The sequence below is a fragment of the Motacilla alba genome, chromosome 13 (assembly GCF_015832195.1).
Source record: "Motacilla alba alba isolate MOTALB_02 chromosome 13, Motacilla_alba_V1.0_pri, whole genome shotgun sequence".
In the NCBI taxonomy this organism is placed as follows: Eukaryota; Metazoa; Chordata; class Aves; order Passeriformes; family Motacillidae; genus Motacilla; species Motacilla alba.
This window is the reverse complement of record NC_052028.1, coordinates 1,064,337-1,630,330: the sequence shown is the minus strand read 5'-3', so window position 1 is coordinate 1,630,330 and position 565,994 is coordinate 1,064,337. Positions and strand designations below refer to the sequence as shown.

The window sequence follows — 565,994 nt, the reverse complement described above, 5'->3', positions numbered from 1 at the left end:
CTGGTGCCACTGGAAGGACTCTGGGCCAAGGCCTGGTCCCAGCTGATATTTTGTTCCTGGAGAGTCTCTCAGCATAAACAGCATAAAACCCCCTGGGAATGGGAATAATCTGGGATTTGATGGGCTGGAGAAGGATCCAGCGTGTGAGTGACAGCCCAGCCACGGAAGTATTCTTTGGGAGATCTTGTCCTGCTTACAGGAGGATTCATTTGCTTTGTCTTGGTGATTTTTGGACAACTCCAGCCAGTTGCAGTAAGCCGGGATAATTGCTGTGTGTGGCTCTTCCCAGATCCCATTAGCAGCAGGAATTTTGGCAATCCCTACAAGCAAACAAGGTGGAGATGTCCAGTTCTGCTGGGTCTGCAGCTGTTGGGGGCTGTCGGATGGACTTTGAGACCTTCCCTGCACAATCTGGGGCCGCTTCTCCCTTGTGACCATCACAGCCACTCCAAAAAACCCTTTGGAGCAATCCCATTCCCACTAAAATCCACCTGGGCCTTTGCTGGTGACTGGTGGTCACAAACCACCTTCCCAACGGGGAATTCTTGTGCTGCCTTTTAGTTCAAAGCTTTCTGCTCGCAGCTTCCAGGTCCAGAAAGGCCAGGAGCGATGATTTGCCAAAGTTGTAATGATTAACAAAAGTTTTAATGAATCCTGATGGATTTATTATTTATCTTTTGGACCGATAGGTCCCCAGGGTTGTTTATTCCAGTGTCTTGGAGCTCATACAAAATATTTTATTGCTGTGCTTACAGTTCTGTATATAATATTTACTACACTCCCCCACGGACTAAAACAAGGGAGGTGAAACCCTGAATTTTTGGCAATATGAGGTCTCATTCCATCCCCCTCAGGATGCCATTCCAGCCTTGCTGCTGCTCAGGCGATGCCGTGCCCTCCCCATGAGCCGCCACCTCTCCCCATTCCCAGGGGGGTTTGGAAGCACAGTCCCACTCCCAGTGAGAGGCAAGTGGCTTTTTTGGGGAGTGCTGTGGTCAGAAGCAGGGAGCAGCATCCCGAGGATGACTTGCAGCCCGGGCAGAGGCAGCTGTGCCTTTTCCTGTGACTCGTGTCAGCATTTGGCAAAAATAGCAGCAGAGCCACTCTGGCTGCCCAGCCCGGCTGGAGCCCGCTCCTCCCGACAGGAGCCAGGGAAGGACGACGTGGCTTGGCTGAGCCGGGAATTTCCCTGCTGTTTTTCATGCCGAGACTGCAGCTGAAAAAGCCACCGAGGCAATGAATTCCCTGTGTGTCACCTGGGTAGGACCAGGAGGGGAGGCACAGAGAGAGGGGGATGCGCTGGTGAGAGCTCAGGATGACGCCGGCACCTCCAGCCTTTGCTCGCACCAAGAAGGGGAAGGGAGAGCTCGGGAAGGCTCTGCAGGTGATGCCTCAGGTTTTAGATTTTCTATTTTTCCGATTCTGTGCTGCTTTAGTGTGTGGGGCTGGGCTTCATATTATGGGATGCTGAGCTCTCTGCACAGAGCAGGGAGACAAAACAATTCCTGCTCCAGCTGGGCACCAAGGACAAATGATCCAAATCTCAGCCCAAGAGCACCAACAGCGTGGGCTGGAGAGAGGAAAACAAGAAAGGTGGGATTTCATAACCTGAAGCTGGAACTGGACAATGAACTGCAAGGTGCAAATGGAGCAGAACTGATCCCAGGGACAGACCCCGTGCCCGGTCGTGCATTTTGTGCCCATTTTGGTTCATCTTGGGTGCAGCCCTGGCTGGGCTCTTGTGCTGCCCAAGGTGGATCCATTGAGGCCTCCTAATAAATCCCTGCTTTACTCTTTAGCTCTGTCTGGTCTCTGCTCTGGGCCAGCCTGCACAAGGCATCACAGGCTCCCCAGGGTGCCCCATGGCTCCAGGGATGGGAGCAGCCCTGGGGTGTGGGGCAGTGCTGGAGCATCACTGCAAGGAGCAGGGACTGCAGCCTCAGGGCAGGGCTGGGACAGGGCTGGGAGGAGATGCCATCAGTCCCTGGCAAAGCTGGAGTCAGAGCCTCCAGGTGGGACAGAGGAGATTGTGAATCTTCCATTTTCAGCAAGCCTGTGGTGGTTTGTATAAATGTGGGATGTTCTGATTGTAAACTCAGTTTGTGGTGAGCCAGCAAGGAGAGACCGCATTCCCACCAGGTGTGCTAAGCACACATCCAGGGCATTTCCAGGCTGCCCATGGACACAGCAGGAGTCAAACCTGGCAGTGTGCTCCAGAAAAATAAACAGCAGAGAAGTAAAAATAACTGTAAAAGCCTAAAATGATGTTTTGTATTCCTAGACTCGTGGAATGCTTTGGCTTGGAAAACTCTTTAAAGCTCACTATGTTCCACCTCTTGCAGGGACACGTTCCACTGCTCCACTGTCCCAGGCTGCTCCCAGCCCCAGTGTCCAGCCTGGCCTTGGGCACTGCCAGGGATCCAGGGGCAGCCCCAGCTGCTCTGGGCACCCTGTGCCAGGGCTGCCCAGCCTCCCAGGGAACAATTCCTAATTCCCAATATCCCATCCAGCCCTGCCCTCTGGCAGTGGGAGCCATTCCCTGGGTCCTGTCCCTCCATCCCTTGGCAATTCTCTCCCCATCTTTCCTGGGGCTCCTTCAGGCCCTGGGAGGGGCTCTGAGCTCTCCCTGGAGCCCCTTTCTCCTGCTGCTGTGAACAAAACACCTTCGAGGGCCTGGATCCAAAGGCCCAGACCCCTCCAGCTCGTCCTTGGGATGAGCTGAACCAGTTTTCCCCTTCCCAAGCCGGTGCCTGGCTGGGCTGGACTGGACTGATCCTCCCCAGGGAAGGGAGCAAAGAGAGGGAAAGGGCAGATTAAAGCCTTGGCACTGCCCATCCTGAACCTGAGACATCTGACAGATGTTCCTCAGTCCCTCAGAGCTTTCCCAGCCATCCTGGAGAGCCCGGGAGCTCCCAGCATCCAGCAGTGACATGAGGAAGGAAGGGTGATTTTTCCCTGGGTTTATCCAGGACTGGGAAGCCTTGTTGAGGTTGAAATAATAACAATTTTGTATGCATTTGACTATTTCTGCCCTGCGTGAGCCAATCTAAAGCCGATCTCATTTATCAATTAGCATTTATAACGTCCTTATCACCATGGAATCAAAGCACTGTAAATGGATTAAGGAATAAGCAGGATGCCTGGGAGAGTCAGGAATCCATCTCCTCGGGATTTGGGGTGATCTCATAGGGGGTACAGGGACAGGTACAAATTTTAGATCCTGTACAAAATCTGAGCAAGGACTCATTGGAAATAATTAGAGTAATTAGCCCAGAATTAAGAGGGTAGGTTTTTATTCTGGACCTGAATGTTCACAGGGGGAGTTATTCTGGAAGAGCTCTTCTGGAAAACCTCATCCTGTGTTCCCTCTGCTTCTGGTTTATCTCAGATCATTTCCAAAGCCTCCTCTGCTGTCAGCCCAGCCCTGTGGAGCTCTTTGGATCCATGGAAAATGCCCCTGGGTCGGTGCCAGGTGGGATGCTGCTGTTCCCAGCCATGCTGAGGGGATGGATGGCAGCACAAGGAGGGTCCTGCTGGTACCAGGAGGAGCAGGAAGGGCCCCCAGGTGCTCAGCAAGGTCACCTTAAGAGGAATTATTGACTCCAAACCCAGCTGACCATGAGCTGCATCCCCATCCCAAACGTGGGAAACAGCAATGGGCTCTGGGACAGCTGTGCCAGGATTTGTGGGGTCTGGTCTAACCCAGGGTGTGGGTCAAGAATATTTTAGGGTTGGAGCTGAAGAACATTTGGAAGTGAGGATGTTTTCCCACTCCAGAACCCCTCGAGCCCTGGGCTGACTCTGCCCCTGTGCCCCTGTGCTCAGGTGAGACCCCACCTGCAGAGCTGCCCCAGCCCTGGGCCCAGCACAGGCAGGAGCTGGAGCTGCTGCAGCCAGGCCAGAGGAGGCTCCAGGATGAGCAGAGGGATGGAGCAGCTCTGCTGGGAGGAAAGGCTGGCACAGCTGGCATTGTTCACCTGCACAGCAGAAGCTTTGGGGTGACCTCAGGGTGGCCTTGCAGGGCCTGAAGGAGCCCCAGGAAACATGGGGAGAGAATTGCCAAGGGATGGAGGGACAGGACCCAGGGAATGGCTCCCAGTGCCAGAGGGCAGGGATGGATGGGATATTGGGAATTAGGAATTGTTCCCTGGGAGGGTGGGCAGGCCCTGGCACAGGGTGCCCAGAGCAGCTGTGGCTGCCCCTGGATCCCTGGCAGTGCCCAAGGCCAGGTTGGACACTGGGGCTGGGAGCAGCCTGGGACAGTGGGAGGTGTCCCTGCCACGGCAGAGGGTGGAACAAGATCAGCTTTTTTAAGGTCCCTTCCACCCCAAACCATTCTACAATTCCGTGGTTCTCCCCTGTGAGCTCTCCAGGGAGCTCCTGGTGTGCCCCAGCTCAGCGGGAATGTGGCACTGCCACACCCTGGTGGCACAGGACAGTCACCCCTCGCTCTCTGGCCAAGGGCAGGAAGGGTCACAGGGCTCCTGCAGCCGAGGGAGGTGTCCCAGGCTGAACCCCAGCCAGGCACCCCTGCTGCTGGGAAGGAGATTTTGGGGAGCACTCCAGGTTCTCCTCACCTGCAGCCCCCGGGCTGTGGCCAGCAGCAGCATCAGCACTGAAGAAGGATGGCAGCTGTGCCACGGACAGGGCTGTGCTGGCTGCTCCTCCCTCTCTCATGCCAGAGCAGGAATTGCAATTTATTTTTGCATTGCTCAGGGTCAAGCAGAGACCAAGAATTGTACAGCTGCCCTGTGCCCTGGACAAGTGACCCTCCCCAGTGGGACACTCCTTTCCTGTGCCACCGAGTGCCACACAATGTCACCTCCAACTGCCAGCAGAGAACAAGCATAATGAGCCTCCATCCCAGCCATTATTATGCCGGGGATGTGTTAAATTAAGAATATTCATGAGAAAGCATTTGTTTATCCAAGTAGCCTTGAGCATTGAGCGGTGAGGGGCTGCACTTGCAGCGGCCAGGAGTCAATATTTGTCCAACATTAGCAGAGCAGAAATGGCTGGTTTGGACACCCGAGTGCTGTCCTGCTTCGATTCCAGAGCAATCCGTGTGCTTCCCTGCTGCGGTGCCAAAAGCCCTCCAAGTGTTGTGAAACGCTGAATGTCACGGCAAGGACGGAGTTTACGGCTGTTTACAGCGAGAATTTTCATGCTAAATCGGCTCGGGGCTGCAGGTGCCAGCTGAAAAGCCCCGCGGCCCGGGGTGCTGCAGAGCTGCTGGATGGAATCGGCTCTTCCAGCCCCGGATGGGTCCCACCTGCTGCGCCAAGCCCCGGGCACCCCGAGCCTCCAGCAGCTCCTCTTCCAGCCCCTTTGTGGCACCAGCCTTGATGTCTCCATCCCCTCCTCGGCACACTGGGCTCGGGTTTCCTCCTCTTCACTGCCCTTCGCAGGGATTGCAGAGCCCCCTGAGCACCGTGGCGTTGCCTTGGACGAGGGATGAACGTTTTCTGCCATCCCTGCAAGCCCGCAGCCCGCTGTGCCTCATCTCAGCCCCGCAGCAGGGCCAGGCTGCCCGGAGCAGCTCTCCTGGCTGGGGAAGCAGCAGCGGGCAGGAGCCAGGGCACACGGCTGAGATGGTCACCATCCCCACGGCAGAGCCGGCCTGAGGGGTGCCACAGAGCAGGAACGAGACAAACAGCTGGGAAGGGGCTGGAGCGGGTGTTCCCCATCCCAGCCAGGGGGCAGGAGCAGGGCAGGGCACCAGGAAAGAGCCGGGAGTGCTGCACAATCTGGGGCTGCTGCTGCTGGGAAGGCTCGGCCCTGCATCCACACCCCTGCATCCACACCCCTGTATCCACACACCCTGCATCCACACCCCTGCATCCACACCCCTGCATCCACACCCCCCCACATCCACACCCCCTGTATCCACACCCCTGCATCCACACCCCTGCATCCACACCCCTGCATCCACACCCCTGCATCCACACCCCTGCATCCACACCCCCTGTATCCACACCCCTGCATCCACACCCCCTGTATCCACACCCCTGCATCCACACCCCTGCATCCACAGCCCCCCACATCCACACCCCTGCATCCACACCCCCTGTATCCACATCCCCTGCATCCACCTCCCCCCTAGCATCCGAGCCCTTCCTCCAGCCCCTGGACAGCTCCAGGCTGCTGCTCATCCCTCTCCAGCCTCCCATGGACCCCTGGACCTTCCCCAGCCACACAGGGCTCCCCCCTTCTCCTCCTCGAGCCTCAACCTGCAGTTCACATCTCCTGAGATCTCTCTTTGTATCCAAACTGGATTTTGCTGTCTGGGAACTGTGCCTGGAAAGCATCTCTGGACAAGGGGCAGCAGGAGGGGGGAAAGCCTGAGGAGGCTTTTCTGAGCAGGAAAAGCCCAAAATACCTTTATGGCATCTCTAAGTGCACGATGGCAACTTGTGTGGAGTGAAATTGGGCAGAACACCTTCAGAGCTTCCCTAATCCTCCTTTTTTCCCTTTGTGAGTGCACAATATTTGCTCCAACCTCAGATGACCTTCCCAGCCTTCCTTCTGCTCCTGCTGCCCACAGGGAGGCAGGAAATGGGATCCTGCTGTTAATACCCCCCCTGCCCCTTCAGCAGCTTCTGGGCACTCAGCACCACACCCAAGGGTGCTCCCAGGAGCCAGAGATGCTGGAAGGGAACACAGCTGGAGCCAGGATGGGGCAGCCAGCACTGCAGGCAGAGAGGGGAACACCCAGCAGGGAGCACCTGCAGAGTGCCAGGGTCACACCCAGCCAGGGAAGGCCAGGATGGGGCTCACATCCCTGACTTTGGGAGACCTGCTGGCCACCCAGGAGGCAGGTATGCAGCAAATGATCATCATTTATATTTATAATTAGCAGGATGAGCTGCTGGGCTGGGGTACAGAGCAGCAAAGAAGGGGGTGCCCAAATCCAACCCCTGGGGCAGCTCCTGCCTGGGGATGCCCCACAACACAAAAGGCCCCAGCAGCACATTCTTCCTCTGATCCTGGACAAAAGGCATCAAATCCACAGGTATGGGAAATTTTACCATGAAAACTGATCCAGAGTGTCACTGCAGCAGTGGCCTGGCAGGCAGCAAAGGCTGGGGAAAGGAAAACCAGCTCAGAAACAGGTCCTGCCCTGCCACCGTGACCCCACAGCCACGGCTGCCCCGGCACCGATCCTTGGGAAAAGGGACCCAGCAAAAATCCCCCTCTGAGGGCCCTGGGCAGCCAAGCACAGCTCTGTCAGAGTGATGGAGAAGCTCCCAGAGGCACCAGGACACATGGGGATGTTTTGGCCCTCCCTGTGCCACTCCTGGTGGTTTTCAGGCCGTTTCTGAGCCCTCACTGTGGAGCCTGTGTTCCCCCAGCTCCGGCTGCTCCCCCGTGTGCTGGCAGGGCTGCCAGCTGAGGGCTGTGCCTGCCTGGGATGGGGGAAGAGGCTCCCACAGCCAGGCTGGCTGTGCTGGTGGCTGCTCCCAGCTCCTGGCGTTCCCTTCCCTCAGCAGCTTTCTCTCCCAGCCTGGGCTGGAGGCTTCCATCCTCCCTTACCTGCCACAGTGATCCTGACAGGCTCCGTCCCCCCCTGCAGGGCTGGGAGCAGCACCAGGGACCCCCGGTGACAAACGGGCTCCTGAAGGCACAGCGGGGTTTGGAACAGAAAAATGGAGCAGAGCTCAGGAAAAATAAAATTTAATCAAGCAAACAACCCTCTGTGCCCCCAAAGCCAGAGCCCAGCTGTGTGCTTGGGATGGGATGGGATGGGATGGGATGGGATGGGATGGGATGGGATGGGATGGGATGGGAGCAGGGAATGAGGCTGCTCTGCAGGCAGGGGAGGTGCAGCCAGCACAAACATCCTCACCAGCCCCAGAGAACACGGAGAGGGTGGCACGAGCTGATATCCAAATCATGGAATCACAGTTTGGGTTGGGAGGGACCTCAAAACCCATCCCATCCCACCCCTGCCATGTCAGGCTCACCTTCCACCATCCCAGGTGCTCCCAGCCCCAGTGTCCAGCCTGGCCTTGGGCACTGCCAGGGGTCCAGGGGCAGCCCCAGCTGCTCTGGGCAGCACTGAAATTAGAGCTCCATGGTCCCCTCTGGAAACACCAGGGCCAATCCCTGGCTCCAGCACCCACAGGCTTGGAGCCAATCCCATGCATTTCCCACTCACGGGAAGCAAACCCTCTCCTGAGGAGATGCTCAGTCTGTGTGGATCCACCAGGCTCTCCCTGGATCTGCCTCGGAGCAGCCCGAGGGGAAAACGCCCTGAACTCCATGGAAACTGCATTTACTTGGGAAAAGCCTGGATCACACCTCAGGGCTCAGCCCATTTAGTGCTGCAGAAGCTCCATCCTTTGCAGGTCAGGAGTTTCCATGCTGGAGTTTCACTCCGTGCTGCCTCCTGCTTCTGCAGCCTGGATTTGGTGTTGGAGAAGCTCCCTGGCCCCAGCTGAAGGATAATAATTGAATAACATGCAACATTACACTCTCAGGTTTCATTCATTTTCACACTCGCAGCATCTGTAAAATCTAAAATGAGGTCTCATCTCAGGCTGTCATCCTGCCCAGCAACAACAAATTCCAGCGAAAAGGGAGGACACTGCACATCCAAACCTGAGAATTACCTCCAACAATCTCATTCAGGATTTGATTCACATTTCAGGGCACAGCTCCCACAGTAAATTAATAAGTTATAAGCTTGTAATATTTTCAATGGCTTGATATAGCAGCATTTTTCATTTCAATTAGGGGGAAGAGCACAATTGGATTCCTGAGCCTTGGCTGGGAAGGAAACACGTTATTCCCTCAGGGCGAGGACCTCAGCAGCATCCAGGAGCCTCCACATCCCTGCAATCCTCTAGGTGAGCCCTTACCTGGTTGCCAGTGGGAGCTGCTGGAAGGGATTTATTAAAATACCTCCAAACAATCCCAGCAGGGAGGAGGAATCACATCTGGCACTGCAGTGTTGTTCCTCCTCTCCTGATTTCCTGAAATTCCTCCCTGCAGGACCATTCCAGGCCTGACCAGGTGCAGGAGCTGCCCTGAGAGCTCTCCCTGAGGATCTCCTGTCTGCACTGAGCCCCAAAAGTACGGAAGAGCCTGCTCTGGGATGATTTTTGGCATCCAAAAGCAGTGGTGCAGCACCTTCAAGGGCCAAAATCCAAGTGGGGAAAACACTGAGGTTATTTTGGGTTTAAAAGTTGCTTTTCTCAGCCCTGACAGGAGGATTTATCCTGATCCTTCCTTTGGTTCGCACATCCCTCTGTGGCTGAATCCCAGCTGGATTTGGGGAGCAGCAGGGACAGGGATGGCCTTGTCCTTGGTTTTTCTCCTTTTATTTGGTCTATATGAGGTCCTTGGACCTGTCAGAAACCCTGTGGAATATTAGGACCACAGGAAGGAACCAGCCACGGGCGTAAAATAAAGAGCAGCTCAGCTTTGCAATGATTTAGGCCATAAATGGTGCAATGAGAAGCTTTTGGAATTTGCAAGTCAGAAAAAAACCCCACGATTATCAAAAATCCCTTCTCCAGTGCAAGAAGTTTGGTGCCTGGCAGTTGGAGTTCACGAATTTAACATGAAATAAAGCCAAGCTTTAGGTTTCAAACACTGGCTCAAGGCTTAGGCTGTGAAATTTTGCAGAGGACAAGTCCTGGCCTTGCACAGAGGTGCTGGGAAAGCAGCAAAACAAATCCACAGAGCATAGGAATGAGGGAATTTCTTCTTAAAGAGAAAAATATCCACAGAAATCCAACCTGAGGGCTCAGGGCGTCTGCCACCCCATCCATGAATTGGATTCAAGCAGGCAAACCACCAAATACCATGGGTTTGGATGTGCCAGTCACAAAATTCCCTAAAAAACCACATTTTCATGTGCCCAGAACTCCTGGATTGGAGTTTCTGGATCCTTCCACAGCAATTTTGGGTCTGGAAGGGCCTCAAGCACTGTGACACGGAGAGCTGCAGGGTCAGAATGGACCCTGAGACTGCTCCCCCTTTGGAGTTATTCCCACCAGGAATCAGGAACCAACCTGCCCCTGTTTTCCATCTTTACCCACAGAGATCCACTCAGAACCAGACTGGGGAGTCAAAATTGGGGCATTTTCCAGGCAAATTTGGTTCAAGCAGGGGAACCATAAAACTCACAGCCTTGGACATGCCAATTGCAAAATTCCCTAAAAAATGTACATTTTCACGTGCCTAGAGCTCCTGGATTGGAGGGTCTGGATCCTTGCACAGCAGCTTGGGGTCAGATAAAGAGGCTGAACGGTGTCTCAGGAACAGGGACAAAACGGACCAGGTTAAACCCAGAGCCTGCTCCCCCCCATTTGAGTTATCCCAATCTCCCTGCTTTCCATGTTTACCCAGAGATCCACTCAAAAACAGACTAGGGAGTCAAAATTGGGGCATTTCCCAGGCAAATTCGATTCAATCAGGCAAACCAACAAATTCAAACTGTTTTTTGGAGAAAAACCCGCCAGCCCCTGTTTGCACCTGGGCCAGTGACCACGAGGAGCAGGGATGTGGCTACCAAAGGCCGCTCCAAAGGCACTGCTCGGGTATTTCCCATTTTCCCGAGCCTCAGGAATGCTCTGGCACGTTTTTCCAGGAGCAGCTCAGCGGTGCAGCTAAAGCTCCCTCCAAACATCAAAGAGCTCGAAGAGTAAAACCCATCAAAATGTTCCTAATGAAACCCGCGGTAATTGTCAGGCGCAGGCAGAGAACAGAAGTCGGGCAATCTCCGAGCCCCCAGCTTCACTCAGACTTTGCAATTAAGCACCGGCTGCTGCTCCGAGGAGCTGCGAGGCTGGGGGGGGGAAAGTCGCAGCTCGCCAGCCCCAATTAGCAGCTAATGAACATCAGCAATCCCCCTGGAGAAGGGAGCTGGAGACAAAACCGGGGCCAAAATGCCACCCACGCTTTAAGCCGGCCTAAAGGCGCTCCGCTGCTGCGGGGGATGCTCCGTGTCCCATCCGCTGGAAAAGGAGAAAGGCAGGGAATTCCAGCCAGCTGAGGAGGGAAGGGCGGCTTGGAAGTGCTGCTTTTCCCAGGTCAGTCAGCAGCACGGGGGAGGGAGGGAGGGAGCCTGGAATAATTTCAGCGGCGCTGCCATTCCATGTGAAATCAGAGCCTGAAAGGAAGTCAGTCAATTTAAACCCGCTCCTGAAGGGGAATAATTAAACACTCCAAAGATGTGGGAGAATTTTAAGCAGTCAGCAAGGATTTAAAGACAACATATCATTCCTAGCCGGAATAATAATAATAATAATAAAAAAGAGGGGATGTAGGCAGACAGCGCTGACTGAAGGCAGCCTCAGTCAGTCAAAGCAGGCTCACCTGGGCAGCCCGGGAGAGATGGAAGAGCTGCAGAGAGGCCGTGGTGCACGGGCTGCCTCAAAAGCAGCGGGGCAGAACCTGAGAGGGGTGGAAAAGTGCCTGGAATAGGGAAATGTAAGTGTAAGTCCCAGAAGGGGTCGAGGGAAGGGGAAAGGGGAGAGGAAAATGGGAGAGGAAAAGAAAGGAAAGGGGAAAGGGTTGAGGGAAGGGGAGAAGAGGAAGAGGAAAAGGGGAGGGAAAAAGAAAGGGCTGAGGGAAGGAGAAAGGGAAGGGATGGGATGGGATCCAGGGGAATTGGTGCCTAGTGCTGGAGGTGTGTCTGTGGCAGGCCTTGGTGACACAGGAAGTCCCAGGATCTGTGCAGGACTCTCTCCTGCCAGGACATTCCACAGAGAAGGCAGGGAGAACTCAGTGGGAAGCAGAGCAAGGAGGTTTCCAAGCCTAGGAAAGCGCTGGAGACTGCTGAGTGCAGCAGACTACAAAGGGAATTTCAGATCCATCCCAGGCTCCCAATGAGGAAAGCACCAAACATCTTCATTTCTGAGTTTCCTGGATGGAGGGGAGAAGTCTCTGAGCACAGAGTGGAGGCACCCCTAAAGTGCCCCACCATCCAGGCTTTTTATTGTCACAGAATCCCAGACTGAGTTGGGGTGAAAAAGACCTTAAAGCCCATCCAGTGCCACCCCTGCCACGGCAGGGACACCTCCCACTGTCCCAGGCTGCTCCAGCCCCAGTGTCCAGCCTGGCCTTGGGCACTGCCAGGGATCCAGGGGCAGCCCCAGCTGCTCTGGGCACCCTGTGCCAGGGCCTGCCCACCCTGCCAGGGGGAATTTCATCCCAATATCCCATCCCTCTCTTTAGTTGTCCCTTCCAGAGAATGAATCAGCCTGACCACATCATCAGGCACATCCCTGGAGGAGAGGAATTTTTGCAGGGAAAGATGAGCCAAAGGTTCCTTGTGGAAACCAGAGTAAAACTGTCACCATCTCCCATATTCCAAAGGATTTCCGTGTGCAATATGGATTAGAGGAAGGTGCCTCTGGGAGCATTACTCAGTGCCAGAGTCCAATCTCACAACTCCTGGGAAAGAGAGATCCAAGACTCCAAAGATATCCAAAGCCTCATCTCAGCAGCAGGCACCTGGAAAGAAGAACTCACAGCAAACAAGATTTATGTGCACTGAGGAAATCAAAGCTCTGTGTAAGCTTTTTGCAAGGTAATTAATATATTTTGGCATTTGGGCACATCTGACACAGCAGAGAATGTGCTGGACTCCAGGAGAATCCAAAGGGCTGAGTGGAATGACCAGGAAAGGAACTCACTCTGCCCTGAGCTTCCCACCCCAACCAGGTGTTGACCTAAATAGAAATGAGGAAATGGCTGGAAATATCAAAGGTTTTGTGTTCAGGGAACTTCTGCTCTTTCCAAATCTCTCAAAGCACCACAGAACTGTTAAAATTGGCAAATAAGTGAGAATTCTTGGGAAAGGCATGAAGGAAAGGAATGATGCAAATGTGCAGATGATGGAAACAAAGATCTGGTGGGAGGATGGGGGAAAGGAGTCTGAACTCTCAAAAAGTCCATGACTTTCCCTTCAGAGTGGTAAAAGCAATCTCTTGGAAGATCACACACCCAAAAATAAACACATCAGACAGTTCTTGGTGATGGGGGATGAACATTGAGCGAGAGCTAAAAAAATATCTCCAGGCATCCCCCATGTCCCAGTGCCTTCAGAAGGAGCAGGAAAACAGTACAAAAAGCAGCATTTTGTGGGCACTCTGAGGACACAGTGCAAGCCCAGCAGTGTTCCCTGATTCTCCATGAGCTTGGAAGTTTCCTGTCGTGTTGCCACATCCTGACGCCGCTGCTCTGGAGTCACACACAAAGGTAGCCAACCAAAGGCGGTGCCGGCTCCAGGCAAGGCTGGGACACCCCCAGTGGCAATGGCTGGGATCACAGGGATCAAAAAGCTCAGTTCAGCTCCACCAGGAATGGACTCACTCAGGAGAGGAATAAAGAATTCCCTTTGCTCCTGCCTCGCCTCCCAGCGCAGGAATTTTTCATAGAAAGGGAATCACTGCAGGGCCCTTCATCCCTCAGCAATTCCATCCCAGCCCTGCTGCTGCTGCTGCTGCTTTGGTGCTCCCTCACAGCAGTTCCATGATTTGGAGCAGCCTAGGATGGTCAGGGCATGGAGAAAATCCAACATGAGGTTCCTCAACAGCCTGGATCCCTCTGGAGTTCTTGGGAACACGTGGCTGAGCTGAAATAGCCCCAAACATCCTCACCAGCCCCAGGAGAAACACTGAGAGGGTGTCATGAGCTGATCTCAAAATTGTAGAACCAGAGTTTAGACTGGAGGGAACCTTAAAGCCCATCCAGTGCCACCCTTGCCATGGCAGGGACACCTTCCACTGCTCCAAGCCCCAGTGTCCAGCCTGGCCTTGGGCACTGCCAGGGATCCAGGGGCAGCCCCAGCTGCTCTGGGCACCCTGTGCCAGGGCCAGCACCCTCCCAGGGAGCAATTCCTAATTCCCAATATCCCATCCATCCCTACCCTCTGGCAGTGGGAGCCATTCCCTTGTCCTGTCCCTCCATCCCTTGGCAATTCTCTCCCCATGTTTCCTGGGGCTCCTTCAGGCCCTGCAAGGCCACCCTGAGGTCACCCCAAAGCTTCTGCTGTGCAGGTGAACAATGCCAGCTGTGCCAGCCTTTCCTCCCAGCAGAGCTGCTCCATCCCTCTGCTCATCCTGGAGCCTCCTCTGGCCTGGCTGCAGCAGCTCCAGCTCCTGCCTGTGCTGGGCCCAGGGCTGGGGCAGCTCTGCAGGTGGGGTCTCACCTGAGCACAGGGGCAGAATCCCCCCTGCCCTGCTGTGGGATCAGCCCAGGACTCGGGGGGCTCTGGGGCAGGTCCAGCTCTAGCCACCAACCCCCTCAGGGGTCCCCAGCCTTTGGGGACTGTCCCCTCCCTTCCAGGGCCACAGCTGGCAGTGGAGTGGTTTGATTTCTGCAGGCACTGGGGCTCAGAAATGAGAAGTATTTTTGGCACTGTCCATGCTTGCTATTGCCACGCACTCCGCTCCAATTTTTGTTCCTGTCTCCCACTCCAGCACCATCCAAATGCTGGTGGAAGGGGGTTAATTTCTTAATTTAGGAATCATTAGTGAGAGAAATTGCACTGCGCAGCTGTCTCAGGTCTTTAGGAAAATGCCTCGAGCAGCTGCAGATTTGTGATTCGCCTTGACCAGCTCTGTTCTCATCCGTTTGACACCAACAGCAACAGTCATTTGGGGTCAATTAAATGTTTTCTTCTTTGTTTATCACCATAAGTCTTAATAATACATCTGGCAGCACGAGTCCATCTGAAGAGGGGGCCACCACATCCATAATGGATGGGAGCTTGCAAATCACAAACAAGTGGATCAGCACCAAAAGGCCTCACGTTCCCAGCTGAATTCCTCCTCTCCCCAGTGCTTTGCTCACTCACAGGGCCTTGAAGCAGCTTTAGGTGCAAGGCTTGGCTTCTGTAATGATTTTAAACACCGTTTTTAATTGCTTTTCTGTGGCCCTGAGAAGCCAGCGCTGTCAGCACAAAATTGAGGGTGATTACACAGCAAAACAGAGGCTGCTGCTGCTGCCTGGCCATCCCTGCCCCACAAGCTGCCAGGCAGGAGGGAGCCTGCACCGGGGCTGGAAATGTGGAAGCCTGTGGAGTTCCTCAGGAGCCGTCAGCAGGAGTTAATCCCGTGGTGGTGCTGCTGCTGCCATGGCCTGCGGCCAGCGCGGCTCTGCAGCAGCCGCTGCAATCGCTGCAGCCTGGGCTGGCATTTAATAACCCCACACTTGGCCTTCCTTCAGCACGGCTTGATCAGGATTTGGACAGCGTGTCCCTCAGCGTTCTCATTTGGGAGCTGGGGAAGTTCAGGCTGGATGAAAGCGCTGTTAGAGGGCTGGAAAACTGGCCAGGGATCGATGGCTCCACCTCTGCTTGGCAGCCAGGCATCAGCAGAGCCTCGGGGCTCAATAGTGGGGCTGGTGTGGCTCAATATCTTCATCAGGAGCAGACAGAGCCACCCTCAGCAGCTCTGGGGGCACCACGGGGTTGGGGGGGGAATGATGGACACAGCTCCATCCTGAGGGGCCTGGAGAAGCCTGAGGATGGGACCAACAGGAATTCAGCAGGGGCTGTGGATATTCCTCATGCCTGGCTTCATTCCAGACTGGGAATGAGGGGTGAAAACCAGCACAAAGCCATCCTGATAATCCAAACCCCACCCTGCACTGGGGGAAACATGGACAGGGATGGTCCCCATCCCCTCAGCAGCCTTGGGGGCACCATGGGATTAGAGGGTGATGGGCACAGCTCTGCTGCTGGGGGAGCTGGGGGAGCCTGAGGAGGGGGCCAACAGCAATTCCACAGAGCTCAGTGAGAAGCAGGGATTGTCCTCATGCCTGGCACCACTCCAGGCAGACAAACCAGCCCTAGCACCCTCATCTTAAATAATTCAAACCTTATCCTGCATGGGGGGAACATGGCCAGGAGACTGCAGGGGTCCCCATCCCCTCTGGAGCTTTGGGGACACCATGGTGATACACACAGCTCCTCTCCTGAGGGGCCTGGAGGAGCCCGAGGACAGGGTCAACAGGAATTCCACCAAAACTGTGGATTGTCCTCATGCCTGGCTTCACTCCAGGCTGGGAATGACAGGCTGATGGGGAAACCCAGCACAAAGCCATCCTGAATAATTCAAACTCCATCCTGGGCTGGGGAAACACGGATGGGGACAGTCCCCATGCCCTCAGCAGCTTTGGGGGCATTATGGAATTAGAGAGGGTGATGGACACAGCAAACAGGGGAGCTCCACTCCTCAGGGACCTGGGGAACCTGAGGATGGGGCCAACAGCAACTCCACAGGAAGTTCCTGGCACCATTCCAGGCTGGGCACCAGCCCCCAGCCCCCTCATCCTGAATAATTCCCACCTCATCCTGCATGGAGGGAGCAGGGCCAGGAGAGTGAAGGAATTCCCATCACCATTGCTGGGGCGTGGGGGGGCGGGGGGGTGTCACAATTTGGGCACCACCAGTTTTGGGCCTCCAAGTTCAAGGGTGATGTGGGAAAAGCAGGGATGAGACAACAGAGGCCACCAAGGTGCTCAAGTCTGTGGATTCTAATCCAGAGAGTCCAAACACTTTTCCATAACCTTTCATTTCCATTGGGACAGGCCAGGGGACACAGGCCTGTGTGGCCACCAGTGGGCTCAGGGGTGACCTAAATGTGTCCTTCACCTTCCTGAAGGCCAAACAGGGCCATGGAGACCCCCCCGTCAGGGGGTCAGAGCAGCACTGCGGGCACAGGCTGGACCTCAGGAGGTTCTGAGCTCCTCAGAGGAGCAGTGGGAATTCCCTCTGGAGCTTTCCAGGGCTTGGCTGGACAACAGCATGCCCTGATCTGCTCCAAGCACTCCATTTGACCAGGAACTCCTCAGCAGCACCTCCCCAACCCCTCAGTACAGGTGGAAATTTCAGAGGTTTTCCATCATTATTGTGGGCACCCCTGAGGCCCCCCCTGCTCACCCATCATCCCAGCTTTCAAAATCCAGCCAGTTTCCCCTCCTAATCCTCACCTAAGTGTCCTCCAGCCAGCCTTTCTGCCAGAAATTGGGATCGTAATGTGCTGTAATCACATAATTCCTGTCAGGAAAAGTAAACAGGGATGGCTGAGTGATTTCCAAACAACACACTAATGGCCAAAGCAGGGAAAAAAATCCTCCTGCTTCACTTCTCCTCGGATTTTTCTTGAGCCACTCTTTTGCTGTTCATATTTATTGTAGGTTTTCACCTCATTTTTAGGTTTATTTACCCTGAGCTAATGAATAACACAGTGAACATATGCTATAAACCACCATTAAGATGAAATTTGGAGAAAAGAAAATTACTTTAGTGGCAGAGCTGAGAGGATGTGTAACCACTAAATGCCCAGCGCTGATATTTGAAGGCTTCTTAGGAGAGGTCTCCTGGGATTTCTCGGTCAAATAAAATGAGGTATTTTGTAGGACTTCTTCTTTCAAAGTTAGACTCGTTTTTCTAACAGTCTGATGCAGATGCTGCTCCAAAAAAAAAAAAGAAAAAAAGAGTCAACTATGGACTTTTTCCATCTTGAAGGCTTTGAATCTCATTTTTCCTGATTATCACAGCTGTTCCAGGCAGCAGGGTGAGCCGTGCCAGCAGATGAGACCTTGTACACCAATTTTAGAGGGGGTTTGGGCCATCTTGCAGCAAACTCAAGCATGGAAATCTACAGACGTGGAAAACATTTGGGGAGAATTTCATCCAGCATGAGCACAAAAGTTGCTGCAAACTTGGGGTTTACAGGGCAGCTGTGAGTGAGTCGGTGTCAGAAGGAAAGGCCCCAAGGAGGCTTTTCCAAAGCGCATCTGTCCAATGCTATTCCATTTTTCATTAGGGACCTGGCTGCTGCCCCGTGGAGATGCTCATTAAATGGGCTGGTTTAGTGTGGAAAGAGCTGCAAACATCTTAGAGGATGGGATTAAAGCCCAAAATAAGCCTGAAAAGGATTATTTGTTATTAAAATGACACCATCCACTGGGATGAGGGGGGGAGTCTCCTCCATGACTGCACGCACGCCGAAGGAAATGCTGGATAATGGGAGCACAGGCAGGAGCTGGAGCCCATTCCAGCAAACATCTGCTGACTTCCAACAGACCTTGAGAACCTGGTGGTCATAAAGGGGGAAAAAACCTTCAAGAAACAGGCAGGGAAAGCTAATCGGGCTCCTAAACCTGCCAGCTCCAGTGACAACGTTCCAACCCAGGCCCAGAATTTTGCAGGAATACAAAACACCACGGGCACGAGGCGAGCCAGGAACAGCTGGAGCAGCAGAGCCACCAACATTAACTCCAGTATCAAAGGTGGAGCTGCCACAGACCCTTGGAAAGCAGCAGGAGGAGCTGCCAGGCACCTGCAGCCCCTGTGGCACAGCTGGGAACTCAATCATCCTGGCAGGAACAGCTTGGGGACGGCATCTGGGCACGGCTCGGGCTTGTGGACATACAATATTTGGATCCAAGGCCTGGAAGGAGGCCCCAGACACAGTTCCTGTGCCTCTCTTCAGAAGTGCAACACATCTGAGCACACACAGGCCTTTCCTGAGCCAGCCAAAGGCATCTCTTGCTTGGGGCAGTGAGGTCTGAGCTGGCCTCTGGACGAGTTTTAGGAAAAGTTATTCCCTGCTTTTCCCGCTGGGGAGGAGCAGCCACATCTCTGAGGCTCTGAAGGGCCAGCCTGCATTTGCCTGGTGAATCCAGGGTGGATTTTGGTGTGATCTCAGTTATTGATTCCTTCCCTCAGCCTGAAATTGCTGCTCATGATTCTGGAGCCACATCAGTCACGGACCAGCAGGAGCTCTTAAACAGAACCTCACATTTTTACTGGGAGAGGGGGAAGTCCCAAAAACCAGGATGTGATTGGGCTTTTCTTGGGATTGCAGGTGGCAAAGTCCAGGGAGCTCAATATGTTTGACAGCTACAGAGGAGCTAAAGGCAGGAACCTGTTCCTTGGAGAGACCAATGCTTACCCAAGGTTTAGAGGAAATGGCAAATTTAACTCCTTGGGTCTAGAGGAGATGCCAGGCTGGTTTTGCTCACTGCCACCCCAAACCAATGTCACTTTGCAGTGACTTTTGCCATGCCATGGTAGAAAAGAAGGTTAAAGCAGCTCAGTCTAGGGAAAGCAGCTGCCACCAACCCAAAGGGGATCAGGGGTTCAGCCTGGGGAGGTCCAGACTGGTCTCCAGGAAGGCAGGGACAGCACCATGAGCTTTTCAGGAGCCTTCACCGCAGCCCCTAACCTGCTGAGGTGGCAGGCCTTGAGGCTGTCCCTTGCCAGTCCTGATTCCACAATTCCAAACAATTCCAGTGTTTGGGAGCTGCTTCCTTCCCTGCCCCAGGACATCCCAATGTTCCCAGCCCCCCTGCGCTGCCTGCCCTGGTGTCCCAGTGCTTCCCATCCTTCCCTGGGTGCTTTTCCAGGCTTGCTGTGGCTCTGTTCATTGCAGCAGGGAGGGAACAAGGGCTGTGGGCCCTTCTGTGTTCTCAGAGCTGCCAGAGCCCTCAAACAGCCCCCGTCCCAGCCATCTCTGCAGCCTCTTGGTGTCCAGCTCTGTTGGGTGTAGTACCAGCTGTTCGTGTTTCAAAGTTGTTTTCTGCCAGGGTTGTTTCCTTGTCTTTTCCCCCAGCAATGCTGTAAAAAGCTCTGGTTTCATTTTCTCCCTTTCATCCTGGCATTAGCTCTGCAAACAACTTCCTTGCTTCCTCCTCCTCCAAACTCTGTCTGGCAGCCTCGACTGTCTGGGACCAGCATTTTGTTTTCTCTGGTTGCAGTTGTTGCTTTGTTTGTTCATTAAAGACACTCTCCGCTGTGATCCCACAGCACTTTCTTCTTTGCCAGCAGGGTCCTAAACTTAATGACTGGGGAGTTTTTTCTGGAGGCTAAACAGGAGACTCAGGGAAAGCATCCAGCACAAGAGGTGCTTGTACCTGGAGAGGCAGCCAGGAGAGCAGGGCTGGCTGCTCAGGCAGCACTGAATGAGAAAAAAAGGTTTTTTACTCTCAGTGATGTTAAATCAGTTTATTTTCAGAGCTGCTGTCCCAGCTGCACTTCTTACACCACTCCTCTGCTTTGCTTAAAACATCTTGTAGTGCTCTTGAATCATGGAATGGTTTGGGCTGGAAGAGACCTCAAATTTGTCTTATTCCACCGTGCCATGGTGGGGACACCTTCCACCATCCCAGGCTGCTCCAAGCCCCAGTGTCCAGCCTGGCTTTGATCACTGCCAGGGATCCAGGGGCAGCCACAGCTGCTCTGAGCAACCTGAGGGCCTGCCCACCCTCCCAGGGGACAATTCCTTCTATATATCCAACCCAAACTCTGTCATTTTGAGCCACTCCCTCTTGTTCTGTCCCTAAATTCCTGATGATCTCTGTGCTCAGTGGTTTTCAGCCTCCTGAGATCTGGGTTGGAGGGTCCCAGGAGAGCTCAGTGCAATTCTGCTGCCAGCAGTGCCACCCCTGGGGCTCCTGCCTCAGCCCCGGCACCTCAGGAAGGCTCCTGCAGCCCCTGCAGAGCCCAGGCCATGTCCTCTCCCCTCAGTGCAGCCTCTGGTGCCATCCCCAGCTGCCCCTGCCCAAGCAGGAGCTGCCCTAGGATGTAAACTGAAGTTTGGCTGCACCAGTGTGGGAAATGGATTTACAGAAAATTTAAAAGTTTGACAGAAGGCTCACATGGTGTGTACGTGTATGCAAACCTTGAGATGAGAAATGCTGACTTAGAAATGCCATGGAATAGGACAGACATTGTTGAGAGAGAAATGGAACTAGAAACAACTCCTAGAAAGAACTGGAAATTTAGTCCAGCACATCAGGAGCTGTGTTAAAGCCTTTATAACTCAGGAAATAAGCTGAGTTTGGTGGGGAATGTTGCCTCTGTGCTGTTTCATCTCCCTGGCCTTGCATGAAACCATCAGATGAATGAATTCTGGGCAGCTCTGGGAGATGCTCTGCTTATTCCTGCCTGGCCCTCTCCCTTTGAAACCCCTGGAAGCCAGGCAGGCTCTGAGCAGCTCATTAGCATGGCCTGAGCAAGGAAACCCCCCCTGCAAAGTGCAGCCCAGACGGATCCTGCAGGGAGGGAGCAGAGCAGCCAAAGTGCCCCGGCTGCCCCTTTTCCACAGCCAGGTCAGAGATCAGGCCCTGGGGCTCCAGGTCAGCCCAGCCCAGCCCAGAAGGTCCTGCCAGTTCACAGAGCTGCAAGCTCACCCCTTCTGATGTCCAGCAGCATTCCTGTGAAAAGGTTTCACAGCCTCTGTAAAGGCCAAAGAGCCTCCTCACCTCTTCGTTTGCCCTGTGCTCTGTTCCCCAGGCCACTTTTCCCAGTGTTTCCAGCCCTCTCCAGGCATCTGCTCCCTCTGGCAAAGGCTGCTCCTGCTTCCCTGGCCTTGGGTCCACCCTCTGTGCTGTTCCCCATCCCCAGCACGCCCTGCTCACCCTCCACCAAGGGCTGCTCTGGGCTGCCCACAAAGTCACTTCCATTCCATGGGTCCAAGTCAGGAACATCTCCTGAGCTCCTCCTGGTGATTCCCAACCCCCCTGGCCCCACTCAGTACCCTGGAATGCTCCTCACATCCACAACCACCCCAAATCCATCCTCCAGTGCTGGCTGGGCCTGTTTTGGTGGCTTCCCATTTCCAGCCCCACCCAAGAGCTGCAGGGAGACCCCAAACTGTGCCCTCGGGGTTCCCTCCTCTCCCTGCATCCAGAGATGCTCCCTGCCCCTCCCTCACCTTGTTTTGCTCCATCATCCTCCCAGTCCCATGGGAAAAGTCCCTCTATTCCCAAACACCATCTTTCTGGAGCCCTCTGAGCCCACCAGCTGCTCCTCCTTCCTCCCCAGCCTAGACCCTCCCAGCTTCCAGCATGGTGGGGCAGGATCCTCAACAAGAAATTCCAGTTTCTGTCCCAGCCCTGCAAAGACTTCCAGCCCCATCCCTTTTCCTTCCTCACCTCCCAGGCTGCAAGGAGCCAGATGAGGAGACCCCACAAATCCACTTCCCAGCCGAGGAAGGTGGGAAATCACAGAGGGAGAGGAAAGGGAATCCCCTTGGCACCTGGATGCTTTGGGAAAAGGCACATTTAGGTGGAGGAGGCACGAGGGACAGCCACCCTGAGTCAGCTCCATGCCATGGCAATGTGGCTGCTCAGGGAGAAGCACCGTTTGAGGTGTGGGATCTCCAGGCCAGCCCTGGAGGAGCTTCGGGGAGCTCAGATTTTCTGGGAATGCTGGGAACTGCAGGAGCAAAGCTGCTCTGGATCCCACCTGCTCCAAGCTCGGAGCAGGAGAATTAACCCAGCAAAAACCACTGGCACAGCATCCCCCAAAACAACACCCTCCCAAAAAGTGGCTTTAATAGAACCCAAACTGGTGCTCCTTAGTAGGGCCTGGTGATAAAAAACCTCCCCTCTCCATGCCAGCTTTCCTCCCTTTCAGCAGCTATCCAGGATGGTTCAGTGCCATGGTGGCTGTCACCTGTCCCCTGAGGGTGCTTCCCACCCAGCCCCAAGCCCACCGGGAGCAGAGCAGCAGCAGCAGAGCTCCCCCCTGGCCGGCAGAACGAGCAGGAGTCACTGGTTGCTCTCCTCCTTTCCCTGGATATGTGCTGCTGGAATTTTAAACAGATTATGTAAGTGGCTCTCATTTAATCCAGATGAACTCTCCTCTCTTCATGGCAGCGAGATCAAAGCAGCTGCTGGGAGATGAGCAGGGTGCAGCAGGGCTCTCCCCGTGCATCTGGCCTGCAGTGGGTGACAAGGAGGGGACACTTGCCAGGCCACCACACTTCACCAGCTGCTTTTTAAAACCCTCCACAGCAAAGCACAAGAGCTGCTGCCACTTTCTACGGATTCCTCGAGGCTGTCCCTTTGTTCCTCTGCATCCCAGAGATGCAGGACATGCCCACGGACGTGGAAGTTCCTCAAAGAGAGAGCAGCTCTCTCTCTCTCTCCGTGGCTCTCTCTGCAATTTATAGAGTTTACCTTTTTCATTCCTTCTCCTGAAGGCTGACATTTAAAAATGTGTAATTGTGTTTATCCCTGGCAAGCTGTGAATGGCTCCCCGGGCTGGCCGTGCTTCCTGCACTGCTGGATAAATTACACTGACAAGCCCTTATTACAAAGGGAAAAATAAGTTAATGGAAAAGCAAAGCAGAAAGAGATGCATAAAAATCCCCGAGTGGCCGAGTCAGCAGAATTGCCCCCACGTGAGAGTCATTGCCAGGGTTTAATTAAACAGAGATCGATCGTGGGGCTGAGGGGGAGCTGGGGGGAGCACATGCAGGCCAGGAATTGGCACTTTTGGGCTGGATTTATTTTTTTGATAGCCAGGAGTTATTGATATTTCACTGAAGGCTGCCCTGGCAGCGTGGCTCGGGGAGGGAGAGGGGCTCCCAGGCTTCCTCCCTTCCTTGCTTCTCTCCGTGCATCCCAGGGATGGCTGGCAGGGAGCTGGATTGCCTGGCTGCCCCCTGGGAAGAGTTTGGGTGCTGCAGGAAGGCTCTGGGAAGTGTAGAGGCTGGAAATGCACCTGCCTGGAAGCGTGAGCAGCAAATCTGCATGGCAGCACCGGGAAACAGGAATCACCTTCCCAAAAGAGCCCAGGGTGCTCTGGGAAAAGGCTCTTGTAGGTGGAGGAGCCACCCTGAGCTACTGCCGAGGGATGGTGTCGTGGATATTCCAGGAGAAATATTGACAACTTGAGGGGTGGGATCTCCAGGCCAGCACTGGAGGAGCTTCAGAGAGCTCAGATATCCCAGGAATGTTGGGAACTTCAGGAGCAAAGCTGCTCTGGATCCTGCAACCCATCCCTGCTGATGGCTCCGAGGGGTTCCAGGGGCACAGAGTTGGATCCGAGCTCCAGAGGGACCCTGAAATCCCACAGGGTCCTGTGGGAGAAGGCTTGGAGGCAGGGAAAACTGGCTGTCTCTGCCTGAATGCCCTAACAGATCCTAAGGAAGAGCTGCTTCCTGTGGGGTTGGGAACTGCCTGTTCATGGCAGATTGGGGTCTGTCCTGAAGACCAGCTCTGTCTCCCTGTGTTTTTCCTTGGCCTCAGGGCTGAAATGCCAAGCGCCAGTCAATACTGGAGGAGAACACTGGAGGAGAATTGCTGCTGGGAATCCAAAGCAGGCCCTAAAAAAAGCACAAAATGGCTGGGCAGGGGTGGGAATGCTCAGCTGAAAATGCCAACAGGAGCTGAGAATGTTTCCTCTGGGGACAGTGAAGCCCTTCCTCTGCCCTTGCCATTCCCCATGGGAACAATGGGCACACAGACAGCGCCAAAATATTTTGGGAGGCATTAAGTGAAGATGTGCACAGTGAAAGTGAGCTCCACATGCCCAGATCGATTGGAATTCAACCATCTTGGGAGCAGAGCAGGGAAGTTCCAGCTGCTGGAAATTACACACAGCTCCTTTCATTTCCACACATTTTTCCTGCCTAATTGGAGCGAGGTGAGCGCTCGGGAAGGAGCTGGACACGATCCCTCCATGACTCATTCCTGAGGGAGGGAAGGAGGGACACAGGGATTGCTCCCTGGGGTACCAGTTGCACCAGTCTGCTCTTACTGGGCACAGAAGGAGGAACCTGTTATCTCCAGGCACCCACAGATGTAATTTGGATGAGAATGAGATGAGAAAATTCCCATTTTTCCTGTTTCAGGTGTGGCTGTGCTGCTTTTCCACACCTCCCCCTCAGCAGCAGCATCCAGGCTGGGCTCCTGTAAATGTTAGCTGAGACTCGATGGAAAGGAAATAAAACCCCCAAACAAAACAAGAGGAATAATTCCTATTTCTGTGCCGCTTTCAGATCAGTCCCACAGCCCTGACATCTCCCAGCTAATGACTGAAAATCCCTTTTCCTCGCAGCCTGGACACCAATCAATACTCCACAAGCAATTTCCAGGGCTCGGCGTGCTCGTTAAAGCCCAAACATTCCTGTTCCTGGGGAGGTGGGTGGCACAGTGAGTCACAGAGAGCCCAGCTGGGAGCTGCCTCTACCTGCTGCAAGCCAGGCTGGAAAGCAGGAATCATCCAGAAAAAACTCTTTTCCCAGCCTAGGGATGAATCCTGAATCCCAGTAACCACTGGAGAGGCTTCAGGAGAGCAGCAGGTCCCAGAGATCCTGGCATTGCCACCTTCCTGCTCCAGGAGAGCTCATCCTGATCCCAGGGGTTCCCAAAATGTGCTTTTTCATGACCAGTGACTGCTCCTGGCAGGTTTGCTCTGCATCTTGGATGTGGCCAGAGGGGCTCCAGCATCACTGACCCACCCAGATGCCATCCCTGCAGGAATTCTGGACCCTTCCTCACCCCTCCACCTGCAGAGCTGGGAGGAGACCCAGCAGGATGAGACCCAGGCTGGAGCCAGAGCCTGAATCTCCCATCAGGGATGGTGGCTGGGCTTTTCCAGCAAGGAAGCCCCCCAGGAGCTACTTAGGCTGCCCAAATTAATTTCTTTTAAAGTTGCTTTCCTTAATTACTCTGGGATACATCTGGAACTAGGAGTGCCTCGAGCCTTTGAAGTTCAGAGAGACTCGAGGTGCTGTAATCCCCTTATCCTAATCCTGATGGCCAAGATGCGCTGGCTGCCCTTCCTCCTGGCCAAGGCTTGAAATCCAGAGTCTTTGTCTGCTTTCCTGGGATGAGATTTGGAATCCCGCTGACCTGCCTGGTGTTTATGGACACCTTGTCCTGGTTGGGGCTGATTTACAGCTCCCTAAAATCTCGTGGGAGCATCCAGGAGGGCAGTGGGTGTTTTTCCAGCTGTTTCTGTGCCAGGAGATGGAGAAACACTCGATCCATCCCTGGATGAGGCCGGAGTGGGTTGGGGGCTGCATCCTGAGGCATGTGGAGTACCCTGTGGCTCTGGGAGAGGCCAGGAGAACATTCCAAAGGCTGGGGGGTTGCTGCCATCCTTCAGCCAGAGAGAGCAGGAAAAGAAGGAATTCCTCTTCCACAACTAACGGGAGCAATGGGATTACCCAAAGCAGAATGACCTGGGTTGAAAGATGTGGCTGGGGGTGTGCATTCTATCCCCATGTGTCAGAGCTGGGGCAGTTCTCTGCTGTCCATGGGGCAGTTCTCTTTATCTCTCCCACAGCCAATCCTCCCTCCAGGAGATCTCTGCTGTCCATGGCCACTGAGTGTCCCTGCAGGGCTGATCCAATTCCATCATCCCATGGGAGATGCTGCGCCCAGGGCAGGAGCCAAGCATTCCTACCTGGATACAATCCGAGCCTGGGAACACCCCAGCAGCCTTTGCCCACTGCATTCCCAGAGGAGCAGCTTTCTGCTCCCCTGCATTGCCAGAGGGAGAGCAGGCCCATCTCCAGCAGCCCTGGAGCTGCAGAGGAAAACTCCAGCCTTGTGCAGGATCCCTGCTCCAGCAGAACCACAGCTGGCCCTGCAGGAGGGCTGAGCCACCACGGAATGGCCCTGCTGCCACCACCCTGACCCACAGGGGGCCAGGGCCTCTTCTGACTCTGGCAGGGGTTTGTTTTTGTTTGCACTATTGCATTTGTATTTTAATTTTCCTAGTAAAGAGCTGTTATTCCTGCTCCCATATCTTTGCCTGAGAGCCCCTTAATTTCAAAACAATAATAATTCAGAGGGAGGGGTTTGCAGTTCCCATTTCAAGGAAGGCTTCTTCCTTCCTTAGCAGACACCTGTCTTTTGAAATCACAGAACAAAGAGCTGAGGGAAGCACTTGGAAAAGCTGCAGGGATGGGGATTTGTCAGAGGGGTCTGGGGGCTTCTCTGAGGGCAGGAAGAGAATCAGGAATAATCAGGAAGCTCAAGGTGGCCAAAGCAATGCTTTGTTCAGAGGAAGCAGCAAGGTTGGGATGGGCTGCCCAGGGAGGTGGTGGAGTCCCCATCTCTGGAGCTGTTTAAGGAAAGCCTGGATGTGGCACTCGGCGCCATGGTTTAGTTGAGATGATGGTGTGGGGTCAGAGGTTGGACTTGATGATCTCAAAGGTCTTTTCCAGCCTGGATAATTCCATGATTCTGTGATTGGAAAAAGGCTCGGGAGGTCTGGAGGCCTCGATCTGCTGCCGCAGCACAGCTCAGCTCAAGGGAAGTGCCGTTCCCAGCAATGTTTTCCATCTGAAATGAGCTGCACCAGAAACACCTGGCTCTGCTGCACGTTCCCTCCAATCTGCCGAAAGTCGAGGCTGGATCAGAGCTGAGTACTTCCATCAAATTCCATAACTGCAGGATGGTGAATGAGCTGGGAAATAAAGTCAATTGTGGAGCAACAAATGAAGTATTCACTGCAAGAGAGGTGCTCGAGCTTTCACAGCTCACAAAATGTCTTCTCTCTTTTTTTTTTCCCTTTCTTTTCCCCAAATTAAATTTTCCTTGAAATCAATGTATTCCCATGGAAATTCTTTATTACAACAAAATGCCATGGAAATGCCATTTTCTGCTGGCAATGCTCTGTTGGTTTATTATTGACACGCTTCAATTGCTGCACTCGCAGTGGCCCCGTGCCAGCAAACAGCACCCAGGGCACCTTCCCCTCATCCTCCACTGGCATTTGTGCCCCCACAGCTCCAAGGGCTGGAATCCAGCCTGAAGGGATTCCTCTGGAGTGTCTTGATGCATCCTGGGTGCAGAATTCCCCCTCCAGATTCCTGAACACTCTTGTGCTGCTTCATCCTGGACCATTCCCGTGAGGAATCACATTATGTCCCAGGCTCTTGCCACCTTGGACCCCAGGAGATACGCCAGGGCTCAATCCATCCCCTGAGTGCAGGAGAGGCTCCAGACCTGCTGAATTCCTTCTCCAGGTACAGGAATCCCTCATTTGACTCCCATCTCCTGCTCCTCTGGCCATGGATTTGCATCTTCTGTCTTTGCATGGCAGCCATGGGATTTCCCAGGCTCTGGAGATCCCACAAGGGTGTCACCAGACTGGTTTATAGCCAGACTGGCTGGGTTTGTCCCAAAATTCCTGTGGGAATCACATGCTGGGCTCTGCAGCTTCCAGCTCCAGGCAGCTGCTCCCTGTGGTTTTAACCCAGCAAACCTGGATAAACATCCCAGCTCCTTTGAGGGGCATCACACCACTCCCAACTCCAGCAGGAAGCCACCACTGGAAGCCCTGGAATTGTTGTGCAGGGAGAAAACACCTCAAGTGAGGTCACTGTGGTCCTGTCTGTGGCTGGGAGGAGCTGGAGCAGTGGGTGGGACAGAGGGTCCTGATCCTCAGGGAAAAGGGACTAGATTTAAGCAAGAAAATGGGACATTTAAAAGGAATATTGGGAAGGAATTCCTCCCTGGGAGGGTGGGCAGGCCCTGGCACAGGGTGCCCAGAGCAGCTGTGGCTGCCCCTGGATCCCTGGCAGTGCCCAAGGCCAGGTTGGAGCAGCCTGGGACAGTGGGAGGTGTCTCTGCCATGGCAGGGGTGGCACTGGATGGGCTTTAAGGTTCCTTCCAACCCAAACCATTCCATGTTTCCATAAAACACATGATGGACAAATTATCCCTCAGAAGGGACATCCCCAGGCTGGTGGGAGCTTTGTGTTCCCAGTGCTCCCAGTGGCAGGCCAAGAGGCAGCAGGCACACACGGAAATACAGAAATGTTCTCTCGTGTGAGAAGATTTTATTGGGAAGTGCATTGAACACTTGGAGTTCACAGGTGGCCATGGGAGGTTGTGATGTTCCCATCCCTGGAGATTCTCAAACTCCACCTGGATGTGGGAAACCTGCTCTGGGTGACTCTGCCTGTGCAGGGGTTGGGCCAGGTGATCTCCAGGGGTATCCTCCAAGCTCAGCTGCTCTGGGATTTGGGAATACTGAGCCCCTGTTTGTGGCTGCCCTCCCCAGGCCCCTGATGGGAGAAAAGCTTTTCCCAACTTCCCTGTACTTGGGAATTTATCTGGTACCATCCCAGTACTCCTTGTACAGAACTGGAGGGAGTTTGGAGTGGTGGATCTGTTGTCCTGGATCAGCTTGGGCTGACCTTGCCCTTCCATCTGAGCAGGATGTTCCCTCTCCAAGTGTTTTCCTTGCTTTGCTGTGGAAGCGTCCAAGTAAATGGAACAAAACCTCTTCTTGCCCCTCAGATCCTTAAAGCAGATCTCCCAGTTCCTTCCCAAATTAAGCTGATGTCCAATTTGGCAGCAAATATTATCTCCTGAAATGCTCTTGAGAGGCTGCAGGACCCACCCTGCCATTCCCCCTCACCCAGGGCTCCCCAGGAGTCAGGACTGAGTTGTTTATTCCCTGCAGGATTTATTCTGGAAGTGCAATTCCTGTTTTCTGGGAAGTGCTGCCAATGTTGAGCTGTCCCAGCCTTGGGATTCAGCTGCCATCCCTAAACCCTGCAGGAACCTGCCCAGGCTCCTCTGACCAGACCACAGTCACCAAGGCCTGGATCCAGCCCTGGGGGATTCATTCCCACACAGGGATTCATTTCACCCCCTTGAAGTGATCCAAGCTCATTTTCCCTCCCCTCTTCCCATATTTCCCCCGATTCTTTGCTGCAGCAGCTCTTTTCCTTGAAGACAAAGGGTCTTGGAGTTTGTCCTCCAACAAACTGACCAACCTAAAGCAAATTAAAAGCAGCTCTTTTCCATGCAGATACACTCGGCTTCAGTTTTATTTTCAGGCTTGGCAGTACATTAATAACAGAGAAAAATATCCCACAACCAAGGAATCAGCAGCACTCAGCAAGGATCCTGGGATGGGGCAGGAAAAGGGAATAAAACCAGGCACTTTGGGCCACAGAAATGCAGCTTTCCGTGGCAGGCAGCTCAGCAAGCTCTTCACTGGAGTCATTTCTCTCCTGATGCAATATTTGCAGGGGATTTTTGGATCCAGCGTGGTTGGTGATGAAGCGGCTCCGTTAAATCACTCGTGCCCAACCATTCCTGTGTGTTCTTATCCCACTGTTGGCCTCAGGAGCTAGGAATCCAGCTTCCCAGGACTTACAGCTCCCTTTGTGCATCCATGGGCAGAAAAACGGGCTCAGGTCCTTACCTGAGGGCCAGGAACAAAAAGGAGCCCAAGGAAAAGATTCCAGTGGGGGATGACTGGTTTTTATTTAACACATTACTTTTTCAAATATAGGCTCCAGCTTACTTAAGGCAAAGTTCAAGTTAATATTGATATTTGAAGGAAGCAGCACTTTCATATTAATCAGCCACCTATTAAATGTCTGTTAGGAGACAAAGCTCATGGGCTCTGGCTCCAGACACGTTTTCAAATGGTTCAGGCTCACTTTGATCCCTCTTAATGACAGAGAGCAATTAGAAAATGGGTTCAGAAACTCTTTTCACACACAGCTTGCATGGGTGAGGGTTTGGTTTTTTTTTTTTGTAATGTTGTCGGATAAGATCTCTATAACATTTCTGAGAAGCCAAAAATGCCCTTCCTTGGCTCATCCTGCTTGGCAGCATCAAGTTTGCAGCAGCCTGGAGGTGAAACAGTGACAAAAGTGTGAGGAGCTGCAGGGCAGCAAACCCTGAGGGTCCTCCCTCAGCCTGGGATGCACGAACTGTCCAGCAGGAGCAGGGAAGGAGCTGGGGATGCTGTTCCCCACAGGACCTCGGGCATGGATTGCCATGGCAACCACATCCCAGGGCAGCAGGGATGGTGGGAAACCCATCTGACCCCAAGCCAGCATGGAATGGGACCTGACACCACGGGCAGGGCAGGGAGGGTGTGACAGATGAGTAACACCATGGCTGGCTCTCACAATTAGAAGGCAAATACCCTGTATATATGTTAGGAGAAGTTTTACAGATTTATAGTTGTGTTTTACCCCCCTTGTGTTGTTATCGGGGGTGCCCTGGGTTTGGGACATTTGGGAGGGTCACTCGTTGCTGTGGCAGCACCTGACCCCCAATCAAGGTGTCAGGAATGATCTCCACCGCTGGGCAGGGAAGGAGGAGTCCATGGACAGAACTTTGGGGGGCTAAAGGGTTAAAAGGTGAAACCTCCATTGTGTGGGTGAGCACATGGTGGGGAAAATCCTCTGCTCCCGGCGCTGTAATATTTTCTCTATTCAGACTTCTGTTGTATTTTTTATAAGGGTTTTAATAAACCTTTTAAATTCTTGGAAGTGAGCATAGTTTTTCTCACAAGGGGATCCCACATTCCTGCCCTGCTCCAGGCTGGACATCTGTGCAGGTTTTTTGGGGGGATCAGATCTGTGGCGCTGGCTGGGGATCAGAGATAGGAAAATGTGATAAGAAAAAAGGGCTGGAGGAGCCAAAAGGGTGCAGAGCAGAGTGGGCAGCTCAGCTGAGGAGAAAGGTCCAGCAGAGGCTGTGGCTCCTCTGGGCAAACCCTAAATGTGCTGGAGCTGGATCCACCCTCCTGCAGGTGCCTCAAGCTCCAGGTGGTCCCCAAAGGCACCTCTGTGGAACAAGGAATGACCAGGGTGAAAAATCTATGGGAGAACCCAGGCACCTGAAAAACTTCACCCCATTCTGCCCAGCCCACGTCTCTCTCCTCCCCAGCAGCAGACAGGAACTGCTCCTTTTAGAGCACCTCATTTCCAGGTGTCACATTCCAGCAGTCACATCCTAAAAACAACCCGAAACACGCTGGAACTACCCCAGGAAGCCACAGCATCCAATTTCCCCTTTTCCCTCTCCCACATCTCCTGGCTGGCAGGAGGGCAGCTGGGCCGGTGGCAGCTCTTGGGGAGCAGCTGGAAAATGGGAAAACAGGAGGAAATTTTGTGGGGCTGATCACACGGAGCCCTTCTGTGTCTGTGCTGTTGAGCCCTTCCCAATTTTCCCTCTTTGAAAAGGGGAATGTTTCATTCTGCTCCATCTTGGCATCTTTTTAGTCTCAGGTTTCCTGGACTTGCTGGCTGGCTCATTAGGGAGCAGCTAACGAGCTTTCTCTGCCCACAGTGGATGGGTGCAAAATCCCTGACAAATCTCTTGTTTTTCCCAGTATTCCTCGAGGTCTGGGTTTAAATTGGTGTGAACAGAACAGAACAGATGAAGGATTTCAGTACTAATAAAGTCTCTTTGTTGAGGTGTCAGGGACACCTCACCACTCCTCCAAGGGGGATTCCAGAGGTGAAAATGGTCCAGATCCTGCTGAGAAACCCCACAAATCATGTGGAGAATGGACAGAAGCTCCTGCCCTAAAAATCCATTAAGTGCAGCTACATCTGCTAAAAGTATAGGAATTAAAATCCTGAGATTTAATTCCATCCACACCAAGAATGAGAAATTTGGATTGCAAAAATAGGGAGCGAGGCAGGGGCTCACTCAGATATTCCTGTGCAGCCCCACGGCACAAAAGATGTTCCTTTCAGCTGGCCAAATTAGCAGAGTGAAGGGAAAATTATGGTTATTAAACCCCTCTTTTACCTGAAATGCAACCTTTTATTTAGATAACAAAGACATTTTTGGATATTATGGGCACTTTCAAGTGTAGCAGTTGGAACAGTGACATCAAGAGCACAATCCCAGCATGAAAAATCAAAATATAGAAGTGACTCCGAGGTCCTCCATGCCCCTCCCAGTCAAATTAATTTAAAACCAGCTCTAATCAATCTGGACCTGACTCAGCTGCTTCTCCCAGGACTCTGTGATGGCACAGCTGGGCTGAGAGCTCCATGCTCAAATTCCATAGGCAGGAGAAGGAGATGTGTTGGAAAAATCCAACGTGGCATTTGTCAGAGGGGCCCTCTGGCCTCACCTGCTGCACCAGCAAACGAGGCCCCTGCCAGGTGCAGATTTGCAAGCCCCAGTTTTTGTGTTCCCATCTAAAAAAAGGGGGGCTCTGGGAATGCTTTTGAAGCAATTTTGGTTCACAGCTGCTCTGCTTTGCTTCTCTTTGGGTGGCAAGGACACAGGATTGCAGAATTCACAAACTCTTCCAGTGCCTTTGGAAAACCAGGGTGTCTGGGTTTGAACAGACAGGTGTCTGCTAAGGAAGGCAGGAGCCTCCCCTGAAATGGAAAATGTAAACCCCCTCCCTCTGAATTATTATTGTTTTGAAATTAAGGGGCTCTCAGGCAAAGATATGGGAGCAGGAAGAACAGCTCTTTACTAGGAAAATTAAAATACAAATGCAATAGTGCAAACAAAAACAAACCACTGCCAGAGTCAGAAGAGGCCCTGGCCCCCTGTGGGTCAGGGTGGTGGCAGCAGGGCCATTCCGTGGTGGCTCAGCCCTCCTGCAGGGCCAGCTGTGGTTCTGCTGGAGCAGGGATCCTGCACAAGGCTGGAGTTCTCCTCTGGAGCTCCAGGGCTGCTGGAGATGGGCCTGCTCTTCCTCTGGCAATGCAGGGCAGAAGAAAGCTGCTCCTCTGGGAATGCAGGGGCAAAGGCTGCTGGGGTGTTCCCAGGCTCAGATTGGATCCAGGTAGGAATGCTTGGCTCCTGCCCTGGGCGCAGCATCTCCCATGGGATGATGGAATTGGATCAGCCATGCAGGGACACTCAGTGGCCATGGACAGCAGAGATCTCCTGGAGGGAGGATTGGCTGTGGGAGAGATAAAGAGAACTGCCCCATGAGCAGCAGAGAACTGCCCCAGCTGTGACACATGGGGATAGAATGCACACCCCCATTTCCAGCCTAAGGCACAGGGAGACTGGAGGGGTTCCTGTGCTGAGAAAAATGGTGCAACCTTTTCAACGTCTGCAAAATGAAGGGAAGCAACATCCAGCAATCCAGAGAGGTCCTGTTGTCCATGGGGTTTCCACCACGAGGGCTGGCCAAGCTGTGTGTCCCAGGTCCCACATCCCAGGCTGTTTGTGGGGTTTGCAGCCCTTCAGGTCTAATGGGACAGTGCAGGGAGCCCTCTGCACCTGCAAACCCAAACATTCATTCCCTGCTTTGATCCCCTCTGCTCCTTCCCAGGGTGGGAATTGTGGAATGGGGCTCTGATGGATGTCACCGAGCTGGGGACACACCCTCACCAAGGCATGGATTTGTATCTTAGCCTGAAGTTCTCACCTGAGATTTTAAGAGAGGAGGAACCCAACCAGGAGGAATTCTTATGTCAGCCTCCAAAAGGAGCCTCCCAGATGCCCAAAGAAAAGGAATTTCTATGGATCCTGCTGCTCCTCATGCTACTCAGAGATGTCCAAGTGACAGGAAAGAGCCTCCAGCTGGGCCAGGGGAGGCTCAGGGTGGACAGCAGCAGGAATTTCTCCATGGAAATGGAAAGGGGGGTCAGGCCTTGGCAGGGGCTGCCCAGGGGGGTTTGGAGTTCCCATCCCTGGAGGTGTCCAAGGAAGGGCTGGTGGTGGCACTCAGTGCTCTGGGCTGGGGACAAGGTGGGGATCAGGCACAACCTGGACTCTTTGACCCTGAAGGGCTTTTCCCACCTCATTGATTCCAAGATTTTTGTGTGCACAGTGTTATCAGTGGCATGAATCCAACTTTCCAGGATGCTGCATCCACGGGAAGGTCTGGCAGGGGCTGAACATCCATGGAATCAAAAACTGCAGCTGACCCCTTGTCACTTGCAGAGATGACAGGCACCAGGGCTGTCCCCAGGACTGAAGGTGCTCCTCTGCACCACAGAGGCGTCTGGAGAGTGATGTCTCCAGGCTGGCATTGCACACCTCCAGTGCAGGGAGGGACGAGGCTCTGGCAGCTCGGCCTGTGCCCTGGATGGTTCTGGGATCAGGGGACAGGCAGGTGCAGAGCACAGCCAGGGCACGGGGGGCTCCTGAGCTCTGCAGCCATCCCACAGGGAGTTAGGAACACTAAAATCTCCCTGAGGGTTTTTTCCCTCCCATCTGAGCCTGGGCAAGACCAAGGCCAGCATCACAAACCCCAAAATGGGAACTGCACTTTGGGCAAGTGTCCTACAGGAAGGAAAGTATTAGAGACAGGTTCTTGTCAGCAGCAGGGGGTTATCCCAGCACTGATCCTGCAGGAATGGGGGACACAACCCTCTGGGAATGTGTTTGACACCCAAAAATCCCTGTGATGCTCTCAATCAGCAGCAGCAGCGAGGGGAACATCTCCCTGGTGACACCACTGCCCTCATCTCCTCGTGCCAAAAGTTTTGCCTTTCACCAAAAGCTTTTGGGGAGCTGGAAGTGGCACTTTTCCCCCAGTGCCACTCCCTGGAGCTGTAGGAATGGGAATGACACCCCAAGGCTGTGCTGTGGGGCCCCTCCCAGGTGGCACGGCTGGATCCAGGCCCTCCTTGCAGGAGGGAGGAGCTGTCCAGGAGGGAGGGAAGTGTCCCACGTGAAGGTGAGCGAGCTTTAAGCCCTGTTTAAAGCTGTGTAAACCCTCGGTGTCACCCAAGGGCTTAAAGGCCTTAAGGCTGCAGTGAGTCCTGAGGCAGAGTTAAAGCAGCTTAAGCCTCCTTCAGCCTCCCTGCTCCTTGAAGGGCAGTCCTGCAGCATCCCAAGGGCTCCTGCTTTAAAGGTCTCCCAAACCCAGGCTCTCAGACAGTGGCACTTTCTTCCAGGCTGCTCCAAAGTCTCCCGTTCCATCCTGGCTGGGCTCAGTGCAGAAGGTCTCTCCTTCCTTCCCCAGGTTTAAGACAAAAAGGTTTCTGGAGCTGGTTTTCCCCTTTTCCTTGTCTGGGAGGCTGAAGGAGCAAGTCCTGGGATGCTGCAGGATAAAGGCAGAGCGCTCTCCAGCTGGCACAGCCCCAGAAATCTGGGCTGGACAAGGGCAGGAAGGGCAGGAGAGGCTGGCACAGGACCGTGCCCTCTGCAAACATCCATGCCCTGATCCTCAGGGCTTCTCAGAGCCTTCAAAGCCCCATCCTGTGGCAGACCCTGTGAAGATACCGGCTGCACATCCCTGCTTTAAGCCCTTACAGCAACTTAAACTGGCTCTAATGTTAAGCCTTTGGAGTATTTTAAACTGCTTAGGCTGCTCAAAAGACCAGCTTAATCTTAAACTGCAGAGCAGCTGCTTAAACAGTTTAAGCTGCTCTCAAAGCTGGCAGGAACACGGGGCTTGAGCTGTGCTTAGCCCTGGTTGTTGACTGAAGCACGGGGCTGGCCCTGTCACACCCAAAGTGACACCAGAGCTGCTCTCCTGAGCAGACCTTGCACAGTCCAGGGGAAAAAAAGACCTTTTGTTGTCCCTTCCCAGCAGCTGCAGGTGTGCTCATCCTTCCCTCAGCTCCCCTGGGAGAGGGAGGGCTCCAGGCACAATGGCCCCAGCTAGGGAGGGCACGCTGGGAATTGTCACCTGGTGTCTGTTTGGTCATTACAGCTGGAGATTTGCAGGGAAAAGAGCTCAGGAGCTGGATTATTAATGGTGCTCCCCTGCACAGCCCAGCAGGAGGGAAGGTTGGCACCTTTGTCTCCCTAAAATGAGGAATTGCTGTAATCTCCAGCTCCGTCCCTGAGCAGGATGAAGCCACATCCAAACCTTCCCTGGCTCATCTCAGTCCCGTGGATCTCTCCCCCAACAGGCTCATTTTTTTCCTGCTCTCCCAGAGAAATCCCATTGTTTGTCTGGGGTTTATTAAATATACTCTGATTTTAGAATTTCTTTGGTTTTTCTCTACTTACACTCACGATGCAGCAAAGGTCTTGTGCATTGGCTTGGGAAGAGAAGGGAGTTCTCCCCGGTGGCCTGTCCAGGCTTGAGAAAAATGGGTAAATGTTGCCCAAAATAAAAATCATATCATGCTCAGCTGATGCTTTGCCTTGTGGATGAGTTCAGTTCATACATTGGTGATGATTTGGGCCTTTCACATGAAATTCCCAGTTTTCACATCATCATGATATTAAAAAACACCATAACCCAAAGAATTACCTTCCCAGTTGTGCCAAGCAGTGATGGGAGGCTGTAAACCCCCACCTTGGGCTGTAATTGCTCTCCTCTGGAACATTTAACATTTATATTCCTGGACGTGGCTGTTGATGGCAGAGACTGCACAAGTTTCAAAGGGATTTGCACCTTTTCCTCCACTTGAGACTTTGACAACCTGAGAGGGCACAAGCTGTAACTATTTTGACAGATTTATCACTCAGGGAGCTGAAATGGAATGTGTCTGTTGGTTTGTTTCCCTAATGGATGTCATTCCAGGCCTGCTCCTCCTGCTGAGGCTGTGGCAGACCTGGAGGGTCTCTGTGCTCCTGTGGCATTATCCATTTCCTAATAATTCACTGGAATATCACCACAGGGTCATGGAATGGTCTGGGCTAGAAGGGACCTTAGGGATCAGTTCCAAAACCCCTGCCATGAGCAGGGACATTTCCCACTATCCCAGGTTGTTCCAAGCTCTGTCCAGCCTGACTTTGGGCACTGCCAGGGATCCAGGGGCAGCCACAGCTGCTCTGGGAAATCTGTTCCAGGGCCTGTCCACCCTCCCAGGGAACAATTCCTTCCCAATATCCCATCTAAATCTCTCCTTCTTCAGCTTAAAGCCATTCCCTGTGTCCTGCCCCTCCATGCCTTGTCCCCAGTCCCTCTCCAGCTCTCCTGGAGCCCTTTTGGGCCCTGGCAGGGGCTCTGAGCTCTCCCTGGATCTTCTCCTCTCCAGGGGAGCACCCCCCAGCTCTCCCAGCCTGGCTCCATGGCAGAGGGGCTCCAGCCCCGGAGCATCTCCGTGGCGTCTCTGGATTTGCTCCAGCAGCTCCACATTGTCCTTCTGGTGCTGGGTCCCTCAAGCAGCACCCTGGGGTGGTGCTGGCTCGTCACACGGTGTCACCCAGGCACGGGCAGGGGTCACCAGGCTACCGCTGCAGAGAGGAATTGTCCCACACAGCGAAGGTTGTGGAACGCCGCCGGGGCTGGGAATGACAGCGGGCAGGGACCATCCCTGGCAGCGTCCAAAGCTGCTCCCCAGGGCCTCGTTGGGATGGGGAAATCTAAAACTAGGAGAGGGGATCTGCGGGGAGGCCTGGAGGAAAGGCCACACGTGTCCTGGAGCTGCTGACAGCTCACACGGAGCAGATCCCACCCTGCTGCCCTCCCGGCTCACATCATCCCCTGCTTGCACACACAGCTCCTGCCTGCCAGGAATTCGGGAATTTTCTGCCTCCGGAGACCCTGCCTGCCAGACCCAGAACCCCAGCACAGCCCCATCCCTCCCTGCCGCCCTCTGGGAGCTCTCCCTGCCTGCCAGCAAATCAGGAACTTGCTCCTGGTTTTCTGGCTCGGGAGCTGTTATCAGTTATTGATAAGCTGCCTTTTGCAAGCCTCGGGGCACTCTGGAGCCTTTGGGGCTGAGCATGGGGCAGCAGCCTGAGGCTGGCTGCAGGAGCATGGGGGACAAAACTGGCCTGGCCAGGAGGCAAAGAGCAGCTGGGAGTGAGCACTGTGAGAAACACGGGCACTCTCCTGTGAACATTAAAAAAGTTTAACAAGGGACAAGAGGAGACAAGGACCACAGAGCAAAGGTTGTTACAGCCAGGTGCATGCTGGCACTCAGCCAAGAGCCCACATTATCTTCGGGGATACCTATTGCTACGTTTGGGGTCACCATTCATTACCGTGGGTCTTTTGGGCAGTTAGGACTTGGTGAAGCGAAGGAGAGATCTTGACTCTATTTTAGAAGGCTGGTTTATTATATTATGATATATATTACATTAAAAAAGACTACACTATAACTATACTATAAAGAACAGAGAGAAAGATTCATCAGAAGGCGAGACAGGAATAGAAAGGAATGAATAACAAAGTTCTGTGACTCTTAGAGAGTCCGAGAGCTGCTGCCTCCTCGACTGGCCACCAAGCAGAAACATCCCACACTGACCAATGGAGGAAGCACCTGCTGCATCCCACAGCAGCAGATCACAAATTGTTTACACTTGAAGCTGAGGCCCCTCAGCTTCTCAGGAGAAGAAAATCCTAGCAAAGGGATTTTCATAAAATATCATAACCACAGATACCCCTTAAATACCTTTCAATTCCATCAGCCCTTTGCATATTCATAGACCCTTATGCACAGTAAACTTTTCCCCAAACTAGTTTACATGTTCCAAGAATTGTTTAGCATATCCCTTCCTTGGATCCACTTTTTAGAGCAGTTGTGCATTCCTTGGTTGTGCTTCAATCCACTCTGTCACCTCCAGTTCTGGGCCCTGGCCCACCCTGCCTCCAGCCAGTGAGTGTGACGGGTGGCAGACCTGTGGCAGCGTCCTCGTGCTGTGTGCATTGGTGTGACCCCATCCCAGCGGGCACCGTCCCCGTGCTGTGTGCATTGGTGTGATCCCATCCCATCCCAGCGGGCACCGTCCCCGTGCTGTGTGCATGGGTGTGATTCCATCCCAGCGGGCACCGTCCTCGTGCTGTGTGCATTGGTGTGACCCCATCCCAGCGGGCACCGTCCCCGTGCTGTGTGCATTGGTGTGACCCCATCCCAGCGGGCACCGTCCCCGTGCTGTGTGCATGGGTGTGATCCCATCCCAGCGGGCACCGTCCCCGTGCTGTGTGCATTGGTGTGATCCCATCCCAGCGGGCACTGTCCCCGTGCTGTGTGCATTGGTGTGATCCCATCCCAGCAGGCACCGTCCCCGTGCTGTGTGCATTGGTGTGATCCCATCCCAGCGGGCACCGTCCCCGTGCTGTGTGCATTGGTGTGATCCCATCCGTCCCCGTGCTGTGTGCATTGGTGTGATCCCATCCCAGCGGGCACCGTCCCCGTGCTGTGTGCATTGGGTGTGATCCCATCCCAGCGGGCACCGTCCCCGTGCTGTGTGCATGGGTGTGATCCCATCCCAGCAGGCACCTCCTCGTGCTGTGTGCATTGGTGTGACCCCATCCCAGAGGGCACCTCCTCGTGCTGTGTGCATTGGTGTGATCCCATCCCAGCGGGCACCGTCCCCGTGCTGTGTGCACTGGGTGTGATCCCATCCCAGCGGGCACCGTAACACGAGCACACTGATGCCAGCAGTGCACCGAGCTCAACCAACAACAGAAATAAAAACTGAATCCTTATAACAAAGTTACCTTGCCACCACACATATAAAACCCATTTTAATGTTTGCAAAAAGCCAATATTATAATGTGTATCTATAACAGCAGAACTCCTGGATCAGCACCTGGATGTGTCTGGGAATGGCACACACACAGATGTCTAGGAATGGCACAGGGATATGTGGGAATAGCACACAGGGATGTGTGGGACTGTCAAACACAGATGTGTAGGAATGGCACACAGGGATGTGTGGGAATGTCAAACACACAGATGTGTAGGAATGGCACAGGGATGTGTAGGAATGGCACACAGGGATGTGTGGCACACAGGGATGTGTGGGAATGGCACACAGTGATATGTGGGAATGTCACACACAGATGTGTATGAATGACACAGGGATGTGTAGGAATGTCACACAGATGTGTATGAATGACACAGGGATGTGTAGGAATGTCACACAGATGTGTAGGAATGGCATACCTTCCTGAGGCTGGCAGCAGAGCCCTTGGGAAGCACCCCAGGCTCCTCTCACCACTGCAGAGTGTTATTCCAGCATTATTCCAACCTCATCCACACCATTCCCAGCTCCTGGACACCCCCAGCCTGCCCACCCTGTGCTTTCCCTCCCTGGCCACTCATACCTGGAGTTAAGTCAGTACCAAAGGGTAAATCAAGAAGTTCTTCTGAACAGGAGGGAATTCTTCCCTGTGAGGGCAGTGAGGCCCTGAAGGAGCCAACAAAAAAGATGGAGAGAGTCTATTGACAAGGGCCTGGAGTACCAGGATACTGGGAATGGCTTCCTACTGCCACAGGGCAGCGATGGATGGGATATTGGGAATTAGGAATTGTTCCCTGGGAGGGTGGGCAGGCCCTGGCACAGGTGCCCAGAGCAGCTGTGGCTGCCCCTGGATCCCTGGCAGTGCCCAAGGCCAGGCTGGACACTGGGGCTTGGAGCAGCCTGGGACAGTGGGAGGTGTTCCTGCCATGGCAGGGGGTGAGATGAGATGATCTCTAAGGTCCTTCCAGCCCAGGCCATTCCATAACTCCACAAGGAACAGGAGCTGGCTCTGTCACCCCTGAGCCATGTCCCCTGCCAGCAGCACGTCCTTGCCCGGGCCCAGCTCCTGTGTCTGAGCAGCACAGAGACAATGTCCTCCCCTAACTGGGTTAGAGGAGATTGGATTAGCAATTTCTGAGTTAGTAAAAGTCTAAGGATGGCAGATAAAACAAAGTGTGACAGCCTAAGCAGCCCCTGTCAGCAGGGATTGATCACAGCGCTAATGGCCAGCGACAGGCACACATTAATAACACAATAACCCAGCTCGGGATATTGGCACTATCACAACCCTTTAACCTGGCAATAACTCATGGGGAAAATGCTCCCAATGGCACAGCCAACGTGGCTCTGCTGCTGCCTCCCCCTCCTACCTGCCAAGCAGCTGCAATTCCAGGGGGTCACCTGGCCGGGCAGGTGCCAGGTCCCCAGGGACTTCAGCACCCTGAGACTCCAGTGTCCCACCCTGTGACCCCAGTGTCCCACCCTGAGACCCTGGTGTCCCACCCTGAGACCCTGGTGTCCCATCCTGAGACCCCAGTGTCCCATCCTGTGACCCCTGTGTCCCGTCCCCAGACCCCAGTGTCCCACACCCAGGCAGGGATTTACACCAGGATGGCTCTTGGGGGCGTGGGCACAGCTCAGGGAGGGACCAGGAGATGTGCAGGGGTGATTCCAAAGTGGTGGCAAGGAAGAACAGGGAATGGGGAACATCAGGAGTCAAGGAAGGTGGGACTTCAAGCTCAGAGCACTCAGTGAAGGCATCTGAGAGAACTGGGCAGCAGGTGATTGAGGGAAATCTTGGGATTTTTTTCAAGATATTCTGAATTTAAGTCACATAAACTATTCCCAGTTTGCCTAGAAGCCTCCTGCTTCTACTCCAAGCTATGGTGGGAGAGGAGACACTGGGAAATAAGCAAAAAACCCAATCAGGACTGTTTAGAAAATTAAAACTGAATTAGAGACTGAATTTTTTGAGAAATGTAACTTAAAATTTGGGGGGGGGGGGGGTGTAAAAAACTTAAAGTGTCTATGTCAAGGCAGAGAGCAGCCCCTGGTTTCCAAAGGCTTTTCCAGAGGCTGCTCGGTGTCACTGTACACGGAGAGGGAGGAGAGATGGAGAAATACCCCTGCTGTTTCTCCACCCCCGAGCAGGAGCAGGCTCTGCTCTGGCTCCCTCCCAGCACTTCCATCTCTTGGCTGAGCTCGTCAGAGCAACGCTGAGAGCAACCAATTCCAGGGATTCAAAGGGCAGCAAATCCCGTGTGAGAGCAGGGCTGCGGCACCGGCATCTGCAGAGGAGCCTTCCCTTCCCTTCCCTTCCCTTCCCTTCCCTTCCCTTCCCTTCCCTTCCCTTCCCTTCCCTTCCCTTCCCTTCCCTTCCCTTCCCTTCCCTTCCCTTCCCTTCCCTTCCCTTCCCTTCCCCCTGGGCTGGATCTGCCAGCCCCTCTGAGCCCCGGACAGGTGGAATTCCTGGGAAAGGCTGTTGCTGCCGCAGTTTGGCGGGGTCAGGGATCTGGGATGCCCGTGGCTGGTCACAGCCATGCCCGAGCCTCCTCCATGCCAGCCCTTCCAGCGGAGCCAGCTGTCCTTGGGTTGGGCTCAGACACTGCTGGCAATGTCCTGAGTGCCAGCCACGGAGCAGAAGGTGCTGGGGAAGGAGAGGGGCCTGTCCCTCAGTGTCCTGCCCTGTTCCCAGTGTCCCCTGCATCCCCTCATCCATCCCTTCCAGGAAAAAGGGGGATTAACCCACTCCTGCTGTGCCAAAAAAAAAAAAATCATTTTAAGGGCAAAGAACCCCCCAGCTGTTATGAAGTGCGTTAATTCCAGCATGGATTGCTCTGCTCCACCTCCCAATCCATGGCTGAGGTGCTGCTCCAACCTTTCTTTGGAGTGGTGACCACTTTTTGCCCAAAACCTCAAGTCGGGGACTATCAACAGCAAAATTTGGGAAGCTGGGGTGTTATTTAGAGATTCAAGGATGTGGCAGCATTCCAGAAAAATACAACCCCCTCCTCAGCACAGCTCCCTTCAGGAGAGAGGCAAATCCCTTCTTTCCCAAAGCGTTCCTGCCACCTGCCCCCCTCTCTTTGGGGCAGAAGGAAGAGCCTAAAACAAATATAAAAAAAAAAAAAGGTGGAAATGCAATGCAGCGTTGGAGGACCCCCTGATAATAATTTTGGGAGCTGAAGGAGCTGATCACAGCCAGCCTGGCCTGCAAATCAGACCCCTGAAAGGTTTGCTGCCAAATGGGCATTGGGGCTGGGAGTGAGGATGTCCCGAGATCCCATCACCCAGCCCTTCTCCCAGCACAGCTGCCCCAGCCAGGGCTTTGCTGCAGCATTGCGAGGGCCATGCATCACCAGTGCAAAAGGGAGGGCTCAGCTTGTTGGGCTTAATTAGAATAATGAAGCTGTGAGTGTAATAGGAGGAGGGTGGGATGCTGCGGCTGTAATTGGCAGGGCTCGGGAAGCGGGAGCTGGCGGCTGGCAGCCATATGGAAGCAGCAAAGTGAGGGGAGTGAGTGACAGCCCGAACCTGTGGCGTTCTCATTAATTCCAACAGCAGAGCCGTGATGGATGTGGCAGCTCCCTGCTGCTCCGCCGCTCCGGCGCCTCGTTCCAGCGAGCTGCTGCCGCTCCTGCTGCAGCCAGGGCCGGGCAACGGAGCAGGGACAGGAGGGAAAGAGAGGGAGAGGAGGACGAGGAAAAGGTTGTGGGGTGAGGTAGGTGTGTGTTCTTATCCATATCATCCAGGGTCAGTTCAGGCTTTCACTCCAGAGCCACATTTTCCACCCAGGATTTGCTCCCTCTTGGAGTCAGAAGGGTTTCAGAGCCCCCAGGACCTGGCTCTGGTCCTGCTGGTGCCCTTGGCCATTTTTCCAGGCTCCAGGCAAAGTGGCAGGGCCAGGCTGTGCCCTTGGTTCCTCTGCCAAGGATGTGCTTCTCAGTCTCCCCTCCTCACCCTGCTGAGGGGCAGCCCAGTGGCCCCCACCAGTATCCCCATCCCAGGCTGGCACCAACGTGTCCAAGGTGTGGGATCAGCAAAGCCACCAGGAGTTTGTGCTGCAATCCCAAATCCGAACAGGAGAGAATCTCCCTCTCTGCCGCCTTCCAGGATCCACACTGGGACCTGACCCACAGCTCAAATCCCTTCCTTGTTCTTTCCCAAAGCTCCTGCCAGGACCCCACAGGAATTATAGCATTCCCAGGGCTCCATGCAGAGCCAACTGACCACGTTTAGCTTGATCTTCTGCTGGGCTTCCACCTGTTCTTAGCTTCAGCCACATCCAAACAGAGCCAGTCCATGTGGGATTCCAATCAGAGGCAGCTCCCTCATGGGTAAGGGGTGGATAATGGGCATTCCCACATTCCATGTGCTCCTTGGAGCAGGGGAGCCATGCCTGTGCTCAGGGTGAGGTGTCTGCAGGATCCACCTGTGGCAGGAAGCTGTGAGAGCAGGGAGCATGGCTGGAAAGAGTTTGGATCCCATTTCTGAGCACCATTCCCAGGGAAGGGAGTGGGAAGTGTTGGCTGGAGCAATCACCCATGGATGGGTAGGGACGAACCCTGTGTAATTCCTGCTCTCACTGGCCCAGGAATTTGGAATCTTTTCCATTGGAACAGCCAATCATTTAGCTCTCCAGGAGCCAGGCTTAATGCTCTGAATGTCCTTTTCCCTCTCTGGAGGGAAGGGAAAGGATTTGGGCAGCTCCACCCCAGAGCTGTGCCTCAATGGAGGTCTGGGCACAGCATCCAAGCAGTTTTCCTTCATGGAGAGAGTCGTGGCTGTGGGAAGCTGTGGGACAGGCTGGAAGGGCTCTGCCTGTGATACCACGAGCTGCTGGTTCACACAATTCACAGAATTCACAGAATCACAGAATCACCAGGCTGGAAGAGATCTCCAAGATCATCGAGTCCAACCCAGCCCCAGCACCTCAACTCAACCCTGGCACCCAGTGCCACATCCAGGCTTTGTTAAACACACCCAGGGGTGGTGACTGCACCACCTCCCCGGGCAGCCATTCCAGAACTTTATCCCTCTTTCTGTGAAAAACTTTTTCCTGATATCCAACCTGAATTTCCCTTGGTGCAGCTCGAGGCTGTGTGCTCTGGTTCTGTCAGTGCTGCCTGGAGACAGAGCCCAGCCCCACTGAGCACAGGCACCTTTCAGGAGCTGTGGAGAGTGATGAGGGCAGCCCTGAGTCTCCTTTTCTCCAGGCTGAGCACCCCCAGCTCCCTCAGTCATTCCTCACGGGGTTCACCCAGCACTGCCTGAATCCAGATTTTCCTCCCTCCCTCCCCCTGAGGGAAGCAGCTTCCCATGAAGGGGAAGGGGGGATGAGGTGCCAGGATGAGAACTTGTTTGGGTGAGGCCATCAAGCCTCATTTGTTGTGCCCCGTTGCCTTTGTGAGGGAGCATGCAAAATGAAGGATTGGGTGTGTGCAGAGAGCAAAACTCCAGCTGCCCCCTCTCCAGACACTCCCAGCGGGGAGAAACTGAGGTGATGCTTCACTCCAGGCTGGCTCCCACACACTGCAAAGCTAATGGGGAAAAATAGGGAGTCTCTTTCTCTGGGCAGTCCCGCTGAAAGCATGAGGCTGCTCCACTCATTTGAAGCAAGAAAAGCAAAATGGAGAAGGAAAAATTGGGTTTTATTGCAGAGTTCCAGGCACAGGGTTCCTCCAGCAGGAAAACAAGGAACAGTCGGAGCAGCCAGGAGCTTTGTAGCCTGTACAGTCATTTTGCAGTGGGTATTCATGCTGGAGCCCATCAGGTAGAGGATCCCAGAATAACAAATCTCCCTTGCAGCCTCCACAATGACGAGGAGGTTTCTCAGCACCTGGTGCCTCCCACACTGCAGCTCTTCCTGGAGTGGGACAAGGCTTTTGCTCCTCAGGATGCTGAGATTTGCTCCATGGTCCCTCCTCAGTGTCCCTGTCCTATCTGGGCATGCCACATGGCAAGGGCCACCACCAAAGTGCAGGAAAGCCCAGAGGAGGGGCCAGGCTGACCTTACTGTCACAGCGTGCGAGGGGAGGGCCACAAAGCAAGGGACTCAAATTCCTGCTGAGTTTGGGTGGAGCATCAATCTCCAGAGTTTGTTCCTCAATAATTGGTCACCCAGCAGCTGCTGCCACCTCTGAGCTGGGACAGCCCAGCTGCCCTCGGGCCGTGCCTGTGCAGTTGTGCCAGGGCAGCTCTGACCCTGCTCCTCTGATCTGTCCCTGGAGCGAGGGATGCTCCGTGTCCAGCCCAGCCTCGGTGACCCCTAGGGGTCTGGGCAGGGCCACGAGCCCCCAGCTGGCCCTGCTGTGACCTGCTCCCCCTGCTGTGGGAGGCCAGGCTGGCCCTTTGGTGGCCCCAGTTTGGCCCCGAAGGCAGCCTGGCTCATCCAGAGCCCTTGAGATCCCTCTGGGAGCTGCGGGTTGGAGGTGCAGGAGGTGCTGGAGCCCCAGCTGAGGGAAAGCGTGGCACTAATCCCAGTGCTGAGCAGCTCCAGCAGAAAGCAGCTCTGATCCTGGACAGGAGCTTTGCTTTGGAAGAGCAGCAAAGAAATTAATTAGAAGGATGTGCCAGCAGTCAAACACAGCAACCCTGTCAGCTTTTCCCACACATTTCCCTTCCTAAAGGTGTTTCCAGGGGCTGAAATGTGGAATTTAGCTGGCTGCAAGGCTGGGGTGCTGTTTCCAAGGCTCTGTCTCTGCAGCTCTGCAGAGCCAACCTGTCTTTGAGCTGCTGGAGCTGAGCAGATGAGAGGAGTGCTGCTGCCTCGGTCTCAGGAGCTTCACGGGTCCTGCATGGGTGGTAGACAGCAGAAGGCAGCATTTGTGGAGTAGTCAGGAGAAGAGAAATGACTACATGATGGCCCCTTATTTGTCCTCTGTGGCCATCCCAGCGTTTCCAAGGCTCCCAAGCGAGCAGCAGAGGGATGGGAGTGGGGATGTGCAGGGAAAGGCTGCCTGGAGATGGCTGGGATGCTCTGAGCTCCCTCCGTGGGGCTGGAGGGGACCTGAGCCCTCGTGGGCAGGGAGCAAAGAGCCCATCACTCATGGTGGCCACCAGAATAATGAACAGAACACTGTGGGGGTGTCCCCAGCATCCCAGGTGCTGACCCCGTGACAAACCCCACGGGCCCGGTGTCGCCCTGACTTTTTAAGATTTTTTAAGTTTTTTGATGTTTACATTTTTGTAATAATTTTTTCATACACTTTATGTAAATGACTCATTGTTTTGCATTCTTTTATGGAGGAAAAAAAATTTAATGGACTGTTAGTTTGTCCAGTGCCATTGGAGAGGTGGCACTGTCACCCTCTGATCCACTGTCACTTCTGGAAAACTGTAAATATTGGAATAAAAAAATAAACATCCCCTTTTTTCTTCACCTTGAAAATAGCAGTGAGCCTGTCCTATAGCGACAGCCCAGGGCTGTGTGGCTGTGTCCCACGTGGCTGCAGGCTTGGAATGTGCCTAAGGGTGAGAGGAAACAGCCTCCAGCTGGGCCAGGGGAGGCTCAGGTGGACATCAGGAGGAATTTCCCCATGGAAAGGGTGCTCAGGCCTTGGCAGGGGCTGCCCAGGGAGGTTTGGAGCGCTCGTCCCTGGAGGTGTCCCAGGAACACCTGGTGGTGGCACTCAGGGCTCTGGGCTGGGGACAAGGTGAGGACTTGATGCTCCTGGAAATATTTTCCACCCTCAGTGATCCTGGATCCTGTGACACTCTAAGGGGATATCAGTGATCAGATATGGTGGCCAAGCTCAGCCCCCTCTGTTTGGGGGTGGGGATGGGCAGGGGGAGGCAGCAACACCTCCAAACCCTCACTGGAGCTGCTGCTGAGCTGAGCTGGGGATTTGACTCCTCCCTCACCTTTTCCATCCTTCTTTGCCACGAAATGGATGGAGAAGCAGCTCCTGAGGTGCAGCTGGGAGCTGCCACCAGCAAAACAGAGCAGCTCCTGAAGTGCTGCTGGAATTCCCACATGGATTCCCTGTTCCCATCCATGTGCATCCATGGAGTGAAGCACTTCCCTGCAATCCCTGCCCCCGGCTCCTGCTCCAAAGCGTCCCGTGCCAGAGGTGGCACTGGGCACGGTGGCAGAGCACACACACCCTGCAGCAGGGGACAGGCAGGGGAGCAGCACCTGCACAGGGAATGCAGCCTGCACAGGCTTGGGATACCAGGAACAGAGCTGGCATGGCTGAAGCACACAGGGATCCTATCCATGGTGCTAGAAAGTTCTGGGGTCGTGGGAATTCTTCACAAGGACACCTTCCTCTGTCAAAATGTTGTCACCTGACCAATGTGACCAGGAGACAGCCTGCATTTCCTGAGCAGTACTGCCACAGCAGGTTAATTTTCCATTTTCTGCTCTGCTGCTGAACATCCTCCTCTTCGTCCCCACCATTTCTGCCCAGCACGGTGTCATTTTTCCTGCTCTGAGGGTTTCCACGCCCAGGTGTTCAGAGCTGATGGTGCCTTTGCTGCAGCATAGCTGAGAAAAGCTCTGAGAAGGGTCGTGCTGGGCTCCAGAGCTGGATCAGAGTTTGCAGGGTGGGCCAGGCCAAGAAATCTCCACCCTACTAAACCCAAGCAGGGCAACCATCACCACCTGCCTGGGCTTCTCCCAGCATTTCCTCCAGGCTCAGCATCCCACGGTGCTCTGATCATCTCTTCTGCAGGGTTTTTTCACTTTAAAGCTTTCCTCTCCTCAGGCTGGGGCTTTGTGAACCTCCCTGGCTGTGCTGGATAACTCTGTGCTCCTAGCACTGCCTGGCCCTGCTTGCTGGGTGGATTAATGCCGGGCTGAATTTGGGAACGGGGACACTCCCCTCAGCCAGGAGCTGCTGGATGATCCTTCTGGGGCTTCATGATGTTCCTGATTCTGACCTGGGAATGTCTTGACTGCAAACAAGCCAGGTGATGTGGATCTGCTTCTTAATCACATCAGACTCCTCAGGTTTTCAAGGCGAGCGCTCATAAGTTCAAAATTCCTGTCTGAAACACATGCTGCTGCATCTTTGTGTGGAAAACATTCCTGTTGGCAGGCTCTGCAGGAGTGCTTGGAGAGAACAAATATCAAAGTGTGACAAGCAGGGCTGATTACAAATAGCAGGAACATTTGCAGAGCACTGCAGAGCCAGGCCCACGCAGGAGGCTCCTCGGCAGCAGAGCCCGGCTGCTCCCCAGGGATTGTCCGGCTCCTGGACTTCTGTCCATGAGCTGGCTCTCCAAAGGCAGGGGAAACCACCTCCAAGGGTGGCAGGAAGGGATGGGGCAGAAATATGCACCAGGAAATATTAGTGGGGAAGCGGAATTTGGGCCTTGCTGCAGCCTGACAGAGGGATGGCTGTGCAGGAGTGGTTCTTGTGCTGCCTTTGTAAAGCTGGAACAGGTTCAACAACCTTTTCCCATCAGGGCTGCAGAACCTGCTCCAGGACTGCAAATCCCACCTCAAAACTCCACAGTTTGTTCCTACAACAAAACAGCCCCGCCTTTGGTCGTGTTTCTGGCCACATTTGCGTGCTGAGGTTTGATGTCTCTGCACGCAGGGTTTGCGTCCACGACAGGGTATTTGTGAGGATCCTGGTCTTCCTTACATCATTTCCAGGATGGTTTTATGGGAATGGTGAGGTAATGCAGAGAATTTCTCCCTGGATGTCAGAGATTCGGTGGTGGTGCAGTCCCAGCACCCCAGCCTGCTGGCAGTCGGCGTTCTCGGATATCAAATAAACGTTCATGGACAATTTTCAGGGTCTGCATTGTGCCATCTGTCAGAGCAGCACTGGGAGGTTTTAATTATGGTTTACACTCTGTCTTCAAGCACCTGGATTCGTTTTTTCCTCCTGTCAATTATTGATGGGGATTTGCTAAAAAGTGCCTTAATTCCACTTTGTGTTCTTCCCCTGCAGCAGCTGGGCCAGGAACAGAGATGGGAAGAGGTCAAAGTGTGCAAGACGTGAGGACACTTCTTGCTCAGCCACTTCTCAGTGTGGGAGCCAATTCCATGACCATTCCCAGGTTTATGTCTGGAGTAATTTCCTGAAGGACTTATTTGGGTAACTGATTTGTGAGGGAAAAGGGTTCAGAGCAGCTTCCCAAGGAGGAGGGAGATCTGGATGGGAAATTCTGCTCCAGTGCCCCTGTGCTCAGGTGAGACCCCACCTGCAGAGCTGCCCCAGCCCTGGGCCCAGCACAGGCAGGAGCTGGAGCTGCTGCAGCCAGGCCAGAGGAGGCTCCAGGATGAGCAGAGGGATGGAGCAGCTCTGCTGGGAGGAAAGGCTGGCACAGCTGGCATTGTTCACCTGGACAGGAGAAGCTTTGGGGTGACCTCAGGGTGGCCTTGCAGGGCCTGAAGGAGCCCCAGGAAACATGGGGAGAGAATTGCCAAGGGATGGAGGGACAGGACAAGGGAATGGCTCCCACTGCCAGAGGGCAGGGATGGATGGGATATTGGGAATTAGGAATTGTTCCCTGGGAGGGTGGGGAGGCCCTGGCACAGGGTGCCCAGAGCAGCTGGGGCTGCCCCTGGATCCCTGGCAGTGCCCAAGGCCAGGCTGGACACTGGGGCTTGGAGCAGCCTGGGACAGTGGAAGGTGTCCCTGCCATGGCAGGGGGTGCAATGGGATGGGCTTTAAGGTCCCTTCCAATCCAAACCATTCCATGAGATGCCCCCTGAGCTGGTGACTGCTGTCCCCAGGCTGCACTGGTTGGAGGAGCATGGAAATCTCAGAGTGGAGGTGGCAGGGCTTACAGAGAACCTGTCTGCACCTTCCAGCGACTCCTCCAACCCCAAAACGCAGCTCTGGAATGCAGCATTCCATGCCCAGCACCCTGCAGGGCTTCCAGAGCGAAGGTGCTGCCTCCAACACTCCCAGAAAAATCCAATATATCTGATTTTCCAAAGCAGCCACTCGGTTCTCTCCAATCAAAGCGTGGCCGTGAAACAATGAGGGCACAGCCCCAAAAGGGGTGGGAGCAGCGAGCTGCCAGCTCTTCCTGCATCCACGAGCCCGCAGTTTCCAGGACGCATCACTTGCCAATACATATGGTGTTGTGTGGATGGGAAATGTCACGGAACATAACGTCCTGATATGTTTAAAAATAAATCGCTGGGACGGCTGAAAAAATAAATGACTGAAGGGAGGGGACTTGTGGTGGCTTCTGCTGGGGATTAATTTTGTCGTTTGGTTTGGGGAGAGCTCGATTCAGGTGTCAAAGCTGGTGTTGGTTTGATAAACTGGGGGGTTTGGCTCGGTCTCCGAGGAGTGCTGGGGAACGAGGTCAGTTTCTTAATTAATTTATGCAAATTGCTGCTTCCTTCTCCTCTGTCTGAACCGTTAGTGACACCTGTCTTATCTCCTCACAGCTAATTGCAGGGAGTAAATGGGGAAGCACGGGCAGGACTTTGGGAACCGCACCAGCAGGAGCGATGGAACTTCCACAATCAACCCAGAAAGCTGCAAAATGATCATAACGATTATTGATGATTGATTATGATTGACACATTCTGTAAAGCATTGATCAGAGCCATTCCTGGGCTCCCACCCCGTGCATGGAGCAGGAATATCCTCGCAGGGGCCTGGAGCATTAGGATGAGCTCCTGGCTGGTTGTCACGCCTGGAAAATCCACCCCAAATCCCCTTCCTGGGTTTCCTCCATGTCCCTCCACCTCTCCCTCCCTGCTCTGTATGATCCTCCCAAAGGCAGAATTTGCCTTCCAAGGGAGCTGGATCCTTAAGGGCTCTCCCAAGCCAAACAATTCCATGGCTGGTGATCCCAAGGGCAGCTTCCCTGAGCCTCCTGGTGTGGTGGGAGCTGTCCCTGCTCACTAGGATTGCACTGGATGCCTTTAAAGGTTCCTCCCAGCCAAATCATGCTGGGATTTTTCCATAGAACTGGGCTCTAAATGAATGGATTCTTCATAATAATAATAATTCAAAAATAGTGCAAATTCCTGCCCAAGAGGGATGGGAAAAGACTGCAGTTACTGCAATGGGAATGGTGCACCCCAAAGTTTCTCCTATCCTTCTCCCCTCCCCTGTTCATGGGTTATTTGGGGAAGAGAAAGCCTTCAAGGTTCAAAATAAAATCCTCCCTGCATTCATTTTGTTATTAACATTCCAGGTAGATTTATTTTATTTTTTAAGGAATTTCCCCTGGTTTTGATGAAGGTACAAGGTAAAAGCCAAAGCTGGGATAGCAGGAAAAAATCCCGGCGGAGGGAAGGGAGATGAAGAATATTGGTGCAGATGCATCAAGGCACCAGCTTGGTCTGAATGCCAATATTTGGGGTTTTCTGATCAATTCATCACCCAGACAGGACAAACTGGACCAGCTCAAGCTGATATCCCAGGAAAATCCTGTCTTTCTGGTGGAAGATGTTCCGTAACGAGTCAGCACATGGCAAATGCCTACTTCCAAGATAATTTATCACAAATTCCTTTGGATCTTTTGTTTCTTTGGTGAGTGATTAAAAAATGCAGATTTCATTTAATTTAAAAAACCCCATTATTTGGGCCCAAAATTGCTGGGCTCTACATGAAAAAAAGACATGCCCAGATTTTAAAGCAGTTCTACGTTTCTTGTGTGGGTTTTTGTGGTGTTTTTTGCTGAAGAAAACCTGTTTTGTTCAAAACTCCAAAGCCTCCAGCACTATATCCAAGAGGTTCTTCATGTTTTATTCCCTTCTTTTTTCATATTTTTTTAGGAGAACTATTTGAAAATTTTGCTGGGGTGAAAAAAGCAGAATCACAGGAGCCATGCCTGGCATGAAAGTTCCTTTTCCTGGCAAAATCCAGCCTGGATATGATGAAGCAATACTCCCTTAAGGGAGCAGCCTCATGCCAGTGGGAGAGCTGCAGGTGGGACTGGGGGCTGGGTCGTTCCCACTTCTGGGGCACAGCAGGATTCCTGCCTTTCCATGGCTTTTTCATCAGTGCTGGGAATGGAGGCGCTTTTCCCTAGGAAAATACCCAGAGTTTTTCCGAGTCGTGCTCCTGCCTCCCTCCTCTCCAGCCCTGGGGTTCCTTCCTCTCCCACCCTTCTCCTGTTTCCCCCCAAATTCCAGCCTGGCTGGATTTCCCTCCAACCTCCCTGCCCAGGGCTGCTCTTGGGGCTCCGGAGGAGTTTTCCCACCAGGTACCCACCAAACATTAATTCAAGTGTCCATGTGGGCTGCAGAGGGATGTGGGAGGATGAGGACGGGGATGGGGATGGGGGTGGGGATGGGGATGGGGATGGGGATGGGGATGGGGATGGGGATGGGGATGGGGGTGGGGATGGGGATGGGGATGGGGATGGGGATGAGGAAGGGATGGGGATGAGGAGGGGATGGGGATGGGGATGGGGACAAGGAGGAGGAGAAGGAGGATGGGGAAGGGGATGGGAATGAGGATGAGGATGAGGAGGATGGGGATGGGGATGGGAATGAGGATGAGGATGAGGAGGATGGGGATGGGGGACACGGGATGCAGCTTAGGGAGGTGTCCTTGGCACTTTGGGCTCTGTGATGGCTGCAGAGCCCCCACTGTCACTGTCTCCACTGCCAGTTTGGGGACAGGGCTGTCCTGAGGGCCAGCAGTGCCCGGTGCTGCGTGCAGCTGCTCCCACAGGTAGGTGCAGAGCTGCTGGAGGTGTCCTGGTGTCCAGCTGCAGCTCCAGGAGCAAGCATCCCGTTTGCTTCTCCATCCCAACATCCCCAGTGCCCAGGGCTTTTCCTCAGGCTCTGGACCTCCAGCCAGGGGACAGCAACCTGCAGGCCCCAGCCACTGGAGTGCATCTCGCAGGTGCCTCGTCCCTGAGCGATTCCAGCCGGGATGAGCCCGGAGCAGCCTCTGGCACTGCCCGAGCACCAGAGCCAAGCAGCTTCTCCCAAAATAACTCCCAGCGCTGCGCCGCTGGCGGATCCTCCCTCCTGGGATGTGTGGAGGGGCTCAGCACCTCAAACTCGGCAGGGAATGCGGTGCTCGAGCGAAGTGTGAGACTGTGGGAAGCGTCTGGAGCGGCGGCGGCTCCGCTGTGCCAGCCTGGCAGCAGCTGCCACCGCCCGTATGGCTCTGCCCACATGCACCCCCTCTGCAGTGCCTCCCGAATGTGCAATATCAACATTGCAGGAGCAGAGGATTTCTGCATGTCATTATCCCAAGGTTTATTTGAATAAAAGGCTGGCGGGGGGAGGCAGAGCCGGCTCCGTTGAGCGGCTCCGGCGGAGTCTCGCAGCTCGGCTCGGAGATGCCGATAGACAGCGGGAGCACAGACACAGCCAGGGCTGTGTTTGCTTTGCCGAGTGCTGCTAAAACATGTTGCCATCGAGATTCCCAAGCCCCACGTTTCTAAAATATTCATCGCCACAGCCCAGATTCCCTCCCAAGGAGCAGAAATCCAGGCAGAGACGAGAATCTATCTGGCATCCCCTTGTGGCTTTGCTTCTCCCTGCTGCGATGGGAGAGCGAGGAGCACAACCACAGCAGAGCCCGGGTCGTGCTGGATCGCTGCCAGGCCTCATGGCAGACATGGGAGAGTCCTCACGTAGTTATCCCCTCAATATCTACACCACGGAGTCTGGGATGAGGAATCAGTCATGAGGGATCCATAACAAGGGGATAAGGAATCAGTGATGAGGGATCCATAACAAGGGGATAAGGAATCAGTGATGAGGGATCCATAACAAGGGGATAAGGAATCAGTGATGAGGGATCCATAACAAGGGGGCTGTAAGGAACAGCCACACAAGCTGCAATCAGGAACAACAGCTAGCAGCGTGGGCAGAGCCCTTCAATGACATTTCAGAGTCAACCGGGCACCTTCTGAGGTCTCTGAGCTGTGTCCAGGGGCAGGATGGACACGCAGGAGAAGCTCTCCAACATGGACCTGCTGTTCCTGAGGTCAGGAATTCCATCCCCTGCACGCTCTGCTGCCCTTTGGGATCTCATCCAACGCACCACTGCTGTCACATGGAGATGTCACCATCATGGTGGCTTTAAGTAAGAAAAATACACACTCTCTCTCCTGACCTAGTGAAGTTTTACTGTCCCTGAGATTCCCGAAGGTCCTGGTCACAAAAGCTACATTTTGGAGTGACTCCATGAGCAGAGCATTGCCCCAGGCAGCAGCAGCTGCTCCAAAATGACCTGCTTTGCGGGCAGGGGTCCTGTTTCAAAGGGCCAGGGAATGCTCGGGGACCAGTTCAGCCGCAGCCCCATGGAAAGGCTGAGCTCAGGAGGTGCCCCAGGGCTCCAAACTGCGCCTCCAAATTGCCAAGTGCAGATGTTCTTCCCACCCGGTTCTCCCAGCACCCTGCAAGCCCAAACCACCGCGTTTGTGGGTCAGATTTCATTAAGGAGGGCCGGATGCTTGGAAGACATCGAACGTTTGTCTCTGGTTATTGTCCGGGTGATTTACATAATGGATTAGCACAGATTAGCCCGGCACTGGGAGAGGCACCGGCTCGCTTTGCATGCTCCACAGGCGAAGGATTCCGGCTGGAAATGGGATGATCTAATAACAGGGATAATTGCTGCTTTATGGACTATAAGTGCTGCCGTGTCAGGGGCTCCTCTGCCTCGACAGTGAGGCCATTGTACGAATTTAAATCCCCCGGTCACCCCACAGCTCGCAGTGACAGCGAGTGGCCCCACAGTGACTTCCATGGGGACACTGAACACATGCACCACGAGATACCAGCAGCGAATTAATTGATCCAGCCCCTTAATGCTGCTTTCACGGGATTCCCCCGGTGCCGATATTCCCACTTTCCTAACCCAGAGCCACCCTGGAGCAGGGGAAACTGAGGCAGGAGCAGTTTCCCTTTGCACAAGGTGGAGGGTGGGGTTCCCTTATCACCCCTCAATCTCAGTGCTTTTATCTTTGGTTCCCTGAGGGTAAATTCAGGGCTCGACAATTAATTTCTGCCGGGTGTTTTGCACTGCTCAGGAGCCAGCCAAGCCCATACTGTGAATATTACAAAGCTTTTTAAAACAGGAGAGCTTGGCAATTGCGACAGCACTTTTGAATCATTCATAATTTTGCACAGGGGCAACTTCTGTAGGTGTCTCGTTTCCTCTATGTTCATAATGTTTTAGGACTAAAAATAACAAGGAATTGCTGTTCGAAATGTGAACGAGGAATTAGAATTGCCATGGAACTCGGGAGTCAAACTGTACTGGAGGACATCAGAGCCTCCCCACAGCCGCAGCTCCAAACCCAATTAATCCCGGGTTAGGCACAGGAAAACGTGTGGCTGGGAAGATTTGGAACCAGCTTCCACCTCCCAGCCAAGCAATATGCAGATGAGTGAGGAGAAAGGGATTTTGGGGAAAATTGGTTGGAGCTTCTTTGAGTCCCCGGACACTGCAATGCTGAGGCCCGCTGAGCACCTGGGCTGCATCCCTCTCAAACTCTCGGGAGGAAAGCACTGCCTTGGGACAGCAGAGCTGCACTCCTGCTCCTCACGGGAGTGGAGTCGCCTGCCTCGGGAGTGCTTCCCGTGTGAGGCAGCTCCCATGGCTTAGGGCAAAATCCTGGAGAGGTTTAACTATCTCCTGGGGACATTGGATCCCATCCTGCACGGGGGCTGAGCTGGAGCTGCCTTCTGAGACATTCAGTGTGGAGCTGGGATGGGGCTGCTGGACAAGCAAGGCACAGGAGGGAGCTGGAGCTGCTGCAGCCAGGCCAGAGGAGGCTCCAGGATGAGCAGAGGGATGGAGCAGCTCTGCTGGGAGGAAAGGCTGGCACAGCTGGCATTGTTCACCTGCACAGCAGAAGCTTTGGAGTGACCTCAGGGTGGCCTTGCAGGGCCTGAAGGAGCCCCAGGAAAGATGGGGAGAGAATTGCCAAGGGATGGAGGGACAGGACACAGGGAATGGCTCCCACTGCCAGAGGGCAGCGATGGATGGGATATTGGGAATTAGGAATTGTTCCCTGGGAGGTTGGGCAGGCCCTGGCACAGGGTGCCCAGAGCAGCTGTGGCTGCCCCTGGATCCCTGGCAGTGCCCAAGGCCAGGCTGGACACTGGGGCTTGGAGCAGCCTGGGACAGTGGAAGGTGTCCCCACCATGGCAGGGGATTGGTATGGGATGAGCTTTAAATTCCCTCTTTAAACCCAAATCATTCTGGGGTACTCTGACCAGATTGGGCTGGGCTGGGCTGAGCCAGAGCAGCCCTCAGACTCCTCACACTGTCCTGGCTGGCTCAGAGGGCTCAGAGGGAGCAGCTGAACCTCCTGACTGGTGGAGTTGTTGTCCTAAAAGCAAAGGCCCCCCTCTGGCCCCCTTGGGCTTTGGGATCCCCTCAGATTCCTTTCCAAGAGATCACTGCGTAGATTCTTCCCTGCCTTTCCCAGCCCCCTGAGCCCTCCTCCATGATGATTTCTGTGCTGAGCTCTGCTCTGAGCCGAGGGGATGAGGAGAATTCACGTCCTGGAAGTTTCAGCCTCTTCTTTCAGAATTAATTTTGCAAGCTCCTCCTTGGCCCGAGCTCTCTGCGGGCTCAGGCAGAACAGGGCCAGCAAGAGGGGAAAGTCATGTTGCTGGTTAAATCTCCAAAGCAAAAATAATCCATTTTAATGAAGGTTCACAATCTGCAATGAATGTGAAACAATGTTGTCAGCTAAGCTGTTGCATTATTCACTTTTATTTGTACAAGGTCCTTCCATTAATATTTGACTACAAGAGAATGCAATTAAAAATTTTCTACTTGAATAAACCTCTCACCATGGTGTTGGTTAAAGGATAAAACCCTTTTAGGGTGGTGGAGAGGGGAATTTAGCACACTGGCTCGTGGGTCACACACCAGCTCTCATCCTCCTGCACCCCAGGTTTTGTTCCCTGCTCTCATTTTCTGCCGTGTCTTCCCTTCCATGCTTGCCCCACATCAGCTCCTCTGGGCTCCCCTGCTCCCTTCCCTGGCATTTGGAGGATCCCAGCACAATCATTTCCTTCAGAGCAGAGCCAAGACAGGCAGGGCAGGGAGGGGGGATGTGCAGGCAGGTGGGCGCACCCCCAATCCACAATTCCCCGAATTTTTGGGCTGAGGCAGGGCCCCATTTTCCAGGGAAGGAGTGGGGCTTTGCCTTCGTGTCCAGGGGTGTTTGCTGGCAGGGAGAGATGATTTATTATTTAAATTTTGGCATGCATGGCTGGGCACTGAATTAGTTGTAATCTCCCAGGATGGGAGGAAAAAACCTTCTAGGATCAGGGAAGAGAGTTCAGACACGAGCTCAGCTCATCACAAAAGAGAAGATGTTGGGGACAAGGGACACAAGGATGATATGCAAAGCATGGAGACACATATAGAAGGATTAGGCACTAATTCTCTTTCCAGAGCATCCAGGAACAAAGAGCCTGTGGTGAAAATAAAGCCACAGAGTTGAGGTGGGCACAGAAGGTTGATATATGGCCAGGTTTGTACGGATTGGTGGCAGGGAAGAGGACAATCCATGAGCTTGAAACTGTTGGGCTTTTGGGAGATCCCTCCTTGCTCCCAGGCCCCTTCAGGGAGCTGGGAAGTGTCACCAGGAGATGGACATTCCATCCTGTGTGCTTCACCTCCTGGAGAGTCCAACACTCCCTGGGAAAAGCACAAGGGAAGTTTGGGAGCCTGGAGGGCAGAACTGGATGGGACAGAAGGAGGAAATATGCGTGGATATGTGGAAAAGGAGCTTCTGGTCTCAAAAATGAAGTCCAGGAGAGGTTTGGAGCTTCCTTTGGAGCAGAAATCTGGGGGCCAAGAAGGCCAACCTTGGGGGAAGGGAGATGGCCAGAGAATGTAGGAGTGTCTCCAGGAGCAGGGGAATAAATGTGAAGAGTCACTTCTAGAGGAAAAGGACCCCCAGGAGAGTTTCCACCTCCCCAGGGACCTCCACACAAGGAGAAGAGAAACCAGAGAGGATTTTGGGGAAGAATTGCTCTGGCTCAGCTGATCCAGGTCCAGCATCCTGTCGATCACCTTTGGTTTTTTGGGAGAAGATTTGCCAGGGCACACAGTGGGCAGAGATCCAACCCCATCCCATGGCATAACCTGGCTGATCCCTGTGGGAATTCCATACCCTCACCATTAAACCCACCCAGGAACATTTGCACACCTACATCTCTTTAATGGTTGGATTTGCTGATCTTAAAGGTCTTTTCCACCCTAAACAATTGGGATCTGTCTCCTTTCAGGACCAAGCAGGACCTGCTGCTGTGGCATAAATCCAGAAAAGCTGCCAGCACTGTCCTCCTCTTCCTGGGATGAACATTTTCCCATTACTGGGACAGCCACAGCTCCTCAGGAGATCTCCTCACCCGGCACCATGGCTGAGGCTGGAGCAGCCCCTCCACAGGGATCCCAAGGAACATAAAAACCAACCAGCAGCAGCTGCAGGAAGGACTCAGGGAATGTTCTGTGCATGATTCTGCTCTTCCCTTCTCTCCTGCTGGGCTCTTCCCTGGCTGTCTGAGGGGAAGGTGGCAGTGACACCCAGAGCTCCAGAGAAGCCACTGGCACCATCTCCGGGCTCTCCTGAGGGGCCCTGGCTGCACCCCTGGAGATTTCACATCCCACAGCTGCCACTGCAAGGGGGGATCAGCTCATCCAATCTTCAGGAATCTGCCCATGGAATGCTAAGTAGCGCCCCAGCAAGGCCTGGGAGTGCACAGAGAGGGATCTTCAGACCTTCAATTCACTATGCTTCAACTCTTCCCAGATAAAATAAGGATTAGGAAGCCCCTTCATCTTCAGGAGTCCTGTGGAAAATCAGCCCATTATTTGTGTCCCATTAATGTTCTCTGGGCCAGGGAGATGAATAATTCCATCCCCAGCAGCAGATTTGTACTGTGAGGAGTACAGAAGACAAGAGCCTATCCCAAACAATCAGGCTGGAGCAGCATGTGAGGGGTGGTTCATGGAATGTGTGCCAGGATTCCAGCCCAGGCCAGGCTCTCCCAGGAGGAATGGAATGCACCTGCATCCCAATCCCAAAGCATTCCCAGAGAATCATGGACTGGTTTGGGTTGGAATGGTCCTTAAAAATCACGCAGTGCCAATCCCCTGCCATGGCAGGGACACCTTCCACTGCCCCAGATGCTCCAAGCCCCAGTGTCCAACCTGGCCTTGGGCACTGCCAGGGATCCAGGGGCAGCCACAGCTTCTCTGGGCACCCTGTGCCAGGGCCTGCCCACCCTCCCAGGGAACAATTCCTAATTCCCAATATCCCATTCAACCGTGACATTCCCTGTGTCCTGTCCCTCCATGCCTTGTCCCCAGTCCCTCTCCAGCTCTCCTGGAGCCCCTTTAGGCCCTGGAAGGTGAGCACCCCCAGCTCTCCCACTCTCCCAGCCTGGCTCCAGGGCAGAGGGGTTGGAAAGGGGCTCAGCCTGGAGAAAAGGAGGCTCAGGAGGGACCTTCTCCAGGAGGGAGGAGCCAGGTTGGAGTCAGGGAACAAGGGACAAGACAAGAGGAAATGGCCTACAGGCTCTGCCAGGGGAGGCTCAGGGTGGACATCAGGAGGAATTTCTCCATGGAAGTGAAAGGGTGGTCAGGCCTTGGCAGGGTCTGCCCAGGGAGGTTTGGAGTGCCCATCCCTGGAGGTGTCCCAGGAACGCCGGGTGGTGGCACTCAGGGCTCTGGGCTGGGGACAAGGTGGGGATTGGGCACTGCTTGGACTCCATGATCCTGAAGGTCTTTCGTTCTGGAATTCTGTGAAATACTTGCCTTTCATCCACACCCCTCTCCTCAGTACAGACCCACCCTTTGAGCAGAGACAGATGTGAGGAAACCTCAGAGACAGAGCCTGGAGAATTCCAAGCAGCTGGGAAAGGCAGTGGCTGGACAGGAGCTGGCCGCTCGTCCTGTGCTGGGTGAGGCTCCTGTCCCACCCTCAGAGCTGCTGGGGAAGCCTAAAGGTGCTAAAATCTGGTTATTGTACGATCCGGCAGTGCTGCACTGCTGCTCAGGGAGATTTATCCCCCATCTGTGCTTGTTTTCCTTCCACCAGCACACCTAATAAATATCCCCTTTTAAACCAAAGCACCTCCATTTACAAACCTGTTAGCAGAGCTCTGGCATTTCCCAAGGATTTTGCCTCCAACATCCCCGCCTGGAAGACCACGTGTTAATCCCCAGAACTCGCTGGGATTTCTCGGGCTGGAGGTCCCTCGAGTTTTCTCCTCTGTTAAAAAACAGATAATCCAGCATCTTCCAGATGCCCACGCAGGTGAGAGCCAATAATCCTGGGAATTTGAGAGAGCGATTACAAACTGAAATTCCCATTTTAGATAAGTACATCAAGGCTCAGAAACCTTTGCTGTGCATGTAGGGAAGGGGAAAATTTTTTTTAAAAATTAAAAATCACCAAATCCCAAAGCCCTGCGAGGCAGTAAGTAAAGTTTGGCAACTTCCAAATGCATTCCCTGTTGTTCCAAGCTGTTCCCTGTAGCTCCCCAGAGGGCTGGTCCATAAAGGATAACAACCTTTGCCTGCTGGGAGCTATTAGCTTAAATGGGAGCGGGCTGCTGCAGCATTTAAGGCTGATTAGAATGGTGCCATTGGATTTGTATGCACTGGGATCCATGCAGATGGATTTCACAAAAATTCCGAGAAATTACATCCAGGAAAGGGAGTTAAAGAGATGTCTCAATGCGTGGCAAGGCTCGCTTGGCTGACTGAAATTGCAAGTAGAGGAGCAGGAAAAAGAAAAAGAAAACCACAAGGAAGTGAAAATGAGGCTGGGGAATTTAGGAACAGAATTCCAGGCTCTGGAATGGGCAGATGGATTAGGGATCAAAATGGCCACATATCTCTTCCTCATTTTTGCATTAAATTCAAATTATTTTCATTAGATGTGTGAGCATATTAAATCGTTGCTATGTTACACGTGGAATTGCACAAAATTCGGGATGCATGGTTACCCTCCACGCGGATGTCACCCCTGGCTTAATACTCCTCCCATCCCAGCATCTCCAAGCATTCCCAGGCCACACTTCGAGCCAGGAAACCTCACCAGCTCAGGCAGCAACCCCCAAATTTCCACATCCTGGGAACAAGCAGAGAATTTGTCGCTGGATAAAGCCCCTGACCCAGAAAAGCATCGACCTCTTACAACTCATTTGTCTCTCTTTGACTTGCAAATCTCAGGAATTTTCCACCCCAATCAACTCAGCTCTCACCTCCCCCTGAGAGGGCAAAGCAGCTCCTGCAGCATCTTCTGCTCGAAGGTTTTTAGTTTCTCTCAATGCTTTAGCGGCTCCTTTTGGGGGTTTTCTCACTCCTGGAACATTCCCAGCGTTCCCAGACACAGGGAATGAAGCTGGGCTTCCCCAGCCGCCCCGGTGATGCCACCAAGGGTCACTCAGCCAAGCCCAGAGTGCCCAGCAAGGTGCAGCCGGAGCTTTCCAGCAGCTTCTTGGTTGCCAGAGCCACTGATGAGCTTTTCACGTCATTAAAATAATCGCTAATAAGCCTAGCATTCTTCAGGCAGGCTCAGAGTCTGCTCCCTGTGCCCAAAGCCATGGCCTTGGCCTGGTGGGGATGGACCAGGGATGCTGGAATGAGGGAAAGGACAAGAAGGACTCTTTAAACTGCATGAAACAGCCTGATCACCGTGGCCATCTTCATCCTATCACGTTCATCTTCATCCCATCCTTGGGAAGAGCTGGGATACAGAAGGGCACTGCAAACATCCCACTAATTCCACTGCCAAGGAAGCATTCCTTGATTTTCCAGGCCCACTTCCCCAGCTCCAAAAGGTTTAACCCTTCCTTCCCTTCTCCAAACCCTCCCTGCTTGGATAAACAGCGCCTCAGCCCCCAATAATCCTTTTTTAACATTTAACAAAATCTTTCTCTCCTTCTTAAGGCTTAAGGAGAAGAAAAAAAAAAAAAAAAAAAAAGAAAAGAAAAAAAAAAGAGAAAAAAATCGCGTTCCCTATTTAGCAACATTCTTGTGATGTTTATTGGAACGGGCTGAAAGAGCTGAGGTTTGAAAATTAGGATCTGGCAAGGAAACAGTGTCCTCAGGGGCCAGAGAACAAACCTCTCTGGGAGGAAAGTGATGGGACCAGCCTTTAAAGGCTGGAAAATTGCAAACCAATGTGCTCAGCAGTATTTTCCTTTATGCAGTTCTTTTATTCTTAAGATGAAAATTGCTCGGGACAAAGGCATCGGTCTCATACCTGGGACAGTGTGCTCCTTCCTCTCCTCTTCCCTGTGAAAATGTGTGCTGCTTTGAAGAGCAGCGATGTTCAGCGCGAAGCAAATGCCAACGTGACCATTTTTAATGCAAATTCGCTGCCATCTCTCCCCTCTCCTCTAATGCTGCCTGGGAATGTGTGACAGTGCCTTGGCAGGGCTGTCACTCGGAGGAACAGGGGCCTGCAGTGCTTTTCCAGGATGAGAAAAGTGCCTTGTTGGGTTTCCAGCCTCTGATCCCACCTGGACACGACAGCAAAAGCCTTTTCCAGCCCTCCCTGGGGCTGGCTGCTCCGGCACTGTGAGTTTCAATGCGTGGACAAAGCTGGTGGCATCACTGTGAGGGTGCTCCTGTGGGCAGGGCTAGCAAAGCACCCCTTGTACAGAGGTGTCCCCAGTGCCCCTTGTTTGTGTAGGGATGGACAGAGGTGTCCCCTTTCTTGAGTAGAGGTGGACAGAGATATCCCCAGTGCCCCTCGTTTGGGTGGGCAGGGGCGGGCAGAGGTGTCCAAATGTTCCTTTCTTGGGTAGCGATGGACAAAGGTGTCCCCAGTGTCCCTTGCACAGGTAGGGGTGGACAGAGGTGTCCCAGTGTCCCTGGTTTGTGTAGGAATGGGTAGAGGTATCCCAGTGCCCCATTCCTGGGAAGGGGTGTCCCCAGTGTCCCTTTCATGGGCAGGGGTGGGCAAAGACGTCCCAGTGCCCCCTTGCTTGGGTAGGAGCCGGCAAAGGCGTTCCCCGTGCCCCTGGTTTGTGTCGGGGCACGCACCGAGTCACGTCCCGCACCCTCAGTCCCGTCCTCCCCAGCCCGCACAGGGTTAAACCCTCTCTGCTCTGCCCGGGGCTGGGAATCGCGCTGGAGCCGCTGCCCTGCCCCCGTCCCTGCTCCGGGGGGACGCGGCCGCGCCTTTCCCAGCTCTTCTTCCCACACTTCCCCCGAGCGCGGCTCCGCCGCAGCCCCGGTGCGGGGCCGGGGCCGGCGCTCCCCGCCCACGGAGCGGGGCGGGCGGGCCGGAGGTTCCCACAGCCCCCGGCGGGAGCAGGGGAAGCGCAGCCCCCCAGGGCCGGCGCCGGGAGCCGCAGCTCGCCACAGCCCCCTGCTGCCACCCGCCTGACCCCGCCTGGGGATGCTGCCACCCGCCTGACCCCGCCGGGGGATGCTGTGCCCGCTGCCGCAGCCCCGGGCACACCCGCGGCACCCCCCGTGTGTAAATACACTCAGGGGAGAGTGTCCGTGTGCCTTTTCCATGGAATTCCATCCCCATGCTGGCCCGAGCAGCCCGCGCTGCTGGGACGCTGCTCACGCCCTTTGTGACAGGGGCACTGCCCGGGTACAGCCGGGGGGGAGCAGCACCCCTCCTGATCGCTGCTCTGGAAAAATCAAATCATGGAATCCTGGGATCACACAATCATGGAATGCAATGGAAGGGGGGTAAAAGCTCATCTCAGTCCACCTCATGCCATGGCAGGAACACTCCACTAGCCCAGGGTGCTGCAAACCCTGTCCAGCCTGGCCTAGGACACTTCCAGGATCCAGAGGCAGCCACAGCTGCTCTGGGCACCCTGTGCCAGTGTCACAGCCTGGTCACTGCCAGCTCACTGTTCCTGTGCGCTGTTCCTGACACCCTGTGCCAGTGTCACAGCGTGGCACAGCGTGGTCACAGTTCCTGTGCCCATAAAGACTCCTGAACACCAGTCCTAGCCTGTGTCACCCCTTCCATAGGTGGCCCCACCCCTACAGGAGCTGGAAGAGCCCAGGAGCTCCTGCCCCAGCCTTTGGGGCTCCAGACCACTCTTCTGCAAGTCCCTCTCCAGGCCTGCACCCTCCTGCTCCCTGGCGTGACTCCTGTGCCACAGAAATGCCCATCCTGGCTGCAGCTGCAGAGGGAACATCGGGCATGGGGGTTCAGCCAGTGATGGGTCACCATTCCCAAAGCCTGGGAGGATTCATGAATTCTTACTCATTAATTAGCCCTGTCTGGGCAGCACACATGCTACAGCAGGCGTGGAGGAAAGGTCATTTCCTTCAGGTGCCCTTACACCGGGGCTTTGCTGTGGACGTGACATTCCCAAGGCAGGGAATAGGAGGGTGGAGAGAAAAGAGCCTGGGAACAGCATCCGCTGGTGCCCCAACCAGGAGAGTCCTCCTTGTGGCATCAGGAGACCCCACCTCAGACCAGGAGCACTCAAGCTGATTTTCCCACCTGAGGCACACCAGAAGATGGGAGGAGGGCTCCAGAAACCATTCCTGATGCCCGGGGATGATGGGGAGGCCACGGGAAGCGGCAGGGAGAGGCAGCAGGCAGGGAGCAGCCGAGCTGTAATCCCACACCCTTGGCTACTTAACGCTGCTTATTGCAGCCCTCAATTCCCCCTCTCCCTGCAAGACAAATGTGATCAGTGCTCCGTGAGCCTGCCCAGCCCTCCCCAGCCCCGCTGCAGCCAGCAGGGAGTTTTGCTGGGGGGCAGGATAAGATTGTGCAGATATAATAACTCCATTCATCACCGGCGAGCGGGGCCGGGCGAGCAGCGCTTTGTAAATGGCTCAGGAAGTTTGGCAGCTCAGATGCCACCAATCTCCCTGACAGGCAATACCAGGGTGCCCTGGAGCCCTGGGGCAGCACAGCCAGGGCAGCCAGAGCTATGGGCACTGTGCCAGCAGGGACTCTGCTGCTCCGTGGGGAGAAGATGGAGGGGAAGGCTCTCCCTGCCTTGAGAATCCCAGGAAAATGCTCAGAGCAGCAGGAGAAGAAATCTGGAGGGGCTCATTCCCCAGGAATGAGGGATGGTCTGAGGTCAGAGCATCCACAGCTCCCATGGGACCCATCCTCAGCCTCCCACAGACTCTGGGAGCTTTGCACTTAAAATCACAAAATCACAGAAAACCTGGGTTGGGAGGGACCTTAAATATCTCATCCCACACCCTACCATGGTGGGGACACCTTCCACTGTCCCAGGTGCTCCAAGCCCCCGTGTCCAGCCTGGCCTTGGGCACTGTCAGGGATCCAGGAGCAGCCACAGCTGCTCTGGGCACCCTGTGCCAGGGCCTGCCCACCCTCCCAGGGAACAATTCCTAATTCCCAATATCCCATCCATCCCTGCCCTCTGGCAGTGGGAAGCCATTCCCTGTGTCCTGTCCCTCCATCCCTTGGAAATCATCTCTCTCCATCTTCCTTGTAGTCCTCCTTCAGACACGTGGACCCTGGGGATGTGCTGCCTATGGAAAACCTGGATATCCAAGGATGTGGTGCTTTCCTAGCTCACTCACACACAAACACAGCACTGGTCAGCGCATCCCTCCTGTCCCCTCCTGACTCAAAGCAGTATCTTCTGTCAGCCAAACTGTAAAAGGAATTATGGATATTTTTTAAAGAAAAGGTGCTCCAGCTGCATCCCACATTCCTCCTCGTTGCCTTCAACCCCTGGGAAGTGCAACCCTGCTGCTGACAGAGGGCTTGGATTCAGGAGCTTTATTAACCCGAATTTCCTGTCCTGATTCCCTCTACTGATCCAGGACCTGCTGATTTCCATGCCTACCCTACAACATCCTGCATACCCTCCTGAAAATTCCAGTTTTGCAGAGACACCAGCGAGAGACGGGGCTGTTAAACACTGCAGAGATTGTCCATTCCCAGCTCAGTTTTTTTGGCCTACATCCATTTTTAGGGTTTTGGATTCCTTTTCCCAATTTTTAATTATCAAGTTGGTACAGAAGGAACATTGAACCCCACTAGTTTTGCTCCTATCTGTGTTTTTCATTAGAAGCCTGGCATCTGTGGATGAAAATCCAAGGAAGACTTTGTCTTTCCTGACACAAAACAGCCTTCCCAGAGCTTAATAGAAATTTGAGTGAGGCTCTTGCTGCCAAGGATGCAAAAAAAATTGATTTTGTGTGTTCAAATTCACGCCTTATATTTTGCAAAATATTTTCCAAGGGTGAAATTTCCCGTGCTTGCTTTCAGCAGAGTTTGCAGGAATGTGTTGAGCTGCTTCTCCATAGAACAGTGATTACCGATGTTCATTTTCAGGATTAAAATAAAAACAACAAACAAACGATTCTTGTCATTCCACAAAGAATTAGGGAACTGCTGCAGCTTCCTACACACACACACACACACAGTGTGAGGATTTCTCCACAAAATCCTTGGCACACTGAGGCTGGGTTAAAGGCAAAATAAATAAATAAGTGTATTACACAAATAATTATCCAAATGCCTCGGAGCAGCCCATATTTCAGCAGAGTAATGAAGGCAGGTACTCATTGTGCTCTGTCAAACCAAACAACTCACTTTTAGTATTCCTGCAGTGCTTTCTTCCAGGTAAGCATTATATTTACTTCTCGAATGCTATGGAGGCACTATATCTACTTCTATATTGCCCCTGCTTTTTATATTTCAAGGGAATGGCATTACAGGTGCATTCAATGTGGGGATTGAGGAGCATTACTTGGAATATTCAAGGTTCTCCTCATGCTGGGAGCACAGGGTGAAGATCTCCTGCCCGAGGGAGGGCCTTCAGGCAGGAAAATCCAGGAGTTTGGATCAGCTCCCCCCCCTGAACGTGGGGGAAGAGTCAGAGGGAGAAGAGAGGAGAGGTTTTCAGGCAAAGGAGAAGGAATTGGATAAGTTCTTACAAATACTGAGAGGTCACAGAATCCAGAGTGGGTCAGGCTGAGGGACCACAGGGCTCCCCTGGTGCCACCTCCCTGCTCCAGCAGGGCCACCCCAGAGCTCAGGGCACAGCAGGGTGTGCTCACAGCTCTGCAATGTCCCCAGGCAGGGACACTCCACAGCCTCTGCACCATCTGCTCAGGGCTGGGCACTGCCCAGGGCAGCAGTTCTGCCTCCTGGGCAGGGGCAGCTCCTGGGCTCAGGCCCTGCCCGTGGCTCTGGGGCCATTGCTGGGGCTGGAGCAGAGCCTGGGCCTGCTCTGACCTCTGCACACACGGACACACAGGGACAGACAGACAGCTACACCCAGGGACACACAGGGACAGACTGGGACACACAGGGACTGACAGGGACAGGCAGGGACGCACAGGGACAGACTGGGACTCACAGGGACAGACTGGGACAGTCGGGGACACACAGCTACACCCATGGACAGACAGGGACTGACAGCCAGGGACACACAGGGACACACAGGGACAGACTGGGACACACAGGGACACACTGGGACAGACTGGGACACACAGGGCCCGCCAGGGCTGAGGCCCCTCTCACTGGGGCTCCTCTCCAGGCTGAGCAGCCCCAGCTCCCTCAGCCTTTCCTGGGCACAGAGATGCTCCAGGCCCTTGCTCAGCTCCAGGAGCTCCTGTCCCTGCTGTGCTGAGGAGCCAGAGCTGGACACAGCACCCAGAGGTGTCCCCAGGGCCAGGCACAGGGGCAGGATCACCCCAGAGGTGTCCCCAGGGCTGGGCACAGGGACAGGATCAACCCAGAGGTGTCCCCAGGGCCGGGCACGGGGGCAGGATCACCCCAGAGGTGTCCCCAGGGCTGGGCACAGGGGCAGGATCACCCCAGAGGTGTCCCCAGGGCTGGGCATAGGGACAGGATCACCCCAGAGGTGTCCCCAGGGCTGGGCACAGGGGCAGGATCACCCCAGAGGTGTCCCCAGGGCTGGGCACAGGGACAGGATCCCTTCCTCTCCTTCTGGGAATGGTCTTCCTCAGGCACTCCAGGATCCCATTGTCTTCCTCGACCAGAATTTATAATTTCTGTCATTTTCCTTCTCTGGAATAAGAGGGAACCACTCATCCTATCCTTTACTCATTCTGAGTAAAACCTTCCATGCCAGGAAGTGCTGGATATCCTTCTCAATCCCAGATGGACTGGGAGTGCAAATGTCCTGGACAAAGGATCAGGGAAGAAATCTCATGAGACAGAAGGTGACCAGCTGAAGGGGAGCAGTATAAGGACAGAGCGCATGCAAACAGGGGCTGGTTTGGAATGGGCAGACTGGGAGGAAGAGCTCCAGAGCCGGCAGGGCAGGAGCTGAGATCTGGGAAATCCATATGGGAATGGCCACAGGACTGTGCAGAGACAGCACATAACAGCAACTCCATAAACGATGGACAACACCATAAATCAGAACAGAGACCTAAACCCCCCCATCCTGTGAGCATCCCTGGAAACCAGCAATGCACAGCAGGACACAGGGTCATCAGAGCAAAATTCAAGGACGTTTGGCAGAGAAACTTCATTTTTAAGAAAATTGTTGTTGCTGCATGGAGTGGGTGTCCTGTGTGCATTGATTGTTTGGGAAATGAGACTTTTCCCAGGGGCTGTGGTCTATTCCTGCTGGGAACTGCAGTCTCATCCCTGTCCTGGGGCCCTGGAGCAGCCCATGACCATGGGGACAAAAGGAAGAGTCCGAGGGTGTTGTGATCCCCAGGACCAGCCTGGCACTGACTCCATTTGTCCTTTGCAATTATTTTTCCTCTCTTCTCTTCCAGTGCAGCTTCACTGGAGGTGTGGATGAGGAGACAGAGCAGGTAAACACCTCACATGGAGATCCAGGCCTCCAGTGGCATCTTCAGCAGCAGGAAAAGGCCCTTTCCCTAAAATATCCAGCCAGGACAACAGGCATCAGCTGGAAACAGCCTCTGATGGAGAGGATGCAAATGTGAGAGGCTGCACTGCCGCTCTCTGCCAATGACCTAATGAAGCACAAGAAGCGTTTGTGAGTGTGGCTGTGGAACAGACATTTACATAATGTTTGTCTGCAGCTCGGCTGTTACGCTGGGATGGCTCTGCAGGAAGGACAGGCTGTCCTCCTGGAGGTGGCACTGAAAAATGTGCTTCCCTCTGAGGCCAAGGGACAGCATTTGTATTCCTTGTTCCCAGGGAAATCGGCAGCCTAGGGAGACACTGGTCAGGTCACCCTGCCTTGGGCTAGCTGGGAGGGGGCAGGAGGCACCCAGCACCTTCCCAGGCACATCCCAGCCTGGAATGAGTGGGATCACTGTGCCAGGGTGTCTTAGGTTGAAATATGTAGCTGGGGGTGTGCATTCTATCCCCATGTGTCAGAGCTGGGGCAGTTCTCTGCTGTCATGGGGCAGTTCTCTTTATCTCTCCCACAGCCAATCCTCCCTCCAGGAGATCTCTGCTGTCCATGGCCACTGAGTGTCCCTGCATGGCTGATCAAATTCCATCATCCCATGGGAGATGCTGCGCCCAGGGCAGGAGCCAAGCATTCCTACCTGGATACAATCTGAGCCTGGGAACACCCCAGCAGCCTTTGCCCGCTGCATTCCCAGAGGAGCAGCTTTCTTCTGCCCTGCATTGCCAGAGGAAGAGCAGGCCCATCTCCAGCAGCCCTGGAGCTCCAGAGGAAAACTCCAGCCTTGTGCAGGATCCCTGCTCCAGCAGAACCACAGCTGGCCCTGCAGGAGGGCTGAGCCACCACGGAATGGCCCTGCTGCCACCACCCTGACCCACAGGGGGCCAGCTCCTCTTCTGACTCTGGCAGATTTTGGTTTGTACTGTTCTGTACTATTTTGGTTTTTGTTTGTACTATTGCATTTGTATTTTAGTTTTCCCAGTAAAGAACTGTTATTCCTGCTCCCATATCTTTGCCTGAGAACCCCTTAATTTCAAAATGATAATAATTCAGAGGGAAGGGGAGGATCCTGCCTTCCTTAGCAGACACCTGTCTGTTCAAACCCAGACACAGGGGAGCCCTCAGGGGGCACAGGGTGGCAATCAGGAGCCACCAGCCCAGGGAGGCAAATGGGGACAGATAGCTCAGACGCCTTGGAGAATGAAGTGGGTCTTTCCAAGCTGTCCCAGTATAGGGCAGGAAAGGTATTTTCCAACTGGGTTTTGGGAGCAGGGAGACAGGCAGGAAGTTTCAGAGAATTGTTGGAGCACATGCAAAGCTTGCACAGGTCACTAAGGATGGCCAAGCTTGGGACAATGTGGGTTTTGTAGGGAATGATCTTTTGATTCAGTTTTACTTAATAAAACTGGAGAGAAGCAGCCAGAATGTCACAGTTTGATTGAGGAGTGTAACTGAGAGAGTTAATTACTGATTGCAACCTGAGGCTCAAAAACCAGCCAGAAATCAGGGTTTGAAATGCTGCTCTCACCAGCAAAGCGTGGGAAAAGCCACGGGAATGCCACCAGACCCATCCTTGGGAAAGGGGCACATCCATCCCTGAGCTGCACGGGGCTGGAGCTGTGCCCAGTCCCCACTCCCATCTGCTGGACCTGCAGGGGGACTCTGACAAAACTTCAGCTTCCCCATGGATTGGAGCAACAGAAACTCAGGAGCTGAGAGCAGACACCAAAATGGACTCTGATTTTAATTTTTCAAAGACTTCTATACTTAGAAGTCTCTTGTTGGCCCTCAAAGTGGACCTGTTACTCCCTGCTCTTCAGATGATTTATTAATTACAGGCAGAGTTACGGCAGAGCTGCAGCTCCCCCAGTCCTGGTGATTTGTGTGAGACTGGGAAAAAAAAAAACCATCGCCTTTTGCAGAAATAAACCCCACATGCCTAGGCAAAAAAAAGGGAATGTCATCCTTAAAAACTACACCCAAACACACACAAATATCTATTCATTCATATATATATATATATATATATATATGATATATATATATATATATATATATATAGCCTTTGGTGATGTGTCTCATGCTTCAGGACTGAAGCTATTTTTACGCTTTTCATAAATGACCATGGAAGAGCATTTCAAATGAAGCTCAAAGAATAACATCCTTTTGTTCCCAGGAACAGATACAGCCAGAGTGGACTTGGCTGAGAAATAAAATCAGACGTTGAAAGGAGGAGACAGAGCAAAGTTTCCTGAATAGCTGCAGACTCAGAACTTCTCATCTCCCTGTCACTGCATGAGAGATTTCTTGAGTTTGGAGAAAGCTCTGGGTTCCCATCTTAGGAGGGACAAAAAGAACAATATAAAGCCTCCTTCTAATTCCCAAAAGAAGCATTTGATGCTCTTTTGGAAGTGGTTAAATGCTGTGAAGGCCTCTGGAGATGTGTTAATTATGGACTACCCAATTCTGGCCCCATGGATGCTCAGCCATAGAAGATATTTCAGGTACAGCAAGGCAGACACATCACAACTCTAATTAATAGGTAGATCTTCCATTAAACTTAAAAAGAGAGCCAGGATTTGAGGAAAAGGTTATATTGGTTTGTCCTGAATAAATCAAACATCAGAGCTCAACTTTATTTCTGCAGGAGAGAAGGTTCAGAAAATCCCAGACAGGTTTGGGTTGGAAGGAACCTCAAAGCTCATCCAGTGCCACCCCTGCCATGGCAGGGACACCTTCCACTGTCCCAGGCTGCTCCAAGCCCCAATGCCCAGCCTGTCCTTGGGCACTGCCAGGGATCCAGGGGCAGCCACAGCTGCTCTGGGCACCCTGTGCCAGGGCCTGCCCACCCTCCCAGGGAACAATTCCTAATTCCCAATATCCCATCCATCCCTGCCCTCTGGCAGTGGGAGCCATTCCCTGGGTCCTGTCCCTCCATCCCTTGGCAATTCTCTCCCCATGTTTCCTGGGGCTCCTCCAGGCCCTGCAAGGCCACCCTGAGGTCACCCCAAAGCTTCTGCTGTGCAGGTGAACAATGCCAGCTGTGCCAGCCTTTCCTCCCAGCAGAGCTGCTCCATCCCTCTGCTCATCCTGGAGCCTCCTCTGACCTGGCTGCAGCAGCTCCAAGCCCCTGCAGTGGGATGAACACAGGGATTGTGATCAGGGCAAACATTCAGGATGGTCTTGGTGAGAACATGAGCATCAAGCAGGCTGAAAAAAGGAAAAAGTCAGGATATGGAATTTTTTGGGGTGGCTGTCTCCCATTATTAACCCCTAGTGGGGTCTGTACCCCCTGACACCCCTTCCCTGCTCCATGTGGCGCTCCTGCAGCCTCAGGACTCCTCTGCACATCTCTGGGCTCAGGACCTTCTGCTCCAGCTTCATCTGAAGAAACCACTCCAGATAATGCATCTTTATTTGTTTTGGAGGAATTAGATTTAAATTCCCCCAGAAATTCAATGAAACTCCTTTGTAATAGACAGCACAAAGCCCACGAGCCCACGCTCCGTGTGCCTTCAGAGCAGAACATCCATCTTTGCAGCACTCAGGTAATTCCAAACTGACGGGAAGTTTTTGGGAGAGGGATGCCTGGATTAGAGCCAGGTCTTGAACCAACAAGGACGCAGCCTGACCTGTGGCTCCTAAATAAGGCTTTAGAAAATACAGGATTTAGAAAATACTCACCGAGAAAGCTGCAGAATCCAAAAGGTTTCAATGTGAGATCCAGAGTTAGGATCTGAAATTCCTTTTCAAGAACATCAGCAGGAGGAGGACCAAATAAAAGCTGTCACTGTTATTTTTCTTGTTGTCATTATATGGTTACAAGTGAAAGCAGAATGGGGCTTTTGCATCAGAGGCTATAATACAGTCTGTAGGTGTTGGGGAAGAAAAAGAAAGGAAGCAGCACGAGGGGAGGAGGGGAAGACGAGGGGAAAGTTACATAAAACTGCAAAGATGAAGCCATTTTGGGCAAGAAGGTCCTCAGGAAACTGAAAAGCCACGAAGGTGGGAAGGTTTGAGCTGCTGCGCTTGGGGGTGTCCACGTGGGGCTGTCCTGGTGTGGGAATCCTCACAGAGTCACAGGCATCATGTTCAGTGCGGGCTGAATTTCTGACTTCCCCAGGGAATGAGGAAGAGGATGAATTTCTATTTCCTTCAGGGGATGAGGAAGAATATGAATTTCCATTTCCTACAGGGGATGATGAAGAGGATGAATTTCTATCTTCCTACAGGGATGAAGAGAATTAATTTCTATTTCCTACAGGGAATGATGAAGAGGATGAATTTCTGACTTCCAACAAGGAATGATGAAGAGGATGAGATCCTGTCAGCTGCCTCCAGGAGCTCCACAGCCACTGGATCCAGCACAGACTTTCCAATGCAACCCCAAATCCAAAGGGAAAGGGGAGGGCTCCCTTCCCTCCAGGGGAAAATTTCTTGCTGATTCCATCCCCACTGCCAGCTGGAATGTGGTACAAATCCTGCTGGCCCTGTGGTGTCCCTCAGCAGGAACTCCTGCTCTGCGGACACCAGGCCATGGGACAAGTGTCTCCCTCAGGCAGGACAGGGTCGGGGTGCTCACCCAGGGCCTGGAATTAAGGCAGCAGCAGAGATAAAAACCCAAGTAAAACCACAAAAGTGCAGAGCGTGGCTGAGCCGTGGGGCAGAAGAGAAAAGCACCACACAAGAAATTGATTCCATTAAAAAGTAATCTCAAATTTAATAAAAGTTATGATTTGATTATAGCCGTAGAACCGCAGGGCAGGGGAGGGAGCGCGGGGAGAGCTGAGGGAAGGCACCAGGGAGGGGAGAGCAGCTCTCAGGGCTGGCTCAGCCTCCTGAAGGGCTCTCCCAGCCTGCCTGGGCAAGCTGGCTACTGCCTGGTACTGCCTGGCTACCTCCTGGCCATTCCTCTCCAACCCCCTGCACTCCTCAGTCCCCACTTTGGGATCAGGCTCAGGGGGCACAGCAGCAGGGGAGGATGGAGAGCATCACGAGGGAACTCCTCCAAATAACGCCAGCATTTATTAAACCAATGCCTCAATGTGCCTACACAGATGCAGGGAAGTCCTTAATCATGCCAGGAAATGCGCTGCTTTTCCAAAGGCTGTGGCACGGGCAAAGCCACTGCTCTGCTCCAGCCTGGCTTCTCCAGCAGGGCACAGCAGCCCCACATCCCCCTAGGGATGAGTCCCACCTCCCCTCCAGGGTCAGAGGGCTGAGGCAGGACAGACCCCAGGGGGATCTGCCCACCCCAGCAGCAGCAGATGCTGGCCTTGATCCTGAGGCTGTCGGCAGAGCCCAAATGTTGGACCAGCTGCCAAGGCTGAGCCCTTCAGTGGCCAGAGCTGTGACCCCTCTGCTGCCTTTGAAAGCTCTCCTTGCTCGGTCCAGGAATATCCCCTTCCTCCAGCTCCAGGGGGACACAATTCCTGGTCACAGTGTGGCTGGAGCCTCCCTGGGGGCACAACTGGGAGGGTGACACCAGGAAAAGGCTGATGGGGATGTGGGGAGGGGCTGGTCCCAGCCTGGAGTTGATCCAGACCCCACAATCTACTAGGGAATTGTCTTAGACTGGGGGTGTGCATTCTATCCCCATGTGTCAGAGCTGGGGCAGCTCTCTGCTGCTCATGGGGCAGTTCTCTTTATCTCTCCCACAGCCAATCCTCCCTCCAGGAGATCTCTGCTGTCCATGGCCACTGAGTGTCCCTGCATGGCTGATCAAATTCCATCATCCCATGGCAGATGCTGCGCCCAGGGCAGGAGCCAAGCATTCCTACCTGGATCCAATCTGAGCCTGGGAACACCCCAGCAGCCTTTGCCACTGCATTCCCAGAGGAGCAGCTTTCTTCTGCCCTGCATTGCCAGAGGAAGAGCAGGCCCATCTCCAGCAGCCCTGGAGCTGCAGAGGAAAACTCCCCCCTTGTGCAGGATCCCTGCTCCAGCAGAAGCACAGCTGGCCCTGCAGGAGGGCTGAGCCACCACGGAATGGCCCTGCTGCCACCACCCTGACCCACAGGGGGTCAGCTCCTCTTCTGACACTGACCCCTCAGTGTTGTTTTGTATTACTGCATTGTGTGTTTTATTTTCATTTTCTTCCCTAATAAAGAACTGTTATTCCTATTTCCGTCTCTTTGCCTGAGAGCCCCTTAATTTCAAAATTCTAATAATTCAGAGGGAGGGGGTTTACATTTTCCATTTCAGTGGAGGCTCCTGCCTTCCTTAGCAGACACCTGTCTGTTCAAACCCAGACAGGAATTCAAGTGGTTCACTTCATTTTTGCTAGGAGAGGGATGGGAATGGCCTGGGAGGGACAGGCAGAGCAGGCTGGGGAGATGGTTTTGCCACTTGAGCCCAAGTTGTGGTGAAGGAGAACTTGGTGGTTCCCAGGAGGGCTTTCCTTGCCTGATTAATCAAAAACCAATCCCCTCCCCCTGCCCCTCCCCACCCTGCCCCAGCTCTGCTGTGCAAAACAGAGAAATAAACACAGATTATTTGCCTTGTTGGAGTATTGCAAAATCTCTACATTTAAAAAAAGGAATAAACTGGTCTGTGAGTCCCCATCACACTGGAACCTCTGGTTGTCCCCTCTCCAATTCCCCTGTTCCCATGGAAAAATTTGGCATCTGGATGGCTGCCAGTGCCTCCACAGTAAATGCACATGAAGGATCTCTGTGTTTATACTGTATTGTTCTAGGTAAAGATAGTCCTTTAAATGCAGGTGACAAGGCAGTGGCTGTGAGTGTAGATACCTCTGGAAAGGAGGGAAGAGAAATTAATTAACCCAGCCCCAATTATCTGGGCTTTACCTTTTAAGATGAGCTATTACATTATTTGAAAGTCTAGTTAGGGAAGTAAGGAACAAAAGAAGAAAACAGCCAAGTGTTAGGACTCAAGGAAATCTGATAATAGGAATTAAAAGGGATCTAATGCTGGTGTAAAGCCTGCTGCTAAATGGGAATGATAAAATTGATGGAAGTGTTGCTGAAAAGTTAAATATGTTCCAAAAATATTTCTTCTTAGTAATTAAAAGAAGCCAAAAGGACAGAATATTGCAAGTTTAAGGAGCTAAGGAGTTATTTTTTATTCTAAACTGTAACTGTGGTAGTTATTAAATTGTATTATTGAGGCAAATGCATTTAAATTAGAGATGCTGTGCACTGGGCTTTGGAGAAACTCCTGGGGAACTTGGGGCTTAATGACACATCCTGTGAAAATGTGCAATACTGGGAAAGCTTCAGTGAGAGGGGAACACAGGGCTGAAACACAGACCAGAACCACATTGCTGAAGTGAGTTTGCTCCACACTGCTCCTCCATAAAATAGCAGGACAGCTGCTAAAAAGATAGAGCTGATAATTAATTGAGAGCATTATTAGAACAGTTTATTACTGCCACTCAGCAGGGTTTTCTGAGCATTTCTGGGGAATTATTGAGGATCAGGCAGGATAACCCTGGGAGGGACTTTCCTGGGTGCCTCCCTGGATCACACCCGGAGCTGGAGGATGGACAACGGGAACTCCAAAACAGGAATTAATCCAGGACTTCAGAGGAGCATCCTGGAGCTTCACAAGCCACAGATAATCCTCCAAGGTGCTTTAAAGCTCTTAATTCCAAGTCTAAAATATCAAAGTCTTCAAAAACAAGGAGAGGGAGATTGGGAATATGCCGCTGCTGTGGGCTCATGCAACAGGAGGGTCTTGGCCTGATAAAAACATCCAGGAGGTCTTTGAGAGTTCAATCCCATGTCATAAAGTGGGACATAGAAAGGCATCCCTATGAGCCTTGATTTAAGGAAAATCTCCTTCTTGATCCCAAATCTGGTGATCAGGTCAAGATGCATCTTCCCAAACCAAATCTGCCTTTACCTGCAGCTGTTTGTTGGTGTTACAGAAGGAAAAAAACCAACCCCAAACCCCCAGTCATACATCCAGTGGCAGAAATAGGAATTCTTCCTGATCCCTGAGCCCTCAGGTTTATATAGAGCCTACTATGGAATAATAAATACATGTCCTTGTGTCCACTTTAGATAGACTGAGATGTCCCCTAAGCCCTTATATTCAATCCAGAGGTTCAGAGGAGCATCCAGGAGCTTCACAAGCCACAGATAATCCTGCAAGGTACTTTAAAGCTCTTAATTCCAACTCTAAAATACCAAATTCTACAAAACCCAGTGAGTCAGAGGAAGAAAGAGAGCCTGTGAATGTGTCACCGCTGTGGGCTCTGCAGCAGGAGGATATCAGCCCAGTCACAGCATGCAGGTGACAATTTCTCACTGTTTCCTGTCTGGAGGAGGACAAGGGCTGGCATGGGATGCCCTGAGGTGTCTGCAGTGAGGTGTCATGGATTTGGGGGCTGCCTGTCCTGGGCAAGGGCTGGGCAGCTCTGCCAGCCCCACCTGCAGCCACTGCACCATGCAAGGGAGCTGGGCTGACTCAGATGGAATCAGGGCTGCTTTCAGCAGGAAACCAGAGACGGGGACTTGAAAAGCTTTGTGCTCTGTGCTGGGAGAGGAGCAGCTGCTTCCTCCTCCTGTTTTCCCTCCCTCCCTGATCTGCTGCTCTGAGTGCTCTGACTCAGCCTGTGAGGGGAAGGTGGAGTTGGCTGTGAGCTCCAGCACTGAAATCACAGAATCACAGAATATCCTGAGTGATCACAGAATCACAGAGTATCCTGAGCTGGAAGGGATCCACAAGGATCATGATCCAGCTCCCGACACCCCAGCAATGCCCCCCGTGCATCCCTGGTGTCCAAAGGCTCCCGGAGCTCTGGCAGCCTCAGGTCCATTCCCTGGGGAGCCTGGGCAGTGCTCAGCACCCTCTGGGGGGGAGAAACTTCTCCCAGAATCCAGCCTGGCCCTGCCCTGGCCCAGCTCCTGCCCTTCCTGGGTGCTGTCCCTGTCCCAGAGCAGAGCTCGGAGCTGTCCCTGCTCTGTCCCTCGAGAGGAGCTGGCACTGCCATGTCTGCCCTCAGCCTCCTCCTCTCCAGCTGAACAAAGCAAGTCTCCTCAGCTGCTTCTCACAAGGCCCTTCCCCACCCTCACGGCCTCCTTTGGACACTCCTGAATGGTTTTTTTACCACGGTGCCCAAAACTGCCAATAATATTCCAGGTGAGGCCCCCCCAGCCCAGAGCAGAGCAGGACAGTCCCTCCCTGGCCTGGCTGGGGAGCTGGGCCTGATCCTCCAGGACACAGCTGAGATTTAATTCAGGATTTGCTGCGTGGGGAAGGCCAGACACCAGACTGGCCATGGGGAATCATTGTCACCACTAGAAATGAAGGGATGGGACTATTTTCAAGTTAAGAATGATTTATTGTTTAGATAAACATCAATCTCAGAGGCTGTGAGATTTTAGAGGAGCGAGCATTCGGCCATAGCTCAAGAGCAGTCACAAGTTTTTTCATTACAAGGTAATATGTAACTTTCTCAACCAACAGACAGCTGCCATAGGATTTATTTTGTTTTTCTAACTTATCACCTTTACTTACTTCGACTGCATTGTGGATACTTTTATCTAATGGGCTTCTAACTCACATCCACACATATGCTTCTGTTGTAATTTTTAAACTCTTAATCTATACAGCTATACCCTTACATTATAAACCCTTCACCATCTTATCAACACAGTTTCTCACTTACTTAAGGCATATTCTCACCTACAACTATAGAAACATAAGTTTATGATTTTTTTGCTTAGTATCTGTGTATTGTATTTTTACATCAATCCAAGCTTCTTCTAAAGCTGTAGATCAACTCTTTCAGTGTCTGTGGAGGTTTTTGTTTTCCTGGTCCCTACAGTGGGGCTGAGAGCTGGGGGTCTGCTGAACCCTCCACACACGGAGCCAGCTCCAGGAGCCCTCAGGAACGTTGTCAGAGCAGCACGGCTCTTTCCAAACCTGTGGGACTGGGGGGTTTTGGCATCATGGCAACTGTTCCTGAGACAGCTCCCCGTTCTCCCTCTTCTCATCAAGGTTTTCTTTTTTAAAATGTGTTGTTTTTCTCGGCTACAGCAGGCACAAGAGTTCTCAGCTTTGTGCAGTGGGTCCTTAGGAGGCTTTTAAGGAAATCCTCATCCAGATGGATTTGCACTTTCTCCTTCTGCTAGGAGCTGAGTCACTGGAACTGCAGGCTGTGGTCAGCACAGACATTTGCATCAGTGATTCTGTTTTTATCTGTGAAGCTGATGCCTGCTTTAGAGTTGGGGATGGGACCATAATAATTGGGAATTCTGGGATTAGCTGAGCCCTGGCAGCCTCAGAGCTCAGAGATGAGCAGGATAGAGAGGTGTCAGCTCATGGATGTGGCTGCTCCAGGAACTGAGCTCCATGTTCCTACTGGCCAGAATTAGGTTAGGCCCAAGATTGTCCTCAGAAAATCAGAGGAATTTTCTAGAGAAGGAACAGTCCCTGCAGGATCACTCTGTGTTGATGGCTCCAGAGATATCTGGACCAGCTCTGCTGTTAGGAAAGGCCGGGAGAATTGGGAATGTTCAGCCTGGACAGGAGAAGCTTTGGGGTGACCTCAGTGTGGCCTTGCAGGGCCTGAAGGGGCCAACAAAAAAAATTGAGAGGAAATATTTACAAAGGATGAAGAGGCAGGACCCAGGGAATGGCTCCCACTGCCAGAGGGCAGCGATGGATGGGATATTGGGAATTAGGAATTGTTCCCTGGGAGGGTGGGCAGGCCCTGGCACAGGGTGCCCAGAGCAGCTGGGGCTGCCCCTGGATCCCTGGCAGTGCCCAAGGCCAGGCTGGACACTGGGGCTTGGAGCAGCCTGGGACAGTGGGAGGTGTCCCTGCCATGGCAGGGGGTGGAATGAGATCAGCTTTAATCTCCCTTCCAACCCAAACTATTCTGGGATTCCATGATCTTTTTTGATCCCCTAAGGGTTTGTTTACAGGTCATCAAGCTGTAAACTGGAGCAGCTCCTCCCCGTGCTACAACCCTTTTATCCTGTGTGTTCCACACAAGATTTGGGACTCCTGTTTCCCATCTCTTCTCCTCACCTCTTTCAGGCAATAAACATTATGGGTTGCTGGACTGGGGCGCTCAGGATGGGTGGAGGAGTTGAAATTTAGAAGTGCAGGAGCTGTGAGTTGAAAATGCCTTTAGCAAGAGCAAATTAAACCTTGGAACATCCCCAAAATGCAGAAAGGAGGAGGGGCTGCACATCAGGAGGTTTGAGAGGGTGAAGGACCAGGGTACCAGGACATCCCATCTCTTCTCCCAGCCCCAAATTCTGCATGTTGTGAGCAGGAGTGCTACACTTCACTGAGCTGAGGCTGCTTCCAGAGGCTGTGGGACTGGGAGGGAACATTTTCCTGGCCTTGCACCCTTGTCGCAGCAGCTTTTGTGCCCAGATGGAGCTGCCCTGGCCCTCAGGACACAGAGTTTACCCCACCCACCCCTGTCTATGCAATGCTCGTTGCAGGAGAAGGCTTTTTATACAAAATGCGTTGCCAGGCTCTTCGGAGGGGGTGGAATGTGAGTTTTTCTCCCTATTTTCCTGTATCTTTGGAGTCCTGGGGAAATGCAGTGTTTTATCAGGCCCTGATTTTGCTGCTGAAGCAAAATCCTGGCTGTCACTCACTTCTGTGCGGGGCTGTCACAACACTGCTTTGGACCTGACTTTTTTTATTCATTATTGATCATGGGAAATTGTTTCGAGAAGAGGGCTGTAATTTATTTATCACCGAGGCTTCCAGTGGAATGTGATTTGCTGGAGTCCTGTTCCCTGAATTGTGCTCTGGCAAACATGATAAGGCTCGGGAAGTAGGACAGCTTTGATGCTGAGGAGTCACTCTTAACATCCCAAACACTGCTGGGAAAGGGCTGCACCCTCCCTTCTGTGCCTCACTCCTGCTGTGCCAGAGGCTCCTCTGGAAATCTCTGCTCGCCCTCTGCCTTTGGTGGCAATCAGGGGGGCCTAGAGCATCCCAGACCCTCTCTTATCTCATCCCATCAATATTATCACCCTTGAGAAGCTCATGGGAAGTGGTTTAGGCAGAATAAACTTTTTTTATGGCAGGAAGTGAGCGAATGGAATTAACTCTGTCGTAAAGGTTATTTGCTAGCCAATAAATAATTATTTTTAAAGGCAGAGTCTGGTGCTATTCCATCTGTCAGAGCTATCCCTGACTTTAGGATTCAATATTTTTATATGGCAGTGTGTTTATCCTCGCCATGAAGTGAGGGTTGAGGGGAAATCTGGGATTTGAGTACCCCCAGCTGAGCAATATTCAGTGGCATCTACTGCTTTGAGGTATCCACAGGAGCCTATTCCAGCTGCAGGCAGATTATGACCTCCACAGATGATGTGAAGAAGGGGGAAAATCCTAGATCTGCTGTTATAATCTGTAATAATCTCAGCCTGGCATTGATCCTGCACTTTTTTACCCAAGGCAATGCCATCCTTTCATTTCTTCTGTTCTCCCTTCACTTCTGATTTCACTCTTCCCCACCATTAAAGTCTGGAGTGTCCTCCTGCACTCCTGCTGCTGTTGTCCCCAGGATTTTAGTGGGAACATTTGAAAAATAAATAGCAGCCAAGGAGCACATTCCCTTTTATTACAGCTGTTCTGTCTGCATATGCGATGGTGAATTAACTCCATTTCCACAAGTCTCTTGATTTTTATGTAGCAGTGGAGAGGAGCTCAGGCCATAAAACTTGTTTGGTCCTGTCCACATTTGCGTTCTTAAATATCTCAGGACACCCCAGTGTCTGACCCTTAGGGGATCAACACCCTGCTGCTCCTCTCTTTTTGTGCAGCTCTCTTTCAGTGTGTTTCCATCTTGTTTAATTTTCTTTAAAAGCCAGAAAATCTCCCCCAATCTGTTTCTTTGCCTCTTTCTGAGCCTGCCTGTTATTGTTGGGGAGTTCTAGCATGACACTGCCTCAATATAGGCAATTTTCTCCTGCAAACACGTTATCATCACTGCTCCAATCCATTTATTGCTTGAGAACCTCTGGGGCAGTGCCTGCTCTGCTCCACTGAGCACCACAGATAGACCCTGGCTGCTCCTAAAGCTCTCAAATTGGTGCCCTGCTCCACTGGCTGGGGCATTTTGGCCAAACCTGTGGCTGCTAAAGAAACATTTTCCTCTTCCTGGAGCTTTTGTGACCTGATCCTGCTGTATCCCTGGGTTTATGGTCGTGGATGTGCAGGCTCGAGCTCGGCGCCTCGTTTATTGAGTTACTTTTATGGCAGCAGCTCCTATCCTTCTGTCTTAATCTCATTTTATGTCTTTTTTTTTTCCCCTCTCCCAGCCTTCATGGCCGTAACTATCTCTGATATTTAAATGCCCACATACATGATCAGTAGATCTTTGGAGTAATATTTTTATTTAGTTAATGCCAGGCCTGGCTCCCTTTCCAAGGAAATCTCACACTCACATCACACGAGCTCTTCTGCAGTGGCCACAATAGCAATAAATAGGTTTATTGCTCTTGTCAGAGACATATGTTTCAAGGCCAGCAGGGCCTTTATGATTATTTGGTTGGAGATTATGGATTGCTCAGAGCAGAACTCAAAGCACTGAGTCAAAATTAATAACATGGAGGGTTCTTTGCGTGATCCGAATGCCTCACTCGGGGACACACGGCCGTGACGGAGGTGGCACTTGAGCCTGGCTTGGCTGCACTCCTGGGAGCAGCTCCCCCCTCTGAGCCCACAGAGCTTTCCCAAAGCTCCCAGAGTGGTGGGGATGAGCAGCCACGTGCTCACAGTTTTCCTTGCACTGTGGAAATGTCAGGGATAATTTGCAGTTTGTGTTCCTGCAGCAGCAGGACCTGGGCAGGACGGGGGCTGCCAGCAAGCTGGCAAAGTCTCCCAAGCATTCCCTGAATCTCTCATCCTTCTGGTCCTGCAGACTCGATATTTTTGCTGGGAACTGCTGTTCCCAGAGATGCCAACTCCAAATGACACAGCTCCCCCAAAAGCTCATTGCTCAGGGGGTCTTTAAAGCCTCTCTGCTGCACTTAGGCCCCGCTGAGCTGTGCTGCTGATTATGATGCTCTGCAAAGAGTTGTTTCACAACTATGATTTTCCAATTACTTAAATCACCTGGAACTGAGGAATAAACCAGAGCTCCCTGTTATTTCTCTCTTTTTTTCTGCTCGTTTTGAGGGGAGTTTTTGGTCCTGTTTTGCTCCCGGCAGAGAGCACTACCTGATTGATTCCTGGGGGCTACCTGGATGCAGGTGTGCATCCCACCCCCTCTCCCATCACAGGTGGGCTCCAATTGAAATTCAGGACACTCCTGCAGGCATCCAGGTGTCTGGAGGGCTGTTGCAATGGTCCACAGAGCACAAGGACACATCAGGAAGCTGAATTTCAGTGCCCTCATCTCCAGCTCAAACAGAGCTGGATTTCTCCTGTGGGGAGAGGGGGATGTTCCAGCACCTGTCAGACCCTTTATTTTTTTTTGGGGGAGGCCACAGCCAGACATTTAGAAAAGTGACCCAAAAGACTAAAAAAGTGACCCACAGGGGCACCTCTCCCTCCTCCAGGCAGCTGGGACACAGATCCAGAGCTGTCCAGAGCTTTGGGATGTGTTTGCACAGACTTCCACCATTCTGAAAAGACCCACCCTAAATATTAGATGGAAAACACACCAAGAGAGATGGAAAGGGAGCAGATGGGACAGAAGGGAATGTTCCCAAGGGTTATTAACAGCTCTTCCCATGCCCAGGGTGTCCCTGCAGGCAGATCCTTGATTCCAGGCTTGGTTTAGGCAAATGATTATTGGATTTCGGGATTATAGCAGCCACTTCTCATCCCAGATCTTCCCACTCTCTCCCAGGCCTGGCTCTTCGGTCCCTGTCCCTCGCTGTGGGATCTCTGACAGGTTTGCAGGTTCCCAGCCCCAGCATCCCAGCCCTGATCCCACCTGTCCTGTCCCCTCCAGCTCCTTCTGCCTGGAGCAGTGATTTGCCCTCTCTCCAGGTATCCCACCTGATCCAAACTTCTTTTAGGAAAGGGAAACAGCTGGGAATGTATCTTTTGCACATGAGGTGCTACCCACAGCTCCTGGTGACAGCAGAGGGTGGGTGGGTGTGCAGTGGATGAATTCCCATGACAACTATAAATTGTCTTTAAGGATGGGGAGAGAAAACTGGATACGGATTTAATACAAAGCCACTCAAATCTGCTTGGGAAAGGGAGCCTGGTTACCCAGATTCCATAACTCCCAGCCCTTTTACAGGATGCACTCATTAAAGGCAGCTGGAGGTTGGAATTACCTATCCAGAGCAGTTCACCAGATTGTTGCTTCCGTGAGAACAATATGTTATAAACCACATTCCAGGGAAGTTGTTTTAATTAACCAATTATCTATTCCTAGTTTCTTGTAGCTCTCTTTATCTCTGTTCTTTAGCTACAGTACAATATGGAAATGAAGGTAAATGAAAGCACGTTATTAGGCAAAACAGAATGAGCCAGGAAAATAAGAAGTTACAGTGAATAAAACACAGGCCACCCAAACATGCTTGGAACATGTGAAATAGGGAAGTTTAACTGTGGTTGTTGAAACATGGATATAAGGAATTAAATCAGTTAATCCACGTTGTCCTACAGCTCCACAGGCAGGCTGAGCTGTACCTGCAGTGCTGGAGGAGCCTCTGGGAGGGTTCAGATCCCTCATCATCACCCAGGAATTTGTTTCTGGCTGCAGCATTCCAGCTGTGCCTGCCCTGTCCCACACCCTCGGAAAGTGGGAGCAGCACAGAGGACTCAGGGCTCCATCCCAGTGCCCTCTGAGCCTCATCCCAGTGGGATCAACCTCATTCCAGTGGGATCAATCAAGTCCTGCAGAACACACCTCAGGGAGGCTCCATCCCAGACCCATGGGATTGGAGAATCCCTCAACTCCTCGCTCCACACTTCCTGAAATAACCCTGGGGGCACTTAGGGAGCAAATCCCATCCTCTGCTCCAGGCAGTTCCTCTTCCCTGGATGAGTTTTTTACCAGCAAGCTCCCAGGCCGTGCCTAACAGAGCCCCCACACCCAGGACTGAAGATTTGCCCCTCTCCAGGGCTTTTTCCTGGTGTGGGATCCTTGTGGGATAACCAAGACCTCTCATGCAGGCCGTGGCGGCTCAGCACAGTCACAGCACCACCTCTGTGACCACAGGCTGGGGCTTTTTGTGCCAGCAGGGTTTTGTCACTGAGAACAGACGTGCTGAACGACCATTAACGGGGAAATCCAGGCAAACTGAGGATGGGGTGGCTTCCAGGCCGTTCCCCACCTCAGATTTGCTCCCACCCCACAGCAACTCCCCTCCTTGTAAATCCAGGACAGCCCCAAGTCCCCCGCAACTCTTTCACTCAGGTGAAAATTACTCAGGTAGGAGCTTCCAGAGGAGAATTTGGACACCAAGAGGCATCTTGTCACTTGGGTGAAGGAGACACAAGGATGGGCTCCATGTGGGGCTTATCACCTGGAGGCAGCAGGGGAGGGAGAGCTCCAGCTCTCGCTGCAGTGGCAGGGACTGCTTTCCCCAGATAAACCAGGAGTGCATTCAAGTATTTTCTCTCCAAGTGATAGGAAAGTCACGTTGTTGTTACTCCAACCTTACGAGGCCGCTCCCTAAAGAGGACTGCAGAGGAAGTTAACGGGATGCTGGTTGTGGGTGTGATTTAGGGATTGGTGGCTGCTCCCCCAGCTTTCCCTGGGGTGTTTGGTGCTCCAGGGAGAGGAGAGCAGGACAAGCGATGTGAGTTTAGTCAGCCCCTTCTGGGAAGTGCCTGTGTTTACTGGCACTCACTGATCAGAGGGGGTGAAACGAGGAGATTCCCACCTGGAAGAGCCTCTGCTTGTCCCCAGTCAGGGAACAAAGCCCGAGCTGCATTTTGGCTGCTCTGGGAATGCCTAGGGAGGAGCACCCTCAGTTTGGGTGAGACAGCTCCAGCCGTCTCTGACCTCTAATTAATTGTGCAGCTGGAAGTTGTGCTGCAATGGCTGCTAATTGGGGCCCTGGCCAGTAATGATTGCTGGGAGGGGCAGCGTCCGTGCCCTGCTGACTGGAGCCACCCCCGGCTGTCCTCAGCCACCCTTCCCTGCCGTGGTCACACATTGTCCTGCCCTGGATTCTCCATTTCAAAGCCATAACGAGGTCCCTGAGGATTTTCTTTCTCCCTGTCTGCAGGGAGCCAGGAGCTGTGGCTGCCCCTTCCCCGTGCCTGTCAGAGCCCAATTGTTACATAGGGCTGGAAGGGGAGCGTTTCTGTGGAGCCAGGGATTTACTGTTGGTATGATTGGAGCCTGAACAGTCTAATCAAATCTAACAAACTGTTATTATCCCAGCTCCAATAACACCAGGGCTAGGAATTAATATGGAAAAGGATCATCAATGTCAAAACCATAAAATCCCTGGGCTCTGTCTCACCCTTGTGCTGATGCCAATCCTCAAGCAGAAAACACCTCTGGGTGTCCCAAGGGTCAACAGCAGCTCCAAAACTTCACCAGCGTGGCTGCAAGGGGCCCTTCCCTGGTGTCACCAACCCCCCAGGGACAAATGATTGGGAAGGGTTGGTTGGGATGGAATTGGATTTGGCAAAGAGCTTGGGGATACCTGGGATAGTGGAAGGTTGCTACCCATGGAACTGGATGAGCTTGAAGGTCCCTCCCAACCCAAACCAGTCTGGGATTATCCTTTCCTGAATATCCAACACTGCTTTGGATGTTCTTCCTTATGCTAATAATAATAATATAATACAATATAATATAATATTTTATTTCTCTTTAACATTTTATTGCATCTATTTAATAGGTTATATATTAAAATTAATACCAGCACTTTATTATTTTCCTGCACGTTTATGGGTTCTCCAACATTAGAGCCAGATACTTTTTAGAAGTTTTTTTTCCCTATCAAAGTGCTATTTTGTCAAAAATTAAGCCTTAACCTGGAGTAGGGCTCCTCAAATGCTGCAAGAATTTAGTTAAGGAAAGCCACAATGATAATTTTGCTTTCAAAATAACCTTTCCTCTCATAACTTTTTATTCATAGCCAACAATGGCACAAGGATTTTTTTAATACTGAAATTACTTTAGGATGATTTGTTGCAGGTGGTTTAATCCAGTCATCATTGCAGCTTTGAAATGTGGTGGGTACTGATGTTTGAAAGGTGTGAGGACATGGTGGGAACTGCCTTTTGTCTGAAGTTCTTCTGCCTTTGGGCTTTGAGTTTGCTGATGCTCCATAGGGACCGAGCTCGAGCGATTTGAGATAATTGTGAAATCTGAAAGGGCTCCCTGATGCCTCTGCTCTTCCCCTCCTGCTCCAAATGGCTGCAGGAGGGATTAACTCTGCTCTGGAATTGTCCCCAGCTCCCTGATTTTAGTGCTGGAAAATTACAGAGTCTGGTGCTCCTCAGACTGGGGGCTGGGATTACAAAACTCCCGAAATTGGTGCAGACAGCCCCCTTTGCAGCTCCCTCAGAGCAGAGAGGGGACAGCTTGTTTTGATAACATATTGCAAGTGTCACATTACCCAAGCAGCTGCAAACTGCCCTCCATTTTAGAGAAAAATAATGGACTTTTTTCCAGGGAGAAATGCATGTTTATATCTGCAGGCAGTAATTAGAGGCTGGTGAGTCAAGGCACTGCAGAAGGAACGGGGAACAAACCAAACCTGTGGGGAAAAGGAGCTGAAAACTGCTCGAGTGCTTGTTCTGGGATAAATTTATCCTTCCTGAAACTGATCCAGGTGGAGCTTTTCCCACTCTGGAGAGGCACCTCAGGGTTGGCTTTGGCCAGAGTCTGTCCTCCGTGACTTTCCCAGCTGGAGCAGCTGAATGAGGGATCCTGGTGGGCAGCAGCTGCTGTGGGATGGCATTTCCTTGTCCCTGAAAAAGAGACCCCTCCAGCCCCTCTCAGAGCTCTCGGAAAGGGCTGGGTTGTGTCCCAATACCTTTGGAATGTGGGATGGAGACTGAGACCTTGTTGGGTGGATCCCATCTCCCTGTTTTGTCCCCCACAGCAGTTGCAGGTACGAGGCTGCCCTCAGGCTGTTCCAGGCATTCCCATCCTTCCCTCCTCTCCTTAATATTCCCAAGTTTCACACCAACTTTTAATAGCTGATCCAAAGGGGCTGGCAGGAAGCTCCAGAAGGAGCAGCCAGGCTTGACCAGCACTATTAAATAGTGATTTTATCCATGTTCACACAGGTGCAGGAGGAGGGAACGGGGAGTACATAACAGAAATCGGAATTTTTTCTCGAGTTTACAGAAGTTTGAGATTAAAGAAGTTGGGTAGGACAGAAGCTGGTAGAATAAATGAGATGGGAGCTGCTGAGAGATAACAGGGAGGATTAGTGTGGGCTCAGCAATAATGGAGAGCAGGTCTGGAGTGGGAATTTTCACCCTGGAAGTTGGGGGGACCTTGGCTCCAAAAGGGCAGACCTGACACTGGGACTGGGGAAAGACCAGTCTAAAAATGATCTCTTTTCTCCATGAGCAGTGATGGCCACTGTGTTTTGCATATCAAAGTGTGGTGGTAACAACCACTGCTCCACTCTGCCACTGGAAATTCCCTTTAATTTCCCTCAGAGGTATGGAGCGATCCAGCCAACTCTTGCGTAGTAAATTTGTGGAGAAATCCAGGAGAGAACATTAATTCTGCATTTCTCCTCTTCATCAGATCACTGCCCTTTAAGCACCCTCATAAACTCATCCTGCTCTTGCCTTTCTTTGCAATATCTACAGAGAGAGGCACTTACACCAAACATTTCCTTTTCCTGAGCACTTCCCTGCTGCTCTGTGATCATCTGCACACCAAAAAAGGGTTTGTCCTCTTCTCTCTTTGTATTTCACCTTCACACTTGGAAGGGATTTCTCCAGTCCTCTCTTTGCTCCGTAATATTCTTGTCTGGGGCAGAGTTCTCACCAATCCTGCCAAGATGCAGCCCCTTGGCTGTTCCCATCCTTCTCCTGCTGCCCCCAGACCACACAGATCACTCGGGGTTGTCTCTTAACAGCCTCAAACTCATTTGGGGCTGATTAAATGCAGCTCTGAAGAGCTGCACAGCTCTTCTCCAGGAAAATGTGCCTTTCCCAAAGTGTTTTCCCCCTGACTGTAAGATCTGTGACAAGCAGAGCCATTTCCTGAGGAACAAGAGGATGTGCCACAGACACACACAGACACACACCCCCCCAATGCCTCCGGGCTTGCTCGTGGCCTTCAGCACAGGGACCTACTTATCTGGTGCTGTAGCTGATTTTAAAAGCACTAAAACACACCAGGAAAATGCAGAGTGCTTGTGTGGACAATTAATTTGCGCTGTACAGTGCCTAACAGTTCTTTGGAGTGCTGGCAGAGTGACTCAGAGCTGGGCTGGGTGGTGACAACCCTGTCACTGCTGTGATGGAGCAGCTCACTAGGCTTAGGCCAGCCTTTGATCCTGCCCAGATTTCTCTCCCTGGCAGGTTGGGTTGTTTTGGATTCAGTGTGTCCACAGAGCTCAGCACAGCTCAAAGCAAAGCTGGGCTGGGGCTGGAGCCAGGTCCCGCTGGTCAGTGGATGACCGGAGGGACTGTAGCCATCTGTGGAAATCAGCTGAGAGAAAGTGACAGTGGCACTGCTTCTCCACCCCACCACCCTCCCCAGGAAGCTGCCTGCTCATGGTTCACCTTCCCTGTGTTCCCCAGGGCTCTTCACTCCGTAATTCCCAGAATTCACAATCCTGCAAGGACCTGTTCCCGTGATTCAGGTTTGGGAATAATCTCCACAAGGATAAAAGCAGCCCTGTGGCTTCACCTCTCTGTGCTCCTGTGGTGGAGCCTCTCACTCTCAGCCCTCAGTCTGCCTGGGATGTGGCCACAGAGGTGACAGGGCACAGAGGGGACAGGACAAGGTCCCTGGCAGGGGCTGAACACAGAGACTCTCAGCTGGGGCAGTTTTCAGTGCAAGCCGGAAAACTGGATTTATCCAGGAGGCTGGTTTGGGCATCCAAGACCTGTATGACTAGAGAGTGGTGAGGTTCCTGTCCCAGATTCCCTTTGCCTCTGGCAGAGGAGTTCCCCCTCCTGAATGGCTGGGAGGGCAGAAAGCCCGTCTGACAAACAGCAGGAGGGTTTGTAGGAGCCCCACAGCTCCAGGGCCATGCCCGGATGTCAAACCTGGAGTTTTCCACCTCTGCCAGGGCATGACCTCCACAGGGGCTGCAGGAGGCCCCTCGGACCTATCCATGTCTGGGAATTAAGGGGGATTCCCAAAACATCACCTCCTGGGGCACCACAGGCACGGCACCACCTCCTCCTTTGCCTGGCACTTGTGTCTGCAGGCTGCCCTAGGAGCTGCAGGACAGGAGTTATTTTGGGTGCTGTGCCTTGACACATTCCTGCAGGGAGCCTCCCCCAGCGCCCCTGCCACTGAGAGCTGTCGCAGAGGAGCTGTTAATTAGCCAGGATCCCGGGAGCAGCAAGGGTGGCTCAGCTCCCTGCAGTGACAGCTCCAGCTTTGCTCTTCTGTCCTGCCTTGTTTTCATTGAAACTTCCGGGAGCCCTGGAAAACGCACAATTAGAGGCTGTTAGGTGATTGATTCCTGGGCGAAGGGGCCTTTCCTCCTTGCCTGGAAGGTCTGGCAGGTATTATTTAAAGAGCTAATGAATGTTAATGGACACATTATTTGCAAATCTTGAAGTGGAATATTAGATCAGGGCTCCTGTGTGTCATGGTAATCAGCTTTCCCTCGCCCGCTCTGGCTCGGGGAGAGAAACACCCTGCAGTTGCTTTGTTGTGTGCTTTTCAGATTAATATCCTTTTTCCAATCCAGCAGCTTTTCTCGGGGTGTTGGAATCAGAGAAGCAGATGGTTCACATGCTGCTGTTTGATGGCTGACCCAGGGACTGTCCTGCTCAAAACCGCCCTGCTGCGAGCACAGAGCGAGCTCCCTGCTTTGGTCTCTGCTGAGAGGGGTGGAAAAGGTGTCTGGGAGGAGGCAGGGCTGGGCTGGACCTTACTGCAGCATCCTCGGGATGGAGAGCAGCATCTGAGCTGCTCAGAGCCCACCTGTATCCTCCTCAGGATGGGCACCAAGGGGCAGCTCACAGCAAGAGCTCCCTACTGCTGCCCCAAGCTGCCTCTTCTCCAGCGCTTCCCAAATTTCACTTGGCTGCTTCCTCCTGCACTTCCATCCATGGTGATGCCTTGAGAAGGCTGGCCTAGAACAGAGGCTGGACAGAGCTGAAGTGTAAAGTAGGGATTTACTTAAAGGCCTCGATGGATCCACCTTGGGCACCCAAGATGAACCAAAATGGGCACAAAATGCACGACCGCTCACGCGGTCTCTCACTTTGATCAGTTCTGCTCCATTTGCATATTGGAGTTAATTGTCCAATTACAGCATTAGCCCATCAAGTCCCTTCTCGTTTTCCTCTCTTCAGCCCACGTTGTTTGTGGGCTGAGATTTGGATCATTTGTCCTTGGTGCCCAGCTGGAGCAGGAATTGTTTTGTCTCCCTGCTCTGTGCAGAGAGCTCAGCATCCCCTCATGTGAAGCTCAGAACTGCACACTAAAGCAGCACAGAATCTGAAAAACAGAAAAGCTAAACCCTGAGGCATCAATGTCCTCCAGATTCTCACATCCAGGCCAGTCCAGACCTCTGGCCAGGCTGGTGGCCCCCCAGCCCACATGCCCTGGATGACTGGCTGCTCCTGGATGCCAAAGGCAAGGTTTGAGCCATGTTTTCCACAATACACTGAATGGTACATGTCCCAACCTTCCTGGACACATCTGGATCAGGGAGCACAACCTCTGCCAGCTGTGACCCAAAATGCCTGGCACACCTCTGCATAGCACACACGTGGTGTCTCTCAGGAGGCCAAACAAAAGGAAAGATGAAATCCCAGGGGATTTTCCAAGTGTTTTTGCTGGAGCATTTTCCTGAGCATCAGACAGGGAAGTGAAGCTGCTGCACAGAGAGCAGCACAGCCCTGCCCTGGCTCAGGAGGTGCTGTGGGTCCTCCTGGGGCTCTAAGTGAGCCACAAAGTGGGGAGCTGGGAGGCTGGGAGACCTGTGGGTGACAGGAAGTTGTGACTCAGGTATTCCACCTGGTGGGATTCAGGTGTTCCACCTGCCGAGTGCTGCTCCCAGGTAGGGGATCCCGGTGGGAACAGCAGCACCAGGAACTGTGTGGGAAAATTCCCCCAGGTGCAGCACAGGTGAGGGATGGGGAAAGGCTCTATTCTGCCAAAATAAATGAGCAAATTGATGATGAAAAAAGATCCATCACCTACTTCTGTATTTCCAGTCTCCTTCTGGGTGAATCCAGCAGATTTCTGCCTCGCAAGGGGAAGATTCCTGCTCTGTCATACACCTGCTCTGCAGCTCCAGACTCCTGAGCATCCACCCATCCTCCTCAGCTCCTTGGTGCCAACCTACTTTGTATTAACAGCGATTCAAATGTTAACAGCTGCTGTCCATGTTCGTCAAAAAGCAGCTTAATACAAATATATGATTATTGTATGAGCATTGTATAAAAGATACTTGTGTGTGTCTTAAGCTAAAACAACAATATACACTTTTATCCAATCCTGATACGTTTATAAATATATTTAAATGGGTATAAATATTTATAAATAGTTTCTGTAATCTCCTGTAATTAGGCTCTAAGCTCTGTGACAGACAGCATCTGTTTGATCTGCGGGTGCTCTCCGTGTGTGTGTGTGGCAGGTCTCTCCAATGAAAGTGGTGGAGTCAGGAGATGCCTCTGAAGGGAGCTGGCTCCTTCCCCCGGGAGGAGGAAACCCAGACCTGGAGCAGCTTCAGGAGCAGGGAGAGCTGAGCCCAGCTGGGAGTGCGCACCCAGAATGGGGGGAAGGAAGGATGAACAGCCCAGGGCTGATGCTGGAAATGCTCTGTGAGTTATTGGCAGCTGCAAGCTGGGCTGGGAGGAAGGAGCAGCCAGCGAGGACGTGGTGGGTGGGAAAAGTGATCATAAACCCTTTTTTTATTTCTCCTCATAACTCTCTTTATTTCCTCTCTGTTTGACTGTCGCTTTGAGCTATCTTCGTTCCAGAAGGAGAGGAAGTAACCTAACACAGAGTCAAACAAAACAGGCCCTTTTTGCTCTAAAAGCCTTTTGGGAGTGCTCCCGACACAGAGGAAATGGGGTGGATTTTCTCAGGGCTATGGCAGCAGCTGATGAGCTTGGTGGCAGCAGGACAGGACAATCCATGGTCACACAAAGCCATCAGAAGCTCCCATGGGTGGGACTGAGGTCCCAGAGCAGCTGCTGGGCCAGCTGGAGGCCTGTCTGGACTGCTCCAGGCTCACCCTTTTCCAGCTCAGGACAGACTGACGTGGTTCAGGTGGCTCCTGGGTCTCCCTGAATGCCCCATGTCAGAGGGGGTCCTCAGACCACCCCACACAGGGACCCCATAGGGGTCTGGCAGGACAGAGGGCACCATCCCTTGTGCCAAGGGCTGGCTGGGTGTGTTTGGTGAGAGAAACAGAAATTGGGCACTGCAGAAGCTCTATGGGGACAGCCTTCTTGCCAGGAGAACGGTTTCTGGGGTGATGGCATGGGTCATGCTCAGTAGGCCCCAGTGAGATGGGGAGGAGGAGGAGGGGGAGAGGCAGCGTTTGCCTGCTCCAGTGGTGGATCCTGATCCAGTTGAGCTGCTCATGTGCCAGGCTGTGTCCCTGGCACTGCAGAGATGTCCTGGCTCCCATGGGCACCGCTCTGTGCCCCCACTGCCCACTCTGGGGGTGGTGGATGTGTCCCCTGCCCTTTGTCCAACCAGCCCTGCTGTGTGCCTGCTTCAGGTGTGTGAGGAGAACCTGTTCTGCCCGTGGGATGGGGGGAAAACCCTGCTGGAGGAGATGGAGGCATCTCTGCTTCATGCAGGCTGAAGGAGAGAACACGGAGAGCCATGGAGAGAGGCTTGGCTGTGTGGGATGGAGACAATTGCTGGGAATGGCAGGGAAAGGGAAAGTGGAGCAGAGCAGAACAAAGGCAGACTGAAGCAGGAGCCTGGGGCTGTGTAGGGAGTGGGAGAGCATCCAGCAGAGTTGGACTGGCTGTGCCAAAACCCTGGGAATTGTTCTGACTCCACTCTGGCTCTCCGAGTTGAGCCCTGCTCCTGAGCTGGGCACTGTGCTGCTCTGTGGCAGATGATTGTCATTCCCAATTTCTGTGTTTAAAAATGCAGGAGAACAGACTGAAAGAAAAATAATCAAATTGCCAAGTGCAAAGTTGCAGAGTGATCTTTGCTTTGCAGCTTTGACTTGGGCCCCGGCTGTGTATCTTTAATCTTCCAGAAGTCTTTAATCAGAAGAAAATCTGGCTTATCCCTAAAGCCCAGTGTCTGAGCCTGTGCAGTGCAAACAGGATCCTCAGAGCCTCCAGGAGGGGATGGAGCAGACACAAGTGGAGATGTGGCTGTGGCTGCCCCCTGATTCCAGCAGGGCAGTGCCCAGCAGCTCCAGAGGCAAGGCAGGAGAGGAGACGCTTGAGGCAAGAACCAGGGAGGGGGGAAATGAAACTGTGACAGCTGTGAATGCATAAACAGGCTGGGGGTTTAAGAGGGGAACAGGGAAATGTTGGGAAATGTTGTCTGCACTCACCTGGAGTGAAACCTGCTGGGTTTTGTAAGCCTGGGTTTATCACAGAAGCACAGCTGGGAAGGGACATTTAAGCTCATCCCATTCCACCCCTGCCATGGGCAGGGACACGTCCCACTGTCCCAGGGTGATCCAGCCTGGCCTTGGACACTTCCAAGGATCCGGGGCAGCCATAGCTGCTCTGGGCACGCAGAGAAAGCCCAGGGGTGATGCTGAGGATTTGGGTTTTTTTAGATAAAGGGCAGTGACCTCTTACCAGTTTGAAACAGATTATAAAGAACCAGGAGGAAACAGGAGAATCCAGCAGAGCCTGTGCTGCTCCTGGGACAGGAGCAAAGCCAGCCCTGCCTTTCCTTTAGAGCCCAGTGCATCTGCCTCGAACTTCAGGACAGATTTTTTTGGCATGGACACGGCTTTTCCTACTGTCTTTAAGGAGAGCAGACTCACTTTCCAAATGTTTGCAGGCAGACCCAGCCAGGGTGGGTGGCTGCTCCTGGGGTCTCCCTTTCCTCCTTTCCTGCCTTGCTGAGTGTTCCTGGCAGTTTTCAGCTGTGCTAAAAACCTCAGAGGAAATGGTGGGACTTGGGAACAATCCTGTTCTCAGCCTAAAACCTGGCAGAGGGGAAGGTGCTGGGATTGTCACCACCTTCCTCTGGGTGGTCACACATTCCTGGCTCCCCTGTGGCAAATGTTGGAATAACGTCCTTCCCTGGGAAGAGCTCTGGGGAATGAGGGAGGCTGGGAGCTCTCCTTAAACTTTGTCATTATCAGCATAAACTTCCCATTGCTAAAATGAGTTATTTGGTGTTGTTTTCTCATGCAGATTTATTTGGCAGCACACAGAAATCCAGGTAAATCTGGATGTGCCCATTCTCAGGAGCAACAATTCCCAGCTGGGAAATTGTCCAGGGAAAGGAGGCTCCTGGATGTTCCTTTTGGCCAGGGCGGGATCTAGTGAGGTTTTATCTCAGCTTCTGGGGTTTCTGTGGAAATCAGAGGGACAAGGCCCCAACCCATGAGAGCCAGGACAGAAAGCAGCAGTGGGGCAAGTGCAGGGGAGGGCTGGGTATTAATTAGTGCCATGAACAATTAATGAACAATTAATATTGGAATATCACTCACTCTGTGAGTTTAAATTCAAAACCAGAGCAAAAGGTTGAGGCCACACCAGCACCCACCTGCCCAGGTGACTCTTAACTATAAAAGTCATCAAGAATCTGGGGCCCAGGGGATGCAAACTAGCCCAGAACTGGGGAGAATTTCAAAAACTCCATGGAAAAATAGATAGAGACAACCCAAGAGAGAATTCCTCCTTGGGACAGCCAGGAGAAGCAGTGCCAGATTTAATCCTGAGCAGGTCACAGGGCTGATTTTAAATGCTGCTATTGAAGGGTTGCCCTGTAAAAGTGTCTCGATGTACTTAAACTCAGTAACATTGTAGGAATTTAAAAATAAACCCACAAAAGTTCATCACAACTTCATTTCAAAAAGGCTCTCCACATAAAAGGGGAGAGGCTTGTTAAAAAGAAATTAAAAGCAGCCAGCAGAAGGGTGACATTTTTCCAGGGGACACAGACATTGTTTAAAGATCTTCTATTAGAGGATGAGAGCAAACCTATACGATTATCAAAAGAGACCTTAAAAGGGCAAAAAATTAGCAGTTCTCATTAAAGAGCAGACCAAAGGAGGCTGTCAGAGGTAAAACAGTATCCTTCAAAAAGTGGAAGTCATGTTCAAAGGAGAAAAATGAGAAAAGGAGTGTGAGAAGACAAAGCTGTGACAGCAGAGACAAACCATTTTTTTTGAGGAGTTGTAAAAATCTTATATGAAACCCTAATGAACCAAAAACTAAACCTTAATAAATATTATTAATATGTAATATTAATACATATTTCATATATAAATATATTTCAGAAATATATATAAAATAGATGTATTAATATTAATAATAAATCAACCCTTTTTGCCAACCCCCTCAGCAGCTGTGGAGGCCCCACAGGGGAGGGTCCATCCCAAAATCAGCAGCCCTTGAGGAGGTGGGGGAGCAAAACAGGGAAATTGAAAGTATTCCAAGGAGCACCTGGAATTCACCCCAGAGCCCGAAGGATGTGGCAGAGGAAAGACCCATTTAGTGATGCTGAGCAATGAATTATTAAAAATAGGGTGATTCTGGAGGAGCTGGAGGTGGGAAATGCAGGGATGCTTCCAGCAGCAATCCAGGGATGGCCCACTCCAGCTCTCAGCTCAGGAAAATCTAACAGAGGCCTTAGGAGCACAAGAATAAATCTGGAATAGTGGGGAAGAGTCACTGCACCCAGAGGTCTTGCAGCCTCTGAGCTCCCAGAGCAGGGGTGCATGTGGGAAAAGCTTTGGGAAAGTCCTCATCAGAGACTCTTCAGGACCTTATGAGTGCAGTGTGAAAGTGTAGTGTTAAAGAGAAAATTCTGCTCTGTCTCATAACTGTGCAAGAAACACAATTCAGGAATCAATCTGCAAAGTGCCAAGAGAAGCACCCAGGGACCTGTGGTGGAGCAGCACCTCCAGGTCAGGAGAAGGAAAGGAAAGCAGTTAAACCATTGAGCTGTTGATAATTCTGCAATATTCTGAGTTCCTGGTGCTAAGCCACGGCAGGAGCTCCCAACAGGCTGGGAAAACAGGAGCAAAATGTGCCAGATCCTGTGGGAGGGTGAAACAGTCCTGCAGGAAGGGCTGGGACTGCCCAGCCTGGAGAAGAGAAGGGAGTGTGGAGACCTCAGAGCCCCTGCCGGTGTCTGGATGGGTTAAAGGGAAACTGGAGGAGGATTTGTGTCAGGAAGTGAAGGGCCAGGACAAGAGGAATGGGTTAAAACTTAAAGAGGGGAAATTTAGATGGGACATTGGGAATTAGGAATTGTTCCCTGGCAGGGTGGGCAGGCCCTGGCACAGGGTGCCCAGAGCAGCTGGGGCTGCCCCTGGATCCCTGGCAGTGCCCAAGGCCAGGCTGGACAGGGCTTGGAGCAGCCTGGGACAGTGGAAGGTGTCCCTGCCCATGGGGTAGAATGAAATAATCTTTAAGGTCCTTTCCAACCCAAACTATCCAGGGATTCTGGGATTTGAGCTGAACCAGTCACAAGCCTTAACCAAGCTATAACTGCTCAGGAAATGGGATTTTTTTCCTTGCATGCCCATGTTGCAGATATAGTTAGGGGAAAAAAAAATTGCCTCAGTGATCTGTGATAGCCTAAAAGTAAATTGAGTGTGGAAATTTTTCGGGGGAAAAATGTTAAACAAAACAGAAGAGATCAATTTGTCATTGCACCGATCAATACTTCACCTGCTACTTAACTACTGTTTGCAGATCTGTTCCCTCCACTGGAGGAGAAAAAAAAAGACAGGGGGAAAAAAAACCCTAGGAAGGAGGAAAGATGGAGAGAGAAGTGAGGAAGATAAGGGTTGAGGAATGTCTCTGCAGGCAGAGAGATTTCATGGATTGAGACTCTTCACTCTGAGCAAAGTGTGAGTGATGGGCAGGGGTGACACAGGGGAGATAATTCAGTTCCTGCAGCTCAGAAACTGGGATATCACATGGATCAGGACATTCCACAGGGGCAGGAAGAACCTGCCTTGTTCAGATTTTGTGTCCCTAAAATTCTTCCCCACAGGATTTGGTCAGGTCTGTGTGGGCTGTGGGATAACCTGGAGAGGTTGGCCTAGACCTCCTTGGCCTCCCCACGCCCAGCCATGTTTGCTTCCCTTAATTCTCCTCCTTGTTTGGAAGCTTCAGCTGCGAATTCTTCAGGAATCTCCTGGAATGGGGGGAGCTGGGCCAAGCTCTCACTTGAGTGCCTGTGCTCAGTGGGGCTGGGCTCTGTCTCCAGGCAGCACTGACAGAAGCAGAGCACACAGCCTCGAGCTGTGCCGAGGGAAATACAGGCTGGATATCAGGAAAAAGTTTCTCATAGAAAGAGTGATAAAGTTCTGGAATGGCTGCCCGGGGAGGTGGTGCAGTCACCATCCCTGGGTGTGTTTAACAAAGCCTGGATGTGGCACTGGGTGCCAGGGTTGAGTTGAGGTGCTGGGGCTGGGTTGGACTCGATGATCTTGGAGGTCTCTTCCAGCCTGGTGATTCTGTGATTGTGTGAGGATGAGGATGGGGTCTCATGCACAGGTCTGTGCTTATCTAATCCCGACTGGGAACAGAGTCTGCCTCAGTCTAAGGTGGAAAAGCAGGATTTTCCTTATGGAGCAGACATTCAGCTGCTTTTCCAAGAGCATTCCTCACTGCACATCAGCTCACCTTCCACCACTGTGAGGGCAGAAACGAGCTCATGGCTTAAATTCTTCAAGAGCCTGGGAGGAAAATTATTTCAAATTCACCTCACGCTCCAGGAGAGCTGCAGGCCTGGAGAAGAGGAGCCCTGCTGGAGCTGCACCCAAGGAGGCATCTCTGGGATCACCACCATGGGATCCTGTGTGGAGCAGAAGGCTGGCAGGTCATCAAACACAGCCAGGGCAAGGAAACAACAGGCCACGGCTTCAAAGAATATTTCTAAAACCCAGCAGGACTCAAAGCACATTTCTACTGCAGCACTGGGGGGAAAAAATAAATATATTTTGTATTTTGCTCTCAGTTCTGCCACGTTCAGGTTGAAACCACGGAGCAGTGGAGCAGAAAGGCAGAGGCAGAATTTGTCATTCCACTGTCCTGAAAATGGTTAAAGCAGCATTTGTTCAAGGTTAAACAACCCAGCAAAAGTTCCTCTTGTGCTGAGTAGAAATAGGCAGATTTTCTGCATGAAAAGGGAAATACATAAAGTTGCGAACGCCTCGCATTGGAATGGAAATGCTGAGATGCCAGGGAGGTGCTGGGAATGGGGAATCAGCGCCGGGAGCGGCCCAGGCCCGAAAATAATTTATTTTCTGCAGTGAAATTTATTTCATGAAAAGTCATTATTTGAAAATCAATGTAAACAAACCAAGGGGCAGCCAGAGCAGCACTGCAGCTGGGGATGGCACAGAGCTCCAGGGAAAAGCTCTGCCTGGTTCCTCCTGACCTGGGGGACACTAAGAAACACATCCCCAGATTTCACCCCCTGTCCTGAACCCCCACAATTCCAGCCCTGCTCTGGGCAGGGACAGCATGGAAAAGCTTGGGATGGAAGAGATCTTAGAGCCATCCATGGGCAGGGACACCTCCCACCACCCCAGGCTGCTCCAGACCTCGTCCAGCCTGGCCTTGGACACCGCCAGGGATCCAGAGGAATCTTCGCAGGGAAATCCATTCCAGGGCCTCTCCATCCTCCCAGGGATTCCTTCCCAATATCCCATCTGAATCTCTCTTTTTCCAGCTTAAAGCCATTAAAGATGCAGAGTCATGTCGTGCATCCACCCCTGCAGGACAATATTAATTCAGATTTATGGATTTCTAAGCACTGTAAATCATGATGGAGGAAATTGAGGGGATTTTGGGGGCTGAGAGCAGGCCAGGGTGCAGAACAGCTCCTGCCATGTGCCACAGAGATTAAGAACCCCATTTGGATGCAGGAATCAGGCTGAAGCCCATGGCAAAATCTGCTGGGCCATCCTCACACACACAGCAATTGTTAAAGCTCTCTCCACTGCCTCACTGGAAAGCAGAAATTTCTCAGATTCTCCCTGAAATAACTGGCTTTTGTTTCCCTTCCTTCTTGACAGGAGTATTTATGGGGATCACAAAAGAAAGATCACAACACATCCTGGCAAAAAAAAAAAAAAGAAGCCAGAGGAAAGAGCCGGCCTACAGATAATGAGTAACAAATCAGGAAAGGGAGGAAGATAATGGCTGTGATTAAAAATTAGACACTGGGAAATAAAGAACAATGGATGTGAGAAGTAAAAGTATCCATTAAAAAAAAATCCATATCCAAATGTGTTATGGACAACAAGAAAACATTTTAGATTAGGCTGGAACAAAAGAAATTCCAGCAAAATTGCCATGTTATAGATCCAGGTTTTGATAGGGGCAGGAATGCCATCAATAACGATGCAGATGATGCAGAAAAGCCCAAAAATCTGCTCTGGGAAACAATGAAGGGAACAGATTTCCAGCTCTCATCCCCCAACATTTTCCATCCCAACGGCAGCAGCTCCCAAATTGTTCGCAGCTTAAAAATCTGTGAAGCTGCAAGCTTAATTAAGCGAAATAATTATTAATTTTTAAAAGCTTGCAATTAATTTTTAAACCAGTTTTCACCTGCAAGATCAGCCAAGTTGTTTGGAAATTTGTGGAGGGAAACCACTAAATATTTTACAAGAATAAAGCTGGTGTCGAGGTGGTGGTAAGAGGGTGAAAAATGGGGCTGGGATTTGTCTCCAGCCCCCAGCTGGAAGTGCCACTGTCCCCTAAAGCTTCTCCATCTCGTCCCTCCTCCCCTTTATCTTAGGCTGGGCCTATCCTAAAAAAAAAACCCTCCTTTGTTTTCCCCTTGGCATCAAACATATTTTTTTATAAGCTGGGGAATAAAAATTGTTTCCAAAAGCATCTTGTGATCCTGGGGGTTCTCTCTGCTGCTGAAGTTGATTGTCCTTGTTATTCCAGGAAAAGTTTGGAGCTGTTTAATTTCTTGGCTCCCAGCAGGTGGAAGGTTGATGCTGGATTTGTGGGATTAAGGGTGATTTGAGACGTTCCAGGGTTTGCTCTGAGTGAAATCACCACAGCTCCAGCAGAATATCAGCAAAATAAAGTTGCAGGGCACTTAATTAAGGGCCCTTAATTTTATTATAAATCTTGAGGCCTTACAAGTGAGTTGATGTTTAATCAGGGAAATGATGATTCTGCCTCTGTCTGTGAAACCAGAGGGAGCCAAAGGGAAATCCAGGGGATTTGGGCTCAAAACCACATTTTGTTTTTAAGGAATAACTCCCTTGAGCCTTCATGGAACACCAGAATGGTTTGGGTTGGAAGGGTCCATAAAAGTCATTGAGATCCACCCCTGCCATGGCAGGGACACCTCCCACTGTCCCAGGCTGCTCCTGTCCCAGGCTGCTCCTGTCCAGCCTGGCCTTGGGCACTGCCAGGGATCCAGGGGCAGCCCCAGCTGCTCTGGGCACCCTGTGCCAGGGCCTGCCCACCCTCCCAGGGAACAATTCCTAATTCCCAATATCCCATCCATCCCTGCCCTCTGGCACTGGGAGCCATTCCCTGTGTCCTGTCCCTCCATCCCTTGTCCCCAGTCCCTCTCCAGCTCTCCTGGAGCCCCTTTAGGCCCTGGCAGGGGCTCTGAGCTCTCCCTGGAGCTTCTCCTCTCCAGGTGAGCCCCCCCAGCTCTCCCGGCCTGGCTCCAGAGGTACTCCAGCCCTGGGAGCAGATCTGTGGCATCTCTGGATTTGCTCCAGCAGCTCCAGGTCCTTCCTGTGCTGCAGCCCCCAGAGCTGGAAGCAGGAATCCAGGTGGGATCTATTTTCCAAGCCTGTCCTTCCTTCTAGCACAGCACTTCCATCATTCCTTGGCCAGGCTGGGAATGCTTTGCTCCAAGCGAGGGATGAGAAATTGCTGGCAGGATTTGCTGTGTTGGGAAGGAACATTTTGCAGTCCTGGACCTTCCTGTGACAACCTCAGTGTGATCAGCTGGAACCCAGCTCCCAGAAGTTATTTAAGCTTTGCTTGACCCCAGCCCAGTTGTGCAGTGCCCTGGCCCGGAAGGTCCCTGCTCTGCTGGAGAAGGGATTGATCCTGCTGGCAGCACACCTTGGAGCTGGAGGATTTTGGCATTGCTGCCCTGTGTTCCCAGGGCTTTGCACAGCAGTGGCCTGGCAGGAATGGTGGGAACGGAACGGAATGGAATGGAATGGAATGGAATGGGATGGAATGGAATGGAATGGAATGGGATGGGATGGGATGGAATGGAATGGAATGGAATGGAATGGAATGGAATGGAATGGAATGGAATGGAATGGAATGGAATGGAATGGAATGGAATGGGATGGAATGGAATGGAATGGAACACCATAGAATGGTGGGAATGGCTAGAGGGACGTCAAACACTCCCAGGGCAAAGCCAGGGCTGCAGGAGGGACCTTTAAGCTGTGGACACTCTGCCCTCTGCTCCTGCTGCTCAGGAACCACCTGAAATTCCGTGTTTTTCAAGGTGTTTGGCAGTGGTGATTGTTATAGGCTGCTTTCAGATTTTTGGGAACAGTTTAGTGCCTGATCCAGCCTGAACCACCTCTGGCTGTGCTTCCCATTTGCTGGATTTAAAGCGCCAAAGGAGGCAGATCTCAAGTTGTGGAGTTGGGGTGGGAAACTGCAGCTTCTGCCACAGCTCTGGATAAACCCCACGACGAGAGGAGCTCTGCTCCAGGCTCAGATTTGGCAGAAGGAGCTTCAGCCCAGTATAACCCCCAGCACCCCACAGCCTGGGAATTGGTGGAGCCAGGGACAATCTGCCTGTCTGGACGTGCTGACAGCAGTCCCGGGGTGGAGGCACAAGGAACTTTATCCCCCCCATTCCCAGGAGCTGCAGCTGCATCTCCCACCCCATGGCTCCAGGACACTCAAGGGTAGGATGAGGGATACATCCCAAAAACGTCAGCAACACTCGCTGGGGAGAGGAAAGGCAAAGGGCAAATTTGCTGTAGTCGGAGTTTAACAGAGAAGGGACTCAAGTCAGAGGCAGGTATAAAGAAATACAAGGAATCAATTTTTTAATGGATTTGCCTGTGCTTTAGACTGGTTCCAAAAAGCTTGGAGTAATCCAGGGAGCAAAGTAATAAATTGTTGATATATTTGTAGTGCTGAACAGGGCTGAGGTCTGGTGAAATCCTTGGCTTGGGAGGTGAGGAATTCTGCAGAGAAGCTTCCATTTCTTCCTTCGTGGTTATCATCAAACTCGGATTATTTTTTCCCTCAAGGTTTCCCATTATTTCTAATTCGGTGTTTATTCCCTAGGGTATCTGCCCTGCTCCAAAGGCAGGGAAGGCTTTTCCTGGAGGCTTTTCCTTGGGGGGTTCCAAGATTGAAAACCAACTCGAGGGAAAGGTCCGTCCTGCGGGGGAAGATCATTTCTTTCTGTCTCACTCTGAATTTTCTGTAATTGACGAGGTTCAGGTGCCCTGATAATCCCAAACCCACAGTTTTGGGCTCTCCCCATGGGGTTTGCAGTTGGGAACGGGTACAGAAATCCTGGGAATTAAACATCTCTGGGACCTGCAGGCTTTGCTGCTCCTCCAGCCCTCCAAGGGAAACAATTGCAGTGCCAATATTGAACGGGGGCTGTTTGAGAGCTTGGAGGCTGCAGTTCATCACAGGTCGGGTTTGATGGGATTTTGGCCAACTGGAAGTTCCCTGTGTTTGCATCTTCACCTGGAAATCCGTGTTTTCCTGGTTTCTGTGCCAGGGCCAGCAGAGGCCGAAGCTTCCCGGGATTTTGGCTGTTGGAGGGGGATCCTTCCCACCCCTCTGCCCAGCGCTGGAAACAGGAGACCCTGAACCCCCAGCCAAAGCCTTTCCCAGCTTCCAGGCTGGAGAAACCTGGATCCAAACCTCAGATAGAGCAAAACTATTTAAAACAAGCAGGAAAACCCCATTTTATGGACAGACCCCTGAAGCAGCAGGAATTTCTCCCATCTCTCTTCCAGGGTGCCTGGCTGGTTGTGCATGTGCAGCCACAGCTCCCAGACACCTGGATGAGGGGATTTTCAGCAGCCACAATGGTCCTGCATGTTCCCAGAGTGTTTCCTGCCCTGGAAAATGCTGGATTTGTGTCTGTAACCCTGAAAACAACAGGTTTAGGTCCTGCCAGGGAAGTCAATGCTCTGGATGACAGGAAAACACCACAAGGTGTTTTTCCATGTCCTCGGGAAGCAGAGCTCTGTATAGCAGAGCTAAGGCAGATGGATCAGAAGCCTTTCCAGCTGAAGAGTTTAGCTTCCAAGCTTTGGATTTCAGATTTATTTTAAAAATCCCTGTCTGAGGGGAGGCAGGAGTATTTCCAGTTCAGTATTGTCCAAACCAGGAATTCTCCATTTAAACTAACCACCACAGACCCCCTGGAACAGCCCTGCTGTGCTCTCTCCTTGCAGGAATTGCCAGGACACCTGGGACTCCAAACACTGGATTGGGAAACCACCTCTCCATCTCCACTGAGGCTCTTTTCCCCGCTCAGGTTCTTGTCAGGCCCTGTTTGCATCCCTTCTTTTCTGCCCAGTGATTGTTGCTGTCAGCTTGCTCTTATCCCATTTCTTATGTAGGTTGCTTTATTTGGTTTTATTGCTTCTTTCACCTCTTATCTCATCAAGGTGCATTTCTTCATTGCTTCTGTGATCAGTGTGGGTTTTAGGACCACATTTAGGGCATCTTTTAAAAGAGTCTTCAACAACTCCAAATTAATCACCCCAATCATTCTGATGATTTTCCTGCCAGTCCCTAAACATTTTCAGCAGGGCCTTTCCCCACAGGTATCCAAACCCAGGCAGGGATTGTGTTTGGGCAGAGCAACAAAAGCAGGGCCTGGTGGATGAAAAAGAGTTTTGTTTGGTGATCAGTTCACCCCAATCCATGGGAAAAGGGGCTGAACCAGCAAGATTGGGAAGGCAAGGAATAGTTTGAGCTGGAAAGCAATCAGGGCATGTTTGAAAAGCTTTGGGATGGTGGTGAGGAGCCACCCACTTACCCCAGGAGCTGTGCCTGCAGCCACCACAGCTTGGAGTCTCCTTATCCCCCTCCAGCTGTAGCAAAACTGGAGTCAATCCCATCTCCTTGAGTACATCTGGGGATGAGGAGGGAAATCCTGCTCCTTTGAAAGAGGAAGAGGTCCCCAAAACCTCCAGCCCATGGCTGCAGGCAGAGGAGCAGTGTCAGAAGATGCTGGAAGCTGATCCTGCTTTTTTCTTGGAGGACAAAGAAACCCTGAATTCCCTTGTTTCCATTCCCCATGAAGCTGCAGGTTGGCTGTGGATCTGCCATGGTGCTGTGGGAGTGTCTGGAGCCCAGGAATGCTGGCTCTAGGCTCCAGGCTGACACTGCAGGGCTCTCTGGTTGTTTTCCTACCACTCCATCATGCTCCCAGAGCATCATCGTGAAGAGAAACATGAAAGCAGGCAATTTAGAATAAAAAAAATAAATAAAAGGCATAATAATGTAAATTAAGCACATCATTAACCCCAACTGTTGCTCTAAAATGGACAGAGATTCTGCAGGAAAATCATATTGAGGTTGTGCCATGACAATTTTCCCTGAAGGATGGGAATCTGTGGTGGACACAGACCTGTGGTGGACACGGACCTGTGGTGGACATGGATCTGTGGTGGACATGGACATGGACATGGACATGTGGTGGCCGTGGACCGGTGGCTGATACAGACCTGTGGTGGACATGGACCTGGGGTGGACACAAACCTGTGGTGGTCAGGGACCTGTGGTGACCATGGACCTGGGGTGACCGTGGACCTGTGGTGGACATGGGCTGGTGGCGGCCATGGACCTGCCACCCTCAGCTCATCTGTTCAAGGCAGATGAACTCCTTGCACAACTAATCTCCTGCAGCAGGTGCCAGGTGAGGGCAGGGGAGCTCCACACCTCCCCACAGTGCCCCTTGTCCCCTCTGGCCATGAGGAACCCCAGAAGTCCAGCTCAGGTCCCTCACTTTGCTGTCCAATGTTTCCAAGGGGAATCCCACATCCACGTGGATTTTTTTATTCTTGATTTCTGAGGAATATAAAGGAGGAGATCGGGAGGGAACTGGTGTTGGATGCCTCCTCCCTTCCGCTTTCCTCCTGCTCACTCTTTTCCCTTTTCAAAGAAGAAAGAGTCACTTTAAACTCTTTCATCAGCTCACCCTCATCAAAGGCAAGTGGGCTCAGCCTGAGTGGGATTTCCCAGCCCCCTCCCATCTCCCAGATTCCTAAAGCTGCTTTAAAGCGCCTTAAACCCTTCCTGCATAGAATTTTTCCTTGCAAAAATTAGACCTCATGAAAATAAATAATTCCCAGAGGAAATTTCAATTTGATTACAAATATTGACTTGCTTGAGGAAAGCTTTTTTTAAACAAAAATCCATTTGGAATCAACATTTTCAAATTAAACATGTATGTTCACTCTGTCAGAGTACTTAACTTGGAAAAATACCAATTTTCTTTCCAGTGGTCGGGGATTTTAGGAGTTTCTCCCACCCATAGTTTTTTCGGTGAGAGCCGAACAAAAGCGAGGCCTTGAAATCAGGCGAAGTCGGGAAAAGATTTGTTTTCATTTCAAGGGATTAAAGAAATGCAATGTGAAATGTTGTAAATCATTTTCATGCCTCTAAAAAAACAAAAAAACCCAAAACCTACAAATGCAGAAATATGGGGATTAAACTGGAGCTCCAGGAGATGCCTGTGCTGGAGGAACACCGGGCTGAGCTGACACAGCAGTACTGCAACTCTGATGTCACTTGGATGGTCCCCATGAGCCCACTGCTCCCAGTTCCAGAGTTCCAGCAGTATGGGAGGGATTTTGCAGGGATTGGCAGCCAGGAGATGTGGGAGAGGAGCAGACAGGTGGGAAAAACTTGGTGGTTTGGCAGCTGAGTGGTGACATCAAGCTGTGCACGGGTTCTCCATCGTTTCTGGGCTGAACCCAGAGGGTCCACCAGCACCCCACAGATGTTTGTGCAGAATCAGGGACTCACAGAATGGTTTGGATTAGGAGGGATCTTCAAAACCATCTCATCCCACCCCCTGCCATGGCAGGGACACCTTCCACTGCCCCAGATGCTCCAAGCCACATCCAGCCTGGCCTTGGGCATTGCCAGGGATCCAGGGGCAGCCACAGCTGCTCTGGGCACCCTGTGCCAGGGCCTGCCCACCCTCCCAGGGAGGAATTCCTTCCCGTATATCCAACCTATTTTTCCCTTTTAATTTGAACCCCAAATTCCCAGTTCAGTGACCAGTAGGACCAGTTTGAGTCACTGAACACAGCTTAAGCTCCCCACCCCACCAAAGCAGCACTTCAGATGCTCCTTCTGGTGTCCAGCTCCACCTAACAAACCTAAACCCAGCTGCTCAGAATGTGAATCTTTGTTGTGTTCTCCCCCAAACTCTTCCTGTGCTTTCCGTGATCCCTCTCCTCCTGGAAACAGAGGAGTTGAGCTGAAACATTTGGGAAACCTCCCCCAGTTCAGGGCAGGGAGCACTCAGGTGTGAATGTGCTGCTTTTGCCACTTTATGGATTAAAAAAGGCAAGAATAAATCAACTTAACTTTGTGCAATGTAGGAGCTGTGTTAGGGGAGAGGGTAAATTGGTTTTAGTGCAAGAACCTGGTGTCCTGCTGATTTTGGGAGGGGAAGGAAGAAGAAGGATGTGGAGCAGCAGCAACTTTCTGATGTAGACCTGATTTCCACACACTTGTCATGGGAGAGGTACTGAGAGGGCCCAGCCTTCAGCCATTGCCCCTGCCAAAATAAAACACATCCATTAATTAAAATAAATCAACATCTGCATCATAAGTGACCCTGGCAAAAGCTGGGGGCTCTCCTGGAGCCTGAATCAGGAGGCAGAGGGTGAGGGGGTCCCCAGCAGCTGCAGTTTCTCGGGACCCTGCTGAGCTGAGGCAGCTCCAGCAGAGACTCTGCTCACCGGAGGCATCCAGGCATCAGCCAGGAATGACTCCAGACACTGGAGGAGCTTTTAAGGAGCACTTTGTTAATAAATGCACATGAGAAATGGCTGGTAACAAATGCAGCGAGCCCTGCAACGCCAGGCCCAGGCAGCGCCCCCACAGCCATTAGGCCCGGTGGGAGCTCCGGGAGTGGCGTTCCCGCCAGGAGAGCCCCACTCCCACATTACAGCAGGAAAACAAATGCTGAACTGTTCTCTGTGCAATTCCAGCACCTTCCCAGCCACATCTCAGCAGGTCCAGCAGTGCCTGAGCCTGGTTTACACCACAGGGGCCCAGCAAAGCCTGAGGAGGTGCTGTGACCTCCATGGCCGGTGCTGGCCCCTCTCCATTTGCCCAGAAGTTCCTCGAGCCTTTTCCCAAATAATTACGCTTAAACAGCCCATGAGCCATGATGAAGCTGTTCAGGACAGCGGATGTTGCCAATGAGGACAACTTCTCTTAAGGTTAATTAATCATTTGTAAACCAACCTTTGAGGGGATGAATTATTCATCAGTGCTCCTCAACCAACATAACACAGAACTGTCATCCAGCGTTTTTGGTCAAAGTTTTCCACTTTTCCATAACTGAGGGACAGGGAGAGCCGTGCCCCTGGCTGTCACCTCTGTCTGGGATGCTCCTGCTTGCCCAGCATTTAAACCACAGCCAGGCTTAGGCTGGACCAAAGCCCAACCACTGTTGCTCTTCCCTACCTGTATTTCTTCCTTAAAGCCTGACTGACCTTAAATTCTCTCCAATACTTCTCTCCAGGAGCTTGACATTTAAAAGTGCAGTGACAGAAAATAACTTCTTCTAAAAATATGTGTAACTTATTTACCAGCAACCAGGAGAGGAGGAGAGGAATTCAAATGAAGACACACATTGACATCACACCGCTGGTTGTGACTTCTCCTGGGGGCAAAGCTGCTCCCTGTGCATCCCACGCCTTTCCCCCACATCCAAACCTGGGAATGGCTGGGCAAGGATCAGGAGAAAAGGAATCCATCCCCATTTGCCTTTCCTCCACATCCAAACCTGGGAATGGCTGAGCAGGAGCCAGGGATCAGGAGAAAATGGATCCATCCCCATTTACCTGTCCCCCACATCCAAACCTGGAAGTGCCTGAGCAAAGACAAGGAGAAAAGGTTGCTCCATTTGCCCTTCCTGCACATCCAAACCTGGGACTAGCTGAACAGGGACAAGGAGAAAAGGGATCCATCCCCATTTACCTGTCCCCCATATCCAAACCTAGAAGTGCCTGAGCAGGAACAGGGATAAGGAGAACAGGGATTCCTCTGTACCTTCCCAAGCTGCAGGGAGGGGAGAGGCAACGCTCCAGTTTTGGGGGAGACAAGAAGCTGATTTAAGATCCCACAACCTCCAAAAGTGGGAGGCAGGAAAAGACAAGCCACTGTTTATTGGGAAAACATCTCATGCATCATTCTTTGTCAGGTTGCAGAAATGAAGGAATGAAAAAGAGAGAAAAAATAAATCAAAGACAAAACACAGCACAAATCTGGGAGCTCAGTACTTGGAAAACTGCTCATTCCCATAGGGAAAAGCCTTCTCCACCCCATCTCCCCCAGGAGAAAGCAGCTCCTGCCCAAACAGGCTCCTCACCCCCTTCCCCACCCAAAACTCCAGCACAACCCTGGGGGATTCTCCTGAACGTGAGGCGTTCATGTATCTTTAATTATTGTTTCAGCCACATAAATCCATGCAGAATTAAAATTCATGATGGTTCTAGGGTACAAGTGCAAACAATTTGTTCGGTAAACTTTGCTCTAATTGGCATTCTGAAAATTTCCTGTTAATCAAGCCCCCTGGGCTCGGTTTACCAGTGTAGCTGTGCCTGGGAACGTCGGTGCTCGGAGGGTGCACGCGCCAGCGCCGCTTTCAAGGGTCTTTAGATGATATTAACTCACACACTTTGTCCTCACGTTAATTTGCAAGTAATTTTTTGACAACCTTCCGTGGCCCTGCCTTTTATCTCGCTGCTTCGCTACTTGAGGCGAGTGAGTGAGAGGGAGAGCGTTCATTGAACCTGAGACTAAATCACACCCGGAGCCCAGTGCAGAACCTCCCCAGGGCACCTGGAACTCCTCCCTCTGGGAGACGCCTTTCCAGTGGCTCTTGACTCCAAGTGGCCACAGGAGACACAAAGAGATGTTTGGGCCAGTGTGGAAACCTCAGGAGCGTGAGGCAGGGACCCCAGAAATGGGGATATGGAGGTGGGGACATCTTGGGCCTCTTGAGCTGAGGATGTGAAGGTCCTGAAGATCCAGGGCATGGGCAGAGCTGCTTTTCCATCCCGTCCCACATGCAGGGAGAACAGCAGGAGATGCCAGGCTCTGGCACTTCCCACATGCAATCCAACATGGAAAAATCAGCCAATTCTGGATCTCTTCCCCCTGGGAACACCTTCCCCTCTCAGGGTCACCACCAGGGTTTTAGGACCTTTCAGCCATTCCCTCCCCTCAGTTTTGCAGCGTTATCAGGCCAGTCCTTAACTCACATCCCAAGAGATTTGGGAATAGGAGAAACTTTGGATCACCTGAGCGTCTCTTCCCAATGGCACAGCGAGGCAGGATGATAGAAATAACAAAATAATGAGCAGCTGCCAGAGATCAGGGCTGTGCTGGAGGAGCTTTCCTGGATGGGAATGTGCAAGAAGGAAACGCAGGAGAACTGGCAGCTCCCAGAAGACACCAAAGATGGTGCACAACAACAAACTGCTTCCCGGGAAAGCTGATAAGGAGCATAATTAGATGGAATTATAGCAGCAGCAGCGTCTGGGAGCTGGAAAAAAAAATCATGTGGAGAGTGGGAACAGGCACATTCCTGGGGGAAAAAAGGATAATACAGGTTCACACAGTGGGAGCTGCTCACAAGGTTTTGGAGGCAACCAGAAGGGGCCACAAATAAATCAGATGTAAAACAAGAACAGGAAGATGTGGAGGACCCTGCATGTCTGGGGAGAGAGAACAGACTGAGCATTCCAGGCAGGGATTTGTCCCATCTTCATTGCTTCAGTCTTTATCCAAAGGTTAATTGTGGATGAAACATAATGAAACAGCTTTGAGGGGAACTGTGGGGAAGGCCAGAGGAAGGGAAGGAGTTTGGATCCATTTGAATGTGTCAGATGTATTCAAAATGAGAGGATCTGATGAAAAACACCCTGGAACAGTGAACCCTTGGTGGTTATCTTCAAAATTGATGAAGGTGCAGAGGTCCCTGGAGATGAGAGAAGCACCTCTCTTTGAAGAGGATACTTAAAATTAAAAAAATAAAAAGAAAGAAATCTGAATAATCATCTTAGTCTAAATTCCCTGAAAGAGGCTGGAGGAAAGGCTTAAATGAGTAACTTGTAAAAGGATGAATAAAATCAAAGAACATGGGTTTGTCAAGAGCCAGTCATGTCAACCCCATTTAATTTCCTTCTTTGATAAGGGAACAGGAGGACCTGATGATGGGGAGCAGCAAACACACAAGTGAGGAGGACTTTTGCATTTTCCCACTAAAAAAACATCCTCAAAATCCAATCAGACCTCAGTGGCAGAGAAACCACTCCTGAAGAGGAGGGATCAGGGGACAAGGAGATTCTCCAGCCCCCACCTTGGCTCTAGAGAAGGGGCTGTCACTCTCCCCCTCCATCCTGCCTTTCTCCAGCCTGGCAATCCCCAGCTTTGCCCAGGAAAATTGAGACGGAACCTTTGTTGTGCTGATTTTTAGCCTCTCATGTTGGTTTATCCTTCATTTCCCCACAGCATTAGCATCCCCACGAGCATTCCAGCAGAACCACCTTGATGTAGCATTATCCCATATTAAGCTGGGATAATGGCAAGGAGCAGGGAAGACGATTTTGGTGGAGCTTCAGTGACTCCAGTCCGTTTGGAGAAGGTGCAAATGCCTACAGGAATAGCCTGGGAAACCTGAGTGGGAGCATGGAGGTTCTGGAGCTCCACTCCTGGAGGGACAGATGGACTGAGGGATGGGGACTCCTGCCCGCCCCAGCCAGGGACTTTGGGAGCTGCAGGAATGGCTGCTGCAGGATGGCAGGAATGGAAGCTTTTGATATAGTTTCAAACAATGTGTAATTATCAGGTAGCTGAAAATTAGCCCATCTGTGCCTCAGGAGAAGACAATGGGAAGTTGTGTGTTACTAATGGCTGAAAAGCGCTGGCAGCACAAGACAGGAAATTCTCAGGCAACTTTTTTCTGCAGGTAATGTAATTACACGCCATAATCCCCAAATCTCCTGACTTTTTGGTAGGGTTTGATAAAGCTTAGGAGGTCTTCATCTCGCTTTCTGTTTCCTCTCCTTGCTGCAGCAGCACAGCTCTGGGGATTGCGGGCCCACCTGGGCAGCAGCAGATGTGGGTGACATAAAACTGCCTTTAAACACCCAGCTAAAGACAATCTCAGCTTTTGCTAAAGCAGACTGTAAATTCCCACCTGCCTTTGCCACAGCCTCGCTCTCTGAATGCAAAGCACAGAGCTTGTACCATTATTTTGGCTAAAATTTTCCTGCTGTCGGTCAGAGCCTGATGCAGGTCAGTGCACGCACAAGCAGCACCTTGGGTCAGATTTAGGACCCCTTTTGTTTTCTCTGCTTTTGGGCCCTGCTGATGCAGAAAAAAAATTAAAAAAGAAAAAAAAAAAAAAAACCACCCAAGCCCCTCGATTTCTTGAAATGCCTCGAGGATCCGGTGATGAGGTCTTTGAGGGTCGGTGAAGCAAAGCTGGAATGGCACAAACCTCATGCAAACAGTCCAGGCAGGGTAAATAGCCGATGATTTTTTATATTCATACTTTTGTCTGAGGAATAACTAGGAGCAAATTGCTTTTCCCTTGCCTAGTTGGAATTATTCAGAGCACTTTTTTCCTGCTGATTTTTGCTATTCTCCCTTTCGAGAGGTTTGCTCCTGAAGATGGCTCAGCCCTGAATGGAAAGCAAACGTTGCCTTCACCTTCAGTGAACTTTGAAGCGATTGATTTTCACCGGGCATGAAAGAAAAGCTGAGAAGTGACAGCTCATGGACTTTGGGGAGGGTGAACGTGGCCATTTCACGCCTGTTGGTGCAGGAGGACTCGGGGCAGTGTCCCAGCACACTCCGACAGATGCTCCTTGGGCTCATCCAGCCCCGGCCTCCCCACACGGGGGGTCCTGGCCCAGCCCAGAGCAGGGAGGGCTCAGAGGAAAACGATTCTTGCTGCCTTTTGTCTGGTAATCTGAGGTCAGGAAAACAAAGTGCTTCCTCCCAGCTCTCCCCAGTGCCGTGGTGGGAAATGCAGCCAAGCTCCAGCACGGAGAACAAAGCCAGAGCTGGCACAAACACAGCAGCTCCTTAAATGAGTTTGCCATTAGCCGGAAGGGCTGCAAATTGAAGCGAAGATAAGCCCCTTAGCATTTCCCTTCTTTAATCCCAGCCTCATAAAAGCAGAGATGTGTTCCTATTCAGTGGGCTTTATACAGAGGCAGGTATTTCATTTACCCAAAAAACCCCTGGATCGGATAAATTATTAATGTTATTTATAAAGGCAATTCTGCCATTCAGCAACTTCTTTTGGATCCCTCTGCTTAATCTCACTGCTTAGCATAAGATACACTCCAGTTAAAAAGCAAAATCACATTCCCTTACAAGGCCTGCAAAATAAGGGAGCGCTGAGGTGCCTGGAAAAGGGTTGTAGTTGAAATTCTGCTCTAAAGATTAATACATTTATCAGTGGCAAACATAAGCCCTGATTTCCACTTGCTCGTACCCTCCCTGCGCGAGGATGGGGCCTCACTCCGCGCAGCAAGAGCCGGTTAAGCTGCTCAGCGACACATTGGTGCTTCCAGAGCCTCTGTGAGGCTGCCTGGGGGCTGGGTGGAGCCCTTGGGGGAGAATTTCGAGATCACTGAGGTTGGAAAAGCCCTCCCAAGGGCTTTTCCCAAGTCCAAGCTCTGCCTGATCCCCACCTTGTCCCCAGCCCAGAGCACTCAGTGCCACCTCCAGCCCTAGCCTTAACACCTCCAGGGATGGGGACTCCAAACCCCCCGTGGCAGCTCCTCCCAGACCCTGACCACCCTTTCCATGGGGAAATTCCTGCTGCTGTCCACCCTGAGCCTCCCCTGGCCCAGCCTGAGGCCGTTCCCTCTCCTCCTGTCCCTGTTCCCTGGGAGCACAGCCCGACCCCCGGCTGTCCCCTCCTGTCAGGAGCTGTGCAGAGCCACAAGGTGCCCCCTGAGCCTCCTTTTCTCCAGCTGAGCCCCTTCCCAGCTCCCTCAGCCTCTCCTGGGGCTGCAGCACCTTCCCAGCTCTGTTCCCTTCCCTGGACACGCTCCAGCCCCTCCAGGGCTCCCTGCCTATGAGGGCCCAGAACTGGGCACAGCCCTTGAGGGACCTCACCTGTGCCCAGCAATCATTTCCTGGTCCCTCTGCCCCAGCCTGGGGCACTCCTGGGGCTATGTGACCCAAGAGCAGGAGCCAGCAAAGCAGCCCTGTCCCCTCCTGTGGCGTGTCCTGCAGCACGTCCTGCTCTGGGACAGCCAGAGCCAGAAATTTAGCCCTGCAGGCTCAGCCCTGCGCCCACCCCATGGGCCAGGCCGTGCCAAGGGCAGCCAGGCACCAGAAGAAACATCCAGGAGGTGTGGGGAGTGGAGCCGGGATGCTCAGAGTCCCAAAACAGGCCCAGGAGAGCTGCCATGGTGGCACTGGGGATCTCGGCCCCAGCAGGAGCAGCATGGCACAGAGCCATGAGGAGCAATGGGATAAACACAGGAAACCGGGAGTTCTGCTCAACATCCCCATTCCAGCTCCAGCAGGGGCACAGGATGGAGCAATTCCCACATCCCCCTCCCGCCAGCAGGCCAGCAATGGCTGTTTTGGGGTTAAACACTCACACCTGGGAAGAGCAAAGCCAGCAGCTCCCATGGGAGATGTGCTCCAGCCTCTGAGAGGGGAACAACAGCTCCTTGCTCCCCCATCAGATAATTCCACTGGGAATCACCTCTATCCCACCCCATGACCCCAGGAACATCCCAGGAGATGCCAAGCCACCCCCCAAATCTGAGGGCAGCACTCATGGGGATGGCAGGGAGCTTTGGAAAACTCCCTCATGGAATATTTCCTTCTCCAAATCCTTTTCCAGCACTTCCCTCTCCCGAGGCCGCACAAGAAACGGAGCAGCCAGCAGTGGCTGAGGTTTTGTTGCTGCACAATTTGAACCCAGGCAGAACATTTCTGTTTGCTAAACTCGCCCAACCTTTTCACAGGAGGGTTCTGACAGGAGTGTGTGTTTTCCATGGATTTTCCATGCTGTTTTCCCAGCCCTGGGGATGTTCAGGATGTGTTTTTCCTCCTGGGCTGGGTATGGGGACAAGTAGGGGCCCACAGGTGGCACCTTTGATCATTCCCTGGCACTGAGGGCTCCTGCAGCTGCACTTGGAGCTGGAGATGTCTCAGCTCTGGGCACCACAGAGAAGCTCACTTTTATGTCAAAACGCCTCCTAATAAGATTTTAAGTTTGTTCGGGGAGCTGGAATGAAATATTTAACCACGGCATCACAGCAGCATTTTATTCTCATGAAAATGCTGAGATGCCATTTGCAAATCAGAAATGTTTTCGAATTTTGCTTTGAAATCGCAGCGTCTTTATGCAACTGTTTTGTGTGGGGTTTTTTTTTTATTTTTCTTTCCAGGAAGAAACAAATCATGGGGGAAAACAGCTGAGATCTCGGGCATTTCTTCTCAAATCAGGTGTCTGCTCTTGAGTCTGTCCTGGTGAGGCTCTTTGGAGCCATCATTCCCACTTGGAGCAGGGAGAAGCAGCCCCTGTTGTTGCATCCAGCATTCAAATTCCATTATCTTTGTTTCTTGCACTGACAATGAGACATTTAGGTTGGAGAACTCCACTGGGCATTAGTGCTGCTCTGAAGGGTTTGCATGATTTGAGATAAATGTCATAAAAGAAATAGCAAGTTCTGCTAGAAAAGCACAGCTGTCCTACTTTTTTTTATTATTATTGGGGCAGTTTTCCCTTTATATTTTTGGTACAGTTTATTCCCTTGCAGTTCTTTATCTCCCTATATATAAATTATGTCTTGTCAAACACAAGAATCCAGCTTGGTTCAATCCCTCCTCAAGACTTGGATACTTCCTTATCCCACTCCTTTCCCTGCTCCAGGCAGGTACCCAGAGCCATCCAAAATCTCTGGGTCTGGGTGATGTTTGGTCTGTGAGTGGCTGAATTTTGAGGCATGAATTAAACTATTTCCAAAAGGAAAAGCAGTTTTTTAGGCAGTTCTGGCCACACAGTATTTGAGGTTCAAACTGTTCTTAAGAAAGGGTTATTCTATAATAGTGACCAAAATATTCTTGAATTCAGCATCTTAGGATCAAAAAGTCCCAAATCCCCTAAGATGTCACCCAACTTTAAAAAAAAAAGAAAAAAAAAAAGACCTTGTGATTTGTACACAGTTTATTTGTGGGGTTTTTAATACAAAAATCAAAGAACAGCAAGGAGAAAATGTTGGCAAGCAGCATAAAAAACTGCTTAAAAATAACATATGAAAGTGTCAGAAGGAATGTGTATCATTTATCCAAAACACCGAGGATCCAAAATAGCTGAGAGAGGGGGGGAGCAGGAATCAGAAAAATCCTCCCCAACCCAAGGCAGCTCTGAACACAGAGAGGAGCCAGGGCTTGTCCTGGCCACTCAATGCACAGTGAGGATGCCAGAGTGGTACTACAAGATTTTAAGGCACAGAGGGTGTGGCAAGGACAGAGCTGGGAATTTTCTGCTTCTGGGAGAAGCTGTTGTGGTCCTGGAGAGTTCTCCTTGGATTGAGCTGTTCCATGCAGAACCAACTTTTAGGAAGGCAGCAAATCCACAGCCTGCAAACACTGCTCTTCTAAATCCTCCCTGAGATTTGGGCCAAACCAGGCATTGGGAAGTCTCTCAGGAGTTGGAAATGCACTGGAAAATCAGGAAATCAGCTACTTTCAGCAGTGCCATAACCAGGAGCTTGTGCTGGCTCCAGCTGATCCCAATTTACCCCTTTCACCAGTCCCCTGGTGTTTCATGTTCTGCTGTGCTGCTGCTGGAGCTCCCACAGCCCCTTCCAGCACCCAAAGCTGCCCCAGCCCCTCCTGCTGCTTCTCCCAGAGCCACCTGCCCCACAGATCAGGGGATGCAAGGGAATTCTGTCTGGAGCAGAGAAGGATTTGGGGAGACCTTGTAGCAGCATTTCAGTCCCTATAGGGAGCTCCCCAAAAAGATGGAGAGGGGCTGGAGTGCCAGGACACAGGGAATGGCTTTCCACTGCCAGAGGGCAGGGTCAGATGGGATATTGGGAAGAAATTCCTCCCTGTGAAGGGGTGAGGCCCTGGAATGGATTTCCCAGAGCAGCTGTGGCTGCCCCTGGATCCCTGGCAGTGCCCAAGGCCAGGCTGGATGGGGCTTGGAGCAGCCTGGGATAGTGGAAGGTGTCCCTGCCCATGGGACTAATCTTTAATGTCCCTTCCAACCCAAACCACCCCATGATTCCATGAAATCTGACTGGGATTTCTTCCCCTGTAAAAGTAGATCCTGCTCCATGATGTTCCCACCATCCGGAGGGATCAGCACTTCCAAGGCAAGCAATGCCTGGAAAGCTGCTCCCAGCTGCTGCCTTCCCCCTTCACCTGAGTCCTGCAGCTCCCAGCAGGGAGGTAAAGCCCCTGGGAGCACCGTGGCTCCCACTGCAGAGGGAATTGCAGTGCTGAGGCTGCAGCTCCTGCCTGGCTCTTGGGAAGCTGCCAGGGAAGGGAACTACAGGCAGAAAATGAATAGCAGAAGAGATTGCAGGTAATTATGTTTCTTAAGCTGTTAACAGGATTGGCCATTTGATAAATGAGAGGATTTGGTAATGTTTTGTCACTGACAAGGCATTGTGAGACCCAGGTGGGAACGGGAGCGTTGCTCTCTCACAAGCAGGAAATTCTCCCGGGACGCTCACGCACCGTGAAATCCATCTGAAACCTGGATGCCAGCACATGGAGGAAAGAGGACAGATCCAGGACTCAGGCTGAAAAAACCCCACCAGGTCTCTCACATATGGAATTCATTTGGGTTTGGTGCCCCTCCCGTGTCCCCAAAGGCTTCTGCTCTTTGATGGTGATCCCCTATGTGCTTCCATATGGATTTTGGTGCCACCAGGGCCTCTCAAATCCCTCCATCTGCTTTTCTGTGCTCTGAATCCCTCTGGCTCCCTCTGCTTCCCTCAGCTCTTGGTGTGCTTTTGTGTTCCCTTGACGGAAAGGGAAGAGGAGAGGCAAGAGGGAGAGACAAGAGGGACACCAGCCCTGCTGTTTGACCAACTGTGCCCCTCGGGAGGATGTGGATACCCCTGGAGCCCCTCTGTTTCTTTTGCAGTGCCCACAGAGGCCTTGATGTGTTTTCAGGGTGTCCCAGTGCTCTCATGCTGGTTTTCCCAGGAAATCTGTGCTTTGGTGCCCTCGGGAGCCTCAGTCCCATCCCACAGCAGTGAGGCTGGGGCAGGACCCAAACCAGCAGAGTTTCTGCTCCTCCAGAGCTCCCCCACAGCTTCTCATTTCATTGCTTTGGATGTCTGTAAGCACCAGGCTGCTGCAGCAGCTGTGGGACGGGCTGAGGAGCAGGAGGGCAAGACCTGCTCCAGAGATCTCTTACAAGTAAATGACACATTAAATAAACCAAAAATCAGCTTGTCTCAGCTCGTGGCTCGCTCCACTTTTGATTTCCAAGGGGAAAACTATCCCACCATGGCTGGCTCCTGCTCAGGCCTCCTGTGTGTGACTCCCCAGTGAGGAGCTGCCTTTCCCCCCGGGGCAGCTCCTTCAGGGGGAAATGGAGGCAAAATCCAGTGCCTGCTCCTTTGAGCAAGCTCTCTGGAAAACAAGGTCACTCTGTGCAGCTCCAGCTGAAGTCTAAAATGCTGGCCCCAAGCAGCTTGGAGGGTGGGCAGGAGGTGAAGCAGCAGCTTATTCTTAGCAATAAACACCTAGGAAAAGAGAAATACCAGCAATGACACTCTGGGAACTTTTCCTTTACAAACAATAAGACTGAAAGCTCTGTTTTCACCCAGCCAGGGGCAGAAGTGAACACTGGATTTGTGGATTTGTGCCCCTCTGCTTCAGCACCCCCAGCCCAGCCCAGGCTTCCCCTCTTCAGCAAGAGGCAGAGCTCCAGCCCAGCTGGGCAGGGCAAAATCTGTGCCAAAGCTCAGCCCAAAGCCCAGGGCAGTACAGGGGCTCCACTGGCACCTTCAGTGAGCTCTGGTTCCAGCACAGAGAGGTTTGTTCCTGCCAGCACCCCCAGAAAAGGAAGATGGGTTTTCTACCCACTGATGTGGGTGGGTGAGAAGATTTCCCAAAGGCCGGAGCCCCAGGGGCAGCCTGGCCCTTCATTAATGCCCCAACTAACGAGCTGTCCTAGGAGCTGGGCACCAGACTGAAGGTGGCTCTGAGCGACGGGCAGGATGAGACAGGAGAGAATTCCAATTTCATGGAATCATGGAATGCTTTGGGTTGGAAGGGAACTTACAGCCCATTCCATCCCATCCCATCCCATCCCATCCCATCCCATCCCATCCCATCCCATCCCATCCCATCCCATCCCACCCCTGCAGGGACATCTTCCACCACCCCAGGCTGCTCCAAACCTCATCCAGCCTGGACTTGCACATTCCCAGGGATCCAGGGGCAGCCACAGCTGCTCTGGGCACCCTGTGCCAGGGCTGCCCACCCTCCCAGGGAACAATTCCTAATTCCCAATATCCCATCCAGCCCTGCCCTCTGGCACTGGGAGCCATTCCCTGTGTCCTGTCCCTCCATCCCTTGTCCCCAGTCCCTCTCCAGCTCTCCTGGAGCCCCTTTAGGCCCTGGCAGGGGCTCTGAGCTGCCCCTGGAGCCTTCTCCTCCCCAGGGGAGCCCCCCCAGCTCTCCCAGCCTGGCTCCACAGGAGAAGAGTTCTCCAAACACCAGCCCCACTCTCCAGCCAAGGCTGGGGAGCACAGGACCATCCTTGGGCACCACAGCACTTGACAGAACAACTGAGAATTCCTGGTTAATCTACCAGAAAGAATTTTGGAGCAAGGGGAAGGAAGGCACATGAATATGCAGCAAATGCAGTGGGAAGCTGCTGGCTGGTGCAATGGCTCATTAGAGCTGCACAGCCCCAGCCCAGCAGCGCTGCAGCTCCCTCTGAACGTGGCAGGATGTGTCACCCCAGATGGGTTTGCCTGGAGAGACTGTTTCACAGGATGGGCCTCACGTTTCCATGGAATTTCCATATTCCCCAGCAGCCACCTCGAGTGAACCAGCAGAATGCAGGGGACTCGCAATTAAAAATGGATTACAGAAAAGTAATCATGGAGTTCAGATTGGAGAAGAAGGATGCCTGAAATGTTCTCACTGGAATCAGGTTAGAACATCTTAACTTTCCACAGGATTTTTTAATGGTGAGTGTCACTCACAAAATAATTTTATGTACCTGAATAAAATTAATCAAAACCAGTGGAAGAAAAGCAGCGCAAGATTAAATATCCAGAAAATAAACCCAGAGACCTCTTGGCAGGAAGGATGGGAGGAAAGGACTGGGACTTACACTCCATCTGCTAATAATGAAAATGAAGAGACACAGTGGTGGGAGAACAAGGAAAGGTTCACTAAGGAAAAGCCCTGCAGATTGGAAGTGCTGCAAGTCGAGCTGTAAGAAAAGAAAGCCGGAGGCTTTCGAGTGCAAAGAACACAAAAATCCTCCTGCTCAGACAAAAGGACATGGGGCTCCCCCTGCTCATGTCTTGTGGCCTGTAGTGAGCGCTGTGGGAAAGCCTAAAGAGAGGATAAATAAACACACACTTTTCCTGGCTAATTGTCTGATTATCAGTTCCTGGCCTGTGGCCACCAACATTCACAGCCCAAAGCAAACACCAGTGAAGGGAGGGAGAGGACACAGGGCTCTGTTGGGCCATGGAGGAGCAGCTGCACACATGGATCTCTCCCGGCAGGAATTCTGCCCACCCACCCCAGGGACAGCACAGGGAATCAGCCAGACCAGGGGGGACAGGAGCACCCTGGGCTAGGGAAGGTGTCCTTCCCATGGCAGAGGGTGGCACTGGAGGAGCTTTAAGCTTTAACCTTAAAAGCTGGAGTTAAAATCCAACTCAAACCATTCTGGGATTCTGTGACTCCATGAGGAGGCTGCTGGGAAGAAGAGATAAGTGCTCTGATAAAGGAATGAGATTTGATAAAGGATCTCTGACAGGTGGGGATGGAGCACAAGGCACAGGAGAGCCTGGGGAGCATGGAAGGGTTTGGAAAGGGATCACCTGAACTTCAGGGATGATCTCCTGTACCTGCAGCCCTGCTGGGGATGGATCAGGATGCCAAGGGCAGAGCACAGCTAGCCCTGAGCTCTTCCCCACACACTGCTGAAGAGGAAAACAGCATTGCAGTGTCCTCATCCCCTACTGTGGCCTGGGATCTACCAGTAAAGGGGGTTCTGAGATCAACAGGAGGTTGTCACCCTTGATAAAGACTTTCACTTGGCCGAATCTGGAGGCACAGGGTGGTGCTGGGCTCCATCCCACACTCTCAACAGGCATCACACGTGGAAAAGCACCAATTTTCCACCTCTACGCTGCAGATTTTCCCTGGTCCCACCTGTGCCTCCCCAGCTATTTCTGTTTCTCTTCCTACCTTACATCTGTTTATCTTCTAAATGCTCCCTCCTGCCTTGGCTGTGGTCTCTGCTGGCACATCCCAGCTCCTGTGCTCTGCCCTGCAGGGCAATGCTGCTCCTGCCTCCAGCCAGGAACGGGGCTGCTGTTGCACAGGGGCTCTGTGGATCCAGAGCTGAACTTCCACAGACTGGCATGGAGAGAGCCTCAGAACACAGCAGATTTCAGAGGAAAAGGAAAAAAAAACACGCACATTTTTCACTGGGATTATTTCTTTCCTACATTTCAAGCCTTTAAATGGTAAGACTGTGGCTTGGCAAATTTGGCATTGATTTTGAGGGGTTCATTTACTTAATAAATATAAATCCATCTATTAAAAATGTAATCACAGAATCCCAGAAGGGTTTGGGGTGGAAGGGACCTTTAAGCCCATCCAGTGCCACCCCTTCCGTGGACAGGGACATCTTCCACTGTCCCAGGTTACTCCAAGCCCCACTGACCAGCCTGGCCTTGGACACTTCCAGGAATGGGGCAGCCACAGTTGCTCTGTGTGAGAGCCTCCCCACCCTCACAGGGAACAATTTCTTCCATATATCCAACCTAAATTTCCCCTCTTTTAGGCTGAACCCTTGTCCTACCACTGCAGCTCCTGATGGATAACACATAATAACACATTATACAGAGATAGATATGTATCAAAAACACTGAGAAAATGGTGTCTTTTCCCTAATCCTCTTGCCATTTCACCTGACACTTTAAAAAATATCACAGAGTCAAACACTCGGCGTGAAACCTTAAAAAAAATTGACTGGCGTGGTCAAAGTTTGGTGGTGACATCAGCAAAGGAAAACAAAGCCCCAAAATGTCAAACACTGCTACGACATCGAGCTGGTTGTAAATCAATCGCCAGGAAAAACTCCTGACCTACATGAACAGAAGCAGGAAACAAAGAAACCTCAGAATAAAATCCATGGCTGACAGAGCTTAGCACGGGGAAGTTGTGTTTGCAGAAGAAATCCTAGCAACAGTACGGGGTCACTGCTCGGTGCAGACAGGAGAATTGGGAAGGATTATGCAGAAAATGCAGAAGGGTTCAAACAGACTTTTAGTCAGTATTTGGAAAGAAGGATGATTTGCTTTCATTGCTGGAAGATGATGAAATACTTTCCAGTCTATTAGGAGCTGAGAGGGATGGTAGGATCTCTCAGCAATGAGGAGTCAGAAAGCAGCACCGCTGGCAGAGGAGCTCGGGCCCTGCTGATGCTGAATGGGAACAGAAATGCCCAACTTATCAAAATCTGTTCAAGCAGAAGGGAAGCAGCAGGAATCAATGAACCATGGGAGGAAGGAGCAGCTCTGGGTCCCAGCAAGGGAGGGCTTGTTCTAGCCTGTCTGTCATTAGCACGGGCAAGGGGAGCTTGGAGCCACGTGGAATCAGGGAATCACAGGGTGGGGAAGGCAGGGAGGGACCACAGGGCTCACCTGATCCCCTTGCTCCAGCAGGGTCACCCCAGAGCACACAGCCCAGGACTGAGTTCAGAAGGTTCTGGAGTATCTCCAGTGAGGGTCCAGCTCTCCTGACAAACTGGAGCCACCCTCTTTCCCAGGCTGGTGACTCTGAGGTACAAGGATGTCACCTGGCACTCACTCAGACCAAAGTTTTCTTCTCCATGACAAAAACTTGACTTCTTGGCCAGCTCAAAACTTTCTGCTGGAGGTAAGAGTCAAACAAAAAAAGCTCTGGGCTCAAGCTGTGCTCTGTTCCTGCCCATGTGCAGGAGCAGGAGTTTCTAACCAGGATTTTTGTGAAGCTGTTCCTTGGCTGCACACTGGTCCCGGTGACTGTGCAAAGCTGGTTTGTGGCCATGAAATGTCCCAAAATGGACACACAGAGAGCCAGCAGTGCTGTGCTGTGGCGCTCAGAGAGCCAGGAGCTCTCCCTCTCCCAAACCCACACCTCTGCGGGCTCCAGGTGCCAGCTCCAGAGCTGCTCTACACAAGTTTAACTCCTGTTTTCTCCAGCAAGAAGGGAAGTGAATTAAATCACTGTTCACTTTACACCCCTGTGTAAGCTCCAAAGAGCTGAGGGGGCCGGGAAGATTTAAGAGATACCAGAAGCCTTTCCTGCTTCAGGGCAGCACCAAAGACCACCCCAAACCCAAACATTTTGGGTACAAAACTTCCCCTTTGCAACTCCCTGATGTTTTGAACCAACCCAAAAAGCGTTGCCCTAAACAAGGCTGTGCAGAGTGGAAGTTGTAAAACACTGTTGGATCTCCCATTAACGTAATGAGGCTTCACCAAAAACAGAGGAGCAGAAAAAAAAGATTAATCAAAACCCTACGTGAATTTATTTATGGATCACAAAAAATGTTTCCAGAATATCCAAGACATGGTCGAGGGATAAAGTTAGATGAAGTTCGGATTTATCTCGATTACCTAACCTGGCATTAAAATCCTTTCCACTGATCAGCAAACAGAGGGATAAAAAGATTTTAGAGACATTATGTAGGTCTGGAATAATTCCCAGTACGAGTTCCTATAAGAAGAGGAATTGTGGGAGGAATACAAATATTAATCAGAAGAAAAGGTTCTAAATTGGGAAACTGCTCTGGCAATGAGACAAAAGTCTAAGTCATTAGTGTAACAACCTCTAATCCCTATCAGAGCAGCCAGTCTCATGACAGAGATGGACGTGAAATGGCTTTCTCCATAAATATTTCAGGTTTGATTAATTCTAACTTTCTATGTCTGGACGTAACAAATATGTTGTGAAACATATCATGAAAAAGCAGAGACATTTGGCTGAACAATCCAAAATCGTGTAGAAACTTCATTTTCTAGGAAATGGAGAAACACATTTTAAAGCTGTTTTCCTCTTAACTCCATGCAGAAAATTCCCCAGTGTCCAACTCTTTAAAATAACTTCTCCCCAAAAGCAGCAGCCTATCTAATTAAGTCCAGAACCATGCTACCAGTTTGACCCCGATTTCAATTGGCAACTCCCTGGCAGGCACCAAAATACCTTATTAAATTTTTTCGAGGGATAGCAGTTCTGATTTATAGGAAAAGAAAAAAAAAAAAAGTAAATATTTTCTAGGTCAGGAAAGGCAAGAAATGCCAGGCACGGTCCTGCAGTGCCAGGATTCACACGGAGCATCAGGCACTAAGCTCAGAGTCCTGCTTTGGTGACAAGTCCTCATGTAAAGCAGATCATCCCTACCCAGAGACTGAAGCACATCCATATGCATAGCAAAGCTCCGAGATTACTCCCAGCACTCCCTTTTTTCCCTGTAATTACAAATCTTTTCCTTTCAGAGGCTGTAGAAGAAATATTCTTCAGCATAAGAGGCTCCCCGACACCCCCACGGTTGTGACAGTTCTGCTGTGTTGGGGCTACGCCAGATCAGGGTGTATCCCACCCATTTTTGGGGGGAAAGGACTTTTTGGGAGCTCCATCTGTCCCAGGCTCCTGGGCAGCCTCATCATGGTCAAGGGGAACTGGGCACAGAATGAAAACTGCTTAAGTCTCATCCTGCAGTGGGAGAAAGGGACTTATAATGGTGGTCTTTGGATGATAAATGAAACAGAAATAAATAAATATTCCTTAACAAAGCAGGAATTTCCTGTGTGACAGGGAAGCTGCAGTGGTTTCCTCCCAGGCTCATGGCCGTGGGGTGTTCTGGGAGAGGCTGGTACCTCCTCCATCATCACCAGCACAATGTACAGGAACTTCACCTTTGAGCTGATGGATAGGATCCCAGAATCCCAGAATATCCTGAGTCAGAAAGGGCTCACAGGGATCATCAAAGTCCAGCTCCTGGCCCTGCACACGACAACCCCAAGAATCCCGTTATGAATAATTCCTGACTTTAAAAAAAAAAAGACATCCTCAAAGTACTGAAGGATTTTGGAAAAGCAGAGGGACAGCTCCGAGCTCTGCTCCCTGGGACAGGGACAGGACCCAGGGAATGGCTGGAGCTGGGCCAGGGCAAGCTCAGGCTGGATTTTGGGAGAAGTTTCTTCTCCCAGAGGGTACTGGGCACTGCCCAGGCTCCCCAGGAAATGGGCACAGCCCCAAGGCTGCCAGAGCTCCAGGAGCCTTTGGACAGCACTGCCAGAGATGCACAGGGGGGATTCCTGAGCAGACCCAGGGGTTGGACTGAATGATCCTTGGGGTTGGACTGGATCATCCTTGGGGTCTCTTCCAGCTGAGGATATTCCCTCATCCTGTGGGTTTAGCATGTTGCAGTTCGACCTACTTTACAATAAAGTTTTGCCATCCAATTTCCCTTCATTTAAAGGTTTCCACTTCTGATGTTATAATGGGCTCCTTATGTAACACTGGAGTGCAGTTTAAAGGCAGCTGCATTAGATCCCAATTTTGCTTTTAAGTAGTGCTCCCAAACTAATTAAATCATCATTCCCCGAGTTTGCACCCTGCAGATGAGGAATCCTACTTCCCAGAGCACTCCGTGTCCTTCTCAGCTCCCCGAGCCAAACCCATGGCTGCCCAAGCACACAGCAAATACCTGCAACCATTTCTAAGCAGGTGGAAACACCCTGGGGACAGCTGGCACAGAAACTCCACACAGGAACAAGTGTTCCTCTAAAGCATGAAATGAAGGATGGAAATACATCCGAACAACATGGAAAATGAAAGCAGGATGGAAACAGGGAAGTTTGGGATCACTAAACACAGTTTTAGACTAAACCAACTGAGCTACAGTTGCAGCCACATCCATAATTCAGATCTCCCCCATGTGGAGGAGCTGGAGATGTTCTCCAGCCTTACTCTCCACAGCCCTGCACAACTTGTTAGCTGCTCCTCTGAGCCAATCCATCTAAAATCTCCGTGTTTGGATCATTCTGAATTGTACTCAAGTTCTCTTCAGTGTCAGGAGCTTTGGGACAAGGGTCACTGTTCCTGGAAGGGTTCAAAGAATGAGGAGATGTGGCACTTGGTGATGTGGGCATGGGGGAGTTCAACCAAAGGCTGGACTTGATGACCTTGGGGGTCTCTTCTGACCTGAATGATTGTGTGACTCTCTGATAATGAAACACTGCTCTCCAGAGAAACCAGGGAGTTTGGAGAGAGGGAGACAAACTGGGCTGAATGTGGGTTTGAGCAATTTCAGTCTTCAAAAGGTACCTGGCAAAGCCCAGAGTTAGCAGGTGAGTTCCAGGGCCTGCATTCCCCACTCCAGGCTGGGAATCCCTGGGAAGAGCTGCACTGCTCCTGGATGGTCTCAGTCCCAGCAGCCCCAAGGTGCTGAAATCCTAGCTGCAAACACTCCTGATTCCACGTTCTGGACATTTCTTCTGCAAGGAATGCTGGTTTATGGCTGTCATAGGTCTTCCCTCCTTTACTAAAACCTCTCCACAGGATTCCTCTCTCTGCTTTTCCCTCTCCTGCCCCAAAGTCCATGCTCAAGCATCCCACACTTCCTGCTCCCGAGATCCCAGCTCTGCTTCTCTCATCCTGGTGCCCCACTGCTGGTGGGATGCTGCCCAGCTCCTCCCTCACAGTGTCTGTTCTACCCCAAAAATTGCCTTTATTGTCCTCCTTACCTGCTCCAGGCCCTTCCCAGGTCCCTCTGTTTGGCTTCTGACAGCTGAAGGAGCCTCCCTAATTCTATTTGGCAGGACAGTGAGTCCCCATCAGCCTCCCAGGAATTCCTAATTCATTTCTACTTTTGACCTACACAGCAGCCTGAGGCAGTACAATTTATTAATCAGTTATATGAGAACATTTGACTTTCTGATTTAGACCTGATGCCTTGTAATTTCATGGGGTATCCTGAACTTTTCCTATTCTTATTTTAACTTCTCCCATTCCCTCTTACTTTTTCCTAGCTAGGAGACCTCAAGGTTTCTGTCCCATGCCTGACTATTTCCCGTCCTGTTCCCAAAACCATTCTGTCTTCACCTACTTTCTGTGGGTGGAATTCAGATTAAAAAGCTTTGATTTCCTCTTGGAGTTGCTCTACCTCATAGATTGACACCTCCAGGTAGAAACCTAAATTTAGGAGTCTCAATCTCTGAGCTAAAGAACTCCCACCCATCCTTTTTAGCTCTGTTTTATTCTTTATGGAGACAGGATGAAGAGAACTGCAGATATTAATCAATAGGTGGGTTTGCCAAACATTTATACTGTGACATGATCACATAATCGTGTTTTCCTTTTTTTCCCCTTTGCTGAAATTTTCTTTCTCATTCAGCTGGAATATTTTAGTGCTGGGGCCACTGCTCCAATGTTTTCATGGAGTTTTCCTACAGCAGCTCTATTTCTGAGTGATAATAATGCTCTTAAATTAAGTATAAAATAGAAATGAATAGCCAAACTATTCTGCATTTCTTAGCTCTGACTTCCACCTGCTGCTCCTGACAGCCACAGGAACCATCTGCTGCTCTTCCCAGGGTCACACTGGACTATCCCAGCTGATTCTGTGTCACCCCCAAACCTTGCCAGCACCACCTTCACCCTCCTCCCAAATCACTGATGAGTTCCTAACCATGGCCAAGCTGCAGAGCTCCTTTCTCTGGGAAAACCGAGCTTTCCTCCCACTTTTTGTCCCATTTTATCTCAATCTTATTTCCTTACAGAGGACATCTGATTACCTCAGCTTAACCACTTGAAGAGTCTTTAGAGAAAGACTTATTGGCATTTGTTTGGGAGTCCATGTGCACTTTATCAGCTGCACCAGCCTAACCTACGAGCTGGGTGACATCTCCAAAGAGCTCCAAGAGATTGATGAGACACGGCCTCCTTCTGCAAGAACTGTAATGACTTCTTCCAAATAAATCACATTTATGAAATTGCCTCCCGGTTCTCTTCTTTATTATTGTAGTTTTTACCCACTTATTCAGGCTGAAGGGAGATTTACTGATCCCTGCTTTTCCCCATTTGTCCTGGAGACCTTTTCCTCAAGGCTGAAGACACATTTGCCACTGTCCATCCCTCTTGCAGTGTGGTCAACTCGAGTGACACTTTTCATGCTACATTTAGCTTTCTCTTAATCTACTGTTTGAGGTCTTTCAGAGCTCCTGATCGAGTATCATCTTATCTTGTTGCTTTCTGACTGCTCCTTTTATTGATTTGTTCCAGAATGTCCTCTGCTGGAACTTCATTTAGGGACAATTCCTCATGCCCTCCACTGCTTCACCACTAATGCACCCCTTCCCAGCCTTCCTCTGTAATTTGTTCCCTATTATTACCGTTTCCTACCCTTCTGCCAAGTTTCTGAGGCATTTATTATGTCAATAATTTCCTTTAAAATCAGTCTAGTTCACCTCTTTGGGGCTCCAGAATTACAGCATTCGTATAGCTATATTTTTACATTTTTTATTGATCTCATTGCCCATTTTTCATGGGACCTGCTTAGCTGGGACTTTAATTGCTGGGCCCATTCTTTGCTATTTCCTTCCTTGATGTTATTGATTTCAGCTCCTTCCATTTTTCTAAATCACATGAATTTTCTTCTTTCTCTTGAAGAGGAGCTGTGATCTGGAGCCATGTGCAGTTGTTTATTTGGTGAGTTTCCACAACTGCCAGCTATAAAAATCCCTCCTTGCTCCGGAATGTTAAAACCTAGTTTGCAATGTTGATTTATATAGCTTATCTCCCCTGTAAAAACTACCTCACCAACGACTCAGAATCTGCCTGTCTGCTGCTGTGACAATTTATAACTCAGTGATTTCACTTCCAAGTCTCTTTCCTACTCACTGCTGACGTTGGTACCCACATCACTCACACCACCAGCTCCCTCTAGCATCAAGTGTGGACACAGAAGTCCAGCAGAGCTCAAAGCACTGCAGAAAATGAAGCTTTTTTCCCCCATGTTTCAGTAATACATTTCATTAACACCTCCTGGTTTGAGACTTTGGTGATTGCTCACTCTTGTTAAATTTTTTATTTTCTCTAATTCCCATGTCTGTTCCTGGCACGCTTCAGGCAGGCAGTTGGATCTTTTTTTATATATTTTGGTATCTGTTTCCTCTTTCATAAATGTGGTACAAAGTACTTGTTTCTATTTATCTGTTGATTTTTTGATCACTTTCTTCTCCAGGTTATAAAATCTGATCCTGACCTTCAAAGTGCATCCTGCTTTTACCACAGCCTTTGAGCGAGCTCTTTGTAAAATCACATCGATGATTAATTAAACAACTGAACAGAACACCAGGACACAGCAGCGGGATCCCAGCCCAAACTCCAGCCCAACAGGGGCACCCACATTACAATAAAAACCTCTGCATGAGGAACTGCCAGCTCTGAGCTGCCAGGACGAGGAATTTGGCTGGATCCAGGGCTGCCAGAAGGGCTGCTGTGGGCAAGGGCAGGCCAGCCTTGCTGGGAGCCCACCCAGTGCCTCTGCTCATGGACCTGCCCTCCCAAAAGCAATAAATCTGTGCCCCAGGCCCGTTCCTGCCTGCACGAGGCACTGACATCCATCAGAGCAGGGGCTGCAGCAGATGGGCTCTGCCTCACACAGAAACAAGGTAAGTGGCTGGCCCAGCCAGAAATGCTGGGCACACTGATCCAGACCATATTTCTTTAGTCTGCTTCTCAGAGAATCATGTGGAACAGTTTCAAAAGCTTTCCTAAAGCAAAATATGTCCCATCTGCTACCTCCTCTTCATCTCCTAGACATTATTTTCTCAAGGAAAGAAATTACAGTGAGCTCGCATGATTAATTCTTGCTAAATCTATGTCTTTGCCTTTCTATCTCCCATTTCCTTTAAATTGATCATGTAATTTTTTTTTTGTCAGACCTTTTTCTGGGAAGAGTGGTCCCTCATTCCATGGTTAGTCTTTTTCAAAGGAGTGAACTGTGTTTGCCTTTGGACAGAGCTCAGTGATCTCACCTGCCTTGCAGGAGCTTCCAGGGCAGCCACTAATGCTTCAATAATTGCTTCAGCTCCTGCCTGCCCTGCCCACGTGGCTCTGGCAGCACAGCCCCAGAGCAGTGTGAGGCCAGAGCTGCTAATCTGGAAAGACAAAGAGAGAACAAATCTAAAACACAAACCCGGAGTAAAAGGACAGGAGGGACAAGAGGGACGAGGCCTTGCTCGCCCTCTGCTCTCCTCTCACAATAAATAGTTTAGCCCAGTGCACAATCATGCAATGGTTGGGTTGGGAGGACCTTAAAGTTCATCTTGTTCCACTCCCTGCCACGGTTCCAACCCTTCCAGGCTGCTCCAAGCCCTGCCCAACCTTGGGCGCTCCCAGGGATGGGGCAGCCACGGCACACGGTGTTAAATTAGCAGGAAGCTGCCTTCCAGCTGAGGACAAGCAGGCAGCCAGCTCCAGGAAGGCTCTGGCTGAAAAAAAATCCTTTTGAAATTGAGAATTTTTGGTCGACTGTGCTGCCGGGGATTGAAACACCAGGAGCAGGGAGCAGCTGCACAAGCGCTGACAGATCTGCTGACTTCCAGAGAGCACAAAGGGGCCTCTCCTGAGACACCTGGGTGGGAAATGCTGGGGAGGAGCGCCAGGTCCTGCTGCATGGCACGGATCCTAAAGGGAAATGCAAGTGAAGGATCCGGGGAGGCAGAGTCAGGCTGCTGGCTGAAGATTTAGCCCCAGGGTGCTGTTGGCAGTTTCTCTGAAACGCTCCCAGTTCCACACGCAGCTCCAATTAGGCACAGGGGGAGGAGATGCTCTCCGGAGGTGATGGGCTCCATCAGAACTCCACAGAAATCAGACTTTGGGAAATCAGGCTCGAGAAAACGTATAGGATGTGTTTAATTAAGTGGGAGCTGGGGGAAATCTGTCATGAGCTAAGGGTAAACAGATTGCTGAGGGTTGGTACGACACAAGTACTCAGTGTTATCGAGCCAGTGCAGAGAAAGAGCTCAGTACCGACAATGGGGGAAATTTTGTGTCTCAAAATGGACTAAGAAACTAAGCAAAGCTGCCCCCTTAATTAAGAACTATAAATACATGTATATAAAAACGGGGAGATGTTAAATTAAAGGGGAAAAAACCAAACTAGATGATATAAAAAGCAGGTAATAAAATCAGCAGCAAACAGCAAATCCCAGTGACAAACCCAGCAGAGTGCTAAAATATATGGCCATAAACTACAGAAAAGTGAGTATAAGTCATAAAAGTGAAAGATTCTTTTTTTATATCAAAGAGAATGTTTAAAGGAATCTACTCAGACTGAAATTCTTACTGGAAAAGACCATACACTGAAAGTGTCTGGCAGTGAGAATGTAAATATATGAGCAGAGCTACCCCATCAGTCACCAGAGAAAGGAGACTGAGTGCTTAATGCTGAGAGGTGAAATACCAAACATGGGCCCCTCTATTATTCATAAAATAAATGGATATAATGGCACAAAGGGGAAAAAAGGTTAGAGAAGCAATTTCCAGGAGCAGAGGCTGCTGTGCAGAGCTCGAGCAGGCACCGAGGGGCTGCTCCTGCTTCATCTCCTGCGAGCTGCAACAGGAGCGAGTTCAAGAAGAGGCAGGGGATGAAGCAGCAGAGAACTTGGGCTGCTCTTGAAGCACAAAACTCCTCTTGGAGTGCAGACCTCAGAGGTCTCAGCAGGCACAGAGCTCCCCACAATTCAAGGTGAAGGGAGATGAAATGGGAGGAGGGGTCAGAAATAAGGAACTCACTCCCCCCGGCAGCACTGAAACAGAATCCCACAGAATCAGAGAATTCACTGGGCTGGAAAAAACCTTTGAGACCGTAGAGTCCAGCAATGAAAGCCCCAGTACATCCAATTCTGGTGTTCCCATCGAACACTGTGGGAAGATTGGATTGGGGGCAGAAAAGAGCCATAAAAAGGATATGAGGAGAGGAGAATGTGTAGCTGGGAAGCTTTAACAGCTCAATTGTGGGGCAATTCCATAAGAACTTTCACAAGGGGGAAATATCAACCAAGGCTTTTTAATCTTGCCGCAACATAAGAAAGACTGAGGACTGAAAAATGGAAGTGATTCAAAGCAGAAATGAAACCCACATTTTTTAACAGCAGTGATGATTAAATTTGGGAACAAACTACCACCTGAAGTGATGGATTTTTCAACTCTTGACATCTGGAACATATGTTCCTGTGAAAAGTTCAAGTTTTGATAAATAAGGATTTTTTTTTTTTCTTCCCTGAAAAATAATTTTGTCAGAAAATTCTTCGCCACTGTTCGGTTTTCTTGTCTACTTAAAGATAAAAGATGAGACAGAGAAACAGCTTTGTACATTGAAAGTTGGTCAAAATGATAATAAAAGCAGAATAATGGAATTCCTAGATAAGGAGTATGATATGGCAGGAGTTAATTATCACAGTGACTGTAATGAATATTTTGCATCACTAATATTCCAGAACTATTTGAACATTTCTTTATAATCATGATCAAAAGGGAACTGCTTGACATAATCTACTTGAGCACTCGAGAGCCTTCAGATAGTGTTTTTCAGGCAGGGCTAATCCCGAGGAATCCTGGAATTGTGGATGCTCCCAAGCGTGAAGCACAGACAGGGCACCAGGCAGAGCCCTGATGTCACAAACTGGAATTTCCTCCCAGCCCGGGCGCCTCCGCGAAGGTGTTAAGTGGCGTCGTTCGAAGGATCATTTTTAATTGCAATCAAGGCTCCAAGAACTCTTGCACAAGTGCTTTTAATACACTACAGGAATGAAAAATGACACATGAGGCGCTGACAAGTTGTGGAGCATCATTAACCACACCACAGCCATTAACAAATGCGCCCAGGCAGGCTGGTACAGGAATTCAGGAGCTGGGCTCCACATCCTTGGAGTTTTTTAGTCAAATACTTCAGAAGAGTGAAGCTCATCCTGAATCAATAGGATGTGAAACATCACTGAAAAAAAAAAAGAACCCGCATCCTCTAGGGATTTTTTATTGGCCTGAGAATTGTGGCACTCCTCAGTAAATGTCAGGCTTATCAGCGTTGTGAGTAAGCATCAGTTAGCTCTCAAACGAGCTGACTCTGTTCATTTTTCTCAGAACTGTGTGTAATATTCTCCTGGCAAGGAACAGCTCTTTTAGTAGACTGCAGCACAAATTTGTAAAAGGAGCTTGTCTCAGCTCTGATCCAAAAACCAAAAGAGATCCAGATTAGATGCCTGTGGAAAGAGCTGCTTTTTGACTACAAAGCCCAGATCATTTGGAGTTAAAGCGATGCAAGAAGTACAAATTTCTCCTTTTCAGATCACAACAGATGCACCAATTGTAAGAAAACTTTCTTCCCTAGACTTGTTTACCTACTTCAAATTACATCGGTAGCTTCAAGTGTATTTTTGACCCGTGAGTGGTTAATGACATCAATCTCTCCAATACATATTCATCCTTTTCTAAAGACCCTCTCGTCATTTCTCCCGTGTAGCTTTCCTCTTTCTAGTGCTCGCTGAGCCCCAGCAGCCTCGTGGTGAGATCTTCATTAGCATTCAAATAAAAATTCATTGTTTGCCTGTGTAGTGGGGAGAGGAGCCATCACAAGTGTTTACATTCCGAGCCGCGTTCCATTTGCTCCTGACAGAACACAACAAAGCACAGCAAAGGCTGCGCTGGGTCAGGGGAAGGTTCCCCTGCTCCAGCAGCAGCTTTCCAATCCAGAAGCTCGGGGAAGGGGTGTAAGAGCACACCAGGAACGCAGCAGCGCTTTCCTGGAATGTTATTGTGCTTCCCAACAATGGGTGTCTTGGGACTTTGCGAGTCACAATCCTTGGTTTTACTGTTGAACAGGTTCTGCTTTAACTTCCCTTCATTAATTTCTGCCGCTACCCCCGGAGCACAAGTAAACTCCGAGCATCCATAATATCCCGAGGCAAGGGATTTTACAGCTCCATCACAAGGTTTGTCAAGAACCATCAACCACATTATGCTGATTTTCAGTTGTTGCTTTGCAAAGACACTAAAGGGGCTCCTCAGTTTGGAGAGAGAGAGAGAGGAGGATGTGAGTGAGACTTGTAAAATTATGGTGAGGCCACCACTCCTGTCCCGTGTCCAGGTCTGGGCACCAACCTCTGAGAGAGCCCTGGAGGGGCTGGATCAGCTCCAGGGAAGGGAACGGAGCTGGGAAGGGGCTGGAGCCCCAGGAGAGGCTGAGGGAGCTGGGAAGGGGCTCAGCTGGAGCAAAGGAGGCTCAGGGGGCACCTTGTGGCTCTGCACAGCTCCTGCCAGGAGGGGACAGCCGGGGGGTCGGGCTCTGCTCCCAGGGAACAGGGACAGGAGGAGAGGGAACGGCCTCAGGCTGGGCCAGGACAGGCTCAGGGTGGACAGCAGCAGGAATTTCCCCATGGAAAGGGTGCTCAGGGATTGGGATGAGCTGCCTGGGGGTTTGGAGTCCCCATCCCTGGAGGTGTCCAAGGCTGGAGGTGGCACTCAGAGCTCTGGGCTGGGGACAAGGTAGGCATGGGGCACAGCTTGGACTCAGTCTTGGAGGTAGGTCTCTTCCAACCTCAACAGTTCTGGGATTCTCTTGTCATATCTAGGACAGGTGGACAGTGCAGGCAGAGGAACCATGCTCTTCACACATGAGATCATTTCTTCTGTACTTCTGAGTAGGTCCTTTAGTGCTCTTTCAGGACCCTTTCATAAACTTGTGAATTGTGGTTACTCACTAGAAAAAATTTCCCGAATACATTGGGGCTTATCCATTTATTCTGTTTTTTCCTTATCATTTCTCCTCTCTTGCTCAGCACAGCCTCCACCGAGCCCATCTGCAGTTCTGCATTCACTCCTGGGGACCTTCTCCAGGATTGTTGTGACATCTCCCAACTTCCATCCCTCCTGCAGGGAAACTGATTTAAGTGACAGGTTACACACTATTGTAGCTCTATAATTGCATATTTGTTTTCCTCCAGAGCTCTTGAGTGATTACCAGATGGTCTTGGTAATTTCTGACTCTTCATCTTATCAATTAGTCCTAAAATGAATTTTATTGTCATTTAATTTGAGACGGTTCCTTACACTTGTCCCCATAAGTTTGGTTCTCATGGGAGAACAACCTCCCTCAACTACAGACAGCACCAACACAAAGCTCACTTTACTTTCCTCTCCTACAGGAAATCCTATTAGAGACTGCTCATCTGTTTACCAAACCTCTGGAAAAAATAGGATTCTGGCAATTTTGATTATATTTTTACAATATTTTTATGATTCCTTTAGTGAGTTTGCACCTTAAAATTTTCCCTTGCCTGCCCTACAGGTTTAGCTTCACAGTTAATGGGTTTTTTATTTTTTTTCTCCCATAGTTCCTTTATTTGCTCAGAAACCCCTGGTTTTGAATACTCTCTTTCCACTCTGCTGTTAGAATATTGCCTTTTTGGTCCCTGGTAGAATTATTTCACTTAGTGATATATTGCTCTGAGCTTCAGATGGGGTGGGTTTATCTCCTTTCTCATCTCCTGCATCCTTAGAGCAGCTGCTTTTAATTTCCTTTTAGGAAGCTCCTGCACTTTTGAATAGGTCTCATTTTTAAGTTAGGTGGTACTGTGAGGGAGTTGGGGGGGAAATCAAATATTCCTCAGATAACGTCACAAATCCCTCTGGAAAAAAGAGAGGGGTATTCACCAGGGCTTCCAAAGGAGGGAGCTGGGGAGGAAAGGATGTGCAGCAGCTCCAGCTGGAAGGGGAAGGATGCGGAGGACTCTGCCCTGGCACTGCAGGGAGCAGGGACCTGGCTGCTGAGAGAGGTGGGCAAGGGAACTCCCAGCAGCAACATCCAAAAGGGCCTGGTGGAAGACTGAGAGGGAATTCCGAGAAGCAATTCCCAAAGGAAAATTCCTGTTCAAAAGCAGGGATGCACCTGTGTCAGCAGGACGATGTGAGCTCAACATTCAGCTGGAAGGATCTCCTGTAGTTCCAGGCTCCCTACACTCGCAGAGAGGGTGTCGCTGAGGGGGGCAGAGCTGTCACGTGTGGCCTTCCCTCAGCATCCCAGGTGTGGCTTTAACAGCGGGATCTGGGGGGGCTGTGGGAAGCTTGGGGTGAGAGCCTGTGTGCACCCCCCCACCCCAGCACTCAGGAATTACGGTTTACAGGAACTCAGAGGTGCTGCAAAAGCACCCCTGGATCTTTTCTGGGTGATGGGCATTCAGCTCCCCTGGAAAACAATCTCCCAGCAGCAAAAGAGGGGATGCAGTGTGGGCCATGCCCTGCTCTCCCGGTGCCTTGTCCCTGCCTGGATGTGACAGCAGCTGGCCACACCCAGAGTACTCGGGATCCTGCCACTTCTGGAGTGTTTGATACCGTGTGGGGAGGAAGGATGTGTATATTTAAATGGAAATACAATAAAAGATGTGTCCAGGCAGTTTTGCCCAGAGCTGCAGCTGCCCAGCCCTGGGGTTGCCTCCTCCTGCAGACCAGGTTCCAAGCTGCAGTGGTTGTGGAATAGCAAGCAGGCAGCTGGCAGGTCCCACAAACAAACCTGCCAGATGTTCAGCCCGACAAGGGAGCCACTCTCCTGTCCTGCTGCAGGGACTGTGCTGTGCCTCCTGGTGGGTTGGCTCCTTGCAAAGAAACAGGAAAACAGGGCTGGCTTGACAGCTCCTCAAAATTGGTGCTACCACAGGTTTGTGGAGTGAGCAAACATCAACAAGAATAAATCAGAGCTGGGAGAAAGGCTACTCTCCACTCTCCCTCCAGCGTGGCTTGTTTACACTCTGCACTGCAATCTGAAAAATGCCATCTCTAATGAATACTAAATAGTGGGAGGCTTCTCCTCAGCAGCCTGGTGCTGAGGCTGATTGCTGTGCAGGAGAATGTGCTGCTGAGAGTGGGGGCTTGGCTGTGGCTCTGTTTCATGCAGTCATAGAAACTGTCAAGCTCAGGTGCCTCTGTGATCTGCAGGCAGCCTCTCTCCCTGCACCCTTTCCTGGCTACCCATTTATTTTTAAAACGTTCCATTGTTACTGTCTCTCAGGTCTTGCAGCCAATTTTCATGTCATTATTATTTCTGTCGCTTTAAAATTTATCTACTTATGCAATTTTAATCTTTTTTTTTTTTTTTCCCTAAACCAATTCACAGTAATATGTTAACAGCTGCCTCGTAGTGGAAGTCACTGGGAGTTAATGCTCCCGAGCCCTCTCTGGTAAGAACTGACTCACCTCAGTGTTATAAATCTGTTCTACACTGCCTGGTACCCCTCTCCTCAGAACATTCACACTGCCTCGTCACCAGGAACATTCCCAACCCTGCCTGTGCAGGGGACATTAAGAAAAAAGAATACCAGCAAGAAAGAACACTTTTCCACACACAAATGGCATCTAAAATACTTCTGCAGCTCCTTAAGCTGCGAGGATGAGGAAGCAGAAGGGGAGCTCTATTGCAGAAGATGGGGGATACAAAAGGAAGCATCATAACAGAGCCCCTGCTCACATTTCAGTATCCCTGCATGGAATATATCTGCCTCTGTTTGGGGAGTCTGATGACATTTCTTGTTTTTCTCCTCCACCAGCAGTTCCATCTTCCCTGTGAGGGTGGGAGGAACTGAGGTTGCCCAGAGCAGCTGTGGCTGCCCCTGGATCCCTGGCAGTGTCCAAGGCCAGGCTGGACAGGGCTTGGAGCAGCCTGGGACAGTGGAAGGTGTCCCTGCCATGGCAGGGGTGGCACTGGGTGGGGTCCCTTCCACCCCAAAGCAGTCTGGGATTCTGGGGCTATTCCAAACAATTCAAGGGCATTCCCACAGTGATAATTCCACATAACAAAAATGCAGAGCAGGAGAGGCACTGACCCAAAGGCTTGTTAATGCACACATAGCTAAGAGTTTGTTGGGTGATATTTTCTTGTAAAATACCAAATTCAGGCAAAATCAGTGTTTCTGGTTAACAGCAAATCGTTCATCCCAACTGCAATGGTTAGCCTTTCTTCCTGCACTCATCTGCTGGAGTGTTCACATAAATATGCATGCACTTCCCACCCACACAGTATCAAACACTCCACAAGTGCTCCAGAGCCCAGGATAATCCGTTGTTTTGGAGGGATCAAACCTGCAGCCACGTGTGTGCAGTGAGCAGGAGATTCTAAAGCCCAGCACAGGGGCACTTCTCACTGAGCTGTGCAAAGGTCACCCTGTGCTGTGATTAAGCTCCTGTCAACACTGAGCCTGTAGGAGAGTTCAGAAAACACTCTGCAAACAAGAGCCAGGCTCTCTGGGTTAAAAGGTTATGAAATTTAGTCTAATCTCTAGTTCTGTTTTCTTAGATGTTCACTACCAATCTATTATAGCAAAAAAAAGTCAGTGTACCCCAAAATTGGGTTTCACAACTTCTTCCTTCTCAACTTCTTCTTTTACACGACCCTGGCCATATTTATTCTATAATCTCAGACTGGTTTGGGTTAAAGGAACCTTAAAAATCACCTCATTCCACCTCCTGCCCTGGGCAGGAAAACCTTCCACTGTCCCAGGCTGCTCCAAGCCCCGTCCAGCCTGGCCTTGGACACTGCCAGGGATCCAGGGGCAGCCACATCTTCTCTGGGAAATCCATTCCAGGGTCTCACCTCACAGGGAAGAATTTCTTCCCAATTTCTAATCTACCAGACAATTTCTTCAAGGCTGCTCAGACTTGCAGTTCAAACTGTTCAGAATTCTCTCAAGACTCCCTTGAAATCTCTTTTTAAAGTCATGCTGATTTGCATCATCATTTCTCAGACTGAAATGAAATAATTTCTTTTTGTCAAAACATTCCTTCCACCACTCTCTTGAAAACCACTTGTGACTCTGTGAATTATCACAGGAATTTCACATTTGGCACAGCATTTCTCCCAGTGAGAGGTTTGAATCTGTTGCCTTCCCAACTGTCCACAAAGTTCTCACACTTTCAAACACTGGGAGTTGTCCACGAATCAAACAGGACAAGTAAGATATCAAAAGATTTAACACCTGGGAAAAGGAAAACAGAAGCATAATCAGAATGTTTTTTAAGTGTACAGAAACTAACAGGGAGATGAGTCCTTGTCTAAATGAATCCCTCAGGAACAAAACAAGCTGATGCAATTCTGCTCTCCAGTGGATGAGACTTTGTGGATAAGGAAGAAGCGGCAGATCCCACACACCTGAGGCTCCTGCCATGGTCCCACATGACATCCATAAGTGATGAATGCCTTGGCTGAAGTCCTGACACAAATCTGGTTGGAATCTGCAGTCTGAGAGCCGTTTCCAATGGCTCACTGTGAAATGCAAAGGACAAATTGAATGGTTACTCAGCTGCTCAGAAGATCCATTCAATATTTTATTGATAGCCTGGATGAGGGAATGGACTGTGTGTTTATTAAATCTGCCAAGATTAAATCTGTGAAGAGCGGCTGCAAATACATGGGGGAGAGCAGTATTAAAAACTTTTGACAACTTGGACAAGTCTATAAATACAGAAGGCATCTCTCTGGTAAAAAGCAGAGTGGTTTCACTTGGGCAGGAGTGAAGTGCACAAATACAGGACAGATACCAGCTGGCAGAAAGCAGTCTGGAAAAACAAATAATCTGAAGGTTCTGCTGGATCACAGGCTGTCCAGGGTTATTATCCTGAGTAGAGAGAGAGGTTATTATCCTGAGCAGGTCTATTAGCAGAATTACCTGCCAGACATCTCACAGGTCCTCTGCTGTCCTCTGAATCACCTGAGCGCAGAGGCATGGCCAGGTTTGGGTGCTGCTCCTCAGGAAAGGCTGATAGGCACAGCAACAGGACAAGGAAAACAAAACCTGAATCCAGAGACTGAGAACAGGAAGTGCTCAACAGAGAGCAGAGCATGGAGAGGGGCAGGGACAGCCCTGACAGAACAGGGTTGGTGCAGGAACAGCCCTGTACCAGGTCACAGTCTGCTAAAAATGCAACTGAAACAACTGCTCAGCACAAGTAGCTCTGATCTGCTGTGGAAGGAAGAGATGGACTGAGCGATCAGCTGAGAGCTCATCTAGCTTCACTTTTCAAGGGTTCTGCGCCCAGCAGAGGCTGATCAGAGTTTGGATGTCCCCAGTTTGCCCAGATGTATCCCAGCAGCTTCACACAGCACTTGTATCATTTCTGCATTAACATCATCATTAAGGTTAGTGGTTTATGCTCATCTTACCATCTTAGGACTCCCTGTCTCACAAACACCTTATCAAAATGCTATTTGCCAGACCAGCATGACTCACAGCTCATCCATCAAAAGCCATTTTAATAATTAGTCCTCAAATACTAATTCAATAAAATCTTTGGACCTTGATTTTCCTTCCCAAGCAGCGCAATGAGCAAAAGGGCTCGTCATCCTTGGCACTGCTTCTCCCAGACTCACAGGATGCAGATCAGAGCTGCTGGTGCCAGCCTCCCATCCCACTGACAGCCTTTTAGAAACAGCTACAATTTTAGCAGACACTGTAGACACTCGGGCGTCTCAGCTACAGATTGTCACAGAGACACCAGGTCACTGCTGCTGCCTTCAGCACCCAGACCAATCCCTAGCACAAAGGCAGGACCAGCTCTCCCTGTGTCCATTCTGACATCAGAAAAAAATCTTCAAGCCCTTTAATCTTCCCCAGATTACCCATTTCAGTGATTCTACATCCTACATCAACCACGTATCCCTGTTGTTAGTGCAGTTCAGCCTGTTTTCTCCAGCCATTTTCCCATGGAAAGCATTTTTAGCTCCAGTGGCCAGGCTGACTAACGGGACACCTTCTGAGCCAGATGAATTCTTAGGGTGTCAGGGAAAGCAGTCCTGCTTTATCAAACAATTACAATCAATTACCAATATTGATCAGAAGCAGCTACAGCTGAGCTTCCTGCAGGATCCATTGAATTAAATGGCCGTGCTGGAAGAAGAGCAAAGATCCCTGTGAAATTGTGCAGGTTCTGAGATTTATGAAAGCACAGCTCGATTTCATTGGCATTCCATCAGTTAAATCAACATTATATAAACCCTTATATATAGGGGTTCTTATATAAAAGAAATCATGCAAGTCACAGACCTCGTTAGCTCTGTGTACCCTTCTACCACTGCTAAATTGAGTTGATATGTCAGAGAGTAGAAACCCAAAAGATTCCTGATTTATCATCTTAATTCTTTACATCTCCTCTCAAGAATTCACAGTGCTGTCATTCTCTCCTCCATTCCCATTACCTTCTTTGTAACATATTGGCCTTCTTACTTTTACTGAATAATTCCTGGTCTATTATATCTATAATTATACTAATAATTAAGCATGCCTTTTCATCAGCTAGCAGCTAATTACTTCTGTTCCTACCCAGCTTGCTCAGAAAACAGTCAATTCATCTGTATCCCCATCACTCTCACCGTTGCTAAGCACTCAGTGCCACTCAGCAGTGCCACTGTCACACTGTGGGGTGGCTCAAGGTGCTCTGCAGTCCCTGGGTGCTGCTGCCTTTCCCCCTCACAGGGGTTCCTCACCTGAGAGAAGGCTTTCCTCACCTGCCTGGCACTGCTGCTGAGCCCAAACAGCTCTGGAGATGTCCACGAGCAACACCTGCTTTCTGCAAGGAGCACTCACTGCAGAGACAAAAAGAACTGGATTCCAAATCATCCTGTACCATCTTGTGGGTCAGAGCATATCCAAGGCTGTGTTAGATGGGAACTGAAGTCATGAAGTCTAAACTCTTGATTATTTGGACTTCTGTGAAGCTTTTGGCACAGTCAGAGGAATGGAGCACTTCTCCCATGCGGAAAGGCTGAGGAGGAGAAGCTGGAGAGGAGAAGCTTTGGGGTGACCTCACTGTGGCCTTGCAGGGCGTGAAGGAGCCACATGGAGAGAGAGAATTGACAAGGGATGGAGGGACAGGACACAGGGAATGGCTTCCCACTGCCAGAGGGCAGGGATGGATGGGATATTGGGATGGAATTGTTCCCTGGGAGGGTGGGCAGGCCCTGGCACAGGGTGCCCAGGGCAGCTGTGGCTGTCCCTGGATCCCTGGCAGTGCCCAAGGACAGGCTTGGAGCAGCCTGGGGCAGTGGAAGGTGTCCCCACCATGGCAGGGGGAGGAATGGGATGGGCTTTAGGGTCCCTTCAATCCAAAGCAGTTTGGGATTCCATGGTTCTGTGATTCTCTGGTGTGAAGAACCTCTTGCTCTCACACCTTGTCCCTCACCCTGGATCATTCCTGAACTGCTGGTGTGACAGCTGGACATTGTCATTGTGCCTTTGCTCCTTACTCTGCATCCCACCAACACCCTGCCCCAAATCAGTCATGCCAATCAGCATCAAACTTCAGTGATGTGGTGATAAATCAGCTCAGATTGGTCTTATTTCCCCAGTTTTCTGTCATTTGGTCTGTTGTAGGCTCCAGACAGAAGTGGATGTTCCAGGGCAGGAATTTTCACCATCACCAGCTTTGGCAAGCTGTTTCCTTGCCTGCTCCTCAGGTAATGAAATCAGGGAAATTACCATTAGTGAAATGTTAATGGCTGGTATTTCCAGCCTTCCCAGAGACTGGCTTAGGCTAAACCCTTAATCCTTTTATCTGACTCATGACTGCATCCTCTGAAATGAAGCAATGCTGGCAAATGAAGTGGTTGTGCCTGATTCCAGCAAAAGGAAAATTGGAAAATGAGGGAATTTGTTACAGAAAACACTCAGAATGGCAGCCAGAAAGGTAAAATGTTTTCAGATGGCAGGTAGACTATTTTAGGATTTTTTATTGGAGGCTCAAAGCAAATGCATATAACCTGTCAAAAAAAAAAGACTTGAGAGGAAAACAAAAAGCTTGCATCATAAAACAGCAGGATCAGGGAGGCTCTTGGAAGTTAAAAGGTATCCTGCAAAAAGCTGAAGTTGTGTCTGAAAAAGGAAATCTAAAAAGAACATAAATTCTGGCAGACTAAATGTAAAAGCACAATAACATAGACGGAAGAAAGAGTTTAGAAGCAGTTTGCTAAAGAAATAGAAAAGAATGTTATAAATCCTTCTTGAACATGTCAGGAGCAAGGCGCTTGCAAGAGCCACACAGATGTGGAAGGAGAACTCGCAAAACATGATGCAATCACAAAAAATCCCAAAAATTCTTGGGTTTTTTTTCAAACCTCTGTTCACCTGGAGAATCCTGGAAACTCTAGAAACCAGGATCTTGTTTATAAGGCCTTCACAGAAGGCTTGTCTTAATTTAAGGGTGTTAAGTGGAGATTACAAAGCAGATAAAAAGAATAACAACATTTCACTGGTCGCCCAATGGAATTCACCCAAGGTTTTTATAGAATGTTAAATATGAATCATCACTGAGCTAATACCCTGAGTACGTAACCTTTTGCTGAAAATTGCTGTGATTATCAAAGGACTGGAAGGTAACTAATAAGAAATCAGGTTTTTAAAATAAATCCAGTGGCGATTCAAGAAGCCTCAGACCACTAAGCCCAATGTCCATATGGGTCATGTTGGCTGAAGCTCCAGTAAAGAACAGAATTAGTGAATACATGAATAAAAGTAACATGTTAAGGAAAAGTAAACATGACTTTTGTAAAAGGAATCCAAGCCTTCTAAATCTGCTGGAATTCTTTGAAGGAGTCAAAAGCATGTAAATAGCAGAGCTCCAGCTGAGAATTCTTCCCTGCATTTCCAACTCACCCCAAGCTTCTAGAAACCTCATGCATAGAAGGCCTCATCAAAGGCTTTTAAATAAACTAAAACAGCCAGGGACTACAGGTAAGGACCTCACAGAGTTACAATTTAGCATTGGGAAAAGAAGATTATCCTAAAGGATGAGTTTTCACAGTGGAAGATGATCAGCAGTGGAGTCCCATGGGGATTAAGGTCCACGGTGTTCAATGTGCCCAGAAATTATTTGAAATGTTGGAGGAAAAGTGAAGAAGTTTTCTGATAAAAACTAAATTAATTAGGATAATATTTACTGCAAAAATTTCAAGATGTCCCGACACTGAGCAAGCCTCATGACAAAGTGGAAGATAAATTTCAGCCCTGACAACTATAATCCAGTTATCCACAAAAAGCAACACTTTACACGCAGAGTGATGGGCTCTGAGCTAGTTTGCACAATTTAGGAAATGCATCTCAACATTATAACAGCTGTTCTATGAATATATGACCCCATTGCTCAAGAGCAGGCAAAAAAAAAACCACCCAAAGTTTCAAAGTCCTAGGAGAGAAAAGTACAGCCCTGCCCCTGTTTGCATTCACAATAGCTCTGCTTCTCCAACAGCCAGCATGTCTCTGGTACCCTCACCTGAGACAAAAAGAAACTGTAACAGCAAAAAGAAAAGCTACATGGCAGGATGACAAACATGGGGAGTACCAAAGTGCTTTCATGTGAGACACAGAGTTAGCTTGAATGAGAGGCTGAGCGGGAAGGGATGGCTTGGCATTTGTCGTTGCCAATTGTGCCGAGCAGGCCAGGTGCCAGCAAGGGGAGACGGACACCGAACACGAGCTCTGTCGTGTGCCGCTTTGTTCAGCTGCTGAAGCCTTCATATCCTGTCAGGCAACAATCCCGAGGGCTCTGGGAGGACTGTGACAGCTCCGTTTCCTACATAATCCCAGCGAGCTTTCAGGGAGATGTAAGGGGAAAGGAGGAATGAAAGGCTTGCAGTGCTTTTTGTGCCCATTACCTCAAAACCGTTGCTCATTAGAGGTCTCCACTTCCTTTCCCAGCTGTCCTCCCCCACCACAATTTCAGAATTAAAATAAAGAAAAGCAAAATGCCCCCCACACACACACTTAGGCTGTGTTTACTAACATCTGCCTATGGTGACCCAGCTGTTTCTTGCCAGCCCCTTCAGGGATGTGTTTCAACACGGCTCCTCTCACCTTTTCACACTTCCCTCATTTCCCAGCTCCTCTGAGCACCGTGGGTTCAGGCTGTTAACTCAGCTCTGCCTTTCAGTCACTTGTGCACTGACTTGTACCAGTTGGTCCCAAACCTGGTAACAGCCTCCAGCTCCTAGCGAGCCATTAATAATACACCAGCAATCATTTTAATTGCAGCCCGGTGTCTGGAATTTTGGAGCTGCACGCAGAGTTCCTTCTCCCCACAATATTATTGTCCCATTGTACATTTTGGAGTTTAGCTCTCATTAAAAGTAATAGAGGGAAATAGTCTGTGGCAAAGTGGATGTGTTTGTTTTCACAGTTCACCTCCTGCTCCTCTGCACTCAAACACACTCTCTCTCAGTGACAAGACCACAGCTGCTGCCATCGTTTACTTACCTGAGGAGTGCAATATTTAGCTGGAGGGACGCTGGAGTTTTCTGTTTGTTAGTTATCAGGTCAACAACTCTCACCTTATCACTTCAGTTTCCATTCTGTTGATAAAACCTGTCAGCCTTCCTTGAGTGCTTCCAGGCCCTCAGAAGAAATCACATTAAATTGGCACAACCAAGTAAATCTGTAAGGGATGTGCTCCTGCCTAACCAAAGGGAAGGGGGGAGGGCTTGGATTTCTTTCCCTCTTCCTCCTTGCACGGTTCCAATGTCCAAGTGCTTGGAGCTGTGTTGAAATCCTCCCTGAGGATTCAGCAGTTCAAGTCAGATCAGGTCTTTGACTATGGCCCAGAGGAGATGTCTGCAGAGCCGAAACTGATATGTTTAAGTGCAAGAGACAATAATCATTTCTTCAAGTAGAAACTAAAAATACCCATAAGAAAGTGGAATTCATAATGGAGATTTTAAAGATCTGTGACACACCAGAGCCTGCACAGGGGTTTTAATGAGAGAGAGGTCAATTTAATTGGTCAGGGCCAGCAGTGCTTGGCTGGGTGAGGGGCTCTGAGGTCTCACACTCGCGGTGAACACCCAGAGCATCACTGGACAAGCCAGTGTCACAGCACAGCCGTGTCACAGCCAGGGACAGCCTCCGTCACCAACATCACACGGCCCAGCCACAAGGAGGGGGCACTAAAAAGAGGAGGCAGAAGCTGCCAATGAACGTTCCTAAAGGTAATTGCAGGACTGACCATCTCCGTGTGCCGTTTGTTTCACTTTAGCTCTGGGAACGCAGTTAAAGCAGCCCGTTAAGTTTTAAAGTCTGTTAGGGCTGACTTAACAAGGACTTGCTGAGCACCTCAGTCTGAATTCACACCCCTCCCCTGTGCAAACTCTCCTGGAGTGTTTGTGGAAACCCAGAAATAACTTCCATGGACCATTCAATTACAGACAATCACCACCCAGAGCTCCCTGTCCTCGTGGCATGGCTCATCAATCAGGTTTGCTGTCACCGTGTCTCTTCTCATAGCAGTCACCAGAAGGCTCTGAGCTCCCTCCGAATCCATGTGACATTTACTGTCAGGGGCTGTCAACACCAAGAGATTCTCCCAGGGCCTCCGAGTTCATCACAAAGCAACGAGATCTATGCCCAAAGCTGCTCCCAGCCCCAGCTCTGGATTACAGTGACTGACTGAGGGGCTTTGCAGCACGCCGGGAACAGGGAAGCAGCAGAATGAGCCACAGCTTATGCCCAAACACCTTTATTTTCTTACTCTCTTTTCTTATTGTACAACTGCTTAAGAGAGGTCTCAGGCATGTGATTAATTAGCCTTCCTCAAAAATATCCCTTATAAACTTATTAAGAGAAAGCTGAGATTGTTTACTTGGAAATTTTGCCTTCCCATCTTTAGCATTGATCCTGCCTTCACTCTCTGTTTAACAACATAGTGACCTAGTGGAAAAAATTTATAAAACTTAATAAATTGCAGTTGGCAGTATTGACAGAGTGTGTATATGCACATTTGGGTTTGTATGAACATATTATAAGAAATCTAATAAAGTAAAACAAACACATTTGCTTTGTCTGTGAGCTGTGAAACGAGATATCCTCTACAATTACACTGTTTGAAGTATATTTGGTCAAAGGGGGATGGCGAGATTTTTGGTCATAAATTTCTGGGTTTAGTTTAAAATAACAACTATTATCTATCAAAGCTTACATGGTCCACTAAGTTACTTTGCTCAAGATGCAGAAAAATAAAAATGCAGATGAAACTTTAAGTTAGCAGGAGGCCACTATGAGACAAGAGGAACCAGCCCCTGAGAATAAAGTTCCAGTGCCAAATGTGCCTCAAAAAAATAATCAAAACCTTGGAAATACATTCATTTTTTCTGCACTTTGAGGAGGAATGGGGATTAATGACTGTCCAAACCAGTGACTGAAAGAGTGTTTTCAACTGCAAAGGTTTTTAAAAGAACTCAGAATGTGTAAAACCTTCTAGAATTTCCATGTCTATTTTTAGCTTGCTTTCCACAACCAGCCTGGTTCCCTCTTCCAACCAAAATAAATATATTTCTTAAGGAGCACAGTTATTTCCCTCAGGAGCAAAGTATTTATTTTCCTGAAATTATCATGATAACAAGCAGAGTTTTCTCAGCCCCTTCTGGTACACTCTGTGTGCTGCTAACCCACTGCTGACCAGCAGCTGAGCCTGGCAATCCAGGCTGCTTTCAATCCAATTTATAGCCCATTTACCCCATCCACACCTCACGCACCAGGCTGGTAAAACGACACCTTTGTGGTAGAGTCTGGTAAACAACACCCATTGCTTTCCCCCTATGCTCCGAGCCAATCTCATCACAGAGGCTCCTTTGGCATCGTTGTCCTTAAATCATCCCTGACTGTTCCCCACCACCATCTTGCTTAAAACAGTTTCCAGAAGAAAGCTCCCCATCACCTTCCCAAGAGTCAGATTAAATAAAATGTTTTGGAATTGTCCAATCCTTCTTCTTACCCTTCTTATAAAATCCCAGAATGGTTTGTGTTGGAAGGGATCTTAAAGATCACCCAGTACCACCCCTGCCTTGGGCAGGGACACCTTCCACTGTCCCAGGCTGCTCCAAGCCCCAGTGTCCAACCCAGCCAGGGATCCAGGGGCAGCCACAGCTTCTCCAGGGCCTCACTCCCCTCCCAGGGAAGAATTATCCACTCAGTATATGCTGCTTGCCCTTTCTCAGTCAGCAGAATCCTCTCCTGATTGCTGTGACCTTGCCAAGGGGCCCTGCAATGACATTGGCCACGTCCCCCACCGCCCCTGGGTGCACAGAACAAAATCCCAGCACCAGCAGGCACAAAAGCTGCAGCAAGACACTGCACCTGCAGCAGCTCCTCAGGGCTGGTCACCTCCTGCTCCTCAATGTCATTTCCACTCTGCCTTCAGGGACACAGACTGGCTGAGCTGGGCAACCCCACGAGCAGAACCTCAGGTGGAACAGTCTGAATGTTCTCCTGCCTCAGCCTGGGCTGTTCTCTCTTCAATATTTCCTCCTTCAGCCACGTTCCCGCACAGCAGCTCCAACTCTGAGCTTTGCCAGCTCAGCCTTGCCTTGCTCTGGACAGGTCCCTTCACAGAATCCAGAGTGGGTCAGGCTGAGGGCCCACAGGGCTCCCCTGGTGCCACCTCCCTGCTCCAGCAGGGCCACCCCAGAGCTCAGGGCACAGCAGGGTGTGCTCACAGCTCTGCAATGTCCCCAGGCAGGGACACTCCACAGCCTCTGCACCATCTGCTCAGGGCTGGCACTGCCCAGGGCAGCAGTTCTGCCTCCTGGGCAGGGGCAGCTCCTGGGCTCAGGCCCTGCCCGTGGCTCTGGGGCCATTGCTGGGGCTGGAGCAGAGCCTGGGCCTGCTCTGACCTCTGCACACACGGACACACAGGGACAGACAGACAGCTACACCCAGGGACACACAGGGACAGACAGACAGCTACACCCAGGGACACACAGGGACAGCCAGGGACACACAGGGACTCACAGGGACAGACGGACAGGGATAGACAGACAGCTACACCCAGGGACACACAGGGACAGACTGGGACACACAGGGACACACAGGGACACAGAGAGACAGATGGGGACTGACTGGGACACACAGGGACAGACTGGGACAGACTGGGACACACAGGGCCAGCCAGGGCTGAGGCCCCTCTCACTGGGGCTCCTCTCCAGGCTGAGCAGCCCCAGCTCCCTCAGCCTTTCCTGGGCACAGAGATGCTCCAGGCCCTTGCTCAGCTCCAGGAGCTCCTGTCCCTGCTGTGCTGAGGAGCCAGAGCTGGACACAGCACCCAGAGGTGTCTCCAGGGCTGGGCACAGGGGCAGGATCACCCCAGAGGTGTCCCCAGGGCTGGGCACAGGGACAGGATCACTGCCTGACCTGCTGGAAAATCACCTCAGGATCCCACTGGCCTCCTTGGCCACTTGGTCCTTCCCTGCAGAGCTGCTTCCTCGTCTCCCCTCACCTTCATCCCCTCACCTTCAGCCAGTGATTTTCCTTCTCCAAGGTCAGACACCAACCCACAACTGCACCATGAACACTGCAGCTCCTGGGGAATCCTCACAACAGGAATCCAAACTGACCAGCTCTGCTCATGCCCTGCCAGGCACAGAAAATCAGAGTATCCCTCACCACCTGGCTGGGGAGTTGAAAGGAAACCAGGACCAAAGCATTAAAAATTCAGTGATCAGCTGAGAAGATTGTGGATGAACCAATACCAACAAATGCAGGTTCAGTTTTTGGAGCATTAATTAGTGGTATCAACCTGATGAGCAAGAAAATTAAGGCAAGATTATAGAGTGGAGATGCTGATATTTCTATTTTGCATGTAATTTTCATCCCCAAACAAACTGTAGTAGCTTAGCAAACACCAGTCTACTAACATGAGACAATTACAGACACATTTAGTGAAACAGGCAACTAAATGACTTTGTAATTACACTATTAAGCCAAATCTGGGGTGAAAAGGATAAAGGATTTGTGTCCCATATGACACTACCAAAAAAAAAAAAGGCTGTGGAACACCAAGAGAAATTTGGTAATTTAAAGCAAGTGTTTAGGTTGATGAAGGAGAGCAATTATGGATCTTCCACAGTTGGAATTAAACCTGCAGCCATTCAAGCATAAACCACAGCTAATACTGAACAAGAATTCTGAGCTCATAATAGGAATTACCAGCGCAGAAAACACCACATTCCAGAAAGAGAGACCAAGCTGGAATGACCAAGAATTTCTGTGTCTATGGAACAAAGAAATAAACGAGAGTGTTTGGCTGGAATGAGCAGGGCAATATCCTTACTTCTGGTGGAAATCAGGGTGAGGAGGACATGAAGCTGGTTTTTTCTCAGGCTGGCATGGTATGGTCTCTGTTGGGTACAGCTCTGGGTAAGGAAAAGGCACTTTATCCAGTTTATAGTGCAATAACAGGAACTTCAGCACTCTTAACCCCTATTAAGGTGGTTCTTATATTTTGTGTCGTTCCCCCCCCAGGGCTCAGGGAGCACTCACACACACCCCAAAGCCACAGGAACAACCTGGGTAAGACAAGCCTGGGGTGTGTCCCTATCCATGCTCTCCTAGGAGTTACCCTCCACCCCACACAACAGCAGATCCCTGGGGACTCCCCTGTTAGCCCAAAACACGTTCTTTCCTGCGTGTAAGAGGCTGATCCACACGGAGATGAGGTATTTGATTGATTTAGTTTACATTTTAGCAAACAAAGGCATCGGTGTTCACGGGCTACGTGTCACCTAGTTCTCCTATTAATTAGTATTCTATCTTCTATTGGTTAATGAGTCTCTCGCTTCTCATGCTAATTAGTCCCAGGCTCAGTCCTTCTCCTCTTTTGGGTCAGTGGTTTCTTGGGCCATGGGTCAGTGATTGCGACCTGCCCCTGCTGGAATTACCTTCTACCCAATCGGAGCTGATTTCAGCCCAGCTGCTGAGTTGGCTTTGTCACATTCTTCCTTATCTTGTGGGTTCTGCCAAATGTTCTTATGGTCTGTAAATTCTGCCTTGTGTCCACCATCAGTGGTACATCCTTCTTAACAAGCTTCCTCAACCTCCCTGGGGTCTGAGGTCATTGAAACGTGTTCAGCCCTAAACCGTAGCAAGGCAATTCCAAGTAATTTGTCCTTCTAACACTTGGACATCACTTAGAGCTTGAGCTTGTTAGGTGCTATTTGTGCCAGGGATTAAATCTCCCTGCTTGTTGATGTGGCTTGAAAGCATACAAAGATCAAGCAACAAAGAACATCCTTCCATAATTTTAATTTATTCTGCATTCTGCAATAATAAGGCAGCACCCTGTTTCACAACCCCCTTTTCATTCCGTGTTACACTCTGGACAAATTGTTAACTATTTCTGACTCTTGAAATGTCAGCGTCAATAGCAAGGTGACTCTACCAACAAGTAATCAGTCTTTGGAACACTGGACATCATTTAGAGCTCGTGAGATGCTGTTCCACGGACACAATCACGCTTCTTGCTGATTAGGCTAGAAAGCACAGAGATCAAACCCCGGTGATGTGAGATACAAAGCTGTGTTTCGTGTCAGGTACATACAGGCAGCGTGTGTGCTTGTGATTGTGATATGTATGGAAACTGATCATAGGGCAATTAAAGGATGAATTCCAAAAAAAAAAAAAAAAATAACTGAGGGAGTAAAGCATGGAAGAAGGCCTTTGAACTTATCCTTTGTTTGCAATTAACTTTTATAGCATCTGAAATAAAGCTTTAAGGATGTTGCTACTGGACAGGAACTTTTTGCATGTAGCTAAGGATTTAACAGCTTTGCAATAATAACCTTTTGAAGTATAATTTTAGAATATTGCTTGTAGTAAGGAACTTTGAAAATATAAGTTTAGAATATATGTCAAGGAAATATACTTATCTCAACACCTTAGCAAAACAGTAAAAAGCAGCTTGAGAAAGGAAGATGAACATCAACCCAAGGATTGATAGCTTCGACCAAGGGAAGCTGGACATCACTGTTACGAGATTTATGGTCTTTGCAATTAAAAGGTGGGCCCACATCTGGAGTCTGGACTGCACCAGCTGGGAGGCCTCTTTCTTCTTTCGGAAGTCGGACCCCACCATCTGGGAATACTCCTTTCTGGGGTACATCCTGAGAAAAACTAACTCACAATAGTGTATAGAATTGTGACGTAAAAATTAGGAATAGAAACTGCTGAGAAAAGCTTATGTGTGCCCCTATAAATATCTGTACGCCCCAACCATCAGTGTGCAGTTGGAGGGAAAACTTCACCCACTGTACCCAGCGCTGTTTTGCTCATACTTTACCACCTTAATTAATAAATTGATTGCTGCTTGAATATTGGCCTAGTCAAGCTTCTTATTTATAACAGTGAACACATTTTCTTCAGAAATGTTTTACACATTCCACACTTTTGCTTTTACACATTCCACACTTGTTTTACACATTCCACACTTTCCACCCCGCGCCCTCAGTGCCCACACGGGCCCTCCCGGCCGGGCGGCGCTCTGCTCGCGCTCCATGGCGGCGGGGCCGCTCTAGCCGCGCTCTATGGTGCCGCCGCCGCTCTGTCCTCGCTCCGTGTTGCCCGTGCCGCTGTATCCCCTCTCCGCGGCGATGCTGCCGCTCCGCCCGCCCGCCCTGTAGCCGCCCTTGTGCCCGCTGTCCCCTGCGTGCCCGCCGTGCCCGCAGCCCCGGCCCGCCGTGCCCCCGCCGTGCCCGGCCGCCCGCCCGTCTCTGTGGCCCGCGCGTTGCGGCGGGGCGGGCGGGATGTGGCGGCTGCTGCTGCTGGGCCGGGGCCGCTGCGCGCCCACCCCCGCCCGCCCCGTCTGTGCCCCCGGGCTGGGCGGCGGCCGCGGCCGCAGCCCCGAGCGGTGAGTGCGGCTCGGGTGGCTCCAGCCCCGGGGCCGGCGGCGCGGCCCGGCCTCACGGCGCCCGCGTGTGTGCGGTCGTTGCAGGGCGCCCGCGTGTCAGGATGGCCCGGAGGGAGGAGGACGGCGGCAGCCGCTGCCCGGCCTGGTGCCCCGCTACTCCGTGCGGGAGGCCGTCACCTGGGTGAGGAGCAGCGCCGGGGACACCTCGGGGATCCCCGAGCGGAGCGGGGGAGAATGGGCCGGGCGGAGCGGGGCTGTTCCCTGACCGTGTCCGCTCTCCGCAGGGAGCTGTGGGCGCGCTGCTGCTGCAGCTGCTCCGGCAGATCGCGGGGCTCCGCTCGCTGCAGGACGCCCGGACAGAGCGAAGGCTTCCCTGGCGCTCCTCGCTGCCCCCCCAGCCCGCAGGTCAGCGGCTGGGCCTGGGAGGGCGGCGGGGGGCTGCCGGCTGGGATCCTGCCCCGTGCTGTGCTGAGTGAGGCTGGGAGACGCTGAGGGCCGCTCTTCGGGCCCTGGGGAGACTGTCAGGAGAAACTCGGATTCTTAACGGTTTGGTGCAGTCCCACTCTGTGTGCCCTTACCTTTGTTTTCCGTTCTGGATCCTGCTGCACGAACTTTCCTCCTGCTTGTCTGTGTGCTCAGAGGACACTGAGTACATGCACAGCCCGGTGTTGTCACCTGGAGCAGACACAGCCTTTGTGCTCTGTGTTACAGTGGTGACTGAAGCCTCGACCAGCAGTCCTGGTGAGCAGCTGGGATCCCAGTTCCTGCAGAATGCAAATCCAGAGGCTGTAGAAGAGAATTCATCCTCAGGCATCCCCTCGGGGCAAGGAGGGAGGCAGCCCTGGGCAGAAGCAGGTATGTGCCATGTGCTGCGGGGCAGGATACTGGTGTCCTCCTAGGCAAGCTCGGAGTCAAGGAGTGCGTAGCTATTTATTGACATTAGAGGAGGAGGTGAGAGTGGAAAGGCAGAATTTCAGAGAGATGAATCAGAGTCCAGAGACCGGAAGAAAAAACCTCCTGAATGCAGAGACAAGGCTGTGCTGTAACTGCTGGTGACAACAGGTTTCCCAACAGTGCTCTGCCTTAGCAGACTGATTGCAGCATCCAGTCCTGTTCTTTCACTGTGGACAGATGTTTGCCAGAAGGATTCAGGAGGATGCTGCACCATTGATCTGGGAGACCTGGTGTACATGGTGTGAAACTGGAGGAATTACTCTCTTCCTGCAAGATGAGCATGCATTTCTGAGCTCTTATGCCATAGATAAGACAGTGGAAGGAGGTATCAAAGACATTATTAAAATGAGTTTTATAAAAATAGAAAGATAGACTCCAACAAAATTGAAGTCTCGCCCAGGAAAGCGTGTCCTACATAGGGAATTTAAAGTCACACCAAGGAAGATCAGATGAGGCCTACAGCTCACTAGTTATAGGAACACTGATAATGGCCTCAGGAAAGTTGTTGGAAGCAGGAAGCCTGCTGGAACAGGTGGCAATGGGACAACATTCAGTAGTGGTGTAGAAGAGGCACATCGGGAAACCAGCCACAGATGTTGGCTAAATCACAGGATCACAGGCTGGCTTGGGTTGAGAGAGACCTGAAAGCTCTTCTTGTTCCCTGCCATGGGCAGAGACACCTTTCATTATCCCAGGCTCTTCCAAGCCCTGTCCAGCCTGACCTTGGACACTTTCAGGGATCCAGGGCCAGCCACGGCTTCTCTGTGCCAGGGCCTCAGCACCCTCTCAGGGAAGAATTTAAATAAGGAAGGTGCTGCAGGAAAAGTCGGAGCTGTTTCCCATTTTCTGCTTGCTTTCAGAATTTTGGCTTCCTTCTGTGCTGATTTCAGCTACTGCCCATCATTGCTTATCAAACCTTCTCCTGCCAGAGGTTACCATTCCCATCAGTTGGCAAATGGAGCATTTTGTTTCCATGTCTCCTAATTAACTCCAGGAAAACAGCCAGGTTAATTTACCTAAACTGCCAATTAGACTGTTTAACCCATCTGCTTTAGCCTGGAGCATATTAAGAAGCACTCCAGCACTGGCAGGTGACTGGACATGGACCTCTGGGAGGAGTGGTGGGAAGAAGTGGAGACAGCAGTGCCTGCAGTTGGCACAGCTGAGCATCCTGGAGTGCCTGTGTGTCTGACAAACAGCTCCTACTGAGAGTCAACAGGAAGAGCTTTTGGGCAAACTGATAAATTGAACAGTGACAAGTCACTAAGGCCACGTGGTCTTTGTTCAGATGTTCTTCAGAAGCTGGGAGATCACTGAGCCTCCGAGCATGATCTGTAATGCTCAAACCTGCTCTGTGGCCAGGGGAATGAGCACTGACAGATTGCACAGCTTGGCTTTTAAAAAGGGGTGGGTGGCTGTTGGTTTAAGGCACAGAACTGCCAAAAAGGTGATTCTAATTTGATAAAAACTCTGTTACAGGATAGAGGTGTCAGATGCTGGGCTGTATCAAAGGTCTTGGAAGGATTTAGGAAGCCATTTCTCAGGCCAGCTTGCTCCCTTGCAGAGACTTGAGAGAGTTGTAAATCTACTAAGACTTCTTTGGAGAAGTCAACAGGCATGTGGAGCAAGATAATCTAGCTTTTAGCTTTCTGAGAATCATCCAGACGGGACCTAAACCAAAGCTATCTAAAGAATTAAAGCAGATGTGAGGGAACATGGAAGGGTTACACTTGGGCTGGTAACTCCTTAAAGCACAAGAAAGTTTTCACAGTGGAGTGCCATTACTGTAGGATTCCCCTGTCCTTTGTTAAACCTGTTTTGTTCAGCACAGTCAGCAGTGATTTGGAGAAAAGAGGTGATGAACGAGGCAGCAGAAGCAGCAAATGGTACAAAATTCTTCAGGGCAGTCAAATCTGAAAGTCACAGGCAAAGGTTGCACGAGAGCCAAAGCCAGGTGGGTTAACCCAGGTGGGTTAAATGAGTGTGCACAGGGGAGTGTGGCTGTAAATACACACACAGAGTGAGGAGTGTCAAATTAATAATTCTCTTGCAAAGAGAACATTTAAAGTCACTGTGGATGTGCTTTTGATAAGGTTAAGTCAGTGCACGACAGCAGTGAGGCCAATTAAATGTTAATTATGGTGAAGGAAGGAGCTGAGGACAAGGCAGTGCTGTGGGTTCATGAGAGTCTGGGATGCAACCATGTCTTGAGCACTTAAGGAAAAGACAGTGCCTGAAAAACAGGGACAAAACTGCAGAGAAAAGATGACAGGGAGACAATTACATCCAAACACAGACTGACTCTTCAGCTTAAAAAAAAGAAGTGGCAGAGAATGTGCTGGTGCTCTGTGAAACCAAAAGTGTTGAGAGAAAGAGAATAGGGACAGTCTTTTTCATAATACTGATATTAAAAGGCAGCACAGAAGGGTGGCAAGTTTGGAAAAAAGCAAAAGGCATTTTGTGTTTGGCCAGTGCCCAGGTAAATTGTGGAACTCGCTGCTACAGGCCAAAAGTACAAGTGGGTTCCAAGAAGTGATTAGGTAAAATTACACATTGAAATGAGACTTAATTGCTCCAGCCAAGCCTCCTGCTCAGATCACAGAACAGCTGATTGCTGGAAAGTTCTGCCAGGGAGAGCGTGACTTTATAATCCCTGCTCCTCACCCGTTCTGCCCAAGCATCTCCAACTGTCACTTGTCAGAGATAATATATGTCAGAAATAATTTGATTTTGCTCCGTACATAAGTCCTCGGGTTACATTCTACATTTTGTTGTGCCTCCATTTTGTGGGAATTTATGGAGAAAAGTCGGGGGAAGAGATTTGGTAATCTGCACTGAAGAGCCTGAAAAAATGCAGGGTTTTGTCATGTGAGAAGTCTTGGGAATCCTTCCATGGAAAGTGAAGCTTGATGATCCCTTTCTTTCCCTGCATTTTGCTTTCTACAGAAAAACCTGCCTGAGGTACAGGATTTTTTTCCCCTGGTGTTTAGCTACTGAAAGAGGGTGAGGCTGGCAAAATGAGGATGCAGCAGGAAGCTGGGGAGAGCAGAAGGAAGGGAAGGACAGACGCCTGGGGATGATGCAGGGGAATCTGGTAGCAAAGCCTTGCCATGAGAGAGCAGAGCTCAGAGTGCAGCAGAATGTATGTACCCTGGCTGCTGCCAGCAATGGCAAGGGATCTTCTGGAGAGAATTCCATGTCCTTCCCCTTTCTCTGGGTGTTTCAGTTCATTTCCACACTTGCTGGTGCTGGTGTCCCTGTGCAGTGGCAATCTGCTGTTTTTGTGGCAAAGATCTATGGGATGGATCCCAACATCTCAGCTTTCTACAAGAGCCATTCCAATTTTATTGGAATACAATAGGAACAAAATCTATTCCTTTGTTTAAAAAGAAAACTTCAGGAAATTAACTTAAAACTTGCTTTAAGTAGCATTCTGGATACTGCTACCAGCAAGTCCTCAGCTCTGTGTTCACATGTTATTTTTTTTCCATGCGATTTCTGCCTCACTCAGAGGCTTTTTGCTGGAAGTTAAAGGCACAGAGTGAGCAAGCAGGTGATTACAGCCAGTCTCAGTGTTACAGCAGCTGAATGATGCCCTGGGGAGTTGTATTTTACCCCTGGCAGAACTGTAAAATTCGTTATTTCAATTCTGAGATTACAGACATTGCAAAAGTGTGTTTTCATTTCAAAGCACAATGAAACCAATTGGAAACAGTGAAATTTTCCATGAGGCAGAAATGCTGGATTTTGGCCAGCTCTTGTTGTGACTTCGTTCTTGTGGATGTTTTGGGATGAGCAATCTAGGCTGTCTAGGAGAAGATTATTAATTCCTCATTTGGAGCTAGCTGTGAGCAACACTTGATTAGTCCAGGATGAACAGTGAAGAGAGACAAAAATATTTATGAACTGCTGAAGATGTGAGCGTTGGGCATCCAGAACAGTGAAAGCTGCAAGACTGCATGGAAAAAAGAATGTGCAGTCATGTTGCATCGTAGCATGGGTTTGAAGAAGTGGAAATAAAGTTGCACCGAAAATTCCAGCTGTGATATTCCCATCTTTTAAACATAACCTGAAGAACAATTTAGCTTGCCCAGCCTCAAAGGTGATTCTGAGGGAATTCAGGTCCCCCAGAGCAGCTGTGGCTGGCCCTGGATCCCTGGAAGTGTCCAAAGCCAGGTTGGATGGGGTTTGGAGCAGCCTGGGATGGTGGGAGGTGTTCCTGCCATGGCAGGGGTGGCACTGGGTGAGCTTTAAGTTCCCTTCCTGCCCAAACCATTCTGGGACTCTTTGATCCTTCGGGACTGGGGCTGGGTGTCAGGATAGGTTGGTCCCTGTGCTTTTTTCCAGATGTTCTCTGGGATTGGTAACCCTGATCTGTGGAGATTTGAGTGAGGAGGGGTTTCCCATGGTAGAGGGGCTCAAGGTGCTTCTGCAGGCTGACAGAATTCAGAATTAGTGGCTGTTTATTTTTCACGGTTCAGTGGTTTGTCCAAATTACAACATTTTCTCAGTAAACAAGGAGTCTCTGATTTAGGAGTAGACACCCATGCAAAATGTACAGTTTCTTTTAAGTGTGGATGTACTAATGCTGTTTAAACAAGTAGTGGGAGAATTCTTAATACGGACCTTTTTTTTTTTCCATGGGATTTGCAGTTGTTTGTGTGGCAAAAACCCAAATTACATCACGAGGGAGATACACGATAGAGCCTTACAGTGAGAAATATCAGATAATTTGATGCCTGCTCTGCAAAGAAACAGAAAGCACAACTAATAAATTCACAGATTATACTACTTTGGGTGGAATGCTGCGTAGAAGTCATGTTTGTCACAGTGATGTTGCTTGTTGGGTGAGTGGGGCCTGTTCAGATAACACGCATTTGAATACAGCCAGGAGGGGATTGTTTGTGTGGGAATAATGAGGCTGCAGCTGGCACACAGGCCATGGCTCCCTGCATGCTGTACAGCACAGGCACTGCGAGGAGCACTCCTGCCTGCTGCACACCTCATTGCTGCTGCTCCTGGAGCCAGACAGTGCCAGGAGTTGAGGAATCAGGCCCTAAAAGGACATTTTGTTTCACTTGTGTTGGCTCTCACACAGCTTGAGAGGGAGGCACAAGGAGGACACAGCTCTGGCTCAAGTGGTCCAGGCTCCAGCACCCAGAGTTCAATGTCCAGTAGGATCCAGCTGCTTGTGGTGACCCAGGTTAAAAATCCTTGGCCTCAGGCTGTCTCCTCTTTGTGGAGGTCATTGTCCTCTCGCAGTGGCAGGAGTGATGCCACTGTGACCACTGCCAGCACAATCCTGCTCTGAGCAAGGTGGCTTAGCTCGAGCTGGAGATGCTCTGTCAGGTAATTCTGATTGGAGCTGGTGACAAAGTGCTGAACACGTGGCTGTCCCAGTGTGCCTGAGAGGGCTGATCATCCCCTGGCACAGGAGCAGGGCTGTACCTGCAGAGAAATGACCTGGAGAAGGACATGGAGAGGCAGCACCTCAGCTGAGGGTTGGGTGTGATGCCCTGGGCGAGCTGGGAGCTACCGCAGTTCTGATCCAGGCAAACTGGGCAAGAGGAGGCAATGTCACCCCTCCTGTGCCACTGCTGAGAGGGGCAGCACCTCAGTAACCCTGTTGGAAATTCAGGAATAGTAGCAAAAAGTCATAAAATTAACCAAGGCTGGCAGAAAAGTGCTGCAGTTGAAAGATGTGAATGGTGCAGTCTTTTTAGAATCACAGACAGGAATCAAGAGGGGCTGATTAGTCGTGTCAGGACTTTCAAAAGGAGGAACTGGCTTTTTAGTAAAGAAGAAGAAACTTAGAAGCGCCAGTGCCTGGGAGTAGAAACCCAGAGAAAAAGTACTTTAATTTGAAATGAAGCGCAGGGGTTTAAAGCAGTGATTACAAGTTACTGGAACATTTAGGAAAAGCAGAAGATTCTCTACCTTTGGTGTCTTCAGATCAAAACCAGGGGCCTTTCTGGAGGAGCTGCAGCCACAGGGTGGATTCCAGAGCTTGCTTTTGCTCCAAAGGTCAGATTGGTTTGGATTCCTTCTGTTCCTGATGTCCCTGACTGAATGGGAGATCAGATCTTTAGGAAAGAGCTATGGAATAGAGAGGATGAGAAGAGGCAGAGATGCAGCACTGCTAAACTTTGCTTTTTTGTTGGATTTTTTTAATGCAGAGGAGTTCCAAATCCCTGTGAGCTCCAGGGTGGGGCCAGTTCTCCACAGTGCAAAGGTAAGGTTCCATTTTCCACCCCCTCTGTCTGCACCTTCCCTGCAGGAACACATCCCAGAGCTACCCTGAGCGCAGCCTGAGCAACACTCACACACGAGACTGAGGAAAAAACAGGGAGATGGGATTTACTGACCCCTGCTATAGCCAGAAAATTCCAGTATTTACAGACTGCCATCCCCATCCTTTCATGTACCTGTGTAACAGGGCTGCTGGCAGGGAAGCACTGAAAGAAAATGGTGAGAAACACCAAACCAAGCAACAAAACAAAAAATAAATTCAGCAGCACCAGTGTGTTGCTGTGTATATGCATTTTGATGCAATCTTTCACTAGGTGATTACATGCTGTTGCTATTTTGGTGTTTACCAGACAACCCATGACTGGGGAAGGTGGTGTCACTCCAAATGCTGCAAATCAGGGCTGGCTCTTGTCTGGTAAAGAGGGAAGCACTTGGGGCTTGAAGAGAGTGCATCAGCTCGAGAGTCACAAGACCATAAATTATATTATTGTTCTTGTTGTGATTAAACCTGCCAATTTTTTGCAATTCACATCTTAGATGCAAATAATTCCTTTTTTAAGATAATCACTCGGCTGAGTGATCGCTCAAGGACACTGTGAGCAGAGTGAGGTAAATTCAGCTTTTAGCAGAGTGAGTTCCTGCAAAAGGCACCAAGGAGGAACTTGCTTGATCTGCTGAGGGGGTGAGCATGGATCTCTCCAGCCTGGAGGTGTCCCTTGTGCAGGGCTGGAGGAAGAGCCTGCAGCTGGGTCATGGAGCAGCTCAGGGAGGGGCCTTGGACCTGTCTTGGCCTCTTGGGAGTAGCCCCGAGCTCAGCAGTGGAGCTGTGGGTGCCGGGGTCATTTTCCTGATTCCCTGCGTGCACTGAGCTCTGCTGCCAGTCGATGGTGTGGAGCTGGGCTGGGCTGAGCCTCCTCCCACGTCCCAGGCTGTTCATTGCCCAGGAGGAAAGGATTTGCTGTGCCCTGCAGGGTTTCAGCAGCACTGGGCAGTGCTCAGTGCAGCTGAAGGGGCAGCTCAGCTGGAGCTGGGTAAAGCAAAGGTGTGAGGGTGTTTCAGCAGGGACTCTGCTACTTTGCTCTGGGCACGATGTGGGAGAGGGAACAAGGGATAATGTTATTTTTGGAGGGGGGAGTTATCTGATTTGGAAGGGATCCACCACGATCATCAGTCCCAGCCCTGCCCAGACACCCGAACAATCCCTGGCAGCGCTGTCCAAAGGCTCCTGGAGCTCTGGCAGCCTCGGGGCTGTGCCCATTCCCTGGGGAACCTGGGCAGTGCCCAGCACCCTCTGGGAGAAGAAACTTCTCCCAAAATCCAGCCTGAGCCTGCCCTGGCCCAGCTCCAGCCATTCCCTGGGTGCTGTCCCTGTCCCAGAGCAGAGCTCAGAGCTGTCCCTCTGCTGCCCCTCGGGAGGAGCTGTGACTGCTGAGTAGGATGAGGTAGCTGCTGAATTCTGAAAGGTCTGCTGGTGCCTGAGAGGCTGCACCAAGCTCCCTGGCCAAGGGCAAGGGAGCAGTGTCCATACAGCTTCCCAAACGAGGTGGCTGTGAAGGACAGGGAGGGTTTTGTGTGTACACATGACCTCACCCTCCTGATGACTGAACTACCATACAAACAGGTCTCACTGCTTGGTTTCCAAGCCAGCATCTCCTCTAGGGTTGGGATGATTTAGCTCTCTTTAATAGCTTTTTTTCTCTGACTCCTCAGGGTGACCCAGCTCAGCGAGGGCATTTAGAGGAAGCCGCTTTCCAATTGCAGCAGATTTTCCGAATTGATATTTCCATTGCATTGAATATCCTTGGTAATGTGGAGTTGGTTTTGTTTTGCCCTTAAACCACAGGTTTCTCATTTTGGAGGACCTCCAAATGGTTGCAGGTCTTGTGAGAAGGCAGGGATGGCAAATACCCAAGCTGAAGCCTCCTTTCAGCAATTTTAACTGTGCTTGGAGAGATTTATTGCCCTTTGTCCCATCGTGCCACCTGATTTATCTCAGCATATTTCAATCCAGGCTTGCTTGAAGCCTGCACTGTTGTCCTGACATCTGTAGCTGGAAATTAAGCCATCTCTGTCTTTTTTGCAACACAAGATGTCATATCCTTGTATCCTTCTTTTATTGTCTGAGCTCACGGTTTTCCTGGCAAGCTGAAAAAGCAATTGTGGGATTGCAACTCTAAGAAAAGCAGAAGGAAGATGCAGTGAGCTAAGAAAAGTCCCTGCCCTATATACACCACTAATTGCAGCACTGAAAAGCAAGTTGTTTCTGTGTGAGCCATACGTTGTGTTAGCCTGTGATCCCTCTCTGCCATGAGCCCAGAAAAATCCCTAAAATGCAGTGTTGCCATTTTTCTTAGGGAAACTGTGGAAGGAGGGTTGGCGAGCCAGCTGGAAGTGGCCCAGAGCACTTGGTGTGAGCCAAGGAAGGCCCAGTGGCTGTGGGGGAGATTGCTGCATTGGAGGCTGGGTTGTGGCTGTGTGCTTTTCCCTGTTTTCCATGGTTCAGGCTGTGTTTTCCTCAGGGATCGAGAGCATGAGGGCGGGGCACTGCCGGGTGGCCTTCACCTGCTTCAAGCTGGCAGCAGATCGGGGCTACAGCAAAGCCCAGTTCAACGTGGGGCTGTGCTACGAGCACGGCAGGGGCACAGAAAAGGACTTGGAGAAGGTATCCAGGGCCTGCCTGGGGGGTGGGTGTGGGAGCACACATCAGGAGAGAGATCTGTGCTGGGTGCTTGGAGCTTTGTTCCTTTCTATGTGGCTGGGAAAGTCATGGAATGTCCTGAGCTGGAGGGAACCCCCAGGGATCAGTGATCCAGCTCCTGGCCCTGCACAGACACCCTCACAGACACCCCAGCAATCCCCCCTGTGCATCCCTGGGAGTGTTGTCCAAAGGCTCCTGGAGCTCTGGCAGCCTCAGGACTGTGCCCGTTCCCTGGGGAGCCTGGGAGAGCTCAGGCTCTGAAGACTCAGTAGAAAATGCTGGAAATAATAAAAATTGCAGCTTTGCAGAGCTGCTTTCAGTGTCACCAATCCCCTCAGAGAGGTGCTCTGAGATCCCTTTCCCACAGCTTTTGAGGGTTCTCCAGGTGCACAGGCTGTGCTACCAGCACCCAGCGGGGTTCCAAGGAGAAACCTGTCATGTTGCTGTATTTAAGACACCACTGCACATCCCAGGGCTTCTCAGATCTCCGGTTTGGCTCCTGTAACTCCAGCCTGCCACCTAGTGCAAGCCGGTCAGCAGCTGCTGGAGCTGGGAAGAGCTGCAAAGGCAGCTTGGTTTGAGTCATGGTTGGCCCGGTGCCACCCCCTTCAGCTCGGGCAGGGTGGTTCCAGGGCTCTGGGGTACTCACAGTCTCACCTGACCCAGCTGATGTTCTGCTGTGGGAGGGCTCTGGGGAGGGATGCAGCTTGTGGTGGGTCTAGCCAGAGAGGTGAAGCTTGAAGGGAGCCATGTCATGTTCAGGGTGTGCATCAGCTGGGTTTTTCTCTCTCTCTCAGGCAGGATTTTATTACTGCCAGGCAGCCAGCAGCCGTCACCCCATGGCCCAGTACCGCTACGCCAGGTACCTGCTCCAGCACGGCCCTGGCAGCCCCTGGGACAGGCATCACAAGGCTGTGACACTCCTGGAGCAAGCAGCAGGGGCTGGCATCACAGAGGTTGGTGCCCATAGGTCAGAGAACCAGCAGAGAGCCCTGACTGAAGGGTTGGAGCAACATCCGAGACAGCACTGGATGGGAAAGCCTTCCAATGTGTTTATCCCTGCTCACAGCACGGGGATTGGAACTAGAGGATCTTTAAGGTCCCTTCTGAGCCAAACCATTCTCTGATTCTCTGTTTATATTCCTGACAGTGTTTGGGAGACAGCCCTGCCTGCAGACGGAGCCACTGTGCCACATGTTGGTTGGCTGTTGTCAGTGGGGCTCGTACATGAAACCTTTGGCTGGGAGAGCTGACCTGTGCTTGAAAAAACAGCTCAGTTTTCATCTCCTCTCAATTCCAAGAGTACAGGTCACTGTACTGCAGGAACTTCCAGTACTTGAAGCAAGAACAGATCCTCATTTTGTATCTGTGGCTTTCTGAGATGAGTCATCTGTGCAGATCTGTCTCCTGCCCTCCTTTCCCACTCCAGGAGATGCATGTGCCATCTCGCCCTGGGAATGCCAGGCTGGCAGTGCCTGTGCCTCCTGCAGCTCACTGGCCAGGGGGTGCATCTGCTGGATCTTGGGGACAGGACACAAGTGGGAGCCATTCCTTGGCTCTGACTCCCACAGGGAGTTTGAAGTGATACTCTGGCTCTCAAATGTGAATTCTTTGTGTTTACCCAGTCATGCTGATTTTTCTTAGGGCAACCCTGGCTCACCCAAGAGCCCCTGCACAGGCAGGGTCCTTACCACACTGCCACAGTAACCCCAGCAGCTTGAAAAATCAAATAATTAAAACAATAAAACAAATAAAAACAAATAATTTAAAACAAATAAAAAACCAAATAATTAAAACCCTGGCTGATCAGGACCATGTGGTTTTGTTGCAGGCACAGGCTTATCTTGGAGTGTTCTACATGAGGGGGCTGCAGCCTCAGGAGAAGAGAGGTCTGAAGTACCTGCTGCAGGCAGCAAACAGTGGGGTAAGTAATCCTTCTGCCAGGGGTTGTCCTCAGCTTGGGATCTGCAGGTGGAGGATTTCAGGGTTTCTTGGAAACGGGAGCGAGTGTCAGGATTTTACTGCCCTGTGTGAAGGGACAGAGTGGAGCCTTGGTGCCTTTTGGAGAGGAGATGGGCCCTGGGCACAGACTCACAGAGACAGCCCTGTTGGGCTGGAGGAGTTCCTACAGCACCAGTGCCTGTATCCAGCTTCCAGCACTGTACAGCTTTCCCGTTATGGAGCATCTACACCCTCTTCAGTCAAAATCTTTCACTACTGCATCACTTGGAGAATTCATTGTGTTTATCTCAAATCTGTTCTTCAAAATTGGCCCATTGTTTCTCTCGTTTTATAGAGAGGATGGAAAGACTGTTTCTGGATTTATTTTTAAATTCAGGCACCTTTAACATACTGAAACACTTGAATCTCCATTCAGCCTTCCCCCATTGTTGCTGTTTCTCTTCACAGGTCATGTCAGATGCCCAAGAATCTTCTTGCATGCACTTTCCCCAAGTGGCCCAGGCTTCTCTTTCTTGAAGGGCAGTGCCACAGTGTGGGCACAGCACTCTGCTGAACCCCCCACCAGCATTTAGAGGAGCAGAAGTGTGGATCCCATGTCTTGCAGCCAGGTTTCTGCATCCCACAGTTCTGTTTCTTGCCATTGTCCCCTTGTTTTCAGCTGCATTGTAATGGCCAGGGTTTTTTTTTCCTGAAGAGCTTGTTCATTTTAACTCCAGTTCCCACAGCTTTTGTGCAATGGAAAATAATGAATAGCTATTGCCTCTTCTGCTGGCTAATAGTTGTGGTTGTGGTGCCCTTTAGTGTGTCCTCTCTGAGTCATTTCTTTTTCAGGCTGCAGTGCTGGTTTAGTTTGTGTCTCCGTGTAGTTAAGCTGTTCTACTTTGCTTGTCAGTCTTCTGTCTATTTTTCTAATTCTCCTTTGACCATTTTAAGATGCTTGGACTAAAAGTGGACTCAGGATGGAGGTATGCCATGGATCTCACATAATGAGCTCCTCTGCTTTGTTCTGCATTCCCTTCCAATAATTCCTAGCCCTGCTTGCCCTTTGCCTGGCACTGAGCAGTGATGAGATGGTCTCAGGGAACTATCACAGTGTGATACCCAAATTTCTTCCCATCAGCACTACTTTGCATTTGGCAGTACTGTTTCCTTCGTGATTGTGTTGCCCACTCCTTAGGTGTGTGAGATCTTCTTTAAATTAATTCTTTATAGTAAGTTTGACCATTTTGAATGGTCATTTTTACATCATTGTAAACTTTGCCACATGGGTTTTCACCCTCTTTCCAGCAAGGAGACACTCTCAGTCTGCTGGGACAAGGCCTGACTTGCCACAGCAGCTCAGACATCACAGTACACAGTATTTAGTTCTAAATCTGCTAAAGATCTCTCCTAAGCTTCATCCTTGGCTCCTTTTTTCCAGCCTGGAGTCAGAGGTTTATGCTGAACAGTATCGCATCGAGTTATCCCATTAAACAGATGATTGGCATTTACTGGTAATGCCTTAACAACACGAAATCTGTCAGGTAACTGCAAGTCCTCAGGTGCACCCCTGGCATGTTTTGGTCAGTTTCAGACCCTGAGCGTCCTTCCCCATCTGTGCTGCTCAGCAGATGCTGTGGATGCTTCAGGGCCTCAGCCTTGAGGGCAGGCTGATGGTGGACTCCCTGGGATGGGATGTCCCCATTTTCCAGGGAGAAGGGCTCCATGGACAGGTTCACTTCCCATTACCCTGCAGTTGGAATTGATGTTTAGTTGGCTGAAAGAAGTCTTGGCATGGATGAAGCAAGGACAGCATAGTTTAGTACAAATCCAGAAAAAGGAAAACAGCACAAAAAGTCAGGAATTCAGCGTTTCTCTGGTTGTTCTCTCTGCTAGAGCTGAGCTGGGAACTCTGACACGTGTTTTTCCAACACAAGAACCGTGTTCTACTTTGTTTCCCACTTTTTATCCTCCTTCATTTCCTACATGGAGCCACAGAATATAAACCCTTAAGAAAGAGTTCTGTTGGACACCTGGGCCTGACCTGCCGATTTCCAAGGGTGTTGCAGTCACTTCTGCTGTGCTAATTTGGGGATCTCCCCTTGCTACAGGCTTGGCTCTGAGGTGTTCATCCTCTGAGAGATGGTGGTGCATCTCTCCCGATTGAACCCTATCTCTTGTCACAGCTGAATTGCCAATCCTTCAACGTGTTTATCTCATCTCTAAAGGAGTTTATTGCTGTCATAAGCTGAGACTTGCAACATTTTGCAAAGCACCCACTCACTGAGTTCTTCACTTGCCTCTACCAGCTACATCCTAGACAGCAACATTGCAATATGTTCTTTTCTAGTGGCTTTATTAAAACTTGCTACTTACTTGGGTTGTTTTTTTTCCTTTTTCTTCCTTTTTTTTTGGCAAAGCCTTGTTTAGATCACGTTTCTGGCAGTCACACTCTTCAGGCTGTGTTGCTGGCTTTGTTGCTGGAAAGGTCTGTGTGACCACAAGTCCATGCAGTCTTTTTAATGTCTTCAGGAGTGTCATCCTGGTTTCCTGCTCTCTGAGACCCTTTGCCTCCCATTGGATCTCAAGGATAAAATGCACAGCTGACACATAAACATGTCATGGGTTTGGATTTGGCTTCACTGCAGTGAAACCTTTGCTTTCCAGATTGTTCCCAGCAGTTACATATGTCTGAGTGGTTCAGGTGCTTTTTCTCTAGTGCATATTTGCTTCATTTACTTCATTTCTGCTGCCTGAGATTTCTTCTGGAATAGAATGAGGTGAGGCTGAGCAGGAAAGTGCTGCACTCTTGTGTTACAGGGGAATTTCCCAGCCCTTGGCAGCAAGTACCTCTGTGCCATTTGTGATGTTTTTACAAGACTTGGGCTTGAACTCTCTTAGGGCAGTCCCAGGGCGTGCTCGGAGTTTGGGTGGGATCAGGATGTGGCGCAGTCAGGGCTGCCCAAGACACCTCAGCTCTGACCTCTGAGACAGCTGGGATGTTCTGCAGAGCCAGCTGCTCCTTTGTTCCCCTGCCACATCCCTGGGTGTTGAAGGGGAATCAGTGAATTTAATTGGAAAGGGATAGAAAGGAGCAGAGCCAGAGTTTATGCTTCTCTCCAGGGGACTAAATTACCGAGGATACAGCCTAAGGGATGGAACAGTAAACTTAGCTCTGTCCAGCCTAAGGGATGGAGCACCTTAGCAAGGTGACCAAAGATAGAGCAGTAAACTCTGAAGAAGGTGCTAAAGACTCTCTGTTTCCTTTCCTGTGCGATTGCTGTGCCAGGATGCCCAGAGCAGGTTCCACGTGGGCGTTTGCTATGAGCAGGGCCTGGGAGTGCAGCAGAACCTGGCGGAAGCGCTGAGGCACTACCGGCAGTCGGCAGCCGCAGGAAACAGGCAGGCCCGGGACAGACTGCGGGCGTGGGAGCAGGAGCTGCAAGGTACCAGGGCCAGCAGGGCTCCAGGGGCTGGGGGACTGCATGGGCAGGTGGTCCTGTGAAAGTGGGGCCTGTATTGCCAGAGGAGGGCTCGCACAGGGCCACGGCACAAAGGAGTTCTTTGTGCTGAAGGGAAGGCGCCACTTTTCCTCCTCAGTTCTTTCCAGTCCAGCTGGAGAAGCTGTTCCCATAGTATGATGGGTCACAGAATCGTTTCTGTTGAAAAGATCAACGGTGTGCTGGGGGACCCCAGGCCCAGCATCACCAGCTGGGCCAGGAGGGGATTGTCCTGCTCTGCTCTGCACTGGGTCAGCCTCACCTCCGGTCCTGCAGGCAGTTTGGGGCACCACAGTATAAAAAAGGCATTAAACCATTAGAGAATATCCAGAGGAGGCCACAAGAATGGGGAAGGGTCTGGAGGGGAAGCCTTGTGAGGAGCAGCTGAGGGCACTTGGCTTGTTCAGCTGGAGAAGAGGAGACTGCGAGCAGAGCTCATTGTGGTTTTCACCATCCTCCTGAGGGGCAGCACAGGGCTCCAGTGTCTGCTCCCTGTGACCAGGGACAGGACCTGAGGGAATGGCTGGAGCTATGTCAGGGGAGGTTCAGGTTGGATACCAGGAAAAGGTTTTTCACCCAGAGAGTGGTTGAGCAGTGGAACAAGCTCCCCAGGCAGTGGGTGCAGCACCAAATCTGTCTGAGTTCAAGAAACATTTAGACAACAGTCTCAGGCACAGGGTGGGATTGTTGGGGTGTCTTGTGCAGGAGTTGGACTTGATGATCCTTAGGGGTCCCTTCCAGCTCAGGGTATTCTGTGATTCTGTGGCTGTATGATCAAGCCCAGCCTTTGCCAGTGTCATTAATACCTTGTTTTTCTGTACTTTCAGATGTGCACACAAAGCATCCATTCCCTTCAGGATTAAGAGCCTCCTCCTCCAGCCCTGATTTCTGGACTGTTGAGCCTGTGTCTGCAGGTGTCCACAGCGGCCAGCCAGGACAGTATGGCCTAACCCTGCCCCACTCCTGGAGCACAGGCACACTGCACGTGATGCTGCTCAGCAGTGCAGGGTGGAGCTGTGCCTTCAGAGCCAGGACAGTGCCACTGGAGCTGCAGGGCTGGGAGCCCCAGCACTTCTGGCACTACTAGGCAGAGAGCAAGGCAGCCCTTGGTGTGGGCTGGAACCAGGCTGGCAGTGAAAGGAAAGAGAAAGCTCTCTGTTCATGGAACAGGAGGCATTTTTAAATACCCGGGGTTTGAGAATAAACTTTGTGATATCTCCTGCACCACCAAGCACTCCACCTTCCACACAGGGCTGTTGCTTCTGCACCTGCATTTCTGTATTAGAGCCAAGCTGTGGCTGCCCCTGGATCTCTGAAAGTATCCAAGGCCAAGTTGGACAGGGTTTGGAGCAATCTGGAATGGAGGAAGGTGTCCCTGCCATGCCAGGGGGTGGAACAAGATGAGCTATAAGGTCCTTCCAGCCCAAACCATTCTGTGGTTCTGCACCACAGTGGTGTGATCTGGGGTTCTAATTCCAGTAGCCCTGCATGTCTTGCTCATTGTCCCCCAGGGAGGTTTCCAAGCCACCATATGGGGACGTTGGCAGCTAATCCTGGGATTGTCGTTGCCCACACCCTCTGAGGCAATTTTCTCTCTCCAAGGCAAGTCCCCACAGTGCCCCTGCTACCAGCACAGTGTAGGCTGACTCTTGTGTTGCCATTATGGCAGTTTAATCTGTTTTCAGACCTGGGCAAGCAAGAGAGGGAATTCTCATCACCGGGCAGAGTTTTTCTATGGGATGTGACAGATCCACCTGTAACAGTGAGGTGACAGCTGTCCCCGGCCATCCTGCACCATGTTAGTGTCCTTCTGTCCCCACTCCTGCTCCTGCAGCCCTGGCAGGGAGCTGCTCCCACGGGCACACCTCTCTGAGACACAATGAGCAAGGTTTGCTTCAAAATCCATCGTGTCCCTGTTTGCTGAGCATGCCAGCTCATTTTCAGCAGAGTGGATAAGGGATGCTCCCAGCGGGCAGGCACCACTGGCAGGCAGCAGCAGCAGGCAGCTGGTGTGATAATTTCCTCCACTGGGGCAGCTGAATCCGGAAAAAGGCATTTGTTCACACCAGTTTAAACTGGTTCAAGGGCATCTGTGCAAGCTGCCCAGCTTCCTGTAGCCCTGGTGCTCTGTGTAGATCAGGCTCTGCAAAACAAAGGCAATGGCCCCATCCTGAACTTCTCCATGCAGCAAGGGAGGGGCACAGCCAGCCCTCAACACATCTGATTGTTCTTCTGGTCTGCTCTCTCCTTCTGCTCAGACCAAACTTTCTTAGACCATTTCCTTTATCAAGCAGGATACAAGGAGCAGGAAATTCCTGGCGTGGATTTCCTATGCTGTGATAATCCAGAGCGTGCTTACGCATCGGTCAGGATGGGAGAGGGGCTGGGGGGGGAGGGCTGAAAGCAGTTTGCAGAATCAGGAAATTGAACCAAGAGGGAGGAATTTGTCTCCTTTTAAACCTGCTTGTTATAAGGTATTTTTGTGTAAGGACTTTCCTCTGACAAGGACATCAAAGCAACTCTGCAGAGGGAGATGTGAGGTGGTGCTGGCTGTTTGTCCCTCTGCCTGTGCTCCCAAGGTGCGGGGGAATCCCACAGGGCTCAGTCACAAATGCCTCCCTCATGGTTTGCACAGCTGCATCTCAGTTAGAATCTGACTCTCTGACATTGTTTTGGTGCAAGAACCTGTTTTGTTTGCAAAACAAACCAACAAGAGATTTGTGTTAGCAGAGCAGCAGCACGAGCAGGCCAGGCCAAACCCATCCATGGATGGATGCCAGACATGGGCTCATCTGTACAAGCATTTTGGAGACTCGAAATAAAATAACATTTTGGATATTAAAAAGTCCACCTGGGGAAATCTCACTCTATTGCTCTTGTAATTTAGCCCCAAGAGCAACAGAAAGGGGTAACTTTCTCATTTACTCTGCTTTAAATGGTCTCTGTGATTGTCTGATGCTGTGGCTTGGGTGTGTACACACCTGAAGCTGGGAACTGTCAGCTCCAGGTACATGGAAAAGAACAGGAGTAGGGTACCTGAGAGGGTCCAGGAGAGCCCAGAGGCCCTTACCTGCCATCCCCACACTGCTGCATGAGCCCATGGGTCAGCACCGCCCTTCCCTTCTCCAGGAGTGCAGAGACAAAAACACCTGTGTGCTTCTTCCTTTGCCTCCAATACCTTGGTTTTCCCACCCATGCTGTTATCCCAAAGCTGTCTTCCAGCTCCCAGACAGACAGATCAAAGTGAAAACCCATAAAAAGGGTGAAGTTTGTGACTGAATATTTCAAAACAGTGCTTTCACACTTCCTTTTTCCCAGGTTACCTTTGGCAGACTCCAGCCATCTGGTGTCTGCTTTTGGATAAGGACTGTGCTCCAAAATCCAATGGCCTCAAAGGAGAGAACAGAATAGAATGGAATCATTAAGGCTGGAAAAGACCTCTGAGATCAAGTCCAACCTGTGACTGATCCCCACCTTGTCACCCAGCCCAGAGCACTGAGTGCCACATCCAGTCTTTATGGAGAAGGAAGTGGTGGGCACTTGGAGCAGCCATAGGAGAGATGCCGGTGCTGATTTTGGGGGCTTTTACGAAATGCCAGTTTCCCAGTGGCAGAGCCACAGAAGTCAGAAGGACCCGTGGGAGACGAGACGCTCATCTCCCCTTCCCCAGCTGCCACTTCAGGCTTTCTGCACATATATTATCTCAGCTCCACTGCTGACGGAGAGGGTTAGAAAAAAACAGTTTTATTTAAATTACTGAAACCCTGGAGCCCAGCTGCAGCAGTGTCCGTGACAGGTATTTTCACAGTCTGTGATCACATGGATGTATCTCACTGTGCTGTGGTTGTTCTCACAACCCCCTTGCCTGGGCCTGTTGGGAGAAAAGGGCCCTCCTGCTGCTGGGTGGGATGGGAGGCTGGCAGAGCACTGGGAGTGCGGGGTGGGGAGGAGGAAGGCAAGGACAGGCAGGTGGAGGGGAACTAAAGGTGAAATCGGTTGTGGAGAAATTCAGTGGGGCAAAGGAAGGAATATACCTGTCTAGGCATGGGTCATACAGTGACCCTGCTGGGGCTGGTGAAAGGGCTGGGCACCCCAAATCTCTGACTGTGCTCTCCCTGCCACAGCCACTGAGCTGCTACAGCCCTGGAGCAGCATCCCCCGGGCCGAGGCTGTGCCCGCGGGCCGACAGCTGCCGCAGCAGCCCCGCGCCCGCCTCGCTGTGCACCTGTGCCTTCTGGGACAGGATCATCTCAAACAGGGTGCTCATCTCCGACAGGAAGGTGCTGGCCAGCCTTGTCCCACTGCCACCAGGGTCAGCCCCAGCACCTTTGCCAAAGGTCTCAAAGGTCCTCGGTTTCTCCTGCCTTGCAGCTTCCTCATCCTCAGGGGAGCACGGCGAGTCGGGGCAGAAGACGTTGTCCTTGTAGCTGCAGGTGAGGGGCAGGGACAGCCGGGCCACCCACTCTGGGTCTGCAGCTGTCAGCCTCTTGAGGGCCAGCTCTGGGGAGGGACAGTACAGCGGGGAAGGGGGGGGAGAATAAATTGAAAAAAATATTGATAAATGAAAATATCTAAAATCAGCTGAGAGGCATGATTGAAAACAGATCACCGGTGACACCATGCAAACCAGCAGCTTAAAAAAGCCAAACAAAATACAACTGCTTTGAAATTATCGGGGGTTGGGTTTTGTTTTTAATGTAATAGCCATTAGAATCACTGTGCATTCTCATTTGTTGCAGTCTCAATTGGCACTTCGCTAAATTGTTAGCAAAGCCTGAGAGAGGGAGGGTTTAGGACTGGCTGAAGGGGAGCAGACAATGAAAAGCTTTCCAGGGGGAAGTGTTGGACACAGAGATAGTGGACTTCCCTTCAGGGTCACTCCAGGGTGGGAACTTGCTGCTAAGGAGGCAGATTGAGACCGAAAAGAAATGGGTTACTGTGAAAACAATAACACCAGAATGAAATTCTGGATTATAAAATGCACAGCTGGATGGCTGGAGACTGGGACGGAACAATTGAGCTCTAAAGTAGTTGTTCCTCTATTGGAAACAGCTGAGGAGCAGGGGGAGCCTGGGCTGGGGGCTGGGGCAGGCTCGTTAGTGCAGCAGTAATTTGATTGTGGCCCACAATGGGCAACTGAAATCACACAGAGGACTCAGGGTATTCCCTGTTGGCAGGGAGGCACAGCCAGGGTGGATTGTTACTGGGTCTGATTAGGGGAATTACACACAAATCTGATTATCCATCTGTGGGAGAGGGAGCTGAAACGACACCAGCAGGGAAAACTCTGGAGATGAAACCAGGAGTGATCCAGGCTGACACAATGGAGACCCCAAGAGCTGGAGGTTGCGGCTCCTAAGGAAGCAAGTGCTCTCCAGGGATCTGACTGCAACCTGTCATTATTTTGAGGAGATATGCGCCAGCAAAGGAAATCTTTATGCTTAAAATAGGGTTGGCAAGAGAAGAAGTGATTATAGATGTCCATGAATAAACATCTCCTGGAAAATAAAGGAAGGACCCCATAGGAGGGAGAGCCTGGAATAGCTTCCTCGTCAGACAGCAGGAAGGGGAACAGGGATTCTTGTTTTTTGAGGTCGCTGGTAAACAAGAGTCCGTGCTGTGGTGCACAGAGGCTGCATTCCAGCCCCTCATTGTTCCTTCCCAAAGCACATCCCAGAACCTCAGGGGAGTTCAGAGCAACCAGCCAGTTTAGGAAGGGTGTTGGGAGAGCAAAACCTTACGGGTAACAAAACCCAGCAGTCCCAGGGTGGCAAGAGCTGGTGTCACTGTAGTAATAATAATTGTGTGGCTCTGACTAAAAAGTGGAAAGGAGGGTCCCCAGTCCCCATTCCAATGCTCTTATCCTTCTAATTCCAGAGGGTGGTCAATACCCTGCCACAGCTGGGACCTGGGATCTGCAGTCAGTGACTGAGACAAGGCTCCTTCCTCAGCCAGCCAAGCAACTGCTCCTTCTTCTCTTGAAAATACTGCCCTGGCATGGGCTGGGGGCGAAATCTGGGACTCCAGCCTGGTAAGGAGAGAAGGGCAGGTACATCCCTTAGACTTTTTCAGCTGGAGCCCCAAAATTCTTTTGTGTTGCTTCACATCCAGGGTTTCTTTCTGCAATCTCAGTATTTGAGTTGCAGTGACTGTTCCTTGAGACATCACCCAAGTGCACTGCAGGTTTTGCTGTAAAATATGCAGTTTTCTCCTCCCAGTATGCAAGAAGCCACCTCATCCCTGAATATTTGGCTGCTTCAGCTCTGGAGCAGGGCACAACTGGTCTGTCTCTGCAGGGAGAGCTGGGCTGACAGTCCCGTGGCCATGAAAACCTCATAATTAGGTATGTTTAATTTGACCAATAACTCTTTACTGCCTTGTTTTAATGGTGTTTGGGGAGCAGGGGTTGTTTTTATCATCCATAAAGTTATATCTCTCATCTGCTGCTGGGAGTGCTGTGCTGGGCTGCTGGGGGATCAGAGCTAACAGACGGTGCTGCGAGTTCATCCCACAACATCAACAATCCCAGAGCTGCCTGGGATTGCAGTCCCCCCGCTGGGAACAGCACAAAGGCCCAGCCAGCCTCAGCCAGCTGTTAGGATGCTCCTGAGCACCACAGTGCTTCCTTCCTCCCTCTCAGGATGCAAGTCCACGGCTCTGTTTGTGTCTGGGAGAGGAGGAAGGAGCCCGGCAGCTCCAGTGTCTGCGCTCGGCCGCCTGTGCGAGCAGCTCTGGGCTCCTGGGGAAGGTTTGGCAGCTCTGGGCTCCTGGGGAAGGTTTGCAGGTCTGGAACAGATCGGACTCTGAGCATGGCCAGCAGGAATCCACACAGCCTCAGCATTCTCTGCTGGCATGGAGCAGGCTGCCCAGGGAAGTGGCAGAACCATCATCCCGGGAATGGGGATGTGGCACTGGGGACACGGGTCACTGGTGGACATGGCAGTGCTGGGGAACAATGGTCTGGGAGGCCTTTTCCAACCCTAATGATCCTATGGAATTCCAGGACTTTGGCCAAAAGGATTTTTTTCCTGTCCAATCCAAGGATCATGGAAGATGGCACTTCATGGATCTGCCTCACCATAGCTCTGATTTTCTATCTTTGTGTGGGCAGGACTGCATCCAGAGCTGCTGGGCAGCTCCCCCAGTCCCTTTTCTGGGATCAGGGCATGTCAGTGCACCTGGGATAGAGCTGGGCTCCTCTTTGCTCCCTGCTCTTGGCCACAGGACCTCGGAATCCAAGGAAACGTTTAGGTCTCAGCCTTACCTTCGTTTGCTCCTTTCTGGAATAAAAGAGCAGGGAGGCAAAGGGGGAGAAGCAGCAGGTTCTGTCCCAAAGGAAGAGCACCACAAATGCCCAGCTCTGGAATTCAAACCACCCCAGCAGCAAAGCTCAATGAGCTTCTCTTCTGTGCAGGAGCACAGAGGCTCCACAATGAAATTTCTGCTACAGGACATGAGTCAGCCCAACTCTTTCAAATTGAAATGCCAAGAGAGGAGATTTTTAGAACAAATCAATAAAAGGAACATGTAGAAAATGTCAGGCCCAGATGGTATTCACCCCGGAGTGCCAGAGGAACTCAGTTATGAAATTGCCTGGTTTATTAGCTGCTGTTCATTAACTACTGCTTCAAATGAATGCAGGATCGGAGGGAGGGGAGGTGGAAATGGTGACAGGAGTTTTTAAGCATGTGAAGGTGAACCCAGCCCAGGCAGATTCAGAGAAGTCCTTCTGTGCAAGGCTCAGCAGAGAGAGCCATGGAGCTGCTGCTCCCAGAGGAACCACCTGACATTGTCACATGGGGAATTGTGCTCTGGAAATTTGGAAGGGCTGCATGGAGAGTCCTGGATTGGACAAGGGTCTGGAGTGCCAGGACAAGGGAATGGCTTCCCAGTGCCAGAGGGCAGGGATGGATGGGATATTGGGAAGGAATTGTTCCCTGGGAGGGTGGGCAGGCCCTGGCACAGGGTGCCCAGAGCAGCTATGGCTGCCCCTGGATCCCTGGCAGTGCCCAAGGCCAGGCTGGACACTGGGGCTGGGAGCAGCCTGGGATGGTGGAAGGAGTCCCTGCCATGGCAGGGGGTGGGATGGGATAGACTTTAAGGTCCCTTTAAACCCAAACCATTCCAGAATTCAATTCTGTGAATGCAGAGGTCACCTGAGCTGATGGAACAGCACCAGCCAGGCTTGCAGGGGACCTGAGCTGTGCCTGAATTTACAGGCAGGTTCTGTAGGGACTAATATGTGTTAAAAGCTGGGAAGTGAGGGTAGGAATAATTAATCTCCCTCACCAAGGGAGATCATTAGCAGAGTCCCAGCGTATCTGCTCAGCACAGTGATAAATGATAGGGCAAGGACAATGTTGGTGTTGACTCCACTAAAACACCCAAAAGCAGGGCGTTGCTGGAGGACCCGATAATGCTGAGTGCCATGAGCAAAACATGGCTGGTGAATTTCTGTGCCATCAACTGTCAGATAATTGTCACAGGGAACAACCTGTCACGTGTTAATGGCTCTCCCTCCACACAGAAGAGGGATTTGGGAGCCACAACAAACAGGGCTCAGTGTGGAGCTTGGGCAGGACAGGAATGAGGAACACACCAGAAAACCTCCTTGTACGCCCAGTGGATCCTAAACACTGCACACAATCCTGGTCACACATCTCAAAAAATATAAAATTAGCAGCAGGTTGGTCACAGGAGATGAAGAGAAAAGAGGATCCAGTGAGGCTCTGAAGGTAAATAATATCTTGTGGGGTTTGACAAGCAAAAGTGTCCACCTTTTTCACTCTGCATGGACAGGAGACCATGAAGGGAGGGCTCAGGCCAGCATGGGAAGCAGTTCACCAGCTGCAATGTGCAACTGGACCTCACCCGTCAGCAATGACAGAGGCCAAGCTCACACATCACTAAACCCTAAACCTCAGGAGACACGTCCATGGGAGGGAAGAGCAGCCATAAACACAGGGAAAGATCCAGTGTGAAGCTCAGCAAGTCCCTTGGCCTGCTACCAAAAGCCTGGGACGGTCCAGACATGCTGCCTCAAGCACTGCCCCCGCCAGAGACACTGTGGGAGGTGTGATATGCCCTGGCTGCTGCAGGCCAGCAGGACCTCCTGGATGGGGTTAGTGTGGGTTACCTGAGGAGATGCTACTGCTGGAGCCCCCCCAGTCCCACCCTGTCCCAGCAGCGAGGTCACCTCACCTGCCTGTGGCTCCAGGAGGGTCTCCAGCTCCTCTCCCACGAGCTGCTGCACGGAGAGCTCGAAGGCGCTGTCGGAGTCGCGGTCCCCGGCCTCGCTCTCGCCGTGCCCGCTGTCCTTGGTGCTCAGGCAGTCCATGTCCAGCCCCGTGTCCAGCCCTGCAGCCCTGCCAGGGGTCACAACACCCAGGTCACTTCAGCCCCAATGAGCCCTTGGAAGGGTCTCTATCTCCCCAAAATGCCCCAGAGAGGGGCTCTGGGCACCCTCCCCATGCATCACTCACAGAACCAAAGGCATTTTGAGTGCCCATCAATTAATGAGGTTTGGACGGGTTCCTCCACATTTCCTGCCTGAAAGGGTTTTTATCCTTCTGCAGCAAGACCAGAGAACCACAGAAGGGTTGGAAGGGACCTTAAAGCCCATCTCATTCCACCCCCTGCCACGGGCAGGGACACCCTCCATAATCCCAGATCGCTCCAAGCCCCGTCCAACCTGGTCTGGAACATTTCCAGGGGTCTAGGGGCACATCCTGAGCAAACAGGGACCTGCTGGTTCCTCCCCATTAATTCAGAGGAGCTTCCCCCTGCAGGACCAGGTGAGCAGCACCCCAGATACCCTGGAGCTGCTCTCCCTCCCTCTCCATCCTCTGCAGCTGCAGGTGAGAACGTGCAGAAAGCTGTGTCTGCCCACGGCCTGACCAGGTGGGGACAGGGGGACGTGGCAAGGCAGTGATGAAGACTCGGCATCCTCAGGAGCGTGCACCCAGAACACACAGCGTAATTTAATGGGAACACCATGAAGTTTGGGGATATCTTTGGCACACAGCTGGGATATCTCAGTGCTTCTAGCCCTGAGGCAGTTTCTCACTCATCTGCCCCCTGGCACAGAGTCAGGTGTCCCAAACTCACATTGACAGGCACTAAAAGTGTGTGCACTGCTTGCACTGCTGCCTCCAGAGCTGGGCTCCTCTGTGCTCCTGAGCACCCAGAACCATCAGAGTTCTTGGCAAGGGGTGGTTCATGGCCATGGAAGAGCTCAGGTGAGTATGGAGAGACCTGTCAAAGGTGCCCCAGGAAGGAGGCAAAGAGCAGCTGGATACCACTGGGAGCCAGGACCAGAGGAGCACAACCTGTCCCTGAAGGGAGAACCTCCAAACTCAGGAGATGAGGCTTTTTCTTGTATGTCTCTTCCCTCGGAGGCTTTGGACTGGTGGGGCTGGAGCAGGGGAAGGAGGCGTGGGGAAGGGAAGTGCTGGGAGCCAGCCTTACCTGCTGCCGTTCTTGGCCGTGTACTTGTTTCCCCTGTAGTTTGTTTTGGGCTGGAATTGGCCCTGGTGCAGCAGGGAGAGCAGCTGGGAGATTTGCTGCAAGGCAGGAAAAGCCTGTTGAGCCCCGGGCTGGCCACTCAAGCTGCTTCCTGCCAGGACGTCCCTCCGAGCCCCCCGGCCTTTTTATAGCGTTTCCTCCTCCTGCAGATGGCTCAGCATCCCCACACCGGGGGAAAAACAAGCGCTGGGCAGCCCACCTGGGCCCGAGCTTCCCCTGCACCCCTCCTGCTGCTCCCTGGCCCTGGGATTGTCCCCTTCCCCCTGTGACAGCCCCGCTCCCACCTGTCCTGCTGGGTGACCCTGCTGGGTGGGGGGGTTGTTCATCCTACCCAGGCCTGGGGGAAGAGACCAAGCAAAGACCCTCAGGTTGCCCATTCCCACCACGCCAGGGTGGGCACGGCCCAGGCAAGGAAGGACCGGGGGTGCCCACACTGCGGGAACGCCCGGAGCAGCTCCTACCTGCACTGGGGGCGACTCCATGGCGAACTCCCCGGTCGGGCTCTGCTCCGCCAGGGCCACCAGCGACAGCCGGACCAGGCTCCTGAGGATCTGCTGGTGGGGCTGGGGCTGCTCGGGTCCCCCCGCACCCACGGGCTGCTCGGCTGGCACTCGGGGCTCTCCCATGGGTGGCTTCACCAGGCTCTTGGGGTGCAGCGGTGCCTCCGGGGGGCCCACAGCCTCCCTCACCGAGTGTTTGGCTCTGTGGGGCTGGCAGGGCCGGCGCTGCAGGACGGGCAGCTCGAAAGCACCCTGCTGCTCCTCCGAGCCTTTTTGTGTCCTCTGATTCCTCAGGGTCCTGTAGAGAGTGGGGGTGAGGTGGAGGGGAGGCTGCGGGGACGCGCCGGCCGCAGGGGTGGCTGTGCCGGGCTGCTCCTCCTGGCAGGCCCGGGGGGGCTCGGGCTCCCGGGGGCGGCCCCGGAGCAGCGGCACCAGGTGGATGTCGGCCTTCTGGATCTGCCTGTGCGGCTTCTTGAGCTGCTGCTGCCTGCGGGCGTCCTCTGCCTCCCGGCAGTTGTAGGCCATGCCGTCCTTCTTGTCCTTCTTGCGCAGGGACAGGGTCAGCGCCAGCAGCAGCACGCAGCCGCCCAGGAGAGCGGCCAGGCAGATCAGCAGCACCACGGAGAGACCGGGCCAGCCGGGATCCCGCGCTGACATCTTGGAGAAGGCCCCGTGCCGCCGGAACAGCAAGCGGAGCCGGGCCAGGGTGTGCAGGGGGGTGTCCCCCTGGTCACTCACCCGGATCAGCAGCTCCCGCTGGCTGCCGGCCAGGCTGCTGGCATTGCTGGCGTTGAGGGACACCTGCCCCAGGAGCGGGTCCAGGATGAAGAGCCCGGCATCATCCCCACCCACCAGATCATACCGGAGAGCCCCGTTGATGCCGGAGTCCACATCCCTGGCCACGATGGTGAAGAGGAAGGGGTTGGCAGGGCACGACACCAGTGTGGAATTGGTCACTGCCGCGGCCCCCTGGGTGCTCCCATTCCCAGGGACCACCCAGCAGCACCCAGTGTCCACATTGACCAGGACAGAGAGCGTGGCCACCCCTCCCACCAGCACTGGTGTGGTGATGATGGGTGCGTTGTCATTCCGGTCGAGCACAGCCAGTCTGATGGAGATGTTGGATGCCAGCTTGGGATGCCCTCCATCCTCTGCTGTCACCAGGAACTCTAGGTTCCTCACCTGCTCATAATCAAAAGCTTGGAGGGCAAAAATGTCTCCAGTGATGTGGTCGACTGAGACCAGCCCCAAAGCAGAGGGGTCTAGGATCCTGTATGTGACTTTCCCATTGGAGCCCAGGTCGGGGTCGGTGGCACGGACAGTGAGCAGGAAGGCAGGTGCTTCACCGTTCTCAGCAACAGCAGCCTCGTAGGCGGCCTTCTCGAAGGCTGGAGCATTGTCGTTGACATCACTGATGCAGATGGTGAGGTGTTTCAGCACGGCCAGGGACAGGTCCCCCATGTCCCGCACCACCAGCGTCAGGTTGTACTCGGCACGCCGCTCGCGGTCCAGCGAGGCGTTGGTCAGCAGCGCGAAGCTGTGGCTGTTGGTCCTCTTCAGCCTGAAGTGCTCATAGCCCTGGCTGAGGGAGCAGAGCACTTGCCCGTTGCTTCCCGAGTCGGGGTCACTGGCTGTCACCAGGGCCACAAAGCTGTCCTTGGGAAGGGCCTCAGACAGCACGGGCTCCCGCGCAGCCCAGGTGACATGGACGTCGGGAGCGTTGTCATTGACATCCAGGACCTTGACCAGGACCTTGCAGTGGGCTGGAATGGGGTTGGCGCCCAGGTCCCGCGCCTGCACGTCCAGCTCGTAGGCGTGGGTCTCCTCGTAGTCCAGAGGGAGCCTCAGGAAGAGGCTGCCCGTGCGGGCATCGATGCTGAATGTGCTCAGGACCTCGGGGGGCGCGTGCCTGCTCAGGCTGTACTCGATCTCCCCGTTGGGACCCTGGTCGGGGTCAGTGGCCGTGACTGTCACGAGGAGGGTCCCAGGCTGGGCGTCCTCCCGAACCTCCACCGTCAGGGAGCTCTCTGCAAACACGGGGCTGTTGTCATTGGAGTCGAGGACAATGACTTTAATCAAAGCAGTACCTGATTTTGGTGGCTCCCCGTGATCCGTGGCTGTCAGCACGAGGTCGAAGGAGGAGTGCAGCTCCCGGTCCACCTCCTTAACCACGACGAGCTCCGCATGTCTCGTCCCATCGGAGCTAGAGATGACCTCCAGAGCAAAGTGCTCGCTGGGGGAGAGGGCGTAGGAGCAGCGGGCATTGGGGCCAGCGTCAGCATCCAGCGCTCGATCCAGCGGGATCCGTGTCCGCAGGGATGCGCTCTCTGAGATCTCCAGCTCCAGCTCGGGCGTGGGGAACCGCGGCGCGTTGTCGTTGACATCCATCACCTGAACCTCCACGTGGATCAGGGCCGGGTTCTGGGCAGCCAGCACGTCGAAGGACACCCAGCAGGGATCACTGTGGCGGCACAGCTGCTCCCTGTCCACCCGCCCGGCCGTGCTGAGCACCCCATCCCCGCTACCCACGTGCAGCGGGAACCTGCCGGGGGTCTCCATCAGCTGGAAGGTCTCGGCCGCCTCGCCGCTCTCACCGCCCTCGAAGTGCTCGGCCAGGCTCCCTATGACAGTTCCTGGGGGCACCTCCTCCAGCACCCGGTACCGCACCGTGAACGTGGCCACCTCCTGGGCATCGGCGCTCAGGAACAGGTACCACCACCATAGCGCCGGCAGCCGCAGTGCCGAGCGGCCCAGCCCCAGCACGCTGCTGGCAGAGCCCCCGCGGCTCCGCCGCGCTGCCATGGGCTGTCCCGCCGGCCACCGCATCCCCGGAGAGTCCTCAGGGCCACCGCAGGGCCTCGGCATCCTCTCCCATCTCCGAGGGCCGTGGGCTCCAGCCAGAGCTTGGAAAGGAGGGGAAATCACAGGCAGGGCTGGTGGTTGTCCCCCGCGCTGCCATCACCGGGGCTCCCCGGGCAGGGACAGCCCGGAGCGGAGGGACCGTCCCCGCAGCAGCCACTGGCCGGCTGGCCGGGCTGGGGATGGAGCGGCCGACATCCTATGGAAACCCCACCTACAGGAAAAGGGAGGACCGGGCTGGTACAACGCCGGGGCGGGGTGGGGGCTCGTGGGGCGGCACGGGCCCAGCTGCGAGAGGGTGTGGAAGTGCCCTCCGATCCCAGCCTGAGGGGACCGAGACCACTGTCACCTGCAGAGCACACTGCCCAGAAGGTGGGATTCCTGCAGTCCCTGACCCACCACAAACCTTTTGTGCTTCAGGAAGAGGTGATGGACTCCTGCTCCTGCATTGACCCAAAGCCTTGTTCTCCACACTTTTACATCTCAGACTTTGATATATTCTCATTTTGCCTAAATCCAAGTGCAATCCCTGCTCCTTGCTCTGCCTTTGGAGGGCAATGAGCCCAAGTCACTTTTCCCAGTACAAAGGTGACGATGTCACCAGTTCCAGCTGGACACACCAAAATGAGCTGATGAATCAGCAGGAGCGTGGCCACACCAAACACAGCCTGGAGGGCACGAGGGAAGGAGGGAGGTGCTGGCAGACACAGCCTGTGTCCGTTCAGGCCTCTCCCCATCCCTGCATCCGGCTGTCCTGGCTGCTCCCTCTCTTGGCACGTGCTCCATCTCAGCTTGGCTCAACACTGATTTCCCTGGCGTTATTCCTGCACCATCAAATCCCTTCTGGGCCTATTTCAACATCTCACCCCAAGCCCCCACCTTCAGGCTGCCCAGCTGTTGCACCAGTATCACCACAGCTGGCCAGCTGTGCACACACAGGTAGCACAGCCTGAAGGTGTTCCATCTATTCTTCCTGAGCCTGCAGAGCCCCCAGACCCCAGGCTGGGTTTGCTTTGGTCTTGAGGTGACAGAAGGCATTCAGGACAGGGAAGGTCGTGTGGAACTTTCCTTGGCTGTTATGGAGCATCCTCAAGGTGTGGTTGGAGCCCCGGCAGCCATGTCATCTCTGTGTCTCCACATCTTCCAGGCAGCCTTTGGTGTCCTGTGCCCACCTCACCCTCTCCTCCTGCTCTTCTAGCCTTGGTGGGCACCCCTGTCCCCCCAGCCTATTCCCATCCCTCCCAGCTCCCCTCACTGCTCTGGATTTCCCAGGTGAGGTTCCTCTGTCATCACTTTTCTTGGCCACGGTGAATTTTGATGCCACAAAGAGTAGCAAAACCAAATCCACCCCAGTGCCACGAGCTGTGCCCTCAGCACAGCGGGAGGAAGGGACGGTGCTGCGGGGGGTTGCCAGAGCCCGGTGCTATTCCTGGGCTCGGCCCCAGCTCCAGGTGACCTTTGCCAAGTCATTTCCCTGCTTTGTGCTCGCGCTTCCTCCTGCACAGCCCGGGGCTCTCCCGGAGGGATGATCCCGCTCGATCCTGATCGCTCCCGCTGCCTGCGGAGCTCCGGGTGGAGAAGCGGATGTCTCGCAGCCCGTGCCCGATTTTGGGAGGGGAGGTGGGAAGGCCACTTCCTTCTGCTGGGACTGTTATCCCTCTGCCTCGCGTTTTTTTAATGCTTTTCCTTTTCAGGGATGGAGCGGAACAGAAGAACCATGATGGAACATCACAAGGGAAAGGAAATAAATATGACCCCCCAGGAGTGTGAGAGTTCCCCAAGGAGCCCTGCCTGGGGTTTCCTTCCCCCATCACCTCCCAATCCCACTGCAGAACAAGCCACTCTCCCTCAGTGCCCCGTGTTTAACCCATCACTGACACCACAGGAGGTGAATTCCCCCCGACTCCAGCACCCACCTGCCAGACCCCACTTGCTGCTGTCCCCACCCCTCCACTGGGAGGATTCCAAACCTCCAAACTGCTCATTTTTCTCCTCAAAGAATGGGTCCAGGTGGGATTTTGAGTGCCAGTTTGTTCAGGGAAAGGCTGGGAGGAGAAGTCACTGTCACCAGGCTGTGAGCCCCCTGAGCACTGTCCCCAGCCTGGCTGTACAGATCCCAGCACTGGTGACAGGTCTAGCCTAGCCAGGAGGAGCTCCTGCATGAATTATTGATGATTCTTCAGGAATAAAGCCCTACAGACCAGGCCTGTGACCCCCAGCCAGCAGAACATTCCCAGCTGGCAGGAGGATCCTGCCAGAGCATGGCTGAGCTGCAAATCAGTGCCATGGAGGGAGATGGACTGAGTAAAGCTGCAAGAAAATAGGAAAGAAAAACGGGGTCGAGCTGAGACTTGCCAGAAGCACAGGCAGGGAAATGAGATCTGGTGCTAAAAACAAAACGTGTCTCCTCCTGTTTCCTGTTCACACCCCAGCAGGTTCCCGACGTGCTTCAGAACCTCCGTGGACTCTGTGGTGGCTACAAACACAAAATTCCCCCTCTAAGGTTTAGACTGCACCTGAACCCTTTCATTTAAAACTCAGGAAGAGCCTCAGCTACACTGAATTCTTACAGCACTTCATGCATTCACTGTGTGCAATGCTTCCTGCAGCTCCTGCCCGATGCTGTCCGTGCCCAGAGCAGCTGGAAATGCCATTTTCAGGAATGCCAACCTGGCTCTCTGCGTCTCAGCCGCTCTCCAGCCTCCAGTGCAGGGCATGGGCACACCCTGAGCTCCCAGGGGTGCAGAGCTGTGCTGGAGGCACCACTCTCCCTGTCCATCACGTGGCAGAGAGCAGCACCACCAGGTTATTTCGAGCTCCACTGCACAGCTGGAGATCTTCAAACTTCGTCATTTTGGGCTGACACGGTGCTAGCCTGGGACCAGGAGCTGTGCCATAACACAGCAGGGAGAGGAGGGCAGCTCGAAATGAGAGTGAAGAGGCTTTTCACATCTAATAATTTTCTCTGATGAAGACAGGCTGAGAGCTGGGGATGTTCACCTGGACAAGAGAAAGATCCAGGCAGACCTTGAAGCCGCTTCCAGTGCCCAAGGCCTCCAGAGCTCCAGGAGAGTTTGGACACCGCTCCCAGGGATGACCAGGGTGGGACTGTTGAGGTGTCTGTGCAGGGCCAGGAGCTGGACAGGATGATCCTTGGGAGCCCCTTCCAACTGTGAATAGTCCGTGATTCTATGAATTTTCAGTCCTTCAAAGACAGCCTTTGCTCCTCTAGAAGTGTCACTCCCTTTCCAGTGGGCCAGCAATCCCTCCCTGAGCATGAGGTGTGTGAGGTGCAGCTGCACGAGGGAGCCCAGAACCTTCCCCATCCCCAGCTGCCTGCAGAAACCTGGGAGGCTCCTGGGGGCTCTTTCTCGGGAGGAAGGATGTGATTCCCTCTCTCACACCAGGTACGGAGCTCTGCAAGAGCTGGAGGGACCTTCCCTTGCGGTGGTGCGGCTCTCCCTGAGCTCATCTCCGCACAACCAGCGGGTGACGCCGGCTGAAGGTGACCTCCCCGTGCCACCCGCTCCAGCCTGAGCTGGGCTGCTCATCCTCCCCCACCATCACCAGCCACCCGGGTGTCCTTGCGGGCTCCTCCGGCGCTGCCTGCCCGGAGCTCCCGCTGCCTGCCGAGGCCGGGGCGGGCCGGGGAAGGCGCAGCCCCGGCGGTGCCTGCGCTGTGCAGTTGGATCCCTCCACCACGAGAGCCCACTGCTGCTCCGCGCTGGGCTCCGCCGCTGTCCCCGCCTGTCCCCGGCGCCGCCCGAGGGGCTGGGGGTGCTGAGCCCCCCAAACTCTCCCCGCAGGGGGGCTGCGACCACCCTTCCCCCGGCGGACGGTGCCGGGGGGCTCCGCCGCCCCCAGCCCTGCAGTGAGGCTTGGGCGATGCTGCAGCTGCCTCCCCTCCATCCTCAGCGGGTGCTCTGGATGCCGCCCTCAGTTTCCTACGGTTTTCGGGTGCTTCCCTCGGTTTCACAGAATTTTAGGGCGTTTCCCCCGGGTTTGCACAGTTTCGGGGTGTCTCCCTCGCTTTCACACGATTTTAGGGCGTTTTCCTGGGTTTTACACGGTTTTAAGCAACTCTGCAGCATCACAGCAGAGTCTCCCCCAAACCCCACAGTTCCCCCACTAAACCCTCCTTTGGGGGATGTTATAGAGGTGCTTCCCCTCCTGCAGGCAACACCTTAATTAGGGGGGAAATAAAAGGGGGTGCAGGTGATCCCTGATGAGGACAGAGTTAATTATGGATGTAGCAGCTCCTGAAACCTTCCCCAGGCAAAAACCTGGTTTTGAGCAAAGCAGCTCCTGCCTGCCGGGTTCCAGGAGCTGCCCTGCACAGAGGGGACGATAAGGAGAGTTATTGTTGCTCTGTGCTCATAAAAGGATTATTATTAAGGAGGGGAAGAAAGTTGTAAGTGAAGTAAATTGGGCCAGGCTGGGTGTTTGAATAGACAGGAATAATGTTATGGTAATGTCATGCACGGCTCTGCTGCTCCAGGACCCTGACGTGTTTTATAAAGCCCAATGCTACAAAAAGCAATTCTGTGAGCAGAAAGAGGGAGAGCTGGCCAAAGAGAAATGAGGAAAAGCTGTAAAAATAATGTTTTATTGTGTGGGAGAAAGCAATGAGATGAGATCTAACCCTTGATGTCCTTCTGGAGGAGAAAGCTGGCAGCATATTGTTGCTCGCTTGTATGATTTAATTTGCTATTCTAAGTCTTACAGTAATTTCTTTCCTGTGCTCCAAAAGCTTGTATCTAAATTTCTGTTTGCAAATGAAACACATGGAAGAACTCCCCAAGGCTGTGGCTTCGGAGCTGGATCTTCCCAGAGTGCAGGGGGCTGCTGACAGGATGGGGGCAGGGGGCGCACAGCAGCACCACCTTCCACTGCCACTTTGATTTGATTTTAGTTTGACAACCCAAAACACCTGAACACCAGCCCAGGGTGGGCTCCCTGTGCTGCACAGGGTAAGAGATGGATCCAGGCCCTGGCACGCTGTGACATCAATCAGACCTTTACGAGTCCCCAGCGGCTGCAAATCAATAAGTGCCAGCAATAATTACCCATTTTGTCTTTCTCTTTATTAATATTTAGACGTTTTTAATCTTCTCTCTCTAAACATGACGTTTCCCTGCTGTGGGTGTCCTTCAGAGGGAGCTGCCAGGAAAGCTCCTGTTCCTCTAATTAAAGGCTTTGTGCTGGATGGAGCTGCTCCCTGAGCAGGAATGACACAGCCACCAAAGCTGGGGATGACTCTGCTGCCTCAGCCTGGGCAGGTGACACTGGCTGATGTCCCCAGGAGGACGGTGTAGCCTCTCTGGGTGTCACAGTGCAGATCTTGTGATGGTCACAAGGGGTCATCCAGTGGACCATCCAGTGTGATGGTCTCCAGTGCTTGGTGGGGGTGACCACAACCCACAGATGTCATTTAAAGAGATCATGGAATGCTTTTGGTTGGAAAGGACCTTCAATCCCATCCAGTGCTACCCCTGCCATGGCAGGGACACTTTCCACTGCCCCAGGCTGCTCCAAGCCCTGTCCAGCCTGGCCTTGGACACTGCCAGGGATCCAGGGGCAGCCAGCTGCTCTGGGCACCCTGTGCCAGGGCCTGCCCACACTCACAGAGAGGATTTCTAATTAGGAGAAGTCCCTAGAGGTGATTATCTCCTCAGGGGTGCTGTTAGGGATGTACACATTGCAAACAAAGCCCTCTTTTGACATGGAAAGGGGAGCAGAACTCCACGATTTTCAATGACAGCCCTTATCTCCTCTAACACGGATGTGAGAGAGCTGATAATGCCCTATCAGCCCTGGAAAACAAATGGGAACAAATTCAAACCGAAAACAACTCTCCCAAAAAGAAATATAAATTATGATTTTTTGTGGAGACAAAAAGTTTCCTGCAAGTCCAGCTTTAAAGCAAAAGAAGGGCTGGAAATAGGTGAGAGGAGGGATCCTGGAGCATCTGGCATGTTGGGAATACCTCCAGCACCTGGAGGAACAGGTAAAGCCCATCTCTTGTCCAGGGATCTGTGCCAGGGGTCTGAGAGCAGACACAGACCTGGCTTTTCCAGCGTGGGAGAGGTGGAAGCTGTATCCTGACTTCTGGGACTGCAGAGATGCCGGTGCCTCCAGCAGCAGCGACCGCGGGGCTGAACAGGGACCATGCTCCGGCAGGCCCAGGAGCCTGCGGGGCTCCGGTTTCACCTCTCCTGATCCCTCTGTGCCACCTCAACAAGGTTCTCCCCAGGGTGACAGAGCCCCTCAGCATCACCCCACTGAGGGTGACAATGCCAACCACACCATCTCTCCTTCCTTGGGACAGCGCTCAGGGATGGGGACAGAGAGATGACCACAGTGAGGGTGACCACAGTGAGGGTGACCTCAAGACTCCCCATCCCTTTGCACAGAGATGCTGCAGGCTCTGCCCAGAGTCACCTGAGCTTCCCCTCTGGTGCCAGCACCTACAGATGTTCAGCCAGCTGTGATGTGCCATTATCACCTCTTGCCTCTGCTGTGTCACCGCTCTTCTCTCACCCACCTCCACTGAGAACAGGACACGTGTACTGGCTCCACCCAACACAGAATCAGAGGCTGCATCCTCTGCCCTCCTCTCCTCTGGCTGTCTGCCCGAGGGGCTGGGGGGGGCTGGCAGGGGCAGGACCATGTTCCAGCCCCCCAGTGTGGGAAAAGGGGCTGTGGCATGAGGCAAAGAGGGGCTGGAAGCTGTTCTGTGCCATATAAACAGTGTAATGAGGACATCATCGTGAGTGTGGAAACATCTTTCACTGGAAAACAATTCCAGATGATGCAACTTCCAGCTACTGCCAGGGGACCAAGCACAGCCCCAGAGCTCTCCAGCTGGGGCACGGACCAAGGCAGCTCTGCTGGCCACTGCCAGGCAGTGTGGGACAGGTAAAACCAGGGCAGGTAAAAGCAGAAGAGATGCTAAAGCTGTCCCACACAGGCGGAGCCAGCCCCAGAGCCCAGGCTGGGACCCAGCTCCTGTGTGGGGACAGTGACACCCCTGGGCTGGACTTCTGGGGGCTTGAGATGGGTCCAGAACCTCCTGGCTGAGCATTCCTGGGGCCAGACACAGGTCTGGGGAGACGCAGCCTCTGTGTGTAGGCAGCGGCGAGTCCCAGGATACACGACCATCCCATCCCAGCTTTTCCAGTGGGGCACATCCCTCGAGCCCTGCCCAGGTGACCCCGGGCCCTGTCACAGGTAGGTGATCTCGATGACATTGGGCTCAGCACTCCCGTGGGGAAGGTGGTGGTTGCAGGAGCAGTGGCAGGTCACTCCAGCCGAGCCCATCTTCCCGTGGGCATCCAGGCGCCTCCAGTCCGTGAGGAGCACGCTGTCCATGTGCTGGGCCATGGGCTCGTGCTGCAGCGTGACCTGCACCGTGCGCAGCTGGGGGCCGTAGTGCACCACCAGCACGATGAACACGGCCAGCAGCACGAAGAGGACGACGATCACCGAGATCACGGGCAGCGCGTCCGATTTCTTGGTGACGCTCTTGATGATGGAGACGGGAGTGAAGGCGGCCACGTCCTGGGGCTCGGGCTGTCTCAGCTGGCTGCCGGGCACTGAGGCATTCATGGCTCAGTGGGGTGACCTGGCACAGGGACACGGGCGGTGACCACTGAGCCGAGCCCATCCCTGTCCTCATCTCCTGCCCTCGAGCCCGCAGCTCCTGCTGCTGCACGCGCAGCTGCCAGGGAATGGGACAATCCCGTGAGTGTCCCTTCCCTCGGGCTCACAGCACAGGGGAAGATTTGGTGGTGAAGTCTGGGGCTTACAGGATGAGGCAATCCCTGCATCCCCCTGTCCTAGGCGCCTTTGGACACTACACCTGGCTCTTGTGGGGAGCCCTCTGCCCTCCCCTCTCCGCCCCCAGCCCCACGGTGCTGATCCAGGACCAAACCCCACGGGGACCCCCCCCCGGGGGACCCAACCTCGTCAGTCGTCCCTCGCCAGAGACAAGATCCCGTGGAGCCAGCACGGGTGGGAGCAGGGGGCAATGGGAAAGGAAGGAAGGAGAGCCCTGCGAGCCCCACGGGGTACCTGCGTGTCCCTGCCGCCTGGGAATCATCATCCCCGGCTGCGGGGCTGGGAAGCTGCCGGCGGGGCGAGCAGGACGAGCTGCGGGCTGGTTCTCCGGGGAAGGTGCAGCCGGACTCACCTCGGAAGTTGCCACGTCACGGCCCGGCCCCGCCGCCGCCGGGGCTCCCCGGGGCACACGGGGAGCGCCCGCTCATCCCGCGGGCAGCGCTGCTCCCGTCCCTGCCGCTGCCACATCAGCGCTGCCGCCCGCGACCCTCCTGTCCCCCGCGGCGGGACAAGGGCCCTTTTGTTTGGGGAGAAGCACCCTCCCTCCCACCTTCGGCTGCCGGAAACCTCCCCGCTGCCACCGGCGGGGCGTGAAAATTGAATGTGGCGAAGGAATGGGTGTAAAAAATCCCCTTCGGCATGTGAGCTGTTTGCACAGCCCGGCACACCCACGCTGTGCTCCGGGCTGGAAGGGCCGTGTCCCCAGGGATGGCACAGCCCCGGGGAGGATGGTCCCTGCCGGGGGTCCCACTGCTGCAGAATTTGCCCATTTGCCAGCACGGCTGTGGAGTGAGTCCGGGGGGAGGTCTGGATGCTTTGGGCCTCCAGTTCAATGGTTGGCCTCAATGATTTTGGAGGCTTTTCTAACCTAAAGGATTGTGTGAGCTGCTGGGGGTCACAGGCAGGAGCCAGAGCCAGGTCAGGGCTGGCACATCCCTCCCCTCCCACGTGTCACCACCCTGCACACAGGTACATCCCCCTGGCCCAGGGGTGCTGTGCCACACCCTCTGCCCCGGCAGTGACCTTGAGCACATCGCAGAGCAGAAAATACCAATCCTTGGGAGTTTCAGCCATTACAAAATGCATCTTCCCATCCTTCCACCCCAAAACACCACTGCTCTTACCTGCAGGCTCTCAGCAGACAGGCTGGGGTGAATATTTGGGCTCTGTCCTTCCTGCAAGTGGGGAGGACAGGGTGGGAAATGCCAGCCGAGCATCCAGAAGAGATTCAACTGCGTGTGAGCTTCTGGGTGATTTGCACTCATTTCAGGATTCAGTAAAACCTTAATCTACAGCATAATCTCTGAGCGTCACATCTGTGCAAGGCACAAAGGATGGGGGGGCTGCTGGCAGGGGGTTTGTCCCAGCCAGGCTGCTGTGGAGGCCGCCAGCCTTGGGCCTGCTGGTTTTCCTGGGGGGTTGGAGGGGTTGGAAGAGACCAACAGAATGTGAGGAGCTGCGCCATGCAAGGGGAATGATTCCCTCCAGTGCTGCTGCTGTCTGCCAGCTGTGGGAATGAGGATCCTGCTGGCAGCATAGGACACCCTTGATGCTCTCCATGCAGTGAAGGAGAATCTCCTTGGCCTTTGGCTGAGGCTCCGTGGCTTGAGGGGGCTGGACCAGCCCCGCAGACCAGCAAACAGAATCCTCTGGCTTTGCATCCTGAACACCCACACAGACCCCCTGAGAAGGACACAGGAGCCTTTCCTAGGTGAGGACACTAAAATGCTTCTCCTCCTGCAAACCCTCTCTGACATCCAGCACAGGATAAACCAGAACCTCTGGGGTTCTCACTGTGACAGGCAGGACCTGCACGGAGCAGCACAACACAAGGTCAGGGCCAAAAAACCAAATGCCTCAGCCCCTCCAGGGGGGCTGGATGGGGGCAGAACCAGCCCCATTTTCCAGTTCCTGCCCTTCTCCAGGAACTGGGGATGGATAGGTCCAAGCCCAGCATGTGCTGTGTGTCCTGCAGGGTGCTGCCTGAAGAGGAGCATCCCAAAGCCACCATCCCAAAGCTGGCATGTCCCAAAGCTGGCACATCCCAGCACCCAGACTCGCTGGAACTGCCCAGGGAGGCACAGGGTACAGGGCAGGCCCAGCTGCTGAGCCACCCTGGCCCCACAAGGAGCAGTTATCCCTAAATTCCTCACGGATGTGTAAGAAACCCCCTCTCAGGTGGCGGGGAGGCTCCTCCAGCAGCTCTTACCCAGTGAGGCCGATGTGGGGGGATGGGACCTGGGGCACATCGCACCACACGCAAAACATCTCCCAAAAAAACCCGGCACCGTAAGGAAGCCGCTGGGGCCCAGAGCAGGGCATCCCTCCGAGCGGGAGCCGAGCCCCGGCAAAGCCCGGCGAGGTTTCCTCTGCCGCCGGTGAGCGATGTCTCACATCCTCCCCGGCCATAATGGGCTGAAAAACACAGTTCCCCTGTGGATTGAGCCCGTTTCCTCCTATTCTTTAACAGGAAGCTGTGCGAGAGTCAGCCCAGGCAGGCGAATCGCTGCTCGCGGTCCCTCCCGGGATGGCCAGAGGCTCCGCGAGCCGCAGAGCAGCGCGGAGATGCCGCTCCCGTCCCTCCATCCTCTGCTCTGGCTCCTCCTGCTGCTCCCAGGTGAGCTGCTCCCACCCCGGGGAGCGCCAGGCGCTGCCGGACGGGGGGATTTGGGGGGCCCGGCTCCACGGGGGGCTCCAAAGGCAACCGGGCAGAGGCTGGGAGCTGCCACTGGAAAGCTCAGCCTTGCAGCTCGGGGGTGGCAGCAGCCGGGCTGCCGGGGAAAACGTGGCTTTGTCAGGTTTACGGGGTTTGTTTGGCACCGCTGGAATACAAAGATTTGTTTGCAGGTTAATGAAAGGAGTGCCTCTGCTGAGGCGTTTGGAGTAAGTGACTTTTGTCAAGTAAGAGTCAAGGTGGAATATTTCAACGTACAGGACATTGTTTTCCTCAAAAATACTTTTTATTTGCACTTTTTGCTCTCATTAGTATCAGTACAAAGCCCGTGTGCAAGGCTCATGCAGAGCACATCTTGTCCTTGCTGTAATAATTCTGCTGCTTTGGGGTAATTATTCTTTAACTTCTCTTTCCCATCTGAGTCGAGGTGTGGGATGAAGGAGCTGGTTTCCTGCTCCAAAGGATGACAGGTTGCTTTTCCCTGCATTGTCAGGCCCCTCTTGCCTTGCTGACAGCTGTAGTAGCTGGGAGCTGGAATACATTCAAAGGAATATAAAATAATGTGTCTCCAACTCCGAGGTTTTATCATTAAACCATAGAAGCTGCCTCGGGTTACAGCCACTGTGCTGGTAATAATGGGATTTTTAAAAGGCAGAGAATCATAGAATGGTTTGTGTTGGAAAGGAAAGATCATCTCATTCTGCAGAATATAGAAAGCAATTCGGTTTGTAGCTTATAAATCCAAGAAATAAGAGCACATGGATTGGAAATTTTCTCTCTTCATTAGAGGCCAACGCTGCTGCCTTCAGCAGAGGGGGGATTTGTGCCTGGGATCAGAGCAAGGTTCACACCAAGGGGCTTTGAGCACCTTGGCCACCCTGTGACATTCCTTAATGCCCACCCAGAATGCTGCTTTTCCTTTTAAAACTGCTTGGAAGGGCTTTCATGGGACAGCAATGGCACAGAGAGGGCCAGGCCCCTTCCCTGGGCTGCACCACGCTAAGTTTCTTAGAGTGGGAATCCCAGAGGCACTGCCCAGAATCCCAGAATTCCAGAATTCCAGCTCCCAGGAACACCTAGCGCTGCAGCACAGGTGGAAGGGATGCCACCCCCCACCCTTCAGTCTCAGAGCATCACTCTGTCCTCTCAAAGCCACCGGTCTAAAATCAGGGGCAGGGACCATCCCCCTGCATGCTCACAGCACCGTCACACCTCTCCCACCAAACCAGCCTTCCCTGGAATGTCCTGCCTCCCTCTTCTGCACGGATCCAACAGCCCCAGAATGGCTTTTTAATTTCATTTTTAATTTTACAGCAAGTCCCAAAGGTGGTGCAGCCCCTGGGGGAAGCTTCTGCACAAGGCAAAGCAGCAGCTTAGGAGAGGGGCAGCCGGGCTCCGTGGTGCCGCTGGTTTCCCGGCACATCAGCAGCTGGAAAAGGGAATTAGGGGCTCTGGAACAAGGCTCCCTGCCCAGGGGGAGACGGATGTAACCCTGAGGAGACACAGAATCAGCTTAGGCTGGACACCAACACCTGCCTGCTCCCACACAGGCCTTTCTCGCTTTTGCTTGGTGCAAATTCAGTATTTTATTAATTTAACGTTTCCTAAATGAAATTTCTCCATTCTCATGGTTATTTCTGAAGGGAGGTTCAAATAAGGGAAGTTCAAACTGTTATTTTGAAATTGCTGAATTGGGAAGGTCTGGCACATGTCCAATTTGGTTTTCCTCCCCCTAGAAACACTTAGCAGAAAATTTGTCCAAACAAACCTCTTCCTATAGACCCTTTCCATTACAATGGGCAGGCATTTTCCAGACAAAAGATTTCCACTGCAAAAATTCCTCCTCAAAGCTGATGAAAACCCAGCAGGATTTCCCACTGTTGTTGTTCCATCCACTGCTCTCCTTATCTGTGCCACAGCCCGCGGATGGATAATGCCACGAGAAATGTGGTATTTCAAAAGCAGACATGTGTTTTGAGATATATTTTTGATATAATCAAAAAGATGAGGTGCAGCTATAGTGCAGGCACCCAGATTCCAGACTTGCATCCTCAAACCAGAGCATCCTAAAGCAGATTTCTCAGCCAAGGGCGAGGCCAGCCCAGCCCTGAGGTGGTGAACAAGGAAGAGAAAGCAGGAGGTGGTTTGGAGAAATGTTTGCTCACAAAACAAACTGCTCCCTTCGGTAACAAGAAACCCCCCGGTGACTCTGCAGCTCTGACTGCAGCAGCTTCCAGGAATTCTGTCCCATTTATAATAGGTGAGTCAACAACAGGTGTCCTTGCAGGAGGTGGTGCTGGTGTCCCAAAGGCAGGAACGTTCCTGTTGGGAAGCCAGGCTGGAGAAGGGAGCTGGGGCTTCTGCAGCACCAGCCAAGTCCCAGCTGGGAGCTCTCCTGGCCCCAGCTCCCAGAGGAGCCAACCCAGCAGGACCCAAGCACCTCAACAGGGAAGAAGCTCCCATCTGAGTCCAGAACAGGCACCAGGATGGTCAGAGGGATGGAACAGCTCTGCCATGGAGCCAGGCTGGGAGAGCTGGGGGCGTTCACCTGGAGAAGGAGAAGCTCCAGGGAGAGCTCAGAGCCCCTTCCAGGGCCTAGCGGGGCTCCAGGAGAGCTGCAGAGGGACTGGGGACATGGGATGGAGGGACAGGACACAGGGAATGTCCTTAAGCTGAAGGAGGGCAGCTCTGCAGGTGGGGTCTCACCCGAGCAGGGCAGAGGGGCAGGATCCCCCCCTGCCCTGCTGCCCACACTGTGGGGATCTGAGATGTGGGGGATACATGAAGAGTTAGGAAACGTGGGAGTAAAACCCGGGTCATTCACTGAAAATCTGGACTCAGGTGAATTGTCAGGCCAAGACTCTTTACTTGGCCTGCAGTTGTTGCTTCTGTGAGACTGGAACCTCTTCCAGGCAGGGTTATTCTTCAAGTGCTCCCCTGGCACTCAAGCCAGGACACTCATGAAAAGCAGGTGGAAAGAACAGGAATTATGAATTATTTTTCTCTCTCAACAATGTCTGTCCTATTCCATAGCATTTCTAAGTTAGCATTTCTTATCTCAAAGTTTACACACAGATGCATACTATGTAAACCTTCTATCAAGCTTTGAAAATCCTCTACAATTCCATTTCCCACAAAATCCCTTAGCCACCAGCCCCTTCCACACCTTGTCTCCTGAACCAGTCCCAGCAGATCACATTCCTGCTTAGTGGTTCATAAACACCACAGAGCAGCACTCAAATAAACCTGGGGAATCTCAGAATCTCTGGAAAGAATAATCAGTTTGGGAAGAAACTTGGGAAGTCTCCTCTGTCAAGTGCTTTGAGCTCTGCTAATAAAAAAATATTGATAAAAAAACTGTAGGTAGGCAAAAAGCACAGGCTGGGCTCTGGGTGCCATCAAGCCTGAGTTGGTGGTGCCCCCATTTTTCAATTGCACTGGGCATGGAGTGATTTCCCCTCCAAAATCCCAGACCCAGCTCCAAACCTAAGGATCAGCAGGGCCAGGAGAAAGACAGGACCCACATCACCAGGAGCAAACCCGGAGCTCTGAAGTAGGCAGGGCACGAGGAAACTGGAACCAGTGAGCAGCTGGGAGGGTGATGGAGCAGCAGCCTGGTGGAGCAGGGGTGGTGCAGCCAGGAGAAAAGCCAGGCTGTTTTTCCTTCCAGGAACAACCCCTGGAAAAACATGGAAAAACCAGCCCTGGGCAGCACAGGGGTGCAGCAGAGCCACTCCGTGCTCTCAGCTTCCCCACATTGTTTGTCTCCCAGGTTGTTTCTACATCTAAGTGGGTTTTAATTGCCTCCCACTAAGATTTGCTTCCAGACTGGCTCACCAGAGAGGAGCAGGGAATGCGGTGCTTGGAGAGGATGCCCAGGCCCAGCCCTTGAGGATGGGCAGAGGAAGGCAACGATTAATTTTAATTGCTGATGAGATCCGGGATTAATTCCCGGCTCTCTAAACTTTCCATAACACTTTGACTGAGTCATTACAATTCAGAACAACTTGGCAGCCAGTTGCCAACCCCCCCTGATGCCATTGGGGAATTAGGCACTTGAACACTTCTGTGGATCTGGCCCTGATTTGGGCTGTCAGTTATCCACCCTGCAGAACAACACTTTTCTTCCCTCTCCTCCACAATTCCCACCCAACCTGTTCTGCTGTGAGACCCTCAAGGCAGAGACACCTTATTTAGGCACTTAATAAAACAGGACCTAGGCTTTGGCAGGACTCTCTGCTTTCCAGGTTTCCTAAAAGAGGATTATTTTCCATGTGGAAGTCCTAAGAACTGGGCGTTGCTCACTGCTGCTGCGTTTCACCCAGGAGACAGCTGCACCTGTGTTAAGTGGTTGGGGTTTTTTTGTCTTGGGTCATCTGACAGAAATGCCAATATCTGACTTGCAAAGCCTATTTTTAGCTTGCTGGATCTCTTTCCTGAAAGCGTTTTCAAGCACAGGGTGACACAGCAGTGCAGCCCTGTCCTGTGGGCTCTGCAGGTGGGAGATCCCCCAAAACTGCCAGGGAAGGGATAAGTCCAGGGTTCCTTGTCACTGGGAATAGATGCTCCCTACCCATCAGCAGTTCTGAGTGGGCAGGAGCAGTCTCTGTGACTCCACACTACTGCCAGAGGTCCTTCCCAGTGACTCCAGCCCTCCATGAACACAGGCTGGACATCACAAGCCTGTCTTGAGCCCTTGAGCCTGATCTAAGCCCTGCTGAAACCTTTCCAACAGCTGGCTCAGGTCTCTATAGGAAGCCCTGGCAAAGTTTGGGGGTTTAAAGTAGTCCCTCTCTTTGGTCAGCAGCTGCGAAAACTATGCTTTAAATGTCTACAATTCCCAAAAAACAATACCAAAGCAGAAATACCTAAAATTCACCTGTCTTTTGGTTGACATCACCTCTTTGTGCTGAGGAGTGAGTGGGGTGAGCTGCTGGCTTTGGGAATATCTCAGATGCCATGAGAGAAGGCTCTAGGTCAGTCTAGACACACCTAGCCCCACAGAAAAAAAAAACTGCCAAAAACAGAAATCCAAAATTCTCCCGTTTACCCTTTGGAAAAATTAACAGGAAAGCAGCAAGTGCCGAGAGCGAAGTGCAGCTGCAGCCCCGACGTGCTCCTTTGCAGCCCCGCTGCTCCAGTGGCTAACTGGGACTTTCCCATGACAGCACGAGCACAAAGCCATATTTCCCATCGTAAATCCCTCAGCCAGCTCCCAGTCTCCACCCAGGGCTGCACAATCCAGCTGTAAATCCTTTGCACCCAAACACGCAACAAACTCCTCGGCAGTGCTTGCCCTTGTGGAGGGGCTTTGATGTTTATTGCAATTGCAGCTGCGCCAGCCGTGTCCTGATTATTGCTGGGAGCTGTTTCTACAGCCAGGGCTCTCCGTGCTGGCAGCAGCCCTGGGAGGGAATGGTTTCCAACTCCAGAATCCCCTGGGATATCTGCAGGGAGCTGTGACACGTGGCACGTTTTGTTCACCCCATCCTGCTGCACAGCCACACAATGGGAGCTTGGTCTCATCCTGCCTTGCACAGATCCATCCTGCTCCTGTGGGACTGGGGATGCTGAGCACCCTCCCCAAAAGAAAACACCCAATAGAACAGGGCTTTTGCTTATTTGAGTTGGCAGGGAAGGCACAACAAGCAGCAGCGGCCAGAAGCCGGAGCCAGGCCTGCTGCACTTTGAAAAGAAGTGTGGATGTGTTTAGAGAAGGTCGGGCCGTTTATTCCGGAGCAGAATGCCAGAAGGGATCTCCAGCCCTCAGGCTCTCCAGAGCAGGGCAGGCATCAGCCCAGCCACAGGAACTCTGGGAACTGAGCAGTGGGGAAAAAATGCTTTTTCATCTTTTTTACAATTACCACAAGGTTTAGGTTTGCAAACAGAGAACTTCAGAAGGTCTCCAGTGTGACCCTCAGTGACAGGGTGAGCTGCAGTGAAGAGAGTGTTGGGTACAATAATTTCCTCCTGTCCAAGGGAGGCTGGAGCTGGCCCATGGATGGTCCCATCAGGGATGGCAGAGCAGGGCGATGTCACCTTCCTCGCCCTCAGCTTCCTCCCATCCCCAGAGGCTCTGTTCAAGCTCTCAGGTTTCTCATTATCTGAACCAAAAATGGTGGAATAAATGTCCAGCTGAGCACGTTCATTTCCCCTTTTCCTTTGGCAAAGGCTGAGTGCAGACAGCAGCTCTCTCTCCAGTGATTCTGGGTGCTTCCACCATGTCCATGAAAAAATACCGGGGAGCATTTCCATAAGTGTGCCACAGGTACTTCTCCCCTCAGGAAAACGTGACAATGGGTCCTGCAAGGGAATTTTGGAGAAAGAGGAGCTGCTTGAGTCTGGCAGCTACTGGAGGATATTGACCCCAGGACAATCTCAGCACTTTATTTTTCGTGCTGAATGGAGAGAGTATCTTAAGGCGTTTGCAAACCAATGTCCAGAATCGTCCTCCTTCCTCAAAAGAAGCATCTCTACCTCTTGAGGAAGGGCAAACATGTGCCTAAACCATGTTTTCCCCATTATATTAATTGATTTAGTAGGTGATGGTACAGCTGCCCATAACCCTGTCTCTTACTGCCCTGATGCCTTGTGAAGGCTGACCTGGAACAGAGGCTGGACAGAGCTAAAGAATAAAGCAGGGATTTATTAGGAGGCCTCAATGGATCCACCTTGGGCAGCAAAGGAGCCCAGCCAGGGCTGCACCAAAATGAACCAAAATGGGCACAAAATGGACAACTGGTCACAGGGTCTCTCACTTTTATAAGTTCTGCTCCATTTGCATATTGGAGCTAATTGTCTGATTCCAGCTCCAGCCCAGGCACTCCCATCCTTCTTTTTCTCTCTTCAGCCCACACTGTTTGTGCTCTTGGGCTGAGATTTGGATCATTTGTCCTTGGTGCCCAGCTGGAGCAGGAATTGTTTTGTCTCCCTGCTCTGTGCAGAGAGCTCACCATCCCCTCATGTGAAGCCCAGAACTGCACACTAAAGCAGCACAGAATCTGAAACATAGAAAAGCCAAACCTGAGGCATCACCCTGATGCTCCTTCAAGTTGCTCTTCAGAACCCCCAGGGAAGGATATCCCATAAATTCTCCAACACAATCACTCCTAGCACCTCACTAGCCCTATGCTAAGGCAGGTTCCTATTTCCCAGCCTCTCTTTTCCTTGCTGCACATAAAGGTCCTTAGTTCCTGATCCTGCTCCAAATGGAGTTAGAAAATCAACCTTCCTCTCTGTGTGATTGAAGACCTGATCCTGTCTCCTCCTTGGATTGAAGAGGACCGTTTCCCCAGCCTGATGCCCAGTAAATTAGAAGATAAAAACATGGAAAAGGTCTGAAAAGTCCAGTCTTATTTTCACAGCCAAGCCTTGTATGGGTATAAACCACATTTTATTATGTGTTCACCATGGTTTACACACTTCCTGTCTGGCTGGGATCATTGTCATAAAGCCTCAGACACAAAAACAATTACAGCTCCAGAGCAATTCCATGAGGAAAATTAGATCAATCAGGAACTCGCTACACCCAGAGGGTGCCGAGCGTGAGCTCTGAGCCAGAACCACGTTCAGTGCTCGGGGTCTCCTTCCAGACACCCCTCCCTGCCCGGGCCCTCAGCCTCCCCAGGCACCAGCAGCTCATGGACCTCCCCCAGAGTTCATCTCCACCACCCCTTCAGTGGCTTGGGCTGGAAAGGACCCTAAAGCTCATCTCATCCCTGCCATGCCAGGGACACCTTCCGCTAGCCCCGAGTGCTCCAATCCCCATCCAACTTCACCTGGGACACTCCCAGGGATCCAGGGATCACAGGGATCCAGGGGCAGCCACAGCTTCACTGGGCACCCTGTGCCAGGGCCTGCCCACCCTCCCAGGGAGAATTTCCTTCTAGGAGAGCAGGTTTTGGCTGAAATGGGAACTGCTGTGCCCTGGCTGGTGCTGCCATGGCTGGACCCCCCTGCACCCCCTGCAAAGGCACTGCTCCCACCACAGAGCCCTTAGGCATCACAAAGAGACAGTGGGGACAGCTGGAAGGATTCAACCTTCCCTGCTGTCCCTTTCTCCCCAAATCCCTTTTCTCCCGTGGGACTCTGGTGAGATGGATCACCAGGGCAGTCAGATTCAGCTGCTTTCTGTACCTGTAGTGTCATTTCTGTCATTAAACTTAACCACAGAGAGCAGCGGGGTCACCAGCAATAACAATTAGAAAACCCCAATTAGGGTGTGCATTCCAGCAATGACAGACTCAAAGTCACCTTCCCAAAGTTAAACCAGCTGGGTTGGATTTGAGCATTTAAAGTGTATTTACATTTTTCAGGTCTTGTCTTAGAGTGGGGGACATTTCTTTCTCCCAATTTCAAGGGCAGCATTTTTAATTGCCATCTCATCTAACTCTTGGGGTTGGACTAGATGACCTTGAAAGTTCCCTTCCAAACTAAACTACTCTGCCCTGTGACTCCATGAGCACAGGACCCTGGGAGCTGGGGCTTACAGGAAAACATCATGGATGCTGAGAGTAGGAAATGAGGGATTGAGGCTTTGTCATGAATCCAAAAGAAAAGCAAAGAAATAAACCAAACAAAGCCCCCTTTCGGCTGAGGAACTGGGGACCCAGTGACCACCTACAACCTTGTATGGACCTGCAGGACTACCCAGCCCTACAGGGAAGGCAGCTCCTGAGGGCTGCAGCTTCCCCCAGACTCACAGCCCCAGGCTTCAGTTTCCCAGGACACACAGGATAGGAAAGAGAACAGTCCCATCAGCTCCTGGAAGCCTTTACAAACCTCATCCATCCATTCCTTAAGGTCTCAAAGGAGCAAAGTGTTTAGATGTGTGTCTTACCTCTGAACAGCTCCAGGTCACACACCCTGCTGTGCCTGGCCTGGGCTGGGCTGAGGCAAACAGCTCACAGGGAGGGAATGACCCCATGGATTTCTGTGGCCCCCCAAAGGGGAGGACGACATTTATCCTGGCTGGATAAACTCCAGTACTAATTTACTCAGAGCCTGATAGTTTTACACTCAGTAAAACTTCTTTGCTACTACTTCTCTGCTAATGCTTTTGGGGCAATCCCATATTTCCAAGTCATTCCGACAGAAGATGAGGAAAACCCAAACCGCACAAGGAACAAGACCAGCAGTGCGTTAGTGACCACCACAGATCAGCACCACTCACCCTCTGCTCTTTCCTTTCAGGTTCCACAGCTCCCACAAACTCCTCCACCCCCACTGGAACAGGTACCTCTGCTTGTGATATGCTTTATGTGTCTGTTTAAATGTGGATCACGTGGAAATGGGGGGATGCAAATTCGGCGAGAAGCCCCAAATGGGACCCTGGTTCCAAACTCCCATCTGTTGAGGGATCTTCTCCCAGGATCCTGCCTCTGCCTGCCCCATCCATCACCAATCCCCCCCAGACCTCCAGGGTACACGGAGGGCACTGTGCCCCAGAGGCTGACCTGGCTTGGCTCCCTTTGTCCAGGAGGGAGTGAGGCTGTGTTCCAGGAAGCCTGGGGAAAGCAGAGGGATCCTGCCTGCTCTTTGCTCCCTCTTCCCTAGCAGCAGTGGATCCATGGAGCCAGTCCCTACAGCCACACCAGGGACAAACCCTCTCCTCAGCATCTCTTGCTCCCCTCACCGTTTCTGCTCTTGCTGGCTACCATGGCCCCTTTCTGGCCCATCCTCCAACCCTCCCTGTGGGATCCCACCAGCCTGGAAATGTCACCTCCGTGCCTCTGCTTGTGTTCCAGGTCCATCCCAACCAACTACACCCAGCCCTGAAGCCAAGAACTACAGCTCAGGTAATGCTCAGCTGGAGCCTGGCTTGGGGACCAGTGGGGAACTGGTCTGACCTCAGTCCAGCTGGGCCACCCCACAGTAACTGGGGCTGTGCAGGGGACAGTGGTGAGGAGGAAGGAAATTTGAGGTGTCAGGGCTTCTGACCCAGCCAACTCACCCCACAGGGATCAAGGCACAGGTGTGAGCAAAACCGGGGGGGTTAAAAATCACTAAATCGAATAGGGAGAATGAGATGGTCATAGAGTGGAGTCTCAGAATGGTTTGGGTTGGAAGAAACCTTAAAGCTCATCCCATTCCCCATGGGCAGGGATACCTTCCACTATCCCAGGTTGCTCCAAGCCCTGTCCAAGCTGGCTGATCTTTAAGATCTCTTCCAAGCCTTCCTATGATTTTTGACATGTACAGAAAACCAATTACACAAGAAATTATCTCTCCAGCTCCATGTCTCCTAGTGTCCACTTGGATCTTTGGAGACAGATCTCTTCCTGCTATGTTTCAGGGAAAAAAAATCTAAGCACAGCTACCCTTCCAGGAAGATCCCAAAAATATCAAGGAATAAAAAAGATCTCAAAAAGATCTCTGCTTCTGCTTCCAAGCCTTGCAAAAAAACAAAAAGAGAAACTTAATCCTAAATTCTAATATTTCACTGAAACATTTGGATAAAGGGGAAAAAAACCCACCACACTAACCTTGAAACCCTTTCGCCTTTTTCTCAATTTATTGTGAAGCCAAGAGCAGTCTAGACAAGGGAGTTTCCTATCAATTCCCAGCTGGTGATCCACTGTTCCTTGAAGAGGGATTATTGAAATCTTTCTCCCTCACATCTTGCTCTGGATCAGGGGCAGTTTGGAGCAGGCTGAGGCAGAGGATGGAGCCTCCAGACCACTTCAAGAGCTGAATTATTTGCCCTTGGGGACTCTCAGTGAAATGAAAGGTGGAAGTTGGCATTTCAGAGCACAAGGAAATGATCACGTGGTGCCAGGCAGCTCCAGGCAGGTCAAGTGTCTGGTGACAAAAACACCTTCACTTTTCACAGCAGGGAAAGAAGCAGTGGCAAACCCTGACTTTCTCCACGTGTTTGCTGAGCTCTGCCAACTCAGCATCTCCTCACAGTGAAAAGAGCAAAAGGAAATTCCAAAGTACAAGAGCTCCTTGACTCTGAGCAGAATAAAGGCTGTTTCCATGCTTTCCCTAGCAGATTATTCCTAACTCTCAAGAAATTTGAGGACTCTGCAATAGCTGTGCCCTCTCCAAGCTGTTTCTGAGCTGAACCTTTTGAAGTAACACCACAATTTCCCTACAGAGACATCAGTAAAATCAACACCACCAACCAACCTGAGCCTCACCTCTGTGGGTCAAACTACTACAGCCAAGCCCTCCCTGAGCACTACAACAACCCTGACAGCAACCACCGAGCGAGGTAAGGATGGAAAACTCAAATATTTGATCAGGCAGGACCTGTTTGTGCCTCCCTTCTTATCCAAGCCAAACTGCAGGCATCAGAATATTGGGCCTAGTCCACACTGTGCTGGTTATTCAGCAATTCTGCAAATATTGAATTTCTCAGAGGTTTGTTTTTTTTTTTTGCTGAAAGAGCAGCTCATTCCAGCTCCCTAGATGAACACAGCCAGGCCAAGCCCATATGAGAAAATCCAGATCATGCTTTATCACATATTGGAGCAGCTCCAGTCTCCTCAGGCTCTCTCTCCCAAGCTCACCCGTCAGGTACACTCTGAGCTGACTCCACACCAGGATGCTAACTGGGCATCCTGATGTCTGTCTGGAGGGAAGGTAGCATGCAAATAAAGATTTTTAGTCCATGGACACACACAAACTCTCCACAGTGGAATTTGTAGTGGCCTCCCAAGTTAATTGTCCTTTCCCACATTTTCTTTGTCTAGATGATAAGTCCAGTGGAAACAGAAGCACAGCAGCTCCTTCTCCAGCACCTCGAGGTACTTTGTCCTTTTAGAGGCTAACAATAAGATCAGATAATTTGATAGCAATCAATAGCACAGGTTCTCTAAGCACGAGGTTTTTTTGGGGGGTGAGCTATCCAAAATCACATCTGGTGCCTTTATAAGCAGTGATAAAACACAAGATAAATGCTCTTAACATCCTCTGCTGGGATGAACTTGAGCAACCAAACAATAGAACTATGTTTAGGAGAGGGGAGCCCTTTTAAAAACTTTTAAAATCAATATAATTTTGCTTTTGACAGTTTGCTTAACCCAACCTGTAAGTACAAATTAGAGAATTCAGTAAGAGTTTTCTCAGAATAAGGGCAGAATCCAAGTGACTGGAAGACTGAAATCTGACAGCTGAGCTGAGTCTCCATTAAAAATCAGCCTCAAAAATCTGCAATGGTCAAGAAACTGCTCTGCCTCTCCAGGTACCTCTCAGATCTCCAACACAAGCAAGGCAAGGAAGCTGTGGTCAGCTGTGCCCACACAGATGCCCACCCAGCACGGCTGTGCCCTGCCAGGAGCCCTTTGCTCAGAGCAGATTGCTGTCCATTCCAGCCCTGATTTACCACTGAGAAGCTCCACACATCTTTGAATAAAGATGCTGATGCTTCCAAAATCCAGGTCTCCCACTGTGTGAGACCCAACATTTCCCAGGGATGGGGTATCTGTGCCAGGCTCAGCAAACCACAGCTTCTGCCTGTGGCTAGAAGAACAATTTCAGAATTAAAGAAAGAATTTGATGAGTGGGCAAAAAATTGTACAGCAGCAGACCCTGCTTTTCCAGACTGCTCTGCCCCTTGTGGCTTCTGAAATGGCTAGATTTATTATTTCATGCCTTTTCCCTTTTTTCTTCTGGCTTTTGGCAAAATACCATTTCAAGTAAGAGATGTTTGCTGTGGGACAGGACCTGGGTTCAGCTGCTCCCCAGGCAGTGCCAGGAGCTGTGCACACCTCTCCAGGCACCACATCCCCTTGGCCAGCAGTGCTGCTGGGAGCCTGGGCATGGGAAAGCAGGGAAACAGATCCTGCTTGACCTACAGATGATCTTGCGAAGCTCTGAAGTGTCACTTTGGGTCTCCTGACAGGGCGTGTAGCTGCTCATTAAGGTCGATGCAGACACTCTGGCTGTTCAACAACAGCCTGGAGGCAGCAAAGGATGTTTTTTCTCTGTACAAGTAAAACACATGGGCTGGATTTACGTTTCCTTGCACAGGCATTGGAAACAACTGTCACAAACCAAGCAGCTTCACACAAGCCAGTTTATCCCACTGAGAGCTGGAGTCCTTGCTTGGACAAACCTCTGTGCTGCCACAGCTAGACTACATATGGTGTACAAGTCAGCCCAACTCAAACAGGTTCAATTACTTCTAGATAAACCAGCATAGTAAATCCACTCACTTCAAGTCCAGGGACAAGGCAAACACTCAACCCACACCCACATTCTGCAATATTTTCCCCCCTAATCAGACTTTATTTTAAAGTCTCAATGTTTATGACCTACAGCACATGTATAACCTTCCCTGCTCAGTCTTCCAGCCTTGACTTGCTGTTTCTGCCCCAAACCTGTACCTGGGACTGCCGACCCTAAAGAGTTCACAAAAGGGCATTTGAATTTTGGTTCCCCAGGTTTCCATTTGGACATGGAAAATAGGACAGAATATGTTTTGTGGGAATTTTTTAATATGGGGGTGGGAGTATTAATATCACTGCCACTACTGTGAATCCATTTTCCTCTCCATCAATTCCTTTGGTTCTTGAATGTCACTGGAGGTCAAGACTCACATTCTGTGTGTCTCTGTGCAGGTCAGGATTCCATGGGGAATGAGAGCGCCACAACATCAGCGACTCAAAGTGCTTCCTCCTCACACAGAGGTGATTCCTGCTCCATATTTTATATTCATCTGCACAGACAGCAGCAAGGCCATCACACAGCTGTCTTCAAGGCAGCATGGACACCAAGGATTTCCTGAGGGGTGATGAACATCCCATCCAGCCCTTGAAAAGCCTGTAAAACTCTGCAGAAACAGCATTTCAGGGCAACCTCTTGAGCCTGGGGACAGCAGGAAAAGGTGCCATTATGGCCAAAGGTTGCAAAAGCAGGAAGGCTGGACAAATTCCCTCCTCAAACACAGTGCTGGCACTGACTTTGACTTTTCCCCACTGGGGTCCCAGAAGGAAACTCTCAGCTTGTCCATAAAAGGGGCCCCACCAAGGCAATGATTCCACACAGGTCTCGCTCACTTTGCTGTTAATATTGATGGGCCTGGCCAGGATCCAAACTTGGTCTCTTCAGTGAAGAGCAAGTGAGAGTTAGGGCCCCTAGCATTGCTAGGAATCCTCTTCCCAGCCATGGAAGAATGACTTTTATGTAAATCTACCTTTCTCCCCTCTGTAGGCACCTCAAAACCCATCACCCCAACACCCAACTCCTCCAGCCAATTGCCCGAGCCCACCCCGACAGACGAGAAATCACCGCTGACGGTGGCAGCTTTTGGTAAGGTCTTGTGCCACCTGGGGGAGGAGGGGTTCTCTTTCACCAGGCCATGCTGGTTTGGACACCCAACTCCATGAGGCCCTGGCACAGGGTGCCCAGAGCAGCTGTGGCTGCCCCTGGATCCCTGGCAGTGCCCAAGGCCAGGCTGGACACTGGGGCTTGGAGCAGCCTGGGACAGTGGGAGGTGTCCTTGCTCATGGCAGGGGTGGGATGGGATGAGCTTTAAGGTCCCTTCCAACCCAAACCATTCCATGATTCCAGGATTTTAAGTCCAAGGGATTCTTAGCAGGACAAATTTCCTGTGCAAAGAATTGTTTGATTTATTGAGGCCTAATGTCAGTATCAAATCCACACTTGATTTAAAGTGTCTAAAGATGGTTTATGGGACAGATAACATCATCCACACGTCTAGCTTGTCTCTTCCTGTTACATTACTTATTTATCTGGTTTTTTTGGGATAAGATTTACCGACTGTAGCAGGAACACACAGACTCTTATCAATCCCCAGTGTAATCAGCTGACTTCTGCCTTCCTGGCACTGCCTTTCCAATTAATTATTTATTGATTAAGTATTCATAGCAGCCCTTTGAGGTTAAAACACAGGAGGATAAAGCTATTTGTTCTAACAACTGTTTGCTTCTCTGCCTATTACGAACCATGCTCACATTAATGAAAATATTGATTTCCTAGCCAAGTTTTGATGTCAGAGTCTCTCTGCTGCTCAGACAGTTCTTTCCTCCATCCCCAGGTGTCATCAGCTTTGTCATTATCCTGATAGTGGTGGTCATCATCCTGGTCAGCGTGGTCAGCCTGAGGTTCAAGTGCAACCACTCCAAGGACTCGGAAGGTATCTGTCTGGGGGAATCTGTGCTTCCCTAACCAACAAGTCACCAGTTTCCATGGGGATCTGGCAATTCCTAAAAGATGCATTTGAAAAGCTTACACCGTAGTGGGGAGGTTTGGAAACCAGACTGGAACGTGGATTGAGCAGTCAGGAATGCAGTGTGACCTCCTCACTAGAGCCCAGCCCAGCCTCATCTGGATGTGGTCTCAATTTCCTGCAGCTCACATTCCGGAGGTGGGCAGCTCTTCCAGCAAAAATTGTGGAGTTTGACACTCCTTTTCCTTAGGAATCCCATTTTCCATGAAGCAGTGCCCAGCAGAGGGCAAGGCTGCTCTGCAGCCGGGCAGAATCCTTCCTAAAGCCCAGCAGGGCCAGCAGGTCCTGCCTGTACATCCCCTTAGCTGAAGGGTTTTCTCTAATCAACTCCCAAGTATCCCCCAGAGTGTCTCCAATCTCACTCAGATTTCATTTATATCCCTGCACAAAGTAATTCAGAATAGAGCGGATTTATTTTATGACTTCTCACCTGTACATCACCACCTGCTTTTCTCCCTCCAGACAAACAGAAACCAGGAAGCTCCATGGTATCAGAGAGGTAAGGCTGCTCCTGACACCCACATCTGATTGAGAGTGCCTGTTTTATCCCAGAGCTAATTTTAGCAAGGAAAAGAGTCTGCTTTGGTTATTTCGGGAGGAAGGAAGCTTGTCAAGACATCTTTGAGAGAGTTAGAAAAGCAAAATCAGCTTTGATAACACCTCATGCTCTGATAGACACATAAATAGATCAATATTTAGGGGGCTCATCTCAAAGCTGCTCTGACAGAAGACTCACCACCTTCCCAAAGCAGATTGTCTTCCTTGCCTAGCTAGAGCCTTGAGGTCTAAACTCGAGTTTCTGGATGTCAGAGCAGTCTCAGACATCTCCCAAGATGCCCATTACTGTTTCCCAGTGAGAGCAGGACAAAGGAGCCCCAGTTCAGAGACTTGGGAAGAGAAGCATCAAGCAGAGAATGGTCCATCAGAACCCCATGGTCCATCACTGCTATTCCAGAGGAAAGGCTGAATGTGGGAAAACAGCAGGAAACAAGAGCTGGAAGGGAACAAAACATATTGCTGCTATTTTTCCATCTGATAGTTTCCTAAACCCTGCTTTGGAAAGGGACCAGGGACACAGGGAGCAAAGTCTGTGAGTATTTAGGTGCCAAATTTGCATCAGCATCAGTGGACACTAAATACCCTAAATGATCATGATGCAAGAGATCTGAAGCCACTGAAGCAGAACATGCCAGAAAACAGGACAGTGCCTAAGGTTCCCTGACCCCAAAGTCATCCAGCCTCCACTGGCAAGGAATGCACATCCCAGCCCTCAAGGCAGGGAAAAAGGGGCATTCCACCTTCCAAAGCCTTGTAACTCCCTATAGATGGGCCTGAATCAGGACATCAGCGCAGTGCGTGCTGGAAACCAAACCTGGTCCCCCGCACCAGCCTCGGCCTTGCCTGTCTCCAGCTCTCTGCAAAGAAATTTTGTCCCTGGAGGTGTCCAAGAACACCTGGACGTGGCACTCAGTGCTCTGGTCTGCTTGACCAGGTGGTGATTACTCAAAGGTTGGACTCGATGATCTTGGAGTCTTTTCCAGCCTCAGTGACTGTGATTCTGTGGTTCCCTCCCTTGTTTCCCAGAGTAAATAATTATCTCCTTCCATGGCAGCTGCTCGGCAGACACGAGCCAGAAGGGGAACAGCATCACTCTGATCTCCATGAAGAACATCAACACCAACAACAGCATGAGCTACCCCCCATCAGAAAAGGTTTCCCTTTTCAGCCTTGCTTTTTAGGGAATCAGCTGGGGATCCTTTCTCTGGCTGGATAAGAGCATGCCTTGAGGTATTTCTTTGCCCAGCTGCCACCAAACTTCTAAAGGTCCAAACTGCTTCCAGTGAGCCTGGTGAAAAGTTTGAGTGCCCATCTCAGGTTTACCTGGGCTGGCTGAACTCGAGGTGCCAAGTTTACCTCATGTACACAGGTGACATCACCTGTGGCCAGCTGCAAAGCTGGAGGGGTTTGCCATTAAATGGAGGGGTCTGTGAGAAATCGAGGTCTCACCCTCCAGCCCAGCTTACCCACTCCTGCCTCTCAGGTGGTTGAATCCCCATCAGGGCTCTCAGGTCCATCCCACATGAGGAATTCTTATCATTTTCAGTTGTTTTAAAGCTGGGACTGAGTGTGGGAGAACACATTGCTCTGCTGCCTTTGTCAGCCCAGCCAGGCTACTGATGACCACGTTTTGTTCTTTTGGCAGGTTCTATGAAGCCAAGAGCCCAGAGCTTGAAGCTGGCACATGACAACCAGCAGTGGCTTTCTAGGTTCTTTTTATTTTTCCTTTGGGGAAAGAGCAAGGGTGGACTTTATATATAAATTATTATGTCCTTTCTGATCAGTACATTTACAGTAGTGTCCTACATAGCTTCCCCACCTGGGGCCTAAGGGCTTTCTCCAGTTACAGCCTGCCACACTCGGTGGTTGATATCTAACTCTATTTTTGATATGCCTTCAAACACTCTGATAATTCCAGCAGCAAGAAGCACCAAGGCACCATCCACTCCACTAATAAACCTCTGCCTTAGATGAATGGCCTTTATAGTCTGTGCCAGGCAGTCACGGGCTCGTTAATCAGCATAGCCCCACGTGGAGCCAGACCTGTGCGCTGGGAAAGCCTGATCCGAAGCTGAAGGCCTGATGGGACTTAAATGCCCAAGTTCTGGGTCAAATCCCAGCACGCCTGCTCCAAGCCCCTCATCCCTGGTGCCCTCATTGTCCCCACAGCAGTGGGATAGTCACATCCCCCTACCTCACAGGGTTGTTGTGAGGCCTCGTTAATCCCTGTCTGTAAAGCATTTGGAGTGAATTAAAGGTGCTGCTGACATGCAAATTGCCATCTTAAACACTTTATTATTATTATTATTATTATTATTATTATTCGTAACAACGGAGCTTCAGGAAGGCAGATCGTTATCTCCCCACATGCTCAGCTGAAGTGTAAGGAACAAAGACCCTACACAGAGCAGGGTTTATCTCAGTGTAAAATTAATGGGCACAAGCAAAACCCTGAGCTCCTTCAGCTCCTGGAGTGTGGCAGCCCAAGTTTGCCAGGAGAGCTTCCAGGGGAAATTCAAGTTGGATATTAGGAAAAAGTTTTTCACAGAAAGAGTGATAAAGTTCTGGAATGGCTGCCCGGGGAGGTGGTGCAGTCACCATCCCTGGATATGATTAAAAAAAGACTGAAAATGGTACTCGATGCCATGGTTTAGTTGAGGTGTTGGGGCTGGGTTGGACTGGATAATCCTGAAGGTCTCTTCCAACCCAGTGATTCTGTGAATTCTGTGTGATCACCACTGCTTCCCCAAAGCTTCCTGGGACCAGGAAGAGCAGCATCCCCTTGTGCAATGCAAGAGGCAGCTGTGCTTTGCAGCTGGCAGGAAAATGTTCAACAATAAAAAATTCAACATTTTCAAAGTTCCTGGTAAGAGCCAACACACTTTTAACTTCTGACATCTCCACCGGGTAGTTTGCTAAGTTGTTTCGTAATAAATTAAGCTTTTTCTGGTAACATTCATGAAAAGTAAAATGTTGTCACTCAGCCAGACTCCACCAGACAGCTGAATTTCCTTAACACAGAGTCCCAGATAATTCCCAATTAGATGGACCCAGACAGCTCCAGCTCCCAGAGACCTGGGACTCCACACATCAAGCAGAACAAGTAGATTTTGAGTGAAAGTAAAGCTTTAACAAATCTCCCCGGACCTCCGAGATTCCATAGGATCTCACCATTGCTTTAGTTTTCCTTCCTTTGACCTCCTTCTTCCCACAGGCCCTTGAAGGTCTTAAAATGAGGGTGGGCAGGCCCTGGCACAGGGTGCCCAGAGCAGCTGTGGCTGCCCCTGGATCCCTGGCAGTGCCCAAGGCCAGGCTGGACACTGGGGCTGGGATGGGGCTGGAATGGTGGAAGGGGACCCTCGCAGGAGGGATGAGGGGAAACCACCAATGGCATTAGCAGCGATGGAGGCAACCAGGAAATGCCTTGGAGTGAGGGGCCAGAACAGGACACAGCCCTCAGGGTGCCCCAGCAGTGCCAGCACAGGGGATGGGCACTGCCCGGGACCTGCTGCCACCCCAGGGCTGGCACAGCCCAGCAGCCTTTGGCCTCTTGCCCACCTTGGGCTCACATTCAGCTGCTGTCACCAGTGTCCCCAAGGCCTTTCTGAAGCTGCTCCAGAGTGCCCAAAGGAGGGGCCGGGGCTGGGGAAGGCTCTGCAGGGGCCACCCGAGCAGGGCTGAGGGCACTGGGCTGGTTCAGCTGCAGCAGAGGAGCCGAGGGCAGAGCTCAGGGAAGGAGGGAACGGCTGCAGGGGGAGCTTTGGAATGGACACCAGGGAAAGGTTCTTCCCCCAGAGGGTGCTGGCACTGCCCAGGCTCCCCAGGGAATGGGCACGGCCCGAGGCTGCCCGAGCTCCAGGAGCGTTCAGACAGCGCTGCCAGGGATGCACAGGGGGGATTGCTGGGGGGTCTGTGCAGGGAGCTGGACAGGGTGATCCTGGTGGATCCCTTCCTGCTGGGAACACTCCCCAATCCCATGACAGTCCATAATTCCACAACTGCACCATTCCATGACCTCCCGCTTCCCTCAGAACCCCTCATTACGTCATCCCGCTTCGCCGTGACGTCACGCGCCGCCGGGCCCGCTCCCAGCAGCCCCCGCGCGCAAGATGGCGGCGCGGGGCGGCGGGCGGTGAGCGAGGGGCGGCAGCGGCCGCGGGCCGACATGACCTACACGGCCGAGCAGCTGGACGGGGTGCAGCGGTGAGCGGCAAGGCGGGGCCCGCGGCAGCACGGGGGGCGGCGGGGAAGGGGAGGGTAAACCCGGGAAAAGGCGGGGAGCGGGCCCGAGGCGCCCCGGGATAACCCCGTGTGCTCCCTCAGGATAAAGCGGTGCCGGGATTACTACGAGATCCTGGGCGTGAGCCGGGACGCCGGCGAGGAGGAGCTGAAGCGGGCGTACCGCAGGCTGGCCCTCAAGTTCCACCCCGACAAGAACCGCGCGCCCGGGGCCACCGAGGCCTTCAAAGGTGAGGGGGCCCGGGGGGCGCCGTGAGGGCAGCGCCGGTGCAGAGGGGCCCGCGGAGCCGGGCCGGGTTACGGACACAGCAGCGGCCTCACAGAACCCTGCTGCGGCTCGGCAGGGTTTGCATTTCGGTCTGCAAAATACACGTCTCCCTTAGAAACGATGGGAAATGCATCCACAGGTCCCATTCCCAGCTACTTCTGAGGAGCTTTGCAAGGCGTGGAGGGACAGGACACAGGGAATCGCTTCCCACTGCCGGAGGGCAGGGATGCATGGGATATTGGGAAGAAATTCTTCCCTGTGAGGGTGCTGAGGCTGCCCCTGGATCCCTGGAAGTGTCCAAGGCCAACTTGGATGGGGCTTGGAACAGCCTCGTCAACTGGGAGCTGTCCCTGCTGATGGCAGGGGCTTGGAATGAGGTGATCTTCATGGTTCCTTCCAACCCAAACCATTCTGGGATTCCATGACACTGAAGGTTCAGAACTTGGAACTGACACTGGCCCTGCAGGAGAATTGGATATTTGTCATCAATAACTGCTCCTTGTCATTAATAAATTTTTATTTTTATGTGTATGTGTGGGAATATGAAATTGAATCCAGTGTGCTGTGTCTGGAGTTCTCAGTTATGCTGCAGTGCTACTGTCTAAACTCATCCATATTTCTCCTTTCCATGCAGCCCAGCAGGAGGAAGGCCAGTGTCTCGTTCAGTCTGTTAAAACAAGGAGCTTCTGGAGAGCTGTTCTTTATTTGTTTGTGTTTGGGTTGTGTTTGTCCATGAACTTGTTTGGTCAGAGATCAAAGCAGAAGATGAGCCAAACTAACCCTTCTGAGTGGTTGGATGTGAGGTGTGAAATTGATGTGTCACACAGCTTCGGGAGCATCTCAGCCAGCAGGAAAAACTTGGGATAGCCCTATGCATTTTAACTGGTGCCTGCTGTTACTAACTTTGTGTTAATTGTCTGTGGGATATGGGGGTGCACTCGGACCAAACTTGCATTTGGCTTGAGCTGATAAAATGCTCCGTTCTCACCCAGTTTCTTGGCTGAAGTGAACTCTCATGTCCTTTTTACAAATATTTCAAGTCTCTCCATAAACTTGGACACTTTTGTGTTTCTCCTGGGATCAGTGACAGCAGGAAGTGGTTTCCATCACAGGTAGTGGCAGGGCTGTTACACGTCTTTTGTAGAAGTAGCTCAGTCTTTGGTGAAGCCAAATTTCCTAGGCTTGTTTGGACTTTTTTTGCTGCTCCACTTCCAAAAGTGTGAGCTCTGGGAATGTAACACTGGTTTTAATTCCCTCTCCAGCAATAGGCAATGCTTTTGCAGTTCTGAGCAACCCTGAGAAACGGCTCCGCTACGATGAACTCAGGAGTGACCACGAGCACGTCAGCACTGGCCAGGCCAGGCACTACAATTACTACACAGAGTTCGAAGCAGACATCACACCAGAAGAAATATTCAATGTGTTTTTTGGTGGGCACTTCCCTACAGGTCAGTACCTGTCTGTAGTGCTTTCAAAGGGCAGTGGACTGACTAACCCTGAGGGAACAGCCGGAGCTGGGCCAGGGCAGGGCCAGGCTGGATTTTGGGAGAAGTTTCTCCCCCCAGAGGGTGCTGGGCACGGCCCTGAGGCTGCCAGAGCTCCAGGAGCCTTTGGACACCAGGGATACAAAGGGGGGATTGTTGGGATGTCTGGGCAGGACCAGGGGCTGGATGATCCTTGGGAGTCCCTTCCAACTCAGCATATTTTGTGATTCTTTAAACCATGAGGAAGCTCAGCTTCCCTTGGGACTGCTCAGGGAGTTGGTGATACATCTGAAAAGAGCAGAAACCTTCCCACATTTGATTTCTGCCTCTCTTTTATTCCCTCCATCATCTGAAGCCAGTAATGGTAGGAAGGTAAAACAGGGTGTGAATGAGAGGGGATCAGAGTTGTTTTCCATGATGGTTGGACTCAGTGACCTCAGAGGTCTTTTCCAACATGAGCAGTTCCATGCCTGGGTTGTACTTGAGGCACCTGACAGCATTCCAGGCCAGCAGGGCCCAGCTCCTGGAGCTGTGGTCTCGGGGGAAGCAGCAGCTCCTGTGCCTCGCAGCAGCCTGTGCTGGAATGGAATCACAGCCTGGGAGCCCAGCAAGTGCTGCCTGCCAGGAAAGAGCCAGGATCCAGGGGGTGTGCAGGATCAGTGACACAGCAATGGGAGCTGCAGCTGGAGTAGCTCTGTGCATGTCTCAGCCCAGCCTTGGCGTTTGGATTTGTAGGAGAAATAGAAAGATCCTGCAAGATCAGTGGATTAAAAGGAAATCTGAAGGTTGTGAGGACTTCAAGAGCCTTCCTGGCAGCATCTAAGGAATTGCTTTAGTGCTCCTAGGAACTTTTCACCTCCAAGGTATCACACAAAGCGAGGTACACAGCAATTACTGCAGCCTGAAGACACACAGACGAGTAGTTACTTACTAAAGCTTGCTGTGAGTGGTGCATCTTGCAGCTAAGGGCACCTCAGATCCCAGACTTGCACCAGTGGATGTGCAAAGCCAACCCCAGCATGGTGTTGTTCCAGCTGGAGTCTGCAAGTTTTCCATCTCTGACTGTGCAAGGAATTGCACCTGGATGTGCCCTGTGTGGGACATCACCCTCATGGAATGGGCCTGGCGGGGACAGGAGTTGAGGACAGGAAATTGAGGAGCTGTGGAAGGAGTTTGGGTATGGGGCATGGCAGGTTTATCAGGGAGACTGGCATGAAGGAGAAAATGGGAATTTTTGGCAAAGCAGCAAAGAGTAAGAAGAAAAAAATATAATTTTGTAGTAGTGAGTGTTGGTAGTAAACAAGAGTTTCCTCACTGGGCTTTTGAGAGCAGGTTTATGGATGTATTTTTACTGAGCAGTTTTTCTCTATGGATATTCCATGGAAAAATAGTTTAGTTTAAAATGTTACATGTGATAAAACTTAAAGGAGACTCCACTTGGCAGAGTGTTGCAGTTGTAATGAAGAGAGGCTACAAGTTCTTCACATAAAAAGTAAATGCACGTGGAACAAAAGAAACTGCTGCCAGAAATCCTTGGAGACACTTAAAATTTGGGAAAATTTTTTTCTAGGCACCTCTAGAAAAGCCATTCTTCTTTTCCCACATTGGCTGCTTCTTTTCACAGCTTGATAAAATCCTGTCTGAGCAATGTTGAAGGATAGAAATAAACTTTCTTTTTTCCCAAAAGAAACTTTCCTCCTTGGAGCCAACCTGGCTTGGCTCACTGTTGGAGCTCTGACTGCACACATTCCTGGAGCTTGGAAAATCTTTGAACAAGCAGTAGAACAGAGGTTTTGACACAATAGCAGAGGTCACCTTTGCCCAGGTTTCTTGCAGAATTATTTGGGAAACTCAAAAAAGGACAGGATAAGAGTATAAAATAATGTGACATCTTTCCCAGGGCTTAAAAATAGTTTTGCATTTCTGTTGTGATGATAAGCCACAGATTTCAATTCTTTAACACAAAGATATTCTGAATTTCAAAAGAGGAGAGCACAGCTATTATTAAGATATTCATATGGTGATAAAATCAGATCCTGAGCTTCAAATTGAAGCAGCAAATGCAATTCTTCCCTCATTTTAGATTTTTTAAAAATAAATCAACCACATTCTGTGTGCAAGAAAGAAAATCCTGAATGGTTCTACTTTTTTACTCTTCTTAAAATCTCTTTATTATAAAATAATTAACTGAAATTATTAATGGCTTGAAGGCAGAAGAATTAGAAATGAGGGTAGAAGACCACATTCAGTAATTATGGGAGACCATAATTCACAGCCTGAGCCTGGTGAAGCAAATTCATTTTCCTGCCACAGCCTTGCAAGTGAATGTGACACGAACAGCATTAAAATATAAGATACAGTCATACAAATCAGAACATGTTTCTGCAGCTCGATTTAAATGGAGATGGATTGGAGCACACTACAATTTCTCTGGTAGGCTTTTTGGAATAACATTGTGGTGGTGGTTAATTCTGAGGTGGTTTGTGCTTTTCACTCTGAGATCTCCCAGCTGTAATTCAGGCTGTGGAGTATAAACCTGGAGAATTCAATAGAAGCTGAGGAATCCAGGTGAGTACCAGCAGCTGGGTGAGACATGAGTCTGTGGTGTTTCTTTGCAGGGAATATCCACATGTTCTCCAATGTAGCCAGAGATGATCACTATTACCCACGGAGGCACCGGGCCGAGAGAGCGTGGACACAGGAGCCAGAGGAGGAGGAACACAGGCCACAGGTAGCCAGGAGCAGAGATCTTCTCAGCTTAAATATTTAAACAGCTCAGCAGGGTGAGGGATCCTCTTCCACAGCCAGGACCAACCCTCCCATGCTTGAGTGCTCAGGGGGCCCTCGAGGGCTGCAGCCACAGTGGAAGTTTTCTTTGTCACTGGGCTGGCTTTTGTTAAGCACTGCTGTAAAGATCCGTCATATTTACAGCATCTCAGGCCCTCCAGTTTCTGTCACTGAGGGTTTTGCTGCTGCTTGCTTTTTACAAGCTCCAGTGCTTGGTAATCGAGCAACGATGAGTCCAGATGGGGACTGGTGATGCATGTGGAAGTCGTGGCTTGTCCTCATGGTGTATTTAATCCTTCAGTAAATAAGCACCCAGGGACTGCACAGGCTTCTCCAGCTGGGGACAGGATGGGCCTGGGACACATTTCTGCCAACTGAGACTTCCAGATGAGGCACAAGGTGTCCTTTGTTGTCAGTGCACATACACACCTGCCGCCTGCCTTGGCAAGATCTTCCTCTGGAGACAGTCTGTTAACCTCCAGGGATCATTTTCCAAGGAAGATGAGTTTTGCCTTGTGAGTCTCAGGCTCAGGGAAAAAAAAAACTGGTACAGCTGACAGACAGCTAAGCTGGGGGAAGTGAATCCAGCCCCTCATTTCAGGGAAGACACTGAGGGGCTGGAATGTGCCCAGGGAAGAGAACAGAGCTGGGAAGGGGCTGGAGCCCCAGGAGAGGCTGAGGGAGCTGGGAAGGGGCTCAGCTGGAGAAAAGGAGGCTCAGGGGGCACCTTGTGGCTCTGCACAGCTCCTGACAGGAGGGGACAGCGGGGGGGTCGGGCTCTGCTCCCAGGGAACAGGGACAGGAGGAGAGGGAACAGCCTCAGGCTGGGCCAGGGCAGGCTCAGGGTGGACAGCAGCAGGAATTTCCCCATGGAAAAGGTGGCCAGGGACTGGGATGAGCTGCCATGGGGGGTTTGGAGTCCCCATCCCTGGAGGTGTCCCAGGAAGGGCTGGAAGTGGCACTCAGTGCTCTGGGCTGGGGTCGAGGTGGGGATCAGGCACAGCTGGGACTCCATGGTATGGGAAGGCTTTTCCAACCTCAGTGATCCTGGGATCCTGTGAATCCCATCCATGCTGCACCAGGAATCCTTGTTGCTATCCCAGGGCAGAGGGCAAAGCCTAAAGAGCTGCATATGGTATTTTCCTCTGCATAAAAAAGGCGTTTTTGAAGTCAGTTTAGAAAGAAATGTAAGAGCAGAAGGAAGCATCAGTGTTTTCTCTTTGATAGTGTTTCCACTCTTTTGTTTTGCCAAATGAATCCAATCAAAAGCCCCAGTGCTTGCATTGTGTCTGAAGTTACGCTGCATGGGAGCTCTTAACCCTTTACTGCTCAGGCATTAAATGCAGGGCTTGGGCAGAGGCTGAGATCTTTACAATGGGGAGCAATTCAGAGGCTGCAGCAAAGCTGCAGGCACACAGGAATTGCAGGGTGTTCCTGCAGGCTGGATTGGACGCTGACACGTACAGTAGTGCTGTGGGCACTGTGAAGGAAGGGGCAAAGATCATGGAAAGAAAATTGTGTTCAGGAGTGTTCTGGTATTATTAATAAAGGTTATTTGGAAATTACAATGTCTCCCCTCTCAAAATGCCAAAGTACTTCCTCTTTTTTCTTTAAAGTTTACATGTAAGACGTTGTTGATCTGTGATTGATGGCCTGGCTTCTGTGAACAGATGCCTTTTTCCATCTCTCTATCTTCTTGACTGCTAATCTTTGTACTTTTCAGAATTCATACTCTGCATTTATCCAGTTGATGCCAGTTTTCATCATCATAATAGTGTCAGTTATAACCCAGCTGATGGCCACCAACCCACCCTACAGCTTATTCTACAAATCGTAAGTCCTTTAAAACCACATTTTGCTGCTGCTGCTGTTTGCAGGATGGCGGCTGAGGGAAGTTGGGTTTGATAACAAAATGCACGTTAATGTTCTGCTCTTTATTGAAAGTGTTACCAGTTTGTAAATAAGGAAATACCAGTAGCCTGCACTGGTGAGTTCTGAGCACTGTGAGCTTACCTGTGGGGAGCTGCAGTGCACAGGGTGCTGAACTGTGAGGGTCAGAAACCTTCCTCAACTGGTGTGGAATGGTTTTGCACAGTGATAGAGGATGGGGAGTGTGGATGTAGATCAGCCTCTCATCTGACCAACCCCCAGAATCTGTGGATCACCCCTGAGGTTCCTCTGGAAAGCAGCTAAAAAATGAAACTGTGGTTTGCAGTATAAATCCAAATCTTTCCTGGAGCATGAATTCCACTGGAAGCTCAACAAATGGTTAAAGCCTTGAAATGCCCTGGTTTAACCTCTCCAGAGAAGCAGGGCCCTGGGGGCTGGCAGGCTCTGGGAGCAGAAGGACCCCACCAGAGCTGCTGTCTTGGGAGCTTGTGGGGCAGAGGAAAACCCATGTGCTGCTCTCAGCTTCCAGGGCTGGAGGAGGGAATGAGCTGACCTGGGCTGGCCCTTACTGCAGAGGAGTGGGATTGGCAGGTGTGGGGCAGCCAGCAGAGTGCTCCAAATAGTCCCCTTGTTCCCTTCTGGGAGTAAAACTGCTCAGGTCCAGCCTTCCCCTGCTCTCCTCTGCCAGAGCAGCCCAACACCCCTCATCGTTTTACCACACGATGTCAGTGTGAGGCCCTCAGAAAAGAACAGGAGGGTGGATGTTTTTAGGGTTTTTTTGTTGTTGGTTTGTTTTTTTTTCCCAGGGAGTGTTTTTGCTATCTGCCAGTCCCGTGTGAAACCTCCCACGCTGCCCCCACAGCAGCTGAGCTGCTTTTCTTCACCACCTCCCCTTCTCCTGGTGATGGGAGATAGTCAGGCCTGAGCCTGGTTCAAGTTAGGCTGTTTATCTAAATCATAGCCTTAAACACTGAACAGCCTAAAAACCAAAAGAAACTGGGGACACCTCTGAGACACAGGGAGGAGAAGGAAAAAGGGGCACACAGGATTCTTTTGAGTGTAACCTTTGTGTTTAGGCTGCCTGCCTCTCTCTGCGGGCAGTGATTTGAGCAGAGGCCTTGGGCATATGCTGAAATAAGGAAATTCACTCCAGGAGTGTGGTTTAACCCAGTGACTGTGTCACTGGCTGATTCTTCCTACAGGGTATTTTCCAGCATGTTCCATGCCTCACTTTGCTTACTTATGATTATAAAACCCAGAAGAAAAGTGTAATTAGAATATCCTCCTGCTAAGTTTTATTTCTACTAAAGGATCCAAAAAATGGGAAAATCCAGATCAACTGCATTGGGCCCTAAGATTTTATAGACTTCGGGATATTTTCCTGTCGTTGTAGCAGGAGGGTGGATTCTGTTTGTACTGCACCTCTTGCTGTCCCTGAGATTGTAATTTCCTGACTGGATGGTTGAGGGAGCCATAATCCTGCAGAAATGAACCGTACAAATATTGCTGTAAATATTTTCCTCTGGAAAGGCTAATATGGAGAAATAGCTCTGGATTTTTTGAGGTCTGAACTGCCGAAACATCTGATTTCTCCCTTCTGCTCCCACAGGTCCATAGGTCACGTTGTGAGCAGAGAAACAGAGAACTTGCAGGTGCCTTACTATGTTGATAAAAACTTTGAAAAGAATTATCAAGGAGCAGAACTTCAAGAGCTTGAGAAAACAGTTGAGAAAGATTACATAGACTATATTCAGACCAGCTGCTGGAAGGAGAAACAGCAAAGTAAGTTATTTCTGTCCTGAGGGTGTTTCAGGGGCTGGGGGGTGGCTGTGCTTCACAAAGTTCTGCTGGTTTTAGCCTCGGTTTCCAGTCCATGTAACATCTCAGTCTTGCACTGGTTTCACGTGTCACACATCTGCTCTTAACACTGAATTTGCTATTCTTGAGATCTGTCAAAATCCATTTTAAGTGATTTTGAGAGATGAGTGGAAAGTAGGCTTCACCATTTGAGACACTTTTTTCCGCTCAGGTTTTATGCTTGAATAACCCTTAGTGATGGTTTAAACATACAACCCGCCACATGTATCTAGCCCTGACAGATTGCTAGGCTGGAAAAATCTTGAGACATCACCTATTCTGTGTTTCCTTTGCTGGAGCAGAAGCAGTTTTGCTTTGACTGTCTGCAAAGAAGTTTCTGTAACTTTTTCCTTAAAATTTCTCCAAGAGAGTCCCCGAGTGTGTCCAGGTGCTCTTGGCTCCCTTGCAGTGGGCTGTGTTCCTGGTATCGGTTTTCAGAGCATGCTTCCGTGGTTTGGGTGTTATTTGCATTTTCTATCTTTAGCTGAATTGGAGATTGTTTTTCACCATTTTCAAGTCTTTCAAAAACAAGAATTGAATGCAGAAAGGAAGAACACAGATGTAAGCATTCAAAATCGTTATTCTCACTCAGCCCTGAGTGGATCAGTGGCACAAATAAAGGCATGTTAGCCCCATATTTTATTGCTTGTTAATTGCTGCTAATGTGCTTTGTTGAAGAGACAGCAAATTCCTGCTGTCTGCAGACTGGTAAGAAGTAACAGAAATCAAGTCACAAGGAGTAGCTTAGGCTGGGATGTTGTGACTGGTTTTATTCACTGATTTTATTCACCTAAAGAGCTCATCACCTTCAAATGAGTCAACACCAAGTAGTGCTGTAAAGGAAGCTGGAACAAGTTGTGTGAATCTTCAGTAGCAGCAGACAAGCTGCTTTCACACTCTGGTGGGGGCTTTTAATTGCTCTGTGCAGAACAGTCCTCAGCACACTGCTAAAAGGTACCTTTGCACTTGTTTTCAGTTTCTTTACCAATTTATCTGAAGAAGACTCATTTAATCCTAAAGGAGAGGTAACAGTAGTGTTGCTGACTCCAGGCTCTTTACAGGTGTTTGATGGGAAGGCTTGTTTTGGCTTATTTTACATAAAAGTTACCCATCCTGCTTTTAAGGAGAAATAAAAATATGTAGGCTCTGAAGTGAAAAAGGAAAAGAACATATAATATAAGACCATAAAAGCCCTGAAGTTTTTGCTGTGTTTGATTTGTGAGCTTTGAGTGTCTGTGGCTGGCAGGAGCAGCCTCCAGGGATAATGTGGATGTTCATACTCATAAATGTACACTTGCTAAAGGGGAGAGTTTCTTTCTTACAGAAAATCCCTTTAATTGACCTCGTGCAGTTGAAAGCCACCACATTGTCTCTTTCACAGGGAGCTGGAGCTGAGGAGAGCCCAGCCCCAAAGAGGGGACAGGGTCTGTGAGTCTGAGGGAGCCCAGGAGTCAGAGAGGGGAGATGATCCCGCCTGGAATGCCAAGTGCCTGCCAAGCCCTGCGCCTCCAGAGCTTTGTGCACTCAGGGGCTGTGTTAGTCACCAGCTGCAAATACATTCACTGCAGCCACAGTTAGCATAGCCTGAGGCCACTGCTGTCATTAAAAACTCACCGTTTTCAGAGTGCTTCCCATCCTGGCCATAGCTGAGACTGGGCTGACCTTAGGATAGTCGTGTTTGTAAAAATAAACTCTGAGTACAGGATGGAGTGCTCGGGGGAAGTTCTGCAGATGCTGAGGCAGTTCTTAGTCAGCTGTTGCTGCGCAGTGTTGGTCCCTTAATCCTTGCTGAAGTGTTGGAATTGGTGTGATGAGCTTCTTGTCAGTTGAATGTCTATTTATAGTACATTTGTTGTGTTTACTGAGGGCACGTTTCCCCTGAGCACCAGCAAAACAGACAGAGATGAGTAGTTCAGGAACAGCTTGGGTTTTAAAGTCCTTGATTTTAAGCCTTGAAAAGCCTTAAGCCTGTTGGTGTCCAACAACCTGAAGGAAAACATTTAAAATAATGGATTGTATGTACGTTGTTCAGACAGTTTTACAGGGCTGCAGCAGACTCTCAGCAGAGCATTGTGTGAAAGTTGGGTGTGCTGCGGGTTTGAGTCTTCTGAAATCTGGGGCACAATTAAGTTTAAAAAGCACATGCCAGGTTTTACAGGAGATGGTTCAGCTGGGATGGCTCAGTTGTAAAGTGAGGCTGCAGAGAGCTCAGGGTCACAAAGAGGCAACTGAAAACCAGGTCAGGATAAGTATCACAGAATCATGGAACGGTTTGGGTTGGAGAGGGCCTTAAAGCTCATCCAGTTCCACCCCTTGCCATGAGCAGGGACACCTCCCGCTGTGCCAGGCTGCTCCAAGCCCCATCCAGCCTGGCCTTGGGCACTGCCAGGGATCCAGGGGCAGCCCCAGCTGCTCTGGGCACCCTGTGCCAGGACCTGCCCACCCTCCCAGGGGGAAATTTCTTCTGTATATCCAATGGAAATATAGTTGGAATTCAATATTTTAGAATCTCCTTGAAGAAAAGGCTTCAGAAGAGCCACTCTGTGACAGATTGAAACCCACAAGGAGCAAATGTGATGGAATGAACACTGTCAAAGCACAGGGAATCATTTTCCTCAATTGGATAAGTATAAACTGAGATTCTGCACAACTCCAGGGACTCTGGGCTCAGGGACAATTACCTGAGCCTGGTTTTTACTGGAGGCTTGACAAGGCTGTGCCGGCACTGCTTGAGTGGCATTTTGGTTATAAACCTGTAAATGGATTCCTGCTCTAAAATGAGCTGTTCCTGCCTGTCAGTTTGTGAAGCTTTTCAGTGAGTGGGAGGAGGGTTAAATGGCTTTAAATTTCAGTGGGACAGGGACAGAGGACGTAAGGCATGAAAGAATCTATTGAAGTTCTTTCCACTCTGAATAATTTTGTAAAATGAGGGGCTTGTAAGGTGTATAAAAGCTCTTTGAAAAATGGAGTGTCATCAGGTAGCCTGCGCTTACGGAGATGTTGACCTTTTCAGAAGTAAATTACTGCTGTTCTCCTCGGTGCATCTAATCCCGCAGCCAAATTATTCTGCAGGGGAAAGCCTATATTAAGACTTCCTCAGCTAATCAGCAAAAGCAACTTCTCTGAATTACTGGGAGGAAATAATTTAAACAATGGGATTATTTCAGTTTTATGTGGCTTTTGAGAAGAAGAGGAACAAAATGCAAAGTACATTTGAGATTGTTAATGAAAGGGCAGGGAGGCCTTTCAGACAAGTCCCTTGGGTAGCTGTTCACCTCCCTGGCTTCAATACCCACCAAAATTAAAATTTAAAAGTGCCAGAAGGATAACAAAGCACTTAGAAACAGTTCTTTAAAGGAAGGCTCAGGACTTCATCCTAATACTTTTTTTTTTTCATCTTTCAGAGTCTGATTTGTCCAATTTGGCCAAGCTCTACAGAGATGAGCGGTTAAAACAGAAAGCAGAGTCCCTGAAACTTGAGCACTGTGAGAAGCTCTCCAGTCTGATTGGGATGCATAAAGGGGGCTGACCAGGACGCACATGTTCCGTACTTTTATTTATTGCTGGTTTAACTTATGTTTTTATTTTCCCCATGTGAAAAGGGAAGGAGTCTGTTGTAAAAAGTGTGGATGTTGGAGTCCTTCTGCAGGCAGTGCAGGCAGGGGCCGGCACAAGCTGCAGGCTGCTGTTTGCTGTAATATATCCTGTACATTAGATTTGGGTCCAAGGACCAGTGGCACTTTGTAAATTCATTCCCCAGGCACACTCTGAGCTCGGACCCCAGCTGCGTGGGTGGTTTGTCTGCCATCCAGGCTGTGTGTGCTTCCCAGGAGAGCAGGCTCCTCTCTGCTTCCCGTGTTTCCTGTGGATCTGCAGCTCCCTGGATCCCCAGATAGCGCCGTGCTCAGGGCAGGGTTACACCTCCCCCTGTCCCTCCGGGCTGTGCGGCAGAGCTGGGGTGGTTCCAGTGCAGGAGGGACAGTCCCTGCCTGAGGGCAGCCCCAGAGCACATTCCCAGCTCTCCCGTGCCCCTGCTGCTCCAAGGGAGGGCTGTGCCCATCCTGACACCAGCATGGGAGTCTGGGAATTGCACCCATTCCTGTGTCTGCCAGACTGCTGGGAAAGCAGAGCTGTGGTCATTCCCTCCTGTTTGCAGTGGCATATTTTGAAGCTGGCTATTCCATTCTGGTTTTTATCTGCACACTGCCCCAGCTTTCCCAGGATCCTGCATTTTCCAGTACAGTTCTCATGTAGCATATTTTTACTCTGTTGAGCCGCTATGAATGTTTCACTGTAGCCATGGTATTGCAAAGAGAAAAATCCATGTGGCAACGTCCTGTTTTTCCTTGGTCCTCCTTCACGCAGCCAGGCCCTGAAGGGCAGGTTGATGCTGGGTTGTCCTTGTGAGCAGCAGACCAGTGTTAGGCCAGTGTTAGAGCAGTGTTGCTCAAGTTGAGCGCCATGAACCCCCCGAGGCAGTCTGGTGTGTGCCCTGCATGGAATGAGCTGCTCTTCCAGGGAATTCCTGCCTGGGGTGGGGGCTCACGGAGCAGCACTGCTCCCCTCTGACCCTGAGAGTGGGAGTCAGTGACACCTGAGCAAGGCTCTGCTGTTGCCACATGCCTGAAACTCGAGTCACACAGGATGCACAGGTGGCCTTGGCTGAAACCTAAGGAGTAAATGCTCAAAAGCTTGGGAAATGCCAGGATTAAGCCTGCCTTTAAAGCTCAGACTGTCTGTGTGCTGGGCACTGGTGCAGTGGTGTGGGAGTCCCGGGAGTCCCTCTGGATGGAACTGGGGATGTTGGTGCCACAGTGTGTCCCCTCCATGTCTCTGTCCCATCCATACAGCCCTGGGAGGTTTGGCAGGAAAAGAAGCTGGAAATAAACCCTTTTCTGGGGTCTGCACGAGGATGAGGGGTTGGTTTGAGGCCTGGTGCTTCTGCACACAAGCCCTAAACATCCCAGGAGAGGAGGAGAACAGTCCAGGGAGAGCAGCAATGCTGTGGTTGGATGTCATAAAAAGGAAAAAAAATTACAGTGACTCTAAATTGCATTTTTATGCCCCATTTGTAGGAGACCTTGTAGGAGTGAGGGGAAGTTGAGTTAAATTTTGGGGTGCCTGGAGCAGGAAAAGCACCAGTGAAAAGGGCATTTTGAGGGGGTTGGTGTGGAGCATTCTTAGTGCCAGGGTTTAAGGGCAGGAATGGGTGATGATTTCAGGTTGGCGGCTGGCACAGCAGGCAGCCTTAATGCTAGTATTTCTCACTTTTGAGCACATGAGTGTACAAAACTGAAAATAATGTTGCTTTTTATATATTAAATCGCTTGTAGAATATATTAGGAATCTATTTAAGTGGTTGGACTTTGTTCCGGGGTTGGAATCTTCCCTGCCATTCCTGTGTGACTGTAGAGGGATGCAGGTAGGGAGACCAAATCTGGCAACTTCCTGGACTCACAATGTCCTGCACGGAGCTTGAACTCCTCCACAGCATTTTGCACTGAAACCAGATTGTACCTTTCATCCAAAGACCTCGAGTACTTGATGGAGACCTCCTGTGGGAAGCACAATCGGCTGGGAAACACAGGAGGGAGGTAAAAACATCCCCAAAAGCAATAAGTGTTTGGTTCCTAACCAGGGTCAGGGTGCTGGTCCTGGTGTGTGCTGTGAGGGAGGGCGTGTGGCTTGGGACCTCTGCGGTGACAAACAGGACAAGTTGTGTTTGTTGGTGCTCCTCAGGGAAAAGGAGAATCCTCTCTGGAGCCCGGTGTGGAAATGCATTGCTGTCCTCCTCCAAGGGGTGCTTGGGGTTCTTTGTGGGGCTCTGACGGGAGGAGAGGGTGTTCCTGGGTGCACCAAGCGCTTGAACACGGGTTTGTGTGTGTGTATATATTTATTTATTTTTAAATAAAGACGTGACATCGCTGTGCCTGTCCGCGGTGGTCCGAGCCTGGCGCCAGGAGAGCTGCGGGGGATGCCGGGGCCCCCGGAGGAGGTGGCCGCCATTTGCCGCGAGGTGCGGGACACGGCCGAGGGCTCCCCATCGGGATCGGGGAGCGGGACTGGGATCGGGGAGCGAGCCCTCCCCCGTGTGTGAGGGGCCGGATGGTCTGTGGGGCCGGGGCCTGCGTTCCCCCCCTCACGGCACGTGATGTGGGGCTCGGCGGGAACACAGCACGGGATTGGGAATGGGACACGGGATGGGAACAGGATACAGGACTGGGAATGGGACACGGGATGGGAACGGGATACAGGACTGGGAACGGACATGGGACTGGGAACGGGACGTGGCACTGGGATCGAGACGCGGGATTGGGAACGGGATGCGGGATTGGGAATGGGACATGGGTCTGGGAACGGGATACAGGACTGGGACATGGGACATGGGACTGGGAATGGGAATGGGATACGGGACTGGGAACGGCAGCTAGGGCTGGGAACAGGACATGGGACTGGGAACAGAACAGGGAATGAGGCAGGGGGCTACGAACGGTGCCGGGAACGGGACAAGGGGGCTGGGAGCCGGGCTGGCCCCTGACACGGTGCCGTGTGGCCGCAGGTCGCCCCTGCCCCGCCGTGTCCCAGCCTGACCAGCGCTCTCTGGCCCGTGGCTCCGGCCCGCACAGCCCTGGCACCTCCCCGGGCATCGCCCCTGTGCCACAGCCCCGGCGCGGTGCCGGGGGACGGGTCTGCCCCGGGACACCCTGGCACGGGGGGCGGTGGGTCCCTCTGTCACACACGCCCTGGGGTGTCCCAGTGCCTGAGCTCCCCGGGGCTGCTGCCGCATCCCGGATGCCCAGATCCTCCTGAACCGGAGGCGGCTCTGAAAGCCCCTGCCAAGCTGGGCCGGTGTTTCCTGCTCCTCCAGAGCTGCAAAAAGTAGCTCCAGCGTGGGAGAGGCACATCCTGCTTTCAGCAGCTACCAGAAGCCTTCCTCCTCCTCCTCCTCCTCCTCCTCCTCCTCCTCCTCCTCCTCCTCCTCCTCCTCCTCCTCCTCCTCCTCCTCCTCCTCCTCCTCCTCCACCTCCTCCTCCTCACTGCCTGTGCCAGGCTTGCAGCACTGAGGTGAGCACACACCGAGCTGGGACAAAATCCAGGTTAATAAGCAAATGCAGTGGTGAGGCTGCAGGCAGTATCACGCTGGCTTAAACATAAATGAGCATTTAATTAGCAAGTCTGGCTCAGCCGGGGTCCGCCCGCTGTTCTGTAACACGTTTGTGCCCCACAAGCACAGCCCAACCTGCTCTGGGTGCTGGGAGGTGCTGGTTGGGTTTCATCTGGCAGGAGGAGCCCAGGGGTCTCCCCATGGCCTCCACACCGAGGGACAAACCCAGGAGCGGCAGGAGGAGCTGCAGGTGCTGCAGTGTGGCCTGGCCTGGGGGGTTGGTGGCAGCCTGGGGCTGCAGCCAGGGCAGTGACAGCAATGCCCCGCCAGTTCTGCTGCTGCCACAGCACACCCAGAGCGGCTGACACAGCATCCTTGGGATCACAGGATCACAGACTGGTGTGGGTTGGAAAGAACCCCAAAGGCCACTTCTTTCCACCCCCTGCCATGGGCCCTTAGGGACACCTTCTGCTGTCCCAGGCTGCTCCAAGCCCCATCCAGCCTGGCCTGGGACACTGCCAGGGATCCAGGGGCAGCCACAGCTGCTCTGGGCACCCTGTGCCAGGGCCTGCCCACCCTCCCAGGGAACAATTCCTAATTCCCAATATCCCATCCATCCCTGCCCTGTATCAGTATGAAGCCATTCCCTGTGTCCTGTCCCTCCATGCCTTGTCCCCAGTCCCTCTCCAACTCTCCTGGAGCCCCTTTAGGCCCTGGAAGGGGCTCTGAGCTCTCTCTGGAGGCTTCTCCTCTCCAGGTGAGCACCCCCAGCTCTCCCAGCCTGGCCCCTGCCTCACTCCAACACTCGAGCTCAGCACAGTCCTTGCTGCCGCTGCTGCTGCTCTGACACCCAGGTCCTGCTAAAACCACAATGGTCACAGTGACAACAGCTGTGACAAGTGGCACAACACCACCGGAGGCTGCGAGGGTGGCAGAAGAGCAGCACCGGACACCCGGCTGTGGTGTCCGCCCGCTGTCCTTCCACTGTCCACCTGCTGTGGGTGCTGCGGGAGGTGGGCTGGCCCCGGACACGCCCTGGAGCCCCGTGGAGAAGCAGGGCCAGGGATGGTGACTCCAGCACTGCCCTGGCTGTCTGAGCCTGCACCTGACCATGAAGAAAGGGGTTTGGGGGTTTGAAATCCCACATACACACTCCTTCTTGCACAAGGCCACCACACCAGTGAGCACTGCCCACGGCAGGTCCCTCACAGTCCCCTGTGGGCACAAATGCCACCTGCAAGCCCAGCCCAGCTCAGCAGTGAAGGGTTAAGTGCCAGCCCAGCTCTACGGGAAGCTTTCCTCTCCTCCTTGCCAAGGTTTAAATTTAGTCCCTGCATGAACCCAGAGAACGTGGGCATCGGGTTGCTCTGGGACTGGCAGCGCTGGGGAGCACCTGCTGCTGCTGTTTCATGGCAAAAATTCCCCCAAAAGCTGGGACTGGGCTGCACCAGCAGCACTTGGGGTGGGCAAGCTGCAGAGACCCTCATGTCACCCCAGGCACCCCACCACTGGCTTGGGGCATCCCCAAAAACGACACATGGTTGCAGTCCTTTGGTCAGCTCCTGTGAATCCCAGGGGGGCTCCATGCCCGGGTGGATCCCAAGCCTTGAGTTTGCTCCTGGCCGCTTGGATTGGCTGCGGGGGAGCTCCAGCTTGGGGCAGGGCGTGTTTAGGGGAAAGCCCGGCACTCCATTGCCGTGGCGAGGTGGGAAGCGGCACCGGGAAAGGAGCCGTGGTGGGGACGGAGCTGCAGCTCGGGGTCCTGCCGTGCCCTCAGCAGCGCGGATGGGACATCCCCAGAGGGGTCTGCAGGTCCCCCCGTTCCGGGGCAGCCCGGGCCGTTCCATGGGGTCACACACCCGGGAGCTCTATGGGGTGTCCTGGGACCTGTCCTGCGGTTTGGGGAGGGCGGGATGAGGGGCAGGGATGAGCCGGCGGCCCCTCGGCAGGTCCCCGAGGCTGGGGGCGGCGGTGGCATCCCTGCAATGCGCTTGGCATCGGCTGGCCCGGCTGGCGCTCGCCGAGTCCATGTGATCCGGGACTTGCTCTGTGCCGCCGCCCGGTCCCGCCGCCGGGACGGCGAGGGAGCCAGAAGGTCGAGCCAGCGGCCCCGGCAGAGCGGCCCCGGCCCTGAGCAGGGTTCCCCGGCACCGGCTGAAGCCCCCGGGCTGCTCCCTGCCACCATGCTCCGCGGGAAGAGGGGCCCGGTCCTGCTGTCCCCCGCCGAGCTGCCCGGCCCCGAGGGCGAGGGTCCCCGCGCGGCTGGGGACGGCCGGCGCTCCGCGGAGGAGGAAGAGGAGGAGGACGGACACCTCCCGGGGCTGCCCCGCGACGACCTCACCAAGAGCATGTCGAGCTCCTCCGTGTCCTCCTACCACTCCGCCCTGTGCTCGGACGGCACGGAGACCTTCAAGGACTGCCTGGAGTTCCTGGACGAGGAGGGATCGCCCGGCCGGGCTGCCCCGGGCCGCTGGGCTCCGGCGGGGGCCCCCGGCGTGCCCCCGCCGCCCGGCCCCCTCGCCCGCCCGCAGCGGGCTCAGCTGTCCAGCGCGGCTAAGAATAGCCCAGCGCCGGGACAGGGGGGCAGGATGGGTCCCCTCGGTGGGGACCGGCAGCCTGTGCCGGCCGCGGCCGCCGGCGGGGAGCCGGCCGTGCCCCGGCAGCCCGGGGCGATGCTCGCCGGGGCTCCCAGCGACTCGGACGAGGTGGACGGCGAGGTGCAGGCGCTGACGGCCAGGGCTTTCCGCAGCCTCTCGGGGCTCCCCGGAGCTCGCCTCGACATGTGCAGCTCCCACACCTCCTCCAGCCTCTCCAACTCGCTGTCGGAGGACGGCGGGCGGCCGCGGCGGTGGCCGGCGGGCGCCGGGGAGCCCCGGGGCGCGGCGACGGCTCTGCACGGCAGGGCGGGCTGGCCTTTCCCCGCCGGCGTGGACGGGGAGCTGCTGGGCAAGGAGCAGTTCGAGTGCGTGGACGTGGAGCTGGAGAACGGCGAGGCCAGGAAGGGCCACGGCAAGAAGAGGACGGTGCCCAAGCGCCAGATCCTGCTGAAGAGGAAGGAGAGGAAGGAGACGGGCTTTGGCCCCCGAGGGGATGGCCCAGCGCCCCAGCCCCCTGCCAGGAAGGAGCCCCCTAGCAAGGGCAGAGCCGTCGGCGAGGACTTCAGGCTCAACTACCAGCAGTTCATGAAGGCGGCGTCCCTGGAAGCCGGCACCGACAGGACCAGGGCGGCCTCGTGCCTGGTGAAAAACGTCCTGGCCAAGAAGATGCAGTACGAGCAGCGCATCAAGATGGAGCAGAAGGGGCTGCGGGGCAGCTCGACCTCCTCGGGGCCGTCCTCCGCCGGCACCGACCTGCTGGGGGATGGTCTGGAGGGCAAATCCAGCTCGCTGTCCCGCTCGGACTGCAGCTTCTCGGCCGAGGACCTGCGGGGCGGCGGGATGCCGGTGGCCACGGCGGCCGCGGGGAGCACCGCCGCCACCACCCATCCCACCAAGGGCGTTGTGCTCAGCGAGGCGACGAGGGAGACTGTCTGCAACCTGAGGAAGACGTTCAACGAGCTCAACCAGAGGATGAAGTACCAGGAGGTGCTGGAGGGCCGCTGGCTGCCCGCGGCCGCGGAGGAGCACACGTCGGAGAGGATCTGCTACCAGCGAGCCCGCGCCTTGTTCGAAGCCCAGCCCGGGGTGGGGAAGGTGCTGGATGTCGCTCCCCGGTTTGCGAGGGCGCCGAGGCCGTGGCCCAGCTTGAAGGAGCGAGCCATCGGCCCCATCCATTCCCAAAGCCTCCCCTTCAAGGCCGAGAGCGCCCCGCCGCGCCGCCCCTTCGCCTCTTCCCGGGCGCAGGAGGCCAGGACGCTGCCGCAGAGGCAGCCAGAGAAGCCACCAGCAGTGCCCCGACGGCCGCCCAGCCCCGACACCCCCCCGGCACCCCGGGGGTCCCCGCCAGCCGCGCCCCCCAAGCCAGAGGAGAAGGGGAAGGGGCGCGTCCCGCAGCCCCGCGACGTGCGCAAGCTGGTGAAGAGCAGCTACAGCCTCAAGTTCGGGACTGCGGGCGCCTCCCGCGGCACCGTGGCACCGGCGAGCAGCGGGGAGCCGCCGCCAGCCGCCCCTCTGGTCATCCACTGCACCTCGGTCCGCCGGGAGCCGCCGCCGGAGCCGGCGGGTGAGGAGGTGCCGGCAGCTCCCGGCCGAGAGCCAGCCCCGGCGTGTGCCGAGGGGCCCGCAAAGCCCCCCGGCAGCCGGCCCGCAAAGCCCCCCCACAGCTCCCCCATCAACATCACGAGGGTCCAGGCCACGCGGAGGGGAGCGGCCCCCGCGGAGGAGCCGCCGGCGTCGCCCCCGCGCCGGGAGCGGAGCGAGCTCCGGCTGCCACCGCGGGCCCCGGCGGCCGAGCGGGTGCCACACGTGGAGACCCATCTGCACGTCCTGGTGGGCCGGCCGGTCCCGGCGGCCCGGGAGAGCTCCCCGGCTCAGAGCAGCGCGGTGCTGCGGGCAGAGAAGACCGTTCTCCTGCCGCCGCCACCGACGAGTCCCGCGGAAGGGGAGGAGGTGCTCGGCCGCGGCGACAGCAGAGCGCTCCCCGCTGCCGAGGGGCCGGAGTCGCTGGGGCAGCGGCCCCGCGGCGGCGACAGCCGGGACCCCCGAGCCGGAGCCCCGGGCGGCAGCAGCGCCCGGCCGCGGCCGGCGGAGCCGGCGGCGAGGAGCGCGGCAGAGCCCGGTGCCAGCGAGCAGAGGCAGCAGCAGCCCGGCGGCCGGCGGGTGTCGGTGGGCAGCGGGGGCTCTGCCGGTGGCCCCGGCCCCACCGCCCCGCTCCGAGCCGGGGACAGCAGCGAAGGCTCCCCTGGGCGGCTGCCGGAGCAGAGGGAGGCCTGGGAGCACTCGCCGCAGTGGCTGGCAGCTACAGAGCCCTACCCGCCTGCTGCCCCCGCAGAGAACTCCAACTACTTGGCAATCCCCGAGAGAGCCCCCAAATCCACGCTGATGCCAAAGCTGTCCTCGGTCCCCAACCCAGGCAGTGCATCCTTTGGGACCCCCTTTGTCCCCAGCCCAGCCAGTGCCTCTTTTGGGACCTCCATGGTCACCCACGTGACCAGCTCATCCTTTGGCTTTCCATCAGCCTCCAGCCTGGCCAGCACATCATTTGGGACCCCTTTAGTTTCCAACTCCAACAAGTCTTTTGGGGCCCCTCTGGTCCCCAACCTGTGCAGCACATCCTTTGGGAACCCCTTGGTCCCCAATCCATCCAGTGCATCCTTTGGGAACCCCTTGGTCCCAAATGCATCCAGCATGTCCTTTGGGAATCCCTTGGTCCCCAATCCATCCAGTGCATCCTTTGGGAACCCCTTGGTCCCCAATCCATCCAGTGCATCCTTTGGGAACCCCTTGGTCCCCAATCCATCTAGTGCATCCTTTGGGAACCCCTTGGTCCCCAATCCATCTAGTGCATCCTTTGGGAACCCCTTGGTCCCCAATCCATCCAGTGCATCCTTTGGGAACTCCTTGGTCCCAAATGCATCCAGTGCATCTTTTGGGAGCCCCTTGGTCCCCAATCCATCCAGTGCATCCTTTGGGTCCCCACTGGTGCCAAATGCATCCAGTGCATCCTTTGGGAACTCCTTGATCCCCAGCCCAGGCAGCTCATCCTTTGGGTCCCCCTTGGTCAGCAACCCAGTCGCCAGTTCCCTTGGGCATCCATCAGTCTCCAACGTGGCCGGGTCTTTCTTTGGGTCCCCTTTTGTCCCCAGCCTAGCCAGCGCTCCGCTGGGAACCGGTGCCTATCCCCTTCCTGGTGGGGAAGTGCCCTGGAGCAAGCCCAGCCCTGAGCCCCCCCTGCCCCGACCCCCTGAGGGCTCTGCTGCTGTGGAGCCCCCAGCCCAGCCCCACCTGGAGGATACTCCTCATTTCCTCAGGAGGACCGATGGCCCCTCGCCGAGTGGGAGGAGCAGGCAAAGCCCCCCCAAGCCCTTCCCCGCCGCCGCGCCCACCCAGCGGAGGATGCTCGTGGATCCCAGCAGCGGGAAGTGCTACTACATGGAGCCGCCTCGGCAGCCCCAGATGAAAACGCTCTACGACCCCGAGACCGGGCAGTACCTGGAGGTGCTGGTCCCACCGGTGGCATCACACACCGGGCTCTACCAGGCACCTTTCAACCCGCTGCTCATGGCCCCGGGGCTCTATGGCCCTCCCTGCGCACCCTACGGCGGCTTCCCGGGGCTCCCGGCACCGCCGCCCTCCGCCCCCTCGCCGCCGCACCCCTCGCTGCCGGCTGCCGACAACCCCGGGACCCCCGGCTCAGCTCCCAAGGGCGAGGGGTCGTCCCCTGCCGGGGGTCCCGACTGCGGCTACCTGGAGAGCCTGTACTACATCCCCACGGGCATGCGGGCCAGCCCCGGCCCCGAGCAGCCCCCGGCCCGCGCCAGCCCTGCCGCGCCCGAGGGCTCGCTGCTCCGGATGTGATGGGATGGACCCGCGGGGGTGTCCCTTCCCTCGGTCCGGCTTAGCCCAAAGTCAGCATCATCCCTGGCACGGGAGAGCCTTCCTGCCCACGGCTGAGCTGGCAAAGCACCGAGGGGTACCGGGCACTAACTGGACTTCACTGGCTTCTCACGGAAACAGGGACAAAAAGGGTGTTTTCAGGTGTGAGCAGCTGGCAGCCCTAGGGGGACGTGGAGGTGTGGGCCCCGGCCAGCAAAGGGACCACGGAGGCCCTGCTTCCCCCTGTCCTGCCAGTCCCATCCCAAGGACGACCCAGGCTGGTTCACACAGGAAGTGATGGCCTGGCCACCCCCAGCCCCCCCAACCATAGCTGCAGCACAGACACCACAAAATAGTAATAAAAATGCTGAAACAGCTTTAAATCTGCTTATTCATCCCGTGCCTGTGTGGTCTGTAAAAGGGAGGTGAGGAGCTGAGGCACTTGGATCTTGCAGTCCTTCTGTCTGTCTTGGAGTATCCCCCAGATAAATCCCAGTCTCGAGGAGCAGGAGGGAACTCTGCAGCCATCAGTGAGCCCTAAACCCCAAACCCCAGCCCTGGGTACCAAACTACAATCACGAGGCCCAACCACAACCATGAGCCTCAAACCCCAGTCCCTAACCCCAGATCCCAGCTCTGAACCCCAAATCCTCACCCAGCCCCAGCCCCTGTAGGTCCACACCATCCCGGGAAGGACTGAGGCTGAGGAGAAGGGATCAGGCTGAGTTACGGGACTGAGTTACAGCAAAAACCTCCTGGAGAGGGGGCACCCGGCCGGGGACGCCCTCTGCACAGCCCCCTTCCTGCCGCGACGCCCGGGACGGACGGGCCGCCCCAGCCGGATGCAGGTGTGTGCTGGCCGCGCCTCGGCGCCGCTCGCCAGTCCCGGGGGGGTTACAGCCCGCCCCGGGGGGGTTACAGCCCGCCCCGGGGGTTACAGCCCGCCCCGGGGGGTTTATAGCCCGCCCCGGGGGTTACAGCCCGCCCCGGGGGTCACAGCCCGGCCGGGGGCTTTATAGCCATCCCGCGCCTCCGCCCCGCGCTTTCGGAGCGCGGCAGGATGCGGGCGGCGCTGGCAGCGTGGCTGGTGCTGAGCCTGCTGGGGGGGACAGGGGCCGAGGACACGTGCGGGGACCCCCCCGCCGCCGCGTCCCGCTCCGTCCCCGCGCCCCAGCTCAGCCCCGAGGAGCGGCTCTCGCCCCACATGCCCGAATCCCTGCGCTGTGACGCCTGCTACGCCATCGCCTTCCAGGTGGGGACCGGGGACACAGCATCCCAAAAGCGGCAGTGAGAGCCCCTGCGGGGAGGCTTCAGCCTGAGGAAATGCTGCTGCTCCTCTGGGGCGCGCCTCTGATGGATATTCTCATCTGCACCTTAAAAAAGCCTTTTGGAGCTCCTCGTGGGCCCTCTGACCCCGATGTGCTTCCGCTGCCGGGGCCACACAGAAGGGGGTGCAGAGCCCAGCCCCGCTCGGGAGCAGGGTCACAGGCAGGCTGCCACCCTCAGTGCCCCGATTCTGCCTTTTCTCACCCCAGATTGAGGAGCAGCTGCGCAAGGCAGAAGGGAAGGTGGGCAAGAAGGCTCTGAAGGAGTCGGACTACATAGAGGTGCTGGAGAGGAGCTGCTCACAGGACTGGGAGAGGTGAGCAGGGTGTCCCTAGGATGGGGGTGTCCCTGGGATCAGGGCGATCCCAGCTAGAGGCGAGTCCCCAGGGGTCAGAACGTCCCCGAGGACAGCGGTGCCTCAGAGTGCCCCGTGGGTGTCCCCAGGGATAGGGACATCCCCAGTGACCATTTTGCCTCCACCCCCCCTCTCCCCGCAGTTACGGGGTGCTGGAGCTGGACGGGGAGAAGCGGCTGTCGGGGCCGGGGCTGCCGAGGCAGCCGTCCCTGAGCGTGCTGGTGTCGGGGGGACCGTGGCCGGGCAGGTGAGTTGGGGTTGGACGATGCAGGGGGCCGGGCACCGTCCCCTCGCCGCCAGGTGACCACCGCGGCTCCTCGCAGGCTCTCCAAGCTGTGCCTCGGCTACGTGGGCGAGCAGGGCGAGGCGCTCATCTACGGCGCGCACCGGCGGGGCCCGGCCGCGCTGCGGCAGCTGCTGTGCCACGGCGACAAGGGACCCTGTGCCGGCCGCAAGGAGCGCCCGGACCCCCGCAAGGCGCTGCAGAACGAGCTGTAGCCCGGCGTGGTTAATGCTTAATGCCCCGGTGACCTTCGGAGCCGACTTCGTCCCCAGCGGGAGCCGACACGTGCCGGGAGGTGGGCGCCTTCCCGGTGTCGCCTGTCACCGACGTCGCCGCTGTCGCTCGAAGCCCGGCCCGGCCGTGCCAGCAGCAGCGCGGACTCCGTCCGGGCGAGCGGGGAATTACTCTGTAACCCACGGGCTCTAATGTTTCACCGCGGCGCTGCTCCGGGCGGTGCCGCCCCGATTAAAGGAGTTAATGGCTGATCCGCGCCGGGGCTGCGCTCGCCGGTTTCACAACCCCCAGCCAATGGTGGCCCTGCCCCCGCCACCGCCACCGCCCGGCCGGGGACTAAAGTCCTTCCCACGGCCATAAAACCCCCCGAGCAGGGACAGCGCCGCCGGGGACACGTCGGAGGATGGGGACCCGCTCAGGAGACCTGGCTCAGCCCCAGGTGAATGCAGGCGCCGTCCCTGTCCCCATGCCCATCCCTTCCTCGGTGCCATCCCAGGGCGGTGGGGAGGGGGGAGGTGGCCAGGCACACTGACCCCAGCGATGGCCAGCTCAGGGTCAGGATGCCCCGCTGGGGCTGGCAATGGCCAGGGTGAGCCTGGGGACTGCGGTGAATCGCGGGACCAAGGGGACACGCTGGAATGCTGCGGCTGGGACTGGCTGTGCCGTCTTTCCCATCACCTGTAGGGGGGGATCCCCCTCCCGACTTTCCAGGAACAAAATACAACGTAGAGATCGGTGGGTTTGGGAGCCCAGACCCCTCCTGGGGGTCAGAGCGGGCCCAGGTGGGACTGACAGGAAACACGCCGGGCCATGGCCCGGTGTCACCCGCATCCCTCACAGCAGAGCCCAGCCCCTCTCCCATGGGACACCTGGGTCCACACTGACCCAGCTGCCCCCTCGTCCCCACTGCCAGAATGGGAACTTGGCTCTTGGCCCCGCGGGCTCCCCGCACACCCCCGGGAAGGAGCTGCCTGCGGCGGGCAGGGTGAGTACCGGGGCACCCGGCGGGCAGCACCGCACCCCAAATCCATCTGTGACACACCTGCGGATGGCGACCGGCCAGCTGGGACCCCTCCCATCCCTGCGGGCACAGGGGCTCCCACGGGGCAGGGTGGGGTGCCCGTCCCTGTACGCAGCCCCAGAGTGAGACAGGCCGAGCTGTGCCCCCTCAGCAGGACCCCGGGGTGGGCACCAGGCCCCCCCGGCCGGAGGTGGACATGCTCTACAGGATCGAGGACGTGCCCCCCTGGTACCTCTGCATCCTGCTCGGCTTCCAGGTACAGACTGGAAAGTGTCGGATCCCAAATCCCCGTTCCCCGTGGCGTGGGGCACCCCCAGCCCCGCTGAGCCCCCCTCGCCCCCCAGCACTACCTGACCTGCTTCAGCGGCACCATCGCCGTCCCCTTCCTGCTGGCCGAGAGCCTGTGCGTGGGCAAGGACCAGCTCACCGTCAGCTACCTCATCGGCACCATCTTCACCTGCGTGGGCATCACCACCCTCATCCAGACCACCGTGGGCATCAGGTAGAGCCGCAGCCCCGCGGGCCCCCCTGCCCAGCCCCGGGCCCGGGCGCAGGCATCCCTCTGTCCCCGCAGGCTGCCGCTCTTCCAGGCGAGCGCGCTGGCCTTCCTTGTCCCGGCCAAGTCCATCCTGGCCCTGGAGAAGTGGCGATGCCCACCAGAAGGTAGGGCAGGGGGGTGCAGGGGGTGTCCGGCTGCTCCCTGACCCCCAGGACCACCTCACCGCCCTTCATCCCCAGAGCAGATCTACGGCAACTGGTCACTGCCGCTCAACACGTCCCACATCTGGCAGCCCCGCATGCGAGAGGTACATCCTGCCACCCCCCGGCACCATCCTGCCACCACCCCGCAACACCCTGCCACCACCCCGCAACACCCTGCCACCACCCCGCAACACCCTGCCTCCCCAGCAGGCTGCTGACGCCCTCTCCTGCACTTCTCCATGCCTGCAGATCCAGGGGGCCATCATGGTGTCCAGCCTGGTGGAAGTGCTCATCGGGCTGCTGGGGCTCCCCGGGGCACTGCTCAGCTACATTGGGCCGCTGACCGTCACCCCCACCGTGTCCCTCATCGGACTCTCCGTTTTCCAGGCGGCTGGTGACCGGGCTGGCTCCCACTGGGGCATCTCTGTGCTGTATGGCATGGGGACATGGGGGACATGGGGACAGCAGGGCAGGGTTGTCCAGCACAGAGCCAGGAGGATGCCAGGGGCATGAGGTCATGCCTCGTGAAGGCTGACCTGGAACAGAGGCTGGACAGAGCTAAAGAGTAAAGCAGGGATTTATTAGGAGGCCTCAATGGATCCACCTTGGGCAGCACAAGAGCCCAGCCAGGGCTGCACCCAAGATGAACCAAAATGGGCACAAAATGGACAACTGGTCACAGGGTCTCTCACTTTTATAAGTTTTGGTCCATTTGCATATTGTAGCTAATTGTCCCATTCCAGCTCCAGCCCAGGCACTCCCATCCTTCTTCTTTTTCTCTCCAGCCCACGGTGTTTGTGCTCCTGGGCTGAGCTTTGGATCATTTGTCCTTGGTGCCCAGCTGGAGCAGGAATTGTTTTGTCTCCCTGCTCTGTGCAGAGAGCTCACCATCCCCAATGTGAAGCCCAGAACTGCACACTAAAGCAGCACAGAATCTGAAACATAGAAAAGCTAAACCTGAGGCATCAGAGGGATCCCATCTGTCTTTCCCCCCAAGGACCATCTTCCTGATTGTCCTGTTTGCCCAGTACCTGCGGCAGGTCGCCATCTGCCTGCCTGGCTACCGGCGGGGCCACGGCTTTGTCCTGCTCCGCATCCAGATCTTCAAGATGTTCCCGGTAGGGACTGGCTGAGAGCAGCCTGGGGTGGCCCCAAATTCCCCCGTTTACCCCCACGCGGGCTCGGGAGCGGTGCGGGAGGGTTCCGGTGTGTGCCCCGCAGATCATCCTGGCCATCATGCTGGTGTGGCTGATCTGCTACGTGCTGACCCGCACCGGAGCCTTCCCCAGCCGGCCCGAGGAGTACGGCTACAAGGCCAGGACGGACGCCCGCGGGGAGATCCTGTCCGTGGCACCCTGGTTCCGCGTCCCCTACCCCTGTGAGTGCTGGGCAGCCCCGCGGTGCCCTGGGGCCCCGATACCCCTTTGCCTTGGGGGATGTGGGGACCTGGTGCAGCATCACATGGGCTGGGAAACCCAGGGAGGCCCAAAGTGGCACCGGTGAGCACTGGCTGGGGGGTCCTAGGCTGTCCCCAACCCTGACCTGCTCTGCCCCCGGGCAGGCCAGTGGGGGCTGCCCACGGTGACCTCAGCAGCCGTGCTGGGCATGTTCAGTGCCACGCTAGCGGGCATCATCGAGTCCATCGGGGACTACTACTCCTGTGCCCGGCTGGCAGGAGCGCCCCCGCCCCCCGTGCACGCTATTAACAGGTACAGCCGGCTGTTCCCCCCTCCACGATACCTCGCTCGCACCGCGGCATCCCTGGACACAGGTCAAGGATGCTGCAGGAGAGTGGGATGGGCACCAGCCCGACCGTGTTGTTCCCCAGGGGCATTTTCACCGAGGGCATCTCCTGCATCATCGCGGGGCTCTTGGGAACGGGCAATGGCTCCACGTCCTCCAGCCCCAACATAGGCGTCCTGGGCATCACCAAGGTACCGGGGCCGGGGAGGCTCCCGGCTCGGCCGGGGGGCGCAGGCACCGTCACCTGCTGCCGGTGTCTCTGTGCAGGTGGGGAGCAGGAGGGTGATCCAGTACGGCGCCGGGATCATGCTCCTGCTGGGGACCGTCGGCAAATTCACGGCGCTCTTCGCCTCCCTGCCCGACCCGGTGCTCGGCGGGATGTTCTGCACCTTATTCGGTAACTGTCTGCCCCAAACGCAGCCCTGGGCCGCGTCCCCGCAGCCTCGGGGGCTGGTGAGCCCAAGGGTGCAGGGCGGGTTTGGGGAGGAACGGGGACCGCTCGCACCCTCCCCGCGGCTGGGGCAGCCCCGGTGCCCGGCCCAGCGCGGGCACCTCCGCCTGCATCGCCGCGTCTCTGCCGGCAGGAATGATCACGGCCGTCGGCCTCTCCAACCTGCAGTTCGTCGACATGAACTCCTCCCGAAACCTCTTCGTGCTGGGCTTTGCCATGTTTTTCGGGCTGACGCTGCCGAACTACCTGGATTCCCACCCCGGGGCCATTAACACAGGTACCGCCCCTAGGAAGAGCCGCAGTTTGGAGAGTTTGGGGAGAGAGGAGGGCAGATCTCCCGGCGCTCGCCCACCCGGGGGAGCAGCGGGGAAATCCGGCTCCTCACAGCACCCCCGGCTCCATCCCACGCCGTCGCAGGTGTCCCCGAGCTGGACCAGATCCTGACGGTGCTGCTGACCACGGAGATGTTCGTCGGGGGCACCATCGCCTTCGTCCTGGACAACACCATCCCGGGTAACCGCGGCACGCCGGCCGGGGAGGGGGAAGCAGCGGGGCTGGGGCAGGTTCCTGTTGATTCAGAGCTGCCAGCGGGGATGGCAGGGCCGGGAGTGACGCCGGACACCCCGCAGGGACGCAGGAGGAACGGGGGCTGGTGCAGTGGAAGGCAGGAGCGCACTCGGACAGCACGAGCAGCGCCAGCCTGAGGAGCTACGACTTCCCCTTCGGCATGGGCGCGGTGCGGAGCAGCCGCTGGCTCAGGAACGTGCCCATCTGCCCGGTGTTCACCGGCTTCAGGGCCCGGCCGGGGGGCAGCGGCACGGCGGCCGCAGAGGGCCCGGACGGCACGGACGGGGGCTCGGTGTGCACCAAGGTCTGAGCGAGGGGAGGCTCCCGGGAGGTCCCGCCGCAGCGCCGGAGGAGCCGAGCCGAGCTCCCGGGGGGCTGTCGGGGTTCGGTAGCGCCCACCAAGGCCAAAGCCAAGGCTGCCGGTGCTCGGCTCGAACGCGGGGCTGGGGAAACACAGCGTTGCTCTTGGGGGACACCCCGAGCTCCGGGGTACAGCCTGGGGACCGCCACCCCGTGCCATGCTCCACCCGAAGCTTCAGCTGGCTGAGACTCGTCCAGCGCTGGCTGGAGCCCGTCAGCCACATCGGAGCCAGCAAGAGCCCCGGGGCCACCGACTCCCACCCGGGGCCACGGATTTTCACGTTGTGCCTCGACTCCGGCACTGTGACCCAGCAGCTGGCACGGGCTCTGCGTGGGGCAGTGTCCAGACCAGCCTTAGCATGCCTAACTTAAGATGATACATTAAAAAATTATAAAATATTCAAGTGCACGTGCCCCGCCAGTGTCTGTGCTGCCTCCTGCAGCGTTCCTTTGTCCTTCGTGCACCACAAAGGCGTCAGCACCTTTAACCGTGCTCCTCCTGGGCTCCAAGCTCTCAGACACGCTGGGCTTCTTCCAGGTAGGCTCTGCCTGAACCCGGGCTGTGGGAGAGGCAGCTCAGCACAAGCCCTCGGCAAGCCCTTCCTGCCCCGGGAGCTCTGGAGCACTGGCCCTGTCCTGGCCGTGCTGGTGACACTGTCCCATGCCACCGGGCTGCTCTCAGCTGCAGGCACGGAGGTGGCTGACCCCCAACACGGCAGGGTCAAGCCAGTCCTTGGTCTGGATTTAGCACCGAAGTTAAGCCGAGGCAACATTGCACAACCCTGTCACAGCCCAGGGTGGCACTGTCACACACTCACTCCCAAGCCTGAGCAGGGAGAGAAGTGAGAAAATCTGTTAAAAGTGAAGATGAGGGAAAAAAACCACCCCAACTTAAAATAACCCCTAAGGGATGCAAATAAAATCACTCCCCACCTCCCACAAGCACAGCCAGGCTCTGAGCCCCCTCTTCGGCCGCTGTCCTGGTGCTGGTGCTGAGCACAGTGTCACAGTGTGTGACGCCTCTCTGGCCAGCTGGGTCCCCTCCCATTTCCTTGTCCCCCCAGCCACCCGCTGGGGCTGGAGCAGGACTGAGAGGGAGCCTGGGGGCAGTGCGAGCGCTGCTCAGCGCTGGGTGCCACCCCCTCTGCTGCAGTCACACCCCAAACCCAGCAGGGCAGCATGGACAGCGGCAGCTCCTCCCCGGTGAACATCCCAGGGCTACGGGATACAGGAGAGGGATAAACCCAGCTCCAGCAGAGCAGCCACGGCCAGGCTGGCTGCTCCACACGCTGGCTCCTGGCTGCTGCGCTCAGCTGCCACCACCCCGAGGTGACAGTGGCCAGGCCAAAGCTCGTGGACAAACTGCAGCCACGCCGGACTCGCTGTTGGAACTCCCATTGCAGGTAGAAATCAGCTGTGTGGTATTTGCTGACCTTTTCCTTGATGTGCTCGAGTCTAAACTCGCCCCAGGTCAGTGGAAATCCTGGAGAAGTTTTGCCAGCTCTGCGCGCGGGAAGGGAAGGCAGCGCGCAGCCGGGAGCTGGGGCAGCTCCATTATCGTTCTGCAGAGCAGCAGCAGCAGGGCTGGGTGCAGCGGAGCTCCCCCAGCACGGAGAGGCTCTGCTGACGCAGCCGGGGGTTCTGCTGCAGGGCAACACCTGCGGGAAGGCCCCGCCCCAGCCTGCCCGTCCTGCAGAGTGCAGCCTCAGCGGGGCCCCTTGGCTTTACCCGAGTGTAAGAGGGAGATAGTAACAGCGAGGCTGGGCTGTCCTGAGCAGGGGCTGGATCCTTGTGCATCCAACTCAGGATATTCCATGAAGCAAGAGTGGATGGGGCTGGAGAAGCTGTCGAGCCAGCACTGGACTCCAGCTCTGGGGCTCCTGTGCCAAGCACCAGGCAGCAGCCTGAGAGCCCTCAGCTGCTCCCGGGGCTGCCAGCAGGGCGAGGCTGGAACAGCCACAGGGACAATGATGGGAGAGCACCGAGTGGGAGGAGAGGAATAAATCCCATCCCTGGAAGCGTCCGAAGCCAGGCTGGACAGGCCTTGGAGCAGCCTGGAATTGTGGAAGGCATCCCTGCCCACGGAACTGGGTCTCTGAAGTCTCTTCCAACCCAGAGCAATCTGTGATTCCATGAAGAGTCCGGCTTCGGCCAGGATCCGGGGCCATGGGGTTCCACAATGCCAGCCCTGTCCTCCACAGACTGCCAAGTGAGTTCCCATGCCAGATGCCCAGTTATGAGACAGCCACCACATCAGTTCTACTATTATTTATTTTTTTAAATATTTTTGAAAAAATATAATTTTTTTACAATATTTTCAACTTAAACACTATTCACACTGAACACGTATGGCAGCTTAACCTACCCAAATATGAAGTTTAAGAAGCCAAAACTGTTCTAGCTTTATTAAAAGAAAAAAAAAAAAAAAACAACAACCAAAAAACAAAACAAAAAAAAAAACCAAAACCCCAAAAAGTCATTGTGCTGTAGACTATTGTGTAGTGATGATTAAACAAAGCAAGGGAAAAGCACCACTCAAATCACTAATGCTGGGGCTTGCCTGGTTAAATCCAGCTGTGGGAAGTGGGATGCTAAGGGTTCCATAGGCAGTGCTATGTGGGACGCCTGTTCCTGGCAGGAACTGTGATGGATCTCACACCTCCCTGAACAGCACGGAAGGGAAGGTTTCTAACATGATCACACACTGCAAAGGACAGGGAACTGCTTCCTCGCCTGGATGTTAGTTCAGGAGCTGAGATCTATGACTCTGTACAGGTCTGTGAGATTTGGGTTAAGCTCACGCTGCTTCCCAGGATCACGATGTTTTGTAAGGGGGGAAATTAACATTAGTAACAACACTGATACCTCAAAGGAAAGTTAGCTAATTTGCATAACAATCAGATCTCCTCACTTTCACTTGGAAGTTAAGGCATTATCAGGTGCAAGCTAGCACCAGTTAACACATCTTTAGTTAAAAACAGACCATTCACCGCAAATTCCAAGTCCTGTTTAAAAAGTCAGAGTCTGCAGAAGGTTTTATTAAAGTGGTACTTTGTCTCAACTTGACTGGTGCTTCTTACCTCACTGCCTCCTTCGCACAGAGCCAGGGCCCAATTATGTTTCCATTAAACTTTTGACAGATTTACTTAATAACAGTCTCAGCACTTTTATTGAGCATGCAAGACTAACAAAACTTTGGCAATGCATAAGTGTAACACAGTGACAAGAAGAGAGAGCTTTTACAATTAAATCTTCTAATACTGGCTTCACAGTGTGGAAATTGTGCTACATCCACCAAAAGAGGGCCCAGTCTACTCAAATGTTTAAGTACTTCACCCCAGGAACAAACTCCTTTGCGTTTGGATTCAGATTACTCTTGACCTGAGGAAGGGAAGAACAGATATCAAGATGAATCGTTATTTTCAGCTTTCATTTTCAAGCTGAAGACAATTAGAGGCAAAGGTTTATGGATTTAGAGGAACAATCAGGCATACAACAGGCTTCTTACACTTAGCAGCAGTCTATAATCCCCAGAAAAGCCCATTCCTCTGTGCTACTCTCTGAGTTATCCAACCTCCCTTGGCTCCACCTGAAGTTTCAGCTGGATGAGGGCTCAGGGAATAAGCAGCAATCCACAGGCATGCACCAAACACAGCAGCTTCCCCTCATGCTGAAATAGCCTTCTCTCGAGTTGAGCTATTAAAACGTGCCATGAGGTTGTTAAATTTTGCTTATTTAAGCAAGAGGTGACTTGTTCCAGGAACTTCAGCTACTTCTGGGAATTTCATGTGTATGAGCACTCTATTGATTTTTACACGTCTCTGTCTGTGACTCCCCTGTCCTGTCCCTTGGCAAGCTGCTGCTGCTCCATGTCCTGCAGTTCAGGGTAGGCATCAGCACCTTCAAAAGGAGCTCTTTATTACAAAGAAATGGAGGATTAGGCTTTTCTGATCCTCACTGAGGCTGAAACTGCTGCCTGCAGCTGCTTCAGCTTGGAAAAGTCAGGGTCTGCATCTGAATCTCAGAGCAGTTGTGTAACAGGATCGTGTGGGGTCTGTGCTCTGTACAAGCAACTGTGGATTCTGTGAGGGAAAATAAGCACATGCTGCCCTGTCCTTTGGGTTGAGCTGTGCACAGAAGTCAGATGGCAAAAAGAGGGCAATAATCACAGTTTGGCTGCTTTCCCCTTCCCTAGAATTGTTCCATGGATCTGCTGTGCTTCTCCCAGTCCCACTCAGACCCTGGGACAGGGCCCAGACCAGCCCAACGTGTCAGTGCTGGCAGATGCCCAGTGACCCTTTCCCAGCCCTGGCTCCACTCAGTGCCCTTCTTTCATAACATCCCACACACTCCTGGAGTTGTGCCATGGGAAAAGCTCCACGTGGGTATGAAGAAAGCCACCAAACAGGTCACATCCCATGAAGACGCCTTCTTCCCACCTACCCTGCACAGCCAGGCAGGGTTTAACAGGCTCCTTCCTGCTGGGAAGGACTTTCTCTTGCCATAAGCAGCAGTAAGCCCCAGCCTTGCACAAAGACTTGAGCTTTAGAAATAGAAGGAGAAGCTGAGCTTACCACCAGATCCTCCAGCGAAGAGCTGTCACTGATAACAAGGTCATTGAACTGGTCCTGGATTTGATCCATTGTTTGTGGGAGATCACGGGCTGGAATAAACCACTCATGCTCCTCCTCCTCTTCCAACATCTCCTGGAAACAGCGCTCGATAAATTCTTCTTCCCACAACTCCTCTTCGATCTGTGCAATGAAAAGAAACTGCTTCAACAACAGATCTATTGTGAGCTCGTGGGGGGTTTATTCCCAGGTGTGTGCACCCAGGTGACCTTCCCAGCTGTCCAGCAGCATCCCAGCCCAGCACCATGTCCATGGAGCAAGGACATCAGTGCTTTGTCCAAGAGATTGGGGCTGCAGCTGAAAGGAAGAGGCAGGAGAACCCCCAGCCGTTTTGTTTGCAGATTGTTATGATGTGAAGGAGAAGGAAAATGTAGGTCCCAAGCAAAAATTTCAGCTGTACCAACTAGTCTGGACTGAGCTCGCTGCAAGTATGAGGAAGGGAGCTGTGCCAAGACACAGAGCCAGGAAACACTCCCCAGGAAAGTGTCCTGTGGGACTCCTGGGGAAAAAATAACCCCTGACTGTCACCTGAACAAGCAGCCTCTCCTGGCTGTTCACTCACTGTGCTCTGCTGGGGAACCCCACCTGATCCCAGCGGCTGTGAGGAATGCAGCTCTGCTGTCCTGGGAGCAGGACAAACCAACCCAGGCAGAACTGACACGCAGTGCAGAGATTAAAGCAGTTTTCCTTGGTTGTTCAGTAAACGAGCTTTGGAGCGAGATCATCCTACAAATTTTCCATGTCCTGCATCAGAGTGTGCAAGAGAGGAAAGCAGGGAAACAGAAGCTGGTGTGAAGGACTTGCCCAGACACAAGGGAATGGAAAATTGATTCAGGACAGATTTAGAAGTTCACGCAGTGGAAGCTCGAACAAGTTTTCCCATCTACCCTTCACTCTGAAATCAAACACCTCCTCAATCCTGGAGTGGAAACTCAGTCACCACAAGCATCAAATCAAAACCATTAACACCAGATTATCAGGACTGCTGTGCAATCTGGGTCCTTGCCCTAGGGGCAAACACACCCAGGAGCTCACCTGGTGCTCGGGGGAACAGGGACTCATCCCCACATGCTCAGAGCCACCGCCCAGGCGCTGCAGAGGCACTGAAGGCTGACTCAGTGATTCCCCAGAGCAGCACTCCCGCCTGGGTGGCACCTCCAGGAGGCACTGCCTCCCTCCTGCTGGGGCACGTGGCCACAGGCTCCTGTTACACAGGGCTTGCCCAGCTCCAGGGGCTTGGTTACAGGCCTGTACCCCTACAGGTGCCTCCATGGCAGCTCCAGCAGTACTAAGTAACATTTAATTCCCCAAACAGCTGGAAATTAGGACTGCCTGTTTTTATTTTCCAGCTCCAGTTTAACTTGCTCAGGCTCCCAGAGGGCTGTGTCTGCAGCAGCAGGTGACCAGGCTGCCCCAACTGTGTCTGTCTGAGCGTGACCCTTTTCCCCTCACACTCCCACCTTTCCTCTGCTCTGACAATGGAATCTGTGCCTGAAAAATCACGGCACAACTCAGCTCCTTCCCAGAGAACTACACCCCCTGTATGCTAACTGTGGGACGGTTCCCAGGGAGAAAAAGCCACCAAACAGGAAACAATACACAAGAGAAGAGAGAACGGAGGTTTTGTGAGCAAACCTGACTCTGAGTGAGCTCAGAGCTGCTGGCACCCTGAGGATCCCGTGCTGGTAGCTCAGCACCCAGCACAGCCACAGCTGCTGGGGCACAGGCAGCAGCTATGGAGAGCACAGAGCAAGCTGGGAATGGGAAAGGGGTGTGGAAAGAGGTGGGCTGTTCCCAGTCTCCAGGGCAGGAGAGAAAAGGGTGACAGAGGCAAGGTGGTAGAGGAAGGCAAGGCTTTCTTCCCACTGGATGGAGAAGGGAGCTGCAAGACTCAAGTATTAAAATGAGCAGCTGTCACCCAGCATCCTGTGGAGCAGCAGTGCTGTTCCCAAGGCAGGTGTGCACCTGGAATTCCCCAGCTCAGCACTGGGGCACTCAGCACGTCCACACAGGAACGCCTCCAGGGCCAGCCCTTCCCAAGTGCCACGTACTTCTGTCAACTCTCTGTTCTCCCCTCCCTCCTGCAGAAGCAGGGAATTAATTAATGGATGCATTAGAACGTGCTGCACTTCCTGTACTTTCCACCAGGACTACAGAAGATCAGCATTTACTGCCAGAGCAAAGGAGACCCGTCTGTTCCCCAGGATCACTCCAGAGAGCCCATCTGAAACTTCCTCTCCAAAGGACCGTCAGTGGTGGAGCCCAGCTCTACCCCTTCAGCTGGGAAGTGACAAAGGACAGATGGGCCACGGAAAGCAGGGAATGACTTGCCTGCCTGTTAAACTCCTCCTCATTCTCCATCCACATGTACTCAGCAAAGGGGTTGTCATCCTCGTGGGAGTGCCCGTTGATGATCACATCCTCGCTGATGATGCTGGGGCTGGTACTGCTGCGACTCGGGTCCTTCATGGCTGCCACTCCGATCCCAAACCTGCAACTGAGGAGGGCAGCATTGAACACCGCAGGGCCCTCATTCCCTGCCCTGCACAAGCCCAGCCCAAGCGAATGGAGGCTGAGCCTGCATTTGGAGGCTCCAGGCAGGCTTGCCCTGAACGCAGCAGAGCTGTGAGATCACAACAAGGAACAGCACAAGCACCCTTCCCATTGTGTGCGGATTCCAGGGACAAATCAATTTCCCAAACTGAACCTCACCGAAGCCAAGCACCGCGGCCAGTGAAAAGTGACAGGAAAAAACAGTAGGAAACTCGCCAGTAGGAAAATATTTAAACATTCAAAAGGAGAATTTGTTTTCCAAAGCACTTTTAAGTGTTGTGTGTGATGGCACGAGCCAGGTTTCACAGCCCTTTCCTGCTGGGAAACCTTGCAGGGAGCAGAAACCACGAGGAAGTGACCCTGCACGGGGCCACCTGGAAATCTCTTGTGTTCTGAGGTGACACAACATTGCTGCCCTTCTGTACCATGCCCAAATACACAGATCAACACTGGAAAGCTCAGTATTTGTTGGATACTAACACTGGTAGTATCACTTTTCTTTAAACAGTACACAAAGTGAGACAATGCCATAAAAAAGACCTAAAAAAAAAACCCTGACCAAAAAATCCATGACTCAAGTAAAATTTTAATGCTTTCCTCATGTTGAAATTCACAATGAAAGTTTCAGCAGCGAGTGAAAATATTTTTATTTTATTAACAAAAATTCATCGTCTGCATATCAAAGAGTGACTTCTTCAGAGAGGAGGGTATCAAAATACAGCCTTGTTGTTATTCGAGTACAAGGGCTTATCAGCCAGCACCCCACATTTTCTCTTTGCATTCCAGTTGGTCCTGTTATCTAGGGAATTAATGCAACTTTTGGTTCAAAACTCTTGATTATACCAGCTAAAAACCTGCCACATCCAAGTGACCTATTAAGAAAAGCACAAAGAAAGAACCTGCCTGGCTTGCTGTGTTCCAGGTCTCTCAATCAAAGGCAAACCCCAGCATGGAAGTCACTGCAGCTCCCTGGGAAGTGCCACAAATGGGAGCAGATGCCTGTATTCCACTGTGTATTCCGCCAGGGAAAACAGGTTCTTTTTGATGTTCTTTCAAAACAAACTTGCTGAGGATTACTGGCAGCATTTACATAAAACAGGAAAGGATGTTGTGTTTAACACCCCAATTCAAGCTTGAAATTGCTTTAAGCCACTTCAGCTGTTCCCAAGCCAACACATGGGATGGAGTACAGGAAATAAAGCCTAAAAACCCGAATTTCTTTCCCCTGCCACTTTTTACTGACATATCTTTTCATCTTCTCTTTTGTGGAGCTAGACTTGATATTATTATTTTCCTGAAAGTAACTGCCTCAGCAGTGAGGAACTCAGGCAGCTTCTACACAAAGGTGACTGTATCCAAACAACTCCAGAACGGTAAAATTAATTTAAAAAAGCAACCCAAACCCAACAAACCAACCCTACTTGTTTGTATAAAAGTTTGGCAGGGTAATTTGTTGAATCACGGGCCAGCTTTCCCATTTCTGAAGCGTTCCCACCAGACAGGAGCTCCAGCTTTAGGAGGGAGGGAGGGAAGTGCAGCTGGGACCAAAACAGCTTTGTCCACCACTGCCCAAGGGTGATGGGGATGATCTTCAGGAGGGACCCAGGCTCAGCCTGAATATTTGACCTTTATCTGATGAAGCCCTGAGACCATTCATGTCTTTCCCACAGGGAAACATGCCCACACTCACTCGTCCTGCAGGAACACTGAGGAAGCCCCAGGCTGGTTCCTCACTCACAGCACTCCTGATTTAATTTTCTGCAGCTTCCAACAGAACAAACAAACCTTCCAGAACAAATAAACCTTCCCATTTCTCCACTTCAAGACACAGACTCTGTGCTCACGTGTGGGGACAAGCTCAGTCTCGTTTCACCAGTACTGATACAACCTTTTCAGTCAGGGAATTCTGAGGGGGAGAGCCAAATGCCACTTCAGTCTTGCAAAAGGTCCCAATCCAAGCAGGCTGCTGCAGGAAACAAGCCCCAGTGCCAGGCTACACTGCTGCTGGGAATAAAAATAACCCATTTTCCATCTGGGAGTAGGTGGGAAGCAGAGGAGCTCAAAGCTCCTCACTGTAGAAGAGGAAATGTAACACTGGCAGTGCTAAGAAACAGAAAACAGGGAGAATTCTGCCACGGTGACACACTGTGAGGTTCTGACCCAAGTTCCTCTGGGATTTTGGTGTGGAGTGGGGATGGTGGAGCAAGCACACTGCAAGTGCATAAGGAAAGACTAATAAAAAATAGCACTTGTATCTTAGGAATGAAGACAGAAAAAAAAAATCCTGTATCAACAGGCTTTCAGTTAACCCTGAGTTGTTTTCTGTATGCAGGGTGCAGCTTGTAACTCCAAAACATCACTAAGGCCCATTAATTCACCCATTTCCCTGGATTTTGCTGCGGTTACAGCCATGAAGAGCCCTTGACCGACCATCATTAAAATTCAGAGCTTTGTGACTGAAGAGTGCGCATTTAAAACCCAGTCACGAAAGATTATCCACTGCCTTCTCCGGAGGCGAGGTCAGGCCTAATTCCATGCAGCAACTACAGGTCCTTACCCGCCACAGAAAAAAAAGAGAATAATTAAGTAAAAAAATTACGGTATTTGCTTCAAACGCCCCAAAATAATACGGTTTTAGTGGGAGCTGAAGATTAAAGGAAGGTGCTTTAGAGCAGCTCGGCCAGAAGTCAGTGACTTGTTTATCAGCCGGTGATTGCTCCTGCGAGTCGGCAGCGCCAGCCCAGCTCCTCCTTATCTATCGAGATTAGCACACGGCTCTTATCAAGGGGCTGATTAGAACCATCTAATAATTATACTCGCCCAATAAACAGATTTCTTAATCAAATCCACGCGGGACGCCAACGCTATCTGATATAAACGCCTCCGAGAGCGGCGCTGGAGGTTACCGAACGCAGCCGCCTCCCCCGCGCGGGGCTCAGCCGGGGCTTGTGGGAGCGGCGCCCGGCAGGGACGGGGCCCCTCGGCGGCTGGCCGGACCCGCTCCGGGGCCACGTTTCGGTAACAGCGGGGCCGCCGCCGCGAGCCGGTGTTGTCGGTAAGCCGGGTGCCGGTAACCGCGGGCCGCGCCGCTCGCTGCCCCGGCCCCGCGCGGGCGGTAACGCCGCGGGGCCGCCGCCCCCCGGCCCCGCTTTGTTCGGCACCATCAGCCCCCGCAGGCCCCGGATGGCGCCGCAGACAATACCGAGGGGCGGCCCCGCCGCGGGGGGTGGAGGCCGCGGCCCGGCGCCGCCTCAGGGGAGGGGGCGGCGCCCTCGAGCCCCCGCGGTGGCGCCGGCGGTGCGTGCCCGAGGCCGTCCCCCGACTCTCACCTGCGGTGCGCAGAGGAGCCGCCGCTCCGCCGAGACCCGCCCGGACCCCACCGGACCCACCGGCCCCGCTCCGCTCCGCCCGGTCCGCGCTCGGCCCGGCCCGCCCCGCTCCGCCACACACCGCCGGACCTGACGTCACTTCCGCCAACGCCGGCCCCGCCCCCTCTCCCCCGGAAGCGGCGGCGGCAGGCGCGCGCCAGGCCGCAGCATCGGCGGGGGGGCGGCGCGCTGCACACCGGGACGCGTAGTCTTTTCCCCCCACCCTCCTCCCGGCGCGCGGCACGCCGGGAGCTGTAGTCCCGTGCGGCACCTGGCGGCCATTTCGCGTGGTGGCGCGGGGCACGCCGGGAAGCGTAGTCCGGCGGGGCGGCCGCCATCTTGTGGCAGCGGCGGTGAGGGGGCGAACACTCCCGGTGCTCACGCAGGGATCGCCGAACGACCCCCGGGGCTCTCAGAGGGGGATGTCAACACTCCCCGTTACCGGGCAAAGCCCCGAGGCTCCCCCAGCACGCCCTCGGGCCAGCGGCTGAGCCGGGAGGCGCGGAGCCCTCGCCTCAGTGAGGGAGGGGATAATGGAACACCGGTGGAAGAACACGCCTGTTCACAAAGCGGTGTTTCTGCACGGGCTCGTGCGTTTGAAGGCTCTGTGTCAGGAAATGGGACTTAAAGATTCTTTTCCGAGGACGTGCTGAGGCTTCAGGCCCATTTACAAAACGGGTTCAAAAGCCATTTTTTATTCTCTTTTGCTTCTCCTCCCCCTTTTCCTCAGGGGAAGGTGGGAATGCCTCTCCTGCCCATTCACAGCCTCACCGAGGCACAGAAGCCTCCTTGAGCCGGCTGCCCCAGCTGCAGCCACGCGTGGCACGCAAAGCACCTGGAAATGCCCAAGTGTATGTTAAGTTTATACTGATTGTACCACCCACCATTACCAACTTGCTCCCAGGGCCCAAGGGCTTGAACACAGTCCCTCAAACACTGCAAAATACCTCTGCAAGCATCATACTTAAAAAAACACTGTGCTCTTGCTGCTGTTATTTCCACAATTTCCAACGCTACAAATCCAGCAGTATGTGGTTTTCTCATCTCAAAGAGGCTTCTCTTTCTACTCACTCCCCACAGCAGTGGGACAGCAGTCTCCAGCTTACTCCTCACAGCTGAAATTTGTACCTGAAGTGCAGAGCCCGGTATTTTACATTTACCCTTGTGCTCTGGGATTTCCCTCACCCTTCACAGGGCAGTAATTCCCAAATAAGCAGCCCATGACACCAACGTGTGTCTGGAATCTGTCCTCAAGATCAGGTTTTTCTCGTGCCTTTTCCTCAGAAATTACCCTAAGGGCTCTGTTCTTCCTGACCTCTACATAGGAACAGAAGATACTTTGCAGAAGCAGAGGGTTAGATTTAACTTCTGACACGTAAAAGCATCCTTACACTTCCAATCACACACCTGGGAATGCTTTATAAACACTCAACATGATGTACATGCTTACCTATACACAGGTCAGCACACAAAACAAGATCAGCACAGGTATTAGCTAACGAAAAGCTATTTTAAAACCTGGATGTAGTCTTTTGATACAGTAATCTTAAATGAACATTGTAAGGAAACTTACAATACCTTGGAAATTAATTGTCTGCCCCCTCGGAGAGAAGGGGTGCCTGGTCTGCAGCCAAGGCAGAGAGCCTCTCAGGACAGATGAGTGACAAATGCCACCTAACTGGGGCTCCAAGCCCATCCTTATGACTTAGCTCTGCTCTAAGTGCAGGACTGCTGGTGCCTGCGATTTCTTTCAGGGGCCTCAGAAAGCTTTAAGATTCTATCAGTGCCTGACATTTTATCCATTTCCTACAAACCCAAACAGCACTTTGCATACTAATGAGTGCCGTGTATACAGCAGTAACTGCTCTCTATACGGAGATGAGTCACTGCATGGTAAAACTTTAATTTGGATGTGCTATTTTAACAAACCTTGCACTGGAGCTGCTCTTCAGCACTTCTCCCCTCTCCAGGCCCGCACAGAACCTGCCGCCCTTGCTGGAGGCGGCTCAAGCTCTGAGGGACTGCACACCCTCGGGTGAGGGTGCAACACTAAGTCACAGCTGGAAAAACAAGTTCTCGAGGTTTGACTCGAACACAACACAAAGTCCCGTGTCTGCTGGGTGTGTCTTCCCAACGAAGGATATTTTAACTTCATCAACACCCAGCCCCCTGCATGCCAAACCCCTTCCGAGCCCCAGATCCTCACTGGTGGAGGCTCAGGCTGCAAGAATGGGCCTCAGTCTGTTTTGTCTGCATGAATGGGATGCGGCTCCAGCTTTGATGAGAACACCCCAAAACTCCAGAAATAAAAGTGTCAGCAGAATATACCTACCGGGGTTTTAACAAATGGTATTTTAATTTGTTTGGAAATGCAAGAGGGTTTAGGGAAGAGAAAGGAGAGTTATGCAGGAAGCTGCTGAAGCAAAGGTGTTAAAAACATGCACATTTTAAAAAGAGAGCTCGAGTTTTGGTGTGGTGACACGACACAGGATAGAGTTCAGGAGACACACTGGTTAACATGCCAAACATCTATAACAAATCACTGTGGTCTAGCTTTGTTTATTGGGAATCACTTTAGTAACCTGAAGTCACAAATAAGCAGTAAATAACAAAAACTACAGATAAACACAGGTTACACATGCAAATTCCTGTTCACATCTCACATGTGCAGGTACATTAAATGCACAGTTCTAAGAGTCTTGACAAAACCAGGTTTTAACAAAAAAAATGGTGTTAAAATGCAGGTATGAAAACTTCCATGTGAAGAATATAAAGATACCTTTGTCCCTTTTAGGACTCCAATGCTGCTTTTCATATACCAGAGATGTACAACAGCGACGAGATTCAAGTAAAAGCAGGAAGAGCTCAAGGAAATAATACTGGTCAGAGAATGGGCATTTACTTCTCACTAAAATACACGGAATAGCTGAATAGGAAAGTCTAGCAAGAGCTTAGGAAAAAAAATCACAAAGTTGTAAAGCTGACTAATCACTAATTTTCCTATTTGCTACAGATAACAGCAGTGACATTAAAAGAAACTGCAATTCAACATTTAAAAATGCAACTTACATTTAACGACTTTTCCAAAGTGAAATGCAATGACAGCCTTACACTCAAAATTAAACAGCTGCTAGGCTCAGACCAAAATACGGAATGTTCTAGATAAAATAAAAATACAGTATTACTTTTCATTTTTTATTCAGAATGGAATTGAAAGACAATTTCTGAAGCTTGAAAGTAGTAAGTTTCATTTAAACGCAGTTTTCTTCTCATAGATGAGCTTTCCACAAGGGTGCAAGATTTCTTTTTCTGTAATAGCTTGAAGTGTCAAATGAAAAGTTGTTGCCATTCTCACATTAAGAACAAACTGTTGTCATTAACTTAACTGCATATGCTTTTTGCTACAACATTTAACACATGAACAGACCTATAATGCCTACTGTATCTCACTAAAACAAAAAAGAATACAGTATTTTCACCTACTACTTGTACTGCTTTTAAAAAAGATTAACATTAAAAACAAAGCCACGTTTTCCTTACATCCTTCCTTCTTTTTAACCTTCTTTCTTTTGCCTGAAGTCTTCTGCCATTTTATCCAGAATTTTCTGTTGAGAGAAAGCAGTTACATTTGGGATATATTTAAAGAGTTTCTCACAGGCACAACATAAAGAACGGAAATATAAATTCAATTTCCAAGTTTCACAAAATCTGTGAGAATTAACTGCAATTGCAAAGGTCATAACTAACCAGGCTGGCACTTCTCCCCACCCTGGCGTGGAGCTCTCCTCGGCAAGCCAAGGGAATTCCTTTCCATTTTGTCATGGACCTGTGACACAACTGAGCCACTTACCTGGGTGGAATCTGCCCTCTACAGAGGCAGGGACACAATATCTCCCCTCCTTGGAGAAGGGTTAATTTTGGAAGTCTGAGGAATTTGGTACCACTTTGATGACATTTGGCAGCAACATCAATTCACCTCAATCAATTTTCCCAGCTCTCCAAGCAAAGGAGACTCCCAGCTCCAAGCAAGTGCCACTGTGAAACAGAAGCTGCCTTCCCCCCCTTCCCTCCCCAATTCCAAACCCCACCATAGTCACACGAGCACCCACAAGCAGCTCACTGATCATTTCTGCCATGGAAAAAGCAAAGCACATTGTATTTCATTCAAGTAATAAAGCTCAAAAATTGGCATTTTCCCCCCTTCCCTTTTTACATCAAGGCTTTAATGTCCCATAAGCAGGTACCTCAATGGAAAAAAAACAAAGAAAAAAACAAAGAAAAAAACACTATGGTGATGGATGAGGTGGATTTTCTTCCTACAAGATCCTGCATGGGAACTGATTTTCTGATCCACTCCTTCACAGTGTTGTTTGGTGACAATTTTTGTGCCACCTGCCCTCCTGGGCCCTCTGTTTATTTAGGGGTTCCCTGTTACTGCAAGAAGGCAAATGTTTGAATTATGAGGTGCCACATTCTCCTTCTCTGTGGACCCCCTGGGGTTTGCTTTCAGCTCAGGGATCAACTGCCCTGAAATGCTTTAATGTCACACTGCAGGACTATCAGAATTCCTTTGGGATTGCCCTTTCCTGGAGGTCATGTTTGCAGCTCACAGTATGAGATTACAGCAGCAGCATTGTCACTCATGCCATGCAATCATGTGATACCTCACCCAGTTAGAAAATGGAAAAAGTGCTCACAAAATCAGAAGTTGCAAAGGTTTTTGCTTTTTTAAACATATAAAAACTTCATCTTAAGCTTTGCTGACTGGTTGGAAACACTCTCAAAGGGACAACTGGAAGCGATATGGGCCATCTGTATTTACTCTGCATCACTACTTCTAAGCCTGGCCTTATTCCAATTGGAATTCCCTCTTTAATCCAAATTTACAAGATAAAAAAATGCTGGAGCCACTCTTTAAACTGTGTATTCTGCATATTGTTTTCACAAGATGACGTTTTGGAGAGGGCTATCTAGAGTTAAAAGTGAGTAAGCCAATTTCCACTGCCTGAAAGGTATTTTTATTCTCAGTCCGGTCTCGTTGAGCTCTATTCCCCAGAAAGAATCAAGCCATTTAAAATGAACAAGTTTTTGCCTTACCTTCAACTTTTGATAATGAGGAAGGCTGCTGCAATGGGTCTTTTTTGCAACATCTTCATTTGTGTAGAACAGGGAACACAATTTGCAATAAAACCCTGTTTTGGGTACCACATAATTCACACCTAGAGGAGTAAACACCACAAAATAAACTAAGAGATCTACTCTACATCATTTCTTTTAATGTCATATGTCATTTCAGCTAAATCTTAAAACCATAATTCACTTTACATTAAAAGCTGCTTTATCTTTAAAAGTCTCTGTTTTAGTTTAGTCAAGGAGGGGCCTGGTAGTAACTAAATATGTGCAGGTTTTTTTATAATTTAAAAATCAACCTTTTGGATTAAGGGTCCATTTTATTGGGTCCTTCAAGAACTCACAATGTTTTGTGATCAGTTTTGGAGTATTTAATATGACTCTGAACTATTATCACTGTTGTGCTTTGTGCTAGCAATTGAATTTGTGTTGCTAAAAGATACCTCTGTCAATTTCTGCCTAAGGAAAGGGTTATGAAAAACGCTATGAAAATAAGGAAAAAAGGAAGAAAATACTGGGTTTAGGGCAGGAGTGAAGAAGGGGGAGGAGGGGAAAGCCCTAAAATGAAAGGCTATGGGGCAATGTATTGCCAAAAATAAAAGTCAGATGAAATGAGAAACGCTACCGTGATGCACAGAGACATTTTGGAAAAGAAATGGAAACAGCCTTACCAACAGGAATGTTTGGCTGGTATGGCCCAATCCTAAACTCATCTGGGACAAGAGGCTTCTCCAGAACGCTCTTTGTTTCCTGCTCGCCCTGGGGGTCTGTGTTTTCCTGGGTGCTTTTCTCAGTATCCTGTGCTGTCGTAGCTTCAGAAGCTTCAACACTTTCAGCCTTGGCGTTGTCTTCGCTTTTCGTTCCGTTTTCTAGCGTTTCACTCTCCTGCTCTAGCTCCTCAATCTTGTCCACCTTGATCTCTGCCAGGCTGTCCTCGCTCTTGCCCGCAGCCTTGGCTGCCAGCCCGGACTTGCGCAGCTTCTGGTGGTCGGAGTCCTCCTCGTCGCCCACCTCGTCCAGGGTGACGAAGCCCTCCATGCTGCGCGGGAAGCCGCCCACGTAGCGCTGCGGGGACAACGGGGTCGCGTCAGCTCAACCAGAGTGCTCCCCTCAAACCCCCCTGAGCTTCACAGGGCAAATACATTCTCCAAACTCCTCCTACGAGAGCTGCCCCGCTCACTCACACTGTTACTCAAGGTTTAACCAGCTCTTTTTGTACCTCACCGCCCCAGAAGCAAGGATTCCCTTTCACTATGATTTTTGTTTCACATCAAGGGTGGCCACTGTTTCACCACAGCAACATAATTTCAACTTAAGAACAGAGCCAAAACCACTTACATTCTCAAGATGAAAGTTCTTTAAACATGAGTACCTTAAGTGAAAGTAATTTTGGAGTGCTCAAATTTTGTTTCTCTTTGAGAATCCCGTAAGATCCTTAAATTCATGGCCTGAACAGAAGGCAAAACCTTACCAGAACTATTCAGTCCCCACAAATGGTATGAAAGTTCATTAAAAATAATTAAAAGCTCTTTTCAACCAGTAGAAAGCTTGGAGCATCCACATTAAAACAACCACTAAAACACAAACAAAACCAAACAAAACCCAACCCAAATCCACCAACCACCCAAACTGTGAAGGCCTCTAAAAATACAAGTTTCATTAGAAGAGGGACTTGGAATTTTTGGAAACGCTCCTTCTGATACAGGAATACCACTATTCCACATACTTAACAGCAACTGAGAGCAGGACTGAGGCAGCACCAGTTTTGTGACTGTGGGTCTTCAAAGAATGAGGCCTGGCTCTGAAGCAGTTTATCACAACCAATGCCCAAACACCAATAAGGAACACTAAGAAAACTGGGAAATGCCATTTGCATGGCCAGTATCCATCTCAGCACCATTAACCAGGCTCCTGACAAGGATCCCCCAAAACTGAGATCCATGCACAGCTCATTCATTAATTAGGAACATGCTTTTCTTGCAAAATAACATTCCGAGTCAACAAATTACGACAGCTTTGCACACTACTCCACAGAACTGTGTATGATTAACAAAGCAGGTAGGACATAAAAACCACAAGAGTGTGGGACGATGTGGTGAGAAAAAGGGAATTCACAGCAAGTAGCTTGTGACTGGAAACCTCTTGAAACCAATTCTTGTCTTTCTCCAGTGGGAAAGGGGCACTGGCTAACTGCAGATGGCCCTACCTGCCCCTCAGTGTAAGGTGCAAGCTGTACATCCAATTCTGTCCAAGTCCAGATTAAGCTCAAACCCCCAGTACATTATTTTTCGAATATAATTTCTGGGCTCACAGACAGTTTGCTGAGAAACTGCTCAGGACAACACAGTTCCTGGCTAAGTATTAATCAAAAAAAGGTGAAATGCAAGCAAATCCCCAGCAAGCAACAAGGGTAGAAGCCCCAAAATTAAAGCTTCTGTCAAAGCAGAATAAGGGATTTATAACTGAATCCATGTGCAAGTTACACCCACTGAGATCTTCCATTTTGATCAGAGGAGCTTTAACACCTATTCCTCTCCAGACAGGTGTTTTAAAGACCCACAGAGGAAGGTCTACACCGAATGTATACGGTGTGCTACCTAAGTTAGACTGGGTCTCCCCCACTCAGCAGCTGTGTGAGTTTACCTTTTTAAGCTTTTTCTTGGCTGCTGGAGTGGCTGCAATATTCCCCTCAGTTTTTACAGTCGCATCATCAGGTGTGTCCTTTTTTTCCTCAGTAGCCACATCAGCTAAATTGGCAACATCCGCATCCTCTCCTGCTGAGCTGCCACTTTCTAACAGTGCTGCTGCCTCCTCCTCATCCACCAGCAGCTCATCTTCAGACTCCAGGAGTAAACTGGGCTCATCTTGCTCTGTCTGTTCCCCACTTTTGGCACCTGAAGGCTCAGCAGCATCCTCCTGTTTCTCCTCTTTCGCCTTTTCTTCTGTATTGCCACTTTCAGGTTTCTGAGCAGGTTCTGTTTTGGACTTCTTATCACTGGGAGAATCTTTGCTGTCTGGGGAATATGTTCTCTTTCTGTAAAGGACAAAGAACATAGATGCTTGTAAACCTGGAGAGAGCCCAGAAACTACTAAAGAAAAAGATCATATATCTTTAGACAAGCCTGGAAAATATTGTGTTTCAGTTCAGAAAATAGAAAGCTGAGGGAAACCCTGAAGGACAGCATTCTTTAAACACACAAAAGGCTGCTCCAAGGAGAAATTATCCTTACAAGACAGGACAACTGCTTGTGGGTTTAAATTGCAGGAAGGCAAGGCTAATTAGGGACTGCAAAGGATTTCCTGAGGATCCCGAAGAGGCTGTGAAATCTCCATCATTAGAGGAAGAGGGTGGATAGCATATTTGAAACAGTTTATCTCTGGGCACAACCTCCAGCCATTTGATCTCAAAGCTTGCCTGACTCTTTTGTATTGTTTCTATACTCTGAATAAGGTATTTTCATATTTCCTTTAAACAACATCATGCTTTAACAATAGGAAATTACCTGGTTTTATCCTTTTTCAGCAGTTCAACTCCTTTGTTGGGAATCTAAAATAAAATAAAAAAAAAAAAAACGTGAGTCACAGCAGACTATGACTTACAGAGCTGCTGCAGCATTAATTCAGACCAGAATCCAATCCAGCCAAGTGCTTCCAGCTACATTACCCCCAGGAACTCTGTCCATGCCACCCACCAATTGACCAGTAAACCTTCATCTCATGTCAGACAGGATCTGACCAGCCTAGAAATCCTCTGCCTTTATTCACAGTAATTATTCAAAACAGAACAAATGGGATATCCTGCTCTAGAAAATTCACACCCAATTCCTAATTCGTTTATGAACCAACAGCATGTAGTGCAGGCACTGGCACAGATCAGTCCTAAGCTGTACCCTTCTCCACCATTAGTGGAAAACTTCAGCAGACTCCCATCACTTCACCTGTTTATGAATTACTGAACAGGCAATGTCACTTGGAGGTTACAGTAACAAAGAAATCTATTCAAATTGCCACTAAGTGCTCATTTTGCTGCACTACCATGCGCATCAGTAAGATTTCTTCAAGTTCCACCAACAAAGCTGATGTTTCTAGGAGACAGCGTGACAGTTCAGATTTCTCCTGCTTTCATTATCACAGAATATTCTGAGTTGGAAGGGACTCATAAGGATCATCAAGTCCAGCTCTTCAGTGAATGGCCCAAAAGGGTTGCACCCACAACCCTGGCATTATCAGCATTATGCTCTGACCAGCTGACCTCCTCTCAGTTTTCTACCTACTGTCACAGTCTGATGAAGAACCACCTATAACTGCATGAGTATTACCCTGGTATTATATAAAAAAACCCCTTCAGTCAACCTTTCCCTCCTTTGCATCAGCTGTACAGGCAGAGGTGCAGTTCCAATACATTTTAAGTTTTTACAAACCTTCTCCATTTTCAAAGATGAGGAGGAAAGAAAAAGGATCCCACGTTAGAGAATGTTCTAAATGGAGTAATTTTAATTAAAATCTACATAATTTACTCTAAAATCTGAATTATAGTAACTGGGTTATGTTTAAACTGAAAGGAATATCCTTTAACTTGTCTCATAACACCACACTCGTGCCAAGTAACTGCACTTGAAGAGCCAGAAAATAGTACAGCCAACTATTCAATTTTACATGCAACGCTGAGTTTTCAATAAGCAATGGCCGTCATCTACTTCCCTTTACATCTTCAACTACAATTAAAAAGGTCCTTACCCTTAACACCAGTTTCTTGTACTTTTCAGATAAATCCACTTTCACACATCTGCCTTGAAACCAAAGCGCTTTGTTGGCACAATGCTCAACCATGGCCAAAGCATCTTCTCTGGTCTCCATCTCAATAAAGGCCTGAAAAAGATTAAACACACATTAAAAGGGATTCTGAAACACACAACACTTTTCCAGGCAGTGATTTAACTTAAAACACAGCATTTCCAAATACTGAAAAACAAAATCACAAGGTTCAACTACATCCATCCTCACCAAACACTTTAACATTTACCCAAGTGCTCTACAAACCCCAGCTTTTCCATTCAGAACACATGTCCCAGAGACAGTTCTGAAATTAAACAGGCATTTAAATAATCTGCCAAAAAAGTCACCATAAAGTAAAATACGATTTAAATAAAAAAGTATCAGGACAATGAAACTCTTATTTAGTGCTTATGTACCTGGGAATTTCAGGGGAGCTGTGAGACTACCTCAGTATTTTATTTTTGGTTTTTCAGAGAAGGCTGAAACAGAAGAGCAGCAACTGCTGCTCCTCCAGCTTTGTGAGGAGATCTCACGAGGCTGCTGAATGAGCTTTAAACAAACACATCTGGGTTGGAGTATCCTTGCCAAAAAACTGAAAGCTGTTTCATCAGCCAACTTAGACAGCAAAGGGATTTTGTTTTTCCAGTGAAATAAGGTCAGGGAGGACTTCCTAGGGGTCACTCAATAGTTCAGTAACTTTTCACTTCTCAAGTGTGGCATTAGGGGATTCAGGCACCCACCTCCTTGTAAAAGCAGTGGAACTCTCTTTTTTACTCAAGAGAGCAATGAACTGGGACAGTAAAGCTTAAAAAAAATAAGAGCTAAATAGTTTAAACTCCTGTATATTTATAGAAATCTTGTCCATGAACATCCAAAGCATTTCACTATACACATGCAATGGTCTGTCTTCAAACCTCTCTCTTCCAAGCTAGAAAAGCACAGCAGGACTGCTCTTGTTTAGTTTTAAAGAATGAAAAATTAACGGTAAATAAAAGAAACATGTAACAGTAGAATATATTTATGCTTCACAGGTAATGGCTTTTTAGCCCTAAGAAAACAATCCCAAGGCTCCACGGAATCTGCATAATGCAATGATTGAACCTCCATGCTGAACTACATTTCTTCTGTTTTAAAGCAGCTCACGCCAGGGACATCTCACAGGAAGTTCCAAAGCAAACCCCCGACCCAGACAGACCCTGGGTCATTTCCAAACCTGTGCCAGAGCACAAAGTCCACACATGCCCCAGCTGAGGTGTAATTTCTTCCCAGTTAACACCCCCTTCAAGCCCGGCCCCAGGGGTTCCCCTGGGAAGCAGTCACCTGGCTTTTCATTCTCATGAGGATGTAGTTCTTGATCTTCCCGTAGGGCTCGGCCAGTTTGAGAACAGCGTTGTCAGAGTAGCCCGAGTGGGGCAAGTTGCTAAGGTGGATCACACGACCAAGTTCTGGTTTTGGTGGCTCAGTCTTTTGGTCAGGTTTACCCTCAGGTTTCTAAGATTAAAAGGGAAGACATTTTTTAAGACCTATATATAAAATATACATGGGTGACTGTCCCTTGATTAATCTGGTGTACTGAAAAGTACAGAAATACGGAATAACTAAAATACAGCAGCCTCATAACAGTGACTGCCCCAGATTAAATAAGGCAATGCTAAAAGAGCAGAAATGTTTTACCTTTATTCTCTTGTATTTCTGTGACAAGTGGACTCTGACTGGTTTACCAAACACCAGGGCAGGTGTTGTTGAGTAATACTCCACTGCAGCCTGGGCATCTTCAGTGGTTGACATTTCAATAAATGCCTGAAATCATACAAAATCAATTCAAACGCTGCTGTTTCAGGAATCTAATTTTGTTTCAAACTTTCAAGCTCTTCTGTGCTTCCTTTTAAAAATAACTGCATCAGAAATGAAAACTGCTTTTTGGCTACAACATGAACTGACCTGCAGAACTTGGCAGATGCTTTATTTAGGTGCACAAACAGAACAATTTTGTTTGTTTACATTCCACCTACATTTGGATTCAAAACATTCAATTGCTTCCTGCTTTCTCCACTTCTACGCTATTGCTTTTTTTCCACACTTCAAAATAAGACACACTCCATAATACAAACTAAGATCAAGTAAGTTTTCAGATAGTTTTCAAACAAGAGCAGAACGTGGTGTTGTTGAGAAAGCAATGACCAACCGACCAACCAACCAACCAGGAGGATTTTCCAATATGTAAGTGAAAATGCAGTAATGCAGCATTTCTGGAAACACACTCCTCCTTTCCCACATGCCCCTGATGACAGATGTGGCATCTCAGCAGGTGGCTGAGCAACTCCTTTTCCAAAAACAAAGCTCAGACAGTGACAGGAAGCCCACCAGACACACCAACCAGCCCCACCAGCAGGGCCCTGGGACCCAACCTCACCTCATTGATTTTGTTTAGAATCAGGTGATTTGTGATTATCCCAAAGGGTTCAACAAGCTGAAGCAGCTGGTATCTCAGGTTCTTTCCCCTCTGGAAATCCATGATGTGCACAACTCTGCTTGTTTCCTGTTGAACAAAAAGCACGTGCACACAGCACGAGAAAACCTGAGTACCAGCAAACCTAAACTCTGCCAAGGCTCTGCTCTACTGGTGTAACTGTTTAAATTTTTAAAAACTATTTTTATCTGTCTTCACTAGTGACCAAAAGAAGATGCATCCAGAAAAGGCACAGAATTTCTACAGACTTCTAGAGCAAGATGCCTGCCATGCCAAAGCTGCCTTTCCTTAAGTTCACTTCCCACAGCTTCATCATGAAGAGAACGTTTATAGAAGTTATGTTCAGTTTTGGAATAAATATTTTGTAGAGAACTAAACACAACAAGCAAACAAAAAAGTCTCATGCCAAAGTTTCAGTACTTTCACACAAATTCTAAAATCTCACTTCTAAAAACAATTCATTAAAGAAGCAAACAAAATCCACACCTTAAGAAAAATTATACAACAAAAACATGTATTAAAAAAAGGAAAGAACTTCAATACTAACCACTCTGCCCTTCTGCATGTGTCTGGGTCCTTGCATATTTCCATTTCCAGCTCCTTCAAAAAAATTAAAAGAATGAACAAGCTTAGTTCAACCTCTAAGACTAACATGTCTCATCGTGAGTTCTTAAAAGATATGTCACTTAATACCAAGTTCTAAAAACTAATTATTTCACTGCACTCTAAAAAGGCTTTTAATTTATTTCAGAGCTCTTGTAACTTGGGGTCCTCATTCCTGCTCCTTCTCTTCACTCTAACATTAGAGAAAGAGCTGCATTTATTGCTGTTCAGGAACAGCAGAGAGTAAGCACAGCCCATTGGAAAAAAAAATATCCTGATTTAAGTAAGATTTGCCAGAGGAAAACTTCTCTGTACACAAAGGATGTGAGATTTCTTTACCTAAGACACTCTTTATACAATTGAGGATTTAGGTTCTAAAACATCAAAAATTAAATCACAATACCCATTAAAAAAATCAAAAAAAAACCAAACACAAATAAAACCTCCTCTGAAATAGTTTGGCCTATAGTTAAATCTGAGATATTTTGAAAAATTAACAATGTTATTTTAATGTAATGAAGTATGAATGCATCTATAATCTAAAAAGTGGCTAAAATATTTGTACTCTGTCAGGATATCCAGGTAAATTAATTAGTTTTGCTCTTTTAGTCATCTGAACTATCTAAAACGTAGGAAGCAAGAGCATCAGGCAAGAATCTGATTCTTAGCCTCCTGTCCTGAGAGGAATAGGCTTGCATCTTCAATCCATCTTCCCACTTCTCACTTCTAGTCCAATTTATTTATCATATTCACTTGAAAATAGGGGGAAAAACACTTAGAACATTGAATTCTTACCAGAAAACTCCACCAACATGTAGCTACTCAGAAGACAAATAGAAAAATCTCCTACATAGGAAAAAAAAATCCAAGTGCTCAACATATGTAGACTAATCGCAGTTAAAAATCACCAGCCATAGGAGTAGGCAGCTGGAAAAAAGGTGACGTGTGGGAACTCAGTACCACTCTTTAGTCCCACCACAGCCAAAGTATTTTAGCTCTAGTGCTGAGAAAAACATTTTCCTTTGTTGTTCTAGAACACCCGTGACAAATTAAAACAAGAGTTAAAAAAAAACCCAAAAAAACATAAAAAACCTGGCTAGAAATTAAGCCTGGTGAAGGCAGGTGCCTGTTGAGGTTACCTCTGGGCCCAACAGGAGGTCCTCCAAGGTGGAATGGAGGTGGGGGTGGTCCCAAAATTCCCGGCGCAGGGTTTGTAGATTGCTGCAACATAAAGGGATCACCCCTAGAAAGAGAAGAAAACACACTGTCATTTTAAATCAAGAAACTCTGAAGTTTTCATTTACAAAATACCAAATTTCTGCAGAGCTTCTATGCACACAACTCAGGCTACTTTTACTGCTGCCCTTCAGCTGGACAACAAAGGGAAGAATGCACGTGAACCAAAGGAAACGCGGTGTTCCACACACAATGTTAGGAACTCCCTCTGCTTCAAATGAACAAATATAAATAATTCAAAATTAATTACTACTTACATTCCATGTCCTGAATCACTGTCAGGATTCCATTCTGGGTATCTTTAAAGAAACAAAATTAAAAGAAAATGTAAGAAACATGCAATCTCCTCTAGCTATGTAACACAAGCAGCGATACCTGGAGGTGTGAGACAGCTGCAGCACAGGCAACACTCCAGGCCCACTGCCAGAGCCACAAGCACTGACAGAAATGCTGCTCATCAGGACAAACTCCCTACTTTGTTTGCAGAACTGCTGGTTTTACAACAAAAATGTACAAGTGGTAGCAGTAACTACAATTACAATAGATTCTCAACTGCTAAGTTCCAGCTGTTACATATACATCAGCAGAATTCCAAAGCTATGAACCAGGATCCCTTTTTGTACTGAAGATGCTCCAAGTTGCTTTTATCCCCTAGAAGGCACAGTAACCTGCTTTGTGCAACAGTTATTTAAGATCAGGGAACATCTTGAGCTGGAAAGGACCCACAAGGACCATCCAGTCCAACTCCTGGCCCTGCACAGGACACCCAGGAATGGCAGGCTGTGCCTGAGTGCTGTGCCCAGGCTGAGCCCTCCTCCCCAGTTACTGTACTTCCAGTTCATACATTTCGAGCAGCAGCTGGCAGCGGCGGCTGTGAGTCGCTCCATTGATGTGATGGTTCCACTCCTGCAGCAAAGTAAACAAGGCACAATTAGCAGCCACACAGAGGAATCCTGCCCACAAAGTCATGGCCTACAGCAGCGCCTTCTCTGCTAAGCTGGAGTTTTGCAGACCCATGGAGAATGGAATCTGTGGGTGCTGCTTTGAGGAGACACTATCACTGGACCTACCTCTTCTCTGCTAAGCTGGCTGAAAAGGTGTCTGATGGGAACGGGGCTGCTCCTGCCTCAGAGTGCAAAGCTCCCTGGAAAACTCCAGCCCAGGCACAGAGGGCCATGGCAGCCTTTGGAACTGAAGGCTCTTTGCATGTCTTTTGCATGCAGAATTTTCTCTACTCTGCTTCATTCCTCAGATTTCTACAGATTAATATGAAGTAAACACTCCATTTTTTAGAACCATAAAGAGACCAAGAAATTGCACGGAATTCAGAAAGGAAAGACTAAAAGAAGCCTAAGTGCATAGCTAGGACAATCTACAAATACACAGGTGAAATATATTTTATTTCACCACTTGAGGGGAATAATAAAGGAAAAAAGCAGATCTAAACCAAGATGGTACAAAGGAGAAGTAACAAAATTGAACCAAATCATCCAGGTAAAACTCCTCCGGGTTCTGGTTTTAGCACTAGAAAGGAATCAGGGATTTCTACTTTTTCTCTGCAGATGAGTTATTTTAGTGCCCGATCTCAGTATCTTTCTATTCTTACAAGAGCACAAATCTGTGCTTTATTCACATTTGTGAAGTGACAGAAGCTCTGGAGTTTCCCTGCTGCACATCTGGGAGCCACAGCCTGACCTTCATTCTGCTGCTCCTCAGGGAAGAAAAGGACCAGCAGAGATAAATGGGGGCAGAGTCATTCAAGAACCTTGGGGCTGAAGGTTTTCTCCAACTGAAGGTTTTTTCTTATCAGCCACATTTTCAACTATGAACACAAAGTGCACTGGCAACTGCCTTATGTGGCTCTTCTTAAATGTCTGTTTCTGCTCAGCACCCACAAAGGATTTTTGCCTAATCCCTTATCGTTCCAGATTTTTCATCACTGCCACACTACAGCAGTCCTGAATACAATGAGACATTCCCAAGGCTCACTGTTGTGTTTCCATATGTTAAATGCCTACCCTTCACTTCCTACAAAGGAGAAAAATCTGGATTTAAAGTCTCTCATAAAGTACTACAATATTACTCCATGATGCTCCTGACATGGAGCAAGATGAAGTAATCCCTTTTATCAAGATGTAAAATGGGAGCACCACTTTTTCTTGTTAACTGCACAAGATGTAGGCTCTGCAACTATATATAGGCTGGCAATTAGGATGAAAAACACAAAAAAAATCTATGAACCATTCAATATGAAGTTTCTTCAGTTCAACACCTCCTAACAAGCATCAGCATTACACTCTAGAAAACAGTCCTTTAAACCCCAAACCCCTCTAAATTCAGGGGCACAGTCACTAAAGCCTCAGTGGCTGGTTCCACCAGACATAACGTGCTTTGAATCTGTCTCAACACAAAAGTGATGTAGAAGTTATCTGCAAACTACAGGCAAAGTTTGGGAGATTTAATTCTCATGCAAATGCTTTTAAATTGGCAAAAAAGGGGGATGTGATTGTAACTTCAGATTTTTCTTCTCCCCCGGGGAACAATGGTAGCTCATCTACAGTAACTTTTTCATTACACAATTCTTAATCTGGATTCCCTTTGCTGCCTGCACCCATTTGGAAGCATCCCTTCCCCAGGGTTTGGGGCACCAGATTATTTGTATTTACAGGAACTCATTAACAAAGGCCCCAAGCTGAGCGAGAGAAAACCTGAACTGAATTTCTGACAACCCAGATTCTCCTTTGGCTCGGTCGATACAAGCCAGAGGACACTCTGTTCCTCAGAAAATGAGGCCACACTCGAGCACCTAATTTTAGCCAGCCCTCTCCCAGGGCCACAGCCAGGTTCTCCCTCTGAGATGTACCAGGTTCAAGTGTTTCACCTCCAAATTCATCTGCTCGGGTAGCATCAGCCTTTATCTCTGGCAGGAAAACAATCCCTCCATGTCCAACACCTCATTCCCTGATAAAGGGATCAGGATTGACAAAATGCCTGAAGTAACTGGGGCACAATTTACTTCACAGACAGAAAATAAACTTGGTCTTAAAATATACACACATCAAATTAAAGAAGCAATTAAGAACATCACTAAAATTAAAAAAAAAAAAACACTAGAAGACTACTCTGCCAATTTAAGTTACACTAAGGTTGTTTAACACCTTGCTTGTATTTAAAATACACATAACTTGATCAAACACTTAAAAATCACTGATATTTTTATTTGGAGGTGGGGAAAATGAGATTTTGTTACTACAGTAATAAATTTACATAGTCCCAGCTATGAAAAGCATTCCCTTTCTGCTTTCCATACATTTTGGTTCAAATCACATTACTTTAAAAGTTATGTTTTACTTGATTTGATTTTGTGGGAGACACAAAATAAGGACTTGTGTCATGGCTGGGTATGCAAAGCAGAGGAAAGAAGGAGAGAAAGAGAAAAATTCTTGTGGTGACATGATTTCTGAAATCAGAAATAAAGCCTCGACTTGGGTCCTAAGAACCAGATGATCCAACCACAAGTATTTTATTGTGTACTAGCAGTTTTAAAGTCAAAGTATATTCCTAAAAAGAAAAAAAGCTTTACATGTTACAGAAGAGGTCAGCCACTTAGGTTATGCTGTCAAAAGAATTTGGTATTTCTCATACCTGGAAAGGTATGAGAATCCATGAGGATATCCTTTCATTAGATCTGCACTCCAAAGCACACTAAGAGTCACGAGCCTTTAAAATAAAGAGCTAAAAAGACCCCTACTTACAGGATTACTGGTTGCCATCTTCAAGGGCCTCAGAAGTTAATGTTTTCAATCTAACCAAATGAAGTCCTTTTTACAGAACTGAGCATGGTAGCTAAATTGTTAACACTTAAAACTTTAGTGAAAATAAACGTCAAATACAGGAGACAAGAAACCTGGATTACTGTATTTTATATCAAAAGTAATTAAAGCAACACAAGTTCATAAACTGTCAGATCAGGTGGAGCCATACAGTGTGTGCTCTAGAACTGGTTTGATCCTTCCCTTGCAGGGACAGAATAATTCTTGTGTTTCAAAAAGATCAGATGTACAGAACAGCACTTTTTGAGAGGCAACTGTAAAGAAATAGTTAGTAACAGCAATTCCACATCGCATCAATTTTACAGTCATACCATGTGTTATGTTTTCAATTGAAGGCCTTCAAGCTAATTAGCCACTAATTGTGACAAGAGGGGCACTGTATTAGCCAATTAGCCAATTAAATTGCCTAGTACACTGGAAATCAGCAAGATGAGTACATTGGAAAAGGTGAAAGTGAGAAGGCTCTGAAAACACCATCTGAATCATGTTGAGTAACCTGCTCCCTTTGCAGAGCTGCACTAGGCGTGGATAACTAAGAGGGAAGTTCCAGCATCACCGAACACACCCGAAGATCCACTCTACTCGTGAGCCAAGTAAAGAACACTACTAGGAACACAGAGCAGGATACTGCAACAGCAGACTGATTGCTCGGAGAGTCTACAGGGATAGATGCAACATGTGACAATAAAAAGTGAGTCTGAAGTGTTCTAAGAAAGTTGTGAAAAAAGGAGAAAAATGACGACAAATTTCAGCCATAGTATGAGATAGAGTGTTAAAGTGAAATTAAAAAGGCAAGAATGAGCTAATCTAAAACGTGGTTTTTACTTTTGCAAATAAGTTCCAGGGCTCTACATTAACTCTTTCCCTCTGGACAGGGAAAAAGCAGAACTGTGCAAGAATGCATCTTAACTACATATAAATCAGCAATCAAGACAGATGTGGAGGAGAGCTGAAACTAGCTTCCGGAATGGCATAGTAGATACACTGCAAAAAAAACCCAAACCAACAAAAAAATACCAAAACCCACCCCAAAACTGCTTGAATGCCAGATGTTTGTGGTTAAGAGAACATGTAGATGTAAAATATAAACAAGATATCCCAGTAGATGATAGCTGTTTGACTTGAAGTTAAGCAATCTGGGCAAATAAAATACATTAATGTAAAGCCCTGGTTTACAATGTTTGTCAACAATTACCTTGCAAATAAACCAAGTGCCTTTTTCACTCTCAAACCAACTTTCAGATCATTTCAAAAGCAACCAGGCCATAGAAATAATTAAAGAAATAGGTAAAAACAGAACAGATACTACAACGTAAAGGAAAATAGAAGTATCTGGTGCATAACTCACCTTATTAGAATGAACTGGCATATCACATATAGAGCACAGATGGGGATAACCCTTCGGTAAGAATCCATGGAAGTCTTCAATATTGCTATTTGGAGGAGCACCTCTCTTTTTCTCAAAGAGAGATCTCTCGGGACCAGGACCACGACCCATTCTGTCATACTCACTGTCAAATTTATGATAGTTATGCGAAGTCTCACCATAAAAAGATTCATCCCTACACCTTTCTCCATCTCTCAATCTGTCATCTTCATAATCCATTCTGTCATAATAACCAGATTCTTGAGAACGACTTCCATGGTCATAGTCAACCACTGGGTTGAGACTAGGACCACGATCATCAAAGCTATCTCTTCTAAAATGCCTTTTTTCTTCCCAATCATCCCTAGGTACTCTGTATGGTGGTTCCCGTGTGGATGATCTGCCATCTCTACCATAACCTTCTTCAGCTCTCCTCCTTTTAAGTTGTAGAAGGATCTGAGGCAAGTTTTCAGGAGTGATCTTGTCCTCGGGATAGCGACTCAGTTCATCTAAGTCTCTAGCAGACAGACCAAAGCTGGCCAAAATGTTTGTGGCCTGGTCTGCATCTCCACGGTGCTGAGAAGACAAAGGGAGCGGACCTCTACTTCCAATGTTAAATATAGACTGCAAATTATGGGAAGAGGTACTACCAGAAGACAGTGCACTATGAGATCCTTGTTGGTTCAATGAAGAACTCATTCCAAGATTCATTAAGCTAGCAAGGCGTGCAGTACCCTGGTTCATCCTTCCAAGAGATGCTGGCATATTTAAAGACTGGGTAGCAGCAGCAAGAAGGCCTATTCCTGCAGAGAGGTCACGCCCATGACCTTGTGAATCCCTACTCAGAGATGACTGCTGGAATGACTTGGACATTGTAGAACTAGAGCTTGTCTACTTTATGGATCAAAAAAATTCTTTTTGTTTAGTTTTTTTTTTTTTTTTAAGATGGCTGCAAAGAGAGCTCACACTAGAAAGCTAGGCAAACTTCACTTCAAAAACGGTAACGCCAAGAAAGAGGATCAATAATGACTGCAGATCTTCTTCAAGCTGAGAAACACCAGACAATTCTGTAGAAAAACAAGCAGTTTTAGTCATAAATCCCTTTAAACAGATGCAGTTTTAAACTTATGCATCATGTTGAGCTAAAAAAACATTAAAGATCTCAATCTTACAAGGCTTTTATCACATAACAGATTCAAGAGGTACCCAGAACCTACATATATTATTGCAGATAAAAATACAGTAGTGTTTCCTATACATACTACTCTTCTTTCATAAAAAGCTACTTTCACACTGAAGAAAAGTGAATTTCAGAAGTTTGTGATGTCTGAAAGCATCTATAAAGTTTACTGACATGTAAGCCTTGATCTCTGGTTAATGGCTTTGTTCATACCCTACATTACTGTACTGTGTCTGTGAGAAGAACACAAAAAAACTTAGGCCCATAGAATCCAAGATGACTTTGGCATATAACACACATTTGAAAATGAAACCTCTACCACCACAGAACAGGACGAAAGGAAGTTAAAAGTAACTGAAGTTCGGGCAAAAAGTTTCTGCTGTAAGATCTGTAAACGAGACCAAACATAATATTCAGTCTTTATGCAGTAAAATTCCAATTACTGATGTGAAGACAGATGTGAACAAGAAAAACAAGTTTTACATTTTGCAGGAAGTAAACAAGACCTCTTGTTCAAATTGCAGTTACACTGCTAACAGCATTTCTGAAGGGATTCTTTACTCGGTTACATGGCAGCTGTGACACCAGCCTGTACTCTCAGACCTCAAACTAAACAAGGTCAGGCTTAGTGCTGGGATGGGAGACCCAAGGAAAACCCTGCTCCTGCAGAAAGAGACTCCAGTGAATCAGGAGATGGCACCACATCCCAGCGGCACTGCCGGCCAGGGGCTGGCACTGACACCGTGACCACCTGTGGGAGTTAAAAGATCCTAAAACACTGCTCACAAGAGAGAGGTGACTCTTTAGTGTCCCACTAAAACACTAACCTAGCACTCAAATATTAGCCTGAACTGTGTTTACACAAAGTTCTAACCAAAAAGTCTATCAATATCCACAGCATGCTACAATGAACATATTTCATAGAATATTCTTTCAGGGCAGAGCAGAAATAACTGTAATACTTCACCCCATCCTCCTCCAGCCTTGGGACAGATACACAAAGTTTAAAGCAATTTAACACATGTGAAAATATTCCAGCAGGAATAATCTGCTCTTGGGTCCCGGACGCTGCAAAGCTCTTTTTAGTGTGGGCAGAGCAATTCTGCTTCTCCAGCACTGCCACTGAGGAGCAGATCAAACACAGAATCCCTGGGAAGAGAAACAGGCACAGGCTGCACAGCTGCAAATGAAGGCAGTTCCCAAGAGAGCAGGTACGTTTGGGGAGGAATGGAAAGGACAAAATGAAAGCAAGGACTTTTCCTTGAAGACGCCAGCTCTGCAGAAGGCAATGGCTCTTGTACTGGAAAGAGAAGGAAAAAGGTCGAGGTTAGAGGTCTCTAGCCCCACTGCCTGCTCAATACACAGCCTGTTCCAAACAGTGCACGAAGCTGAACAGTAGCAGCACGATACAAAACTATGCATTTATGAAAAAAAAAGGATTCCCTGAAAAATACACAAAACACACATAACTCAGTAACTCATACAACTCCACCTTTGCAAACTAACTCCTTTATACAATTTGCTACATACTCTGTTATCAATGCATCTAAACTCATTTCAGCTACATTTTTAAGATTCAAATACGCTGGAGTCATTAAAAGGAAGCTGCGTGGCATTTGTTAAGAATAAGAGATTGAGAAACATGGGGATGAAAATAAGTTTGAAAGTTCTGAGGCAGAAGACAGAAAAACACTGCAGAAAGCTTCAGAGGAAAACAGTAACACAAGAACACAGGGGGAGCATACCAGGTGAATTCTAAGGGAGATGTCCCAGAGAAGGGGGCCACACTGGAGGACACTGGAACAGAAAGCACTGAGTAAGTGTATTGTAAAAATCAAGACTCTTATGAGTTCAAACAGAGAGGAACTCTCATATTCACCTGGGTACCATGCTTTTATCTTACATTCATTCAGTATTCTTCAAAGTACTTTTATGACAATTTTACAAGCTAATCCTTACTCATTCAATTTTATGCCTGAATTTCCTGCTAGTTCATTCGCACACTTCCAGAAGGGTCTGAAGCTGAACTTACTGGGTTCTTCATAAAATCAGCTATTCCAGAGGGCTCTCTGAGCCTGACCCAGCAGCAATTCCTCAGATACCCCTGTGGTCAGGACAGGCTCACTGTGTCCTGCTGTTAGTGCAAGGACCAACATTATTCAAGTTTCCACTAAATCAGGAAAGTTCTCTAGTTTTCAAAAACACCCTTTATTTGAACAAATGCTCCCTAATCCTCTTGTCACAGCTGTCAACTGGCAGTTCATTGTGTGCTGCTGCAGAGATTAGCAGGGAACAAACCCCATGGCACCCCAGCCTGGCAGGACCAGGGCTGCAGGACCTGACGGTGCCATGCTGAGACCCCAGTCCAGAGCTTTACAGAATCACCCAGCTCCTGCAGCTGCAAACACCCAGGGAAGGGGCAAAGGGAAAATAAAAACAGGAAAGATGGGAGAATAACCAAGACAAAGACACAGAGAGGGACAATCTTATGGAAAAGCATGAAGTGGGACAGTAAGACAAGTGTATGATGAAGACACAGCACAAGCTGGCAATTGGTGCTAGTCAGGAAATGCCCTACATCCAATTAGGTACTTGAGTACTTAACCAGTTTGAATATCCTCAAAAAACCACTACTTATCACACCACTCATCTTGCAACGGCTGCTGCACTCCACTCCTAACCAACCCCAACCTTTAAGACAACGGGAAGAGGTGGGGGAAGAGCTCTACCCTCACACCAAAGATGTTTAACTTCCACAGGGTCAGGTTCAATGTGATCTTAAGGCAGCACTTCCTGTGCTGATGATTCCATGCCAGTATCTGATAGGGACAGGTTCCCATGGAGCAGGGCCAGCTTTTGAGAGAGGGTGCCATCAACTGAGTCACAGCAACAAGATGGGCAGGACTGAACAGAGCTGCCTCGAGAGCCAGACACGAGTTAGTTCAAAGTGTTATGCTACTTGTTCTCCATGTAATTTCAGCTGAGTGGGAACAGACAGGCTTTCAGGTACACCTTTTTTAAGATCAGTGGGCAGAAATTTGGCCATATTAAGATTTGAAAATATATAATATCAAGCAATCTTGAAATAAGTTGAAAGTCAAAATGTTATTAGTTTTCCAGACAAATGTAGACAATGAAAACAATTTGTATCTACAAGTTGCAAAAGAGTTTTCTATAAAGGCAGACAACAAAAATAAGGAATTTGAATCCTACAGAGTACACTGTTATCAAACAGAGCCCAAAATGAGGCTGATTTTCAAACACTATAGGTTTTTCTCTCAGTGTAAATCTGAACACATCTTTTCAATAAAGCTTATGAACTCTTGCTCCAATATTAAGTTTGACCTGAGAACAGTTTAATTCAGTGAATTTTTGGAATATATTGATCATGCTGAACACAATAACCTCAGCTTGTCACCTTTTATGGAACATAAATAGGCTGAAAATAAATCCCCAGCTTCCTATTCATTCTGCCACTCCCAGGGGGTTTTACCCTATGCAATGTTACTGTAATTTTAATGTTAATCTTGTTCTTAGAAGAACTCATCTTTTACCCATTCCTCTTCCACTATTTACAGAAAAAAGTACTAAAAATTAAAAGTAACTTTTCACTTTCTAGTCAGTTTCACTTTCACTTCAAAACACATTGAATTAGAACAAATAAATTCAGTTATGGTAAAAACATGAAATTATCCACAAGCTGAAAAGCACGTTCTCATTTTGTAACAATACAATGCTTTTGCAGACTGTACACCCTTGGGAAAAAAGTACCATAGAAGTTTTTGGAAGCCTGCTCTTTGGATAAACATCTATAGGTCTTCCTCCTCCTCTCTTACACATCGTACTCTGCGTGGCAATCCCTTCTGCTATAGGAGAACTGCTCTGCTCCTTGGCAAAACTGGCTCCAGCACATCATGGCAAAAAGGGCTGTTGAAGGAAGAGATCTGGAATTTGGACACGCAGCCCCCCCCATGCTGCTCTGAGAATTAATGGTAGCAAGAACAAGAACTTGCAAGGAAATCAGAAGCAGATGTTATCTAGTTGCTTAATGACCAAGTACAATAGGACTCAAATCCAAGGGATTAACTTTTGGACAATACAGAAAAGACCACTGTATTGTCCAAAGGCAAAGGAGGAACTGCCCAGCTGCCTTAGAGAAACGCAGATTCTTGCTCATTTCAGCCCCCACTACTCAGAGTGGTTATTTATTATAGCTGCTCCACATGAAAGAAAAGCACTCATTTTGTTCAAGCTACCTCAAAGGTCATGCCCTTCATGAAACTTCAGGAGCACCTGGCACACGGGACTCACGCTTTTTCTGGGCACAGATTAACCAGTCTGCTTCAGGCACAACAACTGGAGGAGTTTCAGTTCTTAGGATTATGCTTATCTTCATCCCAGGGACTTCCTTGATCAGAGGAACACAAAATAATCTGAGAGTTGAAGTGACTGTAACAGAGGATTGCTTCAGAACAGGGAAGTGTGACATCTGAACAGGCATATTTACAGATGGGGAATTAAAATGACTGGTTTAGCAATCAAGAATCTTAAAAGAACGTACAGAGTTTAACATCTGAATGCAAAAAGAAACACAAAAGAGGATGGTTTCCTACTTCTACTCATTATGTAATTTATTAAATTCAACCAGTCCTCTTTTGTAAGAGGTGCATTTTAAAAGTGCATTTTATTCCTTTACAGAAACAGAAGTAGAAAGAAGATTCAAGAACAGTAGAGAAAGAAGGCAAAACCCATGTATTTTTTGAAAGGGAAAGAAGTAACACCCAGAAACAACAGGTAATGGGAAGCCATGGAGGTGTTTGTGGTGTGGTCACCACAGTGACAACTGCCATTCCTTTCTACTGCTTCCAATCCCACGGACACCTTCAGAGTCCCCACTCTCCAGTAAGACAGCTCCAGAAAGCTCCATGGAGCCACGAACAGAGGGGCTCTGCCAAAACCAGAGTCTCTGTGGAACGCTGAGGGATTTCACTGGGAAACTCCAGCAACACAACTGTGTCCCCATGCCCAACAAGGACACAATCCTCCTTCACTCCTAGCAGGTGTGGGGACCAACAGCCCCACAGACACCAAAATTTTGACACCAACCCCAGAACAAATCACAGACCAATTTTTACCATTAAAAAATAAAAAAAAAAAAAAAAAAAAAGAAAAACCTCACACAGAACAGTTCTCTGCTCTGATCTGGTAACCTGAATTTCCATCTGCCTCAAGGCCTTTCCAGGGCTGGGATAAAATCCTGGTCTTTCCCAGCTGAAATCCTGCTTGAAGTTGCAAGAAGTATTCTAGCTGCAGAGAAAAATCAAAGAACTGTTTCACTGGTTCAGTGCTCAAAATAAAACCCCTTTTGTTGAAATTATGACTGCACAATATGGTACTTAAACACTCACAAACTAAATGAGTCCAGAAATACCATGAAGTATTTGCTTTTGTTTTCAAGACTTGTTGACTCAGAGAGCTGATGAAGAAAGGAAGCAGCATTGAAGAAAACCCACTCATAAATTAACAAACTGAATGGAAATAATTTCATTGCAGCTCTGCTTCCAACAGCTTCTCCCCCAGATTTGTTGAGCCACCCAGAAGCCTGTTGAGTATTACATTATAAAATACCTTTGTATTCACCAAATCTCTCAGCAGAGACATGTGCAAGTCACAGCAAAGGGCAGCACACAGCTTTTCCTAATTTCTCACCCAATTAATGAGTGTTTTTATTTAAGTGCAGTTTATTCCTGGATAAACCAAGTGGTTATAATCGAATAGCTATACGAAACTTCAGTCTGGAGCTCCAAACACTGACTCTTCTTCCCCTCTCTTTAATGGATTTTCAGTTTTTACCTTTAGGAACATGGAAATCCACGTTTTAAGGACACATTTAGGAATTTCTCCGGGTTCTTTTCCCAGGATGTGTGTAACACCAAGTGCTCAATGGAGAAGTACAAACACTGGCTTATCACTTCACAAACACATCCAAGGTCTGAGTGCCAGTATCCTCACTCAGAATTCAGTAATGAATCATTTCGGGAAGTTTTTTTTATAAAATTCAAGACAGAATTTCACTAATTTCTTGGGAATACAATAAAAATGTTAGTACATTCCACTACATGTTATAGAAACAATTTACCATTTTAACACATTGAAAACTTAAAATATTAACGTTTCAAATACGAGAAGGTTAAATCACTGGCTAATAGATTCTTTGTAAAGAAGCTCCTGAAAATACACCCTTTTCTTCTCCCCATGAGAACTACACAGACTGCTTTAAGAAACTTACATTTTCGACCAGAGCTGCTCCCTACTTATCTGACTCCAGGAAGCCAGGACCACCTACAGTTCAAAAAACTTGAAGAATTTAAGGCTGAGTAAAAAGAAGAAAGATCGTTCAGCAGTTTGAACCACTATTAGATACTTTTTTCCCAAAGGTCTGCATCGTGGAAAGAAAAACAGCCACACATTTGGAACCTGAGGGATGGTTCAGCTTTCTTTCAACAGCGTAAATGCCTCATTTATCATTTAACAAAGCACTTTTTCAGGCTCCCAGAAAGTTCCTTTCAACTTCTGGATGTTTTCAGAATAGGTGAACTTTGTATCTCATTACTCTGACTCTGGAAGCAGAGTGGGTACATTAAAGAAACGGAACGTTATCAATCCATCACAGGAAGAAAAAAAAAAACCACCCCCGCAGCTTGATTTGTAAGCACAGCCTGAATTATATGAAAGTGAAACTGAGTAGAAAGAAGGGTCAAACGGCTGCCTGCACTGTCAGGATTCTTGTTGCTCAATTCATTAATTCTTCAGGCCAGATGGGCATCAAAACCAGCAGTTTTAGACTCTAACGGCCTTTACAGAGTTAAGGAAAGAGGGAGGAACAAGGCCGCCTGCGAGGCCGCGGCTGGCGCCAGCAGGGCGCAGGGGAGAGCCCCAGGCAGCGGGAAGCGCGGTGGAGCTGGGTCACGGCTGCAGCGCCGAGGGGCCGAGCGGGAGCGCGGTTCCCGGGCCCGGGGGCGGCGGTCGGGGCTTTGTTCGGGCCCGGCGCGCCCGCAGTTCCGGCTGGCGGCGGGCGGGGGCGCCCCGAGGGCCGCGGCACCGGCCGGGCCGGGCCTGCGCGTCACCGCCGCGCGCCGGCCCGCGCGCCCCCCGGCGCGCGCTCCCGCCTCGCCCCCCCACCCCTCACGGCGGGGCGGCCGCCGCAGGACCCCGAGACGGCGGCGGGCCGGGGGCGCGGCGCCGCTCCTACCTGCGGGCCGGCGGGGACGGAACGCGGCGGCGGCGGCGCCTCCCGCTCGGTGCGGCGCCAGCGGCGGGGGAAAGGGGTCGGACGGACGGCGGGACTGAGGGAGGGAGGGAGAGAGGGACTGAGGCGGCTGCGCGAGCCGCGCCGCGCTCGCGAGAGCACGCCCGCCCGCTGCCCGCCTGCTCACGTGCCCGGCGGCGGCCGCCCCGCTCGGCTCCGGTATTGCTGGTGAGTCCGCGCCGCTCCCGCCGCTGGCCGGGACCGCTCGCCCCGCCCGCCGTGAGGGATGTGGGATGGGGACGGGGAGGAGGCGCAGCCGGTACGACTCTCGCGAGAGGTGTGGGCCGCTCACCGTGCTCTCGCGAGAGCGCCGCTGCACCGCGCGCCGCCAGCCCGCCGCCCGCGCCCCGCTCATTGTCCGCGCTCCCGCGGGGCAACATGGGAAGGCGCGGGGGGCGGGGCGGGCGGCGGCCACGCCCCCCGGGAGGAGCGCGGGGCCCGGCGGCGCGGGTTCGCGGCTCCCCGCAGCCGCTTCCGGGGCGCGGCACCGCCGGCCTGGGGTGTGCCCAGCGTGTCCGGGGTATCCACGGTATCCTCTGGTCCCCACGCTGTTCTCGGTGTCCCAGGGCACGCTCACGGGCAGCCGGCCCCGCCCAGCCCGAGGCCGCTCTTCTCAGCACAACGCAGGTGTCACCATCGCTAAAATATTCAGAACTCTGGGAACTCTGGGCTCTCGCTGGCTGTGAGGCCGTTAGAAGATTCTGGTAAAAAGGCCCTGCAGCCGATGTGCAAGGCTGTGCTGTTCCTCTGATCCAACATTGCCACCTTGTGCTGGATGAGGAGAGGTCCCTGTGCCGCTGCCCTCCTGAAATCCGTGAGCTGTCACCAAAGTACTCGCACAACCCCTCAAGCAACTATTCGTAATTTGGATTTATTTCGTAGTCAACATCTTTCTCCCTATTTAATTTTGTGGCCAAAGAACCGGTCTCTCCATTAGCCTGGAAACTGCTGTGCTCCAGCAGATTTAGGAAGGTGAACATGATTTCAAGGAAAGCTCTAGGGGAAAGGAAAAATCTACCTCTTCAATTCATCACAGGCTGATTTTTCTTCTCTGTAAGTGGCTGGAGAGCACAATGAAACAATAACACAAGGTTTTTTTAAAAAATGGAAGTGGTACAATATACATGTTGAAATATGGAAATGCTCAGAGAACAATCACAAGAAATCCAGCTCTTAAGCTCAAGGTAAAAAAACAATTAAATGCTCAAAAACAAGCCCATAAATCTCAGTTAACAATCCTCCTGTGCTGTGGTGCTGCAGAGCAGTAAAAGCAGAGCAAATGTAAAGCAATCCTGCCAGTTTTGCCTAGCAGAAATCATATAGATTGCAAAATACATGGTTCTCCTAAACAGAACCATAAATCACGTTGTCATTTCCCCAGTACGAATGCAGGTCCTGCTCCATTTCCTGGCTTGATTTCACTGCCAGTCTTGGACCTCATGGGTTCTCTCCCAACTCCCTTTGCTGTCCTGCGCTCCAGGCCCCAGAGCAGGTCCAAGGTGAATGATTCTGACCTTTATCAATAGCTGTGTGCTGCAGAAGGAGCTGCACGGTGCTGACTGTCCCTTTCCTGCGGAGGGGACACCCCGAGCCCCAGACCCTGTGCTTGTGCTGACTACTGGAGAACCTTCAGGACATCCCTATTTTTTATTTCCCAGTTGTGCAGAAAGCAGAAGCTGGACATGCCCCAGATTCCCCAGCCCTGGGCTGAGCCCTGGGCAGCAGGGGAGGGGGGATTCTGTCCCTGTGACGCCATGTGAAGGCTGACCTAGAACACAGACTAGAGGGAGCTAAAGAATAAAGTAGGAATTTATTAAGAGGTCTCAAATAGATCCACCTTGGAAGAGACAGCCCAAAATGGGCAAAAATGTACAACAGGTCACCGGGTCTCACACTTTTATAAGTTTTGGTGTATTTGCACATTGGAGCTAATTGTCTGATTCCAGCTCCAGCCCATGCACTCCCATCCTTCTTTTTCTCTCCAGCCCACGCTGTTTGTGCTCTTGGGCTGAGATTTGGATCATTTGTCCTTGGTGCCCAGCTGGAGCAGGAATTGTTTTGTCTCCCTGCTCTGTGCAGAGAGCTCAGCATCCCCTCATGTGAAGCCTAGACTTATACCCCAAAGCAGAATAGAATCTAAAAAACAGAAAAGCTAAACCTGATGCATCAGCTGTGCCCCTGTGCTCAGGTGAGACCCCACCTACAGAGCTGCCCCAGCCCTGGGCCCAGCGCAGGCAGGAGCTGGAGCTGCTGCAGCCAGGCCAGAGGAGGCTCCAGGATGAGCAGAGGGATGGAGCAGCTCTGCTGGGAGGAAAGGCTGGCACAGCTGGCATTGTTCACCTGCACAGCAGAAGCTTTGGGGTGACCTCAGGGTGGCCTTGCAGGGCCTGAAGGAGCCCCAGGAAACATGGGGAGAGAATTGCCAAGGGATGGAGGGACAGGACCCAGGGAATGGCTCCCACTGCCAGAGGGCAGGGGTGGATGGGATATTGGGAAGAGCCCATTATTTCCCATTTTTTGCATCTTTTGGGAATAGCTGCTCCAGCAGCAGAGCCCCCTGACACAGAGAGTGTTCCTTGGCTACCAGCAGGCAGGACCCCCCCCCCCGCCATTAGGGCAGCAGATGCCCAGCCCTAGGAAAGAGTAAAATTGCTGGGCACAACATAAATCCACGGGGAAACCCCTGATTAGTTTTGCAGGTAGGATTTGTTCCTACAGAAACAATAGAACTCAAGCTTCAACCAGGAAAAACCTTTATTCCCCAATGGTTAGTATTTTAACAAGTATTCCCATGTGCAGTACAAAAACTGTGCATTCAAAGTTCTGGATATTCAGGTGGCAGAAGGGCTCATGGCTGAACTAACAGTGTCACGGACATTTAAGGAGTCTGGATTATCTCACAAACCCAGGCTTTTCTAGAAGACTGCAAGGAATTCAAATCTCATATTGGAAAGTAAAACACTCCTATTGTTTCAACTTTTGCATCAAAGTACCATTTTTGTCTGAAGCCCTATTCTCCCCACCAGTTCTGATGTATTTTACATATTTACCAGCCTTTTCCAACCTTCCTTTGTGGGCTCACTTTCCCCCAGGCCTAGGGATGAGAGCTGGTGCCTCACTACAGCCTTTCCAGTCTCCACTCTCAAATCCTGCTGCACCCAACAGCCTTGTAAGATAATGAAAAACAAACTGAGCAAGCTTAAATATAAATACGTTTAATTGAAGTAATATAAAAATGTATTTCCAACAAGCAATGAGAGGAGATTAACAATAAATTGCACACATAAATCTTGTTATACCTTGCCCCAAATCATCTTTGATGTTTCCAATTCCTACATCCACATACTGAAAACAAATTCTCCAGTTGCCCCGTTTAAACTGTGGGCTCCAGGTTTCCATCTTCTGAATACCTTTCAAACAAGGATCTTTAAAGCAGCATCGACAGCTTTGCTTCTGACCACTCCTGCTCCGGCAAGCCCCACAGCAACAAATTACCTGTCATAAAAACCCAATAAAGACAGTTGAAAAGAGGACCTCTATTCAAGCCTTAGCACTGACCAGTTAATTAGCTGACATTCATTTTTATATAAAAGATGAACATTAAAATATCTACAACAGAATTTTAAATTTTCTGTGTGTTGTCTGCATCCAATCTAGGCTCTAACTCCACGGGCAGGAGTTACTCCACTCTCGGGCATGCAGAGTGCTGCCAAAACCTGGCACCACTGAGCACCAGGACGGCCCCACTGGTACCAGGAAAGCTCAGCAGCACCTTTCTCTCCCAGCAGCATAACACTAGCACAGGCACTGAGCAGCCACAGGCAGCTGACTACTGCTGGTAGGAAAAAAAAACAACAAAATTGGGGATTTACAGGGCAGAAAAAACGTGGAGGCACTTCTGACGATGCCTACTCTTATCAAGGCTTCATCCAGTAAGAGGAATAGATAAGCTAAACCTATTGCTGGATAAACCACGGAGGCTAGCACAGGAGCCAGCAGAGGCCTTTTAGTTAATTCAAGACAGCAAAACAAACATTTTTGCCCATTTCCCTGGCTCACGGTCACACCTCACCCACGTGGCTCCAGAGCTCTCTCCCTGTGTCTCACGGGCAGGTTATCCCTTCACATCTCCTCTCGGCAGGCTCCTGCGGCCCCTGGGGAGTCTCCCTGGCTGTCCCAGCCCGGCACAGCTCGGGCGATTCACTCACGGCGGGATCGGGCACCGCCGGGCTGCTCCCGGCCGCCCACAGCGGCGGTCCCGCGACCCCCCATCGGCTGAAGGCCTAAAGAGAGGACAGCAGAAACATCGCAAATAATCCACCAGTTCCATCTGCAGCCACAACGCTCAACAGCAGCGGCCTGGCTTGCGGCAGAGAACGAAAGCCAGCAAACCGAGCGAAAGGCTGAGGAATTAATGCTGAGCTGCACCGCCGAGCAACACCCCCAGTCCCGGGCACCGCGGGCTGCAGCGCTTGCCGGCCGGCAGCAACAGCTAAATAAGAAAAAATGAGTATTTCAGGTGGCGCCTTCCTTCCCCGGAGCCCCGGTCCCCGGCCGCGCTGCCGCCGCCACCGTGCGCGGCACTGCCCTCACCTCATGGCGGCGGCGCCTCGCGGCGAGGGAGCCGCGCTGCCCGCAGCACAGAGCCCTCACGGCAGCGGAGCAGAGAGGGAGCGGGGCTGGCCGCGCTGCCGAGGTGATTCCACAGGCACCGCCCCGCTCGCTTTGGCCGCTCCCTCCGGGCGGGGAAAAAGCCTCAAAAATCGGCCACAGAGCGGCGTAGGCTGGGAGGGATTTAGAAGATCGTCTGGACCTACTCCCTGCCAATGGCAGGGACACCTGCCACTATCCCAGGATGCTCCAATCCCCGTCCAGCCTGGTCTTGGACACTTCCAGCATCCTTGGCAGAGCCAGAGCAGGAAACACGATCTGTGGAGCTGGGAGAACTGAACTCAAGCACCAGCTCATGGGAAGCAGAAGGCTGGTGAGCTGCCTCTGCTTGCCCCTGATGTGTCCCACTTCGAGCACAGGAGGTAGAAGTGTCAGCTCAGAAAAGCTGTCAGCAACAAAAATCTAGCCCTGAAATAAGCAGAGAAAAAGTTGTGGTGCTGCCAAGTGCCTTGCTGGGAGAAGCACAATTCCACACCTTCCCTGGCCTCCACTGGATGCCTTAACATCAGCCCAGTGCTCTGTGTATCCATATCCGGGCACAGCAGTGTAACTCTGACCACCCTCGCTGGGGATCCATTCAAAGGAAGTTTTTTTTCTGGGCTTTGTGCTCCAGTAAGACACTTCAAGGCCTTTCTAGAAAGACTGGCATCCCTCTCCCATGCTCCTCATGTGCTTATGCTCTCAGAGCTTGGCAATGAACTCAGCTGGAGCTGTGCCTTGCCTCAGGCAATCATCCACTCCAGCTCTGTCTTCTTCAAATGCTTCATGGTCTATTTTCAGCCTAGGGCAGGCAGTTATTCTTCCTGGATGTGGGGTGCTCCTCCCCAGCTCTGCCTGATCCTGCCTTGTCCTGGGAAGCTCTGGGCTCATTGTGCCCAGGACACAGCTGTGTGCAGGGAGAGAGGCTGGTGCTGAGCAGAAGCAGTTCGGTGCTTCCCCTGTCAGTGGTGAACCTGGTGAGGAACAGGTTTCCCAGCTATGCCCAATGCAGCACAGCAAAACCTGTCTGGGGGACAGACAGGTAAGAGCAGACACAGAGCACTTCATGCTCTTGTTCCTGGGGGTCTCGCTGCCCATGGCCAAGGCACGTGCCCACACAGGGATGGATGATAACTCTGCCGAGACGCTAAGCCACGCCTTCAGTTTTGAACTGTTTAATTCATTAGTGCAGCGTGGGGCCCAAATTAATATGCTTTGTCTCTTTTAATAAGATATTGTCAGCAGGACTGGGGAGATACTTCAAAAGCTTCCTGAATGCCAAATACCAGAACTCAGCAACTCTCAGTGCCAGGACCAGTCTCTCACTTCCCAGTACAGATTCCTTCTGTGTGCACAGCTTTTCCTCTGCTTGCCGGCCTTGGAGGGGGGCTCAAACAAAGACCTGCACATCATTTGTGAACTTTGAGTGAAAAGCATCAAACCAGATGAAACACAGCAGCTCTGCCACGGGAGTGAAGCCCTTTTCTGTCACAGGAATGTGCTCTCTGCATTAGTTGCAGCCAGCCCCTGTTGTTTCATCTTGGCTTGCTGACCACTAAACAGAGCCTCCTTTTCTCCTGCAAGTGTTGTGGTGGGGCCTGAAGGGACTCAGATGCTTTGTTGCAAGCCAGATTAGAGATATGAGTTACTACAAAACAAAAGCTCAGCAAGCCTTCAGGAGAGTTCCTCTAGTCTAGACACAGCCTCCCCTGAGCTCCCTGCATTCCAGCACAGCCCTGCAGCTTGTGTTCAAAGCAACTCAACAGGCTCCAGAAGTCTGGGTAACCTCTGTCGAGTGAATGTTCAGTTACAGCATAAAGGAGGAATCACAACTGAGTGATTTTGCTCCCATAAATTAGCAGGATGGGTTAAACCAGGACATGAGCACTGTCTGCTGGCAGAGTGCATCCACTCAAGAGATCTGCACTGGCATGGAGCTGTAGTGCTTCAAAATACGTGTGCTCCAAGCCTGGTGTGGGACATCCCCCACGTAGCTGATGTCTGCAGCTTCTGTGGCAGCAAGAGAGATCCTTTACTGTCACCTCAGCCCTGAACACACCCGTGCCCAGGGCTCACTGCCTGCCCCACGTCACTGCTCACCTACAGCTCTGGCACTGCAGGGTTGGTACTGTGATCATTCTGTACCAATCAGATTTTGGCTCAACACCATTTGGCCACACCATCAGTCACTGGAGAAAAAGACAGTAATGCCGTGGGAAGAGGAAGAAAATTCAGGAAACCTATGGAAGGAAAGATTTGTGGATGTACATTGTCATTTACCATGGTGGTCACCTCCAGCCCCACAGCCAAGCAGGTTTGGGCTCTGGTGAGAAGAACTTTTATCCCCCTGGTGTCTGTCACGGCTGGGGACTGTGATGATGACACCGTGTGGGTGTTGGTGCTTGCGCTGCCCTATGAGTGACACCAGCCTTGCTTGGCTCCTGCGCAGCAGAGGTGGTGGGGCAGCCATGGCCTCGATGGTGCCTTTTCCTCTTTTGGGAGATTCAGCACTCTTTGAGGTGCTGCACCCAGGTCAGGGATACCCCACACATGAGCACAGACTGGGAGAAGAGCTCATTGACCGGCAGAGAAAGACTTGGAGGATATGATGAAAAGCTGGACATGAGCCAACGATGTGCAGTGGCAGCCCAGAAACTCCCCTGTGCTGGGCTGCACCCACTGAGGAGTGGGCACCAGGTGAGGGGAGGGATTGTCCCCCTCCACTCTGCCATTGTGAGACCCCCCTGCAGAGCTGCTCCAGCATCAGAAGGGTATGGAGCTGTTGGAGCAAATCCAGAGAGGCCACGGAGATGCTCCCAGGATTGGAGCCCCTCTGGAGCCAGGTTGAGAGAGCTGGGGGTGCTCACCTGGACTAAAGAAGGCTCCAGGGAGAGCTCAGAGCCCCTTCCAGGGCCTAAAGGGGCTCCAGAGCTGGAGAGGGACTGGGGACAAGGGGTGGAGGGGCAGGACACAGGGAACAGCCTCCTACTGCCAGAGGGCAGGGATGGATGGGATATTGGGAAGGAATTGTTCCCTGGGAGGGTGGGCAGGCCTGGCACAGGGTGCCCAGAGCAGCTGTGGCTGCCCCTGGATCCCTGGCTGTGCCCAAGGCCAGGCTGGACAGGGGCTTGGAGCAGCCTGGGACAGTGGAAGGTGTCCCTGGCAGGGGGAGGAATAAAATTTTTTTTATGGTCTCTTCTGACCCAACCCATTCCGTAATTCCATCATCTCTTCTGACTCCACAGAGAGGCCATTTCCACTTCCCCACTGCCATCACAAGATGGCATTCCAGACCTAAAAGCTGAGCTGGCTCAGCTGATACTTAAGAGATCTTTTCCAGGCCCTGGGGTGTCCAACCCCAGAAGAAGCTGTGGATTTAACCCTGCCTGCTGAGCTCCTCTGCCAGGTCTCAGCCCTGACACTGCCTTTTAATCACATCCCTTAATGCCAAGGCGGTGCTTTAATCAGCTGCACTGAAACACTGCTGCCATTACTCCGTAACCTCTGAGCCATCTAATTGCACTGAGTTAAGCCAGTTATAGTTTTGACAGTGAATGGCATGCAGAGCACTTTAATCTTGACCTGCAATACCTCCGGCTCTTGCAGGGCCTCCTCTGCCTCCGAGGAGACACTGCTAATCAGGCCAAGCCAGGATGCAGTTTAAGACATGGACAAAGGGAGCCAAGGGCAAATCATGAGCGAAATGAATCTGACTCATTTTGTTACAAAGCACTGTTGAAGGCAGAACTGCCTTTTCTTTGCCTGAGAATGATTTGGGAGAGTAGTAAGAAGTCTTTCAATAATTTATAACTTCAAAATAATCACAAAAAAAGAAGAAGAGAAAAATCATTCTTCTTAGATATGTTTTTAGAAAAGAAAGCTTATTTTGAGTGAGGTGCATAAAGCACTGGGGCAGTGTGTTATCCCCTGTGTCTGCTCCCACGTGTGAGTGGGTGCTCCAGGCTTCACCCACCAGTTGCTCCCTGCAAGAAGAACCCACGATCCAACCATCTCCTTCCCTGGCCAAGGGTCTGCAGCCTCCCACAGGGCTTGGTGCCACGTCCTGGGTGCCAGCTCTGCCAGCACAACTTCCCGAGGGTGGCAGTGGGGCAGGATCCGCTGCTTAGCTATCTGGAGGCTGGGGCTGGCTTGGTCCCCCTGGGCAGCTCAGGGAAAGGCTGCTCAAGCTGTTCCCTTACAGGGAGCTGGAGCAGCAACCTCAGCAGGTCGGGAGGAAAGAGCAGTCGGGAAAGGTTCCATCACCCCCGGTCAGCCTGCCAGAGGAGGGGCGCACCAGCAGCCAGGGCAGAGCCACTCTGCATGTGGCCGGCAGGAGCGTGCCCTGCCTGGGGGACCCCCGAGCCTGCAGCCCCTCCCTCCATTCTCCCCTCCACGCCCACCTGGGTCTCCTGGCCCTGTCACAGCCTGCTGGTTTTGTTGTTCAAAATGCACTCGAGCAGCTCGGGGAGCATGTGAAGCTCCCTCTGTTCTGGGCTGAAACTGCTGCACAGCAATTTCTTTTTCCATTTCATCTGTGGCAGAGCCCTTGAGCTTTGCTCCCTTCCTCTTCCACCCTCCTCTCCTCCTTCTGAGCTTCTCCCTGGCCTAGTCTCCTTCCCTGGTGTCCCCTTCTGCTCCCAGCTCCTAATTAACCCCCATATTTTCTGTCCTTTCCTTCAGTGCTCCTACCCAGAGGACAGATCACAAACCACAAACTCTGCTATTCATCTACCAGATCCTAAGCCACTGTCTCAGTGTGATAAATGTGATCTGCTAATCCTGTGGAGAGGATGCCCCAGGATGCAAATCCCTGCTGGGATCTGTGGCAATCCCATGGCATCAACCACAGGGTCAAACGCCCAAGGGGGGTTGCGGCTGCCTTGCCCGGGCGTGGACAACACAATCAGGCTGCCTTAGGAATTCAGGCCTGCACAAGGCCCACCAAACACACCTCTGTCCTTCCAGTGCCCCTCCAGGTCTCCTGGCAGCAAGGAATTTGCTTTAACTCTGTGAGTTTTATAAAGCCTGACTCAAATCCCAGGGATTTCAGGCAGTGCTGACACACAGAGTGGGGCGGTGTGAGCACAGCCCTGGGGTCAGGTGCTGGGGACAGATGGGTGGGCACATCAACCAAGTGTTTTAGAGCAGAGCTAACTAGGATCAGCTTATTCCATTAAGAAAAAAAGAAAATCAGTAATCATTCTTAATTAGGACAGAAACCCCCTGATAGGCTTTTTTAAAGAAAATGCCTAAAAATACCATTTTTGCTTTGATTTGAAAACTATTTTTTGCTCTTCAGACTGTAAGATAAAACACATTTGAATTGATGATGCATTTCACAGCAAAAATACATCCCTTTTCATCTTGCAAATGCTGAAATGAGTTGTTACAAAATTTTCAACGTTTACCCCCTTTCTTAAAAAACAAATTTTTTAATTTAGATGAAATGTCTTTTTTTTTCTTACTAATGGAAACTCTTGATTACATTTTTACACAACAGCTCTAATTAGAATTAACAATTATAGCTGATTCTTGGTGGGGTGGTAAACAGCTGGACTGCACAGCCCTCTCTACTCTGGGACTTCCAAACAAGCCCCAGCCCTGGCAGTTTAGCCTTCTGCAACATTTTATACTTGTCTAGTCACTGGAATTTATTTTTCCTTCTTTTTTTCCACTGTTTCTCCTCTGAGGGTTAGTTTTTACCAGGGCAGCATCTCTAACAGTCAGGGAACTTCACAGTGAGTTGGGATCACATTGATTTCTCAAGGAAGAAGCAGCATACTAATTTTTCCTATTTTCCTCCCTTGAGGAACACAGGTAACAGCTCCAGGAAGGCAGCTGGGTTTGTAGACATTATGTTCACCCCTGGCTGACAGGGAATTCTGAGGTCTGTGGGTCCATCATGGGACACGAGGAGACTTTGACTGGTCTGGTGTAAGGCCGGCTTTGCTGGGAAAGCATCGGGATTAAAGCAGAACAGGTTAAACCTGAGAGAAGTATCAGGTGAAGATCAGGAGATGGATCAGTCCATGCTATGCTGCCAGAGCTTCCCCCTGCCTCCAGGATGATCCTCACACCCCCCACCCAAGGAAAGGAACACTGGAGCAGTGTGAATGGAGAGGAAGGGACTGTGGCGGAGGGGAAGGGAAGATGTCCGAGTCTGCTCTTAAACCCCCAAACTCTCTGTTCCAGGCACCCAGGCAAGTTTGTCCAGCCTTTGCACGCAACCTCCAGAGGGCCAAGAGACTCTGGGGCATCCTCCTTCAAGGGACTAGTGTCCCCAGTGCCACTGCGACTCCTGGGCTGCCGTGTCCAGTGCTTTTCATGGCTGCTCATCCCTGTGCTGGCTCCACACTGTTAATGGCTGATGGTCTCTCCCTGGAAACAAGCCCATGGCCTCTGTCTGTCCCACCTCACCCCTCCCACTCCCCTGCCAAACAGTTATTACCTTCTTGGACAAACCTGAGCTAGTATTAAACAAGAGGGAGGTTTTCATACACCAATGTCCCTGTGATTAATGGATTAAGAGATTCTGTGCAAATTAAAGCCTTTCTTCATACTTCGCACCTCCAGCTCTTCAGCTGTTGCTCTTTCCCTTCTAGTCCTTTACAGAAGTCCCTGTGGGCCTTGCTTGCCCCATCCCTTTTGCTGCAGTTTTCTCCCCACAGTGACCCATAGATTTTCCCCAAATCCTTCACCCCACTGAGTCCTGGGCAGACCCTGCTGCTCCGGAACCAGCACTGTGGAGAGGAGGATGCTGTGAGCACAGCTTGTTTATACACAAAACCAGCCCAAGAGAGGGGCTGTAAATGCCTCTTTATTTCCATATTTATCATTGCAGCTCAGATGGATGAGGAACCCAATGGAAAGTTTAGATGAAACAGAGAAGAAATGAAAAACTGTTGGCAAGCGGCGGCTCAGCTGAGACTGGCAGCCTCAAGGGCTTCCAGAAGGAAAAACGCTTTCAATTCCTCCACTGCTGCTCCGTAACAACCCAGCTCCCCTGCCCGGCCAGGAGGGGTGGGGCAGCTGGGAAGCCCTGCCCTCCTGTGATCCCACCCCAGGGAAAGGGACCTGAGACCCCACAGCAGCAGTTTGGTCTCGCTGATGTTTGACAGGGCTGATTTCTTCCCAGAGCAGCAGCAGAGTGTGGGTGAGGAGGCTCCGTAAGGATCTCCGGGTGACAGGCACTGTGGTCACCCACGCTGTGGTGGAAAGGAGCCACAAAGGCTTTGCTGGACACCTTTGGAACATCCAGTGCTGGGTGCTGACGACAGATGATGATTTAAAGCCCATTTGTGCAGGGAATAATGGCTCATAATTATCCCCTCTCCTTTAGTGGTGTGACACTGCTGAGATGGGTGGTCTCGTGTTTCCACCTTAAGGGAGGTGTTTTATTAATTGTCCCTGCCCTTGCTCCTCAGCCTGTGTGTGCTGTGATGTGGATGTTCTTCAGATACAGTGACAAGGAGGTGGCAGCCAGAGAGGCAGGGATGGGTGCTGCCCACGGCTGCTCAGCGATCTGAAACCTTCAGCCCTGGGAGGGACTGACTGGCCCCAGGCCAAGGGAGTCTGACTCTGCTGGGGGATAACCAGGACGGGGTGTTTGTGACCAGGCTCTGTTCCATGGGGAGGAGGCAGGGGACTGAACTGTCCCCTTGCTGCCTGCATGGCCCTATGTGCTGGCCAATTTTTCACCCAAGTCCCTGCTTGAGCACCCATAAAGGCCCCTGCCCAAGTCATTTGGCATGATGGCTTCTAGAAAAGCGTCTCTAGGGTCGCTGTCCCTGTCTGCTCACAGCTGAGCTGGTGGCACTGCAAACTTGAGTTTCCCTTCACACCCCTCCTGTACCTGTACCTGTACCTGTACCTGTACCTGTACCTGTGCTCTCACTCCGGGCTTTATTCTCCTCCCTGCTTTCCCCTCATTTGTGCCCGGCTCCAGAGCAGAGCACTGGGAATTGATCACTGTGTCGGCTTCGCTGATCTCATCCAAAGCCTGTACCAGGCGGGAGCGAGCAAGGGCAGCCCGGGGGGCCCTGCGTGCGGCGAAGCGCCCGGCGGTGCCGACCGGCGCCGTTAATAACCGGGGGCGAAAGGCGGCAGCCGCCCGGCATCGTCCGTCTCACCCAGGCGCAGCCCGCCCCGTCCCGCAGCCGGAGCTCCCACGAGCACAGAGCTGTCCTGGGGACACGGCCCGGAGGCAGAGGAACCGTCAGCGGCTGTCACCCGGCGGGCGCTGACCCCGAGCTGTGCCACAGCAGCTCACCCGTGAACCTCGAGCTGCACCCCCGCCGGCAGAGCCCTTCCCGAGCAGGGATGACCCCTGGGCTCATCGCATCCCACTTACGGCTTCAGAGCCTCCGAGGGACTGAGGCAAAAGCCCTTGGATGAGTCTCTTTATTTGGCAGCGAATGAAATAGGATTTGTGCTGGTGGTGATAAGAGACTGCAAGATGGACCCCTCTGATCCTCACAGCAATTCAGAGAGGCTGATGCTGACATGGCAGAACAGGTCCTGCAATAGCTTTCATGTCCCAGCACGCAAAATGGGTGAGAAAAAGCATTTTTAAAAGTGACTGGGGAAACTCTGCAGCTGTGATGCTATCCTATCTCAAGCCCAGGGTTCCCCTCTGGCCTCTTTGGAGTCACATGTACTCCAAAAACGCTCTGCTCTGAACTCAGGCTGGGTCATGACTCATGTCTTGGGCTGTAAAAATGCATTTCATTGTGTCAGCATGGAAAGCGGCTGTGGGCAGCGCTCTGGCAGCGGTGAGGCCGGCCGGGGCAGGCTGTTCAACAATTACACCCACTGGAGCCCAAATTACATCTCATATTTTGCTACAGCACACAAAAAAGGTTCAGGGGAAGGAAAGACTGGAGGGGAAAAGTGTTTCACTTAAAAATCCTGGTAGGACTCTAATGCAGTGGCTTGTCTGGCCACAAATCCACCTCTTTTGGTGCAAGTGCAAAGCTTGGACCTGCCACCTGGAAATGTGGCCTCAAGAGTCTCCTGCAGCCTGTGGAGTTTGCTTTGTACCCAGGAGAGACACCTCTCATGCTGGTCCTGGCATCCTTCCAGAGGGAAAAGGGCAACTGAACCCTCTGGATGTCTCTGCCTTGCTGTGCTAAACAGCATCCATGGCTTTTCTCTGGGTCTTCCCCCAGCCAAAACTACTTGCAGGTACTTTTAGTATGAAAATACCACCAAAACCTAAGAGTTACCTGTGAAGGGGCAGCACTGTGAGGCTTCACAGCATTGGCACCTTGCGACTTAATTTTGCTTTTGGACTTAAATGTCCAATTATGTGTCTGGGAGTGTTTAGCACCAGTCAGGTAATTTCATTTGTGACTAAATTTGGGACACATTGCCACAACCGAGCTACTGGAGAAGCCAAACAGCCTTCAGAGGAGAGGAGCCTGGTGGCTCCAGACGAGCATATGGCAGTCCAGGGAACAAACCCACACACCTTTTCCTGAAAAAAATCCAGATTCCTTAAAGGAAGGAGTTTAACCAGGAGGGATCAATTCCATGAAGAGCAGTTGCCCTGCTGCTGCTGCTGCTGCCAGGACAGAGCAGTGCTGTGGGACTGGGACGGGGGCTCAGTGCCTGTTAAAGCCCTGGGCACTAAGGAAGCCCAGGAGCAGCTGCAGACAGAGCCAGCTGAAGGATTCCTGCTGCCTCCCACCAATGCTGCCCACAATTCATCAATTACCTATCTGCTTAGTCCTTTTCTCCATCCTTTTACAATCTAAATAGCACATTTTATAGTCGCTGCTAAGTGATGTGATCAACATCAATTACCTACTAAAAGAGAATCAAGTCTTGATTTAAAATTAAGTGCTGCATTTTCCATGTTCTTTATATGTAGCCAACAGAATAATTGCAGTGACATAAAAACTAATTACACAACTCCACAATTAGGCCTCCCTCCTAGTGCTGTGATTGTCTTTAAGTATACTGATGAAAAATTACTCCCAGTCCCAAATTACTCTCTCACACTCATCTTCTCTAATAACTTTTGAAAAACCCTCCACCCCATCAGACCAAAGAGAGGAACTCCAGATGCCGAAGGTAATACATGCAGAGTGTATTTTCTCATCTCTTAGATGTGGGAGCGGTTTCAGATGTGGGATTCGGTTGGGACTGCCCAGGGATGAAGCAGTGCTCCTCTCTGGATGGACTGAGCACCTCAGTGAGGCTTTCCAAAGTGCACGGTGGCTGGTGTGCCAGCATCATGAGACAAGCAGGGAGCAAATCCTCTTCCCAGTGCCCCAGCTGACATTTGGCTCCTGGGCTGCAAAGCAGAGAGACCAGTCCTGCCTGGCTGCCAGTCTTGGGCTTGGTGTGTGGAGCCCAAAAGGAGGAGGAAGAGGCTGAAGTACAGCAGTGCTTTCCCCCAGCCAAAGGCCAGGAGCTACGCCCAGGCAGCAATCACATAGCTGCCTGAGAAACCATAAACCCCAACAAAAATCATAAACATCAATAGAGCTCTGGTGCACTCCTGACAGGCTTTGAGGGATTTGATTCCAGATTATGTTTTTGAGATGTTTACAACCAACCTGGAAAGATTGAAAATATTCAATTACTGGCAAAGAGAGCTGAGATTTGCTTACAGTCAATCTCCTGCCTCCAGGATCTCTGTGGGTGCCAGCAGTGAAACACAGCATGGGTGAGCAGAGCTGTGGGGACGGGTACCCCTGATGTTGCTGAGCATCTTTCACTAGATGATTAAGCATTGCAGGTTTAATTTTGGGGCAGGCACGTTGGTTTTGACTGCTGTGCAGTGGATCTCATGGCCCGTTCCTCAGCCACAGCCCAGCCCTCGCCAGGGAGGGCTGCACAGCTCGTGGCTGATTTTCCATCATTTCTGCAATGCCATCACTCAGTCGCAGTCGGGAGAGGGGTGGGAAATGCTTTGGCATGATTTTAATCAGCAGAGTGCTTTGCATGAACGAGGTGAGGGGACCAGTGAGCTCCCTGTGCCTTCTCTGACTTTCTCACCTCATTTCAGCACCAGCCAGGGGTGCCAAGACTGAGAATTTACACCCTTGTGTTTACCTGAAACTTCACTACCTTCCTCAAAACCTGTGAAAAATGAAGGGGGTGGCGAAGTAGCCTGCGGCAGGGACGATGTGATGTGTAAAGCCAACATCTCCAGATCATTGTGATTCCCTCCTGATCCCAGGCACCCATCCCAGATATTCCCACTTTGTCACCAGCCCAGAGCACTGGGTGCCACCTCCAGCCCTTCCCTGGACATCTCCAGAGCAGGGGAGTCCAACACCTCCCTGGGCAGCCCCTGCCAAGGCCTGACCACCCTTTCCACGGAGAAATTCCTCCAGAAGTCCAACGTAACACGATGCACAGAGGCGCGCCAAACCAGGCAGTCCTGTCTGTCCCCTCCTGAGGGACAGATCCTCCAGGATGGGGCTGCTGCCCGCTGCCCGGGACAGGCCGTTCCCACAGCCAGGGAGGCTCCTGCCCACCCAGAGCAGCGCCGGCTTCGGGGACCCGACCCGGGACACGGCTCAGCCCAGCGAGCCCGGCCCGGGACGCGGCGGGCCCGGGACACCGCACCCCCCCAGCCGCCTCACGGGGCACAGGCGGGGCCGGGACACCGCACCCCCCAGCCGCCTCACGGGGCACGGCGGGGCCGGGACACCGCACCCCCCCAGCCGCCTCACGGGGCACAGGCGGGGCCGGGACACCGCACCCCCCCAGCCGCCTCACGGGGCACAGGCGGGGCGGGACACCGCACCCCCCCAGCCGCCTCACGGGCGGGGGGCCGGGACACCGCACCCCCCCAGCCGCCTCACGGGACACGGCGGGGCCGGGACACCGCACCCCCCCAGCCGCCTCACGGGGCACAGGCGGGGCCGGGACACCGCACCCCCCCAGCCGCCTCACGGGGCACAGGCGGGGCCGGGACACCGCACCCCCCCAGCCGCCTCACGGGGCACAGGCGGGGCCGGGACACCGCACCCCCCCAGCCGCCTCACGGGGCACAGGCGGGGCGGGGGGCGGGGCCAGGGGCGGTGCTGACGGAACGGGACGGGTCGGGGGCGTGGCCAAGAGTGAGCCTGTGCTGAGCGGGTAGGGCGGGGCCGAAGGCGGGGCCAATGGCGGGAGCTGGTTCAAGGACAGCGCTGATTGGCTGGAGCGGGAGCGGGGCGGGGCGGCCGGGGCCGGGCGGAGCGTGCGCAGTGCGGAGCGGTGAGTGGCGGAGGGGGGGCGCGGGGGCCGGTGTTCGGGCGCCCCTCGAGGGCCGGGCCGCGGCTGCGGGTGGGGGCCGCGATCCGGGACAGAGCCCGGTCCTGGCCCCGGCTCCGGGGGCACCGGCCGCTGCCTTCCCTGCTCTGCCCTCGTGCGAGCGGAGCCGGCGGTGAGGCCTCGCCGGAGTGGGGGTGCCCGCCGGCGCGGTTCCCCTCAGAGCGGCCGTGGCCGGGCCGCTGGGGACGGTGCGTGTGCGGCCCCGGGGGCTCGGCAGGCCTGGCAGGACAGGCAGCCTCTGCGGCTGGCGTGTTGCAGCAGGGTCCGCAAACGCGGGCCCTGTGAGGGGCACTTAGGCACACAGTCGGGGCAGGTCAGGGGTTCCTTGCACTGAAGAGTTTTAAACAGACATATTTACACGTGAGTTTCCCCCGACGGGCACAGTTTGGATCCTGCCTGGAGCACGAGGCTGGGCCGCCTGACCTCTGGCCTACTGTGTGCCCAGGCTGCTGTGGAATAAAAGCATGCTGGAAAAATTGGAGTAGCTCTGGGATATTTTAATGGATGTTTCTTCAGGGTGTGTGCTTTGTAACAGGAGGTGTGAATTTTAAAACTGTTATAATTATTTTGGTACAAGCCTGCATATGGTTCTCTGGCTGGGGAACTGATGAAACGATGCATTCCACAAGGCCAGGAAGGGAATGCTGAGCAAATGGGATTTTGTATATAAACACTGTTTGAAATGTTGCCTTAAAATGTTTAAGGTCAGTGCTTGACTAACACTTGCATTAGGAGTGATCTTTGACAGACCTCTGACGCTGCCTGCCTTCAGGGGGTCTGGGTTTACACCAAGTTCTACAGACACAATTTCTTAAGGCTAAGTTATTTATTCTGCAGTGTTTTTCTGCTAGAACTAACCCAGTCTAAGTAGAGTGCCGAGGCAGAGCTGCCTGCACCGCTGCTGCTAAATGTACCTGCCAAAGGAGGATAATCTGCAGAGGCATTTCTGTGGTGGAGCTGTCTGTGGAAGAGGCTGGTCCGTGCACAGCCTGGCAGGAGTCTTTTAAGTGCAGATAAGTGTCCAGGGGACGTTAGAAGACGATGACACGCCCTGTCATTTACAGAACGTGCTGCCGCAGTGCTCCTGCTCCCTGTGATCATTTGAATTCATTTGTTCTCTGGGAGTAGCACTGTTAAGGGATACACTTCTAAGTTTCTCTCTTTTCTTTCCCCCAACCCTGCCTTAAAATGACCCAGCCTGATCCACTTCATTTTCAGCAGCCTCTAGGGCATTTCTAGGGTGGAAGTATCCAAAATACCATCCCAGAAACTTCAGTGTAGGAGTCCAGCCAGAGGTGGGAGAGCAGTGTTGCGAGTTCCTGGAGGCTGCTGTCTGTGTGACCATGTATTTACTAAATTTGAAGGGATACAGATAGGATTGTTGGGAAGAAATCAGCTGGAACAATTCCTGGTGAACTGTCGGAACAGCCTTTGTACCCACAGTGTTTTCCCTGTGTCCTGAAGCAGCACAAGAGCAAGGCTGGTGCTGCTGCCACCACCTTCATTTTTACAGTGGAGAATTCTTTTAGCCTGAGCAATAAAACACCTGGAAAACTCCAGCACCCCCAAACCCGTCTCTCTCTGCTTCTGCTTGGGTTGGGCAGATGGGGTTGAAAGCACAGCAGCCATACCTTGAGAATTCGTGAGGTAGTGGATTATTGGGATAAATTTAGGGATAATAGTCAGCCTTTCCATGTGCTAATCCTCTGTGCTACTGACTCCGTCCCTGGCTTTTGTAACCCACCTCAGCTCTTACACTCAGTTTCTCCTCTGAGAAATAATGCTCGACTCGGGCTCGTGAGGGAGGTGAATCAGCTTTAATTAAGATTTGTCGAGCACTTTGTTGATAAGTTCTCAATAGCTGGATGCTATTTTTTATGAACACGCAGATATTCTTAGCACCTGCAGTGGGAAGTGACACAAGGCTGGGGATCTCTGGGAAGCAGCCCTGCTAAGGGAGACGGCGCCTGCTCACCGCAGCTTTGTCAGATCCATTCTGGCTGTGGTTCACGAGGCAGCTCAGCAAAACCCCAAATCCCTCTGAGTCGTTGGGAAATCTGAAATGTTCCTGAGAGCTAAGCCCTGCTTTTGCATGAAGATTTGTAGCTTTTGCCCCCTTGCTGTGTTTCTCCCAAGCTACTAGTTGGGTTTGGTGCAGCTGTGTTCTGGTGGCACCAGCTGCTGTCACCTGCTTTGTAACGCGTTGTGGCAATGACTTCAATGGCTTTCAGCAATTGTCCCCTCAGTTTAAAGTGTCTGGGGTAGGCAGGGCTGGGTGATGGGCCCTGTGGGCTTCAGGCAGTGCAGAGGTTGGTGGGGCTGTGTGGGGTGGGAGGGGAGCAGGGAAGCTGGGAAGCCGTGCCCTTCCCCAGGGCAGCATCCCATTCCCTGCTGGCTTCTCTGCTGCAGCAGCAAGTTGGCAAATGAAGCTTGATGAGCTTTGTTTGTGAGGGATAAGGAAGGCGTGAATGGAAAAGGTCACAGTGGTGCTGGGTCTGTGTTGTGTGGGTGCCCCTCAGCAGGTTGAAGAGCTCTGTTGAGTTTTGGGGAAGAGAAGGCTGTTCGTTTGGCTTTGTCACTGCTGTAGGAGTAGCCAGATGGAGGATGCTAAAATGAAATACAGGGCTGGAACAGCCTCCTTGTCTGTGCCCCTGTCCTGAGCCAGGTGAGAGATACTTGGCTCCAGGCTGGACAGTGGTGGATGGTAGTGCAGATCTGGACAGGGCCCAGTTCCCTCTAGGCCTTAATGGAATCCCACTCTCAGAGCCTGACAGCTCATCTAACTTGCCCTTGCAGCAAACTGAGCAGCAAGCTTGTCTCTTGCCTTCATAGAGAGGGGAGCCCCGTGGCTGGTTGTCCTTGTAAGTAAACCTTGTTAAAATCTGAGAGCTGGTACTGGCCCTGGAGGGAGCAGGGATGGAGAAACCCCTCCACAGCTGGTATGGGGCAGCATGCTTTTTATACTGCAGACTGCTCTGCTGGCTGCCCAGACCCTCTGGTTTGTCTGTAACTCAGAACTGATACCCAGCATGGAGCCCAGAATTGGGTATTTTATGTTCCTGGATCACAGAGTGGTGTTCAGCTCTTTGGAGCTGTGGTGTCACAGCGTTGGCACATTTAGTCTGGTCCCCAGTTTTCCCCAGGTTCCCTCTGTCTGGAGAGCTTTCCCCTGGACTCTGTTTGTGTACTTGATCTTTGTTTGTGCTGTTTCCAAGTGCACTTCTTTGCATTGTTTTCCTTACTTTTCTTTCTATTGATTTGTAGGTGTTTTGGGAACTTTTCTTCAGTTTATCAATTCCGATCATGACCTCCAGAGTGCTTCCAGCTCTTAACTCCTGGGCATCCTTTCAGGTTTTATAAAAGTGCTTTCTCTTCATTGTTCAAACTATTAATGGAAAGGTTGAACAGAAACAGACCCGGGCTGAACTCCCAGAGCTCATACACAAGGATTTCTCTTGTGGTGACAGGGAATTGCTGATAGCTACCCCTCAAGTGTGCGGGGTTGAGTTGCTTTGGTTGGTCTTTTTTTTTCTTACTAATGAGCACTGGGCCTCATGAAGGTGAGCTCACCCAGACCCAGCTCCTCTGGCTTTTGAAAGCATCAGATGGATAGAGTGAAAAGCCTGCTTTGTGCTGGTCAGAGGTGTGATGGGCAGGTCTCCGTAGTGGGGGACTGTGCTCTCCCTCTGAAGGCTCAGGTGATTTTTAAGAGCTTTCATGAACTTTGTTCACCTGAGGCTTCTTGCTGACGCTTGCTGGGACTGGCACAGCTCCGAGACAATCCTCAGCCCTTCTTCCCGCTCAGAGCTGCCTCAGCAGTGGGCTGTGCAGGGCGGAAGTTGTGTCCAGCATCTCCTGCTCCCCTTTTCTCTCCATAGGTCTGTCCTCAGTTGAGAGTTAGGCTTGTCTGTATGTGGCTAAGGTAGCAAAAATGCATTTTTCTCCTCAAGCAATTCCAAGTTCCTTGTGTGGTTGCTCTTCTCTGGAAAAGATAAAACTACTTGTTCTGGAGAAATTAATGACACTCATTTTTATTCCTAAATAGCGTGTCACAGTGGGTGTGGTTGCAGGATACCTCATTGCACCAGGCCTCTGTTGTCACCTCAGTGCCAGCTGCTTAAGGAAGAGGAGTTACTTGAGCTGAAATAGATGTCACTGGATTAAACGTCACTGGCCAAGCAGGACCAGCTCTACCCTCCCTGAGTTCTGTGAGTACTGAGCTGCTGGGCTCAGCTGCCTGAAGTTGAAGAATTGGTCATTTTCTGAAGTGCTGTTCCATCTTTCTTTGCCCATGGGTGTAACTGTGGCGTGAAATTTGGGCCCCACCGAATTTAAGCACAACACAGGATTCCTCTGTGGTGTTCATGTCTTCCTCCTCTCCAGGCTGGTAACTTGTGCTACCTAGCTGTTCACTCCAGCTGTGCTTCCGGGACACTATCAACAGGATGGAGACTCTGTGCCTTCTTTGTTCTCCTCTTTTGGTCCATGGCTGATGGTAGAGTCATGGAATCATGGAATATTCTGAGTTGGAAGGCATCTACAAGCATCATTGTGTCCAACTTGGTGGATGCCCTGCCCTAATTTCAGTTCCAGGGGAGAAAATTTAGTCTCCCTAAAACCTTCCTATGGCTTCTGTTGGATTCTTCCTCACTTTTCTCCAGGGGGCTGTGTGCTGTGGTTAAATATGGATGGAAAGGTTGTGTTCCACTCTGGATTACGGCTGAATCTCAGTGGTGGATAAATTGCATCCCAAGTCCAGTTTGCAAAGCCCTTTGGGCTTCATGGGCTGCAGGAAGCTGTATTTTATTCTAGATGTGTGTTTGCTGATAATTCTATAGGATTTGCAGACAGCAGGTTGTAAAAGCCCTGATTATACTGGTTCCCTGTGCAGTCAGACTCTGCCCAAATAATTCAAGTGCCTGCTGCAGAGAGAGGGAAAGGAAGATGGAAGGATGATTTAGAAATCTCTGGAGTAGATGGGAAAAAGATGTATATGTTGATGTGAAGGAGATACCAAGCCACATATGTGCCTTTCAGCATCTAAATAAAAGTCGGGATTTTTAAAATGGTTGCCTACTTAAAGCCCATATAATTGCTTTAACGAGAGGTTTTAAAGGTTTAACTTAATTTTAGAATTTTTATTTCAAGTGTCCTTCCATTAAATTAACTTTTTGAATGCAGAATGCTTTAATGTCTTCTGTGTTGGTGCTCATTTGCAAGAAATCTCTGCACAGTTATTTCTTATGTACCAGTTAAATCTATCAGCCAACAGATGTCAACTGTAGCAAAAATGCTATAATAATATTATTGTCTAATAATAGTTATAATGATTCTAATTACCTGGTGCAGCTTTAAAGAGAGGCAGATTCAGAGATGAGTGCAAAGGAGGTGTTTAACCTTGAACTGCAGAAGCAGGGCTCTTCCAGAAGTGCCTGTGCTGTGCCCCCTCCTCCTTGTCGGATATCCCCCTCCCTTTATTTCCTGCAGCAGACTGGGAGCAGCACTCTGGTGTGTTTTTAATGTTCAGACCTCATTCTGGTTGTGCTCAAAGAGTGCTGGCAAGCTGAGGATGAGCACGTTTCCTGCAATACCTGGGAGTGTGAAGCCTGCTCATTTTCAGCCTCTGTCTGCCCTGCTCTTGGCGTGCTCCCACTGCCTGATGATTGTGGCACTCGAGGATTGCTCCCACCTCGGGAAGGCTGCGGAGCCTCAGCAATCTCCATCCTCTCTGCAAGCTGCTTGTGCTGCTCTTAACTGTCAGGGGTGGCTTTGCCACAGCCTGGGAAGCAGAAAGCCAGAGTCTCCTGATGGGAGGGCGTTTAGGGGTGTGCAGGTGAGTGGCTGTGAGTTGTTGATCCCTATAGAGGCTTTGGTGTGGGGGTAAGAGAGCACTGAGCTGGTACTTGAGTGCTGTGCTTGCCTTTCCTTCGACAGTCTGGCCCCACAGAGCCTTGTCAGAATCTCCTTCCCCAGCTGCTCCATGTGCCAGCTCTGTTACATCACTCCCCATGCCCTTTCACCACCGTATTTTTCCTTTAGGAAGGATCCTGGGCTGCATTTGCTGTATCCCTGGGGTTTTTTCCTGATGTTGCTGAGTGCTGTTAGTGCCTTGGGGTCCCAGTGCTCATTGTGGCTGTAGTGTAATGGATCCCCTTGTGTCACAGCTGCTCATTTAATCCTGTGGCATGCAGGGGTGAGGAGTCCCTGGCTCACAGACCAGCAGCCTTTCCACAGAAGAAGCTCTGCGTGGGCTGGAAGTTGACAACTTTCAAAGATTATATGCTGAACCTTCTTCCTATAAATAATTGATTCACAGGCTGATGAGAACTACAGGAACTTGTCTCTCAGTTGTTGCTCCTTGGCATGGACAGCAGCTGGAAATCTACTGTTTTCCTATAAAATGGATCCAGAAGTGCTCTTACAAGGTTTTATTTATTTCCAGCCTGCTCTTAGGCTGACCTGCTCTGCTTCTCTGGAAAGCCCTGCCTGCCAACACCTGTAGCACACCTTGTTTCAGGGCTTGTGCTGCTGAGAGCTCTGCCACCTTCAGCCTTTCCCTTGGGCAGGTTCAGCCTTTTCCCTTGGGGAGGTTCAGCTTTCCCTTGGGGAGGTTTGCCTTCTTGCTGGAGTCAGTGTGTGTGTGTGTGTTGGTGCATCACCATGGAGATGAGGCCACAGGAGCTGCAGGGCGCAGCCTTTTGCAGGCTCACGTGAAGAAGGATGTGGTAACAGGCTCTTCTTATTTAGGGAAAATGATTTCTTGGAGTAAATAAATTGTCAAAGAACACTTGGCATCAGCTCAGGTGCTATTAAGGAGAAGATCTCTTGAAGCCAGAGCTGTGAGGCTCATGCAATATTCACCTGCTTTGCTGTGTTCCGCATCAGGCATTGCTGCTGTGCCCAACGCTGACTCACTGACGCACTTGTGCTTTTACTTACCCCGAGATAACAAAGCTCCTGTTGCTTTTCTCCTCCCTGTGTACGTATTTCTCATCCTGCCACAACAGCACCTTCCTGCATCCCTTTCCTTGGCCACTGCATCCAAGCTTTCAGTGTTTCAAGTGGTTATGAGGCTTCATTTCCCGTGGCTGCTGCTGCTTTGGCCGAGTTTGCAGAGGACGTGGAGGGTGTGTGGTTGCAGTGAGCTCTCCCCCATGCAGAAACACCTCTCTGGGTGTAGCATACCCCAAAACCCTGGTCTGGTCATGCAGACATTCTTGGGGGGCTGGGGACACTGCCCTTTCTGTGTGTCTGCCCCTGGCACACTCTTTTCTTTCTAGTTTCTTATGGTGGCGTCTTCAGGGGTCCCAGGATGAGGGAAGAGACGAGAATCTTGACTCCATGTTTCAGAAGGCTGATTTATTATATTATGATATATATTATATTAAAAATGCTATATTAAAACTATACTAAAAGAATAGAGAGAAAGGATTAATCAGAAGGTGAGACAGGAATAGAAAGGAATGAATAACAAAGGCTCGTGGCTGACCAGAGAGTCTGGCCCAGCTGCATCTTTGGTTATTAAGTAGGAACACCTCACATGGACCAATCCCAGATGCACCTGTTGCGTTCCACAGCAGCAGATAGTTACTGTTTACATTTCTTTCCTGAGGCTCCTCAGCTTCTCAGGAGAAGAAAATCCTAGCAAAGGATTTTCATACAAATGTTGTGGTAACAGTTTCTGGTACACAGAACGCTCCCATCAAGGTCTGGAAGAGCCCTGTGGCAACTCTGCCTCATTGCCTCCACGTCTCATTCCAGACTTCATCTGTAAACATCTCTTTGCCCTTGCTAAAAACACTGTCTCTTAATTTCTCTCTGCAGGAGTATTATTTAATTTGTAACAGTTTTAGGACGTTATTTGAAAAATCCGATATGAAGCTGTATTTCATTTACTGTAATGATCCACTAATGCAGGCATATTTCAAAGGCAGGCGATGCAGTACTGTGGGGTTTAATTAAATTTTGTTTTTCAACTGAGCATCAATAGACAGACAATAACAAATGGTGGACAATATGCATACAGAACAAAGTCTCTTCATTTTCCTTTTCAAGACTGTGGAAGTGAAAATGTATAGCCCTTAAAATGGACTTGGCTTGCTCACAACTGCTGCTTTAGTGTAGTTAACTCACTTCAGGAGGAGTTTTTTCTTCTTACTCTTCCTTAATTAATTTTCTTGCTCTCTTCCTGCCCACAAAATAAACTCTTACACTGTGGAAAATTTCCAGCAGGAGCTGTGGGTGATCTAAGTGCTTCTGCAAGTTCTGCATGTAGTTTTGAATACTGTGTTGATACCGAGTGTGTGATGGCTCCTCCAGATGGGCCCTCCTGAGGCTGACAGAACAGAAGGGCTGGGTGTGAGGTTCCTGTCTCTGGGAACTGGACATGGCATGTGCCAGCCTTGGAAAGGGAGGGAAAAATGGTGTTGCTGCCATGGTTGTACTCAAATCAGGAATCAGCAAGTGGCTCTGGAGTGCATTTTGTTCCTCTTCTCCCAGCAAGCGTGGGGTAATCAAGTACAGAGTGTATGTGGGGAAGCTCGGGAAGAGCTTCCACGTCAGCAGGAGGCTTCTGGGAACCATCTGAGTACTCACAGCGTGGCACTTGGACACGTGTTCTTGGGTAAAGAAATTTGTCACTGGTGCTGTAAATGGGCTCCTTTGTTCAGATTTGAGGAGCAGGGTGAGATGAGGTGGCTGAGGCAGATTTGGTTTCTCCAAGTGTCTGGAGAAATTACCATTGCTCAGGAACAGAACCAGAGTTTCCTGAGGAACCTGATGTGAGTGTGACTCCCACTGCACTCCAGCCCTCTGATTCTCTCAGAAATCTCTCAAAGGCAGAGAGCTGAAAAAAACATTAATTTTTCAGAAGAAGAGTCTCCATTCAGAGATAGGAGTTCAAGCCATGTCCTGGGTTGATGCCTAAAGCTTTGCCTGCTTAACCTGCCTTCAAAGGCCGGGGACAAGGGCTGTGCCTGGAGCTGGAACTGCTTTCCACCACTGAGCTGGGCTGGATCACAGTCCAGAGAGCTGCTGGCTGGAAACTGGAGCATGCACAGGCTAGGAATCTGGGGGAACCTGACTCCTGATGTCTGTGCAGCTGTAAGTGCCTGAAAAGCATGGCTGGAAATGACAGACTGGAGTCTGTAACCCCCTCCTCCTCCCCGGGATCTCGGTGTAACACTTGCCTGTTCCAGGCACAGCCTGTGTTTGCTCCTTGCTGGAAGCAGCGCTGCGAGTCCTTTGCACTCTCCTGGTGCCTGGGCCGGCTGAGTGTTGTGTTCTGAGCTGGGTGAGAGGCTCCTGCAACGATGGATGGGGTCCTGTGCTCCTGCCAGTCCCTGTGGCTGGAGAGGAGTCCTGGTAGAGATGAAAGGGATATAAATACAACTTGTCATCAGGCACTGGATGCTCTTTAAATAAACTGTGAAAACCCCACACAGGTGAGGTTTGTACTGGCCCTGCTAATGCTGGGGCAATGCCCCATGCCTGATTCCTTGTTCTTCCCTTGTTCTTTGCTTTAGGTTGCCTGATTTCCCATTTGCTCACTTCTTTTTGTTGATAGGCAGTATCAAGGTTCTGTTGCTGGGGTTTGGGTCAGGAGGTTGCTTTCTGGTGATTTGAAGCAAAATGTCCAGCTTCTCCTCTCCTTCCTTTGCATCTCCTGCCTTTCTCCCTGTGGCTGCTCTCACTGTGTCACATAAACTAATCTTCTTCCAGCCAGGAACCTCAGGCCTCTTGCAGACTCACTTTTATGGGGCCATTATCCATCATCTGTAGAAGGAAAGGCTTTCCTGGCTATGGCAGGGCTCAGGTGGCTGCTCCCAGATGGAGCACACTGGATCATCTGGAGCCAGCAGCTGAGCCCTGGGCTGAGGGATGTGCCCTCTATGCAGACCAGGGAGTGCTTGAGCCTGGTCTTTGCAGGAGCAGGTGAATGATTTGAGATCCTCACAGTACTGCTGGCATGATTTATTATTGCAGAAGTGCCCACAGCAGTTTTAGGGGTTTGCTCTGCCCAGCAGGATCACAGACAAGGACGTGCCTGGGCCCCGTGCTTTAGTGGTTCCTGGAGGACTGTGCAGCAAATGGGACCTGTGAGGGGCCTCAACACAAGGGCACAAGCCAAATGCATGGGAAACTGCAATGGTGCTTGGGAATGAACAAAAAAAAAAGTCTCTAGTACTATTTAAAATGAAAAATTAGTAATCTGTAATTCAGTTTTGAGGGAATTCTTGTAGCAGGAGAGCATGTGCTGGCTGGGAGGGAAGAAGCACTTGCTCAGACAAGTGATAATCCATTGCAGCCCATTCCAGACACCTGATAGATACCAGCCTTCCTCAGGCCTCCTTGGGATGAGCAAGGTGCTGTGCCACTGGATGAGGAATGTGGAGTTTCTGGAGTATGTGGAGTGATAATTTAAACACCTAATCCTTGTTCCTAATGGCAACTGCTGGAGGCTGCCTGGTGTGAGGGTGCTGCACAACAAGATGTCTCACAATGATGTCTCACAACAAGAAGTGTGCTGGGCTCCACAAGCACTCGGGGCTGACACCGGCCGGCTCACTTCCTTGGATTTCTCCTTTGGAGTTTGGCAGCCGTCTGCTTCAGGGAGCACAGTGGCCTCATAAGAGTTTATTTGATCTGACACATGACAAATTGTTTCTGCTGGCGGCTACTTGAGGCACAGTCTGTTCACTGGCAGCCGCGGCTCTGTGGGCGCTGGGAAGTGGAGGAAGGCAGCCCTGCCTCCTCCTCTTAGGAAACATCACTGCAGGGAGCGTTGCTTTGACCTCCCTGCCATCCCAGCCTCTCCTCTGCTGGTTGGTAATGGCGCTGTTGGCAAGGATTATCAATGTTTGTGTGCTGGGTGTGTCTGCAGGTGCTGGTTGTGGCTCCCGTGGCGTGTTGGCTGCGGGGCAGAGGAGAACCTGTGTTCTGGAACCAGACCCAGTTGCCACTAAAAACGCTTTGTTAAATTCCTTTTTTTAGGACACCCTTTTAGCTCTGCAATGAGCAGCAGAATATTACATTCCTCAGCAGAATAAAAAGTACATGTCCCCTGTGAGATAGTGTAAATACATTTTATCTGTTCTATTACCTGCAGTTTTCAGAATATGTCCCCTAAGCATTTTAATCTTGTTTTCCAGAGTTGTCTCAGAGTGAGGAATTGCTCCTATTTGCAACTTTGGGAATGATTACTTGTTCATTAATTTCTTCCCTTTCCTGCTGTCCATCTATTATTGCTTCCAAGAGAAAAAAAAACCTCTCCGTAAATCTCCTCTGAAACAGGGCTGAGTGCCTGATTAGACAGAGAGTTATGTGTGCTGGGAACGTGTTCCTGGGAGATCATCCTGGAGCTGTGCATGGAGCCCTGGCTGCTGCTGTTCCATGCCCTTGGGCACGCAGAGCCCGCCAGGTGATGCCTTTTCCTTGGTCTTAAAATTAAGAGGCAGACACGGTTAGGGGATAAAGGGTTTTTTTCTTGGTATTTAATAAGGATCTTTATGGTGCACCACTTCACCAAGGTGGAATGTGCTGAAATGCACACGCACAGCAGATCACGTATACAATTTATAGACCTTGCAAATTAGCAGATTTAACAAAGATGCCTCAATGAGAGGCTTGAAGGAATAGCATGATATCTTCCTATTTCAAAGCATTCCTCACTAGATGGGCCTAATTTTAGTTTACAGGATGTATTTTAGAGGGGACCTTGGTTTCTCCAGATAGCGTAGGGCTTTCCAGCCTCCAGCTGAGATGCCTTTAGAATGTTTGGTTTTCTGGCCTAACAGAATGCCAGGTTTATGGTAAGTTATCAGACTTAAGGAATTACAAGTGTGTATGTTAAGGGCACTGAGAATACATGAAAGGTATATAAAAGAAAAAGCAAAAAATCCTCATGGCATCACGGGTGCCCGGGCTGGCTCCCTGCTCCTTGCCCTGGGATGAACAAGCCCAGCAGGCAGCACATGCCAGGGCAGCCGGACATACCTGGAGCACACCTGGAGCACAGTGGCGAGGCAGGAGCTGGAGGTCAGGGCAGCTCCAGCATTTGAGCTGGGCTTTGCTGCTGCCATGCTTTGCCTGCAGTGCTGGGGCTGTTACGAAACAGGATCGAGACAGGACAATGCAGAGCAGTTCCTGCTGCCACGCTTTTGTCCAGCAGCTAAAAGCCAGAGGGTTTTGTAGAAGCCTTGTTTGCTTTGGTCTTTTTTTGCTCTTTCTTTAAGTACAGACTTAAAAGAGCTGGAGACTGGAGGCCACTGTAGTTATTATTTCTTCCTGAATGGCACAATAAATGTACCGTTTGTTCTATAAATGACAGGGTCCTTGCCTCAGAAAACATGTGGCCTGTTCCCACTACTGTTCCCTTTGACATATGAGGAACTGCCCTTGCCTGCCTCTGGGTGCGTGGAGATTTCTCACTTCCTCATTGGGGTCAGTGCCAAAACTTGTATTGACATGTGACGTGTGTGGTCGCTGGAAGTTACTGTGGAGGCTGTCGCTGAAACAGCCTGGATTCACAGAGCAGCTTCATTTAGATGGCAGCTGATGGAGGAGCTCTGCAGAACAGCTGGGTATAAAATCTTTGTGCAGGAGGGGACAGCTGATGGCTGTGGTCATCATGGGAGAAGCTCAGACACATACAGACGTGGTCTGGCAGACCTGTGGTGGATGTGCCGTGTCCCCACCTGCCATGGCACCCCCAGGATGCACAGGCAGCTGCTCAGGATGTTCTGATGTCTCACAGCAGAGAGGAAGGTGCTGCAGGTGCCTCTTTGATCAGAGCTGAGGGTGTGCGTGAGAACAGCCTGCTGCTCACTCTGACAGCAGATTTTGAGCTCTTAGCTTTGCCAGTCATCTCACAGCAAACACCAAGACATGGAGAGTGAAAGTCTGCTTGGGTGTTTGCAGAGCCAGTAGGTGCAGTGACAGCCAGGACTGTCAGAGGAAGAACCCTCTGTGGACCAGTGCTGCTCATCTACTGAGATATGCCAGTCCATGAAATGGCTCTTTATAGGGTGTCCCACCAAAAGGATTTTCCTTTTAAATGTCTGGATCTCCTGCTGTTGGTCTGAGCTCCAGATGAGAAACAGTGCATTGACTGGAAGGTACTGAGGTTACAAACAGAGTAATTGTCCCTTGGAAGAGAAAATTATGGAGGAAACCCACTCAGAACACATCTCTGTTCTTCTCCTTCCTCAGAGCAGGTTTTGGAGTGCTGTGGCTGAAGGGCAATGGGGATGGAGCTGAAATACTGCTCCTGAGTGAACCCCACAGCTGAGGAGCAGGGAGCCTGGTCATGGAGCCCAGGAGGGACCAGGGAGCTTTACTACCTCTTTAATTCTCTCTCCATAACCCATCAGTGCAGATCTCCCTGGGGCAGCAGAGCATTCCCTGTGAGGGGAGCCCCGTGGTGCTGCGGGTCCTGTGGCGCGCGCGGGGTCCCGCAGGCATTCACAGGAAGGCTGTTTCATAACCTCTGCTGGGATTCATGAGACATTCAGAGACAGGTTCTCCACTTAGTCAACATTTTGTAAGGATTTAAGGCTGAGGAGCTCTTTGAAGCACCGATGCAGCTTGTTCTGCCATGACAAGGTGGAGATGAATGCTGGCGTGACTTCCATTCCCAAGGAAAATGCTCTTTTGCACGGATCACAAGCTGTGGCTCTGCTGCTGTTTGAAAAGACCAGAGGAATCTCAGATCCAGGGACTTAGTGCCTCATCAAAGCCTTCCCATCTGAAGCTGAGGTGCTGGGGAGCTTTAGCTCCATGTCCTTCATGTTTGGGCAGCAGAAGGAAAGAAGGTCCCTGAACCAGGAGTCGCTTGGGGATCAAAGCTCTGCTTAGCAGAGGCTGATGGGGCAAAAAGCCAGGATGGCAGCAGGAAGAACACAAACCCTGTGGAAGATCTGGGCCATCTGACAGCAGACCTCCAGAGAGGCCTGAGAGACCTTCTGCTCTGCTGGAGGAAGGGGGCCAGCATCTCCTCCCAGGGAGGCAGACCTGCAGTGTCCTGGGCTTGACTGGAGCCATTCCGTTGTGCCTGAGGGATTGTTTAATTAAAAAGAATGCTGCACCATCACATTTCAACTGCTTTCTCTGTACATTGCTGCAAGTAACATCTAAAATAGCTCTAAAAGGCAACAAACCATTCCCCAAAGCAGGAGTGGCAGATGAAGAACAGGAGAGGGAAGAAATTATGTTCTCTTTCAGCTTTCTGTGTCTGTGCATTTGCTTCTGCATTTGCAGCCCTTGGGGCTTGTTTTAATTTAAATTTCCTTAGGAAAAACCATGTTGAAGGAATGCTGCCTGCAGTGGCTGGCTGTTCTGCTTTGGCTTTGTCCTGGGGAAGCTTTGATGGCTGGGGAGCAAGAGTTGCTTTTCAGTCTTGGTGGGAAATGCCTGGATAGAGGAACGGCAACCACCACAAGAGTCACTTCTGGATGGTGGGACTGGCAGTCTTTCAGCTCTCCTTTTGTGCTCATTCCCGTCCCAGGGCTTATTTAATTGCTTAACAAAGGCATCATCTGCAACCACTGAGAAAGAACCAGTGCAGGGAAGGAAAAAGCAAACTTGCATCAAGCCTTTCATCCAAGCACGGGGAGATACTGCTGCTGACCTCAGTGTTTGTAACCGTGGTGTCCATGTTGGAATGGAGCAGCTGAGCCCCAGCGTGGGGATTGATGTGTCCAGATTGATGCAGGGACTGGGGACAAAGAGAGAGGACTGGTCCTGAGGGAACCTGTGTGGCAGCAGGTTGTCTTCATCCCCAGAGAGCCCCTTCTTCCCCATCAGGGGTGGGTTTGAGATTGGCTTGTTAGGGCTTTATCCCAGGTTTTGCTGCCAGTCTGGCAGCTCCTGACTGGGTTTGACCCATGAGGTGGATCCCAGTGACCTCTGCCTTTTCAACTGTGAGCTTGCCATAAAACTGGAAGCATGTGGGAGCCGAGCCAGGGCTGGTTATCCAGCCAGGCATCCCATGAAATCAATCCACAAGCTGCTATGCCATGTTATTCCTGACCACATATCCAGAGCATGCACCAGGTGAGCCACACGTTTGCTGCCCATGTGCCATGCTGCTCCCCTGGGTTGTCATGGGGAGTCAAAGCTGTCACCACTGACTGGTGCTCTGTGGAGAGGTGAGAAAATGCATTTTTCATAAAGCTCACACCTCATGGTTCCTGGCAGATCGATAGGGCAGCTGGAGGAGTCCTTTGTGTGCCCACTGTTGGAGCACCTCTGTGCCACGTGCTCTGCAGGGAGTGGAAGGGTTCCTTGGCTTGGCAATCCCCATGGGAAACCTGTAGGCTGAGCTGGGGGTCCTGGCTGGGAGGTTCCTGGCTGGGTCCTGGCTGGGACAGGCTGGGATTCAGCCAGGGGCAGGGATGGTTGTACTGGGCAGGCAGTGTGGTGTGGGTACTGCTGTGGGATTTGTGTGCTGGATCCATCACCACTGGATTTCTATAACACTGAACAGGAATTTTTCACAGTTTCTTAACCTCTTGATTGAGTTTCTTTATAGGGAAGCTGGCATCTGACAGGGGAAGGAGGTTGTTATTCCCTGTGAGAACCACGGGTGAACAGCAGGAACTTGGAAAATACAAAAATCTGTTTCCAGAGAGACTGGGAATAAGCCAGTTAAATCTTTGTCAATTTGTGGGCCCAGATGCAGTAGGGCATCAGGATTCTTCAGGACCTTGTTAGTGCAGCATGTGCTTTCTTTCCTGTTTCTTTCCTGATTCTCCAAGCTTGGGAAAGCAGAGGGGATAAAAACACACGGAATGCTGAGAGGCTCCTGGGATAGTGTGAGGCAAGGTGTCACCTTGCAAATAGGAACTGATGGAAAAGATAGATCTGAGTGAGGGGAGAAAACATCACTTATTGTATGTGCTGTGCATGGGAAATTGCAGCAAGGAGTGGGAGAAGGGAATAGGTACAGGCAGGACGAGAGGTGTTTTTGGCTGGGATTCGGGGTGGTGGGGAGGTGAGGAGGAAAGGAAAAGCTGTGTCATGTGGTTGATGTCAAGCAGTGTAACAGCTTTTAGAAAGATGTTTGTCCTGAAGGTCCCTGTGCATCTCTCATCTCCGGGCAAGTCCTAAAGTCCTAAATTGGAGCAAATCAGCACCAGCGCTCTGGTGTGGGCCCAGAGGTCCCTGCCAACCCCAGAGCTCTGAGGAACGAGTGTCATGTGGTGTGCAGGCAGAGCAGAGCCCTGTGAGAGCAGCTGCCAGAAATTCAGAGAGATGCACTGCTTATAAATAATAAATGATAAATTCAGCCTCTGATCTCCGAGGCACGCTCTGCTTCTGCACACTCCGTGCTAGCAAAGAAGATCCCCCATCCTGGACTCAGCGGTCTGTCTCTGGCGTGGAGGGTCTGAGGGATGCTGGGGAGGCAGCTCGTGGAATTGGGGTCATGCTGAGCCGTGGTGGAGCGTGGCCCCTTCTGCCAGCAGCACTAATGAGCGTGGCCCCTGTGCCACGGCTGCTAACGAGTGGTGGGGAGGGCGAGGGCAGCCTTGCTCAGGCTTCAAACCACCCCAGCTCAAAGCTGTGCTCCTGCCCTCTGGAGAGCAGCGTTTTGTGTGAATGCAGCTTCCTGAACGAATTAATTAAGTCAATTTAAATGATAGACTAAACGATGCTTAGTGTTAAGCTGTGCGAGTTGTATAAACAGCAGGGTCAGGGTTGCTGTGGCCGGGTAGAAGGGGCGGTTCTGGCTTTATCCAAGTGATGCACAACTCCCTCCCCTGCTCTTGGGGGAGCTGTGGCAATGCTGGTGAAGCTGCTGGTGCCAAGAGCTGCCCCCACCGTGCCCGGGCACAGTTGGGCTGTCTCTTGCTGCTTGACACATCCCTGTCCTGCTCCTGGCACCTGGTAGTGCTGTCAGAGCTTTGTTGGGTGGTGTCATGGCCGAGCTGCTGCTCAAGGGGCTGATGTGAGCTGATGGCTGCACAGGTAGCCTGGAGGGGTTATTAATATTTATTGTCATTATTTGTTAGCAGTGGTTACAAAGGTTGTGTGAGTGCTCAGTAGATGCCAAGCTCTGTAAACATGTGTTTGTGCCATGGTTATCCTGCCCCTCCCACCCTGTGCCCGTGTCACAATTCCCTCCTGTGGGCTGGTTTCAGTTTGGAGCGGGGCTTCTGCTGCAGGTGGGACCAGGACCTGCTGCCCGTGCTCAGGCTGGGCCCAGCCAGCCCAGTTTATTCCTGCCAGCCTCAAAGTGTGGCTTCCTTGCTGTGGGGGTTCTCTGTAGGCAGCAAGAAGGTGTTCCCACAACTTTTCCCTTTGTGTAGGAGTGTTTTTAACACACCAGAGCAGAGTCCTAGTAGGAGTAAATTATGAGGAGCATGCAAGAAGAATAAATTTTTTTAAAGCAATTTCATAAGTGACATGAATGGAATGGTCTGCATGGCAGCTACACCCTCCCCACTGGGATCCTGGAGGTGTGAGGGGGCTTGCAAACAACTGCTGCTCCCTGGGCTGTCCTGCCTGGCTGGGGCTTCGTGCCCAGGTGGGACCCTCTGGCAGGGCTTGGAGCTCTCACTGTAGTGGGGTTGGGGATACCCACTGGAGGCACAGGGGTGCTTTCCTGAGGACGAATGCCTGGAGGAGCAGAGCTGCTGAGATCACCCTGGGCATTCACCTCAGGTGATGGTGTGTGCAGGTTGTCCTCCTTGAAAGCACAGGGTTGTGCAGACCCAGCTAGTGACTGGGGAAGGGCATTAGAATGCGGCCGCCCAGTAATCCTCTGTGGCCTCCCAATACTCCTCTCTTTGCCCACCAGCTGTTTCCTCTCCTAGGCACAGGCTGAATTTCAGCTCCAAGCCTCCTCTTTCTCCTGTTGGTGTAGCTGTACTGTCAGCAAGCAGGAGGGACAGCTGGCCACAGGGTGCTCCCAAGGTGTCTGTAGCATACCAGCAAACATGAGTGCTCCTCACAGACCTGGGGACCCTCTTGCTCAGAGGAGGAAAATTGCAGGTCAGGTCAGCTAGATTTCCTTCTCTTTCTGCATGGCACTGCACATCACTCAGCCTGTCACGGTGGGCTCGGCCGTGGATGCCACCCCTTGGAAGGACATTGTGTGTGAAGGGGATCTCGGCTCGCTGTGAGTGCACTCTGTGTCCTGAGAGCCTCTCCAATCCCACAGCCCCTGTGCACGGCTGGCTGGAGATCATTCCCTGAGCTGCTGTTGCCCAGGAAACTTCCCCTTCAGCTGCAGAGGCTGTGAGTGCCGGCAGGTCTTTGTGCCCTGGTTCAGCTGGAGGTGCCTGGGCCGTGTTCCTGAGGATTCCCATCTCTGCCCTGTGCTCAGCGAGGGAGCTCTGTTGGTGCTTTGTGCTGGGAGGCACACGGTGTGCTCCTGGTGCTCCCACTGCCATCTCGGTGAGGCTGGCTGGACAGAAACCTGCCCTGAGTCTGTTCATCTGCAGACAGTTTTGTGAGGCTGTAATACCGATCCTGCTCCCTCAGGTCATCCCTAGGTGAAAACAAGGATTAGCTTACTGCCACTGTTTATTCTTAGAGATAATTGGTATTTTTGTATCAGCACTGGGGTGGCAGCAGGACCAGGACAGTGCCTGTCCCCTGTGCTGGCACTGCTGAGGGACCTCCAGTCTCGTGTCCAGTTCTGAGCTGTCATGGCAAAAAAAACCATGGAGGGGCTGGAGCGTGTCCAGGGAAGGGAACAGAGCTGGGAAGGGCTGGAGAGTCAGTGCTGTGAGGAGCAGCTGGGTAAGGGGCTCAGCCTGGAGAAAAGGAGGCTCAGGGGGAACCTTCTCCAGGAGGGAGGAGCCAGGTTGGAGTCAGGGAACAAGGGACAAGACAAAAGGAAATGGCCTACAGGCTCTGCCAGGGGAGGCTCAGGGTGGACATCAGGAGGAATTTCTCCATGGAAATGGAAAGGGTGCTCAGGCTTTGACAGGGTCTGCCCAGGGAGGTTTGGAGTCCCCATCCCTGGAGGTGTCCAAGGAAGGGCTGGTGGTGGCATTCGGTGCTCTGGGCTGGGGACAAGGTGGGGATGGGGCGCAGCTTGGACTCCATGGTCTTGGAAATCTCTTCCAACCTCAGTGATTCTGGAATTCTGCTTCCAGCTGGCTGCAAAGCCAGAGGCTGATGTTAGGGCTGAGGAGCTCTGGGATGTGTCCGTGTGCTCTCCTGGAGCAGCAGATCAGAGCTCAGATGAGGCTCCTGGCGGATTTGTTGGAGTGTCACAGGACGGGCAGTGTGGGCTCTGTGCCAGGACATGAGAGCGCAGCACGCTGCCAGCAGCAGGAGGCATTAATGAAATGTGCTCCTCTCGCTGGCTTCCTTGGAGGTGTCACCTGTGACTGTGGGAGCTGCGTTCCCGGGGCTGTGCAGCTCCCTGTGCACAGCTCTGCCCTCAGTGGAATGTCCCTGCTAATGGGGAGCACAACTCTGGGCTGTTTCTGCTGCCGCTGGCGCAGACTGGGATTTCTGGAGCTGTGGAACAGAGCCTCCCAGCCAGCAACGTCTCCTCCTCTGACAGGAGGGTTACTGCCAGCAGTGGAGACTTCTCAGAGTCTGACCCTTTGCTCTTTCCCTAGTATCTGATTTTGTTTGACAAAAAAGGATTATTAAGAAAAAATCAGCCCCTCCACTCTGCACGAGGGGAATTCGTGGCCTTCCTAGTCCAGTTTTGCTGCTGCCTGGCTGCTGTACATGCTGGATCCCCAAAGATGCTCTCAAACCAAGCAAACGTTCCCTGTGCAGGTGGGGTCCCCACGACCATCCTTTCTGTTTCACAGGCTGCAAGGGTTGTTTCTGGAAATCCATTGTGTCCACAGAACATTCCGTGTGGAAATCCTTTCCCGCTCTCTGCGTGTGTCTGTCTGTAAGGAGATGTCAGCCTGTGCAGGCTGCTCTCCCAGGAGCTCCAGAGCCCCCTGTTGCACATGTTGGCTCCTCCTGCCTACCTGGGACTGAAGCAAAGTGCTAATTGTTGTGCAGATGTCATCTGCCAGGCAGGCAGGAGGCTGGAGGCTTGAAAGAGGCTGTGCTGTCATTTGCTAGCAGCCTCCTCGGTACACGTGAGCTCTATTTTTATTGGGAGCGTGCGTTTGCTTTCAGCCACTGCTTTGTTGAATTTCTCTTTTCTTTTTTTTTTTTATTATTATTTCCAGGCTTGCAGATAAAGTTTGAGGGATACATCTATTTTTCATTATTCCAGTTTTGCTGCTTGTTTTATAACTGAAAAAACCTCAACCAAACCCAAAAACCTGTTCCCTGTGTAAAAAGCAGCAGTTTGTTCTGAGATGAGAGGCAATTGTGTGTTGTGGTCATGCTGGACTGAGGTCATAACTGTGGGACTGTCTCCAGAAGGGCATGAAGATCAAGATCTGGGAGCAGAGGGAGTTTGAAGCTGTGCATTGTGCTCTGGGTGTGCCAGCTCAGGAGCCTGGGTGTTGGTTGTAGCCTGGTTTGGCTTGGCCATGTCCCAGGAGAGAGATGGAGGCTCTGGCCACAGGTTGGCTTATGAAAATAGGGAACTTTTCTTCTACTCCAGCTGTGGTTTAATAAGGGCTTGGGGGTCCTTGAGGTGATTCTTTGATCCTTTAGAAAAGAGGAGACACTGAAGGAGGAAATGGAAGGTGATGCTTTCCTGCACTGTGTGAGTTAAGCAGGGGAACTCATTGCTCAGGGATGCTGTAGGTGTCAGAAATCCAGAGCTGTTCCAAAACCAATTAATGAGAAAAATCCAGTTGATGTGGTAGAGGTGGCTCAGAGGTTGAGGCTGCTGGTCAGGAAGACCCTGGCTCAGGAGTTTCTGGAAGATGCAGAAGTACATCAGGTGCACTGTTACCTCTGCTCCCTGCTCTGTTCCTCTCCTGTCCACCACTGACCAGTGGGATGTGGGGGGTTGTTTTTTTCTTTTCTGGCAAAAACCAAGCAGGGAGAGGAAGAAGTAACAAAGTGGAGTGGAGGGACAAGGTACCAGTGAAAGGATGGAAGGAGAGGCTTCCCTCCATGTCCCTGGAGGCTTCTGAGGGCAGACTCTCTTTGGTGACAGAAGCTGGTGCTGGGTGCTGCTGTGAGCAGGTTTTCTGCTTTGTGGGACACAAAGCTTTGTGGTTGCTTCAAGGAAGGAAAACTCTGCTATCTGATGTGCCATCCTGATGGACAGCAAAGCAAGATATTTCGGACTGCATGTAGGGGAGGAACTTCTTTAAAACCTGGATAGGAGTAGGAGCAGACTTGATGGAGGGATGAGTAATGAAGGAGTGTTTGAACGGAACTAATCAGTCCTATCTTCTTTCAAAAGACCTCATTTAGTTTAATTTAGCAGCGTGTAAATTTAGAGCCAATCAAAGGAAATACTTGTGCAGCCTGTGTGCTGGCAGGCTGCTGCACTCCCTAGCCCAGCAGCGAGCTGGAGGCTGTAGGTGGATCCTGAGCCTCGTGTGAGGCACTGGGGGCACACGTGTGCATGCTCACACGCAGGGTGGGCTCACCAGCTCCGTGCCCGGGCACTGACACCCATGACAGCAGCACCCTTCATTTCCTCCCTGATGTGCTCCAGCAGGGTGGCTCCGTGCCGTGGCTCTGCTCCCTGGTCCACCTGAGCGTGGTCAGAGCCAGCTCCTGGCCCCACAGCTGGTCTGAGCCTGTACTCTGAGCAGCAGGGAAAGCCTTGTGCTGTAGGAACCACCAAGTAAACCTCGCTGACCTCTACAAAATGTTGTTTTCCTCAAGAAAAACCTACATATGGATTAGATGAACTCCTGATCCTTGGACAGCTGGTCGTTTTGTTTAATCTGAATTAATGCAGCTACTTCAGTGCTTAAAATGAGGCACAGGCATAAAAAGCCTTCATGGGATTGCACTGCTTTTTATTTTTCCCTCTAGTTGTCATCCATGGCACTGACACAGTGATTTTAAACAAGTCTTGCAGGTCTCCTCATATTTTCCAGGAGAGATATTATCCCCTGTGGGGTCAGTATAAGTTGCTTGGCATTACCTGTCACAAACCCCATTAGGAGTGAGCCCCCACGAGTCCCCTGTGCTCACACCTCGAAGTGTTGTGCTTCCTGCCGTGTCACACCCCTGATCCCACGCTGTGTTGCAAAGTGTTGTGTAAAGAGTCCTGAAACCTGCAAAAATGGAAAAAAACACTGTTGGGTTTGTTTTGCTTTGCATTTCAGGCTGGTGACAATGTCTCCTTGGGCCGGGCTCCTCTCCACCACTGCCAGAGTCAGCCTGCTGCTGCTGCTGGGGTCGGTTCTCTTCTCCTGCTCCAGCCTGGGCCACAGAGTGTCTGTAAGTTTTGACTGCTCCAGCTTGATTTCAGACTGATAAAACGTGGCTGCTTTTTGCCTTTAAGGAAATACCCATTATTCTTTAGGAAACGTCTTTCTCTTTCTTGAATTATGAAAACAAACCAAAAAGGGTTCTACTGATTTCTGTGTAAATGAAGAATCGCTTGTGTGATGTTGTCCGTTTTTGCTAGAAATGCTAATGAAAATGGGGTATTGCAAAGCAACTGTGGCCAGGCAGTGACAGCAACACTTAAATGAACCAAGCCACATCCTTTTATCCTTACCGAGCATTTAAACCCCGGCACTTTTCCTGAGCAGAGCTGGTAAACATCAGCTGTCTCCATTATGTGTTTGAACAGATCCAGCACTGGGAGGCCTGGTGGTAAATTTACAATAGCCTGTATCGCTAACTGCCTCTTGGATAATCACAGAGCTGTGGAAATCAGCTAAGTAATAACTGCTCCACTCACTCCTTTTTAGTCCTGTTGAGTCTTGGCTCAGAAAATGTTAACATTGATTTTCATCTGCAGAACCTGGGCTTTTATGGCTGTGATTGTTCCTGAGCTTTAACCATTTGTTATAATTTGAACAATTCCAAGCCCCTGATGCACTCAGCAAAAGCAGCAGCTAAGGTCTGGTTTCTTGTGCATTTCTGAAATTGCAGTCGCTTTCCACAGCTGAAATAAAAACATTCTATAGGTTTGTCAGCCTTCTTTGTGTGTTACCACAATTATGAAATTGTGGAATTGTTTAGGTTGGGAGAGATCTTTATGATCATTGAGTAGAACCTTTAACCCAGTGCTGCCAAGGCCACCACCAGCCCACGTCCCCAAGTGCCACATCCACACTTGTCGTTGCTACTGTGCGTGTTTTGCTCAGGTTGACATTTCTGTTGCTCAGAAAGACTCTTCTAGGCTGGAAACGGATATTTATATGCAGAGCATCCAAATTCTGACAGAAAATGTGCATGCATTTTTTCCCAAAGAGTGGAAGAACTGAAGGCGCAGAGTGTGTCTCAGAATTTCCAGTTAACCTCTGAATTTGCTTACATTTTTCCCTGTGAAAACATCCTAGGGATTAAGATCCAAACACTTCATGAAGTGAGCTGTAACTCCATTTTAATTGCCAACAATTAGGACTAATCATTCCCTGTAGGGTGGTTAACTCAAAGTCTTCAGTGGTGACTGAATTGGTGATCTCAGAAGCTGAAAATATTCCCTTCAGCAGGCACTGAGCTGTGGGGATGATGAGCCTGGACCAGTTCATTAGTTCCTGTTGGAACCAGAATAGCCCAGACCCAGGAGTCAATGCCTGGTGTGAGAGTACAGGTCATTTCTGTGCACTCTCCAGAGCTTTTTGTGACTCCCACCAGCTCCCTAGGGAGGCTTTCCATTGAACACCAAGGTTTCCCTCACAGCAAGGATTTTTTCCCCCGCTGTTCTCCCCTGTTCTTCCCTTGGTGTAACGTTGAGCCGCTCGTGCTGGCTGCTCTCCCACACCTCTGCCAGCCTCGTGCTGCACTTGCCATGGAGGTGGTGATTAAATCCCTGCCTCATTGTTTTAAAAGCCTTGGAGAACACTGAAAGAGGGTGGAGAAGAGGATCCTCACATTTGTATCGTGTGGGCAACTCAGTGTGTTTTTTCCTGTGTCCTATTTTGGAAACAGCTGAACTATTTTAGCTGAAATCTTCTCCAAGCCTGAAATAAATGCATTTAAGAAAAAGAAAAAAAGAAAAAAAAAAACCCAACAAAACCCAAAAAATCTCACCAAACCCCAAACCAACCAACAAGCCTTGAGGCATTCCACTCGTGTGGAAAATTTCAGCTGAAAAAGTTAAAAGTTTGACATATTTTTAGGCAAGGGAAAATGGGGTCTTACAATGTTATACAACCCTAATAATAGCCAGGGCTCCTGCCTCTGACTGAAATACAGGTGAGGCTCTGTGAGAGCTGGTTTGAAACCTGCAACCTGCTCTGGAATAGGAAATAAGCTGCGTTGCTTTGTTCAGCACAAATGTCATGCTAGTTATGCATGTTTAACCTTTAATACACTTTAAATCTAAATTTAACCATGTGGAAAGAATCTCGGATGTCAAAAAAAAAAAAATCTGCTGGCGAGGGAAAAAATTTTGTATTCTCAGCCAGCACTAAATTACCCAGATGCAATTGCTAATGAGCTGAATCTCTTCTCTCCAAAAGGAGTTTGCCCTTACAAAAATAGAAGAGAGCGACATAAAAGATGACAGTGGGAAGGAGCCGGGGACAGAGGATGACACTGATCCTGAAGACCTGGAAGTGTTTTACCCCACAGATCAGTGGCAAACCCTGCGTCCAGGTAACTGCTGCTGGCTAATTATAGCATGCCTCTGGAACCCACCTGCCAGCACTGACAGGAGCCTTGCAGACACTCCAAGAGCTGTTTGTTCCCATGACAATGTGTGCTTTTGCTGGTGTTCACATAAAGAGGAGGACGCAGTGACCCAGTGCAGGGACTGGAGGCCATGGGCAAAGCATCCAAGGAGAGGAGTGGTTGCTCCAGGGCTTTCAGGTCACTGGAGCAGGAGGAGTGGGCTGCCAGCTCCCTTGTGGGTGGGGGGCTGTCTCTGTCACTGGCTCCACAGCCCTTTCTCTCTTCATTTGTCAATGGCCAGGTTTTATAACATTTGTTGGCACGTGGATTCCCAGGTTGCTGTGCTCCGGTGTGGCGCTGCTCAGTGGCAAGCTGATTAGGAGCTGTCACTGGAGCACTGCACAGCTTTTTAACAATAGGTTTTCTGTTCCTCGGCTGTTTGAAAGCTAGCTTTTATTCCCATCTGTGCAAACCACAAAAAATCTCTTCCCTTTCTTTGGGTTGGTGTCTTTCATTAGACATGCCTGGGACTCTGTGGTGAGAGGAGCCCAGCAGAGCAGCTTGGCCTCCGTGTGCTGGGAAGGCTCTGGAGGGGCCAAACCCATTCAAACACACACAGATGCACATGTGCATACATATTTCAACAATTAGCCCGTCTCTGGGGTCCTGAACGAGCTGTTTAATCCACTTGTGCTTTGGTGTCCTCATGTATATGCAGGTGTAATACCTTCCCACCTCGCAAGGGTGAACTAAGTAGTAATTAATTTTTATAAAGTACTCTGAATTTAAGGGCTTTATCCTGTGCTCAGTGTTATCATTGAAAGAATAAGTATGGGTTCCATTTGTCTTGAAATTTCTGCCAGATACAGCAGAATGACTTTTCCAAATGTAAATCTTTGTAGAACATAAATGGCTACAAAAGCCCCTGTGTTCCACAGAGCTGCAGTATATACTTATATTCCATTTCTGTACCATTATGTATGGAAGGCGTGTGGTGTCCCTGCTCATTATTCAGCCTGGCAGATCCCCACCAGCTTTGTTGGAGCAGAACATGTACATACTTGCAATCATTAGAAACCTCATTGCAGGGTTTGTTCACAAGCACCTTCTCCACTGCTCGGGTGCCTTATTCTGCTTCATTTTTGTAGTTATTCCATGTTGGGCACATGCAGTGAAGGGCTTGTGGAAGTGGGGAGCTTGTCAGTATTCACAGAGGAAAGTAATTTTGGTTACTCTTGTAAAGACTTAAATGGTGTCCTGCCTCGTGCTCTGACTGCCACAGATCCCAGCACTGGGGACATGGCACTAAGAGAAGCCTGCCTCGATCTCCTGCTGCGAGCCTGGCTTTCTGTCTCCTGGGGGTTCTTCTGGAGCGAAATCTCTGCGAGGACTGGCACTGACACCTTCAGCACGTGTTAGCCAAGGCTGGAGGCCCTGCTGCCAGCATGGCCCATCCCTGTATCCTGTGGGCCGCGCTTTCCCAGTGTGAGCACAGCCCCGGCTGGGCAGGGAGCTGACCTGGCACGAGGGAAGCAGCTGCTGTGGCTGCACAGGGATGCACCTTTTGGTGCTGCAGCAGAGCCACGCACCTTGGCAGCGTGTCTCACCCACTGGTTCTGCATCTTGCCATGTTTTCCGTGTGGCTGCGCTCAGTGGCAGCTGAGCAGAGCCTGGCTGGGCTGGGCTCAGAGTTTGCCTTCTGCTGCCCATTTCTCCAGGACACCCCCACTCCCTCTCCCGTTGTATCCCTGCAGCAAACTAGGCCAGTCTCTCTGAGGGAAGCAAATGTTTGAATTTAGAATCTGGATCTACAGTTCTGAACACTGGGAGGGAGCTTGGAGCTGCGTTTCCCCCATCTCACTCCTGTTTCAACTTGTTCCTGTTCTGAGCTCATGAAGGATTTCGTGCTTCTCTACAATGGTGCAACAGCTCATCTTTTATAGATGTATTCCCAGTTTTCCTCTGCTGAGTTTCCAGTTCCCTGTTGCTAATTGCATCAATCCACATTTCCACCGGGACTGCAGCAGTGTCATCAACCTGTAACCTGTCAAATCCCCCCCCAAATTCAATTGTTATTGTGTCTGTAACGCTTTGGGCGCTTGTTCCTCGCTGTCTACAGCGTGAGCTGGATTTTGATCAAGTGCTTCCTTGCACTTCGAGCACACTTCAAGCTGCTGGAGGTAGCTGGATGCAAACACAGAGAGACAGTTGCCCTAAGAGCTGTACTGCCTGTAATCTGGAAGCAAGATCAGTTGTCTCTTCTGCCAGGCAGCCAGAGCTGATGGCTCTGGAAAGGTTGGTGAAACTTCCCAAAGCCCTTTAACACTTCGTTAGGCATTGCTTCTTTCTCAATTGGCACTAAATAATGCACCAGGTGCAGGGCTCAGACTGAAGACACATCTCCGTGCGCCTCGGAGAGGCTTCCAGCACCTCTGCTGTTGGACTTTTGGACATCATCTGTGGGGCTTTTCCTTCTGTCCATGGTTGGAGTCCACAGGAACCGGGAGGTTTTTTGGGGTTTAGTGAGTGGGATTGCTGTGTCCTCTGAATGAAGGTTCACACCCCTGCTCAGACTCCTCATGGTCAGGTAACAGAGTTTGTTTGAAGTTGTGCTTCCCTGCTGTCTTTTTTCTTTCAGAATACACTTTCTCCAGGTGATAGTACCCTTGGGACCTGGAACATATTTTACTTTATTATTTGGGCACCAAATTTCCCAATATTTTGTTTAGCATTCCTGATGATGATTGGAAGTTGGATTTCTCTGACCATCTAGTTGTATTACCGATTTTCCACCCAGCGGTGGCTCCTCTGGGAAGAGTTTGCTGTGAAGATTCAGAGCAAGGATATAAGAGGCAGGGGTTTAATTGGGAAAGGAGAAGGCCGTTAATCACCGCCCCCCCCCAGCAGTGATGAGTGGAGAGCTGGGGCTGCACAGGGCTCTGCTCTGCCCGTCCCCATGGCAGCAGTACTTTGCTGCTCCCTAATGTGGCAGAAACCCTCTGGCAGCTTTTCCAGCTGACAGTTGGGAGTTAATGAGTCCAGTTTCCAATCCAGATGGACAAGTGAGAACCTCCTCTGCCCAAAATATCAAAATATTTACAGATTGCTCTGCAGACAGGCAGCAGTGGGGCAGAGAGGCTGCCTTTGCTGCAGAGCAGCTCCCTGCAGACTGGAGGGATGGAGCAGAGCCTGGCACTGTGACTGGCATGGTGCAGTGTGGATCTCTCTGGGGTTTGGATGGATGTCTCAGGGCAGAGCAAGGAGCTTAGCTGGCCTGCACCTTCAGCTGTGGTTAAAGCTCTGCCTTGCAGAGCTGAACCTGCAGTGACTCCCTGGTGTTTGTGCTGCCAGAGTAATTTTCTGCAGCGCCCGATTATTTCACAGTTAAAAACCAAGGAGCCATAGCTGCTGCTGCTGATCAGGCTGCCAGAGTGAAGCTGATGTGAACATGCTGTTGGTGCTGCTTCTGCAAAGATGAAACCATCGTATGTTCAGCAGGGAGCCAGTAGTACATTGCTTGGCATTTAAATATCCATGGCTGCAGCTCCCAAGGATCCTCAGGCTATCTTTGCGGCTCCTGCTTGTCACAGGTCTTCTCCCATCTCATTTGCTGCTCAAATGAGGTTTTACACCTGTGGAAACACAGTTCTTCAGGCAGCCACGTCGGGGAGGTGTTTTCAGAGGCTGCTTTGAAGGACTTGCTGTGGAAAGAACAGGGCTGAGGATGGGCAGTAACTCGGTCCAGTTTCCTTGCCAGTCTGTCTGAGAGGAGATTTCGGGGGCCAAACGAGGCGGCACTGCCTTAGGCTGAGAGGAGGTTCTTGAAGAGGGGGAGGAAGGAGGCAGGAGGGATCCGTGCCAGGCCTGTGCCACAGCCCGTAGGCGTGACGTGGCTGCTGCTGAGGGTCCCCTCACACCTTGTCTGTGGGGCCCCTGCTCCTGCTGCTCGCTGGGATGTCCTGAGCCGCAGAAGCTCTCAGTAACTGCATTGCTGAATTAATCACTGTCCAAACCATTGGCCTCTCGCTGACCTGGACCTAACTCAGACAGTGGTGGGCAGGTCTCTGAAATATTTATGGCAGCACGGTCAAGAGAGGGCTGTGAAATACAGAGTGAAACCACCAGGGTATGCTCGTTTTTGCAAAGTTTGACGTGTCTAATCCAGGAAATAGGAGCCTCATCAGATCAGCACAGATTTGCATATAGAGGGAAGGCAAATGGAATTTTAAAAAGCTCATCTATACTAGATGAAATGCTTCTTCTCCAAGTTTCTTTATAAAACGACTTGTTAGTGATGTGCAGAGGGGAGGAATCTCGACTCTGGAGTTGTTATAATCTTGTCTGGCCAGCGACAGGAGAGCTAGAGGATGATTCCAGCAGGTAGGAAAGGCCAGGCTGACTTGAGAGCAAATGTTCAGTGCTTGGAAGCTGAGTTATGGTCCCTGGTAGCTCTCCCTCTGCTTGTTTTCAATCTGACCTCTCACATAGGAGGCTTTTCATCTCCTAAATGTATCTCATGCCTGTCCTTTTTATTGCCAGCTGCCTTCATGGGCTCCTCTCTCAGCTGCCTACCCTTGTGAGCTTTCCTTTGCCTCTCATCTTCACATCACAGGAGGCACAGTGTCCCTCACACTAGCTTGTGCCTAATTCCAAGTCTGTGGCAGAAGTGCCAGGGCTGAAGCTCCAGGTGCTGCTTCTGCCTTGCGTGTAGGGCAGTGCCAGGCAGATAAGGCACACCAAGCACACCCTCCATGCCCTGGTCCTGGTCTGGGTAAGAGGGATAGTGGTATTTCCCTCCAGCTGTTGGTGAAAGGACAGCATTGGGGCTCAAGAGATGCTGGGACAGTGAGCAGACAGGGGTTCCCAGCCCCCTGCTCCAGCAGGAGGATGTGTTTGAAGGATACCAGCTCTGGGCAAGGAGACATGGCACGAGTGTCCTGCCCTGCAGCTTGGTTTCAGCTGTAAAGAATTGCTTTCATATCTGCAAAGAATTGGAAGCCCCAATTCCATTAATTGGAAGCCAGTTTTTGCCCCCCAAATGCAGGTAAAACTTCTCTTCTGTCATTTCTGGAAATGGCCGTGTCCTGGCAGCACTGGTGTGGTGAGAAAAAGCCCTACATTGCTTGCTCAGGTTTAGGAGCAGAGTGGGCTTGGGGTGGGTTTTTGGTGTGCCAGGTCAGTCCTGTCCCTTACTGGCCGTGATATTACTGGTTTCATTAAACAACTGGATACAAAAGACTTTTGCAGTGATGCTCCTTCTGCCAAAAACTAACTGTGCTTCTGAGCAGCCAGAATAAAAGTCTGAGCTTCTCTAACCCACAGCCATGGACTAGGCTGTGGGCACTGCCAAAACAAGGGTGCAGTGCTGTGTTTTCATGAGCCAAGCCATGACTCCTGCTAGTGGTTTGTGGAATTCTGAGCCCTGCAGGGTATTCCAGGTGGTCTGGAGTGGTCATAAACCAGGGGATGACGTGCTGAGAGTCAAGCAGTGGTTTTAGTGCAACAGGAGGAGGTTAAGCTGCAGCTTTCAGAATAATTTCAAACTTCACTTTAATGATGCTTAGGCTGCTGGTGGTGTAATAGCAGTAGACATCAGCAGCGGGAATCATTCCAGTGGTTAAATGTACATTGTTTGGTGGGAGAAAAGTGCTTTGAAAGAAGAGAGACTGTTTCCCAGAGAAGACATCTCTCATTCCTTGCTTTTATCTCCTCCCTGCCAAGCTGGGGATGCTGTGAGCCTGTGAGCCGCTGAGAGGTGCTTAAATGTGTGCTGGTTGATGAGGAATACCTTGCTCTGGTTTTTATGTGCAAGCAGGCTGGATTTTCTGCAATAGCTCTAATAACCTTCGTGTGGCTGTTTAGAAGGATGAACCTCATTAAAGAAGAGGTATTTAATAACAGGCCTATTTTTATCTCTGTCTTTATCTAACAGTCTGCACATTTATTTCAAGCTTGTAACAGTGCTTTGGAAGAAAAATGTTTTCCCTCCTCTAAAATGTTTTGGCAGTGCCTCCAGCCTCGGTTATCTTGAATTTCCAGTTTGGCCATCGTCCCTCCTCCTTCCAAAGCTACCAAGCCACAGCAGGCCCACAGCTCCAGCATTCCAGCATTTTCCTTGGGAAATGGGAAATTTCTGGGGGAATATGGTTTCAAAACATGGGACTTGGGTCCCAGGGTCACTGAAACAGTTCTGAAGGTTTGATCAAACGTAATCACAGTAACTTCCTCAGGCTTCAAATATGTGATCTTGTGCAGTGTTGCTGCAGGATGTGACTGACCACACGCTCTGGGAGAGGCTGGCAGCTCTGGGGTTCAGGCATTTCTGCAGAGATATTTTTTTCCCCTAAATTTGTCAACTTTATTCTGTAATTTCATAAATTAAACCCTGACCTATAGATATCTTGCAGACATTGTGTTTTCAGCCCACTCTCCTGTGTTTGCTGTCATTTGCTGGTGGAGAAGGAGGCAGCCCCAGCCCTGAGGGGATGCACCATCTTTCCAGCTCCTTCCACATCCATGCCTTTGGCATTGATGGCTCTGTATCCAGACCCTGCCCTGACTGAAGGTTTGCTGGAGCACAGGTGCCTGAGCCTGTGGCCAGGATGACCACTTGTGAGCCCTTTTCCCAGGATACCTGTGGCCATATGCTCCAGGAGATGCTGGATTTTGGCCCTGGGATGTGTGTGGCAGTTATTACAAAAGAACTGGCTCTAGGGGCTAATCCCTGTTTTTTCCTTGCCGTTCAGTCTGGATCATGTACATCCCTTAACCACAGTTTTGCAGCATTATCTTTTTTCCATAATTAAGGAATATTTTCCATGGTCTTGCTCAGGCCCTTCCTCTCTACGGTTTCCCTCATGGGACAAGGCCTGACTTACTGAAACTTCCACAGAACTGATTCTGGGTGGGCAAGGACAAGGTCAGAGGGTTTTCAGGCAGTCAGCACAGTCAGATGGCTCCTGTGAGGAATATTTCACTTGCTCCTTCACAGTTCTTGCCTGCAAATTGTCCTCTTGCTCAGATGGGGCTCCAGCTTTTTTTTTTTTTCCTTCCTTTTTCTTTCCTGAGTTATTCAATTTTCCGTACATTTATTTATAGTAGGGTCACACAAGCAACAGGTCTGATTTTCCCACAGATCCTTCTGGAGCCACGTGCTGTGCCTGCTCCATTCTGATGCAAAAGCACCTTGCTCCTCTGAGGAAAACTCAGAATATCCATCCAGCTGTCTTGACTGAGCAAGGCATTTTCTCTGAACCTTGCCCTCTGTTCATTTCAGAATCTGCAGGGAATTTGGGACATAAATTAAAAAGCTATTTGATGCTCCTTGAAGTCTAGAAGCTGGTTTTGCATTTGTTCTTACTTGAACGCACACTGAGACAAATGGCTCTGTTTTACTGAAGCTGCTTCCTTTGGCATCCTGAGGAAGCTTCCCAGTTATAAAATAAATATGGCTCTGTTTTTCCAGCCCTGCTTTACCAGCAAAAGCCAGGGAAGGAAATGTAATCTCCTTGGGTCTGTCCTGATGTTTTGTAGAACTAATTCCCATTTATTGGAAGAATTCTTCCACGCCAGATTCACATTTAATTTTTTATTATGTGTTTACATTTTGGAAGGAGTAAGGGTGGTGGTGTTGGAAATCCTAATGAGGGACAACATTTCTGATTCAAAAGACTCAGGCTTCTCTCTCCTGATTTTTCTGCCTGCTCCTTAAGACTGCAGGAAGTTTTGCCTGGGTCATTCACTTGCAACAGGATGTTATCTGAATACAGAATTAATGTATGCAGCCTGTCACTTGGAATTGCTGCTGTTCTGCTGCTGGAGAGCTCCCGGGGTTGCAGAGTCCTTGCAAAGGAATGTGCTTGTGATCCTGCAAAGCCAGAGGAGGAGCAGGGAGCTGCAAGTCTCCCCCATCACTGCGGGGTGTGAATAAATAGGTCTAATCAACAATTTACATGTTAGCCCCTGACCAGGGTTTATTTTTAGGATGTGTCATTCAGCCCAAGTGAAACCTCTGCATCTCAGGCTGGTGGTGTTTCTAAAAGCACCTCTAAGTGATCACTGAGGCTGGATTTTAAGCTGCATTTACATTTTGATAGAATCTGCTGCTTTTCTTATCTGAAACAAAGCCCACCTGATCTTCATTAATTACACTATCATTTCACCTAAGCAGGGTGCTACTAATTACAGTTATCTGTCTGTTCTTCACCAGATAACACACAAAAAATTGTTATCCCTGGCTGTATCTGGATTAGCTGGAGCTGTAGGGGGGTTGCACATGGTGTTGGGTTTTACAGGTGGAGTGCAGGTATTTATAGACTGTCTGAGGGAACACTGGAGGAGTGGCTGCTGTCCTGCTGGCTGTGCTGCCATTCGAAGACACCTCCACGGCAAAACATACAGAAAACACTGCATAAACATAGAAAAATCCAGTTACTGCAGGGTGACTGGAGCAGGCCAGCTCCACAAGAGAGGTGATGGAGTCCTGGGACATCCCAGACCCTCCTGAGCGCAGGCCTAGGGCTGGAGGGAACACTGCTTGAGCAGGGGTTGATCCCAGAGGTGTTTCCAGCCTCAGCTATCAGGGACTGTCTGGCAGTGCCTTTTTTAAGACAGAAAATCTCATGGTGGCTTCACAGAGAGCTGAAAGCCCTGGTGGTGGGGCTGACTGCTCCCCCACTAACATCAGCTGCAGTCTGAGTGGGGCAAGCACAGAAAGGTCTTCTCTGAAGACAGGCAGCAGGAAATGTCTGAGCTGCTGGGGAGTTGTGGGTCCAGAGGGCTGGAGCCAGGAGCCAGAGGCTGCAGAAAAGCACGAGGGCAGAGCCTTTGTTGGAAGAGAAGTCAAGGGCCTTTCACTTGACTCTTGTTTCATCATCCTTCCACACACTGATCTCTTCAGATGCTCTCTAAACCTTTGGATTGCTTTCTGAAGGGGAAAGGACTTGTCCTGGGGGAGGAGCAGAGCCAGGCTGCTGAGGAGAGCTGGTAGCTGTCAGCTGACAAGGGAGGAGGGACATGGAGGCTCCTGCAGCCCAGGCTGTGGCCAGAGGGGTGGACACTGGAGATGCATACACTCTCCTCCATCCACTGTGAGTGTTCTCAGGTCAAACACACCTGCACTGCCTGTTTGTACTGTTTGCACTTGATAAACTGATATATGTGAGTTTGGGGATTTTCGTTACCTTTTCGTATTCTGAAGAGAACTAAAGATGGTTCACAGGATTTCTTTTGTGCCTTCTGCAGTGCAGGTGATGCAGGCGGGGATGGAACAATGGCATCTTTATACTTGTTAGGTCTCCATCCACACCCAAGGCACTGCCTGAAGCTCAAAATTATTTTCTTGCAGACTTAGAACACCACACCAGCAGGGAGAACAAGAAGCTCAGTGGAGACCGTGCTCCAGAAAAACTGTATCTGTGATCCAGAAGCTAAATCTTGGACCATGGAAATGCACACTGCAGTGGCAGAGGAGCTGGGAATGCTGAATGGGGAGGTGTCCTGCCCTTCTGGCACGAGGAACCAGGGGTCCTCTGGTTCTCCATGATCCTCCGTAAGAACCTCTGGTTCTCCATGAGGATCTCTGGTTGTCCATGGTTTTCCACAAGGACGTGCTGATGCCTTGCCCAGAGCTTGCTGTGATAGCAGGCAGTAGTTTCAGGTGGGGCTGCTCTGCTGGCAGGGCCACGGTGTTCTCAGCAGGGCAGGGCAGGGATGCTCCTGTCCCAGCAGGTCACTGGGCATGCAGGTACCAGCCTACAGCAGCTGCTCCTCCTCTGCATCACTTCCAGGGACAAAACTCCTGTCCTGCTGTGTGGCAGGGAGCCCTGCAGAGCCAGCATGGAGGGGACAGGCTGGGCAGCACCTGGGCAGCACTGGTTTAATCCTTTTTGCCTGTTCCTGCCATGGAAGCTGTGTGCTGGGTGGAGATGTGTGTGTCTGGGGAGGGCTGGCCAGACCATTAGCTTGTCAGGGTTTGCAACACTGGCAGCTGGGGAGAAAACTGTTATTAAGTGTAACGTGGCACCTTGGAGACGGAAGCATGGGGAGACAATAAATGCAGCCTTCCATAATGCTATTTTATGGTGTCACTCTTCAGAATTTATTAAGACTTAGTTGCAGCCATGCCTGCAGCCTCCTGTGCTGGAATCAGTAAATTGTGTTCATTATCCCCAGCACCTGCTGTGTTTTACGAGGGGGGAGACACTGGAGGCATGGGGACACCCCAGCTGCTTTCTGCAGCCATTTCCTTGGTGCCAATCCAGCTTTTCTGGGGTTGCTGGGACACCCCAGGCAGTGCTTGGCTGCATGGATGGACCCCAAGTGTGACGCGGGGGTTGAAGGGAACACTGGGGGCTGAGGACCTGCCAAGTCACCACAGTTCCACGGGGAGCAGGGAAGGAGCTGGCTGAGGAGGGAAGCCATGGGCACCTTGGAGCACACTGGCACATTTGTCACTCCACTGTGGGACCACTCCAGCAGTCTTGGATGTGCTGAGGATGCTGGAGGTGGAAAGGGGATCACAGGAGCTCCCTGAACTGCAGACAGGGAGATGCTACACCCCTGTTTGGTGTCTTCTTGCACCAGTGTTTTCAAATGAAAGCACAAGTGAAATTGTGCTCCTTTTGCCCACTTATTGTCAGGACAAACCCCAGCAGCAGCATGCTTGTATGCCTTCATCCTTATCCTCAGCATTTAGGGCCAGGATGGAGGAAAACAAGTTCAAGTCCAACCTCCTGATAATTTATTATGTTCCTTGTGCTTAAGGGCAAAATTTAAGTTGCCAAAAGCAGATGTTTGCATGCTCTTTTTTTAGCTCTCAAAGTACTTTCTGTGTACTTGATTGATGGACGTCCCTGTTACATTAATAGCTGGGCTTTGCAGAAAGCTGTTATTACCAGGAGAATCTGGTGTGGGTTTCAGTTTTTCTTCTTGCATTGAAAATCCATTATTAATGTCTTTCTGAGGGGAAAAAAAAAAAAAAAGGTTTCAATTCAGGCATTTTGCTTTGCTTTCTCAGGCTTCTTCTCAACTGTCTTCACAGAGGTGCTTTTACAATCAATATTACAAGTGTTCTTTATATTTTACTGAGTGATTGAGGGCTTCTGCATCTTCCTATTGATTTCTGATTGTACTGCAGGACATGTAGGTGCACACAGGTTGCTCTGTGATGGATAACTTCATATGTGCCTTCCTAATCATCACTGAGTTGCCTTCTGCATGTTCCCTGTTGCTGGATGCTGCTCCTGAGCTTGGAAAGCACCAGGAGAGCTCTGAGTGCAATCCTGAGACACCAAACTTGTGACTGTTCATTTAATTTGGGTTTGGTTTTCAGTCAGACACAGGGATCACATGAGGCTTGTGGGGTCTCCTCTTTTGTGTTGTCTTTGCAGAGTTCTTCTGTCCTGGCTTCTCAGGCAGCTTGGTGTTCTGTGTTGTAGGAGCAAAACAAGTAATTGTCCTGGCTTTGTGTGGGGGGGTCATAATGCACCTTCATCTTCAAGCACTGACCTTGGCCCTTGGGGCAGCTCTGCTGGCAGATCTCAGCATTTCAGAGGTGCAGAGTCATTGGATCGCAGAATGGTTTGGATTAGAAGGTTAAAGCTCATGCAATTCCAACCCTCTGCCATGGCAGGGACACCTTCCACTGTCCCAGGCTGCTCCCAGCCCTGTCCAGCCTGGCCTGGGACACTGCCAGGGATCCAGGGACAGCCACAGCTGCTCTGAGCACCCTGTGCCAGGGCCTGCCCACCCTCCCAGGGAACAATTCCTTCCCAAAATCCCATCCATCCCTGCCCTCTGGCAGTGGGAGCCATTCCCTGTGTCCTGGCACTCCAGGCCCCTGTTAAAGTCCAAGTCTCAATGAAGTGCTACAGAAGCCCAGACTGCATTGGTAACTGCTGTAAAGCTGGATTTGCAGACAGAGGCTCTTGGAGCACATCAGCGCTGATGGCACAATCTGCGTGAGAGCTTGTTGGCACCAAAGGAACCTGTGAGGAGTGACAGGACTGTGGCCAGCACAGGTGCTCCAAAATGCTTCCATGGCTCCAGGTGGGTGTACAGGGGAAGAGCTCTGTGTGTGTGGGCACAGTCCTTCCCAGCTCTGCATGCCCTGGCACAGGCTCCACGTCTGCCAGGGGCTGTGGCTGTGCCAACAGGCACTCTGGAGAGGGCTGGGTGTGCACAAACCTCTGCTGGCTGGGCTGGGCTGTTTGCTCCTCAGGCTTCTCCTGGACAGACTCCTGCACCTTCAGACATGGAGGCTACACCTGGCTTCTGAGGAGCTGGTTGTTGCAGTTTGTCCGTCCATTCTGGGGACACTGGCACAGGAGCTGGTCCTGTGTCCCCGGGAGCAGCAGGGCTCGGTGGTGTCAGCGCTGGCAGGGGACACGGCAGCCCAGCCCTGCCTGGCCCGGCAGAGCTGGGGAAGGGACAGGGCTGGCGTGCATAACAATGGGCAGGCTCTGACCTTGCCGCTGGAACTCACTTAGCAATTCTGTTGATGTTCTGGAAACGAAAATATAATTCAGGCCACCTTCTCCTCCAAGCTGACCCTGAGAATCTGGGAGAAGAGCTACTGAATAATTAGGGGCTTCCCCCCCCCCCCCCCACCTTTTTGCTGGAGTTACTGCTCAGTGTTGAACTGTGCTCTACAGTGTCATTAGTTCTCTTGAACTTACTGCTTGAGTGTACTTAGAATTAATATAATTACGTAAATTGCAGTCTCATTAATCACCGGGGGCTGCGGCACATCCTTGTGCTGTTTCATGGGTGGCTTGGCTGGTGGGAGCCCCCTGGCCAGAGGTGGAGGCTGTGGCTGGAGCACTCCCCCTCCCTGTGCCTGGTTTAGCTGAGCTTTGTGTGTCTCACCCTGCAGGATCTGGAGTGTTTTCCAGCACTGCCGTGATTGCAGGGAGAAGCCTTGCTGCCGCAGAGGAGAAAAGGGAAAGGTGGGTTTGTCCCAAGGGAGTTTGGCTGGACCACATCCCTGTCACTGTGATTTGTGTCTGTGGGGTCCCAAAATGCAGAGCCCAGCCTCATGGCTTTGCAGTGGACACCCAGAGCCCGAGCTCTTGCACAGGGTCTGCTGCAGGGCTGTTTGATGATGCTGTGCCTCTGTCTCTGTGGCAGAGCTCTCAGCCTTCCTGGCAATGTAAATTCTCCTGGCTGCGTGCTAAAATTACACTGAGTTATTGATTTATCTTTGAGAGGATTTCCTTCCCGAGGGACATTTCTGGCTGTGATTTAGTTCCTCTGCAAGTGCAGAATCCGTGGCAGAGCAGAGCCACCCTCCTGCCCTCGGGCCTGCAGCTCAGGGTCGCGCTCCCTCAGGCTTTTCCGCAAGCTGATTTCTGTTCCAAGGCTGGGACAAGGTTACATTGCTGTTATTTCCGTGTAACAACTGCAAATAAAAGGTCATTTTCAACTTTCCATTGCAGAAGCTGCAAGTCTGGGACAAGCCTTTGTGCCGTGGCAGCAGCATTGTCTTGGGCATGTCTCAAACCCAGCTCCAAGGCTGGCATGTGGGACATGTGGAGCCATGCCAGCCTTAATACACTCGGACTCCTGGGAATGTTTTAGTTCCTCACAGTGGGGTGTGATGGGAGCAGGAACATGCTAACACATCTCTCCTAAAGCTGCAGGGTACAGCTTCTCTTTTCTTTGCTTTCTATTGACTCACCATGGAGCGTCTCTAAAAACAAGGCCAGGCAAGTTCCTTCTGGTGGTCCCGAGGTAGCCAAGCCAGTTCTCTTCTCCTGTCATCAGTTTTCTCCCCTTGGCCCTGAAATCCCACCCCACTAGCTGTGGCTCAGCTCGTGAGCACCATCAGTAGAAGGACCTGACCCTTCAGGACGCTGCCAAATGTTTCAGCTACTCTGTGGCTGGAAAATGCCCAGCTCTGTGTCCTTGGGTGCCCATTTGAAGCACATCCCTGAGGGTTCCTGTATCTAACCCCACGGTAGATTTGGCACTGATTTCAGCTGCACACTGATAAAATGGGAGGCTGCTTGTGCATGTGGTGTTATAAAACAGCATCCACCAATTAGGCCCAGGGAGAACATCAATTTATTTTCCTGTGAACCAAGTGTGGCACAGCTCCTTCCTTTCCCAGTGATCTATCTGTGAGATAAAACACATCTTTAGTGTCTATCTTAAATACTGCAGTGTTGACAAGTTCTCTTGACAGAAATTAGGCGAATGTCCCTTACGAGTGCATTAGCTGTAGAAACAAGGCTTTAAATTGAAGCTTCGCAAAGCGCTATTCCAGCGCGCTCTCCAAGGCATCTCCTTATTCCAGCTTTTATTATCCAAATTTGTTCTCACTCTGCAGCGGGGCTGGCAGGCGGCTCTTCCCATCCATCCTACTTGTCTTGCAGCCAGGCTGGTGGGACCAGCACCTTCAGGGTTGGACTGGGCAGTGTTGGCCAAACACCACGGAGCCATGCCCTCGGCTCCGGGGATGCTCCGGGCTCGGGGGACACCAGCGCCAGGACGTGGCTGGGGCGTGGGTGAGGGGAGCCAGCTGACACACATCGAGCAGAGAGGGGATCCAAGGCAGTCAGCTGCACGCCCTGACAGCAGCACAGGATGTCCTGAAACGCTCCCACTGGGAGCTGGAGCTGGGAGAAGGGAGTTTGTGTCGTACATATCTCATCCTTGCAATTTCAGCACTGAGTTACAGACTCAGAAACTGAGGACAGGAGCAGAGAGTGATGAGGCCTGGTCATGAACATCCCTTCTTGAGCTTCCCAGTCCTCCCCTGGAAAATAGTTTCCTTTTTTGCTCCTTTACCCTCCTCAAGTTGGGCCCTTTTAGCCTTTAACTCCTCATTTCCACCAACAGATTACCCATGGCCGCTTTAAACCTCCTGATTCTCACACTGGTGTTGATCCTGATGGATTATCCCTCCCTGTTGTGTCCTTTCTGTACCTCCACATTGCCAGATTCTTTGGTGGCCATTTCCTGAGTCCCTGAGAGAGGAGGAGAGGCTATCTGAGAGTGACAGATGTGTGAGACACGATGGTCGATGATGTTCTGGAGGTGCTAACCTCCATCATAGTAAAGAAGCCTCTCTCAAAAGGTATTAAATGCCTAAAATTCCACAAAATTAATATCATTCTCAGTTCCTTTTGTCAGGTTCTCAATTCTCCTGGTCAGTTGCCTTGTCCTTCTCTGCCTACATCCTGCATTGATCTTCTCTGGACGTAGCCAAGCCTTCAGCATCCCAGATGAGCTTTCTGGAGTAACAAATAACCTGAATTATTGAATGGATTGTGGCATTGGCTTGGGGAGAAATAATGCAGTGAGTTGGAGAGGGATTAAAACTGGCTTTTGTAAGTAAGCTTCTCATGGATGTTGACTTGGGAACATGGTGAGACAAAGGTCGCTGCAGTGTCTCTGCAGCCTGGTGTGCCATTTGAGAGATGAAATATCAGAGTGTGGCTGGATACCTTTGGTCTCTCTGGTTTTTCTGCTCGGACCTTTGTGGGATTAAACTCTCTAGACTGCTGTAGTTCACGGACTTCAAGCCCAGAATTAGAAGAAAAAATAAATCAAGTGCCTTGTATTAAATCCTGAGCACATGGCTCCTGCTGCACCCAGGGCTGTGGTAACTCACTGCAGTGCCTGCCTTGAAACTGGGGAGAAGCCCAGTTTAAGAAGGGTTTGCTGGGAAAGTGAAAACATGTTGTGCCCACTCCTCAAAAGGATACCCCTTATTCTTCCTGCCCCCCAGTGGTTATTTTTTTTCCTGGTGTGTTTGCTGCTGTTGCACTGCAAGGCAGAGCAGCCCTCCCAGCAGGGAGGTGGGAGGGTGGAGCACTTGTTCCTTCTTTGTGACAGGAAGCATTTCCCTCCTGCAGCAGCAGCAGCAGCAGCAGCAGATGCTGCAGCAGTGCTCCATCAGAGGCACTGTATTTCCCTCTCGAGCCCTCCTGTCACCCCTCCTTCCCTGAGATCCCTCCTCCCCAGGCACCTCGCTGGCCTTCACTTTCTCTTCCATCACTTCCAGACTTCCCAGGGGGCCCAGGCACCTCATGGGAGGGCCACACTGTGCCCTGTGTGTGACAGCCACCCCTAATGTCCTCTTCCTGCACGAGAGGGATGAGGTTTGGTGTGCGTTCAGCAGGCTCAGCTCTGGGCACGAGGCTGGGCTCCGTGTGCCATCATCATCATTGTCACCTTGGCTGCCAGCGAGGGTGGGTGGCAGTCACAGGGACCTGCTCTGGCACTGCCAACCAGGGACCTGCCTTTCCCCACGGCCCTGCCTGCCCCCAGGGGCTCGCCTGCCCCTCCTTCCCTCTTGCTGCAGGAGCTGCAGGAGAAGCCCAGTGGATTTGGCAGGCGATGTGAGGAGGGAGCCCAGCCCAGCCTCACGGGGTGCCTCTGTTTGAATAACAGCGTTCAGAGCACTCAGCACCGGCTGATCAGCTGGGAGAACATAAATCCCAGTGCCACAGGAGAGCCCTGGCTCAGGGAAAAGGGCCAGCTGTGAGCACTGTCCAGCCCAGTGTCCAAATGGAATGGTGCTTTCACATCTCTAATCAAGGGTTACTTAGTGGAGAGCCCCTTCCTTATGAGGCTTTGTTCTCTGCTAGCTGTGGATGGAATCACGGGAGGAGGGATTGGGTTCTGGCATCATTTTAAAAACGTTTTCATTCTGTTTGCTGAGGGGAACAAATTACAGAGAAAACCTCTCAGCACTGCGACAAAAGAGTGGCTCTAAAACCCTTTTCAGCCAAACAACTGTTTGAGCTGAAGGCTTGATGGATGGTGCTTAAAGATGTGGTTATTGCAGCAGGTTGGCATTAAAAATCACAGGGTGCAAGAAAGTTCTCACAAGGGTTACTGTGGGGGTGTGTCTCCCTGTAATCCTGGTGTCCACCTTAACACCCTGAGTCCACCCTGTGAGCTCTGTGGCATCAGCTACAGAAGAGTAGTAGCACAACAAACACCAGTGGATCACTTCTCTCTTGCTAAATGAGAAACTGCAATGGGATCAGCCCTTTTGGGGTGGCGTCACTGTGGCAGGAGGGCTGGAACTGGATGATCTTTAAGGTCCCTTCCAACTGAACCATTCCACAATTCTTTCCCTGCCCCTGTTCAAGTGGGGTTCAAGGCCAGCAGAAAGCAGTGCTGCTGCTTGGGGACCTGTGAGCAGCCTGGGCAGGAACACACCTGCTGTTGGGATGTATCAGAACAGGGTGGCTTTGAGGCTTTCCCAGGAATGCCTTTACTGCCAGCAGCAGTGCTGGGTGTTGAACAGGGGACAGATTCACCCTTGGCAAGCTTGAAAGCATTTCAGATGGCTTCTATCCCTGCTCCACTGCAGCACAGAACAAAATCAGTGTTGGAGAAGATGTTCTAGTTAGACATCACCGTTCTGACAGGTCGATTTCCAGGATGTTTATTAACATAGCTTGGAATGTCACAGAAAGGTTTGTCAGATAAACTAACCAACAGAAGTTCTTACATGAGACTTCCTTGGTTTTGTTGAGGAGCTTTGACTTTTCATTCAGTCTCTCAACAGTTCATCCTATTCAGGCCTTTCTGGAAGAGCCTCTGCAAGGTCTGTGGCTTGGGAATCAGGCCCTGCCCACTCCCTGTGTGTCTGGGTGTGGAATTCTTTGAATCCCTCAGGGAAATTCCCAGGGTCTTGCCCTGGAAGAATATGCCATAGAGTCTCCACCTAGGCTGAAAGAGAAGACTTCCCCATGGAGCCTTGCACAACACTATGAACCACCCCAGTTCCTTTCCCCATACGTCCCAAATTCTGGTAGTTTCTCCTTTCCCTGTTCCCTCATTGGTTGTGGTATCCCTGGCCGGCCCCGTGTCTTCCCTGCAGGGCAATGCCCTTTGCCCTACCCTTTGTGCCATCCCAGTACCTTTGGACCATTGGCCACTGACCCCTGCTGAACCTTGTGCATACCCCTTGGCCAGGTCTTTTGTCCCTGATTCCCCTTTGGCATGCTGGAATAAACCTTTGCTGGAATTTATCATACAAAAGGTCCTTCTGCCTCTCGTGGCTGAACTAGCCATGGCGAGTGTGGTGTGTGGACTTGGTTGCTTTCCCTGAATATTTACCCAAGCAGCTTTTCCACAGGAGATGCTTATTGGGAAATAGGTAGCAGCATCTGCCATCTAAACCCCCATGTTGCTACATCTGGGTGCCCTGGGAGGCAGAAGGAAGCAGCCGTGCCAATTGTTTGCTCATGCTGTAAGGACAACTCCTTACACTCCTCTCTTAGGGTTTCTTCTGCAATCCCAGGAAGAGAAGCACGTCTTCGTCCTTGTCAGCCCTCTGGGCAATGATCAGACAGAACAGCAGCGATGGAACCAGGCTGGCACCACCAGGGCTGGTCACTCGCAGGCAGAGGCAGCCCAGCTCCTCCAGCCCGAGCTGGGCAGCGCCTGGGAGCGATGGCACTGGGCATGGTGCATCACCCCAGGGCTTCGTCCTGCATCCCATCCCCTGCAGAGCCCCTGCTGTCACTGGTTACCTGAGAAATGGAGAGGCAGTGACCAGGCTGGTGCTTCTCTGAGGAGATGCTGCTCTCAGCAGGCAGCTGTGGCTTCCCAGCAGTACAGTGGGAGGAAGAGCTGCCCAGGGAGTGCATTTGTAAAGCATTTCTTCCAGCGTCACAGGAGTTTGTACTTGGGATGTGCACACAGGTGTCCCCGTCCGAGGCGGGAAATGCTGGGGGTGCTGGGGCAGCTGCTGGAGGAGCTTCCAGGCCTGGTGCTGTGAAACCTCTCCACCAGCTATGAGGAGGAGGTGACATAGACATTTTCCAGTGGCACTTAACTGGGTGGAGCAGTGAGTGCCAGGCAGTGAACCAATGCAAAAGGCTGCAGCTGAGTGACAAAGGGACAGAAAGAAATAAAATGGGATTCAGGCTCTGGGCCTCTTCTTCCCATCAGTAATCCATCTCATTCTTACCTGTGTCTGTTACATTTCTTCCTGTTGTGTGTAAAAATGTTCTGTTTTGAAGTAACAAACAATCTGGAGAGTGGTAGGACTTGCCTTTGTAGGAAAGAAAAGAAAGAAAAATGGAGCCAGGCTTTGCTGCTTCCTTGCTCAGCAGCTCTAACCAGAGTCTGGGATCAGGGTGTGAGCTGAGCCCCCCAGACTGGGCCTGGCTCCTCTGTTTTTCTCTGAGCACCCTGCTGTGGGACATTCCATCCACCCAGGCACAGCTGGAGTCAGGCATAGTGTCCTCTGTGTGCCACCAGCACGTGATGCCCTGGCCTCAGCCAGTTCCCCAGCCCTGGCACTGGTGGCTCCTGGAGCTGGGGATGCAGCTCAGCTGTGGGGAGCTCTGCTGCTCGCTGGGATTTGTCTCCTGGTAGTTTTTAATCATTATTTTATTAAGGGAGAAGGTGTGGTGCCATCAGATAACTTATTATGGATGCTCTGGCAGTGTGATTATTTCAGTACTGCAGCACTACCGGTGTGTTTTGCTGGAACATTCACATATTGATTCCGGATTCCTTTGTTGCCTGTACTAGAAAGAAAGTCCCTTTTCCCTCACTCCGTGCGTGGAGAGAAACAAAGAGTAAAGGAAGGTAGATGTTATCAGAAGCTTGCTCACACACCGAGGTAATTTTTAAGCGCTGCAGAGCCACTTACTGACTCATAACTGGGGCTTGTTTTCAAACCCTTGATAGATTTTTGAATTCTCTTACCATGGCAAACAAGGATGCTCACTTGGGGACAAGCCAGGGATCTGCCTCAGCGAGCTGGATCACCTTTGTTCTGCTTGCTCCAGCCTTCCCAGGGGACATTCCTCTGCCAAGGGGGACAGGGTGGTGCTGCAGGGGGAGAGTCTTCTGTCCCTCTTGGGCTCCTCCTGATGGGCAGTCAGCTTTGTCCAAGGGGTGGGGATGGGATGGGATGGGATGGGATGGGATGGGATGGGATGGGATGGGGAAACCGCTATCAGGAGTGCAGTGGGTTACTGCACAACCTCGGTGGGAGGTTTGCAGGTCAGTGTGTGATGTACAATTTCCCAGCCTGTAGCTGTGCAGTGAGTTAGGGCTCAGCCCTATCCCCATGCCAGAACACAAACCCACTTGTGGAAAGTGGAATGATGTGCTGGAAAGGAGCCCAGGATGAGACCTTTCTCCTTTAGTGAGGAAACACAGCAGGTCATTTGGTTGCTCTAGAAGAAGAAAGATGGGGTTCTTTGGATATCACTGCATATTCCACACGGCAGCCCTCTGCTTTTAGTAATGTGGTGCAGAGCGTGCCTGGTCCTCCCTCAGTTGTGAGCTTGGTGGAAGCCTGTCCTGTTTCCTATTTGTTTATTAATTTATCATCTTGTTTTTAGCCTCTGCAAAGCTTGATATTGGTACAGAGCCTGGGAAACGTGCACAGAGCGGAGTAACAGATAGTTGTGATTTGGTTACAAGGCAATAATTTAAGTGGACAGGTTTAGCTGATAACATAAAGCACACGAGAGAAATCGCTTCAGTTTATAAATGTCAGCAGAGCCCCTGCAAGGGAGCTGCTGCCTGGTGCTGCTGCTCCAGCCAATATATTATAAGGAGATATAAACAGATGTCTGAAAAAATCTGGCTGACCAAGATTAAAAGAATGGGGCTATAAATTAAACTCTTCCTTGGCGTCTCTTTAAGCAACTTTATGGACAGAGCACATCCAAATGAAGGAGTGCCAATGCTCAGAAGGACTTCCAGGTGCTTTGGGCTGCAGAGGCAGCACCCAGCGGTGGGGACAGCTTGTGGGGACAGCAGTGTCAGTCAGAGCTGGCATGGGAGACCAAAGCCTGTCCTGGTGCTTCTGCAGCTGATAAAGGGATTAAATCAGGAACAGGAATAACACCATCCCTGCAGCGTCGCCACAGGATCAGTGTCTCCTGCTTGGAAAATAAATGCTGTTGCTCTGCTTTGACATTTATTCCAAATGAAGACCTTGTCATTTGTGCAGTGACAAGAGTTTTATCCCCTGGGAGTACTTTACCTGTTGGACACTGTCTTTTTGGCTGTGAGGCAGCTAAGTGACTGAGGGGCAGGTGGGTGGCACGTCCCCAGCAGAGGCACTGGGAGCTCTGCTCAGACCCTGGGGCTTTCTTGCAATCCATCATCCCAAGGCAATGCAATAATACCTATTCAAACTGAGAGCAGGTTCAGATTGGATATTAGGGAGGAATTCTTCCCTGGGAGGATGGGCAGGCCCTGGTACAGGGTGCCCAGAGCAGCTGTGGCTGCCCCTGGATCCCTGGCAGTGCCCAAGGCCAGGCTGGGCACTGGGGCTTGGAGCACCCTGGGACCATGGAAGGTGTCCCTGCAGACATGGCAGAGGGTTGGAACTGGATGAGCTTTAAGGTTCCTTTCCACCCAAACTATTCTGTGATTCTGTGATCTTATTTTTAATTGATTTTAATTAATTTTAGTTGTGGTTAAAAAATCCCAAGAGTGGGATACTTTTTAACTGGTAAGGGGTCCAAACCACTTGTGGGGGCAGGAGTTTGCTGCTTCCTCCTCCACAGCTTGAGCCCTTCTGGCAGGTTTGTGGAGGGGATTTCACAGCTATTTCTACTCACCGGGCAGTTGATTTAGAGCTGGGAAATTAACTAGAATGGAAACTCTTCTTTCCCTTTATGAGGAGCAAGGGATGAGGTCTGGCAGCTGTAGGATTTGCAGCTCTCAGGGAAGAGGGACAATTCAGTAACACATCTATGCAGTGCCTACCTGTGGATACGCATATTTTATTTGTCTGAGGTGTCAAGGAGAAAAAATGTTACAAAATGGCTTAAATGAAGACGTGGTTTTGTATTTTTTTAATTGAGTTTCATTTCCCAAATGCAGCTTAATGCAAACAATAAGTAAAAAATTAATTTCTCTTGGGAAAAAGCTATTAACAGAATGATTCTGTTTTAGCAGCATGTGAAGCTGTGTAATTGCTTACACATGTATTGCTCCAGTGTGTGCTCCCAGTTGTTGAATAGTATCAAATTATAGGAATCAAAGAGAATCAAGTATTTTTAAGGGAAATGTCTAGAAGCTACATACTGAAACATGATTAAAATTCAGGATTTCCAGCTTATTTGTCTAAATCAGCAATTTTAATCACTCAAGTCAACCCACCCTCAAACACACTTTTGACTTCAAAATACCCCAAACTAAATAAGACAGAAGACCTTCCTTGAACAGCTGTAACATTTTTAAGTGTCAATGTCAATCTTTTTGTTGAAAACAGAGATGTTTTTTGTGGTTTATTTATTAAAGCAGTGCGTTTGTCCTGCTGTGCTGTGAACCTGGGCTGCTGTGCCGGGTGGTGAGAGGAAAGCCAAGAGTACCAAGAGCTGCTTAAACACATCAGGGCTGCGAGTTTTGCTCTGGGGTTTGGATGCTCCTGGTTAAATCCCGTTTAGTGTGCAAAGCAGGAGCAGGAAGGGTTTGTGCCTTGGCTGATGCAGCCTCTGGGATTTGGCTGTGCTGGGGGTGCAGCTCATGAGCACCAGGCCTGGGTTTGGTTTTATTTCCTGCTTGCTGATGTGACAGATGAGTAATGCCATAGTTGACTCTCACAATTAAAGGGGAAATGTTAAGAGAAGTTTTATAGTCGTGTTTTACCCCCCTTGTGTTGTTATCGGGGGTGCCCTGGGTTTGGGACATTTGGGAGGGTCACTCGTTGCTGTGGCAGCACCTGACCCCCAATCAAGGTGTCAGGAATGATCTCCACCACTGGGCAGGGAAGGAGGAGTTCATGGGCAGAACTTTGGGGGGCTAAAGGGTTAAAAGGTGAAACCTTCATTGTGTGCGTGAGCACATGGTGGGGAAATCCTCTGCTCCCGGTGCTGTAATATTTTCTCTATTCAGTCTCCTGTTGTATTTTTGGTAAGGTTTTAATGAACCTTTTACATTTTTTGGAAGTGAGCAACATTTCTCACACTGAGAATAGAAACAGGAGGTCTGGGCCCCCCAGCACCCTGCCCTTCTGGAGCCTTCTCTTGTGCTTTTCCTTTGGGTGATTCCTTCAATGGGATTCCATCCACCTCCTTCCTCTCCCCTGGCAGGCTGATGCGGCTGGATGCATCTGGAGCTGTGCTGTGCTCCCTGTCAGGGGCCATTCCTGGCTAAGTGACAGCCCAGAGCTGCCGCAGCCACTGCTGGGGCTGTGACCTGGCCTGCCCAGCGCTGGTGGCACGGTCGGGAAAGCTTTGGGCTTTGAGGGGAGGCAGCCAGCTGGGCTCTGGCTCTGCCCCGAGCGCCTCGGTGTCCGCGGAGGAGGGGATCGCCCTCCCGTCTGCCGTTCAGCACGCGATGGCATTTCATCCTACAGCAGCTTGGCCTGGAAGGGACCTTAAAGCTCACCTTGTTCCAGCTCCCTGCCATGTGCAGGGACATCTCCCACCAGAGCACGTTAGCACTGGTTGCATTTTCCTTGCTGGCAGAGCCCTGTCCCTGGCTCAGGCAACAACCGGTCATAGATAGACAGAGATTAAAGGTCCTGGGTAGCACAAGTTTAGGGAGCAGGAAGAGATTGGGATCTGTCCATGGAAAGCATTCCACGTGTGGAGGAGGCACATCTAGCCTGCCCTCCCATAGTTTAAAATGGGGAGATAATCACGCCTGTCCTCTCACATATCCAACCAATTCAACTTCCAGTCGACAGGACTGATGGAGAGAAAGAGAGTCTACCAGAAATGCAAACCTTGTTGTAATATGGATTTTTCTGTATTTTCTAAATGCATTTATACCTATTGGATGACTACAGGCTTTGAAATGTTTCTGTCTGAATTGTGACAAACATCCCAGTCTTACATAGGAAGCACCAGGTCCTTTGATCAGGGAAATGTCTCTTTGGTCTTGAACAGGGAGGGATCAATCCAGTTGTTCCGGAGACCACAGCTTTTTGTCTGTGAGTACATGTATTTATTGTACAAAATAATTACCCTTGTCTTCACTTCCCTTTGGTAGGAGATGCTCCCTGTCTCCTGCAAGCTGTTACTCTATCCCAGGTATCTTTTTAGGTAAAAGGAAGAGAGAAAGGAAAGGCTGAATAGGGAATCCTCCTCAGGAGGGAGGAGGGTGAGCAGCTGTAGTCTGACCATCTGTGAGCAGCTCTGTGGCTGTTCAACTGCAGCCTCGCTGTCCTGGGCAGGCAGAATTCTTGCATTAGGAGAAGAAATGCCATCAAGAGGTAGCAACCAAATATTGCCTCCCCTTCACCCCAGTGCTGGGCTGGCCATTGAGATGTGTTTGTGGAGAACTGGTGAAAACCACTCTGAATTTCCTATCTTTTCTGCATTTAAAACTGAAGCCTAATGTATTCTGTGTATTTTTGTTGGCAGATAGTAGTGATCATAAATTCCTTTTAATACAGTATTTCCACACCAGCACAGCCTTGATGTGCAGCGTACCTGGCTGTACTCTGCGGGATGCTTTGATTTCCCTTTGGCAGCTGCATTTTATTCTGTCTGCCCCAATCAGCAACAATTCCGCTTTCTCCATGTAGACTCCAAATCCAGTCCTGGTGTGGAGATTTAGTGCTCTCCTAGGACGTGGGCCAGAAGGGAGGAAGGAATCAGTGTCTGCTGGGCTTAGGGTTCCACCTCCACTATGGATCAGAGACAGCCTGGCAGCACAGGAGAACCTTCGGTGGGTCAGGGTGGCATTTCTGGGAGGAAAAAGCAGCACTTAAGGGGTGCTGCTGGATGGGAGGGGGGTCAGTGGTGGATATCCCACTGATCACTGTGTGGGATGGGGAAGAGCTTCTCCCAGGAGGAGCATGTGTCTTCAGCTCCCAGTTCCTCCCAAAGTTGGAGCAGTGCAGTGCTCTAAAATAACGTCACCTTTGCTTGCAGGTCAGGCTGTTCCTGCCGGGTCACACGTGCGGCTGAACCTGCAGACAGGAGAGAGAGAAGCCAAGCTCCCAGACAGAGAAAATGGGGAAAGTGACACGAGAGAAGACAGAAGGAGGAAAAGGTACAGACATGCAAGGCATTGGGTTGGGTGGCCTGTGGGATTCATGCCTTTTATTAGAGGCCAGGTTCCCTGGTGCACTCAATCCCTGCCTCTTCCTGAGACTTCATTGCTGGCTTAGGAGCTCAGCAGTGCTGAAAGCAGAGGCCTGTCCTTTGTGTTCCTTTTGGGATGGCAGTGGAAGGGCCCTGAGTGCACATTCAGAGGCACCTTCATGGCTTCTCATGCTACGACCCCAAACCTAAATTGGCAACATGGCTTCTTTGCATGACATTTAGTCCTTTGAAATACCTGCAGCAACTGGTCTGAGTCTGCTTTCTGAGCCTGCTTCTCGGAATCAGCTGTGAGGGGCTGAGGGCTGGGCTGAGCCCAGGGCTGTGTCCTGCTTGGAGCAGCCCCCCAGCCTCACTTGCACAGCAGGCACTGCCACAGGCCCTGGAGATCACACCTGCCCTGCACCCACCTTTGTAAAGGTGCTTTAAACATCAGCTGCTGCTGACCTTCCCCTTGGAACCCTTGGTTTAGTTACTATGGGGAATTTCTTTCCTGAAGTGTGTGGGATTTCCCACTGCCACCTGTGATGGGGATGCTCAGGGAGTGTGGGGCTTTGGGGGCAGCTGCCCGGGCAGGGGCTGAGCTCGGGGCCCTCTTGGGCCCATGGCCCCAGCACCAGCAGCCACAGGGCCCAAAGCCGCCCGGGCCCTGCCCAGCACAGCCTGCCCTGCCCCTCCAGCTGTCACCAGAGTGGGGCACTGGGGCCGGTGGCCGCCGGCAGCAGCGCGAATGCGGGCAGGGTGAGGATCCCCTCGCTTGCCTTTTGTCTCTTGAACAATCTGGGCACGGGGCAGTGCAGCGCAGGCTGGGAAGCAAAGCTCGGAGCCTTTGGAGGCTCCCAGCCTTAAACATGAGCCTCTGCAGCACCCCAGATCCAGGTGCCACAGTTCCCAGGGCTGTCATGGCCTTGAGAGTGTGAAGGTGGATTTTGCATCCCTGTGGCCTGGTGCCAGCTCTCGGCCCTGTGGAGATGCCTGTGGCTCCAGCAGGAAGGGTGGCTGATGGTTTCCTGCCTGCTTTGGTGGCATGGCTGCAGGGGCCACTGCTGTGAGAGCCCCCTCTGTGCTGGTGACAGCTCAGCTCTTGCGGACACCGCTGTGCCCCAGCCCAGGAGCAGCAGCAGTGCCCAGTGCCAGTGGTGTCAGTGGGACCCGCTGTGCACAGGGACCCCCAGCCCCGGCGTGGCTGTGCCAGCACCCGCAGGGACCTCCAGCCCCGGGAACCCGGAACAAGTGGAACCCACAACTGTGCAAACGCTGTCTGTGCCCAAAGGAACGGCAAAGAGAAGTGAGGTTTTAAAAGAAACAGTATTTATTTGCCAAAGATCAGCAAAACCTAGGAATTACAGAACATGTGTAATTATAACAATCCTTATAACAACAACAACAACAATCTTCAGAACATATTTACATGGGACCTATAAACTAACAATCTTCAAAACGTATTTACAGGAAACTCCAACTTGAGAACGTATTTACAGAGGCGTCATATCTGCGGCCATCATCTTCATCAGTCCTAGAAGAAAGGAAGCAGAGGAGTTGGACTCTGCTGCCAGCACTGGGCCCAGCTGAGCTGGGAGCTGGGCCCTAGAGGCTGGGACGGGGCTGGCAGGGCTGGCGTGGCCCCAGGAAAGCTCAGGGCAGGCCAGGGCTGGTGCTTGTGCCACCACAATCCAGGCCCCCTGCGGGCACCGTGTCCCTGAGCGGGACCATCCAGCCCAGCCCCAGCCTGGCGTCAGGGGACCCACTGTGTCTGTGGGCAGGGCGTGGGAGGCATCTGCCTGTCTTACTTGTGGGGCTCCATCTTCATCCAAGGACCATGGGCTCCTCCTCATCCTTCTCGTCGACTTCCATCTCCTCAGTGTTATCCTCCACATCGATGTCCATCTCCTCGATGTTATCTTCCACATCGATGTCCATCTCCTCGATGTTATCTTCCACATCAATATCCATCTCTTCGATGTTATCCTCCACATCTACTTCCATGTCCTCAACAGGCTCTTCCCTGTTCACCTCCATCCTTTCTTCCCAATCCCTTGTCCTCTTGCATCTCTTCCACATTGTCTCTGGCAGTCTGCAAGAGGCAGCACACTGTGAGCAGTGGGGTTCCTGTCCCACACCATCCATTCCCCCATGGCTGCAGCCTGCCCAAGCAGGGTGGCCCCTCCCTGGAATGGCACTGTACCTCTCCTGGCACAGCAGTGTGCTTCCTGCAGGCATTGGTGCTCCAGAACAGGCGGCAGCAAAAGCCGAGGCAGCAGCAACAGTCCAGCACTGACGAGCAGAGCGAAGACCGAGTGGCAACTGACCGTTGGTAGCCAACGAATGGTGTGCTCTGCTCGTTTCCAGGTGCTGGACGTTCCACATGGAACCCTCTGGGAGCTGAGATGTCATAGAAGGTTCAGGGCTGCTCCACACTGGGAGATGGGGATGGTAGAAGGATTAAATCCTTGAATGGTTTGGCTTGGAAGGGACCCTAAAGATCATCTGGATCCAACCTGAGCAACGTCCCAGCACACCAGGTTGCTCCGGCCCCTGTCCAGCCTGGCCTTGGATGTTCGTGGGCTTGGGGCATCCACAGCCTCTCTACACTGGTCCCTGTGTCAGGGACACGCATCCTCACAGGAAAGAACTTCTTCCCATCATCAAATCTATTCCAACTCTTGCAGTTTGATCCCATTCTCCCTTGTGCTGTCATTACAGCTCCTGACAAAGAGTCCTGTCCCACTTCCCTGCAGCCCCTTCACTCACTGGAAAGCTACTCTGAGGTCTCCTGTGTCTCTGTGTACAATGTTCATTAGCTGAAATCTCCAAGTTGAAGCTTGTAGGCCCTCTGCAATGATTTAGTGGTACAGGGATTGTTCCTCTTTTGCAACACGAAATTCTGAGATACCAATTTTATTGTGGTAGGACCTGAGATTTTGTGTCAGCAGAGCCCCTGATTGTCAGGGCGAGGTGTCTGCAAGCCCCACACAGAATCCTGCACTCAGACCAATATTTTCTTGAGCATGGTGGGGTTTTTCTTCCTTTCCTCCTGCCCTTAGCCATTGCTACAATGTCACAGTGAAAATAAAATAGAGGCAGTTTTTCACTCGCAACATGTTCTGGTTTGTTTTGTTTCTTCTGCAAGGCTGGGCCAGGTTGATATCGATGCAAATTCATTCACATCTGAGGAGCTCAAAAAGGCCTTGGCTAAAATGAAGGAAAGTGAGAAGGCAGAAAGGAAGGTGAGTTTCCCCTTTCTAAAGCAATGCACATTGCAGGGATGTGAACACACCCTGTTACACACTGCCTAAATACAATGGTTGAAATGATCGCTTGGAAAACACTGTGCAAACTAGTTTTGTGGTGAATATGGACCTAAAATACCTTTACTAAACTGTTTGTGATATTGTTCCCTGACTTTTGTGTATGACTTGAAGATTCTGTGAATGGTTTGGGTTGGAAAGGACCGTAAAGCTGATCCAGTCCCACCCCTGCCGTGGGCTGGAACACCTTCCACTATCTCGGGTTGCTCCAAGCCCCATTGAAGCTAGCCTTCAACACTTCCAGGGATCCAGGGGCAGCCACAGCTGCTCTGAACAATGTAATTTATCTGTTTCACTGCAGCTCAATTCACAAAAATGTCTGCAGACCCCAAAGGGAACTGGATCACAGCTGACGGTATTTACAGAGGGTATTTCCCTTTCACTACTCTCCTTGCTTTCCGTTTCCAACCTTGTACCCTGGATAACAAAACCCAAGTGGCCATAGTGAAGCAGGGGCTGAAGTTTCCTTACACAAGCTCCAAGTTGTCCATTTAGTTACAAAACAACCCACAACCTGAAGTAAATAGGTGGGATGATGTGTGACTCATCAGGTGCATCACAGCCTCTTTCCCTTCTCCCCCTCAGCAGCTTTTCCTTAACCCTCACTCCTCCTGCTGCCTTGATGCTGGCTCACTCAAACGAAAACTGAAAGAGGAGTCAAGGCTCTAAAGTTTTGGTGTCACAGATCGGTTTTTTCTTCTCTTATGTGGCAGCACGGCATGATTTCATTTGCTGGAGATTATTTCCATAGCAGCATTGCTGATTGATTGCAGGGCTGCTGAAAAGGGCTGCTGGAAATGAGGATCACTGAAATGCAAAAATTAGTGATACTCTATTAGGTGAAAATAAGCCATATTTTAACATCCCCCCCCACCCCCCCATCGTTAGAATAGCTTTTATCCCAGCAACTGGGCTAAAAGCAGCTACATCTAATGGACCTAAAGTATTCCATTTGCAGTCACTCCTGCAGAGAGCAAATCCATCGTTGAAGGCTCTGTGTCAGAGGAAATGGAGTTACACTGAGCCCCTCTGTGCCCGCCAGAGGCAGCTCGGGGAGGGATGGGTTGGGTGTGGTACCTGTGGTAATTTATCATTCCATTGACACAGCTTTCACCTCCATTGCTCACTTGGTTTTTCCAGCCCTCTCTGATCCCTCATGGGGAGCAGGACACATGCAAACCCTCCAGCTGGGGTTCACTCTGTGTACAAACACATCTTGGTATTTGTGACAAATCCCTTCCAAAAGGGGCTTTCTGCCTTTCTCCTGTCCTTGGGGCAGCCCAGCTCCATCGTGGCCTCTCTGCTGCTTCTGTCCCCTGCAGCTGCAGGCTCTGTCCCCAGAGCCACCAGTGCTGATGTTCCTGCACCTCTGGGGCTCTCTGAGATCTCTGACAGATCCTTTCCTCCTCACCACATGTTTTGTGTCAGCTGTCTTGGTTCAGGGCAGCCCTTGGGGGGCTGTTACTGCGAGGGAGATGAGCTCAGGACAGGCTGTCTGCTGGCCAAGCCCCATGGCACAGCACGTCAGCTGCCCCCAGCTTATCACTGCTCCTCCTGCCTCCCTTTCTGACAGCTTCTGTCCCCACACCTCTCCCTGGGAGATAGAGCCTTCCTGGAATTTGCTCAATGCTGGGAATGGCCAAAGCATCTTTGTCTGTGTCCAGGATCTCCTTGGAGTCACTGGGCACTTCAGGCTGGATGGGACCTCTGAAGCTCTTCAGCCTCATGTCCAGCTCCAGAGAGGTTCAGCTGTAAGATCAGGGAGGTGCCTCAGGGCTTTTTGCAGCCAGGTTTTGAGAAGATCCACTTGCAGGCAAACAGAGAACAGCAGTACTGCTGCCTGTGGGCTTGATGTTGAGCTGGATGGAAATGGGGTGTAGAAGTGGTGCACAAATGCTATAGAGATGTAGAAGTGGCGCACAAAGCCCTACTGCTCACTCATATTGTGGATATCACACAGCTAACTGGGTTCTGGGCTTCTCAGAAGGACCCTCCAACCCTGCCCCTGCACCTCTGATGTACAGCAATAAATCCATTGGCATAGACAGTCAGGTTCCCTTTGTGAATTTGGGGCTGGCATTCCTTTCTGTGTCTGTCTTGTCTCTCTTCATTTCCTATCTTCACATCTGGTTTCCTCCTTCTGTTTCCAAGGCCCGAGAGGAAGAGGTGAGGAAGAAGTTCCGGCCCATAGAGCAGCTGAAGGAGGAGTTTGAAAAGCTGAACATGAAGATAGAAACAGATTATGAAACTATGGTTAAATTAATCAGCAAATTCAACAGCTCTGCCTCCACGCTGGATGAAAAAGTCGCGGCGCTTTATGATCTCGAATATTATGTTCACCAGGTAACAAGAATGCCTCAGTAACTACCATGTAAAATCCAGGGGATACGGTGTCATAAACGGGGCTTTATTTTTCTTATCGGTATCAGGTAATACAAATTGCTTAATTACCATAATCCTGGGACAATAACAGACAGCAGAGGACTAGTGCAGGCTCATTTTATATCCAGGTTGGAATTAATCATCGCTTGTGCCAGGAGCCAGCAGTATCCTGGTGGTTGTCTGATTTGTTGTCTGTTCTCAGACTGGTTTCCTTATCCACTCTTTTTCCTCTTTCATCTCCTTAATGTTACAAAGTAGGGTTTTAGCTGCCATTTTTGGGTAAGTAAAGTGGTGGCTGCTCAGAAAATAATTATTTTCTCTCTGCTTCCATGGAAAGCTGCCGTGGTTGATGGTAGGTGCCCTTACATCAGTTCACAGAGAATGTCTTTGTACCAGGGAAGGTGACAGCCACCCAAAACCCCCTATTTTGTCTTGGTGTGAGTAAGCAGTGGCAAGCAGAGCCTCACTGTGCTAATTAGCTCTGTGTGAGGGTGAACATATTTCCTGGCATCTCGCTTCCTCGGGTTTGCGCTCACACTGTTCCCCCCTCTCTCTGATCTCTCTTGCTCTGCTTTCAGCTCACACACTCCCACCGCCCCTTGGATGCAGCTGCAGGCACACAGCTCTGCTCCCCTGGGCTTGCTGCCTGCCTTGGTGCCACCCCTGGGAGGGTGTCTGGGCATCCAGCCTCTGCTCTGCCGTGTAGGAAGGGACTTGGCCTCTCCCTCCCCAGTTGACTGGGAGAGTCTGGAGTGCACTGGGAGAGTTTTCAGTGGCACTTTGTCATTTCAGAGGGTGAATGGGACAAATCTTGGGAGGTGCCAGTGCAAGCCCTTTCACTGGAACAGCACTTGTTGAACCAAATGTGGTGTTTGGGGGCAGGTAGCTGAAGTGTTGCTGCTGTGAGAGAGGGAGTCCATGTGCCAGCTGATACAAGTGTTATTTCCAGGGCTCTTTGTCTTGAATTTCCACTCTGAATTGCCATTGTGAGCATGCAGAGGCTTCCTTGCTGTTTGTTCTCCCTGCTTTTGTGTCACTGACGGCATCTGTGTGACTCAAAGAATAACTGTGAACAATGGGCACCCAAAGAGCTTCATATTTGTACTCAGGGCTAATCTTGCCTGATTAAGGGTGCCAGAGCATCAGGCCATTGTGCTAAAAAGCAACCCTCAAATGCCCTGGGATGCCTTGGATTCCAGCATAGCGGTCTGGACTACTCCAGCAGAAAATCCCTGCAGCACAGGATGGGGCAAACAATTTCAGAATGGCAGAGGAGCAGGGACTGGAGCATCAAAGGGAAGCACATGCAGCATCAAAGAGGTCAGAGAGGGGGAATGGCAGGAGGCTGGCGGGAGCACAGGGGCTCCTTTGTGCTCCGATCACAGCGCTGCTCTGTGCCCGCGCTGTCGGGGCAGATGGCTGGGCAGCACCTTCTCGTCAGGAAGGAAGCTGATAAGAAATATGACTTGTCTCTAAGCCAGCATGGCTTTTCCTCCTCTTTCTTCTTCCAGTCAGTTGAATGCATCCAGAGCATTATCTCTGCTTGGGACTGACTTTAGCAGCACTGGCTTAATGTAATTACTGAACAGCAGCCAAAGGACGCTTGTGCCGCATAACCCTGGAAGGGCTGAACTGTCAGGACTCCTCTGCAGCGAGTCACAGCCCTGCCGTGGGAGCAGGGGATCCGTGCAGGTGTGGGTGGCCCAGGCCACGTGTGGGGCCACTTTGCTGGTCCCACCTTCCTCAGCCTCCATCAGAGCAGTACCATGCCATGCCATGCCGTGGCTTTTCAGAACTGTTCAGCTCCCAGCCATCCTGCTGCTGCCTCCGGGGCACGGGATGCCCTGTGGAGTGGAAAATGCCATGCCCTGGAGGGCATGCAAGCAAAGGCTGCTCTCTGCTCTGTGCCATGGTCACCTCGGAGCAGTGGGTGTGGGGCAGCTTGTGCCTCGGAGCGTGCCGTGGGAGCCGTGGCCGGTGCCCAGCCTGGGGAGATGTTCTCTCCTGCCTTTGAAGAGTCAGCCCAAGGGCTCTGTCTCTGCTCAGCTTTTGGTTGCCAGCTCTGGTTTGCTTCTCCTCAGCCACGATTCAGCTTGGCATGTTCGGGAGCCCGTCTTGGAGAAGGAATAGGAGGGTTTGGCTTGCTGGGTTATCTGTAACGCATAAAACCCAAATGCAAATGTGAAGAGGGCAGAGCGTAACTCATAAACAGCATTCACGGTGCTTGCATAGCAGTGTGTGGAGCCAAGACCCGTTCTCAGGCATTGCAGGCTCTTTCTCTCAATTATTTACTCTGCTTATCTTCCCCTCTCCTCTGCTCTGACATGCTACACCATCTCTCTCTGCTAATTTCCTCTCCATCGCGTGCAGTTGACATGCTGCTTTCCCTTGCTCTTGTTTTCTAACATTTTCTCTCTCACCTTCCCTCCTATTTTCTTTCTCCTCCAATTCAAACCTGCTTCCTGAATAACTGCTGTCATATTTGCTCTTCCCCCATCCCTCCCCTCGCCTGCTTTGCCTGTGTACTTTACTCAAGAACTCTTTTGATCTTTGGTTTTTCTTCTGTGCCAATTTCAGTGGACTGAAGCGAGGTAGGAGCTGCTGCCTCACAGCATCCACTGCTCCCCAGAGAGGTTAATACCTTCAAGTTGTTAAGTTTGGGGATTTTGTTAGTTTTAGAACTGGAGCTCTCGTGACAGACTCTGGTTAAAAAGATAAACACATCTTCAGAATAAGCTTTACAGCACCATTTACATTCTGCTGTTGTGGTGTCTCACTGATGCTGGGGCGGCACGAAGGATTCTGGTGCTGCTGAGGTTACAGCAGGGGATGGTTTTACCACACCAGCTGCTGGATGCAAATTCCTGCCTGTCCATACATTCCCTCTCATGCAGAAGTCAATGTCCGATTCCAGAACGAAACCAGTTTTTACAGAGGCTGAGTAATAAAAGGACCCATTGGCAGCTGAAATGGGGTAGCTGCATAGATTTCTTTGTAGATAAAGATGGGTCTGCAGAAAAGTGAGAGATCTAGCGGGCCTGGTTTATAGGGACAGTTAAAAGAACAGCCTCTGAAAGGATACAAAAGCTGCTGCAAATCCTGAATCAGCCCCAGCAGACCTGCAGAGAGCAGCTTTGCAGAGGGACAGGTGGGTATTGTCCCACTGGGGAGCAGAGATGAGCTGGAGCTCCCCAGGTCCTGCTTTGGTTGGTAACGACAGACCCGTAGGACACAAAGCTTCTTCCTTCTCCTGGCTACCTGAAATATCTGACTTAGGGCCAATTTTGATGAAGGTACATGGTTGAGATAAATATAACACCGAGCATGAAGTCATTGACTAGAAGAGTGTCCCACATGCCCTGCATGGCTTGTGGTCCTGTCCCACCCCATCAGGGGGTCGGCTTGCCCTGCTGATAACTCATTTTTATATTCTGTTTCCATCTGCAGACGATTGATGTTGTCTCCCTGTCTTTCAGAGAGAAATGTCGAATTTCTAAACCTGATTTTTCTGTGCAGGCAGTTTTGAGCATTCATCAGATCCTCTTTTAAACTGAAAAAAAAAATCATTGAATACCAAAATGCATCGATTTGACTTTGGACTGAATTTTGTACTTGAAGTAGTTTGTTCTGTTTCTCTAAATTTTGTGTGTGAGCACTCAGAGCCATTTCTGATCTCCTCTCCAAGAGCAGATGCCCACTGGGATTGTGCCTGGCTAGCCCCTGATCCACTTAGAGCCCGAGGCTGATGAATTCCCTCTAATGTGTAAACTTTTCCCTGCTGGCAGTTAATCCATTATTGTTTGCTTAGAAAAGTCATTGTGGGGCTGCTCCCTGGGGAAGCTCCTGGCTGACCCCTTCCAAGCAGGACTGGCTTTTTCCTTCCTTGTCCATGGGAAATTTTTGATGGAACTCATGGAGAACTCCCAGAACTGTCCATGCTCCTTGCTCCCATGCCCCATTTGCACCCTGTTGGTGCTAACAGGCTCCTAAACATCCCTGACTCCTGGTGCTACAATTACAGCATCAATTAATTTCATTTGCAAAACATGCAATTCCCTGGGTCTCCAGTAAAGGCCTGCTCAGGGGAGAGCAAAGAGCTGGAATTTTTTGACATCAGCAGATATATTGAGTTTTTGACACCACCTGAATTACCAAAATACGTGTCAAGAGCAGTTTCGATAGCAATAATCAAAGTATTTGAGTTTCCAGCAATGCCTTCTGAGTGTGACAGTGTCCTCCCACGAGGACTCTGTGCCTGGGCAGCTGTGACATTGCTGCTTGTGGGCAGGGCTGTGCCGAGCTCAGCCACAGCCATTCCCTCGGAATGTTTAATTCCTTGTAAAACTCCCTGCTGGTCAGAGCAGGAGGGAAGGGATGCTGTGGGTGTGAAGGGAGTTATTCTCCAGGGGCTGGGGCTTTGTGCTGATGGAAGCTGCTCTCTCCCAGGTGGACAATGCCAAGGATTTCCTGTCCATGGGTGGGCTCCGGCTGGTGATTGAGGGGCTGAACAGCAGCGAGGCCTCGCTGAAGGAACACGCTGCCTTCGTCCTGGGAGCTGCCCTGTCCAGGTGAGACCTGCCCTGTCCAGGTGAGACCTGCCCTCAGCTGGGCTCTGTGCCTCTCTCCACGTCCCTTAGTTTATTTCTGATAGCAGAGACTGAAAACTGTGTTGTGACACACCACAAAACTGTCTTGTCCCCTTCCTAGCCCTTGCAACACCCATTTCCCCTTCTCCTCGCTGTGTCATTATCTTGCTCATTGGACATATCCAGAAGTAATGTGGGGTCAAATCTATGATTGTTTCTTGGTTTCCCTGGGCTCCCTGTTTCTACAAAGTCCAAGGGGGGAATAATTCTCCTTCTGTCCCATTGACAGGTCTCTCTGGGGGAAGATGTCACAGAGCGTACAGTTGCAAGCACCCCAGTGAGCACCTTTGTCCTTCCTCATCCTTGCTCCTGGGCTGCTTCAGGATGGCAAGGTGCTGATTTGACCATTCTTTAGAGAGAGATTTGGGTCCCATGGCCTCTGACATCAAAGGGGTGTTGATTAGATGTGGGGTCAGGAATAAGGGTCAGCAACCAGAATCCAGAGGAGACTGACCTGCAGGATGTTTAAGGTTCAGGGGAAGGAGCCTGCTCTGCCTCATGCTGGGGCATCCTGTGTAGTGCTGCAGGAGTATCCTGTGGGCTCCATGGGTTTTCTTGGTGCCCCCTTTTTGATTTATGGGTTTTGGGGCTTTGCATGGGGTGTGTTGCTCATTCAGAGGTGCAGAGGCTTTAGCAATGCATTGGATGGACTCAAACTTCAGCATCAGAAATGCAGAGTGAAAACTGAAGGTCAGGACTGTTTTATCTGCATATTTCTACACCTAAAAATACAGTCACCTTCTCCAGCATCATAAATTATTTATGGCTTAGTCTAACACATGGTGCACAGACCTGCATTCACTTGGCAATCTTGTGTGCAATGCAGTTGGCCCTCAGCTTGTGTGGAGTGATGGGCCTCGTGGACAGGAGCAGGTACCCAGGTTAATACCAGGAAAGGATCCAGCTTCTAGTCTGAAACAGAGCCTGACTTAGGGCTGACAGGAAGATACATCAGAAACAAAACCTGCTCTTCATATTCTGGTGTATCTTAGTCTCTGAAACAATACCGGAGTGGTTTGCTCAGGTTCTTTATGTAGACTCTTTCTACATACAGAGAAGATCGTGCAGAGGGTCTGGAGACATTTGCAGGTAACTTGTGAAATTACAGGGGCTGCTAAAGAGCTTCTTTCCAGATGTACCTGCCATGACATGGTCAGGACTCCAAATATCCATTGTCACATGGTACCTGACAGTGTAGCAGTGGCCACGAGAGTCACACTTTTGTGTAGTATTTCTCACTCAAGCGCAAAAATCTTCTTTGGAGAGAGCCTCTCATCTGATATGACAACATTAAACTGCTGCTTTGCAAACTTGTGGACCTTTTTTCTTTGAAGGACATTCTGGCAGATGGTAATTTGGAGTAGTTTGGATGATACATTGTCTGAGAGCTCTGCTCCAAAATGTGAGGGATATTATGCCTTGGTTTGAGTTTGCTTTTTCTCCCCTTGCTGTGCTTAAGCTTTCTCAGTAGACACCTACATGCCAACTTGTCTGCTGTGTGCTCACTTGCTTAATTCATTTGTTCATACATTTTCTCAGCTTACTCCATGCTCTAGTTAAACTGTTGGGGGCATTTCAGGTACTTCACACAGCATTTTGTGTTTTTCTGAGGGATTGTTTTTTATTTCCTTCCCTCATGGTTGTTCCTGAGAGCCCTAGAGAGGTGGTAGGGCTTTCCAGTAAATTCCCAGAGGTGTCACAGCTCGCTGGGCTGCAGGGACATGATCTGCTCTGTGCTTGTGTGCCTGGGGCTGGTGTCAGATCTTGTGCTGGATGCTGAGCCTGGGAAGAGGCAATGGTCTGCTGCTCACCAAATGGATCTGTGGCCACCTCCCAGGTCTCTTCAGCCAGGCTGGCTCAGGCCAATGGTTTCAAGCCAGGCAAACATTCCCAGAGGGAAATCAGGGCATGATGATAGCAGCTCCAGAGCCTGGCACGGGAGGTCAGTAACTCCTGGCACAGCTCAGTCTGGAAGAGGGAGTTTGGCTTTGTCTGTAGAAAAATGTTTAACACAGGAGGAAACCACTGGACACAGAGCAATTCCAGATGTGCCTGGGTCACATCCAGAACTTTTCAGCTCTCAGAAATACCCAGATCTTCTCCAGATTTGCACTGTCCTTAGCTCTGCTCAGGTAGTCAAGCAGGTAAGGGATGCAACAAACAGCTGCAGCACCCAGGTTCTGCCTGCACATGGTCCTGCCAGGACCTGGCTCAGAGCTCTGGCTGTGCTGGAAGCCTATTGAAATAAAGGGGTTTTCCAGGGGATCAGCATCTTGAGCCAACAGGCCAGGGGGCTGGCCAAGACTTGGATCAGCAAAGGCAGGAGGAGGAGAAGGCACAACAGGGCCAGCTCAGGATTTCCCCTTCCTGACATTGCTCCTATTTATTTGGTTTAAAGCAGGCTTGAAAAGCAGCCATAGCACAGCATGACTGGGACCTCGGGGCACAGGGTCCCAGGTCCAGCTGCCAGGGTCTGACCTCCTGGCATCCATCTGCCTCTGGGAGCCTTTGCCACAGGAGAGGCAGATTTCTTCACCTGACAAGGAGGAAATCATGGTTTCATCTCATGTTTCTCTTATATGTCCTTCAATTCAGGCATTTGGGTTTTAATTGCTGAGTGTGTGACCAAATCAAACATCGTTCCATCTGGTGGAGTTTGCTGAGCAGTGCCCTTATTGCAAGTCTAAAACCTCATCACACTCTTACTGTTTTTAAACCTTTAACAAAATGTTTTTCCATTCAGCAGTTTGCAAAAGTAAACTTCATTTGAACAATCCTCAACTGCTCTGATTGCAAATAAAAGTTAAATGCACTAACAAAAATAATTGCTAGGCATGTGGGGTTGTACATTTAGGTATCCATAATTCACTAACAGTATCTGCCAATACACAGCATTATCTGTATTTCCAGTGATTGCATTAGCATAAAAGCATGTTAGAATTTATCCTGTGGTACTAACATTTAAATATATATAAGTATGAAATATTAAGATCCAGCATTTTGGAGGCAAGTGAAACTACTGTCTGTAAAATGTTCCTGCATATTTTGAAGGTACACTCCAGTATCTTCGCATGACAATCAGCATTCGCACCATTGGGTCCAAACATTACAAAAATGTCAATGTTTTATGCAAAGAGGAGCTATATTAAGCTAAAAAAGATTGCTGATGAGAGAAGTGTCTTCTGATGTCCTCTGAGCTATTTACAGGCAGCATCTCCCTTTGTTCATGGCACAGCCAGGCCTCTGTATCTGTATCTCCATGTTTCACAAGACTGGAAATGTTAGCCAGAAAGGATTATGCTTGTGATTAAAACCTCCATTTTTGAAAACTTTACCTACAGGAAATGTTTTTCCACACCAATAATTTGAACATTTTAGTATTTTGTAATAAAAGGATTTTTGTAATCCGTTTAGAAGGGGAATAATAATTTATGTTGAATGCCTTCTTGAAGCTTTATCCCAAATGCTCCCTGTACTTAGGGATGAGTTGGAGGTGAGGATGGAGAGAAGTTGTAGGACCTTCAAGGCAAAGTGAAGCAGTTTGTATTTCATGGGGACAAGGTAAAGGTTCAGAAGGTGAAATTTTGGCCTGGCCAGAGTGGGGAACTGGGAGGGCAGCCACTTGTGCAGCTGCAGTGAGAGACTCGTGGCATTTTGGCCAGACCTTTAAAAACCCGCCCCATGGGGCGGCCAGGGACAAGGATGTCCCACTGATGGTCCAAGCTGACATCTGCCATGTGTCCTAGAAGGGCACGGGACAGTCCCAGCACAGCCTCTGCCCATAAGCCCAGCACTGCTGGGCTCTCACTGTTCCCTTTTGGCCCTGAGTGGTAAAATAATGTCCCAGGGCTTGGTAAAGGCTTGAGAGTAAACTCATCACTGGTGAGAACTGAAGCATGATCCTGTACCACACACATGAGTTTTCCATGGATTGTCTTAGCTGTTTCCCAGAGATTAAACCCCTTAAATGATGACCATGTGCATCCTGAATACCCCATTCACCATTATTTGTGTTATCCAGCTCCGAGGCTCGTTCAGAGCTTGCCCCACTCTGGTAAAGCCAAGAGAGGCTCAAAACATGGGTTTGCTTCTCAAGAGAATCCTCAGAGAAGCTCCTTGAGTGATGGGCTCTGATTCCTCCTGCTGTGCTGGGGTGTCAGCTCAGCATCGTGGACTCCACCTCGTTTTGGTTTTGCTTTTCCACTGTTTTTTTCTGAGGGAAGAGGGATGTAGGAATGCTGTCTCCTTGCTCTGTCCAGCAGTCCCCTGGTGGTGCCCATTTTCCCAGAGCACAAGGCTTCCCTGCTCTGATGGAGAAGCAGGAGCCCCTCCAGGATGCCTCTGTCAAGAGGAAAGAGCTTCCACCAGATTTAAGGGGTTTGAGTTAGGTCCAGCTGTGCACTGAAACTGGTTGGTGCTCACTGGTGTTAAATAACACAGAGGCCCAAGCAATAAACCCAGGAAAAGTAAAATTAAAGACCTTGCTTCGATGCTGTCTTGTAAGGACATAAGAATTTCTGTGCAGAGAAATAAATCTGGTTAGCTTAACAAGCACTGTCCCTACCCATTTATTTCCAATCCATCTTCATCCCTTCCTCCTCCAGCTTTTCCTTTTACATCCTGCAGTATTTGCCCATCTCTTTATCCACTTTCCCTGTTTTTTTCAGTGGCCCTGTTTGCCCACACCATGTGTTTGCCATCTCCCAGTTGTTGCAGTAATTCCAGCTCCACTCTTTGACTGCTTATAATTTCTTGCTTTTAGATTGTCTCTATTTTTATTCGAACTCCTGACTTGTGTGAAGTTATCAGCCTCACTGCACCTAATTTCAAATTAATTTGATTGGGTCACCTCAGTTTTTTTTCTGTAATGATAATGAACTCAACCTATTTAGCCTTTCCCCATTATGAATAACCTTAACAAAAGCTGCAGTGCAGTATTAATGGGTGTTTCATCATTGTGGTTAATTACACAGAAGAATAAATCCCTAAACATTTTCAGCCTCTGAAATCTAACAAGGAAGTGTAATTAACAATTAAAGAGTAAACTGCCATTCTTGTGCTCTCCGGAAGACAAGGAGGGAAAAGTCTAGAATCCAAGGTTTGCTCCTGGGTTTTTGAGGAGAAATGTTTAGAGCAATGCTGATGGCTGGAAGTGGCAGGGGGTGGGGTCAGGTCCTTGTCTCGTGCCAGGTGTGTTTTCCCCAGGTGCCTGCGGCCGCTGGAGAGGGAACAAGGTGGGATGGACATCTTGGCCTCAGCCCGAGGGACTGGGCTTAGGCTGAGGACATTGTCCTTTCTGTAAAACAGGGGAATTCTTGAGTGAGTTCTCTGGCTTGGGCTGGTGCTGTGAGAGAACACAGAGGTCAAGCAGTGGGGATGAAATGGGTGTTTGGCCTCACACCCCATGTGCGCAGTGAGCTCCCACATGCTCCCCCAGCACTGGGCTCCACTGGCTTCTCCCACTTACCTGGGGCTCAGGCAGGTGGCCTTGTTCTCCTGAGTCCTTCACACAGCAGTGGGTGCTCCCAGATCCTGCAGGACCTCTCCTCAGTCCAGAGCTGCTGGTGTTCTAAGAGCTGTGGGAGGTGTCCTGCCCCGCAAACACATAACAGCCTCACAGAGCAGCCAGTGCTGCCCAGGGCTGTGACAGGCATGGGGAGCACCAGGAAGCTGCTCCAGCAGAGCTTCAGCAGGGAGGGAAAGACTCATCACAGCCAGCTCATGCATTATATAAAACATGTTGTTTCTGTCTCATCGTGTTTAGTAAATGCTCTCTGCTGAAGCCTTTGAGTTATTGTGGTGGTTTCCATTTAAAATACATGTTCAGGCTGGTTACCTAATCACTTTCTGCCAAAAAATACAGCCCAAACTTGCTGTTTCCCAGTGCAGATGTGGTTCTGTAGCTGGACATGTATTCCTCTGTCTCTTCAGCCACTCTTCATTCATTCTTCTTGTTCTCTGCAATTCCCTGGCAGGAGGGTGGAGCCAGGCAGGGGTCGGTCTCTTCCCTCAAGTAACAAGCAATAGGACATGAGAAAACAGCCTCAGGTTCTGCCAGGGGAGGTTTAGATTAGGGAAATTTTTTTTCACTGAAAGGGTTGTGAAGTACTGGAGCAGCCCTGGAGGGGTTGAAAAGCTGTGCAGATTTGGCACTTAGGGACACGGTTTAGCAGTGAACACGGTGGTGTGAGATTAATGGTTGGCCTTGATGATCTTGGATGTCTTTTCCAGCCTAAATGATTCTCTGATCCTATGTTTTCTGTTTATCCTTTTTACTACAGCCTGTACACTCTGCTAATGCCTTCACAGGCTTCAGAGATTTTCCTCCCTAACCACCTACATTATTTTCCTGACCTGCTGTGACTTCCCCAGGTCTTGGCATGTTCTCTGCATTCCCTCCAAGCAATAGGTGTAGAACACTCACCAAGAGGAGGCACCTGCATCTGCTTTTTGCTCAGGGTGTGCAGGAGGTTGTGGCAGCCCATGTGGTGTGCTTCAGAAGGGAGCTTGACAAAGTGCATTGAGTAGAAGAAAGAAGGGAAGAATGGGAGACTGGGAGATGAACAACAGGAGTGGGAAATGTAGGATCCAGCCTCACCTCCCAGCAGGGTTTGGGGTGGACAGCATTGACCCTTATGATTGCAGCCATTGTCTGAGCCCCTATGGGAGGGTGCAGATCCCATCTCTGCCTCTGTAGGTCCTGCTGTCTGCATCCTCCTAGCCCTTCCTGGTGGTGGCTTTTGTTGGATTTCATTGCCAGCTGGCAGAACTGGGCTGTCAGAGGGATACTGGGGGGCTGCCCATGCCTCTTGTGGCCTCTCCTCTGGATTTAGCCATATTTTCTCTCCTACTCTTCTCCTTATGCTGAGGAGAGGGCAGCAGATCTTTCACAGGAGGCAAAATAACACAAACCAGCAACTGCAGGCTCCCATTGCATCCAAGAATGGCCCTTGGCTGTCCTGACTGAAGAGGGATCAACCTCTTTTCCAGGCTGGCATCTTCCAGCCTACCGGTTCTCTTAATATAGTGCTTTGATAAGTTTTCTCTCATCTGTCTATCCATGTGCTTAAAGATTCATTGAAACAGGTGATTATTCATCCATGCAGACAGCTCCTCAGGCCTTCCACCAGATTGCTGCCAACCTCAGCTGCTTCGAGGCTCTCCAGGTGTTTGCACGGGATGATGAGAGAAAACAACAGCTTACTGGAAATTATCTCCTTCTGAAGAAACTCCTCATTACTGTTAACTACTTGCTCTTCCCTCAGGTGCTGACATTCTTTGTCTTCTTCTGAGCTGGGTTTTGATGCCCCTTTGTATTAGATGATCTTTTCTGCTTGAAAGGAGATGTCCAGCAGAGGCCCTCAGAGCAGCCTGGCATGTTTTGGGAGGGCATGACTCCCTGTCAGCCGTGCAGACCTCTGAGCCCTGATGCTCAGGGCAGCTGTCTGTGGCCACCTGATGTCCCCGGAGAGCTGGGCCCGTGGCAGCCCCTCCCTGAGGGCAGCTGGGATCCCCACACGAGCTGGAGGAACGCTCTCACAGCCGCTTCCCACCAAGGCTCAGCCCCTCGGTGCCACTGCAGGAGCCCTGAATAGATTTGAAAACTAATTTGCTGCTCAGAGCATCAATAGATGTACGTCACTTGTCCTTTCTGCTGCATTTAATGAGTTTCCAAGGTACTGCAGCCAGTTCCAGAAGGCTGCCATCAAAGGATCTTGGCTTCCATCAGAATCCTCGTGCCCCTCAGCGCTCTGCACTTCTCACGTCTCACATGTCTCTTATGAATTCAACGCAGAGCACATCGCATAATTTCTTACAAACATCCTTTCCAGACTGTCTCTCCTTTTTTCCTGAATGCCTTGAACACAGGGGATGGGAGAGAGGAAGGGCTCTTCCTGCAGTGAGGTGGTGTTAGCTGGAGCCCAGGCGAAATGTGGGTCATGCTAAACGTCCTGTCACTGCTGCTCCCCACAGTCATGACTCCCTCAGTTATTCCCTCCCGGGGCTCACCACAACTGTTCCCTCCTGTTAATCATCCCGAAGCTGGCTTTAGGCATCCTAGCCTCAGCTGTCACTATGTGGGACAACACCTCCATGTGGGTGAGGAGGGAGGGGACACGCCTGTGCTGCCAGACTGACAGCCAGGGGACAATGGGCACAGGTCTGCGGTGGCAGTTCCAAGGGACAGATCATTAATCCTTAGCTGCATCTGCTGAGATCAATAATTAGGGCTGTTGTTTTGTATAACCCCCCAGATCAACATGGGAATTGCCTTATTGAAGTGGACGTGCAGGCCTGGCTGGCTGGAAAGGCCCATGGGGGGATTGCAGAGGAAGGAGCACAAAACCCAGGTGCTAACAGTGTGCTGACATGTAAATGAGGTTTCCTGAAACCTTGAGCAGCTCAAACCTGCCATACATGATGAACCACAAGGGTTTTATCTATTTCTGTCACTGCAACAGGGAGGGTTGGAGAGGGTTTCTGGATGCTGGTCCACGCCTGGTGCAGCAGGGTGGCTGCTGCCAGCATCCCTCTGCTTGGAGGCTGCACATGGGAGCCTGTGTGAGCTCCTCTGCATGTTCCTCCTCTCCTTCTGGAAGCAGGTTGTGTTATATTTCCATACATACTTTGTCATAAAAGCCCCTAAATATGATTTTCTTTTCTTTGCGTGTCTTGCAATGAGCAGGAACTCACCTGAGTTGTTTTCCAAATTAATACCCCGCTGCTTTTACTTAACTGTTTTTTTCCAAGCTGAGAACAGTAACGACTCTGAGATTTCTTTTTAAAAAATGCATTTTCTTCCCAGATACTTCATATTGAAATCTGTCTTAATTTCAGTTCAGCTAGTGTGTGAAAACACACGGTGTGGCATTATTAGTCCCTGAAGGAATAAAGACAGATGGAGCCCAAAATAGAATTTACTTTATGATTAATTGAAACCTTCAAGAGTGCAGTGGAGTCAGGGCTTGGTCCTACCCTGGCAGCACCTGGGGATCAATTCAGTTGGCATGAAAAGCTCAGGGGGAGACATACAGATGTCACCTGGCAGAGCCAGCCCCGAGCTATCCCCTCCCGGTGGGACTTGTGGCTGGAGGAGGGCAGGGTGGCCCACGTGTGGGCCGGGGGGAGGGAGGGAGGGATCCTGGCGTGTCGAGGTCCTTGTGTGGATGATGTACTTGGGTAATGAGCTGCTGTTTCTGCCTCGACTCTCCCGTGGCTGGGCACGATGGCTCCCGTGTCCCTGGAAAGGCAGCTGAGCAGGAAACAGAAAAATCCCCACACTCCAAAAAACTTGGGAATATGGAGGTATGAGAGTGGCATGGGGATTTGGGCTCTGCTCTGGGTTCCTGCTCCATGTATGATATGACCTGCACACTTTCCTCAGGTTTCCCATCCTTGCCTGTGAGAGGGAAGGGAATAATGAAGAAACACCAGGTAGTGTTATGTGTGGTGGCTTCAGCATTAGTGGATATTTCTGGGGTCTGTAGCCACTGAATTTACAGCATTTTCTGATGGATAGGAGGAGAAAAAGGTGTTGCAGAAAGGAGAGTTCTCCATCATGTTTGGGAGCCAGTCCTCCCTGTGCACACTGGCTTTACTGCTCGTGGTGGTGCTTTCATGGTCAGCATGTCCTGAGCAGCTCTGGAGCGAGGGAGATGCAGCAAGTGAAGGCAAAGTTGCTTTGCAAGGGCAAATTCTGGAGCTATGTCAGCACTTCTTTTTGGAGAGGGCATGAAGGGGATGGTCAAGGGCAGTGGTGGCAGCCCCAGGGGATTCCCAGTTTCCCACCTGGTGCTCGCTGCTGGTCTGGCCTCTGTGGCTGTGCCACCGTGGCCCACGTGCCAAAGAGAGGCCTGTGAGTGCCTCCCCCTGAGGCAGCTGAATGGGACTGAGTGTTAACAATAATTCAAGGAAGGATTTGGTGTGGGAAGTTGAAATTGGCCGTGGAGATGATGGTTTAAAGTGTGGATGTGGCTGGGGGCCCACAGCTATGTGTGTTCAGCAGGTGTGTGTGCACTGAACTGGTCTTGCTGGGCAAACTGGATAACAAATGGCATCCATGGGGCCATCAGCTGGGAAGAAGGTACAGGGGGCATCTCCCAGATGCAGCCAGGACAGTCTTTTCACAGGCACCAGCACCCCTTCCTGTGGTGCAGTAGCAGCCCTCCCAGTTGAGAAGGTGATTGGGACCTTGCTAATTGTCCTGATGAGTGGGAGCACTGCTGGAAATGAGCTGATCCTGCAGATCTGTGGGGAGCTGAGCTAACTCCTGGGACATCATACCCAGCACCTCACCAAACATCCAGTGTTCACTCTCTGGCAAGTGCAGTTTGATTTTTGTTATCCCTGAGCCCCCGGAAGGATGGCAGCAGGTTTGCTGAGGTGGATTTTGTACAAAGAGGAAGGCTCTGTAGCTGAGCTCTCTCTGCAGGAGCTGGCCAGAAGTCGTGGACAGATACTGTGAGGCTGCTGTGGATTTTCTTTTCTTTCCCTGGGGACTCTGGGGATTGCAGATCGGTGAATTGTGGATTAGCGGATCAGGAATTAGAAATGCCTTTTTCGTTCTTGTGTTACACACTAATGAACTGACAAATTTAATTTCTTTAAATCTAGCTATTTCAGCTGGAATTGGCAAAGTCATCTTCTGTCTCTTCTGGTACCTTGAGAATGGCTGAATCCTGATCTCTCTGGGGTCACATCATCCACATTCACTTCTTTGTCTTTAGCCTGTGGCTGTTCCAGAAGTGCAGAGTGCTCTCCAGGAAGAGCCCATCCCTTGTGAGTGGTTTCAGAGTGTCCAGGTGCTGCTGGGGGCTGTGGCTCTCTGCAGCCACATCTGCCTGTGCCAGTGCAAGGAGAGGAGCTCAGCCCCAGGGAGGGAGAGGGGCTGGCACCAGCCTGGGGGCTCCAGCTTGGCTGTCTGAGTCCACTGGCAGCAGCTCAAGTGTCTCTACCAGGCAGACACCCTGTCAAACCCCGTGGCTCTGCCGAGTGCCTCCATGGCACAGCACAGAATGTTTGCCGAGCTCCAGGTGCGAGGTGTGCTTGGCTTACATCTGGAGCCAGAATATCCTGAGCTGAAGAGACTCACTGGGATCATTCAGTCCAGCTCTTGGCCCTGCACAGACACCCCAGCAATCCAATCCCCCCTGGGCATCCCTGGCAGCCTCAGGCCGTGCCCATTCCCTGGGGAGCCTGGGCAGTGCCCAGCACCCTCTGGGGGAAGAACCTTCCCCTGGTGTCCATCCCAAAGCTCCCCCTGCAGCCGTTCCCTCCTTCCCTGAGCTCTGCCCTCGGCTCCTCTGCTGCAGCTGAACCAGCCCAGTGCCCTCAGCCCTGCTCGGGTGGCCCCTGCAGAGCCTTCCCCAGCCCCGGCCCCTCCTTTGGGCACTCTGGAGCAGCTTCAGATCTCTCTGATATTATGGCACCCAAAATTGTCTCAGAACTCAAGATGAAGCCGCTCCAGTGCAGAACAGAGCAGGACAATCCCCTCCCTTGCCTGTGTGGCAATGCTGGGCCTGATGCCCCCCAAAAAAGACAAAAGAAAAATCAAATAGATTTTGTTTGCCCTTGGGCTCGTTCCTGTGAAGGAAGCTGAGATCTTCCCCTGCTTTTTTGCATCCCTCCATGGGGAGGGTCCTGTGCCTTGGGCAGCCCTTCCACTGTCCCAGGCTGGGATTTGGGTGCCGCTGGTGGCTGCGCAGGCTGCCGTGGGCTCCATGTGCCTCTCTTCCCGCTGCACTGTTCTCCAGGGCTGAGGTGGCACCTCCCTCCCCAAGCCCTGTGCCAGGGACAGCAGAGAGCAGAAAAAGCCTTTCTGTCGCTCAAAGCCTAACGGCCTGCGCTGTGGGACCCCGTCGGCGGGGAAGAGCAGATCCATCATTACCCAGAGCTCTCAATGAGGACTAAACAAAACGGCGCTGGCTCTCCAGAGCAGGCTTTATTCCTGCATTCTGTGATGCCGAAAGTGGGTCTGGAAGGCGGGCGCCTCACCACGAGCCCCGGCAGAGCCGTGGGCCGGCCCCGGCGGCGGGGCGGGAGTGCAGCCCGGGACACCCCTCGCTGCCCCACTGATGGACGGCTTTGGGGCTGTGCCGATAATGTCTTGATTAACAATTAGCGTGATGGAACCGGGAAATACATCTCGTTCCTCGCCCCAAGCCGACAGGTGAGGATGGATATATGATGCTTGGTTGATTGCTGTGCCTTGTTAGAGCCTATTTAGGGTTGATTGAAAAGCAGAGGCTTTGTGTGAGGAGAGACCTTTAATCTCCTGGCAGAGCCAAGTGCGTTTCCCATCAGGAAGCGTTCCTTCTCTGCTGCTTATCTCTAACCCCCGCTTTAAACCTGAGCTTGGCGAAGACCAAAAGAAAGGCAGGATCAAAACAAAAATAATTGGGATCGCTGGCTTCCGTGGGCAGTCTGAACCCGTTATTCCTACTTATCAGCTAGTTATTCCTATATAACTCTTGCAAGAGACAATTCAGCAGTTGCAGCATCTCCTTGATGAAAAGCACTCCAATGAAATAACCATGGCAACAGTTGCCGAGGGCTGGCGTGGTGAGGGACGGAGATGTGCTCTCCAAAGGACTCCGGGCCCAACTGCCCTGCCAAATGGCCCTGCCGAGCAGCAGGAGGTGATGTGTGACAGCTCTGTGTGCTGCCTGTTGTCGTGGTGGGGTCCCAGCTGTGCTGGGCATGCCGGCTGCCCCACTGGACCCAGTTACAAGTCACAATTTGTTAACCATGGGTGTCTTCCCCTCCACATGGAAGGGAAGCTTGTAACCTGAAAGCTGAGGGGGAATCATGAGGATGCTCAATCAGGAAGGAAAGGCCAAGGAGGGCACCTCAGGGAGGGACACCACCTGTGATCTCAAAGCCATAGAGGATTTCCCAGGGTTTGGATGTTCTGGAAAAGGCTGTGTCTCTCTGCTGTTGGTGCCAGAGACTGGGATTGATAATAAACACTTGGCATGTCTAAATTCAGAGCAGCTTCTTTTTAAATACACGCTAAGACTGTGTTTGATGCTCTACAGGAGGGGTGACAGAGGCCATGTGGTGTTGCATGTGGAGGAGTTTGGACTTGAAGAGTTTGCTCTTGGTGCATGGAGGAGCCAGCAGAGCCTGGACTGAGCCTGGAGAGTTTGTGCCAAGGGTCCTTCACCCCTGACTCATGCCCCCCCCCCATGCCACCCAGGGGTCTTCTAGGGCTCACTATTAGGACCACTCGTGTCCTACTGCTCTGGCTAAATGCTCTGGTCATAATCTTGGCTGGGGAGCAGTTTATCTTATGGGATGAAGGCCTCTCAAGTAGCTTTGTGGGCATGGTGGTGTTTTTGTTAGGCACTATCCTCTCATTGTTGTCTTCCTTAATTGGACATTTATAAGCCTGAAAAGTAAAAGAAGGAACATTCACCAGAACAGAGGAGCCTGCTGAAAAGCAGCATTTTACAGATTTCTAGAAAAGGGCAGTAAATACTCCACCTCTGCTTAATAATAATAAGAGGCAGACTAAGTATCTCTAAAAATATAAAATAACATGGGCCTATTTGGAATAGTCAACATCCTTATCAGCCTGCTGCCATCTCTGCAAACAAGTTTCGCTAGAGATTCTGGGCATGATTTTCAATGGCTCAGAGCAGCTGTAGCTTCTTTGACTTCACTGAAAAGTCTGAGTGCTTGGCACGGTGGCAAACCAAGCCTCTTCCTTTCTGCTTCAAATTGGGGCTTGATTCTAAGTGAGATGAATTTTCCCCTCCTGATAATTCTGTGCATCTGAAGTGATTACAGCTCCGCGTGAGTGCTCTTTTAGGAGATTTCAATGCAGCATTTTCTTCCGTCTTAAAAAGGTTCCTTCAAGCCTTATGATGCTGGAGAAGGGGGGGGAAAATAAATCCTGGTGGAAGCCGTTACATCTTCCTATGCAGATGAGAGATTAAAACTTGTATTTTTATAAAACACTCATGGGGGCTAAATCGGAAAAGTTCTGTTGAGGCGAGGGTTTTGGCTGGTGGGAACGTGCCGCTAAATTCTTATCTGCCGATGGGGAGGCAGAGCAGGGAGTGGTATTATTTGGAGTTCTTAGAGAGTGAGCTTTAATGTTTGCTTAACTCCACTAAAAATAGACGCCACCCTCTTTTCCTAATAGGCGGCATTTGTCACACTTGATTCATTTCCTCTCCCAAACTGAGCTCCTTCATGAATATTCATCTCTACTCCCCAGGAATCTGCCTGTCCTCAGAAGTTGTACTCGCGGCGACCGTGCCGTAACAATGCGAGTCGGGCTCCCGAGTACCTGGCCCGATGCAGCAGAACGCGCTGGTACCAGCAGCTCCCATTGATTCCTGCCTCCTCTCGGAGCCGTGATTGCTCGTTATCCCTCTCGATGAGACCCTTGACGAGGCTCCCGTTCCTGTTGTCATAGCAGCGCCGCATCGCCCGGTGTAGCAAAGTCTCCGTGGCTGCTAATTGTGTGATGGGAGGATCAGTTTGGCAGTTTTTCTCGTGGGGATTAGGCCAAAAGGTCCCTTCTGAACTGTGATGAATGCGGCTTCCTTCAGAAGAAACTGAAACTTGGTAGTTAGAGGGGATTTCTGACGAGGGAAGCTTTCCTCAGCAGAGAGGGAGAGCAGTCCTCACAGAGCTCTTCCATTTGTGCTCTGCCACTGCTTAAAGCAGGAGGAAGCCAACCAGAAATGCCAAAGGAGGATGTAAACCAGTTGATTCCCTAGTAAGAAAGTCTGTCGGTGCCTCAGAGCTTCTAATCTTGGGGAGTCCAGAGCATGTGGAAGGTCCCTGCTACTGTCATTTGCTGCTGTGGGAAAAATCTGCTTGTGTCTGGTGAGTGTTGAGGGAGCAGGGATCAGTTCCTGCTCGTTCCTCTGGTGCCATTGCACGGCACCACCAAGGAGGTTTTCAGCCATGTGCTAGAAGAGTTGCTCTGAAGAGGTGCTAGAAGAGAAGGGGTTGCTCTGGCGTTGTGGGTGAGAAATGTGCACAGCAGAAGGAATGATCTCATCACACCTTTGCCCCTGCAAGTCCAGGAGCGCTGCATGGCAGCCACGGTTGGTTAAAGAGGGCACAAGAGGCAGAGGGATGTTTGCTGCTTGATCCTGAGGCGTGATTTATCAGCCAGGATGCTCTTGTTAACTGGTAGGACATGTGCACGGCTCAGCATCCCTGTCCTGGTGTGGTACAGCAGCACAGGACCACTTTTGCTGGAGCTGAAGGGCCAGTGGCTGTGTCATCCCCAGGGATGGTGGCTCATCTGCGGGCTCGCTGCTGGCTCAGCACGGAGGCAGGAAGGGCTGCAAACGATTCACTGTTCCCACTTGCCAGGGGAAGGGGGATCAGCTGTGCCTGCTCCCAGGGCCCTACTCTTGGAATGCAGAGGGCAGATTTGTCCCCTGTGCCTCTCACTGGGTTTATTCCACAGTGCTGAAATGTAGCCAGGGTAATCCGTGACCTAAACGTGGGTATGAATAGTGTTTTTAGAGAATGAAAAGAGAAAAAATAAATCCTCACCCACCTCAGTCTCTCACCCCAAATTAAAAACTCCCCTGGCCAAGCCCTGCAAATGAGTTTTTCTTGTTTGTGCAGTGAGGAGCCAGATTTTTAAAGGCTGGCTTTCAATTTTACAGCCGTTTATTACAGGCATGAATAATTGCTGGCACGGTGCTGCCACTGCTGTTGTTTGCTCTTAAGGTTGGGCCAATTACATATGTAAGCCCTTGATTTACAAGCAAAAGCAGAACTAAAGTAGCTTTGTGGCCTACATTTGAAGAATGAGTGATGTGTCCATGGTCAGCTGTGGGTTCCCAAATTTGTGCTGTGAAACACAGAGGTCCATGGCCATAAATGTGTGGCCCAGATTGTCCAAGGCATCCTGTGGCACGGGCTGTCACAGCACAGCATGAAGGACATAAACAGGGAGCAGCGAGTGAGGCCTGGGAATCTGCCCAAATTCATCCCATGGTAGGAATGCTGAAAGATTGTGCTGCATTTGGGGAATTCACAGTGAACACACAGAAAAGAGAGGGTATTGGAACTGAACATAATGGTTCTGCAAGATTGACTTAAACCAAGCCTGTCCAAGTCCTGCTTCCCAACATGAAAATTGGTCTGTCTCCAGCTCCTCTGGGCACTCAGCCCTCCTGGGAGAGGAGAATCACAGAATCCCAGAATGATTTGGGTTCGAAGGGACCTTAAAGCCCACCCCGTTCTACCCCCTGCCATGGGCAGGGACACCTTCCACTGTCTCAAGGTGCTCCAAGCCCCAGTGTCCAACCTGGGTGGGACACTTACAGGGATCCAGGGGCAGCCACAGCTTCTCTGGGAACCTTGTGCAAGGGTCTCTTTTTCTTCCCAATATCCCATTTAACCCTGCCCCCATCAATGTGAAGCCATTCCCCCTCGTCCTGTCTCTCCAGGCCCTAGTCCAAAGTCCCTCTCCAGTTCTCCTGGAGCCCTCTAGGCAGTGGAAGGGGCTCTGAGGTTTCCTCAGAGCATTCTGTTCTCCACTCCACCTCTTTCAGCCTATCTCCAGAGCAGAGGTGAATCCACGGAATAGCTGCTATCCACCGTGGAACTTAAAAATGGCTGATTGAGATCAAGCAGAGGATTTTTCTTGCTTCTGCACAATAGGCAGAGAATGGGAAGGAGGTAGGTCAGTGTGATGGCTGTTCTCCATGGGGTGGTGGTTTCCAGACATCACCCACAAGTGCTGTGACCTGGACTCTGCATTGCCCAGCGTGGGGAAGGTGTCACTGTGCTGTGCTGGTGTTACTGAGTTCCACCAGCCGGGGGGTGAGGTGGGAGCCAGCCCAGTGTGAGGGAGGGTGAGGAGCTGTGCTCCTCCGCCCTGGCGTGGTGGCAGGCTGGTGTCCTTGCTGCTGGGCAAGCAGGAAGGGCAGGATGTGAGTAAGGGCAGGAGCAGGCAGGATGTTTGTGGGCGCTGATGTCATTGCCACAAATCAGTCGTGGATGTTGTCAGCGGGAGGAAGCAGCAGCTCAGCTTGGGAAAAGGCCAGCGTGTCACCCCAGGGGCTGGCCAGAGGAGCACGATGCACTCATGTCCTCACTCATTACACAGCAGGTGGCTTCTCAGCCCCCTCATGCAGGGTTTGTGTGGTCAGCTGGAGGCCATGGCCACCTCCCTGGTGTGCATGGCCTGGGCTCAGTCTGAGTGCTGCTGTTGGACCTCGGCTCGGAGATGCTCTGCCCCAGCTCAGCACAGGCTGCTCCCACGTGGAGTCACGGCCATCCATCTGGGCAGGAAGCATTGGTGCAGGACCAGTGATTTCTGAAGTGATTTCCTGAAGCTTCTGAAGGCGGAGGCAGCACCGGGTCCCCCCATGGCTGGCAGCCCCATGGTGTGCACTCTGGCCCTGGCAGACCCCGTGGGCAGCAGAGCCATGGGGAGGCACAGCCGGGTTTGTTTACGAGGCTGCAGTCAGCCTGGCTTTTACACCCCAGCAATTACTGGCAGGCCCTGGCTCCTCCTGCGCCTTTGCAGCACATGTGTGAACTGCTGGTTGTGTCACCTCCCTGTCCCCTCCTAGCGGAGTCTAGCAGTGGGAAGTGATCATCACAACTCCCATTTGCCTGGCGTATGTCTTTCCACAGTTCCAGAGTGTGGAATGATTTGAACCCGCTTCCTCCTTCACCTTCAAGCTGTTCCTGGATGCAGGCAGCTCAGCTTCCACAACCATGCTCAGCTCTCAGAGCTTTCTCCTGCCCTAGGGATAGAGCTCCTCTCTCCTGCCTGGCAGAACCTGCATGGATGCTCCCCCTTGCAGAGATGTTTTTCATCTCACGATCTTTTGGGCTTTTCCTAACCCTTCCCTTGCCAGGCTGAAGCTTTCTATCCACTCCCTCCTCCACTGTGGCAAAGGAGGGCCTTTTGTCTTTGCCTTCAGGGTCATTAAATCTTAATTAGCATGTTGGCTTTCTCTGTCAAGGTATCCGCTCTCTCCATCCATCAGTGATGTAGGGCACACTGCTGACATTCTCTTCCTCCTGCATAATTATCTTATTCCACTGCATCTTTTATGCAGAATCGTCCCTTCTAGAAGTGCTTCTCTCCCTGCTCTCACTCTCCCTGAGCACCCAGTTCAGCTCTGGTACCTGCCATGGCCTTGTTTCTTACACCTGCATATGAATCCTTTGAGTTATTCCTGTATTTTATTAACTACCTTGATCATCTTGGCTCTTTGAGAGCTTGATTCAGGCATTCATAAGTGTTTCCTTCACCCTCTCTCTGAAGATGGGATCTGTGTCACCCAGCTTCAGTGCTCCTACACGAGTGTCCACCTGAGCTGGCTCCCTCTCCAGCCAGGGACAGGGAATCCTCCAGCTGGCAAATCATTCCAGCTAAGGCAGGAGTCAAAGGCAGCCCCATCTCCCATTAGACAAGCCGTCTTTTCTGCTCACTGCTACTGGCCTTGAATTCCTCAGATGCTTTTCAGAACAGATGCAGCCCCCTTTAAAGTGACCCTAAAGCTCTGGGCAGGGGATTTGCCTCTCTGGGTTAGTCAGGGCACGTCCCATGGAAAAACAGACACAGGGTGTCCAGGGATGTGCAGACCACAGGTCAGGACATGTTACTGAGGGAGCCCAGGCAGCTTTTATGGGCTGGGTGTCTTAATTGTAGCTGTCTGATGTTAACAGAGATGAATCTGACACTTGGAAAGGTTTGGGGAAATGTTTTCTTCTTAATTTGTATTTAGGAAATGTAAAGGTATATAGTGAATGTTTAAAAACCAACAGCAACAGTAATAACAGTAATTATAGGTGGGCACAATTTTCTTTTATGTTTTAACTGAAGTTGCTAGAAAAAATGACTGCTGTGCTGATACTTGGCAGGGACACTGATGTGAGTACCCACTTGTTTCTGAAAAACGCTGTGGGATTTTTAATGACCATCAGCAGCACAACCTTGATTTTTAAATGTCATCCTAAATGTAGCAGTTACAGCCTCCTCTGCTGTGGCATGTGGGTGGGTGAGTAGGGATGAATCAGAAAGCAGAAAGAATTGCTGGTGCTTTCTGTGGCTCCCTAGTTTTCCTCGAGGGCTTCCCACCTAGGAACTGGCTGCAATTATCCGTGGGTTTTGTTGTGGTCCCTGGTCCCATGGCATCTCCTGCTGTTGCTCTCCCCTCTATTAATCCATTATTAAGTCGCCTGATGTAGAATGAGTTCATCAGGTCTCTTCAGGAGCTGATATTCCACAGGATATCCTCTCTGTTTATCAAAACAAGATAAATGAGAAAAATGTTTCCTAGCTTTTGCAGATGCAGTTTTCCATTCTCCCTCTGGCTGGAAACATTCCCCAGGCTTCATTTTCAGAGCTGAAATCTGTGCTTGGCATTTGCAAGATGGTGATTTGCTTTTGTAAATGGAGCAAAGTCTTGGTTTTGAGTCATGACTCAGTGAAACAAATCTACTTTTATCGACTAAAACAATTCTAACAGCACCATTAAACCCGCTGGGACCGGGAAGAGCCAGAGTGACACGGCAGTGGGGTGGATCCAGCATCTTCCCTGGCCTGCCAAGGAGTGGGACGGGCCGGGATGAGGCTCGGGAGCGGTGAGTGGATGGGTGTTTAGGGAGCATCCCCTCCCTCCCGCCGCGGTACCCGGCGGCTGCGGGGCACGGCCGGCAGCCGGGCGGGTGGGAGCGGAGCGGAGCAGCGCTCTGCCTGCCCGGGGACGGGAGGAGCTGCGAGCAGATGGCAGGGTTAAAATAGGACAGAGCTGCGCCGAGCTGCTGCTGCAAGGGAGAGAACTGAAATGCCTGTTCTCACACTTCACTTTGTGTCTCGGGAAGAGCTGCGGAGTGCCTGCGCTCCGCTGGCATTCCCAGCAGGAACGCGCCAGGCAAAGGCTTCCTCGGGTTTTTGATATTATTAGCACTTGTCTTAAAGAAAAATCAGCTCAAATGAGCAAGCAAACAAATAAAGCGAGTAACAATGGAAGGGCTCAGCCTCGGGCCCCCTTTAGCATCTCTCAGGATGATTAGTGGGATGTGTCACATCGGCACCGGAGAGCAGGAGCGTTCGGAGCGAGGCTCTTGTGGTGCTTTCAGACAGCTTTTTGCAGTGTTTTCATCTCACCTAAGGCGTGTGAATAGGTTTTGTTGAAATATCCGAGTGACTTGGTGTGCCTGGAATGATGCCCAGAGTGATTCAGCATGCTCGGGGGGAGAATTCTGTGCAAAGCTGCCCCACTGCGGGGTCTGAGGGGCTCGTCGGGGGTCCTGCAGCAGCAGCAAAGGGCTGGGCAGGACGTTGGGTGTCCTGCCACCATCCTGGGCCACTTCAGATCTGGAGCCAGGAGGGTGGAGGCGTGCAGAGAACGGGAATGTGAGGAAGAGGAGGAGCAGGGAGGCAGGAGCCAGCACTCACACTCGCACCCTGAGGCGGCTGCCAACACTCCTGGGAGCATTTCAGTCTCCCTGTCTATACTTTGAAGGCTCTATGATGAGCAACACAGGATGAGCTCGAGGCTGTGGTATTAATCCTGCAGTATTGTTCTTGTTTCTTGCTGTGTTGGGATTTTTTAAAGAAGAAATCAACAAAATTTTTGAGGGCTCTGGCTAAAATGGCACAGAAATAAAGGAGTTCTGCTCGCACTTGGAGAGCATCTCCTCATTTTTATTAATGTAGCCTCTGATGAAACATAGCCCATCCCCTGGCACCGATCCCTGTCTGACCTACAGTAAATACCAGGCTTTCAGGAATCCATGGGGAGTGTTTTGTAAGTGTGGCACACAGAACCATAAGGTTGATTTACCCTCAGAAACAAAGCATCAGTTTGGGTGATTGAACACTTGGGGGATTTCCTGGGATGCCATTCGCCATGCACTGTGGAGCACTTGCCTGTACCTACCTAAAGAATCAATCATTCACCACACTGAACTGGAAGAGAGCTCATGCTGCTCCTGTGTCCACTGCAGGTGGGACACGAGTCACCTAGTCCAGCCCTTGTGTCACAGAGGGGTGACAAACCCTCAGAGTGGGTTCGCCCATCCTTCATCATCAGAACAAAGAAGTCAGGCTGACCTTGATGGTGCTCACAGGGGGGTGGCAATCATCCTGAAAATCCCCAAACCTTTGTATTTTATCATAAAATAGTCTGTGGGTTGTTGATTGAACCCATAGAAGCTGAGCTGTCAGCTCAGGCTCTTGAAGCTGCACTCCCTACTTGCCCTGGTGTCTGTGGGAGCTCCAGGTGCAAGTCCCCCCTGGAGCAGCCCAGTGAGGGCTCAGTGACAGTGCTGGTGTCCTTGGAGCCAGGGTCTCATGCTGGCACTGAAATACAGCTCAGAGCTGCCAAAGCCAAGGGTCAGGAGAAAAGAAGGGCTCTGGGGGTGTCCTTGGAGGCCTCATTCCTGCTGGGGCAGTGAGATTCCTGCCTGGGCTCACTTTGGGGCTGTGTGTGATCTCCTGTCTGTTTTTGTGGGACCATTTTTCCCTACGGCTATAAATAGAGCCAGTCAGTTTGTTGTTTGTGTGTGTTCAGCAGAACAATCTGGTGTGATTGGTTTTGTTCTGGTACCTCAGATTTTACTGCCAGAGTTGGTGTTCACTCTACTCTTCTCTCTAGAGAGGTGAGGAAGAGGAGGGGACTCAACTCAGTCCCCGTGTACCCATTGCTTTCTCTGTGCTTTGGACAACTCCTTGATTCTGCTGACTCACACAAGTGTCCCAGCTCCTGCATCCCACACCTGGAATACTGGGTCCCAGCTGCAGGGGCTTTCTGCAGCCCTGCAAGGTGTCTTGCTGTAGCAGATTTGTTATTCTGTATTTTAATTTAATTACTTTATTTTACAGCTCTTCGTATAAATCTAATTATCCATCTGTTACGCTGCATTAGGGCATCACAGCTCCTTGGATTTTTTCCTGTTCTAAACACTTAACGTGCCCTGCCTGGGCTCAGGTGAGCTGGGTCTCCTCCCTGCAGGGCTCCCAGTGAGTTCCGGGCTCCCAGTGGCTCCTGACCACACCAAGCTCTGCACTTCCAGCTCAGCATTGTGACTGCAAAGGGCCAGGAGCTCGCACGAGGTAATTCCCATGTCCATGGTGTGGCTGGGAGCAGCGTGTTCCCCGTTAAACCCGATGTCACTGTGTTCCCAGGGAGCCTGGGGCTCTCTAACGGGATGTTACAGCCCTCCTGCTTTCAGAGGGGATGCTGCAGGGCTCACAAGACACTGTCCTCTCTCTTGCCTGGGACACAGATACATGGTTGGAAGCCAATCCAAGGTTCCTCCAGCTTTCCCCAGGTGCCTTCCACGCTGTTCCTGCATCTCTGGGATGATTCATGCTCCCAGCTTTGAGTATCATATGAGCCCATCAGAATCACAGAGCCATGTACTCAGCTCCATTTTCTTCTCTGCAGTTCTGTTCTCCTCTTAGTAACAAATACTCCATAACCTAATTGCTCATTAAAGGCTGTGCTGTGTCCCTGTAATCCAGGATGTCACAGGCAGCCGTGGTGCTCTCCCAGGGATGCTGCTGCTCCCCCACCACGGCAGCGAGTGCCTGGCTCGGTAGAAAGTGAGAAGGCAGCATTGCATTGAAGTGGAGATTTTCATCTTCTTGGGGATTTTTTATATCTCTCCTATATTCTGGGCTTTTGAACATCTAACATTTCTTTCATGCTTCACATCTTTCATATGAAATTGTTGTATTGTGTTGCCTATTGAAACCTAGTTTTCCTTTTGTCAGGTTTTCCCCCCTCACCCCTGCTTTCTTCTCTACTGTATTTTGATCGGTGTAACGACTTAGGGTTCCATTTTTCTGGGTGGTTTTTAATCTCCTTAAGTCGTATCTCTGAAGGCCTTTGTCTGTGATAAACTCAGGTCTGAGCTGGTGCTTGGAGAAGAGGATTTTTAGGCCAGTTCTGCTGCATGTGGCCCTTGGGGGAGGCTTTGGGGGTGACTGTGCCTCATCCCTCCTCCTTCTCCCTCCAATAGTCACAGGCAGCCTTGGTGACATTTGGGTTATTTTATTATTACCCTGTATCTCATATTGTGCATGCAAATGTCCTTTTCCATAGCTTGGGACTGTGGAAAGCCTCAGTTAAATGTGTGTTTTGTAAGGGATTCACCCACCCTGTGCTTAAGTGTCATTTACTGGCAGAGCCAGGGGGTCATTTGGGAGGGTGAGGAGGCGGCAGGGCTGTTGATATGGAGTTGTCCCAGTTATTCTCCTCTTAGGAAGGAAGCTAGAAAGTTTGGAAGGAGATGTGGATACCTGGGGAAGTCATGGATTCAGAGCTGTCTGGCTCACTGCAGCTGCTCCATGGTCATTTCCCATAGGAACAGTTCATAGCCAGAGCTTGGAATGCAGAAGAAAACCGTGTTCTCCTTATGTGTCGCTTCTCACTTGAACTGTTTGAATGCTTTTATTTTTTTTATTCTTAAACCTGCAATCTGAAATTCAGTCATGCAAGTATTAACGAGCTGCTGATCACCCTGCCTCTCTTTTCTGCCCTTGTTCAGTCTCAGATTTACAGCTCTAGTGTGGGGTGGAATTACTGACACTGTAATGATCTGTTTTATCTCTCTATCTATTATTTGTCAAATAATTTTAACATGACTGTGTTTACAAGAGCTGTCAGAAACCCTCCAAACACTGAGAAGGATGAAGAAGTCATTGGCCTTTTCAAGTGTGACCCTGGTTGTGTTGCTTTGTTTCCAGGGCTCATGGAAATGACCTTTTCCATTGCCTGTCAAAGTGTGACCCAGGTGTGAGGGTTTGAGAGCCCCAGGAGCCAGACAAGGCACATTTCAGTCCTGTTGGTTTGCTCTTGTTTTCTCCATTAACAGATTTTGGACTAAAAACCAGGGAGGGGAAGGGAAGGAGGGGGAGGGCATGGTAAGCAATGCTGCCTTGCTGCCTGTTTCTGATCCTCAGGTTACAGCAGAAGCTAAATAGACTACACTAAATTTTTTAGGCTGTTTCACAGACTTACAGACTTTGATCCCCGGCTTTGATTTCCCAGGCGGCACCGCAGAGCGCTGGTTCTGAGCAGAGAAGAGACCCATTAAGCCCCGTCTAGCCCGGTGATTATCATGCCTTTGCACCAGCACCGGGGCTTTCATCAGAGCTCAGCTCTGCAGCCTCTGCTCCCTGTGCCTGGGGAGATGCCAGGGCAGGAGGAGCGCTGTGCCAGCACCCAGGCAGGGGCAACCCCTCCATCCCACTCCCTTCCACACCCCTGCTTGGTCTTTCACCACCTAGCTTCAGCAGGATGCCCAGGAGAGGAGGTCACCCATTCTTTCCCAAGGTCTCATGCAGTTTCTGCAACAAGCAGGCCATGAAATAAATATTCTGTGTGTGTCCTTGTCAGAGCAGTAGAGATGAGGGCATTTGCCTGCCTGCCCTGTTCTGTGCCTCCAAGTCCCCAGGTCCCTCTGCACCACTTGGCTTTCTTTCTTTCTTTTTTTTTTTTTTTTTTAATTTAAATCTAATTTTGCTGCCTTATTGTAAGTTCCCACCTAACTCCAGAGCTGCTGTTGCCTCAGGGCTGTGTTGCTGCTTTTCAGTCTTCCCACACCCATCGCATGTGCAGTCTGGAAAAACTTTGAGAAGTCTCTCCTAAATTTGTGCACTTGGGGTCGTCCTAGGAGGATTGGAACAAGAGTGTCTCTTAGCAGAGAGTACTCTTGAAAAACCCCTTTGTCTGCAAAGTGAAAACTGCTTCCATGCCAGGAGTTGCCAGTGAAAATGCACAGAATGTGGGCAGCATGGCTGGGAGGCACAAGGAGCTCAGATGTGCAGCAAGGGCCACATCTAGAGGGGATGTGCTGTGAGCTCACAGCCAGGCTGGGTCCCCCAGGGCAAACTGGGGCTGTTCAGCACACAGGGGTCTCTTTTGGGAAGCTACATGGGGCTTGTGTTGAGTCCCTGCAGCCTGCGGCTGTTCCTCACCCCGGATAGGGGCTGGTTAATCTCATCAGTGCAGCACACACAAATCTGTGCCATCACTGCAACATTATGGTATGTCACCATAGGCTGGCCCAGCCCTGTCCCAGCCTCAGACTCCTGTTTCAGTGAATTTTGTTGCAGATGCCACCATCCTGTCTCCATTAGCAGATTAGCATGGCTGAATTTCCCAAGCAAGCGCTCCACAGTGTGTCTCATTGTGTTTATTTTGTTCAGGCTGCTTTTCCCTGGGCTTGACAGTTTAATTTATACAGATCTCTGCTGAGTTTTCCAAACCTTTAAACGAGCTTTTTTGTTAGCTTGAAGCCAGGACCATTGATAGCAGAGACAGAGCAACAGGAGCATTGAGAAGCGAGCGGCACACCCACCAGCCAGGAAGGCTCCCTCACCTCTGGAGCTGCTCCTTGGAAAGAGCTCCATGGTTCAGAGATTTTAATTAGATCAAATCCTCCAGGTGACCAGCCAAGTATTAAAGGCATATCAATTTCTCAGTTGTGTCCCTTGCTGTAAGGGTTTTTATTATTTATTTTAGAGGGATGTGACAAAAGAGCTTGGATATCCCAAATGTGCCGTTCTCCTTGAATGGCACCAGGAGGTCTCCAGCCCAGGGGATTGTCCTTTCAGGGCACTTCTACTCAGCAAAGTGCCTTCCTGCAAGCTGCTTCTGCACTTGCTCTGGTCTCCACTGCCCAGAGGGACTTGCATGTGAAATGGGATCAGGTTTTTGGACCGCATGCTGTTGGGGCCATGGCTGTGGCTGCAGGTTTGGCTGGAGATGAATGAGAGCCCCAGTTGTGAGCTGAGGGAAATGGCCTTGGGCCCAGGAGTGGCCTGGGGACAGGTGAAGTTTTAGGGCTTGTGCTGTTTGCTTTTGTTGACTCCCCAAATCAGAGATGCTATTGATGGATCATTGCACAACATACTGGGGTGGAAAATCACATCCTGTTTTTGCAGGGGGAGACTCTTCTGCACCTTCCTGGCATGGGGAGGCTGGGAATGGGCTCCTCATGGTGGATGTGTCAGGTCCCACCTGACCCAGGCTCTGCAGAAGCTGGTTTGCTTCCAGGGATGCTGCAGAGCTGGTACATGGGGGTCTGAGAATTGTGCTGCGAAAATCTTGTGTGCAGGAGGATCCTGGAGTTCCTGGGTTTGTTCTTTCTCCCTCCTGCCCTGTCTGGGCAGGTCACAGATGCCCCCACCTTGGCAGGGTGCCTGTGCCGTGGCTTTGCCTGGATGTCTGCTGCAGCAAGTGGGTGAGGAAGGAGAAATCAAAGGCGGCTTTCAACAAATGCCCTTTTCCTGCCCTGAGGTCAGCCTGGTATTGCCAGCTGCGAAGACCCACATCAGATTTGCTCTGAGCAATGGTTTAACTCCAAGCTGCTCCTTGCCCAGCTCCATTTGTCTCCGGTTTTGTTTCTTTATGACCCTGCCTGCCTCTGTGTCTCTTATTTCCTGGAGAGGCTGGGCCGTGGCTGCTGCAGCAGCTCCCTGGGAGCAGTGGCAGCCGTGGGTGCTGTAGCCGGGCTGGTGACCTCCACCTGGCACGGTGCAATTGCTGCTGCAGAGCCCAGCAAAGGCTGGAGTGTGGAGCTGCTCCTGGAGTGTGAAAGTGCCGGGATCAGGGATCAGACAGCTGGCACACTGTGCCCTGACTGTGAAAGCCTCGCCTGGAGGGAGCCTGCAGCGTCTGATGGCTCCACCACCTTCCAAGATGCATTAGAAGTGGGCTTGCAATGTGTCAGCGTGGATGGGGGCAGTGGTCTGTCTGTGTGTCTGTCTGACCCTGGGCAGCTGCTGACATCCTGACCTGAGGTTTCAGCCTGTCCTGGCAGGCAGGAGGGTGGATTTATCCACAGTAGTCCTTGGAGAGGAGCTCTTGCTGTGAGAGGTGTGTGGGTGACCAGCACGTTCGCAGCAAGCGAGGAGAGGGGGAAGCAGAACTGGAATACAAAGGCTCTTCAGGAGTGGATGTCATGGGGAGTGAGAGGATTCATGGAACCAGGAGCCACAGCTCCTTGCCAGGGGAAATCAGGTGGCATGGTGGGGTGTGGTGGGAAGGCCCAGGTGACCCAGTGTGCCCTCCCCACTCCTGCTGCCTTCATTTCAGGTGTGTTTGAGGTGGCTGCAGGGTTTGTACCTTCTCCATAACCATGAGCCAGCGTTGGTGGGAGCTGGGGGATTTTGTTTTGGGATCAGGCTGGATTAACACTTGTTCATGTTCACTGTGAGGTGGAAATAGAATTAAATAGAACCACTGAAGTTGGAAAATCCCTCCCAGAGCATTGAGTCCAAGCTGTGCCCCATCCCCACCTTGTCCCCAGCCCAGAGCACTGAGTCCCCACCTCCAGCCCTTCCTGGGACACCTCCAGGGATGGGCACTTCAAACCCCCCCCCGGGCAGACCCTCCCAATCCCTGACCACCTTTTCCATGGGGAAATTCCTGCTGATGTCCATCCTGAGCCTCCCCTGGCCCAGCCTGAGGCCGTTCCCTCTCCTCCTGTCCCTGTTCCCTGGGAGCACAGCCCGACCCCCCGGCTGTCCCCTCCTGGCAGGAGCTGTGCAGAGCCACAAGGTGCCCCCTGAGCCTCCTTTTCTCCAGCTGAGCCCCTTCCCAGCTCCCTCAGCCTCTCCTGGGGCTCCAGCCCCTTCCCAGCTCCGTTCCCTTCCCTGGACACGCTCCAGCCCCTCAGTGTCCTTCTGGCCATGAGGGCCCAGAACTGGACACAGCCCTCGAGGTGTGGCTTCAGCAGTGCCAGCACAGGGGACAATCACTGTCCTGGTCCTGCTGCCACGCCAGTGCTGGTACAAGCCAGACCAGGGTGTCTCCCACCTTGCTGTGCCCCACTCTGTTGGTGACCTGCCTTCTGCTTTCATCCCTGCAGCAACCCCAAAGTGCAGATCGAAGCCATTGAGGGAGGTGCCCTGCAGAAGCTCCTGGTTATCCTGGCCACAGAACAGTCCCTGGCTGTCAGGAAGAAGGTGAGGAGTGGGGCTGCACCTCTGAGCAAAGTTGAGTTTGTGCTGAGCTCTGTGTAAACACCCTCAGGCCATCAGGGACATCTAGACAGTGTGGGACCCCTGCTGCTCCCCACACTGGGTGGGCTTCACTCCCAGGGGTGCAGAAGGGGGGCCCTGGGTACCTAACCACCTCAGCAGCACTAGTGGAGCCTGCACTCCCCTGGCTCTTTGGGGGTCCCCCCAGTGCCACAGTGGCACTCACTGGTGGCTCTGCCAGCCTGTGGGGACAGCACAGTGCCACAGTTCCTGGGGGCACAGGCGAGGGTCCCCACCGCAGCACAGCCTTCACAGGCTGACAAATATGGGAGCTGACATTTGGAGGAGCTAATTGCTGCAGCCAGACCCATGTCCTGCCTTTGGCAGAGGCTTTGGAGCAAGGAGCAGCACCAAGAGCCCCAAGCCAAATGTGCAGCGCTGTCCATCGGGCTGGGGGCTTCCTCGCCCCCTCCCTCCCTTCCTCCCTGCTGTATTCCCTGGAGCATGAGATCCCATTACCCTCACTTTAGTGTGTGATGCCACCTCGGTAACACCACCTAGCTGCTCCCAAACCCCAGCCCTATTTTCCACAGGGACCTTCTGCATGAGGGGTCCAGCAGGGTGGGGAGACCACTGACTCTTCCATTCACCTGTAATGAGCTCCCTAAAATATGTTCCCCTTTAACCCTGGTAAGAGTTCTCCAGCAAGTGAAAGGCACAGGAGAAAGCTGTGAAACCCCGTTGCATTTGGCCGTGAATGTGAGGAGATCCCACGGGATGCTCCACGCTCAGAAACTCCTGCCAGGAGTGCCTGTGGGTGGGGAGGGATGGCTGGGCACGCAGGGGCTCTCACAGCACTGCACTGCTGTGAACCGAAGCAGTTCTTTCCAGTGAACCCGACTGCATGGTGCAGGCAGCCCTTGCAGAAATGAGAGGGGTGGGCTCAGTATTGTCCACGTTCACACACTGCTGTACGAGACCCTCCAAGGGTTGAACCCTCTTTTCCAGGAGGACAGAGGTCTTAATTTCCAGCTCCCGTGCTGTGTGCAGTGTCCTGTGTCTCCAGACTGGATCCCAAGGCCAGGCTGGGGGCCCAGCCCGTTCCCGCACAGCCCCGGGCTCCCGCTCCGATGGTTTTTCCGCCCCGGTGCTCACAGCCCTGCACGGCAGCGAGGCCAAAAGTGCATTCCTTCCCTCCGCCGGCCTCTGGCCTGCGATTCAAAAGGGAGGCAGCAGCACCTCAAATTCACCAGCAGCAACGCGGAAAATGGAAAATAGAAACGAACGGGAGCGGGGGAGCCGCGGCTGTCAGCTCGGATCTGTCCGTGCGGAGCGGGCGCGGCCCCGCGTGTGGGGAGCCGGGCAGGCCCGGCGAGCAGCGCGTCCCCTGCCCCGGGCGGCCGCCGCGCTGTCAGAGCCGGCCGGGGTGACAGGCAGCGCTGGGCTGGCCCCGAATCGCCTCCTCGGCTCCGAGCCGAGCCCCTGGGGCACCGCGGGGCGCTGGGCTCTGGCTGGTGGACTGTCGGGCTGCACACTGACAGGGCCTGGGCCGGAGTGGGGGACATAATGGGCTTGTGCTCTGACTGGGGGGTGTGGGGACGTCACCCCGGCATCCAAATCACCTCATGGGGATCAGGCTCTGCTGGGTGGTGTTGGACACTCCTCACTCCATTGAACATTGAACATGGTAAACATGGAGAAGTGATGGGGTTGGGACTGTCAGGGGCTGGCCACAGGCCCCTGACAGTCCAGACTGGAGTTTAGATGAAGTACCCGCAGTTTGGCAGCCTCACATTGCTGGGGAGGATTGGGATTGCAAACAGGACTGCTGGAGATGTCCCTCAGCAAGGAGAGGTTGGGATGCATTTTCCATGGAGCTCGTCACAGATGGGCTGGAGCGTGTTTCTGCTGTCCCCATGGGGTGCCATCAAGAGGGGTCGTGCCACATGGGGTGGGCCGTGCCACGGCCACCTTGCTGATTGCCCTCACTTTCTCCACCAGGCTCTCTTTGCTTTGTCCTCCATGCTGAGGCACTTCCCCTATGCCCAGCAGCAGTTCCTCAAGCTGGGCGGCCTCCAGGTGCTCAGGAGCCTCTTCCGGCAGAAGGGAATGGAGCCCCTCCATGTCCGTGTGGTGACACTGCTCTACGACCTCATCATGGAGAAGGTGAGAGCTGGGGTGGCTTCTGGCCAGGCACTCCCCACTTTCACTCCCAAACCCAGCCAGGCCTGAAAACCCTCACAGGACGAGGATGAGCCAGCCCAGCATCAGTGGGGATGAGTCCCCTTCAGCCCTTGGCCAACACCACACCAGTGCCTGGGGAAACCTAGAGGAGCTGAAGCCTTTGTTTTTCCTTCAAGTCACTGCCCCCATTTCCTCCCAAGGGTATTTAAACAGCAGGACACAGAGGATACAAGTAGGGAATGCTGGCCCTGGGCTGTGGTGTCCAGCTAAAGCCAGGGGACAGGCCAGCTCTGCTGTGTCCCTGCCTGCCAGAGAGCCCTTTGCCTGCCGCACGTCCCTCGCTGGAGCCTAGCCCGCCACGTTCCATGTTTTATTTTCAAATTCCCTGGATTACTGCTGTAAGTGTCAGTTTAAAGCCTGTCTTTCCTTGCCATGGCTTGTTGTTCAGTTTGTGTGTTTCCCTGACTCCAGAGAATGGGAATTAAATCCACTCTGGCTCAGTTTATGGCCAATTTGCCCTGCGGATTATGGCTGCTCTAATACCTGGGTTGCAGGCACGGCAGAGCAGCACCTCTCTGTTAAATCAGTTATTTTCCAGGAGACTTTGTAAAGGTGCAAATTATTTTAGCAGGTCTGAAATCTTATCAGGTGCTGACTCTAACATGATCCTGTCAGCTCCATGGGAAAGGAGCAGACAAGGGCATTTTGACTCAAACCATTCCCATTTGATCCTGCTGCCCGTTTCCCAGCTCTCCCCTCCGGCAGCCCCATCTGTTCCTACCTCCGTGGGTCTGGGGCAAGCACAGCCTGGAAGATTCTCGGGTTTATGTTAAAACAACGATTTTTAGCTGCTCTTTGGATTGGGAATGCTGTACCCTGGGTGCTGGGGGGCTGCCCTGAGCTGGGGTGGCAGGTTTGGGATGGGCTGGGTGACTGTCAGATGGATTGGTTTGGAATAATAAAGCACCCTGGCAGTTGTCAGTGCAAAACAGGAGTCACTGGGGCTCTGAATGCCTCCTCCTGCCACATTCCTTCCCTTTTACCCCAAATCCTGCCTGCATTTCAGCAGGCAGCTCTCAGGAGGACCAGGAGAGGAGAGGTCTCCATGGTGTTGTCCTTCCAAGTCCCTGTCTGGAAATGTCATGCTATCAACAGCCTCTCCACCAAAGGGCTCACAGGGTGGTGTGGTGGAGTTTCCCTTCTTCCCGCTGTCCCCCATGCCCCTCTGGGCTGGTCTCTCTCTGTAAGGGATTCAGCCCTCAGCAGAATTTCAGTACTGGGGTTTTCTGGGCCAGGCTGGGAGGGGAAGGTCTGGCTGTGGCTGGAGGAGACTGAGATCCCCATCTCTGGGAGGAGCAGCATGGAGCCAAGTGATGATGTTCATTAGGTGCCACAGGCATCTGTCAGCAGGAAAAAGCATCAGACCAAAGACTTTACAAGTCTTGCTGAGCTTCCTGCCCCTGAGTCCCCTCCCAGGCTGTGTGACACAGAAGCCCCCAGTCCCTGGGAGTTTTCCAGGGTGGAAAAACAGCCCCTGAGGCCAGGGAGCCTGGACACAACCTCGGTCTGGTCTTCTGTGGCAAGTCCCTGTCCACGGCAAGTGGTACAGGACACGCATCCTCCTCTACTGTGTCACCTCCTGGGAGCAGTTCCTCTCTGACAGGGACATTAATCTGTGTTCCACCACTTCCCACAGATGCTGCTTGAGGACTCCCAGCACGGAGAGCAGATGGAGGAGAAAATCCAGCAGTACCAGCAGGTCAGGCTGGTGCCGGCGGTGGTGGAGCAGGGCTGGTGTGCCCTGGTGCCCAATCTGCTGGCCATGCCCGAGCATGACACCCGTGAGAAGGTCCTCAAGCTGGTGGGGGTCCTGGTGGCCTTCTGCAGGGAGCACTACCGGGGGGACCCCACCCTGGGCACCACCCTCAGCCTCCTGCGCAGCGAGTATGAGGAGCTGGCGGCCGAGGAGCAGAGGGAAGGGGACAAGGACGGCTACTTCAGGGAGCTCCTGGGCTCTATTAACACCATCATCCAGGAACTGAGGTGAAACTGGGGGTTCTGTCCAGTTTCAGGGAATTCAGGGTGACAGCAGGTTTGGATGGCACCAGTGCAGATGCATTTTGGAATAAATTGCTGGACTAAATGAGATCCCAGCACTGTGTGCCTACAACTTTGTTATTAAAATGCATTGGGGTGTGGGGAATATCTTGTTTTCATGGCATACTGCTGGAAAAACAGAGGTGCACGGTGGAGGCAACAAGCTGGAGGCTCAACTGGGGAATTGGGGATTTGCAGAAAGGGAACAAGCAGTGTTCCCGTGGGGGCCATGCTTGTGTCACTCCCAGGAGGGGGTATTTGAATCCCTTCACTTCCTCCAGGCCTGGCAGAATCCAGCTGGTCCCTTCCATCCCCCAAGCCTTTGCAGGGCTCTGCCACCACCAGGGATGGACACAAATGCCACCAGATCCATCCCCACCTGTGACCCTGCAACCACCAGGCTTTGTGCTCAAATATTTGGGGCTCCCTTGTACAGTGTGTCACTTGTCACTGTTAAGTAGCAGGGCTAATTATAACTAATTTTTGATCTTTCTCTTTTTGGGGTTTCAGGCTGTTTTGCTGGCATTAATTTTTTTTTTCTATTTTTATCTGAAATGCATTTCCCAGCCAGCCTTGCCAAGGCTTTGCTTTGTAGATTTAAAAAAAATAATCTGATGGTAATAGCCAGGACAACTATGGGAAGGGGCTTTTCTGCTGGAAACCTGAGCCTCTGGAGCAATGCCAGGTAAATGAGGGATCCAGCAGAACTGGAGGGGATCAGCACAGGGATTTCTCAGCCCCTGCCTAGCTTTGTCATTGTGTCACAGCTGGATTTAAGGTGGGGATTGTCTAACACCTCCTTAGGGAATGAGCCAGGTAGAAAACCACCAGCAGCCCTCCCTGTCCAATCCCATAGCCAAAACCCCACTCGCTCTTTAAAGTCTTAAACCTGACAAGTTTTTGAGCAGAGGCTCGCTGGGGATGCCTGTGCTGGCCCTGGGGATGGAGAGGTGCCCATGGGCCTCCAGGGCAGCTCAGGAGGGAGCAGGCCGTGGCTCCTGGTCAGTGCCACTTGGTGCCAGCCCTGGCATGGCCCCTGTGGCCTGGGATGGCAGCAGGAAGTGCCCAGGAAGGTCCTGGTGACCCCCTGGGCTGTTTCCCGCAGACCGGCAGAGCGACACAGCCAAGGACGTGGAGCACTCAAAGGAGGCCAAAAAATGATAACAAATTACAATTTCCCCACGGTGCTGCTCCTAAGGAACTGGGCCCTAGCAGGGCACTCCTGGGGCAGAGGCTGTGTGAGGTCCTGGGCAGTGCTGGCATCAGGGACCTCACACCCACACCCTGTGTCCCCCTGCCCAAAGGGCTCCAGGCTCTGCAGGGGGCTCAGGAGCCCAAAGAGGGGTGGCCGGCAGGAACCCCTGGGCTGAAGCCACCCCCTCTCTGCAGCTCCTGCAGGTCTCAGGGGTCACGTCCAAGCACTGGCAGTGCAGCTGGGCAGTGGCACGGGGAGGTGGTGACAGCCATGGAGCCTTGGAGAGCACCAAGAGCTGTGCCGTGGGCAGCCATGGCCAAGGCTTAGCCTTGGGGGCTGCAGCCCACTCCTCCCTGTGCATGGCCATGTGTCCCCAGAGGGTGACAGAGAAGTGCAGGAGAGCCCTGGGCTGCTTTCCCTGGCCATAAATGCCAGCCCAGGCTGGTGTCCCCACTAATGGCAGCTTTGTGTCCCAAATGGCACTGCTGGTCCACAGCCCGGGGTAATGACAGGGCTGCTGCAGCTGCCTGGTCCTTACCCAGCAGGGCCAGGGCCAGGGCCAGGGCCAGGGCCAGGCCAGTCCTGCCCCAGCCCCTGTGCAGAGCCAGCCCCGCTGTGCTGGGAATCCCCCAAATTCCTGCAAGCAAGGAGCAAGGCAGGGCTGGAGGGGCCCCAGGGGTGGAGGGTCCTGGGGCAGATGGAAACTGTGGGTAGGGCTCGCTGGACCCCCTCCCAGTGCAGGTCTGGGAGGTGGGATGGGCACTTCCATACTTAATTTTGGAGCTAACTGGGCTTCCCCATTGCTCCAGCTTCAAGAGGGAGTCAGGCTTTAAGCGCTGCCGTCACACAGGTGGCCAGGCCAGGACCAGCTCCTGCTCCTTCCCCTTGCACTCACAAGAGCATCAGGAGGGCCATGGTGACTCAGCCTGAGCTCCCCGAATCCTGGCACCCTTTAGGCAGGGAGTGGGACAGAGCAGAGCCCACGGGCTGTGTCTCCCTGGGACACTCCCCAGCCCTCACCATCCGCAGCACAGGCAGCCCTGAGCCCTCAGCACTGGAGCAGCTCATGTGCCTTAATGGATTTTTCCTTGGCTCACCCCTTCGCTGGGGTTTTGAACGCACTCGCCCCTCCCCACCCTCTCTGCTCTCTCCTCCGCTTTGTGTTTGAGGTTTGGCTGCCGTGGCCTGGTTTGGACCCAGCACCCGTGTCAGCAAACCCAGCTCGGGGGTGCCGCGCTCCCCTCTCCTGTCCCGCTCCCGACACATCCCAAAGGCGCTGGCAACAGGGAGAACTCGGAGTGGGAAAGGCGCTCATTAACGGCCATTAAATCGTGGCACGGAACCTTCACACACAATTAAAGCGGCATAAATTCAACGTGGCTCCATTCACCGCGGAATTGAATTAAGAGCACTTGAAATCTGGAATAAGACGTATCTCCTGAGGATTTAATGTGGTTTCACTAATGCACTTTAGAAGATAATGTGGGTTCATCTTCCTGAGATCCCTGCACTGCCAGGTCTGCCGGGCTCTGGCACGTACCCAGCGAAGCTGCTGTCCCACTGCACTGCAAAAAAACCCCAAACCCAAACATCTTCAAATCACTGCAAACCCCCCCCCCCCCCGAACCCCTCCAGCAAGTACTCCGGCGTGTTCCAGGCGGTGCCTGGGGAGCAGCCACGGGGAGCTGGCGGTAGGGAAATCCCACAGCCCTTCCCTGCCCAAAGCCACGGCGGGTCCCCCCATCTCCACGGAGGCCAGGGAATTGGGAAGGTGGGGTTTGGCTGCTCGCTCACCGCCGGGGGCAGCGGCGCAAGCGCCCCCGGAGCTCTCCCCGCCCGTTCGCTCCCTCCCGAGCCGAGCATCGTCCTCCAGCAGCGACAGCGACAGCACGAGCCCTTCCCCAGCGCTTAATTACATGGAGCAGTAATTACTGTAATTCTCTCCAATTGGCTCCCTAATAAAGTCACAGCTTCGCTGGCGGCCGGACCCCCTCGCCGAGCCACTGCTCCAGCGCCGCTTTCATACGCAGGGCTGGAATTCCCTGGCACGGGATCGGCGCTTTTGGGTTTTGAACTCCCGACCCACCTCGGTCTTGGGTTGATGCTGAACAACCCGGAGGGGCCGGAGGCACCAGGAGCGGGGCTGGAGCGGGGGCTGGGGTCGCTCCGCGATGAGGAACTGCCTTGCCCTGCCCCGGCTCGGGGTTCCCCTGCCCCGAGCTCTGGCCCCAGGATCCGCCGCTCCCCAGCCCCGGTGTCACCACCACGTCCCCAGCTACTGAAATTGGGATTTCATGACACAAAATCGCCCCTCTTCTAAGGGGACAGGCGTTTCTCCCCTCCAGCCGCTGCTGCTGCACTTTTGAACGGAGCAATTAAGTGTTACAGCAGTAATGATTCACCTCGATGCCCTCCTCTGCTCCAAACCCAAACGCAATTCCCAGAGGAGCAATTCTTGGGTACAAAGGAAATGTGAGTTGAGGTTTTTTGGCCTCCTGTCCCCATGGCGTTCCTGCTCCTGCACCTCCTGCGGCTGTGGCTCTCACCAGGGGAATGACTTTTAATTTCTTGATATTCAATGCTCGTAACATCAACTAAGATGTATTTAAAAGATAAATAAGTGTAAATTATTCTGCACATCTTAATAAAGGTTATTTTTTAAAGCTCATTACTAGATTGCACTGGGGAGAGGCATTGGATGTACTCTCTAAACAGCTCAGAGAAGACCTTTAAGACAATACCAGAGGAAAAAAAACCCATATTGTATAATTTTAGTTAATAATTTTCTCTAAAAGAAGACCTACAGCCTGTTAACCCCCAAACGGCAGTGGAGCACAGCTCCCCCTCCAAGCCTGTTCACATGTTAGGGTGTATGAAAATAGCCTATCATTCCACTGTTTAATAGCTGTACTTGAGGCTAAAATGCTTGAAAACATAATACATTTGGCAAAAATATCTCAAAAACTATTTAGCTTAATTACAATCAGCATTACAGTAACATGACAGCAGTAACCTTAATACAGTAAATTATGAGCTGATTGAGATAAATAAAATTATAACATTTCAGGGCCAAGGTTCAGCTCTAAAATGGAGCTGCATTTTAGACATTGACTCCAGCCCAGGCTTTTCCAGCTCCACAGGAACAGGCACCGCGGTGCTGCCCCGTGCAGGCACCGCTTCCCTGCACTCGACTCGACTGGGATGTGTGAAACACGCTGAAATTCATAAAATTTAAATAAGACAGTGAAATTATACCTTGTAGCTATAGTTATCACAAATAATGTACAGTCTAAATTGCAGCCTGAGCAAACACGATTTCCTGGGTGCCTCTGGAAGCCCAAGGCGGGATGCAGAGCAATTATGAGGAATGAGCACAAAGCTGATTTGCATCTGAATGGCGAGGGGGGGCGATGGGCGGGCCGGGCCGCTCCATTCACAGCACCACAATGCACCAGCTGGGAAAAGCAACTTTATTAGTGTCCCGCAGCAAAATACATTAGTAATTTGTAACCAGGCATTACAATTCCCGTCCGTGTCACGGGGAGCGATCGGCCGCCCACACCGGGGGAGGTTTCCTCAGGGATCGGCCCCGGGGGCTCCCCCGGCAGCGGAGGGAGCGCCAGGAGCACAAGGGAACCCCCAGAGGGCTCCGGGGCAGCCCAGGAGAAGCAGCATCACGGCCCCAGGGCACCACCGAGCCCAGCTCCATACACGATCCTCAGCAAAGCCCTGCCCAGGCACGGGTGTAGCGTTTTTCCAGCTGTTTCCCAGTTGTGCTCACACAGCCGGTGCCTGCTGCAATTTCAAACTCCTCTGAGCTTGCTCCCTTTCCACCCCCACAGCAGAGATACACTATCACATACAATACTTTAATTTTTTTTTGAGTAAAAAATCTAATTTTTCTCCCTTGATCACCATGATAAACTGAGTCTGAGTATCATGATCCAGTATTAGTGTTAACCGTTAGTGTTACTGTAAAATCCTCTTTGGTTATAGAATATTTCATTTAAAGCAAGATTATAAAAAACAGTTTCCAGCTAGAAATCCACCCCTGTAATCTAAAAGCCATCTAAATTACCACACTTCCGCAGGCTGAAGATATACTGATAGGACTTAGAAATTTAAGTATCTCCCCAGGTAATCTAAACAAAGTTATCAAAATTATATTAAGTAAATACATTTGGAGGAATAGTGAATTTTTGAAAAATCCTTAGGGTATTAAAAGTAGAGTTCTGGAAGCAGTAGTAGTGGGCTAGAGAAAAACACCCCCAACCCACAGCTCTCCTCTAGATACTCTCCATGGCCTTGAACTCGCTGAGGGCCTGCACGGGGTTCACGTGCTTCTTCTGGGATGCCCTCTTGATTTTCGTCTGGGTCTCGTCCTGTTTCTCCCTCTTGACCAGGGGTTTCTTCTCCGGAGCCTTCATCTTCCAGGAGACGGCCGGGAGGTTGAGGGAGGCCATGCCCTGGGACTTCTGGTACTTGGTGGACGCCACATAGGAGGCCTTGACCGTCTGCACCACGGCGTTCATCAGGTTCTTGGCTGCCTGGATCAGGGACATGGCACTGTCCACCTGCCAAGGGACACAGAGTTACACACCATGGAACCCCCCAAACACAGCGTTCCACTGAGAGCATGACAGGCCTGGGGGTAAAACCACTTGAAAACTGATTTCTGTTTTTCCTTTGAAACCTGAGGCTCCCAGTTTGAGGTAGGATTTGTTTTGGATGCTCAGCGGTTACAAACCTGACTTGTGCCACCAACACAAAAGCAGGCCTTGCCCCTCTGTATGCATTTTCCGTATCAATGGCAATTGGAAACATTTGTATTCTGCCCTTTGCTTTTGTGACTAAGATTTAACAGTTCCTTATTCTCTAATGAGATTAATAAAGCTGTAGTAATATCTTAATCACTGATAATAAATATTTAAATTGCCCTAGAATACTAAATTGTATTGGGAAGGGAGGAACACAACTGCATCACCAGCCAGGCCTGGAGCCCTTTCCCAGCTGGCTCCTGATTTACAAGAGCATCAAAACAAGGAAAACCTTGAATTTGTCGAAGCTGTAGGGTACAGCAGGGACGAAGAGCTGAGACCAGGGCTGGGAGGAGAAGAGAGAGGGAGGAGCACTGTGGTGACCTCAGCTGGGACCCCCTTCTCCAGGGGCCAGTGTCCTGCTCTGGGTGGGATCCCCAGGATCCCCAGCTTGTCAAGGCAAAATGGGCTGGGACAGCGGTTTGATCTGGGGCAGGGTTTGGTTCTGGTGGCTTTTCAGGGGCACTGTCCCCTCCCTTCTACCCCAGTGTGCCCCAAGTGCCACCATGGCACCCCAGATCCTCTGGCAAGCCCCTGTGCTCTGCCCTCCTCCTCATGAGCCTGGAAACCACTGTGCTGGAGTGTTTCCAGGAATATTCACAGCAGGAGGAATCATTAAAGGCCAGGAGAGGAGGGAGGTGCTTTTCCGAAGGACCTGTCAGACTCTGCAGGTGCCAGCTCTGCCCGCCTGGGCCCTGCTCTGCTCTCACAGCACGCGGGTGCACGGGCAGGGATTAACACGGGACAGAACCTTCCTTTCAGAGTGGTGATGCCTCAGGACTGGCTGAGGTCTTCATCTGATTATCCCATGGAGCTCAAAACTGCTGCTGGCAGCCCTCAGCCCCAGCGGACAGGCTCAAGGAGAAGGGATAAAACCAGGAGATCAGACTACAGATGCCAGGCTGTTCTACCACTGATTTATGGCAGAGGGGATGTAAATCCTGGAGGCACTGAGTAACTGCAGTGAAGCCCTGGAGTACGTATTGCTGCACAGAAACACATCTCCTGCTTTGACAGCACCATGCCTTCAGCCTCCCAGCTTCCAGGACAGGAACAGCAGCACATCCCACCACAGCCCCTGGAGCTGCTCTGGGGGCTGGAAAGGCAGCAGGGGGGCAGCACAGCCCCATCACCCCCAGATGGGCTCAGCTCGTGCAGGGATATCTATTGCTGACTGCTCCTGCTGCTCCTGCCCCAAAGCTCTCCTTCCACAGCTCTCCCTGGTTTTTGGGGGAAATCTCTGCTACTAAGTTTAAGCAATTGAAATACCAAACAGGGTTTCACTGGAAAATATCAGTGGCAGAAGATGCCCAGGGAAGCTGTGGCTGCCCTGGATCCCTGGCAGTGTCCAAGGCTAGGCTGGACAGGGCTTGGAGCAGCCTGGGAAAGTGGAAGGTGTCCCTGCCCATGGCAGGGGGTGGCACTGGATGAGTTTTAAGGTCCCTTCCAACCCAAAGTGTTCCATGATTCTGTGGCATCAAAATGGCAGAATGTGGGAAGTTTTTTCCATTTGCTGATCAGGGAGCAATTCTGGACTATCCAAGGGCAAATTCTGTCCCTTCTTCCAATCTCCTTCCTCAGTCCTGACACAGCTGAGCAAAAGCACCAGAAGTGACCAAACTGTGCCTATGCAGGACAAGGAAGAGTACAACAGAAGAAATTAAGACTTTAGCTCCACTTCCCTCCCCCCAAATATCTGTCATACAGAATCCTCTTAGGAGGCAGCATTTCATGAACTACAGTGAAAAAAATTATTTGCAAAGTAATGGCTGGAATAAGGAAGCAAGCTGGCCTGGGGCAGCTTCCAGCTGTCAGAAACCAGAGCAGCCACTAAAAATCCCTGCACTCTTCAGGGCACAGCCATCCTGAAATATTAACATCTCCGGAGCGTTGCAGGACCCCAGCATCTTCCAAGGCTGTGCAGAGACGTGGGGCAGGTTTGGCTGTGCTGATAAAGCGATTTAACCTCACTATGAGTGAAAAGCAGTCTGGAAAACAGATTACACAGAGGTGAAGTGAATCTGTCTACAAACACTGTTGAGTAAGGAAATGTGAAGTCTGTATTTTCACAGCAAGCATTCCTCCCCAGAACAGCGAGGCAGCAACACAAACTCTGCATCCATCAGAACTCCGATTGCTCCAGCATGTCTAGTCTCTATTCCGTGGGGTTTAACACAAAAGCTCAGCCTGGAATAACCTGTGGGAGCAAAGCTGCCTGAGGCAGGCGTGTGCCATACGTACCCCGGAGACGACGAGCTCCCCGCCCAGGTTCTGCACCTCGGCCTTCACCTTGCTGCAGATGTTGAGCTGGTGGCAGTAGAGCGCGATGCGCTGCAGGTAGGCCAGCAGGTCCTGCTTGCACGCCGAGTCCGGGCACTGCGGGGACACAAAGGGCACGGCTGGGCCGGGAGCCAGACACACTCCAGGCACCTCCCCTGGATCAGGGGATGGGCCGGGACAGCGCTGCCCTCCCTGCTGAGCCTGGGCTTTGAGAAAGCTGAGCAGCGTGACAGGCATCTAAAACCCAGGAGCCACGCGCAGGGACAGCACTGCTCAGGCTCCTTCCACTGCCCGTCAACAGCCCTCCCAGGGAGGAGGAAGAGAAGGAGGACTATTTACCCTCCCCAGAGCAGGTCTGTCAGCTGTAAAAGGTCCTTCCTGTACTGCACAGGACACAGCAGCAATGGTCTGACACCCAAGATCCCAAGCTGCAACTAGCAAGTGTTACCAATTCCTCCCTCAATCCTCAATCTTAAGTATTCCAAGCTCGAAAATGATAAACCTGACAGCGACTCAGTTACATGCAGCAAACAGAGATTTTTCTGACTTCTGCTCCCATCTTGTAGCAGTGGGGAAAGCAGGTTCCTCACCAGGCACAAAATGACATTTTTAAGGTGCTTGCTGCAGCACTCATCTAGAGAGTAAGAGAAATGTAACTTTCTCAGCTTTGCACACAAGGCTCTGCAGGAGTCCTCTGTGCAGTTTGGGAAGGTGGCATTTTCTGAGACAGAACCAAAGAATGAGCCATGGATGACGCAGGCTCAGGATGGATTTCCAGAGCAGAGGGGAGCCCAGCTGAGGAGCAGCACAGTCCAGAGCAGGCTCTGCAGGACATAAAGGCTGTGGGAAGGGTTCTGCTGCTCACATCAGCCCTGCAGCTCCTTTAGCAGCAGCAGCAGCAGCAGTGGGGTGCCAGCAGCAGGTCCTGCATAGGCCACCTCAGCCCCAGGGGCAGCCCACATGCTCACACACACACACACAACACCTACAGCTTCACATCCATGTGACTTACATCACACTGGGTCACACCCCATGTTGCTTTAAGCCCTGCTCTGAACCCCAGAGAAGCATCACTTGTACCCCATAAACAGCTCCTGTTCCATGGAAATGGCCACTCATCGTCTCCCCACCCAGCATCCACAGACCTCCTGGACAAAGCCACCACCAGACTGCCACTGATCCTTATCTCCTGCTCTAAGGCAGGTTGCACTGTGCCCAGCATTGTTTCAGCTGCAGCACTGGAATTCACCTGGCATTATCCAGGGACAGGACTACACCCAGCAGGGATCTCCAGCCTCGGGACAGCTGCACCCCATCCAGAGTGATTTAAGAGCTCTTTTTCACACAGCCCTGTTCACAGCAAAATCCCATTTCACCTAAGACCCTGATGATGTGCAATGGACCAACTGATGACGATTCATAATGGACATGGCATGACTGAAAGACTAATCTTCAATGTGGCACCACTTCCTTACTTAATGCTTCACTCCCGCTGAGGGTTGTTGCATTGGCCATGCAGCCTCTCCTCCCCTTTGAGGGCAGGGTAAAAATCCCCTCCTGGCTGTGAGCAGCAGGCTCTGAGCCCTGATTCTCCCTGCAGACCTTCTCTCCTTAGCTATGAGATGGAAGCAGCTTTTTTCTTTGTGTGAAAGAGGAGCATGGTGGTGCACACACAGGAATGTGCAAACACGGTCCCATTCACATGGAGCATTTCCTTCCCAACAGCACTCAATCTGCCCAAAATGCCAGAACAGGCATTTCTCTCTGCACTGAAGGTCAGTGCAGCTAACACACACGTTTGTTGTTTTCCAGGGCCAGAACAAGTGGCTTTTGTAAGGCAAAGTGGTCTCTGTGCTGAGCAGAGGTAACTCAGGTGCTGCAGTGATGTGCCCACAGAGCTCACACACACACACACACAGGGGCACTGCACTGGGAGATCTGCACGGCTTTATGGGTACCTGACCCCACCAACAGACATAAAACCACCTTCTTAGTCCCAAGGAAAATGATGGAACACCTAAAGTAATTGCAACTCTCAACGTGGGCACGCAGCTTCCATCAGTGCAGTGAAGCCCTGCCTAACGAAGCAGCAAAGTTTGCAGGTTAATTTTTTAAGCTAATCAATATTAGTCAGCAGTACAAGATGTTTAAGAGCAAGTCCACAAATAGCCCTGGCCAAAGAGCTAATGAAAAGTCCAAATTACCATTTTGGAAACTGCTCTCCATCTCCCAAAGAGCTCATCTAACACAGCGAGTGAGCAGCACAGCAGTGCAGGGGCTCGAGGGCTGACAAATGCCCAGTACAGCACGTCAGGGGATGGCTCAGCACTTCCAGCTACTCTGTGGGCTGTGAAACCCTTCAAGGAAAGACTCTCAAGGCAGGAGACTGCTGCACGTTCACCAACAGCTGAGGAAGGCAGCAAAACCTTCGTGGAATAGGAATCATCACGGGGCTGTGTACATCAATACAGTGTGAGATGGAAACCCAGATCCTCTCCTGTGTGTGCTATTTCTGCAGGCAGAATCGAGGACTCAGCTCAAAGACAGATGAGGTTTAAATGGAGATGCAACACGAGATAAAAAAGAGCATCAACAAAAGGCACTGTGGGTGCCTGCAGGAGCCCTGTCCTTTCTTAGGCAGGAGCACTTGGAAAAATCAAAAAACCCAAAAGGCAGCAATTTGAACACTGATCAAGAATGATGACATTACTGGACTAACCCACAGCCACAACCCCCATCTGCAGAGATGGATGGGCTCCCACAGACACAGCCCATGGGAGGATTCCCACAGCCCAGCCCAGCAGGGAGTGCAGTGCAGATGGAAATGAACATGTTGGGGGACACCCCACCTTCCCAAACCCCCCAAATTGAGCTGCTGCCACAGACTCAGGGAAGGTTACTGGCAAAAGCTAAGCTGGCTGCTCCAGGTCAAATCCAGGCTCCATCCTGGACACAGCAAACACCTCCCACTTGCAGTTCCTGCTGCCCCAGCTGAGCCTGCAGAGAAGCAGAATCACCCTTTTCTCTGCAAAAACAGAGAAAAGGGGCAGGGGAAGACAGCAGAACCCTGGTGGTGTGTGCTGATGGACACAGACCATCCTCAGTGGCTGCAGGGGAGAGCCAGCAACCCCAGAGCTTCTTCCTCTCACTGCCTCTCCCTTTGGGAACGGGCCCTGCTGCACCAGGAACTCCCAAAAGATGCCCCTCAGCCCCAGGTGCCCACTGGGCCTAGCAGGAGCTGCCAGCAGCTGCTTTGGGGAGGCAGCTCCCTGGGAGGACAGGCACTGACCACGTGTGCCAGCAGCTGCCACCAGCCTGTGCCCAGGGTCCCCACTCCAGCCCCCCCAGCAGGGACCAGTCTCCCCAGCACAAGGCTGCTGGAGCCTTTTACTGGGAACTGGGGCAACCCCTACCCTCACCCCCAGCTGCTTCTCTCTGGGTGATCAGAACTGATGTAACCTTGGCCTCCCACTGCTATGAAAGGAAAAAAGGAACAGAAAGTTCCTTTGGCTTTGTAGGTGTTTTGACATTGAAAAAATAAATAATAGAGAGAACCCTTCCTGCAAATCATTGTCATCTGTGTTGTGCTCATAACTGCTTCATGTTCCCCTGTTCCCAGCAAGCAGCAGCTGCTTGGAGTGAGGCATGGAAACCTCGGGGAGAACCTGCAGCTGATGGCAGAACTCTTCCCTACAGACAAGAATTCCTGGGACAGCAGCTCTTGGAGCTCCAGAGGAATGTGCTGCAGAAGGGCCTGACGGCAGAGCTGGGAGCTGCTGGCACACTGACACGAGGGGCCACAGCTCTGGAGGTACCCAGCACACAGGACACAGCCCCTCTGTATGCTCCCTCCAGGGGCAGGGACAGCAGGAACCAGAGCTGCTCCTGCTCTGTAGCTGTCACACTGCTCCACATGAACATGTTTCTAAAGAGTATGGAAGCACATCTAATGAAATATGCAAGCTCAAAGTATTAGCAGAGTATGGAGTCAGGAAAAAGCTATATTCTTGTCAAAATGACTAACTGTACAGTGCTGCTCATATTTATCTTCAAACATGTGCTTAATCTGTTACATTTTTAAGGACCTTATTTTGAAATGGCTTGGTCAGAAAACCATATACCAACTTTGCATAAAACATGTGAATTAAAAAAAAAAAAGAAAAAGGCACTGTAAACCTTCAGCCCAAGCTCCCCTGAGACCTTGAACACAAACTGCTCCTTGCTTCATTTACCTACACCAGCAGCACACCTGGTTCTTGCAGAAACAAGGCTGTCAAAGTGCTGTAGCAAGGAAAGCCATTTGAAAAAACACTTATCGAATTTATCTCCCCATTGAACATTTCTCACTGCATCATTAATAAAGGAGGGTGTAGACAAGCACCTCTGAATGCAACATTAAGAGAGAGTCCTGCACTGCAATGATTTACTTTCAAAGTGACACCGGTTCAGTGAAAACCTTGCAGTACAAATCTCCATCCTGAAAAGGCCTGGAAAGCAAGTGACAACTGAAAAAACAAAGTTTAGTCCATGATCTCAGACTTAACCTCCCTGCATTTCAGAATCTCTCTTGAAGGTGGAATATTATTACTAATGTTGATGTTTCCCTGCTATTTGGGTGTGGGCTGTGCCAAAGGTGCTCCTGCTTGGCCCAGTTTCTAAGTGGCTCAGGACAGGCATTGCATAAATAAATCCCTGAGCTGGCCATGCTCGTTCAATCCTGTAAGAATTCCTTCCCAGCACTGGGACAGCAGAGCCACGCTCGGGTCCTGCAGGCCTTGCTCCAAGCCTTCATCAGCTCTCACAGTGAAAAAACACCAGAGAGCTCTGACACGCTCCCCACTCAGTCTGTGGAGCATCTGAAAATGGCTGATCTTACAAAGCTGCCTCAAACCCAGAATTAAAGGTCATGCAATAGGCCAGGTGCCATTGTGCAGGTGCTGTCCCTGCACTCTGTGCTTTGGGAAGCACCAGGAGTGCTCTGGGTGTGATGTGAGCCCAGCCTGGGTCCTGCTCAGCACTGGCACTGCCCTGGCTCTACGTGACCTGAAGCAGGGCTGGCACAAAATGCCAGGTGCCTGATTCCAGCCAAGGAGCTGCTGTGTCACTGCTCAGGGAGGCAGGAGAGCAGCTGGAAAGAACAGAAAGAACAGAATTTTCTAGCAGCAGATCCAGAAAATCAGTTAAAACACCCCAAAAACAAACACATTTTCATCTGTTAATCATGCCTGCAGTACTGAAAGATCTCCTGCTCCTTGGTGCTGGAGGCTCCAGGACTGTGACTTACGTGGTCAGCAATGGTCCGGCCCAGCTTGTCCATCCTGGACCCGGCCTCTGCAATCTTCTTGGCTGCACTGATCACATCTGATGTGTTCTTCAGAGGACCTTTTCCCCTGCAAAACAGAGCAGACGCTCCCTCCTAGCACCAGGAAACCACAGCAGTGAATTCTGTGTCCCTTTTCTCACTGTTCCACACTGTGCTGGCAGTGACTCCTCACCCAAAGGGCAGGAGAAGGCTGGAGCAGCCATTACAGCACTTTCATTTTCAAGAGTTACCCCCTTTCAGCTCTTCCCCACATTTAGCTTAAACCCAGGAATAAAAACATCTTGAATTTTACTGCTTTGAGCAGCTTAATGATGATAAGAGATAACATTTCAGAAGACAGATTTGCAATTTTTATGGAATAGAACATGAAGTTTAAAAAACAGCGTTATATAAAATCTGGTAAATTAATTTCAAAAGGCATCAAAAACCCTCTCTTTCCTCTGCAAATAACTGTACTAGGAACTATTTCTGCAGTATGGCAATATTGAGAAGCCCATAGAATTTAATGCTGTAAAGAACTGAGCAAATACATATACATATATATATATATATATTCCTGGGGACAAGAATCACCCTTAAGAAAGAAAGGAAGAAAGACAGGCAATAACTGCTGTGTATCTGAAGATCAATTGAAACAGTTATTACCACCCAGCCACTGCACAATAATGCATCTCCCCAGTGAATACGCAGATGGAACAGGGCACCATTTAAAAGAAATTATAAGAAGTGAGACTCTTAGGAGAACTTGTACCATGCCCCATTGAAAGCCCAGCAGCCCAGGCAGCTTGGAGTGAGCACAAATTAAAAAGCCTCACCTGGTGAAGTCTGTCATTTCCATCATGATCATACACATCTGTTTGGCCAGGACAATGATGTCATTGCCACTGTCGTCCCATTTTGACACTTCAGCATCCAATTTACTCTTTTCCTCCTGGAAGCTGGCGACCTGCTCAGCAATCTTGGCTTTCTGCTCTTGAGGGAGCTGAGCCATGATAGCCTGGAAGAGAAGAGTTTTCTCACATGGCCTCCTGCTGCCTTGTAGAGGCTTTTTGGAACATTTCACTAATAACCAATTTCAGTCATGTAGATGGGGGATAAAACTTTAATAGCAATCCTCTACCTAGAGGCTTTACAGAGCCATTTGCTTCCATTCTGAATCAAAGTTTATACTCTTTTTAAAGAAAAAGTGCCCAGAAAGACAAGTTGACACTTGAAATATGGCCCTTTGCATGATGAAGTTGTTAAGACTCCAAACAAATTTGCCACATATTACCATCCCTCAAAATAAAACTGCATGAAGAAGGAGGACTTGTCTTTTACAGAAAATTTCAACATTTTAAAATTAAGTTCCACTTGGGTATTGAGGATAATAAGAAATATTACCAGTCTCTTCCCTGCAAAAAGCTAGCTGTACTCTTTTGAAACATGTCTGCTGAGGAAAGAGTAAGTGAAAATAAAGAGTATGTGCTTACTCCCAAATAAAATCTCTCAGACTGGGTTTATAGCCTGTGTAAGACTCCACGGCCTGGCCCTCATAAATACTGGGAGCAGAGATGCCTCCAGCAGCAGGCAAAAAGGAGCCTTTGGTACTAAAAATCCTCTGGCAGCAGCTGTGCTAAGAGGTAAGTGAGCAATGTCTGCATTTACATAGAAGGGGGCGAGGGTCCAGGCATAGAAAGTGCTTGTGCAAGGGAGGGGAGCATAAAAATACTCCCAGCTGGTAATTCCCAAGCCAACGTGGCCCAGGTTTGATAAATCAGGTCTAGCTACTTCTTGCCTGGCAGGAAGAGCCTCCACAAAAAATCTGCCATGGCACTTTCCCAAGAGTGTAAATTGTTATTGATCCAGAGGGGCCGTGTCAAATAAAAGCAATAGGTAAGGCCTGGTCTTCCTTCAATGCACTGATTTTAGGGTTTCACCTCTTAATGATTATATATTGCCTATCAATGCTTTCATTTTTGAGTCACAGGAAATGCAGTTAGTTAGAAATGATTATATTTCTGAGTTCCTCTCAATGTTGTCTTGATAAATGCTCAGTGACCAAACACACACCAGCACGTGTGTGAGGAGATATTTTGGGAAGACTTTTTTCTCATAAAGTTAATGTTTGTCTGTTGAAAATAACATTATTCCAATGAGTGATCTGCCCTGTACCTCCCTGCAGAAGCTCACTGACTACAATGTCTGTGATATCAAAATGTGATGTAGTTTCTTGGTAATAAAAGGATTTTGATCTTTCAGAATATCCAAAATAAACCATGGACGTTTCTCACATCCATCAGACCAGCTGCATTTCACTCAACCTCCTTTTCAGAAGAATGCTGGAAACAAAAAATGCCAGTTTTCTGATCCAGCATTTTTATCACCACCCCCCAAATTTAACCTGAGTTTTCCAAGCAAGCTGAAGTGTGTCTTGAAGGCAGGTCCCACTTTGATAATGCTGAGGGGTTTGTGCCTTACCCTTGCACTCTGCCCAGCAATGAGCTGATCATCCTCAGTCTGGATGCTGGTTCTGCTTCGGACGTCGAAATCCTCGGTCTCAAAGTCAGAGTCATCCAGCTCTTCAGGAGTCTGAGGAAAAAGGATTCAAGCAGAGTCAAACTACAGATTTCATAGCTCTGAAAACCAACAAGAATATTATTTTTCAAGCAGAGAGAATGGAAATCAGTGGGAGTAAAAGTTATTCCGTGTTTTCAACAAAAAGGTAAATACGGGGACTGTATCCAGCTCTGAACACGTGTGATTTTATGTGCTTGACTGCTCCTGTTAAACACCATAGGGATCCCCAGAATCACACAGCAGTAACTAAACAGCTGAGATTTGTTAGGACATTAATGCACTCGGCATCTGAAAGACAGAAAAAAGTTCTTGCAAAGCGAGCAGTGCTTTTGCAAGTTGATTAAATGTAAAATCTAGACTCGAGATTCTGAAGCTGGAATTACACACAGCTCTAAGGGCTGGTTCAGAAGCACAGACAGTGTTTTCAGCACAATTATGAATCAAAGCATTGACTAAATTAACAACAGATAAAATATCTCAAAATTTATCCTTATCTCTCGGGAAAAGCTGAAAAATTTCAGCTAGTAAGGGCCAGCTTTTATGCTGTAGGCTAAACACATCTGACCTAGTTCCTGCTTGCCTAGGATTTATTTTTGCTACTGCCAGTCTGTAGCTGGCAAACTTTTTATAAAGCCTATCAAGTTTAAACAGCATGTTTGTCAAAATACTACCTCTTTGCTAAAGTGGCACTCCACGACAATTCTCCAGAGCTGGGTCAACAAAGAACTTCACTGATAGATGCAATAAATTGTGATTAACAGATAAGATGCAAATAAAGTCCCTGTTCTTTAGATTTTTTTTGTATGATTTGAATTTCACAGACTTGTCTTCCACTACAGACACTTTGTGATACAGTGAAAATAGAGATGGACATGCAAAATAATTGCCAAAAACCAAAAGTGAGTAGGCTGATAATCAAGACTTTGGGTATTCCAGCCTCCTCTCCAGGCCCTGGAGAACAGGGTATACCCATGCAGAGGGACAGACACTAGAAGTAGCTCAGTGTATCAATATTAAAAAAAAAAAACAAACACATAAAAAACCCCAGTTCTGCTGTACATGATTCTGTCTGTGACTCTCCTCTGCCTATCTGTCCCAAAGCCCAGGGACACACAAAGTGTAACTCTGCCTTTCAAGTGCCACCAAGGGCAGAAACTCCTCTGGGGTGATGAGCTTGGGCAGCAGGGAGAAGGGAAGAGCTTCTCTTCAATAAATACAGATATAGTGAGATGGTAGTTTTGAAAATACCCTGCATAAACACAAAAATGAGGTGTTGCAGTGGCTTCTCCTGCTGGTCCCTGTAAAGAGCAAGAGCCTCTGGACAAAGCTGAAGTGAATGAGCCTCTGTGAGCAGGGTTACACCAAGCCCTGGAAAGATTTGGACAGCTTTTATGCCAAAATAAACTCTCTGGACTACAAGTGCTAATATATTAACTTCCTTCTAGGTGGCTGCTGTGTGGCCAGGGAGCTGCTGTTGGCTGCTGGCAGTAGAGTGGCTCCCTGGCCCTGGAGGGTGGCACAGGGCAAAAGTCAGCATTCCTGACTGGTACTACACACCCGGCTGGTACTGCCAGCCCGGGTACTTGCTGCCCACTGGGACTGGCAGCCCAGCCCCCTGTCCTGAGTAACAAGGGCTTCAGCAGGGGAGGGGAATCACACCCTTTGTCTGCATAGCAGGAAGGCTTTGATATCTTCAACTACCACTGGCTGTCTATAAATCCTGAGCTTGTCTGAAAAAAATTCCATGGGGAGCACAGCTGTGGTTGTCAGCTTTTCTCCTGGTTTCTCATCTGGTCCTTTGCTTTAAGCAGCAAACATGAAAGATGCCGCTGCAATGGTTACTGTAATCACGTATCTTCTGGGGCTGTACATTCTTGATTTACTGACCACCAAGCTGCACCTGCCATGGTCACCAGTCTGAAAGACCAAGGCAGTTTCTCAGAGTCAAAGGAATACAAGGAAAAGAAGAAAAAAGGAATAAACCCCCTATATTTGTCTTTGCTATGTCTGGCTCCTGCCCATTTTTGCCCCAATAAGATCCAAGAAATAGGTCCATGGATCAGCTGCAACCAGAACTTCCTTTTCTGCATCCCTTCAACCAACTGCACCCTTCTGTGTCTGGCCTGCCAGAAATTAGGGCTCCCAAGTCACACTCACTGCAAGCACACAGGAGTCACGGCCTCTGTGAGCTGCCCTGTTTACCCAGGTTAGCCAATTAACAAATTACATGCTCTAGGTACTACAGACTGAACTCATCTCAGCTTCCTTTTAACTAACTAACTTTAATTCTCAAAATTTACTTAATGAAGAGCTATTAGGTTTTATTTCTAAGCTCTCAAACCATCAACAAGCATCTATAGTTCTGAATTAATTTGCTGTTGTTAACTGAAAGGTCACTGATTTTAGCACATTAACAAGCCAGGCATTACCATGAGATTACAAAAGATGCATGAAGGGTATTTAGCATCACAACTCGGGCCATCATCGATGCTCAGATCTGGTTAATGAATCTGAATCCAAACGCACAGCTCAAGTGCTCCACAGCGATTAGCACATTTTAAGACTCTGAATGTTAATAGCAGCTAAATGAAAATTTTCTCCTGTCTGCTCTCCATTATCCTGACGGCTGTCAGTTGAACAGAGGCAGGGAAAGCTGTCGGGGAAGTTGTGCTCACCCGGATCATCAGCACGGCTTTCCTGATGTCGCGGATGCCGTCGTACACCAGCCGGGAGGCGTCGATGAACTCATTCTCGTCCATGGGCTGGGCAGGGTCGGAGCTCAGCGCTTCCACTGCAGCTTCCACCTGCTCCGTGAAGCGCGGCATGACTGCAGCCAGAGCACAAAGCTGGTCAGTCCCACCCCGAGCCACTCCCTGCTTCCCACTCCTGCCTTGCTCTTAACTGTCCTGGAAGGTGTGCAGTCCTTCCACTGAAATCACAACATTTGGTACAGGAGGGGAAGTCTTAATCCAGCTCAGTTTCTGCTTACGCTGCTGCTCTCTGGTGTTTTCCTCTTGGACAGTGAAGTTTATCACACCCTTCTAATGGACAAGGAGAAAACACCTAGGGAAGCCACTAGAAACTATGGGATAAAATAATAATTGTTTGTTTGATGTTCCCTGCAGATGTACATAATTTTTTGGGGGGGAAAGATGTTGTGCTACCATCAGGAAACTCAAGTTTAAGAAGCACTGGAAGAAGGCAGGTTGCACTGCTGCATTTCAGTGACTCATGGTGCCCCAGGAAGAACATGCCAGAACCAGTTAGAGTCTGCTGTTTCTTCAGTGTCACCCTTGATTCTTCATCAAAGTAATTAAAGCAAAACCAGCAACAAGTGGCTGGCACTGAAGCAGCCAGAATCACCCTTCACCCTTATGGATGTCACCAGTAGTTCACAGGGAACACCCTGACTTGGTGTTTGTGGGACACTACAACCTACAATGCTCTTCCAACAGCTGTAAAGATACTTTACAAAATTTACCCTAATTATTACCTTAAATTTTTTCTGCTGGGGAAATGTGATCTTCCTTCTGGACCCTGAACAGCTGCAGAAACTATATGCAATACTCTAAGATGACTTCCAAGCCTTCACTCACACCTGGGACTCATACCCGGTGTTTCTGCTTCCCACAGCCCAGTCCATGACAGTGAGCACACTCAGGGGACACCTTGTGCACAGCTGAGCTTTGAGCCAGTCAACACAGCAAAATCACTCTTCTCACTTTGCAACAGTTTTGCAAACAACTCCCACTAATTTGCATTACAGCAAATTGAGTCTTTAACAGATTGCACAGGTACACGGGTACCCAGCTGCCCACAAGCTTTCAAGCAACAGCAATTCAGGGCTCCTGGGAGTGAGCGACCCTTACCTGTGTTGGACAGTAACTTGGTTGCCTCCAGCACCTTCTCAGTGTACACTCCGGGCTCGTAGTTGTCCATCTCCGAGGTGACCACGTGAATGACCCGAGCGGCGCGGCCCCGGATGGCGCCGGCCGTGCGGTCTAAGCCGTCCACGTCTTTTTCTTGGAGAGCGATGACACATTTGTTTACATCTTCTAAAATGTGATTCTCTGGAGGTAAAAGCAGGAGGATTTAGATGGTAATGTCTTTTCTGTTGCAGTCATCAGCACGGCAATTGCTCAGAGTGTGACCTGCTCTACAGAAGCTCCATGGAGATGCTGTCAAGCATTAATGTGAAGGTCACAACCAGCAAAGAGCTGCCCTTCCACAGGAGGTGTCAAAAAAACATCAATCCATTCACCAATTGGCCTCCACACATCCTGTCCCTGTTTGTACTCGATTTTACCAACAGGAAAGCTGACTTCTACTGAGTTCTCCCCTGGTTTCTTTCCATATTTCTCCCCTGGACTGCCCCAGCCCTTATTTCAAATACCTGCAAACCACTCCCCTGCCAGTGCACGTGGGGTGATGGGCACCTCCCCAGCACCACACCTACTCCCCTCAACAATCCAACAGACACTTGGTGCACGTTTCCAGCTTCCTCCAGAGTGTTTTCTTACAGTCACACACATTCCATCATAGCACATTACACTGTCAGTCGCCCATTCCCATCTGAGACATATAATGTATGCAGTGAATAATGTGGAAAGCATTCCAGCCACACAGCACTCACTGACTGTTCAGAAAACAAACAAAAAATTAAAGGCAAGACCTCAGTTTGCAATTAGCTTTTTTAATATACATTTTCTGGTTTTGTGAAGAGATATTTTCCCTATTCATTGAGTCCAAGAAGCCCAAAATGGGAAAAACCCTCCAAGAGATTTCTGAAGATGCCTAAAAAAATCAGGATCCTTATTTGGGGAAACTTATCCTAAAGATCTCCCATACTGTTATTACAGACTTCCAAACTCTGCTAGAGAACTCTTTAAAGTACCAGGACTAATGTTTCGGTATCATCATCCAACACCAGCATTTGGGCTGCTTGGTAAGAAACCAGCTTGGAAACATTTTTGCTCTGTCACTTATAATAGTTTCCAGTGTTAATTACCATTGACTTAATCTTTCTACACTGCCAACCCGTGCAAGTGGCTTTTATTCCCTCTGCAGATAGTAGAAGAGCTATTTTGCAAGAGTTTGTAGAGACAAGAAGCTCATAGTGCTGGCTGGAAGAGGATTTGGAGGAACTGCCTGAAAGGATTGCTGCGGGAAGTTACGCCTGATTTACATAAAATTAACACAGCCAGGTGCAATATTGCAAGACTTCAGTAAGTAACCTGGGCAAAAATTACACTTGTGAAATCCCTCTGAAGCAACTCAGCCTGAGCAGGTTCAGCTGAGGGCAGAATGTGGCCCTGAGAGAGCAAAGAGCAGGCTCATTAGTGATTTGACAAGTCAGTGAGCAGGCACAGGAGCCACAGCGAGCACAGAGGGTATTTAAAGAAGAGACAGCCCTGGGAGCTGCAAGAGCCCAAAGAAAAAGCTTCGGCGCCAGGCCAAAACACAGACTGTTTATTGCTTCAATTCCTAAATGAATAAATTAAGCCACAGACCATTTAAAAGCCTCTTTGGATTATCCGAACTTTAATAAAAGGCATGGACAAAATGAAGGTGAATATATAAATGTCTGCTGATCATTTAATGCATTTTGCAGATGTGAAGTGGCCAGGAAGTCCCTTCTAGAGGGAGATAACCCACAGGGCAGCTTGCAAAGGGCCCAGGGAAGTGCAGGACTGTCAGGTCTATCTGTGCTGGAGATATTTTCCAGCTGGATGATAACAGATAAGATCTGACACTGTGCTGAGTTCCTTGTAAATACACCCAGTGCTCCCCATCCTGCAGGAACACAGAGCATGGGTTCCCCACCAGCACCTCTGGGGATGGGAGAAGGCTGTCCCACATCCAAACCCCCTGTCCTCCTGCTGAGCAGGAGAAACATCCTACAGCAACACAACACAGCACAGGCAACAGCAAAGGGATCTTGTCCCACCAAAATAGCTACAGGGAAAATGGTGTGGTTGGGCAACAAAGTAAAAGGAAAGGTATTTTCTGCATAGAAATGATTTTTAGACCAAACAAGGAAATATATTAAACTGTGAAAAGCTACAGAATAAAGTCACCCACGACTGTCAATCCTCAATCCACACCCACCAAACACGTTCCACCTCCACCCACCTCCACATTAAAGGGATGAAGCAATGCTTTTCCAAACAACCCCAGCAGCCTGTGAGGGAGTCTGAGGGCTACAGGAGATCAAAATCAAAGAGGAACAGTCGGGAGATGAAGCCATAGATTCATGAACACAGCCGTGCGTCTCTGCTGCACCTCCTGTGGAAGGTCTCAGAACCATTTCCATGCTGAACCTCTGCTGCCAAGGGGCACTGCAGGAGCCAGGTCAGGCAGCACATGGAGCAAACACTGGGGACTTCACACTCTTGTAAATACAGTGATCATCTTGGCAATATTCACTGGGAGGCTCTTCAGAAAAAATAGCTCCACTGAGATGGGCAATCTGTGGCATAAACCTCTGTCAGCACCAGAGGAACAGAAGGCAGCAAATGGAATGGTTTTAAAGAGGGTTTCAAAGGAGATTCAGGTAATTTCAGAACATTGAATTTGACAATAACATGGTGCTATCAGCAACTGCTCTAAAGAACAGAGATACTGGGTACACCAACACACCCAGAGTGCTTTGGGAAGGCACTGATAAGAGGGATAAGAATTACAGAAGGTACAGGAGAGCTTTGAAATGAGGAATAATGAAACAGGCAGAGACTGTGCAGTCAGGGAAGCGACTGACAAAGTGCATGGCAGAACTCTGCACGTTTGCAAACAACATCAAGAGACAGAAGGGGCATCTTTCACCATCTTTAGTACAAGTAGGGGCATCAAATGAAGCAAACAGGCGACAGTGCAAAACAAGGAGGTTCTTCACAGGGAGCACACTTCAGCTGTGAATCTTTGCACAGGATGATGGAGGTGCCAACAGTTTATAATGGTCGAAAGAACAACTAACACCAGCTTAAATGAGAAAAATGTGTCAAGGACTGTTCAGGAGATAGCACCTCTGATGCTGGAGCTCCCCGAGCTGCACATCACTCATGGCTGGAGGCACACAGACATCTCTAGGCTACAGGGCTCCTGTGCCAACCACCTCCCATCCTGACAGTGAGCCTCCCCCAGACCCTGCCCTAACTCAACAGGGCCCTTCTGCTGCTGTACCTATGAAAGTGCTGTCACCTGCAAGCTCACCTGTGCACTGAAAGATCCTTCTTCGATAATGTTCTGCTGTTACCTAAACCCAGCATCTCTTTCATCAAGCCTTTACTTGTGGATAATTGACACAATTCTGTAGCATGAGCTGAATGGTGAAGCCTTTACTTCAGCACTCCACACAGTAGGGATGTGGGATGGCTTACATACATATTTATATATGCACACACTCATGCACTCACAAGAACTCCTTTAAATTCTGCTTACATCCCAGTTAGTAACTGGTACAAACATCCTAATAACCCCAAACAGCACTTGATATAAATCATATTTGCCATGACTTTATCCAAAGAGAAATTCAGACTTCTAGCAGATGAATTGGAGTTGTGGCATTATATGGAAAACATTTATCAAAGTTCAAACAAATAATATTTAATAGAGTATTCATTGCTTTAATATTTTTCTACCATCTCTTCGATAACACACACATATAAATAATTACTGAATGCACTTGAATATCTGGAGTTGTCTCAAACTACATCTCCTTGGCTCCATTTTGGGTGGTGAGCATTCACTCAAGGTGAACTCTCATGACTCAATGTGCCACCACTCCAGGAAAGAAACTTTCTCTGCTTACTGCCAAGCTCCTGAGAGTACAGCCATGCAATGGATTTGTTTATTTAGCCAAAACTCCCAGTTCTGTAACTGGGAGTTAGAACTCCCACTTCTAACCTGCATCCCTGCAGAAGATGGGGTTGTCCTGCACACGACTCACTTGAGTCTTGTGGTGCTAAACCTGGATTACAAGGGAAGGAAAGTGATTTTGGCAGCTCCACACAGGCTGTGTTTGTATGGACTCCCAGCTTTTCTTTCTCACGTTTGTACACTTGTGGGAAAGCTTCAAGTGCAGCCTCGAACCTCTGCACACAATTCCCTCGGCACAGATTTCCCCAAAGCAGGCTCCTCCCAGCTGTGCAATTCCAGCTGCTGCTGCCCAGGGAGCACCCACGAATACAACGAGCTCGGACAATGAACTGCCCCAGAAGTTTCTGCTCACTCATTGCAAAGAGGAATTTTATTGAGAACTCAGGGAGCCACAATACAGTGTGTATGACAATGCAGGTGACTCATCACAGGAACATCACTTGGGCTTTTGTTTGGTTTTCCTTAATAAAAAAATACAGTCTCTTAATTCAGGACCTTAATATCTCATCTACATTTTCTACCTATGTTCACTTGGTACTTCTGACTCCACACATCCTCCTGTGAAATCACTCTTTACAACTGGAGGTTTTAGGTCACTTCAGATGCCCAAACCTGCTTGCACCACGGAAATTAGAATCCCAACTTGCAGTGGTGATTTGTGAACACTACTGCAGACACAATTCACATGGCTACATCTCCATGTCCTCTGACTAGAGCACAATTAAAGGATGTGGAAATAAAAATGCTCCCATTATTTTTAGGTCACAGCAGCTGATAGTGGGTCTTTATCAAGATGCTGATAAAACAGATTACCTTGGCAAGTACTTGCCAAATGTAATTATTAATCTATTATAATGATCCAATCTCTTTTAAAAACTCTTAAAACTTTACTAAAGCTGATATGGTACGAACAGTTTTATTTTAATTAACTTGTACAACCATGGTTTGATATTCAGTTTTGTTTACATGGCAGTCTAAGGTGACCCGAGGGATCATTTTTTCTGCTAGTTCCTACCTCGGACATAAACATGTTCTATTTCCCCCTGAGTTACTAGTGAGCCTTGTCTACAGCAGCTAAATGGCAATTCATCCTTAGTTCATCCAGCAATTCCAAACTTTGGGACCTAAAGTGTCTTCTCCTTGAAACCAGACCTCCTGCTGCACTTTCACACCTCGGTGGGCACAAGGTGATCCCAGGTGAGGTGTGACAACACCATCCCTTCCAAAAGCCTCACAGACTCCAGAACACGTGTCCAAACCACCCCTTTCCAGGACTAAGCTCTCAGGAGGACGATTATCTCTCAGCCAGGAGCCCTGATTACCTGAGACAGCCAGGAAGTCATCGATGGAAGTGATGTCATCCACAGCATCCGTCAGCACGCGGACTTGCCTCTCCCACTGCTCCTTGAACAGATCCATGTTCTCCTGAGCCAGTTTGCTTTGGGGTTTAGCAGCCAGAGCCAGTGCAGCATTGATGACCTGTAAAACACCTCTGGATTTTTAGAACATACCCCAACAAAACTATTACCTCCTGTGTGTTTATCCAATGAACTCAGCAGCAGACAAAGCAAGTTTAATAAGTTTTGAGGAACTCAATATTTAAACACAGAAGTGTCTAATTTTGTTGCTCTCACATCCAACTCATACCTGCCTCCATGTTTATTATGGATAGTTATTGGAAGTAAAATCACTTGGCAAGTTTTCACAAGAGCTGGTTTCACCTGTCTTTAGCAGGTCATGGTAACAAGGTGTTGCTTTCCCAGTGCAGGCTGTGTTAAGTATTTTAGACAGGATGACATTTAGTACACCCAAGGCTGCATTTGCTACTTGCCAAAACCTCAGTAAAAAGGTCAAAAAAGGATTAATCTTATATAGACTGAAGTAGAAACAATATGCAAATACAAAATTAAAGATAAATTTTGATTTATCAGTTTTCCTTTCAGGTTTACTCTGGATCTTAGCAGTAATTGTTGTAATGACTTCCGATTTCTGCTGTGGCTGTGAACAAACCAGATATGCCAGAGAACAGGAGATGCTTCTTCTGAATACCCTCTCCTAATTTTCTTCAAGCCCCAAAACCAGAATTTACACCAGCTCCTAGTTTTTCTTAGCAGAACAAATGCTACAGGTGCTGCTGGGTCACAGAACTTACGCTTTGTCCACTAATTGGTCATTTAAAGGACCACAAAAGCCTCTTTGAATGTGGGGAGAAACCAATCTCAACAGCCTGGTCCTGTTCTTGCTGCAGCAGAATGACTTGGAGAGGTGCCAGGTGTGAGGAGCCATCCGCAGTCAGAGTGTGACAATCCCAGTCCTGCTCCCAAGCACCTGAGAGTCAGAGCTAATTAACTCACAACTTCAAGGTGTCATTTTTCTTCTCCACTTTAGGACTGTATTAATTTCACCAACTTGTCGACCAAAACATGCAAACCAGATGTTCCTGCTTTCCCAAAATCTACTTTCTCTACCTGCTTCATTTACAAGTGTCACAAAGCATTAAAAAAAACCAACAAAATTCACTAAACATGGAAATGATGGTGATGTCAAATGTACAGGGACAGCACTGAATGAATCAGGCAGGAGGAGGAGGCTGCTTCACCTGAGGAATGGCAGGAGTTAGCAGTGACAGGAAAATCCACAGAAGGGCTGGGCTGCTCCCCACGCTGCCTCTGGAGCTGGGGCTGCAGATTTGGGTCACAAATCCAGCCCAGCTTCGTGGGTTTGGTGACAATGACCAACACAAGCAGCAGCACCTGAGCAGCATCTGCTCAGGGGTCTGTGGGGAGGAACTCTGACCCCTGGAGAAACAGCACTCTCCCTGTCCCAGCCATGACCAAAGGCTTCTCTGCTGCTCCCCTTCCTCCAGCCAGCCCAGGGTCACACCTCCGTGGCACTGGCAGGAGTCAGGATGTGCCTTTGGAATGTCCCTGCTGCCAGCCACGGTCCCTGCTGCTCTGCCACCCTCACTCATGGGACTAAAAGTCTTGAAAACCCCCAAAAAGCCTTGCAACACCCAAGAAAATTGCAACACCCAAACCTGTGCTCAGCTGCTCAAGAGCCCTGATTTGCAGTCCAGCCACTGCCACCTCTCATCCCAGTCTGATGGATGTAGTGAATTAACCACCTATCAATCCAAATCTAGATATCCAAGATTTCATGAAGATGAATCTGAACAAGTGTCCTGGAAACAGGTGAGATAAACCTGACAATGCTCTAGAAATCTGCTATCACTTCTATCCTGCCAGAAACTGTCACTGCAGAGACAGAGATGGTGGCGAGGCGATACCAAGGGTCAGGACATTTTCTCTGCTTTTCCCAACCTGCCTCGGCCCATATCAGATATAAAATATCCTGTAAGCACTGCGACAGGGCAGCATTAATGCTGCAGGAACATATGGCCTGGGTTCCTGCGAGATGTTTGTCTGGACACAGCAGCTGTCTGCACAATTAATCTTTGCCAACAGCGCATGTCAAGCCCAGATGTCCACGTTCAGCACCTCGTCACAGGTAACGGCAGAGCTGTCACACATACAGGGCTCTGCAACTGCTCCACAGCCTCAAACTGTGTGTCCTCACCAAATCCAAGCACAGGAGGCACAGCATTACCCTCCTCTCAACAGGCAGCTTGTTCAACCAGAAAAAGTGCATTTTTATACATTACAGCAAAAATGTATGGCCAAGGTGAATGTATTTTATAAAAATGATCAAGCAAAACCAGTGTTGATGTCAGACAGACATTCCTGCAGTAGGGAAGCAGCCAGCAGTGCTGGAGATGAGGAAACCTGGGGGGGATATCAAAGCGGGGGGATACCACGGTCACTATGGAGCTAAAGACAAACCCACAGCTCAGGAGAGCCACACAGGTGTAACTGTGCTCAGGGAGAAAGTGAGGGCAGCAGACACAGCTCAGCAATCCCTTTTTATAGCACACATTCCATATCTCCATGTGCAAAGTGGCCACAACAGGCAGCTTTAGCAGGAGTGATAAAAGCCATCACTCTGTGGAGAGTTTAGCATTCAAGTGGGCAAATCCTCCTGCACCTGTCTCACACCTCTGCTGAGGAAATGTCCCAGGGATCACCGACAACACCCTGCATGTGATCTGTTCCAGGGAATATACTCTGGTATCCAGCACAGAGTGATTGATTTATTTTCCAACAGATGCTTAGAGAGACGTGGGAAAATGACAGGGATGCTGGATCTTAAATAGCCTGTGTACTTAGCAGGACTACGATCCCTTTATTATCTAAAAATAAATGCTTTCAGGGGGAGGAGGAAACACTTATTTGGGGGAAGGGATGGACCACAATACACTTTTCTTCTCCAAAACACATAAAGCATTGGGCAACTACTTTAAAATACCAGTAACTCTCACAGGATGGAGATAGAGAGAGTTGAAACCCAGGAAGATCATGACCGGTCTATCTGAAATGTAGCCACTTCCATGTAAAACATTTGGCAATTTCAGGGAAATATTTTGTATTTCAGAGCTTTTCAAGATGCTGCCAGAGCGCTGTGATCACAATGACTCACTGAAGTTGTACAAAGAAAAGAATCAAACAGGGACATTTTGAGCCTATCCAGAAGGAAATGAAGCATGGCAAGAAAACACACTATTTTTATCGGTGCTTTGTTTCATGTAGCAGTTGCAGTGCTGGAGTCAGACAGCTCCACGCTCCAGATCACACTTCCAGAGAGTTCCTTGGAGCCTCTCCCCTGCACCTCTCAGCTTCCTGTGGCAGCAGCCAGGGCTTGCCAACACCTGGGGAGGCTCAGCATTCCAAAGACTGGGACAGATGTCTCAATCTGCATCTTGAGTCCTCTTCTCATCCCTTCTATGGGAACAAGCTGCTGCTTTTCCCTGGTTTTATGTTCCGTATGGAAAGCGGAGATGTCAGAGCGTGGCTGTGTCCTTCCCCCTTTGCAGGGCAGGGCTCTCCAAGGCTCCCTGCAGTGCCTCCTGCCTGGGTTACAACACTGCAGCTGCTTGGCCCAGAAGCTCTCTCGAAAAGCTCAGCTATTCTGGCCAGAAAACACCTGACCCTCAGACAAACCTGTGGGTAAATCACAGCCACTGGGTCAGCCACAATTAATTCTTTTAGGCTAAATTTAGGATGGCTTCCAGCCTCAGCTTTATAGCACCCCAGCTGAAAGTCAGAGAGGCCAGAAGAAAGCTCTTCCACGTGGTAGTGTTCTTATAAAGAACAATTTTGAATACTTGGCTGGCATGGCCAAAGGAAGAAACATCACTTGGGAGAGGAACACTATCACCCAGCTATTTGGACTGCTATCCCAACCTGCTGTATCTTACTCAGCGCACACCATGTCTGACCCACACCCATTTCAGTGATTTAAGCACTTCTTGATTTTTGCCTCAGTCCTTTTGGTAAGAAGCTTTTGCTCCTTCCAGGAGAATGCTTTTCCTGCAGCTGGTTTAGCTTTTCCTTGACTCCTAGGATTGATTTTAGGATGTTACTGTGCCCCAACAAGGAGTTTTTCAGTTTCTGAAGCTCTGAGGTGAACCCCCAGGCCTCTCTCCTCACTACTCACCACCGCTTTACAACCAAAACATCTGCAGTACCTAAATAACTCACTTGGACTTGGGGTTTATATAAAGATCTTGACTCACCAGATTCTTGTGGCATTTGGATAATGAGTTGGAAAGTAGCTCTGTGGCCTACAGATCCAGGATACTTTGCATTTGTAAAAAGAAACAGCTAATAAAACAAGCCCCCATCTATCAGCTCTCATCTCAGGGGCAGAGAAACACGTGGCACTCACAGACAGTGCCTCAGTGGGCACGTGAAATCAATTTTACTCAGGAGTATGTGAAAAGAAGACCACCAAGCCTCTCTGCCCTTGCCCAGGTGGATTTTAATCCCATATTTTCCTGCAATAAAGAAAGCATGGCTTGTTTCCTGGCAGTTCATAAGAAGCTCCTCATAATTTAACTTTCCATACACAAGATGCCAAGCTGCCTCCAGTGCTCACCCTGCTCATGCCCTTCCCTGCTCCTCACTGTGTTTTGCTCCGAGTGTTAAAAATGGTTTATGAGGAGGATGTTGCAGTCGCTCCCAGTTACATCCCAGCCAGGTTTGCATGCCCACATCTGTGTGTGCCAGCCCTCCACGTACTGGAGTACAGCAAAAAGCACTCTGCAGGCTCTGATGGGCTGAAATGCCTGGGAGCAAAACACACAGCAGATTGTTTTACACTCTCAGAAGCTCTAATGGCAGTGACCAGCAATGAACAGAGGCTGATGCACCGAAAGAGGAAGGAAAAGTTTCCTTTGATTTCCAATTCTTTGTTCCCATGTACAAAAGGCACTTTGAGCACTTTCCTTTCCTGCGAGTTACGCACGGAGTGACTGCAGGGATCTCTGCGGATATTTGCTGTCTTGTGGCAGTGCTGGAACGACCCACAGATCCACACTAAGTAACTCAGAACCACAGAATAGCCTGGGCTGGAAAGGATCTTAAAACTCATCTCTTCCAATGGCAGGGACACCTTTAACTAGACCAGGTGGCTCCAAACCCCATCCAATCTGGCCTCAGACACTTCCAGGGATCCAGGGGCAGCCACAGCTGCTCTGGGCAACCTCTGCCAGGGCCTACCCACCCTCACAGGGGACAATTCCCTCCCAAAATCCCACCTATCCCTGCCCTCTGGCACTGGGGTACTGATGCAGAGTCCCTCTCCAGGTTCCTTGCAGCCCCTTGAGATGCTGGCAGGGGCTCTGAGATCTCCCCACAACCTTCTCTTCTACAGGCTGAACATTCCCAGCTCTCCCAGCCTGGCTCCATAGGGGAGATGCTCCCCTCAGCACAAAGCCCTTCTCCAGCCCAGCATGTACTGTCACAGCAGTATTTGCTATAAAGACTATTTCCATTTTGTGTACAGATAATTATCCTATCAACTTCCCGATCCATGAAGAAAACATTTTCATTTGGAGCTGAGGACTGATTTTGTAGTGCCAGTCCAAGTGGAATCTGCAAGAATTTTGGTGCCATTTATCTGGCTTCAAATGCTGAAAATTTAGGGGTCTCAGGGACTTGTTTCTTTCCTGGAAGTTGTTCCACCACTGTGCTCCCCAGATCCTGTGCCTGTGATGAAACAAAGGGCCTTCACTCACTAACACACTTCATTCTACAGAACTGAATCCTCTTCCTGCTCTTGGCTTATTTTCATGCACCAGTAACTGTTTGAATTTCTAAAATTGTTGCTTTTCTGGTCAGCCTTGGCCTGTGCTGGCAGTTCTTCCCAGCGAGCCTGGGTGATGCAAATCTGCAACCCAAGTGTTAAGTTTTTAATAAAAGCATTTCTACTCAATGCCAATAAAATGTTTCAAGCACCTGCAATTAAACAGTCTGGAGACAGATTTGCTCGTTAGAACATTAAAAAAATCTGACAGTCTTTCAAAGTGATGAAAAAAGGGGACAATTGTTTGATGTTAAGTCTTTACTGCAAGAAAAATGAAGTTCTCTCCTTCTCCAACAGCCACCAGGAAATTGGTGGTGACTGGGGCCTCAAGGAGAACAAAGTCTGCTGGTCACATCTGGGTTTGGTTGATTTGAGGGGTGGTCTGCAGGGGTTTATTTCTCTAAGACACTCCAACTTTTAAACAAAAGTTTCTGGAACTCTCCATGGGATTCCTTCTGCCTTGGTATTTTGTCTCTGTGTCAGTAGGTGTGATCACATATGAGCCATCTGCCTCATCAGAAATCTATAAGCAGCAAATGGCTTTTCAAGCAGTTCAAAATTGGAATAGAAGGATGTGAACAAGCAGTTATTAAAACAAGATGTTAATATGAGAAGAGCCAATTTATTTTTATTAAAAATGTAATTTAATCCAAGAATTCTCTGGAGTCAGTTTGATGGGCGACGCGTTGCGTGGCGAGCAATTCCAAGCACACTCCAGCAGGTACGGAAGGGGCTGGGAAGGACCTGTGCTCCCAGGTGCTGTCTGGGGGCCTCAAAGCTTCTTTGGAGGATGAGCTCTTTGGGCTGGGGTGGAGAAAGGCACCCGGCCTTGCCTCTCACAGGGGAACAGGTCCTGCGTGCCCTGGAGGTGTGTCCTGCAGCCACCTCCCAGGAGATGCTCAGACTCTAGGGCAATGGGCTCCAGCTTTGGCTGACAGAAGCAAACACCTCACTGATGGGAACTCTACCCCACAGTTATTTCCTACACCTCTCAGCCCTACTGCAGTTTGGGTAGGAGTCTATAAATGAACTTCATGGAGGCTGCAAAAACCAAGAAAATAAATGTATAGCTGGTAAAAAAGGAGCTTGAGTGACAGCAGACTGTCACATCAAAAGGCTGGAGCAATTTCTCCTCTCAGGAGCTGGGCTGGGGCATTCTCACTGCTGGTTTCTAACATCTACAGCCTATATGATCAGAAACACTCCAATGGTTTCAGCTCTCTTCTCAGGCATCTTTAATGCAAAATGCTGCTACAAAACAGCCTTTGCAGGCTCCCAAAGCAATCCTTCCTGGAGACAGAGTGCAGCCGCCAGAGCTGGGAGTGAGGATCCAGGTTTCGGAGTCGAGATAAACAAACCTTTCCCTAATTCACCACTGGCAAGCTCTGTGTTCAGTGAGAAGGCAAAGAAAACTTCCCCCCTGCTCTGCGAGGCAAAGGCAGGCACAGGCAGCTATTCCAAGCATTTCACAGCAGTAATTTTCCATTTCCAGTAAGAAAGACAGTTTAAGTTTTGTTGTTTTTTTTTAAAATTTAACTGTAGTGATGGAGAACTTTGCCCCTTCATCTTAACCCCCTCCAGCCTGGCTTGTTCCCAGCACCCAGCAAGGCAGGGCTGAGGGAGCTCCTGCGAGGTGCTGGACAAAGCTGGTTCCTCCCACACACAGAGCTCCAGCAATTCTCAAAAGAAAGAACTCAGGCAGGCTGGTAAGTCAGGGCTTGAGGAAGAAAACACAGTGACCCACTGAAGCTGCCTTATTTCTGCCCTGTAAACCCAGACTAAAATCACCCAGCTGCCTACTCTGGCACAGCTCATCCCAACAGCTCCTCCTGCACCCTCGAAGGGAGCTCTAAATATCCCATTAAGTCTTCAACTTCACATTAATTTCTGTGCTAATTAGCTGGGGACCCACAAGCAGGAAGGATGATGTTACTCCTGAGGAAGAGCTGATTTCCAGTAACAAAACCATGCTAAATAAATTGACTGCTTGTTTCTGTAGAGACCTTTTGATGAGAAAAATTTTCTGCATTTTCTTTTTCCTCAAAGAAAATTTTAAACCTGAGGAGGTCTGAACCCAAGGGTGACACTGGCAACGACTGACTGCTTGTCAATACCAACAAAACTTCCAGGTTTTCCCCAGGCAGCTTGAAGAGTTGCATGTTCCTTTCTCCTGCTGCCAGTTCAATGGCTCCCGATGGCAAGGGAGCGAATTACAGCTCTATTTGAGCTACAGCTTTTATAATTAACTCTGCAGATTGATTTCTGCAGAAATCATTCTTTAACCAGGAATTCCCTACTCCCAGAATGGCTTCTACTCAGATAAACTATTTAAGAGGTTACCTGGGACTCAAGTGCATTAAATTTCAGTTTCATCTTTCAAGCACAGCAATACTTTGAATTACATTTCATACATTGTATTTCTGTGTGCTACTGATATCTTGACGTTTCTGGGACTATTGTAATTACTGACTGACTTGACTCATTCTGAATCCAGCATCTTCCTGGAAAAACAGCATCTGAGCCAAAAAAAGCCCCTCCAAAAACATATAGGGCATATAATGTTGGGTTTAACTTGTATCTTATGCCTAATGCACACATTTGTTCAGCACAGCCACCCAAGAGGATTCAAGAAGTAGCTGTGAATCTCATCAGGGATAAACTGCAAAATAAATAGGTAATTGTCTAGAAAAGGAAATAAAATCTCACTTTGCTGCTCCTAGATATTGAGATATTGAGAATCTTTTAGAGATTGTGGAGAATACCTGATGTTTGGGGACAAGCTGAGGAAGGCAGCTGAGGAGGAGGAGGATGGAGAGCTGTGCTGCTTGCACTGGCACCAGACGAGCTATTGTTACCAGAAAACACAGATGCCATTTGTAAAACAGCTTAGACAAGTGCCCCTAATTATCTCTCAGGATTCACAACATGCTTAAATACTCTTAGAGCATTAAAGAATCAACCCAAGAGCATGTAATGTAATATAAAAGCACTCTTTCAACTGCTATGAACATCTATAGTGTCATTTACTAATCTCTTGGTGACGACCCTGAAATTAAGGCAAGACTGTGCAGTGGAGCATCTCAACTGTAGGCTTGGAAGTTCAGACACGTGACCTTTGTAAAGCCAAAATCCATCAGTTAAAGCCCTTGTGCATTCATAGATACGCAGAGCTTCCAACGTGTGTTAAATATATTGTCCATAATCCCCAAAGTCAAAGGTTAACAGCTGCACTTCAGGAGAAGTGGCTACACTGGTGACTACAGCTGGGTCATTATTTCATGCTGACTACCACGGTGCTTATTTTATCCAGGAGTAGATTTATTTAAATAGGCAGTTAGTTGTTGGAAAAGCAAAGATAGAAGAGTCTGAAATACACACAATTTCAGCAATGGGGGGAGGAAAACACCCCCACAGACTTGGACAATCACCAGAAACATTTAGATTCAAAGAGAACCTAACTTTCTTCAGATGATTATTTTCAAAAGCAGCAGCATTTGTTTGGAACACCCTGCGTTAGACACCCATATTCTGGGAGATAACTAAAAAAGACTTACATCAGCCTAGTTGGCTCCTTCACGAAAGAGCAAGCCCTCATATCAGGAAAGACGGATTTCTAAAAGCTTTTTCTTCCAAATGCTTTGTTCCAACTGCAAAACTTGACCTTTGGTTTCAGCAGCCATGCACAGCCCTCACCCCAGAGCGGGGGCAGAGAACTGCTCAGCCGAACGCAGGAGTGGGAGCACAGAGAGCCACCCTGGGATGCCCAAAGGATTAGGATTAAACGTTAGGATTTAACATTTTAGGCTTTATGTTCAGGGGTCTTTCTTCACCTGTTAAACAGCATAGTTACCTGCAGCTCATACAAAAGGTAAACCAGTGCTGCTCCTCACACTGCCTTCACCTATTCCCTCCAAAGCCCCTCCTGCTGGGGTGAGTACAGGTGAACACCCCTCTTCCTTTTGACTGGTTTTTTGATTAAAAAGACCAATACAGATGGGAAAACCTGGAGAAATTTCAAGTTATCCTGAGACAATACCCTTTATCTTCATAAAATGCCATTTTGCCAATTTTTCTGAGGACATATTTTCTGTTAGTTCCTCCTTAGCAACAACAGCTTATTCGGATATTTTAGATCTAAATTTCCTGTTGCTTTAAAAAATGTAAATTTTAAAAAATCAACAGCACCCTGCAGTCTTCAGGGGTTCATCCAACTATCTAGTTGTTGACATTTAAAACACCAGGCTGTCAAAAAGGAAGAGGACAGTCTAGTGCTTATACAAACTTATTTCCTTATTTCCATTAAAAAGTTATTAATTAAAAGGTAGTCTCAGCCAGGCTCACACTGTTCACACATAGCCAACTTCCTCTCATCCTACTCTATCAGGAAGATTATTTGGCATATTTATATTCTACTCAGGCAAAAATAGTATTTTATAATTCATCTTACAGCATGCCCAGGAGCAGTGCTAGCACCTTCACAAGGCACCTTCCTGCAGCACAGATGTGCACAGGAAACCACTGAAGCTTCCCACATTTACTAACTGCAGGTTACTGGAATGTCCTGGCCAAATGGAATTAGAGCTATGACATAAAAACGATCCTTCCACATCAGTGATTCCTTTGCCATGCATTTTAAAGTTCCTAAGTCTTGATGCCTACACTGCATTTCATCCTCTGCAGGTACTAAGGGAAAAAAATCAAGTTCTGCAACAAGTCACAGACAGCCACTGTGATACCAGAGCAGTCCTAAGCAGCCCCAGCTGGGTGGGGTTTGTCTCCTGCTGTGAAGCCTCTCCTCACCTGGGGACACAGGGCCTCCAGCTGGCTGGCTGACATGCGAACCAGTTTCACACCCTCCTCGTTGTTGGAGATGGAGCAGGCCAAGTTGGCAACCTATGTCAGAGGGGGGAGAAAACAAAACACAGCTGTTAGAATTGAGGGTTATTTCTTTCTGGAGAAAGCTTTTGCCTAATCCCAACAGTGACCACTAACCAGTAACCCATCATGGAACAAAAAGATTCTACATTTGTTCTGCTCTAAAGAGTTTTGAAACCACTAATGGCACCTGTTCCTTCTGTAGACATAAAATTGTAACACTGTGGATCATGGAATCCCAGACTGGTTTGGGCTGGAAGGGACCTGAAAGCCCATTCAGTGCCACCCTCTGCCATGGCAGGGACACCTTCTACTGTCCCAGGCTGCTCCCAGCCCCAGTGCCCAGCCTGGCCTTGGGCACTGCCAGGGATCCAGGGACAGCCACAGCTGCTCTGGGCACCCTGTGCCAGGGCCTGCCCACCCTCCCAGGAATTGTTATTCCTGCCCAATATCCCATCCATCGCTGCCCTCTGGCAGTGGGAGCCATTCCCTTGTCCTGTCCCTCCATCCCTTGGCAATTCTCTCCCCATGTTTCCTGGGGCTCCTCCAGGCCCTGCAAGGCCACCCTGAGGTCACCCCAAAGCTTCTGCTGTGCAGGTGAACAATGCCAGCTGTGCCAGCCTTTCCTCCCAGCAGAGCTGCTCCATCCCTCTGCTCATCCTGGAGCCTCCTCTGGCCTGGCTGCAGCAGCTCCAGCTCCTGCCTGTGCTGGGCCCAGGGCTGGGGCAGCTCTGCAGGTGGGGTCTCACCTGAGCACAGGGGCAGAATCCCCCCTGCCCTGCTGTGGGATCAGCCCAGGGCTCGGGGGGTTCTGGGCGCTGGGGCAGGTCCAGCTCCCACCCCCAGCCAGTCAAACAGGGCAGAAATCACTGCCAGCCATGATCAGGGTAATGCTAAAGAGCAGCACTGGCAGCATCTGCAGTCAGTTTAACAGCCCAATCCCAGCAGGGAGAGACAGCAGGAACCCCAGAGAGCTGAGCTGGTTTGCTGGTGTTCCATGAGGGCCCCTCTGTGACAGGACCATCAGGTAAGGCCTGGCAGTGTTCCTCCAGCCCTCCCCTGCGCTGCAATTCATCAAATAAAACTGGTACAGGAGATCTTCATGATGCATCCACAGGCCTCCAAAATTTGAATAGGATCTCTTGTGATGCTAAAAAACTTTACTCCACAACCTTGACCTGCTGCACAGCATCACCCTTAACTAGGTCAGCCTGAAGCAGGGACCTCTATAAACATCTGCTTTTTCAGAGCACAGAGGATGGGGACAGCACAGATTTTTTTGGTAATTGAAGATATTCCTCATCCCAGAGCTACTCTCAGGGGAAGGAAGTCTGAAATAAGTTACATTTCTCAGCTGACAGGTGAATGACAAGCATGTTATTCTGAGCCATCTGAACACAGAAAGCTGTAAAAATAGCAGCAAGTGAACTGAGACGAACACCGAGTACTGTCCTTCCAGAGGCTGAGCAACCTGCAAAGCCCCCTGTAAATATGCCATAAAAGCATCACCAGGAGCCAACAGATGCTCAGTAACACCACTGAACCAGATTTCTCCAGATACTTTTCTCTATAAGCCGAGGAATTTGCATTCTGCCTTTAATTAAACTATTCTTTGCATTCATGTAAGTAATTTTGAAGTAGTATCTGCAGCTCTACCACATGCTTTTCCCCCTCCCCAAGCCCTTCCCTCACGGCAGATGTTCCCACACAGAATACATTACTGTCCTGCAAATCATCAAGCACGTGCCATTACACTTGAACAGCATTTTTCATCAATCCCATTATCAATTTGGGGAAACAAAATCAAGCTCCCACTGCAAAGTAAATAGCCTCTTCCTCCCTCCAGCTCCAAGCCAAGTTACAGAGGATGGAAAGCAGGGGTGTCAGGAGGAGAGGTGTTTCCAGCACAAAACAAGCAAGCAAACAGATGTGCCAACACATATTTGGAGGAAAACAAACTGAAGTTGAGAGAAAGACTGAGCAGCATCAACAACACAGAGGAAACCCTGCCAGCTCTCAGGAATATTTGTGTCCTGCTCCTGAAGTTTCTCTTCCACTCGTGTTTGGATTCAAGTCCTACACATGCAGGGGTGAATTTCAGGATGTCCCCAGCTCTGTGCACAGTGCTGCAGGCAGGGCCCAGCTGAGCCAGGGCTCTGTGCTCCTCCTCTCTGCCACCACCCAGGAACAGCTCCAGCCCTGCCCCTCTGCACAGCACCCCAGCAAACAGGAACACCCTCTCACATAGGGGTTGTGTCTGAACACTGGGGAGCTTTCCTGTATATCTGCCATGCCTTGAATCCCTAGTTCCCAGTGAACTGCTGGGATAATGTAAAAGTACATCATGCTTTTGTTTAGAGACTCAAAAGAATCAAAAGACAATCAGATGCCATGATTTAAAAGTGAAATAAAGATTTTGCTGTTGGTTTAAGCACAGGTCATATTTTTGAGAAACACCAGTTTGCCAATTTTTTTTATGGTCCATATTTCCCCATCATTTCTGCCTCCACAGCAGCATTACAACCTCTAGGAGCCAGGAGAACACAAAGCTCTATTGAGTAGGGGCAGAATAAAAGCGACATTGAAGCACCACAAAATCAGCCTCTCCAATATCTGGAGATGTTGTGCTGTCCCTCAAGCCAAGTGTGATGAATCAAGCGCACAGAAACCCTCCTCTGTCTGAACACAGAGAGGCAAAGAAGTTAATAATGGAGTGTCCCCACCGTGGTATAATGAAAATTTGCTTTTTTGCACAGTCATTTTTGAACAGTCATTTTTTTTCTGAATACCCAACTGATGGCAATTCTTCTTTAGAAAGCGCCCGACTGGCACTGCCAGCCCTCATGAAAGAAGCGTGTGTGCTTCCCTGACTGAGGGTCTTTGGCAGTTTAAGACAATCCAACTGTTGGCTGCCACATCCCATCCCAGGCTGCGGCTCCAGAGCTCAACCCTTCATTTCAGCATGCTCATCCAACAGCCAGCTACTCGCTCTGGCAGGGTGCTTTCTCTTGCCAGATCAGCACACAAACTTCCCTGCAAACTCTCTGCTGAACATCAGAGCGAGGCACAGACGTGGCAGCAGCTGAGATGACTTCCGAGTGCTGCAGACAGGGCTGTAAATTCACAGCAGTGCAGGGTTTACTGCACTCATGGGAAGGCTCTGTCAAACTACTGGAAAACACTCACAAGCCTCTTAAAATTTGGCATTTAAGAAGAGCTGTGTCTATTAATTAATCAAGTTGTAAATGATGTAACAGTGAGGTATTTTCAACTGTCAGTAATTACCAGGTGCTCTATAACATGAATTCTGAAATTGCATGTACTAGCTGAGGTGGATGGCTGCAGGATTAAGAAATTTAATTTTAAAAGTACCTGAAAGGACTCATCTTCAGTAATGCCTGGGTGATCTGACGAGTAACTTCAAACTCCCTCTCTCTTCAGAGGATAGGGTAGTGCCGGCCAGTTTTTTGGCACATACCCATAATACATTGGATTTTGTAGCTGAGATGAAGATCAACTCTTTCAAAGCCCACAGAGTGCTTGGAAATCATACATTTCCAAAACTTCTAAATTAAATAATGCACCTCAAGGGAACAAAAATTTCCTTTAAATCAAATGTAAATTAAATAGTTTCTCCATGTCTCCAACAAAAGCAGCTGACTGACATAGTAAGTGGTCAGACTTGATTTAGAAAGAAGAACACTTGTGCTTGAGAGCAAAATAGCAATTGAATTCCTGCTGCATTTGTTCATTCTTACCATTCAATATCATCAAGTCCCTTTACATAAGCACTACTGGCACAGGCATCAAAGGAGACAAAACCACTGCAAATAATGTAATCAGCACAACGAGCAATCTCTTGAAAAAAGTTAAAAATACAGTGGGAATGAAGACAGCCCGAGCCCGCAGCCGAGCACAGTTCAGACACCTCTCACTGCTGACAGACCGATTTAAAAGTAGATTTCAAAGTTCTCTCTGTTCAGAGTCTACAGCCACAGCCCAGAGATGGCTTCTCAGACCCCACAAGGCAGGGCAGACCCCAAGCAGCTGCTGGTATTTAGAGGAATGAGCTTAAATTTCCCCTCAGTGACAAATGCAGTGCACGGAACACACCGTGCCAAGCGGAGCAGCTGGGCAGGCTCGTCTCTCGCCCCAGGAAAGGGGCGTTCATGCACTGAGCAGTTTTTGAAACTCAAAGCTCATTGTTTTCAATGATGACATCAGCACACTGCAAGATGATTTGAGGTGAGTGGCTCTGGTGTTGGCACAATCCGGGAGGTGAATGACCCTAAATCCAGGCCAGTCACCAGTGGGGTTCCCTGGGCTCAGCACTGGGCCAGCCCAGTTTGATATCTCTGTTGGTGACCTGGATGAGGGAATGGAGGGCAGCCTCAGTAACTGCACAGACAGCACCCCACTGGGCAGGAGTGTGCATCTGCTGGACTGCAGGAGGGCTCTGCAGAGGGATCTGGACAGGCTGGATCCATGGGCTGAGGCCACTTGTAAGGGGTTCAACCAGACCAGATATTGGGTCCTGCCCTGGGATCACAACAGCCCCAGGGATGCTCCAGGCTGGGGAGAGGTGGCTGGGAAGTGTCCAGCAGGAAAGACCTGGGGGTGCTGTGCCAGTGGCTGGACACGAGCCCAGGGGTGCCAGAGGCCAATGGGCTCTGGGCTGTGCCAGCAATGGGGTGGCAGCAGGACCAGGGCAGGGCCTGTCCCCTGTGCTGGCACTGCTGGGGGACCTCGAGGGCTGTGTCCAGTTCTGGGCCCTCATGGGCAGAGAGCCCTGGAGGGGCTGGAGCGTGTCCAGGGAAGGGAACGGAGCTGGGAAGGGGCTGGAGCCCCAGGAGAGGCTGAGGGAGCTGGGAAGGGGCTCAGCTGGAGAAAAGGAGGCTCAGGGGGCACCCTGTGGCTCTGCACAGCTCCTGCCAGGAGGGGACAGCCGGGGGGTCGGGCTGTGCTCCCAGGGAACAGGGACAGGAGGAGAGGGAACGGCCTCAGGCTGGGCCAGGGCAGGCTCAGGGTGGATTTTAGAGAAAGTTTCTTCACTGAAAGCATTGTCAAACCCTGGCAGAGCTGCCCAGAGCAGTGGTGGAATCACCATCCCTGGAGGGATTTCAAAGCCATGTGGATGTGGCACTTGGTGACAGGGTGTAGTGGTGGCCTTGGCAGTGGTGCGGGAACAGTTGGGAACAGCTGAATCTCGGACGGTGTTTCCAACTTAAATTATTCCATGTTTTTTTTTTGCCTTTGGAGAAGGCATAACTTCAGTGCTTCCTTTTGAGAGGCAGATGTTACCTCAGGCCAAAGGATCAGCTGGGAATATGTTATTAGTAAGATGGTGTAAATCCAATATTAAAAAAAATATTGTACCATCTGTCACAGAGTGATTCCATCTCAGATTCTAGTTAACTTTGACTCTTCAGAATTTACTAATATTTAAATCAGAAAAAACTTGACATTTCTAAAGCTGTTCTTTCTACCATTAGTAACAATTTGTGGCAGAGAACCTCCTCCCCTGACAAGACAGAGGTTGTACCTTTTTCCACATGAAATACATTTTGTTTTTTTGTTAAACTTGAAATTTGTTCAGGTCGTGACTAAGGTAAGTCTTCCAGCAGTTAAAAAACTGCAGCAGCCTCAACTATACAAGTCTGGGGTCAGTGTTAAGCTTCTTAAATTACACTATTGAACATAACCCCGCAATGCTAATAATAACACCAAGGTTGTGGGTCTGACCCCCATTCACTGAAGAGATGGACTTTATGAACCTTGTGGGTCATGTCCCTTCCAACTCAGAACATTCTGTCATTCTGTGTATCAGTGCTCCAGCTCTGTACTTGTTCTGCCTTCTCTTTGTCCAGACTCCCTGGCTTAGGCAGAGGGGTTACTTTACAGGGAACTCTTTATTGAAGGACTGGCCAATTGCTTTTCCAACAAGGGACAAAAGATGCAATAGAAAAAAAAAAAGGGAATTATAATCTCTAGCACTTTGAAACTTCATTTTCAAGGATTTCAAAGGCTGACAATAAATTTGTTAAAGCCTCGGAGTTATGTAGCTGGACTGACTTCACAGAAACACCATCCAGATTTTCCTCCTTGTTTACAGGTCAAGTTTTTAGGACAGCTTCTTCAGGCAGTCAAGAAGGCAAAGTCTCCAAAGTGGTGCTGCTGCAGCCATCCCAAGCTGGTGCAGCCCCAAGAAGGCTCTGCAATGTGTTTATTGTTGCATAATTGAATGTTGTCAGAGCTGGCCCTGCCACCCAGCATTGCCACAGCCCAGGATTACACATTGCTGTGCAGGAGCCGAACACTCACTAATTGAATTCTCTGAGTCTGGACACTCTCGTTTGAAGCTGCAGTTGTAAAAATAGCATTGCAGAAAGAAGTTTTCTGACTGTCTTACACTGAGAAACTTTTCAATTTAACATTAAGCAGAATACTCTCATAACTGGTGCTTAAAAACTCTTACACAAAAATAACAAATCCACATCCATGTCTACACAGATACTTTGGGAATTTCAAGGCCACAGAAACCAAGCTTTTCAAAGGTGTTCCTGGCATTTTCATTTCTGATTAAACTTCAAAACTTCAGCTGCTTGTTCTGGTTTTTTTTTTTTTTTGCTTTACATTTTACAATTTCTCTGGGAATGCAAATTCCAACTTTTAAGCAGCTTTTAAAAAATCACCCATTTTAAAAGCAAAAAAAAAGAAAGAATGGACAGGCAGCCACTGAACATTTTTCTCCTAGGAATTTGCTAAAGAGAAGTGTATTTTATATTCTCACAAAATTCAAACAGAGCACAGCTAATTTCTTCCTCCTCCATGTTAAAAGAGACCTGTCCCGATTCCCTTTACACTGGTCAAAGCTCAGGAAATTAATTTATCTGCAGAAACAACTCTTCTGGCAAAACTAATGGCAAGTGAGGACTCTCAGAAGAGATGCGTTGATTATGTAATCTCCATCCCTCTCCAGAAAGACTTTCATTATTCACTAAGTCCATACATTTATTTATTCACCTGTACACTACACTCAATATTTAGGACAAATTGAGCTTTTTAACATCCAGCCCTAACAGGTGCTGCATGAGAAGAAATGTTACAGCTGTAGATGTGTTAACTCTAACCCTACAAACCCCTCATTTTGCAGAGGTAGAGTAAACTGGGAATTACACAAAACATCTCAAATTCTTTAATACAGGAGGACTAGGAATCAAATCCACTGGGACTGTGCAGAGGGCTACCAGAATTGTGCTGTCAGCTGCTTTGTGATTTTATATGACTTAAGTAGCATGTGGCTGCAGCTCCACAGCAGGTACCTCGCAAGAGCTTGTTGTGGGCAGCAGAATCCCCAAGTATTAACTGAAAAGAGTAAAAGTCTTTAAATAAAACAAGGCACATGTAGACAAACTGAAGATGTAAAGCACCGGGGGTAATGAAGGACCAAACGGAGAGAACTGCTATTTCCAGAGCTCTGCAGCCTCACACAAAGATGAGAACAGTTTTCATTCCAAGACTGGTTAAAAACACAAGGAAGGGAAGTTTCAGTTGGCTGGAACAAAACTGGCAAGCAAAGGGCTGGCGTTTTGGACTATGAGGAATGGAGGTCACACGGTTTGTTATTTCAACAGGCTGGTAAGTGATGGCAAGAGAAATCAGAGACAGTATCACAGAATCCCAGACTGGTTTGTACTGAGAGGGACCTTAAAGCTCATCCAGTGCCACCCCTGCCATGGCAGGGACACCTCCCACTGTCCCAGGTTGCTCCCAGCCCCAGTGTCCAGCCTGGCCTTGGGCACTGCCAGGGATCCAGGGGCAGCCACAGATGCTCTGGGCACCCTGTGCCAGGCCTGCCCACCCTCCCAGGGAACAATTCCTAATTCCCAATATCCCATCCATCCCTGCCCTCTGGTAGTGGGAAGCCATTCCCCCTTGCTCTGTCTCTCCATGCTCTTGTAAGTAATATAAAAGTATGAAAATAAAGGTATTGTGCACCTTCTGCTCCCTGTTATATTGAGACAATCAGTATTTCCATGGGTAACCACCTTTTGCCTGGGATTACATCTTATTAGTACTTCCACATTTCTAGCTCTATCTCTGTGTTTAAAATTCTAATTAAAGGATATAGCTTTGCACTTGCCTCTCACCCTGTCCAGAGCTGTCTCCAAATACCTCTCCAGTTCCCTGGTGCCATTCCAGGTACAGATGTCCTGGTACTGCTCCACACTGGCAAGCTCCTTCCATGCCCTGAGAAAATGTTCTTCCCCAACAGAGAGCCACCCATGTGTTGTCAAGGTTTCACAGAGAAAGGAAGTTTTTCACACAGCTGGGCAATCCCAGAGTTTGTGCATCAGGACAAACCAGACCGGGCTCCATTCACTGCAGCAAGGGCAGCATGGAGAGACCTTCTCTCGTGCCAATGGGAAAGGTTTCCAATCGGACAGAGGAAGGTGTTTGAAAGGAATCAATACATCTATAGCATAAACCACAGCCACAGTAGGAAAGTGCAGCAATATCTTTATTTCCAGCCTGGTGGATTATCCTCTCTACAGACCTGAGGGAAAGCAGGGCTGCCACAGGAACAGCAGTGTGTGGCATGGGCACCGTGCCCCTTGTCGATGCAGCTGTGGCAGCAGATGTAACTGCTGGCACAGGAACTATTCCTCCCTCAGACAAACAAGCTAAAGTGTTAAAATGTTGTTACAATCACAAACCACGTTAGTTATACAAGTCAATCTGAGCTACCATGACAGCAATGACACCACTGGTGTGTGATGGAGAACGCAGCTTCAGCTGAAACCTTCAGAGCAAACCCTCAGCTGAGATGCTCCTTAGCAACACAAATACCTTTCCTTAAAATAAAAGTGTTTCTAGAAGTGATATCTGGACAGGACCCAAATAATTATCCTTATCCAAAAATGTCTCTGTGTTTGTCAAAGTGGAAATGAAGACAGGCTGGGAGAGCTGGGGGTGTTCAGCCGGGAGAAAAGAAGGCTCTGGAGAGACCTCAGAGCCCCTTCCAGTGCCTAAAGGGGCTCCAGGAGAGATGGAGAGGGACTGGGGACAAGGGGTGCAGGGGCAGGACAAGGGAATGGCTCCCACTGCCAGAGGGCAGGGATGGATGGGATATTGGGAATTAGAAATTGTTCCCTGGGAGGGTGGGCAGGCCCTGGCACAGGGTGCCCAGAGCAGCTGGGGCTGCCCCTGGATCCCTGGCAGTGCCCAAGGCCAGGCTGGACACTGGGGCTGGGAGCAGCCTGGGACAGTGGAAGGTCCCTGCCATGGCAGAGGATTGGAATTGCATGAGCTTTGAGGTCCCTCCCAGTGCAAGCCAGTCTGGGATTCTGTGAAATTGTTCTTCTCTCCCATCTCAGTTTGCTCAGCACTCAGAACATGCTGCCTTCTGATCTGACTAAAGGCTTCCAACTTGGTGCCTATTATTAGCTGCTTAAACCAGTTTTTGGTGATTCAGACAACTGTTCATGGCAGTGTAACTGTAATTGTCAGTACACTGTGCTCTTCACGAAAACGACAAAACAGTGTCAGTAATGAGCTCCACACAGATTTCAGGCATCTCCTTGATGACATGACATGACTAATAATCCAATATTGCTAATGACTAAGATGATGAAAATCCAGACATGCATCAAGGCTTTTAGTTAAATATCAAGAATTAAAACATTTATGCCGCATCTATAAAAAGCTTTATCCAAAAAGCCACTTAAAAATGCTGTTGGAATTAAGACTTAAATATCTGGAAAATAAAAGGACTCTATTGCTTTTCAGCTACCTCTGAAGACATCACATTAACATCACCTAAACTCAACTGTTCTCACACTTCCTGACCTCTTTTACACATTTCCCTTTCCAAAAAGCTTCTGTTTCCAAAGGAAAAAGGAACAGAGCAAACACAGGGCAGTTTCTAGTGGAATAAAAAGCACATTAATATCTTCCAAACCTCAAACTCATTCAACTCCAAACTCTACCCCCTCCACATGTGCCTTGGTCCAGGTGTGCAGAGGAATCCCTTCCCAGTCACATAGCAAGGTGTCTGTCCCTGTGGCTGAGGTGTGGCAGAAATGCCTCTCCTCCACGAGTAGCAACAAACCATGAGGATTTCCAAAGAGAAAAATTGTCTCCAGACAGCCCAACAGCTGCCCAGATTTGTGAGGATTCAATCTCTTCATCCTTCCCATCAGTTTCACTGTCATGACTTGCCCATGTGCACTTACAATGAAATCTCGACTCAAAGATTACCCTGAAGTCTCTTATTCCTCTTCCAACATCCTTTAAACTCCACCAGCATCCTACAGACCCTTTCATACATTATTTGGTGTAGCATTAGAAGATTGGCCTCAAAAAATAACCTTACAAGAACAGAAGTTATCCTATTAAAAGGTCACTTGCCTTTACTTATGTATGATGTATTAAATTTGTATATCCAGTTTTGTTGAAAAATGTAGGAACATTTTTCTGCTGAGGCTTCCCTACTTTTCTGATTATGAATGTAAGGAAAGCATGTTCTACGAGAAGAATTTAATTTATTTATGAATTAGTTGACTAATAAAATGAACTTACAAGGAAAGTGCATTGGCTGTTGAAGAGTGTCAGACTTTAGAAGGAACATTAGAGTTACACTGGTCATTTATTGGAGACATTAGTTTTAAATTGCTGCCAAGGCTATCTATAGACAAATTACAGAAAACGTGCTTGTGCTTTGGAAGAGACATTTTGCTCATTTTGATCTCCATTTTAAACGGGAAATAACTCTGCCTCTTTTCTCCAGACCACAGTGCAAGGACATTTCCCTTGTAATACAAAATTACCTTAAAAATAAAAGCAATAAAAGACAAACCTGAGCTGGCAGATATTTTTCCCTCTGCAAATGAGAGTACTGGAAAAATAGGTGCTGAAGTACCCTGGTAATCACCCTAGTCTGGAAAATGCTGGGTTTTGAGATTTAATAAAATTCAGAAGAACACTCCAAGTTAATATCTGCGTTGGGTGCCAGGTGCTTGTCTTGTTCCCCAGGAACCTCAGCCCTGCCTGGCAGCACTGACTGACCCCTGAGCTGGCAGGCAGGAGGGGAGAGCATTGCAAGAATGAGCAAAGCCACCTCCAAAGAGGTTTGGAAAACTCTGTGGAAACTCCGGAAATCAGGTGGCTGATAGACACAAAGCATAATCTTGTCAGAGCAGATTAACTTCTGGATCTGCTGGATTCTTCCATTCCATGCTTTGTTTGCAATAAATGGTACCTGGCCATGCGCAGGTAAGTGACAATGAACAGGGGACAGCCAAGACCTTCCCTGTGCCTCCAAAAACCAGTTTTTATTTTAAATCCAAGCTATGTTTTATCCACTTCACGTTTTAAAAAGCCTTTCACATGTTAAAAACCTGCAGCAGCTAAAACTCTCCCAAGAACACACAGGCTGCAAGTCTGAGCAAATCAAGATAATTGCAAGAAAAATGTAGCAAGTGTGCAAGGCTTCAGGCTTTGGGAGAGGGGTATTTTTAGATTTTAGACTGAAGAATGACTCCAGGACATCGGGCTAGACAGTGAGGGCAACAGAAGGGGGAAATGCCAGAGCAAGAGGCTACAGAAAGCTTATGGAGCTGCAAGTGCCCAAATGTGATTCTTTCCAAGCAAATAAATTTGCCGTCTGCATCTGTTCACGGGTTTCACTGAAAATGAGAAAATCATCACTCCATATGCAAGATGCAACCCAGTGCATTAAAAAAAGGCACAGAGCAGTCTTTTCAGATAAATTAAAGCAATTAGAAAAAAAAAATCAATGCTTATGAAACACCATTGAGAGCTTTTGCCTCCTTGGTCTTATCAATATTTCTCTTGGTAAGAAGAAAACTTAAAAATAAAATTTACGTTGAGAAAAATGTTTGACACAGGGGTAGTGGGTTCCAGAGGAAGAAGAGATCATTTGCTGTTTTTAAGGAATTACAAATATATTACAAATGTATTCTCCAAAATATTCTTCAGCAAGCAAACTGGAGGATTTTAACCCGGACGATCTCCTTACTTACCTTTTATTTCCTAATCTCTTAAGGTCTGAAAAACTTTCCCATTATAACTACACAGAGTTACACTCTGTGTAGTGACGCAGTGTAACCAGGGACAAATTGACAAGCTAATTTTTACTTTTCTAAAGCATTCAACAGCAAAGCAAAGGTTTCTGTTTAACATGTCCGGCTTTCTCCCTCTGCAGGAGCAGCCCAAGCATCCCCGGGGAGCAGCACAAAGGCAGCTCAGCACAAACACTGCTCAAAGCCTGGCAGGGACAAAGAGCCAGCATGGAGCTCGGTGACATCACTGAGGATGGGCACCACGCTGCAGGACAGCCCCGGCCCCTCGGGCAGGAACAGTCACTCCAAGGATGCCAGTGCCAAGCTGACCTTCCTCAAGAGCAAAGTCAGGTTGGAGAGCCAAGGCTGCCTCACCCAGTGGGAAAAAACACTGGAATGGAGTTAGCAGTTCACAATCTGCAGATTGGGAAGACTTCCATAGTTTACAAGTGAATTTAACTTTTTGTTAGGCTGGCTCCACAAATGCTGTCCTTTCTGTTATTCTTGTGTGTTACACTGGAATTGGCTTCTCAATTCCTGAATTAAACTCCTTTAACCAAATCCAGCCAGAGTTAATGGTCTGTTAGCACAGAGCAATTTTGAAAGCTATCTTTGAAATGTATTATTCAACTGAGACAAGGCTCATTCTACTCTTTTACTGTTCCTCAGTTTTCAAAAGGCAGGATAAAAGGGTTAGGATTTTACTACGTGGGAAACAAATTAGATGGGAGGCCTTTGGGATGCTCTTGGTATGGGTTCTCTACAAGACACAGACCCAGCAGGCAAATCACCTTTTTGTGGTTATTGCACCTTTTGGTCAAATTTGGCTGCCTGGGCGTTAGGAACCACAGAAGCAGACAGTGCTGTGCTGCCAAGAAGGGAGCATTTCAAAACGAAATTACCCAAATCATGGGCTTGCATCTCTTTATGGGTACTTGGAGGGCCCATAAACAGCTCTGCACTGCAGGAGCAAGAACTCCCTGTGCTCAGCCAGGGCAGAACCAGCACTGCCGCTCCTGTCCGGCCAACACCTGCCACAGTTTAGCGTGAAAAACAATGTAAATCTATCTCATTATACATCTCTCAGGGACTGGTTCACTGACTGCTCCAGCTCACAGACACAGGGGTAACCCAAGGTGCAAGCTCTCCCAGCAATCCAGTGGGGATGTGCTGAGCTCCCCAGGGCAGAGCAGGATCTCTGGCACATTTCCTGTCCCCACTCAGCACCAAAGGAGGGGAGGGAAGGAGGGGGGAAGGAAGGAAGGAAGTGGCGGAAGGAAGTGGCGGAAGGAAGGAAGTGGCGGAAGGAAGTGGCGGAAGGAAGGAAGGGCGGAAGGAAGGAAGGGCGGAAGGAAGGAAGTGGCGGAAGGAAGGAAGTGGCGGAAGGAAGGAAGTGGCGGAAGGAAGGAAGTGGCGGAAGGAAGGAAGTGGCGGAAGGAAGGAAGTGGCTGGCGGAAGGAAGGAAGTGGCGGAAGGAAGGAAGTGGCGGAAGGAAGTGGCGGAAGGAAGTGGCGGAAGGAAGGAAGGAAGGAAGGAAGGAAGGAAGGAAGGAAGGAAGGAAGGAAGGAAGGGCAATGCTCCCCTCTACATCCAAATCACAGGAGCCTGTCAGGGCATGATACAGCACAGCTCCACTCAGTGCTGCAGCTGTTGGGCACATTTGATGTCTTGAGTCGCCCAGCAGCACATTTGAGGGCAGTTCTGATAAACTCCCTGCACACTCATCTCCCGTGGAAGCAATCACTGCCCATCTCACCGAGCAAAACATCTTCAGCTCTGCTCTTATACAATGTTTTGTTGTTTCTCCTGAGTTTCCTGCCCAAGAGCAGAATCATGAGGAACTGGCAAACATCCTTCTCCATTATGGCAGAGGCACAAGACATTTCAAATGCAACCCACCCCAACCCATCCCCTGCACAGTGAGTCTGACATCTCATACGATGCCGGTGGCTCTCCTGCCCCTCAGGACAAACAGTCTGCAGGAGCACTATTCCCTTCTGTCCAAGCTAAGTGTATATATTAATCCATCTCCATTCAGGGAAGAGGTTTATAAACCATCTACATCGTGCTACACTACAACTACAGTTACATTTCAGACAGCAAAAGCAATAACCAAGCCTTCAAAAAGCTGTTGCAGCAGCATATCATTTTAGCAGAAGCTTTTGATGTTAGTCAAAAATATTACTGAATGTCTACTTTCAGGGGAATACTCCTTGGAAGACAAGAGAGTCTGGCTGTACAGAGGCTCTGGAAAACTCCTCTGCAGCCTGGCATTTCCACACCAGGTAAGGCCAGTGCCAGTGAGGATGGAACTGTGGCTGCTCCAGTGGGACACGGCTTCCGAGGGGACAGGGAGAAAGGGCTCACCTGGCAAGGGCTGGGGAGAAGCTCAGGGACAGAGCAGTACAATTATTCCTTTTAATTATGCCAATAAATTCCACACATCTGCTGAGGAGGTAGCAGAACTCTGGCAGAAGAGGCACTGCTATTGTTACATGATTCAACTTCTACTGTAAACAAGCCCTAAAAATAATTTTCTAGATAAATCGGGCTTGAAATATGAAGAAGGGAGGCTTTAGAGCAAACCCACTTCAAAATGTTCCCAAGGCTGTATCCTGCTGCCAAGGCAGGGCACAGCAGCCCTGCCTTCCTTCCACATGCTGCTTTGCAGAACAACGTCAGTTACTTAAAATTTAAATTAGAATAACTTTGCAGCTCTAGGAGGACAGCATTGATGCTGAAACTTGAGAACCAAAAGAGAAAAATGGATGCCTTCAAGGAATTAAAGGATTGTCATTGCTTAGACAGCAGCTCTAAAGAGCGGGACAAACTTCATGTGCCCTGAACTATGGGGCAGTTGTAAAGTGCACTCAGAACCCTACCAAAAATACATCGTGCAAGTCAGAAGCTACTTTTACTGATGTCTGATCAGTCATATTCTTGAGCAATTTCAATGTGCCCAGCTGTGTGAGTATTCCCCACAAGCCTTGGAGACACATGACTCCACTATCAAACAGAGACACCGAGAGAGCAGAACCACACAAAGCAGCCTGGGCCTGTTCCCGGGGAGCTGCTGAGGTTCAGCACAACCACCCAGAGTCTCAAAGCACGGAAGAGCACAGGAGGAATTTTTGACACTTATTTCTAGTGGCATGTTTCCCCAACAATATCTATAGCTGTTTGTTCCGTGCCATTCAGCATCAGCTGAACTCTTACGCAGAACTCTTACGCAGCGGTGAGTGAGAGAGTCCCGAGGTGGATCCATGAACAGGGGCAGGCTCTGCTGCTGCTCTCTGCAGACACCACCCATCAAAACTGCTTCCCTCAGCAGGGCACGAATGACCCTGAGAGCAACTCCCTGACAGGAGGAGCAGCCAGGTGAGGGTTGAGCTTTTCTCCCAGGTAATGAGTGAGAGGACAAGAGAGAACGGTCTCAGGCTGGGCCAGGGGAGGCTCAGGGTGGACAGCAGCAGGAATTTCTCCATGGAAAGGGTGGTCAAGCCTTGGCAGGAGCTGCCCAGGGGAGTTTGGAGCCCCTGGAGTTGTCCGAGGAAGGGCTGGAGGTGGCACTCAGAGCTCTGGGCTGGGGACAAGGTGGGGATCAGCTTGGACTTGATGGGCTGGGAAGGATTTTCCAACCTCGGTGATCCTGAGATTCCAGTTAAGACACGTTGGTCCCATTTAATCTGGTTTTCCCCCCAGTCAGAGCTCTGCTCTGCAGTTCCACCAGCCGGAGAGCCTTTGAGTTTTCCTTACAGAGGGGTGGCAGGGATCAGTTGTGCTGTCACTCCAACTGTTCTGTTTGCTCTTTACATACACGCGGGCAGCTCTTCATTCTGAACGCCTTCACACAAAAGGCCTGTTTATATTCAGTGGCATTCTACTGGAAGGAAAAACCTTCCAGGCCTCAAAGCAATGGATCAAACTGTCCAGCAGGACAATCATACCCTGGTCTCCCTTACTCCAACTGACCACCTCCAAGTAATAAAACCTTTATCATGTACTCACACTGTAATATCCACAACTACATGGGTTATTTAACTGCTCCTTTTGATTAGCTTACATTTTCAATTATTCAAATATTCAACTGTGTTAAAATTAATTCAAATAAAATTTTAAAAGGAAATTTATTACAGAATTTGCTTTGTGCTTCAGCAGAATTGAAAAACCTGTTTTGCCTAGTTTTGCCTTAATTTAACTAGCAACAATTAAATTTTAATTTGTACCATCCTACCTCAATCAATTTGTTGGCATGTTCACGGAAAACCTGGGCATATTCTTTAACTTCTTTTTCATTCCCATTCTTGGCAGCTTCAATCAATACTAAAAGAGGAACATTTGTTTCCAGAAAAGAGTCTGAAACATGGTCCATAACAGCTTTGCGGAGCTAAAATAAAAATAAAAGAATGAGTTATTCTTCAGTAGTGTTCCACTGCTGTTTCCCTCTTACTTTATTAATACCTACAGCTTAAACTACTTTTATCATTGATCCTTTTTCCTTTGTGTGACCAAGGGTTTCCCTGCACTAAGTCTTGTCTAGATACCTTTTGCTTCAATTTAAATGAAATCTCCTTTAAAAATGGATTAGTTATAGAAGTGCAAGTCACCAGTTTGGCCACAAATATTGATTTAGCAGCTCATATTGGTTTTGTCTGAGTAAATTTGCTGCTTTCTCTCAGCTGATTAAACAACACACTGATTTAACTTTTTTATTTTTCTGCTAGAATAAAAACATTTTTCAACAAACCTGATCCATATTGTCACTTACTCAAAAATGGGAATATACTGCTTTAAAACCAAACAGACAAAAAGCTGACGCTACATAAATACAGTTCTCAAATAAAATAGGTTGAGATGAACATCATCAGGACTATAAAATATCACTGATTTTCTTCAAAGTCCATCAAGTAAAAGTTGTTTTTTGGGGGGCTTTGGCTAGGTTTTTTAATCTCTCTTCCCATGATGATGATTAAGACTCCAACATCTGTATCACACAGTTAACAGGGAATTAACAGAGAATTACATACCCACCCCATGCTTCCTACTGGCAGCTTCTGGCCTTTAATTCACTGAAGACAGGCCAACAAACCCACTGCCACTAGCAACAAACCCCCAGCATGCAGCACTGTACTCCTGTGTCAGCCAGCACCACCTCTGACCATTCCTTACCTGCCTGCGCAGGTCTCTGGTCTTCTTGGTCATTTTATCAATGGCAGAGTTCAGGGCATCACTTCTTTCCTTGCGGCCAGCCTGGAAAACAGCAGACAAAGAGGTAAAAAGGTATCCAGGGTCTCAAAGTTAAACCAGTTGTTATTCATTTCAAGTATATGGTAAGCTTCTGTTTCTATTTTTGAGGTTTGTGGAGTGATTCTGCACATGGGCAGTAGAGTCTCCACCTCCCCTATAAGGCAGTCATTGCTCCCTGCACACCCCACCCCAGGGATCACACAACACTGCTCCTGAGCAGGCAGTCAAAAGCCCAAAATCAAAAGCCAAATCCGTATAAACCATTTGTAGGGTAAGAAATTCAAAGTGAGTGAAATTTCAAGTGAGTCTCCAGGCCCACCCATGGGGAGCTGCCAAGGTTTGATCCTGCACGTTTCGCCTGAGCTCTGTTGTTAGAGAGGCCAAAGGGCCAAGCAGCAGGGGCAGCTTCCCTTTTCCATCAGACATTGGGTCAAAAATATCCTCATTTCTAACAAATGAGGAGTCAGATAAGACAGTGGTGGTGGTCTGGTTTTGCTGGGAGATTTTTCTCTTTAATATAGCTTATATTAGGGTTTCAAAACACACTTTATTCAACCACAATCCAATTTCTGAAGTCCTAAGCCACAATCAATATAATTATCCAGTTGAGAAGAAAAACCATTTAGCAGTGCTGCAGTGAGTGTATGCCAGGTATCAATTCTCCAGGTGACAGGCTGGTGTGAAATATCTGGATGAACAGCCTTGAATCTAAAACATCAAGTCCACTCTACAGCAGAAATAAAAAATGGGGGGGAGGGAGTTAGGATGTTGTAATGTCATTATAGGGTAATGAATTATTGAAGATTTGTCACCGCCATGATCAAGTTATTTGATTCTCATCACAAAAGGTAACTGAAAAGTGACTGGAGCTAAACCCAGGAGCTTGTTGTGACACTGCCAAACCTGCAGCAGCCCTAGCACTGGCCCCCTCTTGGCTCTACATTCAAAAATCAAAGCTGAAGGCTCTAAATAAAGTGAAGATTAATGGACTGATTTACCCAACACTTTGCTGCTGCCCTGCTCAGGGGATATGACAGACAAGACTCCCTGAGCAATGGCTCTGCCCTGGCATGCTGGTGGCAGCAGGCAGGGCTGGCACCTCTGGGGGACAGGGGGACAGTGACCCCAGAAGCTGCCACCATGCACTACCCCAGCCACAAGCTGCTCCAAAACACCAACTTGCAGCAGCAGCTGCTTCACCCTCTGTTTACTCATGGCAACGTGACCATTTTACTGAACCCACAGCACCCTCCCCACACACTGGGTTTTTTTCCCAGGAATATGTTTGGATCTAAGATATATGCTCATCTATTATGCAGAAAGCCAAACATTCAGCTGTTCCGAGAAGTGCCATTTTACTTCTCCCTGGGTGCTCCCACATTACCATTTTAACAAGAAGCAGGAGCAGGGATTTGAGGCGATACCACCCATCAATTCCACTTTGCTGTCCCTGGCTTCACACCCTACAGCCTTGGTGCACAGCACCAGATGCCTTTTGGATGAGAGGAAAACCAAGAGATGGCCTCCACTAATGGACAACTACGCAAAACATCCCAACAAAGTGCATTAAAGCCTGAGCAGCACTGATTTCTCACTGCTGATCTGTTCCTACGAAACTACACCACGTCCTAGCACAGCAAGAGCTGTAGAATCCAACCCCACTAGATTTTAGGAAGGCAGCTCCAGTTTATTTCCACCTTGCTGGCATGCAGAAGTTTTAGTACAGAAGCTTGTCAAGAGCATGACCAGAATTTATTTCAGAAGGCTGCAGGATAAAACTAATTTAGCTCTGGTGTTTTAGCACATGGAGTCACTAATTGGAATCCTTTGTTAGGGATGAGTGGAGGCAGAGCAGGACAGACCCAGGACATCTCAGTGGATACACACACCCTGCTGCCACTGACATCTTAAACCATCACAGCCAATTCCAACCAAGGTCCTGGAGACAACAATGTCAAGTTTTGCCCAGCTGAAGTTTCCTGACCTTTTTTTCCTCCTGCATAATAAACACTGTGGTGCCAAACAAACCCCATTAAGACCTGGTGGAACACATGAAGACCTGCACAGCCCATGGCAGCACAAACCCTTTGGGCACAGAAACATGCTGAGGATCGGCCCTGACCACAGCACTGTCACTTTATCCAGGCTGCCACACAAGTAGGGAATTTTACCCATTCGTTCCCCCCTACAGTTCAAAAGTCCTGTTTGAGCTGGACTCCCTCTCTCAACTAATAAATTGTGTTTTAAAGGCTCCAAGTGCCAGTTTAGCTCTTCTGGGTAATTTGTTCCACTAACCAATTAGCCTGACCATTAAAAACTGGTCCTCATGACTAGTGTGAACCTTCACTGAGGAGCCAGCTAATGACCTGGCAGCACAAGGCAGCCCAGGGAGCAGCTCCTGCTATCCACAGAATTAGGAGGACTCACAAGAGTGAAGCCCAAATATTCAGATTTCTAATAGGATTTTTAGATATTCAGCACAAAACTCTGCTGAGGGAATCACAAACCCTGCAGCCAGCGAGCAGCTAATAGATTCAGTAGATTTAATAGGGTCATGATGACCATGTCAATCATTCTGCAGTATGATATCCCAACTCTGACCAGTATCATGGATAATAAATTTAGCCACGGTGCAAATTTACTTTAAATTAAATCAGATCTTTATCAAAGAGAATAGAATTGATGTTAAAAATTGCTCATTACCCCCACTCCCTACATCTCTGCTCTTCCCCCACCATTGCTGCCCCACTTGCAGAGCACCATGAGCATTCCCTGTCATATCCCTACAGTCTCAGCTCACACCACCATCCCCAGAGGGGACTCTTAATGCTCAAAGCAAAGAAAGGGGATTTGCACACAGGGAGGGGAGCAGAATCCCCATTTCTGTCACAAAGCCTTCCCGCTGTAGGTGTGCCATCTGACTTCAGACAAGCAAAAGACAGACCCAAGCTTTTCCTATAGCTATGGAGGTTAAAATCTTAATCCTGACTGATTTATAGAGGTACAACAGCATGGCGGTGGCAGTGCATTCCACCAGGATCAACAGAGCATGTCCTATAACCAGCTACCCAAAGATATGTTTTTGTAGCTAAATATCACAAACATCTGCTGTTAATCTTAAAGGCTCATCATCAGTTTGAGTTAAGCTGAGCCCACAGAGGTATTGAGGGAGACAGTACCTCCTGCTCAGCACCACCTCACACCATCCCTGCAGAGCTCACCATGCCTCCTCCCCAAATCAGCACCCAGATGTAAGCCAGATACGCCACTGCTGAGAGCCACCACTGTCCCACCTCCACCCCCCACACAACCACCAAAAAGGATGGTTGGCAGAGAGCTTTCTGCTTCAGGTGTCTGGGAATTGACTCCTGGGCTGTCAGTACAATAGGTAGCATCCTGGTTAATGATGGGGGCTGAATAAGTTACAAGTGAGTGCTTGGCACACCTTCCTGTGGGCAGGCAGCGTGTCACGGTGTGTCACTGTGTGTCACGGTGCCACCTCTGAACTCCGCTGCCAGGGGACACCAGACATCAGTGCTCGGGTGCATTTTGCCCCACACTTGTTTTGCCTTGCCACCCAGCCTAATTCCGTGTCTAGAGGATAACCATGCACAGCCCTCCATCACTGTGACAGCAGGGCTGCCAAGCAATTCCAGCTAGAACAGGGCTGATTCAGGGCCAGGCATGTGAGCACTGAGGCGTGACCCACATGAATTCCAGCAGTGTTTTCACATCCAAGTGCAGGAAGCAGGACTGTGCCCTGGTTTGCTGCAGGAAAGAGTCTCCCACAGCCAGCCACAGCTCAGCACAGCAAATGGGCTGCATGGCATCGTCCACGCTTCAGAATCTGAGCGACGATAAAGCTGCCTGCACTGTCCCCCTGCCCAGCTGGCCATGCCACAGCACTGCCACCCTGACATCCCTCCCCACAGCCAGGCTGCACCACGGAGAGGGGAAGGGTGGCTCCTGCACTCACTCTGGTACAAGGAGGAATTACAACCTGTGCCAGGTGCAGAGAGCTGCCAGACAGGGAGGTGACAGCCACCATGCCAGCCATCATGCTATGCCACACGTGCCCTTTGCTCCCATGAAGACAAGGACACCCAACCTTCAATGCCCATCCCTCCCACTGCCCTGCCCCAAAGGACTCCACAGCTGGCCTGAAGCCCTGGGCACATCTCTGCTGCTGGGTCACCTCCAACATGCCTTTGTCCCGTGTGTCCCCTCCTGGGGCTCAGTGCTTCCACGGCAGCAAATCCAAGTGACGGAGTGTGCAAGGTGACACTCCAGCCACATGTCCCTGCTCACCTCCTGCCTCACAGCCCTGTGACACAGCACAAACACAACCTTCTGGCCAAAAAGCAGCAAATCCTCCCACGGTCCCTGAGGTGCTAACGCCCAGCAACAATTCCCACGGCCACTCCTGCAGGCAGAAGGGTGAGCTGACTGCTGTGCAGTGCCACACACGGGCTGCCTGTCCCACCTGCTCCAGTCTCACCTGCAGCTCCAGGGCTTGCACCCTCCAGGCCCCCAGCACAGCAAAGTCATGCAGCCCCCACATCTCCATCCAGTAAAATTAGCTTGTATGTTGTTCTTAAAACACTAGAAAGGCTTCCACAAGATGTCAGCCTAACTAAATGACAACGCTCGCCTCAGGGTGCAATTCTGCTTTTCCAGCGCACGGAAAACCAGTTGTGCTGCTGCTTCAGGAGCGGGGTAGGTGAGAAGCCCTCAAAAGGGTTACCTGGTCCAAGCAAGCTTATTCCTGCCAACTTCTCTGTCCACACTGCATATGAGGGTTCAGACTGCCATAAAGTTCCTGCTGTGGCAGAAGTGCCCAGGTGGCATCACACATATTTTTTCATGCTGGGCAATGAGTATTCAGGCTCAGAAGAAATGCATTTGCATGAGTTTTCTGGGGGTTTATTCCCAGTCTGTTGCACCCTGACACCACAGGCAGCTCCCAAGGAACAATATAAATGTTACTGCAGCATTCCAGACTTTGGAGACTGAGGTGCACACTTGAGGTAATAACTGTTATTTCACAGCAAGTGCACATAAAAACATGTTTTGCTAAGAAAAGCACCCATAAAGTTCGCGTTAACAGTTTCCTAAACAGGAAACTCGCTGGCAAGGTGCTAAGTAGCCCTTGTTTGGTTAAGGGCCAAAGAATGGAGAGCTTCAGAAAAGGAGCAATTCACCGTGTTTGAACATTAACTCTTAACTCTGTGCCAAATTACACAGTCTTAACGTGGGAGGAACCTACCAGGAGATATTGATGCAAAAAAGCAAAATGTTTCCAACGATACCTAATTTCAGTCTCCTGGTAAGAGGAAAAGAGCTGACAGTTGACCTCAAATTATACCCTTTGGAATGCTGTTGTTAAATGTTATGGTAACATATTGAAATATTATTAGAATTAAAACCAACACCTTGGATCAGGGTGCTGCACAGAGCCACTCCAAGAACCCTGTGCAGGTGCTGCAGAGCTGGGGTTCCATCAGACAGCTGGAGCTGAGCCTGAGCTCTTTGTACCCTGAACATTAAACAAGAAGAATCTCTTTAAATAAGTTTATGCAATTTCTTTGCATGGATTTCTTTCACACTGGAGCAAATGTGAAAAGATTGACTATGGCAGAGCAATTTAAGAAATTTATCTAACATTTCCTAATTTGCTTAATCATTAAAGAATGTTACTTTTCTGATGGGCTCAGGGTAGGGTTTGTTTTCCTTTAACTTTTTTTGAGTTTTTTGAGATTTTATTCTTGTGCATTCATGTTCTCCATTCCTTTACTTTCCACTCAGTGCTCCCCTTGAGTCTGCCCATCCCAGAAATGAAGCACCAGAGGCAGTGTTGCCATTCCACCACAGGACAGCCAAGGGAGAAGCAGGCAGAGAACAGCAGGTCTTGCTTTAAACAAGGACCTCCAAGGAACCAAAGCAAGGAATCAACACTTAATAACAAAGGTAAACAGTCATTTTATTTTAAACCCTTCTTTTGACACAATTCATCTTGCTCCATCATCATGGGAAATTTGTTATTCTCAGCTCATTGAAGATCTTGGAGGTTAGAGGTGATGCCTCGCTGCTACACAGCAAACATTTTCAAGTGCCTCCTCTACATTATTGCTTTATATCTCAAGGAGAAAATTTAAAAAAAGCTTATCCAAATTGCCTGGGGCAGGAAACCAGCATCCCCCTGCTGCACCCACATCAAGCTATGACCAGAGCAGTGGCTCCAAGGCTTTACCTGCACATGCATCCTAAAATCATATAAAAATGTCAATTGAACCTGGTCATTTGCCTTTCAGGACCAGCTGTCCCAGAAGAGAGGATGCTCTGAATAATGGGGCAATGAACCTTTAAAGCAAGCAAACAGCTCTAAGAGAGCCCACTGTCCTCCTCCTGGCTGTGTGTGCTTGCTCCAGACAGAGCCCAGCAGGGCTGGAGAGCACACACAGCTCGGCAGGGACACAGCTCTGCAGCCCTAAACCACAGGATAACTGTTACAGACCCACCCTGCAACCAGGGGCTCCTGGAGATGTGTCCTCCCTCTCTGAGGGGACACACAACAGCAGGACATTGCGTGTGACCACAAGGAAGCCCTCGCACTGCTCTGAGCCCCGACTGGAAATGCCAATCTCACAATTTCCACCCTGCACTCCAGTGCCCAGGAAAAAGCAAGTATAAAAGCCACCGTTTGGGAGGAGAAAATAGATTTTCTAGTTTCATAACCACACACTGTCAAGCTGGATTCCAATTAAATTTTTCTGTGCCCTAAGGCAAGTTTTGCTTTTTCCAGAAATTTCTCTTGGCTTGAAGCACTTGCTCCTGTGCCCTGCTCCTGTGCTGTACTTCCTGACACTCGTGCTCCAGCTCCAGCAGTGCTCTCTGCACTTCTGCAGGGACCACAGTTGCCCACAGCTGTCACACAGAGCTCTGAGCTGCCCAATCCCTCTCACCTCCATGAAAGCCGGTGCTGACCAGCATCCTCTATTCAAACTCTGCGCATTTTGCATCTAAAAGTTCCTTTCATGCAGAGAGATTTAGCAGAAAAGTGGGAGCAGGCAGCACTCAGGCACTTCCATCCGCGGCTCTGCGCTGCTTTTAACCCCAGCTGAGCAGAGCCGGCGCAGATGTGGGGGAGCAGGGAGCTGCGAGTCCCTCCTGCTCCTTCTGTCCTGGGGACGAAGGACTCCTGCCGCTGGATTTTTCCCCCCTCTATCAGTGGTCCTTAACATGATCACAGCATGCAGCACAATGCTTTAAAACAGCAAAGCTTCTGGAAAACCCAAACAAAAGGAACGTCACCAGGTGACGTCAGCCTATATAGAGCCCTGTGTGGTCGCAGCGCATAAGCAAATCCATTCTTGTACCGCTTCCCTGAAAAGCTTTTCAGTAAATGCACTCATGCTACTACAGGAGCTTCTCTCAGCAATAAGCCACCCATCTGCCATCAACAAGTTAGGACTAAAAGAAGCCACAGCTGCAGAAAAGGAAAACGTGAGCTTCAATTAACCAGCTGAGCAGCCACGGAGGATGAAAACTTGTATTAAGATTTAAAAATTGCAGACCTGTCAGAGGAGATCAAGGCAGCAATTTCAAAAGGAATATTCCAAGAGAGCATCGTGGATTTTGCACTAATATCAAAGGACACTAAACCCAGTCAATTATTCAAGGCTGTCTTACATTAGAGCCTTTCACAGACTCACGGCGTTGAGTCTCAAACTACGACTGAATGCACCCTCCAATGTACTCAAAAGAATGGGTAAGTTCTTGCGTTTCTCTGTTCCTTGTATAACGAATGACAGCTCTGCTTTAAAGGAGCAGTTAAGATGCTAAAGCTGATTGCTCTGCACTGAACCTTATGAAAAAAATGTTTTCCGATAGCGCCACTGTAACCCTCTGTAATCGAGATAAAGCCTCCTCCTAAGTGTAATGTACAAGTATTCGGTTTCTAGTAGTAAGTTGTTTCTTGCATTTAGAATTAGCTTGTTGGAAATGCATGGCAATGTTATCTGCAGTGAAATCTTCCACTGTGATATTCCAAGTGTACTGATAAGGCTATCCTATCTTGTTGTTTTCCTAAATTATATTCTGCAGGCTTACATTTCAAGTGGCCATTAGGGGCTCGTATGCTGGCAGCACTATATGCAATGAGTATGGTTTTAAAAATGCTGCCTGCCTTGGGCATGGCTTGTCCACCAAAATGTCGCTGTGAGAAGCTGCTCTTTTACTGTGACTCTCAGGGGTTTCACTCAGTGCCAAACACCACTGAAAAGGGCTCGCTAGGTTTGTCACTGAGGCACAATTATATTTCTGAACTTGAAAGGGATCAATTTGCAAGCTTCAGTCAACTTACTTGGCTTCACTTAGATCATAATCAAATTGCAACAGTCAGAGAAGATTCTTTTCAAGGACTGTATAAACTTAAGGAATTAGTCTTAAGTTCCAACAAAATCTTTCATTTGCCAAACACAACTTTTAGCCAGCTGCTTAACCTGCAGAATTTGGACCTCTCTTTTAATCAGTTATCCTCTCTGCACCCCGAGCTCTTCTACGGCCTTCGCAAGCTACAGACCTTGCACTTGCGATCCAACTCCCTGCGGACCATCCCGGTCCGCCTGTTCTGGGACTGTCGTAGCCTGGAATTCCTGGATTTGAGCACAAACCGCTTGCGAAGTTTGGCTCGCAATGGATTTGCGGGATTAATCAAGCTGAGGGAGCTTCACCTAGAGCACAACCAGCTGACAAAGATTAATTTTGCTCACTTCCTCCGGCTGAGCAGCCTGCACACGCTCTTCTTGCAGTGGAACAAAATTAGCAACTTGACATGTGGGATGGAGTGGACCTGGGGCACCTTAGCAAAGCTCGATTTGACTGGAAACGAAATCAAAGCCATCGACCTCACCGTCTTTGAAACTATGCCTAACCTTAAAACCCTCCTCATGGATAACAACAAGCTCACCACTCTGGATTCCAAGATCCTGAGCTCTCTGACATCCCTGACCACCGTGGGCCTCTCTGGCAATCTGTGGGAATGCAGCCCAAAGATCTGCGCTTTGGCCACATGGTTGAGTGGCTTCCAAGGTCGGTGGGAGCACTCCATCCTCTGCCACAGCCCCGACCACACCCAGGGAGAGGATATTCTGGATGCAGTGTATGGTTTTCAGCTTTGCTGGAATTTATCAACTGTGGTTACCCCTGTGGCTACGACATCGTACACAGCTCCAACTACCGAGTACACGAAAAGAATAAGCTCTTCTCATTTCCATGTCGGAGACAAAGAGATTCCAACTACGGCAGGCATGGTCGTTACCACTGAAGAACAGTTCCCTGAGCCAAACAATGCCATCTTCACTCAGAGGGTAATTACGGGAACAATGGCTTTACTGTTTTCTTTCTTTTTTATCATTTTTATAGTGTTCATCTCCAGGAAGTGCTGCCCTCCCACACTAAGAAGAATTAGGCAGTGCTCAATGATTCAAAACCACAGGCAGCTCCGATCCCAAACGCGGCTGCATATGACCAATATGTCAGACCAAGGACCCTATAACGAGTATGAACCCACCCACGAAGGACCCTTCATCATCATCAATGGCTATGGACAGTGCAAGTGCCAGCAGCTGCCCTATAAAGAATGTGAAGTATAATACCTACAACCCATCACAAAGTAAATCAGATAAGTAACCTACTTTAAAATTGTAGGGACCTACATGAGAGTCTAATTTTTACAAATGTTGACATAAAGCCTAATTTTCCAAGCTACTTAATGGAAACATTGTTTATGGAGTGGTGCAGTATTTTTAAGTTTTTTAAAAAATAAATCCATAATATTTTCAGTGTTAAAGAAGCAATGATTACATTCAACTTGCACTCCTAATGTTTAAAAGTCTAAAGAGATGCTCACCTCAAACTACGTAAAATGTTTCATGTTATGTAATTATATGACTGTGTGTAAACATTTATACCTGAGTCTCCATATTCTACTTTTTCTACTGCAAACAGTCTTAGGGGAAGGAGACTGGATATCTGTGCAGGGATCTGTGGGGGACGTGTGCTCTGTTTGTTCCACTGCAGCTGGAGGATCCCAAACACTGCACCTGGCTCCGGGCACTTTAAGGGCAGCCCAGGAGGAAGATTTTCCTCCTCTGAGCATTTCGCTCCAGTAAGAGAAGGGAGGGAAAACAAAAGGAAAAAAAAAAAAAAAGAGCAACAAAGGTCCACGTGGGAATTTCAGTGCATTGGGGTGAATTTATCTGAAATAGTTTTGCTCTGTGCATGTTCATGGCTCAGCTTGCTGAAAGGGACAGCAGGCACAGGAAGGAGCAGCTCACCCAGGCACACACACACACACACACGGGCACACAGCCCCCGGCAGGATGGGCACACGCACACACACACACACAAGCAGGATGGGCACACACACACAAGAGGAGGATGGGCAGGACAGGCACACACAGAGCTCCAGGCAGGATGGGCACACACAGATGGGCACTTGGCCCCAGGCAGGATGGGCACACACACATACAGTCCCAAGCAGGATGGGCACACACCCCTCCAGGAGCAGGACAGCCCTCCGTGTGTCCCCAGACTGGCACTGCAGCCTCTTTAGGGAGGCTCAGCACGCTGGGATCATTGGAAATATTAAGTACATTCAGTCCTCGGCTCCCTGGTTTCACTTGATGATGCTTTTCATGAATTCAGGCTAATTACTTAATGATGATGAACAAACAGCATTTCAGCACCTTTTCATGTGTAAATACTCTTAATGCAAGGTTCTCTTAATTAAAAGCAAATATCAACAGCAAGGTTAAGGAGAAGAGGGAAGGAAGAAAGGAAGGAAGGAAGAAGCCTCTCTTTGTCCCCCTGCTGCCCCCCCCCAGCTGAGGCTTCCTCTGGCTGGGAAGCTATTTTCATGCACTAACTCCACTGGTTTCTCTGGAGACAGAATTAGCCCCTGTAATATAAGCTCTCACTTGTCCTCCTCTTCCAAAATTCAAGATAAAAAAAGACCCCTTCTGATAAGTTAGGAGAAAATGATTAGTTTATAGAGTAGTTCACTGAAAAATGTTTTGTTTCTTACTCGATATGGGACAGAATCTAAACTAGTATGACTTTTTTAAAAATCATATATAAATATATATACACATACACCTCATTCTAAGGGGTAATTTGGTTTCTTTAGCCAGAAGTACCATATTGCTATTTATACTCTATTATGGAATTCTATGTAAATATTTGCAGATCTATGCAGTGACGGTGGTACTCAGATGCCACAAGGGTGGGAGGGTGGGGGGTCTGCAAAGGATTACATTATTTTTAAGTCAACTGCTCAAACATTCTAACCAAAGCTAAAAGATTCAGAAGGATGGAGAATTATTTTATATATATATATATACATGTATGTATAACTAAAAATGTGTTGTATCCAATGCTGCAGTGTTAAACAATTACCAGCACACCCCGATGAAGAAATGAATTTCCTCACAGTGTTGCCATACTTTGACCAAATCCATAATTACAGTATGCTAATTGTGATGTACTAAACTATCCTGCAAACTTTTTAAACAGAAAAACCACTGCACAAAAATCCGTTTGCTATTTCACTCTGCTTTTCTCTCTGTATTACCACTTAGTCAGGTATTTAGGATGCAATTATACAACAGTTTGATGTTTTCTTGTGAGATGAATTCGTCCAAAGCAATTATAGCAAGATAAGTAACTTCTCATAAGATTTTACATAAAGGTTTTTCAATTGCTGGTTTTGAAGATATTAATTCACATCATTTTACTTTTACATACAGTGCCCTTAATATAAAACCAGTATTTTGTTTACTTCCCCTGACTCTGTACTTTAATGGAAGAGATGATCCAGTGAAGCCTAATGGATTTCCATAGAGATATCTTTGAACTCTTGTTACTGTTAATACTAAGATGAGTCCATTTACACCTGTTCTGGGAAATTAATCACTGCTTTTAACCGACTACAAAAAATCCTGTGGGGTAGGTGGACAAAGAGCAGATATTCTGGATGATTAAATCCCATGTGAGGCAGCAGGCCAGAGCTAAGCTGAGAAATACAAACCCATATTGGTCCCCAGGGGTATTTAGCTACTGTAGGAAGATTTGCTTTGGTCCTTCCCATAACTAAGTTCTCACAGCTCTCCCAAGGTCCAGGATGCTGCTCTAGGAGCAGGTGAGTGAGCACTGAGTGGGCATCACTGTCCCTTACCCTGCAGTGGTTGGCACAGGCCAGCTCTAGGAGCCTGGGGAGGAGACACTTGGGGATGACTTCCACCTACAGCTGCAGGGTACCAGCACAAAGTCATCACTGAGCTTGTTAATTATTTGGGCAACCAAATAATCTGGCTGTGCTGCCATCCCCAGTCAGATGTCACCACTGAACTCTGACAGCCTCAGCTGTGTCTGCAGGAAGCAATCCCAGAAACCCTGGCTGTCAGACAGTTCAAGGGGTACCACCTCAGTCTTCCACACAGGAACAAGAAGTGGCTGCTTGATAAGGAGCTGAGGTTCCTCCAGAGAAGGTGCTTTCCCAACAGCCCAGCTCTGTCACACTCCATCTTTATGAGCTTTTAATTCCACCCAGGAAAAGCAAAGACAGATCCTCCAGCAATGCTGCATTTAACCCTCTTCTCCATCCCTGCCACTCATGGTGATTTTCCAAGCATTAAAGCACTGTTCTAGTGCCTGTCCAAGCACACCCACCCAGGCACCCAAGTTTCCACTGGTCCTGAGGTGCTTGGCCTGCAGACAGCAGAGCAGGAGGCCAGCAGGCACAGCCCAGCACTGCTTCCATTCCTCCTCTACTCCACAGCCAGTCTCCCAAATGCTGTGGTTTACGTGTTATTTCCAAGCCCATTTGTTGCCAGGTTCCAGGCATAAGCAAAGCAATTCAGCAAACATTACATTTAGGGTAACAGGTATCATAAAACTCGCAGAATGTCAAACAGCAGCAGTGAAGTCAACTTGAATTCCCTGCAGAGGGACAGCGAGCACCAGGCAGAGCCATCGTTCTGCACAAGGACACAGCCAGAGGCTGTTAATATTTTTTTATTTTAAAGTTACTGTCTTCCATTTGCTTGTGACTCTTCCAGGCAAGGAGGGGATTGGAATAATTGTGCTACTCAGCAGTCCCTGATTTATTTTGTTGATGGAACAAGAACCACAATGATTTGGTTTAAATTAATCGTATTTCAGTACGAGCACTGGCTGATGACAGGAGCTTGTTAACCTGCTCTCCCCAAACACCATCTCTGCTGCACAGCCTCAGTTTGTACAGATCCTACACCGCTTACAGGTGCTTCTACACCTCCAGGCACAACCTCAGAGGTCTTTGGGTCTTTTAGAAACAGAATTTCTTGTACTGCCCTTGAGGTTCTCATCCCATCCAAAGACCTCCATCGTAGTTGATATCCAGGCAGCTTCCCCTGCTCCTCACCCTCATGTCAGTGAAATGGAAACCCAGCAGCACAAGTTAGGGTTTTGAGTCATTCTCCTGGAACAGGCTGAATTAATGCTCCCAGTTAGTCTCTCTGCATTAGATCATTGTTTAAATGCATACAAGTAAAAATGACTCGATGAAGGGTGAAATGGGTGAGTGTTCAGTCTTCAGCTGAAGTAGTCCTCTGCACTGAGCTCCCATTCCCTATCAGATGGAAACATAATGAATGCTGCTTCATCGGTGTTTGATTTTGTTTGTTTCTCCCCCAAGCAGCAATGATCCGATTTTTCAGTGATCAGCCACATGCAAATCTGAGCTTCTGTCCCATTACCCCCTTACAAGACAGGGGCCTATTGCTACCTTGTAAAATCAGAAACATCCCGTGGCTTTAAACCAGAAATCTGCACTACACGCTTATTTTTAATGTGTCTAAGATAATTTCTGTACTACTTTAATGGAAATAAAGTTGATTTAATTTTGTGATCTGTGTAGCTATCAAAATCCATCTGTTCAGACCTATGAAACTTACCCAGGAGCTGAATTTCATCTTTCTTATGAAGTTTTCCATAAAAATTAGACAAGTTCAGAAAGTTCAGAGGGGGATACAGTATTTCTTCCCCCCCCCCCCAAGGAACAAGCAAGGAAACAACAGAAACCAAAGGCAGCAGCTCCTCCCTCCCCACACCTTCCTCCACTGCAAATGTCCCAGATGCTAAAATTGGTGCTCGGCTTTGCTTTTTAAGGCACCACGTTAGCAGGATGCTTAGAGATAATTTCAGAATCAGCTGGAAACTCAGCATTTCACATCTTGTGTAAAAATCTGCCTTGTGAGAGGCGTCTAGGGAAAGGTACCAGATACCAGAAGCTTTGAGGGGTATAGTCAGCCTCAGATGAGGTGAAACAGCGTTGAACACCCCTGTGTAAACACCAAGAAGCTATGCCTGCCATCTCCCAACCACTCCTTTGTAAAAAGCCAAACAAAAGCCACCCCATTTTTCTTTTTACTAATGAAAACACTAGTAAGTGAACTATTCTACCTGCTTAGCAACCCAAGATTACAGAGAGTCCTAGATGCATTGTGTTTAAATTATGGTTCAAGAGCCAACTTCTGGTGGGAGGGGGTGTGAGTAATGGAGGAAAACAAGTGCAGTGTACAGAAGCATTTTGTTATTAAAATTGTGTATACTGTAAAACTGAATTTGCCTCTTTCTTCCTCCCTTTTCAAGCAGAGGTGCCAAAAGCTCAGTCTTTCATGGTATGTTAAAAGCAGTCTGCACCCACTGTCCCAAGCAGAAGAGTCAGGTTTGGGCCATTTGCCAGAGTCACAGCAAATCCAGCCCCTTCTGTTGTACCACAGTGAGCAAAATATAACATTCTGCTGTACCACAGTGAGCAAGGTTGCAGGGGCTCTTCCCAAACCAAGTGTCTCCTGACTAACAAAAACTGAATGAAAATCAAACCAAATCCAAACTCCCAGCCCTTGAATAGCTGCATCAGGATCAGCACAGGCCTGGCCCAACCTGGCTTTGCCCCTGTGTGTTTCCTGGATCCCCAGGTCACTGTGCCAGCCAGGAGCTGGCATTTCCAATGGGAACACCCTGCCAGCAGCGTGGCAAGGACAAACAGCCCATAAGGTTCAGAGGTGTCACACAGTGAGACATCCCATCAGGAGTCACAGCCCTCCAGGAAGGGTCCCAAAACCACTCCTGGTAAAGGAAGTGTTCTTTACATGAGCTACCACAGCCAACACAGCCACATTGAACTCACATTCAGAGCCACTGTGCCTCTATCACAGGAAGGATTTCTGGGTTTGAGAAGTGACAAGCTCACAGATACAGCCCAAAAGCCATGATAGAGAACTGAACAAAAGTTTCAGGATGTTCCAAGATGATTACATGCACCGAACCACCAGCTAAAATCATTTTAGTAACTAAGCCGTAGCTGCATTTACTTTTTTATCAAAAGGTTTGGCTGGAACAAGTTCTCAAGGGTTTTAAATGTCAGTTGGCAAACTGCCTCTCAAATCCTTCTAATACTTCAAAGCAGCACACGATATATCTATTTTCTTAAACTCTCAGAGACTAATTTTACAAGCAAAATCATCTCTCAACTACAAATCCAGTTGTTCTCACAAGTAAAGGTAACAAACCTCAGAGAAAAAACAGTATTCTGAATACATTATGCAAAACTTTTAAATCCAATTAGGAACAAAGAAATGTCAACATCACTAGCAACTTACTTTTAAATGTAGGCTCTGTTAAGACAACTGCAAAAAAATTGAGATTCAAGAATTTGACTGGAGTGGATTGCACAAATGAACTGAAAACTGCAGCACTGGGAAACGCTGGCTCCCTCCTGCAGTGAATGTCCAGCTAAGGGACAGGATTTAGTGAGAGTGTTCACCCACCACAAAACCCTGATTGCAGTATTTTCTGTAATCTGTTCTTAAGGAAAAGCTTTACAAAATCATTGTTACCTAATCAACAATTTCATTACCATGAAGATTTTAGGAAATTTTATTATAATGAAGTAAAGCTCTATTTGCCATATTTGACATAGGATTCACATGCTCTGGGTCTTATTTTGTGAGAAATTTTTTTACAGTGAGGGTAGTGAAGCCCTGTGACAAGTTACCCAGAGAGGTGGGGGATGCCTCTTCCGTGGAAACATTCCAGGCCAAGATGGACAGGGCTGTGGGTGACCTGATCTACTTGAAGCTACTTATTGCAGGGGGCTGGACTAGGATGATTTTAAAGGTCCCTTCTCACTCAAACCATTCTGTGATTCTATAAAACAAAAAAATGACAAGTGTCTCATTCGCACAATCCCGTGTTTGTCTCTGTGATGCACAGCTCCAGAGGTTTGGCTGCCAAGGGCATTGAGCAAACTATTCTGGGCTAACAAGTAACCAAACCCTGATTTCAGCTCTTCAGCTGGTTTTAATCCACAAGGTCTATAATTTGACTTTTTCTTCTAAGTTTTCTAAAAGGACAAAAGTTAAACACATGCAAAAATCATTTAGGCATAAAAACCAGGAGCAAGAAGCTGAACCAAGACCAGAGGGAAACATCCCTTGAGTCAAACCCAATTTCTTCTCCCCAGTATGTAACACAAACACTTGCGGTATGCACACACAAGCGAAATGAAAGGGTATTGATGTTTAAATGAAGTAATCAATCTTTCTTTTATAAAACCAAGGTATTTCTTTTAGATGCCACGGAAGTAACTTCCCTGTTATCCCCAGCAGACTCTCCTCCTTGTACACTGAACACTCAAGCAAACTGGACACAGAGGAGGTGCTGGTTTTCCTTCCACCCCTCCCTACCCGACAGCGCGGGCAGTGCAGCCACTGACAGAGGTGCATCATACTTTGCACCAGTTAAAAAAACCAGCCATATTTCACGAGAAGTCTTGGAGTAAGTGGAAAAGGTTCATCCATCAAGAAGGTTCTTAAATAATGAATGAGTCATAATTCTTTACAGTCAAAAGCAATTAATTTTCTGTATTGTAATCAGGAGAATAAATCTAAAAAATCCATTCCAATGGCTCTGAATCTGAAGTAGTGTTGCAGCTGAATTTTTAATTTTAAAATACAGAAGCAGTGAGGACTTCTGCTGTTTAAACATACAATGTTCTACCAAACAGAACAGCTTTACTGCATATTTAATAGGTAGAACGGGTTTTGTGAGACCACATGAGATTAAAGACAGCATTAGATACAGGAAATGCATTTCAAGCAGAAAGGTCTTTCCAAGATACCTCTTAACTGCATAGCCACTAAATACTTGAAATATCCTTTATGAAGTGTACAAAATATTCAGAAAATCTTGCTGCAATAAGTAGGTTTACTTATATGTTTGCAAAGAGCTAAAAATATTGAGTAGTGTGTTGATGTGGAATCCAGCTCAACCCTACAGCAACTGTTCCTATTAGGAAGCATTTGCTCTTTTCCTACTAACTCTTGAATAATCCATCACATATCCAGAACCTCTGCCTCTAAAGCCATGTGCTGTTAGCTGGTGTTAGCTATCAATTTCTGCCCTCAAATGGATTGCTTCAACCCTAACACCACTTTAAGTTTGAATTCTTTTAGAGAACAAACCTGTAAAATTAATAGAGCTCTTAGTAAAGCTAACAACACCACAGTCTGCTGAGGAGTGAGAACATGGGAAAGGGAGAGGGACACAAGGCTACAAGGGCAGTTCCATCACTGAAGGCACCATGCAGCACTTAAATGGGGGAAAAACATATTCCCTGCACTGCAGCCACTCTCAGCAGCTTTGCTAACAACCTCTGCTTTGAGGAAGGCAAATTTCAGCTGTCCAGGCAGCCCAGCTGCTGAAGAGGGGGGTCGTGCACTGAACATCCTCAGCACACACCTATCAAAGGTGTGAGTGAGGAACAAACCCCCAAGTTGGGAAAACCACCCAGCAGGGCCATGCTGCAAGCCCCCAGGTCTAAGCACACAGCTCTGACTTAAAGAGCAAAAGATATTAAAGCACCATCTCTGCTGTCCTCGGGAGAAGACAACATGCTCCAGTAAAGACCTGGAACTACTTATTGATCCCATCCAGCCCTGAAGCACAACATCCCCACACAAACAGCAACAGCTGCTTGAAATTCTGCCTGAAAAATTTAAAGGTTAAAGAACTCCTCCCCAAGCTTTCCCAGATAGTCCTGAAGATGGAAATAGCTGGAAATAGATGGAATTGCTTCCAGGTAGGACAAACACTGAGCTCAGCACCCAGGGGAGCAGCAGGCCACTGCAAGGCTGACAAGAGCACCGGCAGCCAAGCTGGGGAGCTCCTAATGACAGCTGGAAGCTCTCTGGGCAGCAAGGGTGCATCTGCAGGGTCCGGGCCTTCAAGAATTCCACAGCCACAGGGCAGGCAGGCAGAGAAAGACATCTCTAGTTTATATTCTTGTCTGTGGATGACCAGCTTAGTTCTGGGACATCCATTAGCAGCACGGCAGCTGTGGAGCTCGGAAGTGAGGGAGCTGTATCTTCTGATGCTTTCTGCCTGCAGTTGGCATCCAGAAACTTCCAAAAAGGCTAAAGTTAGACATCTGATTGGGATTAACCAGGACAAAAAACCAAAACCAAATGAAAATGAAACCAAAATAAACAAACCAACCCAGTGAGCTTTGGCAGGTACTGCATCTTTAACATGACACTACACTCCTTAACAGAACAAAAATGAGATACTTCTGACAAGTTCCCAGAGTCTCTGGTGACTTCTAGGAGACGCCTGTTCACCCTCTACTGAACTTTCAGGAGTTGTCTGTTCACCCTTGTCCTGGGTATGCCAAACCAGGAGAACGCTTTACTGAATCTACAAAGCATCAGCCTCAATGTCTCACGTGCAATGAGCTCTTGCCAGGCATTCCTCCCTGCCAGTGAGTCCGTAGTCCCTGCCAGAGCAAGTCTCTAGACCAGCTACAATACCACCCACAGTTAAACTCAGCAAACACCCAGAGAGCTCCCTTTGTAACAACACAACGGCATCAGGACTAAGGAATTCCAGTTATTTACAGACCACTCAGAATACCCTCAGTGCTGGGAGCTGCCGAACAAACTGCAGTGCCTCTTCCACGCCAAGTTTGGGATTAGTCAGCAGTGTAAATATTTGTTGACAAATTTGAATCTTGGATAAAACCATTGCTTTGTTCCACACCCAACAGGTGTTTCTGGAATGAATTCCAAGCCCTTGACCCCCTGCTGCAGAGCTGTCCCCTCCCAGCAGAGCCCAGTCCAGCAGCAGCAGCTCCTGAGCACACAGTGCTGGCACAGCAGTGGGATCACTGCTGGAGCTGGAGCTGTGGGCCATGAGTGCTCCACACCTTCCCTAGCCCCTCCTGTCTGACAGCACACCTTCAAACACAGGGACAAATGGAAACACAGACAAAGAAGAGGCTGACTCCACTGCACCCAGCAGATAAATCCCAGGGATATTGTCCCTTCATACCTAGAGCTGTCTATGGACAACAATTAACTTGACAAAGGGTGCCAGGAGAACGTCCAGACACACATGAAAAAGGTTTATGCCACATTCAAATGAGCTGATGCCACCCAGCTGCAGACTGCTTCTTTCTTCTTAGTGGGTACTCCATCATTTGAATATGCCCCAATAAAGCTGCATCATCAAGAGAGGAACTTTCTGACACATACTTTTACTGTCCATTTATTCAAAACCAGTAGCCATCATCAGGCAAATTAATAAGTGATCATCAGCTTCAGAAAGCAATTTCAATTGTTCATGCAAACATAGCTCCATTATAGGAAGCAGCTCACTGCCAGTACCCCAACCTCAGGTTGTGCTTGCACAGTCAACAACAAAAGCCAGTCCCATCCTGCCTGGCCATCAGGCACCCATGGGAAGTAGGAAAATACCAGGAGACCACTCCAAAAATATGAGCTTATGCAAATAACAAAACAACCTAACCACCCTATCCCTCTAAAGCATTAATTATGCACACACATGCAGGTAATGAAATATATATAAAATAGAGACATTTCAGGTGGATTGCCTGTGTCACATTATGAAATACATGCAATCAGTGATCCTGGGGAACTAACCGATATGAATCAAAAAATATTTAAAAGTCGAAAGTTTACTCATGGAAGGAATTCTAAAGGGGTTTTTTATAATTACTCCATCCTGTTTGCTACATTTGCTTATGCAAGAGAAGTGTTTTTAACTACTGACAGGACTAGGATTAAATGACAAGTCCACATACTTGATCCAGATTGTTCATAAGCACAAGGTGAAAAATATGATAAAGAACATGAACAGGTTTTAGTGAGCTGAGCCAGGAAAAAAAATCAAACCCACATTCCTTCTGAGCAGAAAATAGGACTTTTTTGTGATTATTAAAATAATTTCTATTGAGGCAAGTACACAGGCTGATTTCCACTCTAACAAGTGTTTTGGTTACTTCTTTTTATGTAATGCAGTTATAATCAAGAGAGGCCTGCTTTACCTCTGTTATGAAAAACTACTGTCTTCAAACCAAATATTTCAAGTTAGTAACATACTTCCAGTCGCTTCACAAATATAAAAAAAACCCTCCAAAAGTCTTATTTTCTCACAGGAGAGCTATAATTTGCAACTTCAGTCTTGCAGTCTGTTCCCTAATGAAAAAGAAAAATCAGGAGAGCACATGGGTCTTCTCCACACTTCACAGCATCTTTTAACTTTAATGGCACTGACCAAAAGCTTCAGGACTGCTCCGGGCTAAAAACAATTCCTAATCCCTGTAATCAGTCTGGAATTCCCACTCAAGGGCAAAACTGGGAGCAGCTAAAAACACTGGGACTGGTTTGTAAGAATTCGAATCCTAAGAACAAGCAAATGTAGCTGCCCCAGCCTTGGAAGCCCTGTCCAAGGCCAGGCTGGAAATGAGGCTAAAAAGGAAGGAGTGTGCCCAGTGAGAACACTGACGTGGGAAGAACACAGAGATGCTGCTCCCCCCACTGTAGGCAGACAAAGCTCAGCTGGAGCTGCCAGAACTGGGGAATAATAACAATTTACAAAGGTATTACTGGCAAAAGGCAGTGTAAAAATGACTTCAGTGTGTTCCAGGATGAGGATGATCACCTCACAGACAGGGACAGGGAAAGGCAGATTTAATGCATTCTTTGCCTCTGTCTTCAACATGGATCATGGACCAAGGGGGTCCCAGTGCCCTGAGCTGGAGGACCATGACTGTGACAATGATCAGCTCCCAGGTGACCCTGAAATCGTGCAGGATCTGCTGCTCCAGCTGAATCCCTACAAACCTATGGGGGCCTGATGGGATTCATCCAAGAATCCTCAAAGAGCTGCTGATATCATCACAAAGCCTCCCTTGATGATTTTTGAGTGGTGTTGGGAATCTGGAGAGGTCCCAGCTGACTGGAAGCTGGGGAACATTGCTCTGATTTTCAAGAAGGGCAAGGAGGAGGACCCCGGAAACCACAGGCCTGTCAGTCTCACTTCAGTGCTGGATAAAGTTATGGAGCTTATTCTGGGAGGTGTTTTTCACATCAGGCATCAGCCACAACCAGCACAGCTACAGGAGGGAAAGTCCTGCTTGTCAAACCTGATTTCCTTCTGCAACAGGGGATCCCACCTGGTTGATCAAGAAAAGCCACCCGATGTGAGCTTTTTGGACTTCAGGCTCAGGCTGGATCTCAGGGAGAGGTTCTTCCCCCAGAGGGTGCTGGACACTGCCCAGGCTCCCCAGGGAATGGGCACGGCCCCGAGGCTGTCCGAGCTCCAGGAGCCTTTGGACAGCGCTGCCAGGGATGCCCAGGGGGAATTGCTGGGGTGTCTGGGCTGAAATCCTTGTGGGTTCTTCCAAACCAGCATATTCTATGATCCTGTAAGTCTTCTTTTAAGTGATGGTGAAATCAAACCTTTAAAGTTACTGTCTAGTGCTATCAATGTATTAATTCTTGACGGGAAAAACCATTATTGCAACAGAAAAAGGAATTTTTTTTACTATTATTTGCACCTGTGGTGTGGAGGAAGAAGGGAAGGGATGAAGAGAGGCATTTGTCAGGTCTGAAAAACAACAGATTCTCAAACATTTTGTACTACTTTTATACCACTTCTAGGTAACAGGTCTATCTACCAGTGTTCTCTTAAGGCTTATTCTTATATCTAGCAAGTTAATAGCATATGTTTTATGATACACAGGATATTAATAGCATATGTTTTATGATATATAGCACGAAGGTTCTACACCTCTGCAGCACATTTCTAACACTGAAGCAAAAATATCTATTTTTAAGATCAGTAATGGTAGGAAAGTGCCAGGGTGCCAAGAAAGTCATCGTGTAACAACATACATCTTTTCCCTAAAAGCGCAAAAGAAAACCCGAATTGGGAATACATCACATGCTAAACCTGATTTTTCATGGAATCGAGTTTCCCCAGCTTCTATCACATCATGATCCTGGGGCTCTACAAGCCAGACCAGACCCAGCATTAACCAAGCAATAGTACCTGAAACCCTTTGCAAGATGGCTCAGGTTTCTATTTCTTGTTACCCTGCAGGTGTTAGCTGAGCTCAGAGGCAGCTGCAGGCTCTGACTGCCCTGGTGCAGAGTGGCAGGCCCCCCTTCCAGCAGCATGCTCAGGTCACAGAATATCCTGAGCTGGAAGGGGACCACAAGGATCAAACTCCCAAGGGAACGGCCCACACAGGGATGGAGTCCCATACTTTGGGGTTATTAACAGCGTGCTCTGACTCCCTGAGCCCATCTCAGAGTCACCCCCCACTCCACACCAGGGCAGTTCCTGCCTCCATGTCACAGAGGCAGAGGAGTCATGTCTCTATCTCACCCAGCTCCAGATGTATAGGGGTTGCTCGGCATCCTACTCCTGCAGTTTGCAATTCCGTGCTCCTACCCCTCCCTGCTGTGAGCTGCCAGGGCTTAGGACTCCAGCACTCCCAACCAGGCTGCTCCTTCTCCTGGACCACAGCCCCCAGCTGCTCCCCAGCCCAGACAGGAGCACAAAAGCTGTGCTGGAAAAGGAGCAGGACAGCACCACGTCACAACAGCCCCCACAGGCCCTGAAGGGATCACAACTGCTGATAAAAGCTCAGTTTCAAACCTAGAGTTTAAACCTTCACGCAGCACCCAGATCAAAATAATGCTAGATTCCCCCAGCCAAGGGCAGCCAGGTGAGATCTGACACAGGCTGCTGTGAGTGACAACCAGGAGCTCAAGGGGGGCTGCCCAATATTTTGTCAACGCTTCCAGCTGTTTCCTCCCGAGGGATTTTGCTGAGTGACGACTGGTTAAGCTTGTCTACAGGTCAATTCATCTCACTTCCAGTATGCCTGGTTAGATGGGAGAAGCAGGATGGATGGGGGAATGTCTCAGAATACCAGATCAGGGGGACAAGCCACTTCTAGCAGGGGCCACCAGAGAGCTGCTGGGGCTGGTGAGTGATCTACTGCTGGAGCTGCTTTTTTACAGGCTTGGTTTTTCTTTTTTATGTTAATTAGCAACCTTATCTAAGGAATATCTCAAGTTTTTCCTTTGCAGATTGCATGAATTAATAGATATATCCAGAAGCATGAAAAGTAGGCTGAAGTTTACACCTGCAGTAATTGTAAAAGCCTTGAGATATTGTAGTTTTTATCAAATTTTACATGTGTGCAAGAGGCTTTAGAAATAGAACTAAAATTGGGACAACACAGACCCCTGCAAAACTCAAATTAAAAGGAGTGAGCCAAGGCAGCATATGTCCTTTCCAAGAGGAAGAGAATGCATTATAAATCTGGGAATAAAGCCACCTAACTCCTGGCAAGACAGCTTGGAGAAACAGTTAATAAAGCAATCCTACCAATACGGTCACAAGACATTCAAAGTTAGAATTAATGTATCCTTTTTTCATTATTAGAAATATAAACAGGTTTAATTTGCAACAGATTTAAAAGTGTTTCCTGTAGGGTGGGGGATTGAGCAGCCTTAACCTGCAATACACCAACAGAAAACGTAGGTATGAAGTTGCCTTTGACAGGAAGCAATAGGCATTAGAAACCAGGAACAGCAGGAAAAGTGACTAATTGTCAAGAACCTCAAGCCTTGGCAGCAGCAAAAGCAGCAGAATCTCCTCTCCATCACAGAATGGTCTGGGACGGAAGGGACCTTAAAGATCACCTCATTTCACCTCCCATGGCAGGGACACCTTCCACTGTCCCAGACCCAAGCCCCAGTGTTCAACCTGGCCTCATCCTGGAGCCTCCTCTGGCCTGGCTGCAGCAGCTCCAGCTCCTGCCTGTGCTGGGCCCAGGGCTGGGGCAGCTCTGCAGGGTCAGCATCTGTGGAGTCAGGTGAAGTCCCTAAGAAGCCAAAAGGGCTCAGAAGCAGCCCTGGCTGCCCAGGAGGGAGATCCCACGGAGGGCACTCAGACCAAGCCAACCTCATCCCCATCACCTCCATTCACCCAGAGCCAGTGACTCCCCGGGCACCGTGGGGGACTGAAAAGCCTAGAAACATGGTGTGCATACCTTCATTTCTCACAGAGGCAGCACCAAGCTATTATTTACTGAGCTAACTAATTAGCCAGCCACCCTTGCAGATAATAAGAATGCATTAAAGTATTTAGAATTCCAGTACAAGCCTGACACATACGAAGTGGCTGTCCTCCTTCAAAAGAAAATGAATGTCAAAGGAAATAAGCCATTTAGGAACACTCAGCACATCTGAGGTGCAGGGGAAAGGCAGCATCACCTCAGCATCCAGGAAAGAAAAGGAAAACAAAGCAGAGTGCTATGGGATGCCGAGACATTTCACACTTTTATTGTATCAGCTTCCACTTCTAAAGAGATCATTAGATACACAATTTGAATTAGCATGAAATAGATGATAAAGTAACAGGTATTAAAAATGAACAGAATGAATACACAGAACTGCAAAAACTGGCACTGAAAAAGTGGGAGATTGAAGGTACTTAAGCTGACAGTAATCTGAAAAACCCAGCTGGTAAATTCAGTTTTACACCAAGAAATAAGTTGTTACTGAATCTACACTTCTCTGCAGTCTAGCACTGAAAGCACCCTTCCCTGCACACAGGCACTGCTCCAGGAGTGGGTAATAGAATCAAAGTCATAGAGCAAGTTCACACAATGCATAAAATAATCAATCCACTGGAAATAACACCAGGAATACTCCCAGGGGATACAAGTGCCCTGTGTACTTGAGGTAGTCCTGCTGTTACAAAAAGAGTTCCTCAAGTCCAGTTGAGGATACCCATAACTTGGGGGCATGACAGAAACAGGTTTCCACAGCACTGTAAAACTGACCACAGATAAAAATTTAGAGGAAGTTTGGAGAATTCAGCATCTGCCACCAAAAAGGCATTCTACATTCTCTGTGAAAATGCCTTCATGAGAGCATTGTGGGGGGTGTACAGGACAGGCAGATTTGCATGATTACCACCTTTTTCTTTCCACACACATTCCTGACAGGCTCTCCTCACTCTGCAGGTCCCTGAGCACCTGCACACATGGGAGCAGCCCCTGGGGTGAGCACAGCTGTGATTGACTGGGATGGGGAGGAGCCCACCTCGCCTGTGGCTACCAGAGAGCCACACATGCAAACCCACCCTCAAAGGAACATCAACTTCATGGCCGGGTGAAGTTGCCTTCCCCAATGAAAGGGCCCTGCAGGAAGGAACATCTTGTAGGCCATTAGCTCCAAAGGGGTCACCTGCCCAGGCACAAGGGCTTTCAACTTCTTTCTCTTCAGTTATTTCTGCATTAACTTTTTGTTTTCTTGGCTTTTTTCAGTCCAGTGACCTCTAGAATTTGGATTCTTTGACTCCTGGAGAGATGCCCAAAAAACTCATTCTGCCTCTAAGGAAATTCACAATTTGGCATTTAAGGGGAACAGTATCAAGTGATATGGCTGCAGTCTTATTTTGTACTTGACATCAGAGCTCTCCAGTCACCTTCTTCCCCCAAAATGACTCAATAAAGAGTCCTCAAAGGAGAGGTTCAAAGGCACAGTAGGGAAGAGGAAGCCAGCCCCACATCCCACATTCCTCCATACACAATCCAGGAGGCTGAGGGGGAGGGAGATACACACACAAACCCTTTGAAAAGGGGGAAATGAGACTGAAGCCACAGATGCAGAAGCCACCTGGGCAGTATCAGGCAGCCAGTTGCACAGCCTCTAAGCAAGCAGAATTAATTGCATTAATTCTGGGGTTTAGTCAAGAGAACTTGAATAAAAATAATGCATACTTAAAAGCAGTGCAGAGTATTGGGTTAAAAACCATGGGGACAGCATGCACGTGGAGGGATCTGACTTGGACAGCACTGACAGTCACAGCTGCAATTCATCTGCTGGGAAGCCTGAAAGGAAAAACATCCATCAACTTCCAACATACAGATACAGGACAAAATGTGTGTGCTACAAACAAGTCCCAGGGTTATCTTCCTACTCAGCAAATGGATGCTTTTTAAAGCATCATATACCAATGCTGCAGGTAATATAAGAAAATAAACTAAAAAATAGCTAAAGTCTCAAGCACATAATGAGATTGGTGTCTCAAAGAAATTGCTAAAATATCTCCAGCATTCCTTAATGTCTCTGTATGTATTTTAATCTGGGGAGAAATTATGCAACTATATTCATATATCAAGACAACATGAAAAGAAATTTAATAGTATCAGGATTATTTGAATTCTTGAATAGTTCAGGATAGTCAGTGTTCCAACTCCCCCAAACAGCCTCTGTGTGCAGCCTCATGGCCAAATCTTCACCTGTCCTCATATTAAAGAAGCTGCCAGCCACACTTGCAGGTGGGAACCTTACTTCAAAATTCAATCAATCAAAGGCAACAAAAAAGTACTTTATGGTTTGTTTTGTTTTTTTGGTTTTTTTTTTTTTTTTTTAAGGAATACATCCTTTAAATACAAGGTCAAAACAAATTTCCTAAAGCCCAGCAGATGAAAGGCAAGCTAGAAGGATGGATGCTCTGGAGCAGTCACGGCACTCAGGACTGATGCACCCGCATCCCCAAGATGCTCCTCATCTCTGTCCAGTCACTCCCCCACACACTCCCATGTCACCCACACTTCCTGTGCCTCACAGACTTCACTCTCAAGACACCACTCCTACGAGCTGAACTGATCCTAAACCAAGAACCTTCTGTTTTCAGAGCCTTTTCCCCCCAGAGAAGCAGCAGGCTTCATTTCCCCAGATCACTCCGCAGGTTTCAGAAAGTAACTGATAATGTCAATTCACGTTATCATATTTATCAAACCACAGCTGACAGCACCTCGGGCATATTTAAGAGATTCTGAGCTGAGAAGCAATTTTTTTTTTTTCTGGCCACATATGGCAGCAGTGGAGCACCCAATGAATGGCAAAAGCCTTGTTTCTTGGCAGACAGAGGTTACCAGAACACAGTGCAGTCGATACTCCACAAGTGGCTGCACATCCCACAATATTTGCATTCACTCTGACACACACAATAAAGAAAAACACCCTCCATTTGTGGAAGACACAGGTATTTGTGAAAGCCAGCACAGAACCATCCAGGTTTGATTCTTCACTGCCTACTGCTAATTTTGCACATGCCCTGGTTTTCCCTGTGTGGCTCGATGCCAGTGCTTTTTTTAATTGCTGCTGAGAAAAATGCACCTTTTAGCTCACCTCTGCAAGGCAGCTCCTGGCCTGACAGCCTCTGGCTTTGCTGCTCTTATTGTAAGGAAACTACTCTCCTAGAATGCCTGTTCAGCAAAAATAACTTGTGAGTATCCAGCCTCCAAAGTCACAAAGTGTTTTCAGATAGCCTGAGCAGGTTTATTACCCTGCCATACACAAGCTGGCTCTGCTGCTTCCCCTCTAACTCCCATCCCTCCTGCTAAAGTGATGTGTCCCTGTGTAGGCCAGGAGGAAGCCAAAGTTCTCTCCTCTATTTCAAGAGCCTTCCAAGATACAGCTTAAGCCTCATCCTTTTCTCAGACATGAGAAGGATTAAGTCACTCTTTTGCCTCTATTTAAATTCCAGAGGACTGCCACAACTTGGATAAGCCACAAATGCTAATTATTCTGTATTGATTCTGTTGACTTTCTGGGACAAAGGAGGTCTGAAGCTCCAGGACACATTAAGAGCATTACAGAACATCAGCTTTCTTACGCAGGATAAAACAGGTTAAGCAAGAGCAGAGTCTGGATAATGAACACTACATCCAGAAGAGAGTATCTCAGTTTCCATCAAGACCTCTAATGCTTGCAGCAGGAGCAGTAAAAAAGATGAAGAGATACTGAAAAGGAAAAAAAATGAAAAAGCACAACAGGTTTTGCATATCATGGGAGCACTGGAGAGGAGACAAGTGGTACCATGCAGCCAGAGGGACACATGTGTTACATGGACAGTGACTGCTCCCCTTCCCTCCCTTCATTATCTCCTGAATTCCATCCTGCAGATGGAACTTAATCCAGAGTCTGCATTAGATCAAGGCAAAAGACAAAGGAGAAATCAAAGACTTGAGAATCAAGTATGCCACTGCAATACAAGAACTGTGGTATTCCAGCTTGGTAATAATTCCATCCTCTCCTTCCTCCAACGAGAGGAATTGAAAAGCCCAGTTGTGTGTGTAATACTTCTGCACACTGAGAGCATGATCCTGCTGGAGGCTAAAAGACTGTTTATCCACAGATCAGCAGTCACTGTACAAACTTACATGCTCCATTCCATCCATACTCCTCGAATTTGGCTTTGAGAGACTACTCAAGTATTACCAAATGGAGTTACATTAGGGGTGACTACATACCTGATCTTTTGGAGACAGCTAAAGTTCAAATATTTTCCTACAAAACAGTAGAATTCAAATGAATTAAGCCACAATGTTAAGGCAGAATCCATGCACAGCATTAGTGTATTTATGTAAAACCACTTAAGAGTTTAAGGAAAGTAAAACACTGCAAAATGCCAACCTCCATACCACAGCCAAGGGTGTACACATTTTTATTGCAGGTTTTCCCTGCACCAATCTTAAATGTTATTTGATCAACATGAGATTAAGAAAGGTTGAGATTTATAATGCATTATCAGAAGATCAGAATGTGTTAACATTGGAGATGGACACATGCCTGACAAGAAAGGAAAACCCAGGTGTTTCACCAACACAAAAGCAAAGGGTGAGGGGGGAAAAAAAGGGACCAGGTAGGATGGGAGCCTTCACTGCCACTCAAAGTATCCACAGGACTCAATTCCTGTTCAGAGCCAGCACTAGAGCTCAGCTCTGCTGCACAGCTGGCTGCAGTGAGCGCTGTAAGTGAGGGCAGCCACCTTCCTTCTTTTACATACATTAAGAGCCTGTAACAAAAATGCTGCAAAGCGTGGAAAGGCTGCAAGGGTGAGTTCTGCTGTACAAGGCAGTTCAGAACAAGTCCCAGCTGCTGTCAAATCGATTCAATTTAAGAGAGTTCTCGCTGGCAGCTCTGCACCAAACAAGCAGCAAAGGCTGAAGGCAGTGGATGGAGCTCAGCAGTGATTTAAGACTTCGAGAGACTCCTAGGCTCCTACTGGAATCAGACCTGAAGTGTGAGTGCTGAGCTTTGCTGGGATTCTCTCAGGAGGCACTCAGCCAGCCATATGCTTCTTTAAGAGATGCATCTGCACAGCACAAAAACTGTCTTGGGTCTGGAAAAGCATCCAGGACTTGCAAGCTGTGCCACTGGCATCAGTGACTGCACTGGCTTGTGTGCCCACCCAGGGCACACAGCTGGAATCCAGATGTGCTGCCCTCCCTGCCCTCTAGGGCTGGGCACCCCAAGTTGTTTGGGGGTCTCTAAACCAGCAATTCCACATCAACATTGGGGCAAGCTCAGGGAAACCACTGGGGGTGACAGGGAAGACTCGGAAGAGCTTCAAAACCCAAAGATCACAAGATGTACAGAACTTTGCATGAGCTGGACTCTTAAGAACGTCTCTTAAATTCCATAAGTGCTTTTATTACTCCCTAAGAAACAGAAGGTGCCAGAACACCTCCTAAAACCCCACACTAAGTCCCAAACCAGGATGGTGTTGGGTGAACACCTGGAAGCTGGATTCGGTAGCCCAAAAATGCCTGACTGACACAGTGTGAAGTTCTCACCATCTTCATCTGACTTCACTCCAATGATGCTGAAATATTTACTCTATGGTAGCCTATACACATTAAATTTAAAACTCCTATCACTTCAGAAATGTTCTGTTTTTAAAAGCAGCATTTTTGTCAAAGCAATAATGTCTATGGAAATTAGGGCCCAGCATAACAGCACAGCTCTCTACTGAGCAGCAAAGTCCGTGACAGAAAAACCCATCCAAGGCTTTCTAACCACATTCATCACGTCAGCATTCAGGCATCTTAAACTGATAAACAATATTAAAAAAGAAAGTGTAGATTATCTCAAGGCAGAATTTTTATCAGCATCTTTATCATCAACACAGATCAGTGTGCCATTTTAATTCACATCTATTCCCACAGAAACAGATGCTTTCATTAAAAGGGCTATGCAAGAGCCCTTTCAGTATATAGATACTTGCTAAAAATGAATTTCAGAGTCATGTGAAAATACACATGTTCCTTTCCAAGCTTGGATCCTTGATGGGAATACAAAGCTGTGGATCATCATTATTAATAGGCAAATTCATCACGAAAACACATCTCCATTCTGTAAATTGCAAGTGTGTCAGGAGTAGAAATATCCTTCGCGGGTAGTTCTGAAGACAAATGATTTCTCCCAGCAGATATTGAATAGATAAGCCAGGCACTTTCCTGCCCAATCACTTTCCAAGCATCAGAGATGTTCAGAGAAGCTTAGGAAAGAGAAGCAAAATAGTGCAATTAAGGCTGAGCAAAACACTCTTGTGTGTTTATCACATTCCCCTAACTGCACTGAACACAGACACAAGGGTGCAAACTAAGCATTTCACAAGTTATGGGTCCACCAGGTCCAAATCCAGCAGTTGGGACCTTCTCTGAAGACCCCAAGATTCAAACCATGCTGGCCTGCCAGAGTTCCCTGAGGCAGAGCAGGCCCACAGCCTGCTCAACCACCTCCCTCACCTTGAAGCTGTGCCATACCAGCACAGGTCAGGTTAAAATCTAAAACAAACAGAAACACAACCCCCACCCCCAAACAGACCCACCCTGCTGTGGTGCTCAAGCACTTGAGGCCAAAGAGAAGATGGAAACCAGGGAAAATAAAAAGCTGTCCTGAAGTGATGTGTGCCTGGAATGCCTGCTCTGAACCAGCTCCCAATGGCTTTTCTCCATTTGCTGCCAAGCACCTCTAATGCAATCCAGACAGTCAAGGACACAGTCAGAATGTTAATATGAAAGCATTAAAATTCCCATTGAAATGGGACCTGTCAGGCTACTTTATGTAACATGATTTATCGTTTCCAAATGTAGTAACAAGGGATTTTATTGTACAAGAGCATGTGGTACACAATGGGGCTCCGGGTCCGCATTCTGCACTCGCCAAACTACAATTCCTGACAATGTTTCTGCTGGTACATGGCTGAGTTACTGGTGTGTGCATGAAAGGGGAGCTGAATGCATTAGAAATTGATGGGGTACAGAACAGACTGAAAATGAGAGCTCTCTGCACTTCCCTGTGCATACTGAACAGAGCCAGACACCTCCGACCACTGCTGGCTCATGGAAAGGAGCCCAACTGCCCCCAGCCTTCAGGGCTCCTGCACCAGGCAGTAAAAATGGATTGTCAAAAGCTGAAGGATGCTTGTATTTCCAGTCTTACACATGAGTCAGGTAACTGATGTCTTCTGCAAGATCAGGGCACACTGAGAGCACACTGGAAACTGCTGGTTACACTTCCAGGGCACGGTCTGTGCTTTCTACCCTGCTAAACCCCAAACCCCTTCAAAGCCTGGCCTCAAAGGCACCAAATCCAGCGTTTGCCATGTGTAACACAGAGCTGACAGCAAGGCAAACTGCCCAAGTCCTGTGCTAATGACACTCAGAGGGTTACAGCACAGAGCACATACCTGTCCCAACCAAGTTTGTGGATTCCTGTGCCAGTGACACATTTTCTTTCTAAAACAGAGAAATTTTTTAGCTGTCAGCCCACTGGGCATTTTTTAATGCATTTCAGTAGTTTAGATATCCATGTAGTTTTTATTAGAGTTATGTTAACTTTGTGGCAGAGCTGGGTAGCACAAAACAGAAAAGCAGAGATGATGGCTGTACCTACAGTGGGAGAGGAATCTCACCAGCTGCCAGTGCAAAGGCAATGCCAGGATAAACTGGTAGCAGTGTCAAAAAATACACAGCTTCATCCTTTTTACTTGGAGCAAACTGCAACAGGTCAACATGCACCCACACAAGACCATGGAGTTAGACCCAAAAGACTGTTTCCATTGTATTTTCTGATATTTCTTACTAACTTCTTCATTGATTGCACTATTAATCTTGACATCATTCAGTTCGATGGTTTGCTCTGTCTTCTTGCCCAGCCTAAGTCTGGAATCGATGCTCAACTAAATTCAAATATGCTTTAAAATTTGTTTAATTAATAAAATACACACCAAGAATGTATGATCTGTGGCAGTCAGGCAAAGATCTGGGTCTTGCCATCAGTGAGTTATATTAAAAACTTAGCTGCAACTGATGTAGTGAATTTACTGCATTCCAGGCAGTTGATCTGACAACCAAGACCTTGGACTATTCTGCTTTCACAAAGGTACTCAGAATCAATAATGAATTTAGGCCTTCCCCTCCCAGCTCTGCCATTCAGCACCAGCAGCAAGAATCAGGCTTACTCCATGTAATAAAACCCAAATGCAAATAGGCATCCGTGCTATTTCAATCCTGGAGGGATCTGCAATGCAAGTTTAAAAAGGGAAACTATTTTCTTTTGGAACTGTGAGCAAAAGCCATAATGGAAAACAGCTCTCCCCAAGCGAAGTGGGGGGGGGGGGGAACCAGAGAATCAGATGCTACAATTAAGGAATTAACAATTGGGATTTCAAAGGATGTAGCTTATAAACCAAGAGGCTGGGTCATGAAGCGGCTGATGACGTTCAGTGGACGCAGGTAATGAAAGCCCATCTCAATTACCATCCACAGAAAGAGACTCCTGCCACTAGCCATGACTTCTCTTGCATTTTCAAGAGCAGTCCAGAAGGTCAGAAGTGGCTGAGCTGCAGACTGCCAACACTGGGGGGATACTTGGGGTAAGACAAATTACACAGCTCCCTTGTTCCTGTCCTTCTGCTTGCAGGACACACCACTGACCACTGTCTGACACAATGCTGGCCTTAATGTAAAAGATTTAGTCTGACCAAGCTGCTCTTGAAAATGACAAGAGAAGCTGTACTAGATGAAAAAGGAAATCATACACACACCAATCTAAGAAAAAGGGGATTCAAACTTCTGTAACGAACTACTGAAAAAGCAAATCTTGCCCTTCTTTTAAGGGCATAATCACAGGATTCATCATCTTGCCAGCAGATGCAGTGGGGGTCAAGAGATCCTACAATTCAGTTTTTTGCCAAAATACGTTATTCAGCTGAAAACTTCTGCCACACGCCATAACACAGCTGCCAATGCTGCCAGACTTACAGACCTTCAAGGACAGGCACAGAGAAACAGTTAAACTCTGGGTCCAAAACACTAAACTTTGAGTTATAAACTGTCTAGAAAAGTCTTGTTATTGCCAGAGATCAGAAAGAAAGCCCAAAAGCTAGAGGAAGTCACTGAAGAGAAGGAATTTAAAGTTAAAAAAGAAATCTGTCTCAAGACAGTTCTGTGCTTCAGCCTTGCCAGTCTATTCCTCATCCAATCTTCTCTGAATTTTTACACTTGGCCAATAACTACCTCTTACTCTAGCACTTGGATAGGATTTACGATGCACTGCAAGTGCTGTGCAATTAACAGATTTAATGCCCAATTCACTTCCTCCTTCAAAGGGAGACTGGAGGAAAGCATCCCAGGAGCTGTGGGTATATCATACATATACATGAAATGACATTTCCTCTGCCACTACTCTAAGTCAGCACATCCCTACTCTTCCTGCAGATGTATCAAACCATTTTCACTGTTTAGATTCCCAACTATTAGTCATTCTTCAGCTTAATCACAGAGGGGTTTACAGTATGGATTTTTACACACCATCCCACATTTTCACCATAATTTATCAATTGCTTTTTCCACTCCATTTCACTGAATTTCTAATCTCATTTCCCCAACTACACTGTCTACAATCATAACATAACAGTGACTTTAAAAAATGCAGTATGCTCCACTAATTTCACAATGTGCCAAAGGAGATAACAGAGGGAATACATTCTTCCCATCTCAGCATGATTACTTTAACTTGCCTATCAGAGACAAAAGCACATGGCTGAGGAGGAGGACAGGCATTGCTGTGAGAGGAAGTCAGAGCTCTGCACTCTCACGTGGCTATCTGACCAACTTTCAACGAGACAAATGCCACCAACTCCTCCATGCAAGACCGAGCATTTACCTCTTGCACATGCTTAATTACCCTCTGGTGGCTGCTCCCTTCGGAGTCGTGCTGACGGCTCCCTCCAATCCAGCAGCACATTTGAGAGATTACTGCTGATGCTTCACAGACTCATAAAACACCCTGCTCAAAGGAGTTTTGAGTGGCACAACTTCGTGCTTTGCTTCCCAGCTGCAGTCTGAAGTTCTACAAAATGTCAATGCTGAGCACAAGCTACTTTCACAAGCAATTAAGACAGACTACATGAATACCTAGCTCAGCCTGCAGGCTACATCAGACTTGCCTTTCAGTTTTGTTCAATTACTTTGCCCTTCTCTTTGGTAAACAGAAATCCTTGTTTTCCTTTCTCTCTACCACACACTGCATCTGTTCTCCAAATCCCACCACCCCAACCCACACATGGCAGCCCCTGGACCAGTTTTGCTCTATGTTGAAATCACTTTGGCCAAAAGATTTGAAGGTAAAGTATCTAAAGCAGCAAGGTTCCTAAATAAGTGTTACTGTCTAAAAAAGGTATCTCTGAACTCAGTTGCGTCTCAAACAAGTTCAAAAGCATAAATAAGACCTCAAGTCCCCCCATTAAGATTTCTTCAGACAATTTTACTTGCCACAGTGCTACAAGCCACACGCTTTGCTTAAGTTGTTGCCATTTCTGCAACTTTATTTCTGAAATCAGCTTCAACAGTATTGAAGTTAAACAATTACATATAGTCTTGTCTATAATCTTACCATATCATGATCTCACCTCTCAACACATCAAGTACCTCAGCTTAAAACCCACTGGAATAAGAGCAAAGGGGCAATGGAGGGGAAGAAAGTCCAGGATTACACCATGATGCCCTCAAATGCAGAAGCTCATCCGCATGACATGACACTTACTCCAACTGTAGAAACACTCTCAGGCTTCAGACACTGTGTGCACATTCAGTGCCTAAACACTGGAAAAGAACTGCTCCAAGCCCAATATTTACACCAAATTGCTCTCAGATTTTTTACTACATATTTAACTTCATACATCACTTCTGCTCAAACCAAGTAGCAACAATAATCAACTTGATTCTACAATTTATGCTTTCAACTACAAAGACGACACAGTTAAAGTTTCCAAGAGACAACAGAAGTGAAGTAGAACTTTCTGCATAAGCCCAGCTACATTATGTAAACTGAGATTTGAATTTCTCTACAACACAATGTCAATAGTCATAAAAGAGAAATAGAAGCAGTGCCAAGGGATTAACACTTTATGATGATAACACTTGCTGGGAAGACTGGAGATCAGTTTTAAGGTAAGTATCATTGGTGATTTAAGAAGGTTTCATCCCACCTCATGACAAACCTTTCAGGACCACTTGTTATTGCTCAAATCCTGTTTGGGACAAAACAGAATTCACAGAACCACCAGGTTCAAAGAGACCTTCAAGATCATCGAGTCCAACTCAGCCCCAACACCTCAACTAAACCCTGGTACCCGGGGCCACATCCAGGCTTTTTTAAAACATATCCAGGGATGGTGACTGCACCACCTCCCCGGGCAGCCATTCCAGAACTTTATCACTCTTTCTGTGAAAAACTTTCTCCTAATATCCAACCTGAATTTCCCTTGACACAGTTTAAGACTGTGTCCTCTACTTCTGTCAGTGCTGCCTGGAGAAAAGAGACCAACCCCACCTGACTACAACTACCTTTCAGGAAGTTGTGGAGAGCGACAAGGCCACTCGAGTCTCCTTTTCTCCAGGCTGAACACCCCCAGCTCCCTCAGTGGTTTCTCTCAGGGTTTGTGTTCCAAGCCCCTCACCAGCCTTGTTGCCTCCTCTGGATGCGCTCGAGCGTCTCAATGTCCATCCCAAACTGAGGGGCCAGAGCTGGACACAGTACTGAAGGTGCAGCCTCACCAGTGGCCAGCACAGAGGAACAAACCAGCTTTGAGGGACATGGCTTCAATTCCCAGTATTTAGCTGTCCCCATGGAGTTACAGCCCCGAAGGGAGCCAGCAGAGCGGGGTACTCACGTTGCCCATGTACTCGGAGAGCAGGTCCTGCAGGGCCTGGCGCACAGCGTTGCACTCAGCCACGATGCGCTCGCGGCGGTCGTCGCGCGTGCAGGACGAGTCGGCCATCAGGGCTGCCCCGCTGATGATGCTCTCCAGCCTCTCCTCCAGGGATGGCCGGAACCGCTCCTCGCTGAATGTCGAGGGGTCCACGATGATTTGTTTCTAGAAGGAGAAAGTTCTGCAAATCAGTCATCAGCCCAAGTAATGCCTTAGGATTCAGCTTTTATATTTTTCAAATCCTGTAGTGCTTTATAGTGTATAATTCTTAAACTCCTTATACAGTGTTAGCTACTGTCTTCACATTTTGGTCGGACAATTCCTCTCTGGGCTTGAAACTCAAGGACATCTCACTGTCTCAGCCCCAAGATATGTAAATAACAGTGAATGGGGGGGGGGGGAAGTTGGAGTAAATTACTTCATTACCTGAAACTGTAATTGGAGGATCAACCCATGATATGTAAATGGACCAAACTTATAATTATCTGAAAAATTCATGGCCATCATCCATCTTGGGTATAGCCCCTCTCTGAGGCTTCTAACTGCCCAACCCAGTATCTACTGAAGGCCTTCAATAAATACCCACTTTTATTCTCTTAATCTTGTCTAGCCTCTGTTCTAGGTAGCCACTCTAAGGCATCAAAGCAGTGTATTATTGTTAAGTCATGCGCACAACCAACACTTAGAGCAACCCCCTGATCAGGCATTAAGAGGCAAACGACACTATTTTGGCACTGAGGAGGATTTTCATGAGTAGTTCTGTAAAATTACTAAGAAGTTTCCCAGCAGATTATATTGCTACTCATTTCTTGTGCTGCTTTGACAGCTAAACAAACTTGGCCATAGGAAGCCTTGTTACATGAATGGCAAAAATCAAATGTGCCAGCAAAAATAAGGTTCAAAGTACAGAACTCTTCCTAACGACATGTCAATTCGGACAGGCCTTCACTAGTTAACTTGTCAGATATAATTATCCCATCATAAACAAGAAAACAAACATCCAAAATTAGCTCTGTATATTGTGTTCTGTTGCCCTACTTTGCAGTCTTTCTTCTCTTCAGTGTTAAGCAGGTAAATACAACTCTGTTCTCGAAAATTCTCCAAGTGAAACATCAACATAAAGGTTTCAAACCACACAGAAATCAATTTCTTCACGGCAGAAAATATCCACAGGTTTCTCTTGCCAGAGTGTTAGCAAGCACAGCTCATACCAACAGACTCAGGGCTGAAACAGCAGCACTGATGCATCTGCTCTTGAGGGGCCAATACCACCACCCATGGAAGCTCCCCAGGAAAAGACTGCACAGTATTTATCACTTTTGAGTCCTTTTAGGTGATTTGTTTAAACAGGTCTGTAATTTAATAAAGAAAAATAATTCAGCCATTTCATGGTCTGGTCATTTGTTTAGGGTTAGGCTTGATTATTTTAGGGGCAGAATTTTTCAATTCTAAAGGAAGCTCTAAAGCTTTTTGAAATGGGAATTTTTTCAGCCAGTTTGTGTTCAAACTAACCTCATCAGTCACATCACAACCACCTCCTTCTAACAGCCAGCACATTTCATATCCCTACAGAGTAACCACATAGCCATCACAGCAGGATGAGAACATGGCATGTGCTGTCCAACACATTCCCTCCTCTTTCTTCCTGAAACTTTTAGCCATTGGCTAATACAATGGTAGTGTGCTACCACTCCAGAACTGCACCACCAAAAAATGAGATAACAATCAGCTTGTTATTGCCTGGTAGCCATTTCATATTTTACCATCACTGGAGTATCTGAGGGCATGTGTGCTCAAAGCCTCTATTACGGGAGTGTAATAACACTCAAGCAGCAGCAGGAAATGAAGTGCAAGGATAACATCTGCCAAGAACCTCAACACATTTGTTTTGTCAGCCTCCTTTGGCAGGGATGAGACAAAGCTATCGTGAAGCTGGCCTGCTGATCAGGCACTGCTGCTATTAGAGAGCCTCACAAAGTGGAATTAAAAGCTCAAAAAGCTTCATGTGAACTGCAACACTCAAAAAGTAGTCTGCAGCTGTATATTGGAGAGTTTGTATAGTAAAATAGGGTGATTTATCAGAAATCCCATTAGCTGGCTTGAGCTGTACAAGCCAATCCACCAACTTGTACTGAATTGCTTCTTCACTGCCAGCCCCTGGCATGCTGCTGCAGGGCTGCCTTCCTCTCCCACAGGCACCTGTGAGAACCTGCAGCCCCGTCGGGGCTAACCTGAGGCACACTCTGAAGGCTTACAGAGCCTCTGATGGAATTTCAAAAAGGCGAACTCAAAACTGAAATCAGTCACAAAGATCAAGACAGCTATGACATCCTCTTGTTACCCAAGAGATCACAGGGAAAGGCTTCCCATCAGACACAGGGAAAACTCAATCAGAACTTTATCCTGGCAAGATACACGTGGCAGAAAGGGAGAAACGAGAGTGGTAAGAGCAAAAAGGAGAAAGTGAGCAAAATCTGGCAAAACCACAACTATTAAATGCCTTTTGAGTGATGGCTTTGCAATATTAAATAAAGTTCTAGAGTAAGTTAGTGCTACAGTATTTAAAATTCAGAGGCTGAATCAGGTAGAGACCAAATCCTGGCTTCAAAAGGAAAGTGATCTCAGTAAAAACGCATGGCCGTCCTCAGCAACGTGCTGAATGCAAGATAAAGAACATGACAGATCAGTACAACCTATCAGTATGAAATGACTTCATTTCCAACCAAAGATCATATTAAAACTTCCCACTTCATGTTCCTCTCAAGAGGTAGTTTCAGCAATCCCAAATACATGATTCACTTTTAATAAATCACTTCTGTCACCTCCAAGAATACATTACATAAATACATTATGAAATAATCAATTTCAAACAAACCATCTAATGTAGCAGTAGGCTGCTATTTCAGAGCTAGTTTAACTTGACAGCCTTCCATCACCAAGAACCACATATGTAACTTTCTATATTCCATCAACCCTAGTTTGGAAAATGGCTTTTTTAAAAAAAGCCTACTTTGCCGACAACTTGCTGCACTTCAGTAGAAAATTATCTTCCAGGCAATATCAATAAAAGCAAGCTGTGGCTAACAAACCGGGTGAACAAACAGGAGGGGTTTTTCCCAGCAAGGCTCCGACTCACATCGAAGTTGTTGAGGGCGTAGGCCAGCTCTCCGCCCCCGCCCTGCTGCTGGGCAGCATCGTCGGAGGCGGTGGCCTGGGCGGCGTTGGAGATGCCGCTGACCGCCTGCTGCAGCTGTTTGTAGATCAGGTCCCTGTTGGCCTTGTAGGCAGCGACGTCGGGGTGCTGCAGGCAGGCCTGGGACGCCGTGTACAGGATGGGCACGTTCTTCTGCAGGATTCCTCTGGCTGCCGCCATCTGATCGCGGTGACCCACATCTTTCAACTCCTGTTAGGAAAATTAAAGGGGGAAAAAAAGCATTTGAGAGCATTGCCCACATTCAACATCCACGCACTGTCTCCCCGCATCTTCAAAGGACAGGCAGGTTCTTTGCCTCAAATCTGCTCAAATCTGTCTGCTGAGTATTCCTATCCTTAAGGGCTCAACTAATTGCAAAACACGACAGCTTCATAAAGCCAAAAAACAACACTGCAGGGCAATTCACAACACCACAATTCAAAATCTGACGTTGGATTTTTGTTCCTCTGTAGCATTGGACCAGCATTTTAGAAGCTGTCCTGTCTGGCACTTGCAGATGAGAAGCAAAATCATCTTTAATTTAAACTCTCAGGCTCACAACCAGAATGTTTTCTTTAATCACACCTAGAAGATGGCACTTACTCTCCTCAAGAGACTCAGGTACTTAATTTCAGAAGAACAAATATATCATCTCATTCAACTTCGTGTTCACTTCCAATGAGACAAAATTAATCCAATGACTGTAATTACCACTAATTCAAGATTAGTGAGCAAGTCCATAAGTCTTTTCCCCAAACACTCTGTGCTGTAATTCTCTAAAGCACCATCACCTCTGTTTTGGAACAGAGCACCATGATCAGAGAAAGCCTCTGAGTCCAGCACAAGCAGTAAGTTTATAAAAGGAGGAACAACCACAGTTATTAGCAGCAGCAGCAGCATTTCAAAATTACCTCTTAAATCTAACAAAGAGGCAGTGAAAATGAAGACAAGGACTGCCTTACTGAGAAAAGGGAAAAAAATTCTGTCAGACTCTCTAAAATGAATGGGCAATAGGTGACCTCTGTAAGGTACACACTGAGAAGGGAGGGCACTCCAAGCAGGCACAGAGATTTACAGATTTTGTACAACCATTTCCCATAGTGTGGAACAATCCATCACAAAGCAGTTTTAGAGCATTTATTGCATTGCCATCACAACCCTACTCGCATTTACTGCAATCAGATTTGAGATACATAACTGGCAATCCCTTTTTGACTGTACCCAGCTTATTTTCCAAGACAAATCTGAGCAAAAAAACCCAAGCAGTGTCAGAGGTGCATAAGCAGGTTTTTTTTTGTACGTATCTACAGAACAAAGAGGCAAAAAATGCTCTAAAAGAATTATGCTATTTCTGATAACTTAAACTGCTCACACCTCTGCTTTCTTCTGAAAACTTAACTACTCAAGAATGAGTCACACCAGTGCTGTTGAACAAAACAAATTTCACATGCAATTTAAGGCCAAGCACAAGCTATCCAAACACAGAACATACCCACAACAAACAGGAATTTAAACTCCTCCTCCAATGGACATTTCAGTGCAAGACCAGTGAGCAGCACCACTCACTTCCTCAGGGAAGTTGTAGCTGTGGCCCAGCCATGGCTTTTGCTCCCTGTGCACGTGGACATGTTCAGTCCATCTGCACAAACCACAACAGCAATAGGGTCTAGTGGAGAGTGCCCCAGGACTGGGACACATCCTCAGCTCCTGTCCTCAAGTGCAGCTCTTAAGCAGCAGCATGTCATTAAAGCCCTAAAACACTGACGTTTACAAATGCTACTATGAACAAATTCCATCAGAAGCAGCACCCTAGAGCCAAGCACACTTTCCTTGCTTACCAGGCAAGCTCACAGTTCCTTAACATGGCAGAGCACAACCGAAAGTACTCAGCAATAATGTAAAAAAAAAAAAAAAGTAAAAAGTATTAACAGAACAGACACTTTCCAAGAGCAGTAGCAAGGTATTTTGGAAAAGAAAAATAAGAATTAATACACAGAAGAAAATGGCCACACTATACCTGTTGTCTTTTGGCTGCCATGATGTTAAGCTTGTCCACTTCTGGTTTGAGGGCTTTGTACTGGATACCCAAATCCTGCTCTGTGCCAGCATTTCTTAGTTTCAAGATACCATCTTCCACCTAAAAGAATATATATTCACTTATTTTTCCAAGCAATACAGTCCACAGGTCAGGAGGTAGTTCAGAATGTATTTCATGGCAGTTGAGAAAGCAATCTTCCTCTGCCCCCTGTTATTTTTTCAAGAGAGACACTTTAAAGGCTAATAGGATACAGTGCTTAGCTACTATTTCATAGTCAGCAGCTACTTGAGACAGTCAAGAACACACATCGCAAAGAGCATGAAGGAGTCAAGGGCCCTAGCAAGGCCATAGCAGTGGCCAAAGGCCACAAGGAGAGTCCTCAAAGCTCATTTGCAAAGGAAGATCCAGTATCCAATGTCCTTTCACATCAAATTCTGCACAAACCACTCCCCCATCCTGCTGCCCATGGGAAGGAAAGGTTTCCTCAAACAGTCCACTTTCATTTTATTTAGCCTGCTGAAGCTACTCATCCCTAGCAGCTGCAAAGGAGTATTGGTTACAAGAAAGCCAAATTCTGTAAGATGAAAGAGCTGGCTCTCACGTGCAGCTACAGACCAGGGCTCAGTTAGTTTCTGTACTAAAAGTTCAGAACAGAGTGCAGCTCAATGTCAAAAGCTACTGAGAGTGAGTATAAAAGTGAGTGACACATGCCCACTGCACACATTCTGCTGAGAGGGAAAAACCCCAGACCCCCCCCACTGCAGAAGGAAGTTGCTGCCAGTGCACGCCCCACGGGGTCACACACAGAGTGGGCACCTGGCAGAGCAGCCCCGGCATGCCAGGCACATCAGAGCCCCTCACTTACAACTTTGAGCTGAACAAGCAGCTTGTAGACGTCGGCCATGTCAGCCAGGATGAGCAGGCGGGTGACGGCGGAGAGCAGGGCGCGCGCTGCCCGCACCATGTTCCCGCGCTTCACCGACGAGCAGGGGTCATCTGCAAACTCCCCCGACGCACTCTTCATCAGGTCACCTGCATGGGGGCATAGCAGGGGCTGGCTTCAGCATCACACAGCATCGCATCAGCCACTGGAAAGGTTCCTAAGCCAACCTGAGTCTCTAAAACAAAACCTTTGTGAAATACGGCTGACAGTAAATGCCGCATGTGGCTACCTCTGAGTACAGCTACTGAATGGCATTGGGCCAGAGGGGTTTGTGCAGGGAGGAAGGGCTGGGAAATCACACTTTGGTCCTTATTTCCATTTGTACAGGTGTTTCAGCATGCCAGAATTCTCTAGAGAGGTGAATTCAGCCCGCTTTTGCAGGGCTGCAGTTATTTCCCAAGCTCCGATGCTTTCAAAGTCTGAGCAAAAGCTTTGATTTGTGTGCGTGTAGGAGTTAAGCAGAAAGCAGCAGAAAGCCCTGTAAACACACAGCGAGCTGCCACAGCTCCTGGGACCGTAAACAACTCGGAGCGATGACCTGGCTGGATATGCCCTGGTTGGAATTCAAAGCCAGGCAGCGCTTCGTAAAACGCTTCAACATTTCATAGCCTGTGGGGCTGCATCTGGTGCAGGAGCAAAGAATTTGGGTTTCAGATGCTAACAATGCCATTGGTTAACGATGAAAAGCAAAGGCCACTTTGCACAGCTAGAGCAATTCCTCCAGAAGGCATTCACAAAGCATGAAAGTAATGCCTGCATATAATCAGAGGAGTAAATTTTGGATTTCTCCCTCACTTTTTGGGCCAGCTTCCAGTACCACAGCTCCTACACAACAGTAAGTTTTGGAATCCACATTGTTATCCTTGCATCTCTCTGCATCTCAGAAACACTGAGAGAACAGCTAGGACTTAGTTCAGAAAATGGTAGGGCCTCAGGGTCAGGGATCTGCAAGCAGCAAGAGATGACCAGAAAGCAGATTGCTATAGCTAGGTGCTGTTTCAGAGGCTTCGCAAAAACCTGTATGAAAAAGTGTCCATATGGCCAAATGCCAAAATAAAAATAGCCTGTCTCAGATGAGACTAAAAAACCTCCACCAGCGTTTGACAAGTGACAGCTGACAGTGAGTCCCATGGAGCCCCCCACACCAAACAGGGCAAGGGCTGCACCAAAATCTCTGCCTGATGCGATCCCAGGAGGCTCCACTTATTTAACAGCTTATTTTTATATGCTCAGAAATGCCAACAGCTGGAGAGCCTGGGGCTAACCATCCCCATACATAATATCTTGCCCAGGAAGTTTCCCCCACCCAGGCACTCTACACCTTCACAGCTAAATTCAGCCCAAGAACAGCTGCCAGCCTGCCCAAGCAACCACACCAAGATACTTGACTTTGTTCAAATGCTCCCCGCTATGTAACACCCTTCCATCATCTTAAATAATACAATCAAGTGCACCACATAACATTTTAAGATAAAAATATGCTACTTCTGTACTGGGACACATCAAAAAAGCTTCTGTCCAAGTACAGGCCAGCTCTGAGTATCAACCCAAACCTATCCCCTACCCAGCTCTGGTGAACACAACTCATTACTTTAACAGAGGTTAAGAACTCCGGATTTCCAGATGAGTGAGAGATGATGTACCACTAATGCTGTGAGCTTCAAACAGCCAGGAGATTACAAAACCCCAACACAGCTGACATAGCCCTTTCTTTATTCCTTCTGGAACAGGCTAATAATAAAAGTCATCACCACAAGTATGAAATCCATTGACAATCTCAGGATTTAAGGATATATATTTACAAGAGCATGAAGCAACACAATAAAAGAGAATGGCTTCAAACAGAGTAGGGTTAGATGAGATATTGGGAAGGAATTGTTCCCTGGGAGGGTGGGCAGGCTCTACCACAGGGTGTCCAAAAAAGCTGTGGCTGCACCTGGATCCCTGGAAGTGCCCAAGGCCAGGTTGGACACTGAGGCTTGGGGCACCCTAGGATAGTGGAATGTGTTCCTGTCCATGGCAGGGGGTGGGACTGGATGGATTTAAGGTCCCTTCCAATCCAGGCCATTCTGTGATATGCCAGAACCAAAACTGAGTACAAATATTTCCTTCCTTATTTACTTATATATAAAATTCCCAGATTTTCAACTCCCAAAATATTGTTTTCATTTATTTTCTATTTAAAACAACTTATTGAAGAGGCCACTTGCTTCACGTGAAACTCAGAAATTGCTAACAAAGTTAAAAGCCAAAATTATCCTCTACCCAACTCTTAAACTGCAACCTTTCAAGCCAGTCATAAAATAAAATACTATTCCTATTTATTTTAACAAGAGATTTTAAAAGATTTAGTGAGTTTCAAACAGCCTGTCAGGGTGTCAAAAGATAACCAGCTTCCCAAAATTAAAAGCAGATTATATTTAAAGTTGTTGCATATATATACATTTCTGCCAATTAAGGGAAGCTGACTTTCAGACTTCTTTTATAAAGGGAAAGTATCCTGGGGTAGTTCTTTTAGCTGGATTCAAAGGGCAAGAGACCACTCTGGCCTAGCTTCAATATGCAGGTACTGCACTGTGTGTGCACATCAGCAGTTCCAAGGGGATCCTCTGGAAGAAAGATTTTAAGAGTTAAAATAACAGTGGAGAGGAGTCCAACCGTGAGACTCGGGTTATAAAGCTGGTACAAATTCTTACATGAGTAGTCTGTTTCTCCAATATAACCTTAGATCCTCATTAGGTATTAGAAGGAAAAGAAAATAAAACAGAGCTGAGAAAAGAAGAGGCAACAGTAGCCATCCTATGATCATGTCAATAAAGCACTAAGAATTCACTTAGAGCTAATGGAACAAAGGCCATTTTAGAAATGGTCAGACTCCAATACACCAAAAGAAAATTCCCATTTTCCAGTCTCTTTCCCCCAAGCCCACAGGGTGTGACAACACTTCCAGGCAGCACCATTAACCCTGCTCCCAGCGTGGAACAGGATAACTGTGGGCAGAACTTGCTCCACACCACAGATAGAAGGGCACAGCAGCGGGCAGGACACACCCAGGACACGCTGGCACTGCTGCTCCTCTGCCAAGCTGGGCATTCGTGCCCACACATCACCTCACACCCTTCAGCACTTCAGCTCAGAGCTGGCCCCAGGCTGCTTGTGCCAGGGACACACCAGTGCTACCAGGCCATTCCCTCCTGCTCACAGCACCCCACCACACTTCCCCAGAGATTGCCATTCCCCACCAAATGAAGGCAAGCAGGAAATCAGAGTTTCAAGTCTCTACTGTTCTGGATACTGAAGTCCTATCTCACCAATAATGCCACCTTCAACACCCACCAGCAGCGTCACAACGGGCTGTCACGGCTTTCTGCTCTAACGGATGAAGCCCCACACCACCTTTTGCCATATCAACACAGGAGTTGATACTTATGGCAACAAAAGCTTCTGATAATTCCTTAATCTTGTCTTCAATTAAATCCATATACTGCCTACAACACTCGTACAGTTTGCCAACAGCCACCTCGGAGCTCCCTCAGGTTATGGCTTTTCAAAGTGGCACACTCCTAAGGCTTTGTTGCAGGAAACCAACTGAACTCATTGTACCTTTCTAAGAAATTTAGCTAACTGGTCACAACAGGATTTTGAAGTTGAATTTTACAAGAAGAATTCAGTATTTAACTTTGAGATGTTCCACAACTGGCCTCCTCTTGCTCCTTGGAAATCCTGAAGTCAGACATCCTCTGTGATGTACAGTTGAAGATACTGTTTTCCTCTTTCATAATTCATCTCACTGATCAGTTCTGAAGAACCCTTCACTTAGAAGGACAAAGCAGAAGGACACAGAGCTGAATCAGTTGGTTCATTCCCCTGCATTTGCAACCTGAGCCATCAAAACATTCATTCCTTCTCTTACCTCAAGCCCTATACACAGGCTTAGACTTTTCAATGTTAAGCGTTAATTTTTGGTCTGTTATGTAAAGTTGCCATAGAAGACACACAACAGGAGAGCACAGTGAATTCCCTGGATCCCCACGCTCACATGCAGATACAGAGACAGAGAGCTGTAGCCATCAACATTCCAGGGAATCAGGAACAGCCCTGCTAGTGTGACCCAAAAGAAATCTCCCTCTTGTTTGGAGCCCAGTTTGGAAGCTGCCTCAGTGCCAAGCACCTGGGTAAGGGATTGGTTAAGTTCTAAAACACCTCCCAACAGCACCAGAGGAGCTGGGCAGGACCAGCGCTGCACCTTCTGTTATCCAGCAAACCTCTGATGGCAGAAATGCCTGCAACAAACACTACAGCAATGCTGAAATTCAAGATGCTCACATCAAATGCTTTCCAAATACCAAGTCTTTTCAATAACCACAGAGGGATCTATTCTGAAAAACACTTTGATTCCTTATCTCCACTTTTCTGCTCAAAACCTTAAAAAGTTTCATTACTTTATAAGGAATCAAAAGTACAAAGTTTTAAAGGGCCAGGAATCCTACTGTAGGATATTTCATTAAGTTACTTGCTGTAATTTATTCTTCCATGGTAAAAAACAAGAAGATTTTGAAGATCCACTTACATTGATTTAGTAGGCAGCCATGCTATTATTCATTCAAAATAGCTCTTTTCAGTTCTTTGTTTTTACCCCCAACAAATGGGATTTTATGAACAAGCATGCTCACTAAAATCATGTACTCTCTCAATCTTCTTCTTGCTAGGCTAAAAAAAATTTTTTTAATTTTCTCTGATGAGACAAGTTATCTATTGTCCTAATCATCTTCATAATCCCTGTCTACATTCATTCATCTTTTTTTATTATGGTAACTAAACCTCTCCCTACTCTAAATAGAGGCATTATTAATGCTATTTTCCTGTCCTCCACTGAAGATTAATTGTGCTCTACATCCATAATCCCACTGCCAGCTCATCATCACCCTGCTGCTGACCACAACGCCCAAATTCTCCTCTCCACTCATGTCCCTGTTGCAAAAGATTTGCCGAGTACATGTACAGGCTTTGCATCCCACTTTCCTTGTTTCTCCAGTTCACAAATTCAACTGGTCTGACACAATACGGGGAAGCTTCTGAGGTGCACAGAGTGTACACAATCACATGCATTGGGAGGTTGTATCTCCCTGCTGTTACTAGCACTGCTGAGAACTGCAATCCTCCTGGGCACTGGCAGCAATAACTCTTCCCTCTGTTCTAGCTCATTTTTCACCACTTGCTTCTCCTTTCCTCAAAGGCTAGTTTGACTTTTAATTTCTTCACCAAGAGCTGCTCTGCTAAACCTGGCCAAACACTGGCCCCATGATGCGGCACAGCTTTGACCCTGAGCTGTGATGCAATGGTGTCCCCACAGAGCATGGTGAGCACCACCTGTGTCCAGGAGATTCACTGCAGTTTGACCACCCACCAGCCTGAGGAAACAGGCACAGCCACCCCTGCTACACCAGAACCCACACAAGCTGCAAACAGCAAAAAGGGAGGAAGAAGTGAAGCAACATTAAGGTGGGAAGTTATTCCACTCCAGCACCTCAGTTATGAGCTTCACCTCCTCTGTCAAACCCAACAGAGCAGGGAGGTTTTGGTATCAAGCCTATGTGTAGTCTCAGAACCAAGAAGGAGCCAAGAAACATAGGAAAGGGTTATCTGGAAGGTTTTTTATCAGTCTCTCCTTCCCACCAGCCTCTCACTGCAATATTCAGCTACAAATCCAGCTCAGGGATGTTTTCAATCCCAAGGGCTGAGTAGAGCTCCCTCTCACCAGCATCACTGAGCAATTTGGAGGCACCCACAGATGAGCACTAACTCTCAACTTAGCAGCAGTTGAGCACCAACAATTAAAGCTTGGAGTCAAAGGGGGCTCTCTTACTGTTTGTTGTTGTTAAATTAAGCCAACTCAATTAGCCCCTTATATTGCAGCCTTCTTACCTTGATCTTTCTTTGGTCTATCAGCCAGGCTCATCCAGAACTTAGAACCATTTCCAACTAATATTTCACCACTCTGCAACTTCAGCTACAAACAAGTAATTAATGCTAATGAGTTTTCCCCTTTTTGCAGCAGCAGCCGTCACCATTAATACCACTTGACTGGGTTTCACTGAAGCATAGAAAAGACTCATGACTGGAAGAATGATAAATGATTTATGAGCAACAATATTTACTAGTGCATATTTTAGAGTAAGTCAGCTCCATAGGCTTTTCTTGCAGGTCTGCTCCAAGAAAGTAAAAAAGAAAATTATAAAAATCAACATTAGATGTGAGGAAGGAAGCCTGGAATATTTAATCAAGGTCTTCACATTCTGTTTGTTGTTGTTTACATTTCACATATTCAAGAAACACATCTCTGTTGAGTCAACACTTGGCTCTTCCTCCTACAGTGCTGGTCTGTATACAGGCAGATATTGAAAAGTTATTGACATATTTCAGACATAGTCCCATAAAATTCAGGCAGCTGCAGGGAGCACATTCACTTTTGAGCCTAAACTGAGTTTTTAAATGCTCTTCAAAGAATTAGCCCTTCTGCTTCTCTTCTTAATCTCTGCTTGGGACATCCAATTTCCAGACCTAGCCAGTTACATTACTGCTCAGGGATGCCAGCCAGGCAAGCTAAGAACCCACAAGTTGAGAGGCACTGTCATTAGAAAGAGCAGCAAAGAGAAATGGGAATGGTTCCACTTGCTCTGAAGAGCCACAGTTTGAGAGGCCATCAGACAGACCCACACTCTTACCTTGCTTGCGAACATCTTCCACGGCTGCCACCAGCTCCTCCTTCAGGAACTGGCTCTCCTTTGCAATTTTGTCTCCTTTCTCCAGGAAATTCTCTGTTGCTTGTTCAACTGAAGCAGCCAAGACATGAGCCTTTTTAGAACGGCCTCGCTTTTTATTGGAAGGGCCCTTGTTGCTGGTGTTAACCAGTGTTGTTACCTAAAGGAATAGATGGAAGGGAAAAAACCCAACATTAAATTTAATATTTAGCCATTTGATATAAGGCCACATGTATTTTTTTAGACAGTATATTGCTAATACCTGCACTATTGCCAGCTCCAAAAGTTAACCTAATGACTGTTTTTCACATTTAAACATTATGATGCTTCTTGATTCTTTAGATGAGCAAAATAAATACAGCTAAATAGCTCAAAGATTTCTCTTACCAGCAGCACGCCTCAAAAGCTGATTTTAAGAACGGAGATCTATTTGTATTTTTGATAAACTGTAGTCTCAGTAACAGGCCAGAGCTCTTTGGCACCACATAAAAGAAACCAAGGTGGGGATAATTAGTTTGGGATAACTCTCCAGCCATAAGAGACACTAGACAAGGTTGAGGTCTGTGCCAGAAGAAATGTAGAGACACAGTATCTTTTCAGTCCAAAACAGTGCTATAGCTAAGGGGCTGAATGCAGAGCAAAGGACTTGGTAGAGCTCATTATTTCCTAAAAAAAAAAAAACCAACAAAACCCAACTGAACTCTCACAATCATCCCACAATCAATAAATATTTCCAGCTCTCCATCTTGGACCGAAACCCTGCTGGGAGCAGAGTCATCACTAGAGGCCAGGAAACCCCCCAGGTAACCCCTGAGCTTAGGATCAGGATCCACCCCCTTGCATCCAACACAGGCATGTCACAAAATCCACACACACTTCTCCATTTGTCTTATTCTTTCCTCTCCTTTTTGGAAAACCTCAGAAAACACACACAAAGCTGCTTCAGAGGGACATTAAATTACAACACTAAAAAAATTACTACTCTGGAAAGCCCAAGGACTGCTGACATAAAGGTCCTCAGAGCCGAATCCATCTTCCCAGCTGGCTGATGCAGAGAGGGAAAGCCATCAGCTGGGAATATCGTGGTTGGTTAATGGGGAGCATTTGTACTGGGTACTCTCAGTTCATCGTGTTCTACAAATAAAGAACAAGTTGCAACAAGGCAATTTGCTCCAGTTCCCTCTGTATTTTGCCAGTCACATCGTTCAGAAAACTGGGGATTGCCAGTACAGCCTGTTGGCTTATTCCTTGAGGACTAAGTTACAGACACTCAACTGGGTGAAAAAGGTCCTGTGAACAAGTTTGCTCAGTTAAGTTTGCCTAATTAGGACAAATTCTCTTAAGCAAAGACTCCATCAGTAACTTCAGCTAAAAAGCCTCATCAGTTGGATAACTGCCCACCCGAGGACCCAGAGGAAACAAGTCGCAGGTACAGACAGCAGTTTAGTGACTAAAGGGGATTATACTGGGAACAAAACTTGATCATTCCCATCTGTACTTAGCAGGAATTGTGTCCAGCTCATTCTGTCATTTTAGACATTTCACATTCCAGGAAAACAATGCTGAAGACAACAAGTGAACTGTCTCCTGTGTACCTTCTCTTCCAGACCTCCTAGAAAGTCTCTTCCAAGAATTTCCAAAACACCCAATACACACAGCTCCCATTTACAAGACATACTCCAGCCTTCCTGTGCTCTTCGGTGCTTTCCACTGCAGCATATACACCACACAGAAAGAAGCTTTTATTCACAAATCCAGCACAAAGTATAGGCATGGAACATTATTTCAATCAGAAGTGCAGAAATGCATGTCAGTAACTACTGTGTCTTATCAGGTGCTGAAGCAGCACAGTTTCCCTGAACAGCCAGTGACTGTTCAATGAAACTGAGAAAAGAAACGGCTTGTAGACTTTTTTCTTTTTAGTTTGTAGTGTTTTAGACCTAGAATTTAAGCTTTGTGACTTAATTAAAACACCAAAACAGGCAATCATGCTTGTGACTGGTTTTTTTACCCCATATTTTTCCTACCTGTGTAACAAGAGGCTCGAGCAGCCTTTCAACTGCCAGTGTCCTTATCTCCAGGCTTTTGGGGTCCCATTTGAAGTTCACATTGGCTGCAGTGACAGCAGTCATTTCTGCCAGAAGAAAAAGAGCTAGATTAATACCATTTTTTATTGTTAATGCATCTTTAAAATAAATTAAAATGCAGCCTGTTAAACACAAAACATCCACTTAGTGTAAGTGGAAGTTACAGCATCTCCAGAAACATCAGCTTTGATTCAAATTGTATGAGTCTGAGAAAATGTTATTACAATACACAGATACTACCTGCACATTTTGGTTAGAAAATAAAACCAAAAGCAAATAAACCCACACACAAACCTACCCAAAGCCGCACTGTTTTATCAGAGCAACGACAAAATCAGCAGTGCCTGAGTCACTCACTGGTGGTCCCTGAGCAATGGAGAAGTACCACAGGTAGTGGGGGCACTTTGCCCATGAAGCTGGGTGGCCCCTGGCCATTTTGCAATGCCTCCCTTCCAGGGCCAGCTCTCAGACACAGCCCAAGGCCTGGGGGAGCAGAAGGGAGAGGAGCCCCTGACTTCAGCAGCTCTGGATGCTGCCCACGTCCTCAGCTCTACCACCAGTCACTGCCCAAAGGCTCTACCAAAGCAGGAGCCAGGTTTAACCCAACCCACACACCCTCCCCCTTCATCCGGTTCACCTTTGGGGAATACAGAGGTAAAGGAGTGAATATAAGCCTCACAAAGCCAGAAAATCCAGCTGGTTCATACTTAACAGCTTACATATCTATTACACTTCTCCTTAACATTTGCATAGGAGGGAAAAGCAGATTTGCATGAAGAGATCTGTTCAAAGCTGTCACTGAGCCATTCCTTCCCGTTACAGTTTTATATCAACATCCCAATGGAACAGCAAACATACTTAAGGGAAAAGTTGAGTGAAACTACTAAAATAGCTGTGCTGTTGAGACCAGCAGTCTAAAAAAATAGAACTAAAAATAAGGAACTACAACAAATCAGTGGATTAACACTATGATGCTGCACATTGCAACAAAATAATAAAGTGAACAATAATTTCAGTAAAAAAATGGATTTAAAGTACTGGAGATTCATAAAACCAATTCATGTCACTTCAGACATAATACATTCTAGCTATTCCTGCTTTGGGCTGACCTCAAAATTCAAGATTAGACTAAAACTACATTTGTAACTCTTTATTTTTAAAAATAAGTCAGGAAGACAAATAGATTTTCTAAATCTCCATCCACCCATCTTCCTAAACACCTACTGCTGAGGTAATTTTAAAGCTTATTTGCTGATATTTTTAATCTTTCTCTGACCAGGGCATTGCCTGCACAGCATCTCAGCAGTCACGTTGCTCTGACAGCACCAGATGTCCCCAAGCTGCCAGACGAGCACAACATCCCGTTATTTTTAAAAAGCAGGAGGCAAGGCACTAATTTTGGTAACCAACAATGTTTACAACACGTACCAACAAGCAACTACTCTCTCCTGACCCCAACAGCTAATTGTGCACAGGAGGGCTGCTTGTTCCCAAGGGAAGAATGGAAGCTCTAGGGCACTGGAGGAGCTCAGCCAGGCCTCAGGGCTGCTCCCCAGCCATCCCAGGGTGCCCACACCACAGGCACCACAGCAGAGACTGAGAACCCACTTCAGCACTGCTGACCAAAGCTGACACACTGAAGTACAGCTTCACAAGGTGCAAGGCAGGACCGTTCACCCAGCTGCATTCAGCTCTCCACTACACCCACACTCCAAGTGCCCACACTGCTGGGAGAAAAAAACTTTAAAAGCCAAAAGCTTAAAAAGAGAGAGACTAGAATGAGCCCACTTGATGCTGGCATACATGCAACCCTTCTGATGGTTTGCACTGAAAAAGCAGTGGGTGCAGGGGAAGGCTCCCAGCTCCAGAGCACAAGCCACACCACAGCTCCAGAGCCTCCAAGGAGCCACAGGATGGTGGAAGGCGGTCACCTCCCGTCCTCCCTTACCTCTGACAGGAACCACAAAGCACTGTGAACTCACTAATGAACCTTCTCTCTCAATCACCCCCTCTTCTTATTTCATTCACCTACTGGCTTGTGCCACAGCCCAGATGCTGGCACAGAGCATGCTGTGAAATGCCCTTCACCCCCAGGTAGCTTCCCACCCCCCACAAGGAATTTCACGGAAGAGGGTTTATTCCCTCTCCATTAGCTCAGTACAAATGCTTCCTACATAAGAAGCCAAGAAAAATACACTGACAACCTTTGTGGTTTCTGAGAAACAGAGCCAGAGCTATAGAAAGCCCAGCAGGTTTCTTAAGAAAGGCTTTTTCTATGTAGTTAATGCTGTTACACCTCTTGCAGAAACAATGTGCAGGACGAGGTAACCATGAGAAGATACGCTAATTGTATTAGTAGGATAATAAAGGCAATTCATCTGAAAACACGTTAGTATGATAGTTCGTGAATTGGCCAAAAGTAATGGTCTATAAAAACCACTTAGTAGCAGTGCTATTGAAATTTATCTAAGAAGCAAAGCTTGGTATCAAATAGCCTGTTTGGCAGCAAGGGCTTGGATATCATTGGTACATTACAATAAATATGTTTATTCTATTAAATTAAACTGTGGAGAACACAGGAAGAGGCTGTAAGTTACCAACACATGGGTGAGATGGGTTTAGGGGAAAAGAGCACAACTGTCAGGGCCATGGTACAGCATGGCTGGGATTCCCTCTAGTTCTCTGGAACTTGCCTTTTTCCTGTGACTGCTCAAGCTCTCCCTCAGTGAATTCAAATATGGTAACAAGTGGCAAACCACCTCATGGGATACTGGAACAGAGTGCTTAATCCTTGGCTCCTGGAGAGCACACCACAACCCTCTTCCATTATTCCAATTATTCCAATACCGACAGGGAAAGAGGACATCCTCTGGAAGAGGAACCCACAGCAGAGCAGCGCAGCACTGGCTTGATAGCTGGGACAGCCCAACTGACATGGAAAAGGTTCTCCATGCCCCAGCCCCACTAATTTCAGGGACAAAGCAGCACGGACCACACGGCAGAAGAGTGAGCGGCGCTGAATCTCAAGTGCAGGAATATATAGAACAACACCACTGCACAGGGAGTTGAGGTTGCCCAGCCTGTGGTTTCATAAGCAGCAGAAAAGCTGCTTAAGGACCAATGTTCATCCTCCCACACCCCTCCAGGAACTCATTCCCGTTTGCACATCACACCCCCTCCGTACTGGCACAGCTTTCCCCACGCCTGAGCGATTAACCAGATGGGGAAGGACTGATTTGGCTGAAGGGAAAGAAATCCATTTTTGCAAGGTGGGCTGAGATGCCCATCTGGCTCACCGTGCCACCACACACACCGCTATGGCAAGGGGAGATGGCACCATCAGCTGGCATCCTTGGCAAAGCCACTGCAGTGGGAACACAGGGCAAAGCTGTATGCCACAGCCAAGCTGAACCAGGAGCCACTGAAAACTGAGCATCAAACAGAGCTTCTGCAGGGAGCAGGAATGCCCATCCCACACATTTGATGCTCAGACGTGTGAAGCTCCAACCATGCTCACCAGCCCAGCACGTGAACTGCAAACCCTTTGGGTTATTTTCCTGTTCATGATGGTGCTCATTATTGCAATAGAGATTTCAATAGTAATGCAGTGTCTCACTGGGGCTTAGTGCACTGGCAAGGACATGAGGGCAGGAGAAGCACAGGGGTTTAAAGAAACCCTTTCAGAGCTCTGCTCCAGCCAATGATTTGCAAGCAGAAACACCCCTGGACAATTCTCGCTTGCTTTCTACAAACAGCCAAGATCTCATCAACAGCTAAAGATTAAGGACAGGTCTTCATTCTGCCTCAACCAACTGCTGTTGCCATCCAACTGCTCCTCTCCCTGCCCAAACAGACCCACGCTGGCAGAGGTGTGAGCCGCTGCAGGGAGCTCTGTCTCAGAGTAAGCAGGTCTCAGAGTAAGCGGGTAACTAAAACTTTCCTTCCCAGGTTCCTGTCCTGATGGAGGAGGTGGGACTGCACAGGGAAGGAACAACAAGGAGATGAGCTCTGATTCTGAAGTGTGCCCCAGGGCAGGCCCCAGCCCTGCTTGGAAAGAAGGACAAGCAGAGGGACGTCTGAGCTGCTGGGGCTGCCCGGAGCACACCAAGGGTGATGTACACACAGTACTCCTTCCAAAAGCCACAACTGTAGGTCTGAGCGTTCTCAAAAACTGGAAATTCAAGGTTTTAGGAATAATTTCAGATACTTACTCCCATAATACTGGCATGCAAATAATTTTTACATATTGGCAAGCAGAGGAATGCAGCTCTGCAGCTGCTTTGCAGAAGTGCCCTGAAGGCACCCAAGGCTTTTCCAAAAGCCCGTGAAGAAGCACAGTTTGAACAGCAAGCTCTGCCCCCCAACAAATCACAAAAAGGCCTAAGTCTTCAGGGTCCCGTTCTTCCAGGTTGCACTCCCACACACACACCTGAAGGCAGTGCTGGCTCTATCTCAGACACTACTGAGTGAGTCCATTCCACCTGCCCAGTACCAAACCATCCTGCAGTCACCCTACCTTCAGGCAAGGGTAAATCTCTTGGGTTACACAGCAAGAAAATAACTGTCCATCTCCTTCAGTCCCATCACCTTGTGCTACCTGAAAGTCTTTAACAGAACATCTGCTGTCAGTCTTCACATTTTAACTCTTGCCAGGCTGTTTTCTAAAAGTTTTTAGCTGCACTCACTGATTTCTTGGTTTTTCCCAGAGAAGCCAGTGCTCAAGGAAAGGTCTGACTGGCACAGAGAGGAGCTGACCTTGCCAGGCACAACAGACCACATACTGAATTACAGCACTGAGCTAGCCAAAATGCCTAACACAGAAGATGGGACAAGAACATTTTATACCTGGGAGGACATTCTCTATCTGAACACCCTTCCTGGACTCCTCAGCTGCTCCCCATTCTGCGGGGTTGATGTGCCCAGGAGCAGAAGGAGGTACTTCAATACAGTTTTTTGAAGCTTTTTTCTCTCATATGTCTCACTCATTTTGAATGATAATCTGGTCTCCTACCATGCTTCCAGACTGTCTCTAGATAGTCTGTACTGAATAATGACTCCATCACCCAGGTCCTGGGGATGGAACATGGTGGGGTTCACAACACAATAACCCAGCTTTATCTTCCAGACAGAAAAAGAACCAGACCGCTTGTTCCCAGTGGAATCCTTTTGCTTGGCTTGTTACCCAAATACCCAACCCACCTGACAACCAGCAGGGATCCTTGACCCCTGCTGAAGGTGGCAGACAAGAGCACAAAGATCTTCAGGAGCTGGGTATCTAACACATACCATTAATACAAATCTTCCGAACAGTTTTGGTTTCAAAGAGATTAAGACACACTTCAGTAAAACTCAGCTCGCATGCTGGGGCTTCATATGGCCCATTGACAACTCAAAACTGGTTTTTCATATAACTAGGAGAATCCATAAAATAAAAAGTTCTATTCTTTTCCTTCACAGTATCCAAATTAATTTTTCTGCCCTGTTCCACAAATAAAGCAACACTCAGCAGCCAAATAGCTGAAGTCAGGGATGTTTGCTGTATGTAATGCTTTTCAAGGAGGATTTAAGCAGGCTTTATTTAAGCTGGTTTTATTTAACATCAAGTATACACAACTAAAAACAGAGACACTCTTCTAACATAGCCTTAAACCTTATACTCCATCTGCTCAGCTACCAAATCCTGTCCCCCACCACAAATGCCACGCAGGTACTACCTCATTAGAAATCCTTACTGCTAAAATTTCACAGTCTGAAGTATTAATACAAACTCAGATGTCATGTTGTGGCAAAGCTCCTATTTGTATGTGCCAGATGAGTTTGAGTTGAACTTGTCTTATGAGACCCAGATCTCAGTGACACAGGTGGGATGTACTGCGTCTGTGTTACTAAAGTCTGGAGTGCCTCCACGTTCTGAGGTGTGAGTAGATACACTGGCCTTGCCCAGCTTTGGTGTCAAGGTAAGATCATCTCAACCTCATCCCAAACTCTTGGTTTTCATTGAATACAATTTTACTAAACTTTCAAGTGTGGTAGCTCTACAAATCATGGAAAAATATGTGAGAAATAACTTCACTGAGTAAAGAAGCAACCTTCTGTAGAAACCAATAACCATGCTTTCCTTGATGGAATTTCCAGCCACTCAAGTATATTCAACTCTGCTATAGCTTTTGTTTAGGGTTTTTTCCCCCACAAACTGCAGTAACCACCCAAGAAAAGAGACAATATTCAGGTTCAGATAAGCCTATTCCTCACCAGTGCCATCCCAGGTCCAGGTCTCTTAATCTGCTTTCATAAATTTTTCTCTGCTGCTCTTGTGGAGAAGACCCATAGAGGCATCTGAAACGCTCATCAGACAGCCTGGCACAGCCAGTAACAAACAAATGCTTCTCTATTCTCCACTCCTTTAGACCTTGCTACTGAATTGAGAGGCGAACCCTGATCCAGTGTCCCTACAAAAATCCAGGAAATTCCCGGCTCTGTTTTCTCTCCCGTGTGGGTGTTGTCTCCCAGCAGAGCCAGCAGCCACAGGGAGCCCCTCACCTTTTCCCTGTGGCAGCACTGCCCAGCCCAGCCCACAGGGGAGTGGGCACAGCAGCAGATGAAGATGCCTCACTCTCCCCCATGCAGTCTGTGCTATCTCCTTGCAGCTTCCAAACTGCCACAGTGCTGGGGATTCAAGCCATTCATCTTCCGTCAGAACCAGGAACGTGCTCTGTCCCTCCAGGTTTTCACTCTTTCACTCAGGTTCAGCTGCTGCTTAGGGGATGCAGGCATGCGCTGCACAAGCAGCTTCACTGTACCGGTCCTGGGACCTCAGCAGAGATTTCACAATGGCAAATAAGAAGTTTGCTTTGGAAATGCTGTTGCCAACATCAGCTTCTTGCCTCCTGTTATACAAGTGTTCAACTCTGATAGTTTTCTTTCTGACAGAATTGTTTTACTACAAAGGATGTAGAAAGGAAGTGCATGGAAGACAAATCACAGGCAGCACGAGTAATGAGTGACTTATTTATGTCACACTAAGGCTTCAGTTCATGGATGACACCCTGAAAGAATACAGGACCCAAACTCAGCCTTATACCCATTTAACTGTTCAGATGGATAGCCTGGTATGTCCCAAACTTTCAATTCATTTCAGCAGTTTTCAGTTTCCAAAACTCATGCATGATCCCAACTCCAAAAAGAAGACTGAGAAGGAATAAAGAGTGCTTTGAAAGACACACATACTCTTTCTAAAAAAGAGACTCTCCTCTATAACTAAGATCAATTTTTATATTCTGGCTGAAAAACTTTGTATTTGGAAAAAAAGGATGTGCCATGACCAGCAAGCTAGTACTGTTATGAATAATAACCAGTCACTCTGCTTTCACATGGATGTTGGTGCATTTCGTGCTGAAGAACTGCACTAACACCATGAAAGATAACTTCCCAAATCAGAACAAGTAACCACTGGAACTGTAACTGCTGTATTGAGCTGCTCTGTGGGTCAGCACTGCGAGGCTATGGCCATGCAGAAGGACACCACACCTGCATTTTAAGCAAACAGCAACATCTCTCCTGAGCTTATCCCTGCAGTGATGGCAACTTCAACCTCCCAAACCCAGCCCTTACTCAGCCACATCTCTTACACTGAAGCTGTAGGCTCAAACTGTAGGTTCACACTGAAGCAAAACAAGGGGGCTCAGCCTGGAGACAGGATGTCAGAACCCAGGAGGGTCTTGTGCTTCTACTGGACCACTTGAATTCAACTACCACGAGTCCTTCCAACCTCAGTGCCTCTTTCCACTCGAGGCAGAAAATTCCGTGAAGTTCCCCTAAAATCATCGAGAAAAAATTAAAGAACAGCAGTTCTGGCACACTCTGAACCACAGCACACATTTCAGACCCTAGGGACACACAGTCAGTGCACATATAATAACTAGGCTGTGGCTTCAGAGCATGGCTCTTCAAATCCCAAAGAACACCAGCGCAGGTTCCAATTACCAACCTTAAGTTAACAAAGAATGCAAGAAGGGGCAACCTTTTAACAAGATAATTTTTGCCACAACTACACGTTAAATAAGAAAAAGGTTGTTATAAATTAGTCCACTTTATCAGTTGGCAGAAGAATTTGCCACAGCTGCAAAATTGATTCTTGCTTAGCCTGCAAAACCTCACTGATGGCTGGCAATAAAGGGAAAAGAAAACCCAGGAATTTTTGTTCTGATCTTCTTCAGCACTCAACCTGCAATAAAAAGTGCTGTTTATGCTAAAGAGTCAGAAATAACCAGAATCTGACCCCACTCAAACTGCATTTTCATTCCTAAATTGATATGTTGTTATGCAATACCCTTCAGTGCTTTTAGCTGACCACATCTTCGAAATCTACACCTTCATTAGCAATTTAAAACTGTCAGGAGTCCACAAATAATGGAGCTGTTAGAGCCGACACGTGTTTAAAAAAAAAAAAAAGAAAAAAAAAAGACTCCCTATAATTAGGGGGCTAATGAAAATTTACTTAAACATGGAGCAAATGGACAGCCTTGTATTACTAGAGACTAAATTCCATATCCTTTCTCAGTTGCATGCTCAGCACAGCAGCAACTAAGGACCAAGTAACAAAAACTTCTGTGTTTTAAGAATGGAAAAAGTTTCCCAGTTTTCTCCTTTTGCAAAACCTACTAGAAGCACCCACTGAAGCAAAAGGAGAACATTAGTGTGAAGACTCTACAAAGTAAAATGTTTTCTAAGTTTCCTACAAAAACTCCTTCAGAAGTCCTTTTGCAATCCTCCACTTTGATTCAGGAACACTCTGTCAGTCTTAGCTAAAAATTACAAAGCAGGTTTTTTTTTTTTTAAAGAAAAAAGTAACAAACCCCACAGGTGATGAGGCCGAGATTTTCACTTCATGCTCAGGGCAACCTTCAGCAACATCTCTCAGCTATAAACAATGAGATCCTCTGACAGGAAGAATTGCACCATCACCATATGCCCTCAGACAACTCTCAACTTGCAGCTCATGCTGTGTGTTTGGGAGGGGGAAGGGGGAATTCACAAAAACAAACCCCAAAAGAAAGAGTGACCATGAATGGGCTGCACAAACATGGCTTGGAGGAGTGAAGCACCGCTCAGTGCCCACACTAAGGCAGGATGCTCTGACACCCCATCCCCTCAAGGCTGCAGATGCTGGAACACTGGGGCACTGACTGGTGAGAACTTCACAGCCTCTCCAGAAGAGCAAAGCAAGTCACAATAAAAACACAGTGGTGTGATGCATTTTTGGATGCTTCCCAGAGTTCCTGCACAGCCATAACCACCTTCTGTCAAGTACAAACTCACTAAGGGTGCACCACGATGCATGGTAGCCAGAGCTAACCATGACCTGCCTGGGCAGGAATCCTTTTGAGTCACTGTCTTCACAGATAGATGACCAACTAAAGCCACTTCTGTTTAAAAAAAAAAAAAAAAAAAAAAAAAAAAAAAAAAAGCCACTGTCCCACCCACATTCCACAGAAGCAACAAGAAGGAACCAGGTTTGAAAAAAAAGGAGTCGCTGCTTAGATAGTCTTGCTGGGGGAAAAAAAAATGTAGTAACACAGCCATTTACTAAGCAGAACTCACATCTGATTAAAGACACATTTTTCTCTCTCCACCCCTTCTTTTCACCCCCAGGAACACGAAACCTACAGAACAAAAACCAGATGAGCTAAAAAATCCTGTTCCATTGGCTTTGCACCAGCGCTTTGCCTCTGGTTCTGCTGAACACCGCACCTTTCACTGGCAGGCACTGACTTTTCCCTAAGTCCACAATAATACTCTGTTAATCAAATAATCATATTCAAATTGTCTTAACCAGTTCTGTAAACTAAGTAAACCAGCTGAGAAGACCTGATACTAAAGTACTGAAGCATAAAGACCAGAAATTACCTTTTTCTCCGTGAGGTTATAAGCTTTGAACCCTGCACAAGTAATCTTCATTATTCTGTTTTGGTACATACAAACCCTCTAGCTTTTTTATTTTTTGTGCTACTCTTACTGGATTTTATGTAATTATTTTTTCTCCCTAACCCCCAGCTAGGAGAGAGGGGAAAACCCCCTGTTCACAATCCTACTGCAGTCTTCTCTATACTTGTACAAAGTCAGAGGGGAATGACTGAGGACTCCAGCAGCAGTGAAGTGTCATGGAGTAACAAACACAGGCTGTGCCCACTGTCCAAAAAGGCTTCTCTACATCTCCACTTTCAGGATGCACTGTTTAACGTTACTCCAGAAATGTGTTTCCAGCTGCAAGGGCAATGGTTTCTAATTAAACACATCTTCCAAAGAGTGGAAGTGGCAGGAACTACAAAGCCATACTTTGTACCAACATTTAAACCACTCTAAAGCCTCTCATAGAGCCAAACCAGATTCCTGCTTTTCACTCAAAAAGAATAGTCTGAAAAAAAATCTTCCATTTTACTTGTAGCTTGTATGAAGTTGTTTAACTCACAAAGTTTCTAAATTTAAAAGCCATTAAGTCATCGGCTGAAGACAATGACGGGAGAGTTGCTCTGCACCTGCAGCCAGGATTGTCAGAGCCAGAGGCCATGTGGGCTCCTGCCAGCCCTGGCCATTGTGGCCACCGGGCACACCTGCAGAACAGCCAGTCCAGGCTCCAAATGCTGCCTCAGGAAGCTCCTAAACTGCTGGAGCCAGGCAGAGAGAGAGCCTTCCCTGAGAGAACCTCAGGGAACCAATGCTACTTGTTTGCTCTTCTCTCATGGTTTTATTGCTTGTTTTACTGCCTGCCTGTTGCTTTCTCTTTTAGGGATGGCTTTACACGCTGCCACCACCCAGGAAAAAGGTAGGGGAGGATATGAGGGAGGGAAGATAAATGATGATAAATGATTGTAGGGATCAGTAAAAAGAAAAGTGGTGGGGCTTGGTAATTATGACCAGAGAACCAGAAGAAGACACCAAACCCCATCCTAGAGCATTCATCACTCCACAAAGGCATCCAAGAGCCAGAGGACACTGCTCAAGAGTGCAACAAGCAGAGCTCCTGCTTTATTCCCTCCTTCAGTTGTTGCTACCAGTCAGCTCAGGCAAGACCAGGTTGGGCTCATAACTTAGGGCCTCAGACAAGGGCTAGACTAATAAAAAGTTGATGGGACCAGTACAACCATAACCTCCTGATGAGGGTCACGGCAGGACAGACCTCTCAGCTATGGCAATTAGAACACATCAAGCCCTCTGTGCACCACTTACAGTTCACTGTTCAACTTCTCACCTTTGAAATGAATAAATAATTGAAATTTCAGGATGCTTAGACTCCAAAACACCTGGACACCAGGTACTGGTTGGAATGAACGCTAAGGTTTGTAAGTGAAGTTATTATGAGATGTGTCACTTGCACACACACCCACAGCCCATCATAAATTATCCAGGATCAGGAGCAACTCTTCAGCATTGAGCAGCGAGACTCTCTAGGTCTTTAAGTCATGCTAAAAGAAATTAGTTTTACAAGTATACATTACAAGGACATACTTGCAAGAAAGAGGGCAAAAACTGGCAGCTTGTACATCTTGATTAGTTGCACTCACACCCACTTTCACCTTCTTGCTTCTGAGCACACCACAGCTCTGTCCTCTGCTGTTCAACAACACTGGCTCTGAATTCAATATTCCAGTCAATTAAAAAAAACATTTACCCACCTACAGCTTCAGCTGGAGATCTCAAGAGCACTTTGCTAAGATGAATACTGACCTGCTCAGTGTTACGCAGGTTAAACACCATTTTATAGGCACACAGCTCAGCCCTGTTTACATGAAAAATTCAACTGACCTTTGTGGCTCTGTAAAGCTACATTGCTAGTGCAGCCCTTGTGCAGACCATTTATTTAAGTGGATCTCCTGTGCTCAGGTTATATCAACCAGAGAAAGATATAGAAAAAGACTCTCCCCCCTAGAGCCTTAGATCTGCATAGATATCACCTCTACAAGTGCCCAGAATAAAGTGAATGAAAACTCTGAGCCCTTCAGGAAGTGGGAACAGCAGTAGAAGGCGGAGCACAGAAAACCACATAAGCCATCAAGGCCACGTGTTCCTAACAGCATTGACCCCTACTGACTTAAATGAAAAGCCACAAATTTAGTATTTACCTAAATGTCCTCTTGACCTTCTGCGGAACAACGGCAATGACAGAACTGTAATGCCTACAATCTCCCCTCAGGTAACATCCAGGTTAAAAAAAAAATTTTTTTTCTTCTCCTGATCCTTCAGCATCTACCCACCTACCAAGCTCCTTAGTTTCAGCCTCTCCCTTAAACTAGCTATTGAAGGCTACTTTAGAACAGGGTGAACCAACGTGCCTCTCCTACCCTAATTTGCACCAAAGTCTCATTTGCTCAACATCAGCTCCACACAAAAATTCTTCTTAAGTATATACAGTCATATGCAGACCTATTCCATAACAGGGCACAGACTGCTGAGAAACTGGCTGTTCTTTGGGAAAAACAGCACACCACAAGGTGAGGATCCCACATCATGCCCAATGCAATCCTACCTGCCACACTGCTGCCAGTTCCCTGCTTGAAGCCCCTCACTACCAGAAGTTTCACTCACTCTGGGGCTGTAATATCAATATTTATCAGTTCCTTGTGCCACTCCATTCACAAAACAGAGCTACCAGACAACCAACTGGCCTCCAGCGTGGCCTCATGGGCACTGTTCCACTCTCTGCCTTGGTAATGATTATTCCTTTAGCTATAGCTGGCCTCATGTTTGGTTTTTCCATCCCTGAGTTTATCAGAGAATGGTTGGCTTGGGAGGGACCTTAAAGCTCATCTCATTCCACCCCTGCCATGGGCACTGACACCTTTCACTATCCCTAGTTGCTCCAAGCTTTAATGTCCAACCTGGCCTTGGACACTCCCAGGGATCCAGGGGCAGCCACAGCTGTTCTGGGCACCCTGTGCCAGGGCCTCCCCAACCTCCCAGCCAAGAATTTTTCCCAGTATCCCATCTATCCCTGCCCACTGGCAGCATGAAGCCATTCTCCCTTGTCCTGTCCAGGGCCTCTCTCTTGTCCAAAGTACCTCTCCAGCTCTCTTGGAGTCCCTTTAGGCACTGGAAGGGGGTCTGAGTTCTCCCTGGAGCCTTCTCCTGTCCAGGTGAACAATCCCAGCTGTGCCAGCCTTTCTTCCCAGCAGAGCTGCTCCATCCTGGAGCCTCCTCTGGCCTGGCTGCAGCAGCTCCAGCTCCTGCCTGTGCTGGGCCCAGGGCTGGGGCAGCTCTGCAGGTGGGGTCTCACCTGAGAGGAGGTGGAGAATCCCTGCCCTTGATCTGCTGCCCACAGAACTTCGGCTAAGCCCAGGATACAGGCATTGATCCCTGAATTTAAAACCTTTCAGAAGAGGCTCTTGGGAGTCTAACTGATTAATAAGTAGCTGTCTTGTAAATTAGAGAAATTGTAACAGAAGGGAACTTCAGACTGGGGGAGAACTGCACTTTGCAAACTGTGTTAGTTTAGATCTGTGTATTGAATAATTTCTATCACTTCACAAAGCATGGGGAAAAAAAGGTTACTCCTCTAATTCCACCAGAGATATTTATAAACACATATTAAAGGACTAACAGATGTTTTCTGTAGTACATCTGGGATTAACAAGCAAAAATATGTAAACATATTGAGAGAAAAGGTAGCTGGCTCTTTAAATCCATCAGTCACAAGGAATTATGAATCATATTTAAGTATCAGATTTGCCAACAGAAGAGTCTGGACTAACCTTCTGCACACCAGAAATCACAGTTACACCCATTTTCACCCTGACTAACAGATAAGGAGTCTCAGTTACTGGAGGAGAACAATCCCACTTCCAATTGCAGTGACCTCATTCCTCCTGCAACTCCTTCACCTCAGTAAATCCATCCGCACCCAGTTCTGCTTCGTGGCACAGCAGGCCACTCTCAGTGCTTGTCTTTCCAGAGGAGCTCATCCAGTCAGGGTGCTAGAATACATTTTTGTGGTAGCTCTATTTTAAATCTCATTTGCTGGATTAAAATAGTATGGAGTTAAAAGTAGTAATTATCAAACATCTGCACTTTCTCTAAAGCTGCAACGCTGTTTAACCAACACATGAGCTATAAAGTCACTGAATGGAGCTATTCCAGACTAGCTGGAGAACAGTTCGGGTGAATTCCCAGAGCAGTAACAGATCCTGTCCCTCAAGGTCATATTTTCAGCACTGAAGTTCTGCAGCACAAGCTTTTGAGTGATGTCAGTTAAGGCACAACAGCAGGAAGTCCCATCCCAGGAAGCATTCAAGGCCAGGGTGGAAGGGCTTGGAGCAGGTGCAAGGTTTGGGCAGGAAAGGTGTCCCTGCCCATAACGGCGGAGTGGAACCAGAGCTTTAAGGTCTCTTTCAACCCAAACCAGTCTGTGACTCATTATGCTGAGTGACTGCCTCATAAGGTACCGTCCTAACAAAATGACACTGAGTCCTCTTTTATTCATCATGTTTCCTTTGGTGTCCAGCAAAGCTGGGACACCAGTAAAACAGAACCCAGCAAGTCGTGAACAGAAGCACCACAAAGGCACTCACTCCAGAGCAGCCCCTGTGCCCACCTATGACGAGAAGGCTGGTTTGGCCACTGAGTATTTTTGTGATCTTAACAAATTCTCTACATGAGAAAGGTCGTTTAGATATCAAACAGTAACAGCAGATGTAAATTCAAGCTAGGCCTGAAGTCCAACAGAAGTGTATTTCCAGCTCATAAACATTTCTACTTAATGTGGATTCCTCTGCAAGATCAGTTCCTGGATCTTACAGCTGCAGAAAGAATATATTCATGCTGCTGAAAAAGACCACAAATTACTCTTCTATTACATCTTCCAGGTAAATTTACCACACCAACAGAAGCCCTACGAAGAATCTGCACATTAATGTCTGTCCTTACACATATCAGCACAGAAATGCTGATGTTTCAAACCCTGAAAATCAATTGTGAGGAAAGTATTTACATTTGTATTTTAAAGCATCGATTTGAGCACAGGATTTCTAATCTCTGCCCACTGCACTCCCCCCGGCCACCTTGTATAAACTTTAAATCTCCAATGCAGAGGCCTATTATTAGAGCTGGCTGAAGAAAACCAGTAAAGAATGAAGGCACATTGTTTGTTATGGAAAAGGTTAGGGCAAAGCCTTTCTAAAAACAAAACCTACTAAACCTTTGTCTGTTTCTGCTGAGAAAAGTCAAAACATTTCCGTGATGTTTTAGAAACTGCTTCTTTGAAAATGATGAACAGTGACTCAACATCAAAGTATGTCCTTTTAAGCAACATGTTTCGATTCAGAAGGGTGAAATAAGTACAACAAAACACTTAATGTAGCCTTGGTGCCCTGACACAGAGCAAAGGCTGCACCTAGTGTAAAATGAGCTGGGCTTTCACCTTCATCAACACAATCCTGCCTACAAACCAACCCAGGAACTGAAATATACAACCCCAGAGCCTGGTGTAGCCAGCAGGACTGAAGAGAGCAGCCTCTCCCACCTCCCCAGTCCCACCGCAGGAAAAACACAGGAAACCAGTAACCAGAGTACAAGTGACTGAAACACCCAGAAAACACCTTCTGCACAACTCCCGTCCCAAAAAAAAAAAAAAACAATAGACAAAGCCAAACAAAGGGGGAAGGGCAGCAAAGAGCTCCCAGACTAGTTCAATACAGATAGTCCAGACACGCCTGGAGTCACAGCTCCGAAAGCTGGGCTGAGGACGCGGTCACAGGGCTCGCAGCCCAGCGGGGCGAGGGGGCGATCGATGACCCTCGCCAGAAGACACCTTCTGGGCACGGCTGGCCAGCCAAGGCACACAGGCAGGGAGCCGTGCCTTGAGCGCAGCTGATTCTTCACTAAACACGACTGCAGCAAACACTTTCCTGCAAACTTTCGGTCTGAAAGATTTTAGGCATTTTGAACTGGAAGGAGCAATGAATAACAGGCAGGTGACCCACGCTGCCCAGAGACCCCAGGGCCACAGGCAGCAGACACGGGGGCCGCACGTAACCCAGGAGCGGATGCGCTCTCCCTACTTTTTGTTTGAGAAAAGTAGCACGAAACTTTCTGTCAGCGAACGAAAGGCTCTCGCCTTCCAGCACAGGAGGGGATTAGCGGTGGGTGTCAGAAAACGTGGCGGAGCCGGGGGGGGGTGTTCCCGGCTGTCTGTGCATGGGATCGGCAGCACGGCCGGGGCTGGAGGAGGGCTGGCTCCGGCTCCGGCTGCGCCGCCCGGACAGACCGCGGGTCCGAAAGGCACGGAGCGCGCCCAAGGGGCACCCGGCCCTGCCCGCAGCCGGGGAGCGGCGCCGGGGCGGCCCCGGCCGCGCGGGGAGGGGCCTGGACACCGCCCCGCCGCACCGAAACTTCGCCGGGAGCGGCCCGGCCGCGCTGCTCCGCCGGCAGAACGCGCTCGGCGGCCCCGAACACCGCGGGCCCGCCCCGCTCCCACGCGGGCCCCGCCGCTCGGGGCAGCGCAGCCTCCCCAGCCGGGCCCGGCTCCCTCCCCACGCGCGGCCCGCTCCGCTCCGCTCCCATCCTCCGCCCCCCGCCCCGGCCCCATGGCATGCACGGCCCGGCCCGGCCCGGCGCCCAAAAGTTTCCAAGTGCGAGAGCCGCAACTTTACCGGGGCAGAGCTGGGCTGGGATGGTGGCGGCCGCCCTGGCTGCGCTCGGCCCCGCCGCTTTGTCCCGTCCCGCGGAGGAAATGGGCTCTTCCGGCGCCTCCCCGCCCGGCCCGGCCGCTCTTCCCGGCACCGCCCGCCGCGCCGCCCCCGCGCCCTGCCGGCGCCGCCCGCTCAGGTGAGGGACAGCGGGGACAGCGCCGGACACGGCGGCAGCCCCTCACCCCGAGCAGGGCACCCTAAAACCGCCCAGGCCTCGCAGCGGAGCCTGGCACAGCTCCCTGTCCCTCTCGGCCCCTCGCTCCGTGGGCCGACGGGCAGCCTCCCTTCACAGCCCTCCACTGGCCGCCCCCAGCCCAGGCTCTTAGGATGCCACTTATGAGCTAGAATCAACAAATTCGACCTTAAAATCTGTCCTTGTCCTCCTAAGCGCAGCATATCGAGGCTCTTTGGACAGAGGGGAGGTGATGGATGCAGGGGTTTGAAGGAAACAGAGGGAAAGTTACAGCTGGGTTCCCCCTGGGTTTGTGAATTGGTGTTTTGTTTTCAAAACCCAGATATTTTCACCCTCCTGAGAGCTGCTGCTTTTAGGAAAAGCCTTGTTTTCATCCCAGTGTCTCTAATAACAAGATTACAGGTGAGAGGAAATCCTGGGGTACAAGCAGGGCCACAGTAACCCCTCTAGGAAGGGAGGAAGGATTTGGGCACCCAACCTTGACCTGCAGAGGCTGGTCTGCAGGTGGGAAAACTTTTCTTTATGTGGTAATTTGTTTCAAAGTTTTCTTTGAAAAGTCTCAGTGAGCCTGTTGTGAGAGAGAGTGATTTTTTACCCTGCAACAAATTACTCTGGGACTTTCTGTGATGCGTTTTGAGATGGTTTTTAATACAAATCTCTCCACGGAACTTACACTTGTACTGGATTGTAAAGACAACTGAATAAATTGAATACATTTCATGAGTCATTTGCCAGCAGTTCTGAGATACCTGAATCTACACACTCCATCCTTTGCTATTAAGCAAAAAATAGATTGAGTAAGCTACAAGGAAGATTCATTCAAGGTGTGTAACTGACTGAGGGGCTGGCCCGAGGTCAGTGTCACAGGTGACCACACCGTGGTCAGGACTGTGACTTTCCTCCAGTTCCTGGTTCAATGGGATTTGCAGTGCTGTGTTTCCCATCTTTGCCATATTCCTACAAGCCTTTCCTGCAGGAACACTGTGTCCTGCAGGGAATTAGATTGCATTTTTCCTTCCTGCAGGTTTAATCCAAGAAAGGGATCCAAGACAAGGAAGTAAGCAGAGTACTGTTGTTTTATAATCCCGAAAGAAAATAGGGATCAAGAGCCCAGCCTTGTCAGTGAGTGAAATTAGTCTAAAGAATGTGAGATCTGTAATTATGAAACTGACTGAGATACAGGTTATTAAAAAAAAAAATACAGGTCTTCAGTGCCTCAACAAACAGGCTCTCCTATGGAAAGACATGGAAAACAGATTTTTCTAACTTAATTGTATTTCCTGCTTATACCAAACCATTAATATTTGGTGTCAAGTGCACCAGGGATCCAAACTACTCATTTCTGTCTGTAGCATACTCTCAGTAAAAATGGAGTTTACGCTGCAATAGCTTGCTTTCTTTCATTACTCGTTTTAATATCATGTCTTGGCCTCCTGTGGTGCCTTCCACATTCGGCAGTTCTGTGTGCCTCACATCCTTTCAGGACAAAATGTCAGATTAAAAAAAAAAATCCTTTTTAAACCTGCAGGTTCAAAAGTACAAGGCCTGGAGTTGTAGAGAATCACATGTTCTGCACTGCACCACTGAAAAGTCAAGGGAAAAGTAGGAGATCAGCTGCCAGCTCTGTTGGTTCATGGAGCGAGTTAAAAGGCTCAGCAAACAAAACATAAAATTATGTAAAAATAGAGCCAGCTAGCTTGAGATTGGACTTTGTCTCTTAATTAACAGCTCTCTTTGAATCACAGCACTGGGCTCTGTCAACAAGACTAGAATGAAGGGGGTGTTCAGACAGGCACCCAGCAACAGTAGCTCACACCTCCCATCCAGTCCATGTCATTGGCAGCTTGAAATCTAATGCATTTTCTGAAATGAGTTACAAGTCTGATGCTTGACCTCAAATCTTCCTGTAACAGTGTTTGTGGTTTTTTAATCCCATTTTCCTGGTGGTTTTTAAAATGTTTTTCGTGCCCTTTTTCCCTGGGTGAAAACGCAGGGTAAGCCAAGGGAGAGGACAGGGAGAGAGGCGAGGTGGCCACACCGATTCTGGGGGAGGTTGTTTGTGTAGAGTCAATAAAAGCTCCCGGTCTCACCCGGTGAGGACGATCCAAGGTGCAGCAGAGCAGAGCGGGGCTGGCGGCTGCGCACTCCTGGCAGCCTGGCCCTGTTCCTCAGGTGTGTGCACAAGGGCAATCCCTGGCCAGGGCCACCTGGAGATGCCGTGTGGGTGTAGCCACCGCAGAGGAGCTGCATTTTCCTGTAAATCCTGGGCTGGGTGTGTGTAGGAAGGGGCTTGTTTATGTAGCACCTGCTGGAGCTCCACTGTCTGCCAGTCCCAGTGAACACGGGGTCTAAATAATGTGCCTCACCTGGAACTGGATTTTCTATTTCTGTAACAACGTTGCTGAAGGGAAGTGTTGCTCCATGCATCCATTTGCGCTCCGATTCAAAATGTTTGTTTGGTTTCTGTGGTTTTGTGTTTTGTTTTGAGGGAATTTTTTAAGTGGTTTTGTTTTGTTATTTGCGAGAAGTAAGCATTGCACCTCTCACGTCACTTTCAAAGACAGGACTGCTGGGGCAGGAGGTGGTGAGGGGATTGAGAGGGATGAGAGAAGGAAGGAAATAAAAAAGAATGAGGAAAAGATAAAGAGTGTTGTAATGGCAAGCTGAAGGCCCTGCCGGAGGGGCTGAACGGGCAGCAGGAACCAAGAGAGAGAGGAAAAAGTCCAAATACTCTAAAGGAATCTCCAGGTTCAACTAGCAGCTGGTTGAGGCTCTCTGCAGGCTGATGTCATGCTGGGCAGTGGGGACAGCCCCAGGGCAGCCGTGCTGTGCTGCCAGCTGTGTGACTTCGAGCAGCAGTCACCGGGCACAGCCCTGTCACCTCCTGTCCCTGGGCTGCCAGCAAGGGGCAGGAGCAGGGCAAGGACTTGCAGCCCGTGAGCTTTGCTGTAGGGGTCACCCTAAAATGCAGCTTTCCTTGAAGACTGGGGGCTCTGATGAAGTCAGCAATGTAGGAAAGTGACAGAATGAGGGTCTGGCACCAACTCCTTGGGGCTCTCCAGTGCTCATCTCAGCATTCCTTTTCAGAGCTCGGACACATAAAGAACTAAGATTGTCTCACAATATCCAGCTAGGAAAGAGCATGTGTACAGCCAGAAATCAAATTCCAGTGTCCTGGGGCAATGCAATGGACTCTGGAAATGCTGGTAGGGGGTGCCTCTGAGGCCACTGCAGGTACACAGCCTCAGCTGTGACTACAACACCCGCCTTGGTGAATAAAGCCTCAGTCAGGAGGAGAAGGGATTTCCCAGCACACCTGCAGCTACGCTGGGGCTCCCTGGCACCGCTGGCAGCACAGGCATCAGACCCAGTTGATGCTGCAGTGCCTCTGAGGTCAGCACTGGTTCTCTGGGAGGTACAGCACAGCCATCACAGTGCTCCTGGTGCCAGGGCTGTGCTCCCCATCACTGCCACCCTCTCCAAGGAAAACTGACTGCTAGAAACGTGCCCTGTTTCCTAATTAAGAAGCCACTGGATCCTAAGTGAGACACTCTCTTCCTGCACTGTCAAATGCTCCTGGGCCCTCCAGAAAGAGAAGCAATCTATAGTGCCAGCATGGCCAGGAGCAGAGGGGCTGCAGCACAGAGCAGCATCCCCCTGCAAGCACACTACAGCACATGTCTGTGTTGCCTGAAATAAACAGGCAGAAACTGTAATGAGGGGAAATTATGCTATCCCAAAAGGCTCAGCATGAGCTGGGTTCACTGGTTACTGTTCCTAGCCCGAGTAGTTTGCATTCACCTCCAGGTCCGCACAGCCTTTGTGTAATAAACTGTCACAGCCCCAGAGAAGGGAACATTCAAAAAAGCGCCCCAAGGCAATGCATAGCAGAAGCCTGAGAATCCTCCTGCATGAGTCACTGACCTCCCCACACTGCATCTATTTCAGCCTTTAATTAATAAGATTTTACATTTCTATGGCACTTTCCATCTGGAAAGATCTGAAAATGCTGTAAAGACTAAGGGGTGTACAGCACCATTTAAATGTGGTTCCTGTAGAGGTGGGACTGTGAGAGCTTAGCCAAGGGCACAGGGGGGAAAGGTTCTTCATTTTAAATGCAGCTTCTGTTATGTCGCTGAGTATTTCATATCTGTGGAGAACAGACAAAAAGATTTTAGTTTCTAAGGTACCGCTTGAGTAAATAACATTGTCAATTGCTTTTGTAATCCAGGAGATATGCAATGCAGAACAAGTACTGGGTGATTTTAATTTGGGGTGTTAAAGGGTCACAACCTGAGCTACAAATTTATACCGTCATTGGATTGAGGCTTTCCTGCCTCCTGATAATTTATTCCCAAATGTTAGACACAAAGCCAAAGCCAGTGGAGGAAACAAATCCCACGCTGACAGCACCTTACCCTGCATCCAGAACGCTGAACCCTCACACGTTCCCTGAAAGCTCAGCAGGATCATGTGAGGCTTCAGCAAGGTCAAAACCAGCCCCAAGGAGCAAGTGGAGCAATGGAGAAAACCAGAAGGAAAGAGCCCTCCTGTCCCAAGGGTGACACAGCCCCGAGGGGAGCCAGGGCTTTCCTGAACCAGCACAAATCCCTGCATTTTTATTTCTAAAGATTAAGCAAGTCCAATCACTCCGCTCAGCAGATGAGCAGGGCCTGGCTTGCATGAGGGCAACCGAAAGGACTGTCAGCCACAGCTGGCATCCCTCTTACTAAATACTTGGCCAAAATGGGCTGGGAGCCCTTGATCACAAAGAGTTTTCAAAGGAATGTCAAATTTCTCTTTTTCTCAGTGTGATTCTAAACTATTTTTATCTACCTCTTTCTGGAAGAGAGACACGGGCATTGCCACGACTAGCCATAAACTTTCATTACTTCCCGAGGAGAAATTGCAGTGAAATTACAGGCTAGTGCACTCTTTTTATGTCTCTGCCGCTCCGGGCATGTCAGCACGGCTGCATTCCAGTCTATGCCCAACACATTCCTCCCTGCGAGTCCTGCCCCCTCCCCGCCTGCTGATGGACACGAATGACCTCCCTCCGGAATTAACATATTGAGCACGGCTGTCAGCGCGGGATGAGCCCAGCGCTGGACAAGCACATTGTCTGTGAGCAGGGTGGGAGCAGTCCCACTGCCCCTCCACCCCAGCGTGCCCCTCGGCACCTGAGCTGCACCCGCCCCCTTTGCCAGGGGAGCGCAGGGCAGTGGGGGCACACGGAGCCTGTGGCTGCGCCATTCCTGGTGTTCCCTTCCCTGTGGGAACACCTGAACTTGCACATGCCACGCAGAGCTCCTCGCTGCTCCTCCAGGCACGCATAGCTCTGTGGAGAAACACCCGTAATCCTTCTCGTTTCAGCATCTACGAGGAGGTGTCAGTGGCAGATATGAATTATCTTCTCCCATAAAGACAAACACCTACAAGCAGTTTCTATACTGCCGTAGGATCAGGGAAACTGAGGCAGAGCAGATGAGTGCTCCAATCCCTGCAGCTCCTGCCCCAAGCTCATCTCTCTGCCATTCCCATCCCCGAATCCAAGCACTGTCTGCAGTGCACCAGAGCTCCCGGAGCCTGGAAATCCCACACCCAGGTGGCTTTTTAGGCATGGAAACTTCATCCAAAGGGAGAAATTCTGTCGTAAAGGTGAAAAGCATTGCTACTGAAATGTGATCAAAGAGACAGTTATCAACTTAAGTGTACTCAGGAGTTTCTGTTCCAGACAGAATTATCAACGAGAAACCAATCTTATAAGGTAGCTGCTATTAGTAGGGAAATAAAAGGAATACAGTTCTTACCAGACAGGCCTAAGTTGCTCCAAATTGCTGTCAGCTTGAAATATCTTGCTGGTAATTTGTTTCCAAATTCTTTCTCCCTAAATTTGATTTGTTGCTGTACAGTGGATGATCTATTCTGCACAGCACCTCAAAGAGCATTCCCGTTGTCCTCTCCCTGATTGTTTGTGAGCTATCACTTCTGGGAGTTGGCAGCCTTTATTATAAAAAGGGACATCATTGCTTGAAAAGCAGACTTTTGTCTGAGGCTGTGGTATCTGCTGCCCTTACAAATAGCAGCTGAGATTACTGGGAGGAAAGTCATGAAGTTAAAAACACTTTTCCTCCCCATCTTTGAGCTTGTCCACATGGACAAGCGACCACTCTGTGTGTCTGTACCCTGGGGCAGGGGATGGATGGGGCAGCATTTTCTAACAAGATTTGAATAAATCCTTTCACCAGGATCCCTTTTAACCAAGATAAAATCCCACCTCCTGTGGTACTGTAGCAAGAGCAGGAACATCACACCTAGCAACTTTTTTTCTGCTGATCTCTGCTCTTTCTTATGTGAGGGAGGCAGAGAGAGCTTTGACTTATGAAGTATCCTGCTGGGTTCAGTGATGTCTCCTACACGGTGTGTCTGAGGCTTTCCCAGGCCTCTGAGCAATCACCCTCAGCTCTCCAGAGGATTTATTTCTGCACACTTGACACAGAGGCAGAAATGGGAAACTCCACCTCACTTCTCTGTCAGGATGCATCCAGCCTGCCTGTGGGTGACAATGAGGAGAGCAGTAGCCTTGCCCTGGCTTTCTCTCTCAAGAATATAAATGTGTCTTCTCCTGTCCTTTCTCTGCTTAACCCACTCTGTCCAATGGTTTAAACAAATTCAAGGAAATTCTAATTTGGGGACAAGGAGCTGCCTTAGCTTATTTACATGGTTTTAAGGTGTGGGCAGAACAGAGAGGCTTGGCTTCCCAGAAATAAAGAAATATACTCATCTTATGTATATGGCCACATTAGATAAAAAGAAGGAAGGTATTTCTGGATCTTTCTGGGAATGTATGGGCAATTTTAGCATATTTCTGTTCTCCACCTTGTTGGCAGTACCCATAGATGACATTGCTGTGAGTAGGGCACTTCAGGTCACCTCAAGAGCTCATGATGCACCTTGGACAGGTCTTGGTGCTATCCAGAGCATGGAGAGAACTGGAGAATTGGGAGCTGGTGGAAGGATTTCACTCTACCCACGCAGGCACTGGAAAATTAATAATTGTTGCACATGCTCGAGAGCAGCACAAAACACAGTGCTAATTCAGCTGGCTGTAATTCTGCCACACAGTTTACTCTGACATCGCATCAGGGAAAGCTCCACTTAAGCAATTGTAACATCACTGAAAGAATGGAATTAAGAAAAAGGAGAAGGAACATAAACCTCCCACTATTGTTATTTTCAGAAAGAAATAACAGGAAGAGCCAGCTAAAAGGCCTTGAGGCTCTGAGCTGTTATTCCTCCCTGGAAACCAGCCACGTAATACACAGAAAAACCCTGGACTGTGTGTTGGGGCTGCTCCGTGCCCACCACGGGGATGTGGGCCCGTTCCTGGGGCACCTGAGCCCATTCCCATGGGCAGGGCCCTGCAGAGGGCTCCCTCCCCACCCCAGCTGTGGCCACCCTGGACATTTCCTCTGCCGTGGGATGCCCTGGGCAGACAATCCTGCAGCTGCTCCAGAGCAGCATCTCCCAAGTGCCATTGGCAGGGCTGGAACACCTCTGTCTCCCCATGCACAGGTATTGCAGCAGGACTGCTCAGGAACCAGCAATTTTTCCTCTTTGCAGGAGCAGGCTGAGCCTTTCCGAGGTGACCGAATGCAGGTGTCAGCCAGGCAGGAGCAGCACAAATCAATCTCTCACTGCTTAAAAATATATCTGTATACCAGATCTGAACCCTTTCCTCCAGAGTCTCGTGGCAGAAATGGAGTTTTAAAATGCTCAATTATTTATAGCTGAAATGCTGGGGGAAAAAAATAACCTCATTTGTCGTGCTGGAGCAGAACGTGCTGGTCCCCATCACCCACTGCTTGCACAATGCCTGAGAGTCATGAGATCTGGACAGGGGGATGAGGAACAAGGAGTAAGGAGTGCCTGAAAGCAGCGTGCCAGTGCCCCAAAGCAGAGCCAGTTCACTCAGGGACATGGTCAAACCCAAATCATGACAAGCCTGAGGTGTCCCAACTGTTGCTTTCATGCCTGGGTGTTAATTACCCCCAGTTAGGTGGGGTGGGTAGTTCCTTAAGTACAGGCTTCTCGTGGCAGACCAGGGGGAAGGGACAGGTTTTTGTAGACTCACAGATGCTGGGTTGAAGGGTGCTTTGGAGAATTAACAGCTTTTTAGGAGGGAAAGTGGGAGTTCCTCCAGAGGAGGACTGTCTGTCTAAACTTGCTTTTGTTTTTCTCTCTCTGTGTTTTGGCAGAACTGCTGCTTGCCAAGGAGTGGGCACTGCAGGTCGCTGCCTGGTGAAGGAACACACCACAACCTGCAGTCACACATGACAGGAGGAGCAGCAAGAGGAGAGGAAAGGGAAAGCAAAAATCAGAGACCAGAGGATGTAAAGACATCAAGTGTCACATGGCTTCTGGACTTGGATCGGAAGGATTTTCCATGGCTTTAGAACAGAATTGAATCATTACAGCTCTGTAGAGCCTTTCTCCCTCACTGAGTTCTTCACTGGTGCCCAGTGCTCATAGACAGGCAGGAGCCTGGGGACAATGAGGTGGAGGGATAGTTTGGAGCCCAATTAAGTGCCCTCATTTGCATGATTTGATCTGGAAGGAGAGAACAACCACCCCTTCTCCCAGCTCCCTCGTGGGGAACAGACTTCATTCTCCCTGTCCCGGAGAACATGAGCATCAGGAGGGCTCTGAAATCCTAGTGCCTTGCACTCAGCTGCTTTGTGGTGTGTTGCATTGAGCAGTGGTCGAAAACCTCAGGGATGATGAGGAAAGTGCCTGTAACTATGGCAATGCTCTGCAGCCACATCCTTTCCCCCTGCATCCCTGGCCAGAGGACCTGGAGCCATCCCTTGTCCTGTAGCAACAAGGAACTGGTCCTGCCACCTGTATGGTCCAGGGGTAGAGGACACTTCCCATCAGAGGGAAACAACCCCTGATAACTTGCAGCTGGTCACCACCACCTGGATCACCAGCCAGGTCCCAACATCTCCCAGGTGTTATAGATGAGTAATGAGATGCTTGGCTCTCACAATCAAGGGGTGAACATCATGTGTGTGTTAAGAGAAGTTTTGTAGATGTGGAGTTATGTTACTGCAATGTGTCCTCCCCTGTTATCACAGCATGCCTGGGCACTCGGGGCATTTGGGAGGGTTGGCTTGTTCCTGTGGCAACACCTGACCTCCAACCAAGGTGTAAGAAAGTGATCTGCACCCCTGGACAGCAAGGAAGGAGTCGACTGACAAGACTTCAGGAGGGGCTAGAGGTATAAAAGGGGGAGGATCCATTTTGAAAATGAGCATGTGGCTGGTAGTCATGGGGGCTTCCAGCATTGTAATTTTTCCTTATTTAGTACTTTTGTTGTAGTTTTTGTTAAAATTTAATAAAATTTTAAAAAGTGAGCAGTCATTTCTCACACAGGGGTTAAGGACAATGGTGCCATAAGAGGATCTACATGAAAGACCCTTTTGCTTAAGCTCTGAGACAAGCCTTGGGCTGTCCCTGGGAGCATCACCTGCCTCTGAGGCCTCTGTTCCTTCTTGCACAGGAGATTTTGGGCCACATCATGCAGTGAAACCAGTAAAAGTTACAGCATTTGACTGCTGAGGAACTGGTGGCTTGGCCTTCAATTAGGATAAAGCTGTTTAATTCCTTCCCACCTCAGCACTACCTTCCTGCACAGCCCCGTTAGTGAGGCTGGCACACAGAATGTTAGGGATTAATAAGACAGGTGATTAAATACAGTTCTGATTACATCCAGTCCCGGGAGGATGGATGTGGAACTGCCCTGCTGTGAATTAAGTAATAAAGTGGGAAAAGGTAAAAAACATAGCAGGGCAGTGGTTCTATTTCATTAACACCCTCATGCCTGCTGGTGCTGGCACCTCTGCCCAGTGCAGGTGTGATTGCAATGTGATTTTGGGACCCTGGGCACACCTGGCCCTCAGCCAGAGCCAGGGACAGGTGCTTGTGCAAGGACCAGCAACACGATCAGGAGGGAGAAACAGGGAAAAACATGGCTGTGCACTGAACTACTACCACTTCCTTATGCTGATATTCTGAATAAAAATCCCATCTGTGCCACACTTTCACCCCCAGCACCTCCTCTGACCGCTGTAGCTGATCCCTGGGGGATGGTGCAACAGGTACCTTGTGGTGCAGACTAGCAGCACATATTTTCAGGACAGGAAGATTCCAACAGTACCTCCATACCTTTGCAGAAGCTATCCAAAATCCTGTGGAAGTCTGAAAGTAGCGAGGTTGGGAAAAGCAATAGTAAAGACCTTCCAGTGAGAGCACTTCAAATCAATGGCTTTCAAAGGGCATTGGCAGCCAGCACCATTATCCCCTCCTTACAGATGGGAAAACCAAGGAAATTATTTGCCTTGTGTAACCCAGAAGTGCTGGCAATGCAGCATGATCCCAGACCAGGGGAATCTCAGCCCCTGGGCCATAAATGAGTCCTCAGGTGTCAGCACCAAAGGCTATAAAACCTGAGCCCTGCTGGCCAGCTGGCTGGGGCATCTGGGGATGTCTCAGGGCTGGCAGGTCTGACAGGCAGTTCAGACTGCCCAGCCCCACGCCCTCCACTTCACTTTTATCCCTTCCAAGGATAAAAGCTTCCTGTGAGCACCACTAAGGTTGTTGAGAGCAGATAACTCCAAGCCATCCATCTGCCTGCAGGCAGGCACAGAGCTCAGGCAGAGGCCCCTCCGGACAGGGGCTCTGAAGCACCTGCCTTTGTGCTCTCCAAAACCTCCTGCTACATGAAGCTGCCCCGTGTGCTGACCACAAAACGGCCGAGTCTTGACTGCACAGCCCCTGGAGTTCAAATTCCCATTTTTTGCCTGGCACTGGGGCACTTTATCCACACCCTCCTCCTGCTGCCAGCTCTAATGCAGTAACAGGGAAGCACTCAGCCCACTCAGGAGCAGAGCAGCCCGCTTGTAAACTTAATATTACTTGAGGTTTGCTCAGAGTTCATGCCCCAGGTTGCAGTTAGATGGAGTGAAGCAGTCCCAAGTGCTTCTGATGGATATAAAAAGGATATGCAATCAGACGTGCACTTAAGCAAGTATATTACCAAGTTAAATGACTACAGCTTTACTAAGCTAATTAAAAATGGAACAAAGCGATGATCAGATTAAGGTCATAATTCATAACTCTATAGGTTCAAATTATCCATTCACCAAATAAATTCTCCATGTAATCAGAGGGAGCCACAGCTGATAACTTGGGGGAATTCGTGTTCTACTCAGAGGTCTTCAGGAGGCAAGAGCTGCTTCTGGAGCAGTGACCTCAGCTCACCGAGGTTATGTGCTAACCCCGCTGCCCAGGACACTTTCCCTGAGGCTTCCATGTCTATTCCAGGTTGCCTCCTTCAAGGGAAGTGAGTGGACTCAGGAGGGGTGAGAGCCCCTTGGTGCTCACCTCGTGAGAAATCAGGGCAAGAGCCACACCCACCAGCAGAGTGGTGTCTTGCCATGGTTTATCTCCAGTTTTTAGCAGGGATGATGCTTTCTAAGGAGCCCAGCATTTGGTTTGTGCTATATTTACACTCGGTGGTTTATGACCCTCTTTTTGGGTCCTCTCCAAGTGGTTGAGCTCTGACATCCCGCACCAGCTGATGCCAGGCCCTTGGGTACCCAGCTGATGGGGACAGAGAGACTGCCCAGCACCTCTCTGAAACTGCCTCAGCTCCTCATTACCTCCTGGAAATGCCCAGTGTGCTGCTCTCCATGCTGGGATTTGGACTCTTTCCATCCTCAGTGCCCAGGATTTGGCCAAGTTAATGTTTTAAGAGGGTTGTTTGTCTTCTTGTTGCCTGGAACAGCTGTAAGAGCAGGAGAGTTTGCCAATTATATGATCCTATTGTTAATTATCCTAATTATGAGTATGCTGCTAGGTGACATCTCTACTGGAGGCTTGTGCTGCAGTGTTCAAGTCCTGAATCCCTGGGGTCAGCACATGGAGCCTCATCCAGACCCTTTCTGGGGCTCAAAGCAGTGGGGAACAAGCCCTGAGAGGTGCAGGGAGAGCTCCATCACCCAAAAGACTTCCCAAAGCAGGAGGGAAAGAGCTGGGAGATGGGGATGCTGAGGGTGCTGGGAACACTGTCATGCCAAGACTCCCTAGAGCTGAGCCTGGGGATGCACCCAGCAACCCAGGGGATTTCTGATGGATTCAGGGGAAATTGGAAAGGCCCCCTCTTGGTTCTCCTCCACCCACAGCCCTGGGGCAGCTCCGTCTGGTTCCCTCCCCTCCCAGACTGTTTCATAGCCTGAAGCTGCTGTTTACAAAAAGCAAATTTTTTACCGTTGGCTAATCCGCCTTGTTTGCAAAAGCCCTGAAGGCTCATTTTAATTGCAAGTAAACGATTCTTAACGATATAAATCAGAGCCAGGGAGTGTTTGTGATATCTTGCACTGTAACCAGGAGTCAAGAAATGAATTAGTCTCAAATTGAAAAGGGGAAGGTTTCCATCTGAAATTGGGCAAATATGAGGCTTCATCAAGGATAGATAATCACTTGGCGGGATAATAATGAGGCTTCAGCTTATCAGTTTTGCATGGAGAATCCTTAATACGCCTGTAGTGTGGTTTGCTGCCGTTAGCAGTATGAGAGACAACTCAATAAGAAAGGTAATGGAGAGAGAAGAGCTGTGGCAGCCCCCAGCTATTCCCTGGCCCAGAGGCTCAGACCCACCTGGCTTCAAAGAAAAAAGTCAGGAAAATAGAAACAGATCATACAGGTGGCAAGGTGTCTGGCTGGGCAGCAAGGCTCTGCTTTGGTGGGTCCCCCCTCTCATTCTGCCAGCATGCATGGCCCCAAACAGGGCTCCCAGCTTGCTCCCTACCAGGACCCTGCCTGAGCTCCCAGCCTGCCTGGCTGGGACCAGCAGGAGTTTTTCTCTTGGTCCCAGTTCCAGCTGGATTAGCCCCAGACTGTGGATGTACAAAAGCTTGGGGACACGAGGCAGCTGAGGTCTGGCAGGTTTGGGGGTGCTGCTCCCTGTCCCATTCCTCTCTGGGAGGTTCCCCAAGTGCAAGGGATGAGTTCAGACTTGCAGACACTCAGCATCCCCTTTCCTCCCTTTGCCAGTGAGGACCCTCAGCCAGGACAGCACAGGACAGCACGTTGGGAAGCAGGTGACACAGCTGGGATGTTCCCAAGGGCAATGGGGGTCCCCCAAAGGGGACAGCAATCCCCAAGGCCATCCTGGCTCAGAGGCTGGGCAGGAAGCAGGGATCAGCAGGATCTGCAATGGGAGAGTTGTCACAGAGCTGCTGGACCTGCTGGCCAAAGGGCTCCTGTGTCCTGCCTGCTGTGCCCAAATGGCAGCCAGTAATGTGTGTACAATTAGCAGTGGGCTGTAATTGCTGTCTGTAACCTCTTGGGCTCTCGGGAGTCTAAACTCAGCTCAGAGAGCCCGGCGCTGGGCCAGGCTCTGGGTTCGCAGCCGGCAGAGCTGTGCCAGAGCCGAGCTGTGCCCTGACCCCCCTGCTCAGAGCCCAGTACAAACACAGCTCCCCTGGAGCACTCCCCAGGCCGGGCCAGGTCCTGGCCCCGGAGAAGGGGCAGAGGCCGGGGCAGGGGCTGGGGAGGGGGTGCAGCTGCTGCTGAGCAAAGCTGTGGGTTCATTACCAACCTCTTCAAAACCAGAGCTTAAAAATATCCCCCGCTCGCAGGGGCTGGCTCAGCTGCACGGCTGGTCCTCATCTCCCTCTCGGGATATAAATAGGCAGCACTGAATAGCAACGCTGGCCCAGCACTTTTCACGCTGCTGCACAGGAGGGGACGGTGGCACCAGCCCTGTGCGTGGCTGGGGACATTGGCTGAGTGGCCTGGCCATGTCCCACCGAGTTGAGCTGTGACTTCAGGTGTCACAACAGGAGCTGCTTCCAGCTCAAAGCAAAATGCCGCCAGGAGAGCAGCCAGCAAAAGAGTAGTGCAGTTTTGGGATGAGCATGAAGGAGGAGAACTGTCCCTGCTGGCTCGGGTCTGCAAAGCCCTCCTGGCTCCCCTGGGATGTACCCTGGGGACAGTGCTGGCAATGGGAACTGCTTCTGAACAAGCTTGGCTTTTCTTTCACAAGGTTTCAAAGTCTTTTAGGGGAAATGGGTGATTTTGTGATTAATTTTGTGGCAAAATTATAAATTTGCAATTTGTGAAAGAGGAGTCTCCTGCATTATGGTCCTTTGGTGGCACTGGATGAAGATGTTCCCATCATGTGTCCTCCAGAAAACCCTGATATCAGAGCAGGAGGAGTACCCAGGAGAGAAGGAAATAAATGCTAAAATAAAAGAAAAACTACTACTCTTCATTTTTCAGCTTCTAATAAGAGCCTGGTATTTAATAATGAAGGAGAGTCAGATGCCCAGATATGCCCTTATTAAATGAAAGGTGCAAATGTCTTTGCTTAATCCACAGTGCAGCTCTCAGACTAAACACAGGGCAAAAGATCTTAACACCTCTTCTGAACAAGTGGATGCTCTCGTTATTCTCCAGTGCAGCTGCAGCTTCTCTGTTCAGGAAGCTCCTCAACTGCTTCATCACAGTCTCCCCCAGACTAATCCCTCTGTCCTGCCAGGAATTCATCATTGCTCTCCACATTTCTAGATGATCCCTTACACAGGGGGAAGTGAGGAAAAGCTCACATGAAGCCTGTCCCGTCGTGCCCTTGGAAGCAAATTATTCACAGTGCCACCAGGAGAGGCCATGAAATAATCCTGGGTGCTCAGTGGGCTGAGCCAAGCAGGAGGAAAAATTCATGCCCAAAGGCAAGGTGAAGCGTTTCTTGGTTGTAAATGATATTTTTAAATTGGCAATGAAGTATCTTCTGAGAAAGGGTTGGGAAAATCTGCCACAAAGTGAGAAACCCCTCATAGCTATGTCACTGTTTATGCAGGCTGGGGCTTGGCTGCAGAGCCACCAGTGATGGCTGTGGTGGCACACGGCTTTACTGGAGGGTGCTGCTGCAGCTGGGTGTCCCTTTCACCCGGCGTCCCTCCAGGTCAATGTCTCTGCTTGTGTCACCACACGGAGGTTGGGGACAGCCTCCATGGGGACAGAACTGATCTCTGCAGCCCTCAGGATTCCCACAGCTGCATGGGGGCCTGGATGTTTGATCTTGCTTTGTCTCCTATTCCTTTCCACCAGCAGCAGAAATCTGCTCTGTGTCCTCCTCGATTTGGAGGAGAAGGACATTTAGTCAGCCGTGTTTCCTCCACTGAAAGGGTCTCTCCTTTCAGCACCTGTGCTAGAGAGAAGGGGATGCTCTGAGCCAGCTGCCTGCCTCAATGGCCTAGGAGTTGTCATGAACACTTGCAACCACCCCTGTCGTGTTGGCCATGTTACTTACACCCTTAAAAAAGTCATTTTCTGTGGAAAATGCTCATCTCATAACCATGACAAGAAGGAAAGCTCAGTTTTGGGCATCCCTGCTGGAGAGGGCAGAATCATTGCCCAGACTGGGAAAGGCTATCCCAGGGTACTACACTGGGAACGGCCACGAGCCCCTCCAAGGGCAGAGATGGCCTTTGCCTCTGACCCCAAGCCAGAAAAAGCTGTGGCTCAGTGTGATTTCATGAGTCATCCCCAGCATGAGTCACTGCTCCCTGGGCTATCATTTTGTTGGGAACGGGCTCTTCCTGGTTCCTCTGGAGCAGACAGGGCAGGGTGGGAGCCAGAGCAGAGCGAGGCGACACTGCAGCCACCCTCCAGAGCAGAACCTCTCTTCCCAACTAAGGCACTGGGCCAAAATCAGCCCTGCCAGAGTGACTCGCCTTTGATTCTCCAGCGACTCTCAGGGAACTGGAAATAGTGGTGACACTCCCCTCGTAAACAGATTATTTCTGCTGGGTGCTGGGCTCTTTGCCTGCCCACAATCGGTCATTGATCCCATCTTTTTGCCAGTTAACTTGCGGTTTATCAGTCTGAGCCCTTGCCTTTATCAGATCTCAGCCCTGCTGGGCCCATGAGCATCTCTTATGCTTCCCAGGCTCCCTGGAAGATCTCTGCCACTTATTTGAAATGTGCTGAAATGATGCCAGGCTTGGTGAAACTGCCTCTCCTGGAAATCCCCACAGCTCTGTGAGGTGCTCCCAGCTCAGTGCACAAGCTGGAGGGAGCGGCACCCAGAAGCCTTGTGCCCACCGTGCCACAGCCCTGGGGGGATCCATCCCAGCCAAACCTGCTCCCAGGGCATGCAGGTCCTCACAGAGGTTCAGGGACTGGAGCAGCTGCTGCAAGGGGCAGTGGGAGAGGAGTAAGCTGCTCCTGCAGCCCAGGCTGCTCTGTGCACAGTCCTCATGTGAACAAACACTCTGTGTAGGACCCAGAGCTATCATTCCTCTTGCTGTGCCCCAAGTGATGCTCTCGGTGCCCTCTGTGACAAGGTGATGCCCTGGGTGATGCTCCCTGGCCCTGGGTCCTCAGCAGGGTGAGGTGAGGCCCTGTTTCATGGATCTACATCGAGGAGGTGGAGGAGGAGCTGCACCTCAGCTCTGGCTGCGGACCTCCTCCCGTCCAGGGTCACCATGAAGCCACCAGCCCCACATCACCCCTGGGCTGCAGACCTCCTCCAGCCCAGGGTCACCGTGAAGCCACCAGCCCCACATCACCCCCGGGCTGCAGACCTCCTCCAGCCCAGGGTCACCGTGAAGCCACCAGCCTCACATCACCCCTGGGAGAGCCTCGTCCATGGCAGCCCTGGCAGTGCCAGTCAGGAGCTGCCATTTCTTTTCTGGCTGAGCAAGATACCAGTGGCTCCCAGCACTGCGTCTTCCCTCAGCGGAGAGAAAATGACCCTGGAGCCCAGCAAGCAGGTCCAGCAAGAGCTGGAGCTCTGATTTGCACCCTGGAGCCTCTGCAAGCCCCATATCCTCAGGCAGCTCCAATGGGCTGTAGGAAACGAGTGGCTGTGCTCACCCTGCCTCAATGTCTCACATGAGAAACAGAGATGAAAAGACCTTGGAACATGGCCAGGGAGCTGGGAAAATGGATGGGCTGTTTGAGAAGCACCTCAGAGAGCAGTGCTGAGTGCCACAGGGCAGCCCAGGAGGAGATCAATACCCTGGGCTCTGCTGAGCAGTGCAAACCCGGGCACGGAGTGATTCTCACTGCCCTGCACCCTTGACTTAGGGCCAGTCCCTGTGGCACTCAGGCAGGGCAGCGTGCAGGAAAGGCTGGATCTCACCTCACCTGGGTGTTTTTTAGCTTGGCTGTGTCTGTCTCTGTGACTGAAGAAATCCTTTTAGTAGGAGAGCACGTGGCTTCAGTGGAGGCATCCTCACAGCCAAGCAGGACTGGATACACTCAAGATGTTCCCTCAGCTGCTGGTGCCAGCCACACTGTGGGATGCAAGGGTCAACCAAACCCTGCCCAGATTATTATCTTAACTCAAAATAAGCTTTTTCATAGAAAGCAGCTGGGTGTGTGGAGCGAAACTCATCAGTCTAGGGATGCTCAGTGCTGCTGAAACCAATTTCAGGAGCAAATATGTATTTTTAATGTATTTCTTTTTATGAAGCAGAAAAGTGACATGGCTGGATGGTGGAGAACTTACCTGAGCTAATGGCCCAGCTGGAGCTCTTCCAAGCAGTCTGTTTAAGGAAATGGATAGTTTAGGGCTTAGCTCAGGCTTTAAATGCTTTCAAATAGATCTGTGCTGTTTTCCTGCTGTCTCTGTCCCTGCCATGGTGAAGGAGATGGGTTCTGCTGGGCTGGCTCATGCTTGGGTGGGAGAAGCCCAGAAGAGGCTGAAGTGGACCTGGCAGAGGGCTTGCTCCTCTGAGCAGTGTGTGATGCAGAGTGCTGGAAAAGCCACCAGCTTCTGACCCATGTTTGCCCCCAGGGAAATGACTGTCCCTGCCAGGAAGAGACCAACCAGCTTGTCACCCTCTCTGGGTGCTTGGAGTGGGACTTTGGGCTCTACAAGAGGTTTTGAGACCCCACTGTGGCTTCCTAGGAGCTCTGAGCCTCTGCCCGAGGGAGGGAGCAGCACTGCCAGTGACCCAGAGGGGTAATTAACCTTTTCATTTGGGTACTGCCACAGCCAGACCAGTCCACGAACTGTGTGATATTCTGCCAGGTCTGACACATGTAGGGAGGTTATTCAAACGCCAGCAGCTCCTGTTGGAGCTGGAGAAGTTCTTTCTCTCTCAGCTGGAGAAAAGGCTGTCACTAGCCGGGATGCCTGATCCCAGGCTCCAGGCTGCCATTCCCTCTCCTCTGATCTTGCCCAGACCTCTTGCCTCCTGCAATGACTCCTTGTTCCTGAGCAGCTCAGGGCAGCTCCTCTCTTGATCGCCTGAGTGGAGCCGACAGCTCTGAGTCAGCAGAGCTCTGCCCCCGCACTGGCCTTGGGGGACTGAGGCACAGGGCACTGGCCAGCCACATGCCTGAGCTTTTTGGGAGAGTGCTGGGCATTGGCTTGGAGAAATCTTTCCAAACATCATGGACCAGGTGAATTTTGGAGCTGTGCTTACACATGTTAACATGGGGCTAAAATCTGGGTGGGCTCTGAACTCAGACCCACGTGAATGAGAGCAAGGTTTAGTTTGACGGGGAGAGCAGTGCCCAGGGGATTCTTGGATGGAGCTGGTTGCAGCTGCTGGGAACAGCCACCATTTCCCCATGGAGGAGAGCGCTGTGCAGGCACCAGTCAGCAGTGCTCTGTGTGTCCTGTGAGGTGGCTTTTGGTGACACAACATGAACTTCGAGTCTCAGCGCTGATCTGATCACAGAGATGGGAGATGAAGGTGCTGCCTTAGAGAAAGCAGCTCTTCAGCTAAATTCCCCTGCAGGGCAACGTTCAAACAGCTTCACAACCTTTTCAGCCGCATGACAGGCTTGAAAATAAAATTCCAGTAATGGATTTAGGGAAGCAATCCTTTGTCCAGTGGGATGGTGAAGCAGTGCTGTGCTGTGATCAGCTCCCTGACTCATGTTCTGATGTGGCTTCCAATTAGCTCTGGCTCAGGATCAGCTTCTCCTGCTGTGCTGGGAATGAAGCAGCCAGGATGAAAGGCCCTGGCCACGCGCCAGGTGGGCTGGGGACACAGGGAGAGCTCCCTGGGACCCTCATGGAGCCCTGGTCAACTGGGTTGCCCCTTCTCCTTGTTGTGAGCTGTGCATGTTCACCAGCAGTTCACAGACCAGCTCAGAAACTCACTGAAAAATATAGTATTTTATATGTATTTCTAGATTATAGAAACATTATATCATAGAATCATAGACTGGTTTGGGTTGGAAGGGAACTTAAAGCTCAGCTCATTCCATCCCTGCCATGGCAGGGACACCTTCCACTGCCCCAGGCTGCTCCCAGCCCTGTCCAACATGGCTTTGGACACTGCCAGGGATCCAGGGGCAGCCACAGCTGCTCTGGGCATCCTGTGCCAGGGCCTCCCCACCCCCAAAGGGAAGAACTAAAGATGGATATATATTTCTATATAATCGATATATTTCTATATAATTGATATATTTCTATAGAAATATGTAACGATAGACATAGCTATATATTTTGACAGAAAAAAGGAATGATTATATTTCTGTATAATCTATGTGTAGAGGAGAGCCCTGTTGCTTACTATGATGTGCCTTCAAGCCTTGCCACCCTTCCAGCAGCAGCTGCAGCTGCAGGGACACGCTGTGCCTGCTCCTGCTGCCCATGCTGGGCTTCCCACAGGCCCAGAGCCATTACCAGGTTTCTTGGTGTGCCTTAGGGTCAGGGGCTCTGGGGGGCTGACATCCAGCCCATCCTCACCGTCTCGGTCCTTCATCCCTCCCTACCCCAGTGGGCATCTTCTGCGAGCAGGGACACTGCGGGAGCAGGGACACTGCGGGAGCAGGGACACTGTGGGAGCAGGGACACTGCGGGAGCAGGGACACTGCGGGAGCAGGGACACCGCGGGAGCAGGGACACCGCGGGCTGTCTCACGTGCCCTTGGGGCCACAGGGCAGAGGCTGGCCATGGCCAGTGCACGGCCCAGCAGTGGGGCTGGGTAGCCCTGCGCTGGCTGCGTGGTTCCAGGGACAGCAGCAATGCCAGAGGGCTTTTCCCAGCCTGGACAAGGGTGCCGGCTGTCGCAGGGCACCGCGGGGCTCTGGGCACCGGCAGGGCTCTCTCTGGGCACCGGCAGGGCTCTCTCTGGGCAGGGCAGCCCGGGGCCGCTCCCGCGCTCCATCCACGGCACACGCGGGGGCTGGAACGGGAAATCGCTCTTTACTGCCTGCAGAGCTTGGTGATCGCTGAGCTCAAGGTGGCACGGTCTGCTGGCACCTCGCAGGGCTCGGGAAGAAATACAGGAGAGGCTCTGGAGGCGTAAGAGAGGGCTCCTCACGTGCGGGGGTTTGTGCCGTGGGCTCCCAGGCTGTGCTGGACTTTGTGCTCTTCGTGTGTGCATTAAACATCAGCTGAATTTGCTGGTTTGGGGCCGGGGGTGCTGAGTTACTGCCTGGCACAGGGCGTTTGCTCCTTTTTCCCTGCACTCTAGGAAGTCCCTTTGCTAGAGCCGCACGTCCCCTCTCCTCCCAGTTCTGCAGGAAGCTGTGACACGGTGACAGGGACACCATTCCTAAACCTTCCCAAACACCCAGAGGTGCCCTGGTGCCACCAGACCCCATCGATGACCAGCAGCCATGGGTCAGTACAGGCAGGAACACTTGCAATAAAACTGTCAAGATGCAGTGGTTGTTGTTTATTATTATTATTATTATTATTATTATTATTATTATTATTATTATTATTATTATCACCTCAGAGCCCCTTAGGGTGGTTACCTGAACAAGCTGTGAGCGGGACAAGCCTGGCTGGATGTACAGGAAGGGTCACTGAGGAAAGGTCCTGCTGGGTCCCCTCCCGCCAGGGCCACCCCTCCAGAGCGTGACAAGCCCAAAGGAAGCTCTCCAGCACACGCACAGGAGCTGAGCTGGCCCTGCACAATCGCTGCCTTTACAGGCTGGGAGGCAGCTGCTCCACCCCAGAAGGCGGGCCCAGAGCCAAGGCCATTTCCCAGGGTCCAAGGGGAGATGCTACCCCTCAGGTGCTGCCTCTGGCTCCTTCCCACATGCAGCAGTGGGCAATGGAAGCTCCTTGGTTCTGGCCGACCAAAGCCCGAGCCACGCTCTGATGGGCAATGGACCAAACTCACAGTCCCCACATTTCACCCAGCCAAAATGCATAAGTGCTGCTGCTCAAATGCATTGGGAATGCTCCAGGTCCCTGCTGGACATCAGGTTTGAGGGGGTTATTTAAGGGAAAAATCTGTGTTTTGCTGGTGAAGGCAGAAAGAACAGTTTTTGTCTCTTCTCCATAAATCTAAGTTCCACTTGCTCCCAAGTTGACCCAGTAATTGTAATTCTAAATTAAATGTAAATGTATTGGCTGCTGGTAAAGGTCATTCCACATAAAATGGCTATGTTTGCCTCTCCTTCAGATGCATGAATACTAAACATGTATAATTCACGGGATCATTAGCAGATAAAGATGTTTCCCACCTCTGCTCCCTAATCCTCACACAAACCCATTTTATACGTCAGTGGGCAAAAGAAAAACTGTTCACTCTTATTTAATGCTCATAGATCGGGCTGTCTGCTGTGAAAAAATGCAAGTGCTCAGCATTCATCAGGATCCAGCCCACTGGAAATGAAATCCATGTCTTAGAGGAGGCACAATGACCACAGGATGTCCTTTAGGGCTCTGTGCAATTGAATCTTTACTCTGCCAGATCATCACCTTGGCTTGAAAAGGGAGGACTTGGGTCAAGCTCTGTGAAACCTCCTCCAAACCTCCTCTCAGGGGAATTAGGGGATGCAGGTCTAATGAGGACCAAGGTAGAAAGCACTGATTATCTCTGGAGCTCCTTGGGCTGAGCTGGGTCACATTGTGCCTGCCCACGGAGCTCCTAAACCTGGGCAATAACAAGCAGGTGGAGCAGAGCTTCAAAGCTGATGAGGACTTCTCCACCACCAAGTGCTGAAGAAGGAAAACCATGAATCATCCCCTGGTGATGGCAGGAGGTGGCCAGGTAGTTTCCCTGTGCAGACTAAAGCAGTAATTCACAGCATCCTCAAGTCACTGAGCCTCTTGTTGTCTGAGAATGCCACAATTTCCTCAGCTGTGATCAGAATTGCTCAAGATTTAGAGTTTTCTCCACTCTTTGTTGACTGATTGCAAACAATCTGCCAAAATCTGCTGGAGCTGCCACACTCTGGAGGCAGAATGAGCAGTGGGTGTTCATGCCAATGGCACAGCTTTGCTCTCAAGGCCCTGCTGGTGGTTCCTGAGCCAGGTGAGGGTTTTGCAGCCACCCCCTACCCCCACCCCCATCTGCAGGAATTGCCCTCCATGGGAGGCTGAGTACCAGATCCACTGCCTGGCCCTGGCATAGGGATCAGGAGGGTCTGTCTCACCTGCAAGCAGCTGAGCCAGCTCTGTGCTCTCAGGGCAGCTGAGATTCACCCCTGGCAGTTTTGGGGTCCCCTCCTCCATCCCCACTGGATGCTCACTTCCGGAATGTTCTGCCCTGGAAAAGCACAGGTTTTGTGACAGCAGAGGTTGTCACTCAGCATCCCTGACGACAGCCCCAAACCACCCCGAATTTGGCTGCAGATGGACACAGGATAGATAAGCTCCAGCTGTTCCCTCTCATCGAGCCACTTTCCAAGGGAGCAGCAGGGGTTGGGATCTCAGCAGGGGTTGGGGTGCTCTGTGGGTTTGTGTCTTCACCATCACAGGAATTGTTCCTGGGGCCGAGCAGAGCTGTGGTGCCCACAGGTTTATTTATCAGCAGCCTTGAGCACAGTGCAGTAACACTGGGTAGAGTGGGAAGCCAGGTAGTAGCAGTGTGGAACCATGCAGGAGGTGAGGCTGGAGACTCAAACACCCCCAGCATGGGGCTGCAGTGCCCCAGAGATCAGTCAAGAGCCCAGGACACAGAGCTGGGATCATTCCACAGGGTTGAGGGTTTGGGCTTCAGGGGGCTCCCAGCTGTGGGCAGAGGGCTGGGGGCACACAGGGCTGGTGCACACAGGGAGCAGCAGGATTCAGTGCCCTGGAGGCTCTCCCTGAGCCACTGCTGCTCACCCAGGCCTGGCTGTGCCCATCCCAAGGGTGATGCAGGTCCTTCCTCTGCGCTCTGAGGAAAAGCCAAGCCTTGGTGACTCTCAGGATGACCGAGGTGCCCCTGGGTGCTGCTCAGAGGGGTGAGGTGCCTGCTGTGATGAGTGAGGGTTCCCTGGAGCAGTCACAGCACAGGTGGTGCAGTTCCTGGCCAGGGAGCTGCTCTCCCTGCCCTGGAAGCATCGCCCCAATGGCTCAGGGAGGCTGGCAGGACCTGGGCACGGCTCCCAGGGACTGCTGGGCTGCTCATGCCTCCTGTCCTTTAGCTGCCTGGGAGGTTTGCAGCAAGGAGAGAGCTGGCAGGCCCTTCCTGGAAGGTGCTCATTCATGCACTGACATGTTTATTTGCATACAGACATTTTAGGCTTTTTGTTGTTGGCTGACTTATTGTACGAGTTCTCAAAGCTGTGATATTGAATTATAAATTGAGACAGTGTATCCATGAAAGATTGCTCTTTGACTATAGGCAGCACTATCAAATATGACAGTCACAATAAATGCATGCTTTAAAGCCAAGCTAAATATGCTCTGCTATCCAAGATGTGCAAATCAAGCAAGTAGAAAAATAACCATAATATTTTTTTTTTTCCACAAACAAATCCCAAACCTTGGGTGATGATTTTGTTTAGCTTTATGTCTTGGCTCCTTGGCAAAATACTCAGGCAGCAGATAATGAAATGACCTACTTTTGCTGTCTTTGTTCATGACAACACATAAATTAAGAATTATGCCCTTTCAAATTAAACTTATCATTTTTGCAGAAATTACACTCTAATTTCTGCTGCAGGTTGGAGGTGAGGGAGAGCGAGATGGTTCAGCTTCGGTGGGGTTTCCCTGTGCTGTGCCCACTCCCAGGAGCAGCAGCTGAGCATTCCAGTGGTCCTGGGCTGGTCCTCACCACCAGCAGAGTGAGGGCTGTCCCCTCTCTGTCCCCGCTGCTCTCCCCCCCCCCCCAGGCCTGGCTGTCCCCTCTCCTGTCCCCGCCTGGGGGCTGAGCAGTGACACTCAGCTGAGGATTTAACCAACACCCCGGCTCTAACCTAAACGCTGCCTTGCAAGTTGCCACAATCGGGCGTCACTGGGAGGGAGCGCTCCCCTCCCGCTGCAGGGGAATTGTTTTCCTCCCCCCGCATGCCGTGTGCAGGGTGCTGCAATGCTTCCTGACTGGGTGACAGCAAAATAATGTTTGCCTTAATTGAATTTCAGATCGGGAGCGTGGGCTGCAGCCCGTGGGGCTGGCGGTGCTCTGGTCTCCTTTGGGGTGGGGAATCCGGGCTCCCCGCGAGGCTGGAGGTGATGCTGAGGGACGGAGGAATTCTTGTTCAAGTGAGTGGTGTGTGTCTGGCCATCCTTGCCTCCGGACCGGGCGGCTGGGTCACAGCAAGGTTGTTCAGCAGGGCTGTGTCATTTCCTGAGGCTGCCGGCGGCAGGAAGGATGGAGCGTGCCCGGGGGTGATGCTGGCCAGCCCCAGGTAGGTTGCGGAGCTGGGAGAACGTCTGTCCACCCCAAACACCTCAGATGGATTTAACAGTCTACAAAAGCCATTATGAAACCCAAGGATGTATTTCCACAAACAAGAGGCTGAATTTAGCATTTGGAGCTCTCCATTCCCAGGCCCTGCAGGTGCGGTACAACCCCTGTGCGGCAGTGGCAGTCCCTGTCCCAGCCGAGGTCCCCTCCACGAGCCCACCCAGGCCCCTTCCCAGAGGTGATTGCTGGGATCCAGAGGTGACAGCATTGCTGGGTCTTCATCCCTGGCAGAGCCCAGCAGGATGCAGGGGCAGGGTGCAGGGGATGTACAGTAACACAGCTTGTGAGATGATAGGCAGGGCACCCTAAACACATCCCTGAGCCCCTGCAGCCCCCTAACTCCACAGGCAGTGACTTCTCTCCCACAGAAGCTCCCTTCCAGCTTGCAAGTGCTGGGCGAGCTGCATTGCCCCTGGCAGGGTTCCGTGGGCTCCCTGCCCTGGCAGAGCTCTCCTGCAAGCTGTGAGGATGCTGCTGGCCTGCACTGAGGTCTGGATCTGCCTCAGAAGGGGGTTGTGCCTCAGATTCTGAGGCACTGGTGCAGCAGGAGCCCAAGAGGTGCTTACACAGCCTCTCCTTGTGCTCTCGTTCCCAGTGAGCTGCAGGTGAATTCCCAGAGCTCCCAACTCTGGCAGAAGGGTTTGAGGGTTAGAGGGTGATGGGCTGATTTGAGGATCAGAGGGTGATAGGCTGGGCTGCCCAAGCTCTCTGTGTGCAGGGGACGAGTGGTGTTGGGGAGCAGAAAAAGACCCACCACAGACCCAAGCCACACAGTATCCTGTGCTGATTCCCAAATGTGTCCATCACTGAGGGACTGAGTTTACTGCAGGAGTTTGGGGGTGCTGTGCCTGGCTCAGGCTCCTGCGCCATGTGGGCAGGTGGAGGCTTCATTCTTCTGGAGCAGGAGAGCAGAGCAGCCTCTGGGATGCTGCACGTGCAGCAGAGACCCCGGCCATGGGGTGGGTGAGCATGGCTGGTAGCAGTGATCCCACTCTGCTGGATGCTCTCTATCACCTCCTCAGCACTTTGCATCAGCCCCCTTGGTGCTGCCAGAGTTTTCCAGGCTGTCCTGCAGTGCTGGTCTGGGTCCAGTGGCCCTGAAGGTGGTGGCTCTGCTCCCTCTCCAGGCTGGCTCCTGTCTCCTGCTGGTTTTGAGCAGTGGCTGGCAGGAGCGCTTGTACTTCTTCCTTCCAGCCTGTTGTTTCCAGGTTCAGTGAGTAATTCCCAATGAGCTGTCATTTCTAAAATTAAATCCTTGGGATTATGAACAAGAGGGCTGAATTAATACTCCTGCAGTGTGTGCTGCGTTAACTCCCTCTGGGATGTCTCACCTGATGGCTGTGCCTCCCTTGCAGGCCTGGCCCTCCTGCCACTGGTCCCAGTGCTGCTGTGGCCAGCCAGAGCAGGATGGAGCTGCTTGGTGCAGACCTAGACCCAGCTGAGAGTGGATGTGCAGGCCACAGCTGCTCTCCATGCTGATCTCATCTTTGAAAATATCTTATTTAGGTCAGATTTCTTTTTTTTTCAGGCAGATGTTCTGCCAGTCTTTGTTTAATCTGAGCTGTCTAATTGGGGCCCCCAAATTGGGCTGAACATGCTGTTAGTCTCATTGAAGAGCTCTGGCCTCATGGGTTGGGTTTTTTCTTTTCCCTTTTTGCAGAGGATTGATTTTCCTGCCAGTGTGATTCCTCCTCACTGAAGTTCCCATCACTGCAAAGTTCAGGCTCCTCTTTGTTCTAATTATCGCTGTCTCCACACAAAGTGAAAGAGGCAAAGGCTCTGCTCTATTTTAGGTGTAACTGAGATGATAGTCCTGCACAGCTGGGAAGGCTGCAGGATGCTCCTGCTCAAAGGATCATCTTTCCTTGAGCAGGATCAAAGGAGCAGCCAGTCTTTGGGAGCACCTCAGGAAAGGCCATGTCTACCTGGCCAGGCTGTCCTCAGCAGGGAGCAGCATTGCTGTCCCCTGGCCAAGGCAGGAGCTTTCCCTCCCTTGTGGAGAAACTGGAATTTTTATCATCCCTGAATTGCCCCGTGGATGTTCCTTGTCCTCCCATGATAGGGGAGTAGATGCCCCATCCCTGGTGACATTAAAGGCCAGGTTGGATGGAACTCTGCTCAGCCTGGTCCGGTGAAATGTGTCCCTGCCCATGGCAGGGCAGCTGGACTGGATGAGCTTTAGAGGTCCCTTTTAATCCAAACCATTCTGTGATAGGAAAAGGAGCCCTCCCATGGGCTGCTCCAGGGTTGCTCTTCCCCAGGATGGAGAGTGGTGCTCCAGTAAGGAGACCTCCTAGTGCCTTTAATTATTCCTAATTCCTCAGGAAATTCCACAGAGAATTGGGGTTGTTTCTCCCACCAGTCTGTCACAATTCTGCTCGCCATCAGGACACCAGGTAGCAGGAGCAATGCCAGCCCAGCTGCCCTGGCTCCAGGTGAGGCCCTGCTGTGCCCTCCTGGGGCTGGCTGTGCCCAGCAGCAGCTGTGCACCTCTGCCTCTCCCACACCCACTGATAGCTCTGCCCAGGGATCCCACCAGCCCTAGAGGTGACATTCCTGGGGCAAAGGGCCTGGCAGCCATGAATGGGTATGGTGAGTGGCACTGGCACCGTGGGCATATCCTCGCCCCCAGAGGGACAGGATGTTGCTCTGGGGAAGGACAAAAACCAGGGCTGATACTGCAGCCAGCACAGCAGGCTGTGGGCAGCCCCTGCACCCCCAGGGAGCACCTCCTGGGGCTCATCCAGACCCTGAAGCTGCTCAGTGTGCTGCCATCCCTATTATATTGGCTCTTCTAGCCCATGCTGGGCAAGCTGCACATGGGACACGGGATAAAATCCATCCCTGTGTGATTACCTGGGATTTCCCCTCTCTAGCTGGCCTGAGCAGAGGGCTGTGTAATTCCAAGAGAAGCTGAGTTTGAATCAGGCAGCCATGAGCAGATGAAGTTACTGAGCCCCCTGAGCTCAGAGGCATTTCTCAAGTGAAGTGCTCTTTTACTGCTTAGATTACCTGTTGATGAAAAGGATATTTTTTCAGAAGGTTCCTCCTGACAAAATATTTGAAAGCGTTTTAAAATAGTTTGCATGGAAACATGGAAAAAATTCAGGCTGGAAGGAGCCGTGGGGATCATCTGTTGTGCCCCCCTGCCAAAAGCAAACTCAACCTGAGCTGCATCCAGCTTTGATTCTATACCTTATTTTTACATTTTTTAGTGTAAATCTGATGAAAAATTTCATCTTGGTGCAACCTTCAAAATCTCTGTCAAAACAGTTCAACTGAACTTCTGCTGAAAGTAGCTGAAAAGGTTGGCATGGAAAGAAACGTTTCCAAATGAAATGTTTACTGACCCCCTCTGGATCCTTTCAGTGCTTTTTATTTTTCTATCTGGTTTTGAGCAGGAAAATTTTGTAAGATCTGCAGATGTGGAGGTGGGAATGGACTGTGGCTGAGCCGGCTTCATTCTCCCTCCTACATGGGAGGCTTGGGCCGTGCCGAGCCCTTTTGGGAGCTCTGGCAGGGACTGCTTGGGCACAGTGGCACAAGTGGCCACAAATCCTGCAGATTTGTATCAGACATGGGCTTGATTAAAAATGAATGAATTTAAACCTTCTTGCTGTGTATGGTGAGGATGGGACTTCCAAAGGCAGAGAGACCAGTCTGTGAGTAGAAAGGACCTGTATTTTATTACTCTCATCCTGGTTTCTTTTCCCCCTTGTTACTAATCTCATTACGTTTAAGACTATAAATTTAGGTTGGCACAAATCTGTATTGCTAAAATATTTTACCTTGAGTTCTTGGAAGCTCTCTCCATCTGTGAGGATATTACTAAGTATTAATTAACCAGCTAATCCTATGCAGTGCTTGGAAAACATAAAACATGAAAAAGAAGCAAGTCCAAAGTGCAATTCCATTCTTCTCCAAGCAAACCTGTCTTTTTGCCGGGGAAGAAGGCTTTGGGGGCTCTTTTTGCTTTGAGAACAGCATTCAGCTTGCTTCAAGTATCTGCTCAAAGCTTCAAATCACTTTTTGAATCAGAAAGGGAGATGGAAGGATGGCCAGGACAGTGTGAGCATGTGTGGTATCCCAAGGGACAGCCACAGCAGCACATCCAGCAGGCAAAGGGATGAAGCAGAGCTGGGTCCTGTGCCCTGGCCCAGGGGCTCATTTTTGCCCCCTGATACTTGTGACAGTTTCTGGCTCCTTCTCTTGGTGTGCTGCAATCAAAAAGGTCACATTTAGCAACAAACCTGCTCCCCTGTCATCAGAGGCAGTGTCTCTGTGGCCCAGAGAAGCCCCTCTGAGGAGTGTTGGGTCCCAGATTAGGATGAGGATTCAGGTGTGGAGGAGGCTCCAGAGGGAGTGCAGGTAAATATGGGCTGGGTTTGTGTGGATGCCTGGCAGCCTCCCCTCGGCCTGGCACCAGCACTGTGTCCTCTGCCATGTCCTGAGGTCACTGGCATGTGTCTCAGGAATGTGGGGCAGGTGAATGTTAGGGAGAAAATGAGAAGTCTGGGGGTCCGGCTGAGCCTGGGGATGGAGCAGGGCTGGGGAAAGGGCTCGTGCAGCAGGAGCTGGGATTCTGTGGCTTGGTGTGCCAGACATTGTGCATCTGGCTGGGGATCAGAGGCATCCTGAAAAGTCATGGCAGGTTTATCCCTACGTCTCCTGGGTGGTTTGGAAAATCCTGCCTCTGGTGCTCACATTGTCACAGCCTCTGCAGAACCTTGGCTCTGTTTGCCTCCAGACAATGCCAAGTGAAATTATTATCTCCTAATATGATCTTGAGGTGCCAGGCTCGACATGAGCAGTTTCACCGGGTTCCCAGTGTGTATTCATAGCTGCTACTCTGGTCCCTCCTGTTTCTGTCTGCTCAGAGGAGCTGGGCATGCTGCTGTGGGCACGAGCAGGACCAGCACTGGTGCCCTGTACCCTTTCAGCCTCAGCTCTGGTTGTTTTGCTGCAGAGGAGCCTGTGCAAAGCCTTGTGTTGCTCAGAGTGGGGTATCTGAGCTCGTGGCTCCCCATGAATCCCTCTGCACACACAGCAGGTGCAGTGGCAGCCTGGAGCTGGGAGGTGGTGTGGGATGTGCATCTCTGTCACCACTGCAGAGAGCTGGCATGGCCTTGGCACAGCCCTGCAGCATGGATCTGCCTCCTGCTCCCACTCTGCCTGCTGTTTGCAAAAGCACCTCTGGCAAGCCATGCAGCAGGGATTTATGGGGTCGCTGGGCTGCACCCTGCAGGGAGGTGAAGTCAGGAACAAGGGCTGGACGGGCCATAGGAAGCTCACCCGCGAGGTGGGGGAGCTGGTGTCTCACGGAGGAAATGGTGCTGGAGAGAGCACAAAGCCAATGGGATTGTTCTGCATCCATCCCAACACTCCATCCTGGTAGCCAAGGGATTTTTAACACATTTCTCACAGCAGCACAACAGTGCTGTGCACCAGGAAGGGCAGCAGGTTCCCTTGGGTCGGGTCTGTCAGGAGCCTGTGGGCACGAGTGTCCCTTCCCTGCAATCCAAGGCCAGGGCTGTGTGTCCTGCCCACGCTTATCTCCTGTCCTGGAGGAGCTGTGGAGTGTCCTCTGTGTGCACCTTCCAGGCAATTCAGTGGCCAATTTTGCTGTGTTCAGTAGGGGTTAAGGAAAGTCAATCCATTTCCATGTGGCATTTTCCATTGGGGAAACAAATTCTGGAGCTGAGGGCGGATAAATCGCATTGGAGATTGTCCTGTCCATGGTGTGGACAGTTGCACTGTGTCCAGTCCTGTAGGGGAAGGCCTGTGGAAGCTGTCTGTGCCTCCAGAGCACAGCCATGGGCCATCCCTCTGAATCTCAGAATCCCAGAGTGGGTCAGGCTGAGGGACCACAGGGCTCCCCTGGTGCCACCTCCCTGCTCCAGCAGGGCCACCCCAGAGCTCAGGGCACAGCAGGGTGTGCTCACAGCTCTGCAATGTCCCCAGGCAGGGACACTCCACAGCCTCTGCACCATCTGCTCAGGGCTGGCACTGCCCAGGGCAGCAGTTCTGCCTCCCGGGCAGGGGCAGCTCCTGGGCTCAGGCCCTGCCCGTGGCTCTGGGGCCATTGCTGGGGCTGGAGCAGAGCCTGGGCCTGCTCTGACCTCTGCACACACGGACACACAGGGACAGACAGACAGCTACACCCAGGGACACACAGGGACAGACAGACAGCTACACCCAGGGACACACAGGGACAGACTGGGACACACAGGGACACACAGGGACACACAGGGACAGCCAGGGACACACAGGGACACACAGCTACACCCAGGGACAGGCAGGGACACCCAGGGACACCCAGGGCTGAGGGACATCTGCCCTTCAGAGGGGACTTTGTTCTGCTGCAGTCACAGCAGAGCTGCAAGTGCTGACACCATTCCTGACTTCAAATCAAACTCCCACACTCGCTCGTGCTTTCAGAGCTGTTTTTCTTCACTGTTTTCAACTCTGGAGAACTCTGAGTGTAAATTACGATGCAGAGGGTGATAAGCTGAGGTTAGGGACAGAGATGTGATGCAAAGTGTGGGGTTTTGTGGTCACCACAATGTACAGCAAGGCAGGACACCTGTCCCCAGCCTCACCCCACCTTCACAGCAGCCTCTCCCCAGGCAGTGCATCCTCCCCACCCCTGTGAGACCAGCACAGACAGTGGACAACTGCAGTGCCAGCAACTGGGTGTGCAGTTCCCCAGTGGCAGCAAAGCCTGCTCTCCATTGCAGGAACCCATTGTGGTGTCCCTGCCCATGGCAGGGGGTTGGAATGGGGTGATCTGTAAAGTGCCTTCCAACCCAAACCATTCTGTGTTTCTGTGAGATTCCTACAACAGCCTGTCTGCTTCAAATAGTGCTCTGTTAGGATTTGAAAAACCTGCACTGCTCTTTGAAAAACCCAGATCAAAAGAAATATGTTAAGAATCTCCAGCCAGGTGCAGCAGGGAGCAGGGAAGGTGCTGCTCAGCAGCACAAACCAGAGGGTTGTGATGCATGAGGTCAATTTTGGCCCTGGACACAGAAAGCAGAAAATCAAAGAGTGTGAGGAATTGAAAAGGGGATCTGAGGCCAAGTGTTACCCCTGTGCCAGGAGTTACAAAGCAAGGGATTGTTTCATACAGTGCTGTGTGAGGAGGGACTCGCTGCCTGAACAATGTTCCTAACCTTGCAGGGATCCAGGACCTTACTTTCCTCATGGTCTTGGAGCAAGGCTGGGTCCCCACAGTGGGACCAGCTTCTCTTCCTCTTCTCTCTGTCCTTCATGTTCAGACTTGGCAAGTGACATCTGCTGGAAATTCCTGACAGCTCAGGATAGTCCTGCTCTTCCTGCCTGGTGCTCAGCAGAGTCACTCCTGCCCACCGACAGGCAAGGTCAATCCCAGCAACAAATGTGCTGGGAAAGCTGCTGCTCTCAACCCTCACACTGGCTTTAGACAGCAAATAAATGAAGGAAGCAGACCTGGAGCCCCTGGAAAGAGCAGTATCCCCTTAGTGGCTCTTGGAGGACAAGCCTTTGGGGGTTATGGCTGCTGTCCCTGCCCAGCTGTGTGTCCTGGGGCCAAGGAGGGACCCCTGAGGGGACAGCAGTGGCCATGGCTGGGGTGGCTCCCACTGCTGGGAGCCTCGTGCTCAGTTTTGTTGTGAGTCAGGGCAGGTGCAGGACTGGTGTGAGTGCTCTGAGCTCCGTGCTGATCTGATGTGACGTGCCACATCTGTCCTGCTCACAGGGCAGGCATGGCCCCTGCTAGACAAGGTAGAACAGGACCTGCAAGTCCTCCTGGCACAGCCACCTAGCACCAGCTGGAGGTACTTTTGTTGCAGGGCTTGTGCCAGTTCTCTCTGAGATATCAACTGGAAACACTTTTTTTCTGCTCTAAATGCATAAGGATTTCTGCCAGTATTGTAATGTCACATGGAAATCTGCTTCTGCATACATACCTCTTATTACTGGAGTAGCCAATCCTAATGGGGACTTGCCCAAACCTCTCCATCTTGAAGGATCGGTGCAAAATTTGAATGTTTGCTTCCTTAAAGCCTATGAAGAAACCTATTTCACCTGTAGTTACTGGGGCAGGAGCACATCCCAGCCTTGAAAATCCCTTCTCAAAAGTAGCTGGGTAGCCCAGGCAAGGCATCTCCTCCCCACAGCAAGGCCTGCATCTCCTCACAGCCCTATGCTGTTTGGTCCTCAGCTCTGCTCTGACCTTGGTCTGTCTGTATCTCCTGGCTGAGCAATTCCAGCTCTGCCAGCCCAGTGCTGAGCAAACCAGGGAGGGTTCCCCATCCCGGGGCAGGTGCTGCCTGTTTGGCATCCCTGGGCTGAGACGTGTGACGTGGTTATGGGATCCCACCAAGGTGGGGTGGGCTGGGGCCCTGTGCAGCCTGATCTGATGGTGCCATCCCTGTCCCTGGCAGGGGGCTGGGACTGGGTGTGCTTTAAGGTGCCTTCCAGTCCAAACCATTCTGTGATCCCTGCTGGCAAATGGGAACAGAAAACTGGCACCTTACCCATGGCAAACCGTGGTGGTGGCAAAGCAGCATAACCAGCCCAAATGGGCCGTGGGCAGGGACTGCACTGCCTGCAGCAGGATGGGCCTGCAGGAGCTGCTTCTGCTGGCCCAGGCCTGGGGCTGGCTCCTGCCGCCCCTCAAACACTGCCCCAGCTCCCTGGGGTGAGACTAGGATTGAGCCTGTGCTGTCCACATTCCCTAAGGAGCTGCCTCAGATCAGTTTAAAGACACCTGTGAAGTCCTCACCCTGCTGCAGTCAAAGACTAAACTCCTGTTGCCTTCAAAGGCGGGATGGTTTCCCACTGAGCCTGTATCTCCCATCCCCTCCTCCTCAGATCCTGCTCCTGGACCTTTAGATGTCCTTCTCTTTTAACGCCACTTGATTTGTGCAGTCTGGAGCTATATTTGGGTTGGAATAAGCTGTGTTTGCCCCCTAACATAATTTGCTGAGCAATTTGGAGCTGGGTTTTGCATCACTTGTCAAGCGGCTGTGTCCCGTGGCGGTGCCGTGTTGGATGTGCTGTCTCGGGAGCTGCTCTTGAGCAGGAGTCTTTAAAGGCATCTGTGCCCTCTGGGCTTTTTTCTTCTTGGTTTTAGGTTTGGTCCAACTTGGAAAAAAATCAAAACAACATTTCACTCCCTGGAGGGGCATAAAGTTCTGCCCTGGCTCTGTGGGCTATGGGAGTCTGGGGGATCTGCTCCAAGGGCAGTCCTAACCCTGCCTGGTTTCCAGCTTAACTAATCAAAATCCCTGTGGATCTTCCCAGTTTTGACAAATCACTAATTCCTACCAGAAAACTGTTTAGCTCTGAATTTTCCTGACTCCTGGTAATGTATCTAGACTGTAAGAAACATCTAAGAAATGCTTTCTCCCTTCTTCCTTGGGTCACAAAGACAACTGTGTACGAGCCAGGGATGCTGGGCTGCCTCTGAGGAAGTACAGCTTGTTCCTCTGGCATGATTTTGAATTTACATAGTGTCCCTGAAATCAGAATCTCAAACATTATCCTTAATTATCATTAAGTTCTTCTCTGCTGCTTCATGCTTTCACTCAGCTTCACAAAATTCTGAAAATTCCAGCCTTTTCCCATCCCTCTGGCTTTAATTTGCAGCCCATCACAGCGCTGGTTAAGAGAATCAATCTCCAAGTTCATTACCTCCAGCTCTTTCCCAATATGCTCTCCTGTAGTTTGGATAGATTGTGGTGTTCTTCCTTCAGATCTTTATTTTTCTCTGCTGTGGCTGATTGAGACAAATTACTCCGGGTGAGGAACATGAGGCTGATGCTGCATCCTTGGCATGGAACATCCCAGTGCTGGCTCCAGCTGGTGCAGAGTGTCCCCAACAGAGAAAGGTTGGTCACTCAAGTGTCTGGGGGTGACATTCATTGGATCTCAGAATGCTTTGGGTTGGGTGGGACCTGAAACTCAACTTGTTCCAAGTCCTGCTATGTCAGGCACACCTTCCACTGTCCCAGACCACTCCAAGCCCCGTCCAGCCTGGCCTTGGGCACTGCCAGGGATCCAGGGGCAGCCACAGCTGCTCTGGGCACCCTGTGCCAGGGCCTGCCCACCCTCCCAGGGAACAATTCCTTCCCAATATCCCATCCATCCCTGCCCTCTGAGAGTGGAAGCCATTCCCTGTGTCCTGTCCTTCCATCCCCTGTCCCCAGTCCCTCTCCAGCTCTCCTTGGGGCCCCTTTAGGCACTGGCAGGGGCTCTGAGCCCTCCCTGGAGCCTTCTCTCCCCCAGTATCACAGAGTTTATTATTGCAGTTCCTTGAGGGAGTTGGTATTTGTTCAGTTGTGAGCCAGGGTGTGCCCAGGGTGGGTACAGGACTCTCCTCCCAGTTCCAGGTGTTCGTGGGGCTGCCATGGCCTCAGGCAACGGGAGAGATGCAATGCCAGGAAAACGGGGCACAGCTCCTCATTCCCTCTGCCCTTCAGAGCACCGCAAGGGCAGCCTGGTGCAGTACAGAGCTGTAGCTGCACGGCAAGAGGGGCTGTCTCTGACCAGTCCTCCCGCCTGGGGCGGGCCATAAATCACTCCCTGTAAAAGCGGAGGCTTTTCTTAGTGCCTCAGCATCCCCAGTGGGCATTAGTGCTACACGAGGCACTGCCTGCCCTCACACCAGCTCTTCAGTAACTCCAGGTGTCAGCTATTCAGAGGGGTTGTGTTTATTAAGGCTCAGACCAGCTGTTTGGGCACGACATTTGACTGTACCCGTCCCAGCCCCGGGAATCTCGTTGCTCCTCATGCCGCAGCAGCTTTGTCCTGCCCAGGAGCTGCCAGTGGGTCCTGGTGCTGCTGCCCTGTGGTATTGGTTGGGTTTTGCTGCTGACAGAGCCAGGCTCACTGCTGGAATCGTGCCTTTTTATCAGTCCTTTGCTTTGTCCTGGGGAGCAGGAGCACCTCATGTCCCCCAGTTGTGGCAGGAGGGTGAGGGATCAACCCATGGGTCACGTTCAACACCAATGAGAAGCTGTCCAAACCAAAAACAATTATTTCTTTAAGGTGCGTTTGCTGCACTGTGTTCCTCTGCTCCCGGCTGGGGGAGCAGGATCGACGGCGGCCAGCTCCGACACAGCCAGCACCGGGGGGCACTCTCCGGAGGCACTGCGGTGTCCAGAGGGTGCCTAGCTGGAATATTGAGAGGCAGCTGCGGCAAAGTGAAGAAAAGAGGGTCTCCGTCCGGGGGCAGAAACCCGATTTTATTGAACACCAGGGGGACCAGCCGACCGAGGACCCCGGGCAGCCAGCTACACGGGGTTATAAAGGGGGCGGAGAACAGGGGTGGAACTGGACCCAGCTCCAGTCGGGAGACAGGGGGTGGGGGGACACAAAGGAGTGACTGCTGGGGTAACAAATGCATTTGAACTGGGGGCAGGACCTCGGCTCCTAATCCAATCACTCGACGGGAACCGCAGAAGATTCTGGAACAACGGGAGGGGACGCTGAGTGATGGATGGGGGTCTGGGGAGGGGTTACAGTAATGAATTATCACAAATAAGGACAATTGGGGTGGAGATAAGGGGATTGGCATGAACTGATGGGGAGGGGAGAACCAGGGCAGAACCACGTAACAGGAGTGAACAGGGGTGAACACAACATACCAACTTTACATCATCTGCAATAAAATGACACACCACAACATGCGTTGGCCTTCCACTAGAAAAAGAAGGAAAAACGTTTTAAGGGCTTGAAACATGAAATCTCAAGTGAAGTATTTAACACCACCCCCTTATCCCTGTTCCCTTCAAGCAAAGTGAGCTTTCATAACCTTGTTTGGCCACAGTCCGGGTGGCCTTGAGGGCAGCAATAGCTGTCATTTTGGGGGTGGAAAGAGAAAAAATTAGCCAATATGTGCTGGAGAAATTGCTGCTGTTCTTCTTCTCAATGTCTGATCCCATTTCCCTGAGGACAAAGACCAGAACAAGGCAGAACAGGGGAAGGAGCAGAGTCCTTGCAGCATGGAAAGCCCCTGTTCCCACTCCTCACAGGGTGGCAGGAGCAGCAGCCTCTTCCCCTGGGGCTCCATACACCCAGGAAGGCTTTAGGAAACATTTGGGTATTGGGGCACAGCCCCCCAGGACAGGTCTCTGCTCTCGGTGTCCTCTCCTCTCTGCATCCATGGGGGACATCACTCCACAGTCTGCCTCTGCTGAAATGTCAAAATTCAGACAAACCAGTAATTTTTCTGCAGAGTGCAAAGTCCCAGTGGACCAACCACAAAACCTGCAGTAAAGGACACATCCTCCTGGCCCTCTTATTTGTGTCTGCAGTGTCCCTGGCTCTCATTAGTGGGGATTTATTCCTGCAGATCCAGCGGGATGCCTGCCGGGGCTGTGAGCAGCCCGTGCTGCCCCTGTCCTTTGCAGTGGCTCCATTGGCTCTGCCTGTCCCAGCACCCCAGCTGCCTCAGAGCTGGGCAAGAAATCAGAATTACAGCCCAATCCCTGTTTCCTATTTAATATGGATGCAGGAAAAGCAGGACAACAAACCACACTTACACAGTTGCTGCACTGAGTGTGACCCCACAGTGCCCACGGCCTCTCCTGCCCCGGCACTGCCATTTCCTGCTTTCCTGTGGGGTTATTTCCCTGCAGAGCAGCTTCGGACACCTGCAGGTCCTGTCCTGCGGGCACATCCATGGGATGACTCTCACAGGTGCCACGTGTCCAAGGTATTGCCGGCTGAGAGCCGGGCTGGCCGCGCCGGAGGCTCCCAGGTATTTGTTTGCTTTCCTCCATTCCTCCTGTTGACTTTGCAGGAGCAATATGTGCACGCAGGGACCTGCATACAGATGTCCCCGTGTGGCTGGCAGCTGAATCACGCCTCTCCTCCTATTTTTTCTTCAAACCCGGCCCCCGCTGACATTGAATTAAGGGCTTTTATTATCACTTGTGCAGGGATTTTTCTTTGCCCGTGCCTGTGCAGCCACGGCCAAGCGCTGCCATCCCAGCTGCCCCGCTATTAATAGCTGCTCTTACCTTTCATGTGTGAGGCCCAGCACTTTTATTGCGGCTCTTTGAATGCACTTCAGGTGTTTCCAGTTCTCCCAGCAATGTCTTATCCTCGTTGAAATTCTTCCTGCCTATTTTTACTTCTTTTTATCTCAAATCCTTTTTCTCCCCCCCAGAAATGATCCTGCCAGAGGATGATTTTGTTGATTGTACTGCTCTTGCATTTTAGTCTTCTCAAGGACTAATGAACTTTATTAGATTATAATGAACTTATTACTCAGTGCTGCTGACCCGCTTTTGAAAGAACTTGAATTATTATTTGGAACAAGCCTGTTGAGGGACTGGGGTTTTTTGGTTTTGGTTTTGGTTTGGTTTGTTTGTTTGTTTGTTTGTTTGTGTTTTTTGTGGTTTTTTTTGTTTTTTTTTTTGTTTTTTTTTGTTTTCATGCAGAGCAGTGTGGGTATATTAACTAATCAGAGGCACATATTTTTGCTTTACATTAATTATCTAAGATTCACATGAAATAGAATTGGTGTGCAATGATGAAGAGCCAGGGAGTGGGGTTCCCATCTCTTGCCTCCCTCCAGAGCATTATTCTCCATCCTGTCCTTAAGTCTCATCCTCTCCAGTTTCTGGGCTCCAGCTCCCACCCTCACACCCAAGGGATGCTCTAGATGAAAGCCCAGTGGATCTTGCACCCTCATGCTGGCTCTGAGAGTGATTTAATGTCCATTGGATTTGGGGTGTCCCCAGCTGAGCTTGAGGCTGGGTGGCTGAGTGTGGCTCTGGGGAAGGAGTAGTCAGTGGGTGGGAATGGATGGGCAGGAACATTGGGATGAATCTCCACGGAGAGCTCGGAGCTCTTCCAGGGCCTAAAGGGGCTCCAGGAGAGCTGGAGAGGGACTGGGGAACAAGGCATGGAGGGACAGGACACAGGGAATGGCTTCATACTGATACAGGGCAGGGATGGATGGGATATTGGGAATTAGGAATTGTTCCCTGGGAGGGTGGGCAGGCCCTGGCACAGGGTGCCCAGAGCAGCTGTGGCTGCCCCTGGATCCCTGGCAGTGTCCAAGGCCAGGCTGGACACTGGGGCTTGGAGCAGCCTGGGACAGTGGAAGGTGTCCCTGCCCTTGGCAGGGGTGGAATGAGATGGGCTTTAAGGTTCCTTTCCACCCAAACCATTCTGTGATAAACTCAGGGCTGCCACTTGGTGACTTCCAGCAATGCCACATCCATCAGTGGCAGTGGCTGTTACATCCCTCATACTGAGAGCTGGAGCAGGAGCTCCCAGAGCTGCAGCTTTCCACCTTTCTGTGGAGTGGATCTGTTGAGCACCTTTTCCTCCCTCCCAACCCTCTTCTCTTGCTTGTTGGGCTTTGGTTCCAAATTTCCCCTGGTGCCGTGGAGCCCCTTGCTGTGACTCGTCACCAGCCCTGCCGGTGGCCGGGGTGGGGGCAGCGTTTCCTCCTCAGCCCTGCTGGAGCTCCGGGAAGGTTCCTGAGCGCGGGGGGTGTGTGCAGGGAATGGATGAGTCAGGCGTTGGCAGGGCACCGGTTCACTGCAAATCAATTTTCACCTGCCTGCAGCCTGTGCTGCCGGCTCAGAGGAGAAGAGGGAGCGTGCAGGGGAGACAGGGCTGAGGGCAGAGCCTCCCTACACCAGCCAGCACCCAGGACTGGGCTGCAGCCTGCATGGGGAGGCAGGAAAGGGGAACAGCCAGAGATGGGGAGGGAGAGAGGGAAGAGAGGTGCTGCCATGAATCCCCAGCCACTGAGCTACAGAAGAAAAGCATGGCCAGCAAAGAACAAGTGCTCCTTACTGCATCACATCAGGGCGAGATCCCATGTGAGAGGCAGGAAAGGTGCCCAAAATGTGCCCTCTCTGGAGGACTTGGCTGGTGGGTGACAGCTGAGATTGCTTGATGTCCCCCAGGAGCCCACGGGTGGCCCCAAAAATGTCACTGAGTGAGGGTACTGCCCCAGAAGGGGGCTGTGGGACACCCACCTGCTGCACAGCATCTCCATGGAAGCACCTTCTCACCCCATGGCATTGACATCTTTGGGGCTGGGGACAGCATCCGTGGGACACTGGGGATGTGTGGGCAAGCAGGGGATGAGAGATGCTGCCAGGAGCAGGGCACACCTGCAACCCTTCCCTCCCTTTCCCCTGCAGTGGTACCCAAACCCTGAGCCTTGTCCTGTGCACAAAGCCACCCCTTTCTGGGAAAGCAGCAAAGGCTGCAGTGGAGTGGCACAGCCCATGGGACACGTGGGACATGTGGACACATAGGGCAAGGCCAGCTGGAGCCCAGCAGTGTGGAAAGAAGCATCAATCACCCTGACTTTGGGATTCAGGTGTTCTTGGGATGAGCACAGGTTCATGGCATCTCTGCCTCCCCCCACGAATGTGGTACCCCACCTGCTCTGGCTGCAGGAGCAGTTCTCTCCCAGAAGTGCCCCCATGTTGTGCTGGGAGTGGTTTCCCCTGCTGCTCCCTGGGAGATGCAGAGCTGTGACATGGGGTGGGCACAGGGCTGACTGTGGGGTCACAGCAGCGAGGATGAAGTCCCGAGCTCTTGGCAGACAGGAGCTGCTGTAGGGCAGTGGTGACAGGAGATCCTTGTGCTGTATGGGGAGACAGCCCCCACAAACCTGCCCTGTCCCAGTCTGTGTTGGGGCCAGGGTGGACACCAGGCTGCTCTGGGTGGGGTCCACTGTGACCCTTCACTGCCTCAGACCCTTTGAGCTGAGATGCCTTCACTGACCAATTCCAAGGCACAACAAGACACTCTGTGACTATTTTCTTCCCCTCTAGCAAGCTTTGCTGGGGACCCCACTGAGTTTGGGGGTCATAAATTCAAGAAATGAGATTTTTGTTTTTCACTTAGCTGCTAAAGTAAGAACAAGATGATCAAAAAGCCCCCTGTGGGCACCAGCTGAGAACTGTCGGGAGGATCTCACCCTCCCCTTGGGAAAGACAACTCAGGACATTGCAGTGTTGCCCTGGCAGGATGTTTTTGGGAACTGCAGGGGTAAAACACTTGTGAGGAGTATGAGCAGAGTCCCGGGCAGTGTCTGTGCCCGCAGCAGCCCTGAGCTGGTCCCTGGGCTGCCGGGTTTGGATCAGCCAAGGCACGATGCAATAAACAGCTCTGGCAATCCCTGACAGCACTGCACAGATAACAGTGACCTTTTCTTCTGCAATTATCTCTTCTCATAAAAACTGCATGCTGACTTTAATAAAACAGAGAAGGGAACTGATGGTTTCATATATGCTGCCATGCAGGAGCCCAATCTGTGCCTTCAGACCCAGGGAGAGCTGGGACCCCCTGGGCACTGCAGAGAGGTGACGCTGCCCCAGCCCTGCTGTGCAGGATGAGGTGGTGCTGCCTTCGCACATCCTACTGCTCACCTGGGTGTGGGGAGATGGGAGCTGGGCTGGTGGTTACAGCGGCCTCTACACACAGCAGAAACATTTTTTGTTTCAATCCAAGGTGTGGTTTGGCCATCCCTTGATGCCAGGAGCAGGGAATTCAGCTGGGATACGACAGCCCGAGATGCTTTAATGGCATTGTCAGCAGGTCTGCTCAGAGAGGCGAGGAAATGGGAAGGAATTCCTGGGATGTCTGAGTGTCTGCCCTGACTCCCAGCATGCCACGTTCATGTTGTGGTTCCCAGCCTGTGCCCTGGATGTGGCCGGGGTGTTGGATCCCTCCCTGTGGTGCCCAGCACATCCCGCTGCCATCGCAGGCTGCAGAGCTGCCCTGCTGCCCCTGCAGAGCTGCAGGCAGCTGATAAACACTGAACTGGAGATCTACGTGACCCCTGGCTGTAAAGTGAAGGGGAAGAAGCAGCACCAGGCCACTCAGAAATTATGGGGCATCGTAAAAGCAGCCCCCCTGAGCTGCTGCCGAGCTCCGGGCAGGGAAGGATGCTGCTGGTAGGGGATGCCACCTCTTCCCAGCTGCGAGCTGCTGGAGAAGGATGTGCTGTCAGACTGGTGCCTATTAAAGGGATGGGGAGACAGCTCTGGACAACAGAGAAGGAGCAGAGAAAGGGGCCAGGCTGTGGGACGGCACAATCCCCAACGCGGCTGCTTCTGCCGCCCCTCGCTCTCGTCCTTCGGAGGGAGCAGCTCTAACTTACAGCGTGTCCTGCTTGTCCCCCGATCTCATATTGTGCTGTTACTGAACCTGAGACCTCTGCCCCCTGTGAGCAGGCTCGTCAGACACGCTGGCTAATGTTGGGTTGCACTGGGCGAGATCTGGATTGGATATTAGGAACAATTTTTTCACTGCAAGGGTATCAGGCATTGAACAGGCTGCCCAGGGCAGCAGTGGAGTCACTAGCCCTGAGTGGATATGGCACTTGGGGACGAGGTTTAGTGGTGACCATGGCAGTGCTGGGGGAATAGTTGGACACGATGACCCTGGAGGGCTTTTTGAACCTTCCATGACCCTGTGATCACTTGTGCAGCCAACAGCTTTCTGTTCCTTTCTCTCCATGCCTGTCTGGGCACACGTTGGCTGCGACCATCTGTGTAAGGGACATAGGGGTCCTGTCCATGGCCAGCAGTGCTGTGCATCAGGGTGACATCTGCACCAGGGCTTCCCCAAAACAGCCATGACCTTGTCCCAGGAAGGGGCAGGCAGCAGAGCCAAGCTCTGGGGCAGGAGCAGCCCCATGCTGCTGGATGGGCACTTATGGCTGGAGATCGCTGGCAATTATGATAATGGCTGGGATATCCAAAGCTGAGATCTTCCTCCAGGATGATGAATATGCTGTCTGAGTCCTGTTCATTTTTAATTCCAAACTTCAACGCCGGCTAATCCCGGGCTCCGGGTGCTCAATGCTAATGAGCAGCGCCATGCCTGACTCCCATACTTAACAGCAAAGCAACTCCCAGGATCAAGGGGGTTAAGTATTGAAATTGTCTCATACATTAAATAATTAGTAGACAAACAGACTGACTTCTCAAGCCATCACCAGCCCCATCTGTTCTCTGTGTGTTTGCTCCCTCTCTTTGCTTGATCAGATAATTGGGTAGGGCTTCACCGAGAGGCACTCGCCTTGATTTGGGCCTTTGTGGTGTGTCAGGAGGGGAAATGTGGTGCTGAGGCTCTGACTGAGGCTGGCTGTGAAGCTGGAGTCACACTGCAGGTGGGTGATACCAGGGATGGCTGCTGTGGGCTCTTGGGTCTGGACTGAGGTGAGAGACAAACAGGTAAATGATGCAAGGGACATGGCTGGGCTCAGTCTGAGTCTTGCCAAAAGGAGCTGTGAGCCCAAAACTCTGCGTATGGGCACACCTGTGCAGGGGTGTTGTCATGGTGTGTGTGGGGAGAGACAGCGAGGGCAGAAACAAGGGAGAAATAATCATAGACTCATGGAATATCCTGAGCTGGAAGGGACCCACAAGGATCATTGAAATCCAGCCCCTGGCCCTGCACAGACACCCCAGCAATCCCCCCTGTGCATCCCAGGTGTCCAAAGGCTCCTGGAGCTCTGGCAGCCTCAGGTCCATTCCCTGGGGAGCCTGGGCAGTGCCCAGCACCCTCTGGGGGGAGAAACTTCTCCCAAAATCCAGCCTGGCCCTGTCCTGGCCCAGCTCCAGCCATTCCCTGGGTGCTGTCCCTGTCCAAGAGCAGAGCTCAGTGACTGATGTGCTTCAGCCCCATGTGCACTGAAACTGTGAAACACAAACTCTGTGGCCCACCCAGAGGGGAATGCTCCAAAACCTCATTTACTGCACTGAAATGTTTTTGTAAATGTTTCAAATGGGTGTTTGAAAGCTTTTATTCTTTTATTTCCTTTTCAGTGCTAATGCTCGAAGGTTTCCTGTAATTGCTTTCCTGTTTTTACTGTTCTGTGGCTTTTGTGAAATATTTTTGTTTTAACTACAATATTGATTTAGATACAATGCTAAGAAGACCCCTGAAAAAAGGTAAATGAAAAGCAATTACTAGAGAATGCTTTAATGGAATGGAGCCTCACATGGGGAATCAGCCCAGACCCCAGCAGTTATTATTATTTATAGGGCCCTGGGAAGGAGCACTTGGCTGGGCTGGCATGGAGAGTTATAGATGGGCAAGGCTGGTTCCATCAATAACACAGCCAGGCCTGTGCCCAATGCTGCAGGCAGGGTTTGCTGTGGTCATCCAGCTCTGCCCAGGTCCAGGATGGGAGAAGGGTGTCCATCCTCCTCCTCTGCCCACGTGGAGCAGCACTCCCACCCCAAACCAACCCAAAGACTTGGTGAAGCCTTGGCTTTGGCAGAGCATGGAGGGTGCCAGCCCGTGGGAGGTCATGAAAGGCCTCTGAGGGCAGAGCACCCAGGTTAGTCTTGCCCAAGGGGATTTGAGCATGAAGCCACTGAGGGCTTCTTTTGTGCTGTGCTCTGTTTTGGGTTTCTATTTGAAAGGCTCTCCCAGAAGGCTGTTACCATGACAGATCCCCATTCAGCTGGAATGTTGTGAGGCTGATGTGGGCTGGGGAAGAAAGGCAGACCTAGGGAGAGGAGGGGAATGTTATTTTGTCAGGGCGATAAAAGAACTGAACCCCAGGTGTACCATAAAGAGAAACTTGACTTTTACCTAAAACACACCAGACATATTGCTGGAAAACCTCGATTAAGGATTTTAAAAGGTGAAAACCTTTCATCCAATTGACTCCTGAGGAAGTTCCTTGACACTGAGTAGATAAATAGAGGCTTTTGCCCTTAGCTGTTCTAGCATGAAAGGGGAGTCTCAGGAATGCTCACCAGATTAATGAGACAGAAGACTCATAAATATGTCAGAAAAACACAATAGTTGGAGATGAAATAGATGTCTCCTTGGGATGCACATTCATATTCATGGGGCTGGGGGGTTTGCCAGGGGCCAGCATTCCCAGGGAGGGCTGAGCCCTGGCCAGCTTTGCCAGGCAGGGTGCCAGGGCTCAGCCTGCAGGAAGGAGCTCATCCTCTGAGCAAGGCTCCACCTCTGCCTGGCCAGGGCAGGCACAGGAGGTGGCCATGGCCTCAGGGATATGGGTGAGTGGTGGGCTTGGCAGTGCTGGGTTAATGGTTGGATTTGATTATCCTAAAGCTCTTTTCTAACCTGAAGGATTCCACAGTTCCATGGCCGTTGCTGTCCCTCCAGGATGGCAGGGCTCCACGATGCCACATTTCCAGGGTGCTGTGCGGCTGGGTTTCATGTTTGTTGTAAAAATCCCCTCTTTGGGGTGTGTAGATTGGGATGTTCAGAGTTTGCCAAGGTGGGAACAAGTCCAGGCTGCAGAAGGAAGAGCATCAGCTCCCTTGATGTGTTCCCAAAATGCAGAGTGGGCAGCAGTACCCACTGTTGGGGTCAGGCCTCCTGCACAGACACCTCTTGCAGGAGATCTCCCAGAGACTGGAAAACAGATCTGCTGCTGCTCCTGCACTGCCCCAGGCTTCTCTGCAGAGCCTGGCAGGGCTGTGGGGTGCCCTGCTTGAAACTGGGAGTGGTGGAGAGGCGTGGGGTGAAGGGGAAGCAGGGCAGAGTGCCCTCCATGCTCGCTCGGGGAACGCTCACGGAGAGGCTACTTTCCTGGGCAAAAAGATGGTTTTGTTCTCCTGGCTCTGCCTCTCATAGGAAAACCCTGCTGTGGGTGGGTGATCCCCACAGTGACAACTCTCCTGGTTTGCTCCTGGGAGCTCTTGAGAACCATTTGCCCCAGGGGCTGGAAGCTCTGTGTGTTCAGGCTGGGAAAGGGAGGTGAGGAGCTGCCCTGGCCTCCACAGCCATCCCTCCTGTGGGCTGCCCCCAAACCTTGCTGACAGATGCCCATGAGCTTGTTCCAGGGGCAGCCCTGCCTGCTGTGTGCAGCCCCTCCTGCCTCCTCATCCGCCAGGAGCCGCCCAGCACTGGGAGCAGGGAGCAGCAGCAGCCTCAGAAATACTAAATCAGGGCTGCTGGGGGAAAATCGATCCTAAAATGCTGTGTGTGTGCCATGGCAGGGAACTGGCTGGTGGACAGTGAGGCAGAGCCGGGAGTGCAGCATCCCAGGGAGCAGCCCCACAGCCAGGGCTGCACCAGGCCCTGCCACGGCCACCCTGGGGCTGCACCAGGTGCTTCACAGTGCCAAGGTGGGTTTGGAACAGCAGGCTGAAGGTGGTGCTCGCTGCTGGCTGGAGGATTGTGAGCATCTCAGCTCCTCTCCTGGGGGAGGATCAGCACGGAGAGGCGGCTCTGACCTGGTGTTCACCCTCCCACCAGCCTCCGCGCGCTCCAGGGATTTTGGGGAAACTCCCTGCGGGTGTCAAGTCACGGCAAAGTAAAACAAGTGCCTCCAGCAGTGGCTGCGGGGCTCTCCAGGGGCAGGGGATCAATCAGAGGGGATGGGGATGAGCACAGGGCACAGGGAAAAGCTGTGGCAAAGGGAGCTGGGCACAGGCTCCTGAGGGCGTGGGGAGCTCATCCCCAGTGGATACAGCCCTGTGTGTGGGTGTTTAATAGGACTGTTGCATGGAGTGGCACTGCATTAATCACCATGGGAACACGGAGCAGTAAACAGTCTGAAATCATCCGAGAAAATATCACTGCCAGCGTTCACATCGGCCTAACGTGAATTAACAGCCAAGCTGGCAGTGACTCAGTGCAGCAGAAAGCACAGCCAGGGCACCACAGAGCTCCCCCAAAGGGCAGTCCCAGTGTGGCAGTCAGAGAGCACAAACCATGGTTTCCTTGGGGTCATCCCACACAGACATCCCCTGCCCACGAGCAGCCTGGGCAAGGCTTGAGTGGAGCAGCTGGAAATGCCCAGGGCAGAGCATCCCCTCCAAGGATGAGGGCAGAGCCTTGGGGCTGTGACAGGACCTGCCACTGAGCTGCTCGCGTGGCCTTGTCCCCCCCAGTGCCACTCATCACCACTGGGCCTCTCTGGTTAAGCAATTTCCACAGGAATGTTGGTCCTTCCCAGCACAGTGGCTGAACTGGCAGCACTGGGGAGTTCAGCCCGTGGCAGGGCTTCTCCAGCCTCTGCACCCAACAGCAGCCACCAAGGTTTGCACTGTAAAACCTCCTTCCTGGCACGCCTGGGTGTCACCCTCAGCTGCAGCTGGGTGACAGCCACCGTGTGCTGTTCTCCCAACCTTGGTCCAACAAGTCAGTGCCTCCCTGGCACATCTCCTGAGGGTCCCTGAGCATCCTGTCCCCAGCCACCGGCAGGACCAGCAGCAGTGAGGCACATCCTCAGCACAGAGAGTGCTGCTGGTCCCCAGAGCCATCTCCCCTGGGGATGCCTCCAAGGCTGAGATGTCAGCCTTGGGAGAAAGCTCTGCACAGGCTCAGGGGCTTTTGGGGTATCCTGGCAGCTTCACCAAGGCAGTGCCTCTTTTCCCATCCTTCAAACATCTCTGCCTGAGGCCAACATCCACCCTGGTGCCTACATGGAACTCATATCCCAGAATTTCTGGCAAAGACGAGATGCTGGGGTTGGCAGGGAGTGAGGTACCAGGCATGGGGAGCTCTGTGTGGGATGGGAGATTGTAAATCTCATTTCCCACCTAATAAAGGAACCAAAAGGGAATCCCTCCCTTCTGGGTTCATCTACCTGGCACCTGAGCTCGCTCTCAGCCCCACCTGGGCTCTGTGGCAGGTATTTGGGGTCTCAGGGCTGCCTGGGCATGCAGGGCTGGGTGCTGCAAGGGCTGCCCCTCGAGCTGGACCAGGAGCATTTTGCTTCCTGCTCCATTTAACCCCTCCTGGTCCAATACCTGCATGTGCTGGTTTGTCTGGCTTCATCCTGCTGTGCTCTCTGTGGCCTGGAAGGTGTTGTACAAACATTTGCAATACAGTCACGATACCTGTGCAGCACTTGTGTTTTGGGATGGCAGGGGGCTGGGGCTGGCACCTCTCCTGTAGTTTAGGATCTTTTCAGACCAGTGCAGAAGCAGGATGGCACCTGCTGCATCCCTCCCACGGGTGATGCTCACCCCAAACGAGGGAGGGGAACTCCTACAAGGTGCTGGCAGATGCTGCCACCCTGCTGGGCTCGTCCTGATGTCAGCCTGTGTTAGTCATCATCATGGAAACGAGGAGCTGGTGGTGAACAACACAAACCATCCCCAAAAGCAGCAGCACAGGCTGCCTGCAGAGACATGACTCAGGGTCGGGGCAGACCTACCTGGAAAACAGCCCAGCAGCTTCCTGGAAGTGCCAAGGGACAAGCCAGGAAGAACGAGGACCTCAGTGGTCACCTTGTTTTGAACAGCTCACCTGGGCATGGGCAGGGAGTCATCAGTGAGCCCCACCACTACATCACCACTCCCCACGGGGTCCAGCCTGGCGTGGTGACCACAGAAGGGACCCAGAGCCAGCTTTGGCCAAGCTGAGCAGCAGAGAACCCAGCAAAGGGAGCCCTGCATAGGCTGTGCTGCACTGTCACTCCCAGAGCTGCATTCCCAGAGGGATGTGCCTGGGTCCCTGCAGCCACCACCAGCCCCAGGAGCCTGCTGTGCCACCAGCCAACCTCAGAGCCTCAACACTGGGGTAAACCCAACCTCCTTGGGTCATCTGCAGCCCCCGGGAGGTGAAACCCTACAAAAGGTCCTTCAAGGACAGAGGGACACATGGTCAGCGAGTGGAGGGGCAGCGACGCCTGTCCCCATAGGGGTGCCAGGGACAGGGATGGGTGAGGAGCATTGCCTGGATCCAGGCTCACAGGGGAGGCAGTGCCTGGCAGAAACAGAGTTTTGGCTTTGAGTTGTTTTACCTTGATTTAGCAAGTGAGGGAAACCTCTGAACAGCTCTGCCAGGGCAGAAAGACCCACGGGGATGATGTCAGCCTCACTTCCATCAGGGGTTCTCATTCTGTCTTGTTTTCAACATTTTAGAAACCTCCTGGTTTCCTGATGCCTTCCACAGCATTTTGGGGTGGAAAGGAAGGACATCTTCTCTGTCAGGAACCCTATTCTGTACCACAGCCAGGAGCTGTTGGTGTCTGCATCGTGTCCCCAGGCTTCGTGTCCAAGGAAGGGTTTCTTTCAGAAAGCCTTTTTCCACATCAGTTTTTAGTATTTGTTTTTTCATTAAGACCCAAATCTTCTGCTTGTCCTCCTTAACTTTTGCTGAGTTTCTTTGTGTTGTCATTTCAGAGGCAGCTCCAAGGTTAAAGCAAACTCCTCACGCTGCAGTGACTGCAGCTCTCCAGGGGAAGGTTAAAGGATGCAAATTGTTGACAGAGGGCTTTTCAATTTAGCGTGCAAAGATCTGATGGTTGAAAGGTGAAGTTAGACAAATCCAGGGGAACAGGACGGGTGATCGGCAATTGGAGCCATTTGCCAGAGCTCCTGATGGATTCCCCTTCACCTGTGATTTTAAAATGAAGATTGGGTGCTTTTCTAAATGATGTGGTCACATTCAGAAAGCATTAATTTGGAGAAACACTTCAAAGGAGCTTGGACTGGTCCTACCCGTGAAGCCATGCGCCCTGAATCCTTCCTGGGCTTTTTCATATCTCCTGTGGTGGCCATAAGGGACCCAGACCACTTCAGCCCCACGCTGTCTCCCACTGCCTTGGCCCAGGGCTGATGTCACCACAGTGAGACAACCACGGAGCCACCCCTGCTACTGCCTCTCACAGCTCCATCCTGCCTCTTCCAACTGCATCCTGCCTCTCCCAGCCCCTCCTGCCTCTCCCAGCTCCCTCCTGCCTCTCCCAGCCCCTCCTGCCTCTCCCAGCCCCTCCTGCCTCTCCCAGCTCCCTCCTGCCTCTCCCAGCTCCCTCCTGCCTCTCCCAGCTCCTCCTGCCTCTCCCAGCTCCCTCCTGCCTCTCTGATGTCCATTGTTGCCAAAGGCTCTGGTAAAGCCAGCTCTGCTGGGCAAGAGGAGATTTTTGGACTCCGCCGTGCTCACTAGCAGAGTCTCACCTGTGCCTGCCCCCAGCAACTTCTCCAGCTCCAAATCATGGGTGGCAACTCTGCCCTGGTCCCTCTCCTAGTCTGATCCTGCTTCCCCTCCAGTGGCACTGCCAGCAGCCAGTCCAGCTTTCCCCTGGGGGTGCTGCTGTGTGGGAGCTCGGTGCAGAGCATTTTGGCCAGCAGCCACCTCCTCCCCGCTCTCACACTCGGAGCTTGCATGGGACCAGGGGAGTTTTTAGGGTTTTTACGTGGGTTTTATTGCTCAGTGTTTGCAATGAAGTCTCTGGAATGCCTGTCCCCTTGCCTGCTCTGAAGCTCAGATGTGCCTCCTGGGCTCGTTTAAACTGTTTGCCTTGTGCTTTCATTGCCTTTCTCTTTCTGCTGGAATTCACTGCCCGGCTGACAGATCTTGCAAGCAGCATCCAGGCCTCCATCCTTCCAGCAGTGCCTGTCCTGCTGCCCCCAGGCCACTCTGCCCAGACCAGGGCCACCCTGCCAGAGGTAACTGTGCTCCTCCTGGTTTTGCATCTCTGTTTTTGTCTTTTCCACCTGCCTGATGGTGTCTCTGAGTTCTTAGCCCTAGTGAGCATTGGTTCTCCATGCTTGAAAATCAGTGGGGCAACCAGCATCCACTTACTATTAACTGTAGTTGTTTATCAGCAATAATTGCAATCTTTTGTGCCTTGGATACAACATGGGCACCATCTCCCAGCCACTTCAGCCTCTCCTGCACGTGTGTCCCACCTGAGCACTGACAAATGATCCCATGTGAAATGCAACAGCCAGGGAGTGAGCATCTCTCTCTATTTCTCTATTCTCTTGAATTTTATTTAATTTTTATTTTATTGAATTTTTATTTCATTTAAAAGCTGTGCCTTTCCTGATGCTCAAACCAACCACTGGGCCCACTTCTTGGGCATGCAGATCCAAGAGATCTGAGATCCTTGTTTTGCACTGTGTGCATGGAAATGAAATATGAATGTCTCTTGTTTAATGGTCTAAAAGTCTTTCTCGCTCTGCAAAAACCCAGCATCCCCAAATCCATTTTCATTTATAACATTATGAGTAATTCTACTGGCAGCAGCTTTTCCTTGCCATATATATTTATTAGAGGGAGAAATTCCCCATCCTGAAATGATGTTCTTGCTTGGATCAAATAGCTTTTGAACTCCAGCTCTGGGTTTAACCCTTTTGTTGCTTTCCATGTGCTGTTTTATCCTATACCAAGCAGGGCAGAGTGTTCCACTCAGAGGAGAGGACATCTGGAATGCACCAAACAGCTTCAGCAGTGCTCAGAAAGCAAAATTAGAGCTGTTTTAGAAAAAGCTGTGCCATTTTTTCAAGATTAGAAAGCCATGGGAACCAGCATCCTTCTCCCCAAAGAGCAGAGATCTGCCCATGCCCAACTATGGCTTTCAAGTTGTCATTTGGGCATTGTCATGAGCCCACAGATACTCTGGGCTCAGCTGGGGGACACAGGTGGGTGTCCCAGCCCAGCTAAGGGGACTCTGCAGGGCAGGCGGAAGGTATTTCTGAGCTTTCATGGACCTCAGCGTGATGGTGGTGGGAGAGCTGTTCACAGCTCCTTCTCCATGTACTGGTAATTGCACAAAGGTTGAGAGCTCCCAAGACCTGGTTTTATACACAGGAGCCCCCTTGAAGGAGGGGATCCCTCCTATTTCCTGCTAAAATATTCCTGTGGCATCTCTTCTGGGAATGTGGGAAGGAGAGGGAGAGAAGTGAGTGCTGCCCAAAGGAGGAGGGTGAGGCCACAAGCAGGACATGAGACCTCAGAAATCCTGGTGCTCTCTGGCTGTTCATGGTGACAGAGGCACCACCTCTTGAGGAGCAGGGGATTTGTCAGTGTGTCGGTGACAAATGGCTCTCGCTTGAGTAGAAGAATGGTTTATTGATTAGCTGGCAGAGGTGACAGCGGGGACTGAGCCGCTACCGACCGGAGCTGTCCTGCAGCCGCGCTCTGCCGGGCAGGCAGGACCTGGCCCCGCCTGGCCTCTCCTTCCCGTGGCCCTGGGTCCTGCACAACAGAGACAGGGGCTTGGGAGCTCGTCCTTCTCCTTTCTCTGCTCCCTTCTGGGGCTAAGCAGGGTTTCACTGTCCCCTGGCTTCCAGGGGCTCTCGGTGACGATCCCTACTGTGCAGCAGGACCATCTGCCTGGGCTGTTTCCTGGCAGACAGGTCTCAGCTTTCCCATATTTCTCGTTCCTCTGTCCTCCATCTGAGCCCAGCTTCAGCAGAGCACTCAAAAGCCAACCTTAAGCAGGGAGCAGTGTTCTTGAACCTGGCTGCTCTGTTCTAGCCAGGTGGTTTTGGATGTTGCAGGCTGGGAAGCCCACACACTTATCTGAACTGCCTGGGAACTTTGCTATTTTCAAGGCTTTCCCCCTTCTCAGAGCTTCATTGCTGAAAAAAAACCAGCACAATTACTTTGTTTTGCATTTTTTTTCATGTACATCCTCTGTGTGTCTACCCACAGCCCACCTTGAGCAAGCTGAGCATAATTAATCACAGTCTGCTTCCCCATGTTTGCATGGGATTCCTAATCCACAGTAACTCCTTTGGGGAACAGATGCAATTATAAAAGAAATGCTTATTAAAAAGAATGATATGTGCCATAAAAAAGTGTCAGGACAATTGTCCTTTAGTTGTTTGTCATGTTGCCAGCTGTGATATACACTCCTGGTGCCACGTCCCAGCTGTCCCTGTCCCCTGGATGTGCTGGGTTCCGTGTGCAGCTGCACCAAGCCCTTGGATTTCAGCTGTTCCCCCCTCTCTCCCATCCTGGGGGCTCCTATCCTGAGCTCACCCAGGAAAATCCTGTCACAGCCATGGACCTCCTGTAGCAAACGCTGTCAGGATCTCTTCTGACTGAAATGGATGATGAGCTGCTTGGAATTAATATCTTCTGCACGTGTCAATGTGACCAACCCGTGAGGGAGAAGTGTTTGACAGTGATTTGTAGGTTTGACTGACATGGCAGAGGACAGACCACAGCAACTGAGCTGCTTCCATCATTTTTTGCCTGGCAAGGAGTGAGAAAGGAGTTTACAATCTAAATTCATGTGTTGGGACCATGATCAGCACTCCTGAGGCAGAGGAGTCTGAGGAAATGAGGACTGTGGGGTTGTGCTCTTGGATTTGGCCAGTCCTTTTTTAGGTTTAACCTTTCCCCTGTAGGACTGGGAAGTGCTGCCAGACCACCTTTGTAGAGATTTTGAAGCAGCAGCCAGACAAGCACTGCCAAAGAGATCTCCAGGAAAGCTCTTTGATAGCATGGTTGGGAAGCTTCTGGCTGAGGCCAAGTGATTCATGTGCCTGGGATGGTGTCAGAAGAGAGAGAAAAAGAAACAGAGGAAAAGGGAGATGGTTTTGCTCTGTGATAGGAATGGCCAGGCTTGCCACAAGCTCTAGAGAACAAGGGGAGTTGGGACCTATTGGAAAACTGGGGGAGAAGAGCGAATATTTCACATTGTGAGGCTACTGACCTGGGTTTAATCATGTTTAGGATGTAAAAATCTCTGGGATCATCGAGTCCACCATGCCCTCAGCTCTGCCACGGCCATCACTAAACTGTGTCCCCCAGTCCCACATGCACACAGCTTTTGAATCCCTCCAGGACTGGGGACTCCACCACTGCCCTGAGCAGCCGTGTCAGCCCCTTTGGGAAAGAATTTTTTTCCTAAAATCCAAAGGTCTAGAGGTGAACCAAGTCTTTCTGTGTGCAAATAGAATCATCCAAACCTGAGGAGACAGGGCAGGAGCTGTAGCAGGGGCTGTGTCTGTTCAGCTCCAGCCCATCACTGACCTTTGGGAGAGGAGGAAATTCTGCAAGGACTGAAATCCAGGTCACATTCCCAAAGTGTGAGCAGGAAGGGATGGAACCGGGCAGCTCAGGGTATGAGATGCTGTGCAATCAGCAGGGACTATGAAGGGCAATAAGGATCAGTTGCAGATAAGTAAAGCATTTTGGAAGTGGCCAAAACCAGAATTTTATCCTTGGTTAGTCAAGGAATGGGCAGAAGCCATCTGGGCTGTTACAGCACTCCAGGAGATTGGCAGAAGCAAAGGTAAAATCTGTATTAAGAAGGAGGCTTGGAGAATTGTTATTAACATTCTAACTTGACTGTTTTAAACTCATGTCCCAGAAAAATATAATTTCTAAATTATATTTCTTAATGAAAATTAAAAAAAAAAAAAAAAAGCCTTCCCAAAAGAAAAAAGCTTATTTGATTTCCCTGTGTGATGAGACTAAATATTCTGGATTGAGAAGAAATCGGGGATACTGGATGCCTTGGCTTTGCTAGGAATTTGCTGTGTTTCCCATGACATTCCTTTTAGCAAGGTTGGTGAGCAGGTCTCCACACAACTGCTGTGGGAGAGGTGCAAAACATGGCTGGAAACCAGACAAGAGAAATCAATAACTGGCTGTCAAATAAAAGGATGGATTGAGTGACTTTCTGCA

The 565,994-nt window shown here is 50.4% G+C and overlaps 13 protein-coding genes, 1 long non-coding RNA gene and 1 other non-coding gene across 30 annotated transcripts; 8 read left to right on the top strand and 7 right to left on the bottom strand.

The window, feature by feature from the left end:
* Positions 1-153,806: 153,806 nt before the first annotated feature.
* On the top strand, positions 153,807-172,132 carry DELE1 (DAP3 binding cell death enhancer 1). Its single transcript, XM_038150194.1, has 11 exons — positions 153,807-153,925; positions 154,010-154,106; positions 154,210-154,330; positions 154,637-154,780; positions 161,056-161,111; positions 162,839-162,932; positions 163,648-163,790; positions 164,624-164,782; positions 165,658-165,750; positions 169,057-169,213; positions 170,095-172,132. The coding sequence occupies exons 1-11, from the start codon at positions 153,822-153,824 to the stop codon at positions 170,352-170,354; spliced, it is 1,428 nt and encodes a 475-aa protein (XP_038006122.1). The 5' UTR covers positions 153,807-153,821; the 3' UTR covers positions 170,355-172,132.
* An 858-nt stretch (positions 172,133-172,990) lies between these two features.
* Positions 172,991-183,317, bottom strand: PCDH12 (protocadherin 12). The gene is made up of 4 exons (XM_038150193.1): positions 180,253-183,317; positions 179,735-179,829; positions 178,469-178,632; positions 172,991-173,767 (listed from the first exon to the last, which is right to left on the bottom strand). The coding sequence occupies exons 1-4, from the start codon at positions 183,154-183,156 to the stop codon at positions 173,403-173,405; spliced, it is 3,528 nt and encodes a 1,175-aa protein (XP_038006121.1). The 5' UTR covers positions 183,157-183,317; the 3' UTR covers positions 172,991-173,402.
* A 4,170-nt stretch (positions 183,318-187,487) lies between these two features.
* SMIM33 (small integral membrane protein 33) lies at positions 187,488-192,244 on the bottom strand. Of its 5 annotated transcripts, none has more exons than XM_038150197.1 (2): positions 192,114-192,181; positions 187,488-190,870 (listed from the first exon to the last, which is right to left on the bottom strand). In XM_038150197.1, exon 2 carries the CDS (start codon positions 190,756-190,758, stop codon positions 190,375-190,377), a length of 384 nt encoding a protein of 127 aa, XP_038006125.1. In that variant the 5' UTR covers positions 190,759-190,870; positions 192,114-192,181; the 3' UTR covers positions 187,488-190,374. The 5 variants fall into 5 exon arrangements, with proteins under 5 accessions (XP_038006125.1, XP_038006128.1, XP_038006127.1 ...); XM_038150200.1 differs by lacking the exon at positions 192,114-192,181 and adding an exon at positions 191,342-192,106 and having other exon boundaries at positions 187,488-190,774; XM_038150199.1 differs by lacking the exon at positions 192,114-192,181 and adding an exon at positions 191,224-191,352 and having other exon boundaries at positions 187,488-190,774.
* A 337-nt stretch (positions 192,245-192,581) lies between these two features.
* Positions 192,582-211,692, top strand: ECSCR (endothelial cell surface expressed chemotaxis and apoptosis regulator). 2 transcript variants are annotated; one of them, XM_038150616.1, is made up of 12 exons: positions 192,582-192,700; positions 193,460-193,606; positions 202,856-202,897; positions 203,410-203,460; positions 204,762-204,878; positions 205,360-205,413; positions 207,229-207,297; positions 207,821-207,919; positions 208,668-208,766; positions 209,322-209,358; positions 210,472-210,571; positions 211,063-211,692. In XM_038150616.1, exons 2-12 carry the CDS (start codon positions 193,555-193,557, stop codon positions 211,069-211,071), a joined length of 729 nt encoding a protein of 242 aa, XP_038006544.1. In that variant the 5' UTR covers positions 192,582-192,700; positions 193,460-193,554; the 3' UTR covers positions 211,072-211,692. The 2 variants fall into 2 exon arrangements, with proteins under 2 accessions (XP_038006544.1, XP_038006543.1); XM_038150615.1 differs by lacking the exon at positions 211,063-211,692 and having other exon boundaries at positions 210,472-210,613.
* Positions 211,693-213,378: 1,686 nt separating this feature from the next.
* Positions 213,379-226,710, top strand: DNAJC18 (DnaJ heat shock protein family (Hsp40) member C18). Its single transcript, XM_038150349.1, has 7 exons — positions 213,379-213,620; positions 213,741-213,886; positions 215,187-215,372; positions 218,027-218,139; positions 219,919-220,028; positions 221,695-221,867; positions 225,347-226,710. The coding sequence occupies exons 1-7, from the start codon at positions 213,394-213,396 to the stop codon at positions 225,469-225,471; spliced, it is 1,080 nt and encodes a 359-aa protein (XP_038006277.1). The 5' UTR covers positions 213,379-213,393; the 3' UTR covers positions 225,472-226,710.
* A 3,027-nt stretch (positions 226,711-229,737) lies between these two features.
* Positions 229,738-235,902, top strand: PROB1 (proline rich basic protein 1). The gene is made up of 2 exons (XM_038150629.1): positions 229,738-235,313; positions 235,377-235,902. The coding sequence occupies exons 1-2, from the start codon at positions 230,961-230,963 to the stop codon at positions 235,500-235,502; spliced, it is 4,479 nt and encodes a 1,492-aa protein (XP_038006557.1). The 5' UTR covers positions 229,738-230,960; the 3' UTR covers positions 235,503-235,902.
* A 672-nt stretch (positions 235,903-236,574) lies between these two features.
* On the top strand, positions 236,575-242,647 carry SLC23A1 (solute carrier family 23 member 1). Its single transcript, XM_038150625.1, is given in 20 exon segments — positions 236,575-236,772; positions 237,056-237,162; positions 237,344-237,448; positions 237,525-238,019; positions 238,022-238,084; positions 238,087-238,157; positions 238,632-238,703; positions 238,891-238,995; positions 239,084-239,241; positions 239,314-239,402; positions 239,478-239,545; positions 239,691-239,872; positions 240,439-240,559; positions 240,663-240,819; positions 241,003-241,150; positions 241,270-241,375; positions 241,452-241,581; positions 241,769-241,912; positions 242,053-242,148; positions 242,265-242,647. Coding segments are annotated over 17 exon segments (2,016 nt in total). The 5' UTR covers positions 236,575-236,772; positions 237,056-237,162; positions 237,344-237,448; positions 237,525-237,961; the 3' UTR covers positions 242,513-242,647.
* On the top strand, positions 236,581-237,699 carry MZB1 (marginal zone B and B1 cell specific protein). Its single transcript, XM_038150572.1, has 4 exons — positions 236,581-236,772; positions 237,056-237,162; positions 237,344-237,448; positions 237,525-237,699. The coding sequence occupies exons 1-4, from the start codon at positions 236,581-236,583 to the stop codon at positions 237,697-237,699; spliced, it is 579 nt and encodes a 192-aa protein (XP_038006500.1).
* A 2,168-nt stretch (positions 242,648-244,815) lies between the features above and the next one.
* Positions 244,816-253,233, bottom strand: PAIP2 (poly(A) binding protein interacting protein 2). Of its 2 annotated transcripts, none has more exons than XM_038149918.1 (4): positions 253,076-253,233; positions 249,525-249,690; positions 247,137-247,316; positions 244,816-245,943 (listed from the first exon to the last, which is right to left on the bottom strand). In XM_038149918.1, the coding sequence occupies exons 2-4, from the start codon at positions 249,660-249,662 to the stop codon at positions 245,878-245,880; spliced, it is 384 nt and encodes a 127-aa protein (XP_038005846.1). In that variant the 5' UTR covers positions 249,663-249,690; positions 253,076-253,233; the 3' UTR covers positions 244,816-245,877. The 2 variants fall into 2 exon arrangements, with proteins under 2 accessions (XP_038005846.1, XP_038005847.1); XM_038149919.1 differs by having other exon boundaries at positions 249,525-249,684; positions 253,076-253,228.
* A 2,424-nt stretch (positions 253,234-255,657) lies between these two features.
* MATR3 (matrin 3) lies at positions 255,658-281,387 on the bottom strand. Of its 7 annotated transcripts, none has more exons than XM_038149911.1 (15): positions 281,310-281,384; positions 272,511-273,595; positions 268,174-268,235; positions 267,587-267,628; positions 267,233-267,336; positions 266,038-266,090; positions 265,434-265,559; positions 264,695-264,820; positions 264,341-264,511; positions 262,982-263,113; positions 261,748-261,791; positions 260,888-261,278; positions 258,916-259,309; positions 258,212-258,333; positions 255,658-256,719 (listed from the first exon to the last, which is right to left on the bottom strand). In XM_038149911.1, exons 2-15 carry the CDS (start codon positions 273,399-273,401, stop codon positions 256,669-256,671), a joined length of 2,709 nt encoding a protein of 902 aa, XP_038005839.1. In that variant the 5' UTR covers positions 273,402-273,595; positions 281,310-281,384; the 3' UTR covers positions 255,658-256,668. The 7 variants fall into 7 exon arrangements, with proteins under 7 accessions (XP_038005839.1, XP_038005838.1, XP_038005841.1 ...); XM_038149910.1 differs by lacking the exon at positions 281,310-281,384 and adding an exon at positions 280,961-281,295; XM_038149913.1 differs by lacking the exon at positions 281,310-281,384 and adding an exon at positions 281,145-281,286.
* A 2,820-nt stretch (positions 281,388-284,207) lies between these two features.
* Positions 284,208-285,751, bottom strand: LOC119706439. The gene is made up of 3 exons (XR_005258527.1): positions 285,611-285,751; positions 285,085-285,300; positions 284,208-284,512 (listed from the first exon to the last, which is right to left on the bottom strand). It is a non-coding gene; the product is annotated as an uncharacterized LOC119706439 (long non-coding RNA).
* On the bottom strand, positions 284,655-284,857 carry LOC119706734. Its single transcript, XR_005258594.1, has one exon. It is a non-coding gene; the product is annotated as a small nucleolar RNA SNORA74 (small nucleolar RNA).
* Positions 285,752-297,889: 12,138 nt separating the features above from the next.
* Positions 297,890-390,185, top strand: SIL1 (SIL1 nucleotide exchange factor). Of its 3 annotated transcripts, XM_038150218.1 has the most exons (11): positions 301,205-301,291; positions 301,986-302,148; positions 320,113-320,227; positions 322,426-322,561; positions 347,404-347,524; positions 350,705-350,801; positions 353,034-353,225; positions 357,711-357,832; positions 385,742-385,838; positions 387,855-388,019; positions 389,734-390,185. In XM_038150218.1, the coding sequence occupies exons 3-11, from the start codon at positions 320,123-320,125 to the stop codon at positions 390,082-390,084; spliced, it is 1,386 nt and encodes a 461-aa protein (XP_038006146.1). In that variant the 5' UTR covers positions 301,205-301,291; positions 301,986-302,148; positions 320,113-320,122; the 3' UTR covers positions 390,085-390,185. The 3 variants fall into 3 exon arrangements, with proteins under 3 accessions (XP_038006148.1, XP_038006146.1, XP_038006147.1); XM_038150220.1 differs by lacking the exons at positions 301,205-301,291; positions 301,986-302,148 and adding an exon at positions 297,890-298,300; XM_038150219.1 differs by having other exon boundaries at positions 301,225-302,148.
* Positions 390,186-394,780: 4,595 nt separating this feature from the next.
* On the bottom strand, positions 394,781-511,905 carry CTNNA1 (catenin alpha 1). Its single transcript, XM_038149808.1, has 18 exons — positions 511,752-511,905; positions 495,052-495,158; positions 492,989-493,184; positions 486,186-486,352; positions 485,300-485,419; positions 483,226-483,492; positions 480,051-480,254; positions 443,511-443,591; positions 442,576-442,728; positions 426,184-426,276; positions 415,506-415,662; positions 410,178-410,378; positions 408,984-409,135; positions 406,210-406,320; positions 404,565-404,746; positions 403,711-403,816; positions 398,388-398,522; positions 394,781-395,903 (listed from the first exon to the last, which is right to left on the bottom strand). Exons 2-18 carry the CDS (start codon positions 495,154-495,156, stop codon positions 395,616-395,618), a joined length of 2,718 nt encoding a protein of 905 aa, XP_038005736.1. The 5' UTR covers positions 495,157-495,158; positions 511,752-511,905; the 3' UTR covers positions 394,781-395,615.
* Positions 443,639-469,406, top strand: LRRTM2 (leucine rich repeat transmembrane neuronal 2). Of its 2 annotated transcripts, none has more exons than XM_038149809.1 (2): positions 443,639-451,356; positions 451,692-469,406. In XM_038149809.1, the coding sequence occupies exons 1-2, from the start codon at positions 451,353-451,355 to the stop codon at positions 453,239-453,241; spliced, it is 1,554 nt and encodes a 517-aa protein (XP_038005737.1). In that variant the 5' UTR covers positions 443,639-451,352; the 3' UTR covers positions 453,242-469,406. The 2 variants fall into 2 exon arrangements, with proteins under 2 accessions (XP_038005737.1, XP_038005738.1); XM_038149810.1 differs by having other exon boundaries at positions 443,642-451,356; positions 452,120-469,406.
* Positions 511,906-565,994: the final 54,089 nt, after the last annotated feature.

Bases quoted from the DNA above. Each gene is read 5' to 3' on its own strand.
- DELE1 (XM_038150194.1), top strand. From the start codon at position 153,822: ATGTGGCGGCTGCTGCTGCTGGGCCGGGGCCGCTGCGCGCCCACCCCC. The intron at 154,331-154,636 runs GTCAGCGGCTGG...TCTGTGTTACAG, and splicing joins GCTGCCCCCCCAGCCCGCAG to TGGTGACTGAAGCCTCGACC. The intron at 169,214-170,094 runs GTACCAGGGCCA...CTGTACTTTCAG, and splicing joins GTGGGAGCAGGAGCTGCAAG to ATGTGCACACAAAGCATCCA.
- PCDH12 (XM_038150193.1), bottom strand. From the start codon at position 183,156: ATGCCGAGGCCCTGCGGTGGCCCTGAGGACTCTCCGGGGATGCGGTGG. The intron at 179,830-180,252 runs GTAGGAGCTGCT...CCTGCCTTGCAG, and splicing joins TGGAGTCGCCCCCAGTGCAG to CAAATCTCCCAGCTGCTCTC. The intron at 178,633-179,734 runs GTAAGGCTGGCT...GACCCCTGGCAG, and splicing joins ACGGCCAAGAACGGCAGCAG to GGCTGCAGGGCTGGACACGG.
- SMIM33 (XM_038150195.1), bottom strand. From the start codon at position 190,758: ATGAATGCCTCAGTGCCCGGCAGCCAGCTGAGACAGCCCGAGCCCCAG.
- ECSCR (XM_038150615.1), top strand. From the start codon at position 193,555: ATGCCGCTCCCGTCCCTCCATCCTCTGCTCTGGCTCCTCCTGCTGCTC. The intron at 202,898-203,409 runs GTACCTCTGCTT...CTTGTGTTCCAG, and splicing joins CTCCACCCCCACTGGAACAG to GTCCATCCCAACCAACTACA. The intron at 208,767-209,321 runs GTATCTGTCTGG...TTCTCCCTCCAG, and splicing joins CCACTCCAAGGACTCGGAAG to ACAAACAGAAACCAGGAAGC.
- DNAJC18 (XM_038150349.1), top strand. From the start codon at position 213,394: ATGACAGTCCATAATTCCACAACTGCACCATTCCATGACCTCCCGCTT. The intron at 213,621-213,740 runs GTGAGCGGCAAG...GTGCTCCCTCAG, and splicing joins CAGCTGGACGGGGTGCAGCG to GATAAAGCGGTGCCGGGATT. The intron at 218,140-219,918 runs GTAGCCAGGAGC...TGTACTTTTCAG, and splicing joins AGGAGGAACACAGGCCACAG to AATTCATACTCTGCATTTAT.
- PROB1 (XM_038150629.1), top strand. From the start codon at position 230,961: ATGAGGGGCAGGGATGAGCCGGCGGCCCCTCGGCAGGTCCCCGAGGCT. The intron at 235,314-235,376 runs GCCGACAACCCC...CCTGCCGGGGGT, and splicing joins CGCACCCCTCGCTGCCGGCT to CCCGACTGCGGCTACCTGGA.
- MZB1 (XM_038150572.1), top strand. From the start codon at position 236,581: ATGCGGGCGGCGCTGGCAGCGTGGCTGGTGCTGAGCCTGCTGGGGGGG. The intron at 236,773-237,055 runs GTGGGGACCGGG...TTCTCACCCCAG, and splicing joins GCTACGCCATCGCCTTCCAG to ATTGAGGAGCAGCTGCGCAA. The intron at 237,163-237,343 runs GTGAGCAGGGTG...CTCTCCCCGCAG, and splicing joins TGCTCACAGGACTGGGAGAG to TTACGGGGTGCTGGAGCTGG.
- PAIP2 (XM_038149918.1), bottom strand. From the start codon at position 249,662: ATGAAGGACCCGAGTCGCAGCAGTACCAGCCCCAGCATCATCAGCGAG. The intron at 247,317-249,524 runs GCAAGTCATTCC...TTCATTGCACAG, and splicing joins AGGAGGAGTTTAACAGGCAG to ATCGAAGAGGAGTTGTGGGA. The intron at 245,944-247,136 runs GTAAGCTCAGCT...TCCCTTCCTCAG, and splicing joins CTTCGCTGGAGGATCTGGTG to GTCAAGAGTAATCTGAATCC.
- MATR3 (XM_038149911.1), bottom strand. From the start codon at position 273,401: ATGTCCAAGTCATTCCAGCAGTCATCTCTGAGTAGGGATTCACAAGGT. The intron at 261,792-262,981 runs GTAAGGACCTTT...ATTTTATTTTAG, and splicing joins ACAAGAAACTGGTGTTAAGG to ATTCCCAACAAAGGAGTTGA. The intron at 258,334-258,915 runs GTAAGGCTGTTT...TTACTCCTCTAG, and splicing joins CCAGCCAAACATTCCTGTTG to GTGTGAATTATGTGGTACCC.
- SIL1 (XM_038150220.1), top strand. From the start codon at position 320,123: ATGTCTCCTTGGGCCGGGCTCCTCTCCACCACTGCCAGAGTCAGCCTG. The intron at 322,562-347,403 runs GTAACTGCTGCT...CTTTGCTTGCAG, and splicing joins GTGGCAAACCCTGCGTCCAG to GTCAGGCTGTTCCTGCCGGG. The intron at 357,833-385,741 runs GTGAGACCTGCC...TCATCCCTGCAG, and splicing joins CTGGGAGCTGCCCTGTCCAG to CAACCCCAAAGTGCAGATCG.
- CTNNA1 (XM_038149808.1), bottom strand. From the start codon at position 495,156: ATGACTGCTGTCACTGCAGCCAATGTGAACTTCAAATGGGACCCCAAA. The intron at 443,592-480,050 runs GTGAGTACCCCG...GCTGTTTTCCAG, and splicing joins TCTCCGAGTACATGGGCAAC to GCTGGCCGCAAGGAAAGAAG. The intron at 409,136-410,177 runs GTAAGGGTCGCT...CTCTGGCTGCAG, and splicing joins CAAGTTACTGTCCAACACAG to TCATGCCGCGCTTCACGGAG.